This window comes from Mobula hypostoma, chromosome 1 (genome assembly GCF_963921235.1).
Source record: "Mobula hypostoma chromosome 1, sMobHyp1.1, whole genome shotgun sequence".
Classification (NCBI taxonomy): Eukaryota; Metazoa; Chordata; class Chondrichthyes; order Myliobatiformes; family Myliobatidae; genus Mobula; species Mobula hypostoma.
The window spans coordinates 116,504,553-117,081,268 of NC_086097.1; the positions used below are offsets into that span (position 1 = coordinate 116,504,553).

General features: G+C 42.6%; 1 protein-coding gene across 2 annotated transcripts; it reads left to right on the forward strand.

Moving 5' to 3' along the window:
- Window positions 1-151,702: 151,702 nt before the first annotated feature.
- neto1l (neuropilin (NRP) and tolloid (TLL)-like 1, like) lies at window positions 151,703-454,805 on the forward strand. 2 transcript variants are annotated; one of them, XM_063035473.1, is made up of 10 exons: window positions 151,703-152,157; window positions 152,945-152,998; window positions 154,498-154,626; window positions 158,365-158,613; window positions 373,239-373,280; window positions 373,392-373,519; window positions 399,687-399,915; window positions 422,894-423,007; window positions 431,260-431,818; window positions 454,173-454,805. In XM_063035473.1, the coding sequence occupies exons 1-10, from the start codon at window positions 152,124-152,126 to the stop codon at window positions 454,264-454,266; spliced, it is 1,632 nt and encodes a 543-aa protein (XP_062891543.1). In that variant the 5' UTR covers window positions 151,703-152,123; the 3' UTR covers window positions 454,267-454,805. The 2 variants fall into 2 exon arrangements, with proteins under 2 accessions (XP_062891543.1, XP_062891625.1); XM_063035555.1 differs by lacking the exon at window positions 454,173-454,805 and adding an exon at window positions 438,565-438,927.
- Window positions 454,806-576,716: the final 121,911 nt, after the last annotated feature.

Consider the following 576,716-nt stretch of genomic DNA (forward strand, 5'->3'; position numbering starts at 1 on the left):
GACGAAATTCTGACGAAGGGTCTCGGCCTGAAACGTCGACTGCGCCTCTTCCTATAGATGGTGCTTGGCCTGCTGCGTTCACCAGCAACTTTGATGTATGTTACCATGAAACCAATCATTGTCTCCAACACAATGACTCCGCTAAAGCACTAAACGAGAGTCCTCTTTATATAAACATGGGATACGGGAAACATGTGCCAGTCATAATTAACTTGACAAGATTAAACCGAAAGCACATGGACTTAACGGCTCTAGTTAAGATAGTTTGCAAATACAGGGGCTTGAGGAAGCTAGAAAATCAATGTTCCGTAGCAAGCTGCAGGGGTCCACAGGGCTTATTACGGATATGGTAAAATGTCGCAGGAGGAACAATGTAATATGTGGATCACAAATCATGAGAAAAATCCTGCTCAAATCAGGATTTGTAATGTCAGAACATATAATCAACATGATCCAATTTTTAAGCCAGAAAATCCTTATGATTACAGAATGGAAATATATTCACATAGACTGTTTGGCCACTTTGTTTGATACAGCTGTGCACCTGCTTGTTAATGCAAATATCTAATCAGACAATCTCATGGCAGCAACTCAATGCTTACAAGCATGTAGGCATGGTCAAGAAGTTCAGTCATTGTTCAAATCAAATACCAGAATGGGGAAGAAATGTGATCTCAGTGACTTTGACTGTGGAATGATTGTTGGTGCCAGATGGGGTTGCTTGAGTATCTCAGAAACTTCTGACCTGGGATTTTCACACCCTGCTGTCTCTAGAGTTCACAGAGAATGGTGCAAAGAACAAAAAATATCCAGTGAGCGACGGTTCTGTAGGTGAAAATGCCTTGTTAACGAGTGAGGTCAGAGGAAATCTGGCAGGAAGGCGACAATAACTCAAATAACCACACATTACAACAGTGGCGTGCAGAAGAGAAACTCTGAATGCACAACATATTGAACTTTCAAGTGGATGGCAATCAGCAACAGAAGCCCATGAAATGTCTAATAAAATGGCCACTGAATGTAAATAACAGATTGCATAGTTACAGAATGCTCACAGCAGGAAAGGAGGTTATTTGGCCTATTGAGTCCATGCTGGCATTATTTTAGACCAATCCCTATCATCATGTGAACTCACCTCTTTCAAGAGAAATTCATGATCATTCCAGTGAACCTGTCAGTGGTTAGCCAATAGAGTTGCATTGATTTTGTTGGAAGTTTAAACATACAGCATATTCACCTTTGTGCAAAATGCATAATTGAAAGTTTTTGCGCTCACAGTCTAAAATTATTTGATAAAATAAATCTTGAAACAAGATTAAACTCCATAAAGTTTACTTCTATAATTACTATATTCATGTTTTGACCATTATTCTTTATATTTTGTTCAACATGGTTTTCAATGTTTGAGTCTTCTTGATCTCATATTGTTTGTTACATTAAAATGCAAGGCTTCAATGTGAAGAACAGTGAGGACATTTTTGCTGTCACTACACATTTAAAGTATTATCAATGAGCCTAATATTGAGATCAGATGAGGAATATATTAACAATTCTCCTCCTTAATTTCATGGAAATGATGACACAATTCCATCAACTGAATAAATTGCTGCACTTTTATTAATGTTGCTGGTTAATAAAACTCTGGAGCTGCTCTGCATTCGTGCTTTCTTCCATTCCTTTCAATTGAAGTGCATAAAAATTCAGGAAAACCATCTGTCAGTTACAGTCATGCTAGAATGGGTAAGCATGATTATTTGTGACTAAGTGACTTTCCATAACCTTATCATAACACTGAATGAAATTAGAAAACTCGGGCTACTGACGTCAATTTTGCTTTGCTCCTCATTTTGAAAGGGAAGGTTTTGAAGAAAAGTAATGAACCTAAATTAAATGTTTCATCTTCCCCTTTAAATGTGTAAACAAGCCGTCCTTTCCTATTTGAGTTTTTCAATATAGGCTTAAACATTCTCGAAACAATTACAAATTGGAATCCAAAGCACGTTCTGATCTATTGGCTCTGCAGTCAATTTCATAATAGAATTAATAATATGTCCCGTATCTTCAAGTAAATTGCAGGTTGTTTTTAGGTTATTAAATTAATTATTAACTGTGGATATTCACAATGCCAAAAATGAATTTATAACCTTCATACAGGAAGGTTGGAAGAGGCAAGAACAGACTATCTAATTGTTTTCACAAAGTTGTTGTGTGGTTACATTACAGTTAGTTTGAGCATTTTCTCATCTCTCTGAACATTACAGTTTACCACCTTAATGGGTATTTAGTCATTGTGAAGTATGACGATCCCATGCAAGTTCTGCTAACAACCACCTCTCACTCAATGTAAGCAAAACTTAAGAGCTGATTATTGACTACAGGAAGAGGAAACCAGAGGTCTGTGAACCAGTCCCCTTTAAGTGATTGGAGGTGGAGAGGGTCAGTAACATTAAATTGATCAACATTTTCATTTCAGAGTATCTGTCCTGGGAATAGCGCAAAAGAGCCACTACAAAGAATACATGGCAACACATCTACTGTCTTAGAAGTTTGCATAGAATTATCATGTCATCTATAACTAAACAAACTTCGAGAGGTGCAGAGTGACCAGTAACTTGACTGGTGGCATCACAGCCTCATATGGAAACACCAATGCCCATGAACAGAAAAGTCTGCTAGAATTAATGGATGCAACCAGTCCATCACAGGAAACATCTTCCCCACCACTGAGCAGACCTACAAGGAGAACTGCCACAAGAAAGCAACATTCATCATCAAGGACCCCCACTATCCAGGCCGTGCTCTCGTCTCACAACTACCATTAAGAAAGAGGTACAGGAGCCTTAGGTCCCACACCACCAGTTTTAGGCAGTTATTACCCTTCAAACACCAGGCTCATGAACCAGTGTGGATAACTTCATTCACCTCAACTCTGAACTGATTCCATAACCTGTGGATTCACTTTCAAGAAATCTACAACTCATGTTTTCAGTATTATTTTATTATTTATATATTTGTTTGTGTATTTATTTATTCATTTGTTTATTTATGTATTTATTCATTTGCCTACCTATTTATTTATTCAACTGTTAGTTTATTTATTATTTGTTGTTCTATTACTATTATTTGTATTTGTAGTTTGCCTTCTTTGATTATCAGTTTTTGTTTGCAGTTTTCCATTGATTCTGGACTTCTCTGTTCCACAATGAGTGCTTGCAAGAAAATGAATCCCAGGGTAGTATAAGATGCCACAGTAGTGTACTGGTTAGTGTGACAACATTACAGCTGAGGGAATCTGAGTCTGAAGTTGAAATCCAGCATCGTTTTGTCTGTACGTCCTCCTTGTGGAATGCTTGGGTTTGCCCTGGGTGCTCCAGTTTCCTCCCACAATCCAAAGACATACCGGGTCAGTTAAATGGTTATTGTAAATTGTCCTGTGGTTAGGTTAGGGTTAAATCAGGATTGCAAACGTTTGCTGGGGCAGTGCAGCTCAAAGGGCCAGAAGAGCCTAATCCATGCTGTATCAGTAAATAAATAAACTAAATATATAAAATAAATACTTCCTGTACATCCTTTGACAATAAATTTACTTTGAACTTTGAACTTTTGGGTTCAGAGCATGTGGCTATGCGCGGTTCCAAAGCGATCAATGCTGGGCCCCAGATGCTCTGTAAAGGAAGTGTTAAATTTGATTCCTCCTTGGAATATGCCAAAATGTATAACACAAAATGAAATTTTGAAGACAAAGTGTTGTTAGTCTGGGAGTGAGAATGTTTTGAGAATAAACAAGAGAACCAGTCCACAGCCATGTTTTGAGAAATTAAGTGTAGGTACCAGTCTACAGCCTTGAGAGTAGAATGGTGAAAAGCAAGTTTGTCTGGACAAGTACTGGGGATCTTGAAGGGTATAAAAGGAGGCAATTTCTTTGCACAAGGATGAATCTTCTGTCAGGCTGACTGCCATCTAGGGCTAAGAGTCTGAGATATGGACAAGGAGAGGGAGAGACAGAGAGAGTGGAAAAGTTGTATGCATATGGTTCCCTCCAGCACTATATTGTATGGCTTGGCTTAATGATTGGTTGAAAAGTATTCTTTTTCTCTTTTGCTACCTTATTAATGATTTCCCTTTCTTTCTGTATTTATCCTTTACATAACTCTAATAAAGTAATTTTATATAAACTTTGACATGTGTACAGTGCCTCCTTTATTTGTGGATACCTCTTGCTGCTGAATCAGAAAAGAACAAGAAAATATGTTTAAAAATATTTTTAAAATACATCCAATGACCTGTGGATCCATATCAATATTAATTGCTAAATTGAAAAATCTGAACGCTAAGTGTGAGAAATAGCACCTCATCTTCTTCCTTGGCACATTAGAGCTCTCAGAACTTAGCAATTTCAGATAACCATCCTTGTGTCAGAACTGTGCAGTTCTGATGGTCCATACTTCTCTCTCACAGCAGTTCTGCACCACTTCTTCTGTCATTCAGTCATTCTTGTTCTCCACTCTACCATTAAGAATCCCCTTTTCCTCTATCTTTCTTTTCCCTTTCTCTGATCTTAAATATGTTTGATTTTTTACCTTTTTTTCTATTCTGATTGTGGATTTTCTCTGCTTCTCTCAACAAAAAATTGCCTGACCTTCTGAGTAGTTCCAGTGGTTTTTCTTTAGTTTCAAAGTTTCAGCATACGTGTAGTTTGTAGCTTTGAGGTAAGCTATGGAAATGACACAAGTTACAGGGATCGGATAAACAAGCAGACGGCTCTGAGCTAAATGAAAGGCAGACCAGGCATATCACAAAGATGGACCAGTCCTGTTCCGATTTCTTATGTTCTTTTGTTGCCGTATCTATTTATAAATTGGCCTAAGCACCTTCAAGGATTTGTGGTCCTGGGTTTGGAGGAGTGCCTGTGTGTGTGTGAGTGGGCAGCTGGGTGGATGGGAGGGAGGAAAGGTCTTGTTTTGTTGTTGCTGTTCTACTGAACATTGTAGGCTTGCTATGTTGACGCCACTTGCAGGCTGCCTCAAACACATCCATAGGTTGTGTTGTCTGTTAAATGATACATTTTGCTATATGTTTCCACGGACAGCTGATAAATAAATAAACCTATACCTGAATATGACATACACTCAGTGGCCACTTTATTAGGTACAACTGCACCGGCTCGGTAATGCAAATATCTAATCAGCCATTCGTGGGGCAGCAACTCAATGCATAAAAGCATGCAGACATGGTCAAGAGGTTCAGTTGTTGTTCAGGCCAAACATCAGAAAGGGGAAGAAATGTGATCTAAGTGATTTTGATCATTGAATAATTGTTGGTGCCAGACGGGGTAGTTTGAGTATCTCAGAAACTGCTGAACTCCTGGGATTTTCATGCACAACAGTCTCTAGAGTTTACAGGGAATGGTGTAAAAGACAAACACGTATCTAGTGAGTGACAGCTCCGTAGGTGCCATGTTAAAGAGACAGGTCAGAAGAGAACGGCCACAAACACGAGGAAATGTGCAGATGCTGGAAATTCAAGCAACACACATAAGAAATGCTGATGAACGCAGCAGGCCAGGCAGCATCAATAGGAAAAGGCACAGTCGACGTTTCAGACCAAGATCCTTCATCAGGACTAACTGAAAGAAGAGATAGTAAGCTGACAGAAAGGCAACAGTAACTCAAATAACCATGCATTACAACAGCGGTGTGCAAAATAGCATCTCTGAGTTCACAAAACAGTGAAACTTGAAGTAGAAGGTAGCAGAAGTGGTACAGCAGAAGACCACAATGTGTTCCCCTCCTGTACCATTTTATTAGTTACTCTGTTGTATCTATAAAGTGATCAGTGGGTGCATATACTCATGTCACACTATTACTGCATAACCTTTAAAACATTGTTGCTCCTTATGCTTACTGCCAAAGCATATTATTTCATACCTACAAGCTGCAGGAGGATCTGCTGCAAGTCCCTCTGGCAGATTTCCACTCCACTTTCCAACATCTGCAGTCTCTTGTTTCATGCCTTAATGAGGTTTCTGTTGCTGTCCTGCTCTTCAGCCGCATTCTTATCAAGCCTGGCTACTACTGTCATGCACCTTTCTTCAATCCTGTTAAGTTGCTCCAAATTCCAACATTTTCTGTCTCTCGTAACTTCATTTCATTCCTAAGGAGGCTGGAATTTTTCTCCCCTGGTTAGAACGATGAGAGCTGATCACATTGAAACAAGCAAAATTCTTATGGTCTCACACATAATACCGTGGTTTGGAGTCATTACAGCATACAGTGATATGCTTTGACTGTAAGCGGTTATTTGGGCCTCATTGGTGTTATGTTTGTTCTCGATAAAAGACAAACTTAGTGTGGGTAAAAGTAATTTATTTGCAGATGTCGCCAGTCATGGCTTCAGCTCGACACGAGCATGTTCAACCAAATCACCAATGTCACTTTCGGTTCCAGGTGAACCACCTGCATTGCACACAGGTAACTGATGTTCTTTATTAAGCACATACATAATAACACACCTTCACCCTTAAAGACAATTGAAATACAATACTATGTCCTCATAAACCTGCAAGAAACAATAATTGTCTCCAACAAAGAAATTTATGTTAACTTCAATTGTAATGAACAAATACAGCCCCCGATTCACTCAACAACTCTCAATCAGTCTCTGAGGTGGTTTGATTATCCTTTTTGGTCTGTTTTTTATCTCCACAGATGTATTGCTTTCACTTGCTGTGATCCTAGTTCTTTATTATGTACACACATGATAACACATTTGGGACCAGTACATTTTGGCCCAGTTAAATGGCTGACCCAAACGGCAGAAGTTTAATAGAAATCATTGAAAGGAAAAAAAGACAAACTACTGTTTAGCTGAGTAACATGTATTAAACTGAAAGACAGAATAAATTAGATTGCTACTAATACCTCCAGAGTGCTATAAAACTGTGTATTAGTTCCTAATATTTATCCATGAAGAAGTTCATCTGCAGTGTTCTTTCAACTGACCTTAAACTTACCAAATCAGCGCAGGTGCAAGATGCTGGAGGATCTCGGCCCAAAACTTTGACTGTACTTTTTTCCATTATTGCTGCCTAGCCTGCTGAGTTCCTCCAATGGCCCAATTATCCAGAATTCACTGTATATGTACTCCGTTCTGTGACTCAGGGAACCATGTTTGAATTACGCACTCTAACTAATTTCCAAGATATATCTGTACCATTCAGTAAGTTGTATTAACAAGATAGCTTGCTTCATCATGTAGCAATTTCTATAACCTGCATAAAATACTGTGACTCCAAAGAGAAGCCCAAGTAAAAATAATGCAGGTAATATTTATTTAAATACTCAAAAAAGGTTTTATGCCTATTTGGTTAATTTTGATGTTCGGGATTTACCTGTACAGATAGAGTGATGAATATCACAAATCAACAGTAACATCAATGCTAAGCTGTTGCATTAGCTTTATAATATTCTGATTATCTTAGGAAAACTTTATAAAATACATGTTTGGATATTGCCGGAATATAGTATCAACTTTAGGGGACCACACATCAAGAAAGATGTAAATGCTTCAGAGGAAGTTTATATTTGATTTTCTAAAATGAAAATTAAATCACCTAGGACATGCCCTTTTCTCATTGTTACCATCAGGAAGGAGGTACAGAAGCTTGAAGGCACCCACTCAGTGATTCAGGAACAGCTTCTTTCTTTCTGCTATCCGATTTCTAAATGGACATTGAACCCATGAACACTACCTCACTTTTTAATGTATATTATTTTTGCTTTTGCACCATTTTTAATCTATTCAATATACATATACTGTGATTTATTTATTTTTCTTCTATATTATGTATTGCATTGAACTGCTGCTGTTAAGCTAACAAATTTCATGACACATGCCAGTGATAATAAACCTGATATAGATTCTGATTCTGATTCCAGAGATGAAGAACTCTAGTCGTGTGGATAAATTGAAGATTTAATTCATTAAGTTCAATGGGAAGTTGGTGTTGTGGTCCATGATGCCACTTAACTTTGTTTTGTAGCCTGTTATGGCACAATGGAAGACTAGTCTCTGAATCATCTTTTAGTACCCCACATCTTTATGGTGAGCCTATCTCGATTTCTTCAGTAAAGAGTGGATCTCCCAGTTCATACATGTTTCCAGTTTGGGAACAACCCAAATTGCCACTCTATCCTCCGTCATTTGCATGTCATTTCTCTACACCTCGATCCACCTATCATCTGCCAACTGTTGCTCCATTCCTTCCCCCCAACATTTTACATTGACTATCTTCCCTCTTTCTTTCTGTCCAGAGAAGGGGCCTCATTCCAAAACATGAATGTCCATTTCCCTTCTCAGCTGCTTCCTGAGCCATTGAGATCTTCCAGCTCTGAAGTCCAGAATCATGTCTCCAGGTAGAATGAAGGTAATAGACAAAAGACCCACAAAGATTCACAATGACATGCCGAAATTGGATGACTGGAGTGTGGGAAGATGAGATGTTACATTCCAGATCTACATAAAATCATGAGGGGCATAGCTAGAGTGAATAGTCACCATCTCAGAATCAGAATCAGATTTACTAACATCGACTGTAAACAATAACGAGGTGGCCTACAAGGAAGAAGTCATCTGTCTGATACAGTGGTGTCAAGAAAACAACCTCCCCTCAATGCCACAAAAACAAAGGAGTTGGTTGTGGATTGCAGGAGGAATGGGGGTGGGCTAACCCCTATTGAGGTCAATGGATATGGGGTTGAGAGGGTGAGCAGTTTTAAGTTCCTCAGCATCCACTCACCGAGGACCTCATGTGAAATGTACACACCAGTTGTGTGGTGAAAAAGGCACAACAGCGCCTCTTTCACCTCAGGCAGTTGAGGAAGTTTGGTTTGGGCCCCCAATTCCTAAGAACTTTCTACAGGGGCACAATTGAGAGCATCCTGACTGGCTACATCACCGCCTAGTATGGGAAATGTACTTCCCTTAATTGCAGGACTCTGCAGAGAGTAGTGTGGACAGCCCAGCGCATCTGTAGTTGTCAACTTCCCATGATTCAGACAATTTACAAAGACAGGTGTGAAAAAAGGCCCGAAGGATCATTGGAGACCTGAGTCACCCCAACCACAATCTATTCTAGCTGCTACCATCCGGGAAACAGTACTGCAGCATAAAGGCCAGGACCAACAGGCTCCAGGACAACTTCTTCCACCAGGCCATCAGACTGATTAACTCAAGCTGATTTAAGTGTATTTCTATGTTGTATGGACGGTTCTATTTTTTACAAATTATTATAAATTACTATGATTGCACATTGCACGTTTAGACAGAGACATAACATAAAGAATTTTATTCCTCGTGTACATGAAGGATGTAAGAAATAAAGTCAATTCAATTCAATTCAATATTATATATACATACATTCAGTTGTCACTTTATTTAGTGCACCTGAACACATGCTCTTTAATGCAAATATTTAATTAGACCATCATGTGGCAGTGACTCAATGCATAAAAGCTTGCAAACATGGGCAAGTTGTTGTTCAGACCAAATATCAGAAGAGCGAAAAATGTGACCTAAGTGATTTTGACTGTGGAATAATTGTTAGTGCCAGACAGGGTGGTTTGAGTATTTCAGAAACTGTTGCTTTTCTGGGATTTTCATACACAACCATCTCCAGAGGTTACAGAGAATTGTGTGTAAAGCAAAAAAAAAACATCCAGTGAGAAACAGTTCTGTTGGTGAAAACGCATTTTTAATTTGAGAAGGCAGAGGAGAATGGCCAGATTGGTTCAAGCTGAACTGGAAGGCAACATTAACTCATATAACCACGCATCACAACAGTGGTGTGCAGAAGAGCATCTCTGAATGCACAACACATAAAACCTTGAAGTGGATGGGCCATAAACATACACTCAGTGGCCACTTTATCAAGTTGTGGAGGTAAATAATAAAGTGGCATATATAGAGCTTCCAAGGTAGGAAAATACCTTTTCCTAAATGTAGAAAGTGGTTTGTGCCAGCTATGTCAGAGATATTCAATTTTATCATTCAAAAGGAAACTGGATCAGTAACTGAAAGAAAGTAATTTGCCAAGAGATGGGGAGAGGCTCGGGGAGAGGCTCAGGGAGTGGGTCAAGGTGAATTCTTATTGGATCTATGCAACAATAAGGGTCAGATGGGAGGTATAATAAATCAGCCATGATGGAATGGCGGAGCAGACTCGGTGGGTCAAGTGACCTAATTTTGCTCCTATGTCTTATGGTCTTATGGTCGGTTTCCATGTTGCAACCTTTGTCAGGATACAACTTAAATGAGTATTTGTTTTTCATGTTAATTCCCTTTCCAAAACCCAGCAGATGAAATACTGATGAAAGGCAGCTGATTCGAGTGCTGTGTACCTCTGCGAAAATGAGGTCCACTTAGCTTTTATCACTGAATGAGAGCTGCTGCAAATCTTCTGTCAGTTTGAGATTTCATTGATTCTCTTTCTCATTGTTGAAGAAATATGAATGACTGGAGGTGCGGTGAGAAGGAACAAGTCAAGGACCCTATTTCCCAAATGAAGCCTGTAGGTGCAAGTGTCTTCTTCCATACCATAGCATCCACGTTTAACTAAAGAGGAGAGAATGACAGAGGGAGAAGCGGAATGATCTACCTTGGAGAAGCAGGCAGCAGAAATGGAGATAGAAAGATAGACAGAGGAAAACAGCAACACAAAGGGATAGGTGTCAAGTAGGGGAGTGATGTTATTATCCAACTAAACAGTAAAATGCTGTATCAGATGAGCCAATATTAAGTTAGATATTTACATATGCCCTTTTCAATCACATCACAAAGATTAGACATTTATTCAGAAATAGAGTTTTCACCTCATATTAATTCAGTTCATTGAAATTCTGCCACAGATTTTTTTACACAGCCTATACTTCTTGCTTGGATCAAGCATGTTTTTTTTTAAATTTTCCCAGAGACTCTTTGCTTCTGTTAATTACCACTCTTTTCATGCCATGTCAGATTCACATTTCCCTGGAGTTACATTCAACTGCCCATCAGCTCCCTCCAGTGTGCAGTTTCTGATTGATTTGTGTCATTTCCAAAGATCTGTAGCTGTCTCGGCCATTATCAGTTTTCCTAATGGATTCTGAGAGTCTCAGCTTCCCTTATTTTCTTCTTTCCCTGTGTCAAAATTCATTTTCCGATCAGTTCTACTGGTTAGTTAGACGGTCAATGTCTTTCCTTTAGTCTTTCAAGTACTTAAAGATGGTGATATTAAAGGGATAATTTTGGACAGCCATAAACATTTTACTGTGAAACATTCATAGTTTATCAGGAACTCAGGGTGTTTAATAATTTTTAAATGTTTAAAATGAGTTTCGATCTGCACATCTGAATGGAAGTTCCTATTGCCTGTTGACTTTAAATGTTGAAATGAGAGAAATATTTTCAAAACCGTGTTGAGCCAACATTTAAAGAGTATGTTATGAAAAGAAGAGAGCTATGGAAGATGTGTTATATTGAACCTCTTGGCCTGACAACCTTTACAAATTTTTAACGTGAAATATCAACGTGGTTTTGCTTTGATAACAGACTTGGTGCTTGAATCAAGAGCCACAGCTACACTGCTTAAGAGACAGAGCAATTCTATTCAGTGTGACCTCCTACCCAGTACGACCGACTGTACGTTTGAGTGCAGAAGCAGTTAGGCAGTTGACTCAGTGTCTGGTTGACAGTGACAGGCAATAAATTCTGCCATATCTAACCCATGGTTCAGAGAAAATAAAGTAAATGAACAAAGAACTCCGTTTCATTTCATTTGTGTTGCTTGACTAATTGGTAATTGGTTTATTATTGTCATATGTCCTGAGATATACAGAAAAGATTTGTTCTGCATGACATCTATACAGATCTCTCTCAAAGTAATTTTGGGTTGTACAAAGAGAAAGGTTAAATTTATTTGTCACATGTACATCGAAGCACAAAGTAAAATCTGTTGTTTGAGTCAACATTTTGCAATGTGCCGGGGGCAGCCCAGAATTGTCATTCCGTTTCCAGCACCAACATACTATGCCCAAAAGTCATTAACACTAACTGTACACTAATGGGATGCGGGTGGAAACTGGAGCACGTGATCACGGGGAGAATCTGCAAGCTCCTCACAGACAGCTGCTCCAGTCAGTGATCGCTGGAACTGTGAAGCAATTGTACGAACGCTACAGTATTAGAACAACGGAATGCAAAATATTGTGTTACAGTTACCGTTACAGTAAAGAGAGCAGTGAAGCTAGACAAGTAAGGTGTAAGGCCACGATGATGTAGATTGAGAGATGAAGATTTCAACTAAATTTTACAAGAGGTTTGTTCAAGATTCCTATAGCAGAGGGATAGAAGCTATCCTCGAGTCTGGTGATGCATACTTTCAAGCTTTTGTATCTTCTGCCTGATGGAAATGGGAAGAAGATAGCATCATCAGGCTGGGAGAAGCGTCTGATTGTTCAGCTATTTTCTCAAAGCACCAGGCAATGTAGATAGAGTCAGTGGAGGGGAGGCAGTTTTTGTGATGGACAGAGCAGTTGCCTTACTAAGCTGTGATGCATCTGGAAAGAATGTCTTTTATAGTGTAGCTATAAAATTGGTGCAAGACAATAGAGGACATAAAGAATTTCCTTAACTTTCTGAAAACATACATGGCATCTACATGATCGGACCAGGACAAGCTATTGGTGCTATTTACTGTATTATTAAAAAAAAGATTTTCTGTACTTTTGAAACGAATAGTTGGCAATATTATATTTTTCAAGAGTAGAATTGCATTTCTAATATTACTCTGCTGTACATCACATTTTATTAGTGAATGAAATTACAGAAATTTGATGCTTAGATTATCTAACCAGCACAGTAAAAATCACCATAATTGGATTATAATGGATGAATTACTTACCAGAAAACCAGCTCGAGACCCAAGGATAACTTTCCAAGATGTGCAGAGAGCAAAGTGGTTGAAAGTGCTGGCTTTGGATCTATTGGCATTCTTCCATTCACAGTACATGGACCTCTGTATGACAGTGTGGTGTATTTAAAATGTTAGTAATATAGTAATAATAATAATAATAATAAGTATTTTATTGATCCCAAGTGGGAAATTATTTTGTTACAGCAGCAACATTTAAAGACACACAGCAATAATAATAATAAATATAATAATAATATTAACTAATGAAGTATAGAATAATAATATGCACAATAATAATTTACCAATGTGCAATAATAATGCAGCAATAATAAACAGAGACTATTGTACTACAATGTGTGTTCTCTTGTCACACAGAGATGAACTGTTGTATATGCTTATTGCATTCGGTAGGGCAGATTTTCTGTAACGAACCTTGTGACAGTGGAGCTGAGTGAGCTTGTTCGAAAGGGTGCTCCGCTGTTTATTCAGTAGGTCATGGAGAGGATGTGCCTGATTCTTCATGATGGATAACAGTTGGTTTAGTGACCTCCTCTGCACCATTAACTCAAAAGAGTCTGGGTTGTAGCCAAGGATGGATCCAGCCTTTTTGATGAGTTTATTTAGTCTTTTTGCAGCACAAGCACCAATGCTGTTCCCCTAACAAAAAGACACTAAGAAGACTGCATTCACTACAGCAGACTGGTAAAAGATCTCCACCATCCTACTGCACACATCGAAGGATCTCAGCTTCCTTTGAAAATAGAGCCTGCTCATCCCCTTCTTATAAACAGCCCTGGTGTTTGGTTTTCCAGTCAAGTCTGTTGTTGAGGTGAACACCCAAGCATTTGTACTCCTCCACCATCGCAACTTTTCCTAAAATATATACAGGACTCGTCAGGATGCTCGTCCTCCGAAGATCAGTCACCATCTCCCTGGTTTTGGCCACATTCAGGAGCAGATGATTCCTCCCACACCACTCCACAAACTTGTCCACCAGTCCTCTGTACTCCAACTCCTGCCCACCTCTGATACACCCAACTACCGCAGAGTCATCAGAGAACTTCTGCAAGTGACTAGACTCAGATTTGTACTGAAGATCTGAGGTGTGCAGTGTGAACAGAAACAGAGACAGGAGAGTCCCTTGTGGGGCTCCAGTGTCACTCACCACCACCTCAGACAGAGAACTACCCAGCTGTACAAACTGAGGTCTGTCTGTCAGGTAGTCAGTAATCCAGGAGATGGTGGATTTGTCTAGGCCCATCCTTTGCAGCTTCTCATTCAGAAGAAGTGGCTGGATGGTATTGAAGACACTAGAGAAATGAAATATGTGATTCTCACAATTCCACCAGCATCATCCAGGTATGAAAGAGCTCTCTGCAACAGGTAGATGATGGCATCATCCACTCCCACATGAGGTTGGTAGGCAAACTGTAGAGGGTCCAATGAAGATCTCACCTGCAGCCCAAGGTAAGTCAGGACCAGCCTCTCCAGCAGCTTCATCACAGGAGCCAAGCTGGAAGCCTTCCATAGCACCGGTATCTTTTCCTGACTCGGACCCAGATTGTAAGGGTGCTGCAAAATATCAGAAAGCTGGTTCGCACAGGCCTACAGTCCCTGGGCCTGATACAGTCTGGTGCAGCAGCCTTCCCTCGATTTAGTCTCCTCAGCCGTCTCTTAACCTGACCTGCAGTCACAGTCAAGCGGGGGAAGTTGGTCATCTTATGGAGGCAGGATATTCCAAAGTTGGGGGGCTTGGAACACAAGCACTCACCAGAGAGGGGGAAGTGGGGGGGAAGGAGAAGGCTTTGGGGGCAAGGAAGGTGTACGGTTTGGCCAAGCAGGGGAGGGGACGGCAGGAGGTCCCATGCTGAACCTGTCGAAAAACAAGTTCAATCATTGGCCCTATCCAAGCAGTCCTCGATCTTCCTTTCTTTAACCTTGAAGTCAGTAATCTGACCACACATCCCTTATGCTATTCTGCAGGAGCTTGTACTCCAGCTTTCTCATGTAGGAGTCTTTGCACTCCCTCAGTTCACTCTGTACTCGCTTCAGTACTTGGCTATCTCCAGAGCTGAAGGCTTCCTACTTTGTATTCAAAAGTTCTTTCAGGTCACTGCTGATCTAGGGCTTGTTGTTGGGGAAGCAGCATGCAGTCCTGGCTGGCAAGGTGGTGTTCTCAGAGAATTTGATATAATCTGTGATACAATCAGTCATTTTGTTAACGTCCTCCTTGTGTGGTTCTCATAACACATCCCAGTCCATCCTCTTGAAGCATTCCTGCAGTGCCTCATTAGCATCCTGAGTCCAGCTCCTTACAATCCTTGTTGACCCAGGCTGCCACTGGGCAAGAGGCACATACCTGGGTGTCAGCAGGACCGGGTTGTGATCAGATCTGCCAAGTGGGGGGAGGGCAATAGTACTGTATGTGTCCTTTACATTCCCATACAGAAGGTCCAATGTTTTATTGTCTTGTGTAGGACAATGGCACTGCCTGCATCATTTACATTCGCATACAGAAGGTCCAGTGTTTTGTTGTCTTGTGTAGGACAACGGGACCGTCTGCAATCTTTACATTCACATACAGAAGGTCCAGTGTTTTGTTGTCTTGTGTAGGACAACGGGACCGTCTGCATCCTTTACATTCTCATACAGAAGATCTAGTGTTCTATTGTCCTCTGTAGGGCAGCAGCCATATTGATAAAAAGTAGGTATTGTTGCTGTTACGTACCCCGTAACTGGGTTGCCAAACCAGCAGAACTGGATCACTCAGTTGGAGTCTGGAGTACTAGAACTAAGAAAGTTTTATTAAAGAAACAAGCAACACAGTAATCGAAAGGATAATAAATGCAACAGTTCAGCAATGATAGTCACACATGTGCACAGAATTAAGATCACAGCATCAATCAAGCTCTATCGTTGTCTAGGGGTAAATGACCAAATTTCAAAGTGACTCGAAGTTCAGTCCAGTTTAGTAGCTCAGTTCGCAGTAATCGTTGCCATGGCGATGGACAACGTGGGGGAAGAGAGAGATAGAACAGGAACAACTGATCATTCAGACACTGCTTCACTCACAGACCGGCGAGATGGCTCACAAGCAGCTTTTGGGCGGGTCCTTGGTGATGTCACCTGAGGTCACCGACTGTGACCCCTCCTCCAGATGCGGTCGATCCTCTGCAGTGAACCCGGCACCCAGGCAAAGGCGGACACACACCGGGTTCCCGCTGATCGTACCTTTCCACCCTGTGCGTTGTCCGGTACTTCTCACCACTCGTGAGAGGCGTACCGCTTCCAGTGTCTCGTTACCTCGGGTGGCGTGTGTGCTGCCTTAGCGAACTGGTCCCTTTTTATCCCCCTGCTGGGGTATCGCCTGTCCATCACTTCAAACAGTTCAGGGTTCAAAGGGGGAGCCGCTCCAGACAGCTCTCTCTCCCACGTCCCTTCATTACACATCTCCAGACGCTGCTCCATTGTTCCTTATCTCTCCTTCCCCTGAGGGCAGGTGGCAGACCACTTGCTGATGTCACTGATGCTAACCCAGGCCAGCAAACATCTTAATTTTATGTGTATTCTCGTCACATTGCCTAGAGAGAAACATGATTAAAATCCCCAATAGCAGCCACAGAAGCACTGGGATATTGAGTTGGTATTCTAGCGATGGTCGAAAGAATAGCATCACATACTACATTCATATCAGCCCATGGTTAAATGTAAACAACAACTAAAACAGCAGTTGAGAATTCCCGAGACAAATAATATGGTTGTATCCCAATGGCTAAGAGCTCGATGTCCGGGCGACATAAACGTTCCTTTACAGCAACATGCCTGGGATAATCACCTTTCATTCACAAACACTGCAATCCCTCCTCCCTTCTTCTTACCGCTCACTGTACCTGCCCACTTGGACGGTCTTGAAGCCAGGTATGGTGGGACAATGGTCCAGAAAATGTGCAGGTAGCCAGGTCTCAGTTAAGCACAAAACATTGCACTCCTGGTATTCCCTTTGGGTCTTAATCAGTGCACCAAGCTCGTCCATCTTATTTCCCAAGCACCTCACGTATCCCATGATAATCGCAGGGACAGAAGGTTTATACTTCCTCCACTTAGCCTTAATCTTCACTCCAGCCCTGCAGCCTCATTGTCACCTCCTAAGCTCCTGCGGGATCTCGGGCCACTCTCTGGGCAGTAGGATTGGTTTATACAATATTTGAGTAATATTGTAAATATATTGTTTGATTAAGCATTTTTGTTGGTTTACATGATTCATTATGGATTATATGTATAAAGTGTGATATTCTCACCCCACACATTATATACGGTATGAGTGCTTCACTAAAGTAAAACTAAGTAGATATGTTATCCCAAGCTCCAGGGTTTTTTTATTAGTTTCTGGAGTTACAAAACATAACAGTGGCAATGAGGAACTTTGAATGTGAACCCAAGCTGATTATCTACCTGTTGAGGTCCAGCACATTTTTTTCTTCAGAAGAGGAAGAGAGACATCTAAGTTCTTAAACCAAAAAGCACAGCATGTCTTTATTTGGAAGGGAAAGAGAGAGACAGATATGTTAAAAACAAAGTTTTTAACAAACTGATGAAGTTAACAAGCAATGAGTATGGCCATAGGTTCATAGACCATGAATAACGAGTGGCAATAATAATAAATCAATAAAAGAAACAGAAATAGCTGGTTACATCAGAAAAATAGGTGCATTCATTTTCATGCCAGATAACTGGATGATGAACATTGAATAATTTGAGCAGTATTTTAAATAGCTAATGAAAAGCGAGTGGCAGTATTACTGAGTGCAATCGGTGGAAAAGCATACACTTTGCTTAGAAGCTTAAATACTCCAGCCAAACCAGCTGAAAGGAGTTTTACTGATATTGGGAATGTAATGCAGGAACATGTAGAAGTGCTTTAGATTTATTAACCAGAATAAAAAAGAAGGGGAGTCCTTTTCAGCATAAGTTGTTGAACTAAAGAAATCGTCTGAGTATTGCCACTTCAGAGATGGGCTTAAGTATGCACTGAGAGACTGCTTAATTTGTGGAATCTTGCAAGAAAACATTCTAAAATGGCTCCTATTTGATGCACATTTAAAACAGCTGTTGAGATCACTGTTGGAGCGGAGTTAACGACATTATCGAACATGTCCGATATAAGCTGTTGGTCTAGCCCTGTTTTGTTTTTTGTTTGGTATTTTTTTTCTTTTGGGTTTTTTTTTGTTTATATATATATTTTTATTTCTTTTTTAATGTTTAATCTCATTATGAGTTTGGAAGTCTTTTATATCTATGTTACTTAAAATTCATTTTATATATGTTGATGAACATTTTTCCAATCTCTTTGTACCAACTTTGTTATTGAGTTTGTAATTTTGAAAAATTAATTAAAAAAATTTAAAAAGAAAAGAAAGAGGTCGCTGTATCAATGGAAAATGCAGACAAAGATGCAATTGAGTTGTAGTCAGAAATGAAGCTGAGCATGAACAAAATTACAAACTCAGAACAGAAACCTGTCTGGCCAATCGAATTGTGTTACCATTGTGGCAGGGCCTCAGGTACACCAGACCAATGCAGGTTAAAAGGTGAAACTTATAGAAAATGCAACAAATATACAAAGAGCATGTCAGGCAGATAAAAATAAATGGACTGCACAGGAATGAGAAGAATATAAAAAGTCAAGTTGTAGTTTCATAAGGAGCATTAATCTGCATGTTGTTGTTGAAAAATCATCATAATAATGAGAGTGGCACAGGACTGAGTAGCTTAGAGATTTAAAATGTGAAAACTAACAAAAGACAAGCAATATGGCTTACACCTGAAGTGAATAGCAATTTTTTTTAAAAATGGAATTAGACACTGGCTCAGTTGTTTCAGTCATTCCACAAAATGAGTACGAATGGCATTTCAAAGATACCAAACTGAGGCCTGCAGATATCCAACTAAGAACTTATACTGAAGAAAAGATAACTCCGGTGGGAATGACATTCATGACAGTGAAATACAACCACCAACAAGCCATGTAGGGCTTGTATGTGGTAAAATCAAGAGGGGCAGCATTGTGGGACTCTGATAGGCTGAGACCACTAAAACTTGATTGGAAATCAATCTACAATTTGCATGCCATATTTCCTGCAATATTGTAAAATGAAAGTGAATTACGAAAGATACTGGATGATGCAGCATTCAAGGATGGTACTGGAAAATTCAAACATATCAAAGCTAAAATAATGCTAAATAAAAATGCCATAGCCAATTAATCAAAAGCCCATCCATAGGGGATGAAGCAGTCAGCGAGCTGGACTGCATGGAGGCTGAAGTAATTCTTTCCAAGGTTGAGTGGAGCCCATAGTAGTAGCCAAGTGGAATGAGATTGTCACGATCTGCAGTGATTTTAAGATTACCATTAACTCAGTACTGAAAGTAGGTCAATATCCTCTGCCCAGGATAGTGGGTATCTTTTCTGGAAGAAAACACTTCAGCAAAGTGGAATCAGCTGAGGCCCACCTGCAGCTGGAGATGGAAGATGATTCCAAACTGTTTCTCACCATATACACTCAGAAAGGGCTTAATCACGAAAATAGGCTTATTTTTTGGAGTAGCATCTGCACCTGCACTCTGGCAGAAAGCTATGGACCAGGCTGCCCAGGCACCCAGTGTTACCTAGATGATATCATTGTTACCGATAAGGCTGACAAGAAACATCTCTAAAATTTCAAGACACTTTAAATATATTAGAAGGTCATGAGCTCAGAGCACGACATGGCAAATGTGAATTCTTTAAACTAAGCATCACTTACTGTGATCACACCATTAATATACAAGGATTACACAAGTATGCTGAGAAAATTCAAGCAGTGGTGGATGCCCCAAGGCCAAAGGATGTGTCATAGTTGCAGTCCTTTTTAGGAATTTTCAATTACTATAGCCGGTTCCTGCCAAACCTGGCTACTGTGCTGTACTCCTTGAACTCATTACTACAGCATGGAAAGAAATAGCAATGGAGAAAGCAGTGTGAGGTGGCCTTCCAACAGCCAGAGGAAATGGTGACGGTAGACAGTGAACACACACATTATGATCTACATCATCCAGTGAAACTTGCCTGTGTAGAAGCGCTGTAATGTCACATGTTATGAGTGGTGAAAGTGAATGCCCCATAGCCTTTGCATCATGTTTTCTTACCGCTGCAGAGAAAAATCATGCACAGTTTGATAGAGTGGCCTTGAGTCTGGTCTAGGGTGTAATATGTTTCAATCAGGACCCACATGTGGGAGAGAATTTACCCTCATTACTGATCCTCAACCATTTTCAATCCACAGAAAGATGTTCCATGAACAGCAGCAGCACAAATGCAGCAATGGGCTCTCTTTCTTGAAGGACACAGTTACGAGATCGAACTCAAGAGAACAACCAATCATGAAAATGGTGTTGGATTGCCCTGGTTACCCCTGGAAAAGGAGATAGCTGGAAAAATTTACAAAAAAGGACTCTCCTCTTGTCGTATTTTCCCTAATGCAAATCAAAATATATACAGATGACGAACACAAGTTGATTTTCATTCTATATTGAATTGGAGTTTAGAGCAAAGCATTAGTGCTGTGTATTTAATATTTCAGTAATACTGGAGTAATAATTTAAAGATACCTTGTTTGATTAAGCATTCTTCCTTTGTTTACGCAATTCACTGTGCCATGTCAGTCAATACATTCTGTTGCTACACTCCATATGAAACCCAGTGGTACAGTCCAGTCTTAGAAACACAGAAAAACCTACAGCACAATACACGCCCTTCAGTTCACAAAGTTGTGCCGAACATGTCCCTACCTTAGAAATTACTAGGGTTACCCATAGTCCTCTATTTTTCTAAGCTCCGTGTGCCTATCCAAAAGTCTCTTTAAAGACCCTATTGTATCCGCCTCCACCACCGTTGCTGGCAGCCCATTCCACGCACTCACCACTCTCTGAGTAAAAAACTTACCCCTGACATCTCCTCTGTACCTATTCCCAAGCACCTTAAACCCGTGTCCTCTTGTGGCAGACTTTTCAGCCCTGGGAAAAAGCCTCTGACTATCCACACGATCAATGTCATCTTGTTGGGCTCCCCTATTATGTTAAGGAATGACTTCCCTCCCAACCCCCACCCACCTCCTAAGGCAGGCCAGGCTTACTTCTGAAATGTTTTCATAAAAATGGAAGGTGTTAAAAGGTTGATTGTTCATTTCCTTCCATAGATGCTGCCTGATCTTTTGAGTTCCTCCAGAGCTTTGTGTGTGAGTGTGAGTGTGAGTGTGTGTGTGTGTGTGTGTGTGTGTGTGTGTGTATGCACGTTGTTCCTAATTACTTCACTGTAAAGTTGTTCATGATTTAAAAGAAATTAGCTTTTTAAAACTCCTTTTTCAAATTTTAATTGCGAATAAGTGGTCCAAACAACAGACAAACCTCCAGCCAATCTGCATTGCCTTCACGACAGTTTGAGGACAAGCACTGGCCTTAGAAAGCATGGGCCTATTTGTCCCTGAAGCCTGATTGGTCAGCCTCTAGCCTTGTTCAGAACCCCAGACCTTCTCCCAGAAAGCCTCAGGAGAATATTTGTCAACCCACATATTTTTTGCTATCAGCTGATTGTCAACCATTTTGGAATCACCTTGATAAGGAGCGCAGAGACAACAGAGAGTTGTGGCCACAGCTCAGCAGATCATGAAAACCAATCTCCCCTCAAGGATTCTATGTTTCTTGTTTCCTCTCTGCCTTGGTGAAGCAATCAACATAGTCAAAAACTCCTCCTATTGGGCAGTAGACACAAAAGTCTGAAAATACGTACCACCAGGATCAAACACAGTTTCTATCTTCTTGCTATAAGACTGCTAAATGGTCCCCTAGTATGACAAGGTGGACTCTTGACCTTACAAACAGCCTCATTATGTTCAGGCACCTTATTGTCTGCCCACACTGCACGTCCTGTCTAAGTAGAACACCTTATTCTGCGTTCCGTTGTTGCTTTTCCCTTGTCCTAGCTCAATGCGCTGCTGTAATAGAAACATAGAAACATAGAAAATAGGTGCAGGAGTAGGCCATTTGGCCCTTCGAGCCTGCACCGCCATTTATTATGATCATGGCTGATCATCCAACTCAGAACCCCGCCCCAGCCTTCCCTCCATACCCCCTGACCCCCGTAGCCACAAGGGCCATATCTAACTCCCTCTTAAATATAGCCAATGAACTGGCCTCAACTGTTTCCTGTGGCAGAGAATTCCACAGATTCACCACTCTCTGTGTGAAGAAATTTTTCCTAATCTCGGTCCTAAAAGGCTTCCCCTCTATCCTCAAACTGTGGCCCCTCGTACTGGACTTCCCCAACATCGGGAACAATCTTCCTGCATCTAGCCTGTCCAATCCCTTTAGGATCTTATACGTTTCAATCAGATCCCCCCTCAATCTTCTAAATTCCAACGAGTACAAGCCCAGTTCATCCAGTCTTTCTTCATATGAAAGTCCTGCCATCCCAGGAATCAATCTGGTGAACCTTCTTTGTACTCCCTCTAAGGCAAGGATGTCTTTCCTCAGATTAGGGGACCAAAACTGCACACAATACTCCAGGTGTGGTCTCACCAAGGCCTTGTACAACTGCAGTAGTACCTCCCTGCTCATGTACTCAAATCCTCTCGCTATAAATGCCAGCATACCATTCGCCTTTTTCACCGCCTGCTGTACCTGCATGCCCACTTTCAATGACTGGTGTATAATGACACCCAGGTCTAGTTGCACCTCCCCTTTTCCTAATCGGCCACTATTCAGATAATAATCTGTTTTCCTATTTTTGCCACCAAAGTGGATAACTTCACATTTATCCACATTAAATTGCATCTGCCATGAATTTGCCCACTCACCCAACCTATCCAAGTCACCCTGCATCCTCTTAGCATCCTCCTCACAGCTAACACTGCCACCCAGCTTCATGTCATCCGCAAACTTGGAGATGCTGCATTTAATTCCCTCATCCAAGTCATTAATATATATTGTAAACAACTGGGGTCCCAGCACTGAGCCTTGCGGTACCCCACTAGTCACCGCCTGCCATTCTGAAAAGGTCCCGTTTATTCCCATGGATAACATGCAAAACCAAGATTTTCCCTGTATTTATTTACTTTATTTAGAGATAGAGCACAGAACAGGCTCCTCTGATCTATCGAGTTACTACGCAGAGCAACCCACACGTTTAACCCTAGTCTAATCACGGAACAATTTACAATGACCACTGAACCTACTGTGGGAGGAAACCGCAGCACCGGAGGAAACCCATGTGCTCACGGGAAGGATGTACAAACTTCTTACAGAGGGTACGACAATGGAACATCAAACGCCAATGCCCCAAGCTGTAATAACATTGTGTAAGTACCATGATGCCTTTATTAGTACGTGTGACAATAATGAACCAATTAATCAATTTAAATTAAAGACTGGCAATCAGCTAATTAGTGTTATCCAATTCATAGTGTGGCTCATTGACCCTGGTCCAAAACCCATGGACATGTGAACAATAGGCCATTGAACAACAGTGTAGAGCAATCCACACAGAAAACACTGGAAATACTCTCCAGGTCAGGCAGCATCTGTGAAAAAGAGAAACAGTTGATGCTTCAGATCAAAGACCATTCACCAAAACTGGGAGAGGAAGCAAGTTAGTCAGTTTGGTAGAGAAAGTGGAGGAGGGAAACGAGTGGAACAAAGGGGATGCGTGTAATAGGGTGAAATGGTGGGCAGCCATTAAATGGGCAGTTTAGCTCTTTGGCCTGTGTGTTGTGAAGCTGACGCCGTGAAGTCTGGCCACTATGATGAATCCTTACCCCTTTCCATCCCCTCAGTTCCTGCTCATCGCCTCAAGAGCTCAAGAGCTCTTTGCAATGCTGTTCTCAAAAACATAAGAGTGTCATTTTCTGTGTTGGCCGACACAAGTATGACAGTTTATCAATTCCTTCTTTGTCCACAGATTGCGACTATCCCAATTCTGTGATATTGAGCTGAAAATGGATCAGGCCTTGTGCTCTGATGTGGGGAGGGGAGAAAGTAGAAATAAATCTCACATTCCCCATGTGCAGGTGTAATTGAGAAGACATTGTGGAATGGGGGAGAATTTGGATGGGAGAAAATAAAGTCTGTTTAATCTCACCAGTACACATTTTCACTGATGATCTAAATAGACACCAAGACATTGTCAAATTGCTTTTATATTCTCTCTGTCACATACTTACAACTTAAAATGATAGCATAGCTGTTAGTGCAACACTCTTACAGCTCCATGCTTTCTCTGGAGTTCAGAGATCACCACCTGTAGTGAGTCTGTGAGTTCTCACCCTGAACGGTGCAGGTTTTCTCCGGCTGCTCCAATTTCCACCCACAGCCCAAAGATGTACAAGTCAGTATTTTAATTGGTCATTGTAAACTGTCCTGTGATTAGTCTAGGGTCAAATAGGTTGGTTGCTGAGCTGTAGAGCTTGATGGGCTGGAAAGAGCCTGTTCCGCTCTGCATCACCAAACAAATGAATAATATCACATGCCCGATTGTAAAACTTATCTCTTGCAACACTTTAAGAGTTCAATAGGTATGTTTAATGTCAGAGAAATGTATACAATATACATCCTGAAATTCTTTTTCTTCGCAAACAACCATGATAACAGAGTACTGCCCCAAAGAATAACGATTAGATTAGATTAGATTAGATTATGAGGACACTCAGTCCTCATTTATTGTCATTTAGAAATGCATGCAAGCATTAGGAAATAGTACAATGTTCCTCCAGAGTGAGAGCACAAAAAAAACTCGACAAACCAAAGACTAACACTGACAAGACCACATAATTATAACATATAGTTACAGCAGTGCAAAACAGTACCATAATTTGATAAAGAGCAGACCATGGGAATGGTAAAAAAAAAGTCTCAAAGTTCCGAATGACTCCCGATAGTCACAATAGCAGGTGGCAGAAGGGAGAAACTCTCTCTGCCATAAACCTCCAGGCACCAACAACTGTCGATGCATTGGAAGCACCCGACCACAGCCGACACTGAGTCCGTCCAAAAACTACGAGTCTCCGACCAGCCCTTCGACACCGAGCACCGAGCGCCATCTCTGCTGAGCGCTTCGAATCCGTCCCGGCCACCGAGCAACAAGCAAAGCCGAGGACTTGGTGCCTTCCCCTCCGAACATTCAGGATCACACAGTAACAAAGGTAGTGAAATAGGCATTTCAGAAGTTTGTGCAGATGTTCCTCCATTCTCTCACATCTGTCTCCATCAAATCAGGATTGTGCACGGCACCCTGCTTAACAGATAACAGATATCATTCACCGGAGTGGCCGTGCAAGCTGCGTCGCGCCACCATCTTCTCCTCCTCCTGAATGACAGCTAAATTTAGAACTCCAAAGCTCCCCCAGCTCCCCCCACCCATGCACAAGCAGCAGTATGGCAATGACACCCCCACCCCAAGCACTCAAGCGTGCCGCAAAGCATCAATAAAGACACAGATTTATAGTACCCCAAAGACTACTCATTTACCCAATACACGTTTCCCCTGCCATCTGAAGGTAGAGCATTCCTATGAAACGGTTCATAAGCCAAAATGTCGTAAAGCGAAGAAGCAATTACTATTTATTTATACGGGAAAATTTTGTGAGTGTTCGCAGACCCAAAAATATCCTACCAAATCATGCCAAATAACACATAAAACCTAAAATAACAGTAACATATAGTAAAAGCAGGAATGATATGATAAATACACAACCTATATAAAGTAGAAATACTTTTCCACAATCATTACTGAACCATTCTCCGTAGCGAAAATCTCACGCAAGCGCTGTTGGCAAGAACACTCTCTCCAGTAACCTTTAAGCTATGAAGCTGCTAAATCATACCAAATAACACATAAAAATACACAGCCTATATAAAGTAGAAATAATGTATGTACAGTGTAGTATCACTTACCGGAATCGGGACAGCGCCAAGCAGACTGATGATGGTGTGTTAGACTGAGTTGTCGCAGGCTGTCTGGTGCAGTGGCCCCCACCTTCCAGGCCACCAACCGATACCGATCTGCGAAGCATGCTGGGGTCCAGCGGTAGCCGGGAGGTACACAGCACATCTTTAAGAAAAAAGCTGAAACAAACATGCTAATTAATTAGGTGCCACCGACACGTAATTGTCGACCCAGATCAGAGACGACGCAATTGGAAATCGGCACTGATCTGGGCCGACAATTACGTTTCGGCGGCACCTAATTAATTAGCATGTTAATTTCGGCTTTTTTCTTAACGATGTGCTGTGTGCCTCTTGGCTACTTTTGCATTCTCCGCGAATCAGTATCTGTCCGCGGCCTGAGGGTTGAGGTGGTGGGACACTGGGGTGTCATCTCGTCATCTGTTTCCATTAGGGCAGGCAGCTCATCTTCTTCTATCTCTGCCCGCCTCGATGTCGCAGGTAGAGGTTCGTCGTCTGATGTGGCTGATGTGGAAGGCTTGCTTGACTGCTGAGCCTCGCGCATTTTTCTATCACACAGTTCTTCAACAAGGACTCAAACCATCCTGAAAATATCTCCTAAACTGATGTACTCTTTCAAAATTAAAGTCATACTTTATCATTACTTATTGGGTTTCGATTATTATCCTTTTTTCTTCCAATTGCATCAGCTCTTCATCTGTCAGTTCTTGGTGAGGGGATGCCAAAACCTCTTCAACATCATGTTCGTCAGCTTCCACAAGCCAAACTCACATTGTCCTTACGTCGTTCACCACGTTCAAAATGTTTAATTATGTCTAGTTTTACCATAAGTGTAACATCCTTACGCGCTCTTTCAGGCTTTTCCGATACCATAGAACTCATCTTGCAAATGGCTGCTCACAGGCACGTGTTAAGGCAATGCCGTTCCGAATCCGGAGGTGAGTGGCTGCTCGGGGCGCGCTGCCTTTTATCGCGCGCTAATTTTTTATCACACGCTGAATTTTTGTTTCGTAACAGTGAAAACACCTTCTGAGAGTGAAAACAGGGTACTAATGTAGGTCTTTCGTAACAGTGAAGTTTCGTAAAGTGAACGTTCGAAAAGCGGGGGACACCTGTATTCGACATACCACAGGCTTTCTTTCTCTCCCTAATAAGGGAAAAAGAGGTGTCCCTGTTTCAGAGTGAAAGGGGAGATATAATAAAACAACTCACTGATTTATGGTGTTAAAAGTCCGTTGCGTCGCTTTTTCCAAACTCTGTGATTCTGGGCACACAGCTAACAGCAAGCCCACTGCCTCTGATCTTTCTTACTCTCCTGTGACGCATCAGTTGGTGGCACCAGCCTTGAATCAGCCCACCTCCAGAGCCATGAAAATCTTGCACGTTGAAGTTGCGCTAGCCTTCCAGGCCACGTGCTTGACATATCGAAAAGTGGCCGCTCATGAGGCCCTGAGAGCAGGTCCCATTCCCGCAAAGAACTGAAGTCGGAGTGTAATGCCAAATCAGGGTTATCAAAGGAACCTTGGAAAGGAAAAAAATAGGTATCAAAGATAAAAATAAAGCTGTTTCCAAAGATGGTAGCAAAGGAGTAGCCATTGAGAGCCATCATCACTAAGTTGGAAGTTGACTTTAAGTTACACTAAACAGACACAACATCAGGACCATCACTTAAGTATACAATCAATGAACAGGTTGGGAAAAGCTGGCAGCGCTCTCCATTCATTGAAATCAGCAGCTGCTACCAGTTTAATATCTTGACTGCAATGCAATGAATGGGCATGTCATAATCATGTACTAGAACCCTCAAAGCCATTCAGTCCTGACAGTACATTCAATCCAGACCAGATGGGCTGAAGGGCCTGTTTCTGTGCTGCCATGGTATATGACTCTGGTATCTGATGAATTAAAACCACATTAATTATTTTAAATGCTAATTCAGAAACAGTTCAGAATCAAAATCAAATTTATCATTATAGACATATCTAGTGAAATCCGGTGTTTTGTGGCAGCAGTGCAATACGTAAAAAGGGACTTAACTTAAAAGGAAATAAAAATAAATACTTAGTAGGAACCTTCAATCAGTGGCCTCTTCAGTAGCTACAATGGCCACTGAGTATATCTTCGTGATCTTCTGTTGCTGTAGCCTATCCACTTCAAGGTTTGACATCTGTATTCAGAAATGCTCTTCTGCACATCGCTGTTGTAACATATGGTTATTGGGTTACTGATGCTTTCCCGTCAGCTTTAACCTGTCTAACCACTCTCCTAACTTTTCCCATTAACAAGGTATTTTCACCCACTGAACTGCAGCTCACTGGAAGTTTTTTTTTATTTCTCACACTATTCTCTGTAAACTCTACAGATGGTTGTGTGTGAAAATCCAAAGACATCCACAGTTTCTGAAATGCTCACACTACCCTGTCTGGCACCAAAAATCACTCCATTGTCAATTTCACTTAGATCACATTTCTTTCACTTTCTAATATTTGGTCTAAAGAATGACTGAATCTCTTGATCATGTCTGCATCACTTTATGCATTGAGTTGCTGCCACAGAATTGGCTGATTAGAGAATTGCATCAATAAGCAGGTATGAAGTGACCACTGAGCTGGGGGAGGCCCTGGTGGCTCTGAGCAAATACCACATTTGGCATAAGTTCCCATTGCTGCATTCTATCTGGAATGGCAAGAGGATGACATGTCTCTCAAAGTCCAACCCTACGTCCCCACCATGAAAGGTGGAAATTGGTAAGGCCGGCTAGCAGGGATCTGGTGAAGCTGTACAGGCCAGTCTCCTGTACAGTGGATAGAATGGATTTCAGAAACGTTGATGAACTCCAACCATACCATCGACTTTGTGAGTAGAGTCTAATCATTGAGAAGGCATGTGATACAGCACAGGGAAAGTCATCGGGATCCTTCACAGTCACCAAAGTCCATTTCTACCTTGGGTACTTGGACCGTGAAAACCACGTACCAGGCAGGAAAATCCACCATCATTGGAAATGAGATAAAAAAGTATAAACTGTCAATTCTTGAAGTGAGTGACACAAGACGGACATCATCTGGAGAAACTCGACTGACAGGCAGGACAAGTATCGTCTGCTCAGGCTACCAGAGCAATGATGCACTACATAGAGAGGGAGCAGCCTTCATGATGACACCAGAAGCACGTAGAGCCATCATCTCATGGGAAGCCATCAGTTGCAGAATCATTGCTGCTAGCTTTAAAACCAAGTACTAGAAGGTAACAGCTCAAGTTATCCCACGTTACGCACCAAAAGATGGCACTAATGAAGAAGACAAAGATGAGTTCTGCAATGCATTCAGTGGAAAAAGACCTGATTTTTATCATGGGAGATTTTACTGCCAAAATAGACATGGATAATACAGGATCTGTACGAGTCATGAGGAAAATGTGTCTCAGAGAAATGAATGAAAATGAGGAACGATTTGCTTAAACTTATGCTAACTTCAATCTAGTTATTGGAGGAAGTTTATTCCCACACAAGGCAACATGGTTGTCACCAAACAAGATAACAGAGAACCAGATCAAGAATGTATGCATCTCAAAGAAGTTTCAAAAATCACCATTTCTGATCACCAAAGTACAGATGCAGCTAAAAAGAAGCTACACACCACCCAATCAGTGACTAAAACACAATGTGAACTACCTGAAAGACAAAGGAACAGCTTGGAGATTTGCCCTCACAATTTCCGACAAGTTCAACACACTTGAGGAACTTGATATTGAAGATACATGGACTGCTTTCAAAGAGGCGATAAATGAAACTTGTAAGGAAGTGCTGGGAAAAAGGGCAATGAGCATAAGGAGTGGATTACAACAGGAGTGAGGGGAACAATTACCAAGAGGCAAAACTAAAAGAAAAATGCAACAAAAGCAGAACTAGGAATGAGAAAATAGAGGCACATGAAGGGTGTGCAAGGAAGTAAGAAGAAACATCAAGAGGGACAGGAGAGAATACATCTGCATTCCAAGCAGAAGTGCCAGCAAATGGACATATGAAAGAACTATACGATACTATCAAGAAACTAGCCAGCAAATTCAACAAGATCAACATCCAAGAGGAGGTTAAAGATGGAAATGTCCGAACTAAAGAAGATAAACAGCTCCAACACTGGACACAGCCCTTCAATGAACTTCTGAACAGACCACCTCCTCCAGAATCTCCGTTAATTCCAGAAGCACCATCAGACTTGGATGTCAACTGTTTCAAGCCAACGAAGAAGAACATCAATGAAGTTAAAGACAGGAAAAGCAGCCGGCCCAGACAGCTTACCACCGGAGGCATTGAAGGCAGATCCTAAACTTTCAGCAGATATCCTATACACTTTCTTCTACAACACCTGGGACAAAGAAGAGATGCCACAAGAGTGGAAGGAAAGTCACATAATCAAGCTGCCAAAGAAACTGTAAAAAACTACAGAGCTATATCCTTAACGTCTGTGGTTGGAAAAGTGCTAAATAGAATTATTCTGTGTTGCCTTCAACAAGCTGTTGAATCAATATTAATGGATCAACAAGCAGGTAGATCCCTTAAGAATAATCATAGAGCAGTCAGTCGAATGGAATATTTCTCTCTATGTCAACTTCATCAACTATGGGAAAGCCTTCAATAGCTTCAACAGAAACTAATGAAACATTATGGAACACCACAGAAATTTGTCAATATCATCAGAAACTCCTACAACAACATTTCCTGCAAAGTCATACATGTGGGAAACTGTCAGAAAGCTTGCATGTCAACACTGGGGTGAAGCAGGGATGTCTGATGGCTCCTTTCCTGTTCCTGTTGGCAACAGACTGGATTATGAAACAGACAACAAGTGAAAAATGAAATGGAAGCCAGTGGACTATGTGGCAGCAACTAGAGTTTGCAGGTGTCTAGCTCTAACCCTCTCGACCGCTAACTCCATCATGCTAGGTCTATGACCAAATGTAGGTAGAATGAAAGTGACGAAGATAAACTGCACCAGCAATAGACACACAGTGATTATACAACCCTGGAAGAAGTGACTTCCTTTGTCTATCTTGGAAGCATTTTTAGTGTATATGGTGGACTGGATAAGGAGGCCAAAGCCAGGATCAACAATGCCAGAATAGGTTTCAACATCTTGAAGAAAACGTGGACAGACAGAGTCATATCAAAGAAAACCAAAATCAGAATCTTCAACTCAAATGTTAAAACAGTGCTCCTATATGGCTCTGAAACCTGGAGAACAACAAAAAAAAAACTGCAGGCTATCATCGACCAGTGCCTGAGATCGATCTTCAAGATCAGATGGACTGACAAAGTAACCAACCAGACTCTGTGGGAAAACACCAAAAATCCAATGAAATCCATGAATACACAACCAGAAATGGAGGTGGATTGGCCACACTTTGAGGAAACCAACCAAAAACATCACCAGGCAGGCATTAAAATGGAATCTCCAAGAAAAGAGGTAAAAGTCAGGTCCAAAGAACACATGGAGGAGGTATGCTGAGGTTGAAATTAAATGATTGGGACACTCCTGGTCCACCCTCGAGAAACTGGCTCAGAACAGGGGATGATGGAGGCGAGAGGCTTGTGCTCCAGATTTCAGCAAGGCATTTGATAAGGTACCCCATGCCAGGCTTATTGAGAAAGTAAGGAGGCATGGGATCCAAGGGGACATTGCTTTGTGGATCCAGAACTAGCTTGCCCACAGAAGGCAAAGAGTGGTTGTAGACGGGTCATATTCTGTATGGGGGTCGGTGACCAGTGGTGTGCCTCTGGGATCTGTTCTGGGACCCTTACCCTTCATGATGTTTATTAGTACCTGTATGAGGAAGTGGAGGGATGGGTTAGTAAATTTGCTGATGACACAAAGGTTGGAGGTGTTGTGGATAATGAGGAGAGCCGTCAGAGGTTACAGCGAGGTTACAGATGTTTTCCTGCATTTGCTTATTTAATGCCTTTTTCATTAACAAGTCCTTTCAAACCACAACCTATGTTTCTTAGTTGCTGACATAAACAAGTTGATGAAGCTCTTAATTAATAACTGTTTTCCATCTGGATTCAATCACTTACCAATGAATGTGTAGAACCTCCTGCTGCCTTCTCAGGATGTGGAAAATAGCATTCTACAGGTCAGTAAGCTCTGGTCAAATTTACCTTGAAATAAATTGCAATGAGTACAATGAGTGTTAGAGATCACAAAAAAAGCACAATAAACCAGGCAATGCAAAAGTAAGAATCAATCTATTTTTATACCAATTCTATAGGCAATTAAAATCTCCCTTGGATAGAACAGCTGGAGCTCCACTGCTGTTGGCTTTCAAGACAGGCTGCTTTGTACAAATGATACGAATTCCAGGTCACCCATGGAGCTAATTTAGAATGGTAAGAGCTAATTGTCAGAACTTGTGTGTTATTCCACAGGATTTCTCTCAACTTGGCTTTTGAAAGTAAACATCAAAACATGGTCTAACCTCTATTATGCTTAGTGTAATAATGAAGGCTGACACATCTCCCTTTCAGAAGAAAGTTCCTCAGGTGAAACAAAATATATTAAGCATGTGCATTAATAGAAAGACTTTTCAAACACCTAACAACTTAATTGTAATTGATTCTCATTACAGTGCATTGCATCCTCATTGTATTGCAGCCTGACAATCTGCTGTTTACTATCTTAAATCTTAATGAATCTCCTATTTTACACTAACCACTAAAAAATCTCTTGATTTGACACTGAGAGCTACGATCAAATACATTCAGGCACTCAGGAGAGCACAGAACGTGAGACAGAAGTGAACAAAATCACCAGTCTAATAGAGGATTTCCAAACTAATATGTTGTCACTGTTTCTCTTTCATGTCTGACTTGTTGAATATTCACAGCACTTCTTTTTTGCTTTAATTCAGATTTATAGCATCTGCAATTTTTTAATTTCAACAGCAGCCAACATTTTTATACCATCAGGTGCACAAGAGACTAGAAACACAAGAGATTCTGCAGATGCTGGAAATCCAGAGCAATGAACACTTAAGTGCTGGAGGAACTCAGCAGGTCAAGCAGATCCTGATAAGCAATTTTGGCCCAAATCGCTGATCATTTATTCCTCTCCAGAGATGCTGCCTGACCTACCGAGTTACTCCAGTATTTTGTATTTCTGGCTTAAAAAAGCAAGCTGGCTCAGAAAGAAATCAAACTTATCCAGCTTTGGCTGTTGTGTTCTTTGCAGCAGTAAATCTGATGTTCATGTTTGGACGATGATTTAAGCACTGGACCAAATTTTAAAAAGGTCAAGGTGTCGGGGCTGAGGTGAGGGATGGTCTGACTCATCTCGCTGCTCTGTGATATTTTACTCAGTTCTGTGCTGAACTGAGAGCCTGTGGATGGACTCTCTATCGTGGCCTTCAGTTCTGAATTCTGTTTACTTGCTTTTATTATTTGCACGATCTGCTTTTCTCCCACTTTGCACATTGGATATTTGACGGTCTTCTTTTTTAAAATGTTTTTCTTTTGGGTTTCTTTGTTTAGTGGCTGCCTGTAAGAAGATGAATCTCAAGTTTGTATAACGTATACATACATTGACAATAAATGTTGTTCGAACTTTGAACTTCTATTGATAACCTTCTAAGTTTATAACATCCACCATACTAGTTGAAATATTGTCCCTAGTCATCAGCAAGTTAGCTACACCGTAACATGATGAGGCATGATACATGTCAGGAATAGAAATTTAAACATGGTAATGAAATTATGTTTACTTCAATGTTACATTCTAATCCCACTCAATCAATGAAGCTATTACATCAATAAATTAAATGGATCTGGTTAACGGAAGAGTTCCCACCTTCTTTATAATAACTGTGATGCTGGTAGAGTTGCTGTTACTCAAAACTTCAAAAGAAGGTGTGATAACACCTCTGCTTTTGTCAATATTAGCAAAGATTCAGCATGACAACGAAAACTTTGACAAACGTTTAGAGATGTACAGTAGAGAGTATTCTGATTGGTTGTATCATGTCCTCGTATGGAAACACTAATGCTATTGAATGGAAAAAGCCTACAAAAAGCAGTGGATACTGCCGAGGCCATCCTGGATAAAGCTCTCCTGACCATTGGGCAATCTCATGAGGAGTTTTTCATGATTATATTGTATTTCATTGTTCTGCTCTGAATGCCCACAAGAACATGAATCTCTGGTTAGTACATGGTGACACAGATGTATTTTAATAATAAACTTACGTTGAATTTTGTACTTTTGAACTTTGATATTGCAGCGCTACCTGGCTAGACAGCACAGCAAGAGTAATTACAGCCAGCCATTAACTCAAATTTACAACTTCTGTGTTCATTTGAGGGTGGCAAGGTGGAGATACGTCTCTACCAAAAGAGATGTAAGGTGCTTCTTTCCTCTGCTAGCCTGCAGGTCACTCTTGGGCAAGATGTAGCACCTGCTTAGCCCCCGATCAGGGTCATGTGAAGCCATAGCAGCAGGTGGTGGATATCACAAGTCCTGATTATGTGACCACTGACGCCAAGCATACAGTTTCTGAAGAGTATTAATAATGGCTGGGGTCACCTGTCTTGTAAAGACACTGCCCTGAAGGAGACAATGGGTAAAAAACTTCTGAAGAAAAATTTGCCAAGAACAATCATGGTTATTGGAAAGACCATGGTCACCCATGTCATATGAAACTGCACATAGTTGTAGTAGTCAGACATCAATCCCAGAGGATCATAGGCTTACGCCTCTGGTAGACTGTGTCTACAGGGCGCAAAGATTTGAAGAACCGGCTGTTGTCCATGCGGTGGGTTCCACACCTCCACGTCACTGACGTAGTCCAAGGGAAGGGCAAGTGCTGATACAGCGCGGCACCGCAGAGGTTGCCAGAGTGAAGTTATAAACAACATCAAACTGCCTTAGGGACCTCAGCTCCGGAATTCTTCCTCGGGATTTACTCTCGAAGCCTTTCCCTTGGGTCGGTATGGGTGGGTATGGCTGGAAGGCAGCAGAGGTTTAAAATCAGAGTTTTCCTTCTGACAAGCCCCACCTGCCCAGCATTGCACATAATAATAATGATAATGTTTTCATTTGAGCACATGTGTATGTCCAGAGGATAAAATCCAGATTTGGCATACCTGATATAATAATACAATATAATTTTAAAAGAACATTGCAAATACTGTTTTGAAAGATTCTGCTTTTCAGATTTATTAATCACATGTGTCACAAGTGACGATATTGAAGTTGTTTTGCCTGAGCAGACGGACCTGAACTCCAAAAGCAATTAATTGTATGCAAGGAGCTTTGGAAACCACGCAGGCAATATGATGTGATGCAATTAAAAGGCTTCTTCCAGAGTGATTAGTTATTTTTTTTTTCTCTTCTCCTTTAGTCTGTTCAGAAATTGGCTTTGGGCCTATATTCTCTGGAGTTCAGAAGAACGAGAGGGAAACTCATTTAAACCTATCAAATATTGAAAGGCCTGGATAGAGAGGATATGGAGAGAATGTTTCCTATAGTGGCAGAGCCTAGGACTAGAGGGCACAGCGTCAGAGTACAAGCATGTTCCTTTCGAACAGAGATAAGAAATAAGTTCTTTAACCACAGGCTGATGATAACATCCAGTGATGAGATGCCAAACAGTCTCACTGGACTGCTGGCCTGATATCTGACCATATACACATTGCTGGCCTTCAAACACGGAGTGGAGACTGAGACTCCGGCCTGTTCTCTAATTTCCCAGACATTCCTGTCCCTAAACTCTAATATGACACCTAACTCCCCTGTCTGCCATCCAAACCATCTTTACAAATCTAAAAAAAAGCAAAAAAGCAACGAAAACTGAGTTGCAACCTCAACTTGATTATGCAGCTTGGTGCTATTTCGTTGGCTTTTGATTGTATTGCAGAGTGAAGACAACAAGTGGAATGCAGCAAACTAAGGCTGTTGATCAGTTTATGGGTTCATTACTTAAAGTTGTCTAATAAGCCTGAGGGATTCTATCGTTCAACAGTAGAGCAAAGATTGTGCCAGCAAAGGGACTTCTCCAGCAGGACTGTGGTCTTCAGATACTGGATTTAGTTCTGCAGCCATTTTAATGCTCTCAGCGAACCAAGAAAGGTGAACACACCCACATAGTCACCCACTTCAGAGGTTATCATTAGCTTTCTTTTGTTATCCTCACAATGCCAAGAGACTTTGTTATTACGGATGAGGTTGAAAAACATGTAAAACATTTGGACAGTCAGTTAAGGGGCTAAGGACTACAGGAAGCCTGAAGAGGAGATAAGGCCTGAGGTAGATTAGCTAGGATAAGACTAATGGGGCTGAATAGTCTAATCCTGCTCTTGTTTGTGTTTTAAAGTTCTTTTCTCCTTAAACCTGCAAACCTATTTTAATGTTGCTTTAACTGAGTGACTGACATATCAAAATTTGTAAACTGCCTCTCTCAGAGGAATTACTTAGTTATAGCCTGACAATTCTGGTTAAATATTTGTCAATCAATGGTTCACAGGTGGCTTCTAACAATGACATATCATCACCGCTGATTCATTTTATTATTCATTGGATCTTAAAAGCCATCTGCTCACACAATGTAAAATTAAGATTGTTAAGGGAAATCAAATGATTAAAGAATCACATGAGACAGACTCAGGTACATTACAAATGTCAAAGGTTTATTGTTAACACCAACGCTTGTATGAGTGCCCCAGACAAATTCTTTGAAGAACAAAGGAATATCATATTTTTAATATATATATACATACATAAACATATAAAATATAATATGCAGAAAAATAATATTAACAATTGACTCTGTACATTGCATGAACCAACCAGATATCTAATGAGGTACACAGAATGGCTGAACCATCTAATAGGCAGATAATAGATAGGTCCGTGTCATCCTAATCCTATGATTTTTGTTTTCTAAGCAGGGAGCAAATTCAGAATTCAGAAGGGTCTTGGGAGTTTTTGTGCGGCATTCCCTAAAGGTTAACTTGCAGGTTGACTCAGTGATGAGGAAGGCAAATGCAATGTTGGCATTCATTTCAAGAAGAGTAGAATATAAAAGCAAGGATGTAATGATGAAGCTTAATAGGGCATTGGTCAGATTGCGCTTGGTGTATTGTGAGCAGTTTTATGATCCTTATCTGAGGCTATGTCCACACTAGACCCGATAATTTTGAAAACGCCGGTTTCGAGTAAAAATGACAGGCGTCCACACTAGACGTTTTTCAAAATATCGCTATCCACATTAAAACAGATATTTGGGCGAATCTACTCCTACTGGGCATGTGCAGATACATCTACAGAAAACAAGCGAAGAGGAAACGGTATAATATTTACGTTTCCGCGGCGGCATTGTGCTATTTCCATTGATCAAAAATTAGACTACCAACAACAACAGCGAAAGAAAGTTTTCAACAATGTTTTCGAGGAATACAAAGACAAGCTCCGCTGGAAAAAGCTGACCGGACTTCTTCGTTTAGACGGACAATGAAGTCGAGCTGTTTCTGCGAGTTACAAATGACTACAAAGTCAGCAAAGCAGTGGAGATGTTTAATTCCAAACAAGCTATTAACATAGACAATGACGTAAACATCACACACATGAAGCCGTCCTCTACCCAAGATCAACAAGAGAGTGGAATCTTCTGCTGCCAGACCTGTGCAGTATTTCTGACATTAATATTTTTAAAGATAGACTCAATCAAATCAATTTAGGGGATCTATTCAAAAAAGCTCACTTTACAATTTAACTCTCACGCCGTTCACACCGACTGCATGTTATAACAGCCGTCCGGCAGCACTTGTGCAGTACCAAGCAGAAGCAGAAAAAGCATTGTTGTTGTGGTGTTGTCATGACAGCATTTTTCAATATTCCCGTTTACCCCGTACACACTACAATGTGCAACAATCGTTATCAAATTTACACATTCTGGAGAGTGTTTTAGAAAAGCTCCGTTTTCGGGGGATGAAAAAGCCATTTCAATGTGCACGGAGGGTCAAAACGAAGAGCAAAAGCTTCATTTTCAAAATTATCCGGCGTAGTGTGGATGTAGCGTAAGAAAGATTGTGCTGGCATTGGAGAGGGTCCAGAGGAGATCCTGGGAATGTAAGGGTTAACATATGATGAGGATTTGAAGAGTGAGGGGGGATCTCATCGAAACCGTCCTAGACAGAGTGGATGTGCAGAGGACATTTCCCGGAGTGAAGGATTCTTGGAACAAAGAACACAGTATCAGAATGAAAGGAGGTCCCTTTAGAACCAAGATGAAGAGATTTCACCAGAGGGAGTCTCCATTGCCACAGATGGCTGTGGAGAACAGGTCATTGGATAATACTATGTTTAAAGTGGAAATTGACAGGTTCTTGATTAGGAAGGGTGTCAAAGGTTACAGGAAGAAGGCAGGAAAATGAGGTTGAGAGGGATAATAAATCAACCATGATGGAATAGCAGAGCAGACCCGATGGGCCAAATGGCCTAATTCTGCTCCAATGTCTTATGCTCTTATGATGTTTACCCAACACACTGTTCAAAGCCTCCGAGCTAGAACATTTTTATTTATTCAGTGAATGTTATATCCAACTTGAATTGGTTAAAAGCCCAATTACTCAGTTTGGTCCCTGAGACTACAGAAATGAAATATGGTCAAGTCCCTCATACTGGTTAGTTCTTTTGGTGATATAATACACAAATATTCACCGTTTTGTAAATTATCTGTTTCTGCATTTCTGCCTATCTACTGTTGTGATACTGCTTTGTCCTGACAACTTCAAACAAAAGCCATTCATAACAGCAAATGTAAAGCTGGTTCATTAATGTTCAAAGTTCAAAGTACATTTATTATCAAAGTATGTATACATTATACAACCTTGAGATTCATCTCGTTACAGGCGGCCACGAAACAAAGAAACCCGAAAGAACCCATTAAAAAAAAGACCTACAAACACCCAATGAACAGAGACAGAACAAACACAAATCATGCAAACAGTAGAAACAGATCCACAGACACAAAGCTCGGAGTAGCTGGAGAAGGCCCACAGCCCCAGCCTTAGTGCAGCAAAGAGCTGAATTGGGACTGTGTGCAAAAAGCAGAGCTCCTTCACTAGGTCCAGGTTACTTTAAAAGTATGAATGAAGTATAAATTAATTAACTATGCCAAATAAATATTTATTATATCTATTAATGCTGTACATTTCTGAAAAGAACTTATTGTATACCTTCGAAAGAAAAGAATTGTGTGCTTCATCTCCTAGGTGGCAAGATGGAGATACATCTCTACCAAAGGAGATCCTTTCCTCCGCTAACCTGCAGGACACCCTTAGGCAAGGTGTAGCACCTGCTTAGCCCCCTATCAGAGTAACGTGATGCCATAGGAGTAGGAGGTGGATGTTTGTATGAACACCTTGTGCATATCACAAGTCCTGGTTGCGTGGTCACTGACTCCAAGCAGACAATCTTTGAAGAGTATTGGTCACCCATCCTGGAAAGACACTGCCCAGAGGAAGGCAATGGCAAACCACATCTGCAGAAAAATTCACCAAGAACAATCATGGTCATGGAAAGACCCATGATCACTCACAATATACAACACAGCACATAACAAGCAAAGAAATTTATCTCTAATAAAGAGCTATGCTGGTAAAGATTTGGCTGAATGAAAGGGGACATATTTTGCATCAGGAAATGAATGTCATTATGTTTTGAAGAATTTTGTTGATTCTAAATACTTTTACTTCTGTAAAAGTCTCCCAAATATTATAAACAGCAGTGCCACATGTAGAATATGTTTATCTGCAGTCAGGATTTCAATATTACTCCTTTGAGAAAAGATGGTCCTTGTTTTTCACAGAAGCAACACAGGTTCTTTGGCCAGTTGTTTACATGTGATCAAAAACAACTTTAATAACATAGAAGAACATCATCCTGAATATTTTAAAACAATTTTTCACTAATTTTTACGAACTGAAAATAAACCACTGGATTCAAGAAAATGTGATGAATACACGTTGGAAACACAAAGCAGAATTCAGAAAAAGAGAGGAGTGGGATAAACTTCACAGCTGTTTTATGGACTGAGTGGACTTTTTGGTGACCTTATCAGTACCTGCAACTGTTAAATAGGTATACAAAATTATGAGAGACATAGACAAGGTTAATGCAAGCAGGATTCTTTCCCGCTGTGGTTGGATGTAACTCGAGGTCATAGATTAAGGGTGAAAGGTGAAATGTCTAAGGGGAGGGAGCCTGAGATGGATCTTCTTCACTCAGAGGGTGGTGCAAATGTGGAATGAGCTGCTGATGGAAGTGATGGATGCAGTTTCAATTTTAACATCTAAGAGAAGCTTGGTGGGGTATACAGCTCTATAGTGCAGGTGTGGGTCAAAGGGACGAGGTAGAATAACAGTTCAGCATGGTCTCTTTCTGTGCAGTTGTGCTCCTTGACTCTGTGACTATTAATCACTCCTACTCCCTAACTGCACTGAGACCAAAGGTGCAATGTAATTCAGTGTGCAATACCGAGAATTGCCTCATGTTTTTATGCTTTTAGACATGACTTGAAGCAGAAGAGGGAAAGCAGCCTTATAGCATCTCTTACACAGCACTGGCAAAAACAATCTCTTATATTTAAAGGTTCAAATGTTCACTTATTATCAAACTATGCATCCATATACAACTTTGAAATGTGTGTTTCTCCAGATAGCCAGGATACAAAGAAATAACATGAAAGTTATTCAGAGAGAAAGATCAAACCTACCCCACCCTCCTGTACAGAAAAGAACGGTATCCCGATCATCAACCCCCACCCCCAATCCCCCTCCCCCACCCAAAACTAAACAGGAACATCGACCCACCCCCAAAAAACAACCCCTTTCCCGCACAAAAAGCTAACAGAACATCAACCCCTAAACATCCTCTCCTCACACAATAAAACAGAAAAGGAACAGACGATTAAAAAAAACGCAGAATATAAAAACCATCGGTCTGAAAAAGTCCACAGTCCATAAACATAATAGTCCAATCCATAATGCAGACTATGATACCATCCTCTGAAATCATCAACATTCATCAAAAGCGATAGACGCCACACGAGGCCAACCTGCCTGCCACAGCAGGCCACACAGCAATAAACTGTGTGGTACTTTCATATTTTTGTTGTTGTTTGAAAATGAAAGGCAGCGAATGCAAGACAGTCACCTCATTCAAGGAAATTCAATCGGGATGAATTATTATGAGGAAGGACAAATACATTCAAGCCCCTGTAATGGTGCAGCAATTTGCCTTTTCAAAGATAGTACAAGACGTTACAGGAGCATCAGAACTCACACCACTAGGTTCAGGAACAGTTATTATCTCTCTGCAACCTGGCTCTTGAATCAAAGGGGATAACTTCACTCAGCATCAGCCAACCCATCATTGAAATATTCCCACAACCAATAGACTCACTTTCAAGGACTCTTCATTTCATCTTCTAGGTATTTGTTGCTTATTTATTTATTATTATTATTTCTTCTTTTTGTACTTGCACAGTTTGCTGTCTGCTGCACTCTGGTTGAATGCCTTAGTTGGGCGATCTTTCATTGATTCTGTTATGGTTATTCTATAGATTTTTTGAGTATGCCCACAAGAAAATGAATATCAGGGTTTTATATGGTGACATACATGTACTTTGAAAATTAAGTGTACTTTTGACCGTCTCAGAGACAGGCACTATGCCCCACCGTATCCATATCACAGTTTTTTTCCCATCTATACTAATCTCACTTACCTGCTTTCTTGCAACCTCCTGGGTAATTCACGGCACTTTGGAATATGCGCTTTTGACTGTGATAGTATCACTGAGAATCTTACTGGAGTCAAATTCTTCATCTGTTCCTGTTTAGTAATTTGATAAACTGTGGGCTTCATGGTTCAGCTTTCATTAGGTAATAGGATTGCTACCAACTCCGAGGGGAAAATAAACTTGTAAGCATGACATTTCCCTTCCTTATGGAAGTTATCTAAAGCACTGTTTGAAAACAGAGCCAAACAAAATCCACTCTGTTCTGATAATACCTTTGCACTCTTCTGAGAAGGAATAAATTAAAAATGCAATTTGTGGAATTGTTAGTGAGATGCATCAGACAAAGTTATGTTAAAAAAAAGAATGGAGCGAACATCAATTTAGTAATGAAACCAAGGAGTGCAGAAAGATAAAAGCATTTTCCGTTAACTGACTATATTTTAGGACTGTTTTGACAAGGAAGATATTCAAACTTGAATGTGGCAGCAAGTAATTTGGAATGTACCTTCAATGTTTATGGGCTTTACCCTTTTCTTCGTGCAATTGCTCCATGTACAGCCTAAATTTGTCAACGTCCTTCAATAACTCATTGTCAAAGTGCTAATTTTGCTCTTCAGAGTGCCAATTTCTGGGCAGTTAGCATGGAAAAAGAAAAAAGGTCAAAATCGATTTCATTGCCATATGCACAAGTGCATGCATGCGCAGGTGCAAATGAAAAGCTGACTTGCAACAGCATTTCAGGCACACAGATCTCGGTACATAACATTCATAAAAGAGAACATACAATATTAAAAATTCATACAAATCTATACAAGAAAGTACATAATTAAAACAAAAAAAAACAAAGTTTATTGTAGTGCAAAGTTCAAGGTTGTGCAGGGCAATTCAAGAACCAGATGATTGAAGGGAAGTAGCTGTTCTTGAACCTGGTGGTGTAGGTCTTCAGGCTTCTGGACCTTGCACCTGATGGTAGACATAAATAACATTTGTGTTTAAGACCTCTGGTCATTCTAATGTTCTTGACAGTTATTGAAATTTCAAAAGTAGTTACTGTTGTAATGGAGTGGCCAAGTTACCTACTTTATGATATGAATCAGAATCATGTTTTAATATTAAAAGGCATACGTCATGAAATTTGTTGTTTTGAAGCAGCCATACAACGCCATATATATTAGAAGACGGAGAAGGAGAAGATGGCCGCGTGATGGCAGTACGCGTGGCCACTTCGGTGGTGATGTCTGTTATCTGTCAAGGAGGGGACCGTGCACAATCCTGATTTGATGGAGACAGACGTTAGAGTGCGGAGGAACATCTGGAAAACTTCTCAAATGCCCGCTTCGCTGCTGCTGCTACCGTGTGGTAACCAGAATCTCCAGAGCAGAAGGCCCCGAAATCCTCAGCTTTGTGTGTTTCAGCAGCCGGGGCAAGGTCGAAGGCGCTCGGCAGAGGATGGCACTCAGGAGGCTGTATCGGCAGGGCTGGTCGAAGCTCGAATTTTTCAGACGGATGGACTTAGTGTCGGTTGTGGTCGGCTGCTTCCAAGGCATTGGCAAGTTGATGGTGCCTGGAGATTTATGGCAGGGAGTTTCTCCCTTTTGCTGCCGCTATCGGGGACTTGGGAGTCGATCGACTCGGGGACTTTTGAGACTTTATTTACCGTGCCCATGGTTTGTTCTTCATCAAATTATGGTATTGCTTTGCGCTGCTGTAACTATATGTTATAATTATGTGGTTCTGTCAGTGTTAGTCTTTTGTTTGTCCTGTTTTCTGTGATATCACTCCGGAGAAACATTGTATCATTTCTTAATGCATGTATGCATTTCTAAATGGCAATAAAAGAGGACTGAGTGTTCTCATAATCTAATCTAATAATAATAAACTCCATAAATTACAATTAGAAGTATACAAAAAGATAAATTAAATAAGTAGTGCAGAAAGAGAAATAAATAGTGAGGTAGTGCTCATGGGTTCATTGTCCATTCAGAAATATGATGGCGGAGGAGAAGAAGCCATTCCTGAAAGATTGAGTGTGTGTCTTTCGGCTCCTGTGGGCTCTTTGATTGGTAGCCATGAGAAGGGGGCATGCCCTGGGTGATGAGGGTCCTTAAAGATAAATGCCACCTTTTTGACGCATTGCTCATTGAAGATATCCTTGATGCAGGGGAGGCTAGTGTCCATGATGGAGCTGGATGAGTTTACATCTTCCTGCAGCTTTTTCCAATCCTGTGCAGTGGCCCCTCCATATCAGACGGTGATGTGACCAGTTAGAATGCTCTCCACAGTACATCTGTAGAGATTTGCGAGAGACTTTGGCTACATAAAAAGACTCCTGAAACTCTTAATAAAATATAGCAACACACGTAAAAGCTGCTGGTGAACGCAGCAGGCCAGGCAGCATCTCTAGGAAGAGGTACAGTCGACGTTTCGGGCTGAGACCCTTCGTCAGGACTAACTGAACGAAGAGCTAGCAAGAGATTTGAAAGTGGGAGGGGGAGATCCAAAATAATAGGAGAAGACAGGAGGGGGAGGGATGGAGCCAAGAGCTGGACAGTTGATTGACAAAAGGGATATGAGAGGATCATGGGACAGGAAGCCTAAGGAGAAACAAAAGGGGGAGGGGGGGGAAACCAGAGGATGGGCAAAGGGTATAGTGAGGGAGACAGGGGGAGAAAAAGAATGTGTGTATATAAATAAATAACGGATGGGGTACAAGGGGGAGGTGGGGCATTAGTGGAAGTTTGAGAAGTCAATGTTCATGCCATTAGGTTGGAGGCTACCCAGACGGAATATAAGGTGTTGTTCCTCCAACCTGAGTGTGGCTTCATCTTGACAGTAGAGGAGGCCGTGGATAGACATATCACAATGGAAATGGGACGTGGAATTAAAATGTGTGGCCACTGGGAGATCCCGCTTTCTCTGGCGGACAGAGCGTAGGTGTTCAGCGAAACGATCTCCCAGTCTGCGTCGGGTCTCACCAATATATAAAAGGCAACATCAGGAGCACCAGACGCAGTATATCACCCCAGCCGACTCACAGGTGAAGTGTCGCCTCACCTGGAAGGACTGTCTGGGGCCCTGAATGGTAGTGATCGCTCCCTACGCGACTTCTTTGTCCATTTGTCCCCCCCATCCCTCCCCACCGATCTTCCTCGTGGGACTTATCCTTAGAAGCGGAACAAATGCTACACATGTCCTTACACTTCCACTCTCACAACCATTCAGGGCCCCAAACAGTCCTTCCAGGTGAGGCAATACTTCACCTGTGAGTCGGCAGGGGTGATATACTGCGTCCGATGCTCCCGATGTGGCCTTCTATATATTGACGAGACCTGACGCAGACTGGGAGATCTTTTCGCTGAACACCTACGCTCTGTCCGCCAGAGAAAGCAGGATCTCCCAGTGGCCACACATTTTAATTCCACGTGCCATTCCTATTCTGATATGTCTATGCATGGCCTCCTCTGCTGTAACGATGAAGCCACACTCAGGTTGGAGGAACAACACCTTATATTCCGTCTGGGTAGCCTCCAACCTGATGGCATGAACATTGACTTCTCAAACTTCCGTTAATGCCCCACCTCCCCCTCGTACCCCATCTGTTATTTATTTGTATACACACCTTCTTTTTCTCCCTCTGCCCCCCCTCACTATACACCTTGTCCATCCTCTGTTTCTCCCCCCTCCCCCTTTTCCTTCTCTCTAGGCCTCCTGTCCCATGATCCTCTCATATCCCCTTTACCTATCACCTGTCCAGCTCCTGGCTCCATCCCTCTCCCTCCTGTCTTCTCATATCATTTCAAATCTTCCCCTCCCCCTCCCACTTTCAAATCTCTTGCTAGCTCTCCCTTCAGTTAGTCCTGACGAAGGGTCTCGGCCCAAAACGTCGACTGTACCTCTTCCTAGAGATGCTGCCTGACCCGCTGCGTTCACCAGCAACTTTTATGTGTGTTGCTTGAAATTCCAGCATCTGCAGATTTCCTCGTGTTTGTGGTAATAAAATATAGCCACTGCTGTGCCTTTATTTGTAATTACATCAATACGTGGGCTCAGGGTAGATCTCCAGAGATGTTGACACCAAGGAACTTGAAACTGTTCGCCCTTTCCACTTCTGATCCCTCTATAAAGACTGCTGTGTTTTCCCTCAAAGTCCCTTTGCTGAAATCCACAATCAATTCCTTGGTCTTACCAATGCTGAGTGCAAGGTTGTTGTGTAACAACAAAGCATCAGTGTGAGGTTAGTCAGCTGTTCTGTTTCCATGCTTTTAATTCAGGACCAACAATCTCCCAGGACATCAGATATAATATTAATTATGCAAAATGAAGTAAATGGGATGATTTATACCTGCCCTTGGTATAATGGCTCACCTAAAAACCTCATTCCACAAAGGGTGGTATTGCACCATACACCAATCCCTTGGCAGTCAGGGATTTTGTTACAATGCCTTGAAATGGGCCTGGAAGCTATGTCTTTCACTTCAGACAGAATGGAGTTACAAATGAGCCTTGCTGACAACCATTAAATACAATGGATAAGCTCCATTGATGAATATTTCTCAAGGCACTCAACAGGGAGGGATCCCATGTGACCAATTAACCTACCTATCTGTCTGTCTTTGAAAAATGGGAGGAAAGCAGAGCACCTGGAGGAAACCCACGTGGTCATGGGAAGAATGTACAAACTTATTGGTTTATTTAAGATACGGTGAATTCCGGACACAGAAGGACCAGTACATTTTGGCTCAGTTAAACAGCTGCCCTAATTAACCGAAGTTTCATGAAAATAGTTAAAAATGTATAAAAAAGATAAACTACCATTTAACTGAGTAAAAAATATGTATTTAACTGAAATACAGAACAAATTAGAACACTACCAATATTACTGCAGTATTACAAAACTGTGTATCAATTCCTAATCATTATCGACGAAGGAATACATCCAGTGTACACTATGTGTTCTTTTGGTTGACTGTAAATGAACAAAGTCAGCACAGATACCTGGTGCAGATAGTGAAGTAACTTCATCTAATGCCTTCAACGACTCCAACTTCCAAATCTTCGTTTTCATTGCAACATTCAAGATAACTGTCAATGTCTTCAAATTATTTGCAGTTCCAAACTGGTTAAAGTAGTGAAACAGTTTAATTTTCATTCCCTTCTGTTTCTCACATCTCCAAGTCTGAATCCTTCAAAACGCAGTGAGCTGAATAGTTCCAAATTTTCTTACTGCTTATTTCTCTGCAGCGATCAGTGACAAGAACCACTGTTTTTGGAATACAGGCTCACACAACTGACACTGTTCACTCTGAGCACCAGTGTAGAGTCAACAGCAGCACAACTCCACGTGACTGACACCAGTCTGAAACTTTGCATCAACAGTGCCCTGTCCCAATTAAGCAGCATAGTGCCCTAAATAAACAAAGAGAGTCCTGACTATTTTCTCAATTCATTTTTGTTCTTTAAGAGTTGTCTCAGATAAGTGGCTTCCCCGATTAATTGATAGCCAATTAACCAGAATCCCCTGTATTTATTTATCAAATATATGTGTCAAGGCTTGAATTTACTGCATATTCCCAATTGTCTTCGAACAATTTTAGACTTTTTCTTAACAGTGACTCTGAGCAGACATTGTGGTGGCTGTCTCCAGCAAAGATCTCTCTGGTTCAGGGATACTGAGATAAGTATTGATAAAATCTGATTTACGATAAAGGGAAGGAGTTTGTGGATATTTTGTTTCAGATGTTAGTCACAACTCATAGAGAACAAATAAACAGAATGTGATTGGTTGTTGTGGTCCATGAATAAAGACATAGAAACAATCATTGTACATAGAATGAACAATACTATATACACTCAGTGGCCTCTTTATTAGGTAGATCTATGCACCTGCTTGTTAATGCAAATATTTAATCAGCCTATCTTATGACAACAATTCAGTGCATAAAAGCATGCAGACATGGTCTAGAGGCTCAGTTGCTGTTCAGACCCAAAAAATTCAGAATGATGAAGAATTGTGATCTAAACAACTTAGACTGTGGAGTGGTTGTTGGTGGATGAGTATTTCTGAAATTGTTGATCTCTTGGGATTTTTGCACACAACATTCTTCAGATTTTACAAAGAGTGGTGCAAAAGCAAAAAAAAACGTCCAGTGAGTGGCAGTTCTATGGGTGAAAATGCTTTGTTAATGAGAGTGGTGACAGAGGAATGACCAGAACTGGTTCAAGCTGACAGAAAGTTGACAGTAACTCAATTAACCATGTTTTACAACAGTAGTGTGCAGAAAAGCATCTCTGGATGCACATGTCGAAGCTTGAAATTGATGGGCTACAGCAGCAGAAGACCATAATCATACATCCAGCGGCCACTTTACCCCCTGTACCTAGTAAAGTGGCCACTGAGAGTAGCATGCTACCTTCCAGTAACAAGATAAAGGACATCATGAAGAGAGACAGTGGCTAGACAGAGACTAGATTGGAGATCTAGTCAGTGGTATGTGCTGCAAATGAAATTATAGAATGGGATTTGTGGTAAACCATGTATATATGTTGTAACTCGGTTACCCGCCTGGACACACACCTCTGCTGACTGCCCCTGTGGCTCCTCCCACAGAGTCCTGTATAAAGGTATTCGCCTTGCCCCTCCCCCTCAGTCCGGGGGCAGACACTTACTGTGGAGGTCGTATTGTACAGCGAATAAAAGTCTTTCAGTATTTTACCAGATCTCAGTCTTTTGGAGTAATTGAAGGTGCTTCAATTTTATTTGCTGTACATTTTAAAACATGGAACAGGTCCCTGAGACCAGACAAATTAGACCTCGATCCACAAATGCCTGACGCTGGAAACGCTTTCGAACTCTGGCTGGCCTGCTTCGAAGCGTATCTAGAGGAGATTAAAGCGACCGACCCCATAGCGAAGCGCAGAGTTCTACTCTCCAGGGTCAGTCCACGGGTCTATTCGCTGATCAGAGACCAGCCGAACTACGACGGCGCGATGAACGCACTCAAAAGACAATACCTGCAGCCGATAAACAGCGTCTATGCTCGGCATCGCTTAGCAACACGGCAACAACGGTCTGGGGAATCGAGTGCTGAGTTTGTCCGGGCCCTACAGACACTTGTGCGGGCCTACAATTGCCAGGAGCTGACAGCGGCGCAGCATGCAGAACTCCTAGTGAGAGACGCCTTCGTTATGGGGACCAGGTCAGTGTACGTGCGCCAGCGGGAGCTGGAAAAAGCCGATCTTACCCTAAGTTCGTCGATTGAGCTGGCTGATACGTTGGAGGCCACTCTGCATAACTTCAAGGCTCTCCAGGCACGCGATCCCCCGATGGCCTCGTGAGTGTCGCAGACCCCGCAACCCGCCGGCGAATTGACCTCGGATGCAGCCAGTCGTGAGTCCGCGAAGTGCTACTTCTGCGGACTGGAGAAGCACCCCCGGAAACGCTGTGCGGCCCGACAAGCTACCTGTTCCAGTTGCGGAAAGAAGAGCCACTTCGCCAAGGTCTGTAAGTCAAAACCGGGAGCGGGATTGAGCAGCACCGTGTGCGAGACGTGGGGGTCGCCATCTTCCCTGCACACTGCCACCACGTGGGAGACATGGGGGCCACCTTCTTCCCTGCCGCCATCTTCCCTGCACGCCGCCACCACGTGCGAGACGTGGGGGTCGCCATCTTCCCTGCATGCCACCACCACGTGCGAGACATGGGGGCGGCCATCTTGGTCGGCGCCACCTCCCACTGCCTACGACCAACGGGTGCTCACGGGGCACCCCATCACGCCGGACCAAGACAGCGACCCCACCCTGGCTTCCGTGACCCTCGACCAAAGCGCTCGCCACCAGTTCGCAAGGTCAATGATGGACATCCTGGTGGAGGGGCACAGGACAAGCTGCCTGCAGCATGGAGAGTTTTATCCACCCGGCCACGGTGCAGCATTGTGGACTCATGATACGGCCGGTAAGTCGGAGGGTCACCATGGCCTCCAGGTCGCATACAACAGACATCCGGGGGGGTTGTGTAGCGACACTAGTGGTGCAGGGCACAGAATATCGGGACTTCATGTTACTGGTCTTGCCTCAACTGTGTGCCCCTGTGTTGTTGGGGTTGGACTTCCAGAGCCACCTGAAAAGCGTGACAATGAAGTATGATGGGCCCCTCCCACCAATTACTGTCATAAATCCCCTGTTTTGTAGAGCTATGTCATGTACCCCGCTACTGACCACACACCCACACCGACCCGCGTATCCCACCCAACATCATGCCAACTGCCACACTACCGACACCACTTGCGGCCTCTCCACCCTCAGGATCCCTCTCCCACCGCTGTTCACCAACCTGACCCCCGACTGTAAACCCGTGGCAACTAAAAGCAGGAGGTACAGCGCGGGGGACAGAGCTTTCATTAAGTCAGAGGTGCACTGGCTGCTTAGGGAGGGGATCATTGAAGCAAGCACAAGTCCTTGGAGGGCGCAGGTGGTCGTTGTTCGGAACAGGGAGAAGAATAGATGGTCGTGGACTATAGCCAGACCATCAATAGGTTCACGCAGCTCGACGCGTAACCTCTACCCCGCATCGCGGATATGGTCAATCAGAAAGCACAGTACAAGGTGTACTCGACCATAGACCTAAAATCCGCTTATCACCAGCTCCTCATCCGCCGGGAGGACCGCCCTTACACTGCCTTCGAGGTGGACGGCAGGCTTTATCAATTCCTGCGCGTCCCCTTTGGTGTCACGAATGGTGTATCTGTCTTCCAGAGGGCAATGGACCAGATGGTGGACCAGTGCCAACTGAAGGCCACGTTCCCATATCTGGATAACATCACCATCTGCGGTCACGACCAGCAGGATCATGACAACAACCTCCAAAAATTTCTCCAAGCGGCCAAATCTTTCAACCTCACTTATAACAAGGACAAGTGTGTATTTGGGACCACCCGACTTGCTATCCTTGGGTGTGTCGTGGAGAATGGAGTCACTGGCCCTGATTCCGACCGTATGCGCCCCTTGTTGGAACTCCCTCTTCCCAATACCCTCAGAGCCCTCAAAAGGTGCCTGGGCTTCTTTTCATATTACGCCCAATGGGTCTCTAACTATGCAGACAAGGCCCGCCCCCTGGTCAAGTCCACCACATTCCCCCTCTCTGCCGAGGCCCACATGGCCTTCAGCCGCATAAAAGGGGACATTGCCAAAGCAGCAATGCAGGCGGCGGATGAGGCCATTCCCTTCCAAGTAGAGAGTGACACCTCCGACTTTGCGCTGGCTGCTACCCTCAACCAGGCAGGAAGACCAGTGGCGTTCTTCTCCCGTACCCTTCAAGGCCCTGAAATTCGGCACTCTGCAGTAGAGAAAGAGGCCCAGGCCATAGTGGAAGCTATAAGGCACTGGAGGCACTATCTTGCCGGCAAAAGGTTCACCCTGCTAACTGACCAGCGCTCAGTTGCGTTCATGTTTAATAATCAGCAGCGGAGCAAAATCAAAAATGATAAAATTCTGAGGTGGAGAATCGAACTCTCCACCTACAACAATGATATCATGTACAGGCCTGGGAAGCTCAACGAGCCCTCCGATGTCCTATCCCGGGAAACGCGCGCCAGCGCGCAGATCGACCAGTTATACGCCCTACATGTAGACCTTTGCCACCCGGGAGTCACCCGGCTTTTCCACTTCGTGAAAGCCCGGAACCTGCCTTACTCCCTTGAGGAGATCAGGACGATGACCAGGGACTGCCAAGTCTGCGCAGAGTGCAAACCGCACTTCTACCGACCCGAAAAGGCACCACTCATCAAGGCCACCCGCCCCTTTGAGCGACTGAGTGTTGACTCTAAGGGCCCCCTTTCCTCCACCGACCGCAATGTGTACTTTCTTAACGTAATTGACGAGTACTCGCGGTTCCCCTTCGCCATCCTCTGCCCCGACACCACTACCACGTCAGTTATAAAAGCCCTGCGCAAGCTCTTCACTCTGTTCGGATACCCATGCTATATCCACAGTGACAGAGGGACCTCGTTTATGAGTGACGAGCTGCGCCAATATCTACTGGCGAGGGGAATTGCAACCAGTAGGACCACAATCTATAATCCCCGGGGGAATGGACAGGTGGAGAAGGAGAATGCCACGGTGTGGAAAGCCACACTCTTAGCCCTCAGGTCAAAGGGACTGCCGGTCTCCCGCTGGCAGGAGGTCCTACCCGAGGCACTCCACTCCATCCGCTCTCTGTTATGCACGTCCACCAATGCCACCCCTCATGAGCGGCTCTTTTCTTTTCCCCGAAAATCGACCACTGGAACCACCCTACCAACTTGGCTGACGTCCCCGGGGCCAGTGCTGCTTCGGAAACATGTGAGGAGCAATAAATACTCCCCGATAGTCGAGATGGTTCACTTACTTCATGCGAACCCCCAGTATGCCTATGTGGCTTTACCTGATGGGCGGGAGGACACGGTCTCCATCCGCGACCTGGCGCCCGCAGGAGCTCCGGGCCCTTACCCTGAACACTCCGTGGTGACTATTGACCCCATACCCACCAATGTATGTACCTACAAGACACCATGCACCCCAAACCCTATACAGACACCACACAAAACTCCCATACCGGGCGTGACGCACACGCAAGAGGGATTACCGACGCCTAACGTGCTGGCACCTGAAGTCAGGCCGGAGCCAACACAACCGCCATCGCCGGTGCTACGTAGATCACAGCGACGGACTCGACCGCCTGATAGATTTAACCTGTAAATATACTTCTTGTAAATATTGTCAGTCACTTCACCCCACGGGACTCTTTTTAAAAAAAGGAGGAGTGAATGTGGTAAACCATGTATATATGTTGTAACTCGTTTACCTGTCTGGACACACACCTCTGCTGACTGCCCCTGTGGCTCCTCCCACAGAGTCCTGTATAAAGGTGTTCGCCTTGCCCCTCCCCCTCAGTCCGGGGGCAGACACTCACTGTGGAGGTCGTATTGTACAGCGAATAAAAGCCTTTCAGTATTTTACCAAACCTCAGTCTTTTGGAGTAATTGAAGGTGCTTCAGGATATCTGTTGTTATAATCCCTGCAGAACTGTCTGAAATGGGCAAGATAATTGGACTCCTTAATTAGATTATGAGGACACGCAGTCCTCCTTTATTGTCATTTAGTAATGTATGCATTAAGAAATGATACTATATTCCTCCGGTGTGATATCACAGAAACACAGGACAGACCAAGACTGAAGAACTAACAAAAAACACATAATTATAACATATAGCTACAACAGCGCAACAATACCATAACTTGATGAAGAACAGGCCGTGAGCACGGTAAAAAAAGTTCAAAGTCTCTCGAAAGTCCCACATCTCACGCAGACGGGAGAAGGAAGAAAACTCTCCCTGCCATGCCCGACCACAGTCCGATTTGCCATCCAACACACATGTACACCGTCTCTGAATGCCCTGCTGCCACACTACTCTGCCATTTATCAACTCACGGACACACTCTCATCCTGCACTGGTCACTTTTCATCCTTTACTGCTGCTGTTTCAAATATTTATGCGACTACCTGCTTTATTATAATAATGCCTGTAACATTATACTGTCTCACATAAAGATGCACCTCGCTCTTCATGTCAAACTTTAGGCTACACCACTTTGGGATTTGTGCTGATTTTTTTTCTGACTGTATGTGCTGGATTGTAACTACTGTATATGTGCTGAGTGTAACTATATGTATTGTGGTCTACACCTTGTCCCCTGAGGAACAATGTTTCATTTAGCTGTATACATATGAATGACAAGGAACTTGAACTTGAATTAGAAGCTGGGGCAGGCATAGAATGAACTCAGTGATGAGAACAGTTTTAAGTAAAGATAAGGCAAAATAGAATGTATGATGTCAAATAAAAAGTAAAGTCAGATTAATAATCTAACGGGGGATATGTTTAGTCTCACCGGTGCAGCTATGACATAATATATAAATAGACAAGCATGTTACAAGGATAGCATAGTCTCAATAAAGAACGTTAAATCCCTCCCACTCTGGAGAAGCATGGCTGAAAAACAGTGTGTTTATGCACTGTGTTTAAATTATTTTTTTTATGGAATTATTCATCCTGGACTCAACAATGCGACTATATTAAAGTAGTGAGCCAGATGAAATTTATGGCCCAATGGCCCATGAACATTTATCTAAAATCAATCACAGTATGATTCAGTCGAAAGTCGTGTTTGAAAGAAAGAAAAACAATACAGCTGTGAAAACGTTAGCTTTTGATAAGGTTGCCTTGCGTGCAGTGATACAGAGACTGTCATTGGCAAACTGGACAAATCCTCCAAAAGAGGAAATAGCAGAGTCCAAAAGGCTGTGTTTGAACTAACACATACAAAATTCTGGAGGAACTCAGCAGGTCAGTTAGCATCTATGGAAATAAAGAAACAGTCATCGTTTCAGGTCGAGATCCTACTTCAGGACTGAGAAGTAAGGGTGGAGATGCCAGAATAAAACATTGGAGGGAGAAGAAAGAGGCTGGCTGGAAGGTGATAGGTGACGCTAAGAGGGTGGGGAAGTTCAAGGGCTGGAGAAGAAGGAATCTGAGAGGAGAGGAGAGAGGACCATAGGAGAAAGGGAAGATGGAGGGGATCCAGGGGGAAGTGAAAGTCCGGTGAGAAGACATACAATATCAGAGTGGGGAATAAAGAATGGCTGAGGGGAGGGAAATTTTTTACTGGAAGGAGAGAGGAGAAGATGGCAGCGCGATGCAGCACGCGCGGCCGTTCTGAATGAATATCATATGTGTAACTAGGGGGCTGTGCACAATCCGGATTTGATGGAGACAGCCATGAGAAGCACGGAGGAACGCCTGTAGTAACTTCTGAAATGCCTGCTTCGCAGCCGCTGCTACTGTGCGATCGAAAATCTCCGGAGACGAAGGCCCCAAGTCCTCGGCTTTGTCTATTGCCTCTTGCTGGGGCCGGGGTCGAAGCGCTCGGTAGAGATGGTGCTCGGTGCTCGGTTTCGGAGAGCTGGTCGGAGGCTCGGAGTTTCGGACGAACTTGGAGTCAGACTGTGGTCGGATGCTTCCAGTATGCTTCATTGACAAGTTGGCGGCGCTGGAGGTTTACCGTCTGCGTGAGATCATGGGACTTTCGAGAGACTTTGAGACTTTTACCGTGCCATGGTCTGTTCTTATCAGATTAAAGTATTGCTTTGCACAGTTGTAACTATATGTTATAATTATGTGTTTTTTTGTTAGTTTTTAAGTCAGTTTGTCATGTGTTTTTGTGATATCATTCTGCATGCATTACTAAATGACAATAAAAGGGGACTGCGTGTCCTCATAATCTAATCTAAAAAAAAATCAATATTCATGCCATGAAGTTGGAGACTACCCAGACAGAATACAAAGTGTTACTCCCTCATGCAGAGGGTCGCAGCCCAAAACATCAACTGCTTGTTCAATTCCATCGATATTGCCTGTCCTGCTGAGTTCCTCCAGCATTTTGTGTACGTTGCTTTGGATTTCCAGCATCTGCAGATCTACTCGTGTGTTTGAATTAAAACTAGTTTCCAACCCAATGGAGCAAGTGATCTATTTACTATAAAATATGTTATAACTGACGAAAATGGAAAGAAGAAATGAAAAACAATAATTTCAAAGGAGCTGTGAGGGCACACTTTTTGACACAGAGAGTGGGAAGTTCACTGGTTTAATGGTTCAATGGTTTAAGAGAACGGGAGGAAAAAGATGAGCAAAATGAGAATCATTTCGCTAAGGGTCCCCAACCTGGAGTGCATGGATCTCTCGGTTAACAATAGGGGTTCATGGCTTACAAATGATTGGGAACCCCTGAGCTAGCTTAACAACTACAGTAAGAGAAAGACTAAAGCTTGTAACTAAGGGTGGAATGGCTAACTACGTTGTCACCGATAATAAAATAAATTAACTAAAATAACTAAATTAACCGGCCCAAAACCCATGCACTCTTTTGACTCAAACATTCCTTTTATCTTACTTGTGCATGTGGAAAGCAGCATGGCCCCTGTCACTCGCACTGTTCTGAAGGCTGGATAGAAAACTGCGATTGCTATACAGAATTGGCTTATCAGTTACCTATATTGATCATTGTAATTTGTATGTTTCAGTTTCTTAATCACAAAATCAATCTCCATCACAATAGTGATGGTAATGTCAATCGAAACTTCAATTGGACAGCCAGTGATATTTTGAAGTTAGTCAAGAGAATAGATCCTTTACGGTTCGGTATGCTTCACATCCTTCCGTTAATCTTATCTCAGCTGTCTCCGGCACCCCCTATTGTTTAAAGATATACATCATGTTTTTGGAAGACCTTTCTGGGAAAGTCTTAACGACAGGGGCCTCACGCATTCACCTTGAGTACACGTGGCCACATCTACCACAACTTTTCTCATCTGTAGTAACCATATGGGCACTTGGCAGTCTCACTTGACTACACCAGCCCCAAGCTATTCTTTCCATAATGCAACTTCCATAATTACTGTGGAAATTTTCTGTAAACATAGATTTACTGTACAAAGGACAGATTATGTTTAATAACATCAATTTTTAAGAGTTGGATATATTTATGTTTAGAGAAATGGTAAAGGACGTTGTTCATATTTATTACAGAGGACATTGCATATTTGTTCTTTGAAGAAATTGATAGGTTATAATCCCATGAACATTATTCTATGAATTATTAAATTGGTTAAGAAATTAGTTTAGAAACAAAAGGCAGTGAATATAAATATTGTTTGGGCACTCAAATTGGTAAGATGTGTCTAACGGTATCAGAGACAGATCTCTATTGAAGTACTATTTGTTTTATTTATGACATGTTGAGAATGGAAAAGTAATAAATAAGGATACTTTTTCAATTTGGTCATTGATACAAAGATAAACGGTTAGGCTGATGCATTAAATAATGAAGTTTAATTGAAATAATTCATATTTGAAGGGTGCTCATTCCATCATTTCCAGGACTAACGTAGATGGCCTCACAGATCCACAAATTAGAAGCCTTTCCCTGTAAATTTGTACAATCAGTTAATCTATTAATGGACTGTGTTATCCTTAATCTAGCCTGTTTCTCACATAACTTTCTTCCATCAGCAACTCCAGAATAAATCACCAGCTGACATTGCACTGGTATTCATGTTCTTGACATTCATGGATGCATGTTGCACTGCAGAAGGATCAAACACACTGGAGGTCCAAAATCATTGAATGCAATCACCAATGTGGAGTAAATACAAAAATGCAGATAAATAATTAGTTTTTATTTCACTTCATTTTAACATATTTAATTGTTTTTCAAGTTTTTAAAATAACTTTACAACATTTTTATATTTGCTAAAATTATTTGAAGATTATAGATTAGCTTCAGATGTCACATGTATTGTCAAAACATTGAAACATACAGTGAAATGAACCGTTTGCTTCACCGACCAACATAGTCCAAGAATGTGCTGGGGCAGTCCACAAATGTCACCAAGCTTCTGGTACTAATATAACATGCCCACAATTTACTAACCCCAATCAGTACATCTTTGATATGTGGGAAGAAACTGGAGCACACAGGGGAAACCTATATAGTCACAGGATGAACGTACAAACTCCTTACAGTGGTGGGAGTTCAATCTTGATTGCTGGCACTGTAAAGCATTACACCAGCACTATATTACAATGTCTCCTATACACTACCATGCCACCCGCTTGAACTGTTTTCGATTTTTTCCAACTATCAACCAGTCTGAGAGGTTAGTAAAAAGATCTCATGGTGATTCACCTCATGAGGTGACGGTGGTAGTGAGACCTACAGTGTAATCTGTTCATGGCAGTGCAGAAGTTAAATATGGCTTTGGGATGCCATAATGTTGGTAAAGTGGTTTTAGGGCTGTTAGAACAGCATTCATCCGACTATTCCATCACACTCCTGATGTGTACCCTGTGTGTGATGGAAAGGTTGCAGAGCATCAAGACATGATGTATATCATTTGCCACAGCTCCGACTAAATTCAGAAAGCATAATATCCTTCAGCACTGAAACATAATCCACCAGTTTACATCCGCCACCTTTGGTGCACTGTAACTGCAGAATTTGCCTTTTACAAAATATGTTGTAGGTGCTTGCATCAGCTGCAGTAACAGCACTCCCGTGCAAAATATGAACTGTTCTTGCAAGTATAATATGTATGTATGGTGTAAATGTTGCAAACACTGTATCAGCCAAGCACTGAATGTTGTCTAGGTCTTATTGCATGTGGTAGTGAACTGTTTCCTTTACTGAAGGGTTGAGAATAGATTTCAACACTATGCCAACATCAGTGACTGTCTCCATTTCTGATCTTACGAACAAAGGAAGGTCTTTGATAATGGAACTGAAGATGCTTGGGCTTTGAAGATTGCCCTAAAAAAAATTTGTCAGTGATTTCTTAGGGCTGGGATGATTAACCTTCAGCAGCCACAACTATTTTCTTTCATTGCAGCCATTATTCCAAATACTGTATTTTTTTCCTTGATGTCCACTGACTTCAGCTTACCAGGATTCTTTGATGGTGCTTTCAGTCACATAAAATGAGTCCAGTTGCTGATGACTGACTTCTGTAACGGCAGTCTTAGAAAAAAGCCAAGTTGGATCATCTAATTGGTATTTTTGACAAATACTTTGGTCTTTTTTAGCCCTCAGACTGTTTGCTGCACCATTGTCAAGGATGGGGTTGCTTATTGAAGCTTCTCCTGCCAATTAGTTTTCACTGTTTTTTCCTAATTTAGCAATAGAGCACAGTAACAGGCTCTTCCTGCCCAATGAGCCTTTGGAATTTGGGAGGAAACCAGAGCAACTGGAGGAAATCCTTGAGGTCATGGGAAGCATGTACAAACTCCGTACAGTGGCAGATGAGAGTTGAACCCAGGACGCTAGCACCATGAAGCGCTATGCTAACCGCTACGCTACCACGCCACCCAGAATTCAGTGTTGTCCACCAGCATTCAGTTAGATATGGCTGGAGTGCAGAGCTTTGAGCTGATTCATGTGAGAACACATGTAAGAATCCAGTTATTCAACTGACATTGACTGCAGCCAAAGAGAAAATCCTTCTTATCATATATTCAACATCATTGTTTCCTTGACATGCTGCTAGAACAGTAATAGTTCAGCACAGAATCATTTTAGAAAGATACATGACAGCAAATTATCTCTTATTTCACATTGGAAGTAAACTGGAAACTTAACCAATGGTAGAACTTCCTATTATTCATTCTCTAGTTAGCAGCAAAATTAGAATTTGCTTTCTGCTTCAACAATTTTTTTTTAAATTTCTGTTCCCGACGATTAAGACTGTCAATTATACTTTATGTACAATTGAGACTCTATTGGTGATGGGAGAAAGAATAAAATTCATAAAATGTAAGCATATTATAATTAATATGTAAAAGTCTATTTGAAGGAATTTAGTTCCAGCTAGGAAATCCCAGAGTATCCACTAGGAAAGAGTTTTGTTTTAAGATTTTTTTTTAAATTCTAGATATGTGGGTGTCAACATGTAGCATATTAGATCTTGTAAAAAATCGACTGAATGTCTTTCAGGTCAATTAACTCTTCCTGAATTCTTAGCATGTGGGGTCTGTATGTCTATTAGTGAGTAAACACTGAGAATGTACACCTGGATTTCGGATAATTGCTTATATGTGTCAACCTTAATGTACTTTTGTAAGCCCAACAGATGTTATTAGTTGTATGAATGAGATAACATTGAGCAATTTATGATTCATAAGTGTATGCTGAATGCTCTATTAATGAGCACAGGGTGTGTTTGAAAGAAAAACACAGGCTGTGTTGATAGCATGAGAACAAAGGATCAAAGAGTTTGTCTGTCTCTGTGCTTGTGAATTTTGTGGATATATTGGTCTGGTTTTTGAACTGCCTTTGGACTTCATCCAGGACCAGGACCCTGATTGGTGCCTGGTGTCCTGGGTGGTTTCATGAATTGGAATCAACTGAAGTTCCTCTGACAGTGACAACTATCAAGTGGTGACTAAGAGTCATGAGCTGAGTAATCTTTGTGACTTGTTATGTAGTATTTGTGTGGTTTATTTGCACTGTCTATTTTATGATAATAAATTAGGCTTAAGTTATGTTGTTATGTTTGTATGTTTATTACCACATCTCCTAGACACTTGAATAGTTGGGTCTGACAAACCCAGTTGCTTACACAGGAGAAGTAGTTCTGGTCCTTATACTTCAGGCACCAACTTCTAGTTGCTATGATTGGACAAGAGGAAAGTGTATTGAAACAACTATTCCTCTTGTAACCAAACCTAACACTTTTACATCTTTCATAAGGATGTACCTGACATTTTCCTTCAAAGATTGTTTGTAAGGATTAAAAGACTATAGCATAAATCATCCATATCCATCTCTTGACACAATCTCTTTGCCAGTCACATCAAAACAAGGTTTACTGGATCATCCATCAAGATATTTTGGATGAAGAAGGTTTTTATGTTCATCTAAACTCAGGGCAATGTGGCTATTTTCTGTTCCCATCATCCTCCCTTCTTTTGCCCCAAGGTTCACATCGTTCCAAGCTTGAATTCACAGAGGTCTAGAAGCTTATTCGATGAAGTGATTGTTCTTTAGCAGTTATAACACCTGCTTCCATTCTATTGGTGAAGTTTAAGTTGACCTTCCTGCATTACCTTTACTGCAATATCCAAATGCTGGAGAAAGTGGGTGGGCATCTAACTCCCCTCTGATCACAACTGGAATTTCTACATTTTGAAACAAAACCTGGGTGGAAGAGTTCAACATTATTAGAGGGAAAGTGAAGGGTGATGTTTCAGATTGAGTACCTGCATCAGGAGTGAGAGCGTGAATTGAAGATATCCAGTTTATAGAAATCAGAGGGAAGGGCTGATAGATGCTGAGTACCTTCAGATGATGGGCAAGCAGAGCTAGATGAGGGAGAGTTGAGACTGAGGAAGATAGGTGACAGGTGGAAACAGATAGGATTGGACGTTGGGCAAATAGAGTCATATGGGTAAGTGGATAGGTGAGACGAACCAAAGGAGAAGAAATCTATGTAGATAGGTATGTAGTTGATAGGCTGACAGAACTAGGTCAGGTAGTGTAGTGAGTGAGCTAAAAGGAAAGGGGAAAGGGAAAAAGACACTAGGTGTGCTGGTGGAAGTCGGAGAGGAACATGGGGAGAGGGTTATCTGAAAGTGGAAAATTCTATGTTGAGGTCCTTGGGCTATAGGCTACACAAGTGGAATATGTACTTCTGGTCTCTATTCTCCATAATAGAGTCAGAGGGTACTGTACAGAAACAGGTCCTTTGGCCCAGCTTCCCCATGCCAGACAAGTAGCCCTCCTAGGTGAATCATATTTGCATGAACTTGGCTCATATCCACCCAGACTTTTCCTATTCATGTGCTTGGTGACAGTCCTCTTAAACTTTCCAATTGTTCTATTTCTGCCCCTTCTTTCAGCAGCTCATTCTACATACCCACTACCCTCTATGTCGGAAACATCCCCCACAGAGCCTTGGTATACTTCCCCTCTCATCATAAATCTGTTCCCTCTAGTTTAGACATCTTACTCTTGGAAAAAAAACTGTGACCTTCCACCTTATCTATGATCCTCATGATCTTTATACTTCTATAAAGTCACCATTAATTTCCATTCCAGGGGAAATACACCCAGATTATCTAGTCTCTCCTTATAACTCAAGCCCACGAGTCCCGATAGCCAGAATTTCAGAGTATTTTGAGCAGTTTTGGGCCCCTTATCTAAGAAAGAAAGTGATACTATTGGAGAGGGTCCAGAGGAGATTCACAAGAATGATTCTGTGAATGAAAGGGTCAAGACATGAGGAGCATTTCATGCTCTGGGTCTGTACTCACTGGAGTTTAGAAGAATGAGGGGGGATCTCATTGAAACTTATCAAATGATTTGGCATGGACTGGATGGGCCAAAGGGTCCGTTTCTGTGCTGTAGTGTTCTATGACTTTAACTCCCCTTTCTGTCCCCAAACCCATGTCTACAAACCTAAAAAGCAACTAAATCTGAGCAGCAACCTCTATGGAGAACACAGCTCAGCACCATCTTGGTCAAGGAGTTGTTATTTCCAATCTGCACAGACTGCTGTCTTCTAATAATAAGTCAAGGATCTAGTTGCAGAGGGCGATACAAGGGCCCAGGTTGTGAAGCTTGTTGATAAGAATTTCGGGCATTATACTCTGATAGTAATCTAGAAAGTTACAATACAATGAGAGACCATTTAGCTGACTGAATCTGTATTGCTAATTCATTTTCCATGTGAAATTATTTGTTTTATCACTCCTGTCTCATTTTCACCTACTTGGTGCTTTCCCTTTTCAATTGTTTAATTCTCTTCTGATAAGTAAGAATGATTTTTTCTTCATTAATTCACTATTGAATGTCCATTTGATATGCCTTGGGATTATCTATTTATACATTTTTCAGTTCGTAAATTATCACAGATTTATTTGCCGGGAAAAAGAAAAACAAGTTAACTTACTTACTATAAGACAGGAAGAGGCCACTTATCTGGAGGAATTCAGCAGATCAGGCAGCATCCATGGAGAAGAATTAACAGTCGAGATTTCGGGCTGAAACCCTTCATCAGGCCAATTAATATTATTATATTTGATTTTAAAAAATCAAAATTTTCTGAAAACTTGAAGATTAGTTCTTATTCTCGGTATTATGTTCAAGAATCTATGCCACTTTTTCCATTAATTTTTGTCTCCTTCCTATACTTGCACCATTCCAGATACTTATTAAAAAGTGCTCTGCACATCCAGTGTCATTTTGAACTTCTGTATTCTACAAAATATTTATTGCTGTAAAAGTGTAAACTATTGATACAAAATCAATTATTTCATCTCCTAATTTTATGATCTTATCACTTGCAGTACCAAGATTAATCATCAATTCTCTCAGTAATTTTTTTTCTCTGTTCTAATCAGAATCTTGCAAGGGAATATATAACTTGTTTTGCATTCATACTTCCGGAATAGATTACCTTTCTATTTTTTTCAGTAATGAGCTACACTTCCCCTCTTTCAATCATGTCTAATGGAATAATTGTGAAGACCTTTAGTTTGTTTATTGTAATTCCAACAGTGCCTTCATTGCAAAATTGTTTTATCATCTAACGCTATTGAATGCTGCCAAAACACATGAGCACACTCTGAATGGGCTTCACTGTAAATTATCTTCATGATTGTAGTTCCATACAAGTGAAGATGAAAGTCGAATGCCAAAGGCACGCCTTGAACTTCCGAGTCACTTTATGTCAGCCTGTCAATACTCAGGCCATGACACTCAGAGACTTATGCTTATATTATTTTGGGATCAGAAGTGGAAAGAGTGGCAGTTTCAAGTTCCTGGGTATCAACATCTCTGAGGATCTTTCCTCGGTATAAATGCAGCTACAAAGAAGGGATGACAGCAGCTATATTTCATTCGGAGTTTGAGGAGTTTCGGTATAGAAACATAGAAACATAGAAAATAGGTGCAGGAGTAGGCCATTCGGCCCTTCGAGCCTGCACCGCCATTTATTATGATCATGGCTGATCATCCAACTCAGAACCCAGCCTTCCCTCCATACCCCCTGACCCCTGTAGCCACAAGGGCCATATCTAACTTCCTCTTAAACATAGCCAATGAACCGGCCTCAACAGTTTGCTGTGGCAGAGAATTCCACAGATTCACCACTCTGTGTGAAGAAGTTTTTCCTAATCTCGGTCCTAAAAGGCTTCCCCTCTATCCTCAAACTGTGACCCCTCGTTCTGGACCTCCCCAACATCGGGAACAATCTTCCCGCATCTAGCCTGTCCAATCCCTTTAGGATCTTATACGTTTCAATCAGATCCCCCCTCAATCTTCTAAATTCCAACGAGTACAAGCCCAGTTCATCCAGTCTTTCTTCATATGAAAGACCTGCCATCCCAGGAATCAATCTGGTGAACCTTCTTTGTACTCCCTCTATGGCAAAGATGTCTTTCCTCAGATTAGGGGACCAAAACTGCACACAATACTCCAGGTGTGGTCTCACCAAGGCCTTGTACAACTGCAGTAGTACCTCCCTGCTCCTGTACTCGAATCCTCTCGCTATAAATGCCAGCATACCGTTCGCCTTTTTCACCGCCTGCTGTACCTGCATGCCCACTTTCAATGACTGGTGTATAATGACACCCAGGTCTCGTTGCACCTCCCCTTTTCCTAATCGGCCACCATTCAGATAATAATCTGTTTTCCTATTTTTGCCACCAAAGTGGATAACTTCACATTTATCCACATTCACAATTTTTTGCAGATGTGCCGTGGAGAGCATTCTAACTGACTGCATCACTGTCTGGTATGGAGCGGGGGGCGGGGGGCGGAGGGGGATACTGAATGGGATTGAAATAAGCTGCTGAGTGTTGTAAACTTAGTCAGCTCCGTCATGAGCACTAGCCTCCATAGTATCTAGGACAACTTCAAGGAGCAATGTCGCAAAAATGTGGCATATATCATTAAGGACCCCATCATCCACAACATGCCCTCTTCTCATTGTTACCATCAGAAAGGAGATACAGGAGCCAGAAGGCACGATTCAGTGATTCAGGAACAGCTTCTTCCCCTCTGCCATCCAATTTCTGAATGGACTTTGAACCCATGAACATGACCTCATACCTAATTTATTTTCATTTTTATTTTTGCACTACTTATTTAACTTAACAATTTAGTGTATGTATATATATATACACACACATACATACTGACCGTTATTCACAGTTTTTTCTCTATTATTATGTACTGCTGATGCAAAGACAACAGATTTCATGATATATGCTGGTGATATTAAACCTGATTCTGATTCTGACTGCATGCACTGATTCATAATTGTATGTACTGTGTGTAACTGTATGGACTGTGTTTACTACCTTGGACCCAGAGGAATGATGTTTTGTTTAGCTGTATACAAGTGTATGGGTGAATGACAATAAAATTGAACTTGAACTTGAAAACAAAAACTAGGAAATCTTGAGAAGTAAGAACATGGGGATTATAAGAGTTCAGAAGGAACTTAAGACCATAAGACATAGGAGCAGAATTAGGCCATTCTGCCCATCAAGTCTGCTCCACCATTCCATCATGGCTGATCTCAGATCCCACTCAACCCCATACACCTGCCTTGTCACCATATCCTTTGATGCCCTGCTTGACCAGGAAAAGATCAATTTCCACTTTAAATATACCCATGGACATGGCGTCTACCATAGTCTGTGGCAGAGCATTCCACCGATTTTCTAATCACTGGCTAAAAACATTCCTCCTTACCTCTGTTCTAAAAGGTCACCCCTCAACTTTGAGGCTGTGCCGTCTAGTTCTGGATACCCCCACCATAGGAAATGTCCTCTCCACATCCACCCTACGTCGTCCTTTCAACATTTGGTAGGTTTCAATGAAACTAGTAAGCCTAACGTCAGCTGACTCTTTGTAATAAATTTATGCTGATCATTTTTTTAAACCCATATACCTTTACTGCAAGCTTTACAAAAAAATTTCTCGAGAAAATTTTCTCTGAATTTAAGAAAGATGACAGGACCTGAGCTTTCAGTAAATCTGGAAAGGGAGACAGTGTTATTGCTTCAAGTCAAAGAGCCTCCATCCCTGTCTGATGAAGGGCCTTCACGCTGAAGCATTAACTTATTTCCTTGTTCCTTCGATACTGCCTGACCTGCTGACGGTTTCCATCATTTTTCTGTGCTTTTTTCAGATTTCCAGTGGTCGCCATTTTTTTTTGTGAATTTCCTTCAGCAAAGCCGATTGGTGCTTTAGTATTTAAATATCAGTAACACAATGTAAGGTTCAGAGTAGCAATAGGTTGTCAGAAATGAAGTGGTGATAATTCTAATAAACCCATTTTCAGAACAGAAATGGATGCCTTAGAGATTAAAACTAAACCAAAATTAGGCATGGGGCTCAATAATGTCATGCTGGTCCCCAATAGTAAACTCTGGTTTCCATGTTGGTTTTACATCCATCAAATTAGTTCAACTAAGTCGCCTCCCTATTACCTTAGGGATAAGACATTAAGCAAAGTCTCCCAATTGAAAGGGATGAAAATAACCTTGCAAGTTCTTTTCACAACACAAGGGAACATAACTTCTGTTGTGAAGAAAATGCTCAGCATCTAGCACAGTTAAAATTAAATTTACTAGTGGTTATCTTTATTGAGACAATGATTCGCATCAAGATGAAGTTTCAGTGGAAAAGCCTGAAGATGTGAAAGATATGAAGGAACATAGAACATAGAACAGTGCAGCACAATACAACCCAGAATGTTGCACCAGTCATTTAACCTACTGCAGGATCAATCTTACCCTTCCTCCCACATAGCCCTCCATTCTTCTTTCATCCATATGTCTAACTAAACATCTCTTAATGTTACTAATATACTGTAGCTGCCTTTATCAAGACACCTGCACTTACCACTCTTTGCATAAAAAAATCTATCTTTAACATACCCCCATATTTTCATCCAGTCATCTTAAAATTATGCCCTCTCCTAGTACCCATTTCAGCCTTTGGGAAAAAAGGCACTGGATGTCCACTCTATCTATGCCTTTTAAGATCTTATGGAGCTCTATCAAGTTGCCTCTCATCCTCTTAGCTTGCTCCAACTTCCCTCCTAAGACACAATTTTTGCTCCATGCAGCATTTTGGTAAATCTCCTCTGCAACCTCTTTAAAACTTCCACATCTTTCCTGTAATAAGGCAACCAGAACTGAACATAATATTCCGAGTGTGGTCTGTAAACCAGAGTTTTAGAGAGTAGCAACATTACCTTGTGGCGCTTGAACTCATTAGCTCAACTAATGAAGGCTAACACACTGTATGCCTTATTAACCACATTATCAACTCACGCGACAACTTTGAGGGATGCATTGGAACCCAAGATACCCCTATTCCTCTAAGAATCATGCCAATAACTTTGTACTCTGCTTTCAAGTTCGACCTTCCAAATAAAATCACTTAACAGCTTTCTGGACTGAGCTCCATTTGCCAATTTTCAGCCCAGCTCTGCATTCTGACAATGTCCCATTCTAACCTATGACAACTTCCTACGTTATCTATCAATATTCATGTCATTTGCATACTTACTAACCCACTTTTCCACTTTCTCTTCTTAGTAATTTATTAAAATCCGAAAGGGCAAGGGTCCCAAAACAGATCCCAGCGGAACACAATTAGTCACTGACCTCCAGGCAGAATACTCTCCATCTATTACCATTCTTTGTTTCTGTGGGCAAGCTAATTGTGAAACCAAGCAACCAAGCTTCCCTTGATCCCATGCCACCTGTCTTTCTGAATGAGCCTAACATGGGGAACTTTGTCGGACACCTTCCTAAAATTCATATGCACCACACCTACCGCTCTAGCTTTATCAATTTTTTTGTTGCTTCTTTGAAGTCAATTAGCCTCCTGAGGCATGACCTGCCCTTCACAAAGCCATGGAAATTATACCAAAGCAGACTATGCTTCTCCAATTGCTTGTAAATCCTGAATCTAAAAATTCCCTCAATGTCATACAGCGGTGGCTCAGAACGGACCCAAGTGCAAGACACAGACACTGAAGGACTTGGAACAGGACTAGGATACAGGGTGAGGGCAAGGACATGGACACGAAAACCGGGAACCTGGAACAGGACTGGACAAGAGAGCTAGGAGCCCAGGCTTGGACTCCGAGCCAGAGACTGGACAAGGACCCAGTACCTGGGTCTTGCCTCTGGCTCAGATCCCAGAACTAGGCAAGGACGAGGCTTGGCAGGCAGGCAGGACGAGGCTGGAGTCTTCAGGCTTGAGGCTAGAGGTGAGGCTTGGCAGGAGGCAGGAGGCTGGAGTTTTCAGGCTTGAGGCTAGAGGCGAGGCTTGGCAGGAGGCTGGAGTCTTCAGGCTTGAGGCTAGAGGCGAGGCTTGGCAGGAGGCAGGAGTCTTCAGGCTTGAGGCTTGAGGCTAGGGACCTGAGGTGAGGCTTGAGGCTAGGCAGAAGGCTGGATTCTTCAGGCTTGAGGCTAGAGGCTAGAGACTTGAGGCGAGGCAAGGCAGGAGGCAGGAGGCTAGAGTCTAAAGACTTGAGGTGAGACGAGGCTAGGCAGAAGGCTGGAGTTTTCAGGCTTGAGGCTAGGCAGGAGGCTGGAGTCTTCAGGCTTGAGGTTAGAGGCCAGAGACTTGAGGCGAGGCTTGGCAGGAGGCAGGAGGCTAGAGGCTAAAGACTTGAGGTGAGGCTTGAAGCTAGGCAGGAGGCTGGAGTCTTCAGGCTTGAGGCTAGGTAGGCTCCTCCTGGGCAGGGCGCGGATCACCACCCAACAGAGGCATGGAACAGGAAGGGACAGAACCAACTGCAGGTAACGGCAAGACGGCCTGACTTTACCCGACGGAGGCAAGGAACAGGAAGTGACAGAACCAACCGTAGGTAATGACAAGATGGCCTGGCTTACCCGACGGAGGCAAGGGACAGGAAGGGAGCTGGATACGAGGTGGCTCCAGGACAAGACAGCAAGACAAGGCAAGGTTTCAGTCAATGCAAGGCAAGACAGAACTTCAGGCGAGGTGAGAGTTACCGGCAAGGCTTCAGGCGAGGAAACAGAAAGCAGAGCAAGGGATACAAGGAGTAAGGACAAGAACAATCCAGCAGCCACGCCCTGGTCTCTGGAGGTATTTATACAGCCAGCCCCAACGAGCATCAGCTGCCTCAATTAGAGCTCAACAAGAACGGAAACAGGGTAGACAGGAAAACCTGGAGCAAAGGTTGATGGACCGGACTGTGAAACGGAATACGGACTTCACGGACTGGACCATGACACTCAAATAGTTTTCCCATCACTAAAGCAAGACTGATCTTTAATTCCTAGGATTATCCCTATTAACTTTCTTGAACAAAGGAATAACATTTGCCATCCTCCAATTTTCTGGAACTAGGGAAAACACTTTAAACCACTTTTTATAATACTGCTTACATTGTAAATACATGCTGGTATATACTGAATGGATTTATACACATTTTATTCTATACCTATTCTGTAACTTCTAACGTATTTTATATAATTCTTTATTCTTTATAATAGTGGAATGTTGTTCTTTTTGTTGCATTTTGCACCGACACACCGCAGCAAATTCCCAATGTACTGTCTGTTCACGTATATGGCAAATGAAATTGCTCCTTCATCCTTGATGAAGGGAAAAGTACCTTCCTTTCATAAATATTAAAAGACTCTGAATAACAGCACCCCAAAAATTATTTATTCATCACATTGGCTTCAGAAGAAGAGTTAAATTATTTAATCCCTTTCATTGTGTTTTAGCATAACTTGACCACCCACTACAAAGTCAAATCAAGTCAAGTCGTCACTTTTTATTGTTATTTCAACCATAACTGCTGGTACAGAGCATAGTAAAAATGAGACAACGTTTTCCAGGACCGTGGTGCTAAATGAAACAATACAAAAACTACACTGAACTACGTAAGAAAAAACACAAAAAACTACACAAGACTTCAGACTTATACAGGACTGCATAAAGTTCACAAAACAGTGTAGGCACTTACAATAAATAATAATAAATAATAAACAAGACAGTAGGCACAGTAGAGGGCAGTAGGTTGGTGTCAGTCCAGGCTCAGGGTATTGAGGAGTCTGATGGCTTGGGGGAAGAAATTGTTGCATAGTCTGGTCGTGAGAGCCCGAATGCTTTGGTGCCTTTTTCCAGCTGGCAGGAGGGAGAAGAGTTTATATGAGGGGTGCGTGGGGTCCTTCATAATGCTGTTTGCTTTGCGGATGCAGCGTGTGGTGTAAATGTCTGTGATGGCGGGAATAAAGACCCCAATGATCCTCTCAGCTGACCTCACTATCAGCTGCAGGGTCTTGCGATCCGAGATGGTGCAATTTCTGAACCAAACTAGTTCTCGGGCTGGATGCTAACTGACAAGCATGCAAGCTCATTGGTCATGCACTCATGGACCACTGTCTCTCTGAGCTGAGAGAGACTGTAGTGTAGCATAGGGTCTCCCTAAGGATAAGAGGCTGGCTCAGAATAGCTTTACCAGCCAGCAGTCCTGCAGTTGGAAGACTGCCTCTGGGTGACAGGGAGGAAAAGATGTTTGCTGTTCTTATATTGTTGCATACTATGCTCTGTGCTGCTTTGCCGAGCATTGTGGGCTTGCTATGCTCGACCGGAATGTGTGACAACATTTGCAGGCTGATCCCAGTACATCATTCGGTGTGTTTGATTGTCAACGCCAATGGCACATGTCATTGTATGTGATAAATAAATTTAAATCTGAATCTGGTGAGATCCAGCCCCAGAGTTCACCAGCTATTAATGCTGTGACTGGGATGGAACTTCTGTTACATTCCTAGTCAAAATCCTTTGAGAACATCCTAAAGATACACATGCACAAAAAAATAAATAAATATCTCAACATCCTGTTCTGCTAGCAGTTGTTCCTTCAATGAGGGTGCAATACAAGTTAATCGTCCCTGGGCTCAGGGACCAAAGTAAGAGCTGGAAAGTCTGAGGAAGTCTCTATTTTACAGAGTCCAGCAGAACAGTACTGTTCTCCTAAAACTGGCACTTGCTTGGTATTGAGCTTCCACTTTAACCTGAGCTTGGGAATCATTTCTGTGTGGTTAGTCTTTAAAAGGCAGCGGGTACACAAGCATCAATTTTTTTAATGGAGGATCTGTACCATTATCTTGAGCAGACTGTTCTGTCATAACAGATTATTTTTGGTAGCCTATGCTGCCTGTTCATAACCTGTGGCATGCTAAATCATTCTCTTTTAGCATGAAGTGTATAAGTCTCAAATTGATTAGAAATGCCGGCTGTCTTTGGGAGCTGCTTTGTTGCTATGTACATAAGTAATGAATGCAGGAAGAAGTTAAACTTGTAACCATTACTCATAGAATCATAGAGTCTTCGAGCACTACAGCACAGAAACAAGTCCCAAAACCTAGCCAGTCCATGCCTGCCTGGTCTTCTGCCTAGTCCTATCTACCTTCCCCCAGATCATAACCCTCTCATCCATGTACCTATTCGAACTTCTCTGAAATGTTAAGTGTTACAGTTGAACTTGAATCTACCATTTCTGCTGGCAGCTCGTTCCACGGTCACACCACCCTCCGAATGAAGGTGCTTCCCTCAGATTCCCCTTAAACATTTCACCTTTCACCCTAAACCTATGACCTCTAGTTCTAGTTTCACTCCACGAGAAAAAGTAAACCCTGCATGCATTCACCCTATCTATAACCCTCATAACTTTTATACCTCAATAAGATTATTTTATTTGGAGGCACAGCATGGAACCTGCCCTTCTAGCTCATCAAGCTGCACCATCCAGCAAACCACTTATTTAACCCGAGCCTAATCATGGGACAATTTACAATGACCAATTAATCTACTAACCAGCAGGTCTTTGGACTGCGGGAGATAACTAGAGCACCCAGAAGAAACCCATGTGCTCATGGGAAGGACGTACAAACTCTTCTCAGAGATCACCAAAATTGAACTTTGAACTCTGTCATCCTGAGCTGCATTATTGTTGCACTAAACTGCTATGCTCCACCTCTCCTCATTTTCCTGTGCCCCTGTAAATAAAATCCTAACCCATTCAACATTACTCTATAAAGCAGGTCCTCAAATCTGGGCAATATCCTTGTAAATTTTCTCTGTACTCTTTCAAGCTGATGAAACTCAGTTGAATTCAGATCGAGATAAATAATATTTTTTGTCTGACATGACTATCTCGGCATTACCAGAGTATAGTGGCTAAAGTTAAGGTGCAAATCAACCATGATGAATCTGACTGACCATGGAATAGACAAAAAGGCAAAATGACTTATATCTGATTTTATATTCTGGACCTTTAGCAATGAATTCTCTTCTACCAAATGCAATTGTAGCAGCTGCCCAAAAGCCCTGAGAGAAGGCTGCTACCAAATGTGCCATGACCAGATGCTGAAGACAGTGGCAGAAAGTGTCTCCTCGGCCATGAACAGTACGTCCCTCCGCCAACCCAGAAAGACCGTGGCCTTTGTCAAAGCTGGAGACCAACCATGGCCATAGCATCGGACTGGCAACTAAAGGTCTATCTGGGCAAACAGTTACAGTTCCCTGACTTCATCGTATCATCATCCCTGAGGCCTGACATGGTCATTCTGTCAGAAACCTCGAAGCAGGTGGTCGTGGTAGAACTGACAGTTGCTTGGGAAGGCCAGATTGAGGAGGCATTTGAACGTAAGAAAGCCAAATACCAGGAGTTAATAGATTCGTGCCAGAGACAGGGGTGAAAGGCATCATGTGAGCCTATAGAGGTGGGGTGTAGAGGTTTTGCTGGCTAGTCACTGTGCAGAACCTACTCTCCCTGGCATTAGGGGGGCTGCAAAGAAAAGAGCCATCAGGACGTTCTCAGAGGCTGCTGAGCGAGCCTCATAATAGCTATGGATCAAAAAGTGTGACCCGTGGACCAATGCTGCTGGGGCACAAGCCAGGGCCTGATCAGCTCTGGCAGGGTCACCTGGGCAAGAGTGTCTGATGATGAAAGACCTGAAACACCCGATGATCCTGGATTACATCACTGAAGATATGTCCCAGTGCACCTCAGCATTATAATCTATCTCCAATGGCCTGAGATAGACTCAAGTCAACATTGTAGCTGCTAGTCAGTAACATAAATAAAGTCATTTGCCTCTTCATGAGAATATTGAGATATTTTTTCCTCTTCAACAAAAATTATGACAAAAAACGTTACCTGACAGACATTAGTGATAGTGGACAGTAGATGATATAATTGAATTGAATTGACTTTACTTCTTACATCATTCTCATACATAAGGAATAAAAACCTTTACGTTACGCCTCTGTCTAAATGTGCAATGTGCAATCATAGTAATTTTTAAATAATTTATAATAAATAGAATAGTCAATGTAACATATGTAACCCCTTCTGGCCACCATCAGGGTCGCTCGGCTCGCTGTCGTCAAGGGGAACAGCCTCGGCCCCGCCAAACTGGGTAATAGTTTGTTTGGATGCTGTGTGAGGTACCCCACCCCACCCAAATAACAGACAATACACCAGATGCAATTAAGTGATATACAGTTTATAGATATTACAGGAACTATATAATTAAGAGAGAATAAAATATAAAAGGAAAATAAAAGGCGCCACACTTATCAAAGTTCAATCTCTTCGTGCACAAAATTGTTGGAGCTCAAGGACCTTCTTCTTCACCCTGCGACCCCCTCGGACCACCTCAACCGGCCGCCTGGGACCAACAACGGTGGTCGACCAGAACGCTCCGCACAAGTCTGTCTCCGTCTCCTCGCTGAACGCCCTCCTCGGGGTCCGACCCCTTTAGCGGACATCACAGCACCTCGTCCATCCTCTGTCTTGCTCTCTCGCCTTCTCCCTCAAAATCCCGCACATACAGTATCTTCAAACACACCAAAACCATAACAACTATCCCAATTGGTTAATAGCATCCTCTTATCACCCTTTAAACCAAAACAAGCTGCTAGCGCAAACTTTCTCAGCGTTTAACACAACAAAGCTGCATTCTCCACATTAACATAACAAAGACGTCATTTTAATTAGCCTCCACAGTAACATAAATGTCGAAACCCCCTTACACATAGAAATGCACTCAAATCAGCATGAGTCCATCAGTCTGATGGCCTGGTGGAAGAAGCTGTCCCAGAGCCTGTTATGCTCCGGTACCGTTTCCCGGATGGTAGCAGCTGGAATAGTTTGTGGTTGGAGTGACTCAGGTCCCCAATGATCCTTTGGGCCCTTTTCTCACACCTGTCTTTGTAAATGTCCTGAATCATGGGAAGTTCACAACTACAGATGCGCTGGGCTGTCCGCACCACTCTCTGCAGAGTCCTGCGATTGAGGGAAGTACAGTTCCCATACCAGGCAGTGATGCAGCCAGTCAGGATGCTCTCAATTGTGCCCCTGTAGAAAGTCCTTAGGATTTGGGGGCCTATACCAAACTTCCTCAACCGTCTGAGGTGAAAGAAGTGCTGTTGTGCCTTTTTCACCACACAGTTGATGTGTACAGACCATGAGGTCCTCGTGATGTGGATGCAAAGGAACTTAAAGCTGTTAAATTAAAATCCTAAGGCACTTTTTCATTTCGGGAAGCTTTATTTGGATAATATGCATCTGGGGCCATGTTAAAGTTAATGAAAGGTAATGCACAGTAATTCCTGCTGTGAACGTGATGACTAATAATTACTTGTAATTTAGTTTGATTAATTAAACTGACAAAATAGTTGGAGTTGTTAATAAAATATAATGCTGTAATTAGATGCATTATGATTATTTGTTATAATTTTGCGTGTCTTCATCAAAATGGCGGTGTGTAGAGACACAGCAGCTTCCCTGGCTCCCAATAATGGTGCCTGTTTTAAATTCTTAGTCAGTATTTCAAAATTTCCAGTCTGAGATTTCAGTCAACCAAAGCTCTGCGAATAGAGCACTGCCTAACTCTTAGACAAAATTACTTTTAATCCACCAGCAGCAGAGATAATAGTGGTGTTTAACAGATTATGGAGCCTATGCACACCAGGGCTGGCGACAGCGACCTGTCTAGGCAGCACAGCCGAGGGAGGGACAGATGCAGAGAGGAAACAGAAATATGGCAAAAGAGCCCAGACACCAGCTAGACTAAGAGCTAACCCAAACTGGCTGGCAGCACCATCACTCTTCCTAGTCAACGCACGCTTGCTGGAATATAAAATGGACTCACTGAAACTGAAAATGAACACAGAAAGAGATAAGAAAATGCTGGATTCTAGTCTTCACTGAAACATGGCTAAACAAAAACATGCCCGACTCAGCATTTCAGCTCAACAGAGTGACTGTTCCTTGCAGACAGAAACTCCCTGTTGGAGAGCTATAGTCTGGGCGTACATTAACAAAGGCTGATGCACATACTAATCTGTAGTTAGCAGTCACTGTTCAGAGACTATTGAACAAGCATATTACCTGCTCAGGGAGTTTATTGTTGCATTCACCACCGCTGTCTATATCCCACCCCCACCAAAGTGCAACTGCCAAGGACGCACAGGGAGAGCTTTAAGTATCTTCAACTCTCTACTAAACAAGCATCTTTGTAATTGCAGGAGACTTCAATCATGCTCACCTGCAGGACATTTTACCCAAAGTCCACCAACATATCACCATGGTAACTAGGGGAAGAAACAGACTGGACTATGTTTATACAACCAGATGCAATAATTACAAAGGCATCCCATGCCCTCATCTTGGCCCCTCTGACCACATCTCCATCATGTTAATCCCAGCATACCGAAAGCTGCTGAAAATGGAGTGACCAGTCAAGAGGACCAACATTGCATGGCCTAATGAGGCAATCTCCATGCTCTAGGACTATGTTGAATGGACAAACTAGCAGATGTTCAGGTAGGCCACCACAGAAGACACAGACCTTGAGGAATATGCTTCATCTGTGATTGGCTACATCAGCAAATGTGTAGATGATATTATTACGTCAAGAATGGACATCTCACAGCCCAACCAGAAGCACTGGTTGAATGCAGATGTACACTCCCTACTAAAAGCCCAGGACACGGTCTTCATGTCTGGAGACAGAACAGCTCTCACAGCAGCCAGGGAAAGCCTCATCTTAGGCATCAAGAAGGCAAAGACTACCTGTGCACAAAAAATTCAGGAACACCAGTGTGAAAACAACCCCTGGCTGGGTGTCGAGGGCATTACTGACTATGCAAGGGAAAACAGCGCCAACTAGCGGTGATACTTCACTGACACTCTAAACCACTTTAATGCACGCTTTGAGGCATGCAACACAATGCCAGCCACAAAAGCTAAACCCGGTGAGCAGTCACTGTCTGTAACAGCAACAGACGTGAAAAGGACTATGCAGACAGGCAATGCCCATAAGGCAGCCAGACCAGCCAGCATCCCAGGCCGAGTACTCAGTGAGTGGGCACACCAACTCTCTGATATCTTCAACACTCCACTCATCCAGGCTGCTGTGCACAAATGCTTCAAATCTGCCACCGTTATCCCTGTCGCCAAGATCTCTACACTCTCAGAACTAAATGACTGCCATCGGTGGCACTGACATCAATCATCATGATTTGCTTCGAACAGTTATTAATGGCACTTATCAAAACTCCATTCCTGTCACATTGGACACTCACCAATATGCTTACCAACAGAACCGCTCTACCACAGATGTCATGCACCTGGCCCTGACACACCTAGAAAACCTGGAAAATATACGTCAGAATGCTGTTTCTGGATTTCATTTCCTCATTCAACAATACAATCACACAGATCCTGGTGGACAACCTCCTACTCCTCAGTCTAAATATATCACCGTGCAACTGGGTGTTGGACTTCCTAACCAACAGACCGCAGATGGTCAGGATGCACAGCTCTCCTCCCTGCCCATCATCCTCGGCATGGGTGCCCCCAGGAGCTGTGTACTGAGCCCACTGCTGTACACTCTGCTCACGCGTGACTGCACAGCCCAAAACCCGATCAATCACATTGTCAAGTTTGCCAATGACACGCCAGTGGTGAAGCTCATCACCAACAATGATGAGACAGCCTACAGAGAGGAGGTGGAATAACACAAGGCCTGGTGCCAGGTACTCTTTCTCAATGTCATCAGAAAAAAAGGAGTTGATTACCAACTTCTGTAGAATTCACACCACTCACCCCCCCTCTTTATATCGGCAGCACAACATGGAAACTGCGGGCAGTTTTAAAGTCCTGGGAATGCACATCTTGCACAATCTCTCATGGTCCCAGAACAAATCTCACACAATCAGAAAAGCAAACCACTGCCTCTGTTTTCAGAAGAGGCTGAAGAGAGCTGGACGATGCACATCTACACTCACATCACTCTGCAGATGCGCAGAACAGAGCACCCTAGCATATCACATCACTGCTTTGTTCGGAAACTGCTCTGCGGTGGACAGGGAGGCTCTTCAATAAACAGTTCAAACTGCCTAATGCACCACCAGCTCCAACCCAACTGCAATCAAGCACTTGTTTACAGATAGGCCGGGAAGAGGGCCTGTGACGTCATGAAGGATCCCACCCACCCTACTCATGAACTCTTTGACCCACTTCCATCAGGGAGTAGGCCATTTAACATCCTCACCAGGAGCACCAGACTCAAAAAGAGTTACTTCTCCTAGCAGTAAAGCAGATCAACACCTCACGCACTAACCCACCACTCCACACGCCCATGACTTTATTGTTTCCTGTCAGTCACCTTATGTACAGACACACCTGTGCCTAGTGTCATTTTCCACCACCCTGCGACCAGACATTGTCCTAGTGTCTGAGTCTACTAAGCAAGTGGTGCTGCTGGAGCTGACAGTCCCATGGGAAGATAGCTTGGAAGAGGCCTTTGAAAGGAAGCTCTCCAAGTACGCAGGACTGGTCAGCAACTGTCAGCAGGCTGGACGGAGATTGAGGTGTCTCCCAGTGGAGGTTGGTTGTAGGGGATTCATAGCCCGTTCTTTAGCCAGAGCCTTCAGCATTTTGGGCATTGAGGGAGAAAGGAAGAGGAGCGCCATCCGCAGTACCACCGATGCGGCAGCGAGGGCCTCAAGATGGCTGTGGCTCAAAAGAGGGGAGCCATGGAGTCATAAGTAGCTAGCCATCTGGACACAAGCTGGGGTCTGATCAGCCCCGGCTGGGTCACCTGGAGGAGGTTGTATGATGTTGAAAGACCCGAAACACCCGATGATTTCAGGAACATCACTGAAGATGTGTCTAGAAGCATCAATAGATGTATGTACACAGGTATGTACATACAATTAATCTATGTAAAGCTATTTTATGTATTTATAATTATTGTGTTTTTAGCATTGTGTTTCTTTCTTTCTTTCTTTTCAAATCTTTTTATTGTTATATACAGGAAAAATAATGAGTACATCGAAGTAACAATACTTACAATTCCTCAAAAAAAGACATTATCTTAAAGATTGAAAACATTTTGTGATAACAAAAAAGACCTACTAAGCAAAAAAGTGAGAAAAAAAAAAGAACCCATTAGGTGTACAACCCCGGAGCCATGCGTCATACAAAAAGCTTCTAAAAATAAACATCAAACCGCCAGCAAGAAAAGAAATTATACCAAAAGAATTGACTATTAGATCGTGGAAAAATTATATCAATTAACTCAAATGATAATAACGAGCAAATGAGCCCCATCTTTTCTCAAAATCAAATAAAGATTCAAAGGTTCGACTTCTAATTTTCTCCAAACTAAGACATAGCATCACTTGAGAGAACCATTGTGACAAAGTGGGAGCTGATGTATCCTTCCACTTCAGCAAAATGGCCCTCCTAGCTATCAATGTAACAAATGCAATAACATATTGGTCAGACACAGAAATACCATGAATATTTTGAGGAACTATTCCAAAAAGCACAGTTAATTTATTAGGTTGTAAATTAATTTTAAGTGCTTTAGAAATTGTTGAGAAAACCAACTTCCAGAACTGTTCCAATATAGAATGAGACCAAAATACATGTGTCAGTGTAGCTATCTCAGTTTTACATCTATCACAATGACTATCAACATTAGGAAAGATTTTAGGAAGGAGAATTGTGTTCTTTATCTTGGTTTGTTTTATTTGTGCTTCATCAGATCCGGAGTAACAACTATTTCTTTCCCTTTTAAATTCGTCTACTGGAAATTATATTGAACAATTTTGAAACTTGAATTTTGAATGTATGCAACAAAGACTCCTCTGATCAAAGCAGGAGATCAATAAAAGGATAACATTGATCAGTTCTGTGATTGTCATAGTTCAAATATTATCATTATTTTCAGTATGTTTATTAAGTATATAAAAGTTACATTTTCTATTTGAAGCAGCAGTTTCAGATCATGAGACACAGTGACTTTGGGTTCACTTTCTATAAAGCCCTCTATACTATACTAACCTATGCAACCATGCAGTTTCAAGCAGAAGCAATCAAAGTTGCTCACATAAAGTGTAGATCTGACATGTTTTCAGTCAAATAATAAATATCACTCCATGAATTTCTATGTACAGTACTAATTAGAAGGTGTGTACTACCTGGAGTGCATTGATCTCAACAATACTCAGAGGGTGGCAAAAAGTCTGCACCTGCAAAAATGCATTAATATATGACATGACCCTGCTTTTGATGTGAACCATGGGATATCAAGTCAAACCTCCCCTGGTGGGGAGGTTTGCAAAGGCTATTGGGGAGAGTTTAATCTAAAATTGCTCGGGGGTGGGAACAGAACTGAAGTGACGGAGGAAAGGCAGGTTGGCTCACAGATAAGGAAAGCTTGGAGACAGTGTGAAAAGGAGGATAGGCAGGTGATAGAGAAGGGATGCACTCAGATCAATGGTTTGAGATGTATCTATTTTAATGCGAGGAGTATTATGAATAAAGTGGATGAGCTTAGAGCCTGGATCAGCACTTGGAGCTATGATGTTGTGGCCGTAACAGAGACTTGGATGGCTCAGGGGCAGGAATGGTTACTTCGAGTGCCAGGCTTTAGATGCTTCAGAAAGGATAGGGAGGGAGGCAAAAGAGGTGGGGGCATAGCGCTGTTGATCAGAGATAGTGTCATGGCTGCAGAAAAGGAGGAAGTCATGGAGGGGTTGTCTACGGAGTCTCTGTGGGTGGATGTTAGGAACAGGAAGGGGTCGATAGCTCTACTGGGTGATCTTTATAGACCGCCCAATAGTAAGAGGGACATTGAGGAGCAGATAGAGAGAATGGATTCTGCAAAGGGGTAATAATAACAGGGTTGTTGTGGTGGGAGATTTTAATTTCCCAAATATTGATTGGCATCTCCCTAGTATGAGGGGTTTAGATGGTGTGGAGTTTGTTAGGTGTATTCAGGAAGATTTCTTGACACAACATGTAGATAAGCCTACAAGAGGAAAGGCTGTACTTGATCTGATATTGGGAAATGAACCTGGTCAGGTGTGCTAAACACAAAATAATCTGCAGATGCTGGGGTCAAAGCAACAGTCACGACATGCTGGAGGAACTCAGCAGGTCGGGCAGCATTCGTGGAAAAGATCGGTCAATGTTTCGGGATCGTCAGGTGTCCGGTCTCTCAGTGGGAGAGCAATTTGGAGATAGTAATCACAAATCTATCTTCTTTACCATAGCATTGGAGAGGGATAGGAACAGATAAGTTAGGGAAACGTTTAATTTGAGTAAGGGGAAATATGAGGCTATCAGGCAGGAACTCGGACGCATAAATTGGAAGCAAATGTTCTCAGGGAAATTTACGGAAAAACTGTGGCAAATGTTCAGGGGATATTTGCATGGGGTTCTGCGTAGATATGTTCCAACGAGACAGGGAAAGGATGGTACGGTACAGGAACCGTGGTGTACGAAGGCTGTTGTAAATCTAGTCAAGAAGAAAAGAAGAGCTTACGAAAGGCTCAAAAAACCAGGTAATGATAGAGATCTAGAAGATTATAAGGCTAGCAGGAAGGAGGTTAAGAGTGAAATTTGGAGAACGAGAAATGGCCATGAGAAGGCCTTGGTGGACAGGATTAAGGAAAATCCCAAGGCATTTTACAAGAATGTGAAGAGCAAGAGGATAAGACGTGAGAGAATAGGACCAATCAAGTGTGACCATGGAAAAGTGTGTATGGAACTGGAAGAGATGGCAGTGATATTTAATGAATACTTTGCTTCAGTATTCACTATGGAAAATGATCTTAGCGATTGTAGGGATGACTTGCAGCGGACTATAAAGCTTCAGCATGTAGCTATTAAGGAGGAGGATGTGCTGGAGCTTTTGGAAAGCATCAATTTGGATAAGTCACCTGGACCAGACGGAATGTACTCCAGGCTACTGTAGGAAATGAGGGAGGAGATTGCTGAGCCTCTGGTGATGATTTTTGCATCATCAATGAGGACAGGAGAGGTTCCGGAGGATTGGAGGGTTGCAGGTGTTGTTCCCTTATTCCAGAAAGGAGTAGAGATAGCCCAGAAAGTTACAGACCAGTGAGTCTTACTTCAGTGGTTGGTATGCTGATGGAGAAGATCCTGAGAGGCAGGATTTATGAGCATTTGGAGAGGCATAATATGATTAGGAACAGTCAGCATGGCTTTGTCAAAGGCAGGTCATGCCTTACGAGCCTGATTGAATTTTTTGAAGATGTGACTAAAAACATTGATGAAATTAGAGCCGTAGATGTAGTGTATATGGATTTTAGCAAGGCATTTGATAAGGTACCCCATGCAAGGCTTATTGAGAAAGTAAGGAGGCATGGAATCCAAGGGGACCTTGCTTTGTGGATCAGAACCAGCTCACCCACAGAGACAAAGAGTGGTTATTGATGGGTCATTTTCTGCATGGAGGTTGGTGACCAGTGGTGTGCTTCAGGGATCTGTTCTGGGACCCATACTCTTTGTGATTTTTATAAATGACCTGGATGAGGAAGTGGAGGGATGGGTTAGTAAATTTGCTGATGACACAAAGGTTGGGGGTGTTGTGGATAGTGTGGAGGGCTGTCAGAGGTTACAGCAGGACATTGATAGAAAGCAAAACTGGGCTGAGAAGTGGCAGATGGAGTTCAAACCAGATAAGTGTGAGGTGGTTCATTTTGGTAGGTCAAATATGATGGCAGAATACAGCATTAATGGCAAGACTCTTGGCAGTATGGAGGATCAGAGGGATCTTGGGGTCCGAGTCCAAAAGATACTCAAATCTACTGCGCAGGTTGACTCTGTGGTTAAGAAGGCATAGAGTGCACTGGCCTTCATCAATTGTGAGATTGAGTTTAAGAGCTGAGGGGTAATGTTGCAGCTATATAGGACCGCAGTCAGATTCCACTTGGAGAACTGTGCTCAATTCTGGTTGCCTCGCTACAGGAAGGACATGCAAACCATAGAAAGGGTGAAGAGGAGATTTACAAGAATGTTGCCTGGATTGAGGAGCATGGCTTATGAGAATAGGTTGAGTGAACTTGGTTTTTTCTCCTTGGAGTGACGGAGAATGAGAGGTGACCTGATAGAGGTGTACAAGATAATGAGAGGCATTGATCGTGTGGATAGTCAGAGGCTTTTTCCCAGGGCTCAAATGGCTAGCATGAGAGGGCACAGTTTTCAGGTGCTTGGAAGTGGGTACAGAGGAGATGTCAGGGGTAAGTTTTTTTTATGCAGAGAATGGTGAGTGTGTGAAATGAGCTGACAGCGATGGTGGTGCAGGCGGAAACGATAGGGTCTTTTAAGATTGACACGTGGAGCTTAGTAAAATAGAGGGCTATAGGTAAGCCTAGGTAGTTCTAAGGTAAGGACATGTTTGGCACAGCTTTGCAGGCCAAAGGGCCTGTATTGTGTTCTAGGTTTTCTATGTTTCTATGACCCTGTATTGACGTCTTCTGAAGGGATTATTCGTGGTTCCCTTTTATGCTTATCACATTGTTTACATACTGATGAGCAAGAGTTCTGACGGGTCAGTTAGCTATCAATAGTCCTCTTTCTTGAGTTGTAGGATACAAAGCAGCAATTAAGTTTAGACTTCTATATTCAGTGCTCATTATGTTAACCTCTCTTTGAGAGGAAACAGAATGTGATTTGGATTGCAGTTCTAGTTGAGAGTGAGCTTTCAGATGTCTGACATTGTTATGATCCACTGTCATATTGAATATTTTGCTACCGACCCTTGTGCTATTGAACCTGATGACATTCAACTGGCCAGTTCAGATGAAAGTGTTTTTAACTTTAGCATTGATCTCATTGCTTTCTGTGCATGGATGTTGTTTGACTTGTAGAGTATTACCAACTTACATAAGAACATAAAAAGTTGGAGCAGGAGTAGGCCACCTGGCCCATCGAGCCTGCTCTGCTATTCAATAAGATCATCGCTGATATGGCTATCAACTCATCTCCACCTGCCTGCCTTTTCCCCATAAACTTTAATTCCCCTACTATGCAAAAATCTGTCCAACCTTGTCTTAAATATATCTACTGAAGTTGGTTTCACTGCTTCATTGGGCAGAGAATTCCACAGATTCGCTACTTTCTGGGAAAAGCCATTTCTCCTCATCTCCATCCTAAATATACTCCCCCGAATATTGAGACTAGGTCTCCTAATTCAGGTCTCACCTACCAGTGGAAACAACTTTGCTGCCTCTAGCTTATCTATCTCTTTCATATTTCTATGTCTCTATAAGATCTCCTCTCATTTTTCTGAATGCCAGTGAGTACAGTCCCAGGCGACTCAATCTCTCCTCATAGTCTAACCCTCTCATCTCTGGAATCAACCTGGTGAATCTCCTCTGCATCATCTCCAAAGTCAGTATATCCTTCCTCAAATAAGGAGACCAGAACTGCATGCAGTACTCCAAGTACGGCCTCAACAGTAGCCTGTACGGTTGCAGCATGTTCACCCTGCTCTTAAAATCAAATCCTCTAGTGTAACCCTCGCTTTACCTAGTGGCATGATTGCTGGATGATAACCCCCTGCCCGGCCAAACCTTAGAATTCCCGTTTAGGTGGATGCTGTGCGATGGCTCCCCTGTTTCAAATCAGTACCCTGAAATGATAAGCACAGTATGCAGTTAAACAGCTAAGATATTATAACCCTTATTTGAACTATAGAATTAGTAGAAAACCAAAATATAAACTAGAAGGCTCCAAGAATAATAATTAGACAGTTTGTGCACAATATTGGAACTCACGCAATATCCTCAGACCACCATTCGATTTCCTCTGAACTCCGGCGGGTCCCAAGCCCCTGCTCGGGGTCCGCTCCGCTAGCCAGCTCACAGCATCTCTCCGTGTGCGTCTTCTCTCTTCGTCCCCATGGCGCGATCTCCCCAAATCCCGTGCAAACAACAGCTTACCGACACACAAGAAAGAATAACATCTATCCCTTTGGTTAGCCCATGAATACAAATCCCATTATTTGTAATTATAACCCAAACATGCTGCTATAGAGATTCCCTTATCTCAGCAGTTAACATTACAAAGAAGCCTTTTTATTATAACACTACAGAGAAGCCATTTTATTAGCCTTAGTAAGTAATATGAAAGAAGAAACCCCTTACACTAGCAATGAAGGCCAACATCCCATTTGCATTCTTGATAGCCTGCTGCACCTACAAACCAACCTTTAGTGATTCATGCACAAGTACTCCCAAGTCCCTCTGCACAGCAGCATGCCACAATTTTTACCATGTAAATAATAATTTGCTTTTCCATTTTTCCTTCCAAATTGGATGACCTCGCATTTACAAACATTGTACTCAGTCGGACAGACCCTTGCCCACACATTTAACCTATCTATATCTCTCTGCAGACTCTCCGTATCCTCTGCACCATTTGCTTTTCCACTCAAATTAGTATCATCAGCAAACTTAGATACACTACACTTGATCCCCTCTTCCAGGATGTTAATGTATATTGTCAACAGTTGTCAGCCCAGCACCAGCCCCTGCAACACACAGCTCACCACTGATTAGTTAACCAATGCTCTATCCATGTTAATACATCACCCCAACTCTAAGCATCCTTATCTTATGGATAGGTCTTTTATGTGGCCCCTTATTGAATGCCTTCTGGGAATCCAAGCAAATAACATCCATCTGTTCCTTTCTATCCACTGCACTCAAAGAACTCCAGTAAGTTTGTCAAACAGGACCTGCCTTTGCTGAATCCATGCTGGATCTGCCTGACGGATCCATTTCTTTCCAGATGCCTTGCTACTTCTTCTTTAATGCTTCAAGCATTTTCCCAACTAAGATGTTAAACTAATTGGTCTGTAGTTACCTACCTTTTGCCTACATCCTTTTTTGAACAGTGGCATGACATTCACTTCTTCCAATCGGCCAGGACTTGCCCAGAGTCTGAAGAATTTTGGTAAATTATCATCAAAGCCTCTACTATAACTTCTGCCATTCTTTTCAGTACCCTGGGATACATTCCATCAGGACCAGGGGACTTATATATCTTCAGCCCTATAAGTTTGCTCAGCACTACCTCTTTAGTAATAGCTATTGTATCGAGGTTCTCAACTCCCATCCCATCCATAACATCTCTCTTTGGCACGTTAGACGTATCCTCCACTGTGAAGACTGACTCCAAATAATCATTCAAAATCTCTGCCATTTCCTCATTACCCAATATTAATTCCACCCTTTTGTCCTCTAAGAGATCTACGTTCACTTTGGCCACCCTTTTCCGCTCTATATGATTATAAAAAACTTTTGTTATCCATTTTTATATTTTGAACTAGTTTATTTTCATAATCGATCTTCCCTTTATTTATTACTTAGTCATTTTTTGTTGCTTTTTAAAGTTTTCCAGTCTTTCAATTTCCCACTACTCTTGGCAACTTTGTATGCACGAGCTTTTAGTTTGATGCCTTCCTGTATTTCCTTAGTTATCCAAGGCTGGCTCTCCCCATGCTTGCTGTCCTTACTTTTAACTGGAATGTATTTTTGTTGAGCACCATGAAAAATCTCTTTGAAAGTCTTTTACTGTTCCTCAACTGTCCCACCTGTGTTCCCAGTCTACACTAGCCAAATCTTCCCTCATCCGATTGTAGTCTCCTTTGTTTCGACATAATACATTAGTATTAGATCGAACTATTGCACCTTCCATCCGCATGGGAAACATTTCTCTAGTGTTTCAGATTCCCAGCAATTAAGATCACCACTATCTCACAATTTCAGCTTTATTTTTCACCCTTCACTCTGTTTTCATCCTCTTTCCTTCAAACTCCGAGGCAGAGTACAAAGTAAATGGCAGGACACTTGGTAGTATGGAAGAGCAGAGGGATCTGGGGGTACATGTCCACAGATCCCTGAAAGTTGCCTCACAGGTGGATAGGGTAGTTAAGAAAGCTTATGGGGTGTTAGCTTTCATAAGTCGAGGGATAGAGTTTAAGAGTCGCAATGTAATGATGCAGCTCTATAAAACTCTGGTTAGGTCACACTTGGAGTATTGTGTCCAGTTCTGGTCTCCTCACTATAGGAAGGATGTGGAAGCATTGGATAGAGTACAGAGGAGATTTACCAGGTTGCTGCCTGGTTTAGAGAGCATGCATTATGATCAGAGATTAAGGGAGCTGGAGCTTTACTCTCTGGAGAGAAGGAGGATGAGAGGTATACAAGATATTAAGAGGAATAGATAGAGTGGACAGCCAGCACCTCTCCCCCAGGGCACCACTGCTCAATACAAGAGGACATGGCTTTAAGGTAAGGGGTGGGAAATTCAAGGGGGATATTAGAGGAAGGTTTTTTACTCAGAGAGTGGTTGGTGCATGGAATGCAGTGCCTGAGTCAGTGGTGGAGACAGATACACTAGTGAAGTTTAAGAGACTACTAGACAGGTATATGGAGGAATTTAAGGTGGGGGGTTATATAGGAGGCAGGGTTTGAGGGTCGGCACAACATTGTGGGCCGAAGGGCCTGTACTGTGCTGTACTATTTTATGTCCTATGTTCTATGTTCTATTTGAAAGTCCATCAGACAGATGCATTGCAATTACCAAGCCTTCTCTGACTATTCTCATCATTGACTGCAGTATAATCTCTCTTTATCTCCACTCAGAAATCTTCCTTATTCATTTACTTTTCTGAGCTATTGAATTTATTAATCCCTTTAATAATGTTGTCTGTCTTGTTGGGAATTTCTAATACTTCTCCTTTAATTTCAGCGTATATTGGTGCAATCACTCGAGTCAAGTATGATGCTCTCCTAAGGGGTTGTCATTGCATTCTCTAAATAGAGAATGCCTGTGCATGGCATATGACTTTGTTTAACATGGGGAGGCTGATGCATGGACAGGCACCACATGGTACTTGACAGATCAGGGGAAGGGTCCATTAGCATGGGATGTACGATGACTGGAGACGCTATCCTGCTGCAGTCTTCCTCTGCCTTCACTACTGTGGCAGTACTCTTCTACTGTCTCCACCACTGAGGTCTTGGTTAAATCACTCCTAAAGTTACCACCATGGGTGACCCTGCCAGTAGCTAATTGCAAGATAGCTAAATTCCAGATGACATCACTCTTGGGATCTCAGTATGCCACACCTCATTCCTTTTTCCCCATTTCATTTCTGCCTTTGGACTTCAACTTCCCAAGTCATCACTGGGTCACTTATACCGAACTGGGCAAAGCCCCTGTGCAGCCATCCAATCTCATAGTCATAGTCATAGTCATAGTCATACTTTATTGATCCCAGGGAAAATTGGTTTTCATTAGAGTTGCACCATAGATAATAAATAGTAATAAAACCATAAATAGTTAAATAGTAATATGTAAATTATGCCAGGAAATAAGTCCAGGACCAGCCTATTGGCTCAGGGTGTCTGACCCTCCAAGGGAGGAGTTGTAAAGTTTGATGGCCACAGGCAGTAATGACTTCCTATGATGCTCTGTGTTGCATCTCGGTGGAATGAGTCTCTGGCTGAATGTACTCCTGTGCCCAACCAGTACATTATGTAGTGGACGGGAGACACTGTCCAAGATGGCAAGCAACTTGGACAGCATCCTCTTTTCACCACCATGAGAGAGTCCAGTTCCATCCCCACAACATCACTGGCCTTGCGAATGAGTTTGTTGATTCTGTTGGTGTCTGCTACTCTCAGCCTGCTGCCCCAGCACACAACAGCAAACATAATGGCACTGGCCACCACAGACTCGTAGAACATCCTCAGCATCGTCCGCCAGATGTTAAAGGACCTCAGTCTCCTCAGGAAATAGAGACGGCTCTGTCCCTTCTTGTAGACAGCCTCAGTGTTCTTTGACCAGTCCAGTTTATTGTCAATTCGTATCCCCAGGTATTTGTAATCCTCCACCATGTCCACACTGACCCCCCGGATGGAAACAGGGGTCACCGGTACCTTAGCTCTCCTCAGGTCTACCACCAGCTCCTTAGACTTTTTCACATTAAGCTGCAGATAATTCTGCTCACACCATGTGACAAAGTTTCCTACCGTAGCCCTGTACTCAGCCTCATCTCCCTTGCTGATGCATCCAACTATGGCAGAGTCATCAGAAAACTTCTGAAGATGACAAGACTCTATGCAGTAGTTGAAGTCCGAGGTGTAAATGGTGAAGAGAAAGGGAGACAAGACAGTCCCCTGTGGAGCCCCAGTGCTGCTGATCACTCTGTCGGACACACAGTGTTGCAAGCACACGTACTGTGGTCTGCCAGTCAGGTAACCAAGAATCCATGGCACCAGGAAAGCATCCACCTGCATCGCTGTCAGCTTCTCCCCCAGCAGAGCAGGGCGGATGGTGTTGAATGCACTGGAGAAGTCAAAAAACACGACCCTCACAGTGCTTGCTGGCTTGTCCAGGTGGGCATAGACACGGTTCGGCAGGTAGACGATGGCATCCTCAACTCCTAGTTGGGGCTGGTAGGCGAATTGGAGGGGATCTAAGTGTGGCCTGACCATAGGCCGGAGCAGCTCCAGAACAGGTCTCTCCAGGGTCAATGCCACCGGTCTGTAGTCATTGAGGCTGCTGGGGCGCGGTGTCTTCGGCACAGGGACAAGGCAGGACGTCTTCCACAGTACAGGAACCTTCCGGAGCCTCAGGCTCAGGTTGAAGACATGGTGAAGTACTCCACATAGCTGAGGTGTCATTGTGGTTTGTGGTGTGGCCCAAACAATGATGCGTATCTTTGAAAAAGTGAACCGTACAGCATGGGAACTGACCCTTCATCCCACGACGTTGTGCCGAACCATTTAAATTAGAAATCAAATGGCCAAGTAAAATAATCTCTTCTGCCAACACAATGTCCATTATCCTTCCATTTTCCTCACACTTATGTGCTGATCTAAATGTCTATGCAGGGTCTCCAGTGTCTCTGCCCCTATCACCACACAAGGCAGCTCATTCTAGGAACCCAGCATTCTCTGTGAAAAAACTTGTCCCTCACATTACCTTTGAAATTACTCCCTCTCACCTTAAATGCATGCCTTCCGATATTAGACATTTCAACACTGGGAAAAAGATACTGTCTATCTCGACCTCTCGTAAACATATAAACCTCTACCAGATCTCTCCTCAGTCTCAGCTGTTCCAGAGAAAACAATCCAAGTCTGTCTCACCTCTCCTTATAACACATGCCCTCTAATTCTGACAGCATCCTGGTAAACTTCTCTTGTAACCTCTCCAATGCCTTGGCATTTTTCTTATAATGGGGCAGCCAGAACTGAATGCAATACTACAGATATGCCCTAACTAGAGCTTTGTAAAGCTGCAATACAACCTTCTGACTTTTGAACTCAATACCTCAACTAATAAAAGCAAGCATGCCATGTACCTACTTAACCACACTGTAAACTTGTGTATGTACTTTCAACTTGGACCCCAAGATCCCTCTGCTCATCAACACTGGTAAAGGTCTTATCCTGAACTGTGCACCACCCCCTTAAATTTGACCTAGAGTGTGCAGCACTTCACATTTGGCTTGGTTAAACTCCATTTGCCATTTCTTTGCCCATATATGCAACTGACCTCTACCCTGTTGTACTCTTTGCCAGTCTTCTACACTATCCACAGCATGACCGATCATCATACCACCTGCAAGCTCTTCATATCAGCTGCAAGCTTACTAAACTATCCATCTACATTTTCATCCAAGTCATTGATATATGTCACAAACTGCAGAGGTCCCAGTACAGATCCCGACGGAACACCACTAATCACAGTACTCCAGCTAAATAAGTTGCTTCATTCACTACCCTTTGCCTTGTACATTTTGAAACCAAGCTGCCAATTCACCATTGATCCCATGCATCTTAATCATCTGGATAAGCTTCCCATGAAGGACCTGGTCAAACACCTTACTAAAGTCCATGTAGACAACATCCACAGATTTACATAGAAACATAGAAAATAGCTGCAGGAGTAGGCCATTCGGCCCTTCGAGCCTGCACCGCCATTTATTATGATCATGGCTGATCATCCAACTCAGAACCCCACCTCAGCCTTCCCTCCATACCCCCTAACCCCCGTAGCCACAAGGGCCATATCTAACTCCCTCTTAAATATAGCCAATGAACTGGCCTCAAGTGTTTCCAGTGGCAGAGAATTCCACAGATTCACCACTCTCTGTGTGAAGAAATTTTTCCTAATCTCGGTCCTAAAAGGCTTCCCCTCTATCCTCAAACTGTGGCCCCTCGTTCTGGACTTCCCCAACATCGGGAACAATCTTCCTGCATCTAGCCTGTCCAATCCCTTTAGGATCTTATACGTTTCAATTAGATCCCCCCTCAATCTTCTAAATTTCAACGAGTACAAGCCCAGTTCATCCAGTCTTTCTTCATATGAAAGTCCTGCCATCCCAAGAATCAATCTGGTGAACCTTCTTTGTACTCCCTCTAAGGCAAGGATGTCTTTCCTCAGATTAGGGAACCAAAACTGCACACAATACTCCAGATGTGGTCTCACCAAGGCCTTGTACAACTGCAGTAGTACCTCCCTGCTCCTGTACTCGAATCCTCTCGCTATAAATGCCAGCATACCATTCGCCTTTTTCACCGCCTGCTGTACCTGCATGCCCACTTTCAATGACTGGTGTATAATGACACCCAGGTCTCGTTGCACCTCCCCTTTTCCTAATCGGCCACCATTCAGATAATAATCTGTTTTCCTATTTTTGCCACCAAAGTGGATAACTTCACATTTATCCACATTAAATTGCATCTGCCATGAATTTGCCCACTCACCCAACCTATCCAAGTCACCCTGCATCCTCTTAGCATCCTCCTCACTGCTAATACTGCCACCCAGCTTCGTGTCATCCGCAAACTTGGAGATGCTGCATTTAATTCCCTCATCCAAGTCATTAATATATATTGTAAACAACTGGGGTCCCAGCACTGAGCCTTGCGGTACCCCACTAGTCACCGCCTGCCATTCTGAAAAGGTCCCGTTTATTCCCACTCTTTGCTTCCTGTCTGCTAACCAATTCTCCATCCACACCAATACCTTACCCCCAATACCGTGTGCTTTAAGTTTGCACACTAATCTCCTGTGTGGGACCTTGTCAAAAGCCTTTTGAAAATCCAAATATACCACATCCACCGGTTCTCCCCTATCCACTCTACTAGTTACATCCTCAAAAAATTCTATGAGATTCGTCAGACATGATTTTCCTTTCACAAATCCATGCTGACTTTGTCCGACCATTTCACCGCTTTCCAAATGTGCTGTTATCACATCCTTGATAACTGACTCCAGCAGTTTCCCCACCACCGACGTTAGGCTAACCGGTCTATAATTCCCTGGTTTCTCTCTCCCTCCTTTTTTAAAAAGTGGAGTTACATTAGCCACCCTCCAATCCTCAGGAACTAGTCCAGAATCTAACGAGTTTTGAAAAATTATCACTAATGCACCCACTATTTCTTGGGCTACTTCCTTAAGCACTCTAGGATGCAGACCATCTGGCCCTGGGGATTTATCTGCCTTCAATCCCTTCAATTTACCTAACACCACTTTCCTACTAACATGTATTTCGCTCAGTTCCTCCATCTCACTGGACCCTCTGTCCCCTACTATTTCTGGAAGATTATTTATGTCCTCCTTAGTGAAGACAGAACCAAAGTAATTATTCAATTGGTCTGCCATGTCCTTGCTCCCCATAATCAATTCACCTGTTTCTGTCTGCAGGGGACCTACATTTGTCTTTACCAGTCTTTTCCTTTTTACATATCTATAAAAGCTTTTACAGTCCGTTTTTATGTTCCCTGCCAGTTTTCTCTCATAATCTTTTTTCCCCTTCCTAATTAAGCCCTTTGTCCTCCTCTGCTGAACTCTGAATTTCTCCCAGTCCTCAGGTGAGCCACTTTCTCTGGCTGATTTGTATGCTTCTTCTTTGGAATTGATACTATCCCTAATTTCTCTTGTCAGCCACGGGTCCACTATCTTCCTTGATTTATTCTTTTGCCGAACTGGGATGAACAATTGTTGTAGTTCATCCATGCATCCTTTAAATGCTTGGCATTGCATATCCACCATCAATCCTTTAAGTGTCATTTGCCAGTCTATCTTATCTAATTCACGTCTCATACCTCCAAAGTTACCCCTCTTTAAGTTCGGAACCTTTGTTTCTGAATTAACTATGTCACTCTCCATCTTAATGAAGAATTCCACCATATAATGGTCACTCTTATCCAAGGGGTCTCTCACGACAAGATAGCTAATTAACCCTTCCTCATTGCTCAAAACCCAGTCCAGAATAGCCTGCTCTCTGGTTGGTTCCTCGACATGTTGGTTCAAAAAACCATCCTGCATACATTCCAAGAAATCCTCTTCCTCAGCACCTTTACCAATTTGGTTCACCCAATCTACATGTAGATTGAAGTCACCCATTATAACTGCTGTTCCTTTATTGCACACATTTCTAATTTCCTGTTTAATACCATCTCCGACCTCACTACTACTGTTAGGTGGCCTGTACACAACTCCCACCCGCGTCTTCTGCCCCTTAGTGTTACGCAGCTCTACCCATATCGATTCCACATCTTCCCGGCTTATGTCCTTCCTTTCTATTGAGTTAATCTCTTCTTTAACCAGCAACGCCACCCCACCTCCCCTTCCTTCATGTCTATCCCTCCTGAATATTGAATATCCCTGAACGTTGAGCTCCCATCCCTGGTCACCCTGGAGCCATGTCTCTGTGATCCCAACTATATCATAATCATTAATAACAATCTGCACTTTCAATTCATCCACCTTATTACGAATGCTCCTTGCATTGACACACAAAGTCTTCAGGCACTCTTTTACAACTCTCTTAGCCCTTCTACAATTATGTTGAAAAGTGGCCCTTTTTAATGCTTGCCCTGGATTTGTCGGCCTGCCACTTTTACTTTTCTCCTTAGTACTTTTTGCTTCTACCCTCACTTTACACCCCTCTGTCTCTCTGCACTGGTTCCCATCCCCCTGTTGTGAACTAACCTCCTCATGCCTAGCCTCTTTAATTTGATTCCCACCTTCATCGATCACTCTTGTCACCTCATCAAAGCCTCAATCAAGTTAGTAAGACACAACTTGCCCTGTACAAAGCCATCCTGGTTCTCCCTAATTAAGCCATGGTTTTCCAAATGCTCATAAATACTATCCCTAGGAATTCCCTCCAGTAAATTCCCTACTGTGAAACTCACCAGTCTATTGTTTCCAGGATTATCCCTGGTTCCCTTCTTGAGTAATGGAACAACATTGGCTACTCACTGGTCCTCTGGGACCTTGCCTGTGGATAAAGAGGACACAACGATACTGGTCAAGGCCCCAGAAATCTCCTCATCTTTGACAACTGACTAGCTGCATACTATCCAAACATAAAAGTTTCTTCAGCATATCTGTGAATGACATTTGCTCTGGGCTATCTGACACAAAACGGTAAACACTCAGTTGTTACTTTATTGGGTACCTCCCGTGCCTAACAAAATGGCCACCGAGTGAGTGCTTGTGGTATCCTGCTGCTGTCGCCCAGCCGCTTCAAGGTTTGATGGGTTCTGCATTTAGAGATGCTCTTCTGCACACCACCGATATAATGCTTGTTTATTTGAGTTACTGTTGCCTTGAATCAGTCTGGTCATTCTCCTCTGACCTCTCTCATTAACAAGGTGTTTTCACCCACAGAACTGCCACCCGCTGGATGCTTTGTTGTTGTTTTTTTTCGCAGTGTTCTCTGTAAGCTCTAGAGACTGTGGTGTGTGAAACTCCCAGGAGATCAGCAGTTTCTGAGATACTGAAACCACCCCATTTAGCACCAACAATCATTCCATGGTTGTGTCATATTAAATTCTGTAAATGGATGCAGGATGTGTTTTAAAAAGGACAGTCTAATTTAAGACAAAGGTACAAAGAGTTTTTCTATCACTGTGCTTCTTTATGTGCTTGTTGAAACTTATACTTATTGGAGTGCCTTGCCAGGTTCCACTGGACTTCAACCAAGGACCGGAAGTCACGATCAGAGCCCAAGGGAGATTTTACAAATGAGTTGGAGTTCAGAATTCCCCCGACAGCAGCAACAATCAAGTGGTGACTAAGAATCTCAAGCCCTGAAACCTTTGTGGAAATCTTTGTGACTTACTGCATAGTATTTTGTGTTGTTTATTGGTGCTGTCTATTTTATGACAATAAATTGGGCTTGCTACTTTGTTGTACTTGTATGCTTACTACCAATCTCGTGGATACTCGAATTGTTTGGGTCTGATCAGCTCAGCCCATTACAAAGGTCAAAGTCATTTAGATCCCATTTCCTCCCCACTCTGATGTTTGGTCTGAACAACAACTGAACCTCTTGACCATGTGTGCATTCTTTTCAGCATTGAGTTGCTGCCACATGATTGGATGATTAGATATTTACATTAACAAGCAGGTGTACAGGTGTAGCTAATAAAGTGGCCACTCAGTGTATCTGTTCAACCGCCCTTTTTTTTCTGTGCAGAGCTCCATCACTAAATATGGCATGGATGTTGCTTTGGCTTCTGAACTTTTGCACAAGTACACTCTAGTCAAGTAGGGCCACTGTGAGTGTGAGTTGGGTTACCACTGTGAGTGTAAGTTGGGTTACCACTGATCGTAAATTCTGCACATATTATCATAAAATGAATATTGAGATCATGTTGCTCACTTAAAAGTTCTCCTGAAGATTTCTGGCAAAATTTACTTTTATCTTCAGTGTTAAAAAATCTTCATTCTTTCATATTTGCAGATTGCTGGAGTAAGATACAGACAAAAATATGGTGAATATAAAAAGCAAAGTATCTCCAGTGTTACTCTGCTCATTTCCTACAACATCCAAATGGCCTCTCTGAAATGCATCTTAATGTCAGATTTTCCATAATTTTCTGTTGTCAATATATTGTAGCTAAACTCAGTTAAGCTCCTTTCAGTTGACAGAAATGAAGTGCTTAACTTATAGGTCACAGCTGAATTAAAACCAAGGCCTATTAATAATAACTGTAGTTTCTGGGTGAAAATTTAACATTATGAACTATATATTTTGATGATCATAACTGCTGAATTTTTGATGTGGGTTCACATTAGTAATGAATGATTATTAATAGCAGAGAAAACCTACTCATGATATCAGTTGTCAAAGGGATCATTTACCTGAATAGCAGAGGGCATTCTTTACCAGCAACTGTATGCACCAAGGGTTGGTAAAATCATACTTGAAACAGGATTTATTTCAATCACCCCGATAAAGTAATTTCTGTAGATTGTGGTACTGTTACTGCATCTTGGTAAAATTTATTTTACAGGTGTCCCTGTCAGTGAAGGAGACAAGGTTAATGAAAACATATTTGGCAATAAGAGATGACACCAAATAAATTGAATACTTTTCATAATCTCAAAAAATACCAGAGAATCATTTTCTGACTGAACAATACTTGAAGTTATGAAAAATCTCTTATATTATTATTTCCAGCATACACTCAGTGGCCACATAATTAGGTAGACATGTGTGCCTACTTGTTAATGCAAATAGCTAATTGGGCAATCATCTGGCAGCGACTCAATGCATTAAAGCATGCAGACATGGTCAAAAGGTTCAGTTGCTGTTCAGACCAAGCATCAGAATAAGTAAGAAATATGTTCTAAATGACATTGACTGTGGAATAATAATTGGCACAAGACGGGATGTTTTGAGTATCTCAGAAACTGTTGATCTCCTGGGATTTTCATGTATAACAATCTCTAGAATTTATAGAGAATGGTGTGAAAAACTAAAGAACGTCTAGTGAGCAAAAATGCCTTGTTGATGAGAGAGGTCAGAGGAAGAGAATAGCCTGACTTTTTCAAGCTGACTGGAATGTACAGTAACTCAAATAGCCATGTATTACAGCAGTGGTGTTCAGAAATCACTTCTCTACACATAACACATTGGACCTTAGAGTAGATAAACTACAGCAGCAAAAGACCAAGAACATTCTCTCAGTGGCCACTTCAAACTTTGTACATATAGACAAAGTTTTCTGTCCAGAGTTAGCCTTGACAATTATACAAGTGTCCATTCAGAAGCCAACTGGTCATCTTTTCTGGACCACTGGGAAGGTTATTATTTTCTTCAAGATGTAGACATCACTTGGCAAAATGGAATAAGCAAAAAAGTGCTGTTTCTGCAGCAAACTCCCTTGTGTTGATCTGGAGGAAATTGTCCCCTAATTCTCCATTGTTTGTCATTAACAGACCAAGACTTGGCACAGTAATGTTTGTTGAAAAGCTTAGTGCACCAATGATTATTTTATACATCTGTTATAAGGTACACAAAGGGAAAAATGATCTGGTGCTATTAAATATTGAACATTACAGCTAGGGCAATGGAAATCTGAGAGTGTGGAATTACCACATATTGCATAGCGATTTAGATATAATTTGAAACTCACATATGGCCTAAAAATTCAATTGTGCATTCTATGCTTTTTAAATGTTACAGACTGAATTGCCCACAAATTGCAATTGGTATATTATGGCATACTGAATAGTTCAGTTGTGCTTTCCTGGAATGTTCAAGTGCCTAAAGAAAGCAAAGCCTGCTTCAATGATATTTATTGTGCAACACATGTCTGATGCCCACTAATTGTGTTGGTTCACACATATGTGTTAAAATATTACCATATGGAATGCAAGAGGCAACTAAAAATGAGTATATCCAGCTGGAAGAAGACCTGTACCCGTGCAACTTGTTTACTCTCGTGACTCTTGTCATTACTCAAAGTTCAAAGTAAATTTATTATCAAGGTGTATATATGTCAACATATACAATCTCGGGATTAATTTTCTTGCAGACGTTCACAAGAAAATAAAGAAACATAAGAAAATTCATGAAAAACTATACATAACAAAGACTGACAAAGAGTCAATGTGGAAAAGAAGACAACTTGTGCAAATAGTAAAAAAAAATAGGTAATACTGAGAACCTGAGTTGCAGATTTCTTGAAAGTGAGCCCATGGGTCGTGGAATTAGCTTAGTGTTGAGGGGAATGAAGTTATCCATGCTGGTTCAGGAGCCGGGGGAGGGAGAGGGTGTGGAACCAAAGGCTCCTTTAATTTGAGAGAGTGATAGTTATTCTCAACTTTTAAAAGGACAGTTGATTTACTAGCAGGTTTGAAGGGTTTGTTTGTTCATTAAAGCGCTGTGTCGTATGACATGGGCAATCATGGTCTTTTCATGATCATGATTGTTCTTGGCAAATTTTTCAACAAAAGTGGTTTGCCATTGCTGTCTTCTGGGCAGAGTCTTTACAAGATAATAATAGAATCTTGATTAGTAAGAGCATCTACGGTTACAGGGAAAAGACAAAAGAATGGGGTTGGGAGGGATAATACATCTGCCATGATGGAATGGCAGAATGGACATGATGGACCAAATGGCCTAATACTGCTCATCTATATTATAGCTATATGGTGTAATGGACTTGCTCAGAATGAGAGATTTCTGGAGATTCATGTTCTGATGGACACCAGGGTAGCGTAGTGGTCAGCAAAACACTATTACACCTGGGGAAGTCGGAGTTCAATATTCAAAGTTCAAAAGTTCAAAGTAAATTTATCATCAAAGTACAAGGGGTGATTGATAAATTTGTGGTCTAAGGTAGAAGGAGTCAATTTTAGAAAACTTAGCACTATCGTTTTTCAACATAGTACCCTCCTACATTTACACACTTAGTCCAGTGGTCATGGAGCACATGGATCCCTTCTTTGTAGAAGTCGGCATCTTGGACCTCCAGAAAGTGGTCCACAGCAGGGGTGATTGATAAGTTTGTGGCCTAAGGTAGAAGGAGATGAGTTATTAACTTCAAACTTTCTGCATAATCACTCATACAGTTGAACTGCACATGCTGTATAACTCATCTCCTTCTACCTTAGGCCACAAACTTCTCAATCACCCCTGCTGTGGATCACTTCTGGAGGTCCAAGACTCCAACTTCTACAAAGATGGGATCCGTATGCTCCACAACCGCTGGACTAAGTGTGTAAATGTAGGAAGGGACTATGCTGAAAAATAAATGTGCTAGGTTTTCTAAAATTGACTCCTTCTACCTCAGGCCACAAACTTATCAATCACCCCTCGTACTTGTATGTCACCATATACAACCCTGAGATTCATTTTCTTGCAGGCATAATCAATAAATCTATAGGTCAATAGCCATAAATGTGACAGTGTTTCATTTAGATGTGCTCGATGGTGGGGGTGAGGAGATTTACCTGTGATGGACTGCTTATATCCACTACTTTTTATAGGATTTTCCATTCAAGGGCATTTGTGTTGCCATAACAGACTGTGATGTGGACAATCAATATGCCCTCCACTGCATATCTATAGAAATTTGTCGAAGTTTTAGATGTCTGTTGAATCTTTGCAAACCCTTGTGGAAGTAGAGGTGATGCCATGCTTTCTTCATAATTGCACTTACGTGCTGGGCCCAGGACAGGTCGTCCGAAATAACACTGAGGAATTTAAAGTTGCTGACTCCCTCCATCTCTGTTCCTCTGAAGAGTACAGGCTCATTGATCTCTGGTTTTCTTCTCCTGAAGTCAATGATAAGCTCCTTGGTCTTGCTGACATTGAGTAAGAGGTTGTTGGGTAGCACCACTCAACCGGGTTTTCAATCTCCCGCCTACGACAATCAGCATTTTATTTGGCCTATGACAGTGCTATCATCAGCAAACTTGGAGCTGTGCTTAGCTACAAAGTCAAAAGTGCAGCAGGGGGCTAAGCACATAGCTTTGTGGTTCACCTGTGCTGATGGAGATCATGGAGGATATCTTGTTGTCAATCAAAATTGACTGGAGTCTCTAAGCAAGGAAATAAGGATCCAATTATACAAGTAAGTATTGAGGCCAAGGTCTTGGAGCTTATAGATTAGTTTTAGGGGATTGATTGTATTGAATGCGGAGCTGTCATCAATAAAGAGCATCCTGACTGGAGTGGATCCAAGTCGCTTCTCAGGCAAGAGTTGATATGTTTCATCACCCACCTCTCAAAACTCTTCATCACTGTGGATGTAAGTGCTACTGGATAATAGTCATTGAGGCAGGTCATCACACTCTTCTTGGGCACCAAACTGAAGCCTGCTTGAAGCATGCCCGTACTTCAGACTGCCAGAGTGAGAGGTTAAAGATCTCAGTGAACACTCCAAACATTTGACCAGCACAGGTCTTTAGAACTTGACCGGGAACCCCATCTGGGCCGGATGTTTTCTGTTGGTTCACACTCCTGGAGTCTGCTCACACATCACCCTCGGAGACTAAAATCATAGGATTATCTGGGGCTCTGAGAGTTTATGATGTTTCCTCCATCTTTTGACAGTCAAAGTGAGCATAGAAGGCATTGAGCTGATCTGGAAGCAAAGCCCTGACGTGGTCTATGTTGCTTGATAAGAGGTGATAGTATTCAAGCCCTGCCACAACTTTTGAACGTCCTTCATTAATTCAAGTTTAGTCCGGAATTGCGACTTCACCTATGAGATGGTTTTCTGGAGATCATACCTGGATCTCTTATAACTTCCTTGGTCACCAGACTTGAATGCCTCCAAATCTGGCTCTCAGCAGATTGCAGTTCACCCAGGGCTTCTGACTCGGGAAGACTCTAAATGATTTTGTGGGGATGCATTCATCTACAACTGTGTTAGTGAAGTCCATAACAACTATTCGGATCCATAGATGAGTCCTTGAACACCACCCAGTGCATTGACTCGAAGCAATTCAGTAGGCACTCCTCTGTCCCCTGTAACCACCTCGTTGTTGTCCTTATCTCGGGTGCTTTGGTCTTTAGCCTTTGCCTGTATGCATGTAGGAGAAGGATAGCCAAGTGGTCAGATTTACTGAAATGTACGGTCTGGGCACAGAACAGTAGGCATTCCTTATCTTAGTACAACAGTGGTCTAGTGTGTAGGAACCTCTGGTGCTGCAGGTTATATGCTGCTGTCAATTCGGCAGGGTTTTCTTCAAACAAGCCTGATTGATTGATTGGAGGTCTGAGTTCAATTCCAACGTCATCTGTAAGGAGTCTGCATGGAATTTCCTTGGGTGCTCCCGTTTCCTCCCACAGTCCAAAGATGTACCAATTACTAGGTTAATTGGTGATTGTAAATTTTCCTATGATTAGGCTAAAGTTAAATCAGGGATTGCTGGTTGGTACAGCTTGAAGGGCTGAAAGGGCCTATTCCATGCTGTACTTCAATAAATATATATTTTCTTGAAAAATAAGCTGAATACTTAAACAATATGCACAGAGGAGATTCTTCTAGTGTGAGCATTGCCCTAGTATGAGATCACCACCAAAAACATACACATTGAGCAAGCTTTCATCACTCTTTCATTCTGAAGCAATCAGATTAGCTGAAGAATAAATAGAATTGGCCCTATGGATCCACAAGGAGCAGATTAGGTGCTAACCTGTTTCCTGAATCATTCAGAAGATTCCCTGCCATACCCTTCATGGAGGTACTCACTCTTTATTGTCTTTTCAGTGATATGAAAATAATATAAACAACATGCAGAAGGGGAAGAGGATGATGTAGGGATAGATGAAAATAACAAGCAAGGATGAGGCAAGATTTTCTCTGACGATGTTATCAGGATGTGCCTTACTTCCTTGGGATACCATACCTTTTCATGACTCCTCATACAGAGATGTAGCATGTACCTGTCAGCATCAAGACCATATTGGGCAGAATTCATATGATAAGTAACAAGTTAACATTATACCTTCATCTGGGTCTCAGCACAAAATATCAACTCTTTATCCCTTTCCATAGATGCTGCCTGACATGTTGAGTTCCTCTAGCATTTTGTATGTGATACTCTGGATTTTCAGCATCTGCAAAATCTCGTGTTTAAAGTTCACATCATGCTCTTCGAGGATGGAATATTGTTTGCATTAACTGACAGGAAGCATCGTCATTACCACTTGACATTGAATGGCATTCCCATTGCCAATTTCATCATAACATCAACCCAAGATACCACAGACCAGACACTGATCTGTTCAGTTACGTAATTACTGGGGAGCATACCACATTAACAAGTCCAGTGAGCAACTCCACTCATAGTTCCACCATTTGAGATGTAAGACTGTTTTCAAACACTGAAAAATAACCTCTACTTTTCACAATGAGTGAAGCTTACAAAATATTGATGGAAGTCTAACTAAGAACTTATAATTCATTCCATGAAAAGCAGCTTGCTGCATTACTATTCACAATAGTCGCCCTGAACTTTCATTGCAGGTGAACAATGATGCCAGGACTTGCTGGCAATTCATCAAGGCTCCTTTCCCAATATAATCAAAGATGCATCCTGCCAATATTGTAATAAAATATGTCTTAAAATTTGTTCTTTGTTCTTTCCTGATTCAGCAGCAGGAAGTATTCCAAACAAAGGAGGCAACATGGACATGTTAAAGGTTATCAAAAACTTCTTTATTAGTATTAAGTAATGTCCCCTCATTAATCACCTCACTAAAATACAGAAGGAAAAATTTCTTATCAATCAATCAGTTAATGAAGTGATTCATACACGGTCAGAGGAAAACCCAGGCTCAGTTCCTCTCCCTTTCCCTCTCCCTCTCCTTCCCCCTCTCACTCATACTCTCCAGCCTAAGGCAAGATTCCAATTGCACAAAGATACAATCCTTTTTAATATCCTTAAAACCCCTTACCCAAGTACTTTTCCATGGTACATGATGGTATCTTCTTATCCCTTGGCACATAACTTGAGCCAGAGTCATCAAGTTTTGCAGAACATGTTTTTTACCATTTACTGTTAACTGCTTTCCAGGTTAGGTACCAGGACTGCAGTATATTCTCGAAACATTCCCTACATTCTGAGCTGACACCCTTTTGCCTCACATATTTTTGCACAAACTAAACAGGAATCAAATATAACTTCTAGAAAGTTTAACTGTCTCTTTCCAAATGCCTGCCTAGAAAAGCAAGTACAGCTGTCAGTTAAGCACTCTTTTTTCCATAGATACTGCCTGGCTTACTGAGTTCCTCCAGCATCTTGTGTGTGTTGCTTGGATTTCTAGCATCTGCAGACTTCCTCATGCTTTTAAGCACTTACAGGTTAGGTACTTTCATCATGAATTCAATGGAAGGTGTCCTCTTGAATGGGTATTGACATCACCCAATCTCTTGAACAAAGAAAGTCAAAGAAGAAGTTTTTTACCAGATTGTTAATACATTGTACCTACTCCCCTCCATGTATGTTGGATTTTTCCTTGTTTATTTGAATATCTGCTGGACATTACCATTCGTTTTTTTTTGTCTTCATCTTCAGATTGTGGGGATACTATGCAAACATTTTCCGTTCCCATAAAATCAACAACCCCGCTATCTTCACTCCCCACTTCCTCATAAAGGAGGAGAGATCTAAACTATCTCTTTTTCGTATATCTTCCATTTCTTATCATTTCCTTCTTCAATCTATTTAATTCTTCCCTACAATAATTAAAAACTAGCTTTTCCTTCAATATTCCCACTAACAACTTGATGTTTCTTTTGCTGCCACCTCCCCCCCCCCCGCCCCACTTCCGTCACATACCTGCACTAGGAGCCATGTATGATTCACACCAATTGGCAAGTCTTTTGAATGTCAGAGGAATCTGGTGCTCCTGGAGGAATTCCAAGCATTCACAGGGAGAACATGAGTAGTACCAGATGTCAGAATCAAACTCGGGTTCTGAGAGCTGTGAATCATCTGCACAGCCTGCTGCATTATTAGTAAATGCCACCCATTTTCTAATACTGTTGTCCATCATTATTCCCTCTTATTGTTTCATGCTCAACTGTCAGGGGAAACCATGTCATCCTCTCTTCTCTAGTCAAATCCTACGATGAAAATTCACTTTCCAGGGCCAAGAGACTTATTGCTAACCTCAAATTTCAAGCACAGCCACATGACCTTTCTAAAGGGATAGAGTTGTTTTTGACCAAGTTAAACTTCTAACTAATAGTCCTTGCTCAGCTTCCTGTTGTAAAAAAAGTAAACAGTGAGAACTTGTATAAAAGTATAAGACAATGGAGGTCTGTTAATTGGCCTGCATGAATCCAGACAACACTGGCTGAGTTATTTTCACCATTGTGACTGAGTTCAAGGAAGCCTGTAATCTAGACTAATGTTGTCACTTAGCATATCAAACGTAGTTACAAGTATAGTAGATCAATCAATAGTTGGGATATTTATGTTCTCCGAGGATCAGTCCTCACAGCATTACTTTTGGGTGTCTGGGATCTCTGTCCCCAGAAGCTTTTTGACCATCTGTGTGAATTACTTTGTCCCAGCAAACGTATCTGAGAAGCATCACATGTGGATCATGTCAAACAGTGACAAAACAGTATAAATGTTAGAAAATATTGGGGATTGTTAGAATAACAAGGACAATGACAGAAAAGTGGGGTATAACAAAAAGAAGAACTAGAATTCATTCCTTAACCTTAGGTTTCTGTGACAACCGACTCATTCGTCTGCACTCATTGATATGTTCTTTTAGTTTGTAAGAATTGTACCTGTGTTTGTAAATCCTTTGTATTTTATAAATTTTTTGGAATTTTGACATAGTTTATTAAACATAAATCATCCGTGAGTGTTAAATATGTGTTAAGGTGAATTCATCTAAATTTAAATGTATATCATTTAAAATAAACTGTGCTTAAACTACTTCGTTAGCTGAAAGTATCTCCTCCGCGGTAGGGAAGTGGTGCCCACTACACAGGTAGAGGGTATTGGTGGTTAGACCTCACTGCAGTGACGAGACAGGAATGTCAGTTAGTCATTGAAGAGCAGGTTGACACAGTATGACATCCTGTAGTGAAGGTATCCTTAGATGCCTATATCGTAGAGGCTTAAAATGTCCTTTTGAGTTTAGTGTTTTGTGAACAGTGAAGCCAATACTGTCACAAACTTACCTGACAGAACTATTAAAGTCTAAGGAAATAATACTACTTTTCTCTTCTCTCAAGATAATTGAAAAAAACTTAAACAGCATCGTTTTAGAAACAACTCTCCACAAACCTTGGCAGCATTTATAAAGTATAGCGCAAAACGTTGGTTGAACATTATTGTGATTTGATTAATGAAAGTTCAGCCTAACTACCTTGCCTTTGTACTCTATGCCTCAATAAATCTAGTCAGGGATTTTTCATCATCAGATTATAATTTGGGTATATGAGCATACCCTCAGATTCTTTGCCATTTTTAAAACTAATTTAATTTATACTTTGTCTTGTTAATTCACCTTGCTTTTTTGTGCACTAAGTAGCAAAAGAAACATTGTCTGTTGCTGCTTATTTCTTTCCCAATCTGTCAATGTTCTTCTGACTCCATTATAGTCCTTAGAATTCTAAAGATTTATGTTATTTGCCTCTATACCAGATCACTATTTGCTCACAGAATTTTCCAGGAGTAATGAAAATCTATTGCTGTTCAATCTGTTAAATCCATTATTACCCTGCAGCACAGAGCTCAGTGATTGTAAATTCCACAAAAGTGCCTTGATGACTGGCTAGCAAGGCTAAATATGGTCAATGGATCATCAATGTAATCAAACAACTGGAATATTTGCAAATGCACATGGTATCTCCTTTCAAACACATTTAGGACAACTAAAGACATACACTCAGTGACTACTTTATTAGGCACACCTGTACACCTGATCATTAATGCAAATATCTCATCAGCCAATCATGTGGCATCAACACGATGCATAAAGGCATGTAGACATAGCCAAGAGATTCAGTTGCTGTTCAGTCTAAATTTCAGAATGGGGAACAAAAGTGACTGTGACTGTGGAATGATTGTTGATGCCAGGCGGGTTGGTTTGAGTATTTCAGAAACTGCTGAACTAGAATTTTCATGTACAACAGTCTCTAGAGTTTACAGAGAATGGTGTGAAAACAAAAAAAAATCCAGTGAGCAGCACTTCTGTGGGTGAAAATGCTTTATTAATGAGAGAATTTATAGGAATTGCGGTTCAATCTGACAGTAAGGCAACAGTAACTCAAATGACCATGCATTATAACAATGGTGTGCGGAAGATCATCAAACACAGAACACTTTGAACTTTGAAGTGGATGGGTCAGCAGCAGAAATCAACAAAAACATACATTCAGTGGCCACTTTATTAGGCACATGAAGTACTGAGTGCCTAAGTGTAAATACACAGAGTCTATTTTTCTATTACTGTACAAAGTAAAAGATATTGAAACCTAGCTGAGACGCAACGGGAAGTTCATGCACACTTCTGTGGGAACCCCATTATTTTTTACATCATTGACATAAATATGGGCAGGTTTATGTAGAATTTTCAACTTGCTTCAGGAAAGAGCAGACTATTATACTGAAATTAAACAGGAAAATGGTCCTAACATTGTCACTTGGGGAACCCCACTGCAAGCTACACTCTAGACTGAAAAGGAATAACTCTTCAGTGCTTCCTGTGTCACAAGAAGTGCCATAACCCCATGATTTTCTAACTTGCTTTCGTTTATTATGAGTCATATTATCAATCGCATTTTGAAAAACATAATGCACATCCGTAGCATTGCCTTCACCAACTCACTTCATCATTGAATTGAACAGCTCAATAAAGTTAAACCAATAACATCTTTAACAAATGTATGCTGACTGTCGTGAACTTCTAGGTGAAAACTAATTTTGTAAATAATCACTGTATGTAATTTCAACTTCTCTCAATTTGTTGGTCCATTGTCGACTTACAAAACTTAACAGTCTTGAGTTTTCCATTAGCGACATCAAAATATTAACACCACCCTTTTATGTTCCTGACAAATGCAGTTGAAAGTACTTTCATGATAGAAACTTGAAATCCATAAAATTTAATTGAAATTTCGTTTCTACAAGTTTGAATTATTTTATTTTAACTCTTACAATCCTGGAAATGCTGTCATTTAAAAAGCCATTTTTAAATATTATGCCATTTGATGTAGTTAACTTAAAACTCCTTGAATTCTTTATGTGACATACTTATTAATAAAAATATCCAGTATACTAATTCTGCTGCACATACCTTGGGAACTAACGTCAGAAATAGACAGCATGTTTGAACAATTTCACCAATGATTTCACTGCGCCAGCACAACCTCTGGAAAATTGAGGAAAAACATTCGGAAAATCAAGACCTCAAACGCAGCGCAAAATTCATGCTCTTTTAGTTGGGTAGTAATTCCTGCCCTCCTGTATACTTCTGAGACCTAGACTATCCGCAGCAGGCACTTTAAGTCATTGGAGAGATACAAGAAATGGCTTCACAAAATCCTCTCAAGTACTGGCGAGATTAATAAGCTAGAATCAACCTCCCTTCCAGTGTTAAACCCTGATGAAACTCAGCTGGTTTTGCTGGGAAGGCCACCTCATTCAGAATCAGCTTTAATATCACCGACATATGTCACAAAGCAAACCATACTGTAAATTGCAAGAAGAAACATATATAAAAATTAAATTAAATAAGTAGTGCAGAAAGACAGCAAATATAGTGAGGTTGCATTTATAAGTTGACTGGTAAGTCTGTTGAGAAATCTGATGGCAGAGGGGAAGAAGCTGTTTGTAAAATGTTGAATGTGTGTGCTCAAGCTCCTGTACCTCCTCCCTAATGGGGGTAGTTAGAAGGCAGCATGTCCTGAATGATGGGCATCCTTAATGATGGATGCCATGCTTTTTGAGGCCTTGCCTCTTGAGGGTGTCTTCAATGCTGGGGAGACTAGTGCTTATGATCGACCTGGCTGTGCTTGCAACCCTCCTGCAGCTTTTTATGATTCTGAGCAGTGACCCCCTCTATACCAGAATGTGACGCAGCCAGTTAGAATGCTCCCCATGGTACTTCTGCAGAAATTTGTCAGAGTCTTTGATCAGATACCAAATCTCCTCAAATTCCTAGCTGCCAACATGCCTTCTTTGCAATCACATCAATATGCTGGACTGAGAATAGATCTTCAGAAATGTTGACAAACAAGAACTTGAAAATGGTCACCCTTTCCACTGCACAAACCGCAAAGAAAGCAGGGGCATTGCAATGTCTTCTTTGTCATGGCATTTACAAAGATCCAAGACAGATTGCCTGAAATGATAATGGAAGGGAATTTAAAGTTACTGACCCTCTTCATCTTCTTGGTTGCCCTTTTCTGTTAAACTCACAAACTCGCTTGATCAGGATGTGCAAGGCACCTTTTGCTGGCTCAAACGATAGAATAGAACAGACCCTTCTCTGAATGAAAGGTGGAAATCACAGTACCTGGGTTTATCAGCTACCTTTGACATTCAGGCATGTATTAAAAATTTAAAGTTATTGAAAAGAAATAAAACTCACCTACAAATAAAACAAATTACACTAACAACAATTTAAAATTTTGGAAAATTAAGTACATTTTTTTCTTGAGATGAAAACTTACCTTTTCACTTTCTTCACTTTTTATGATCTCCATTCATACCTTCGGGCATGTGACTGCTGCATTAGGTTCAACCTGGCACAGACCTTTGAGCTGATTCCCCAGTGTAAATAGTGAGAAATGCCAACACAATGTTCTTAAAGGAGAATCCAGTGGCAGAAAATATTTACTCATGGAAGATCAACTAACAATGATAAAGTTCAGGGCTCTCCAAACAACAACACATGTGCAACTAATTCAGACTTGCTGACATTCTAATGCCAAATCTGGGTCAATGACTCAGTTTCGTTGGCATCTGTCTACCTTGAAGGACAATGGGTGATGATTATCATCACAAGCCTGAGGCAGAAAGTATGGAGATCCTGAGATGCCCTGTTGGCAAGATCCCCCTCTCGGCCTCACCAGTGTAGCCCAAAGGAAAGTTTATGAAGCAATCAGTATGGCACCAGCTTGGCTGCAGAAGCTGCTGGAAAGATGTTCAATGATGTCCAGCCACTTGAGCGGCTCCACTCCGGATTTGCTGTCTGGGCTTACTCCTGTAGCTTTCTACTCTCCCAAGGCTGCCTACAGGAAGTGGGGGCTATTTACCCATAGTTGGGGATCTGGTCCAAGGGCACCAGGGCTTGTCCACACACTGATGGGCCTGTGAGCTAGATGTGCAGGGGCCAGAACTCTTCCCCATCCTCTGTAGTTCAGTCTGCCGAAAAGAGCTCAGTTTCTGTGCGTCGTCAGCGAGGAGGCAGTACATGAGGCTTGCTGTTGGAGAGGCTACATACTGGCAGGGAGAGACTTACACCTTCAGCTCTCCTTTTCGCAAGAATGCTAGCCAACAGTGGAAGCTGAAAATGAGAGCAGCATGCACTACTCATTACACTACGACATTAGACGCATCACAACAACCATTTTGACACTGAGAGCAAAATAAGTGATGCAGTATAAAATGGATTTGATGGATATTGCTTCAGCTTCACACTTCCCATTGTTATTCAGTGTTGCATTTGATCATTAGGTCCATGGCATGCTTTTGTCCAGCATTTAATGATTTGATTTTCTCCTGAATGCAATGATTAATCATCACCCTTATCTACTCCTTATATTCTTATTTAAATAAAAAAACATACCTTTGTTAGGACAGGATGCAAGAAACATGTGTGAAATTCAGCGATTAATATCAGGATTTTGAAAGGTAGAAGGCTTCATTAATTGATAATATGGTAATTGATTTGTCATTACCGCAGGTACTCAGGCACAGTGAAAGTCTTGCTTTGTATGCTATCCATACCAATCATTTCGCCACATCAGTACATCAAGTAGCTCAAAATGAAAACATAACAAAAGGCAGGCTGTACTGTTACAGTGAAAGTGCAGTGCAGACAGACAATAAGGTGGAGAGCCTAGACAAGGAAGATTACGAGGTCAGGAGTCTACCCTATACAAGGGGACTGTTCAATGCTCGTACAACAGTGAGATAGTAGCTGTCCTTGTGCCTGGTGGCACGTGTTTTCTGGTATTGTATCTTCTGCCTGATGGGAGGGGTTAGAAGTGAGAATGACCAGAGAAGGTAGAGTTTTTGACTACGATGGCTGCTTTTTCTGTGGCAGTCAGTGGAGGGGGAAGTTGATTTTCATAGTGTGTCCACAACTCTCTTTTTCTCTCCAGTGAAGACTCTGATTCCTGAATTATCCTGCAAATGAAAGGCACCAAAGCAAGGAGCAGGGTTTTCTATGTTGGCAGGGGGAGTAAAATTAGAGAAGCTGGTTTAATTACTGTTGTGTAACTCATCCACTTATACACTGATATTGCCAGGAGCAACTTATGCCAAATTTTCCTGAAAATCTTATTAACTTCTGCTAAAACATAAACACTAGCAAAAAAGCAAACATTAATCAACATAACTGATCAAGTCTAAGGAAATTGTAAAATGTAAGTCACTTCCATCTTGTCAATATTTCATTACAGTGCTGAAAGTTAAAGCCCTAAGGTACTGATTTGTTGTTTACATACATTTAGCACAGAAATACCAAAAAAAGCTGAAGAAGATATTTTCTTTTTAACACAGAGTTTGACGCCATTTCAAACATAGATAATTTGGCATAATGAAGAAAGCTATCGTTTTTATCACATGAAGACAATTTCGAAATGCACTCATACTTGTAGTAATTCAGTCATTTGTGAGTATTTGTATTATTCTCCATCCTTAACTGGGCAATATCGTGGAAAAGTGCTACAATGGTGCCAGTGATCTGGGTTCGATTCCCGCCGCTGTCTATAAGGAATTGGTACATTCTCCCCCATGACCGCATGGGTTTCCTCCGGGTGCTCCGGTTTCCTCCCACGTTCCAATGATGCACAGATTAGTAGGATAATTGGGTTTAATTGGGTGGTGCAACCTCCTTAGGTTTGAAGGGCCTGATAACGTGCTCTATCTCTACACATATAATTAAAATTCAATCAATCCACAGTAAAATGAGAACACATCTGATACAAATTGGCTTGCCATATTGTCAAACAACAATATCAGTGGCATTTACCTGTCATGTTTACCGATCATCTAATGGAGCATCAAACAGTACTGCACAGGAACACGCCCTTCGACCCACAATGTTATGCTGAACCAAATAAATTAGTAATCAAATGGCCAATCTCCTCTGCTAGCACAACATCCACATCATTACACGTTCCTCACTCATGTGTGCCTATCTAAACATCTCTTAAAGGTCTTCAATGTTTCTGCCTCCACCAGGCAGTGTACTCCAAGCACTTAGCACTCTCTGTGAAAAACTTGCCCTCACATCTCCTTTGAAATTAACCCTTCTCACCTTAAATGCATACCCTCATATTAAACATTTCAACCCCGGGAAAAAAGATACTGTCTGTCTACCCTGCCTATGCATCTCATAACCTTATAAACTTCCATCAGATCTCCGTTCACCCTCCACCAGTCCAGAGGAAACAACCTAGGTCTGTCCAGCCTTTCGTTATCGTACATGCCCCTCAATCCATGCAGTATCCTGGTAAACCTCTTCTATCCTCATCCTTCCTATAATGGGGAAACCAGAACTCTATACAATACTCCAGGTGCAACCTAACTAGAGATTTATAAAGCTGCAACATATCCTCCTGACTTTTGAACTCAATGCATCTACTAATAAAGGCAAGCATGCCCTATACCTTTTAAATCACCCTATCAACCTCTGTAGCCACTTTCAGGAAGTTATGAACTTGGACCCCAAAATCCCTATGCTCCTCAACACTGTACTGTCTTTTTACATTTAACCTACCAAGGTACAACACTTCCCAGTTGGCTAGGTGAAACTCCATCTGCCATTTCTCCATCCATATCTGCAAATAGTCCATGTCCCACTGTACTCTTTGCTAGTCATCTCTGCTGTCTACATCATGACCAATCTTTGTATCATCTGCAAATATGCATTTTCATCCAGGTCATTTATGTCACAAACAGAGATCCTAGTACAGGTCCCTACGGAACAACACTAATCACAGACCTCCATAGGTCCCTTCAACCACTACCCTCTGTCTTCTAAAGGTTCTGAATCCAAATAGTCAATTCACCTCAGATTCCATGCATCTTAATATTCTACATGAGCCTCCAATGAGGGATCTTGTCAAACGCCTTTCTAAAATCCATGTAGAGAGCACCCACTGCTCTACCTTCATCAATCATCAAGAAACACTATTAAGTTAGTCAAGCACGACTTGTCCTACACAAAAAGATGCTGGCTCCCCCTAATTAGACCATGGTTTTCTGGTCGCTCTTCACCAGTCCTCTGGGATCTCACTTGTGGCTAGCAAGGACACAAGTTATTGGTTAAGGCCACAGCAATCTCTTCATTGCCCTCTCAAAGAGGCATTCCACTGGTCGAGGTCGACCATGGATGCTGCGTTCCAGTTGTTTATGTGATATACAAGCCAGCGCAGTACAGTATGGAAAGCAAGCTGTTGCCCGTGGAGCAGGCTCCCATTCTCCACACGGCTAAAGAATCCAAAGGAACGACAGAGACCAATACAATTTGGTACCAGTGGCATAGCAGGAGTTGCCAGTCAAAGTTGAACTCAATAGAGGACTGCCTTAGGGATTCCAGCTCCAGATTTTCCCTCAGGGTTTACTCCCAAAACCTTCCCATGAGTGGGTATAGCCACAAGGTCACAGAGCTTTGAGATCAGAGTTTCATTGCCAACCACAGCTGATGACCTCCATCTGCCTGAAGTGATTTGTTTCAAGGCACCAGTAACCCACCTTTGCCCCTTCTGTCAGTAGAAATGGTTCTGTCAGGATTAGTAGCTAAGCCACACGTGAAGGCCAGGAGCTGGACTTGGTGGTCAGAGGCTATTTGAGATGCACACCATTGAGAGCTTTTAATGAGTAGTGGGAGCTTACATCCACTACCGCCCCTGGCTATAACAACCACAAGGAACCCCCCTTGCTCTTGAGGTATCATCGAAAACCTTGGGGTTTCTCTTTAATCCTAATTGCCAAGGACCTTTCATTGCCCCTTCTGACTTTTCTAATTTCCTGCTTGATTTCTTTTCTGACCTCTTTATGATCCTCAAGGGCTCTGTTTGATTCTAGCTTCCTAAGAGTTACCTACTTTTCCTTTTTCTTCCGGACTAAATTCATCACCTCACATGACATCCAAGGTTCCCATTCTTGTCGTTCCTTCTGACTGGAACATATCTGTTCTGTACTCTCTGCTGTCGGTCTTTAAACACCCTCCACCTGTCAGATGTGGACTTGCTCAAAATTAACTGTTGCCAGTGAACTCTTCCTAATGCTCTTCCTGCCTAATGCTCTTGCAATTTGCCTTGCTCCAATTTAATACTCTCCCACAAGGTCTAAACTTATCCTTATCTGTAAGTACACAAAACTTGAGGAGCAGTGGACACTGTCCCCTAGCTGCTCACCCACAAAAAGGTTGGTCACCTGGCTAAGCTCATTACCCAACACCAGATCCAATACAGCCTCTCCTCTTGTTAGACTATCCACATATTGACTTAAGAATCTTACTGAGTGCGCTTAACAAATTATGTTCCATTTAAATCACTTGCACTCAGAAGGGCCCGGTTTATGTTAGGGAATTTGAAGATCCCCCCATGACAACAGCCCTATTGTTTTCACACCTTTCCTTAATATCCCTGTATATTCTCTGTTCCTCAATGTTCTGGTGGGCTATTGGATGGTCCATAGTACAATCCTGTCAGAGTGTTGGCACCCTTCCTATTTTTGACTTCTCCCCATATGGACTCAGTGGATGAGCTCTCCAATATCTTCCACCTGAGTACTCCTGTGTTATTATCCCTGATTAGTAATGCACCTCCCTCCCCTTCTATTTTACCTCCCTCTTTATCTTTTCGAAAGCATTGCAACTATAGAACATGGGGCAACTTTTCCTGTCCTTCTCTTAACCATGTTTCTATAATGATCACAGCATCACAGCTCCATGTAATAGTGATTCATGCTGTAAGTTAATCATTTTTACCCATTATACTCCGAGCATTAAAGTAGCACACTTCAAACTATCCATCCCATTGTATCTATTAATTTACTCCTGCCTGCTTTTCTATTAGCCATGACATGCACAGTATCTTCTTCACCATCCCTCACTTTCTTCCCTGTTTACATGTTCCCTTCCCCTGTGAAACTAGTTTAAACATTCCGGGATAGCACTAGCAAACCTCTCCAGAATAGTGGTTCCCCTCCAGTTTAAATGCAACCAGTCCCTCTTGTACAGGTCACCCTTGCCCCAGAAGTAGTTCCAATAATCCAAGAGTTTGAACCTCTGTCCCCTGCACCAGCTCCCTCATCTGTCACTTTCTCAACTGGTGCTGTGGTTCCTATCTTTGACAAACTAGTTTACTAGAGAACCTCCCAGTCATTTTAATATCTAAAATGGATTTAAATTATAACCCCTGTCAGCCATCTCATATTTACTATTCAGTAAAATAGAAGAATGTAAATGCAAACAGGAATTTATTACGTCCTTCTTTTCATAAACAAATTATTCAACTGCTGAGGTTCATTAATTCATTCTCATACTGTAACCATCTCTTTTATCATCTGTTGACAAAATCTACTCAAACCTAGCTAATATTCTTTAATGAAGAAACATTAATTTTTATCACAGGAAGTAAATTTCAATATGTACATAAGCTTTTAGTAATTCAATTCATTGACAGTTACTGTATTATTTGTCCATCCCTAATTGGTCTTCAGATGATAGCAGTGAGCCACTGCTTCAACTGTTTTGAAGAGTACACCTATCTATGCTGCGGTGACAATTATTGGTGTTGCAATAATTTAGTCAAGGGAAGATATCAGCAAGTCAAACAACCCACGTCTATTACTCAAATAAAAAATTGTGGCCACCTTTAGAGGCCAGGGTTGGTTTCTGCCATGGTACTTTTATAGCACAAAGTATAGATGGCAATACCTCTGCAGTGATTTTTCTCAATACTGGTGTCCCACAAAGCAAGGACCTCAGCGACTTACTTTACTCCATAACTCTGTGGATAAATTCTGCTCCAGAACCATCTGCAAGTTTGCAAATACCACCACTGTAGTTAACCAGATCTCAATTTGCCACAGACAGACATGGAGGCCAAGACTTCAGGTATATACAAAGTGGAGACTGGTAGGTTCTTTGTGAGGCAAAGGATATGGGGAGAAGGCAGAAGAATGGAGTTGAGAGAGATAGTATATCTGACGTGATGGATTTGAGGAGCAGACTCGATGGGCCGAACAGCCAAATTCTGCTATGTCTTATAATCATATCTTCACTTCCAAGTAGCCTCCACCTTCATGGCATGAATATCGATTTCTCCATCTTCCGGAAATGTTCCCCTCTTCCCCCTTCATTTTCATTCCCCATTCTGGCTCATTTCTCACCCTTTCTCTTCTCTTCATCCGTCTGTCATCTCCCTCTGGTGCTGTTCCTCCTCCCCTTTCTTCCATGACATACTCCCCTCTCCTATCAAAATCCTTTTTATTCACTCCTTTACCTTCTCCAGCTACCACCTGCCATTTTCTTACTTCATCCCCCAACACCCCCTCTCCACAATTTACCTGACTTCATGGATCACCTTCCAGCTTGAATTCCTTCCAGTTTCAGCTGGATAAAACAAGTTTCAAATGGATGGAACCAGTTTCAGCTAGATAAAACCATCTTTAGCTGGTTCAAAATGGTTGAAAACCAGTTTCGGCCTGTTCAAACTGGAGCTTAAGGTAAAAGTAACTCTTTGGAGGCAGTAATCTTAATATGATAGAATTCACCTTGTAGTTTGAGAGAAAGCTGAAATCTGATTTATTAGTTCTACAGTAGAGTAAAGGGAACTCCAGAGGCATTAGAGGGGAACTGGCGGAAATTGATTGGAAGAGGACACTAGCAGAGTTGATAGCATAACAGCAAAGGCTGGAGTAATTCTAATGGCCCAGGATAGATTCAAGCCAAAAGAGAAGTATTCTAAAAAGAGGATGAGGTAAACATAGTTGACAAGGGAAGTCAAAGACAGCATGAAAGCAAACGAGAAGGCATACAGAATGGCAAAATGAATACAGGAAGGATGGAGCGTAGGTGCTTTGCGAAGCGGTCTCTCAATCTATACAGGAGGTCACATTGGGAGCACTGGACACAGTATACGACCCCAACAGACTCACAGGTGAAGAGTTGCCTCACGTGGAAGGACTGTTTGGGGCCTTGAATGGTAGTGAGGGAGGAGATGTTGGGGCAAGTGTAACACTTGTTCTGCTTGCAAGGGTCAGTGCCAGGAGGGAAATCAGTGGGGAGGGACGAATGGACAAGGGAGTCATGTAGGGAGCAATCCTTGTGGAAAGCAGAACGTAGGGAAAGATGTGCTTGGTGATGGGATCCCGTTGGAGATGGCGGAAGTTCCAAAGAATTAAGTGTTGGATGTAGAGGCTGGTGGGGTGGTAGGTGAGGACAAGAGGAACCCTATCCCTGGTAGGGTGGTGGGAGGATGGGGTGAGAGCAGACATGTGTGAAATGGGAGAGATACAGTTGAGGACAGTGCTGATGGCGGAGGAAAGGAAGCCCCTTTCTTTGAAAAAGGAGGACACCTCCATGGTTCTGGAATGAAAAGCCTCATCCTGAGAGCAGATGCAGCAGAGACAGAAGAATTGAGAGAGGGGGATAGATGGCATGAACATTGATTTCTAAAACTTCCTGTATCCCCTCCCCCACCTCACCATTCCATATCCTCTTTTTCCTCTCTCAACTTATCTCCTTGCCTGCCTATCGTATCCCTCTGGCAGACATCCCACCTCTCAAAATCTCATTTCTGGGAGGTAGCACGATCAATTTGCGGGAGACTTCCGGGAGAGGTGGGATGTCTGCAATGGAGTAGCTCCTTAGCAGCTAGCCGGCTAATTTAAATAACGTTAGCTATGCTAATGAACGAATGACACCTGATAAACTCACCTCAACGTGTCTTTTACAGTCTTAACCCACCAAGGGCAATAGAAAAGTCACTGTTGCAAACAGTGCAGCGAGCAACACTGTCATTATTTTGACCCCTATTAGGCAGGGGAACACTTTAGTGTAGTCTAGGGTGACGTACGTTTTATTTTTTTTGGAACATTCTGCAATGGCGCGCTCTCTATCTCTCTCTCTCTTGGTCGCTCTTGCTCACGCGCTGTCGCTCGCTTTCTCTCTTGCTCTCTCTTGCGCGCGCGCTCTCTCTCGTGCTCTCTCTTGCTTTTCTCTTGCTTTTCTCTCGCTCGTTCTCAAAAAATTTGATTTCCATGATATTATATATAACTTGCGGGCATCAGGGAGCCACTATTAGTATGCGGGAGACTCCCGGAACTTCCAGGAGAGGTGGGATGTCTGCTCTGGTGCTTCTCCCTCCTTCTCTTTCTTTCACGGCCTTCTGTCCTCTCCTACCAGATTCCCTCTTCTCCAGCCCTGTATCTCCTTCACCAATCAACTTCCCAGCTCTTCACTTCACCCCTTCCCCTCCTGATTTTACCTACCACCTTGTGCTTCTCTCTCCCCTCCCCTATACCTTTTAAATTTACTCCTCATCTTTTTCTCTCCAGTCCTGCTGAAGGGTTTCAGTTCAAAACGTCAACAGTCCTTTTTTTCCATAGTTGCTGCCTGGCCTGCTGAGTTCCTCCAGCATTTTGTGTGTGATGCTTGGATTTCTAGCATCTGCAGATTTTCTCTTGTTTATCCAAGGCTCCATGACGCCTATCTTCTAAGTTGTTGTGAGCAAGTTTAATCAAGGCGCGCCATCTAGTTCTGTCTCATGCCGGGGAGTAGGCCAACTATTAGCAATGCTGGCTTTCACGCAGCTTTATATTGCAGTCTATAGAGCCGCTGCTTAGAGAGTCTGCGGTCCTCCATGTCCGCTCTATCGAAGCCGGGCTTTCAGGATCCTTGGCTTCAACACCATTAGTCTTTGCACTACTGAGGATTTCCAGATTTGTGATACGGTCATGCCAGTGGGTATCCATAATGGATCTCAGGCTGCACACGTGGAAGCGCTCCAGCAGTTTAGAAAAGGCCTACACGTTAATGCAATTAATTAATACACGAAGAAGACATGCCAGTGGCTGTGCTTCAATTGGGAGTTTGTCATAAGGAGGTGGCTGGGAACGGAACCAAGTGCAAGACACAGATACTGAAGTACTAGGGACAGGACTAGGATACAGGGCGATGGCAAGGACATGCACAAGAATACCAGGAACCTGGAACAGGACTGAACAAGAGAGCTAGGAGCCCGGGCTTGGACTTCGAGCCAGAGACTGGACAAGGACCCAGTACCTGGGTCTTACCTCTAGCTCGGACCCCAGACCTAGGCAAGGACAAGGCTTGGCAGGCAGGCAGGACAAGGCTGGAGTCTTCAGGCTAGAAGCTCGAGGCTAGAGACTTGACTTGGCTTGACAAGAGACTCGAGGCTAGAGACTTGGCTTGGCTTGACTTGGCAAGAGGCTCGAGGCTAGGCAAGAGACGAGGTGAGGCTTGGCAGGAGACTAGAGGCTTAAGACTTGAGGTGAGGCGAGGCTGGAGGCTGGAGGCAGGAGGCAGGAGACTTGAGGCGAGGCGAGGCTGGAGGCTGGAGGCAGGAGACTTGAGGCGAGGCGATGCTAGAGGCTGGAGGCACGAGACTTGAGGCAAGGCTTGGCAGGAGGCGGAAGACTTGAGGCGAGGCTTGGCAGGCTCCTCCTGGGCAGGGCGTGGTACTCCTGGGCAGGGCACGGATCACCACCCGACAGAGGCAAGGGACAGGAAAGGACAGAACCAACCCCAGGTAACGGCAAGATGGCCTGGCTTACCTGGGTGGAGGCAAGGGACAGGAAAGGAGCTAGGTACAGGGTGGCTCCAGGACAAGACTGCAGGCTAAATGAGGCGAGAGTTACCGGCAAGACAAGACAAGGCTTCTGGCAAAGCAAGGTGAGACAAGAACTTCAGGCGAGGCAAGAGTTACTGATAAGTCAAGGCAGGGCTTCAGGTGAGGAAACAGAAGGCAGGGGAAGGGATACAAGGAGTAAGGACAAGAACAATCCAGCAGCCACACCCTGGTCTCTGAAGGTATTTATGCAGCCAGCCCCAACGAGCATCAGCTGCCTCAATTAGAGCTCAACAAGAACAGAAACAGGGTAGACAAGAAAACCTGGAGCAAGTGTTGACAGACCGGACCATGAACCGGAATACAGACTTCAGAGACCAGACTATGACAGAGTTTGAGATTTGGTATGCCGGTTTTACTGCAGGCTTCCCCAGTAGCCACGTTTCCTGAAACAGTGGAGATGTGCCCTGCACTTCCAGCTGCTGTGCTTGCTCCCAGGGTGGTCTGCAGTCCTGAGCCTGCGAGTTCTGATTGCTAGTTTTAAATTACTTGAAATGCTGTTACTTAGTCTGATTGCGGTCTTGGACAGGACAACTTCCATACCAGGTTGCAACGCGCCCGAGAAGAATGCTTTCTATGGTGCATCTATAAAAACTAGTGAGGGTTTTAGGGGACAGGCCAAATTTCTTTAGTATTTTCAGGAAGTAAAGGCGCTGGTGTGCCTTCTTGGCAGTGAACTCCGTTTGGTTAGACCAAGAAAGGTGCTGCCAAAGTTATACCAACATGTCTCCTGCCCCACTAGAGGCCTGAATATACTTGAGCACTGCTACACAGCAGTCAAGGATGCCTACCGTTCCGTCCCACGACCTCACTTCAGAAAATCGGACCATCAGGCCCTATATTCCTCCTCCTGGCTTACAAACAGAAACTGAAGTGAGAAGTCATGGTGTCAAAAGTAGTGTTGCGTTGGATGGAGGAAACAGATGAGGTCCTCCATGACTGCTTTAAATCAGTGGACTGGTTAGTATTCAAGGACTCGGCAGCTGGAAAGTTGATTGGCAAAAGGGATACGAGGCTGGAAAAGGGAGAGGATCATGGGACGGGAGGCCTTGGGAGAAAGAAGGTGGGGGGGGGGAAGCCCAGAGGATGGGCAAGGAGTTGTAGTGAGAGGGACAGAGGGAGAAAAAAGAAAGGAAAAAAGGGGAAAGAAAAAAAAAATCATAATAATGATAATAATAAATAAATAAATAAGGGGTGGGGTATGAAGGGGAGGAGGGGCATTAATGGAAGTTAGAGAAGTCAATGTTCATGCCATCAGGATGGAGATATTTAATTTTTTATCATATTTAAGTCACTCAGTTATTTTTTCTCTCTCCTGTCTTTGGCATTTACCCATTCTTTGTAAACTCTATCTCAACTAATAGAACTTCCATCCCATTGATAGCTTTAACAGAGAATAGGAAGGAAATGTCATCAGAGTTACTTTGGCTCCAGAATGATTGTTGGTGCCAGACTGGGTGGTTTGAGTATCTTAGTAACTGCTAATTTCCTGGGATTTCACACACAGCAGTCTCTAGAGTTTACAGAAAAACAACAGCAAATAATCATCCAGTGTGCAGCAGTTCTGTGGGCAAAAATGCTTTGTTAATGAGAAAGGCTGATCGGACTGGTTCAAGCTGACAGGAAGGCGACAGTAACTCAAATAAACATGTATTTCATCAGTGGTGTGCAGAAGAGCATCTCCGATTGCACAGCATATTCAACCTTGAAGTGGATGGGCTACAGCAGCAGAAGACTATGAACATACACTCATGGCCACTTTATTAGGTACAGGAGTGTAATGTTTGTTTATAATTTTTTTTTGTCTGCACTGTACAGTTGCCAAAAGACAACAAATTTCATGACATACAAGTCAGTGATAGTGAGCCTGATTTTGGTACATTCTGCAATCTCCTATTGCTTTTCCCTTGTGCTGCCACAATATGCTTAGATTTTGTATGGATGTCATGCAAAGCTAAGTGTTTCACTGTCTCTTTGTAATAATAATAAAACACTTAACACTCATTATCACAACTCATATTAACTACAGTAACACCAGGAATGTGAATTATGATCAGGAATAGGCCACTCTTCATTTCATTTCCTCATTTAATAATATTATTGCTACTCAGATAATAACCTCAGTTCTACATTCCTGTCTATGTATGCTAACCTAACACCCCCTTGCTTATCAAGTATTTACGTACCTCTGCCTTAGCAATGACCGAATACTCTTGATGTTCAACCCATCTGGGAAAGAAACAAACTCCACAACTCTTCTTATACTGAGGCAGCATAGTAGCATAGTGGTTAGAGCAATGCTTTACAGTACCAGCAACGGGGTTCAGTTCCCACCGCTGTCTGTTCAGGAGTTTGTACGTTCTCCCTGTGACCGTGCCGGTTTCCTCCGGGTGCTCCAGTTTCCTCCTATAGTCCAAAGGTGTACCGGTCAGTAGGTTGATTGGTCATTGTAAACTGTCCCGTGATTTGGCTAGGGTTAAACTGGGGGATGCTGGGTGGTGCGGCTTAAAGGGCTGGAAAGGCCTGTTCACACTAGATTCTCTCATAAAAGATTGCAAACTTTTTACATTCATTCAATTAAGACCCTCACGATCTATCTTCTTCAATCAAGCCTTGATACCTTGAATTCTGGTGGACATGTGCCTATCGTGCCAGATAATCAAGACAGAAAGGACATTGGAACAGAGACTATTCAGAAGTTTGAGTTACTTCCTTCAGGTGAAAGCTGGCGAAACAAATTCTAATCATTGCAATATGTTCATTAACTCTGTGATGTAGTCATTATTTAACACCAAGTTGCATGTACATGCTTTCTATTGTCAGTTTCTTTTCATACGAGCATATGAAGACTTGAATTTTGTTATTCATCTTTAGGCTTTGAATTTCCAGCATGTCAAAACTTTTTTGTCTAGGTGAATGAAATACTAGTGCTCATCTATCACAAATATTTGGAGAAAGCACTGCAGGGTAGTTCCATGCATGTTAATGATAACACATGCTCATCTTGTGACAGTACCGCAGACATAATTTTCAAGTGTTTTGTTGAAAGAAAGAAGATGTAATTTATTTGGTGATAGGCGTGGGTGCCTTGTTGCCAAATAATTTGTTAATGAAATCTTGCTACCATTGTAGTGAAAAAGATAACTTCTGGGCAGAATCACTGCTGGTCACTCCTTGTATCAAAGGTGAGGGATGAATCGCAGAACATAGATTGACCGAATGTGGCAAGTGGACAGGCAGCCAAATGATTGCACAGTAAATCAATTGGGCCTCCTGCATGCAAGGGGCCCTTTCTTTCTCACGTGCTTTCAAGTGCATTTTTTTTTGATTCAGCAGCCCAGTTCATTGCTCTTTCACTCTAAGTTGCCTAGTGTGTACAGTGCTATCATGACTCAGTAAAAACACTTACCTTCTCCCTGACCTCTGCTTTCTGCTTTCTTTCCATGATTCCCCTGTCCATTTGTCCCTCCGTCCCGGCACCTACCCCTGCAAGCAGCCTAAGTGCCCATACACCTCCTCCCTTGCCTCCATTCAGGGCTCCAGGCAGCCCTTCCAGGTAAGGCAACACTTCACCTCCGAATCTGCTGGGGCACCCTATAGTGTCCAGCGCTCCCGTTGTGGCCTCCTCTACATACTGTAGGTGAGACACATCATAAATTGGAGGACAGCTTTGTCGAGCACCTCCACATCATCAACCATAAGTGGGATTTCCCAGTGGCCAAATATTTTAGTTCAGATTCCCAATCTGATATGTCAGGATGCAGGAGCAGAACCTTATATTCTGCCTGGGTAACCTCCAACCTGATGGCATGAATATTGATTTCCCCTTCTGCTAAACAAATTTGCACCTCCGCTTTCCTCTATTCCCTACTGTGACCTTGTACCTCTTCTCAACTACCTATTACTTCCCCTGGGTCACCTCCTCCTTCTCCTATGGCACATTCTCTCTGATCAGATTCCGTCTTCTCCAGCCCTTGACCTTTCCCACCAACCTAGCTTTACCTAAAACCTTCCAGCTAGTCTCCTTCCACTTCCTCCCACCTTTTTAATCTGGCATCTTCCCCCTTTCTTCTCAGTCCTGAAGAAAGGTCTCGGCCCAAAATGTCGACTATCTATTCATTTCTATAGACAATGCCTGCCCTACTGTAGCATTTTGTGTGTGTTCCTTTAATCTTACTCCTCCATAGCTACTACTGCTCCTTATGTATGTCACAGGGAGGCTCCAAGGCTGACATTACAAGACAAATCGTTTCTCTCACACTTTCACATTAGCTGACATGAAGCAAGAGTGAGAGACAACGTAAAAATGTTAAACTCTAGAGACAAAGCTAGAGAATAAATCACATTTAGTCATTTAGAAATATGCTACCTACTATTAATATAAGCAAAGCTTTAATATTTGCAGAAAGCAAAATAAAGGATAAATTAGAAACAAACCGATTAAAAAGTATTGGAATTTTTATTGTTATTGTATGTGGTAGCTCAAGAGGTTTGAATTTTATACTTTAATGATTCAAAACATAATTGAAAAAGTGGGCTAAAATAGTTGGTTTTGTCTTGTAATGGAAATGAGGACCTTGACCATATTGTGTCTTTAGCTTTTGACATCACTTATATCTTCAATTTTACCTGTTCAAGCGACTTGAGCAGATAAAAGTCAGCCTGTCCCTGTCCCTCAAAGGAGAGGTTCACTGGAACAAGAAAACAAACAAATTTGCAGCTTGCCAACAGAGACAACGGAAGACAGATGAAGGAGGACACTTCAATTTGATTCTGACCATTCAGAGGCTTTGATTGAAAGCACAGAGAGGGGGTGAACTTTGTACAGTGGGTGGGAGTTCTCCAAGGGCAGTTTAAAGTATCCCTGAGTGGAGGCGACTGTGTAACCCAAAGGATCTGAATAAACTGACAACAAAATTTCAGTGATTTCATGTGCATTATCAAGGTAATTGAAAACATGGTAAAATTTAATCTACCACTAGTAGCATTATCCCAGATCCAGCACTGTGGAGGTTATTCTAAAGGCAGGATCAGCATATGGTGAGCTGTGTGGAATCGGCTGATCAGCAAAAGAGCAGAAAGAAATGGCAGTGCAGGTTTCTGTTCCCAAGCAATGTCACGAATGGTTTCTGCTACAGCAAAGCAGCGACAAGGGCTTTGATGCTTCACCTTCATGCTGCGTACGATAAAATGCAAGGTTAATCCATGACCCTGTGATCTCCGTCTCGGAGGCTGGCGTCAGAACACCCTTCAGAAGGGTAAAGCCCTGAAAAACATTTGACCCAGATGGCCTTCTTGGCTGAGTACTGAAGACCCGTGCTAATCATTTGGCTGAAGTGTTTACAGACCTCTTCAACCCTTTCACTGTGGCAGTCTGAGGTACCCACCTGCTTCAAGCATACCGGTGGCCAAGGAAAACATGGTAACCTGTCTCAATGACTGTTGTCCAGTAGTACCTATCTATGTACAATGTAATGAAATGCTTCCTGAGGTTGGCCATGAAGCATATCAGCTCTGGAACATCTGGACTGTGAGGATGCATACAACGCATCAGAATGCTCTTCATTGACTCACTCAGCATTCAACACTATCTTTTCCTCAAAACTCATCACTAAGCTCCAAGAGCTGGCCCTTAGTACCTTTCTATACAACTGGGTTCTCAATTTCCTCACACATACACTCCAGTTATTATGGATTGGCAACACCATCTCTTCTACACTGGCCATGAGCAAGGATGCACCAGAGGGCTGTGTGCTTATCCTCCTGCTCCACTCAGTTTACACCTATGATTGTGTGGCTAGGTACAGCACCAGTACCTTGCTGATGACACCTGTTGTTGGCCAAATCAAAGGTGCTGACAAATCAACATATTGGAGGGAGATTAAAAATCTGTTTGAATGGTACCACAAAACAAACTCTCATCAGCAAAATCAAAGAGTTGATTATTGACTACAAGAGGAAGATATCAGAGGTCCATGACCCAGAAATCATTAGGGAATTGAAGGTGGAGAGGGGCAACAGCTTTAAATTCCTTGATGTTAACATATTAAAAGATCTGTCCTGCAACCAGCACATATGGTAAGTGCCTTCACAAAGAAGGCATGACAGCTTCTCTACTTTCCTAGAAGTTTGTGTAAATTTGGCATGTCATCAAAAACTTTGATAAAGTTCTACAGATGCACATTGGGGAGTATCCTAATTGGTTGCATCATGGCCATTTATGGACACACTAATGCCCAGGAATGGAAAAAGTTACACAAAGTGGTGGACAGAACCTAGTCCATCACAGAAAAACAGCCCTCCCCACAATTGAACACATTTATGTGGGACGCTACCACCAGAAAGCATCATTCATCATCAAAGACCCCCACCAACGAAGCCATACCCGCTTCTCACCAGAGACACTGGGCAGGATGGACAGGAGCCTGAGGTCCCACACCACCATGTTCAGGAACAGTTATTATCCTACAACAATCAGGCTCCAGAACTGGCATGGGTAACTCCACTTGCCTCAACTCTGAACTCATTCTATAACTTAAGCCATAATTTTCAAGGATTCTTTTACAACTCATGATTGATCGATCGATTGATTGATTGATTGATTATTTATTTATTTATTTGCAAAGTTTGTCTTCTCTTGCACCTTGGTTGTTAGCTATTTTTCTATTTATATATATTTTTTGTAGATTCTGTTGTACTTCTCCCGTAAATGCCTGCAAGAAAATGAATCTCTAGGTATTATATACTTTGATATATATATATGTATACATGCATATACTTTGATAATAAGTTGACTGTGAACTACTTTGAACTATGAATTTGCTTAACAGCTTACATGTGATGCTTGAAATCATGCACCTTACTTGTAACTTCATGCAAGGCTTGCAGGCCTTTCTCTCTATGGGTGACTCAATCAACTATAAAGTTTCCAAGACAATTATCATAAACAAGAAAAAATCAGGAGAGCTGGAAATCCAAGCAAGATACACAAAATGCTGGAGGAACTCAGCAGTCCAGGCAGTATCTATGGAAAAGAGTACAGTCAACATTTCGGCCGAGACCTTTCGGCAGGATTGGAGAAAAAAAAAAGGTGAGAAGTAGATTTAAAAGCTGGTGGTGGAGCGAGAGTGGTTAGAGAAACACAAGGTATAGGTGAAACCAGGAGGCTAATTTTATAAATTAGATAGATTAGTTTTATTTGTCACATGCATATTGAAACATACAGTGAAATGCATTGTTTGCATCAAATCAAATCTGTCATGGTCCGGTCCGTGAACTCCGCATTCCGGTTCACGGTCCAGTCCATCGATCCATATTCCAGGTTTTCTGGTTTTCTCTTGTCTTGTTGTGTGCCTTAATTGAGGCACATGATTCTGATTTTGGGCTGGCTACATAAACAGCTCCTGGGTTCAGCTTCAGTTGCTGGACTGTTCCTTTCCCTTCCTTTCACCTTCCTCCTGAAGCCTCTGCCTGCATCCTCGCCCTGAAGACTTGTCAGCAACCTCTCCTGCGTCCTCACCTGTATCCTGTCATGTTCTACCGCTGGAGCAAGACCGGAGCCTTGCTATGTCTAGATAAGGAACTGTCAATCACTGTTTGGAACTGTCTCTGTGTCCACACCTTCGCTAGGTATGTCTGACTGTTTGCCACTACCTTGTGTTGAGATCTGTCTCTGTGTCCACGCCTTCACTAGGTAGGTCCAACCCTTTGCCACTAATTTGTGTTAGGAACTGTCTCTCTGTGTTCTGTGTATGAGTCCCGGCCCTACGTCCTGTTCCCAAGGAGGGGTCCCGGCTCTGTGTTCCATGTTCCTATTCTCTCAAAACCCAGGCTCTGTGTTCCTGTCTCCCTCGACCAAGCCAAGACTTCGTGTTCTTGTCCTGTCCATGTGTCTTGCCCAGCCCAGGAGTACCTTGCTTAGCCTGGTGCTGGAGTTTCCTCATCCTGTCCAAGCCATGTCCAAGAAACTCGTCCTGTCCAAGTCAAGGCTTTGTGTTCTCATCCTGTCGATATGCCTCATCCTGTGCAAGAGTTCCATGTCCTGTTCTGTAGCCATGTCCTGTCCTTGCCAAGATGCTAATCCTGAGTCCTAGCCTAGACCCCGGTTCTAGTTCTGAGTCAAGACCCAGGTTCTGGGTCCTTGTCCAGGCTTTGGTTCCAGAGTTCTGTGTCACTAGTACAGGCTCCTTGTTCCTAGTTCCTTGTCTGGGTTCCTAGCCCAGGCCCTGCATCCTAGTCTCGTCCAGGGCCTGTGTCAATGTCCAGCATCCTTTTTTTCCCCACTTCCCTTGCTTGCTTAACTCTAGCCCTAGTCCTGTTCCTATTATGTCAGTGTCTGTGTCTTGCATTTGGGTCCACTACCAACACCCACCCCCATGACAAAATCAGCAAGGATTCTGCCGGGCAGCCCACAAGTGTCACCATTGTAGCATGCCCGCTCCTCACCAACCCTAACCAAACGTCATTGGAATGTGGGAGGAAGCAGAGTGCACAAAGGAAACACGTAGTGACAGTGAGAATGTACAGGTTCCTGATAAGCAGCAATGGGAATTGAACCCTGCTTGATAATCGCTGGTATTGCAACAGCATCACGCCAACCCCTAACACTACTCAGGTAGACCATTATTTTCTCCCGTATCCCATGTAGGATTCTGGATTAATTTGGCCCCTGCAAATGTACATGAGTAGTGGAATCTAGGCAGTAGTGGGGAAGATAGCAGGAATGTACACAGAATATAATAGATTATGATAGGATTCATGTGAAAATGTCATCTTGATAATCAACACAGAGTTGATGTACTAATGGGCTGAATGGGCCTATTTTGGTGTAGTGTCTCTTCATGAAGTTCATGGTAGCTAGAATTTGAAGGCAGAATACAGCATTAATGACAGGAGTTTTGGCAGTGTGAAGGAACAGGAGGATCTTCAGAGTCCACGTCCATAGATCACTCAAAGTTGCAGCTCAAGTTGATAGGGTTGTTAAGATGGCATATGGTATATTGGACTTCTTTAGTCAGGGGGTAAGTTCAAGAGAGACCAGGTAATGCTGCAGTTGTAAACCGTTGGAATATTGTGTTCATTATAGGAAGGATGCAGACGCTTTAGAAAGGGTGCAGAGGAGATTTACTAGGATGCTGCCTGGACTAGAAGGTCACATGAGGATAGTTTGTGTGAGGTAGGGCTTTTCTCTTTGGAGTGAAAGAGGACCGGAGGTAATTTGATAGAGGTACATAAGATGGTAAGAGGCATAGATAGAGTGGATACCCAGACTTTTTTTTTCCAGTGTGGAAATGGCTAATATAAGGGGGAATCATTTTAAGGTGATTGGAGGAAAGTATGGGGGGAGATTTTGGAGGTAAGTTCTTTTCAAAGAGAGTGGTGAACGCATGGAATACCCTGCCAGGGGTGGTGGCAGAGGAAGATACATTAGGAGCATTTAAGAAACTCCTAGATAGGCACATGGATGCTAGAAAAATTGAGGTTTATGTATGAGGTTAGAGCCAAAAGGCCTCTATGTTGTTGTAACGTTCTTTGTTCTGCATATGTTCCATGACTCTGTGGCTCCAAATATCTACTGCAATCAATAGTCTTTGAATCGGTCAGTCAGTCAGTAATTTAATTATTTCAGGTTTGCAGATTGGGCTTTCATTATGCTAAACTTGGCTTTTTGTATCCATGTTGAACACATTTCATCACGAATTGCCATTCTGTAAATTCTGAAGCGGTACTGTCACACACGATTAAGTCTTGCGCAAAATGGAGGTCAACCTGCCTCATAATGCAGATGTGCAAATGTCATATTGGAAGGAAATCAGCACCCAGTGCAGCTGGCAACTGATGCTCTGCAGTCATGGCTTATGCTATACATTGTACTTTTCTCATAATTTCCTCCAATTGCTCATCCACTAATCGACCTCACAACCCCAACCCACCAAACACAGGCGCGCGCGCACACGCACACACACACACACACACACACACGCACACACGCACACACGCACACACGCACACACGCACACACACACACACACACACACACACTTATCAGATAATGAATAAATATTCATAAGAAATACAAAAAACACATGGCAGTGCCTCTTTTTTAGAAGTTTGGCAGATTTGGCATATCATCTAAAACTTAGACAAACTTCTATAGATGTACAGTGGATAGTATCCTGAATGGTTGCATCATGGCCTGGCACGGAAACAACAATGCTCATGAATGACAAAGCCTAAAAAAGTAGTGGATGCAGCCGACTCCATCACAGGAAATGCACTCCCCGTCATTGAGCACATCTACAAGGAGTACTGCCACTAGAAAGCAGCTTCTATCATCGTCAAGTACCCCCACCATCTAAGCTATGCTCTCTTCTCACTGGAGGTACAGGAGTTTTAGGTCCCACACCACCAGATTCAAGAACAGGTATTAACCCTTCAACCAAATGGCTCCTGACCAGAGTGGACAGCTTCAGTTAGCTTAATAATGAACTAATTCCATGACCTTTGGACTCCCAGTTTCAACTCATATTCTCAATATTATGTGCTGCTTGCTTATTTATTTGTTTGTTTGTTTGCTTGCTTGTTTGATTGATCTATTTGTTTATTTATTTATTTATTTATTGTTTTACCCGTTTCCCCTCTTTGCACATTAGCTGTTTGTCTGCCTTCATTTGCATGTAGTTTTTCATTTATTTTATTGTATTTCTTTGTTCTACTGTGAATGCCCGCAAGAAAATCAATCTTATGGTAGTATGTATTGACGATTGTGTATTTAGTATTTGAGTAGTTTTGAAAATATATTATTCTATTACACATTCTTTTTTGCTTCCATAATTCATCACAGGTTATATGTAGAAGCACAGGAACAGTATGCGTCATTAGGCTACCGCATCATAAGCGCATGCCTCACTTCAAATAAAGAACAAAGCAGACACGCATGCCCTGGCTCTGTGATTTTTCCTTTTGAATACTGTTATGTTTGGAGTTACAAAACATAATGGTGGTGACAAGAATGTTTTAATACGAACCTGAAATGACTACCTACCTGTTGAAGTGTAGTGAGACATCTGAGTTTAAAAAAATGCAACATGTTCTATCTTCGGGGTATGGTGAGGAGGAGAAGGACGGTCATTTTAAAGAAAAGTCAGAAAACAGATGAAATTCATGGGTTCATAAATAGTGAGTGCTGTGTGATAATAATAAATTCTTAAAAAGCAGAAATGGCTGGCTACATCAGAAAGATGCAGAAGACATGTTCAATTGTACAACAAATAAATAGATTTTGTATAACGAGCAAATTAAGCAGTATTTGGAAGCAAATAAGATAGCCAATGAGAATAAAGTGCCAGTTTTTCTGAGTACAATTGTTGGATGAGCATACAGTTTTCTTAGAAGTTTTCCAATGAAACCAGCCAAAATGAGCTTTGCTGATTTTTATGAAAGTTATGTAGGAACATTTAAAACCAAAACCATTTTTGACTGCAGAATGTCTTAGTTTCATAAATGGAATCAGAAGGGTTGGAAGTCTATTTCAGAATATGTGGCTGAACAGAAGAAATTATTTAAGCATTGGAACTTCAGTAAAGGGCTTAATGACGCAATGAGAAAGCGTTTAGTTTGTGGTCTCTTCATTCAAAAACGGCACCTAACTGAGGCAAAACTCATATTTAAAAGAGCAGTTGAAATTGCTGCAACAATGGTGTTTTGTTTATTTAATATTTCAGTAATATTTGAGTAATGTGAATATGTTGTTTGATTAAGCATTCTTTGATGTTTACATGTTCATTATGGGTTATATGTAAAAGTACATGAATGGCATTTGATATTACACCATCACAACATATGTGCATGGCTTGCTAACGTAAAGAACAAAGAGTAATGTTTATCCATGTCTCCGGTGTTTTTGATTAATTTATGGATTTACAAAACATAACAGTAGTGATGAGGAAGATTTAAAATAAACCTGAGATGACTACTTACCTGTTGAAATGCAGCGAGACAGTCCAGTTAAAAAAGGCAAAAAATTGACAAAATTCACAGGTTCATAAACAGTAATAACAAGAAGATTATACTAAAAAGATACAAAGCAGAAATGGCTGGCTACATCAGAAAGACAGATGTGTTTGATTGCACAAAAGATAACTGGTTGATGTATAATCAGCAAATTCAGCAGCATTTTGAAGCAAATAAAGTAGCCAATGACAAGCGATTGCCAGATTTGTTGAATGTAATAGGTGCAAGAGCATAGAGCTTTCTTAGAATATTAACTGCACCAACCAAACCAGCTGAAAGTAATGGAGGAACATTTAAAATCAAAACTATTGCTGACTGCAGAACCCCTTCGGCTCATAAGTGGAATCAAAAGGAAGGGCAGTTTCTTTTCGCATACAGTATGTGGCTGAATTGAAGAAGTTATCTGAAAACTACCAGTTCAGTGATGGGCTGAAGGAGGTATTGAATGATTATTTAGTTGCTGCGATCTTACAATAAGCTATTCCAAAACAGCTCCTAACTGAAGCATAACTCACATTTAAAAGGGCAGTCAATATGATTGTATCGATGGAAACAGTAAACAGAGATGCAATTGAGTTACAGTGAGGAATGAAAGTCAGCATGAACAAAATTGCGATGACTAAACAGAAACTAGCCTGGCTGGGGCTCACGTACACTGGACCAATGCAGGTTTTCAGGTGTTGCAGAAAGTGCAAGAAATAGACTGCTCAGGAAAGAGAAGAAGATAAAAAGTCAATTAGCAGTTTCAAAAAGAGGACTAATCTGCATGCTGATGAAAAATCTGATAATGGTGAGAGTGATAAAGGTCAGGGAAGCTTTGATATTTACAATGTGAAAATTAACAAGAGACAAGCAATATGGCTTACGCCAGAAGTGAATGGCAAATTAACTAAAATGGAATTGGGCACTACCTTGGCTATTTCAGTCATTCCACAAAATAAGTTTAAATGTCATCTCAAAGATACTGAACAGATTTCAAACTAAGAACATGCGGTATACTGGGGAAAAGATAACTCCTGTGTGAATAACATTCATAACAGTGAAATACAACAACTATCAAGCCACATTAGGTTTCTAATGTGGTTAAAACAGAAGGACCAGCACTTGGGGCCATGATTCGTTGAGACAATGACAACTTGACTGGAGATCCTTCCATAATTTACATCCCCTGTGATAGAGTCAACTGGAAGTGAATTAGGGACGATTCTAGATAATGCCACAGAAAACTCAACATATCAAGGGTAAAAGAGTACTAAGTTTAAATGCCGCACCCAAGTTTTACAAAGACCATCTGGTTCCTTATACAATCTGGGATAAATTACCAGGGAGTTAGATCACATGGAGACTGAAGGAATTCTTTCCACAATTGTGTGAAGCCCATGGGCAATGCCAGTGGTCCCAGTAGCCAAGAAGAATGGGTCTGTCAGGATCTGTGGTAAATTTAAGGTCTCCATCAACTCAGTACTGAAAGTAAATCAATACCCTCTTTCCAGGATAGAGGATACCTTTGCAAACCTTTCTGGAGTGAAACACTTTAGCAAAGTGGACTTAGCTAAGGCCTACATACCAAAGGATATGGAAGAAAAATCTGAAGTTCATAAACACGTTCAAAAGTCTTTATCAGTATAAAAGGCTTATCTTTGGAGTAGCATCTCCACGCAGCAAATTGCTGCAGTCTTTCATTGACTCTATTATCATTATTATTTTATTATGGATATATTAAGTGTGCCTGCAAGAAAATGAATTTCAGTGTTGTATCTGGTGACATATATGTGCTTTGTTAATAAATTTACTTTGAGTTCTGAAAGTCTTCCTGTTACATCAGAGATAATCCAAAGGAGACCAGAAAAGACCCAAACGGTCTCAGATCCACATGGCAAACGAAAATGACTGAAATATGCTGCCAAAATCCCAGTTGCCCCATTTTACCAGCACCATGATGAACTTGTCTTTGATGGGGTTTGCCTTATGTGGGGATTATGAGTTGTTGTACCATCCAAGCTGAGAGATGAAGTGTTGGAGGAGCTATAGGCCGGTGATCTATGTGCAGTCAAAATGAAAGCCTTGGCTTGAAGCTTTGTCCTGTGGCCTGGGATAGATCAGCAGATCACGCATCTTGCAATGAACTGTATGAGGTGCCAAAGCATGCAGAAGATGGCAAAAACAGCGCCTCTCCATCCCTGGGAATTGCCTTTAAGCCCTGGCAGAGGATTCATGAAGATTTTTCCAGACCATTCATGGAGACATATTTCTTGTGGTAGTGGATGATGCATCTACAGAGTGGCCAGAAGTGTTCCCAATAGTCTCCACTACAGCCTTGCACACTGTTGATGTGATAAGGATCCTTTTCTCAAGGACTAGTGTTCCAGAACACCTAGTCAGTGACATTGGAACACAGTTTGTTGTGGAACAGTTTCAGTTCCTGAAAATTAATAGAATAAGACATATTACTTTTGCACTGAACTGCCCAGCTACAAACGACTTGGCGGAAAGGTTTGTCCAGAATGTCAAGGAGGCATTCTTTGCAATGTTAGCAGAACACACCACATCGACACTGAATCAGAAGCTTGCCAATTTCATTAATTCATATCACAATGCAGCACACTCCACAACCAACAACTCACCAGCTATGCTGTTCCTGGGTTATCCCCTGTGCTTATGCTTGCATCTGCTCAAGCCCAATCTCAGAAAGAGTATGCAGGAAAAACAGCAGAGATAAAGTGAGGGCTCCTCGAACAAGGAGGTTCAATGTTTCACTCTTGGAAAAGGAGTCCTGGTAAGGGACCACAGAGATTATCAAAACTGGGCACTTGGAAAGATACCTAACATTGACTAGCATCTCCTTAGAGCAGAGGGATTAGATGGGGTGGAGTTTGTTAGGTGTGTTCAGGAAGTTTTCCTGACGCAAAATGTAGATAAGGTAACTAGAGGAGAGGCTGTACTTGATCTGATATTGGGAAATAAAGCTGGTCAGGTGTCAGACCTCTCAGTGGGAGAGCATTTTGGAAGTAGTGATCACAACTCTATCTCATTTACCATAGTGCCTGAGAGGGATAGGAGCAGACAATTTGAGAAAACATTTAATTGGGGTAGAGGGAAATATGATGCTGTTAGGCAGGAAATTGGAAAATAAATGGGGAGCAGATGTTCTCAGGGAAATGCATGGCAGAAATGTGGCAAATGTTCAGGGAACATCTGTATGACGTTCTGCATAGGTATGTTCCATTGAGGCAGGGAAAGGATGATAGGGTAAAAGAACCATTGTGTACAAAGCATGTGGAAAATTTAGTTAAGAAGAAAAGAAAAGCTTATGGAAGGTTCAAAAAACTAGGTACTGACAGAGTTCTAGAAAATTACATGGTTGCCAAGAAGGAGCTGAGGAATGAAATTAGGGGAGCTAGAAGGGACCATGAGGAGGCCTTGGTGATCAGGAATGAGGAAAACCCCAAGGCAATCTACAAGTATGTGAAGATCAAGAGGATGAGCCATGTGAGAATAGGACCAATCAGGTGCGATAGTGGAAATGTGCATGGAGTTGGAGGATATAGTGGAGGTACTTAATGAATACTTTGCTTCAGTATCCACCGGTGAAAAGAACCTTGGCAATTGTGGGGATGATTTACAGCAGACTGAAATGCTTGAGCATATAGACATTCAGAAAGAGGATTTGCTGGATGTTTTGAAAAGTATTAAGTTAGGTAAGTCACCAGGATTGGAAAAGGTATACCCTAGGCCACTGTGGGAAGCGAGGGAGGAGATTACTGAGCCTCTGGCGATGATCTTTGCATTATCAAAAGGGACAGGAGAAGTATTGGAGGAGAAGTATTACCGGAGCATTGGAGGGTTGCAAATGTTGTTCCCTTGCTTGAGAAAGGGCGTAGGGATAACCCAAGAAATTAAAGACCAATGAGTCTTACTTCAGTGGTGGGAAAGTTGTTGGAGAAGATCCTGAGAGGCAGGATTTATGAGCATTTAGAGAGACATAATCTGATTAGGGATTGTCAGCATGGCTTTGTTAAGGGCGGGTCATGTTTTATGAATTCTTTGAGGATGTAGCAAAATACATTGATGTAGGTAGAGCAGTGGATGTAGTATATGTGGATTTCAGTCAGGCATTTTATAAGGTTACCCATTCAGCAAGTAAGGAAACATGAATCTAAGGAGACCTCACTTTGTGGATCCGGAATCGATTTGTCCACAGAAGGCAAAGCGTGGTTGTAGATGGTTTGTATTCTGCTTGGCGATTAGTGACCAGTGGTGTTCTGCAGGGATCTGTTCTGGGACCCCTCCTCTTTGTGATTTACTTTTTGTAAATGACCTGGATGAAAAGGTAGAAGGGTAGTTAAGTTTGCTGATGATGCAAAGGTTGAGGTGTGGGGTTGTGGATAGTATGGAGGGTTGTCAGAGGTTACAGCAGGACATCAATAGGATACAGAAGTGGAGTTCAAGCCAGATAAGTATGAAGTGGTTCATTTTGGAAGGTCAAATTTGAAGACAGAATATAGTATTAATGGTAAGACTCTTGGCAGTGTGGAGGATCACAGAGATCTTGGGGTCCGTGTCTATAGGACACTTAAAGTTGCTGTGCAGGTTGACAGTGCTGTTAAGAAGGCGTATGGTATGTTGGCATTTATCAACCATGGGATTGAGTTCGAGAGCCGTGAGGTCATGTTACAGCTATATAAGACCTTGGTCAGACCCCACTTGGAGTACTGTATTCAGTTCTGGTCACCTCACTACAAGAAGGATGTGGATGCTATAGAAAGAGTGCATAGAAGATTTACAAGGATATTGCCTGGTTTGTAGAGTGTGCCTTATGAGAATCGGCTGAGTGAACTTGCCCTTTTCTCCTTGGGACGATGGAGAATGAGATGTGACCTGATAGAAGTGTATAAGATGAAGAGAGGCATTGATTGTGTGGATAGTCAGAGGCTTTTTCCCGGGGCTGGAATGGCTAAGGCAAGGGGGCATAGTTTTAAGGTGCTTAGAAACAGGTGCTGAGGGATGTCAGGGGTAAGTTTTTCACACAGAAAATGATGGGTGCATGGAATGCACTGATGACGACAGTGGTGAAGGCACATACAGTACGGTCTTTTAAGAGACTCTTAGATGGGGACGTGGAACTTAGAAAAATAGAGGGCTATGCGGTAGGGTAAATCTAGGCACTTTCTAGAGTAGGTTACATGATCAGCACAACACTGTGGACACATACACACATATATACACTCATATACTGTATATAAATGACTAGAGAGCACAATGTTACAGATTTGAGTTGAGATGCATTCTATATGAAGTTGGAGTTTATAGCTAAGCAGGGAGGAGTGTAGTGTATTTAATATTACAGTAATATTTGAGTAATATCATAAATATTTTGTTTGATTAAGCACTCATTGATGTGTACATAATTTAGTGCAGGCTATATGTAAAAGTACATGAACAGTATATGTTATCATACCACCACATATCAGCACACACCTCACTTAAAGTAAAGAGTGAAGAAGACACGCATTTCCCAGCTCCGTGTTTTCCTTTCAATTAGTTTTATGTTTTGGAATTACTAAACATAACAGTGACATATACAGTATGTACTTTGATATTAAATTTACTTTGAAGTTTGAGTTAACAGGAGTATTTGTTCTCACTTGTCAATCTAAATATTTTATCAATTGTGTTAAAAACAGAAAAAGAGTTAAAAACACAGTCCTTTTTTGAATGGCTGACATGTGATCTCTCTGTGGATTGTGTCAAATGACCGTCGAAGATAAATCTGTCTTTGAAAGAGAGAACGTGAGCAGTTTTGGGCCCCTTATGTAAGAAAGGATGTGCTGGAATTGGAAAGAGTCCAGAGGAGGTTCACAAGAATGATCCCAGGAATAAAATTGTTAACATATGAGGAGGATTTAATGGCCTGTACTCACTGGAGTTTAGAAGAATGAGGGGCGATCTCTTTGAAATCTATTAAATATTGAAATGCCTCAATAAAGTGGATGTGGAGAGAATGTTTCCTATAGTGGAGGAATCTAGGACCAGAGGGCACAGCCTCAGAATTGAGGGATATCTATTTAGAACAGAGATGAAGACAAATGTCTTTAGTCAGAGGGTGGTGAATCTAAATATACCCAAAGACTTGGCCTGCACAGCTCTCTGTGGCAAAGAACTAGTCTGTGTGGGCCAAGTTATTGGATATATTTAAGGTGGAGGTTAATAGCTTCTTGATTAAACAGGGTGTCAATGGTTACAGGGCAAAGGCAGGAGTATAGGATTGAGAGGGATAATGATAATAAATCAACCATGATGGAATGGCGGAGCAGGCTCAATGGACTGAATGGCCTAATTCTCCTCCTACGTCTTATGGTCTAACTCCACACATAATAATAGAATCTTCCATCTGACATGCACTCAGCCTAGTCAGTGGAGCAAGAGCAATTTTGAATTATTTAGTTGCCATTTATGAGGTGCTTTTGAGTATCTTTTAAGCAGGGTCTGCAGGCTGTGTTAAATTGAATATTGCAAGTCACTAATATTAGCTAAATATACATACATCCATAGTTATGCTGTATGGAAACAGGTCCTCTTGCTTAACTTGTCCATGTTGACCAAGATGCCTTCCTGAGCTTGTCCCAATTGGTTATGTTTGGCCCATAAACCTCTAAAGCATTTCTATGCGTATCCCTATCTAAATAACTTTTAAGCATAATTCTACCTGTCTCTACCACTTTTCTTTGGTAATTTTTCTCTCAACTATGTAGCTGAAACCACCCAAATCAAATCAGAAAAATGTTAGGTCATTTAGAAATGAAATCAGGACTACTTTCTCCTATAAAATGTAAGGGAAGTCCAAAGAAACATCAAAAGAACTCTGGATGCAGTTTTGAATGCAATATTGTTTGGTTGCAGTAATATAGAATACCTTATTTTTCTTCAGTAGCTCCTCAGTTTATGATGACTTCCTTCCATTCCAGTTCCAAGAAGCAGAAGATGCCTACGAGAGGTTTTCCATTATGTGGGATGGCCTTAGTGTATCGGTTGCCACTGAGCAAAGTTTTATTTAAATGGCAAGGTGAAGCAAGATGACCTGAGACTATGGTCCATGTTGTATCTCAAAGGCTTTTTGAGAGTATAAATAGATCAACTACATTCCATGTAATGAATATAGAAACCAGAATTATTCTGGTTTATTTCATTCAAACAACTTGTGTTCATTAGCACAGTGTTCAACATACCCTTATAAATTAATTAGACACTTTAACAGTTACTCCCCATACATTAGTCCACCAATGTTTTGGAGACAACATTTCTTTGACTTACAAAAGTACATTAATATTACATATAAAGCGATAAGCCCGAATCCAAAAAAGAACCCATTTTGACGGACACTAAGAAAGAGTTCATCCACTTAGCTTTCAAAGTGACCAACAGAAATTAACAGTGTCTAATATGTACAGGCACTCTGCAAACATTACTCACTAACAGATGTACAGACCTCTCATGCTAAGGGTTCAGAAAGAGCTAAATTGTTATTTTGAACCGTTCAGACGTTCATGCAATGTTTTACAAAATGTAATACAACACAAGCAGGTCACCAAAGAAACTGATAAACTTCTATAGATGCATAGTGGAAATTATCTTAACTGATTGCGTCATAACCTGGTATGGAGAGACCAATGTTTAGGAACAGAAAAATCTATAGAAAGTGATTGATACAGCCAGTCCATCAAAAGCAAAGCCCTCCCACCATTGAGAACAGTTACAGTATATGCAGCATTGCCACTGAAAGCAGCATCCATCATCTAGGCCATGATCTCTTATTGCTACTACCATCAGGCCCGAACTAGCGTGGATACCTTCACCCAACACAACTCTGAAATGATTCGACAAACTGACTTACTTTCAAGAACTCTACAACTCAAGTTCGCAGTTTTTTTTGTAGAACTTGTCTTCTTTTGCGCATTGATTGTCAATCTTTGTTTATGTATAACTTTACATCTATTCTGTTGTATTTCTTTATTTTCCTGTAAATGCCTGCAAGAAAGTGAATCTCAAGGTAGTACAGTACTGTGCAAAAGTCTAGCTAAGGTGCCTAAGATTGTATCTACCAATATTAACTAAAACTTAAGACTCACCGATATTGCTGTTTGAAGGGCAAATAAAGAGAGGTTGGGGATTGGTGTCTTTCAACCATGTGCTTGAAATCAAAATTAACCCATGCAGGAAATGGTATAAAAAAACAGCTTTCAGTACTGTGCAAAGGTCTTAGGCACCTGAGCTATTTACAGTATATGTGCCTAAGATTTTTTCACTGTACTGAATATGGTAACATACTGTATAGGTACTTTGATAATAAATATTACTTTGAAGGTCAGAATATATTGGTGACATAACATTGAGATACTGTATGTACTGAGGATTGTTTAATGGACAGAAAACAGAGAGGAAGAATTAACAAGTTATTTTTGAGTTAAGATTCTATAAATAGTAGTGTGTCCTGGGAATTGGTACTGTATCCCAACTTTTCAAGATGTATATCATTGTTCATTTTGAGATATAGCAGAGTAACAGGACTTTCTGGCCCAATGAGTTGGCTTCGTCCAATTACACCCATGTGACCAACTAACCTACTAACCCTTGGAATGTGGGAGGAAACCAGAGAACTTGAAGGAAACCCACATGGTCACCGGGAGTACATAAAACTGTGTTGCAGACAGCTGCGGAATTGAACCCATGCAGTTGTCAATGTAATGATGTTTTACTAACTTCAATGCTACCATGCCAATCACAGTTGTCACCCTCATTCTCATAATTATTCTCATTCATAATTGTGTTATTTCTATATTGTGCTGTAACCTTAGGGAGCTTTAACAGTTCACCACATCCCCCAATTTACCGGAGGCAGCTCTGAAGTATCATGGTTACTGCATCAGTTTGCAGCAACAGTGATCACTGATTGGGGCTCAATTCCTGCCGTTGCCTGTAAGAAGTTTGCATGTTCTCTTCCTGATGATGTGGGTTTCTTCCAGGTGCTCTAGTTTCCTCCCACCTTCCAAAGATATATGGTTAGGGTAAGTGAGTTGTGGGCAGGCTATGTTGACACCAAAATCACAGGTGATTTGATTTGATGCAAACAATACATTTCAATGTTTCACTGTACATGTGACAAATAAAGCTAATCTACTTCCATATTCATTTTCTTCTTCAAATATTCTCCAAAATAAATTTCAGTTGCAATGTGTAATACATTACTCATACTGTTACACAACCAGACTAATGGCCTGGTGCTTCTATTGAGAACATTGGTGAGGTTATCTATTAGCATGGAACATGTTATTTAGCAATGTCCTGAATCCACTAGGTTTCTGATTCTGAGTTACCCTGCTCCAGTTTAGGCTGTTCTGTACCACTAATTCATCAAAAAAACTATTTTGTGAAATCTATATAAGGGGTTGGGTTGTCAGCATCTCTGAAGATCTGTCCTGGGCCAAATATGTTGATGCAAATTCAAAGCAGACACAACAGTGGCTATATTTCATTTTATTAGTAGCTTGAGGAGGCTTGTATGTCACCAAAGACTCTCACAAATTTCTACAGAGGTACCGTGAAGGGCATTCTAACTGGTTGCATTACAGTCTGGTATGGACAGCCCCACCGCACAGGATTGGAAAAAGCTGCAGAAAGTTATAATCTCAGCCAATTCCATCATGGGCACTAGCCTCCCCAGCATCTAGGACTCCTTCAAAAGGTGATACCTCAGGAAAGAAGGGCATCCTGCATTAAGAACTTCCATCACCCAGGACGTACCCTCTTCCCATTGGTGTCATTAAGCAGGAAGTACAGGCGCCTGAAGACACACACTCAATGATTCATTCCCCTCCACCATCAGATTTCTGAATGGACAATGAACCCATGTACACCACCTCACTATTCCTGATCTTCTTATTCTGCTGTCTTTTGACACTACTTAATTTAGTTTCATATAGATATTTCTTATTGTAATTTATAGTATTTTATTGTTATCTATTGCAAAAAATTGCTGCTGCAAAACAAAAATATTTCACGATATGCCAGTGATATTAAACCAGATTCTGATTCTGAAATTTGATTCTGCAGTATTTTGAACAGTGATCATTAATAAAGTGTGTTCAACAGAAATTGCTACATTAATCCCATAAATATTTACACATGGCAGCGAAAGTTAGCACTTCTCTATTCAACATAAATAAATTCTAATATTGTTGTAAACCATGGATGCTGCCAAATCACTCTCCTGACATAAAAAGGGAAATGTGAGGCATTTCTCAAATTAATGTTAGAAAAATTTTAAAAATAAGCATTGAAAGAATTATTTTTTTCCTTCAGCTACTTTAATTCCTTTTTATTTTCTTCTTTTAATTCACTTTATATATACTGTATCTTGTTTACAATGGCATAAATCGAATTTGGAACCCAAGTCCATACTTCCTGTAGCTCCATCGGACTGAAAGCCATCTTTTATTTTCATATCTAAACACTAGGAAAGATTTCTAAATTCCAAAGTCTATAAAAGAATGGGTAGCTTTCAACATGGTGAACAGCGATCCTCATTCCTTTGCTGCTGATCATGAAATCTAGGCCGGTAGATTTTACTTATTCTTTCAAATTGTTGTGCCTTGAAACATGGCAGCATTGATACGTACCGCTGTCATGTCAATGCCAGTCAAGATTTCGTAGTAGAAGCCTTACATCTGCATTAGAAAAGTGTCAGTCTGACTGAGCACGTATCCTATACCAACACTACATTCTTGACAGACTATCCGAGATACCATGTTAAGGATGAAATATTAAGCCAGGCTCTGTGTGAAAAAAATGTGTGTTGAGAAAAAGTGTTAACCACGTCAGCATTGCCTGCAACAGTGTATTCATCTTAAGTTTTACAATTGATAACAGGCATTTCTAGTCAAACTTGTCCTACTAATCCCATTGATTAGTTTATAAAATTAGGCCTTTGTACACAGCATTTAAGGTCTTAGATTTGAGAAGCTGCATTCATTTCTCAGATTAAATTAGTAAAGAGGATAATGTTTAGAGATTTGATTTTAGTCAGGGTGTCAATCTAAAGCAGGGTTTCCTAATCTTTTTAATGCCATGAACCAATACAATTAAGCAAGGGGTCTGTGGACTCCATTTTGGGAACCACTGATCTAAAACTTTGCAAGATTGGCCTTTGCTGAGAAAGAACCAAAACTTAACATGAGACCTAAGTCAACAATGATAGGGTCCTGAGCATCATCTAATCTTAGTTATTTACATTATGGCAATATCATTCGACATTTCGTGGAGCAGAATGTGAGGGAATAAGGAACAATAAATGGCCTTGAATGAGCATGCTACCAAAAATTCAAAAGTTGCCTTCTTGAATTTGAACAGGAGCAAATTGTAGACAGAACATTAGTCATGTATTACCCAAACAACACTTCAATATAATTAATGATACTGCCATGTAAACTATTACTCAGAGGTTGTGAGGTATATATGTCTTACTTTATTCAAGTAGCGGTGAACACTGTTTCAACATGGCATTGACTTTAACAACTTAAGAAAATCCAGAACAGCTACAAAAATAATAAACCAAAGCAATATGTCATACTCATATATTTTGAGAAGCAAATTGACGAGCAAATCATCATGCTGTTCATAATGGTTTCACAGAGAAGTATGAATATTCATTCATCTGATCCCAAGGAATTATGTGCCTGAATCATGGAGACCCACAATAATTATAGGACTTACTGAATTTACAGATACACTGTGTTTCTCCCTACACTTCGTCCTGGGCTCCGTGTAGAATCTAGTGTTTTGGTAAAGACATACTGAAGTTCTCTGGTAATCGCCTGTCAATCCCATGCCAGATCACACTCCGTTATCTGTGGATGAGAATGCAAAGGCAATAAGTTATTTTTAAATTAATTTACTTTAATATCTCGCATTATTTTAAACCTTAATAACTTTAAACTACCATGTGTTGCGAATGTGTTATTACTTTAGTCAGTTTAATAGTATTTAGATGTCATAAACATCTAAGAAATTTAAAAACTTTTCAAGTCAATCAGAGGCTTTGAAAGGGGACAAAGTTTAGTCTTCTGCAAAATCCTGCCAAATATTTTGAGGTGGTTTCAGTGGCACATTACTTGAGACTGACTCAGTATTGAGATCACACTCCCGACTCTGGAATGCAGAGACTCACGATAGTTTGAACGTGAGCAGCTGATGATGATGTGTGTTTCCTTCTTTTTATGATGGACTTTGAGCTGACATGGCTGTTCATTTAGAACATAAAACATAATACACAGAACAGTGCTGCTCACGAACAGGCCCTTCAGCCACAATGTTATGCTGAACAAAATAAATGAGCAATCAAATGGCCAACTAAACTAATCCCTTATGCCTACACAATGTCCATATCCTTCAATTTTCCTCACATTCATGTGCCTATATGAATGTATTTTACAAGTCCCTAAAGAATCTGCCTTTACCACTACCCCAGACAGTGTATTCCAGAGTCCCACCTATCTCCGTGTAAAAATACCTGTCCCTTGCATATTCTTTGGAATTACTTCCCCTCACCTTTAATAGCACCCACAGTATTGTAGTGGTTAGCATGATGCTTTTACAGCTTGGAGCATTGCAGAGTTTAGAGCTCAAATCCAGCGCTGTTCGGTAAGGATTCTCTGCGAGATGCGTGGGTTTCCCCAGGTGCTCTAGTTTCCTCCCACAGTCCAAGTAAGTACTAGGTGGGTTAATTGTCCCCTGGTTAGGTTAGGGTTAAACAAGACTCTGGGGTTGCTGGGGCAGCATGGAGCAAAGGGCCAAAAGGGCCTACTCTGCACTAAATAAATAAATGCATTACCTCTGGTAATAGATGTTTCAAGCCTTGGAAAGCGATACTGTCTGTCTACTCCATCTACTTCTCTCAAAATCATATAAACCCCTATCAGATCTCTCCTCAACCTCTGCCACCTCAGAGAAAGCAGGCCAAGTTCGTTTAACCTCTTGTTATAGCACATGCCCTCTAATCCAGGAAGCATTCTGGTAAACCTCTTCTGCATCCTCTTCACAAGCCTTGACAGCCTTCCTATAGTGGGGCAACCAGAACTGTGTGTAATAGTCCAGATATGGTCTATCTACAGTTTTATAAGGCTGCAACATGACTTCCTAACTTCTGAACTTTTGAACTTAAAAGCTATATCCCTTTTTAACTACCATATCAACCTGTGTAACCACTTTCAGGGAGCTATGAACTTGGACTCCAAAATCCTTCTGCTCATCAATACTGTTAAGTGTTTTGCCCTTGACAGGGTACTGTCTCTTTACATTTAACCTACCAAGGTGTGACACTTCACATTTGGCCAGGTTAAACTCCATCTGCCATTTCTCCGCCCACATCTGTAACTGATTTATGTATCCTGCTATATTCTGTTTCAGTCATCTAGCTATCCATAACACCACCAACCTTTGTATCATCAGAAAACTTACTAACCCACCCGTCTACATTTTCATCAAGGTTAAATACATCACAGACAGTAGAGTTCCCAGTACAAATCCCTATGGAACACCACTAATCACAGACATCCATCTCGAATAAAACTCTTCAAACACTACTCTCTGTCTTCTATGGGCAAGCCAATTCTGAAAACCAAGTGGTCAATTCACCATGGATCCCATGCATCTTCATCTTCTGGATGAGCCTCCCATAAGGGACCTTGTCAAATGCCTTACTGAAGTCCATGTAAACAACATCCACGGCTCTACCTTCATCAATCATCTGCATCATCTAGTCAAAAACTTAATCAATTAACTGAGACTCAACTTGCTCCACACAAAGCCATGTTTGCTCTCCCTAAATTAGGCCATGGTTTTCCAAATGTTAACAAATCCTATCCTGAAGAATCCTCTCCAGTAACTTCCCTACCACTGACACGAGTCTCTTTTGCAGCCACAGAATTAGCTGGCAACGAATTCAAATAATACGTTTACACAGGACATTGTGACTTACTACCATAATGGAATAAGTGATATTCCATTATAGTTTAGGAGGGAATTAGTGACATTTTTGATTGGCAGGGACTTCTCTATAAAGGCAATGGAAAAGGGATGTAAGGCAGAAGTTGCCATTTTAGCTGATGGTATAACATGGAGGCGTCTATAAATCTTTACTTATTTATTGAGATATAGTGCAGAATAAGCCATTCCAGCCCTTCAAGTTACACCACACAGCAACCCCCAATTTAATCCTAGCCAAATCACTCGACAGTTTACAATGACCGATCAACCTACCGACCGTTACATCTTTGGACGGTGGGAGAATACCGGAGCACCCAGAGGAAACCCACATGTTCACGGGGTGAACGTACAAACTCCTTACAAACAGCAGCAGGAATTGAACCTACATCACTGGTACGGTAAAGCGTTGTGCTAACCACCACGTTATTGTGTTGCCCCCATATTGCCTGTCTTTTTTTTTGTCAATGTTAATTCTTCAGTACGCAGAACCATTTAACTCTGCTGTAAGTATGTGAGTACTGTGATTGATGAGTCTTCCACACACACATACACCGCACATAAACACACACACACTCACACACACATGCAAACACACACATACAAACACACACACACACACACACACACACACACCACACACATACCACTCACACACATACACACACACACACACCACACACACACACACACACACATGCAAACACACACATACAAACACACATACACACACACACACACACACACCCCACACACATACCACTCACACACATACACACACACACACACCACACACACACACCCCACACACAAATACACACACATAGACAAACACACACTCACACATACACAAGTACACACTCACACTCACACACATTCACACACATACTCACACACACACACACACCACATACACACAAACACACACTCACACAGACCACACACACAAACACACACTCACACATACCACACACAAACACACACACACAGACACACACTGATGTACACACAAATGCACACTCACACATATACACACACCACACACACAAACACACACTCACACACATGCCACTGACACACACCACACACACACACTCAAACACACACAGACACATACAAACACACTCACAAACACAAACACAACCATACAAACACACACACACTCAAACACACACACACATACAAACACAAAGACACACACATACACTCATTCTATTTGATATTTAATTATTGTCTTCACATCCAGCATTACATGGTAAGGAAGACACGATTTATTGAAATCCAAATGTGTGGAAAATCTATCATGAATTTTTAAAGACTCTTTCAAGATAGTATATAATAAAATGCTGCGACGTATTCAGCAACAAGTGGATACAGTATATGTTCCATTAGTTTAATTACGGGTTGTGTTATTGTGGACACAGAAGACAGTCAATGAAATATATCAGTGACGGGAAGGGTTCGCAGAATAATAAGCAACAAACATTTCTTACTCACAGGAAAACTGGTGTATGGACAGTTCTTGGGATCAGAAATCTTACTTGTATATTACTAAATATTGAAAGCATGTAAACAGCTTTCAGTTGATTTAAACAGCACAAGTCTGTTTAAGGCTTGCAACTTACAAATATCTTGTAAGGCAGGTGCTTTGAATTTATACCAGCACACCAAAAGCAGGAGGAACTCAGCAGGTCAGACAGCACCTATGGAGGGAAAAAAACAATCGATATTTCAGGTCAAGACTCTTCATCAGGACTGAAAGATAAAGGAGAGAATGCCAGAATAGAAAAGGTGGAGGGAAGGGGTGGAGCAAGAGCAGGCTGGTGATAGGTGGAAGCAGGTGAAAGGGAAATGATATGCAGATGAGGGAGAGAGTGAGAATGATTTAGGAAGCTGATGGGTGATTGTGTGATTGGTACACATGTTAAAGTTCTGAAGAAGATGGAATATGATAGGAGATGGTAGTGGAAATGGAATAAGGAGAAGGAGGTGGGGAGGGAAACCAATGGGAGGAGTGTGTAGGAGAAGGGCAAATGGAGAGAGTGGGGGAAGAGAAAGAGACAGGGTGATGAGATCGATAGGAAAAAAATAAGAGGGAAGGAAGGGGAAAAAAGGGAGTGGTTACCGGGAATTTGAGAATTCGATGTTCAGGTTGGAGACTACCAAGGCAAAACATGAGATGCTGTTCCTCTGGCTTGCACCAACAATGGAAGAGGCGATGGACAGACATTGTTGGTGTGGGAATGGGATGCTACCTGACCTGCTGAGTTCCTAGAGCTCCTTTGCATGATTCCCACCATCTGCAGTCTCTTGTGTCTCTGCTTTAAATTTATAGAGCATTGCAGCAGAAGTGCCCAATCAGATCGTCATTCCTCTTTGCCTTCAACCATACCAATTCATCGAATGTAGTCACGGGCACAGATTCCCACTGTAAGGCTGGGGTGCAATGCAGCAGAAGATCTGTCCCTGCACAGGCAGCTGAGTTGATAAATTAGTTCTCATTACTCATGAGGCCCCTCTTTAAAAGCTCAAAGTTCAAAGTAAATTTATTATCAAAATGCATATATGTCAGCTTGATATTCAGTTTCTTGCGGCACCTTCAGGAAAATAAAGAACTGCAACGTAATTTATGAAGAACTATAAAGACTGACAAACAATCGATGTGCAAAAGAAGACAAATTGGGCAAATAGTAAAAAAAGTATATAAATAATACTGAGAACATGGATTGTAGAGTTCTTGAAAGTGAGTCTATAGGCTGCGGTGTCAGTTCAGTGTTGAGGTGAGTGAAGTTATCCACTCATGTCAACACTGGTTCAGGTTGTAGGATAATGACTGATCCTGAACCTGCTGCTCTGGGACCCAAGACCCTGTCCGATGGTAGTAGTGAGAATTTCTCCACTGTCAAGCAATCAATATCAAATGCTCAAATATAAAAATAAATTATATGATTATCATTTAAAAATACGAATAAAAACAATGAAAACAAACTCATGGATTGCAATGGGAGTGGAGGTTTGGGGAGGGACTCACCCTTGACTAGAAATTCGTCTGAAGCAGCAGAGTGAGATCAGAATTTCCTGATTTTCTGTCTGCGGCTGACCCCCTTGCCTTCAGCACAAAGCCCTTTCACTACCTATGAGCATGTTAGTGCATTGGAATGCCCTCTAGTTGCTTGGATGAGAGCAACTCCAACAATCAGGAAATCCACTACCGCCCTGAAAAAAAAAATCAGACTGCTTAACTGATATTCCATCCATCACCTTATTGGTTTATTGACTATGTAATTTATGACCTAGGATCAGTGTGAACCATCTACAAAATACAATGTAGTTCCTCAAAGACTGCTCTTCCTGTACCTGTAGTCTCCATCACCTGGAAGTACAAGTACAGTAAGCACTGAGAAACACCACTGCCAATTCTGTCTGGCAAATTCGTTATTGATCTGCATTAGCAAAATGAAGTTGAGAACTGTTGGGTTTCCCTTGTAGATATTATTGACGTTATCTTCACTGAACAATGAGAGAAATGCATGTGATAATGGCTACGTGCAATTTCGAGATCATCCAAATGGAATTGAATAAACAGTCCTTCAAACATTTGGCACTATGATGACTTAACTGCCCAGAAATAACTTGTATCATATGTTAATTGTGCTGTTATTTTGGGATGTAGTACATGCAAATATAATACATAGTGTGTGAGACAACGAGAATGTGTAAGTTCACGATGAAGAAAAATTTCTAAATTGCTAAGACTTGAAGGCAGCATGCCCTAATATAGTTAATGTTGTTCAGGAGAACCTGGAAAAGTTTAATCGACATAAAGCTCTGCTTCATGGTTTCATGCAATAGCAATGAATTAAACACACTGATAGTCTTTAAAGTGAATTCACATTATAAAAGGGCATAGAATCTGAGGGCCAAGGAATATCTTGTGAACATTATCTGTAAAGGAATGATTGAATAAATGCTGAATCTAAAAGTTTTCTTTTTTTCATAATTTATTTTTTATTGAAGTTCATCATCAAACAAACATTTCCATAAGATGTATTTCAGATATTGTACATATATATCATGTAGTCATATATGCCACAAATCTCCACATAATATTTGTCTGAAGTATACACTTATAGAAAAGAGAGGAAAGAAAGAGCAAGCAAAAGGAGAAAACTATGTACAAGTAGGGAGCGGTCTTTCTTTTTACAACATATTCATTGATTTGTGAAAATAAAATCAGCCCTATGAGGTGTTATGTAGTTGAACCATTTTTCCCAGTATGAATCAAATTGTTCCAACTTATGATTACCAGATGCTGTTATCTTCTCCATTTTGTAAACGTCCGTTGTAATTTCCATCCATTCATTTAAAGTTGGGCTCTCCTGTGATAACCATTTCCTGGTAAGAGTCTTTTTTCCAGCCACCAGCAGTATATTCATTAAATATTTATCTCTTTTCAACCATTCTTGAGGTACATACCCAAAATATATGATTTTACTTTCTAAGGGTATTTCACATTTAAAGATGTCTTGTAGGGCATTGTGTATCCCACTCCAATAGTCTTTGATAATGGGGCATTCCCAGAAAATATGATAATGGTTTGCATTTTGATTTCCACAATTTCTCCAGCAAACAGGGAGGTTACTATCATAATGGGATAATCCAATAGTTTTCTAATGATATATTATAGATTTCTACATATAATAATTTTCTTTGCTTAAATGAGTAATTTTTGAATGGCATCTTGGTCAGTGTGCATGAATGAGCCTCTTTCTGTCCTGTGAATCACTATGAATTAATGAATCAAAATATATTCCCAGAAAAACATGTTCTTGATTGGTGCACTGAAAACCCAGAATTAGCACAAGAGATTCTGCAGATGCTACAAATCCTGAGCAAGACACACAAAATGCTGGAGGAACTCAGAAGATCAGGCAGCATCTATGGAAATGAAAAAATAAATACAGTCGATGTTTCAGGTGGAAACCCTTCATCAGAATGAGCATCAGCCTTTAGCATGGAGGATGAAGGAAGGGTTGAAGATGTACTTTCCTTCTCAAGGCTGACAATGTAAGTTTTAGACTGTTTGTTAAAATGAGTGGAAAGAAATAAAAATTGTAATCTTGCCTGTAGCATCATATATTAAACTTCAAATGTTGACATGTTCCTTTCAGTCTAAGGATGCTTCTGTTTACAATTTTATGCTATATGCACTTTCCGTGATTAGTTATAGAATTATTTGCTTGTACTAAATTTCTTAGCTTTTATCGGTTTCATTCATCCCTGCAATTAAACCCGTAAAAGGAAAGTATTTTGAGATTTAATTGCAAATGATACTGCTATCAGTTTTAGAATTTGTGGGATAGGCCATTAAGAATTGATGGACCCATACAGCATCAGCAGCTTATCATGGGTATATTATTCTTTTGGTATTATATGTTGCTAGGAGCATTCAGCGAAGCCAGGTTAGGAAGTTTCTGCAACAATTTTAGGTTATAGCCAAGATCCTTGGAGGATAGAAAACTGAAAAGGAGCACCTGGCTGTCAAGTTGGTTTGAAATGTAAAGAGAATATTAAACTTGTGTCACTATATCTACGGCCAAGCGTTGGAGCAGTATGCACTTGGTGGCCAACTAATCAGGTACACCTGTATAGCTGCTCATTAATGCAAGTATCTAATCAGCCAATCACGAGGCAGTAACTCAACACATAAAAGCATGCAAACATGGTCAAGTGGTTCAGTTATTGTTCAGACCAAACATCAGAATGGAGAAGAAATGTGATCTAAGTGACTTTGACCATGGAATGATTGTTGGTGCCAGAAAGGATGGTTTGAGTATCTCAGAAACTGCTGATCTCCTGGGATTTTCACACAAAGCAGCTTCTAGAGTTTACACAGATGGTGTGGAAACAAAAACATTCAGTGAGTTGTTCTGAGGGCAAAAAAACCTTGTAAATGAGAGAGGTCAGAGGAGAATGCCCCAGACTGGTTCAAGCTGACAGGAAGGCTGCAATAATTCAAATAACCACATGTTACAACAGTAATGTGCAAAAGAGCATCTCTGAATGCACAACAGGAACCTTGAAGTGGGTGGGGGCAGCAGCAGAAAACCACAAACATCCACTCAGTGGTCACTTTAGAACGCACCTCCTGCATTTTACCCCCTTTTTTGTTACACCGCATGCCCAACGCTAAAGTCTCAGTCCAGCATTACGTGGATAATACACAAGCACAAAGGTATCAATTAGTGAAGAAAGGATGAGGTTGTTAAGGCAATCAATGTCCAGAAGAACACCTCCGTCCCAATACTCCACTTCGCTCAGTGGTTGTATTTTAGCCGAGAATAATTCCAGCGAAACCGATTGTTTTTGGTTGAGTGAACGGTTCCGGCTACGTTTTTAATGTTACACTGTATTAGAAATGTTATCAGGTTTGGGGAATTGCGGGGAATATTGGGCGCTTTTGAAAAAAAAAACCTTGAGTTTTTTTTTCCCCCAGTTTAAGGAAGATTGTTTCGCCCACTTTACTGGAGATCGATTCGAGGATGGCAAGAAGTTCCAGATGTGTTTTTTGCAGAGCGTCCTCGCCTCGTCAGCAAGCGAGGAGCTTCCTATTAATTTAATATTCCGGCATAGATCATCTCATTCCCGCTTCCTTCACCCACCACTCACCGCACCAATTATGTTTTCGCAAGATGATAGAGTTGCTTTCTCCGCAGTGAGATGGTTGAACACCGACGGCCAGAGAGGCGATAAATAGAAGTGCTTAGGAAGAAAAAGAATAGTTAGAGGGAGACCAGACGGTAGGAACAGGGCTCCCCCAGTTCTACACCACAACACGCGCACACAAATATCTAAATGTATTTTGACATTTTGCATCGGAAGTATCTGTGCGTATCGCATGCATCACTTTGACTCCCGGTCGACACATACCCCACATGAATCCGCACATCAACCCGAAGGCATGGGGCAATTCACTTTAAACCACTGAAAAGCAAAAATCTCACTCTACATCCGCACGTTCGATTTAATCAGGCAGAGATTTGTTTGGATGCACGTTAAATTTCATCCCCTCAACCACATCCCTCCGAGGGAGGGGGGCGTCCAGAGAGTAGGTGCGAACATATCAAACCAAGAAGTTTATTCATATTTGCAATTGCTGCAATCCACTCGGTGACGGGCAGGCACCACAACTGGTGTGATAGAGCAATGATATGGGTCTTCGCTAGATAGGAGAGATCTGTTTCCACTAATCGTTGAATATTTAGTACATTGAGTGGGGGAGCTGGACAGGAGCCCGCGGGTTCGAAGTCACTGATGGCATTGCCTAGTTGCAACTTGCGGGCTCTGTTTCTATAACGCAAACCCTAATGTCTCGGGTGAGACACTGCCCAACCTTCCACCGTCTGGGGAGAGGGAGCTCGGCGTGAATGCTGCGCGTCTGAATCATAAATTAAAAAAAAATCATTTGCAGTTGGCGAGCATCGCGCCATGTTCGCTGGGTGCAGATGCACGGTATGTTGACTGCAGCAAGTTCCTGGTGCCGGGGCGTTCGTCATTTGCTTGTTCGCCTGCACTGAATTCCTACCTGTGCCTCTGGACGAGGCTGTGTTGTGATTCAGTGCCTGTCTCCCCCCAGGGCTTTACAGCTGGGTGATGTTTCGCACCTTGTTTTGCCGTTGTTGCTATTATTGATGTTGCCAGATTCTATCAAATACTTGTATTTAAGATTGAATCCACTGTCATGTGACCGAGTCACTTTTTGTTCTCCTTCATCCCTCCCGTTGCCACTGGATTAAAGCGATGAACTTTTCCGTTATTATTTTCGCAACCGCAACGCGGATGGCGGTAGGAGCGACCCCGGTTCTGGTGAGTGGTCGTAGGCCGGGGAGAGAGCCAGAAGTCGAAGTCTAATGCAAAACACGTCCCACAAGAGGAAAGGGGGGCAAAGAGCGATTCGTGCACGAGCTGGAACGCTTTCAAGGGGGAAAATCCTTTAATGCCCGATTATTCGTGATTTTTAAATGGATCTGTCCTTTTTATGGATTTTTTGTTGCTAAATGCGGCTTGAAAGAGAAGTAATTCTCCTTTTGTACGGATTCTCTCGGAAGATTGCAAAGGTGGAGTGATCAGAGGGCTGATGACGGACCCATTAATCCCTTTAATGCATCCAAGGAAGCAAGGGCTCGTGGAAACATTTATGTGGGAATCGCGGGGATATTCTGATCGGCTGGGGATTCTGTGCGAAACTGCTGGTGATTAGTTTTGGCTGAGTTTGGAGCACACACACACACACACACACACACACACACAAATACAATCACACATATGCATAAATATAGTGTTCTGAGTGGAGTTGGAATGTGGATGATCTTCTGCTACCAGCTTTGCTCCTGAATCCATCCATCCATCTGTCTTTCGTCACCCTGTCAGCCACGCATTGCTTAAATGGAATTAGTTTGGATTGGAGCCCCTTGCATAAGAATCAGACATGGTACATGGGCATCGGCTCAGACTGCTTTACGGTAAGTTCTCTCTGTGAGATGCCAGTGTCATGGCGTTAATTTGGCATAAGTTGGGAGGCTGTGGGTCTGTGGTGATCTGCAAGGAACACTAAGGTGCCCACAGGCGATGCACAAATGCAGCTGGGTATTCTACAATATAGATCAGACGGAGGTAACGTCGGGAATGAAGCGGGGGTGGGGGCGGGGTCGAAAGGGAAGAAGGGGAGAAAACAGGCGCTCTCTTGGGTAGTCATTGATCTATCTAAGATAATAAGCAACTGTCTGCATAAGAGCCTTTACTTGTACAGACGATTTTAGTTTTCATTTTACTTCCCAGATACTTGGATTTCGCTTTACTACTATGTACAGTTTTCCTTGCCAATATTAACGATTTAAGCTTAAGTTCCTTAATTCTATTTGTTTCCAAACTTTCAGCGTTGAATGGTGTACTGAGAGCTCCCGAGGAAGCTGAAATAGAACTTCAATAGATTATCATTAGTTGCCCGCTGCACGGTAGGCTGTGCATTTAGACTGCCCGCAAACAAAAGTGTGCGTTCATTTCTGTCTGGATACATTTCTGAGTAGGCAGATATAAGCCTGTGCGCTTATTGACAAGGGTGGTGTATTAAAATTGACACAAGCATCATCTGAAATGGCGGTAGAAATGTACATGAACTTCTTCCAGCTGTATTGAACAATATTCTGGAGCATTACATCCAGTTTGTAGTTGACGATAGCTATTTAACGAGGAGCCAAAGAAATATCTCGGTGATTATTTCTCTCTCTCTCTCTCTCTCTCTTCTTGCAGTTGTATCAAGTCTTATCCTGTTAGGACATTTTGTATCAACAAAAGAGATATCAGGTAAAATTCTTAAAGTGTCCTTTCTTTCATAACGATGTTTTGTTCCTGCAATTTTAATTATCTGATTGTAATCACTGGCGGTAGATAATGTCACTTTTTTTTCGAAATTTACTGCAGTGATGTGTCAAACATTAAAGTCAATCATAGTTTGAAATGGCTGAAGCATTTCTGCACTGCTTTGACCAACACAGGACTGCATTAGAATGAGCACTGTTTGCTATTTGCTGGAATAGGTATGCATATTATTCAAAGCAGGGGAGGGAAATGAGAGTCATAGGTTTTGTTTTATACTAAGATTTATCACATCTGCTGCACTCAGTACTGAATCATAATTTTCTGTCTCTGAACCAGTTCAGTCTCTCTTGCCTTGGTTCTCTATATTGTCACCAGTTTTAACAATCTCACAATTGCAGAGAAAAAAAGAACCCTGGCTTAATTGAATTACAGAAAAAAATATCTCTGATATATTGTCACACTCTATACATGGACTAAGAAGAAATCTCCTGGTAGAGATGGTGTATTAAATTAAATCGATTCTGTTGTAAGTTACTTGTCATGGTATTATAAATAAAATGACACCTCCATTATATTGATGCAGAGACTACTAGACCTCTGTGGGTCTTAGATATCATGGAAACAGACTCTCAGCTCTGTCAGAAATTTCCACTATCCTGACCAATATTGTGCCCTCCTTTAATATAACTGAAACGACGCTCTCTGAACTTATGCTCATTTACTGCTTATTTGACCAACCTGTATGGGGAAAAAAAATGTTGCTGTTTTTTTTTCAGCGAGTTACTGCTCTTCAAGAGATGAATTAACTCATGCTGTCATACCTTGGGAATATCTTAGGATAAATTAAACAATTACAATTTACTCTTTCCTTATTTTGTGCTGGCATCAACAAATGCAATTTCCAGGCCCATCTGGCCACTGAGGCAAGGGGAGAAAAAAACCAGAGGACATGGGTTAAGGGTGAGGGGGGAAAAGTTTAAAGGGAACATTGGGGGGGGGCTTCTTCACACAGAGCGTGGTGGGAGTGTGGAATGAGCTGCCAGACGAGGTGGTAAATGCGGGTTCTTTTTTAACATTTAAGAATAAATTGGACAGATACATGGATGGGAGGTGTATGGAGGGATATGGTCCGTGTGCAGGTCAGTGGGACTAGGCAGAAAATGATTCGGCACAGCCAAGAAGGGCCAAAAGGCCTGTTTCTGTGCTGTAGTTTCTATGGTTCTATGGATCCCCCTTCTCCCACATACCTGCATCTGCTCCTCATGAACAATTTCATGAAAAATCTAGTTCTCTTTCTTCTATAAAACAGCTGATCTGTAGTTCACAACTCAACACAGAACACCCCCTTACAATGAGCATTCATGTTAGCCTTTTCCCATAATGTCTTACCACTAAAGATCAAAATGAGGGAGACCAACCCATGCTTTTTAATGAAGTTAGCACCAATGGGTGAGAGTTTGAGGCTGATTCTGATCTCTTTCCAGACAAATCAACCTCTTCAGAGTCAGTGCAATGTGGCTCCTGGATCAAGAACGTGGATGGTGGCTTCTTCACATCTCCCAATTATCCAAATAAGTACCCTCCTGATAGAGAATGCACATATATTATTGAAGGTATGGTCACAGGGAATTGCCAGGCACAATATATTGTAAAAATAATGGAATACAAATAATTATTTAAAAATTCTAGCAAGGAATTTAAAATGAAAACCGTGCAGCAATTCATTTTTTTAAAATATTAAATAAGCTCAAATGATTCCGCAGTAAGCCAAAGCAACTTTTATGTCTCTAGCAACTTTGCCTTGTTTAAATCTCCCAAGGTGCTTCACACAAGCAATATCAATCAAAATTTGGCAAGAAGGCACAAAGGGAGATAATTGGGCATGTGGCCAAAATCTTGAACAAAGTGGTAGGTTTTAAGGTGAGTTTTGAAAGTCAGAAAAATGGAGAAGTTTATTCAGAGCTGAGAACCTTGGCAGTTGAAGGTAGGGCAGCTTTATTAGTGTGGTCCGAGAGCCAGAATTGTAAAAGTGCAGATATCTTAGAGGGTTGCATGGCTGGGAAAGATAAAGAGATAGACAAAGGTGAAGGATGAGAAGCTCATGGGAATACTATAGCTGAGGAAGTGATAGTAGATTAGTGAATGCAGGGGTGAAGAGTAAAAGGAACCATTCCAACACAGAATATTGGATAAGGTATGGCATGAGAGCACAATGGAATAGCTAAGTCATGGATGAAGGCTTTAGCAACAGATGAGTTAGGGCATGGAGCAATGGTTTTAGGTTTCAGGGTGAAATATAATGCCTTTTGTCAACAGTTGAATTCAGTGTCAGATAATTTCCAGATGTAAGAACGGAGATGGTGGTTAATATATGTTAATTTTTTTGGGATCTAATCACCATGGCTGTAGTCTTTTCAGTATGTAGATAGAGGAAACTTATACTCATCATCTCCAGCAAGCAATCTGAAAGATGAAAGAAGAGCGTTTGAGATATAATCATGAGGTTGATTTAGACATTATCAGGGTATATAAATGGGCACAAAATTTTCAAATGTCCATGGGAAAAATATGGAGGACATTATTAAAAGTAATAACATGGGAATAGAAGGAGAAAGCATGGCAGTTGATTCTTTGGCTATGTTAAGAGGAATAACAATAAAGATAGGCAGTCCCGTGCTATTGTACTAAGGTGGACAGATAGTGGAGAATAGTGTGGTTAACTGTGTAAAAGCATGGAGACAGGTCAAAATGAACGATGAGGATGATAATCTTTGTATGACCATGTGCGATGTAACTTGTGACATTGATCAGACCCACTACTCTAATGAGGAAGAGATGATTAGAAAAAATAATCAAGCAGTGAATTCTGTGAAATAAAACACAGACAAAATTTAGCACAGTGAGTGGAGAGCTGGAATCAAGATTTTAATTTGCAAAGCGTGATGGTGAAAGCTGTACACAAGAGGGTAAGAAAGGAGAGAGAAAAATCACTGAGCAACAAAGGAGGGAGACAAGGGAAGTGGGAAAGGATGAGTACTACCCTGATATTCACCAAGAAGAAGGACATGAGGAAGTGTGAGAGCAGGAAGTGGTATGATGATACTCCAGGACGTTAATATCAAGATTAAGGAAGAACATCCCTTGAAGAATATTAAGGTGGAGAGAGCCCCAAGAGCTCATGGGACCTGTCTCAGATAACTGAGAGAGACACAAGAGGGATTTCTGGGGCTTTGTATGCTCTTCAGCCATAGGTGTGGTCCCAGAGGGCAGAAAAGAGCTAACATTTTTCCTTTTTTTAAGAAGAGCGATACAAAAAAATGGAAGATATTATACGCCAGTAAACCTTATTTCAGGGGTAGGGAAATTACTGAAAAAGATTCTCAGGAATAGGATCTTCTTACATTTGGAAAGGTGTGGACTTATTAGGGAATGACAACATGACTTTATATGGGGAAGGTCATGTCTTACCAATTTGTGTTTTTTGAGGAGGTGATGAAGATGATTGATGAGGGCAGGGCGGTGAATGTTGTATATATTGGCTTGAGGAAAGCACTCAATAAGTAGACTGATCCAAAAAATAAATGCAATGTGCTCCCCTGTGACTTGATCAATTGGATTCAAAAACTGCCTTGGCCATAGAGATGAAAGAGGAGGGGTGGAGATTTGTGAGCACTGTTGTCAATGGGGATTGGTGCTTGAACTTCCGTTGCTTGTGGTTATGCATGTATAAATAATTTGGACGAAAAGGCAGATGGGCTGATTAGGATGTTATCAACTGAAATAAAAATTGGTGGAGTTGTGGAGAATTGGTGGAGAAAGGTGATCAAAGAATGCAGCAGGGTGTATCGATCAGTATCAGCATGGAAAAGTTGGTTTAATTCAAATAAATGTGAGATGTTCCATCTTGAATGGTAAAATTTAAGAGGAAAGCATACTATAAATTGCAGGATCCTTTGAAAAATTGATATACAAGGGAATCTTGGGGTGCACGTTTCACAATCCCTGAAAGTGGGCAGGGTGGCAAAGACAGCCTTCAGTGGTTGGGGCACTGAGTTTAAAAGTTGGGAAGTCATGTTCTAAAGTATAAAACTTTGGTTTAGCTACATTTAAAGTATTGGCTGCTCCAGTACGTGATGGATGAGGAGGCTTTGGAGAGGGTTCAGAGATGTTCACAAGAACCTGCATTAGTGAGTGATAGCTATAGGGAGAGTTTAGACAAACTTGAATTCTGAATTCGAGGCTGAGTGGTGAACTGATAGAAGCATATAAAGATATGAGCAGCGATGATAGGGTAGATGGTCCAAGTCTTTTTCCCAGGGTAGAAATGTCAAATACTAGAGGTACATAGCTTTAAGGTGACAGGGGGAATGTATAAATAAGATTTACAAGGCAATTTGTTTTACAAAGAGAATGGTAGGTGTCTGTAATGCAGTGCCAGGGGAGGAAGTCCGAATAGATGTGATAGTAATGTTTGAAACACATTTTAGACAGACATATAAACAGGCAGGGAATAGAGGAAAATAGAGCACATTCAGGCAGACGGGATTAGTTTAAATTGGCTTCATGTTCGGCACAGGCCTCATGGGCCCAAGAGTCTGCTTCTGTGCTGTATATTCCATGTTCAGTATTGAAGGAAGAGAGGCAGTATTTGAGAAGGGGCAACTATTAGAATTATCAGTTAACACAAGGCTCAGGAAAGGATGCTGACAAAGTTTAACTCTTAAATTCTGAAATATAATAAGGAATTTATTTTACAGTATTTCCATGTAATTAATAGGTCTATTGTGAATACTGAGTACTATATTTTTAAAGCACATAACACATCTTATTAGATTATAAAATATGTCCTTTCTGTTTTTCAATCTTTCTCTACATTTTCAGAAATTAATTGCAGACAGCTCTTTTTAACAAGGTTATTTTAGAACTGAAAGATAATTTGGCCTACTTTGATATACCAATTAATTAAACTCTGTAATTTTGTACTAAGATCCTTCCATATATCATCCATATTGTAGACTTATGAATGACAGCAGATAATTTTGATGTAGGACGCAATATACATTAAAAATATTCAGAACAAATAGAAATGGCAAACAATAATTTAGTATAATTATGATGTATTAAGTTGTAATATATTGCTGTACATTATAAATACATTGCTTATAATTTGCAACATAAGTTTCACATTTACTTAAAGCACAGTTGCTACTAAATGCCCTGAGTTTCTTTGTATATCAACTTGTATCTTCCAAATGCACTTTTTACTTCAGAATATCTTGTGGTCTTATATTGTTATGCTAATTAATAGTATTTTCATTATCTAGTAATAATTGATTGATATTTTGGTTTAGCTGCTCCAAGGCAAAGTATTGAACTTTACTTTGATGAAAAATACTCCATTGAACCTTCTTGGGAATGCAAATTTGACCACATTGAAGTGCGGGATGGACCTTTTCCATTTTCTACTGAAATTGGACGTTACTGTGGTCAAAATGTTCCACCTTTTGTAACATCATCGGGCAGATTTTTATGGATTAAATTTGTTGCTGATGGTGAGCTTGAATCTATTGGATTTCTGGCAAGATACAACTTTATACCAGGTAATTAGATTTTTTTTCTCATCGGAATAATTGAAATGAACTCAAATAGATATTACTGATTTTGGATTTATCACTAACATAATGTTTGTGAGCAAGTAACATTTGGCACATAGCATCACTTTTATAGTATTAAAGATAATGGAGAAAATGTCATTTATAAATAAATGTTGCTAATAATTGGGCATTTTTCCTTTCCTTAACTGAAAAAAATATTTATATGATTTGCTGATATAATATCGAGATAGGGAATTAATGTTGGCATATTGATTTAGGTAGGAAATAGGAAAAGAATTATATCGGCCACTGATTAGGGTACACTTAAATAAGTGCAGACAAAAACTGCTTTGGTTGAGACTACAAGAAGATTCATATGATGGAGATTTTCTTATTTTCTTTGCGGATGATTGTGAGAAAGTATTGGAAATTTTTGAACTTCTTAAATGTTTAGTATATGCTTCTATTTTTAAGTTAAAATTTGCTTTTGAGTGAAGTATAATAATGACATAAACAATATAATCTGGCAGTAATTATTTTGTTGTTGGTGTGCCAGTGCAGTTTAATATCAATGTTTCCCAGATCAGTCTGATAATACAGAAGCATACAATAGTTTCATACAAGCAAGAGTAAGTTTCACACAGACACTGTTGTTTCAAAGTGAATGGCTATGTATCAAGTTATATTAGGATGAGATATTAACAAGATAGTTGTTAATAGATGCTAAGTACTATTATTTTTAAGGACTATTTTATTTACTGTTGAGTTAAATACGATTTATTTAGTTCCACACACAGAGAGCGCATTTATTTTATAAATAAGTTCGATCCAGACATTAAGGATATCAATTAATGGCCCTCGGTCAGAATGGGCACAATGATCGTGATGTATCTTTAAACCAGTTCTATTGATTGCAATGCAGGCAACGTTCCAACTTCAGACTGCCTATTCATTCCATGGGTTTCATTGCCCAGTCCATGCTGACTATGCTACTGGGAGAGTCTGAAAGCATTTACAGGGGCAAACATTATGAATGGGTGATTCCAGTTCAAGGTATCCCAAGCTCTATACCATTTAGAGGGCAGGTGGATTTTGACTGGAGGGGGTTGCTATGTTTAACTTTGACCAGGGATACAATACAGAATGGTGCACCGGAGAGTAGTGGGGAGTCATATAGCATTCCAGATGCACACTCAAAAAGTTGTGGGAGCAAATGTTTCTGGAAGTGAATGTTGAGGGTCTTGTCTCAAGTATGTACATGCCGTGCAATAGTTCAAGATTCGAAATTGTTTATTGTTATTCTGTACACGGGTGTAAAGGAGAATAAAATGATTGTTACTTCATTACTGATGTGGCATCAACGGAGTAAGCATAAAGAACACAATAAAAAGAAACTAAATGCAACACAGCAAATTAAAATGTAAAATCAAACCAGTCAACACAATGTACAATTAACTGTTATATACGTGATTGCATGTAGTGGTGGTGGGTGCTCATGGGATGGGCTAATGGGTGGAGGTGTTAACCAGCTTGATGGCTTAAAGAAGTAACTGCTTTTGAGTCTAGTGGTCCTCCCCCCGGATGTTATGTAGCCTCTTCCCTGATGGGAGTGGGACCAACAGTCCATAAGCAGGGTGAGTGGGATCCTTCTGGGTATTACTGGCTTCTCCCCGGCAACTTTCTGTATCTATGTCCTTGATGGCGGCTAGGCTGGTGCCAGTGATGCACTGAGCAGCTTCAACTAGAGGGTGGTGCCCTCCTTCCCAAGTCACGTTGAGTTTATTGCCATATGCACAATTATGGTGAAGTTCAAGTACAATGAAAAATTATAAATAAAAATAAATGCAGGTATAATGAAACAGTTCACTGCATGAGTCATCGCACTTGGTAAAAGCATTCACAGAAGCTCTGACTAACATCTGCTGAATCAGACTCACTGCTCTATTCACCAGCATCAGAGTCAGAGTCAGCTTTAGATTTAATTATCACATGCACATTGAAATATGTCCTTTGCATTAATAACTGACACACCCAAGGATGGGCTGGGGGCAGCCCGCAAGAGTCCCCACATAACATAACACACCCATGACATTCAAGACAACAGCACGAGACTCACCACAAGCAAAAAGAAGAAGAAGAAGAACAGAAAAACAAGCCAACACTGAATGTCATTCCAGGCATTCACTTAGCATTCATATGCTTCACCGTCCCCCCCACTGTTGTAAACTTCACACTCAGGTCTTGCAGCTCACACACACTGTGTGTTACTCAGTCATGGCAGCCACATCATTTAACAAGTATGTATGGTGCTCACTAGGTGCAGTTCCAGAAAGTGCATGACACAGTGGTGCGCAGCTGGGAACAGCAGGCGGTATCTGGAGAGAGCCGATGAGTCTGCAAGATGTGTTCCCCATGGAGGAACTGTTGTTGAGTCTGTGGCTTGCTGCTGACTTGAGGATATTGAAAATGGTGATAGAATCATACACTGTTTTTACTTTCACATCCCACTCTTAACGATCAACTCAGAACTTCTTCCCAAGCAGAAATATGCTGTCCTGTCTCAAAAAGAAACGCTTCATCCTTCCACCCAAATGAGGTGCTTTCTGGAAATAATCCAGAAGATGTGTATCTTGGGTGGTCGATGGTTGGGTTGAGTTGTCCTACCATCTTGGCAATTTACTTGCAAATGTTTCATCGCCATACGAGGAGACAGCGTCAGTGCGCTCTTGACTGTGGTGTGTCCTCTGAACGCCTGGTCTTTATCTACTTTTCAATCAGCTCGCTGGATGTCAGTTCGGAGACTCAGTTGTCATGCAGGGAGGAAATCTCGGTGCTGAGGTGTTTCCTGTTTCCTGTCAGTTTGTTGCGGCCGTGCTGAGAATCTGAGGTCTGTTTTCAGACCTTCCAATAGACAGAAATGTTCCACCTACACAGAGTAGACAGAGTATCTACTACAGCGCAGGTAGAAGAATTATCTGTGTGGGTGGTACAGTAGTGATGTGGTTACCATAACACTATTACAGCATCAGCCACACGGGTTCATTTCTGCCGCTGTTTGTACGTTCTCCCCATCACCACGTGGGTTTCCTCTGGGTGCTCTGGTTTCCTCCCACAGTCCAAAGACGTACAAGTTAGTAGGTTAATTTGTCATATAGACTCGTTGGGCCGAAAGGGCCTGTTACCGTGTGGTGTTTCTAAATAAAAAAATAAAATTAAGATATTCTTTCAGAAATATAGTGCCTACAGTCTCCCGGTTGACAATCAGCAGCCTTCCACCAACCAGACTGGGGCCACTGCTGAAGCACAGTGCAGAGAGATCACTAGAAGGTGCACAAGCAGCAGGAGAGCCGAACAGATACAGAAGAATTGGGCACAAAATACCGAGTTCAATGTTGAATTTGGTTTGAGATGTTTGTTTTGTGTGCCATCAACGGTGTGTCTATCATGTTTGGAAACAGGAACCGATAATGGTAAACGACAGTTGCTGAAGGGTTAGTTGGACAGGAAAAAGTCATCTAGGCTATCGCTAACTTAGACCCTAAGACCATAAGACACTGCAGTAAAACTAACCCATTTGGCCCAACAGAATGAACCCATTCAGTCTAACAGGTCTGCCCTGGCATTTCATCACACTTGATTTATTTTCCCTCTCAATCCCACTCTCCTGCAACCTTTGACACTGTTACTAATCAAGAACCTATCAACCTCCACTTTAAATGTACCCAATGATTGGGCCTCTGCAGCTGCCTATAGCAATGAATTCCACAGATTCACCGCCCTCTGACTAAATAAATTCCTCCTCATCTCTGTTCTAAAGAGATTTCCTTGTACTCTGAGGCTGTGCCCTCTGGTCCCTGACTCCCCCATTGTTGGAAACACCCTCTCCACCTCCACTCTATCTAGGCCCTTACATATTCATTAGGTTTCAATGAGATATCCCCCCTCATTCTTCAAAACATTAAATTCACTTCTTCCTTTATGTCATACTCCTTAGCTGCTCACTATATAATGAGAGGAAAACGTAGTCTTCTCATCACAGAGGATGCTAGTTCAGCTCACTTCTTAACATTGGCTTTACCCTGTACTACAGGGCATGTCCAGAGCAGACCAGGCAGAAGAAAGCATTTTTTTTTTGCCAATTGATGGACAGTTCTGTAATCTTTCCAGAGACAACATAGTTGCTAATATGTACATCAGTTATGAACTCTGTTTTTCAAGAATGTCATCAGCAGAAAGCCTTTCTCATCCATTAGCAACCATTTGTCCTGCCAATGTGACTCAAATGCAGCTGGCACTGCAGACATACACAGAATGGAGGGATCGTGACTGTTGCTAGGACACCAGGTATTGATCTGCATGGTTCACTCCCTATAATCACATCGTAGCTGGACACAGCAGGAGAGGAAACCCTGTCTGGATTCATAAGGTGCCCCCAAAAGCAATGTGCATATAGTTAATTTGAAGAAGCCTGAGATTTTATTCAGAGAGCACCCATCGCTGTGTGTGTAGAAGTAATTAAATATGTAAACTGTCCTTCACCACCTGCCATTCCACTCCTGGAAAACTCTTACAACTTCAGATCGTCACAGAAAGTGGCAATTAAGCCAACATCTTACAAATATCAAGCCGTAACTAGCTGTACACTCAGTGGCTACATAATTAGGTATGTTTGTACAACTGCTCGATAATGCAAATATCTAATCAGCCAATCACGTGGCAGCAACTCAATACATAAAGCCATACAGAGGTAGTCAAGGCATCTAGTTGCTGTTCAGACCAAAATCAGAATGAGGAAGAAATGACTAAGTGACTTTGACCGTGGAATAATTGTTGGTGTCAGATGGGGTGGTTTGAGGATCTCAGAAACCGGGGTACTCAAACCTGGGATTTTCATAGACAACTGTTTCTAGGGATTACAAAGAATGGTGCAAAAGAAACCCCTCCGCCCAAAAAAAAAAAATTCAGTGCATGGCAGTTCTGTGAGTAAAAATGCTTCATTCATGAGAGTGGTCAGAGGAGAATGGTAGACTGGTTCAACCTGACAAGAAGGCAACAGTAACTCAGATAACCACATGTTACAACAGTGGTGTGCAGAAGAGCATCTCTAAATGCACAACATGTCAAGCCTTGAAGTGGAAGGGCCACAGCAGCAGAACACCATAAATATACACTCCGTGACCACTTTATTAGGTACGGGAGGTACCTGATAAGGTGCCACTGAGTATAAGTAGCTGATGATGGCATTGAATCCCACTTTGTGGCTGTTGATTGCTGTTGATTTGCTCAGCGGTGTAACCTTATTGAGACAGTACAGGGGTATAAGTGAAAATGAGGAAATCAGGCAGTTCTTGAAAAGCAAAAAAAATACTGGAAGTCTGAACGTAAAACATTAAACGTTATGATTAGAGTTACAGAGTCACAAAGTTGTATAGCACAGAAAAAGGATCTTCTGTCCATGTTCATGCTAACCCAGATATTTCCCTTACCCAGCACTTGGCCCATCTTCCTCTAAACATTTGCCATCAATATTCCTGTTCAAATACTTCTTAAATGTTTCTAATGTGTTTGTCTCAACCACTTTCTCTGATAACTAGTCCAATATATCTGCCACCTGCTGTGTAAAAAAGTTGCCCCCCCCCCAAGGTTCTTATTAAACCTTTCACCTCCAGCCTTAAAACTATATTCTCTACTTTTCATCTCCCCAACCCTGGGAAAATCAACACTTACCCTATCTACGTTTGCATATCCCTCATAGTATTAGATACCTCTCTGAGATTACTGCTCAGCCTCCTATGGTTGAAGGAATATAAACCTATCCAGTCTAATCTCTCCCTATTACTCAGACTTATGAGTCCGGGAAAGATCCTTGTCAATCTTTTTTTTTTGCACTCTTTGCAGTTTAATCACATCCTTCCAATAGCAGGCTGATCTAAAACTGAAGGCAAAACTCCATGTAAGCGATACTGCAAAACTACATTGCAAGCTCTGCAGCATCTGTGGAGAGATGAACAAAATGAACTTTTCAAGTTGATATCCTTTCATCAGAATTAAGAAAGTTTGGAAGTAAGTATATGTTATGTTGCAGAGAAGGGGCAGGATGAAGAGAAGCAGGTTGGTATGGTAGCGTAACCATAAACTACACTTAGAACACCAGTGACCTGAGTTCATTTTTCATGGCTGTCTGTAACGATTTTGCGCATTTTCTCCATGGCCCTGGGTGCTCCAGTCTCCTCCTGCATTCCAAAAAACAAAATCAAATAGGTTCACGTTAGGGTTGGGATCAGTAAGTTGTGGAGATGCTATGTTGGTACTGGAAGCATGGCATTACTTATGGACTATCCTCAGCACATCCTTGGACTGTGTTGGTTGCTGACACATTTCACTCTCTGCCTCTATGTACATTTGACAAATAAAGCCAATCTTTAGAATAATGGGACTTTGTGATAGGGTGGAGACAAAGAAAGATTCAGTAACTCAGGCTATGGTATTCTTTCTCTTTCCCTCCACCATTCCACATACCTTTGCTCTGCCTGCTTGCTGTCTTCTTTGCAACCTAAAACGAGGTTGAATTTTAACTTAGCCTTGATAAAGAGTTGCACATCTGAGGAGTTTCTTTTTCAGAAATGTCACCTGACTTCTTCAGTGTTTCCATGATTTTCTGTTTTATTTTATCATGGACATTTTTTTTGTGATTGTTGTTTGAAATGGGTGCAATTTAAAAACAAAATTTCATTAAAAGTTTTAAAGAAAGATAATCTGAGACAGGAAGAATAACATATTATTTTAATTAGTATTATGATCAGGCGACACACTTCAGTAATTTTGATTGTCACAGTAGTTTCTTGTGAACACTTTATACAATTTTTCTCACCTTTCCTATTTCACAATAAGTTGAGAGAGAGGTTTCAGAATGTCAGTTATCAACTGAGCCTGAATCTACATTGTCACTGTTGACACAGCAGATTTGAGTAAAAATATTGATATTGTAATTTACAATGGCAAATGTTGACATAAAAAATGTGACCTAGGATTGTGGACAGAAATTGAGATATGTCAAGAGGAAGTGTTTGCTCTATGCAGGATTTTAATACTGCCGACATGGTGATTTTCCATTTACAAAACATTTGTGATAGAACTTGAGGATAAACTGAAAAAGTGGATTGGGATAAGATCATATGTAATTCTGCGAATGCTTCTGTGGATACAGTATAAGCATTTAGCCAGTACTGAATTTACATATGTTACATTAAAGACTGGAAATCATGTTTATGCTGACAGAATGCAAATTTGCAATACATTCATTTGACAATGTTCTGTGCTTTAACAGTGGTATTATCTTTGTATTTTATTCAACTTGATATTGACTTTGACTTTGGGACAGCATAAAGTTTACATATAAAGTGCCAAATGTGAATTTGATATTTGCTTTTTTATAGTTGATGCTTGTTACAACCTTTATACAATGAGTACAATCCATATACCAAATAGAAACTGAACTCTGGTGCAAAAAATATCTTAGTTATGTTATAGTTAACTTAAATAAAAGATGAACATCTTTAATTTTGCACTTAAACTCTATTCCTATGAAGAAAAATCTCACTTAATTCTTTCTGCTTTTTAATATTCTACCATTATTTAATATTGTATTTACTGCATGCTATTAGTGTTTGCGGCAGCAATGAAGGTCCTCCATCTCTGTCTGTCCATTCTGTCACATACAGATAAAGAAGGATTCTTCGTTGCTGTTTCTGTAACAATTTTGTTCTGACCAGTCAGGCTTGCTAGCCCTGAGCTGAATCCTAAAACCTGGAGAACCAGTGGACCACTCGTCATGTGACCTCTATCTTGTGACCTGTTTGGTATGGGTAACCCTAGCAAGAGCCAAATTAGAAGTCCCTGACTCCAGCCAACATAGCTTGCTGGGTCATTGAGGCACACAGGCCTCCAAACCCAATGACAAGATCCTCTTGGAGGATTTAATATTGTGCATACTTCAAATTCCAAATATCTCCATCAATTCCATATTTTCTCAATTATCCATGCAAGCAGTAAGTGGGCAATAGAGCAGGTAATATTGGTGACACACATCAAGGTTGCTGGTGAATGTAGCAGGCCAGGCAGCATCTCTAGGAAGAGGCACAGTCGACGTTTCAGGCCGAGACCCTTCGTCAGGACTAACTGTTTTGCATTATTCCACCTCTTTGGTGTTCGGAACATTGCTGGGAAGAGACAAGCAACTCACTGTGTGAGGGATCCGAAATACTGTGAAGGCCTTTGCACTTAGCTTTCCAAAGCTTGTTATATTAGTGAATTATATGCTGCTGTCAGTGGTGGTGTAGTGTAAGATAAACTGTCTTTGAGAAAATCTTAAAAAACTTTTTTGGTGTAGTTTTTCTGATATTTAACAAAATTGCTCTCACAAAATACACTATGCTAGTTATCAGTTTTAGGTCACAGGGACAATAATTTTCTTTTTAAGGTACAAAAGTCCATTACTTCCTTTCTCCTCTCACCACTATTGAAAACAAGCCATCCATTTTGCACATTACACAGAATAAGCAGCTGAATAGCATGATATGTAGCTTTTGGATTTTGTTGCTTCACACAAGTATAGAAAGATGTGTGTGAACATCATCAAAATCTTTTTTAAAAAACTCCTTTATTCACAATCTTCAAACATTTGTCATCATTCCAGCACTGAGAAAAATAGCAGAAATGACCACTCATTGGACTAACCAATCCATCAGGGCTCATTAGGCTCATTAAGTTCCTTGGCATTGTAGTATCAGAGGATCTGTCCTGGGAGCAGCTCATTACTGCCATCATGAAGAAGGCACGATAGCACCTCTACTTTATTAGAAGTTTGCACAGGTTCTGCATGTCATCTAAGGTCTTGACGAGCTTCTATAGATGCATAATGGAGCGTTTATGCTGACTGGTTGCATCGAGTCCTGGTATGGAAACACCAATGCCCAGGAGTGGGAAAGCCTTCAGAAAGTGATGGATTCAGCCTGGCTCATCATAGGAAAAGCCTCCCCACCATTAAGCATATTTATAAGGAGCGCTGCCACAAAAAAGCAGCATCCATCAGTAAGGACCCCATCATCCAGGCCATGCTTGCTTCTCACTGTTACCATTGGGAAGGAGGTACAGGAACCTTTGATGCCACACAATGAGGTTCAGAAACAATTATTACCCTTCATCCATCAGTCTCATGCATCAGCATGGATAACTTCATTCACCTCAACTCCGAGCTGGTTCCACAAACTATGGGCTCATTTTCAAGCTCTTGAAAACTCATATTCTCAGTATCATTGATTGATTAATTTATCTATTTATCTATCTATCAATCTATGTATTTATTTCTTTGTTTATTTGTACAGTTTGTCTTTTTTTGCATATTGGTTGTTTGTCAATCTTTGTGTGTTAGTTTCATTTTACATTGATTCTATTGTAATTTCTTTTTTTCTACTCTGAATACCAGCAAGAAAATAAATCTCTAGGTAGTATATGGTGACGTATATGCATTTTGATAATAAATTTACTCTGAACTTTGAACTTTAACCCTCCCCCTCCCCCCACCCTGACTCATAGTACATGGCTCTTCTTTCTGCTGACAGTGGCAGCCCTGCTCTGATTGATGAATCTAATGGCACCACCAACATTCCTGAACAAAAATATTGACAGCCTTTTATATTTACACTGAACATCCCAGGGACAGCTTCATGCGTTCTCCTACTACAGGAATTATCACCAGGTAACTGGCCAACTCCTCAAGTTGCTTAGCTATTGGGTGGGAAGTGAAATAGAATTATAATCATCTATTATAATCAACAGGACATGCAGTTTTCAAGCTGTGCCTGGACTTGATTGCACCCTGCCTGACTTTGCAAAAACATTGGGCTTCACCATCAATTCTTGTGGGTTCTTTCACTGTATCCAGTATTCTTGGTGCAGGCTCATCAACACTGGTGGGACGCAATATGTTTTGGAGGACCACTTCATTGAGTACCTTCATTCTATCTACCACAGAAGTTGGGTTTTCCTAGTGTCCACTATATCATTTGTGATGGATATTCACTCTCCTTGGCCTGGGGTGGGGGGGGAGCTTTTTTGTCAAGCTCAGTTTTCTAACGCAGCAGCTCTCAAAGAGATCACAGAAATCTTTTTAAATAAGTTAAATTTCCATTCAGTATTCTTTGTTCAGCTTCTTCTCATGAACGAGAGCTAGTTTTCGGTTCATGTAAATGGCAAGCAATAATCAGTCTGAAGTTAAAAATTCAGCTTTGCAAACAAACAGCACTGTCTGTAGAGCACAGACTACTGGCCCACAGCATAGGACTGGCTGTTCAAGAGATGCAGTGTAAACAACTGAGTTATGAAAATTGGACTATATCAAACTAGAGAACCCTGGCTAAGTTATTTAGTTCAGAAAGCTTGCAGACCAGATTGATACTGTCACTTAGCACATCAAATAGGTGATGTATCAATGGTTGGACACTTTGTGTACTCAGAGAGTCAGCATTCAGAGCATTAATTTTGGGTGTTTGGTTTATCTGTCTCCAAAAGCTGTTCGACCATCTGTGTGAAAAGCTATCTGAAAAAGTCTCACGTGTATGTACTCACACAAGTGGTGAGAAGAAAATATAAATGTAAGGGAGAGTTAGTCTTGTTAGGAATAGTCAAGGATCAACAAGAAGAGTGTCAGAAAGACAAGATGAACTAAAATCTGTTCCTCTGCTTTCACTTTCTGTGATAGATGATTCGTTCATCTGCAGCTCGTTGATATGTCCTTTTAGCTTATAGAAATTGCTCTTGTGTTTTGGAAATCCTTTACATTTTAGCAATTGTTTGCAACTTGTAAAACTCTTACAAGATTGAAAACCTCTGTGAGTTTAAGCGTGTTTTAAGAAGTATATCTAAATTTAAACACATCACTTACTGTAAAATAAATTAACTATGTTAAGCAACACAGTGTTAAGGTGAATAAGATTAACTGGTCGGGAGGGTTCCTGTTGCCCCAATAATGGGTAGTGGTGGCTAAACCTGCCATGGGGGATAAATAGCAAATTTATCCTTTGAAGAGTAAGCAGCTACAGTTTCCTTTAGTGATGGCCCTGTAGCTATCTATATTGGATAGGGCATAAGATCTTCATATAGGCATAGAAATTCGCAGTCGGAAAACCCAATATCATCGCAAGTTCATCTTCCTATTGCCATTCTGACGTGTCTTCCAAGCCATTCTCTACTCCCATGATGAGCTGCACTCCAGTTGGATGAACAGCACCTCATATTCCGTCTGGGTAGCCTCCAAGCTCATGGCATGAACATTGACTCCTCTAACTTACAGTGATTTCTCCTCCTTCTTCCTTTTCTCTTTATCCATTCCCAATTCTGGCTTCTCTCCTACCCCTTCTCCTCATCTCCCCATTACTCCCTCTGAAGCCCCACTTTCTACCTATACTCCTGTGGTCCACTGTTCTCTCTTATTAGATTCCTTCCACTTTAGCCCCTTTATCTCTTCAACCTATCACCTCCTAGCTTCTTACTTCATCACCCACCCCCTCCCCATCCGCCCAATCAGATTGACAGATCAGGAGTTCATCTTTATCATCCAAGATTCATTCAACAAGGTATGTCTTATAAAAGTAGGATAGAGCTATCTCTTTCAGGGCTATACTTAGAATATTGCAAATAATTCTAAAGAAAGTTCAAAGTTCAAAGTACATTTACTATCAAAGTGTGCAAGCAGCATTTAACTCTGAGATTCATCTTCTCCAGACAGCAATGAAACAAAGAAAACAATGGCAGTCATTCAAAGAAGAACATCAACCCCTCCCCACGTGCAAAAAAAATCACGCAAACAGCAACAAGGATATGAATCATCCCTCGCATGCAAAAAAAATTGCATAAATGGCATCAGGAGCATGAACTGATATCTGGAAGATATCACCCAAGATAGCATTGTTTGATGGTGCCATTATGACCAGAAAGAAAAAAAAGGGCAGCATTTGGAATATTGCAGTTAATTCCAAAACAAACTTTTGCGGGAAACATGCCAAAGTCTTGGGATGAGGTTAGAAAGGAATGTTTCAGGGAATGTGGGCCTTCAGTCATATGAAGAAACCCCAGAGTTTTCTCTGTTCTCTAATGACCTCAGGAGGTTAGAACAAGGTTTGCTGAGAGCAGTTCAAAATAATGGTTTAGGTAGAGTAAATAACACTTTTCCATTAGAGACAAACAAAATTCTAGAGGTACTCAGGGAGTTAGGTAGTATCTGTGGAGAAAGAAACATAAAAAAGACCATCAACCTGAAGTGTAAACTTTGCACTTTCTCCACAGATGCTGCCTGGCTTGCTGAGTATTTTTAGTAAATCACTTTTTATTTCATATGTCTAGCACCTGTAATTTCCTGCTTTCCAACTTCAGCAGGATCAGTAAGCAAGACCAATAAATATCTTCCCATCTTTTGAGTAATCAATGATTTTGGGGGTCAGTGGGATTGAGAAGTTAAGTCCAAAGATTAGTTCAGCCATGAAATTCATGAAAAGTGGGGTTTGCACAAGAGGCCAAGTGACTACAAACTTGCCCCAGTTTCAAAGGGAAAAGACTAGCGTAATTGGCATAAATAAAACAGATGTGACAGCAGGAAAATAGGGAAGTTGTTCTGGTTGGAATTGTATGATCTGTGTGGTTGAAGGGAATAGATTCATTAGCAACTAATAAAATGGCCACTGAGTGTATGTTCATGGACTTCTGCTGTAACCCATCCACTTCAAGCTTCAATGTGATGAGCATTCAGAGATGCTGTTCTGCACATAACATGTGGTTATTTCAGTTCCTGTCACCTTCCAGTCAGCTGGAACCAGTCTGCCATTTTCCTATGACCTCTCTCATTAACAAGGCATTTTCATTCACAGAAATGCTGATCACCAGATGCTATAGATTTTTGCACCATTCTCCATGAACTCTAAGGATTATCTTGCATGAAAATCCCAGAATATTGGTGGTTTCTGAGATTCTCAAACCACCCCATCTGGCACCAATAATCATTCCACAGTCAAAGTTACTTCGATCACATTTCTTCACCATTATGATGTTTGGCCTGAATGACAACTGAACCTCTAGACTGTATCTGCATCCTTTTATATATTGAGTTGCTGCCACATGATTGGCTGATTAGTTATTTGCCTTAATGAGCATCAGGTGTGCCTAACAACGTGAAGGTGAAAAAATATAGAGTGTTTTGGGAAAAGAGAAAGAATAGGACTAATTGGATAACTCGTTCAAAGGGTTAGTGCCAGCATAGAGTTTGAATGGCTTCAGTTTGTGCTGTCTCATTCTGTGATTCTGTGAAATATTCAGCAGTTCTCAGTGGGACAGAATTCCAGCCAAGCAGTTAATGTTTATTTTATTTTACAATGGCAGATTTGTTGTGCAGGGAAAATGACACTTCACAATTCCCAAGTGCTGCCTCTGTGCAAATGAAGGATGCACTCCCACTTTTGTCGTGTAGAATGAGTTTTTCATGGCCATTAACTTAATTATATTTTTCATTTCTGGCACCGAGGGGAAAATTTGACATTCCGAGCACAGGCAGATTTATTAATGAAGGTCTGGTGCTAATATTTCTGTCCCCCTTCACTCAAGAGATTAGAATGTCCCAGGGTTATTTGTGATGGCATATTGGAACATGCTGTTCTAGAATGATGAGCAGCAAACTATTCAGTGAAAATTATATGCAAGTTGTAGGGGAAAGAATAGTGAGTGTTAATAATTAGTCAATATGGATATGGATTGTGTTGATGTGATAACAGGGAGCCATAGACAAAAACAGAGGCATGGAATGCAGCAGCAACAACACCCAAGTTTCAGGAACTTCACTCATTATGTTACAGTCTTCACCCATTGCTCTAGACCTGTTGATAGTCCTGCTGTTTGGTAATCAGGACCTAGCCTGCTATTTCATTAAGCCTTCCTGTTACCAGGTTTATGTTATCAAGATATAGTTTCACTGGGTTTAGCAGCCATGTACTGTATCTGTTCTCGACCTGCATTGCATTCTGTGTTGAGCATTAATTATGTTTATTATGGTAGTTCATCACGTGGGTGGGTGGTGTGGTAGAAGTGAAGAGTTTTAATTACCTGTTCGTACTTTTTAGAGTCTGTCTGGTAAGTTTATAACTAGGGAGTAGGTCGGGGTGATATCTTTATGTTGACCGTTTAATTTCATTTAATTATTTTTGTGTTTAACTACACTTAATTTTGTTAGTCTTAGTGTTATTAGTTTCACCACTTCAAGCCTGTTTGTTTTGCTAAATACTAATAAAGGATCAAATACATTTCTTTGACTTTGAACATTAATATTATTGGATTTTATGGAAGATGTGTCAACCAAGATTAACACCCCTTCCCATTTTCTTGTGCCTAGTCTCTAAGCAATGCTGGTTTGTTTGAGTAGACATGACACTGGTAGTCTTGTCAACTGAGAATGTAAAAGCTGTATAAAATTTATGGTCAGGTAGATTGGCTTTTGTTGGTCTCCCGGTGTGCAGCAGTTTTTAATAAATCGCCTGTTATTCGAACACTGACACTGTGTGATCTTTGAGTTTGCTCCTACAGAAATACATATATTTATTATTATATATAATATACAGTAATAAAATGGCTTTGCATTGAAAAGATCTATTCATGCTTCGGCTTGTTCCAAAACACGTTACACCAAATGTTTTTGGAAAAAAAATTGTTATGTATGAAATGCAATTAACAATATTCCACAAGCAACAAATAAATGGAGAGAAAATCTGATATCTTATTGATTTTATTTAACAATAACTATTATTCAAGATACTGGAAGGAATTTCAGTGTTCTTCTTCACAGTTAAGGCGTGGTATGTTTTGCTTCAACCTGAGAGGTTTTGGTTTCATTTTGTAAAGTGCTATACTCGTTTGATGCTACAGCAAAATACCAAATTGGTTAGTGGGTAGAAAATTTTCTTCTTCCACTTGTGCAAAACATGCAATGTACGCAGCTTGTGCCAATTCACTGCCAAAGTTTGACTCTATTGAATGCAAGGAATCAACTTTTGAAGCAGAAGGCAGGACAGACCCACTATTATATGCGTCCATTGACCAAACCTGCATCTCTAACCCTGTGCAACTAAATTGGGACTTAAGTCAAAAGCATTCCAATTCTTTTCGTTTTAAATCTTTTTATTAACAGCATTCCAATTCAGAGGCAAGAATGTACCACCAGTGAATTAAGAGTAAAACACTCATTGTAAGCCTAATGCTACAGTATCTATTAAGGATATTATTAAAATTACTATTAAGAAAATTATTAAAATGTGAAAGATGAAGCAGGTTTTGATTGCCAAGCTTTAGTTAGATAGTGAAAACTCAGGGAAAATTGAGAGTATTCAAGTAAGTTCTTCGATGAATGAAATTAGAATGGCTTAGAATTCATATCATTGCCAACACAGTGATTGAAGATGAAAAGAAAGCAAAGAGTTTCTTCTGCCACAAACAAGACCCAGGGGCAACCTGGATGTCACAGGGTAGTGGGAAATACAAGTTAGTAGCCCTTGAAAGTTGGATCGAAGATTATAATGCAGCATTAAGCCATGCTGTTTGGTTCAAAGCCAGATAGCAGTCTAATGCCCACTAATTACAGCATGTCAGAAGCTCCAATCACATTGTTATGTCTTTATGCATCCCCGCAAATCAATAAAATGAACATCTAGCATCAAGCCACTATTACCCTTGTGATTACACATCAACCAGGCATTCTTGACTACTGAGGTCCAGTCTGAAGCCAGGTCTGGTGTGGAGAGCCCACCTGTGGCTGTCCCCCTCAGTAACAAGTATCTTGTTCTGGATGCTGTTGAGGGGGATGACCTGACAGGGGACGGCCACGGTGACCGGGTCTCTGGCAGTAGGCCTGGCACTGTTGTGCAGGAGGGAGGGAGGGAGAAGAGGAATGTGGTAGTCATAGGGGATTCCATAGACAGGGGAACAGACAGGAGATTTTGTGAAGCTGATAGAGATACCCATATGGTGTGTTGCCTCCCAGGTGCCAGGGTATGGGATGTCTCGGATCGGGTCCAGAATATTCTGAAGGGAGAGGGTGAGCAGCCAGTTGTCTTGGTACATGTTGGTACCAATGACATAGAGCAGGTCCTGAAGAGAGATTTCCGGGAGTTAGGAAGGAAGCTGAGAAGCAGGGCCTCCAGGGTAGTAATCTCGGGATTGCTGCCTGTGCCACATGCTAGCGAGGGCGAGAATAGTAGGATCAGGCAGATGTATGCGTGGCTGAGAGACTGGTGCAGGGGGCAGGGCTTCAGATTCTTGGATCATTGGGATCTCTTCTGGGGGAAGTATGACCTGTTCAAAATGGACTGGTTACACCTGAACCCGAAGGGGACCAATATCCTGGTGGGAATGTTTAATAGAGCTGTTAGGGAGGGTTTAAACTAATTTGGCAGGGGGATGGGAACCGGAATGCAAGAGCGGAGGAAGGGTAAAACAGAAATAAATCTAAGATAGTGAGCAATAAAGATTTCAGGAAAGACAGGCAGGTGATGGGGCAAATTTGTAGCCATTGGGATGAGTTGCAGTGCAATAAAGTTGCAGTGCAATCAAAGCAAACAGTACCAAATACTGGTCTTAAGGTGTTATACTTAAATGCACGCAGCATAAGGAATAAGGTGGATGATCTTGTCGTACAGCTACAGATTGGCAGGTATGATATTGTGGCCATCACTGAGACGTGGCTAAAGGATGCATGTCTCTGGGAGCTGATCGTCCAAGGATACACGGTGTATCGGAAGGATAGGAAGGTAGGCAGAGGGGGAGGCGTGGCTTTATTGGTAAGAAATGATATCAAATCATTAGAAAGAGGTGACAGAGGATCAGAAGGTGCAGAATCTTTGTGGGTTGAGCTAAGAAATCGCAGGGGTAAAAGGACCCAGATGGCAGTTATATACAGGCCTCCAAACAGCTGTAGTGATATGGACTACAAATTACAACAGGAAATAGAAGAGGCTTGTCAGAAGGGCAGTGTTATGATCATTGTGGGGGATTTTAACATGCGAGTGGATTGGGAAAATCAAATCGGCACTGGATCTCAAAAGAGAGGATTTGTAGAATGTCTGTGGGATGGCTTTTTAGAACAGCTTGTTGTTGAGCCCACTAGGGGATCGGCTGTACTGAATTGGGTATTGTGTAATGAACTGGAGGTGATTAAAGAGATTGAGGTGAAGGAACCCTTTGGAGGCAGTGATCATAACATGATTGAGTTCACTGTGAAATTTGAAAAAGAGAAGACGAAATCCGATGTGTCAGTATTTCAGTGGAGTAAAGGAAATTATAGTGGCATGAGAGAGGAACTGGCCAAAGTTGACTGGAAAGAGACACTGGCAGGAAAGACGGCAGAGCAGCAGTGGCTGGAGTTTATGTGAGAAGTGAGGAAGGTGCAAGATAGGTATATTCCAAAAAAGAAGAAATTTTTGAATGGGAAAAGGATGCAACCGTGGTTGACAAGAGAAGTCAAAACCTAAGTTAAAGCAAAGGAGAGGGCATACAAGGAAGCAAAAATGAGTGGGAAGACAGAGGATTGGGAAGTTTTTAAAAGCTTACAAAAGGAAGCTAAAAAGGTCATTAAGAGGGAAAAGGTTAACTATGAAAGAAAGCTAGCAAATAATATCAAAGAGGATACTAAAAGCTTTTTCAAGTATATAAAGAGTAAAAGACACGTGAGAGTAGATATAGGACCGATAGAAAATGATGCTGGAGAAATTGTAATGGGAGATAAGGAGATGGCAGAGGAAATCAATGAGTATTTTGCAACAGTCTTCACTGAGGAAGACATCAGCAGTATACTGGACACTCAAGGGTGGCAGGGAAGAAAAGTGTGCGCAGTCACAATTACGACAGAGAAAGTACTCAGGAAGCTGAATAGTCTAAAGGTAGATAGATCTCCCTGACCAAATGGAATGCACCCTCGTGTTCTGAAGGAAGTAGCATTGGAGATTGCGGAGGCATTAGCGATGATCTTTCAAAAGTCGATAGATTCTGGCATGGTTCCGGAAGACTGGAAGATTGCAAATGTCACTCCGCTATTTAAGAAGGGGGCAAGGAAGCAAAAAGGAAATCATAGACCTGTTAGTTTGACATCAGTGGTTGGGAAGTTGTTGGAGTCGATTGTCAAGGATGAGGTTACTGAGTACCTGGAGGCATATGACAAGATAAGCAGAACTCAGCATGGTTTCCTTAAAGGAAAATGCTGCCTGACAAACCTATTATGATTTTTTGAGGAAAATACAAGTAGGCTAGACAAGGAAGATGCAGTGGATGTTGTATATTTGGATTTTCAGAAGGCCGTTGACAAGGTGCCACACATGAGGCTGCTTAACAAGATAAGAGCCCATGGAATCACGGGAAAGTTACATACGTGGATAGAGCGTTGGTTATTGGCAGGAAACAGAGAGTGGGAATAAAGGGATCCTTTTCTGTTTGGCTGCCGGTTACCAATGGTGTTCCACAGGGGTTTGTGTTGGGGCCGCTTCTTTTTACATTGTACATCAACGATTTGGATTATAGAATAGATGGCTTTGTGGCTAATTTTGCTGATGATACGAAGATAGGTGGAGGGACCAGTAGTGCTGAGGAAACAGAATGGCGGTGCTGGCTCGAAGGGCTGAATGGCCTACTCCTGCAACTATTGTCTATTGTCTAGTCTGCAGAGAGACTTGCGTAGATTGGAAGAATGGGCAACGAAGTGGCAAATGAAATACAATGTTGGAAAGTGTACGGTTATGCACTTTGGCAGAAGAAATAAATGGGCAGACTATTATTTAAATGGGGAGAGTATTCAAAGTTCTGAGATGCAACAGGACTTGGGAGTCCTCGTGCAGGATACCCTTAAGGTTAACCTCCAGGTTGAGTCACTGGTGAAGAAAGCGAATGTAATGTTGGCATTCACTTCTGGAGGAATAGAGTATAGGAGCAGGGATGTCATGTTGAGGCTCTATAAGGCGCTGGTGAGACTTCACTTGGAGTACTGTAGGCAGTTTTGATCTCCTTATTTAAGAAAGGATGTGCTGACATTGGAGAGGGTACAGAGAAGATTCACTAGAAGGATTCCGGGAATAAGAGGGTTAACATATGAGGAACGTTTGTCTGCTCTTGGACTGTACTCCTTGGAGTTTAGAAGAATGAGGGGGGACCTCATAGAAACATTTTGAATGTTGAAAGGCATGGACAGAGTGGATGTGGCAAAGTTGTTTCCCATGATGGGGGAGTCTAGTACAAGAGGGCATGACTTAAGGATTGAAGGGCACCCATTCAGAACAGAGATGTGAAGAAACTTTTTTCGCCAGAAGGTGGTGAATCTATGGAATTTGTTGCCACGGGTGGCAGTGGAGGCCAAGTCATTGGGTGTATTTAAGGCAGAGATTGATAGGTATCTGAGTAGCCAGGATATCAAAGGTTATGGTGAGAAGGCGGGGGAGTGGAACTAAATGGGAGAATGGATCAGCTCATGATAAAATGGCGGAGTAGGCTCGATGGGCCGAATGGCCGACTTCTGCTGCTTTGTCTTATGGTCTTATGGCCTTATGGTCTTTTAACCACAGAGCTGCTCCAGGTCATCTCAATCTTCCTGACTTAAAGTCACCACACTTCCATCAGCTATGAGGCAGCTTCTGGGGTCATATTACTGAGGCAGGAAAAAGCTAGGAGAAGAACCATAGGAACCAATGAAAAATGTTTATGTCAGGTATGACTTGCTTAAATTCATAAATTTGATTTAGAATGCCTATCATAAACAAAAAAAGCAGTCCGTAGATGCAGGAAGTCTAGAGTAACACACATAAAATGCAGGAAGAACTTAGCAGGTCAAACAGTATCTATGGAGAGGAATAAACGTTTGATATTTCAGGCTGAGACCCTTCATTTGGACGTTCATTTGGATTGCTTACTTTGTGTTGCTTGAATTGTTGCACCATGGCCAAGCCGAGACTGCAACTGTCAGGAGTTGATTTCAGCTCGAGTGGAGTAGCATTGGTGGCTGGTAAGTCGATATCTCCAATAGGTAGGTTGTTCACAGACACCTGGATGGAAAGGAATCGTTCCAGTCACCTCTTACTTAGATTTTGTTGGCGTTCTTTGTTAACCTGCCATGATTCTTCTTACTCTGCCTCATCAGCTGGTTTTACAGTGAGTCTCAGTGCTCTTCAGCATTCCTTCCACTGTTCCTTGTTAGCTTTAGCATCTTCCTGAAGTACTAAATCCTGGTACCGTTAAAGAAGCAGACAATAGAAGTCAACTAGTGACTAATGTGCCTGTTGTAGATTATTGCTTTGAATACCAGTGGCAGGGCTCCTTTCTGATGCTGAATGTATCTTTAAATGTGTGATTTTAGGAAGAAATTTTAGCTAATAAGTCACAGTCTACTTAGTCTGAAAGCATAGTAAACAGGATGGAGTATAACACCTCGATACCATGGCATTCACTACTCCCACAAATATGTTCTGCATAGCTGTCCCCATCATGAAATCAAAGTTCAAAGGTTCATTTATTATCAAAGTATGCAACTCTGAAATTCTTCTTCTCCAATGTAAGCAGCACCTATTGTTCAAGATCTAGACGACTTAGTTCCAACTTTTCTCAAGGATATAATGTCGAGGCTTTTTGAAGCACTGGTGGCGCCTCATTTGGAGTATTGTGAGCAGCTTTGGGCCCCTTATCTAAAAAAGGATGTGCTGACATTGGAGAGAGTTCGAAGGATTCCAGGATTGAAAAGATTGTCATATGAGGAGCATTTGATGGCTCTGGGCTTGTACTCACTGGAATTCAGAGCAATGAAACCTATTGAATGTTGAAAAGCCTTGAAAGAGTGGATGTGCAGAGGATGTGTCCTGTGGTCACAGCCTCAGAACAGAGGTTTGTCATTTTAGAATGGAGATGGGGAGGAACGTCTTCAGCCAGAGAGTGGTGAATTTGTGGAATTTGTTACCACAGGCGGCTGTGGAGGCCAGGTCATTGGGTATACTTAAGGCAGAGGTTGATAGATAATTGATAAGTCAGGCCATGCTAGGATATGGGGAGAAGGTAGGAGATTGGGATTGAGAGGGAAAATGGATCTGCCATGATGAAATAATGGAGCAGACTCAAAGGGGGAAATGGCCTAATTCTGTTCCTATATCTTATAGTCTAATAAAGGAGTACACTGTTTTTTAACTTAACTACAAGTGATTTTGGGATCACTTCTACCTTAATCATATTCTGAGTATACAGTAATTGCTTGACGTACAACATCTGATTTACATTTTGCTATAATCCCAGTGTTATAATGTCCGAATGAATGTTGTTTCCTTTGGCAGTATACACGTATACGGTTGAATGACAATAAACTTGCACTTGATATCTTGAGCTATATGACTTTGATAGAAGAAGGTCTTTCCTTTGGCTATAATAAATGGTGTCCCACTGCGTGCATTTCTCATACTGTATTTTAGAATGAGTTGCCTGAGGAGATAATGGAAGCTGATACTATTTCAATGTTTGAAATGCATTTGGACAGGTATTTGGATAGGAAAGGAGTAGTGGGATATGAGCCTTGTGCAGGAAAATGGGATTAGCATCACACTCACTGAATAGTGGAGGAATTCACCAGATCAGAAATGAATAAAGAGTTGATGTTTTGAGCCAAGACCCTGATGAGGGCCTTAGCCTGAAACAGTGACTCTTCATTTCTTTCTATAGATGCAGCCTGACCCGCTTAGTTCCTCCGGTATTGAGGGTGTTTTATTCTGGACTTCTAGCATCTGCAGAACTCTTGTGTTTAGATAGGCATCTTGGTCGTCATGGATTTACTGGGCTGTAACAGCCCATTTCTGTACTGTGATTATCTGTTATTCTGTGATTTTATGAAACATTTTTTCTGGAATGCAGCCCTTTCACAAATCGGTTAATGTAAATTGTCACCACATTTTTACTTGGTACCATTTTCTGTGTTTCCTGGGCTCTCTTCTACTGCAGGACTGAAGTTGTTCTCTGCGGTCACTGGGTTAAGTAAGATCTGCTGCAGTCTCTGTGATTAGTAATAATGGATTCATGTTAATGCTTTGTAATCACTGTTTACAGAAGCAGTAATTTTCACTTGTGTAGAGCAACCTAATAGTATAGAACTGATTCAACTAGAAAGGGGGCCAATTAGTTAATCTAGCATCAGTGCTGAAGGTCTTGCTTAGAATCTCTGCCCTTCATGAAGGTATAATGCTCAGTACTCGGTATTGTAAAGCTCCCTCATGCTTTCTAATAATCATTCACTATGCAAGCTGGCTGTAATAACACCACAGAACTTCAATCCTAAAGTGCCTGCTGCAGCTGAGAGAATATTGGTGAGCAAAATACATTTAACCCACAGAAGGTGTCTAATGTAAATGTCATTTATACTTGTGTGTATTTAATGGCAGACAAATGGAAGTAACCTTATTCAAATCTAAGTATATAAGTTAAATTCAATATGTCTTGACCATTCTCACAGTCTTCCAATAGACCTACTAAAATCGGCATCACTTGGCAATTCAATTGTTCAACCCTCATTCCTGCTATTCCTTTTTCTAATTGGTGGCTGTACACCCATTTTCTATTTTATTCTCAAACTTAAAGGCCGTGTTCAGTGTGGTTGTATATTTAAGTAGTAGGTGCTAGGTGTTGGTATTTCATATGAAAGACAGACTTTGTCAGATTGACCACTAGGTTTGCTTGCACTGTGAAGAAAGTATGTGATGCACAAAAGTACATCTCCATTGGAGCAAATATTACCATCACTGGCAATGTAGGAAATGGGGCACAACCATGTTTACCCATTACTTTGAGCGGATGATACAAATGAAGATCAATTTAATTATCTGGAAATTTCACCCACTGGCACCTTTATATAAAATGCATGTATCAAAAATTTTCTCTGCTTTTAAGTTTTAATTGTGTCTGTCAATTACTTCTGAAGTCCTACCCATCCAGAAAGTGGACCAAGCATTTCTGTAACAATGCATGCATCACCACATGGCTTTTATTTCTTTGTCTGGCTTTGGGCTTCTGACAGTGTCATCAACGTGCATGGCCTATTTCAGTTACTTAATGACCGAAGATGGATAAAAGATAATCACTTACGCCATTCCTCAGTATCTCAAATACTGAGACAGGCTGGGTTTTTCCTGGAAATCAATGTTATTTTTATATATGTATATGTGTGTATATATATATATTCACACACAAGCATTTATATAAATGTATAACGTATAAACTTTGGAACTTAGGAGAGGGAGGAGCTAAAGATGGTGCCAGAGATTGTTGCAGACCCAAGCGACTTCTCTCTCTCTGGATGGTGAACGAGAGTCTGTTGGTCCTCGAGTTGGGGAACTCAGACAAGCAATGTGGCAGATTGTGAAATCAAAATAGTGAGCTCTCCTGCTCTTGTTTTTTTTGCGGGAGCTACATATCTCTCTCCCTCGCTTGTGGGAGAAAGCCTGTCTGAGAAGTTGATGTATTGAGATGAGCAATGGTTTTTTGACGGACTCTAGACCACGGTTTCTTTGGGGCTTTGCTGTTACTTGCATGGTGGGTGGTGGGGGTGCTGATGCTTTGCTGGAGCAAGTGAGGGGGGAGAGAGTCAGTGCTTTTGCTTGTGCATAGGAGAGCTCTGGGCTTCTGATATTTTCTGTCATTCATTCCTTGGGGTTTTTTCCTGTTTCGTGGATGTCCGTGAAGTGTAAGAATTTCAGGTTGTATACTGTATACATTTTCCGATATTAAATTGAACCATTGAATCTTTGAACCATTGACTTCAAAAGCAATTTTGACTACAAAACTCCAGCATCAATAGGCCTCTGTAAAGGTGTCTTTGAACTAGTAACTATGGCTCACAAGTAAACTATGACCAGATGCTGTTGTTGATTCTGGGAGCTTGATCCTGTGTGTTCACATGCAAATGAGGTCACGTTTTTAGGTAGGACAGTAGTAGCAAGAGGGAAATGTGCAAATCAGGTTTTAATGTTCTTGAAGGGGAGACAACATGATTTTCTAAAGCAAGGAAGTCCCAAAGTTGTAGCTTCATTTTGCTTTTGGTTTAGCACATCGAGAGTGACTGTAGTACAATTCCTATATAATTATGTACTAATTGCTCCAAAACAATCTTAATTCTTTCTACAGTTTGTAAATTATTTTCTGTAGATCTGTGTCTTCACTTTTAGAACCTGTACTGTACCAATGTACTAGTTTTGCTTTGAAGTGTAAATATTATTGGAATAAAATGATTAGATCCTTAAAAAGCAAGAGAAAACCTGCCGAAGGATTTTGGCCCGTAACGTCGACTGTACTATGTTCCTGGATGCTGCCTGGCCTGCTGAGTTCCTCCTGCATTTTGTGTGTGTAGATCCGTAAAAAACTCCTTTTTTTTGCTGTTTATTGCAATTCACACAAAATACTGGAAGAACCCAGTAGGTGAGGCAGCATCTATGGAGAGAAATAAAAATGTTGACGGTTCGGTGGAGAACCCTTCATCAGGATTGCTGAGTTCCTCCAGTATTTTGAGATCATAAGACATAGGAGCAGGATTAGGCCATTCTACCCATCAAGTATGCTCCACCATTCAATCGTGGCTGATTTATTTTCCATCTTTCTTTTATTTAAATATACCCAATGACTTGGTGTGCACAGCTGTCTGTGGCAATGAATTCCACAGATGCACCATCCTCTGGCTAAAGAAATTCACATGTCATCCTTCTATTCCAAGACTGTGCCCTCTGGGCCTAAATGCTCCCGCTATTGGAAATATTCTCTCTCTGAATTGAAATGAATTGAATGATCCTTATTGTCTTTATACATAGGTACAATGAAATGCTGTTTGCCTCCTCTCAGGCAATTAAATAAAGTGGTAGATAAAAACAAGACAACAATAGAGAAAACAGTATTAAATAAATAAGTAGCAGAAAATAAGTTGCAGCAGCACCAGGATATCACAGTAATGCACAAAGTGCCGTGAGTGCAAGTATTTGAGTCCTTGCATGTGTGTGCTCACAGTTTCATTGTTCTGTGGGAGTGGTGTGATGGAGGCCACAGCTCTGAGATAGAAGCTGTTCCTCAGTCTATTTATTCTGGCTTTTAGTGTCCTGAACCTTTTGCTGGAGGGCAACGGGTCAAACAGGGAGTGGCCTCTGCTGATTGCTTTCCTCCTGAGTCTGCTGGAACAGATGGTGTCCAGTCCTGGCAGCCTGACAATTCACTGGGCCGCCTTCACCACGCGATGCTGGTCTTGCCGCTCCCTATCTAGGCCTTTCAATATTCAGTGGGGTTCAACGAGACACTCCCCCCCACCCCTATTCTTCTAAACTCCAGTGAGTACAGGCCCAGATCCATCAGGCACTCTCCATTTGTTAGCATTTTCATTCCTGGGATCGTTCTTGTGAACCTCTTCTGGACTGTGTGCAATGCTTGCACATCCTTTATTAAATAAGGGGCCCAAACTGCTCACAATACTCCAAGTACAGTCTGACCAATGCTTTGTAATGCCTCAGCATTACATTCTTGCTTTAAATTCTAGTTCTCTCTAACATTTTGCTGCCATTGCATTTGCTTTCCGTACTACCATCTTAACCTTCAAGTTATCCTTGAGGTAATCCTGCACTGGGACTCCCAAGGCTTGGTCAAATTCTGAAAACTCTGCAGAGAACTCAAACTTTATACCCAACAGTTGATTTCAGTCCCACCTCATCTATGTGACATCCCTCCCTCATTCTCTACCTCCTCCACCTGCTTTCGTGTGTGTTGCTCTGGATTTCCAGCATCTACAGGCTCTCTTGTATTGTGTTTATTTCTCTCAGCATAATGGCATGTATAATGTAATTGCTACTTATTTACCTCTTCATTTTTGTGAATGCTCCTGGATTTTTGCATGCTGCAATGTACAGTGGTTATTCAATACTCCCTTCTTCAGGGTAACAGACCCTTCATTTTGTTTCATTGATGAACTGCCATTTGTTGCTCTCTTTGGGTGCACCTCCTCTGCAAATACACATAAAATTTATCATCTAACTGTAAAAGGCATGCTTTGATTTATTAGCTATTATCAACAATTATTTTCATATTTGCAAAATGCTGAACATATTAGGTACAGAGCATGTCAGTTACAAGACAAATTAGTGTGATATTACTGCAGTTGTGATAGGATCTGCAGCTTGTTTTCAGTTTTTGCTGATCCGACCACCTTCTCTGCACGTACTTCAAAGCAATGGGATCACCTTTCAATTTATCTCCTGACATAGATTGGTGTTGTGAATCGACCACTTGATACATAGACCAACTGAGATTTCATTTCCATAGTGCTGAAGAGCAGCTGAATTCAGTTCCAGAAAGGCAGCCTATAATGTTGTTTTTCAAGTCCTGTTCCTGTCATTTGGTTGTTAAATGTAATGGGGAAATTGGTAATCTTTTCCCATTATGTTGAAGTAATAAGAAAGTCTTTCTCCGGAAGAGCGCAGTAGTAATTAGAATCATTAGCAGCCTGTTTATCTACAGAATCTTGAATTTGGATGAAGCATCCACTTTATTACGTACATGCTGTATTTAGTAAACTGGCCACTGAGTGTACGTTTGTGGTCTTCTGCTGCAGTGGCCCACCTCCTTCAAGGTTCAATGTGTTGTGTGTTCAGAAATGCTCTTCTGCACACTATATGGTTTTATGTGTTTTCTACCATTCCCTGTAAGCGCTAGAGACTTTAGTGCTGGAAAATCCCAGGAGATCGGCAGTTTCTGAGATACTGAAACCACCCCGTCTGGCACCATGGTCAAAGCTACTTAGATTACTTTTCTTCCCTCTTCTGATGTCTGGTCTCAACAACAACTGAACCTCTTGACCATGTTTGCATGCTTTTATGCATTGAGCTGCTGCCACATGATTGGTTGATTAGATATTTGTATTAACATGCAGATGTAGAGGTGTGCCTAATAAAGTGGCCATTGAGTAGAGGTTTCCACTCTCATGTTCCTGTCATTCAGTTGGCTTATTTTAAAATATAATGGGGAAAATGCAAATCATTTCCCACTATTTTTGAAATAATGAGCAAGTCTTTCCCTGGAGGAGCATAGTAGTAATGATGCTGGATTCCAAGAGGGGCAATTTCGAGAATGCCTATGAGATGCCTTTGTAGAGCGGCTCATTGTTGAGCCCATAGGTGAGCAGCTATTCTGGATTGGGTGTTGTGCCATGGAACAGAATTGATTTGAGAGCTTAAGGTAAAAGAACCCTTAGGGGAAAGTGATCATCATATGATCGAATTCACCCAGAAAATTGAGAATGAGAAGCTTATGTCAGATGCAGTGGTATTACAGTGGAGTAAAGGGAATTACAGAGGCATGAGAGAGGAGTTCACCAGAATTAGTTGGAAAAGGACACTGGCAGGGATGATGGCAGAGCAACAATGGTTAGAATTTCTGTAGGCAATTCAGAAAGCACAGGCTGTGGCTAACAAGAGAAATCAAAGTCAACGTAGAGAGGGCAATTTTTAAAGTAGAAATCAGTGAGAAGTTAGAGAATAGGGAAGCTTTTGAAAACCAGCAGAAGACAAGTAAAAAAGTCACTAATGAGGTAAGGATGGAATACAAAAGTAAGCCAGCCAATAATATTAAAGAGGAAACCAAAATTTTCTTCAGATAGATAATGTGTAAAAAAGGGATGAGAGTGGATATCGGACCACTGGAAAACGATGCTGGAGAGGTATTAATGAGGTAGGCAAGGAAGTGGCAAATGAACTGAATAAGTATTTTGCATCAGTCATCACAGCGGAAGACACTAGCAGTATGGTGGAAGTTGCATGTGTGAGGGGTCATGAACCATGAAGAGTGTGAAGTCACCATAACTAGAGAGAAGGTTCTTGGGAAACTGAAAGGTTTGAATCTGAATTAGAATCAGGCTTATTATCACTGGCATGAGATGTGAAATTTATTAACTTAGCAGCAACAGTTCAATGCAATACATAATCTAGCAGAGAGAAAAAAAGCATAATAATAAATAAACAAGCAAATCAATCACGTACATTGAATATATTATTTAAAATGTGCAAAAACAGAAATACCTTATATTAAAAAAGTGAGGTAGTGTCCAAAGCTTCAATGTCCATTTAGGAATTGGATGGCAGAGGGGAAGAAGCTGTTCCTGAATCGCCTGAGTGTGTGCCTTCAGGCTTCTGTATCTCCTATCTGATGGTAACAGTGAGAAAAGGGCATGCCCTGGGTGCTGGAGGTCTTTAATAATGGACGCTGCCTTTCTGAGACACCGCTACCTAAAGATGTCCTGGGTACTTTGTAGGCTAGTGCCCAAGATGGAACTGACTAGATTTACAACATTCTGTAGCTTCTTTCGGTCCTGTGCAGTAGCCCCTCCATACCAGACAGTGATGCAGCCTGTCAGAATGCTCTCCACAGTACAACTATAGAAGTTTTTAAGTGTATTTGCTGACATGCCAAATCTCTTCAAACTCCTAATAAAGTATAGCCGCTGTCTTGCTTCCTTTATGGCTACATCAATATGTTGGGACTAGGTTAGATCTTCAGAGATCTTGACACCCAGGGACTTAAAGCTGCTCACTCTCTCCACTTCTGATCCCTCTATGAGGATTGGTATGTGTTCCTTCATCTTACCCTTCCTGAAGTCCACAATCAATTCTTTCGTCTTACTGATGTTGAGTGCCAGGTTGTTGCTGTGGCACCATTTCACTAGTTGGCATATCTGACTCCTGTATGCCCTCTTGTCACTAGCTGATATTCTACCAACAATGGTTGTATTATCAGCAAATTTGAGCTATGCCTAGCCACACAGTCATGGGTATACAGAGAGTAAAACAGTGGGCTAAGCACGCACCCCTGAGGTGCACTGGTGTTGATCATCAGCAAAGAGTATGTTATCAACAATCCGCACAGACTGTGGTCTGTAAATAAGTCACCTGGACCAGATGGACTTCACCCCATGGTTCTGAAAGAGATAGCAGAAGAGATTGTGGAGGCATTAGTAATGATCTTTCAAGAATCAGTAGATTCTGAAATGGTTCTGAAAGACTGGAAATTGCTAATGTCACTTCACTCTTCAAGAAGAGAGAGGCAGAACACAAGAAATTATGGGTCAGCTAGTCTGACATCAGTCATTGGGAAGGTGTTGTTAAGGATAAGGTCTCAGGGTACTTGGAGGCACATTTAAAAAATAGGCTGTAGTCAGCATAGTTTCCTCAAGGGAAAATTTTGCCTGACAAGTCTGTTGGAATTCTTTAATGAAACTGCAAGCAGGATCAACAAAGGAGGATCAGTTGACGTTGTGTACTTGGATTTTCAAAGGGCTTTTGACAAGCTGCTATACATGAGGCTGCTTAACAAGCTATGAGCCCATGGTATTAAAGGAAAAGTTCTAGCTTGGATAAACCAGTGGCAGGAGGCAAAGAGTGAGAATAAGGGGAGCCTTTTCTGGTTGGCAGCCGATGACGAGTGGTTTTCCACAGGGATGTGTGTTGGAACCAATTATTTTTATGTTATACGTTATTGATTTGGATGATGAAATTGATGGCTTTGTTGCAAATTTTGCAGAAAATATGAAGATAGCTGGAAAGGTGGGTAGTTTTGAGGTAGTAGAGAGGCTGCAGAAAGATCTTGATAGATTAGGAGAATAAGCAAAGAAATGACAGATGGAATACCGTGTCAGGAAGAGTATGGTTATGCACTTTGGTAGAGAAAATGAAAGGATTGACTATTTTCTAAATGGAGAGAAGATGTGAAAAACTGAGGCACAGAGGGAATTGGGAGTCTTTGTGATGGATTCCCTAAAGGTTAATTTGCAGGTTGAGTCAGTGGTGAGGAAGGCAAATGCGATGTTAGCATTCATTTCAAGAGCACTAGATTATAAAGGCAAGGGTGTAATGTTGAGACTTTAGAAAGCACAGTTGAGTCCTCTCTTGGAGTATTGTGAGCAATTTTGGGCCTGTTATCTTGGAAAAGATATGCTGAACAGGAGAGAGTTTGAAACAGGTTCATGAAAATAATTCCAGGATTGAATGACTTGTCATATAAAGAACGTTTGATTGTTCTGGGCCTGTATTCACTGGAATTCAGAAAAATGAAAGGTGACTTCATTAAAACCTATTGAATGGGGAAAGGCCTTGATACAGTCAATGTGAAGAGGATGGTGGGAGAGTCTTAAGACCAGAGGCCACTGCCGCAGAATAGAGGGGCATCCTTTTAGGGTGGAAACAAGGAAAAAAAACTCTTTCGCTTGAGAGTGGTGAATCTGTGGAATTCTTTGTCACAGGCAGCTGTGGAGGCAATGCCTTTATGTATATTTAAGGCAGACGTTGATTGGTCAGGACATGGAGGGATACAAGGGTAAGGTAAGAGATTGGCACTGAGAGGAAAATTGGATCAGTTATGATGAAATGACATAATTCTGCTCCTATACCTTATAGTCTTGTGGTCTAATTAGAGTTGATAATAAGGAAGTAGTTGTCAGATGGTTTTGATACAGCATCTCGACTTTGTATAACTTCCCATTACAGCATGTTTCCAACTAACTAGGTTTATGGGCTACCCCCAGTGTGTTAGTTGTTAACTCAAGTGACACGATGCTCTACATGCTGCAATGTACAGTGTATGTGATAAATAAATCTGAATCTCTTCTTGAATCATAGAGATTTCAAAAGTATAATAATTATTATGTGAACCATTCAGAGATTATAATTGTTATTGTTATTACTAATTTCCATTGATCAGTGATCAATTCCCCATTCTCTTCTAGATTGCTTTTGTACTGTTACTCTATTCTAAAACAACAATGTCTACAATCATTCTCATCTCTATTGCTTTGTCATTATCTTCAGAAAATATCTGTTCCTCATCCTATGTTCATCAGTTGAAAAGAAAGCATATGTTTATCTCTTAAAGTAAGTTATGGAGTATAAATTCAGTGGGAGTTTCTTTGTGTAGCTTGCCATGTTCCCAGCATATCTAATTTTTAGTAATCAATATGTATTACTGGAAAATCAAGGCTATCTCAGAAATAACATTGGTATCAGAGGTAGCTATTGTTTAATAATTATGAAAGACCTCTGAGACCCAAAATGGTGTTTGAAGTACTCATATATATTTTTAGCCCAGATATTGATAAGGACTTAGTGTGTGTACCCTGATTGTATGCAGATCTGGCCAATCATGATGCTTGAGTGTCATGTAGATTTGACTTCAGTTCTGCCATTTTGAGCTATCCTTTCAACTTTCTGAAGAGGACAGCTTCTTTTTCTTCTTCTTCCTCCTCCTCTTCTTCTACCCCTTCTTTTTTCCTTCTTCCTCTTTTACTTCTTCCTCTTCTTCTTCTTCTTCTTCTTCTTCTTCTTCTTCTTCTTCTTCCTCTTCTACTTCTTCTTCTTGCTCTTCTACTTTTTTCTTCTTCCTCTTCTACTTCTTCTTCTTCTCCTTCTCCTTCTTCTTCTCCTTCTTCTTCTTCTTCTTCTTCTTCTTCTTCTTCTTCTTCTTCTTCTTCTTCTTCTTCATCTTCTGCTTCTTCTTCTTCTTCTTCTTCTTCCTCCTCCTCCTCCTCCCCCCCTTGCTACTGGGGCATAGGCTGCTGACAGCAGCTCACGAAAGTCCTCAGTCGGAGTATTCAGAAGGACTGCACTAAAGTCAAGTGCTATAGGTATGGAACAGAGGACTGGCCTTTTTTGTAATGTGCTTTATAGTGAATTGTCAGTTTCTGTTCAGTCATAGCTGATCTATGATTCTGTAATTAGCAATATTTGCTGATTTTGCTGGTCTTTAAAGTTGTCCCAAGCTGTAACCCACCTTTGAAGATCTTTGCTCTCCTAAAGATGAGCTGTTTGCTCTCCCAAGGATGAAGTCTTTGCTCTCCCAGAGACGAGGTCTTTGGAGCTCCTGTTGGTGTTTATGTAGCTCTGAGTTTTTACAGAAAGAGGTTGCCAGCTCCATGCTCAACCCTCCTCTTTTTACAGCCATGCTTGGGACAATCAGTTGCGGAGTTAACACAAGGGTACCTCACCAGAAAAATTAAATTAATCAACTACTTATACGCAAATGACACAGTTCACTGTATGTTTCGATGCACATGTGAGAAATAAAGTTAACCTTTTATCTTAAATCTTTATCTTCATGTGGATTTCTACTTGGTGTCTCTATAACTCTACAAGTATCTTGTGCTGTAACTGAAATCTTTGCAGTGTTAAGGACTGACACAGAGTAGATACTGCCAGACATGAATGGGTTGACATTCATTGCTTTCTTGTCGAGTTGACTGGACAAATGAGCAGAGGTCCATACAAGGCAGGTGATGCTATTAGAAGATAGAGTAGAAGGAGAGGAGAAACTTGGCTCCAACAAGGAGGCTGTATCCTCTAGGTCTACCCATACATCGGTAAGAACATTATTTGTTTTATTCATTGAGATCATCCACAACTTGGAACACAGATCAGCATGTGATGTCATAGCCACTAGTGAGACCTGGCTGCAGGAGGGTCAGGACTGGCAGCTCTTTGTTCCAGAGGCTCCTTGTTTTAGTCATGATGGAAGGATGAGGTGGCATTACCCACCAGGTAAAATGTCATGGCAATGCTCAGAGAAGGTATGCTTGAGAGCCCATCTGCTGAGGAAATTTAGATGGAATTGAGGAATTTTACAGAAAGGAATGAACACACTAGCAGTTGCAGGAAGTACAAAAGTGGTCACATGTAGGTAATTTTAATTTTCTGTGTATTGACTGGGACTCCATTCTGTAAAAGGACTAGATAAGGTAGAGTTTGTTAAATGTGTTCAAGGAAGTTTCTGTAATGAATATGTAGAGGTCCCAGCTAGAGAGGGGTTGGTACTGCATCTCCTTTTGGGGATGAGACAGAGCAGGTGTCAGAAGTGTGTGTAAGGGATATTTATTTATTTATTGAGAGAAAGCACAGATTCGGTTTCGAACCTTTGAGCCACGCCATCTGGCAACCCCTGATTTAATTCCAGCCCAGTCACAAGACAATTTATACTGAACAATTATTCCACCAAGCAATAACATCTTTGGAATATGAGAGGAAACCGGAGCACCTGGAGTAAACCCATGCGGTCACAAGGTGAACATACAACCTGCTGGAACATAGACAATGGCAGGAATTGAACCTTGGTTGCTGGTACTATAAAGCATTTTGCTAGCCACTACACTATCTAGTGATCATAATTCTATTAGATTCAAGATAATTACAGAGAGGGATAATGCTGGTTCTTGGGTTAAGGTACTAAACTGGAAGAAGGCCAATTTTGATGGTTTCAGAAGAGTTTAGAAGGTGTGGACTGGAATAGGTTGTTCTCTAACAAAGAGATGATTGGTAAATGGCAGGCCTTCAAAAGTGAATACTGAGGGAGAGAATCAACACGTTCCAGTTAAAATAAAAGGCACTGCTAACTGGTTTACAAAACCTTGATTACAAGGAATTAAGACCCTGGTAAAGAAAAAGAAGGAGACATAAGACCATAAAGCCATAAGATATAGGAGCAGAATTAGACCATTTGGCCCATCAAGTCTGCTCCATCATTTCATCAAGGCTGATCCATTTTTCCTCTCAGCCCCAATCCCTTGCCTTCTCCCCATATCCCTTCATGCCCTGACCAACAAGAAACTATAACCTCTACCTTAAATGTGCATAAAGACTTGGCCTTCACAGCTGTCTACAGCAAAGAATTCTACTGATTCACTACTCTCTAGCTAAAAAAATTCTTCCTAATCTCCTTTCTAAAAGGATGCCTCTCTATTTTGAGGCTATGTCCTCTGGACGTAGTTATTCCCACCATTTCACATCCGCTCTATTAAGGCCGTTCACCATTTGATAGGTTTCAATGAGGTCACCCGTTATACTTCTGAATTCAAGTGAATACAGGCCCAGGCCTTCAAATGCTTTTTACATGACAAGCCATTCAATCCTGGAATCATTTTCGTGAATCTCCTTTGAACCCTCTCCAGTTTCAGAACATCCTTTCGAAGATAAGGGGACCAAACTGCTCACAATACTCCAAGTGAGCCCTTGCCAGTGCTTTATAAAGTCTCAACACTACATCCTTGCTTTTATATTCCAGTCCTCTTAAAATGAATGTTAACATTGCATTTGTCTTTTTCACCAAAGAGTCTACCTGCAAATTAACCTTTAGGGAATCCTGCACAAGCATTCCGAAGTCCCTTTTTGCCTCAGAATTTTGTATTTCCTCTCTACTTAGAAAATAGTCAACTCTTTCACTTCTTCTACAAAAGTGCATGACCGCTTCCTGAGACTGTATTCCATCTGCCACTTCGTTGCCCATTCTCCTAATCTGTCCAAATCCTTCTGTAGTCTTTCAATCAATTCTGGCCAACACCTCTCTCATGCCTCTGTAATTCCCTTTACTCCATTGTAATACTGATACATTTAACTTTCACTTCTCCTTCTCACATTTCAATGTGAATTCAATCATATTATGATCACTTTCCACTAAGGTTTCTTTGACCTTAAGCTCTCTAATCAATTCTGTTTCATTGCACAACACTCAATCCAGAGTAGCTGATGCCCTAGTGGGCTCACTGATGAGCTGCTCTAGAAAGCCATCCTGTAGGCATTCTAGAAATGCCTTCTCTTGAAATTCCGCACCAACCTGATTTTCCCAATGTACCTGCATATAGAAATCCTCCCTGACTATTATAACATTTCCCTTTTGGCATGCACTTTCTATCTCCCATTATAACTACTAGACCACATCCTAACTACTGTTTGGGGGTCTGTATATAACTCCCATCAGGGTCTTTTTGCCCATGTAGTTCCTTAGCTGAATCCACAATGATTCACCACCTTCTGACCCTATGTCACCTCATTCTAATGATGTAACTTCATTTCCTGCCTATCCTTTTGATGCAATGCGTATCCTTGGACATTAAGTTCCCAGTTATAATCTTCTTTCAGCCATGACTCAGTGATGCCTACAACATCGTACTTGCCAATCTACAACTGTGCTGCAAGTTCATCAACCTTATTCTGTATACTGCATGCCATTCAAATATAATACCTTTAGTTCTGTACTCACCTTTTTCCATTTTGTCCACCTTTTTGTCCACTTATCCTGTTGACTGCAATCTTTCCCTATTGCCTTTCCTTGCTAGGAGTCTGACTACTCATTGTAAACCAACTACCTCAATTTCAGCATTATCACTCCGGTTGCCATCCCCTTGCCAGAATAGTTTGAACCCATCTGAACAACTCTAGCCAACCTCCCCACAAGGATATTGGACCCGCTCGGGTTGAAGTGTAATCTATCCCTTTTGTACAGGTCATACCTTCCCCAGAGGAGATTCGAATGATCTATAAATCTGAACCCCTGCCCCCTGCACCAGTTCCTCAGCCACGCATTCACCTGCCAACTTATGCTTTTCTTGCCTTCACTGGCACATGGCACAGGCAGCAATCCAGAGATTACACCCCTTGCCCAGAGGTCCTGTTTCTTAACTTCCTCTAGCTCCCTAAAATCTCTCTTCAGGACCTCCTCACCTTGTCTACCTCTGTCATTGGTGTCAATGTGTACCAGGCATTCTGACTGCTCACCCTTGCCCTTGAGAATGCCATGGACATGATCTGAGATACCCCTGATGCTGGCAGCAGGGAGGAAGCATACCATCTGGGTGTCTCTATCGCGCTCACAGAGCCTCGTCTTTGTTCTTCTGACTATGAAACCTCCTATCAACACTGCAGTCCTCTTTACCTCTCTTCTCCTCTGAGCCACAGCACCAGACTTGGTGCCAGATGCCCAGTCACTGTGGCTTCCCCCGATAGGTCATCCCCCTCAATAGTATCTGAAGTTATAAACTTATTATTAAGGGGAACAACCACAGGTGTACTCTGCCCTGGCTGAGCCTTCAAAATCTCCATTGCCACACTGAATTAAAAGTGGCTCTTTTCATGCACCTCTGGTGTGGCTTGTCCAACTCAGAGAAAACTGCCTCAAAGCTCTGCTTCTTAAATCTCGATCTGACTGAAAGGTAGCTCTTTTTACTCACTGCCACTTGCTGATTGGTCACTCCTCAAATCAGAAAAACTGCCATGAAACTTTGCTTTCAAAATCTTGATCACCGTCATGATTCAAAAGTAGCTCTTGATTAAAATGTGGATTGTCCAACTTATAGCAAGTTAGAATCAAATGAGGTGCTGGAAACAGTACAGGAAATGCAAGAGAGCAGTTAAGAGAGTTATCTAGAGGGCTAAAACAGCACATGAGGTTGTTCTGGCAGACAAGGTGAAAGCGAATCCCAAGGGCTCTTACAACTATATTAAGAGCAAAAGTAGAGCAAGGGATAAAATTGGTCTATAGAAGATCAGTGTGGTCAATCATGCATGAAGCCAAAAAGGATGGGGGAGATCTTAAATTAATTTTTTGCATCCTTATTTACTTGAGAGAGAGACACAGAGAATATAGAACTGAGACAAAAAAGTAGTGAGGCCATAAACAATACCCGGATTAAAGCTGAGGAGGTGTGCACTATCTTAACGTGAATTAGGGTGGATAAATTCCCAGGGCCTGATGGTGCGGTCCTTCGACATCATGAGGGGCCAGTGCAGAAATTGCAAGGAGCCCTGGCAGAGATATTTAAAATGTCCCTAGCCACTGGTGAGGTTCCAAAAAAAGGGAGGACCGCTAATATTGTTCTGCTGTTTAAGAAAGGATCCAAGAATAAGCAGGAAATTATCGACCAGTAAACCACATGTCTATCATGGCTAAATTATTGGAAAGTGTTCTGAGGAACAGAATAAACAGGGCCTGTTTAGGGATAGTCAACATGGCTTTGCGTGTGGCATGTTACTCCTAACTAATCTGATAGAGTTTTTGAGGAGGTTACATGGAGGATTGATGAGGGAAAGGCATATGCACTTTAAGAAGAATCTTGACAAAATCCTGCATGGAAGGTGAGTCCAGAAGGTTATGTCACTGGCATTCAGGATGAAGTAGTTAATTGGCTTTCCAGGAAAGCCCAAAAATGCTAGCAGATGGTTGTCTCTCTGCACGAAGGCCTGTAACGAGTAGTGCTGGGTCTAAATTATTAATAAAGACTTTAAGTAACATTGGTATACCTTTCAGCAAATTCTTAGATGACACAAAGATTGGGCCCGTAGTTGATAACAAAAAGAGCTACCATGGCGTGCAGCGCTATTTGGACCAGCTGAGAAAATGGTCTGAAAAATGGCAGAAAGAATTTAATTTGGACAAGTGTAAGGTGTTGTATTATGGGAGGACAAACCAGGGTAAAACTTACACAGTAAATGGTAGGGCACTGAGATGTGGGCAGAATAAAGGGACCTTGAAATATAGATCCATAATTCCTCAAAAGTGGCATTGCAGGTAGATAGGTTTGTAAAGAGAGCTTTCAGCAAATCGACTTTCATAAATCAGGACACTGTCTACAGGAGTTGGGAAGTAATGTTGAAGTTGTATAAGACATTTGTGAATTCTGTTCAGCAACCTACAGGAAAGGTATCAATAAGATTGAAAGAATGCAGAGAAAATGTACAAAGATATAGCCGGGACTAGAGGACCTGAGATATTGGTAAAACTTGAATCGGTAGGATTATATTTACTGGTGAACAGGGGAATGAGAAGAGATCAAAGAGGTATACATGCATGCTTTTTTAAGGTTGGGTGAGACTGGAATAGAGGTCACACATTTAGGATAAAGCTGAAATATTTAAGGAGAATCTGAGGGGGATCTTCTTTACACAGATGATGGTGTGACTGTGGATTGAGCTGCCAGCAGAAATTGTAGATGCAAGTTCAACATAACAGTGAAGAAAAGCTTGGATAAGTACACAGATGAAAGTGGAATAGAGGGCTCAGGTAGATGTTACTCACCAGAAGACTAGGCCAGCATGGATTATATTAGCTGAAGAGCCTGCTTCTGTGTTGTTGATGATATCTGCAATCTCTATGCTAGTTAAGGACACGTTACTAATCTTTAATGGGGTCATTATAGCAATGTGTTTTTACACTGCTGACTTCAGCCAAGCTTGGAAAATATTAACTGCATTTTGCAGTTGATCACTCTCTGCTACATTAGGCAGACTCTTACTCAGAGAGAACTAATCATGTTGCATTATCTCCTGCCAGAGGCAGACATGTGGCAATAATCATAGAGTCATAGAAAGATACAGCAGGGGAGCACACCATTCAGCCCACAAAGGTCAGAATCGATACTCTATATTTCATTAGGCATTTAAAGAAATTTGGTTTGTCAAATAAAACACTCAAAAACTTCTGTAGATGTTCCATGGAGAGCATTCTGACAGGCTGCTTCACTGTTTGTTATTCGGTCCTACTGCACAGGACCGAAGGAACTACAGAAAGTTTAAAAATTAGTCAGTTTCATCCTGGGCACTAGTCTCCATAATGTCCAACACATCTTCAAGGAGCGGCGCCTCAAAAAGGTGACGTCCGCAGGTTTTCAAGGGAATGGCGGCGTAAGGAAAAGGTCTCTCGACAAAAAAGAAGGTAAACTGCCCCAAAATCGAATTTAGACAAATACTTAATAATGCATAACTATATTAATAAAAGGGGCAAGGATGATGTCTAAGAACAAGAATAAAAAGTCTGCTTCGAAGGCTGATAAACATAAAGAGACGCAGCAAGGCGACGGGCCCAGCTCCCCCACGGCAAGCCAGGACGGAGATAATGAGGGGGAATCGGTGACTCTGTCTTTGATTCTTGGAGAGATTCGCGAGTTCAGACAAGATAACAGCAAACAGCTGGAAGATATTAAAGGAGAAATAGTAAAAACTAACTCGCGGATAGATGAAGCCGAAGCGAGGATTGTTGGAATTGAAGAGAAGCTACAAAACGCCGAGGAAGTGATAGCAGAAATACTGAAGCTACAAGACCAGTTCCAGTGGAAGCTAATAGATCAAGAAGGCCGCTCGAGAAGGGAAAATGTGAGGATTTACGGAGTTCCCGAAGGAACCGAAGGTAAACCCGGATTGATGATTCCCTTCGTGGAGAAGCTGCTTAGAGAGAACCTTGATATACCGGCCGCAAAAGACCTACAGATAGAAAGGGCTCACCACGCGTTGGCACCACAGTCCCCGGCAGGCGCCCAGCCCAGATCGATTCTGATCAGATTTCTCAGTTACAGAACGAAGGAAGAGGTGCTTAAAAGAGCATGGCAAAAGAAAGGTTTCATGTGGAACAACTGCAAAATCAGTTTAGACCACGACTATGCACCGGGGATTCTTGCCAGACGGAAGGAATATACGGAAACACGGAGGGTCCTGAAGGAAAACAACATCAGATTCCAGACCCTGTATCCAGCTCGGCTGAGAGTCTTTTACGACGAAGGGACAAAAACTTACGCTACGGTGGAGGAGGCAACGTTGGACCTGGCGGACCGGGGACTACCTATTAAAGTTATCACCCAACCGGAGTCGCTACTGGAGAGGATTCGGCAGAAGTCGTGGCAGTTAGTGGGGCGAGGACGCTCCACTCGAACCAGAGTGTCAAACTACAAGGAAAAGCTGCAAATATTCAGACGCGAATGTACAGAGAATACAGATTAATTAAGAGAAATGACTGAAAAGAGTAAATCGGACTTAAAAGTAAAATGAAAACTGGTAACTGAAAATAAACTAGGCGGAATAACTTGAATGATAGCAATATGGTCGAGACATAAATAGGAGAAAATTCTCTATAATTATTCAAACTGCTGAGGGCCCTCTAACACAGGGTGAAGATAGAGGTTATCCCTCTGAACTGAGGCGGGTCGGTGCTCAGGCCTCACTGTGGGAAGTCGGGAAAAATTTTCAAATGTTATACGTTCAGAAATGTCTAGGGTGTGGTTATATGTCTTGGTTTACTGTTGAGAAGGGATTGCTTACTGTTTGGTTAGAAAAGGAGAGTGCTTTTTTTCTACTAGAGAAAAATGCAAACTGAATTGGTAAAAATAATTTCCTATAATGTTAATGGGGTTTTGAATCCAATTAAAAGAAATAAGATTATGTCTAAATTGAAAAAAGAGAGGGTACAAATAGCTTTCCTCCAGGAAACACATATGAGCCAATCTGAACATGGAAAATTAAAAAGAATGGGCTTTAAGCATATATTTTATTCATCATATAAATTGAGTCACAAAAGAGGGGTAGCTACTTTAATATCAAGTACTCTTAATTATGAACATATTTCAGAGGCTAGAGACAAAGAAGGACGGTTTGTAAAAATCACAGGAAGAATAGAAGGTACAGAAATAACATTGCTGAATGTTTATGCTCCTCCAGGTAGTGAATGGTCATTTTATAGACACATTTTTGACCTAATGGTCAGTTCTCGAGGGGTAGTAATTTGTGGAGGGGATTTTAATATTAGATTAAATCCTATATTAGACTCTTAAAGAATAGTTACTCAGAATAAACCTCTGACTCGGAAAGTGAATTCATTGATGGAGGAGTTGGGAATTATAGATGTCTGGAGGGAATTACACCCTACTAGTAAAGATTATACGTATTACTCTTTCCCTCATTCAGCCTATTCAAGGATAGACTATTTCTTTATCTTTAATACAGATAGACTCAGGATAAAAAACTGTAATATTGCAACAATTGATCTGTCGGATCATAGCCCAGTCTCTATGTCTCTAATCCTGGAAAGGAAAATGAGGAAAACACTATGGAGGCTAAACTCACATATACTCAATAACCCGAAAGTAATGGAGAGATTAAGGGGAGAAATCAAAGAATATCTAGACCTTAATGACACGGGAGAAACATCACCAGTGATATTATGGGATACATTGAAAGCTGTACTGAGAGGGAAAATTATTTCCATTACTACTCACATGAAAAAAATCAATGCACAAAAATTAGCAGACCTTCAAGGAAAATTAAAACAACTTCAAGTTGTAGATAGCAACAAAAGTAATTCAAATCGAAAACAGGAAATTAGGAAATTGCAAAGTGAAATTGATGATATTTATACGTTGGAAACTCAAAGAAATTTTCTTTACCTGAGACAAAAGAATTATGAAGTAGGAGATAAATCAGCTAGATTATTAGCATATAAATTACGAAAACAACAAGCAGACAATACAATTCATAAAATAAAGAATCCAAAGACAAAGCTTGTGGAGAGTACAATAGGGAAAATTCAAGAGAGTTTTGAAACATATTATCGAGAGCTGTACTCCCAACCCCGGGCCCCCAATGAGCCCTATATAGACAGTGTATTGAATTTTTTAGATCTACCTAAACTTACAGATTTACAAAATGAAAGTTTATTAGAACCAGTAACTGTCAAAGAACTGAACGTGACCATCTCTAGGTTAAAGGCTGGAAAGTCCCCGGGTTCTGATGGGTTTACCTCAGAGTGGTACAAGTCCCTGAAGACACAGTTAGCCCCATTACTACTTAACACCTTTAATTGGATCTTGCAGAGAGAAGAAACTCCACCTTCCTGGAGAGAAGCGATTATTTCAGTTATTCCTAAAGAGGGTAAAGATAAACTAGAATGTGGCAATTATCGGCCAATTAGTGTTCTTAATTTAGATTACAAACTATTTACATCTATATTAGCGCGCAAATTGGAAAAGCTTTTACCTGGCCTGATCCATTTAGACCAGACTGGATTTATTCAACAAAGACAAACACAGGACAATATAAGGAGAACTCTGCACATATTAGAACAGGTTAATAAGAACGAGACAGAGACAATGGTAGTAGGATTGGACGCTGAGAAAGCTTTTGATTCGGTTAGTTGGGCATTCCTATACAGAGTGTTAGGAAGATTCGGCTTTCAAGAAAGGTTTATTAAAGTAATTCAGACTCTATATGACAGCCCTACAGCCTGAATTAAGATAAATGGGGACCTCTCTGACTCCTTCATTTTAGAGAGAGGCACTAGACAGGGATGCCCAATTTCTCCTCTCCTTTTTGTGCTATATATTGAACCACTTGCCCAACTAATAAGACAGAGCAAAATCGTAAAAGGTATCAAGGTGGCAGGGATTGAACAGAAAGTGGCGTTATTCGCAGATGATGTTTTGGTCTATCTGAGTGAACCAGAAAAATCATTTATAGGATTGTTTACACTGTTGGATGACTTTGGGAAAATATCAGGTTATAAAATAAATGTAAAGAAAATGCAGGTTATGTCCCTAAATTATACACCATCCAAAAAATTGCAGGATACATACGATCTTAAGTGGGAAGCTAAATCATTAAAATATTTAGGAATAACCCTGCCGAAGGATCTTTCAACACTGTCACAGGTAAATTATGGGCCATTAATCTTAGAGATAAAAGCAGATATGCATAGATGGAATCTTATCCCCTTTTTAAGTTTAAATTCAAGGATAAATACTATAAAAATGAATATTCTTCCTCAGTTATTATATCTTTTCCGTACTTTACCAGTGGAGGTGGATGATAATCAATTCAGGGAATGGGACAAATGGATTTCCCGCTTCATTTGGCAAGGAAGGAAACCTAGAATTCGATTTAACACCTTACAGTTAGGGAAGGAAGGAGGAGGTATGGTTCTTCCTTGCCTGAGAAATTATTTTTATGCCTCACAGATAACCCCTCTGTTATATTGGTGTAATAGGGAATATAAGGCTAGATGGAAGGAAATAGAATTTGGATTAGTTGACAGTTTTCCTCTTCAGGCCTCAATAGCTGACAAAGGATTGATGGCTCAGTTGGAAAAATTTAATAATGCTTGGATAAATCTTACATTAAAAGTATGGCAGAAGGTGGTTAATTCATGTGGAATTAATAACATGTTAAAACTCTTTAGATGGTGTGCATATGATACCGAATTTCTTCCCAACAGAGGAGATAAAAGATTTGAGCTATGGATAAAGAAAGGTCTTACAACCTACCTCTCATTTATAGATAAAAGAGTATTACAAAGTTTCCAAATCCTGCACGGATGAACATGGCCTAGAACATAATGACTTTTTTAGGTACCTTCAAATACGAAACTATGTTAACCAGAGTTGTAGATATACAGACCTATCAAAAGTAGAATTAGAATTTTTCAAGATTCTGAATTCGGCTTGCAGTTCAATACCTAGTAAATCAGTTTCTCGCCTATATAATGCACTCTCCCATGCTAAAAATGTAAATACACTGTATATTAAAGAGAAGTGGGAGAAAGAAGCGGGGTAGGTACTTTCAGAGGGGGCTTGGGGGAAAATCTGCAGCTTTCAGTGGTCCTCGACTAATTCTTTGACCTGGAGAGAACATTGTTGGAAAAACATTATAAGATACTTCAAGACCCCATATCAGGAAAAATATAAAGATACAAATGTGATGTGTTGGAGAAGGTGCGGCTCCAAGGAGGAGAATCATTTTCATATTTTCTGGGATTGCCCTAAATTAAGTCTATTTTGGGAAGGTATTCATAGAACATTAGTTAAGGTACTTAGGTCCCAGATACCTCTGAACTTTGAGACGCTCTATTTGGGGCATGTATTGTTCCTTGAACAGAAGGAAGATATAAAGTTGCTGCAGGCCCTCTTAGCGGCAAGTAAGAAATCAATCACTAGAAAATGGCTAAATCCAATACCACCTACATTAGAAGATTGGTACGAAATTATCTTGGAAATATTTAAAATGGAAAAGTTGACTTACTCCCTGAGAACTCAAAAAGAAACATTTTATCAAATCTGGAATAAATGGATTGAATATATAACCCCAATGCGAGCAGACTTTAGATGACTCTCCTAATGATTTATATTGCTCTTCTCATCAACACAGTAATATTGCTAACGTAAACACCCCTAGTCTAAATGTTTGTTTTTTTTTTGGAAAATAGAGAACTAACACAAGTAAAGGGAAAGATTTGGGAAAGGGATAAAAAAAATGAAAAAATTAAGTAAATAAGTACATAGGGATTGGATAATTATGTCTGCGGGCAGGAACAAGCATGAACAAATTGGGATATAAACACCTACAATGGTTGGTATATAGGCTTGTATGCAACATTTTGGACCAGTGGAAATGGTCCAGAAGGGTTGTATGGAAACTATTATTACCATTTTTCTTAACAACTCATTTCATTACTTAGCCTAATAGGTTAGATTTACCATAGTACATAATTATCTATTTAAATGTTTATTTTCCTTTTATATCATCTCAATGTATATTTAAGAATGTATAAATAATTGTAGTTTTATACATATAAAAAAATGGAAAAGGTTATATGTGTGAAAAAAGTACATGATAATTGTGAATTCCTTATCCAAATAAAAATAAAATTAAAAAAAAAAGGTGACGTCCATTATTAAGGGCCCCCATCGCTCAGGACATGCCCTTTTCTCACTGTGAGCATCAGGGAAGAGGATACAGAAGTCTGAAGACACACACTCAATGATTCAGGAACAGCTTCTTCCACGCTGCCATCTGATTCCTAAATGGACATTCAACCTGTGAACGCTACCTCACTTTTAAAATATATATATTATTTCTGTTTTTGCACTGTTTATAATCTATTCAATATACATACATACATACATATATATACACACGTAACTGTATGTTATTTATTTATTTTTCCTTTCTGTGTTATCATGTATTACACTGAACTGCTGCTGCTCAATTAACAAATTGTATGACACATGCTGGTGATACTAAACCTGATTCTGACTCTGAATGTGTTCACTTGCTTATAACTACTGATGAGACCCAAAGCGAGGATACAAGACAAGCTGGAACGTGAAATAAATCTTTACTCAGTAAAACCACGCAGCTACAAAAACTCAGCAGTGTTTCCAGAGTACCACTGTTTGAAATGGTTTACCCAAGAAGATTCGGGATGTTGTTCGGAACAGCAGCCAGTCAGTGGAAGTCATCCTGGGATTGGTTGTCAGCTGACCAATAGGTGATGGCTGTTTCGGCTCACTGTAACAGAAACATCGTCTGGGCCAGGCAGGAGCTGCAGAAAGAGAAATAGAGTTATGTTTCAGGTCAAAGACCCTTTATAAGGGAGGAAGTAAGCATAAACAAGACAAAAAGGGCTAATTAGATCTAGTTGGAGAGGAGTAGAACTTCTTCTCAGTCAGTCATTGACTTCAGTAAGTGTGGTGGAGTGCACACCTCTCTCAGTCTGTATCAATGGTGCTGATATACAGGCGACACAACTATTGATGGCAGAATTTCAGATGGTGACGAGGAATGTATCGGACTGAGATAGATCAGCTGGTTGAGTGGTTTCATAGCAACAACCTTGCTCTCAACGTCAGAGAGACAAAGGAATTTATTGTGGACTTCAGGAAAGGGATGTCGAGGGAACACCTACCAATCCTCATCATGGGATGAGAAGTGGAAAGGGTGAGTGGTTTCAAGTCCCTGGATATCAGCATCCTGGACCCAACATATTGATACAATTACAGAGAAGGTACAACAGCAGCTATGTTTCCTTTTGAGTTTGAGGAGATTTGGTGTGTTGTCAAAGACACCCAGAAATTTCTACAGATGTACCATGGAGAATATTCTAACTGATTGCATCACCATCTGCTATGAAGGGGCCACTGCACAGGACTGGAAAATGCTGCAGAAAATTGTAAGCTCAGGCAGCTCCATCATGGGCACTAGTCACCACAGCATCAAGGATATCTTCAAAAGGCAATGCCTCAAAAAGGTGGTGTCCATCATTAAGGACCCCCATTACCCAGGATCTGACCTCTTCTCATTGCTGCCGTCAAGGAAGGGGTACAGGAGCTTAAAGGCACATACTCAATGTTTCAGGGACAGCTTCTTCCCGACCATCATCAGATTTCTGAATGGACAATGACCTCACTATATTTTTTCTTTCTTTCTGGTTTTCATTTGCACTATGTAATTAAATTATTTTTACATATACTGTATATCTTTATGTAATTTATAATTTTAATTTATTATATATTGCAATGTACTGTTGCCACAAAACAACAATTTTCATGACACATGTCAGTGATATTAAATCTGATCCTGAGTCTGTTTCTAATTCTTCGGCACACTACTGTTGTAAAACATGGTTACTTGAGTTACTGTCGCCTTCTTGTCAGCTAGAACCAGTCTGACCATTCTCCTCTGACCTCTCTCACTAACAAGGCATTTCCACCCACAGAACTGCCACTCACAGGATGCTTTTTTTTGCTTTTGTACCATTCCCGATAAACTCTGGAGATCATTGTGTGGGAAAATTCCAGGAGATCAATTGTTTCTGAGATACTCAAGCCACCCCATCTGGCACCAAATCATTCCACAGTCAAAGTCACTTAGATCACATTTCTTCCCCAATCTGATGTTTGTTCTGAATATCAAGTGTACCACTTGACCATGTCTGCATGCCTTTATGCATTGAGTTGCGGCCACACGATTGTTTGATGAGATATTCGCTTTAATGAGCAGTTGTACAGGTATACCTAATAACGTGGCTACTGAATGTATTGTGTATTTTGTTGACTTTCCTTTGCATTACCTCAAGTGAATATTTGGAATGATCTGTTTTGATAGTATGAAAAGCCAAGTTTTTAATTGTATCTCAGCACATGTGTCAATGATAGGCTAATTACCAATTACAAATTAATTACTAATTCCTGGAAGTGTCAGTGGGATTAACAATAAATTAACTTGCAGAAAATGAAATAACTTGCAGGTTGTGAAAATCTCAAATAAATAGAAAGGCCAAAAATAAGCATTATGAGCAAAATCAATTTAATTTTATAATTTTCATTCTTGTTTTGAAATGTTATCCATTTCTCCCAAGGATGTAATGTTGAAACTTTATAAAGCAGTGGTGAAGCCTCTCCTGGGGTATCGTGAGCAGTTTTATGCCCCTTAAGGATGCGCTGAAACTGGAGAGGGTTCAAATGAGGTTCACGAAAATTATTCCAGGATTAAATGGCTTGTCTTATGAAGGCTGTTTGATGGCTCTGGGCCTGTATTCACTGGAATTCAGAAGAATGAGGGTGACCTGAATAATAAGTTTACTGTTCTGGAAACTGTTGGCGGGGACGACTGACTAGGTGTGAGCCACGGTGGCAGGGCCTCCGGAACTGAGTCTGACCCTGTGGTGCAGAAGGGTGAGACGGAGAAGAGGAGAGCTGTCGTCATTGGATACTCTATAGTCAGGAACAGACAGGAGATTTTGTGGACGTGAGAAGGACACCCGCATGGTTTGTTGCCTCCTGGGTACCAGGATCCGAGATGTCTCTGACCGGGTGCACGACATCCTGGTACGAAAGGGAAAGCAACCAGAAGTCGTGATACATGTTGGGACCAACGACATAGGCAGGAAGAGGGATGAGGTCCTGAAGTGTGAGTTTCGGGAACTAGGCAGAAGGCTGAAGAACAGGAACTCAAGGGTGGCCTTCTCAGGATTGCTGCCAGTGCTACGTGACAGTTATGGTAAGAATTGGAGAAGATGGCAGTTGAATGCGTGGCTGAGGAGTTGGTGCAGGGAGCAGGGTTTTAGATTTTTAGATCATTGGGATCTCTTCTGGGGAAGGTGGGATCTGTACAGATTGGATGGGTTGCACATGAACTCGAGGGGGAGCAATATCCTTGCAGGTAGGTTTGCCAGCATGGTTTGGGAGGGTTTAAACTAATTTGCGAGGGGGATGGGACCCAGAGCGATAGAGCAGTGAAAGAAGTGCATGGAGTAAAGCCAGATCTAACATACAGAGAGGCTTTGAGGAAAGAGAAGCAGAATAAATGGTGTAAAGATAGTAAGGTAGAAGGGCTGAAATGTGTGTACCTCAATGCAAGAAGCATCAGGAACAAAGGTGATGAACTGAGAGCTTGGATACATACATGGAATTATGATGTAGTGGCCATTACAGAGACTTGGCTGGTACTAGGGCAGGAATGGCATAGGTAGGAAAAGGGATGAGGTCCTGAAAGGAGAATATAGGGAGCTAGGAAGGGAGTTGAGAAAAAGGACCGCATCTCGGGATTACTGCCTGTGCCACGCGACAGTTGGAGTAGGAATGCGATGAGGTGGAGGATAAATGCGTGGCTGAGGGATTGGAGCAGGGGGCAGGGATTCAAGTTTTTGGATCATTGGGACCTCTTTTGGCGCAGGCGTGACCTGTACAAAAAGGATGGGTTACACTTGAATCCTAGGGGGACCAATATCCTGGCAGGGAGATTAGCGGGGGCTACTGAGGTGACTTTAAACTAGAATAGTTGGGGGGTGGGAATCAAATTAAAGAGGCTGGGCGTGAGGAGGTTAGTTCACAACAGGGGGATGGGAACCAGTGCAGAGAGACAGAGGGGTGTAAAGTGAGGGTAGAAGCAAAAAGTACTGAAGAGAAGAGTAAAAGTGGCAGGCCGACAAATCCAGGGCAAGCATTAAAAAGGGCCGCTTTTCAACATAATTGTATAAGGGCTAAGAGAGTTGTAAAAGAGCGCCTGAAGGCTTTGTGTGTCAATGCAAGGAGCATTCGTAATAAGGTGGATGAATTGAAAGTGCAGATTGTTATTAATGATTATGATATAGTTGGGATCACAGAGACATGGCTCCAGGGTGACGAAGGATGGGAGCTCAACGTTCAGGGATATTCAATATTCAGGAGGGATAGACATGAAGAAAGGGGAGGTGGGGTGGCGTTGCTGGTTAAAGAAAAGATTAACACAATAGAAAGGAAGGACATAAGCCGGGAAGATGTGGAATCGATATGGGTAGAACTGCGTAACACTAAGGGGCAGAAGACGCTGGTGGGAGTTGTGTACAGGCCACCTAACAGTAGTAGTGAGGTCGGAGATGGTATTAAACAGGAAATTAGAAATGTGTGCAATAAAGGAACAGCAGTTATAATGGGTGACTTCAATCTACATGTAGATTGAGTGAACCAAATTGGTAAAGGTGCTGAGGAAGAGGATTTCTTGGAATGTATGCGGGATGGTTTTTTGAACCAACATGTCGAGGAACCAACTAGAGAGCAAGCTATTCTGGACTGGGTTTTCAGCAATGAGGAAGGGTTAATTAGCAATCTTGTCGTGAGAGGCCCCTTGGGTAAGAGTGACCATAATATGGTGGAATTCTTCATTAAGATGGAGAGTGACATAGTTAATTCAGAAACAAAGGTTCTGAACTTAAAGAGGGGTAACTTTGAAGGTATGAGACGTGAATTAGCTAAGATAGACTGGCAAATGACACTTAAAGGATTGACGGTGGATATGCAATGGCAAGCATTTAAAGGTTGCATGGATGAACTACAACAATTGTTCATCCCAGTTTGGCAAAAGAATAAATCAAGGAAGGTAGTGCACCCGTGGCTGACAAGAGAAATTAGGGATAGTATCAATTCCAAAGAAGAAGCATACAAATTAGCCAGAGAAAGTGGCTCACCTGAGGATTGGGAGAAATTCAGAGATCAGCAGAGGAGGACAAAGGGCTTAATTAGGAAGGGGAAAAAAGATTATGAGAGAAAACTGGCAGGGAACATAAAAACTGACTGTAAAAGCTTTTATAGATATGTAAAAAGGAAAAGACTGGTAAAGACAAATGTAGGTCCCCTGCAGACAGAAACAGGTGAATTGATTATGGGGAGCAAGGACATGGCAGACCAATTGAATAATTACTTTGGTTCTGTCTTCACTAAGGAGGACATAAATAATCTTCCAGAAATAGTAGGGGACAGAGGGTCCAGTGAGATGGAGGAACTGAGCGAAATACATGTTAGTAGGGAAGTGGTGTTAGGTAAATTGAAGGCAGATAAATCCCTAGGGCCAGATGGTCTGCATCCTAGAGTGCTTAAGGAAGTAGCCCAAGAAATAGTGGATGCATTAGTGATAATTTTTCAATACTCGTTAGATTCTGGACTAGTTCCTGAGGATTGGAGGGTGGCTAATGTAACTCCACTTTTTAAAAAAGGAGGGAGAGAGAAACCGGGGAATTATAGACCGGTTAGCCTAACGTCGGTGGTGGGGAAACTGCTGGAGTCAGTTATCAAAGATGTGATAACAGCACATTTGGAAAGCGGTGAAATGATCGGACAAAGTCAGCATGGATTTGTGAAAGGAAAATCATGTCTGACGAATCTCATAGAATTTTTTGAGGATGTAACTAGTAGAGTGGATAGGGGAGAACCAGTGGATGTGGTATATTTGGATTTTCAAAAGGCTTTTGACAAGGTCCCACACAGGAGATTAGTGTGCAAACTTAAAGCACACGGTATTGGGGGTAAGGTATTGATGTGGATGGAGAATTGGTTAGCAGACAGGAAGCAAAGAGTGGGAATAAACGGGACCTTTTCAGAATGGCAGGCGGTGACTAGTGGGGTACCGCAAGGCTCAGTGCTGGGACCCCAGTTGTTTACAATATATATTAATGACTTGGATGAGGGAATTAAATGCAGCATCTCCAAGTTTGCGGATGACACGAAGCTGGGTGGCAGTGTTAGCTGTGAGGAGGATGCTAAGAGGATGCAGAGTGACTTGGATAAGTTGGGTGAGTGGGCAAACTCATGGCAGATGCAATTTAATGTGGATAAATGTGAAGTTATCCACTTTGGTGGCAAAAGTGGGAAAACAGATTATTATCTGAGCGGTGGCCGATTAGGAAAAGGGGAGGTGCAACGAGACCTGGGTGTCATTATACACCAGTCATTGAAAGTGGGCATGCAGGTACAGCAGGCGGTGAAAAAGGCGAATGATATGCTGGCATTTATAGCGAGAGGGTTCGAGTACAGGAGCAGGGAGGTACTACTGCAGTTGTACAAGGCCTTGGTGAGACCACACCTGGAGTATTGTGTGCAGTTTTGGTCCCCTAATCTGTGGAAAGATAACCTTGCCATAGAGGGAGTACAAAGAAGGTTCACCAGATTGATTCCTGGGATGGCAGGACTTTCATATGAAGAAAGACTGGATGAATTGGGCTTGTACTCGTTGGGATTTAGAAGATTGAGGGGGGATCTGATTGAAACGTATAAAATCCTAAAGGGATTTGACAGGCTAGATGCAGGAAGATTGTTCCCGATATTGGGGAAGTCCAGAACAAGGGGTCACAGTTTGAGGATAAAGGGGAAGCCTTTTAGGACCGAGATTAGGAAAAACTTCTTCACACAGAGAGTGGTGAATCTGTGGAATTCTCTGCCACAGGAAACAGTTGAGGCCAGTTCATTGGATATATTTAAGAGGGAGTTAGATATGGCCCTTGTGGCTACGGGGATCAGGGGGTATGGAGGGAAGGCTGGGGCGGGGTTCTGAGTTGGATGATCAGCCATGATCATAATAAATGGCGGTGCAGGCTCGAAGGGCCGAATGGCCTACTCCTGCACCTATTTTCTATGTTTCTATGTTTCTATTCTACAGGCCCCCTGGTAGCAGCAGAGATACAGAGGAGCAGATTAGGAGGAAGATTTTGGAAAGGTGCAAAAATAACAGGGTTGTTATCATGGGTGACTTTAACTTCCCTAATATTGATTGGCACCTGATTACTTCCAAGGGTCCAGATGGGGCAGAGTTTGTTAAGTGTGTCCAGGATGGATTCCTGTCACAGTATGTGGATAGGCCGATCAGGGGGAATGCCATACTAGATGTAGTACTAGGTAATGAACCAGGTCAGTTCACAGATCTCTCAGTGGGTGAGCATCTGGGGGACAATGACCACTGCTCCCTGGCCTTTAGCATTATCATAGAAAAGGATGGAATCAGAGAGGACAGGAAAATTTTTAATTGGAGAAAGGCAAATTATGAGGCGATAAGGCTAGAACTTGTGGGTGTGAATTGGGATGATGTTTTTGCAGGGAAATGTACTATAGACATGTGGTCGATGTTTAGAGATCTCTTGCAGGATGTTAGGGATAAATTGGTCCCGTTGAGGAAGATAAAGAAAGGTAGGGTGAAGGAACCATGGGTGACAAGTGAGGTGGAAAATCTAGTTAGGTGGAAGAAGGCAGCATACATGAGGTTTAGGAAGCAAGGATCAGATGGGTCTATTGAGGAATATAGGGAAGCAAGAAAGGAGCTTAAGAAGGGGCTGAGAAGAGCAAGAAGGGGGCATGAGAAGGCCTTGGTGAGTAGGGTAAAGGAAAACCCCAAGGCATTCTTCAATTATGTGAAGGAAAAAAGGAGGACAGGAGTGAAGGTAGGACTGATTAGTGATAAAGGTGGGAAGATGTGCCTGGAGGCTGTGGAAGTGAGCGAGGTCCTCAATGAATACTTCTCTTCGGTATTCACCAGTGAGAGAGAACTTGATGATGGTGAGGACAATATGAGTGAGGTTGATGTTCTGGAGCATGTTGATATTAAGGGAGAGGAGGTGTTGGAGTTGTTAAAATACATTAGGACAGATCAGTCCCTGGGGCCTGACGGAATATTCCCCAGGCTGCTCCACGAGGCGAGAGAAGAGATTGCTGAGCCTCTGGCTAGGATCTTTATGTCCTCGTTGTCCACGGGAATGGTACCGGAGGACTGGAGGGAGGCGAATGTTGTCCCCTTGTTCAAAATAGGTAGTAGGGATAGTCTGGGTAATTATAGACCAGTGAGCCTTACGTCTGTGGTGGGAAAGCTGTTGGAAAAGATTCTTAGAGATAGGACCTATAGGCATTTAGAGAATCATGGTCTGATCAGGGACAGTCAGCACGGTTTTGTGAAGGGCAGATCGTGTCTAACAGGCCTGATAGTGTTCTTTGAGGAGGTGTCCAGGCATATAGATGAGGGCAGTGCAGTGGATGTGATCTATATGGATTTTAGTAAGGCATTTGACAAGGTTCCACACGGTAGGCTTATTCAGAAAGTCAGAAGGCATGGGATCCAGGGAAGTTTGGCCAGGTGGATTCAGAATTGGTTTGCCTGCAGAAGGCAGAGGGTGGTGGTGGAGGGAGTACATTCAGATTGGAGGATTGTGACTAGTGGTGTCCCACAAGGATCTGTTCTGGGATCTCAACTTCTCATGATTTTTATTAACAACCTGGATGTTGGGGTAGAAGGGTGGGTTGGCAAGTTTGCAGACAACACAAAGGTTGGTGGTGTTGTAGATAGTGTAGAGGTTTGTCAAAAATTGCAGAGAGACATTGATAGGATGCAGAAGTGGGCCACGAGGTGGTACACTTTGGAAGGACAAACTCCAAGGCAGAGTACAAAGTAAATGGCAGGATACTTGGTAGTGTGGAGGAGCAGAGGGATCTCGGGGTATGTGTCCACAGATCCCTGAAAGTTGCCTCACAGGTGGATAGAGTAGTTAAGAAAGCTTATGGGGTGTTAGCTTTCATAAGTTGAGGGATAGAATTTAAGAGTCGCGAAGTAATGATGCAGCTCTATAAAACTCTGGTTAGGCCACACTTGGAGTACGGTGTCCATTTCTGGTCACCTCACTATAGGAAGCATGTGGAAGCATTGGAAAGGGTACAGAGCAGACTTACCAGGATGCTGCCTGGTTTAGAAAGTATGCATTATGATCATAGATTAAGGGAGCTAGGGCTTTACTCTTTGGAGAGAAGGAGGATGAGAGGGGACATGATAGAGGTGTACAAGATAATAAGAGGAATAGATAGAGTGGATAACCAGCACCTGTTCCCCAGGGCACCACTGCTTAATACAAGAGGACATGGCTTTAAGGTAAGGGGTGGGAAGTTCAAGGGGGATACTAGAGGAAGGTTTTTCACTCAGAGAGTGGTTGGTGCGTGGAATGTACTGCCTGAGTCAGTGGTGGAGGCAGATACACTCGTGAAGTTTAAGAGACTACTAGACAGGTATTTGGAGGATTTTAAGGTGGGGGCTTATATGGGAGGCAGCGTTTGAGGGTCGACACAACATTGTGGGCCGAAGGGCCTGTACTGTGCTGTACTATTCTATGTCTACATTACCTCATTGAAACCTATTGAATGGTGAAAGGATGTGGATGTGGAGAGGATGTATCCAATGAGCCTGCTATGACTTTAATCTCCAAGTATTAGTACAAATGCCTTTGAAATGTTGTAATTGTATCTGCCTCTCTCACCTCCTCTGGCATCTCTTCTGGAGAATCTCCATTCTCTGTTTTCCATATGACTCCATGTGTCTCTTCTCAGTGCTCCAGGTTACTCCCACATTCTAAAGAGGTAGGGTTAGGGTTAGTAACTTGTGGGCATGCCATGTTTGTGCTGGAAACATGGTGACTCTTCCAGACTATTTCGGCACATCCAACGTGCCTCAGATCTATTGTGCGCCTGTACCAGTCTATCAAAGTAACAGTTGTGAAAAGCCTGACAGAAGTTCACATCTAATGATTTACACAGATTAGCTTTATTTGTCACATGTGCATCAATATATAGAGTGAAATGCATCATTTTAAATCCAATCAGATCAGCGAAGACTGCACTGGGCAGACCATAAGTGTCGCCATATTTTCTTCGAAAAACATAGCATGTCCACAACTTAACCATATGTTCTTTGGAGCATGGGAGGAGACCTGCGTGGTCACATACAAACTCCTGACAGGCAACAGCAGGAATTGACCCCCAATCTTACAGCTTGCTGTTGTAAAGCACTGCGCTAGGTGCTACGCTATTGTACTGCTACCAAACAAACTTGCAGCAGATGGAGCACAGGGCTCAGTAAAGCAGTTTCCCAGCCTATGTCGGGTCTCACTGGTGTAGAGGAGCCGCATCTGTGGAGGGAAGTAGCTCTCCTCCAATATTCTGTTATCTTAACCTGTAGTTAACCAAAATGCAGAAAACCCCATCAGAGCCCCAGCTGTCTCCTTTACCATCCAGTGGTAGATCCCACCCCATTGTGTGTATTTATCCACCTAATGAAGATGCAGAAATCTCCATCAGAGCCCCAGCAACCTCTGCCATTTTCTCTAAGTTCACTGACTCCCCCAGTTACCTTGATAATACCTTCTTCCACTGCCCTTGTGAGAATGCTACCTTTTGCCTCTCTTTCTTCACTCTAACACATTTGTTCTCAATATGAAGCCCCCTGAAAACATGGCTTCCCCCTTCTGCCATTGTTTATTGAGCCTTTTCACGCATTTCCTGCAAGACTGATTCCACAATCTCTCTCCATAGACAGAACTGAAATGGAGATCCCCTAGACTTCACTTCTCATCCCAACTAGCTTCCACATTATGCTCTTCCATTTCCATCACCCCAGCATCCGTCACACTTTCTCCTATCTGACGCCATGCCCATTTTTCTCTTGCAACCTCTAGTCAGTGCACCCGATCTCTGGAAATTTTCCCCTGAAACTGTTTCCCCTGTTACGCCTGAAACAAGTCCCTTTATTGTCTCCTTCATACCAAGCAGGGACCTAAGTAGCCCTTCCAGGTGAGGAAGTGGGCCATTTGCCCCTCTTGATTTCTTTTGGGGGGCCTTTTCAAGATGGCACTGAGCTGTAATCTCCGTCAAGATTGCGGCTCAGATTAGTGGGGTTTTATTAAGTTTGCAGGAATAGTTTTAGGTGATAGAGAAGGGAGATAGAATTCAGGTTCAAAGTTTAAAGTTCAAAGTTCCAGGTAAACTTACTTTCAAAGTACATATACGTCACCATATACACTATGAGATTCATTTTCTTGTGGGCATTCACAGTAAATACAATCGTAACACCAATTTCTGAAAAACTGCAATTTGACAAAACAATATGGACAAACATTCAATGTGTAAAAAACTGTGCAAGTACAGTGAGAAAAAAAACAAACAAAATAATAATAACAAATAAATAAACAATAAGTATTGAGAAAATGAGAAGAAGAGTCTTTGAAAGTGAGTTCAAAGGTTGTGGGAACAGTTCAGTGCTGGGGCGAGTGAAGTTGAGTGAAGTTATCTTCTCTGGTTCAAGACCCTGATGGTTGAGGTCTAATAACTGTTACTGAACCCTGGTATTGTGGGTCCTAAGACTCCTGTACATCTGTCCTGATGGCAGCAGAGAGAAGAGAGCATGGCCTGGATGGTGGGGGCCCTTGATGATAGACTCTGCTTTCGTGTGACAACGCTTCATGTCGATGTGCTCAATGGTGGGAAGAGCTTTATCCATGATGGACTGGGCTGTATTCACTACTTTTTGTAGGCTTTTCCGTTCAAGGGCATTTGGTGTTTCCATACCAGGCCATGATGTGTCTCCACTGCACATCTATGAATGCTTGTCAAAGTTTTGGATGACATGTCAAATCTTTACAAGTTTCTAGGGGAGCAGAAGCTCCATCATGCTTTCTTTGCAACGGCACTTACACGTTAACTCAAGACAGATCCACTGAAATTATTATGCCGAGAAATTTCAAGTTGCTGACCCTGTCCACCACTAATCCTCTGATGAGGATTGGCTTATTAACCTCCACATTCCTCCTCCTGAAGTCAATAATCAGCTCCTCGGATTTGCTGACAATGAGACAGAGGCTGTTGTTATGGAGTCACTCAATCCAATATTCAATCTCCCTCCCACATGCTGTTTTGTCACCACCTTTGATTCGGCCAGCAAGCATTAAAGCTTTCCTTAGCCTCACAGTCATAAGTACAAAGCTAGAAGAGCAGGGGGCTAAGCACACAGCCTTTCAGGAGTTGATGTGTTTCATCATCAACCTCTCAAACTACTTCATCACGGTTAGGATTTAGGGAGAGTGAAGTGGGGGAGTTAGAGATCAGGTTACAGTGTAGGGACAGGGATGCGGCGGAGTCAGAGGTCAGGCCTCCGCTCTGACCCTCGTGTTTTGCATTCAACGTCCAGGGCTGTGGACATCTGCAGTCCAGGCCTCTGTTCCACAATTGAAGGCCAGTGACCAGGAGTCACTGCACGTAGGAGACTCAGGGGCCAGTCAGTTGGCATGCCTGCAGTTCAGGGTCCTGTTGTCAGCTAGTCTGAAGGTCAGAGCTCAAAGGTCAATCGGTAGTCTGATGTTGAAACCTGGAGACTGGAGGCTGAAGGCCCATGCTGGAGATTCAGGGTTTCAGGGTTGTGTGTGTGTGTGTGTGTGTGTGTGTGTGTGTGTGTGTGTGTGAGAGAGAGAGCAAGGGCAAGAAGAGGAGCTTGTTGTCATTTTGTTGCTTGTTGTGTTTTGTGTTATTCTGCTGAACAGTGCGGCCATGTTACATTGGTGCTGGAATGTGTGGTTACACCTGCGGGCTGCCCCCCCAGCACGTCTCAATGTTGTGTTGGTTGTTAACACAAATGACACGTGTTACTGTATATTTTGATGTACATGTGATAAATAAATCTGAATCAGAATCTAGTTTGGTGAACTCATTGCTCTTCTACATTGGTCAGGTTGGCAGTCGCTGATGCATTTACAGTCAAGTTTAGAGTCGAGTTTCAAGTTTACTTGCCACATAGATAGTGAAATATGTTCATTGCGTTAACAACTAACACAGCTGTGGGTGTGCTGGGAGAAGCCCGTAGGTGTCACGACACATTCCATGCCCACAATACTTCACAGAACGTCACAGAATACAATGAAAGGGAACACACTAGCAACAAAACAACAACAAATTAAGCCCCATTCCTCCCTTCTGCTCAGGCGCACACATAGTCCTCTATCACCGAGGCAGGCTGTCAACTTTGGCCTCGAGTCTCCAGTGTACTTGGATTCAGACTCAGATACAGACATCAACTACCCCAGTGGACTAGTATAGATTTACAGACCTGGGGCTCTGGCTAATGGGCCTCAACCTCTGGACTTCTGATTCGACTCAGACTTTGATCCTTGGCATCGATGCCAGGATCCATTGATCACCAAACACCAGACCTTAGACTCTGAGCTCGCCAATGACGGGACCCCAAACAGTACGCTTCAAACTCCAGTCTCACCGATTTTTGAACTTTGGGAATCATCGGGCCTCGTTCTCCTGCCCGTATGGAACTTCAACTTAGGAACCCGCCAACAAATCACTGACCCGGAGGGTGCCACCATCCTTTGTCCATGTTGGCCCAGTGTGTGTATGTCTCATATCCATACTGCTGGGCTTCAAACATGGAGTGGAGGCTTAAGACTCCAGCCTGTCCTCTAATTCTCCCAATCCCTGTCCTGAGCCTAATCTGATCCTTAACTCCCTCTCTGGCCCGCAAACCATCTCCATAAACCCCAAAAATATTTAAACTAATACACAACCTTAACAGAGGATGCAGGTAGGCACCATTTGGTCTACAATGACCAACTTGAGCTTCCAGATGCAGGCTATTTTTACTCGCCTTTCCAAATCCACACTGACCTTTCTTTCTTCAGCCTTTCTACTGCCACAGAGAGGCCGAAAACAAATTAGCAGAGCAATATCTCATACTCTGCTTGTGAGGGTTGCAGCTGAATTCTATGAACTTTGAATCTTCCAATTTCATGTAATTTCATCCCTGGTGTTCTCCTCCCACACACCCACCTGTCAACGCGGTTTTCTTATTCCTTTGTTCAAATTTCTCATCATCACTCTACCCGGCCATGTGCCACCTTTGTTTTGTCTGCCCACCATCATCTCTCCATCTGTTTCCATCTGACACCTACCAGTCTCTGCCATCCCACAACCCCACCTATTTGCATGCAGCCCCAATCTCTCCCTATTTGATTCCTGCTATCAACTTCCAGCCTTTAACCTATACTCAGCACCTCCTCACTATGCTATATGCTGGCAGCCTTCCTTTTTAACACTGTCTGGATGCAGGGTCTTGACCCAAAAGACTATAAGACATAGGAGCAGGGTTAGGTCTCAATGCCCATCAAGTCAGCTCTGCCATTTCAGCTTGGCTGACTTATTATTCTTCTCAACCTTATTCTCCTGCCTTCTCCCCATAACCTTTGACACCCTGACTAACCAAGAACCCATCAGCCCCCACTTTAAATATATTCAGTGACTTGGCCTCCACAACTGTCTGTGGCAATGAATTCCACTGGTTCACCACTATCTGACTGATGAAATTCCTTCTCCTCTCTGTTCTACATGGATGTCCTTCTGTTCTGAGGCTGAGACCTCTTGTCCTAGCCATACCACTATAGGAAACATCCTCTCCACATCCACTCTGTGTCGGCCTTTAAATGTTTCATTGCATTCAATGAAATACACCCTCATTCTTCTAAACCTAAGCAAGTACAAGCCTAGAGCCATCAAACACTCCTCATACATTAACCGTTTCATTCACGGGATCATTCTCGTAAACTTCCTCTGGACTCTCTACATTTAAGAAGCAAGTAGCAAAGCTTCAAGACTCAGAATTATGTTGAGGGTTGCTTTTGGCTTTTCAGCTTCATTAATCTTTATAATGAAGTGTTGCTTCAACTGAGTTTGTTGTTTTTTCTCTTCAACAAATTAGGGCATTCGTTTTTATACTTGTGGGGAATAGATGTACAGTTGCCTACCACCAATGAATACAGGAACACCCTTAAGGCAATCAATTTTATTCTGTCTAGTTTATACCTGGGCTTGATATGTTTGGCTCTAGTTTAACGATATACCATCAACCATAAGATAAGTTTGGTCTTCCAACCACAAGATACAATTTTCCTTACATAGCTTGTTACACCTGTAATTTTCCCTCTGGTCCCAGCACTTTATTTTCCTATCATATATGAGATAGTTTTATACTTTGTCTACTTCATTGAATTTTTAAACTCCATTAAATTGCTCTCCATGTGTATAGAGGCCAGGGTCGATAAGATGAATTCATGCACAGTTTAAACTTGTCGACCCTGATATAATTTTGTGAAACTACGGTTTATATCATTCATAATCAGTTTATTACTTCTACATGCTCCAGGGAAGTAGTACTGAAAATTGACCAATACTCTGTATAATTGAAGTTTTTATTTCCTCACCGTTGAATTCCAAACCCCTTAAGATAAAGGCCAATATTCCATTTGTCTTTTTGATTGGTTTATCTTAAAAAAGATGATGCTTTGTGATTTAGAGCCCAAATAGTGTACATAATGGTAACCTGAAATTTAATCATTAAGTGCTGCAAGTACTCAACATGTGCAGAGAGAGGCAGAGTTAACGTTTCAGGCTGATTGGTTTTCATTTCTTATTTCTAAGAGAGTTAACTGCTATTACTTTACACACATGTTTTTGTTTCCTGAAGCACATTCAATCTGTCGGATTTCTGCTTTTTTGCTTTTCCTTGCACTTGCCTGACTATTAGCACTTCAGCTTATTGCTATCCGATGGGCTGCATCACTGTCTGGTATGGTGGGGTGGGGGTTACTACACAGCACCAAAAGAAGTTGCAGAAGGTTGTCAATTTAGTTGGCTCCATCTTGGGTACTAGCCTGCAAAATTGACCATCTTCAAGGAGTGGTGTCTCGGAAAGGCAGCGTCTATTATTAAGGATCTCCAGCACCCAGGGCATCGGGTAGGAGGTACAGAAGTCAGAAGGCACACACTCAGCGATTTAAGAACAGTTTCTTCCCCTCTGCCATCTGATTCCTAAATGGACATTGAACCCTTGGACACTTCCTCACCTTTTTAGTATATATTATTTCTGTTTTTTGTACAATTTTTAAACTATTCGATATACATATACCGTAATTGATTTACTTATTTATTTATTGTTATTTTTTTCTCTATTATATATTGCATTGAACTGCTTATTAAACAAATTTCGTGACATGTGCCGGTGATAATAAACTTCATTTCGATTCTGAAAACACATTACATTAATCAACAAGTGGTGTTCATATAATTTGGAGATCTCCTGGTTATCTTGTTAGGGTGTATTCTGGAGTTATAGTGTATAGCAAATATTACTTTTAACAGCAACAGTCATCAGATTTGAATGTGGATTGCAGATTGAATTTAAAATGCAACTCAGAACAATGGACTTCCTGGAGCTGCAGACTGGGGTGATTGCAGACCAGAGAATGCCCATTCAGCTGAGATGTCTGCATATGCATGAATGCAGCTAGAGAGACAGAGGTCTCAGTGGAACTAAAACTGATTTTGGATATGTTGGTGTGAAGATCTGGAGGTTTTTGAAATTATGTGCAACTCAAAGGAAGCATTATGAATACATTGTAATTTTATAAACTGTCTCGTTGTTATCGTTGTTCTTTAACATATAAAATGTGATGTAAAATGTGATGTTGGGTCAGGAGGCTTCTTCTTCCAAGAGTGTCTTAAGTGTGATTCCTGCTTGTTTGGCTGAATAAAGACTTCTATATCCTTCAGCTTCAGCACTCTCTGATAACTTTGTTCGCAGTCACAACAGTCTTTCATACTTAATATTTAGTTACCTGAATAATTCCCAATTCATGATTGTGGTTTTACTCACATACAGTTCACCTGGGTTAATATGTATATTTCACATCTTTTTAAATTTCCAAAAAATTGATCTATCTTGCAAGTTTAATCCCTTTTTAATTCTCAAATCAAGTCTACAATTTTGTAATTTGATAATAATTATTTCTAAAATACTCTGTTACTGATACTAACTAATTTTAGTTAGTTGCTCATTTTTGCATTGGCGATGATTTGGTTATTACTGAGTTTGAACATAATGGTGTGAGAAAACACCCCTTCTGTTTGTTGGGTTGAATATGAATTTTGATTGCCTCAGTTAATGACTCTGATTCTTCCTTGCAATGTGAAGGCAATGCTCCTGTTTATCATCATGCTTTTCTGTGTATTTTATGTGAAGTGACAGAGGATCATTTTTGGTCCATTTTTATCAGTGAGTCAATTTCTAGATGAATTATGTTTAGAATATCAAAAATCATGTTATAAATTAAATGAAATATGATAATTAAATAGCATAGAGGCAACATTAACAGAATAGATATAGTACAAGCCATCTTAAGAACAATTATCGAATCCTGCAGAATTTGTGCACTAGCTCAGGAAAGTGTATACAATAGATAGGCAGATCAGTCTAAGACCTCCTCCAATCAACCCCTCTCTCAATGTCACAAAAAAAAGGAGCTGGTTGTGGACTACAGGAGGAATGGAGACTGGCTAACCCCTATTGACATCAATGGATCTGGGTTTGAGAGGGTGAATGGCTTTAAGTTCCTCAGCATCCACATCACCAAGGATCTCACGTGGTTTGTACATACCAGCTGTGTGGTGAAGAAGTTTGGCATGGGCCCCCATATTCTAAGAACTTTCTACTGGGGCACAATTGAGAGCATCCTGACTGGCTGCATCACTGCCTGGTATGGGAACAGCAACTCCCTTAATCGCTGGACTCTGCTGAGAGTGGTGCGGACAGCCCAGTGCATCTGTAGATCTGTAGATGTGTAAATTCAGGACATTTACAGAGACAGGTGTGCAAAAAGGGCCCAAAGGATCATTGGGGACCTGAGTCACTCCAACCACAAACTGTTCCAGCTGCTTTCATCCGGGAAACGGTACTGCAGCATAAAAACCAGAACCAACCGGCTCTGGGACAGCATCTACCACCAGGCCGTCAGACTGATTAATTCACACTGATACAATTGTATTTCTATGCTACATTGACTGTCCTGTTGTACATATTATTTATTACAAATGACCATAAATTGCACATTGCACATTTAGACGGAGATGTAACATGAAGATTTTTACTCCTCGTGTATAAGAAGGATGTAAGTAATAAAGTCATTTCAATTCAATCCATTAGCTGTGTAGTTACTGCCTGAGTGCTTTTGATTTGGGTTGCTTACATTTGGTGTATTGAGGAGACTTCCAGTCTGTGAATGAAAGGATTGAAAACAATGTACCTTTCTTAGCCAACACAGACAAAGTGCTGGAGGAGCGCAGCAGGTCAGGCAACATCTATGAAGGCAGTTTGGGCTGAGACCCTTCATCAGGACTGGAAAAGAAGGGGGAAGAAGCCAGAATAGGAAAGTGGGTGGGGGAGGGCAAGGAGTACAAGTTGGCAGGTGATAGGTGATACCAGGTGAGGGGGAAGGTGGTGGGTGCGGAGAAGTTGAAGTTAGAAGCTGGGAGGTGATAGGTGGAAGAAGTAAAGGCTGAAAAAGAGGGAATCTGTTAGGAGAATCCAGTGGAGTTTGGAAGAAAGGGAATGAGGAGGGGCACCAGATGGAGGTGATGAGAAAGGGAGAAAGGGGTGGGAGGATAAATTGCCATAGATGTTCATGCCACCAGATTAGAATCTACCCAAACATAATACGACATGTTGCTCCTCCACCCTGAGTGTGGCCACATCGTGGCAGTAGACGAGAACATGGACCAATGTTGGAATGGGAATGGGAAGTGGAATTAAAATGTGTGGGCACCCAGACAATCTCACCTTTTGTGGTAATAATGGTATCAGTTACAGTCTGTTTGTGCAGACTGTGTCCTCCCTCCCTCTCTGGACAACTTGGCAAATACTTTAAAAAACTACGCAGTGAAGCACCTCCATATTATTGTATCTCCAGTAAATCCCTTATTAAGTGCCTATTGTTCTGCAATTTTTGGCATGCAAACAGGAAATTATTGTACATAAAGCATCTCCCACTGGGAATATCAAAGTTTGCATAGAAGTGATAAAACAAATTACTGCAGCATTGTTTTGGCAGAATGCCATAGAGTTTCTTTGGCTGTACTCTCTCCATTGATCCCTTGAGATTATTATCATTATTAAATGCATGATTCTCTCTCCCGAATGTCACTAGAGAGTGAATCAAATTTCCTATGGCATTGCATGATTTAATTTTGTGGCATACAAATAGCATCAAGTTTACAGTCCACAGCAGCTGCATCCATCTGTGATTTTTTGTCTGAAATTAAATCAAGTCAAAAACTGTTAAAAAAAAACTGAAATCCATTCCTGCAGTGAGCAAAATTAGCTGATTTAACCTGCATTAATTTGGTTCCTGCTGACTTTTTTTTGCTCTGCCCAGGTTATTTATTTGAATCCAACAGGCTTATGATAGACTTCTCAATTCCTTCCACGTTTTTAATGGTACTACATATGTTCAGGAAGAGAAGGGAATAAACTATTTCTGTTGGTGTTTTCCATTACCAAAATAAATTGTTTCACCTGTGCCTTGGTGTTGTAGGGGAAAGAACAGTGAGGGCTAATAACCAGGAAATTGTGACGTGGATTGAGTTAATATGGTAACGGGCACCCGAACACGTGAATGCAGCACCAATGTCACCCAAGTCTCTGGATCTTCGCTAACTATGTTAAAGTGTGCACCCATTGTCATAATAGGAAATTGGATGTAATTTTAGACCTGTGAATGATAATTTCATTCTATAATCAGGGACTACAGATAGGTCTGCCTGTCGCTACCATTCTAATATCAAAATGTAGTTTTGCTGGTAATCTCGTCATCTGAGATTGTGAAAGCTGTTCCAAAGCCCTGCCCAGGTCTCCTGATGTGCACCAATTTTTAATAAATTACTCGTTATTTCAGACACCAACTCTGGTGATCTTTCAGCTTGCTCCTACACTTGGCCTCAGGGGTCCCGTAAGTTTGATGGTACCCAAAGTGTCCTGTTAATAAACAAAGTTAAATCTTCACTATGGAAGCACATAGACTTCAAACCTAGCAATCAAAGTCTGGAATCACTGTGGGACATATTGTGAGATTGGAAGGTAAGATATTATCAAGATAATCTGATGAGGGGAGTGATCTCTGCACTGCAGTTGATAGCATATGGAGCACACCCAAATGCTGGTCCAAGAGCTATATCAATCAGTAATGTATGCCTCCTGGTGAAGTTGATTTAGATTTCGGAACATGCATCGCTATGGGAGTAGACCTCAGACACAGTGAACCATCATTTTGCAGAGAGCCTTTAGACAATGGTTCTTAGGTTTGTCCTGGAGAACACTCTCTTTAAAAAACTGCTCACTCGGTCATATAGATTTCATTATTCTGAACAGAGTTGGAGGTATCGTCTAACTTGGGGAACAGTTTTCAGTTAGGGAATTCAGAAAATGCTGCAGATGCTGAAAATAAAAATACAAAATGCTTGAAATGCTCAACAAATTTGTAGCAAGCTGTGGGGAGGGTGAAGGAGAGACTGATGAGAAAAGAGGTATTTCTGTGAGACCAGCTTGATGCAGTTTAATTCCAACTTGTTTTCTCTCCATCCCTCGGCCTGAAACATTAACTCTGTTTCGTTTTCCAGCAATGCTGCCTCACCTGCAGAGAGTTTCCAGCATTTTCTGTTCTTATCTTCTGAAAATAAGAGTTTGGCCACTTTAAATGTGAATTCCAGATAATAATATTAAATTAAATACTTTCTTGATCCAAGTTGTATTAAACTGAATTATACCAACCACTATTTCTCTCAGTCATCCAAAACATAAATTCCGAATATTACTTTTTAAATTCTTTATTGGAAGCATTAAACACATTTTTACTCATTAAACAATAGAGCTCATGTAAAGACAAAGAGGATGAGGAGGCACATCTTGCAGCAGTTTCTGTTGGTTAGCAGTTTTCAGGCCAGTTTTGGAAGAATTCGCAAAATCTTTTCAATGGATAAGAAAAGTGATGAATTTCACTTTCTGCATTAAATTTCAGAGCAAGATATCCTGCTATGTTTGATTAATTGAGTCCTCCTGCAGGAAGTTTTAATCTGTGCACTGCATCAGATGCTTAACTTAAGCTGTTCTCTGATGATGTGCTTGCTGCGTATACAAACACATACATTATATGCAGATTGTTCTACCTCTTGATATGGATTGTAAGGAAGAGTTTATTAATATTGTGCTCTCAAGGTTATATTTTGTGGACTGGAATTATCAAAGGAGTATCAGGACTAAATGGTTAGATATTCCATTTATCTATTAACGAGACAACTCTAGCTCAGCATCGCAAATCTTTCTCTAATGTATTCTAATACTATGGGCTTCAGGCTCTTTGATTTGCCCTTCTGCCATTTCACTATCAGGGTACATTTTTTCCTGCATTATACTGTCAATTACTTGTGAAACATTCACCCAAATGTTATGGAATGAATCAACTCTTGTCACGCTGGGAATATTTCTTCATATCTACCCTGTTGAACCCTTTCAATATTTTGAGGATCTCCAGAGGATCATTTCTTGGTCTCTGAAACATAATTAAATCTTTTCTGAAAGTTGCATTCTCTCCATTTTGATAAAGTCCTTCCAACATTTTAATGTACTTTTACCATTTCAATATATGAGAGCCGGGTGGAGATAACATCTCTGCCAAAGGAGGTGTAGGGCGATCCCTCCCTCCGCAAACTGCTGGTCACCCTTGGGCAAGGTACAGCCCCCGCTTCGCCTCCTCCCACCCATATCAGGGTCAGTGTCATATGGAGCCATGGAGAAGGTGGTGGGTGGTCATATGAGCAGCTGGTGCATACCACAAGTTCTGACTATGCTGCCACTGACACTGGGCAGACAGTCTCTGAGGAGTATTGATAATGGTTAGGCTCACCCGTCTTGTTGCTTATTGCATATTGCTACATTTAACATGTACATATATTTTCAAATCTCTATCTTATGCCTTATGTAGTCTGTTTCAAGAAATATTTGGCTTGGAGAACTATTTTGTAACTTATTCTACTGAACTTAATTTACTATTTATCTTTGCAAATGCTCCTACATTCATTTATGTTAAATATAACACAACATATAGTAGCAAATTTACTGCCTGTATTGACTCTATGGCAGGCTGAATTTATATTCTATTCCAGAGGCCTGAGCGTATAATGTAGCCAACACTCCATAGCAAGATTAAACCAGCTGCATGAAAAAAATGTTTAGCTACTTGATGACTCATTGATGCTAACAGACCATTTCACAGCAGCATTGACCACATTTCAAAAAATATTTCATTGATTGTTAAGGAACGTGCTCTTTTCTTTGCATCATCTGCAAATTTCCATTTCCTTGTTGCCTTCTGCTGCTGCAGCCTATCCACTTCAAGGTTTGATGCATTGTGAGTTCAGAGATGCTCTTCTGCACATCTCTGTCGTAATGCAAAATTATTTGAGTTACTGTCGCCTTCCTGTCAGCTTGAACCAGTCTGGCACCATTCTCCTATGATTTATCTCATTAACAAGGCATTTTCTCCCACAAAATATAGTCCATTCTGTGGACTGGACAATATTAAGGGATTTATCTTCGTGTCTGAATGAACATTGTCACAGATTTCATCCAGATCTGTGTGGGTGAGTGTGTGCCTGTGAGAACATACAGGAGATCTGTAGCCTGCTGAAGGGTAGATCTGTGGCATTCAAGACTGGTGATCCAGAACCACAAAAGGAGTCCAGGTAAGATGTTTGAGAGGCTACCTTAAGGGCTTAAAAAGAACTCCTATTGAGGTTAGAGATGGAATCAGATACATGACAACTCTGGCAGGGTTTGCAAACCATTGCATCCAATAAAGCAAAACCGAACATCTGTGCTGCTTCATTCCCAGATAAGCTAATGGCTTTTATGCAGGCTTTGAAAGGAGGAATAAAACTGCACCTGTGCAAATCCCTGCAGCATCTGGCGACCCTGTGATCTCTATCCCGGGGGCCGATGTCAGAACATCTTTCAAAAGGTCAGGCCCTGATGGTGTACGTGGTAGGGCTCTGAAAATGTGTATCAGCCAAGGAGCATTCAAGGACATCTTCAATCTCTTCCTGCTGCAGTCAGAGGCCCCTTTTTGTTTCAAAAGGGTGACAATCTTACCAGTGCCCAGAAGATTAGGGTGAACTGCTTCAATAACTATTGCCCAGTGGCACTCAAATCTGCACTGATGAAGTGTTTTGAGACATTGGTCATGGTTTGAATCAACTCCAGGCTAAGCAAAGACCCGCTGCCATTTGCCTATTGGGTCAATAGGTCCACAGCAGATGCAAATGTTAATACATACGTCAGATTGCTGTTTGTTGACTACAGCTCAGGATTCAAGATAATCATACCCTCTGTTCTAATCAGCAAGCACTGAATCCTGGGCCTCTGTACCTCCCTCTGCAACTGGGACGTTAAAATCTTCATGGAAGACCACAGTCTGTGGATCAGAAATAACATCTCCTCCTTGCTGACGATCAACACTGGTGCACCTCAGAGATATATGCTTAACCCACTGCTCTTCTCTCTTTATCCCCATGATTGTGTGGTTAGGCACAACTCAAATGGCATCTATAAAACTGCAGATGACACAACTGTTGTTGGCAGAATTTCAGATGGTGATGAAGAGCCGTACAGGAGCAAGATAGATCAGCTGGTTGAGTGATGTCGCAGCAGCAACATTGCACTCAACGTCAGAAAGACAAAAGAATTCATTGTGGACTTCAGGAAGCGGATGTTGAGGGGACACGCACCAATTGTCACTGTGGGATCAGAAGTGGAAAGGGTGAACAGAGTCTAGTTCCTAAAGGTCAACAGACTGGGCCCAACATATTGGTGCAATTACTAAGAACAGCAGCTATATTTCATTATGAGTTTCAGGAGAATTGGTATGTCATCAAAGACACTTGCAAGTTCCTACAGTGGTACCATGGAGAGCATTCTAACTGATTGCATCATCATCCGGTATGGAGGGGCCACGGCACAGGACTGGAAAAAGATGCAGAATGTTATAACCTCAGGCAGTTCCATCATGGGCACTAGCCTCCCCACCACCCAGGACATGCCCTCTTCTCATTGCTACCATCAAGGAGGAGGTACAGGAGCCTGAAGGCACACACTCAATGTTTCAGGAGCAGCTTCTTCCTACCCGTCATCAGATTTCTGAATGGGCATGAGTTTCCACCTCAGTGTTTTTCACTCCCTCTTTTCACTATTTATTTAGCTTTTTTATTGTAATTTATACTTTTTATTATTATGTATTGCAATGCTTTGCTGCTGCAAAACAACAATTTTCAGACCATATTCCAGTCATATGAACCTGATTCTGATTCTGAACTGATGCTCACCAGGTGCTTTTTTTGTTGTTTTGCTCGCCATTCTCAGTAATCTCTAGAGACTGTTGTGCGTGAAAATCCCAGGAGATCAGCGGTCTCTGAGCTACTCAAACCACCCCGTCCGGCACCAACCTCCTGGCTGTTTGTATCGGCTTTAAAAGCAGTAATTAGCAGAACATACCTAGAGGCTGCAGAACCAACTATATTCAGGGATTGACTAGCGATATCAAGCAAAGTTATGATAAGTATGTCAACTTATAGGACCGTTTGCTCAAGACAAAATTGAAATGCGAAAGTCAGTTCTGTCCCTACTGAGCCAAGAGAGACAACAGAGTTGGCAGGAACTGATAGAAAACACAGACATAACCAAGAACAGTAAGAAGGTATGGGCAACTGTTTGGAAACTCAACTCAGACAATAGACCACCACAGAGAATTGCTGCCGTAACACCAAATCAGGTTGCCCACCAACTAATACTAAATGGTCAACCAAGTAACAAGGAATGGAGGCAAAAGAAAAAGCAACATCAGGAGATGGAGTCAGCTCTGTCAAACGGGAATAACAACTTCCCACCTCTCACCCTAGAAGAATTAAAGGATGAAGTATCACAGCTAAAATCCAATAAAGCTGCTGGCATAGATGGGATTCTTAATGAATTACTTAAATATCTTGGACCTATAGCACTCCACTGGCCTCTGTCCCTTTTTAACTGTTGACTAAGACCATTAAAAATACCTAAAAAGTGGAGAAGAGCTGAAGTTGTTGCTCTCCTAAAACTTAATAAAAATCCCAACATTTCTAAAATTTACAGACTGATTTCCTTGCTCTGCACCCTCTACGAGAGACTCATACTAAAAAGAATATCCCCTTAGTCGAAGATCTTCTAACAACAGATCAAGCCGGGTTCAGGCCAGGCCGCTCTTGCTGCGGTCAAGTCCTGAACTTAACCCAGTTTATTGAAGATGGCTTTGAAATGCGACAAATTGCAGGGGCAGTATTCGTTGACTTAACAGCAGCATATGACACTGTGAATCACAGAGGCCTTCTAGTGAAATTATCTAAAATGTCAAAGAATGAAACCACAGTCAAAGTAATAAGAAACCTCCTAGAAAGTCATAGATTTTATGTAGAAAAGAATGGAATTAAGAGTAGGTGGCATCCACAAAAGAACGGACTACCGCAGGGATCTGTCCTGGCACCTCTACTATTTAATATTTATACAAACGTCCAACCAACCTTTCCTAACACACGCAGGTTTATCTATGCAGACGACCTATGCATAGCAACACAAGCTAACTCCTTCCAAGATGTTGAAGTACGACTTAAAGCAGTCCTCGAAACAATGAAACTGTATTATGAAAAATGGTCTCTGAACCCAGATCTATCAAAAACTCAAGTGTGTGCATTCCACTTGAGGAATCGAGAAGCAGCTCGGAAACTCAAGATCTTCTGGTGTGGGAAGGAGCTCGAACACCATCCGACTCCAATTTACCTAGGCGTGACACTGGATAGGGCGCTCTCATTTGCCACACACATCCAAAAACTCCGAGGGAAAGTTGGCTGTCACAATTCTCTCTTGAAAAAATTAGCAGGCATGAAATGGGGTGCTAATGCTCACACACTTAGATCAACTGCCCTAGCGCTCTGCTATGCACCTGCAGAATACTGTGCACCTGTGTGGAGCAGATCAGCCCATGCAAAGAAAATAGACCCATTGCTTAATGAAGCCTGCCGAATAATCACGGGCACACTGCGCCCCACATCCATTAACATCATTTACAGACTTGCAGGCATTGCTCCCCTAGAGATCCGAAGACACACTACAACAAAAATTGAAAAAGGTAAACGGAACTTGGATCCACGGCACCAACTACATCATCATGTGCCAATTTAAAAGCGAGGAAAAGCTTTGCTACAGTGGAGGAACTAGCGCACGGAACATCCCCCCCAAACATACAGGATTGAACTCTGGCACAAACAGAAGCCAGAACCCCACCAAACAATACAGTGCAAGACCCCACAGAAATGTTGACAGACGGAAGTGGCGCACTCTGAACAGAGCGAGAGCGGGAGTTTGTAGGACGGGAGACAATATGGTGAAGTGGGGCTTAAAGACCAGCGAATCCTGTGAGTGTGGCGAAAGGGTGCAGAACGTTGAACATGTTCTGCGCAACTGCCCACTCTCACGTGATTTAGCTGATGCTGACCTGCTCAACATCAACCAAACAACACAAAAGTGGCTGGCTGTCTGATGTGAAAAGCTATGATGATGATCTACATGAATAACTGAGCTACATTATGTGGTACATTTACATATTTCAGCTGATGGTATTGAATATTTCCGATGTTTATAGTGTGTGTCAATCAAATGGACTGTCTGTTCTGCTGTCAAGTTGTCATGGAAACTTGCAGCATGTAAGTAGACATCTTCAGCCTGTTGAGTCTATGCTCATTATCACACACTCTTGGAATCTTACACCAAGAGTTTTTTCTCTCATTATTCGAATAAACTCCCTCCAAATTTTGCTGTTAAACTATGGGCAGGTTACTTTGATTATTGGGCTTCATGACTGTTGTCAGAACTCGACTCATCTAGGTAAATGCAGAGCATTTGAGCATGCATTGTAAGTGGTAGAAAGGCCTTTGGGTGTTTGGAGCAGAGTCACATGTCAGAAGATGCCCAACCGCCAACCTGACGTTGTATCTGCTATGTTTATGTTGCTGAGCTTTTGGACATTGATGGCTCCCAGGGTGTTGCTGCCAGTTAACTGAGTACGAGTAACAGAATAGAATAGGACTTTATTGTCGTTGCTCAAGACTATGAGATTATGGTGCTACTCTAGTGTACAGGGTCTTTCTTTTTTTTGTTAAATTTAAAATGGCTTCATTTGTTATGTTATACTGGGGAATGCTGAGAAATTCTCTAACTAGACAGTTGTTTGGGTTATTAGAGATAGCAGGGTGCTATTAGCCAATGGGTGGTCATGTATGGTTTTATTTTCGGATGATAATGCTGTATCATACGACAGGGGACAGGGTTTTTGGCGGGGAGTCGGAGGAGAGACGAGGAGGACGGTGGATGGGTTTTGACGGGGAGTCGGAGGAGAGACGGGGAGGACGGCGGACGTGCGGAAAGGCTCCAGTCGATCACTTCGGGTGGTCCCGAGCCGTGAGTTGACAGGATTCAGGTGGTCGTCCGGATTCGATTGAGCTCCAACGGTTGCGCGCGATGAACTTGGACTTTGATAAGTGTTGGCGCCTTTTTTTCATTACTTTCCTCTCTGTATCAAATTTATATTAATGTCATAGAATTAGTAATATCTATAAAGTGTACTTGTTAAAATTTACTGCGTGTGCTGGCTGATGATTGATGTTTGGGATTGATTCGGGCTGCAACCGACACTCTGGGAAGCGTTGAGGCGGGTGCTGTGTGGGATTTCCCCTAGACATATACGAGCCAATATAACGGAACATTACACTAGTTTGTGCAAAACAGATATTTACAATGCATGCAGTATGGCTTAATTTAAAAATAAATCCATATTTACACGCAACAAGTGACTTCGATAGTCCATAACACTCAAACGCAATCGTTAAGTTGGGTGTAGCATTATTCAGCTGCACAATAGCCCTCAGAAAGAAGCTGTTTTTTTTTCAATCTTACTGTCTTGGCCAAGATGTTTCTGTATCTCCTACCAGATGGCAGGAGATTGAACAGATGGCATTGGCGATGGGATGGGTCTTTAATGTCGGTATGAGCACCATGGCATCAAGAGTTTTAGATTGTCTCCAGGTCTGGTAGTTGAGTTTAAATGATGTTCTGAGCTATCCTAATCACCCATTGGAGTGCTTTGTGATCTGTCTGGCTGCAGCTAAAGTACCACACTGTCATTCCATATGTCAGTATGCTCTCTATTGCACATCGATAGAAGTTGGCCAGCAATTTTGGGGGCAGGTTACCTTTCCTTGAACACCCAGGCAGTAGGGTTGCGGTTGTGCCTAAAATAGAGGTTGTGTTGACAAACCTAGACAGCTCTTTGGTGATGCTGATCCCCAAAATCTTGAAACTAGAGACCCCTTCCACTACCTCACCATCTACAAATGATAGGGCTTGTTCGGGACCTCTTGTCTCCGAAATCAATTATCATTGAATGCTCAGGGTAGATGATCAGACATTCACTTAAAGGTTTAATGATTAGCTTCATTTGTCACACCTACGTTGAAATACATTGTGAAATACTCATTTGCATTAAGTCAAATGAGTGAGGATTACGCTGGAGGCAACCCACAAGTGTTGCCACGTTTCCAGAACTGCATGCCCACAACTCACTAACCCTAACCTGTACGTCTTTGAAATGCAGGAGAAAACTGTAGCACTCAGAGGAAACCCATGTGATCATGGGCACAAGAGCCTCACAGGCAGCGGCTGGAATTCAACCACAATGATGATCGTTAGAGCTATAACAGCATTAAGCTAACTCTCATGCTGCCCTTGTTAGAGATAGTCATTGCTTGGGAATTTTGTAACACAACTGTTGGATGCCAGTTATGAGCCCATGTTTGAGTGATGTCTGGACTGTGCAGGCATGGTTTGATTTTTTCAGAGATATTGAATTTCAATCGCCATGAAATATCCACATTTCTGACCTTGTTACGTACAGAATGCCAAGTAAGAAGCATCTGAGGATGCTTTGGCCGAGGAGAATGCCCTAACAAGTCCCGCTGTGATGTCCTGAGTCTGGGATGATTGGCGTAGAAAATGTGAGAATGGTGTCAGTTCATGCATGGCATCCTGTTTGAATTCATTCAACTGTATTCAGCTGGTCTCTTGTTTATGTGCAACTTACAGTACACTGGTAGGGTGGCAAATTAATTTCTGTAAAGTTTGTTACTGGAGCAAAAATGGTGGTAGAGTGGGTTAGCGATTAGCATTTCACTTTACAGCGTGACCTTAATTTGGGGTTTGATTCCCGCCGCTGTCTATAAGGAGTTTGTACGTTCTCCTCATGACAGTGTGGGCTTCCTCTAGGTGCCCCGATTTCCTCCCACATCCCAAAAACCTAAGGGGTAGGGTAAGTGAGGCCAATTCTTGCTGATTTGATTTGACACATTTTCCTATACATTTAAATGTAGATGTGATAAATAAAATATATTAATCTTTAATTTCTCCTCAAGAGCATTTTGTAGTTCAGGTTTTAGACAAAATTTAGTTGTGTATTGTATAAAACATTTCTAGCTTGTTATTCCTTTTATACTGAAAATGCTATTATAATCCTAAATATTATATCAACATTTTAGTATAAAATCCAGCCTGTTTGAATATTTACACTAATTGACCATCCTTCCTCTGGCACCAGATGAAAAGCCTCAACCTCATGTGTCAAATGTCCATTTCCCTCTGCAGATGCTGCCTGGCCCATTGCGTTCCTCCTGTGCTTCAGATTCCAGCTTCTGTAGTCTTTTGCTTCTCCTTTGCCACTAATCCATTTCCCTAAATATTGTGATTTTGAATCTAGTTTTTGAAAGCACCTGTGAATTCATTTCATCTAGACATGGCACCTTGTTCTTACATTGCCAAGTTTCTGCATTACTTCTTCAGTGTCTTAATTTTCTTTTCCTATTTGTGGGAAAGTATTTTTTGATTCACCCAATTGGAATTATACTTTCCTTAACATTCTCTGCAATACCAAGTTTGTTCAATATCCCTGGCATTTCTGTGCAGAGAGTGAATCTCACAATCACCAAACCCAGAGAGAAGGATCTTCTGGTCCATTTACTCTGTCCCTGAAAAACGTGAGCCCTTGTGTATACCTCTTTGAGAGGCAAAAAAAAAACAAAGGTATAAAATGGAAAGAAACTTTGTGTAAAATTGTTGAATATTCCTTTCCATACAGATAATACTGCCCCTGAATATCCTAAATCACCTTTTCCCATCCTAACCAAAAACAGGTTGAGCTTTCTATTAAAGGGATTCAGTGCATTAAATATGAAGTGGCAGACATATTCAACATAATTTACTTTCTGGAAAAATAACCATCTTCTGATATTTACCCCAGATCTGGTTTTACATAAAATTTAATTGTGAGTTGAATTAGAGCATAAGACATAGCGACAGAATTAGGCCATTCGGCCTATTGCGTCTGCTCCACCATTCCATCACCGCTGACTATTATCCCTCTCCACACCATCCTGCTGCCTCCTCCTCAGAGCTTTTGATGCTTTTACTAATCACGAATCCATGAAACTCCTCTTTAAATATTACCCAATGACTTGGCCACCACAGCCATCTGTGGCAGTGAATTCCACAGATTCACCACCCTCTGGCTAAAGAATAGTGAGCCATATCCCTGTGATTTGGAACAGACAATCATTTCAAAAAACATGAACAACTGTTGGATTTGCCACAACCTTTATGCTTCTGTGTTGCAATGTCCCAACACTTCTAGATAATCTCCATAATGAGAAAACATTAATTTTTGAATGGAAGAAGGACACTACCATGGCAGACAAGTGAAGTCAGAGCCAAAGTAAAAGCAAAAGAGAAGGCATACAAGAAAGTCAAAGCTAGTGGGAAGATAGAGGATTCTGAAGCTTTTAAAAACTTGCAGAAAGAAACTAAGAAGGTCATTAGGAAGGAAAAGATGAACCATGAAAAGAAGCTGACGACTAATATCAAAGAAGATACTAAAAGCTTTTTTAAACAAAGAATGGGTAAAAGAGAGTTGAGGACCAATAGAAAATGACGCTGGAGATATTGTAATGAGAGACACAGAGGTGGCAAAGGAACTGACTGTGTATTTTGCATCAGTCTTCACAGTGGAAGACATCTGCAGTATAACCAGACATTCAAGAGTGTCAGGGAAGTGAAGTATGTTCAGTGAAAATTACGATTGAGAAGGTGCTCAGGAAGCTTAATGGTCTGAGGATGGGTAAATCTCCTGGAACTGATGGAATGCATCCCTGGGTTCTGAAGGAAGTAGCTGGAGAGATTGTGGAGGCATTAACAATGATCTTTTAACAATCAATAGATTCTGGCATTGTACTGGATGACTGGAAAATCGCAAATGTTTCTCCACTATTTAAGAAAGGTGGGAGGCAGCAGAAAGGAAACTATAGACCTGTTAGCTTGACATCAGTGGTTGGGAAGTTGTTGGAATCGATCATTAGGGATGAGATTATGGAGTTCCTGGAGGCACATGACAAGGTAGGCCAAAGCCGGCGTGGTTTCCTGAAAGAAAAATCCTGCCTGGCTAACCTACTGCAATTTTTTGAGGAAATTGCAAGCAGGGTGGATAAAGGAGATGCAGTAGATGTGGTGTACTTGGATTTTCAGAAGGCCTTTGACAAGGTGCCGCACATGAGGCTGCTTAGCAAGATAAGAGCTCATGGAATTACAGGGAAGTTGCTAGCGTGTGTGGAGCATTGGCTGATTCGCAGAAAACAGAAAGTGGGAATAAATGGATCCCATTCTAGCTGGCTGCCGGTTACCAGTGGAGTTCCACAGGGGTCTGTGTTGGGACAGCTGTCTTTTATGATGTATGTCAATGATCTGGACTACGGGATTAATGGATTTGTGGCTAAATATGCTGGTGATACAAAGATAGGTGGAGGAGCAGATAGTGTTGAGGAAACAGAGAGTCTGCAGAGAGACTTAGATAGTTTAGGGGAATGGGTAAAGAGTGGCAAATGAAATAAAATGTTGGAAAGTGTATGGTCATGCATTTTAGTGGAAGAAATAAATTGGCAGACTATTATTTAGATGGGGAGAGAATTCAAAATACAGAGATGCAAAGGGACTTGGGAATCCTTGTGCAGGATACCCTAAAGGTTAACCTCCAGGTTGAGTCAGTGGTGAAGAAGGCAAATGCAATGTTGGCATTCATTTATAGAGGTATAGAATATAAGAGCAGGGATGTGATGTTGAGGCTTTATAAGGACTCGTGAGACCACACTTGGAGTATTGTGTGCAGTTTTGGGCTCCTTATTTTAAAAAGGATTTAGTGACATTGGAGAGGGTTCAGAGAAGATTCACGAGAATAATCCCAGGAATGAAAGGATTACCATATGAGGAACGTCTGGCAGTTCTTGGGTTGTATTCCCTGGAGTTCAGAGAATGAGGGGGGGATCTCATAGACACCTTCCGGATGTCAAAAGGCCTGAACAGGTTAGATGTGCAAAGTTATTTCCTGTGGTAGGGGAGTCTAGGACAAGAGGGCATGACTTCAGAATTGAAGGACGTCCATTTAGAACAGGTGCGGAGAAATTACTTCAGTCAGAGGGTGGTAAATCTGTGGAATTTGTTGCCACTAGCGGCAGTGGAGGCTAAGTCATTGGGTGCATTTAAGACAGAGATAGATAGGTTCTTGATTAGCCAGGGCATCAAAAGATATGGGGTGAAAGCAGGGGAGTGGGGATGACTGGAAGAATTGGATCAGCCCATGATTGAATGGTGGAGCAGACTCTATGGACGGAATAACTTACTTCTGCTCCTATATCTTATGGCCTTATGGTCTTAAATTGAGTGTAGTTGGTCCTCTCAGCACCTATATCATCCGAGTGAGGAGAGTAAAACTGGGTACAATAACCAAAATGAGGTCTAAGCAATGTCTTGTACAAAAAACAAATACTAAGCATTTTCTAATTACAAGAGGTTCTGCAGATGCTGGAAGTTGAGAGTAAGCCACCCAAATGCTGGAAGAACTCAGCAGGTTATGCAGTATCTATGGCAAGGATGCTGAATGAGTCATATGGAGGCTCAGTCTATGGAGAATGTCTTTGGATATTCAGGTACATTGTTATCTATGTGGAAAAGTATCGAAAGGTCAGCTCTTTATTCCTCTCGCTCAATGCAGCCTGACCTGCTGAGTTCTTCCAGCATTTTGTGTGTGTTACCAAGCAGTTCCGAATAATCAGTTTCCCAATGAAAGCATATTTTGCCAAGGTTCCATTCCTGTGAACTCTTTGTAACTTGAACAGATTTTGCAAGTTGGAATTGTAGCTGTGAACCAAGTTCCCAGATGGAAGAAGATGCGTGAAGAAACATGACTATTTCTCTTACTCAATAACAAATACCCATCTGACATTCCCAAAGCTATCCCCCTGGCATGAAGGAGAATAGTGTAAGCAAATAATTGTTAGGGACAACACAACCAAAAATTAAGGGATCCAAATTCGGACAGAATCGTAACAAAGGATCTTCATCCAGTCCATTATCTGAACGACAACACTGCCTATAATGTTTAAGTTAAAACTGTGACGAACACCATCCCTAGCTCTGAGTCTGAGTCTCCAGAACAGGTTTAGTTATTTATTTTGATTTATTTCCACCTATTGTGTAATAGTTAGACATCTAATTCCACACCCCTTACTTACCTTTATATTCAAGGAGGTATGATGGATCCCAGATGAAGGATTCTAGTTTAAGGGGAATAGAAAGAGAAACTGCTGCACTCAGAGGGCCGTGACAGTGTGGAAAGAACTGCCAGTGCAAATTGTGCAAGCAGGCTTGATTTCAATATTTAAGAGAAGTCTGGATAGGTCCATGGATGCTTGGGGTATGGAGGGCTATGGTCCTGGTGCAGGTCATTGGGACTAGGCAGTTTAGATGGTTCAACATGGATTGGATGTGTCAAAAGGCCTGTTTCTATGCTATACTTCTCAGTGATTCTATGACTGTATGAAATTGGTTTGGACAGTTGCCATGTGCAATAATTAGTAAAGCTGACCAACTTCACTCCTGTGCAGATACATTTTTTTTGGCAAGATAATTTAATGGACATGGGACAAAACTTATTTTTCCACTTGAATAATGTTTCATTTACCACTGGGAATGGAACAAACATTGTACTGAAACATGGAACATTACCACAGCATTTCTTTAATTTGTTTTTAAAAATTATGAATATTTGTAGAATTAATGAACAGGTAGTGGCACAGTATAGAAATGAACCCTTATCCTTACATCTGAACATACATTACTATCTCTTCAAATTGATAGGAATCAGAATCAGGTTTAATTTCAGTAGCATATGTCACACAATTTGTTGTCTTGAGGCAGCAGTACAGTGAAATATATGAACAGTAAAATAGAGGACAGAATCTATTTAATTAGCTTGCCATTATCTCCAAAACCTTTATAACACCACCTTTTGATTTGCTGCCTGGTAGAATCAAAGGTGGTGACAGATCAACATACAGGAGGGAGATTGAAAATCTGGCTGAGTGGTGCAACAGGAACAACCTTTCTCTCAATGTCAACATGACCAAGGAACTGATTATTCACTTCAAGAGGAGGAAACTGGAGTTCCATAAACAACTTCTCATCAGGTGATCAGAGGGGGAGAGGGTCAGCAACTTTATATTCCTCAGTGTTTGTTTCGGAGGACCTATCCCTGGTCCAGCACTTAAGTGTCATTAGGAAGAAAGCACGACAGTACTTCTACTTTCTTAGAATTTTGCAAAGATTTGGCATGTCATCTAAAAGTCTGAAGCAGTTCTATAGATGTGTGGTAGAGAATATATTGACTGGTTGCATCACTGCCTGGTATGGAAATACCAAATGCCTTTGTACAGAAAAACCTACAAAAAGTAGCAGATATGGTGCAGATTATCATGGTTAAAGTGCTCCCTGCTGTTGAGCACATCTATAAGGAGCATGGTTGCAGGAAAGCAGTGTCCATCATCCGGGTCATGCTCTCTTCTCACTACTGCCATCAAGAAGAAAGTACAGGAGTCTCAGGACCCACACCAGCAAGTTCAGGAAAAGTTATTACCCTTCAACCATCAGGATCTTGAATCAGAAGGAATAACTTCACTCAACTTCATTCACCCACTTTCAAGGACTCTTCATCGCATGTTCTCGATATATATTGCTTATTTATTATGATTATGATTATGATTATTTTCTTTTCCTCTTTGCATTTGCACAGTTTGTTTTTTTTTGCACATTGATGGTTTCTCCATCATTGATACTATTGTGTTTCTTGTATTTACTGTGAATGCCCACAAGAAAATGAATCTTTGAGTTGTACAAGATGATATATATGTACTTTGATAACACTGGACAGCAATTTTGTTCAAAATTGTTGCTTTCTCAGATATATTTTCACCTGAAGAGCAGACTATCTGTTGGATGGAAGTGACCAACAACCCTGATAGAGGCAGATGCCAAGTTTTTAAGCTCACCAGTGGGAGGTGGTGCTTTAGCACTGCTGGCCCACCACCTCAAGGGAGTCTTGATCATAGGCGGGCCGAAACTCCTGAAGACAGGTGGCCGATCAACTGATGATCCCACTGGTGATAGCACAGGACAGTTAACATCTTAGTCCACATGTATTTTTTTAACTGTACTTAGGAAGTTGAACACAAGTATAATTTCAGACTACTTGGAATTTGGAGAAACAAGAAATTAATTTCTATTAATTATAATGCATTTGAATGTATTGGCTTTGCAATAGTTCAACTAAGCTTAGAATGTTTTGCTGATGATTTTCGTTTGTATTAGTGTCTCAGGATTCTTGCTAAAGGATCCAACAATAATCAGCCAGCATTGGTAGATTCCAGTTGCCCTGATACTATTTCTCCATGACCGCAATGTCCTGGTAAAACCTTTCACCATGCTCGTTACTGACAGCATCAAGATTTGCAGGGAAGAAATCTAAATGGGAATGCAGAAAATGAATCTTTAGTGACCTGTTGCACTCTGTGGTTTTGTATGCTTGAAGCATGTTGTCAACCAGCTGCACGTAGTTTGGTGCTCTGTAGTTGCCAGGAAAATTTTCAACAACATCCTTGAATGCCTTCCATACAATTTTCTATGGTCCCACTAGAGGTTCCTTGAATTATCTGTCCTTGATGAGAAATTTGATTTGTGAACCAACAAAAATGCTTCCTTAATCTTGGCATCAGTTATTCTGACTAGAATTGTGAATTGAAATCAGAACTAAAGGCAATTTCAAAACAATGGTGCTTGATAGGAAACTTCATGGTGATTTTCATGATTAGCAGCCCAATATCCATAAGATACACCCAAATGTATTCAGGAAACAAAATCTTTGTTGTCCAGTGTAATAACTTAACATTGAACATTGGACTACTTTTTGAAGCTTGGTTAGCATTGTTATTCTGCAGCCTGTCTGCACAAAGTAGGTGTTCACAAACACTAAATAACTGTGTAATTGCATTCTTTTTTTGGCTGACCAGAACATGGAGAAAATTTTGTACAGCTTCGATGTAGCCAGTTCCATGCTGGGTCCTCACTGCATTGTCAATTGGGGTATTTTGGAGACTTATCAAATACTGGATTTTTTTAAAAAAATTAGTATTAAGATAAAATGATGCTGCAGACTGGATTCTTCTAAAATAAAACTAGCAGCTGTAAAATTGCAGTTCATTGCAGGTTATAAACCATATATTGTCAGGGATATTATATAAGTGGATCAACACACTAGTGTAAGATGTTTATCACAGGCTGGAAAAGCTAGTGTTAAATCACTTCCTCCAGTCTTATTTGACTATTGACCTCTGGGAATGTAAAAATGTTTTGATAATTCAATATATTGCCTCCAACATTATTACCAAAAAGGCTATTAATCTTGCCAACTCTTTACTAGCCAAAGTTTTTCTGAGATTTCACCCTGGATGAGTCAGAAAATCTGTGCTGCTGTATGAAGAGAACGCTCATTACTTTGGGACAAATATTTACCAGTGTTTGCCAAGTACGATCTCTGGGATAAGACCGTAAGACCATAAGATAGCAGAAGTAGACCATTTGGCCCATCAGTCTTCTCCCCCATTCAATCATGGGCTGATCCAATTCTTCCAGTCATCCCCACCCCCCTGCCTTCTCCCCATACCCTTTGATGCCCTGGCCAATCAAGAACCAATCTACCTCTGCCTTAAATGCAACCAATGACCTGACCTCCTGAGACACTGGTGGCAACAAATTCCACAGATTTACCACCCTCCAACTAAAGTAATTTCTTTGTATCTCGGTTCTAAATGGACGAAATGGATACGAGAACACTATTATTCATCTCACTTGGGAGAATGCAGGTAGGTATATAATCAGAATCAGAATCAGGTTAAATATTACCAGCACATGTTGTGAAATATGTTGCCTTTGCGGCAGCAGTAGAAAATGCAATACATAAGAACAGATTAAATAAACTGTGATAACTGTGTAAATAACTGCAATAAAAATTAGTTGAGTTGACAATTTAATATAATATTTTAACTGTGTTGATATTTTTAATTCGCTGAAAGTGGTCATGAGTCAGCATACAGGAGTAAGACAGGTTCAGTTGTTCCAGTGGTTTGACTGCAACCAGTTCTTGTACAATGTCAGTAAAACTAAAGAGCTGATTGTTCCTTCAGGAATGGGAAGGAGAGAAATGTGTGCTAAACTATATTGTTGAATTGTCAGTGGAGAGAGCCAGCAGCTGCAAACCTCTGGGTGTTAACATATTACATGACCTGTCCTGGGCCCAGAACATGGAAGCAATCACAAGGAAGGCGTACCAGTATCTTTACTTTCTTTGGAGGTTAAAGAGATTAAGTTTGTCACCAAACACTCTTGACAAACTTCTACAGAGGTATTGCTGAAGGCAGTCTGATGGTTGCATCATGTTCTGGTACAGCAATTTAAATGCACAAGAATGTAAGAAATAGCAGAAAGTAGCCCAACGTAGAAGACAATATCTACCATCAGAGACTCCCAACACCGTGCCATGCCATCTTCTTGCAGCTGCCATTGGACAGGAGGTACAGAAGCCTGAAGTCCCACATCACCCGGTTCAAGAACAGCTACTTTCCTTCAAGCGATTGTTTTGATCTCATTGGCACAACCCTAAACACTGCAGTTTAGTAATGCAATGAAAACTTTGTTCACTTTGCCCTAAACTGACTTTATTATTCTTGTGTTCTTGTAAATATTGTGTAAAACTTGATGGTCCAAATGGCTTAATTCTGTTGTTATGTCCTGTGTCTTCTATGCCATTGATGCTATGTATCTTTGACTGCAAGTAGGCTTTTCATTGTACCTGTGCATACATGCACTTGTGCATATGACAATAAATTTTAGTTTGATTGAAGTTTTTTATAATAGTTTGTTTACTTATTACTATTTTGATTGAATCTGAATCTTAGACAACCAGAAAGGTTCTAATGAATTTGAAGGTTGTTGACATCTGAGTAAGCCATTTCAGAGTATTTCTGATATTGAGGATTTTTTATCTACATATTGGAATTAATGTCCAGAATCATTTGTGAGAAAGGGGATGGCTTCTGCTAGGAACCTTTGCTGAGAAATATGAACAAGGTCAGAATCAATTTGGTAATGAGACAATGGCAAGAATGGACCACTGCCAGGAAATTCCGAGCAATGTTCCATTATCCAATCAATCAGTAAAAATTAGCATTCTGTAGGCTTCCTTGCTAAACTAAAGCAATTGGACACACCAGTAATACAACAGTGCTGCAGTTCTTCTAGAGTACGTTCCCATAAAACTTCAACTAGGAGATAAATCCTGAGTCAACCTATACCAGGGCAATTCTAGCTGCGAAGGGTGAAAAGTCCAAAGGAACAGGAAGTACAATCATCTTTCAGCCCCATCAAAACAAATTGGATAGAGCAAGGGCAGCAGCGGGGTTGCTTGACATATCTCCAATTTTGAGTCCTTATTAACATGACCCCGAGATTTGTCAGGGTGTGAAAAGGTGACGGAGGAGGGATGGGAGTAATCTAGAGTACATTGGTTGAACCTAGCAAAATGATCCTGGTCCTTATGAAAACAGAATAAAAACAAAGAGATAAGATTAGCTTGATATCAATAAAATATTAAGCTAATATTGCAGGGAATTTGTTATAAACCTGGGAGGTTTTCATTTTTTTCTCTCTGCATAATACATTAGTGAAAAAGGTTCCTGACCTTTTCTGGAAAAGAAGACAGGTTTTACAAAAGATGACTTTTATTTACTTATATAGAAATACAGCCTAATGTTGATAGTTATTGTGATAGATGTAAAACTGAGACAGCTACACTGACACACATGTTTGGGTCTTGTTCTATACTGGAACAGTTCTGGAAGTCAGTTTTTCGATAAATTCCAAAGCACTTAAAATTAATTTACAACCTAACAAATTAACTGTGCTTTTTGGAATAATTCCTCAAAATATCCCTGGTATCTCTGTGTTTGACCAACATGTTATTGCATTTGTTACATTGATAGCTAGGAGGGCCATTTTGTTAAAGTGGAAGGATACATCAGCTCCCACTTTGTCACAATGGTTCTCTCCAGTGATGCTATGTCTTTGCTGAGAGAAAATTTGAAGTTGAACCTTTGAACTTTTATTTGATTTTGAGAAAATATGGGGTTCATTTGTTCATTATTATCATTTGAGTTAATTGATAGATTTCCTCCAAGATCTTATTGTAAATTTTTGGGTTTTTTTGCTGACGGTTTGATGTTTATCTTTAGAAGCTTTTTGTATGATGCATGGCTCCAGGGTTGTACACCTAATAGCCTTTTTTTTCACTTTTTCTGCTTAGTAGGGTTTTTTTCTTAAATTATCACCAAAAATTTTCAGTCTTTAAAATAATCATTTTTTTTCCCTTGAAACATTGTAAGTGTTGCTTACTTCAATGTACTCACGTTATTTTTGAATAATATAATAATAATAAAAAGATTTGAAAAGAAAGAAATACAGCCCTGTAAAGGGCCTTCAGGGCAAGCGAGCCAGCGCCGCTGCCCAATTACATTGATGTGACCAGCTAGCGTACTAATCTGTACATCTTTGGAATGTGGGAGGAAACCAGAGCACCTGGTGGAAGCCGATGTGGTCACAGGGAGGACGTACAAACTCCTTACAGAGGCCAGCAGGAACTGAAGCCAAACGGCTGGTGCTGTAATGTCATTACACCAGCTGCTACTCTGCACGCCACTCTCTATGCTACTGTGATTGATCTGTTTTGCCAAAAACTGAGGTTGAAAATCCACCCTATAATCTTGGCAATTAGACTGAGTGAATCAATAGAGCAGTCCTGAAACTCCAGTTGCAAATTAGTAAAATAGATATGGAAGATATTATATCCACTGGCCAATGATAACTGACCAGATGTCACTGGTAAGTGAGCGGTAATTTCACAGAATGGAGCACGTCTAGGTCAAAGAATTATTCAGCAGGAAAGGAGATGAAAGCAGAATCCAAGAAGTCTGTTACATGAAAATTAAAATAGATATTGAAAAGGGGTAAAAACATGGGAACAGCATAGGGAAATGAGGTTAAGCAGATAACTGCTTCAAAATTTTGTGCAATTCTGTTAACTTGTGGAGCTCCATGGCACTAATATTGCACAGTTATGATAGATCAAGTACATTTTGTACTGCTGTTATTACTCTATTACCTTTCTGTTCTTTTTACACACAATTAATTACACTTGTTGTAGCTTGATTATTATATGCAGTGGCATGCAAATGTTTGGGCACCCTGATCAAAATGTATTTTACTGTGAATAGTTAAGTGAGTAGAAGATGAACTGATCTCCAAAAGTCATAAAGTTAAAGATGAAACATTCTTTTCAACATTTTAAGCAAGATTAGTGTATTATTTTTGTTTTGTACAATTTTAGAGTGAAAAAAAGGAAAGGAGCACCATGCAAAAGTTTGGGCACCCCAAGAGATTTGAGCTCTCAGATAACTTTTACCAAGGTCTCAGACCTTAATTAGCTTGTTAGGGTTATGGCTTGTTCACAGTCATCATTGGGAAAGGCCAGGTGATGCAAATTTCAAATCTTTATAAATACCCAGACTCCTCAAACCTTGTCCCCACAATCAGCAGCCATGGGCTCCTCTAAGCAGCTGCCTAGCACTCTAAAAATTAAAATAGATGATGCCCACAAAGCAGGAGAAGGCTATAAAAAGATAGCAAAGCATTTCCAGGTAGCCATTTCCTCAGTTCATAATGTAATTAAGAAAAGGCAGTTAACAGCAACTGTTGAGGTCAAGTTGAGGTCTGGAGGGCCAAGAAAAATTTCCGAGAGAACTACTCGTAGGATTGCTAGATAGGCAAATCAAAACCCCTGTTTGACTACAAAAGACTTTCAGGAAGATTTAGCAGACTCTGGAGTGGTGGTGCACTGTTCTACTATGCAGCGACACCTGTACAAATATGACCTTCATGGAAGAGTCATCAGAAGAAAACCTTTCCTGCATCCTCATCACAAAATTCAGCTTCAGAAGTTTGCAAAGGAACATCTAAACAAGGCTGATGCATTTTGGAAACAAGTCCTGCAGACTGATGAAGTTAAAATACAACTTCCTGGCCGCAATGAGCGAAGGTATGTTTGGTGAAAGGAGGGTGCAGAATTTCATGAAAAGAACAACTTTTCAGCTGTTAAGCACGGGGGTGGATCGATCATGCTTCAGGCTTGTGTGGCAGCCAGTGGCATGGGGAACATTTCACTGGTAGAGGGAAGAATGAATTCAATTAAATACCAGCAAATTCTGGAAGCAAACATCACACCGTCTGTAAAAAAAGCTGGAGATGAAAAGAGGATGGCTTCAACAACAGGATAATGATCCTAAACACACCTCAAAATCCACAATGGACTACCTCAAGAGGTGCAAGCTGAAGGTTTTGCCATGGCCCTCACAGTCCCCAGACCTAAACATCATTTAAAATCTGTGGATAGACCTCAAAAGAGCAGTGCATGCAAGACGGCCCAAGAATCTCACAAACTAGAAGCCTTTTGCAAGTAAGAATGGGTAAAAATCTCCCAAACAAGAATTGAAAGACTCTTAGCTGGCTACAGAAAGCGTTTACAAGCTGTGATACTTGCCAAAGGGGGTGTTACTAAGTATTGACCATGCAGGGTACCCAAACATTTGCTTCGGGCCCTTTTCCTTTTCTGTTATTTTGAAACTGTAGAAGATGGAAATAAAAAAGTCATCTTGATTAAGATATTAAAGAAATATGTCATCTTTAACTTTATGCCTTTTGGAAATCAATTCATCTTTTACTCGCTTAGCTATTCGCAGTAACAGAAATTTTGACCGGGGTGCCCAAACTTTTGCATACCACTGTACATTATATGCAATACTTGGTTATATCAATTAACTGATTTTGACTTTGATATTGCTTTTTCTTGTACATAGCTGAATTAATATTTCCTCTGTTGAATCAGAATAAGGTTTCATATCACTGGCACATGTCACGAAATTTGTTGTTATTTGTCTTCATTCCTAAAACTTGTCGTGACTGACTGATGTGAAGTTGTTGGTCATCTTCCGACTTGCAGGTAATTGATGGCTATGTTAGATTCCTCAGGTTAGGTCTTGCTGCATGGGAGCAGAATACATGGCATTGGCTGCATTGTTGAAACCTGATTGTCTGCGACATTAACCTCTATTGCTAATTTGGCTTCTGAAGCTGTTTTTTTCTACACCTCATGTACATTCTCAACACATTATTCCTAGCCATGCCAATTAGAGCAATATTATCTGTCTTTCATAGGTGGTACTTGGTACTTTGAGCATTCTGTGATCTCACACTACCACTTAATTCTCCCATTTTTTTCACCTTAGGCAGTGACCTGAGGGTGTGCAGTAGTATACCATGACAGCACAGTGGCATTGTGGGTAGTGCAGTTGCTTTATAGTACCAATGATCATCGATTGTGGTTCGATCCCCATCGCACCTGTAAGGTATTCATATATATTCTCCCTAGGACCACGTGAATTTCCTCTGGGTACGCCATTTTTCTCCCACATTCCAAAGGCATGAGGGTTAGGGCTAGTGAGCTATTGACATGCTTTGTTGACACTGGAAGAGTGGCGACACTTGTGGGCTGCCCTAGCACAATTCTTGGACTGTGTTGGTCGTTGACACAGAATAATGCATTTTGCTGCGTGTTTCGGTGTTTTGACGCACATGTGGCAAATAAAGCTAGTTATCAGGATCTTTATCTTTGAAGTCTTTTTTTTGCTTCTAAGAACATAACAAAATAGGGACAGAGTTGGTGATTTTGCCCCTCAAATTTATCCCATCATTCATTGTTGGTCTCAATTCCTCCACTCTGTCAATTCCACAACACCCACAGTTTCCATCTGAGCCCTTCTTATGGAGGTGGGGTTCACTGTCCCAGTTTCCTTGATTACGCATGGAGTCATAGCACAGATACAGGCCCAACCAGTCCATGCTGTCTATGGTGCCCACCCTGCTAGTCCCAATTTTCTGCGTTCAGCTCATTTCCCTTGAAGCCCCGCCCCTCCATGTACCTATCCAAAATGCTCCTTAAATGATATTGTTATACCCATGTCATCCTTGGCAGCTCATTCCACATAGTCAACTCACTCTGTATGAACACGCTAATCCCTTCCCACCCCCCACGTCCCTTTTAAATCCTTCCTCCCTCACCATAATTCTATGGTCCCTAGTTATGGACTGCCCTACCCTGGGGGAATAACTATTACAATTTACCTTATCTATGCCTTTAATAACTTTAAACTCTAATAATTGGACTTCTCTACCTTGGGGAAAAAAAACTATTACTCTTTACCTTATCTATGCCTCTATAATAATAATTTCAGATTACCTCTTATTCTCCTCTGTTCCATGGGATAAACACTTAGCTGGCCAACCTCTCTATACAGTCAGTGGCCACTTTATTAGGTACCTCCTGTACCTATTAAAGTGGCCATTACTTGTGTGTTCCTGGTCTTCTGCTGTAGCCCATTCACTTCAACGTTCAACGTGTTGTGCATTTAGAGATGCTCTTCTGCACACACTGCTGTAACACGTGGTTATTTGAGTTACTCTCACCTTCCTGTCAGCTTGAATCAGTCTGGCCATTCTCTTCTGATTTCTGTCATTAACAAGCCGATTTTGCTTACAGAATTGCCACTTACTAGATATTTTCTTTTTGTTTTCCACACAATTGAACTCAAAAGAATATTGCGCGTGAAATTCTCAGGAGATCATCAGTTTCTGAGATAATCAAACCATTTCATGCGATAGTCTGGCACCAATAATCATCTCAGAGTCAAAGTCACTTGGACCATATTTCGTCCCTGTTCTGATGTTTGGTCTGAACAACAGCTGAATTTCTTGACCATGTCTGAATGCTTTTATGAATTGAGTTGCTGCCACATGCTTAGATGACTGAGTTAACAAGCGTGTGTACAGGTGTAGCTAATAAAATGGTCACAGAGCTGAGTTCACATTGCACTCATTCTCTGGCTGGAGGTTGAGAGACTTCCATGGTGATCAGTTTCAATATCTGTCACTTTGACCAGGCTGAGATGAGACATTTCACCACCAATCTGTACAGTGGAGGGCACAGACCTTCTGTGAGGTCAACAAAGTTCTTGTGAAGTTGCTTGGATCAACAGCTTGTGGGCTACTGAATCAAAAGTTTTTGCAGATTCACAAAGATTATTGTTAGTTCTTTGCGTTTGCATTTTACCCAATTCATGATGTTTTGAAGATGGTAATATTCTTGTGACAACATAGGATGGCCACCACAAAACCTCTTCACCAACTCCATTCTGGTTTAGTATTAACTGTTGTATGAGTACCCCTGCCATGATTTTATTGAAAAGTCTCAACCTAATTGTTATTGGTCTCCTGTTACCCATTACCTTCAATATATTGGAAAATCAGGACTATTGTGCTCACTTTAAGTGCACACTGAGTAAGGCACGCTGAGAGGGTAAGGCTGTATGGGTGTTGTAAATTTTCCTTTCATTAAGAGGTTCAGGATTCTTTGGCAAAGGTCCAGGAAAGGTTCACAAGAATGACCTTGGGATTGAAAGGGTTGATGTACGTAAGAGGAGTATTTGATGACTTTGGGCCTGTACTTGCTGGGGTTTGGGGGGGAGGTGGTTTCATTGAAATCAATCAAATATTGAAAGGCCTAAATGAAGTGGATGTGGAGAGGATGTTTCCTGTAGTGGGGAAGACTTGGACCAGAGGGCATAGACTCAGAAGAGAAGGGTGTTCCTTTAGAACAGATGAGGAGGAACTTCTTCAGCCACAGTGTGGAATTCATTGACACAGACAATTGTGAAGACCAAGTCATTGCGACTATTTAAAGCAGAGGTCGGTAGGTTCTTGATTAGATGGGGCATCGAAGGTCATGTAGGAAGGCAGGAGAATGGGGTTGTGAGGGACATAAAATAAGCCATGATTGAATGTGAAGCAAATTCAAAGGGCCAAATGGCCTAATTCTGCTCCTATGTGTTTTGGTCTTCTGGTCTTAAAGATGCTGATCTTGATTTCACCTTGCCCTGGCACATGTTCTTTCTTTACTCCTTTCAAAGCCTTTGAAATCTCCTCTTTTTTCAGTTGACTTTATGGAATCATGAATTTCTACATGACCTGTCTACTCAGCCATCTTGTTGATGCATATCATGCCATTAACAGTACCTATTTCCTTCTTGTCAAGACAGTACTTTGGCTTACCTGACACTCAACTATCTGACGAGTAATGTTCCCTGAAACTTCTCTGGTGGTCAAAGCAGCTAGAGTGCCTATAAAGAGTACTCTCCCCCCTTGGGATTTTTTCATGTTTTATTGCTTTACAACATTGAATCACAGTGGATTTAATTTGGCTTTTTTGACACTGATCAACAGGAAAAGACTCTTTCCTGTTCCCGCGAAAATAGATCTCTACAAGTAAACTAAATTAATTACAAATATAAAACACAAAATAATTCATTGCATAAGTATTCACTACCCCCCCCCCCCACCTTTAATATGGCACACCAAATCATCACTGGTGCAGCCAATTGGATTTAGAAGTCACATAATCAGTTAAATTGAGATCTGTTTTAGGAGACCTGTGTGCAGTCAAGGTGTTTCAATTGACTGAAGCAAAAATACACCTGCATCTGGAAGGTCCAACCACTGGTGAGTCATTATCCTGGCTAAAACTACACCAGAAAAAAGGACACTCTAAGCAACTCCTTGAAAAGGTTATTGAAAAGCCCAAGTCAGGAGATGGATACAAGAAAACTTCCAAGTCACTGAATATTCCTTTGAATACAATGAAGTCAATCAAAAAATGGAAAGAATATGGCACAGCTGTAAATAAGCCAAGAGAAAACCGTCCTCAAAAGCTGAGCGACCGTGACTGTTTCCTGGGTGCTTCACCAGTCACAGATTTATGGGAGATTGGGAAGAGAAAGCCACTGTTGAAAAAAAAAACTGACATGAAGTCTCAGCTAGAGTTTGCCAGAAGGCATATGGGGGACTCTGAAGTCAGCTGGAAGAAAGTTCTATTGTCCGATGAAACCAAAATTGAGCTTTTTTTGGCCATCAAACTAAACACTGCACATTATCAAAAACACACCATTCCTACTGTGAAGCGTGGTGGTGGCTGCATCATACTGAGTTGCTCCGGCAGGCCCTGGAAGATTTGTGAAGATACAGGGTAAAATGAATGCAATAAAAGACAGGGAAATCCCAGAGGAAAACCTGATGCAAGAGAACAGTGACTTGGAAGAAGGTTTGTTTTCAAGCAAGACAATGACCCCAAGCATAAAGCCAAAGCTACACAGGATTGGCTTAAAACCAACAAAATTAATGTCCTGGAGTGGCCAAGTCAGAGTCCACACCTCAATCCAATTGAGAATTTGTGGCTGAACTTGATAAAGGGCTGTTCACTCATGATCCCCATGCAATCTGACAGAGCTTGAGCAGTTTGATAAAGAATGGGGCAAAGATTGCACTGTCTAGATGTGCAAAGAGACCTCTCCCCACAGACTCAAGGCTGCAATTGCTGCCAAAAGTGCATCTACTAAATGCTGACTTGAAGGGGGTGAATACTTATGCAATCAGTTATTTTGCATTTTATATTTGTAATTAATTTAGATCACTTTGTAGAGATCTGTTTTCACTTTAACACAAAAGAGTCTTTTTCGGTTGATCGGTGTCAAAAAAGCTAAATTAAATCCACTGTGATTCAATGTTGTAAAACAATAAAACATGAAAACTTCCAAGGGAAGGATGAATACTTTCTATAGACACTGTATATGTTCATGTACCACTTTTCGGCCTCTCACCTGTACTGTATATAAAGTTTTCTTTGCTTTTTGTGAGTTGTTCTTAGTCTTAAGTTTGCTCCCATATGGAGATAACTCTGAAATGTATCTTTGAGAATTAGTTAAGTTAGCATGGGTACTCTGTGTATTTTGAATACCTCATTGTTTAGAAGGGTTTTCAATCTGACTGCATTTCAGTTCTGAGCCATATTTTGCATATTTTCATCAGGTCAAGTCCTAAGTCTTGCCTCTAAACAGCTTTATGAACAGTTGCTTCTTCTTGGGGTTTCCTACATTTGGAGTTGCATCTTTCAGTCTCAGACTCTGATATTTGTGTGCTTTCTGTGCTCTTGTCATCATTGGTTTGATCTACCTCTTTTTCTGCCTCAGTGTGCTTCTGGAATACTGCCATATTACCTGATGATGGCCAGTTCATGTTTTGCCCAAGAACAGGTTTTTTGATTTTGATTGCAGGGTGTTACAATTCTCAGGTTCAAATGTTAACTGCTGTGCATGATTTTCCTTAAACTCTTTAGATCAGAGATGAGGAGGAATCTCTTGAGCCAGAGAGTGAAATTCGATGCCACGAATGGCTGTGGAGGCCAAATCGTTGGATACTGTACACTTAAAGCAGAGTTTGATTGGTTCTGGAATAGTCAGGGCGTGAAAAGTTATGGAGAGAAGGCAAGAGAATGGGGCTGGGAGGGGATAATGCATCAGCCATTTAGCCATGATGGAATGATGGAGCAGACTCAAAGTTCAAAGTTCAAAGTACATTTATTATTAAAGTACATGCATGTCACCATATACAACCCCGAGATTCATTTTCTTGCAGGCATTTACAGTAAATACAAAGAAACAACAAAACAAAGAAATAAATAACAATCAACAGAAATTCTGCAGATGCTGGAAATTCAAGTAACACACATAAAAGTTGCTGGTGAATGCAGCAGGCCTGGCAGCATCTCTAGGAAGAGGTGCAGTCGACGTTTCAGGCCGAGACCCTTCGTCAGGACTAACTGAAGGAAGAGTGAGTAAGGGATTTGAAAGTTGGAGGGGGAGGGGGAGATCCAAAATGATAGGAGAAGACAGGAGGGGGAGGGATAGAGCCGAGAGCTGTACAGGTGATAGGCAAAAGGGATACGAGAGGATCATGGGACAGGAGGTCCAGGAAGAAAGACAAGGGGGGGGGGTACCCAGAGGATGGGCAAGGGGTATATTCAGAGGGACAGAGGGAGAAAAAGGAGAGTGAGAGAAAGAATGTGTGTATAAAAATAAGTAACAGATGGGGTACGAGGGGGAGGTGGGGCATTAGCGGAAGTTAGAGAAGTCGATGTTCATGCCATCAGGTTGGAGGCTACCCAGACAGAATATAAGGTGTTGTTCCTCCAACCTGAGTGTGGCTTCATCTTTACAGTAGAGGAGGCCGTGGATAGACATGTCAGAATGGGAATGGGATGTGGAATTAAAATGTGTGGCCACTGGGAGATCCTGCTTTCTCTGGCGGACAGAGCGTAGATGTTCAGCAAAGCTGTCTCCCAGTCTGCGTTGGGTCTCGCCAATATATAAGAGGCCACATCGGGAGCACCGGACGCAGTATATCACCCCAGCCGACTCACAGGTGAAGTGTTGCCTCACCTGGAAGGACTGTTTGGGGCCCTGAATGGTGGTAAGGGAGGAAGTGTAAGGGCATGTGTAGCACTTGTTCCGCTTACACGGATAAGTGCCAGGAGGGAGATCAGTGGGGTGGGATGGGGGGACGAATGGACAAGGGAGTTGCGTAGGGAGCGATCCCTGCGAAATGCAGGGTGGGGGGGGGGGAAAAAGATGTGCTTCGTGGTGGGATCCCGTTGGAGGTGGCGGAAGTTACGGAGAATAACATGTTGGACCCGGAGGCTGGTGGGGTGGTAGGTGAGGACCAGGGGAACCCTATTCCTAGTGGGGTGGCGGGAGGATGGAGTGAGAGCAGATGTACGTGAAATGGGGGAGATGCGTTTAAGAGCAGAGTTGATAGTGGAGGAAGGGAAGCCCCTTTCTTTAAAAAAGGAAGACATCTCCCTCGTCCTAGAATGAAAAGCCTCATCCTGAGAGCAGATGCGGCGGAGACGGAGGAATTGCGAGAAGGGGATGGCGTTTTTGAACAATCTATGTTCCGTGCCTATTCTGGTATCTGTCCCCCACTTTTCCTTCGCTACATCGACGACTGCATTGGCGCTGCTTCCTGCTGTATTCCCAGCAGGAATGCTTATGACAGTAAGGAACCCAAGAATTCGCACCAGGTTCACAGACACAGCAGGACTATCAGTAATTATCTCTTTGCGTATAATGCTATATTCAGCTTTATGTTCAATTTATGCAGTATATCACTGCTTGCAGTTCTTTCAGGTGTTGCTGTCTGTCTGGGCTTGTCCAATTTGCTTGTGAGTGGGGTTACACCACCCTCCATTGTATATCCCTCAGAAAAAAACGGTCAGCTCGGTAAAACCATGCAGAAACGCAATCTTCCCGACAGGGCTCGATCTAGATATGACTCCCATACTGCTGCATTTCCTTCATAAATTTCAGCTTTAGGATCTGAATGTTGCTGGCAAAGCCTGCAATTATCTCTTGTCTCTATTAGCCTTGCTAAGCTCATAGCAAAGGACCCTCTTGAAACATTATAATCCTTCAGCTGAAGGCTTCCTGACGGGGCTGTGGACAGAAAGGTTCGTAGAGTGGGGACAGGCTCTTCAGGCCAGCTAGCCAATACTCACCAAGAAGCTTATCTCCTCCAGTCCAGTTGGCCTGCCTTTGACTCATATCTGCCTAAAACCTTCACTGCAGTGGTTGGGAAGATGTTAGAGTCAATTGTTATGGATGAGGTTTTGGAGTACTTGGTGACAGTGGACGAGATAGTACAAAGTCAGCATGGTTGCCTTCATGAAAAATCCTGCCTGATGAACCTGTTGGAATTCTTTGAGGAGATTACAAGTAGGCTAGATAAAGGTGATGCAGTGGACATTATATATTTGGACTTTCAGAAAGCCTTTGACAAGGTGCCACACATGAGGCTGCTTACCAAGTTAAGAGCCCATGGTATTATAGGAAAGTTGCTAACATGGTTAGAGCATTAGCTGATTGGTAGGAGGCAGTGAGTGGGAATAAAAGAATACTTTACTGGTTGGCTGACAGTGACTAGTGGTGTTCCGCAGGGGTCGGTGTTGGGACCACTTCTTTTTATGCCGTATATAAATGATTTAGATGGTGGAATAGATGGCTTTGTTGGTCAAGTTTGCAGATGATACAAAGATTGGTGAAGGGGCGGGTAATGTTGAGGAAACAGGTAGATTGCAGAAGGACTTAGACAGATTAAGAGAATGAGTAAGGAAGTGGCAAATGAGATACAAAATAAGATATGGAAAATGCATGATCATACAGTTTGGTAGAAGAAATAAATGTATAGACTAATTTCTAAATGGGGAGAAAATCCAAAATCTGAGACACAAAGGGACTTGGGAGTTCTTGTGCACAACACCCTAAAGGTTAACTTGCTGGTTGAGTTGATGGTGAGGAAGGAAAATTTTAGCATTCATTTCAAGAGGTCTAGAATACAAGAGCAGGGATGTGATGTTGAGGCATAATAAGGCACTGGTGAGGCCTCACCTTGAGTATTGTGAACAGTTTTGGCCCCTTCATCTTAGAAAAGATGTGCTGGCATTAGAGAGGGTCCAGAGGAGGCTCACAAGTTTGATTCCAGGAATGAAAGGGTTATCATATGAGGAACGTTTGATGGTGCTGGGTCTCTACTCACTGGAATCCAGAAGGATGCTGTGGGATTCCAGTGAAACCTTTTGAATATTGAAAGTTCTCGACAGAGTAGATGTGGAAAGGATGTTTCCCATGGTGGGGAGTCCAGGACAAGAGGGCACAGCCTCAGGATAGAGGGGCGCTCTTTCAAAACAGAGATGCAGAGAAATTTCTTTAGCCAGAGGGTGGTAAATTTGTGGAATTTGTTACCACATGCAGCAGTGGAGGCCAAGTCATTGGGTGTATTTAAGGCAGAGATTGATAGATTCTTGATTGGACATGGCATCAAAGGTTACGGGGAGAAGGCTGGGAACTGGCATTGAGGAGGAGAAAAGAAAGGATCAGCCATTATTGAATGGCAGAGCAGACTCAATGGGCCAGATAGCCTAATTCTGCTCCTATGTCCTATGATCTTATGGTCTTGCACATGTTCACTATCCAAATGTTCCTTCCCTCCGCTAACCCTTGGACAAGGTGCAGCACCTGCTTAGGCTTCCAATCTGGGTTAGGTGAAGCCATTCGAGTGGGTGTTGGATGCTTGTATGAGCAGCTGGTATGTAAGACAAGTCCTAGGTATGTGACCACAGGCGCCAGGCAGACAATCTCTGAACATTATTGATAATGGCTGGAGTCGCCCATCGTACAGGGATACTACCCAAAAGGAGGTAATGGCAAACGCTTCTGTAGAAAAATTTGCCAAGAGTAATCATGGTCGTGGACCATGAGCGATAGCCCATGTCATGAGCCCATGGCAAGTAATAAGGTTGATGAATTGTACCCACCTCTACTGGTTCCTTTGGCAGCCCATTCCACAAACCCACCACACAATGTGTGGAAAAATCTGTCCTCAAATCCAACTTAAAACTTTCCCTTCTAATCCAAAACTTTTGCCTTCTATTTTTTAATCTTCCCTACACTTGGAAAAATATCATGACTATCTACATTACCCATGGCACAAGAGTTTTTGCAACTGCTGGATATTTTGAGCAACACACACAAAATGCTGGAGGAACTCAGCAAGTCGGGCAGCATCTTCAAATAGTTCAAGGTTTGGGCCAAGACTCTTCATTCGGAGTGGAAAGGAAGGGGGAAGAACCCAGAATAAGCTGGGCTAGAGGAAGGAGTACAAGCTGGCAGGTGATGGGTGAAAGCAGATGAGGGTGGACAGGTGGGTGGGGAGAGAGGAGATGAAGTGAGAAGATGGGAGGTGATAGTTGGAAAAGGTAAAAGGCTGAAGAGGAAGGACTCTGGTGGTAGAGGAGAGTGGGCCATGGAAGAAGAGGGAGGCAACAGGCAGGTGAAGAGAAAAGGTAAGCGGGAGCCAGAGTGTGGAATAGTAAAAGAGGGGAGGGGAAGAAGTTACCAGAAGTTAGAGAAATCAATGTTTATGCAGAGACCCATCACAGATAGAGAGGGCAACACACAATACGCTGGAGGAACTCAGCAGGCCAGGCAGGATCGATGGAAAAGAGTAAACAGTCAACGTTTTGGGCCGAGACCCTTCATTAAGACTGGGAAAAAATAGGTGAGAATGTAGTGCAAGAAATTGGGGGAGAGGAGAAAGAAGTACAAGGTGGTAGGTGATAGGTGAAACTGGGAAAGGGGGAAGGGGAAGGGGGAGAGCTGGGAAGTTGATTGGGGAACAGATAAAGGGCAGGTGAAGGCGGAATCTGATAAGAGAGGCAGAAGGCCATGGAAGAAAGAAAAGGGGGAGGAGCACCAGAGGGAGGTGATGGGCAGGTATGGAGGTAAGATGAGAGAGGGAAAAGGGAGTGGAGAATGGTGAAGGAGTGGGGGCAATTACCAGAAGTTTGAGAAATCGATATTCATGCCGTCTGTTTGGAGGCTACCCAGATTGAATGTAAGGTAATGCTCCTCCAACCTCATTGTGGCCTCATTGCGACAGTAGAGGAGGTCACGGACTGACATGTTGGAATGGGAATTGGAAGTAGATTAAAATGGGTGGCTATTGGGAGATCCCACATTTTCTACCAGAGCATTGGTGCTCAGTAAAGCAGTCTCCCAATCTATGTCAGGTCTCATTGATATACAGGGGGCCACAATGGGAGCACTGGATACAGTAGATGACACCAACAGACTCACATGTGAAGTGTTGCCTCACCTGCTAGTACTGTTAAGGGCCCTGAATGGTAGTGAGGGAGGAGGTGTAGGGGCAGGTGTGGCACGTGTTCCACTTGCAAGAATAAGTACCGGGCGGGATATCAGTGGGGAGAGACGAATGGACAAGGGAGTCGCATAGGGATTCATCCCTGCGGAAAGCAGAAAGTTGGGGAAGAGAAAGATGTGCTTGGTGGTGGGATCCCATTGAAGATGGCGGAAGTTATGTGCTGGATGCGGAGACTAGTGGGATGGTAGGTGAGGACAAGAGGAGCTCTATCTCTGGTGGGGTGGTGGGAGGACGGGGTAAGGGCAGACCTGTGCGAAATGGAAGAGATGCGGGTGAGGGCAACATTGATGGTGGAGGAAGGAAAGCCTACTCCTTTGAAGAAGGAGTTTCTCATTAGTTCTGGAATGAAAAGACTCATCCTGAGAGTAGATGCGGCAGAGACGGAGGAGAAGTCATTTTTATTAGTGACAGGGCGGGAAGAGGTATAGTCTAGGTAGCTGTGAGAATCAGTGGGTTTATAAAAGATATCAGTAGATAAACTGTCTCCTGAGATAGAGACAGAGAGACTGAGAAAGGGGAGGGAGGTATCAGAAATGGACCAGGTAAATTTGAGGGCAGGGTGGAAGTTAGAGGTAAAATTGATGAAGCCGATGAGCTCAGTATGGGTGCAGGAAGCAGCACCAATGCAGTCGTTGATGTAGCGTCGGAAAAGTTGGGGAAGTGATACCCCTGTAAGATTAGAATGTAGACTGTTTCACATGGCTGACAAAAGGCAGGCATGGCTGGAAGTCATGCGAGTGCCTATGGTTACACCTTTAGTTTTGCAGAAAGTGGGAGGAGCTGAAGAGAAATTATTGAGAGTGAGGACCAGTTCCACCAGACAGAGGAGAGTGGTGGTGGAGGGGAACAGATGGGGTCTGTTGTTTAGAAAGAAGCAGTGATCTTTAAGGGCCTCCTCATGGGGGATGGAGGTGCATAGGGACCGAACGTTCATGGTGAAAGTTGGATGATCGGGAACTTGAAGTCGTTGAAAAGATCCAGAACAAATGTCATGGATGTGGGTAGGAAGGAACGAAACTAAGGTGAATAAAACAGAGTCAAGGTATACAGACACAAGTTCAGTAGGGCAGGAGCATGCAGAAACAATGGGTCTACCCTGGACAAGCTGGTTTATGGATCTTGCGTAGGTGGTAGAAACGGGAGTTACTGGGTTAGGGATCTATGAGTTTGGTGGCAATGAAAGGGAGATGCCCAGTGTTAATAAGGTCAGTGATGGCGCGGGTAACAATGGCCTGGTGCTCCTTAGTGGGGTCCTGTTCGAGGGATAAGTAAGAGGAAGTGTCTGAGAGTTGTCTCTGGCCTCAGCAAGTTGGAGGTCAGTCTGCCAGACTACTACAGCCTCCCTCTTATCTGCAGGTTTGATGGTGAGGTTGGGATTAGTGCGGAATAGAAAGGTTCATCAAGAGAACAGGGATGGAAGAACTGAGAGAAGGGAATAGAACCCTTAAAAGTGACAGGACGGGAAGAGGTATAGTCAAGGTAGCTGTGGGAATCAGTGCATTTGTAGAAGATGTTGGTAGCCAATCCATTTTGAGAAGGAGGCAAAGCGATTAAGAAAGGGGAGAGATGTGTCAGAGAAGAACCAAATCAATTTGAGGGTAGGATGGAAGTTGGTGGCGCTGTTGAAGAAATTGACAAGCTCTACGTGAATAAGACAAGTTTAAACAAAGAATGCACTTGCTATTGAATGCAGCAGCCATACCCATGTTAATGAAACTGCAGCTCAAATTGTGAACTTGCAAATACCAGAAATCGAAGCAGGAGAATATGACAAGGCTCTTCAAAACTGCTTAGATCATTGCTGGACCTGCTCACTCTCCTACGCAATCGCCATATCCCTGACCCCTTTAAAATTCAAGCATGTATGAAACTTAATCTTCATACATTCTCTGAGGCATCAAATTCTGAAATATGTAAAGCATTCTTTTCTTGATATCAGACTTCAGAGACAGAGTCAGGTTTATTATCACGGACATGTAGCGTGATATTTATTGTTTTGTGGCAGCGGTACAGGGCAATGCAAAAAGAGAATTGCTGTGTTATAATGAGAAATATATAGAGAGATCGTGAAAAAGGAGAACAAGCTGCTGAGCTCAGTACTCAGAAATCTGATGGTGGAGAGGAAGAAGCCGTTCCTAAAACATTGAGAGCATGGTTTAAGCTCTTGTACCTCCTCCCATATGGTAGTAATGAGAAGAGAGCTTGTCTGGGATGGTGGGGATCCTTAATGATGGATGCCACCTTCTTGAGGCATCACCTTGTGAAGATGTCCTTGATGGTGTGGACTGTTGTGCCCAAATGGATTTGGCCGAATCTACATGCCTTCGTGACCTCTTCCATTCCTGTGCATTACAATCTGCATGCTGTACCAGGTGATGATGCCACCAATCAGGATGCTCTCCCAGGTATGTTTGTAAATATTTGCTATCGTCTTTGGTGGCACACCGAATCTTCTCAAATTCCTAATGAAGCATTGCCCCTGGCATGACTTATTTGTAATTGCATCAATATGTTGGGTCTAGGATAGATCTTCAGAGATGTTGACACTCTTGAACCTCACCCTTTCCACTGCCGATCCCTTGATGAGGACTGGTGTGATTTCCCCTGACTTCCCCTTCCTGAAGTCCACAATCAATTCTTGCTGATGTTGTTATGGTGACACCATTCAAGCTACTGATCAAACTACAATCTCATTCCTGGAAGCCTCCCTGTCACCATATGAAATTCTGCCAACAACATGTGTGTCATCAGCATATTTATAGATGGCATTTGAGCTGTGCCTAGCTACAGAGTCAATCGTCTTTCATGAGGTAAAGCCTCACAAGGAGTCAGGTCCTGATGGTGTAGCTGGTAGGGCACTGAAAACCTGTGCCAACCAGCTAGTGGGAGTATTCAAGGACATCTTCAATCTCTCACTGCTGCAATCGAAAGTTCTCATCTGCTTCAAAAGTGCCCAAGAGGGGCAGAGTGATCTCCCTCAACAACTGTCACCCAGATGTACTCACATCTACTGTGATGAAGTGTTTTTAGAGGCCAGAATCAACTCCTGCCTAAGCAAGGACCTGGACCCACTGGAATGTGCCTATAGGTCTATAGCTGATGCAGATTCACTGTCTTTCTACTCGACCTTGGATCACCTAGACAATAGTGATACTTATGTCTGGCTGTTGTTTATTGATTACAGCTCAATGTTAACACCATCATACCTTCAGCTCCAAAACCTGGCATCTGTACCTCCCTCTGCAACTGGATCCTTGACTTCCTCACCGGAAGACCACAGTCAGTGTGGATTGGAAGCCCCCTCTCCTCCTTATTGACATTTCACACTGAGGCTTCTCCAGGATATGTGCTCAGACCACTGCTCAACTCTCCCTATACCCACTTTAAATGCTTTCTATAAATTTGCTGATGACAACATAACCATTGTTGGCAAAATTTCTGATGGTAACGAGAAGGAATAAAGGAATGAGATAGATCAGCTGGTTGATCTTGCACACAATATCAGTAAGACCAAGGAATCGATTTTGGAGTTCAGGTAGAGGAAGTCAAGCGAACACACATCATTCCTTAGTGAGGGATCAGCAGTTGAAAACGCAACAAGTTTCAAGTTCTTGGTTTTCAATATCTCTGAAGATCTATCCTGGGCCAAACATACAGTTGCAATTACAAAATAGGCTTGACAGCAGCTCCGTTGAGAGGGAGAAGCATAAGTCACACGTATCAGCATCACAAAGGAATAGGAGGAATTACAGCAGCATGAGAATGGAGCTTGCCCAGGTGAATTGGAGGAGGATGCTGGCAGGGATGACGGCAGAGCAGAGATGGCTGAAGTTTCTGGGAATAGTTCACAAGGCACAGGATAGATATGTCGCAAAGAATAAATTGTTCCCAAATGGCAGGGATGGGCAACTGTGGTTGACAAGGGAAGTTAAGGACTGCATAAAAGCCAAGGAAGGTAGCAAAAGTGAATGGGAAATTGAATAAATTGGGAAGCTTTAAAATCAAACAAAAGGCAACTAAAAAAGCTATACCAAGGGTAAAGATGGAATATGAGGGCAAACTAGCCAACAATATAAAGCAGGATACTAAAAGTTTTTTCTCAGTTCTGTAAATTGTAAAAGGGAGGTGAAAGATTATATTGGACCACTGGAAAATAATGCTAGTGAGGTTGTAATGGGGGACAAAGAGTTGCCTCAAAAAGATGGTATCCATCACTGAGGACCCCAGTAACCCAGGACATGCCCTCTTCTCACCGCTATTACCAAGGAGGAGGTACAGGGGCCTGATACACACTCAACATTTTAGGAACAGCTTCTTCCCGTCTGCCATCAGATCTCTGATAACACTACCTCACTATTTTTTTTGCTCTCTCTTTGCACTACTCATTTAAGTTATTTAATTTAAATTTTTATTTGAACATTTCTTATCGTAATTTATAGATCTTTATTACGTATTGCAATGTACTGCTGCTACAAAGCAACAAATTTTAAGACATGTGCCAGAGATAATCAAACCTGACTCTCATTCTCATGTAGATCACATTTCTTCCCCATTCTGATGTTTGGTCTGAACAACAACTAAACTTCGTGACCATGTCTGCATGCTTTTATACATTGATTTGCTGATTCGAATTTGCACTAATGAGCAGGGGTACCTAATAAAGTGGCCACTATGTGTATATTTAATACCTACAGTATTTATTTATTCACAATAATCTCACCAGCTTCTGCTTTCAAGGGATCCATGATTACTTTTCCACTTTTGTTACTTTTTGCAGCTGTTAGCTCGAGTTCTGCATTTATATTTACTGCTAATTTTCTCTCCAATTCCATTTACTTCCCCTTCAGTCGTTTCTTGATTAGCCTATGATTCTCGCAGCCTGTTCCCCTTTGAGGACCATGGTTGCAATTGTGATTAAGTGTGCTGATAGGGATTTAATTTCCAATAGAAATCCTTGTGGATTGGAAGTTAATCCGAGTGGACAACACCACAGTAGGGATGCCCTATTAGGAAGGGTGTTTGAGTAAATTACATCCATAAAAAGTTTGTGATGGTCGATTTTCACAACTGTTGGTGAGGTTGACGTGGGGTGCACAGGCTTTGAAAACTGCCAGAGACGGCTTGCTGTGAGCACAGCTGCTGATCAGCTGCCAGGAGGATCTGACAATGAATATTACAGCTTCACGGCTGCTGTCTTCAATAACTCTGTGAAAAACTTTCTTCACAGGGGTTTTGTTGGTTTTTCTAGTAGTCAGCAAGAGCGGATTTGAGCTAAAGTTATGAACAGTTTGGGATTTCCTCGTTGGCTTAACACTATTAACAGTTTTCCACCAAGTCGTCACAAATAAAGTCTTGAAAGGATCTGTTTGTACAAATTTAATCTGCCGTAAAGGCATGGAGTCAGAATCATGGAAACAGGCCCTTTGGCACACCGAATATCAAACACCCATTTTCACTGACCCTACACTGGTCATATTTTATTTATTCTCCCCATAGTCCTTTCAACTCTGCCTGGGTTCTGCTACTCAGAGTCATAGAGCAATACAGAACTGGTACAGGCCCTTCTGCCAAACCAGTTCATGCCGACAAACAGTTAGTGCCAATTTCTTGCATTCAGCCCATATCCCTCTAAGCCCCAACTCTGCATTTACCTATTAAGTGCTTCTTCAATAAAACTATTGAACCTGCCTCAACCATTTCCTTTGGAAGCTTGTTTCATACCGTCACCACCCTTTGCATGAAAATGTTGTCCTACAAGTCTCCTTTAAGCCTTTCCTCTCTAAATTTAAGTCTATAACCTGGGGAAAGGACTGCTACCATCCACCTTATCTATAATTCTGTCAGTTCACCCTTCATTCTCCTACATTCCACAGTCTGAAGGCCTGGCCAACCTCTCCATATAACTCAGCTGTCTAGTCCTGGCAACGTCCTTGTAAATCTTTTCTACACTATCTTCAATTTAACTATGACTTTTCTGTAACAGGGTGATTAAAACTGTACACAGTACTTCAAGTGCCTCCTCACTACTGATTTATACAATTGTGAAATAATGTCTCAAGTGCTCTAACCAGTGTTAAAGGCAAACATGTCAAATGCCTTTTTCGCCACCATGTCTACCTGTGATTCTGTTTTCAATGAGCTATGCACTTGTCTGTCTATGTCCCTATGTTTAATTACACTCCTTGCTGCCCTACACCGTTCGTTGTATGTCCTGTGCTGGTTTAACTTTCCAAATTACATCCCTTCACACTTCACTGTTTTGAAAATCCATTTACTACTCCTCAGCCCACCTCCCTAATTGATCAACACCCCTGTAAATGACAAGAGCACTAAGGGAAATTTACAGTAACCAACTAACTCACTATCCCACCAGTGTTTGGGAGGTGGGACGAAAGTGAACAGTGAGAGGAAGCGGACGTAATCACAGGGCAAATGAGCAAAACTCCACACAGACGGCACCTGAGGTCACATGGAATTTGAGTTGCTGTAACAGCTCTGCTAGCTGGCAATCATGCCTCGAAAGACGCTCAGATGGTACCCAGTTCAGATGAATGAGCGTGGCTTGATGAGGAAAAAGTTCTGACAGTGGTAACTGTCAGACCATCAGCTCCTGATTTACAACAGGCATGCATAAGGTCCTGCTAATGACATTAAGGTCCATCTCCTTTATTGACGTTACCCAGCAGATGGGTGGAGGGTTATCCCTCATTCCTTGCCTCTCCCTGGTGTTCCATACTGTGTTTTCCAAGAATTGATGTTGCAGGAACTGGATTGATAAGTGAATAAATGGCAGGGTGGATGGATTCAAGATGGTTTATTGTCATTTCCTGTGCGCAAGTGTGAAGGAGAATGAAATAAATGTTACTCCAGGTCCAAATGCAGCACAAAAAGCACAAAAGAGAAAGAACACAATAATAATATGAAAAAAAAACAACCAATATAAACACGGGAAAGTCTACAGATGCTGGAAATCCAATGCAAGACATACAAAATGCTGGAGGAACTCGGCAGGTCAGGCAGAATCTATGGAAACAAATAGATAGTCGGCATTTCGTGCCAAGTCCCTTCTTCAGGACTGAGAAGGAAGGGGGAAGATGCCAGAATAGATAAGGTTGGGGGAGAAGAAGAAAGTTGGCTGGAAAGTGATAAGTAAATACAAATATACAAATATAAATGCTTATATACATAGATTGATTGTACGTCCATAAACTAATGCTAGTCTGTACATCAGGTGACTGACAGAAAATAATACAACAGTGGTGGGGTAGTGGGTGACGTGTTGATCAGCCTTACAGATTGAGGAGAGTCGCTTTTCTTGAGTCTGATTGTCCCGATGAGGTTGCTACTCTTCCTGATGGGAGTGGGACAAACAGTCCGTGAGCAGGGTGGATGGATAAATGTATTGGTAGATGAGGAATATTTGTTGAAGGTGACTGTAAGACAGAATAAACTCTTCTAGGGCTTCCAGCCGGACACAGGTGTTGATTATAACCAACGTTTTGGTGCATCATCCTGAAGGAGCTGGCAGAGTTTGGCATCAAAATGTCAGTGATAATCAATGCTTGTACCCGGCTGGAAGCCCGAGAAGAGTTTACATGCCATATACGCCAGGAAAACACTAGATCCTTTTTGTAAGACGGAACTTTGCTGTTTTACAAATACAATTTTGAATGTTGCATTGGATGGCAAAAAAGGGAGGTAAACAGAAAGGTACGATGGTTTGAAATAACTAGATTAACAGGCACATAAGAATGAGGGTGAAGGTGATTCTATGCTCATTTTTCTGACCTATTGAGGTGATTAAACTGCCTGTGCTATTGGATATCATTGCCGACCTCTGCATTATTTGGAAAAGATTTTTTCTTGGCATTTATAGACCCCGGCAATGACATGTGGTGATGTTTCAGTGACTCGGGCCCAGTTATGCATCTGTTTTCTGGTTCTTCGCCCTTTCATGAAGTTCAGGTGTCTGTGGAATCCATTGTTTTTGACAGGGTTTTAAGTGGCGGAACTGGAACTGAATGCCATGTGTCACCACTGCTGCTCAGCCATTTGTTTGCAAATAAAGGAGGAGATGATATTTAAGTGGAGTGTCTGAGCCATTGTGACTTCTGACAACCTCCTTCCAAAAACATTGGATTCACTGTTCACTAGCCAGCTCCAGCCGTCCCAAGCCAGAAAAGCAAATGTGTCCCTTTGTGTGTACTGAGTCAGGGCAAAAGATCATTGGCTAACTGAGCAATGGGATGCCAGTGCCTTACTTTTAAATCCCTTCAATATTAGCTGCTCCTATTTCAGATATAATGGTAGCTCATATGCCTATGATGAAAAAAATTCTCCAAAATGCACAATATTCTGTAATCTGGTTTTGTCCTCCAAGTCAATGCTAACTTCAGTACAAAATAAACCATAATAAAAAGAGAAGATACGGAGAAACTCTGTGATATATGCAGAAAGAGGAACAGTGAATGTATCGACTGCAGATGTGAATCATTGACTGTTTCTTTTTCCACATATGCTGCTAAACCTGCTGAGTATTTCCTGTATTATCTGCTTTTATTCCTGATTTCAAGCACCTGCAGCATTTAATTTTATTTCCGTTTATTCTAGTTTTATTGTTAAAGTGTTCTACAGATTTAACTACTATTAGCTTAGAGGAAGAAACTACACTCAGAGACATACATGGAACGAATACATCAGCATCTCTGATATTAGTGGCACATATCTTCTACATGAAAGCCCAAAAGGCTGCAGACCGAAGTTGACAAGTCCAAAGGTAGAGGTCTGAAAGTCAAATCTTTCATTCCGGTCCAGAGACTATGGATTGGAGGCCCAGTGGCTGAGAGTCTGGGGCTAAGGACTGGAGGCCCATAGGTGTGTGTGTGTGTGTGTGTGTGTGTGTGTTGTATTGGGAAGTTGGAGTTGGCGGGTGGGAAATTGGAAAGGGGGCTTGGTTTTCTCTTGTTGTCTTGTGTTGCTCTGTTGCTGTTGTTCTGCATTGTGTGTTGTGTTGAACATTGTGGGCATGCTAGGTTGGCATCAGAATGTGTGATGGTACCTGCAGGCTGCCCTCAGCACATCCTTGGGTGCATTAGTTATTAATGCAACAATACGTTTCATTGCATGTTTCAATGCTCATGTGCTGAATACGTTTGAATCTAGTGTTTGCCTCCACTACTAATCAGGTTTTAGACATGTCTAAATGCAGGAATACTAGCTGATCTTCAATGATTTCCTCATTCTAGTCTATCATTGGACTCAACATTGAGTCCATTAGTGTAGTGTGATCCATAGATGACCCAATAGTTATTCCGGAAGTTCTACCCACTGAACTTTTGCAAAGTTAGACCCATTGAGTCCATTAGCCTAGTGCAATCCATAGATGGCCCAGTAGTTATGCTGAACCTCTGGCAAGGTGCTCCTGGTGCAAGTACAGTGATCCTATCTATTTAATTGAAGAGGAAAGGTTATATGAGTGAATGGTAGGTCAAAGGTACTCTATATCTTAAATGAGTTGAAAAGCCTACAAAAAGTGATGGATACTATTATCTATTTAATAATTCAGTACTTTCTGAGTGATATTACATATATTATTTGATTAAGCATTCTTTGTTTGTTTAAATAATTAATTCTGTGTTATTTGTAAAAATACCTGAATAGCAGATGTCATTATGGGATGTGCTCTGTCATCTACATGGAGAGGACATTAATGGACTGACAGACTACATGACAGGGTACATCAACTTCTGTGTAGATAATACTGTACACTGTATTAGTGTACAACTGGGGCTGTATTAGTCTACAACCAGGATTGTATTAGTCTACAACTAGGACTGTACACTCTTTCCCAAACAATAAGCCTTGGGTCACCAAAGACATCAAAGCCATACCAAACAGGAAGAAGAGGGCATTCAGAGATGGAAATAGGGAGGGGATGAGGCTGGTTCAGAAGGGACTGAGGGAGAAGATTGCCTAGGGCAAGGATTGCTACAGGAGGATGCTGGAGAGGAAACTGCAGCAGAACAACACAAAGGATGTGTGGAGTGGTATGAAAACAATCGCTGTACAAAAAGACCAGAGAGCAGATGATTGAAGGGCACTTGGACAGACCCAACAAGTTAAACTGCTTTTTCAACAGGTTTGATGAGGAGGCTTTTGTTCACCGCTTTACAACCCCTCTGCTCTAGCTCCTCTGCTCTTATCCCTCACTCTCTGTCGCTCTCCAAGGGCACCGGATAGCCAACGACCACAGACACACGGACTGTCACTGCTCAGCAGGTGAGGGGAGAGCTCATCAGGCTTCACCCAGGCAAGGCTGTGGGACTGGACGCATCAGCCCAAGATGTGTGCTACTCAGCTGGGTGCAGTCTTTCAATACATCTTTAAACTGAGCCTGAGCCTGGAGAGGTCCCTGTGTTGTGGAGTACATCCTGCCTAGGTTCAGTACCCAAGAAGACATGTCCCACCACTTCCTATGACCACAGTCCAGTGGCACTGACCTCACTTTTTATGAAATCATTAGAAAGACTGGTCCTGATACACCTTCAGACCACTGTAAATCCATCACTGGACCCCGCAGTTTGCTTACCAACCACATATTGGAGTCAAGGACGCTATTATCTTCCTGCTTCAGTGGGCTCACTCCCATCTGGATGAGCTAGACAGTACTATCAGAGTCATTTTCTTTGACTTCTCCAGTGCTTTTAATACCATACGACCTGCTTTACTAGGGAGTAAGCTCACGGAGATGCAGGTGGATATTCCACTAGTGTCCTGGATTACAGACTACCTATCCAGACGGCCACAGTATGTGAGACTGCAGAACTGGTTATCAGATTCTGTGGTTTTCAGTGCAGGAGCACCTCAGGGGACTGTCCTGCCCCCCTTCCTGTTCACCTGGGACTTCAGATACAACTCACAGACCTACCACCTGCAGAGGTTTTCGGGCAACTTGGCAGCTGTGAGCTGTATCGGCCAGGGACTAGAGGCTGAGTACAGAAGAGTGGTGGACAACTTTATTGAGTGCTGTGGGCTGAATCACCTGCAGTTCAACATCACTAAGTCAAAGGCGTTGGTAGTGGACTTCATGAAGGTGAAAACACCCTGCATTCCCATCTCCCATCAAAGGAATAGATGTCGAAATCGTCCAGGACTACAAATACCTGGGGACTCACCTGGACAATAAACTGAACTGGGCTAAAGTACAGAGGCTCTGTACAAGAAGGGACAGAGCTGACTACTTCCTGAGGAGGATCCGGTGATTCAACGTCTGCAGAACTATGCTGCAGATGTTCTACGACTTAGTGGTGGCCAGCATTCTATTCTACACTGTAGTCTGTGGGACAACAGGGTGAGAGCAGCTGACACCAAGAAGATCGATAAGCTCCTCAGGAAGGCTGGTTCTGCTCTGGGGGTGGAACTGGATTCCCTGGTGGTTGTGTCTGAGAGGATGATGCTGCAGAAGCTACGGAGCATTATGGACAATCCCTCTCAACCACTCCATGGCATTGTGCTCGTCCATTGTCAACATCGATGAGGACCTCGACACCATTATGATGGAGTCGAGACTAACACGTGATTTGGATTTAAGTAAGGGAGAGTTGCGCAGTGTCTGCCTCACTATCTCTTCCCAATTCCCATCTGGATCCAGTGGCAAGACAAGAGTTGAGACGGCTGGAGATGGGACTAGGCGCAGTGGATAACCAGGATGTCTTCTGTGTCTTGTCCTGTTCTACGTGTTCCATGACGCTTGCAGAAACTGCCTTCTTGACTGTTGGACCTTCCATTGGTCTCGTACGTTCAGTCCGCCGGAGTCTGTCTTCTCATGCTGAGATAGACAACTCCCTATCTCACCGAGGGTTTGAGACCCGTCGGCTACCCTCACCTGGTTTGGCCGGCTTGTCAAAGCCGTTGCCCAGGGTGTGGCCGCTGTCACATGCAAACAGCTACGGGGAGCCACAGGTGAGAGCTGAGTGCCAGGTGGGGACCAAAGGTGGACTAACCTTTGAAAAGGACGTGACATGTTCCCCCACCAGAGGTGCTACCCCTCCCTGACACCTCAAACACCCCATGACATACTGGACAAACACAGGAACACCTTTAGTAATAGACTGATTCCACCAAGGTGCACCACTGAACGTCACAGCAGATCCTCTCTCCCTGTGGCTATATGACTGCACAACTCCTCCTCCTTAAGTATATAAGTATACGGTTTCATTGCACATGTGTATTTTACACTATTACTGTTTAATGTACATTTTGTATTCTTTTTCATACCTCAGTGCTTATATTTTGCATTTCAAAGTATATATTCTGACTGAGCAACCTTACAACAATAATTTCCTTCGAGATAAATAAAGTTTTATCTTATCTTATCATATTACACCACCATGTCATAAATGTATGTCTCATTAAAAGTAAAAATGAACAATACACATTTCCTGGTCTCCTCGTGTTTTTCTTGTGGTGAGGAGGAAGCTTTAAATGAACCCGAGACAGCTATTCACGTGTTGGAGTGCAGCAAGACGTTTGAGTTTAAAAAAAGGCAAAACGTGGACAAGTTCATGGGTTCATAAACAGTGAGTACCAGGTAGTAGTAGTAATAATAATAATAATAATAATAATAATAATAAAGAATGAAAAAATGGCTGGCTACATCGGAAAGATAGACGTGTTTGTTTGCACAAGAGATAACTGGAATATGTATACTCTGCAAATTGAGCAGTATTTTAAAGAAAATGGAAAAACCAATGACAAACAAGTGCCAGTTTTGCTGATTGCTATTGGTGGAAGAGCATACAGTTTGCTTAGAAGTTTGACTGCTCCAACCAAACTAGCTGAAATGAGTTTTGCTGTTATCATGAAAGTAATGCAGGAACACTTAGAACTGAAACCATTGTTAATTACAGAGCACTTTAGGTTTCATAAGTGGAATCAAAAGGAAGGAGAGTACATTTTACTGTATGTTCCTGAATTGAAGGTGAAGGAATTCTTTCCAAGGACCAGTGAAACCCATGGGCAACACCAGTGGTCCAAGTAGCCACAAAGGATGTTCTGTTAGAATCTGGGGTGATTTAAAGTTCACCATTAACCCAATACTGCAAGAAAATTAATGCCTTCTACCCAGGATAGAGGATTTCTTTGCAAACCTTTCTAGAGGAAAACACTTAAGCAGAGTGCACGTAGCTGAGGCCTGCATACAGATGGAGGTGGAAGAAGAGTCCAAAGGGTTTCTCACCATAAGCACTCACCGAGGGCTTTATCACTATGATATGCTTGTACCTGGAGTAGCAGCTGCATGTGCACTGCGGCAAAAAGGTATGATCCAGGTTGACAAAACTGGAAGTGCGAGTTAGCCAGTTGTCAAAGCATTGCTTTTGGCCATGGCTTGTGATAAACTTCTGGAAGGCCCAACACAACACCCATTCTCACAAATCATGTGGGAACTGGCTCCTTTCGAGAATCTTGTGCAGGGGCCCAGCCAACACTACTCTCATCCTTTGTGCAGGGGGAGTGTGGAAGCTTCCAGTGAGCTCAGGCGAGACCTGTATAGTACAAGATCCAGACCATTACTTTAAAGATAGACTTCACACAAAGCAAAATCTGTGTTCCAAGAAATTTCACAAGTTTCAGAATGTATCAATCTGATTTTAGTTAAGTTATCAAGTACTTTAGTTAGCAGTGACTGTAACTTCAAAACATTAAACTAATTCAAAGGAAGACATGGGAGTCTGGGAATGCGGGTCTAACTTCGAGTTTACTTTAAGCAAGGCATGCCTGCATCATATAGTAGTGTGATGACACATGCAACAATGGTAACCCAATTTGTTTGTCCAGGCTGGTTTCTCTATTAGTTTGCAAGTATATGAATATTTATTGCATTGACAAACATAAAGAGGCTACTAAATGAAGTGTGTTGTGTGTTAGTTTTATGATTAAAATGCAAAATTGTCATAAAGCGGTGGCTGGAGATGGACCCAAGTGCAAGACACAGACACTGAAGTACTAGGGACAGGACTAGGATACAGGACGATGGCAAGGACATGGACAGGAAAACCAGGAACCTGGAACAGGACCGAACAAGAGCGCTAGGAGCCCGGACTTGGACTCCGAGCCAGAGACTGGACAAGGACCCATTACCTGGGTCTTGCCTCTGGCTCGGACCCCAGAATTAGGCAAGGACGAGGCTTGGCAGGCAGGCCAGATGAGGCTGGAGTCTTCAGGCTTGAGGCTAGAGACTAGAGGCAAGGCTTGGCAGGAGGCAGGAGGCTGGAGTCTTCAGGCTTGAGGCTAGAAGCTAGAGACTTGGCTTGGCTTGGCAAGAGGCTAGAGACTTGGCTTGGCTTGGCAGGAGGCTGGATTCTTCAGGCTTGAGGCTAGGCAGGAGGCTGGAGTCTTCAGGATTGAGGCTAGGCCGGAGGCTGGAGTCTTTAGGCTTGAGACTAGAAGCTAGAGACTTGGCTTGGCTTGGCAAGAGGCTAGAGGCTAGAGACTTGGCTTGGCTTGGCAAGAGGCTAAAGACTTGGTTTGGCTTGGCAGGATGCTGGATTCTTCAGGCTTGAGGCTAGGCAGGAGGCTGGAGTCTTCAGGCTTGAGGCTAGGCTGGAGGCTGGAGTCTTCAGGCTTGAGACTAGGCAGGAGGCTGGAGTCTTCAGGCTAGAGGCTAGGCAGGAGGCTGGAGTCTTCAGGCTTGAGGCTAGGCAGGAGGCTGGAGTCTTCAAGCTAGAGGCTTGAGGCTAGGCAGGAGGCTGGAGTCTTCAAGCTAGAGGCTTGAGGCTAGGCAGGAGGCTGGAGTCTTCAGGCTTGAGGCTAGGCAGGAGGATGGAGTCTTCAGGCTAGAGGCTTGAGGCTAGGCAGGAGGCTGGAGTCTTCAGGCGTGAGGTTAGGCAGGAGGCTGGAGTCTTCAGGTGTGAGGCTGAGCAGGCTCCTCCTGGGCAGGGCGCGGTTCACCTGGGCAGGGTGCGGATCACCACCCGACAGAGGCAATGGACAGGAAGGGAGCTAGGTACAAGGTGGCTCCAGGACAAGACTGCAGGCGAGACGAGGCGAGAGTTACCAGCAAGACAAGGCAGGGCTTCAGGCGAGGAAACAGAAGGCAGAGGAAGGGATACAAGGAGTAAGGACAAGAACAATCCAGCAGCCACGCCCTGGTCTCTGAAGGTATTTATGCAGCCAGCCCCAACTAGCATCAGCTGCCTCAATTAACTCAACAAGAACAGAAACAGGGTAGGTAGGAAAACCTGCAGCAAGGGTCGATGGACCAGACCATGAACCAGAATACGGACTTCACAGACTGGACCATGACAAAAATATATTAAGTAAACTCATCAAGGTTCAGTGCAAATTTATTAAAGTACGTATAGGTTAGCATAGATTACCCTGAAATTAGTTTTCTTTCAGGCATTCACAGGGAAGCAAAGAAATAAACAAAATTATTGAAAAGCTACACACAAAGACTGACAAACAATCAATATCCAAAAGACAAACTATGCAAATACCAAGAAAAGGAAAAGAAAAGTGAATAAATAATACAGGCAGCATGGATTGTAGAGTATCTGAAAGTGAGTCCATAGGTTATGGAATCTATTCAGTATTGAGTGAAGTCATCCATGTTGGTTCAGGTGCTGACAGTTGAAGGTTAATAACTGTTCCTTAACCTAATGGTGTAGGGCTTAAGGCTCCTGCACCTCTTTCCTGATGGCAGCAGTGAGAAGTGACAATGGCCTGGATGGTGGGGTTCCTTGATGATGGATGCTGCTTTCTTGTGGCAGTGCTCCTTGCAGATGTGCTCAGTGGTAGGGAGAGTTCTTTAGACTGGACTGTATCTGTTAGGTTTTGTAATTGAAAAACACAACACAATTTTAAAAAACAGTGGGGAGACCGGGAGAATGTTTAAACTTTGTTTTTAATTTTAGCAAGAGGCCTACTTATGACATAGTGGCATAACGATGTATGTCATTCATGTACTTATACATAAAACCTACAATAAACCCAATGAACTCAGCAAAATGGGTCCTTGTTTCTCATTGGTTATTTCATTTGCTTCAAAATATTGTTATGTCAGCTCACTATACATGAGCCAGTTATCCATTGAGCAAACATCTCAATCTTACTGATGTAGCCAGCAATTTCCGTTCTTTTTTATGAATATTGTCACCCAGTACCTACTTTTTATGAACCCATGAATTCTTCTATTTACTGCCTTCATAAAAAAAAACCTCTATCATGTTTTTTTTTAAGTTCAATCATCACGCTGCATTTCAACAGGTTGTAGCCATCTCAGGTTCATTTTAAGAATTCCTCATCACCATTGTTATATTTTGTAACTTCAAAACATTAACCTAATTCAAAGGAAGGCACAGGAGTCTAGGAGTGTGGACTTAACTTCATGTTGACTTTAAGCGAGGTGCACCCATATCATATGGGTGATGATGCATGTAATTCACGTTTTTATTCATAGAAGTCGTAATAAATCCTTTAAATGAACAAGAATGCTTAATTAACCAGTATATATACAAGATTACTCAAGTATTATTGAATTATTAAATACACAATAGTGACATCTTTTTACAAGATTGTAGAAGAAAATAGATCATAGAAAGTAGTAAAACATGCAAGATTGAGTAGATGGAACCAAATTGTATCTTCCAGTACCTGGCCTTGAAATTCAATCTCTTTTGTTGGCTTTGAATTTGCTTTTGTCTGCTTGTTATAAAACTTGCAGATGTATAATCTCTGACTACTTGCAAATGAGTGTGTATCAAACACAAATAAAAATTCATACTCAGGCCTAGAAGTTGCCCCAAGCTGTGTTGTTGCTTAAACAATATTTCATTCTGGATTTTCCTCCTGTTGCTCTTGGAAGTCACATAAAAACATCAATAGTGAGATTCGCAGAACAGTGATTTTTTTTTAATGCATGTTCCTATTGATGTGAATGTGCCCGATTCAGTATGGCATTCTATGTTGATATATTGCAAGCTGATGTAGGGGTTAGTGAATAACTCAGCAAGCAACTTTACAGTCAACTCTCAAATGACTTGAGGAGCCAGGCAAAGGGACATGCGTGACGTTTTTCTTGAAGCCTCATTGAGGAGAAGGATGCTAGTTGGGTGTCAGCCTTTTAAATTCAAGAGTTTTAGAGGAAACAAATGGTTTAGAGGAATTCAAATGGTTTCATTAAGATCCACATGTATCTTTCTAAACTGCAGCGAGTATACTCCCAGAGCCATCAAACACAAATTCCTTAAAAATTCCTTCCATGTTCATTTTTCATTCAGCAGCAAGAGGTATCCACAAACAAATGAGACACTATATGTACATTAAAGGTAACAAAAACTACTTTATTATGATATAAAAAACTACTTAATATCCTCTTCAATAAACTACAGTAGGATAGAACACAAAGAATACTTATGAACCACTCATTGGACTGATGCTTGCAGTGCCAAAAGAAATCCCAGATGTCGAACAAGTGATTCTACTGTTCTCTCCTTCTCTCTCTCATTTTGTAGCCTAGGGAAAATACACGCACAGGACAACAAATACTTCTATGGGCCTTTAATTCCTTTATCTGTTTTACCACGGGAGTGACTGACCTGTTCTTCATCACTACCATAAAATATTTTGTATATTGTACTTCTGTCCTGGTACCAAATTTTGTAGCCTGGGGAAAAACACACACGCAGGAGAACAAATTTTTTGGGGGATTTTAATTCCTTTATCTGTTTTAGATGTTTTAATGCAGAAAGAGGGTATCAAAATAAAAACGACAAAATGAGTTGACCAAAGTGAAGCACCTTCAATTACTCCAAAAAACTGAGGTTTGGTAAAAATACTGAAAGGCTTTTATTCGCTGTACAATACGACCTCCACAGTGAGTGTCTGCCCCCGGACTGAGGGGGAGGAGCAAGGCGAACACCTTTATACAGGACTCTGTGGGAGGAGCCACAGGGGCAGTCAGCAGAGGTGTGTGTCCAGACAGGTAACCGAGTTACAACATATATACATGGTTTACCACATTCACTCCTTTTTTTAAAAAGAGTCCCGCGGGGTGAAGTGACTGACAATATTTACAAGAAGTATATTTACAGGTTAAGTCTATCAGGCGGTCGAGTCCGTCGCTGTGATCTACGTAGCACCGGCGATGGTGGTTGTGTTGGCTCCGGCCTGACTTCAGGTGCCAGCACGTTAGGCATCGGTAATCCCTCGTACGTGTGCGTCGCACCCGGTATGGGAGTGTCGTGTGGTGTCTGTATAGGGTTTGGGGTGCACGGTGTCTCGTAGGTACATACATTGGTGGGTACGGGGTCAATAGTCACCACGGAGTGTTCAGGGTGGGGGCCTGGAGCTCCTGCGGGCGCCAGGTCGTGGATGGAGACCGTGTCCTCCCGCCCATCAGGTAAAACCACGTAGGCATACTGGGGGTTCGCATGAAGTAAGTGAACACTCTCGAATATCGGGGGGTATTTATTGCTCCTCGCATGTTTCCGGAGCAGCACTGGCCCCGGGGACATCAGCCAAGATGGTAGGGTGGTTCCAGTGGTCGATTTTCTGGGAAAAGAAAAGAGCCGCTCATGAGGGGTGGCATTGGTGGCTGTGCATAACAGGGAGCGGATGGAGTGGAGTGCCTCGGGAAGGACCTCATGCCAGCGGGAGACCGGCAGTCCCTTTGACCTGAGGGCTAAGAGTGTGGCTTTCCACACTGTGCCATTCTCCTCCTCTACCTGTCCATTCCCCCGGGGATTATAGCTCGTGGTCCTACTGGTTGCAATCCCCCTAGCCAGTAGATATTGGCACAGCTCGTCACTCATAAACGAGGACCCTCTGTCACTGTGGATATAGCATGGGTATCCGAACAGAGTGAAGAGCTTGCACAGGGCTTTTATAACTGACGTGGTAGTGGTGTCGGGGCAGGGGATGGCGAAGGGGAACCACGAGTACTCGTCAATTACGTTAAGAAAGTACACATTGTGGTCGGTGGAGGGAAGGGGGCCCTTAAAGTCAACACTCAGTCGCTCAAAGGGGCGGGTGGCCTTGATGAGTGGTGCCTTTTCGGGTCGGTAGAAGTGCGGTTTGCACTCTGCGCAGACTTGGCAGTCCCTGGTCATCATCCTGATCTCCTCAAGGGAGTAAGGCAGGTTCCGGGCTTTCACGAAGTGGAAAAGCCGGGTGACTCCCGGGTGGCAAAGGTCTACATGTAGGGCGTATAACTGGTCGATCTGCGCGCTGGCGCGCATTTCCCGGGATAGGACATCGGAGGGCTCGTTGAGCTTCCCAGGCCTGTACATGATATCATTGTTGTAGGTGGAGAGTTCGATTCTCCACCTCAGAATTTTATCATTTTTGATTTTGCTCCGCTGCTGATTATTAAACATGAACGCAACTGAGCGCTGGTCAGTTAGCAGGGTGAACCTTTTGCCGGCAAGATAGTGCCTCCAGTGCCTTATAGCTTCCACTATGGCCTGGGCCTCTTTCTCTACTGCAGAGTGCCGAATTTCAGGGCCTTGAAGGGTACGGGAGAAGAACGCCACTGGTCTTCCTGCCTGGTTGAGGGTAGCAGCCAGCGCAAAGTCGGAGGCGTCACTCTCTACTTGGAAGGGAATGGCCTCATCCGCCGCCTGCATTGCTGCTTTGGCAATGTCCCCTTTTATGTGGTTGAAGGCCACGCGGGCCTCGGCAGAGAGGGGGAATGTGGTGGACTTGACCAGGGGGCGGGCCTTGTCTGCATAGTTAGAGACCCATTGGGCGTAATATGAAAAGAAGCCCAGGCACCTTTTGAGGGCTCTGAGGGTATTGGGAAGAGGGAGTTCCAACAGGGGGCACATACGGTCGGGGTCAGAGCCAATGACTCCATTCTCCACGACACACCCAAGGATAGCAAGTCGGGTGGCCCCAAATACACACTTGTCCTTGTTATAGGTGACTTTGAAAGATTTGGCCGCTTGGAGAAATTTTTGGAGGTTGTTGTCATGATCCTGCTGGTCGTGACCGCAGATGGTCATGTTATCCAGATATGGGAACGTGGCCTTCAGTTGGCACTGGTCCACCATCCGGTCCATTGCCCTCTGGAAGACAGATACACCATTCGTAACACCAAAGGGGACGCGCAGGAATTGATAAAGCCTGCCGTCCGCCTTGAAGGCAGTGTAAGGGCGGTCCTCCCGGCGGATGAGGAGCTGGTGATAAGTGGATTTTAGGTCTATGGTCGAGTACACCTTGTACTGTGCTATCTGATTGACCATATCCGCGATGCGGGGTAGAGGGTACGCGTCGAGCTGCGTGAACCTATTGATGGTCTGGCTATAGTCCACGACCATCTATTCTTCTCCCTGTTCCGAACAACGACCACCTGCGCCCTCCAAGGACTTCTGCTTGCTTCAATGATCCCCTCCCTAAGCAGCCAGTGCACCTCCGACTTAATGAAAGCTCTGTCCCCCGCGCTGTACCTCCTGCTTTTAGTTGCCACGGGTTTACAGTCGGGGGTCAGGTTGGTGAACAGCGGTGGGAGAGGGATCCTGAGGGTGGAGAGGCCGCAAGTGGTGTCGGTAGTGTGGCAGTTGGCATGATGTTGGGTGGGATACGCGGGTCGGTGTGGGTGTGTGGTCAGTAGCGGGGTACATGACATATCTCTACAAAACAGGGGATTTATGACAGTAATTGGCGGGAGGGGCCCATCATACTCCATTGTCACGCTTTTCAGGTGGCTCTGGAAGTCCAACCCCAACAACACAGGGGCACACAGTTGAGGCAAGACCAGTAACGTAAAGTCCCGATATTCTGTGCCCTGCACCACTAGTGTCGCTACAGAACCCCCCCGGATGTCTGTTGTATGTGACCTGGAGGCCATGGTGACCCTCCGACTTACCGGCCGTATCATGAGTCCACAATGCTGCACCGTGGATAAAACTCTCCATGCTGCCCATGTCAAACAGGCAGCTTGTCCTGTGCCCCTCCACCAGGATGTCCATCATTGACCTTGCGAGCTGGTGGGGAGCGCTTTGGTCGAGGATCACGGAAGCCAGGGTGGGGTCGCTGTCTTGGTCCGGCGTCATGGGATGCCCCATGAGCACCCATTGGTCGTAGGCGGTGGGAGGTGGTGCCGACCAAGATGGCCGCCCCCATGTCTCGCACGTGGTGGTGGCGTGCAGGGAAGATGGCGGCAGGCAAGATGGCGACCCCCACGTCTCGCACGTGGTGGCAGTGTGCAGGGAAGATGGCGGCCCCATGTCTCACACGTGGTGGTGGCGTGCAGGGAAGATGGCGGCAGGCAAGATGGCGACCCCCACGTCTCACACATGGTGGCAGTGTGCAGGGAAGATGGCGGCAGGGAAGATGGCGGCCCCCATGTCTCGCACGTGGTGGTGGCGTGCAGGGAAGATGGCGGCAGGGAAGATGGCGAACCCCACGTCTCGCACACGGCGCTGCTCGATCCCGCTCGCGGTTTTGACTTACAGACCTTGGAGAAGTGGCCCTTCTTTCCGCAGCTGGAACAGGTAGCTTGTCGAGCCGCGCAGTGTTTCTGAGGGTGCTTCTCCAGTCTGCAGAAGTAGCACTTCGCGGACTCACGACTGGCTGCAGCCGATGTCGATTCGCCGGCGGGTTGCGGGGTCTGCGGTGCCCACGAGGCCATCGGGGGATCGCGTGCCTGGAGAGCCTCGGAGTTATGCAGAGTGGCCTCCAACGTATCAGCCAGCTCGATCGCTGAACTTAGGGTAAGATCGGCTTTTTCCAGCAGCCGCTGGCGCACGTACACTGACCTGGTCCCCATAATGAAGGCGTCTCTCACTAGGAGTTCTGCATGCTGCGCCGCCGTCAGCTCCTGGCAATTGCAGGCTCGCACGAGCGTCTGTAGGGCCCGGACAAACTCAGCACTCGATTCCCCAGACCGTTGTTGCCGTGTCGCTAAGCGATGCCGAGCATAGACGCTGTTTATCGGCCGCAGGTATTGTCTTTTGAGTGCGTTCATCGCGCCGTCGTAGTTCGGCTGGTCTCTGATCAGCGAATAAACCCGTGGACTGGCCCTGGAGAGTAGAACTCTGCGCTTCGCTACGGGGTCGGTCGCTTTAATCTCCTCTAGATACGCTTTGAAGCAGGCCAGCCAGAGTTCGAAAGCGTTTCCAGCGTCAGGCATTTGTGGATCGAGGTCTAATTTGTCTGGTCTCAGGGACCTGTTCCATGTTTTAAAATGTACAGCAAATAAAATTGAAGCACCTTCAATTACTCCAAAAGACTGAGATCTGGTAAAATACTGAAAGACTTTTATTCGCTGTACAATACGACCTCCACAGTGAGTGTCTGCCCCCGGACTGAGGGAGAGGGGCAAGACGAACACCTTTATACAGGACTCTGTGGGAGGAGCCACAGGGGCAGTCAGCAGAGGGGTGTGTCCAGACAGCTAACCGAGTTACAACATATATACATGGTTTACCACACAAAGGCAGTTCCCGCTGTTACAATCTCAGTTTAATTTCGGACCACACCCTTGTTACGCATGCAGTATGAAAATAACTAAAATAAAACATACAAGATCAATACGGTAGTGGCATTTCTTTAAAAAATACAAACAACATTAGAATCCCACCAACCCTGTACCTTATATATATCATGAAAATAGAATAAATACATCTCCTCTTAACTAAGAGATATACTCACATTTGCACACACATGCTTAACTTCCAAACACATATAAACTAGACCTTGAAACAAGTTCTCCACGCTCACACAACGTGAACATAAATTAACACATTCACATTACTCCATTATATTCACATTTGATCATGAAACAATGAAGAAAGAAAAATAAACCTTTACAAGAACTTGTGCAATATATTGCCTTGTAGTTGAATTACTAAAAAGTAATTACTACCTTGTAGGCCGATAAAGAACGTCACCCAATCACACAATCCAGCGCTGATCAATTTACTCGTAAAAATCTAAAGTATCCACATGTAAAGCATATCAAATTACCGATATTCCAGATTTACAAACAAGTATAAATGAATTTATATGGATATTATCAAATATTATTCACTTTTCCTCACCAAACCTGGGAAAAGCACTCAAACACCATTCTCTGTAGAACATTGCAACTCTTTGTTCTACTCCATCCACATAAAATGACGTCACCGTTTTCTCTCAAAGGCACGGGCAGCTATTTTAGCATTATCAAGGTGAATATATGTGTCCTTTAACAATTAAAAAGTGATACTCAACGGTCACCTAATTACACTCACTCTCGCTCTCTGTCACCCTCCCCCTCTCACATTCTCTCTCACTCCCTCCCTCTCTCTCTCGCTCTCTCCCTTTGTAACACTGCACCCTATGTCTCATCGTGACTTCAGTGAGTGTATACCTGTCCCTTGTTATACCCTTAAATTCCCTTATCCCAGTACTTTTCCAAGGTACCAGGTGGTACCTTCTTATCTCTTATGATCTATTGGTTTAAACAGAATTTAAGTCCTGATGAAGAGTCTCTGTCCAAAATGTCGACTGTTTATTCACCTCAATAGATGCTGCCTTACCTTTTGAGTTCCTCTAGCAATTTGTGTATGTTGCTTAAAAACAGTCACAGCACATTTTACAGTAAAGTACGTTTTCCACGGCTATCAGTTATCCAATTTGTCCCTCAGATTATGCATAGCAGGGCAGGGGACAGGGGACAGGGAAGAAAAATGTCACAGTGCAGTGTAAAACTGACCAATTATTTAAAATTCAGCTGGAACAAGTAGATATAGCAATCCATTTCAGAAGCTATTTTAATATTTACACTTTTGCACATAAAGGAAGAATTGATTATCACTTCAAGAAAATTGAATTCTGTCCTTACAGCTTCTCATACACTCAGTGGCCACTGTGTTAGGTACATCCTGTACCTTATAAAGCGGCCACTGAGTGAATGTTTGTGGTTTTCTGCTTCTGTAGCCCGTCCACTTCAAGGTTCAACATGTTGTGTATTCAGAGGTGCTCTTCTGCACACTGAGGTTGTAATGTGTGGTTGTTTGTGTTAGTGTCACCTTCCTGTCAGCTTGAACCAGTTTGGTCATTCTCCTCTGACCTTTCTCATTAACAAAACTTTTTCTCAAGTGACCAGCGTCCTGAATTCAATGTCAGAATGTATTTTCAGTGGCATCAATGTGCTCCTTTCACCATTTTACCTGAAAAGCTACTTCTTGCCAGGCAGGCAGGTGTCAAGCCACTGAAAACTCCATTACGTGTGTGTGTTGGTCTGTTTACAGCTGGTCACATTTACTGTGATATGCCTGAAAGTCAAAAACACGGCTTACAAGTATAGCAGCAAATGTTTGCCATTGTACTTTTGCCCTTCTACCACTACATTACATTCTAAACTAGAATATCATTTCTAACAGAACCAAAAGGATCAAACCTTATATGTATTCTCTGTCTCTCTCTCTCTCTGTCTCTCTCTCTCTCTCTCTCCACCCCCCCCCCAGCCCCTCCCTCCCTCCTGCTTCTGGCCCTGTGCCACTGTACTGCAGAGCATATCCAGTTGCTGAGGGCAGTACAGCCTGTAATCCTTGAGTTTGCCGAGTTCACATCCAATTGGTTCTGCCTTTGCTCTTGCTTTTCAATTAGTGTAGTGTAACAATTCATTGGGAGTGAAGAGGAAAGGGTCGAGGGCCTAAGGTCTGAGGCCTAACAGAACAGAGACATTATCGAAGGCCAGTTGACTAATTGACAGTCCTAATTTTTCTTAAAGCATCACTTAACTCAGAAGCTGCTACTGAGTGTTGATATTTTAAATAACGGTTGCCAAAATGTTCCAAAATACCAAATATTTTAAAATGCAAATAATTTAAATTTGCCACATCTTTATAATGACTTCATAATTTAATAACAAGCTCAGTGCTTCAATTCACCAATTACCTCATTATGCTGCATGATATTTTGCATATCTAAATAAATGACGGCAAGCTTGCCTTTCCCTGTACTGTCAAAACAGTATAAGAACTAGGAATGAGGGGTGCATGGTTACACTTCAAGCTTCTCTGTTATTCAGTCAGTGAGCTCTGCCACAACTCCATTCCCTGCCCCTTTCTCTTCACCTCTGATTCCTTTAGTGGCCAAAAATCTATCATACTCTGTTTCATATATACCCACCGACATCATTCAAGCCCTCTCATGTGGAGAATCCCAAATACTTTGACTTGTCCGAGTGAAGAAATTTCTTCCTATCATCAACACAAGTAATTCTGAAGATCCTGGAAACTCAAAACAAAATGCAGAAAATGCTGGAGGAACTCAGGAGGTCAGGCAGCATCCATAGAAATGAACCAATAGTCGACATTTTGGGCCAAGACACTTCTTCAGGACTGGAAAGGAAGGGGAAAGACACCAGAATGAAAAAAGTGAGGGGAGGGGAAGGAAGAAAGGAAGATAACTAGAAAGCAATGGGTGAAGCCAGGTGGGTAGGAAAGGTAAAGGGCTGGAGTAGAAGGAATCTGATAGGAGAGGAGAGTGGACCATAGGAGAAAGGAAAGGAGGAGGGGACCCAGGGGAGGTGATAGGCAGGTGAGAAGTGGCAAGAGGCCAGTGAAGGAAATAGAAGAAGAGGGAAGGGGGAGGGAATTATATTTTACCAGAAGAAGAACTCAATATTCATGCCATCTGGTTGGAGGCTACCCAGATGGAATATAAGGTGCTGCTCCTCCATCCAGAGAATGGCCTTGTGGTGACACAAGAGGAGGCCATGGACCGACATCTTGGAATGGGAATTGGAATTAAAAAGTTTGGCCACCAGGAGGTTCCATTTTGGCAGATGGAGCCGAGGTGCAGTCCCCCAATTTACAGTGGGTCTCACCAGTGTAGAGGAGGCCACATCAGGAGCACCAGACACAATAGATAACCTCAGCAGATTCACAAGTGAAGTGTGACTCACCTGGAATGGAGGTGAGGGAGGAGGTGAATGGGCAGGTGTAGCACTTTGGCCACTTGAAGGGATGTGTGCCGAGAGGGAGATTAGTGGGGAGGGACGAATGGACAAAGGAATCATGGAGGGAGCGATTCCTCAGAAAGTGGAGAGAGGGGGGAGAGGTAAAGATGTGTTTGGTGGCAGGATACCATTGGAGATTGCGGGGGCTGTGGAGAATGATGTGTTGGATGTGGAGGCTTATGGGGTGGTGGGTGAGGACCACACAAAATGCTGGAGGAACTTAGCAGGTCAGGTAGCCTCTGTGGAAATCAGAGTCAGAATGCAGTTTAATATCAGCAGCATGTGTCGTGAAGTTCATTAACTTTATGGCAGTAGTACAATGAAGTACACGATAAGTAAATATAGAGAGAAAACTGAATTACGGTAAGTATCTCTATGTTTACTAAATAGTTAAAATAAGTAGTGCAAAAACAATACCAGAAATAAAAAAAAAGTAGTGAGGTAGTGTTCATGGGTTCAATATCCATTTAGAAATCAGAGAGTAGAGGGGAAGAAGCTATTCCTGAATCACTGAGTGAACGCCTTCAGGCTTCTGCACCTCCTTCCCGATGGTAGAAATGAGAAGAGGACATGTCCTGGGTGGTGGGGATCCTTAATGATGGAAGCCACCTTCCTTAGGCACTGCTCCTTGAAGATGTCTTGGATACTACAGCGGCTGGTACCCATGATGAAGCTGACTAACTTTACAAGTTTCTGCAACTTACTTGGATCCTGTGTAGGAACTTCCCACCACCCCCCACTTCTCCAAATACCAGACAGTGATGCAGTCGGTCAGAACGCTGTCCATAGTACATTTGTAGAAGTTTTCAATCGACAAACCAGATCTCCTCGAACTACGAATGAAGTATAGCCACTGGCTTGTCTTTTTCGTAGCTGCATTGATATGTTGCAGTGAACAAACAGTTTTTTGTTTCGGGCTGAGACTCTTCTTCTGAACTGGAAAGGAATGAGGCTCATCATTCCTGATGCCTTATCCTGAGACAACTGACTATCAGTTAGTCTCTGATCAGTGTCATTAAACATGTGATATAGTTAAGTCTATGTGTTGTGCTTTGCTTTCAAAATTCAACCAATTAACTTCAAAGGAATTGATTAGAAGGACAGAGTACAACATGCTAGCTCAGTACCAGGTGCATTTAGGGCCACGGCCTTTTGATAAATCTCTAGGCATACTCTCTTGTGCTTAGTCTCACCAGGCAAAGAATCAGGTGTTTGTTAAGAACGTCCTCCCCTTCAAAAATGACATGCTTTTCACTAAGATCACCTCTCAGCCTTTTAAAATTCATTGGATTTTATCACACGATACTGGATCACTCCACATAAAATAATTCTTCCACTTTGGGAGTCATTCAGACAACACCTTGTTGCATTTGTGCCCAGATGGGGATATTAAAACTGCACACCGTATTCTTGGTGTGCTCTCAGCAAAGCACTATATACTTCATTGCTCTTCCACGCCAACCTCTTCCAACAAAATGTAATATAATGTGCTGAATAATTGCTGTGCATACCATTTCATGTTGACAGTGTGATTTAATCATGGTACAACTATTGTATGAAAGTTAAAGCCTTTATGAAAAGAAGAAGACAATTAGACTTCATAGTGACATGTTTAGTGTCTATTTCTTGATATCCTCATCAATTGAGATAAGGGTTTGGCTAAGGCATTGGTTAGACCGCACAGTGTATTGTGAGCAGTTTTAGGCTCCTTTTCTAAGAAAGAGTGTGCTGGCATTGGTGAGGATCCAGAGGAGATTCACGAGAATGAACGGGTTAACGAATGAAGGCTCTGGACCTGTACTCACTGGAGTCTAGATGAATGAGGGGATCTCATTGAAAAGCCAAAATACAGTGGACATGGAGTGGATGTTTCCAGTTGGGGGGAAGTGTAGGGCAGAGGGTACAGCCACAGAATAGAAGGATGTGCCTTTAGAACAGAGATGAGGAGGAATTTCTTCAGACAGAGAATCTGTGGAATTCACTGCCACAGACATCTCTGGAGGCCAAGTGAAGCTTGATGGGATCTTGATTGGTAAGGACATCAAAGGTTACAAGGAGAAGGCAGGAGGATGGGGGTGAGAGGGATAATAAATCAGCCATGATAGAATGACAGAGCAGATTCACTGGGCCAAATAACATAATTCTGCTCCTACGTCTTATCAATTAATTTTGTGACCTTGTTACTTTGCATATGTTACTGAATCTCCAGGAGCTTCACAAAAATGAAGCCATTCTGTGTGGTGTTGAGGTACCCTAAGTTAGGATGATTCTATCTTCAAGCTGTGCCTTACTTGCTGATTTCAGCCAGCATTAGTTGCTATGATGTCTTCAGTATCCTGGGGCAAAATAATGAGCAGTTTCCTGCTTCTGACTGCTTTTCTCTTATCCAGTTGCTGTGAAATGAATGTTTGTGAATATCAGGAATTGCTGTTTTCCAGCTGATTTGCGATGGTCTCTCGTTCAAATGGCTATAGAATGCCTCATCAGAGTCTCCAATGGGCAAACCCTTAACAGACACATTTGTCTAGAAATTCAGACCTTGGTTGCTAGAGTTCATACAGTAGACCACGGTGTGAAGCTCTGCCTCCGAAACTCATTCCATCAACTTCAATGACATTAGTTCAAGTAGCAACAGATGATCTGCTGACACACTATATGGAGTTTTTCATCATTTGAGTTCCCAGACATACAACTTACTTTCCTGATGTTGCTTATCAGCAACAGATTCAGCCTCTCTTCCAAAGTAACATTATATTTTTCATTGAGATCACTTCTTAATCTCCTTTACTCCAAATAATGTTAAAATGCAAAGTAATATGATTTTCATTTCTAGAGGAATCTAATAATTCTTCATTGCATTTGCTGTAAGGAAAAAGGCAGTCTGTCAGGCTAATTTATCATAGCTAAGTAGAATCCTTTCTTTATTCATTGAGTACACAAGGGAACGTCCAGTGACGGTTGTAATAGTGACCAAGACAGGGTATTTTTGGCTGATTTTATCCTCCAAAGAAACCCACTGTCACGGTGCGTGCTTGCAGGACTGGAACCAAGTGTTGTGGAGGACCAGCAGACTGTCTGTCACGGTGCGTGCTTGCAGGACTGGAACCAAGTGTTGTGGAGGACCAGCAGACTGTCTGTCACGGTGCGTGCTTGCAGGACTGGAACCAAGTGTTGTGGAGGACCAGCAGACTGTCTGTCACGGTGCGTGCTTGCAGGACTGGAACCAAGTGTTGTGGAGGACCAGCAGACTGTCTGTCACGGTGCGTGCTTGCAGGACTGGAACCAAGTGTTGTGGAGGACCAGCAGACTGTCTGTCACGGTGCGTGCTTGCAGGACTGGAACCAAGTGTTGTGGAGGACCAGCAGACTGTCTGTCACGGTGCGTGCTTGCAGGACTGGAACCAAGTGTTGTGGAGGACCAGCAGACTGTCTGTCACGGTGCGTGCTTGCAGGACTGGAACCAAGTGTTGTGGAGGACCAGCAGACTGTCTGTCACGGTGCGTGCTTGCAGGACTGGAACCAAGTGTTGTGGAGGACCAGCAGACTGTCTGTCACGGTGCGTGCTTGCAGGACTGGAACCAAGTGTTGTGGAGGACCAGCAGACTGTCTGTCACGGTGCGTGCTTGCAGGACTGGAACCAAGTGTTGTGGAGGACCAGCAGACTGTCTGTCACGGTGCGTGCTTGCAGGACTGGAACCAAGTGTTGTGGAGGACCAGCAGACTGTCTGTCACGGTGCGTGCTTGCAGGACTGGAACCAAGTGTTGTGGAGGACCAGCAGACTGTCTGTCACGGTGCGTGCTTGCAGGACTGGATCCAAGTGTTGTGGAGGACCAGCAGGCTGTCTGTCACGGTGCGTGCTTGCAGGACTGGAACCAAGTGTTGTGGAGGACCAGCAGGCTGTCTGTCACGGTGCGTGCTTGCAGGACTGGAACCAAGTGTTGTGGAGGACCAGCAGGCTGTCTGTCACGGTGCGTGCTTGCAGGACTGGATCCAAGTGTTGTGGAGGACCAGCAGGCTGTCTGTCACGGTGCGTGCTTGCAGGACTGGAACCAAGTGTTGTGGAGGACCAGCAGACTGTCTGTCACGGTGCGTGCTTGCAGGACTGGAACCAAGTGTTGTGGAGGACCAGCAGACTGTCTGTCACGGTGCGTGCTTGCAGGACTGGAACCAAGTGTTGTGGAGGACCAGCAGACTGTCTGTCACGGTGCGTGCTTGCAGGACTGGAACCAAGTGTTGTGGAGGACCAGCAGACTGTCTGTCACGGTGCGTGCTTGCAGGACTGGAACCAAGTGTTGTGGAGGACCAGCAGACTGTCTGTCACGGTGCGTGCTTGCAGGACTGGAACCAAGTGTTGTGGAGGACCAGCAGACTGTCTGTCACGGTGCGTGCTTGCAGGACTGGAACCAAGTGTTGTGGAGGACCAGCAGACTGTCTGTCACGGTGCGTGCTTGCAGGACTGGAACCAAGTGTTGTGGAGGACCAGCAGACTGTCTGTCACGGTGCGTGCTTGCAGGACTGGAACCAAGTGTTGTGGAGGACCAGCAGACTGTCTGTCACGGTGCGTGCTTGCAGGACTGGAACCAAGTGTTGTGGAGGACCAGCAGACTGTCTGTCACGGTGCGTGCTTGCAGGACTGGAACCAAGTGTTGTGGAGGACCAGCAGACTGTCTGTCACGGTGGTTGCTGGCACCAACTCATCCAAGGTGTGGAAGATGGTGAACTCTCTGTCACGGTGGTTGCTGGCACTGACTCAGACCAGGTGCAGAGGAGAAGGGAACGAGAGGTTAGATATAGGAATATACCAACAGAGCATGGGAGGTATGACCAAGCGACACCACAAGTCAAATTGTTCTCCACAAACACACAGTTGACCTCCACCTTCAGAGCACAAGGAGAGTCACCTTTAAATATGTAGTAAACACATGCCAGTCACAACCAACCTGACAAGACCAAACAGAAAAAGCACCTGGGCTTAGCAGCTCCAATAATTAGTAAATACGGGTGCGAGAGAAATGCAGAAGCCCAAAGCTCTACGGCAAGCCACAGGGCTCAGTACAGTAACATTTCCTATCACTTCAGCTGAGATCAGTTAATGAACCAAGAAAGATTTGAAGATCCCTCTATTCTCTTTTGTATGCTTAAAAACTTAAGAAACGATAAGCTGCTGGAAGACCCCTTTTAATGTGTTCACTATTCTGAATAGTAATTATGAAGTATTGCTAACTAAATTGCACAGCAAAGGTTTTGCATGTGTGTGTGTGTGTGTGTGTGTGTGTGTGTGTGTGTTTGAGTGTGTATGTGTGTGCATGTGTTTGAGTGTGTGTGTGTGTGTGTTTGAGTGTGTGTGTGTGTGTGTGTGTGTGTGTGTTTGAGTGTGTATGTGTGTGCATGTGTTTGAGTGTGTGTGTGTGTGTGTGTTTGAGTGTGTGTGTGTGTGTGTGTGTGTGTGTTTCAGTGTGTATGTGTGTGCATGTGTTTGAGTGTGTGTGTGTGTGTGCATGCGTGTGTGTGTGTTTCAGTGTGTTTGTGTGTGCGTGTTTGTGTGTGTGTGTGTGTTTGAGTGTGTGTGTGTGTGTGTGTGTGTGTGTGTGTGTGTGTGTGTGTGTATGTGGGTTTCAGTGTGTATGTGTGTGCGTGTGTTTGAGAGTGTGTGTGTGTGTATGTGTGTGTGTGTGTTTCAGTGTGTGTGTGTGTGTGTTTCAGTGTGTATGTGTGTGCATGTGTTTGAGTGTGTGTGTGTGTGTGTGCATGTGTTTGTGTGTGTGCATGTGAACTTGGGTGTGCATGTATTTGAGTGTGTGTGTGTTTGAATGTGTGTGTATGTGAGTTTGGGTGTGCATGTGTTTCAGTGTGTGTGTGTGTTTGAGTGCGTGTGTGCACGTGTTTGAGTGTGTGTGTGTGTGTGTGTGTGCATGCGAGCTTGGGTGTGCATGTGTTTGAGTGTGTGCATGTGTGTGTGTGTGTGTGTGTGTGTTTGTCTGTTTGAGTGTATTAGTGCAGTGTGTTTGTGAATGTGTGTGTGTTTGAGTGTGTGTGCGTGTGCATGTGTGTGTATGCATAATCTTGTTTTTTAGATATGAAATACCATCTTTAAGAATAGCAGGATTTAGTAAGGCTAAATACCATAAAATCGTAAGACATAGGAGCACTTAGGCCATTTGGCCCATTGAGTCTTCTCCTCCATTTGATATTGGCTGATATATTATCCCTCTCAACCACATTCTCCTGCTTTCTCCCATAACCCTTTGGCACCTTAGTAATCAAGAACTTATCATTCTCAGCTTTAAATATCTCCAATGATTTGAGCTTCACAGCCTTCCAAGATGATGAGTTCCATAGATTCACCATCTACTGGCTAAAGAAATTCCTCCTCATCTTTGTTCAAAACCTTCTCTTCATATTCTGAGGCTGTGCCCTGTGGACCTAGACTCCCCCACTATAGGAAAAGTCCTCTCCACATCGTTCTAGGAATTTCAATATTCAATGAGATCCCCCATCATTCTTTTAAACTCCAGTGAGTATAAGCTCAGAGCCTTCAAACAGTCCTGAATGGCGGTCAGTGAGCAGCAGAGTTCCGCATGGCAGTCGGTGACCAGCGGTGTTCTACAGGGATCTATTCTGGGAACTCTCCTCTTTGTGATTTTTATAACTGACCTGGATGAGGAAGTAGAATGGTGGGTTAGTACGTTTGCTGATGACACAAAAATTGGGAATGTTGTGGATAGTCTGGAGGGTTGTCAGAGGTTACAACGGGACATTGATAGGATGCAAAACTGGGCTGAGAAGTGGCAGATGGAGTTCAACCCAGGTAAGTGTGAAGTGGTTCATTTCAGGAAGTCAAATTTGAAGACGGAATATAATATTAATGGAAAGACTCTTGGCAGTGTGGAGGATCAGCAGGATATTGGGGTCCATGTCCATAGGACACTCAAAGCTGCTGTGCAGATTGACAATGTTGTTAAAAAGGCAAATGGTGTGTTGGCTTCATCAACCGTGGCATTGAGTTCAAGAGCCGTGAGGTATTGTTACAGCTATATAAGAACTTAGTTAGACCCCACTTGGAGTACTGTGTTCAGTACTGATCACCTCACCACAGGAAGGATGTGGATACGATAGAGAGAGTGCAGAGGAGATTTACAAGGATGTTGCCTGGATTGGAGAGCATGCCTTATCCAAATAGTTTATGTGAACTTGGCTTTTTCTCCTTGGACCAACGAAGGATGAGAGGTGATCTGATAGAGATGTATAAGATGACAAGAGGCATTAATCGTGTGGAGAGCCAGGGGCTTTTTCCCTGGACTGCAGTGGCTAACATGAGGGGACATAGTTTTAAAGTGCTTAGAGGCAGGTACAAAAGTGATGTCAGAAGTAAGTTTTCACACAGAGAGTGGTGGGTGCACAGAATGCACTGCCAGTGAAGGTGGTGAAGGCAGATACAATAAGGTCTTTTAAGAGACTCTTAGATAGGTACGTGGAGCTTAGAAAAATAGAGGGCTATGCAGTAGGGAAATTTTAAGCAGCTTCTAGAGTAGGTTACATGGTCAGCACCACATTGTGGGCCAAAAGGCCTGTAATATGCTGTAGATTTTCTATGTTTCTGTATGTTAACCCTTTCATTCCTCTGATTATTTGCATGAGCCTCCTCTCAACCCTTTCCTACCCCAGCAAATTCTTTCTACGATAATGGGCCTAAAACTCCTCACAATACACCAAGCGCAATTTCACCAATGCCATATAAAGCATTAGGATTACATCCTTGCTTTTATATTCTAGTCCCCTCAAGATGAATGTTTTCCTTACCACTGCCTCAACTGGCAAGTTAACCTTTAGGGGATACAGTATGAGGACAGTCTTGTCCTCTTGTACACTAATCTCAATCTAAATCTACTAAGGAAAGCAGAAAATGCAGAATGGATTTCAAAATGCGTCTGGAAAATGTATTTGCATTATGAAATACTGAAAGCTATTTTTCTATTGACCTGGTCATTGAATGTACCAATTTGAGTTTGTAATCGTTTATTGAATACACTAAAACTAAAATGGTTGTTACTTCACACACAAAATGCTGGAGGAAATCAACAGGTTGGGCTGCATCTACGGAAATGAATAAACTATCAACAGGACCTGATGAAGATTCTCGTTGACTGTCTATTCTTTTCGATAGATCAGGGGTTCCCAACCCTTGTATGCCATGGACCCCTAGTTGGAAACACCTGTGATAGATGCTGCCAGGCCTGCTGAGTTCTTCCAGCATTTTGTGTGTGTTGCTTTGGATTTCCAGCATCTGCAGAATCTCTTGTGTTTATGGTTGTCACAATATTTATTTCCTTATATTTATAAGAAAATATATCCATGGCATGATTATCACCTACTGTGCTGTATTGCATCTGATAATTATTCACAGCTGCCTGAAATAACACTGAATATTATCATTAGTAATTGGTTAATATTTTGTGTTGTCTAAGTAATTTTGTTTGCTTAATATTTTTATTTCCTGAAACAACACAAGCAAATGTTGTAGGATGAAATTAAACAATATCAGCAGGCTATTTCATCATGTGGCCAACACAGCCAAGGCTACTTCTGGCTTTGTTCTGTTATGCAGGTTTCTGACACCGGTTGAATTCAAAGGCATAGAGATTTCCTTACAAAATGCACTATTTGTAAGAGCTACACAAGAGAATAAAATTACCATTGATTAGTTTGTGCATGCGTTTATGGATATTGGACCATAGTCTTCCATGTAGTCAGGAAGACCCTGGTCAAGGTCAACCCACGCAAAGCTGCGGGGCTTGACGCATACCTGATTGGGTGCTGAGAGACTGTGTGGCCCAGTTAGCACATGTTCTTATGGACATCTTTAACCTCTCTGAAATAGTCCACTGCTCCTGGAGGCCTCAAGGCTGCCACTATCATCCTAGTGCCCAAGAGGCCAACAGTAACCTACCTCAGTGTCTACCATCCAGTGGTTCTGATCTCAATAATAATGAAGTGCTTTGGGCAACTTGTCATGAGCTGCATTGAACCCTGTCTTCACACTACATTGCATCACCTTCAATCTGCAAATCAACTGAATCGGTCCACCAATGGTGAAATGGCCTCTGCCTTCTACTCAGTCCTGTCCCACCTGGAAAATGGTGGCTCCTACATCAGAACGCTGTTCACTAATTTCAGTTCAGAGTTCAATATGATCATTCCTCAGAAGCCGGTGGGTAAACTGTCGTTGTTGGGTCTCAACACCTCCCATTGTAACTGGACCTTGGACATTGACAAGAGAGACCTCAGAGAGTCCATGCTGACAGCAACATTTCTAGCTCCATCACACTGAGCACTGGCGCCCCCTAGAGCTGCATGTTCATCCCACTGCTGTTCACGCTGCTGACATGCGTCTGTACTGTTAGATCCAGCTCTAACAACATCATTCAGTTTGCAGATGCGACAACAATGGTTGGCCTCATCAGCCACAATGATAATTCGACATACAGAGAGGAGTTAAAGCGGCTTGAGTCTCATTGTGCACAAGAATAAAGAGATGATTGTGGACTTCAAGAAGGTGCAGGCTGACCACTCCTTATCACATGTTAATGGCTCCTCCTTAAAGAGAGTCAGAAGCACCAAGTTTCTTAGAGTGCGCATCACCGATGATCTTACCTGGTCCCTCAACATCACCCCTTTAGTCGAGAAAGCACAGCAGCACCTCGACGTGCTGAGAGGATTGTGTCAAGTGAGGCTCACCATCCCCATTTTAGTCACATTCCACTGGAGCACATGAAGAGCGTCCTGACAAGCTGTATCGCTATTTGCTATAGGAACTGCAAGGCTTCTGACAGCAAGACCTGGCACTGGATTGTGAGGATGGCTGAGAGGATCATCTGCGTCTCTCTGCTCCGCATCCAGGAGATACACCACAAGGGCTGCGTTCACAGAGCCCTCACAAATGCCACGGTCCCCTCCCATCTATTCCGCAATCTCTTTGACCTCCTACCATCAGGCAGAAGGTACCACAGTTTAAGAGCGAGGACTGTTAGGCTGGGTAACAGCTTCCTCCCCCAGGCTCTGAGACTCCTGAACACCCTGCTACCACCCAGTACACACTACTTATGACAGTGTCAGTAGCATTACACTGCTGTATGTTTAACTATATGTCATATATGCACTTTATGTCAACTTGTACATCCACAGAATATTTTAACCTGTTAGTATTATTGTGTTAATATTATTATATGTGCTGTATGTGATATGTATACTGATCCCAGATGGATTAGTTGCATGTGCAATATGTGGACGGTTGAATGACAATAAACCTGAACATGAGCTTGAACTTGATGTAGAAGATCTGGATGTGCAACAATGTCATTTGGGCCATTATACACAGATATTAACAATTTACTACTATGCTTAGGGGTTGCACATGAGTCTGGCACCGGATCAGATCTTAACTGAGGAACTGAGACTTGCTGCGTTGCTGGACTTTGCCAGGGAGTTTGAGGGCGTACATCAGATCTTTCATTTATTTATTGAGATACAGCATGGATCCGGTACTTTGAGCCACACCACCGAGTAACGCCCAGTTTAACCCTAGCCTAACCACAGCACAATTTACAAAGACCAATTAAGCTACCAATGGGTCGGTCTTTGGATGGTGGGAGCAAACCGGAGCACTGGGAGGAAACCCAAGCAGTCACGGGTAGACGGTACAAAACCCTTATTCCTTCCAGGCCGCAGCGGGAACTGAACCCAGATCACTGGTACAGTAAGCCGTGTGCTAGCCACCACACTACCGTGCCAAACTGCTTAAGTTCTGTTAAGTTGTGCTTCTTCATGAAAAGTCTACTCCCACCACCAACTGCTATCCTTCATGACCTTCAGAATAGGAAAGCGTACAGTTTTTAATGATTTCATTAATTTTATTTAGTCTATGGCTGTTATGACAAATAAAAGGAGACCATCTATGTTGATTAATTGTATTGTCAAAAAGCATTTAGTAAGATGTGTTTAAAATGGGGGTGGTGAGCCTCAGTTGACACAATCGTCTCAGCAGACCTCACAACATTAATTGTGGGCGTTTGGACTTACTGTCTCCTGAATTTTTAGACCATCTATGTGAAGTCACTAAGTGGCAAAAATAAAACAGCATAAATGTTGGACAGTGGTCAGGTTTGTTATGACTGGTCAAGGAATGACAAGAAGATTAACAGAAAAGCGGGATGAATAGAATTCATTCCTCTGCCTTCAATTTCTGTGACAGATAACTCCCTCATTTGCAATTTGTTGATATGTCTTTTTAGCTTATAGGAATTGTACCTGTGCTTTAGAAATTCTTTGTAATTTGGAAATCTTTTATAAGATAGAAAACCTCTGAGTTTAAACTTGTTCTAAGAATTTTATCCAAGGTTTAATAAGATCCTTGTTTGATTTCAGAACTTTGTAGATAGCAAACTCAATATCATCATACAATGTGTCTCCAAAGGTCTCTGGACTGATTATACCAAAGGACACAAAGGAAATTGGGAATGTATAAGTTTGTTCTGCTTGACAGGAATATATAAGAAGCAGAATATAACTTATAAGCTATAGACTAATAAATGTTGATTTTCAGAGAGATCTGGTAGCTCACAGACAAGCAGCATAAAGGATTACTACGCAGCCATGATTAGACTATTAGGCAGAACTCCAGAATGGATGGAATACAAGAACAAGTTGTTGAAATTGTATAGGGTTTTGCTGAAGCCACACCCTGGACTCAGTGCCCTGGTTGGACCTCCATGTCTAAGGAAATGGAGGTAATGGATAGGTGGTTCACTCACTGAATCTTGGGTAAGTAGATTGCCTAAGGAAGGATTAAACAGAATGGGACTATACTTCCCAGAAATTAGAAGTGTCATGGTGTACGCTCACAGGACTGGACCCAATTGCAGAGGAATGACAGACTCTCTCAGTCATGGTGTCACTAGCACCGGCTCAACCCAGGTGTGGTGGACGGGAGGCTCACGGCTCGACCCAGGAGTAGAGGAATGGCAGAAACACCATGAAGAGATAGAAGCAAGAGGTTCGGCATAGGAATACCAACTCAGCCTCAGAAAGACGACTGGACAACACTGCGAAAAAAAATCATTCTCTATAACACAGTAGGAGCCCACTAGAGAGCTATCTAGAGACCCCTCTATGTAATCATAGATTGCAGGAACACATGCCAGTCATAATTAACTTGAGAAGATTAAACCGAAAGCACAAGGGCTTCATGGTTCTAGTTAAGATAATGATTAGTAAATACAAGTGCTCGAGAAACCTAGATGATCGATGTCTATGGCAAGCTGCAGAGGCCTGCAGGGCTCATGACAAGAAGAATGGGAGGTGATTTCTTGAATCATATATCCTGAAGAGATTTGTTGAGCGGATGCTTCCAACTGATCCTGTAGGACTTGGGAACATTGATTCATTGATTCAGGTAAGGATCAGCCACTCAATATTGACGTGAGAAATTAATTCCCTTCGTAGGTTGGAATATCTGAAACTCTTCTGCCCAGTGAGCGGTCGACGGTAAAAGCTGTGATATATTTAGGACTATAGGTCATCAAAAATTGAGGGGATTGAGCACAAAATAGAGTTGAGAGTAAAGATTAGATCAGTCATGATCTGACTGGCATGAGAGGTCATTCGAATTAATTCTAGCCTTACTTCTTATGATGTTCATTCCCGGAACTCACCTCCATTATTTTGTCCTCAATCCCTCTCAATATCATATCCCTTCTCAAACAACTCCCCATTGTTTCCTCAGTTATTTTTGATTATTTTCTCAACTGTGACTCTGTGCAGTTCTCTTGTTTCCGCAGTTACCCATAGTGTCTATCCAGCATGAGATCCACCCAAACCCTCCCAAACTAATGTGTACACCTACTCAGCTCCCCTACTGCCCCATTCACCCCCCAACAGTAAGAATTAACACGTGCATATCATATGACCTTCTAACTACTTCATTAGTGTGATTTTGCTTTCTGTTGACAAATTGCACTTGCTAAGCCAACTATTTCAAGACAATGCAAATATTGAAGAAACAGAAACCACCAGTACAATCTTATAATGCTTGTACTGGACTACATCACCCTTTGCTCAATGGCTATTCCCTCAGAGTCAGGAAGTTGCGGGTTCAAACAAACTCATCAGGAAACCAGGAAGGCTAAAAGAGACCATAAAATGTCACTAGTGAGTAAGGTTAGGGAGCCTACCATGGCACTTCATGCATACCCTTAGCAAGCAGGACCACTCAAATAGTAAGGAGAGAACTTAAGCCTGGAGCCTGAGGAATTGTGTAAGGTACTAAACGATTACTTTGCATTTGAATTCATAGATTAACCTTTTCATCCTGACTTTCTATTTTTCCTAATTTAGTCAATCCTATGAACATATTAATAGACAGTATTATGCCCTTTGTATTGCAGCAGGCTTTCATTAAGTGCTTTATTAAATGGTTTTTGGACATCCAAGTTCACCAGATCCACTGATTCCAGTTTGTCCACCCTGTTCACCCCACAGAAACATAACAAATAGTTATACAGTCCTGGGGTCACAGAAAAGTACAGCACAAAACAGGCCCTTCAGCCCATCTAGTCTGTGCCAAACCATTTAAACTACCTACTCCCATCGACCTGCATTGGGACCATAGTCCTCCATACTCCTACCATCCATGTACCTATCCAAACTTTTCTTAAACATTGAAATCGAGCTCGCATGCACCACTTGTGTTGGCAGCTCATCCCACACTCTCATGACCCTCTGACTGAAGAAGTTTTTCCTCATGTTTCCCCTAAACTTTTCACCTTTCACCCTTATCCCATGACTTCTAGTTGTAGTTCCACCGAACTTCAGTGGAAAAAGCCGGCTTGTGTTTATTTTGTATACAACTACCATGTCACCCCTCAGTCTTCTACATTCCAAGGATTAAAGTCCTAAACCTATTCAGTCTTTCCTTATGTTCGTACCTGATGGCATGAACATTGATTTCTCTAACTTCCGCTAATGCCCCACCTCCCCCTCATACCCCATCCGTTATTTATATACACACATTCTTGCTCTCGCTCTCTCTTTTTTTCTCCATCTGTCCCTCTGACTATACCGCTTGCCCATCCTCTGGGCTTTTCCCCCCCTCCCCCTTTTCCTTCTCCCCGGGCCTCCTGTCCCATGATCCTCTCATATCCCCTTTGCCAATCACCTGTCCAGCTCTTGGCTCCATCCCTCCCCCTCCTGTCTTCTCCTATCATTTTGGATCTCCCCCTCCCCCTCCCACTTTCAAATCTCTTACTAGCTCTTTCTTCATTTAGTCCTGACGAAGAGTCTCGGCCTGAAACATCAGCTGTACCTCTTCCTAGAGATGCTGCCTGGCCTGCTGCGTTCACCAGCAACTTTGATGTGTGTTGCTTGAATTTCCAGCATCTGCAGAATTCCTCGTGTTTGCGTTCTTTCCTTATAACCCAAGTCCTCCTGACCTGGCAACGTCCTTGTACATTTTCTCTGTTCTCTTTCAGATAGCAACAGTGGTCCATCTGGCCTTTCTCGACTGCTCTGCCATTTAATGTAATCATGCCTAATCTTCTAAATCCAGTAGCCTGTTCCAGTTTTCTCCCCAAATCCCTTGATCCTTGCAGCCCTATGAATTTTATCACGCTTGTCAAGCACAGTTTTCTTTTCATTAAAACCACATTGATTTTGAATGTGATATAATTTTCTGAAAATCAGTTGCAGCTTCCCTATTAATAGATTGAAGAGTTTTCCCCACATGTTAAGTTCGGCTAGGTGACTGGTAACTATTTTCAATTACCATTATGACTACAACTGTTACTACAGTTACTGCTGTCACTGCTATTACTCTGCAATCTCTTGAGCCGGGTACGATGTTCACCTAAAAGGTCGCCTATTAGTGCTCCTCAGGAAGCTGAAGAGGACAATCCGAGATATTCATATTTTGGTGCAGTGTGGAAAGACTCGGTGGTGGCTGTGGTTCGTGGACAACACTCGGTGGTGGCTGTGGTTCGTGGACAACACTCGGTGGCTGTGGTTCGTGGACAACACTCGGTGGCTGTGGTTCACGGACAACACTCGGTGGTGGCTGTGGTTCGTGGACAACACTCGGTAGCTGTGGTTCGTGGACAACACTCGGTGGTGGCTGTGGTTCGTGGACAACACTCGGTGGTGGCTGTGGTTCACGGACAACACTCGGTGGCTGTGGTTCGTGGACAACACTCGGTGGTGGCTGTGGTTCGTGGACAACACTCGGTGGTGGCTGTGGTTCACGGACAACACTCGGTGGCTGTAGTTCGTGGACAACACTCGGTGGTGGCTGTGGTTCGTGGACAACACTCGGTAGTGGCTGTGGTTCGTGGACAAAACTCGGTGGCTGTGGTTCGTGGACAACACTCGGTGGTGGCTGTGGTTCACGGACAACACTCGGTGGTGGCTGTGGTCCATGGACAACACTCAGTGGTGGCTGTGGTTCACGGACAACACTCGGTAGTGGCTGTGGTTCATGGACAACACTCGGTGGCTGTGCTTTCAGGACAACACTCGGTGGTGACTGTGGTTCATGGACAACACTCAGTGGCTGTGGTTCGTGGACAACACTCGGTGGTGGCTGTGGTTCGTGGACAACACTCGGTGGTGGCTGTGGTTCATGGACAACACTCGGTAGTGGCTGTGGTTCACGGACAACACTCGGTGGCTGTGGTTCGTGGACAACACTCAGTGGTGGCTGTGGTTCACGGACAACACTCGGTGGTGGCTGTGGTTCATGGACAACACTCAGTGGTGGCTGTGGTTCACGGACAACACTCGGTGGTGGCTGCGGTTCACGGACAACACTCGGTGGTGGCTGCGGTTCACGGACAACACTCGGTGGTGGCTGTGGTTCACGGACAACACTCGGTGGCTGTGGTTCGTGGACAACACTCGGTGGTGGCTGTGGTTCATGGACAACACTCAGTGGTGGCTGTGGTTCGTGGACAACACTCGGTGGTGGCTGTGGTTCATGGACAATACTCGGTGGCTGTGGTTCGTGGACAACACTCGGTGGTGGCTGTGGTTCATGGACAACACTCAGTGGTGGCTGTGGTTCACGGACAACACTCGGTGGCTGTGGTTCGTGGACAAAACTCGGTGGCTGTGGTTCGTGGACAACACTCGGTGGTGGCTGTGGTTCACAGACAACACTCGGTGGTGGCTGTGGTCCATGGACAACACTCGGTGGCGGCTGTGGTTCACGGACAACACTCGGTGGTGGCTGTGGTCCATGGACAACACTCGGTGGTGGCTGTGGTTCACGGACAACACTCGGTAGTGGCTGTGGTTCACGGACAACACTCGGTGGCTGTGGTTTCTGGACAACACTAGGTGGTGACTGTGGTTCGTGGACAACACTCAGTGGTGGCTGTGGTTCGTGGACAACACTCGGTGGCGGCTGTGGTTCATGGACAATACTCGGTGGCTGTGGTTCGTGGACAACACTCTGTGGTGGCTGTGGTTCACGGACAACACTCGGTGGTGGCTGTGGTTCATGGACAATACTCGGTGGCTGTGGTTCATGGACAACACTCTGTGGTGGCTGTGGTTCGTGGACAACACTCAGTGGTGGCTGTGGTTCACGGACAACACTCGGTGGTGGCTGTGGTTCACGGACAACACTCGGTGGTGGCTGTGGTTCATGGACAACACTAGGTGGTGACTGTGGTTCGTGGACAACACTCAGTGGTGGCTGTGGTTCGTGGACAACACTCGGTGGCGGCTGTGGTTCATGGACAATACTCGGTGGCTGTGGTTCGTGGACAACACTCTGTGGTGGTTGTGGTTCGTGGACAACACTCGGTAGTGGCTGTGGTTCACGGACAACACTCGGTAGTGGCTGTGGTTCACGGACAACACTCGGTGGCTGTGGTTCGTGGACAACACTCGGCGGTGGCTGTGGTTCACGGACAACACTCGGTGGTGGCTGTGGTTCATGGACAACACTCAGTGGTGGCTGTGGTTCACGGACAACACTCGGTGGCTGTGGTTCGTGGACAAAACTCGGTGGCTGTGGTTCGTGGACAACACTCGGTGGTGGCTGTGGTTCACGGACAACACTCGGTGGTGGCTGTGGTCCATGGACAACACTCGGTGGCCAACACTCGGTCTCAAACAACTCCCCATTGTTTCCTCAGTTATTTTTGATTATTTTCTCAACTGTGACTCTGTGCAGTTCTCTTGTTTCCGCAGTTACCCATAGTGTCTATCCAGCATGAGATCCACCCAAACCCTCCCAAACTAATGTGTACACCTACTCAGCTCCCCTACTGCCCCATTCACCCCCCAACAGTAAGAATTAACACGTGCATATCATATGACCTTCTAACTACTTCATTAGTGTGATTTTGCTTTCTGTTGACAAATTGCACTTGCTAAGCCAACTATTTCAAGACAATGCAAATATTGAAGAAACAGAAACCACCAGTACAATCTTATAATGCTTGTACTGGACTACATCACCCTTTGCTCAATGGCTATTCCCTCAGAGTCAGGAAGTTGCGGGTTCAAACAAACTCATCAGGAAACCAGGAAGGCTAAAAGAGACCATAAAATGTCACTAGTGAGTAAGGTTAGGGAGCCTACCATGGCACTTCATGCATACCCTTAGCAAGCAGGACCACTCAAATAGTAAGGAGAGAACTTAAGCCTGGAGCCTGAGGAATTGTGTAAGGTACTAAACGATTACTTTGCATTTGAATTCATAGATTAACCTTTTCATCCTGACTTTCTATTTTTCCTAATTTAGTCAATCCTATGAACATATTAATAGACAGTATTATGCCCTTTGTATTGCAGCAGGCTTTCATTAAGTGCTTTATTAAATGGTTTTTGGACATCCAAGTTCACCAGATCCACTGATTCCAGTTTGTCCACCCTGTTCACCCCACAGAAACATAACAAATAGTTATACAGTCCTGGGGTCACAGAAAAGTACAGCACAAAACAGGCCCTTCAGCCCATCTAGTCTGTGCCAAACCATTTAAACTACCTACTCCCATCGACCTGCATTGGGACCATAGTCCTCCATACTCCTACCATCCATGTACCTATCCAAACTTTTCTTAAACATTGAAATCGAGCTCGCATGCACCACTTGTGTTGGCAGCTCATCCCACACTCTCATGACCCTCTGACTGAAGAAGTTTTTCCTCATGTTTCCCCTAAACTTTTCACCTTTCACCCTTATCCCATGACTTCTAGTTGTAGTTCCACCGAACTTCAGTGGAAAAAGCCGGCTTGTGTTTATTTTGTATACAACTACCATGTCACCCCTCAGTCTTCTACATTCCAAGGATTAAAGTCCTAAACCTATTCAGTCTTTCCTTATGTTCGTACCTGATGGCATGAACATTGATTTCTCTAACTTCCGCTAATGCCCCACCTCCCCCTCATACCCCATCCGTTATTTATATACACACATTCTTGCTCTCGCTCTCTCTTTTTTTCTCCATCTGTCCCTCTGACTATACCGCTTGCCCATCCTCTGGGCTTTTCCCCCCCTCCCCCTTTTCCTTCTCCCCGGGCCTCCTGTCCCATGATCCTCTCATATCCCCTTTGCCAATCACCTGTCCAGCTCTTGGCTCCATCCCTCCCCCTCCTGTCTTCTCCTATCATTTTGGATCTCCCCCTCCCCCTCCCACTTTCAAATCTCTTACTAGCTCTTTCTTCATTTAGTCCTGACGAAGAGTCTCGGCCTGAAACATCAGCTGTACCTCTTCCTAGAGATGCTGCCTGGCCTGCTGCGTTCACCAGCAACTTTGATGTGTGTTGCTTGAATTTCCAGCATCTGCAGAATTCCTCGTGTTTGCGTTCTTTCCTTATAACCCAAGTCCTCCTGACCTGGCAACGTCCTTGTACATTTTCTCTGTTCTCTTTCAGATAGCAACAGTGGTCCATCTGGCCTTTCTCGACTGCTCTGCCATTTAATGTAATCATGCCTAATCTTCTAAATCCAGTAGCCTGTTCCAGTTTTCTCCCCAAATCCCTTGATCCTTGCAGCCCTATGAATTTTATCACGCTTGTCAAGCACAGTTTTCTTTTCATTAAAACCACATTGATTTTGAATGTGATATAATTTTCTGAAAATCAGTTGCAGCTTCCCTATTAATAGATTGAAGAGTTTTCCCCACATGTTAAGTTCGGCTAGGTGACTGGTAACTATTTTCAATTACCATTATGACTACAACTGTTACTACAGTTACTGCTGTCACTGCTATTACTCTGCAATCTCTTGAGCCGGGTACGATGTTCACCTAAAAGGTCGCCTATTAGTGCTCCTCAGGAAGCTGAAGAGGACAATCCGAGATATTCATATTTTGGTGCAGTGTGGAAAGACTCGGTGGTGGCTGTGGTTCGTGGACAACACTCGGTGGTGGCTGTGGTTCGTGGACAACACTCGGTGGCTGTGGTTCGTGGACAACACTCGGTGGCTGTGGTTCACGGACAACACTCGGTGGTGGCTGTGGTTCGTGGACAACACTCGGTAGCTGTGGTTCGTGGACAACACTCGGTGGTGGCTGTGGTTCGTGGACAACACTCGGTGGTGGCTGTGGTTCACGGACAACACTCGGTGGCTGTGGTTCGTGGACAACACTCGGTGGTGGCTGTGGTTCGTGGACAACACTCGGTGGTGGCTGTGGTTCACGGACAACACTCGGTGGCTGTAGTTCGTGGACAACACTCGGTGGTGGCTGTGGTTCGTGGACAACACTCGGTAGTGGCTGTGGTTCGTGGACAAAACTCGGTGGCTGTGGTTCGTGGACAACACTCGGTGGTGGCTGTGGTTCACGGACAACACTCGGTGGTGGCTGTGGTCCATGGACAACACTCAGTGGTGGCTGTGGTTCACGGACAACACTCGGTAGTGGCTGTGGTTCATGGACAACACTCGGTGGCTGTGCTTTCAGGACAACACTCGGTGGTGACTGTGGTTCATGGACAACACTCAGTGGCTGTGGTTCGTGGACAACACTCGGTGGTGGCTGTGGTTCGTGGACAACACTCGGTGGTGGCTGTGGTTCATGGACAACACTCGGTAGTGGCTGTGGTTCACGGACAACACTCGGTGGCTGTGGTTCGTGGACAACACTCAGTGGTGGCTGTGGTTCACGGACAACACTCGGTGGTGGCTGTGGTTCATGGACAACACTCAGTGGTGGCTGTGGTTCACGGACAACACTCGGTGGTGGCTGCGGTTCACGGACAACACTCGGTGGTGGCTGCGGTTCACGGACAACACTCGGTGGTGGCTGTGGTTCACGGACAACACTCGGTGGCTGTGGTTCGTGGACAACACTCGGTGGTGGCTGTGGTTCATGGACAACACTCAGTGGTGGCTGTGGTTCGTGGACAACACTCGGTGGTGGCTGTGGTTCATGGACAATACTCGGTGGCTGTGGTTCGTGGACAACACTCGGTGTTGGCTGTGGTTCATGGACAACACTCAGTGGTGGCTGTGGTTCACGGACAACACTCGGTGGCTGTGGTTCGTGGACAAAACTCGGTGGCTGTGGTTCGTGGACAACACTCGGTGGTGGCTGTGGTTCACGGACAACACTCGGTGGTGGCTGTGGTCCATGGACAACACTCGGTGGCGGCTGTGGTTCACGGACAACACTCGGTGGTGGCTGTGGTCCATGGACAACACTCGGTGGTGGCTGTGGTTCACGGACAACACTCGGTAGTGGCTGTGGTTCACGGACAACACTCGGTGGCTGTGGTTTCTGGACAACACTAGGTGGTGACTGTGGTTCGTGGACAACACTCAGTGGTGGCTGTGGTTCGTGGACAACACTCGGTGGCGGCTGTGGTTCATGGACAATACTCGGTGGCTGTGGTTCGTGGACAACACTCTGTGGTGGCTGTGGTTCACGGACAACACTCGGTGGTGGCTGTGGTTCATGGACAATACTCGGTGGCTGTGGTTCATGGACAACACTCTGTGGTGGCTGTGGTTCGTGGACAACACTCAGTGGTGGCTGTGGTTCACGGACAACACTCGGTGGTGGCTGTGGTTCACGGACAACACTCGGTGGTGGCTGTGGTTCATGGACAACACTAGGTGGTGACTGTGGTTCGTGGACAACACTCAGTGGTGGCTGTGGTTCGTGGACAACACTCGGTGGCGGCTGTGGTTCATGGACAATACTCGGTGGCTGTGGTTCGTGGACAACACTCTGTGGTGGTTGTGGTTCGTGGACAACACTCGGTAGTGGCTGTGGTTCACGGACAACACTCGGTAGTGGCTGTGGTTCACGGACAACACTCGGTGGCTGTGGTTCGTGGACAACACTCGGCGGTGGCTGTGGTTCACGGACAACACTCGGTGGTGGCTGTGGTTCATGGACAACACTCAGTGGTGGCTGTGGTTCACGGACAACACTCGGTGGCTGTGGTTCGTGGACAAAACTCGGTGGCTGTGGTTCGTGGACAACACTCGGTGGTGGCTGTGGTTCACGGACAACACTCGGTGGTGGCTGTGGTCCATGGACAACACTCGGTGGCGGCTGTGGTTCACGGACAACACTCGGTGGTGGCTGTGGTCCATGGACAACACTCGGTGGTGGCTGTGGTTCACGGACAACACTCGGTAGTGGCTGTGGTTCATGGACAACACTCGGTGGCTGTGGTTTCTGGACAACACTAGGTGGTGACTGTGGTTCGTGGACAACACTCAGTGGTGGCTGTGGTTCGTGGACAACACTCGGTGGCGGCTGTGGTTCATGGACAATACTCGGTGGCTGTGGTTCGTGGACAACACTCTGTGGTGGCTGTGGTTCACGGACAACACTCGGTGGTGGCTGTGGTTCATGGACAATACTCGGTGGCTGTGGTTCATGAACAACACTCTGTGGTGGCTGTGGTTCACGGACAACACTCGGTGGTGGCTGTGGTTCACGGACAACACTCGGTGGTGGCTGTGGTTCATGGACAACACTAGGTGGTGACTGTGGTTCGTGGACAACACTCAGTGGTGGCTGTGGTTCGTGGACAACACTCGGTGGCGGCTGTGGTTCATGGACAACACTCGGTGGCTGTGGTTCGTGGACAACACTCGGCGGTGGCTGTGGTTCACGGACAACACTCGGTGGTGGCTGTGGTTCACGGACAACACTCGGTGGTGGCTGTGGTTTCTGGACAACACTAGGTGGTGGCTGTGGTTTCTGGACAACACTCAGTGGTGGCTGTGGTTCGTGGACAACACTCGGTGGTGGCTGTGGTTTGTGGACAACACTCGGTGGTGGCTGTGGTTCACGGACAACACTCGGTGGTGGCTGTGGTTCATGGACAATACTCGGTGGCTGTGGTTCGTGGACAACACTCTGTGGTGGTTGTGGTTCGTGGACAACACTCGGTAGTGGCTGTGGTTCACGGACAACACTCGGTGGCTGTGGTTCGTGGACAACACTCGGCGGTGGCTGTGGTTCACGGACAACACTCGGTGGTGGCTGTAGTTCACGGACAACACTCGGTGGCGGCTGTGGTTCATGGACAACACTAGGTGGTGGCTGTGGTTCACGGACAACACTCGGTAGTGGCTGTGGTTCACGGACAACACTCGGTGGCTGTGGTTTCTGGACAACACTAGGTGGTGACTGTGGTTCGTGGACAACACTCAGTGGTGGCTGTGGTTCGTGGACAACACTCGGTGGCGGCTGTGGTTCATGGACAATACTCGGTGGCTGTGGTTCGTGGACAACACTCTGTGGTGGCTGTGGTTCACGGACAACACTCGGTGGTGGCTGTGGTTCATGGACAATACTCGGTGGCTGTGGTTCATGAACAACACTCTGTGGTGGCTGTGGTTCACGGACAACACTCGGTGGTGGCTGTGGTTCACGGACAACACTCGGTGGTGGCTGTGGTTCATGGACAACACTAGGTGGTGACTGTGGTTCGTGGACAACACTCAGTGGTGGCTGTGGTTCGTGGACAACACTCGGTGGCGGCTGTGGTTCATGGACAACACTCGGTGGCTGTGGTTCGTGGACAACACTCGGCGGTGGCTGTGGTTCACGGACAACACTCGGTGGTGGCTGTGGTTCACGGACAACACTCGGTGGTGGCTGTGGTTTCTGGACAACACTAGGTGGTGGCTGTGGTTTCTGGACAACACTCAGTGGTGGCTGTGGTTCGTGGACAACACTCGGTGGTGGCTGTGGTTTGTGGACAACACTCGGTGGTGGCTGTGGTTCACGGACAACACTCGGTGGTGGCTGTGGTTCATGGACAATACTCGGTGGCTGTGGTTCGTGGACAACATTCGGTGGTGGCTGTGGTTCATGGACAACACTAGGTGGTGACTGTGGTTCATGGACAACACTAGGTGGTGACTGTGGTTCGTGGACAACACTCAGTGGTGGCTGTGGTTCGTGGACAACACTCGGTGGCGGCTGTGGTTCATGGACAACACTCGGTGGCTGTGGTTCGTGGACAACACTCGGCGGTGGCTGTGGTTCACGGACAACACTCGGTGGTGGCTGTGGTTCACGGACAACACTCGGTGGTGGCTGTGGTTTCTGGACAACACTAGGTGGTGGCTGTGGTTTCTGGACAACACTCAGTGGTGGCTGTGGTTCGTGGACAACACTCGGTGGTGGCTGTGGTTTGTGGACAACACTCGGTGGTGGCTGTGGTTCACGGACAACACTCGGTGGTGGCTGTGGTTCATGGACAATACTCAGTGGCTGTGGTTCGTGGACAACACTCTGTGGTGGTTGTGGTTCGTGGACAACACTCGATAGTGGCTGTGGTTCACGGACAACACTCGGTGGCTGTGGTTCGTGGACAACACTCGGCGGTGGCTGTGGTTCACGGACAACACTCGGTGGTGGCTGTAGTTCACGGACAACACTCGGTGGCGGCTGTGGTTCATGGACAACACTAGGTGGTGGCTGTGGTTCACGGACAACACTCGGTAGTGGCTGTGGTTCACGGACAACACTCGGTGGCTGTGGTTTCTGGACAACACTAGGTGGTGACTGTGGTTCGTGGACAACACTCGGTGGTGGCTGTGGTTTGTGGACAACACTCGGTGGTGGCTGTGGTTCACGGTTGAGTGTTTTGATTGTTCAATCCTAGTTTGCAGCTGCGAAAGGGCTGGTGAGATTAAGAGATACGGAGAGATAGCTACTGGATTTAGACTACATTGAATGGCAATGCAGAGAGCAGCTGCCATTTGCTCTCTGTGGCATTATGGAGATCGCTGTCATGTAGCACAGCTCCCTCTTAAGCAGATTTCCTCCAGGTGTATCTATTGACGGCAATGCCTTCCCAGTTTTTAGATGCAATGTTGAATTTCTTCAGGCTGATTTTGATGATATCTTTAAAGTGTTTCCTCTGCCCACCAAGGAATCGTTGACCTTCCTTCAACGGGGTGTACAAGATCTGCTTGGGGAGACTTGAGTTGGGCATTCAGATGATATGACCTGTCAATTGGAGTTGGTCTTGTTTTATCGTGGTAGAGTTCACATCCTTACATAATCTTGATCTAAAATGCTGGTGGAACACAGTAGGCCAGGCAGCACCTATTGGAAGGCGTATCTTAAATCTCTTACTATTTCTTCTTTCAGTTAGTCCTGACGAAGGGTCTTGGCCCAAAACGTCGACTGTACCTCTTCCAGTAGATGCTGCCTGGCCTGCTGCATTCCACCAGCATTTTAGGTGCGTTGCTTGAATTTCCAGCATCTGCAGATTTCTTTGTGTTTGCGGTTATAATCTTGATCTGTAAGGAAAGAGTTAAATATGAATGCTTCTTGGCGTGTGCTCAAATAAAATGGAGGTCTATGAGACAAAATGGTGTTGGCTTGGAAAGGGAATGGAGAAAGTACAAGAGAACCAGCCCACAGCATTGTTCTGAGAAAGTTAAGTCTGCAGCCATAATAATGGAAAGTGTGAAAAACGTGTTTTTTTTCTGGGAAGATGAGGTCATTGCGTAGCTGCAGGTACAAAATTCTTGTGAATATATGGGAAAGTCTGAGCATGAGGGGAGGAAGCAAGGGAGAGGAAGGAGGAGCGAAGGAGATGGAGTGGGAGGGGGAGTAAGGGGAGAGGGAAAGGGAGTAAGGGAGGGGAAGAGGGAAGTTTGTTGGCATTCTGCAAATCAGCTTGCTTAGCGGATGATAAGTACTAGATTGATGTCTGTACCTCTACTTCATTAACCAGTTGTTTTCCTTTTTGTATTGCATGTTTAACATAACTCTAACAAAGTGATTCGTGGTTTAACACAGCGTCTCCTTTGTTTGCAAATACGTATGCGAATGCCTTTTGGTGAATGAGGAAAGAGCATAGAGTGAATTTTAAAAATACTCTTTTGCTACATGACCCTGTAAACTCCCTGGTGCCCACACTCTGTAACATCCAGAAGTATCTGATATTCTGATCTCTTGCTCATTAATGAGTTGAGCTGCTGAGATATTGTGGCTACAATTCCCTCTGTTTGAGCTTTCAGTTCTCTTAACACCCTCTCCGAGTCTCTAAATTGCAACCTTGCTCCTCCTTAAAATCTGCATTTTTGGTCAATTATTTGATCACTGACTTTCACAGATCCCCAGATAACTTCATGACCCCTTTCCCATAATGCATAATTGCTTTCTGGTTCTCATAATTCGAGTAATTATGAAGGCAATTTTATAATTACCACCTCCATCCTCCAGAGGTGGAGAACCTGTAAGTGTTCCTCGTGTCCAGGATCTAAAGCAGGGGAAGACTCACAAAATCTGCAGTTCTTGTAAACACTTCTCACTTTGACTGATAGTGAACGCTGGAGCATTCCCATTTTGGGATTGGTGTACAGTGAATGGCTAGCTCCATTTTGCCCATTTGGCACTAAAATCAAATTCAGAATTGTTACGTTTGCACGGACTAAGAACAACAGTAGGGTTAGATGCAGGATGTACTGCAGACACTGGAAAGCTAGAGCAATACACACAACGTGCTAAAGGAGCTCAGCAAGTCAGGCAGCATCTATGGACGGGAATAAACAATCCATGTTTTGGGCTGAGACCCTACATCAGGACTGGAAAGAAAGAGGAGGAGTCAGGGTAAGAAGGTGGAGGGTGAGGAGGAAGAAGTACAAGGTGGCAGGTGATAGGTGAAAATGCGAGGGGGGAGGGAGTGAAGTCAGGAGTTGGAATGTTGATTTGTGAAAGAGAAAAGGGCTGGAGAAGGGGGAATCTGATAGCAGAGGACAGAAGACCATGGAAGAAAAGGAATGGGAGAGGATCACTACAGGGAGGTGATGGTTAGGTAAGAAGAGAAGGTATGAAAGGAGAACAGGAATGGGGAATGGTGAAGGAGAGGAGTGAGGGCATTTACTGGAAGTTTCAGAAATCAACGTTCATTCCATCAGGTTGGAGGCTACCCAGACAGAATATAAGGTGTTGCTCCTCCAAGCTGGTTGTGGCCTTATCACAACAGTAGAGGAGATCATGGACTGGCATGTTGGATTGGGAATGGGAAGTAGATTTGAAATGGGTGGCCACCAAGAAATCCCTAAATGTTTATTCTGAATCAAGTTATCCACGGTACACATTGGGCATCTTACAGTGCAGGAGCAACAAATCGAGCCTTTGAGAGAGAAACACGCACACTCAAAAGCCTGCACAGAAAGATAGGGCCTTTCATGCAAAAAAAAAGGTACAGTAGATCCAGGACATCTTTAAGGAGTGATGCCTCAAAAAGGCAGCATCCACCATTAAAGGCCCCCATCACCCAGGTCATTCCTTGTTCTCGTTGCTACCATCATGGAGGAGGTACAGGGGGCTGAAGGCGTAAACTCAATGTTTCAGGAACAGCTTCTTCCCCTCTACCATCCAATTTCAGAATGGACATTGAACCCATGAACACTACCTCACCACATTTTTTAACTTCTATTTTTACACTACTTATTTCATTCAACTGTTATATATATATATAAATAGTTGAATTAATATATATATTTACTGTAATTTACAGTTTTTTTTTCAATTATTATGTATTGCATTGCATTGCTGCCATAAAGACACAGATTTCATGATACATGCTGGTAATATTAAACCTGATTCTGATTCTGATTCACCGAGCAATCAATGAGCTACGTTCTTGCAATTGACCCGATAATGCGTCAAAAATTGCTTCCATTCAATTAGGAAGAAGTTCATTGTCTAAAGTTTCTTGGTGATTCAGCTATTGAATTGATGCATCAATGTAATTAACATTGTATTGTGCTTTAAAATCATGGCAAAAGTTGAAATGTTCACATTGTACCCTTTTTGTACATCTTTTATGTCAATACCCTTGACAAAAACATTCCAACACTGTTAGCACTGCCTGAACAAATCAATGGCAATTGTGGATTTCTTGACTTGACAGAAGGTTCCTCACCATAGCCACTTATACAGAAAAGTAATGGCTTTAAGTGAGCCCTTAGTCATCTAGTATTACTGTGATTTATGACTCTCTTGTGAATCTGAATCACATGAATGTGTTTGGTCTTCACAGTTTCAAATTACTTCTCAGTTGTCCTTTTCCTGCTCTACTGTCATTGGAAGCTTCGGTATACATATCTCTGAAGCACTGTATGCCTGATTCATTATTTCTCTCAAAAGGTCGCAATAGAAGTTTGACAGGGCGTTCGCTTGTGCTACATCATCACATGAGTCAAGGGCAAGGACAGGAAAAAGGAGGCATGGTGTATGAACCATCATGGTTACAACCCACTGACATTTGCCAGTAATCAGTCAGCTTTAACTGAGCATCAACAACATTTTAGAACATAGTATTCCAAAAAATTGCATTTCTCTGTGCTAAAGAACATCCTCTTCATTTCAGAGCCAACCCTTTATCCTAAGAATATACTCAGTGGTTACAGATCCTCCAAGTGGATGCAACAGCTTTTTGGAATGTATCCAGTCAATACCTCACAGTGTTGTATCAAAATCATCTCTCAGGCTTCTACATTCTACTACAACATAAAATCAAGGATGTAGTGCTGACCGCACTTGGAGTATTCTGAGCAATTTATTTATTTATTTATTGAGATCCTTGTTGCTTGTATTATTTAAGTAGATGCTCAATTTGCGCTAACCACAGGGCTCTAGTTTTATGAATGTTACTACCTATCGCCGTTTCGCACAGCCGAGCCAATGATGTTCTTTTAGAATTATTATGAGTAAACTCTCATTGCTGTCTCTACATCAGAGTCTGTCTTTCCTCTGCACTTGGGCTCCAATATTTCCAGGTCATATTGTGAGAGCAGGACCCTGCAATTAGCACTAATCAGTCATCTGCTTAAACGATAGAAGTAACATGGAATCCCTGAGCCGATCAAAATAAACTTGACAAGCCTAAACAGAAGGCACCAGGAGACTGCATTACAAAGATGGAGTGATTTGAGAAAAACAAATCTAAACGATTAATGTCTCTCTTTAAACAACAATTAACCAATGAGGTTTTTAGGTGCTCTAAAAACCTCAGAGCCCAACACTCTCTGGCGCCCCACACAGGCACGACGAACTCATTACACCCAGATGGAGTGGATGTGGGGAAGATGTTTCCTATGGTGTAGGAGTCTAGGGACAGAGGTGGAACTCATTACCACCGATGGCTGTGGAGGCCAAGTCATTGGGTATATTTAAAGCAGGGAACTTAGAACACAGAGCTTAGAATGGTACAGCACAGGAACAGGCCATTCACCCCATAGTGTTGTGCTGAACCAGCTAAAAAGCTAATCAAAAACACCTAAACACTAATCCCTCTTACCTACACCATGTCCATATCCCTCCATCTCCCTGATATCCATGTGTCTATCTAAACATCTCTTAAAAGCCTGTAATGTATTTGCTTCTACCACCATACCAGGCAGCCTATTCCAAGCATCCACCACTCCCTGAGTAAAAAACTTACCCTTTACATCCCCTTTGAACCTATCTCCTCTCACCTTCAATGCATGTACTAAGGTATTAGACATTTCAACGCTGGGAAACAGATATGCTCTGTCCACTTTGCTATGCCTGTCATAATCTTGTAAACCTCTATCAAATCTCCCTTCAGCCTCTGGCGCTCCAGAAAAAATGACCCAAGTTTATCCAGCCTCGCATGATAGTATGTGCCCTCTAAATCAGGCAGCGTCTTGGTAAACCTCTTCTGCACTTCTCTATGGCCTCAAAATGCTTCCCAGTGTGGGGTGACCAGAACTGTATGCCACATCTCAGACATGGCCTAGCTAGTGTTTTATCAAGTTGCAACATGACTTCCTGACTTTTGAACTCAGCATCTCGACTAATAAAAGCAAGCATTCCATAAGCCTTATCAACCTGTGTAGCCACTTTCAAGGAGCTATGAACTTGAATCCCAAGATCTCTCTGCTCAGCAACACTGTTAACGGTCTTGTCTTTTACAGTGTACTGTCTCTTTGCATTTGCCTTAGCAAGGTGCAACACCCCACATTTGTCTGGGTTAAGCTCCATCTGCCATTTCTCTGTCTATATCTGCAACTGATCTGTATTGTGCTGTATTCTTTGCCATTCTTCTACACTGTCCACAACTCCACCAATCGTGGTTTGAGGTTGATATGTTCTTGATTAGTCAGGATGTCAAAGGTTCTGGTGAGAATATAAGAGTGTGGGATTGAGAGGGATAATAAATCAGCCATGATGGAATAGCAGAGCAGATGTAATAGGCCGAGTGGCCTAATTCTGCTCTTATTTTTTATGGTCTATGTTCTGGTGCCGTTATGGTGGTCAGAGTTAAAGAGATAAAGCATAGAAACAGGCTCTTTGGCTCACTGGCACTGCCCAGATCATCAAATGCTTGGTTTTGCATTAATCCCACCTTCCTTCACTATCCCTGTGTTCCCATCAACTTTGTGAGATTCAACCATTCACCCGTATTGGAAGCATTCGAACTCTCTGTGTTTATGGGCTGTTGAAAGTACTATGTGCATACAAAGTCACCAAACAAACACCGGCGATCAGGATTGATCCTCGAGTGATCGCTCTGGATTGATCCCAGAGTGACTGATCGGGATCAATCCCAGGGTGATCGCTCGGGATCGATCCCAGGGTGATCGCCTGGGATGGATCCCAGGGTGATTGATCAGAATCGATCCTAGAGTGATCGATCAGGATTGATCCCAGGGTGATGGAGCTGTGGGTCTACCAGCTCTACCAGCTGCAGCAGGGCGTCATTTTCAATATCCCACAGGACAACTTTTTCAACCTTGGAACCAGTTCCATAAGTCTGCGCTGCTCTGACTTAAGCACAAATACACCTTTCTTATGGTGCTGAAACAAAAATTGAACTTAAGTATTTTAAGTGGGTGTGAAATTTCAAGAACATTTCTAATATTGGCTTCTACTATTGTCACAACAAGAAGGAACATACCATTTGCCTTTCTTACTGCCTGTCTTCCCTGATGTTGAGATGCATCGTAAGATGTGCTGGGACACATCATCAGTGTCAATGGGTGTTTTGGGTCTTTCTGCATCAGACCCAGCCAGCATTGATCCATGGGTCATACCTCTTGATCCATAGCATGTTTATTTATTATGAAGTAGTGCACTGAGATCCTTCCTGTACCTCAGCATTTCCATTCTTCCAGTATTTACTGTGACGCCAAACCAAGCTATCGGACGATTGATGCTAATGAGAGAGATAAGAGAGACAATGGAGAAACATTCAAAATGCTAATAAGAGAGGAGAGAGGGATTAACAGAAAAGAAACACAATTCAGAATATTGACAGACCGGTTGCTTTGAACCTGAACTGTTTGAAGTTCGATGGACAGGTGATACCCCAGCAGGGGATAAAAAGAGCAGGTTCGCTAAAGCATGAGACACCACGAGATCACGAGATAACGAGACCCTGGAAAGAGCGGTGTGCCCCCACAAGTGGTGAGGGTTTGGAGGTCCGGTTCGCGGGAACCGACCATAGGCTCACAGGGTGTAAAGGTACGATTGGTGGGAACCTGGTGTGTGTGTCCGCCCTTGCCTGGGTGCCGGGTTCACCGCGGAAGAACTGTCATATTCGGAACGGAGGGGTCACAGTCGGTGACCACAGCGGGATAGAAGACATCAAAAAGGATCTGCCCGAAACCAACTGCGAAGATACCAAAGGTCTGCCTGAACCAAATTTTACCCCCACTCTCTCTCTCCAACGGTACAACAGCGATTACTGCGAACTGTACTAAGCTGAACTGAACTCTGCGTCACTGTAAGACTGATCATTTTACCCCTAGACTGCAATAGATCTTGGTTGATTCCTATTCCCCTAGTTCTGTGTATAGGTGTGTATTATCATTGCTAACTTGTTACATTTATATCCTTCCGATTAGAGCACTGTATTATTTGTTTCTTTAATAAAACTTTATTAGTTCCTAGTAATCCAGACTCCAACAAGTGTTCCATTTCTGCTGGTTTGGCAACCCAGTTACTGGGTACGTAACATAAGAAATATCTACTTTCCTTTTCTCGATATTAGAAGGAATAAATTCACATTTATTTCTTATCAAGCTGTGTCATATTTGCTGCCACCAAATTGGTTGTGATTGTTCAGAAGCGTAGGTAATTCTGGAAGGTCCATCACCAGTATATCTGCTGCTTTTGCTGAGCTCTGGCTTGCAGGCTGTTAGGTCCAGAAGATTAATTAGTTTTTGATTCCTTCATTTCTTCCAAACCTTTCCTAACTTCCACTAATAATAAAATCACCATTTGTGTTTCTGCTGTGGTTATTATTGCTTCTACAGTAATGGAAGGTGAAAGATTGCATTTATTCATCTATCACCTTTTTCCAGACCACTCCAGATAACTTATTGAATTTGTTTCCTCTTCCCACCGTTACTGCCAATCGGAACACTGTCATTCCATCCCTACTCTATTACTTTAATCCCGTTTAATCCTCCAGATGCATGTTAAGAAAAGTATCTTACTTCCAGATCCTGGAATGACCTTCTAATGCCTTCATCATTAAAACCAAATTTCTAGTTCTCCTGTGCATTTTTGTCAAGTAAACCCCAAAATGAATTCCTGTAGCATAGCCATGAACAAACTCATATAAGCTTTGTCTTGGGAAGGGAGAAACAAGCTTAACATTTTCAGCTTTGATTTGAGAAATGCTTTTTGTAGTCAAAATAAATTTTATTCATAACAAAAAGAATAACCCGTGCAAAGTCTTTTCATTCTGTACACTTATCGTCAATGTTTTGAAAACTGTCCTGTTACATTCCTGCACATCAATACCACTCATGACTTGGGCAAAATTAAAGATTGAGAATGATAGCAACAAATTCAAACCACTAGAACAGGTGCACTAGAATTTCTAAGCATTTGTCTGATCATTATCACATTATTGTTTATGGGAGTTCACTGTACGTAAAGAAAAAAGAACATCCACATTTCCTACATTATAACAAGCATTTTGCTGTTTGAGAGTCTCATTAGCTTGAAAGAGCACAGTGACATTCTAGAAGGGGGCTGAAAGTCATCACATACTGCCTTCTTATTGCTACCACCGGGAAGGAGTTACAGGAGCCTTAGGACCCACACCACCAGGTTCAGGAGCAGTTATTAACCTTCAACCATCAGGCTTCTGAACCACTGTGGATAACTTCACTCACCTCAACACTGAACTGATTCCACAACCTATAGACTCACTTTCAAGGATTCTGCAACTCATGTTCCCAGTGCTTGTTTGTTTGTTTGTTTGTTTGTTATTTATTTATTTATTTGCCCATTTATTTATTTATTAATACACCCATTTATTTATCTTTCTATTATTCATTATCATTTTACTATATATCTGCTACTTGTCTTCTTTTGCACATTGAAAATCTTTGTGTGCAGTTTTTCATTGATTCTATTGTATCTTGTTCTACCATGAATGCCTGCAGCAATATGAATCTCAGCATCGTACATGGTGACATATATGTGCCTTGATAAACAAACTACTTTGAACTTATAAATTTGAAGACTAATGCAAATCTCTCATTTCCTTTATTATTGCCAAGGTGTTTATTGAATTTTAAAGCACTACATGAAGCGTTTACTATGATTATTTTAATACCATGCTCATATTGGTCAAGCACTATGAGAAGAACAACTATTTGTCACCGTTTAAAGATGCATCCTTTTTCAACACGTGAGCCTGACAGGAAAAGGACAGCTTCATACATTTAAATTTGTTCGTGATCTTGTAACAGTTGTTGATCATACTATTTTTTCCTACCATCTCCCCAGCAGTGACAGCTCCGGATATTATTATTCATTTATACCGTGACAAAAGGCACGCCAAACACTTTGAAAGTACTTTATTATAATTTATTCCACGGCAGGAAATAAAAGTTCAACAAACAAAATAGTGCTTCAGTATGTTCAGTTTACTTCTGACGCATTAGAATGCTGTAAAATTCTGCATTATTGTCAGGATGATGGGGTTGTAGCCATCAGAATAATGAGCAGGTACAAAAGGAATAATAATTATCACAATAAGGAATGTTGAAAAGCATGCATAATAAATAGCTAGAATATGTTGAAGAGCATGCGTAATAAATAGCTAGAATATTTATAAGTCAACTGATACTAAAATGTTTGATTTTTAAAAGACCATCTGTTTAAGAGGAAGATAGATATTGTTGGTTACAATGCTCATGGTACCTTGAAATCATGAGATTCCTCGATTCAATTCAAACACTGAGCTGTCACAATGAAAAATAGTTCTGTAGTTTTCCTAGCAGGGAGATGTGTGACACCCTTCACCTTGGTGGGAATTCTGCTTGCTAAGGGTTTACCAAGTATACTAGAGTGACTTTTACCATATCTCCCCCAGGACATGCATGATTAGTAGCTGACAAACATGGGAGTGAAAGAAACTGTGACAAGGATGATATAGCTGCTTGGGATGGCTGCACTTTTTGAAGGAGGATTTTTCATTAATGATAATTAAATTCTCTGCTTATCTCCCTTGGCAATCAGATACAGAAATATATATGGCATTTGAGTTTAAGTATTGAACACGTGATCCATGTCTTTTTTTTCCCCTAATTATATAATTAGCATTTTACTTGTGCTTACCTGTCAGCTATTTCCAGTGCATCTTCTTCCATTTCTCAGTCACCATTTGACCTTGTCAACATCACTGAGCTTCGAGAGATTGCGCTTCAGAACAGCCCTGTCATTCTGCTCAATGAGGTTTTCTTTGCTCTCACCAAGAGTTAACCATTGATGTATTTTGCTTCATAGTTATGCAATGCCAAGGAAGCAAAAAGTCTACAAAAAATGGTGGATACAGCCCAGCCCATTACAGGCAGCGCCCTCCACACTTTTGGGTACATTTAAAAGGAGACTTGCCACAAGAAATCAGCATCCACCATCAATGACCCCCATCATATAGGCCATGCTCTCTTGTCATAACCACCATCAGGCAGGAGATACAGGAGCCTTAGGTCCTAACACCACCAGATTGAGGAACTGTTTTTGTTGTCTAGTCATTAAATCAAGACTGACTCTTCATGACCTCATGCACTCCTGCACCCAAGCCTTCTTATTGGGAGCTGCCTCTCTAAGATCCCCCAAGGTCAAATGCATTGTCTATCCATCATCGTCTCTGCCGTCCTCTCCTTCTTTTACCTTCTGCTTTACCTAACATGAGAGTCTTCTCAAAGGAATCCTGTCTCCTCATGATGTGGCCAAAATATTTGAGCTTTTGTCTCATAACAAATCCTCCTAGTGAGCAGTCTGGCTGTATTTCTTCAAGTATTGACGTTGGATCTTCTTGCTGTCCAATGAACCCTTAACACTTTCCTCCAGCATCCATGTTCACAGGCATCAATTCTTTTTTTTATTCAGCCTTACTAATAGTCCAGTTCTCACATCTGTACATCACAACTGGAAATACCATAGACTTGACTATACGGATCTTTGTAGACAATGTTATGTCTCTGTTCTTCAGTATTTTATCTAAATTTGCCACTGCTGCCCTCTCTAGAAGTAAGTGCGGTTTAATTTTGTGGCTGCAGTTATCATCTATAGAAATCTTTGAACGGAGGAAGACAAAATCTATCACTGCTTCCACTTCCTTTCCATTTATTACCATGAGGTTAATAGGGCTGGTTGACATAATCTTGGTTTTCTTAATATTGAGCAACAAGCAGGCTTTTGCACTTTCTTCTTTCAATTTGAACAGAAGCTTCCTCAGATCCTCCTCACTTTCAGCCATTAGTTCATCCCGCTCCCTCCGGATGAACCGGACCTGGTGGCATCGAGATTCATCGTCACCGAGGAGGACGTTAGAAGGGCCTTCCTGAAGATAAATCCAAGGAAGGCGACAGGCTCAGATGGCGTCCCAGGACAGGATCTCTGGGCCTGTGCAAACGAGCTAGCTGGAGTGTTTGCTGACATCTTCAACTGCTCCTTGCTTCAGTCTAAGATCCCCTCGTGTTTTATGAAAGCAACGATAATCCCAGTGCCAAAGAAGAGCAAGATGGCATGCCTGAATGACTATCGACCTGTGGCTCTGACATCAGTTGCTATGAAGTGCTTCGAGAGATTGGTTATGGAACACATCAACCACAGCCTACCAGTCAACCACAACACTTTGCAATTCGCCTACCGGAGCAACAGGTCAACGGCAGATGTCATCTCTCTGGCCCTACATTCCTCCTTAGAACACCTGGAGAATAAAGAGGCATATGTAAGGCTCCTTTTCATTGACTACAGCTCTGCCTTTAATACCATCATTCCAAATAAACTGATTTCTAAGCTCCAGAACCTGGGCCTTAGCACTCAGATCTGCAGCTGGATCTTCAACTTCTTCACAGACAGGACCCAGGCTGTAAAAATAAGGGGACAAGCTCTCCTCTACAATCACTCTGAGCACCGGTGCCCCACAAGGCTGTGCACTCAGCCCCCTGCTGTACTCACTGTACACCCATGATTGTGTAGCCAAACTTCCATCGAACTCAATATATAAGTTTGCTGATGACACAACAATTGTAGGCCAAATCTCGGGTAATGATGAGTTTGAGTACAGAGAGGAAATTAAGAACCTGGTGGCATGGTGCAAAGACAATAACCTATCCCTCAACTTCAGCAAGACGAAGGAATTGGTTGTTGACTTCAGAAAGAGTAGCGGACCGCATGACCCCATCTACATCGGTGGTGCGCAGGTGGAACAGGTGAAAAGCTTTAAATTCCTCGGGGTCAATATCACAAATTACCTGACTTGGTCCAACCAAGCAGAATCCACTGTCAAGAAGGCCCACCAGCACCTTTACTTCCTGAGAAAACTAAAGAAATTTAGCCTGTCCCCTAAAACCCTCACTAATTTTTATAGATGCACTGTAGAAAACATTCTTCTAGGGTGCAGCACAACCTGCATGGAAGTTGTCCTGTCCAAGACAGGATGAAGTTGCAGAAGATCGTGAACACAGCCCAGCACATCACACAAACTAATCTTCCATCCTTCGACTCACTTTACACCGCACGCTGTCGGAGTAGTGCTGCCAGGATAATCAAGGACACGACCCACCCAGCCAACACACTTTTCGTCCCTCTTCCCTCCGGGAGAAGGCTCAGGAGCTTGAAGACTCGTACGGCCAGATTTGGGAACAGCTTCTTTCCAACTGTGATAAGACTACCGAACGGATCCTGACCCAGATCTGGGCCGTACCCTCCAAATATCCAGACCTGCATCTCGTTTTTTTTTGCACTACCTTACTTTCCATTTTTCTATTTTATATTTATGATTAATCATTTAAATTTTTAATATTTACTATCAACTTGTACTCCAGGGAGTGGGAAGTACAGAATCAAATATCGCTATGATGATTGCACGTTCTAGTATCAATTGTTTGGCGACAATAAAGTATAAAGTAAAGTGAAGTAAAGTAGTATCATCTGCATATTTGAGGTTAATACTTCATCTGGCAATTTTGATTCCAACATTTGAGTCCTGTAGACCAGCATTCCTCATGATGTTTTCAACATAATGGGTAAATAAGTAGGGTGACAGTATGCAGTCTTGTTCTACTCTTTTCCCATCAGGCTCCTGAACCAATATGGATAACTTAATTCACTTCAACTCTTAACTGTTTCCACAACCTACAGGCTCACTTTCAAGGCCTCTACAACTGATGTACTCAATATTAATCAATGAATGAATTAAGTTTTTTACGCAGAGAGCGCTGAGTGCATGGAGTGGGCTGCCGGCGGCGGTGGTGGTGCAGATTTGAAAAGTGGTGGGAGGGGAGAGAGAACCACCAGGTGATAGGTGAAACTTGGAGGGGGAGGGATGAAGTAAAGAGCTGGGAAGTTGATTGTTGAAAGAGACAGAAGGCCATGGAAGAATGAAGAAGGTGGGGGGGGGGGAGCAGCACCAGAGGGAGGCGATGGGCAGACAAGGAGATACCATGTGAGAGGGACAAGGGGATGGGAAGTGGTGAAGGGCAGTGGTGTGGAGGCATTTCTGGAAGTTTAAGAAATCAACGTTCAAATATGAACATATGAGGAACATTTGTTGGCTCTGGGCCTGTTCTCACTGGAGTTCAAAAGGATGACAGGCAGTCTTATTGAAACCTATTGAAAAACCTAGATAGAATGGACGTGGAGAGGATGTCCACTATAGTGAACCACAGGAACGCAGGCCACAAACTCAGAATAGAAGAATGTCCCTTTAGAACATAGATAAGGAGGAATTTCTTTCATCAGAGGGAGGTGAATATGTGAATTCAATGACACAGGCGGCTGTGGAGGTCACGTCATTGGGTATATGTAAAGCAAAGGTTGACACTTCCTTGAGTAGTCAGGGCATCAAAGGTTATGGGGAGAAGGCAGGAGAATGGGACTGAGAGGGACAATAAATCAACCATGATGGAATGGTGGAGCAGACTTGTGGGGGAACGACTGTCCTAATTCTGCTCCTATAGCATATAGTCTGAAGGGAATCAGTGTGCACTTTTGATCTGACGTCACTGGTGCTATTTTAATGCATCAGCTAATTCTTTCCTTTCAAAATATGTGGCCAGTACAGGGATCAGCATTGTCTGCCTCAAACTAGCAGCGTTTAAAAGCATCACCTATTATTTGCCGATTAATCAACAAGTAACTTACTCCTATTCCTTCAGTATTTTTGCAAGCATGTGGTGCTTTCTAGAGATGTTTCAGGTGACAGGAGTTGTCAGAAAGTGATATGGGAAATGCTGATGGAGTCTTCCGTTCAGATAAGTTGCTCTGGAATATGGAACACTCCTCTTCCAAATGGCAAACATTAAGTAGGAGAAGCTAAGCTCTAAGAAGGAGGAGGCAGAGAAGAATGTACGAGAGGTTGAGTGAGTCAGCTTTCCGGTGGGAAATCTGAGGAAGTATGGACTCCATAATAAGACCATAAGACAAAGCAGCAGAAATTGGCTATTTGGCCCTTCGAGTCTGCTCCGCCATTTTATCATGAGCTGATCCATTCTCCCATTTAGTCCCACTCCCCCACCTTTTCAGCATAACCTTTGATGCCCTGGCTACTCGGATACCTATCAATCTCTGCCTTAAAAACACCCAATGACTTTGCCTCCACTGCCGCCCGTGGCAACAAATTCCATAGATTCACCACCCTCTGGCTAAAAAAATTTCTTTGCAACTCTGTTCTGAATGGGCGCCCTTCAATCCTTAAGTCATGCCCTCTCGTACTAGACTCCCCCGTCATGGGAAACAACTTTGCCACATCCACTCTGTCCACGCCTTTCAACATAATGAAGGAAAAGATGCTATCGTAGAGTTAGCAATCAGCTGACCAGAACTTCAGAGCATCCACTTTGTTCAAGAATCCTGAACTTCTGATCGGTGAGGCGGGTGAAAGCTGGAGTCCAAGGCGAATGGCAGGCTCATGACTGTTCGACCCAGTCCCATGCATGAGCAGTCTCCTCTCAGTCTTTGGATATCTGCTCACTCCTCCACTGTGGAATGCTATACTGTTTCCTGAGTCTGGTTCACATATAGAACCTCAGGTCTTTCTCTTTTAGACTTGAAATTGTCTAACTGATGCTGACTAATCACATTATTGGTCCTGTACTGAAGTGACCAGCCAGTAAACGCTTTGGTTAGCAATCAGTTGGATAATGCAGTTGTTATAAATCATTCGGTTGGCAGTTCAATGAAACACTGAAATGTCTGAGCCTACTGGACTAATCCCCGCCCTGTGCTTTTCACTGACTGGTTTCTCACAGGGAAAAGAGGCTCACTAATGCACCCTTTCAATTTAGCTAAGCCTTTGCATTGCTGAACCTTACCAGATTGTCCAAAAAACTTATTAGTCATGTTCTTTTAAACAGATGATAAGATTCAGTTATTGATACAGAATGATTCACAAATCTAGTTCTTTACAGCCGCTAAAAGGTTTGGCATGGATGAGAAGTTTTGTGTCACATTTAAATGGCAGCCATCAGCTTGACACCAGGGTATCAAATCTATTTGTAGTAAGTGGTATCAAATCCATCCAGGCAGCACTCCAATATCTCGCATGGCTTCCACTGCAATTGAGTACTGAGCTCTGCACACACACAAAGCTTGCCTCTCAGTAATTTCAACTTTTAGAAGGGAATTAATATTCTTCTGTACATTGAAATCAATTTCAGGTCAGATTAGAATGGAGAATAGGAGGAATTTTTTCAGCCTGAGAGTGGTGAATCTGTGGAACTCGTTGCCACAAGTGGCTATGGAGGCCAAATTATTGGGTAGAGTGCCGATATAAAGCATTCACGCTCCCCCCCCCCAGAAGTTTTCGAATTGTATTGTTTTACAACATTGAATCACAGTGAATTTAATTTGGCTTTTTTTTTGACACTGATCAATAGAAAAAAGACTCTTTAGTGTCAAAGTGAAAACAGATCCCCACAAAGTGATCTAAATTAATTATAAATTTAAAATACAAAATAATTGATTGCACAAATATTCACCCCCTTTTATATGAAACATTAAATTACCACCGGGGCAGCCAATTGGTTTTTGAAGTCACATAATTAGTTAACCGGAGATCACTGTGTGCAGTCAAGGTGTTTCAATTGATTGTGGTAAAAATACACTTGTATCTGAAGGTCCAACTGCTGGTGAGTCAGTATCCTGGCAAAAACCACACCATGAAGACAAAAGAACACTCCAAGCAACTCCACAAAAAGGCGACTGAAATGCATGTCAGGATATGGATACAAGAAAATTTCCAAGTTACAGTTGGAGTAGTTAAGTCAATCATCAAGAAACGGAAAAGAATATAGCACAGCTGTAAATATGTCTCGAGCAGGCAGTCCTCAAAAACAGAGTGACCGTGCAAGAAAGGGTCTAGTGAGGGAGGCTACCAAGAGAGCTATGACAACTCTGGTGGAGTTACAAGCTTCAGTGGCTGAGATGGAAGCAAATAAGTATATAACAACTGTTCCCTTAGTGCTTCATCAATGGCAGCTGTATGGGAGACTGGCAAAGAGAAAGTCACTGTTGGGGAAGAAAAACTCACGTGGAATCTCAACTTGAGTATGACGGAAGGTATGTCAGAGACTCTGAAGTCAGCTGGAATGAAGGTTCTATGGTCTGATGAAATTGAACTTTTTGGCTTCAGACTACATGCTATATTTGGCATAAGTACAACATCAAAAATGCACCACTCCTACTGTGAAACTTGGTGGTGGTCTCATCATGTTGTGGGGAGGCTTCACTGTTGCAGGCCCTGGAAGGCTTGTGAAGGTAGAGGGTAAAATGAATGCAGCAAAATACAGGGGAATCCTGGAGGAAAACCTGATGCAGTCTGCAAGAAAACTGCGCCTTGGGAGAAGATTTGTTTTCCAGCAAAACAATGACCCCAAGCATAAAGCCAAAGCTACAAAGGAATGGTTTATAAACAACAAGGTTAATGTCCTGGAGTGGCCAAGTCAGAGTCTAAACCTCAATCCAACTGAGAATTCATGGTTGGACTTGGAAAGGGCTGTTTACTTATGATCCCCATGAAATCTGACAGAGCTTGAGCAGTCTGGTAAAGAAGAATGGGGAAAAATTGCAGTGTCCTGATGTGCAAAGATGATAGAGACCAATCCACACAGACTCAAGGCTGTAATTGCTGCCAAAGGTGCCTCTACTAAATACTGACTTGAAGGGGGTAATTACTTATGCAATCAATCATTTTGTGTTGTATATTTGCAATTAATTTAGAGATACTTTGTAGAGATCTGTTTTCACTTTGACATGAAAGAGTCTTTTTCTGTTGACTAGTGTCACAAAAGCCAAATTAAGTCCACTGTGATTCAATGTTGCAAAACAATAAAACATGAAAATTTCATGGGGGGGGGTGATACTTTTTATAGACACTATATATTTAAGGCAGAGTTTGATCATTAGTCAGGACATGGAGGGATACGGGGAGAATGTAGGAGATTGGGGCTGAGAGGGAAAATAAATCAGCTATGATGAAGTGGTGTAGCAGACTCATTGTGTCTTATGGTCTTACAGGATGCTGGGAATGCAAAAGGAACATTTTCTTCAGCAGTTACCAACATATGTTTTTACTTAGTGACAGACTTGAGCTAAGATGGACCACCTGTAGGGTGATGGTTTTTAGTTTCCATTGCAGGAAGTATTTTCTCTTGTAAAGAGACTGTATTGGTAAAAAAAAACAAGCAAACCGTATTTCTCAAAGATTCAAATTATATTTATTATCAAAGTATATCTGCAGAATATCAGACCTATATGTAGTAAGTGGTAGCAATTCCATCCAGGTAGCACTCCAATATCCTGCACGGTTTCCACCGCAGCTGAGGACTGAAGAAGTGAAAGAAGTAGATTTGTGAACTGTCTGAAGGATGTCACCCATGGTCATGTTGTTCGCTGGCACCATCTTCTTCTGGAACTTCTCCTTTTCAAAATGAAGTAGTAAAGAGCCTTGCTTAGAACTTACTAAAGTAGGAATTTGTGTTAGCATGCGGTATATTCCATCTTGGAAAGCTATGAGATGGAACCCAGCACGAAAGATGAGGCTTGATGTGCTGTGTGCTATATTAAGGTCTGCTTATCTTAAATGGTTTTAAGGTTTGCATTGCACACAGTGTGTGTTATTTCACCTCGAGTGGACTCCATAATGTTTGTTCGTAATCTTCTAATATTGACCATGTCACTGCTGATCAGAACAAAGTTGATAAATGTCTATACTATATTAGGACACAATCTTGTCCAAGCTTGGTAACTATCCATATTATATTATGAAACGATCTTGACCAAGCTCGGTAACTCTCTATATTATATTACAACCTGATCTTGTCCAAGCTTGGTAACTGTCTATATTATATTACAACATGATCTTGTCCAATTTGGTAACTGTCTATATTATATTACAACATGATTTTGTCCAAACTTGGTAACTGTCTATATTATATTACAACATGATCTTGTCCAAACTTGGTAACTGTCTATATTATATTACAACATGATCTTGTCCAAGCTTGGTAACTGTCTGTATTATATTACAACATGATCTTGTCCAAGCTTGGTAACTGTTTATATTTTATTAAGACATGATCTTGTCCAAGCTTGGTAGCTGTCTATGCTATATTACGACACGATTTTGTCCAAGATTGGTAACTGTCTATATTATATTATGACATTGAAAGCTCCTCGTTGCTTGGAGTTTTGGCATTTTATCTCTTTAGCTACATCCACAGGTTATGGACTATGTTGTGGTGATCTTATTGAAGAACAAATTCAAATATGTATTTTAGACCACTTGGGGGAAAAATACAGTAGATCTGAGCAATAATTTAGAATATTAATTTTATTTGCCATGTACAATCAACAGAAACAAAAAATGGTAAAACAAAGGAGAGTTGACTAGATAGAAATGTGAAAGATAATGAGAGCCATAGATCAAGTTGATTAGCTTGAAACTATTTCCCAGGGCAGAAATGGCCAATACGAGGGGCATAATTTTTAGGTGATTGGAGGAAAGTATAAGGGGTAAGATTTTTACATGGAGAATGGTGGTTGCATGGAATGCTCTGCTTGGGAAAGTGGTAGAGGCAGATACATTGGGGGGGGGGGACATTTAAGAAACTCTTAGATAGGCACAAGGATAATAGAAAAATAGAAGGTTATGCAGGAGGGAAGGATCAGATTAACTATAGAATAGGTTGGCATAACATTGTTTGCCAAAGGGCCTGTCCTGTACTGTAACGTGTTATGTTTTGTAACTTCAAAATATTAACCTAATTCAAAGGAAAGCATGAGAGTCCAAGAATGCAGGTCAGACACTGAGCTTACTTGAAGGGAAGAGCGCATGTATCACATGGTAGCGTGGAGACGTATGCAATTAATGTATTTTTAATATAACCTGTAACTAATTATTTAAACAAAGAATACTTTATCAAACTATATATGTTTGTGTGTGTGTCTATATATATATATATGTACATACGAACAAGATTACTCTAATATAACTTAAATATTAAATGCACAACATAATGTTGTATGTTTTGTGCTCTAAGTGTTGTGGTCAGTGTGTCTGGATTAGTTAACTTTAAAACCATTGCTTTCTTGATTTCAGTATCATCTGTCACTCCAGTCTCATGACACTGCAGCACCTGTGACCTGGAATTCTCCTCTGCTGACCAGTAATTACCCATCATCCAATACTCCTAAAGCAGATTGTCCAATCATCACTTCATTTCTGTTTCTGGGAAAGTTGCTGCTCGCACTTCATATTCTGTATCAGTGATTAAACTTCATAATTACTTCATCTGTTTTACTTTGCTTGAGGACATTTGTAGGTCATGCAACATTTCCGTAAAAATATACAGTTCTACATATAACCATCCAGTATGTTTTAGTAATTAGCTGGGAAATATGACAGTAGAACCCTTGTTAGATATATTCAGGAAATATGATTTTACATCTCCAACTATGTACATTTTTCTTTATAAAAATGAGAAAGTCTGCAAGAGTGCCCAAAAGAATGAAAAACAGTTAACTGTTAGAACCCCAAAGCCCCCCCTCCGCAGATCTCCCCTCCCATGCATGAGCAGCAGTGAGGCAATGACTGCTCGTTCATCCGGTAATTCGACATACCACAGGCTCTGTTTTGCTGCCGCTGCTACTGTGTGATCCAGAATCTCAGGAGGGGAAGACCCTGAGTCCTCGGCTTTGCTTGTTACTTGGCAGCCAGGGTGGGGTCGAAGCGCTCGGCAGAGGATAGTGCTCGGTGTCGGAGGGCTAGTTGGAGGCTCGAAGTTTTCGGACGGACTCAGAGTCGGCTGTGGTTGGGTGCTTCCAGGGTGCTGCATCGGCAAGTTTGCGGTACTGGAGGTTCATGGCAGGGAGAGTTTCTCCCTTCTACCGTCTGCGTGAGATGATGGGGCTATCGGGACTTTGAGACTTTCTTTTACCGTGCCCATGGCCTGCTCTTTATCAAATTACGGTATTGCTTTGCACTGTTGTAACTATATGTTATAATTATGTGGGTTTTGTCAGTTTTAGTCTTGGTCTGTCTTATGTTTCTGTGATATCATACTGGAGGAACATTATATCATTTCTTAATGCATGCATTTCTAAATGACAATAAACGAGGACTGAGTGTCCTTATAATCTAAAAATCTAAAAATCTAAAATCTCTCTCTCCCTAATAAGGGAACCATTTGATTTGCACAATAAAGGATGTCTAGATTTTCTACCCATAGATTGCCGGACAAATGCATTTCTTTTGTTTTTAGCTTGCCACACTGAAAAAATGTACATATTTTTTGAATACATCAAAAAGAGATCAACCCTGAGCTTACCCAGGAAAATTCACCCATGATTTCTTAGACCATAAGACATTCTTCTTGCTGAATCCTTCATCTTCCTCTTGGCAAAATGAGCAACTCATTAAGAAGTCTTCAAGCATAACAGTAAAAGAGAATGAGGCAATGAAAATTAGAAGCAAATTAGGAAGGTAGAAAAAGAAGAATTACAGGGGGATGCTGATACCTCAGTCAGGAATGGAAGAGGGGGATAACTAAATGGTTCCTACAATATGTGCAATGTTTTCTTCCAGCTCAGACAGCAAGAATCTCTACAGGGCAGGACAGAGGTGCATGACCAAGGTCTGATCCTGACTGAGGTGCTGGTTGTATGGAACTTGCATGATTTCCCTGTGAAGGCACATGTTTCCCCAATGCACACCAGTTTTTCTCCTCCCACAACCCAAAGGCAAGCTGTTTGATAGGTTGACTGGCTGTTGCAAATGGAAGTGGGTGCTCAGAGAATCAGGAACAGAGGTGAAGGTGGGGGAATAAGTTGGTAAGTACATTGGAGAGAGTATGCTACAGGATAATAAGTGAGGGGAGTTTACAACCAGAGGGGCACAGCCTCAGAACAAGTATGTCCTTTAGAACAGAGAAAAGGAGGAGTTTTTTTTTTGCCAGAGGGTGGTGCATCTGTGGAATTCATTGCCACAGATGACTATGGAGGCCAAGTCATTGGATATATTTAGAGCAGAGGTTGATAGGTTCTGGATTAGTAAAGGTGTCAAAGTTTACAGGGAGAAGGCTGGAAAATGTGGTCGAGGGGGATAATAAATCAGCTATGATAGAATGGCAGAGAAGACTCAATGGGCTGAATGGCCTGATTCTGCTCGTATGTCTTATGGTCTAAATAAGGGATAAAATTGACAGTATTCTACTGTGAGTTTATGTAGACTCAGAAAGCTAAATGCCCTTTTATATCTAATAAATAAAAAATATGAATATTTTCCAATGGATCTTGTATCAGGAAAAAAACTAAAGTGAATGAAAATTGTACAAGCTGAAGCAGCATTTAGATTGGAATCACCATGATAAAAATAAAGAGGCCATAACCTTGACTAAAAAATCAGAAAACAGCCACAATATTATAGCAGTTAGACTGAAACTTGAGATGTTAAATGATGAATAATTGTTGCCAAATATTGATGTAGATAGATTAGCAGTGGGACATACTTAAAACTGTGCTTACCAAGTCCGGAAGAAATAATCTTTTAATAACCGTGAAGAGACTAAACACTCAAGAATACGTGTATAAGTGTAAAGATATACTTATGAAGAGGTCTACTTTATACTTACAGGAAGTCCACAAGCAGGAAGAATACCAGAAGATTAGGAACAAAGTTAAAAAATAAAAGTCAAAAGAGCAAATCAGATTATGCTAGGAATTTATACAGGCCATCAAGACAATTATGTCTTGTGACCAATAATGGAGCTAATTAGGTTCTGGCTTAACAAGAGCTCATTCCATCACTTTCTAAGAGTCACACACAAAATGCTGTAGGATCTCAGCAGGTCAGGCAGCATCCATGGAAATGAATAAAGTGTGTGCTGTGCTTCTGGTCCCCCTAGAGTGTTTGAGATTTGGTGAACAAAAAACTTTTTCTCAGCTCCACTCTAATACCTTTTATCATTTGGAGCCCTCCTCCCCACTATTATTATCCTTTCTATTGCAAAAGGGGCCTTCTTAATCATACTGTCTCAGCTGAAAAGTTCAGATCAACATTCTCTCAATTTTATTTGCTCCAGAGATATCAACCCAAGCCTTTCATCATAGCCACCGTGTTCTATCTCTTACAACGTACTGACAAATGTCCTTTTCATTATCTCTGGTTCTATCAATGCAAAATCAAAGCATATAAAGTAAAGCAATGAAATATTCTGCCATAAACAATTTAGTCTGGAATGGTTCACTAAGAGATAGGACAGAAGAACTGGCAATCTCAATGAAACAGGTGCAATTTGGAATAATATTGATGCTTCATTATCTGTCATTGTGACAGGCGAACGTGACCTGGAAAAGGCACAGTTACAAGTGATTTAATAGTAATTAAATTAAAAAGAGCAGAAATATTAAATAAACTAAAATTCAGATACATGTACATGTTTTAATTAGAAGTCATAGAACTAAGAGAGGTATTCTAAAATATATCTAATCCTCTGAACTTCCATTATTTATGACAGTGCCAGTAGTGTTATACTGCTGCCTATTTAACTGTATGATGTATATGCTCTTTATGTCAATTTATACATTTATAGAATTATTTTTATATTATTACTTATTAAAATTTGGGTTAAGAATTTATGTGCTGCATGAGATATATGTACTGTTTAGCACCTTGGCCCCAGAGGAACAATGTTTCATTTAGCTGTATACATGGGTACGGCTGAATGGCAATAAACTTGAACTTGAACTAATAATTCATCAGAAGTTGCCAAAGAACATGTAGCACAGTGAAAATTTCAGCTATATATGACTTGTGGTGTGCTGCAGGGTCTGTGTTGGATGCCTGGTTATTCATTATGTTATGTACACGATTTGAATGCAGGATGCATCAGGTTTGATCAGTGCATTTGTGGATGGCACAAAATTAAAGCTGCTCTTGACAGTGAATAAAGTTATCATAGATTACAGGGGTGGGGGGTGGGGAGGTTGATCAGTTAGGATACCGGGCTGAGGAGTGTAGCAAATGGCAAGTGTGAGGTGAAGCATTTTGGCAAGTCAAAGCAGTGTACTGTGAATGGTAGGGCACTTGGGAGTGTAATAGAACGGAGGACCAAGGACTTCAAGTGTATAGTTTGTTGAAAGCGCTGACACAGGTAAACAGAGGGGTGTAAAAGTTATTCCGCAGTTGACGGGTGGGGTTGCATCTGAAGTATTGTGTACAGTTTTTGTCACTCTCTCATAGGAAGTACACCATGTGCTTAGGCTAGAAAGACAGCAGACGGATTTACAAGGCTATTGCCAGGATTAGATGGCCTGAGCTGTAGGGAGACGTTGGCCAGGATAAGTCTTTATTGCTTAGAGCACTGGAAAATGAACGGTAACCTTAAAGAAGTATTTAAAATTATGAGAGGCAAAAGTAAAGTGTCAATTCCCAGCAGCATACTATCAGCAAATTTGAATATATATTATACTCGATCCTTTTTAAATCATGGTACAGATTGTGAACAACCAGACCTCTAGTATTTCACTCCTTTCATTATCGCCTTCCAAAGCAAAAATAACCTTTTATTTCTAATCCCCAATTTTGTCTAATAATCTCTTGTCTAGCATCTTATCAAGATACCTTGAAAGTCCAAGTACATCCTATTAACTGTTGACCCTAATCCATATGGAGAATTACAACCTCAAAAAATTTGGATCGGCCCTGATGCAAGGTTTCAACCCAGAACATCATCTGTTCCTTTCTAAAGATGTGGAAGTCTGCAGATGCTGGAAACCAAAGCAACACACACAAAATGTTGAAGGAACTCAGCAGGTCAGGCAGCGTCTAAGGAAGTGAATAGATAGTTGACGTTTCAGGTGGAGACCTGTCTTCAGCACTGAAAAGGAAGGGGGAGGACGCTGGAATAAAACGAAGCTGCTCGACTTGCTGGATTCCTGCAACAGGCTATCGGTTGCTGTAAAATATTGGTTCAATTTTAATGGAATTTCTTTATTTCTATGTAATTTCTGTCTCAGTTGGTGATGGCCCCCACATTAACTTTAGCTAATTTCCTATTTGCATTTATATGGATAATTTTACAGTCAGCTTCCCTGTTTCTTACCAAACTATTACTGGATTCATTTCTCCTTTTCCATAGCAGTGCCTTGTCACTCCCTTGTTGAATTCTGAGCTTTTTTTTCCAGCCTCAAGATTTACTGTGTTTTGTGATAGACCTTTCCTTGTGATCAAACACTATCATTAATTTCTTTGTTAGCTACAGCTGGGACATTTCCCTATTGGCAACTTTGCATGAAAGTGATGTATAGTGCTTGTAAATCATGTGTTAATTACTTTAAGTGTTAGTCATTACTGGTTTGCTATCACTCTTTTAAATATGTTCTCACGTCTAGCAGAACCAGTTCATGACTTCATGGTTTTCTTTACTTAGATTTAAGACTTGATTTCAGATTGAGCTAAATCATTGCAATATATCAGGAGGTCCAGAATACAGGAGCAAGAATATGATGCTAGGCTTTAAAAGGCACTGGTGAGGCATCACCTTGAGTATTGTGAACTTATCTTAGAAAAGTTGTGCTGGCATTGGAGAGGGTCCAGAGGCGATTCACAAGGATGATTCCAGAAATGAAAAGTTTGATGGCTCTGGGTCTGTACTCGCTGGAATTCAGAAGGATGACGGAAGATCTCATTGAAACCTTTCGAATGTTGAAAGGCCTAGACAGAGTAGATGTGCTAAGGATGTTTCCCCTGGTAGGAGAATCTAGCACAAGAGGGCACAGCCTCAGGATAGAGGGGCGCCCTTTCAAAACAGAGATGCAGAGAAATTTCTCTAGCCAAAGGGTGGAGAATTTGTGGAATTTGTTGCCACATGCAGCTGTGGAGGCCAGGTCACTGGGTGTATTTAAGGCAGAGATTGGTAGGTACTTGATTGGACATGGCATCAAAGATTACAGGGAGAAAGCCGGGAACTGGGGTTGAGGAGGAGATAGAAAAAAGGATCAGCCATGATTGAATGGCGGAGCAAACTCAATGGCCTAATTTTGCTCCTGTGTCTTATGGTCTTAATATATCAAAGCATATCTCGATACAGGAGAAGGGAGCTTACAGCTGTGCTTGTAACAGCAGACTGTAGTGAATTCTAGCCTCATTCATTCGTGGCATGGGTGCCAGAGTAACATTGCAGTTGGCGCAATGCAATTGCTGCTCGGGATGTCGGATTTCGCAGCTCATCCTGGCATTCTCAATAGGGAGTCTCCGTACATCCTCGCCGTGGAATGTATGGGTTTCCTCTGAGTACTCTGTTACCTCCTATAGTCCAAAAAACGTAGTGGGTAGGTTAATTGGTCATTGTAAATTGCACAATGATTAAGTTAGGGTTAAATCGGGGGGTTTCAGGGTTGCGGGGCAGCGCAGATCAAAGGGGTGGAAGTTCTGTCCGTACTGTATCTCTAAATAAATAAGTGCAGAAGAGGGACTGCTTTCAACCATGGAGCTGACTGAAAAAGTCGATGGCTGCAGTGCATTCAAGCTCTTTGATGATAACGTGTGCTCATAGGAAATCCTTCTATTCACAAACCACCTCGTTCTCACCCCTTTTTGTCTTTGCTAGCCTCTAGCTGAATTAACCATGTGCCACTTAGCTAACCCTTTCTGTACCATAACAACACCCTTATGCTTCTTTACTAATTTAAATCGGACAAGGAATAACGACTGGCCACCCTACAGCAATAGTATCCAGCATCAGAGAAGGAAGAAAGGATTATCCTATCACTTCATCTGACACTTATATACACTAGTTCATATCCTCATGCTTAACTATACCTTCATTTTTATACAGTGTCCACCTAGGTGATAGAGAAGAAGACTTTTGGATAAAGGAGCCATTCTGGCTCCCCTCTTACCTTTCTCTTCTCCTCACCTGCCCATCATCTCCCTCTAGTGTCTGTCCTCCTCCTTCTCCTATGGTCCACTCTCCTCTCTTATCAGATTTCTTCTTCTTCAGCCCTTTACATCTTCCACCTATCATGTCCCAGCTTCTCACTTCATTCCATCCCACCCACCTACCTCCCCGCTCAACTGGTCTCATCTATCATCTGCCAGCTTATATTCTTGGACCTTCCCCAATTTATTATTCTGGCTTATTCCTCTTTCCTTTCCAGACCTGATAGTCATAGTCATAGTCATACTTTATTGAACCCGGGGGAAATTGGTTTTCATTACAGTTGCACTATAAATAATTAAATAGTGATAAAACCATAAATAGTTAAATAGTAATATGTAAATTATGCCAGGAGATAAGTCCAGGACCAGCCTATTGGCTCAGGGTGTCTGACCCTCCAAGGGAGGAGTTGTAAAGTTTGATGGCCACAGGCAGGAATGACTTCCTATGACGCTCTGTGCTGCATCTCGGAGGAATGAGTCTCTGGCTGAATGTACTCCTGTGCCCACCCAGTACATTATGTAGTGGATGGGAGACATCGTCTAAGATGGCATGCAACTTGGACAGCATCCTCTTTTCAGACACCACCGTGAGAGAGTCCAGTTCCATCCCCACAACATCACTGGCCTTACGAATGAGTTTGTTGATTCTATTGGTGTCTGCCACCCTCAGCCTGCTGCCCCAGCACACAACAGCAAACATGATAGAAGGTTTCTGCCCAAAACGTCAATCGTTTGTTCCTCTCCATCGATGCTGCCTGACCTGCCGATACCATAGATTTCCAGCAGCTGCAGAGTCTGTTGTGTTTTGGTTAAATGTAGTGACAAGCCACTGCTGCTGGTTAAATTGATTTCAAAAATTCCCATTGCATGATTTGAAAAAGAGCAAATTCCTTACAGACAGCAGTGGGAAAATACCTTCCTCGTGAATTGTCCAGCAATATACCTTTCGATAAACAGTGCCAGACATGCTGGAAATAGCAGATAATAATAATAAAAAATAAATAAGCAATAAATATTGAGAACATGAGATGAAGTGTCTTGAAAATGAGTCCATACGTTGTGTGAACAGTACAGTGATTCCCCCCTTCACCCGTACAGTTGGCCAAGTTAATCATAATATAAGTGGGTCCTCTGCACCCTCCCCCCACTCCAAATCCCTTTTGGTCATAGGCCCGTGAAAACCTTACCTGGTTTTTTCAGCCCAGCTTTGGGAGCGGCATATCAAGTAGACTTGGTCACAACTGAATAGGAAGGTGGCATCAATATCATGTCGGCATTCAAAATGCATTGCAATTTTCAGGACATGAGAGAATCTCCCATTCTGTTATTTTTTTCATTTACCCTCATTATTGTTCTTTAACTACCTTTATTTGCGTAGGCAAAAATTAGCTGATAATGCATTATTACTTTGATATTGTAGACTTCTTGTGTTCTTTTTGAAACTTACTTTCCCATTTCATATCATTACCCAACCTGGATGCAATGCTTTCATGCTTCTCATTAATGTTGATTATCAGTAGCTGAAGATCCAACACTAATTACCATGGCACTCTGTTAATTGTAGCTTACTAACCTGGGAATGATCCATTTATTTTAACCAACTTTTGTGTCAGTTAGCTGACGCTCTGTGTTAATACATTACTGTCAGTGAAATAAGCCCTTTATCTTGTGCAGTAACATTTTGTTGAATGATTTTTGAAAATCTAAAAATACTTCATTAGCATACTTGCTAGTTACATATATTTCTTTCTTTGTTTGTTTGTTTATTTATTTATTTATTTACTGTATGTAGGCATATATGGGGCAACTCAGCAGGTCATGAAGCATCTATGGAGAGGAATAAAGAGCTAATGTTTCGTGCTAAGACCTTTTATTGGGACTGGAAAGGAAGGGGGAAGAATCCAGAATAAGAGGGTGGGGCGGAGGGGGAGTGGAAGGGGTGCAAGCTGGAAGGTGATAGATGGAGCCTGGTGATGGAAAAGGTAGCTGGGTGGGGGAGAGGCGATGAAGTGAAAAGCTGAGATGTGATAGTGGAAAAGGTGAATGGCTGAAGAAGGAGGAATGTGAGAAGAGCAAAGAGTGGACCAAGGGAGAAAGGAGAGGATAAGGGGCACCAGAAGGTGATGATAGGCGGTTAAGAAGAAGAGAAGGGGTAAGAGAACATAGAACATAGAATAGTACAGCACATTATAGGCTCTTCAGCCCACAATGTTGTGCCGACTGACAAGAGGAGAGCCAGAATAGGAGAGAAGGGGGGAAATTTGCCGAAGTTAGAGAAATCGATATTCATGCCATCAGGTTGGAGGCTACCAATATGACAGGTTGCTCCTCCAAACTGAGCATAAGCTCATTGTGGCTGTAAGGCATAGGATCAGAATTAGGCCATTCAGCCCATCAAGTCTCCTCTGCCATTCCAGTATGGCTGGTTTATTACCCCTCTCACTCCCTTTCTCCTGCCTTCTCCCTACAACCTTTGAAGTCGTTCTAATCAATAATCTATCAACCTCTGCTTTAAATATACCTAATGACTTGGTTTCCACAGCCATTTGCGGCAATAAATTCCACAGATTCGGACTCCCTGCTTCCTCAACACCACCTGCCCCTCCACCTATTTCTGTATCATCTGCAAACTTAGCCACAAAGCCGTCAATTCCATCTTCCAAATCATTGACATATAACATAAAAAGAAGCCATCCCAGCACTGACCTTTGCCTCTTATCTTGTCCAGCAGCCTCAAGTGTGGCAAGCAACAGGTTTGAACTGGATTGGATGAAATCGTTCTCAAAATAAACTATTATCAAAGAATTAGACTTTCTAAAGTGCTGTAAAAAGTTGTCTGGCAACAACTTGAGTCATGAGTGGCTTGGGGCGGGATGGTGGTGTCGTGTTTAGCTTAATGTTGTTACAGGACCAAAGACATTTTTTGCCACTGTCTGGAAGGAGTTTGTATGTTCTCCTGTGACCATGTAGGTTTCCTTTGGGTGCTCTGGTTTCCTCCCATGTTCCAAACACATACCAGTTAGTTGGTAATTCATCAAAAGCGGGTATTTGGGTGCTGTGGGACAATGGGTCAAAAGGGTCAGTAATTGCGCTGTATCTCTAAATAAAACGTAACTAAATAAATAAATAAAACAAAACTTTGTCAAAGGCCTTTTTAAAATCCAAGTAAACAATATCTACTGGCTGTCCTTTGTCTATCCTACCTGTTATTCCCTCAAAGAATTCCAACTGATTTGTCAGGTAAGATTTCCCCGAAAGGAAAATGGTTAATCAGGGCATCAAAGGTTATGAGGAGAAGACAAGAGAATGGGGTTGAGAGGGATAATAAATCAGCCATGATGCAATGGTGGAGCAGACTTGATGGGCTGAATGACCGAATTCTGCTCCTATGTGTTATGGCCTTATGTCTTTGGCCTATTATTATGTGCCTCCAAGTACACTGAAACTTCATCCTCAGTAATGAACAGCAGCATCTTACCAGCCACTGAAGTCAGCCTACAATTTCCTCTCTTCTACCTCCCTCTCTTCTTAAAGAGTGGTGTGACATTTGCAAGTTTTCCCATCCTCCGGCATCATTTCAGAATTTGATGATTCATGTAATAATAATGCCTCCGCAATCTCTTCAGCTACCACCTTCAGAGCCCTGATGTGTAGTCCATCTGCTCTTGTAGAAGAGGCCATTGACCAACATGTCAAAATGGGAATGGGGAGTGGAATTAAAATGGTTGGTCACCGGGAGGTCCTGCCTGTTGCAGAAGGAGTGAAGGTGTTTGAAAAAGTAGTTATCCAATCCATGGTGGGTCACATTTAAGGCCGCATTGGGGAACACCAGATACAAAGATGACCCCGACTGGCTTACAGGGGAAGTGTTGCCTTAACTGTTTGGGGCCCTAAATAATGGTGAGGGATGAGGTGAATGGGCAAGTGTAGCATTTGGGGGATGTCCCGATGGTCAACCAATTTAATTCCTCTGTCCATTCTCATTCCAACATGTTGGTCAGTGGTCTCCTCTACTGGCACGATTAGGTTGGAGAAGCAGCACGTGGCTCAAAAAGCAAAAACCATCCAGTGAGCAGCGGTTCTGTGGATGGAAGCGGCTTGTTAATGAGCGAGTCCAGAGGAGAATAGCCAGACTAGATCAAACTGACAAGAAGGTGACAGTACCCAAATAGCCATGCATTACAACAGTATCGCTGAACACACAACAAGTCAAACCTTGAAGAGAATCAGCTACAGCAGTAGAAGACCAGAACATACACTCAGTTGCCACTTTATCAGGTACAGAATGTAGTAATGATAAGTCAGGAAGAATAATTTTGCAAATACAGTTTAATCATCTTCTCCAGAACATATTGGAGCAATTCTACACTGCCATTATAGAGAGCATCCTCACATCAGCAATTAAGGTCTGGTTTGGTGCAGTAGCCCCTCACAAAAACTACAGCAAACTGTCAGGACAGCAGGAAAGATCATTGGCTGCAGTCTATCATCAATACACGTGTAACACCTGTGCAGCGCTGGTCACCGTACTCATCATGACAAAATCAAATTACACAGTACTACGCCAGGTACTAGTGGGCCATCAGGTCTCGGTATCAGAAGGAGGCGGTGAAAAAAAAACACACACTTCTAGAGATAGGTTTTGATCATAAAAAAAGCTATATATATATATATATATATATATATATAATATTTACGTGAGTAAGAATAATTCAAATTTTCAACATTCTGTCTTGGGTTCCAGGTCTCAGATATCAATCAAAAACCAAATTCTTTTTTAGTTAGAATCAGTAGTTAGATTCATTAGAAAAACCTTCATTACTCTAATTTCTCTAACTAATTAGATCTAGTGTTATTCTCTATTTAAAGGTTTACAGACAAACCTCTCCTTTTTATTTATTCCCAGTTAGTTAGAAAACTAATTGAATCCCTATGCTTAAATATCATGAAGTCAGAGACTTTTTCCCAGGGCCAAAATGTCTGGCTCAAGAGGGCACAGTTTTAAGATGCTTGGAAGTAGGTACAGAGGAGATGTGAGAAGTAAGTTTTTTACGCAGGGAGTGCTGAGTGTGTGGAATAGGTTGCCGGCGACGGTGGTGGAGGCGGATATGATAGGGTCTTTTAAGAGATTCCTGGACAGGTATATGGAGCTCAGAAAAATAGAGGGTTATGGGTAACCCTGGGCAATTTCTCAGTTAAGGACATGTTTGGCATAACTTTGTGGGCCGAAGGGTCTGTATTGTGCTGTAGGTTTTCTATGTTTCTAACTTCAGTTTCAGCTCTAGTCTGTATGTCTACAAATTCAAATTCAAATTCCAAACAAATTCTCCAACATCACAACTTTTAAACAAGATAAATCTCGTTCAGTAACTTACCAAAGTCTTTGCAAAAATATTCAGTTCTTGCAGAGAATCAAATTCAGATCCTTCAAATGAAAATAAACTTATCCATCCAACCATATTAAATCCACTATGTCATGAAACATTTTGTTCCTGCGCTGATTCTTCGATCTTGGGTGGCTCGCCATCTTGTTTCTCGGTTCATTAGATGAAATGCTGGGTCATCCATGAAAAGTCGGTTCACAAACTTATACAAAAAAACTTGACCTGTATGCAACAGGATTATAATCTGTAAATTCTTATACGCATTAAATTTTCTATTTCAAAATAACTCAATATCACATTGTCGTTTCCAAACACTTCTCCATGACAACACTACAGAATATATTTCACACACAAATTATACACTTGGAACAGTAAAAGTTTTAACTCACCAAACCCATTGGTATGATTTAACAGAACTAATTCCCAGTTACATGGTAGATATCTTGTACACTCATCTCTGCCAATATTGTCTCGTTATAGCTGCTGCTTGTTATAGCCATACCTTCAATAGATCTTTTATCTATATTGCCTCTTCTCCAGGGGTTTCACCCTGAGGTTTTCAAGTAAGTAGGGTAGAGATACTCACTACTAATTCCACTTCTAACAGTTTTATATCTTTAGTTTCCAATAGCTTCCTGCATTTCCCACGCCTGCATCAGCCACACCTTGTTTTCACATGGTTTTTTTCTCCCCAAGTTATTTTTTTGAAAAAAAATTTAAACCTCGTCTTCATCCCTCCACAGGTGGAGCTTTCTAACATTACAATCTCTGGTTTAGTTAACTGAGTTACACAGATATGTGTCAGGACAAAGAAGTAGGCAGGGTAAAATCATTGTGGACACTACCTACCCAGAAAACTGCCTTTTCCAAAAGCTCTGTACTGCAGAGCACTGCAGGGCTGTTAAATCAAAACCTTCACACCATCTTAAACTGTTCCTCCGCAGGCAGTTAACCTGATCAACCACCCCCCTCCACTCCCCCCATCTATTATCTCTGTCAGTGTACTCCTCTGTAAAGACATTAAACCACTTTTTATAATACTGTTTGCATTGTAAATAAATGCTGCTGCTTACATATTTATTGCATATCGGTATTTCTAACATTACATTTATATAATTCTTTATTTTTACAATTATTAATCATTACTATTACTATTATCATTATTGGCATACAGCATGGAAAGGCTTTCACAGCCCTTTGAGTCATGCTGCCCAGTAATCCCCAATTTAATCCTAGCCTAATCACAGGACAATTTTCTCCCCAAGTTCTATGTTCTGCAGTCTTGATCTTCTACACTATCCACAACACCACTACTCTTTGCATCATCTGTAAACGTATTAACCTACTCATCAATGCTTTCATCCAGGTCATTTCTATATAAGACAAATGGTATTGGTCCTAATTCTGATCTCGGTGGATCACCACTAGTCACAGACCTACAGCCAGAATAAGTTCCAATGACGGCTACCCTCTGTCTTGTATGGACAAGACAATTCTGAATCCAAACAGTCACTTCATTCCAGATCCAATACATCTTAATCTTCTGGATGAACCTCCCATGAGGGCCCTTGTCAAATGCCTTACTAAAATCCATGTAGACAACATTCACAGCTCTAACTTCATCTGTCACCCTTGGCACCTTCTTGAAAAGCTCAATCAAGTTAATAGGACTGAACTTGCCTGGCACAAAGCTATGCTGATTGTTTGTAATTAGGCCATAGTTTTCCAAATGCACATAAGACCTATTCCCATAGTTTCCAGCATTATTCCTCTTTCCTTTCTTGAATAGCAGAACATTATCATTTACTTGCCAGTTCTCTGGAAACTCACTTGAGGCTAGAGAGGGCATGAAATATTGCTCAAGGCCTAGCAATATCATCTCTTGCCTCTCTCAATAATATGTGGCATATCTCCTCAGGCCCTGGGGACTTATCTACCTTACTATTCTTTAAGAGGCTCAACATTAACTTCTTTATCTTGATATGCTCAACCCTGGCCTCCCTATCCTGCACATTCTACTTCTTGGTAAATACTGGCACAAAGTACTCATTTTTTACCTCACACATGATCCTTCTTTTATTCTTGAGTCGTCCTACCCATTTCCTAGTTATCCTGTTGCTCTTGATGTATGTATAAAAAACCTTGGGATTCTCTTTAATCCTACTTGCAAAGAACTTTTCATGGTCCCTCCTGGCTTTCTTAATTCCCTTCTTAAGTTCTTTTCTGGCTTCTTTATAATCCTCAAGGGCTTTGTTTGATTTTAGTCTCCTAAAATTTACATGCACTTCCTTTTCCTTCTGGACTAAATTCACTACCTCTAACAAAATCCAATTTTCTCTTACTTTGCCATCTTAGTCTTCCCTTCTTACTAAAACACACCTCTCCAGTACTCTGTGGAGTTCATCTTTAAACACGCTCTGTATGTCAGATGTGCCCAAAAACAGTTGTTCCCAATTAACTCTCCCCAGTTTCTGCCTACTATTATCATAATGTGTCTACTCCAATTTAATATTCTCTGGCAAACCCATACTTATTTTAATCTACAGCTGTCTTGAAACGTAAGGAATTGTGATCACTATTCCATATGGTTCTCCCACTGTAAGGTCACTCACATGTCAGGTTTATTACGCAACAACAAGTCCAATATGGTCCCATCCTCTTGTTGGACTATCTAGATATTGGTTTATGAAATTCTCTGGATACATCTAACAGATTCTGCCCTATCCAAACCCATTGTATTAAGGAGGTCTCAGTCTATATCAACTGCTACGACCTTGTTGCTTTTCTACCCCATCTTTCGCTCATCTTTCTGCATTTCTATTCCTTAATGTAATGGCTACTGGTGAGGGGGGAGGGTCTATAGTATAATCCCACAGGTAGATAACACTTTCCTTATTGTTGAATTCTACCCATAAATATACAGCGTATGAGGCCTCTGTGAAGTCCCCTCGAAGTGCAGCTATGACATTGCCCCTGATCAACAACCAGCTTTAATCTTGTCATCACAAGAAAGCATGGCAGCACCTCTACCTCCTTAGAAATTTGCAGAGATTCGGTGTACCATCAAAAACGTCAACAAATTTCAATAGATGCATGATGGGGTATATCTTAACTAGTTGCATCATGGCCTGGTGTGGAAATACCAATGTTTAGAAATGGAAAAGGCATGGAGGCAGCACAGGCAAAGCCCTCCCCATCATTGAATTACACTTCCTTGGAGAACGGCCACAAGAAAGCAGCATCCATCTTCAAAGACCCCACCATCCAGGTCATGCCCTTTTCCCTCTCCTACCATCAGGCCGCAGGTACAGAAGCCTTAGGTCCCATAGCACCAGGTTCGGGAGCAGTTATTGCCCTACAATGACCAGACTCCTGAACCAGTGTGGATTACTTCATTCACCACCACTCTGAACAGATTCTAGTACCTATAGATTAATTTCCAAGGACTTTTTACATCTTATATTCTCAATAATATTTTTATTTTCACATTTAGCTTTTGTTTTCACATTGGTTGTTTGTCAGTCTTTGTTTATATATATTTTTTGTAAAATTCTATTGTATTTCTTTTTTCCTGTCAAAGCCTGCAAGAAAATCAGTCTGAAGTTAATATATGGTATCATATACATATTTTGATGATAAATTTACTTCAAGTTTGAACTCCAAACTTTTCCTTCCTCTTTTATCTCCTCTATCTTTTCTAAAAAATAATGAAACCGTGGAACAGTAAACATCCATTCCTAACTCTCTCTGAACCAAGTCTCTGTTATAGGCAGAATATCATTGTTCCATGTACTGATCCTTGCTCCAAGTTCATCGCCCTTACCCATAATACTAGCATTTCAACTTATTCATCCCATTGTGCCCATGCCTTGCTTCTGTCTGTTCCTTCTGGTCATGATATCCACCTTCCTCCGAAACCCTCCACTTCTTGACTGGTCCTTTGTTCCCATTACCCTGCCAAACTAGCTTAAACCCTTGTGTCTTGTTCAGGCCACTCTTGTCCCAAACCTTCATTTATTTCTTCTTTTGCTAAGCTATTTCTGGAAATCACAATACCAGAGATTGCTTGAGCAAGCAAAAGAAATAAAACTGATTTCTGGCAGGCAATGAAATTTCAAGTTTCTGAAGATATTAGGATGGATTTTCCTAATGCATTTCCGGAGGTTCAGTGGAGAAGCATTGTCTCTTTGCGTGTGAGCATAAGCGTTCTAGACATTTGCACCAACACAGTGCACCATTTGTACCTACACCGTGCTTGATGTCAGATGAAGATGCGTATTGTTTAAAGCATGGCTCAGTAGTAAAGCTAAATAGTAGGGGAGTGTGTTCAACAGATTGGAAAAGTATGGATAGCATGCAGGGGAAAGAGAACACAGGTGAAATTACTCAAGTCTCCAGAATGAAAGTTAAGGCACAAATTTTAGCAAAGGAGAAGAACTTAAATTCAGAAACATGGAGACCAATTTGAGAAAAGTAGTGGTGAATACAGAACTGACATTGTTTGAATGCAGGTGGTATAAGAAACAAGGTAGATGAGCTTACAGAGCAGTTAGAAAATAAAAGGTATCACAAATTCATTGCAGAAAGGTCTCAGGTGGGATCTAAATGTCCATGGATACACATCCTATTGAAACAATGGGAAAGTTGGCAGATGGGGAGTGATTACTGTTGGTGAAAAGTGAAATTAAATCTTCAGCAATAGTGACATAGGATCAGAAAATATAGAAACCTTGAGTGAAGGGTTAAGAAACTGCAAGGGTAAAAAAGACTCAGATGGGAGTTACAGTATATACAAGCTGAAGAACAGTAGCCAGGATGAGGAGTACACATTATAACAGGAGATAGAAAAGGCATATAAGAAAAACAATGTTACGGTTGTCATGAAAGACTTCAATATGCAGGTAGACTTGGTAGAGCAGATTGGCACTGCAATGTATGGATCTACTTTTAGAGCGATGACCCTTCTTAAAAGCACAGATTGAGCTGCTGTCTGCGCATGCGCTGTTGTCTCCACATGCACATTTCTCTCTCTCTCTCTTGTTGCAATATGAGTACACTCGTTAAAGATATCTCTCGTGTGTGTGCTTTTATTTGAATGATATGTAGTTGTGCACAGACACAACAAATTGGAGATGAGTACGAACCCGAATATCAGAAAATATCATGGACTGCACCGACAGTTATGGGATGAACAGTGTTAAATAGCGTGAGAAAGCTGAAGGACCTATGAGTAATAATGAAAGAAATGCTGAATTTAAAGTGAAAATAACATGGCGATGGCTTCAGTCGGGAAAGTTGATGAACTTGATAGCTCTAATGAAGGCTGCGAGTCGAATGTCGAGAGGGTTGAACTGTATTGTAATGTGAACAATGTGGAGGAGCAAAAGAAATCCTCTACAGTTTTTTGCTTTATGGACCCAAGAACGTACAGTCTCTTACACAACCTACATAACCTCTGATAAGCCAGCAAGCAAGGTGTTTAATCAAATTGTACAAAATCACTTAAGCCCTAAACTGCTAGTAATAACTAAGAGATTTAGATTTTACAAAAGGAACCAGTTAAAAGATGAAAGCCTTTCTGAATACATTGCAGGACTGCGCAAACTTTCCCAGTACTGTAACTTTAGAGATGGACTTTCCAATGCATTTGCAACAGGCTTGTATGTGGCATGCATAGTCAAAGCACTCAAAAGAGACCTAACCTTAGAACAGGCACTGTCCATTGCAATATTGTTAGAGATTGCTGCAATGATTGCAGCAGAACTACTGAAAAGGGGTTAGAATGTTAAATGCACAAAATATCCCTGAAAGGTGCAAAAGCCCAAAATTAATCAAAGGGGCAAGTCCTCCCATGATGCAAATGACTGTTGGTCCAAAGAAGAACAAGGTCACATAGAAAGAATGTGCAAGGCAGACAAAAAGCACAATCGAGTAAAAAGTCTCAAAACTAAGGAAATGCATAAAGTTACTAAATGTAAAGCGGAATCAGATAACATGGAGTCTGACAATGGTGAACTGTCATGTCTAGAACTGCATAGTTCAACTGAAGCAGATCACAAAATCATTTGGATCACAATATATGTGTCCGGTGTAAAACTGAAAATGGAGCTGAATATAGGGTCAGCTTTGTCCATAATTCCAGAGGCTGATGATAACAGACTGTTTTCTAGGATACCAGTAGAGAAGACTTCAATGATGCTAAAGACCTACGCATGTGAAAAGTGTCCTCCAAAGGAAAACTGAAGATAAATGTGATGTAGGGAGACCAAAACAGCAGTTAGCGCTTTATCTATTGAAAAATGGAGGACCAGCACTTTTCGGAGATGAATGGTTGAGAAAAATCCAACCAGACTGGCACTCAATCAAAGCTCTCAGTGTGGCATCAACAGGCAACGGCAGCCCAAATGATAGCGCTAACCAGAGACTGGCACAAATGCTTAATGCTAATGACAAGGTGTTTGAGAAGGGGATTGGTGAATTCAAAGGCATGAAGGCCAGAATTGAACTGGATGAAACAGCAACACTGAGATTCCATAAAACATGTGTAATGCCTAAAGCACTATGCCCAAAAGTGCATAATTAGTCCTGACGAAGGGTCTTGGCCTGAAATGTTGACTGCACCTCTCCCTAGAGATGCTGCCTGGCCTGCTGTGTTCACCAGCAACTTTTATGTGTGTTGCTTGAATTTCCAGCATCTGCAGAATTCCTGTTGTTTGCGTTTAAATTCACTACTGCGAAGCCTCTTCCGGTGATGCCTACACCGAAGAAGTTTAGATCCTCTCTTCGACGGGAGTTCAGTGAAACCATCTCTCACTGCTCCCCATCTGTAATTTCTTCGTCTCTTCAACTTTTCAACCACACTTTGACTCAGACTCACTATCACAGCCATATATCCCTTCTTGGAACGTGCCTCCGTCGCCAACTTACTCCAGTTGGCTTTAGGATTCGTTTCCAAGCCTCTCAATTTGGACCTTCTGAGGATCCCAGGTACTCACATTTTATTGACTCTGCCTCTCGCCGCTTCTCCCGTCAAGCTCTGAAGGCGACTCTCTCCGCCATGAGGAGGTACTTGGTGTCCCTATCCCAGACCCTTCCACACCTTCGGGACACTTTCTTCGCCGCCTGTAATGGTCCTACCCGTTATTTCATCCTCCGTCGGATTCACTCCTGCAATCGCCGTTTTTTTGACTTTGTCATGTTAGGCAAAGATCGCAAGATCCTACATCTACAGACTCCAGAGCCTGCTGGCCATGAAACTAGCAGGCATGAACTTCAGATTGCGGCTTCTGCCATTGATCTCGCCGGCTCCTGCACCTCAGGGCATATTCAAAACCCGGACTCCGGCAACGACCATGGAGACATTCAACCACCAACTGAGACTCCAGCCTTGAACTCCAGGCTGGGTCTTTATGTGCTGCTATTGTGACTCCCGTCTCCCCTTCCCCCACCGATACTCTGCAACTCCATCTCCATCAGATCCCACTGTCAACTCCTGGGCCCTCAGAGGCTCCATCTTCCTCTCACCCCAATCCTCCCCTCTCCACTGACACCCCCAGCCTCCCCACTCCCGCCTCTGATCCCAGCTCTCAAGATTCCAGCCTTGAACTCCAGGCCGGGTCTTTATGTGCTGCTATTGTGACTCCCGTCTCCCGTTCCCCCACCAATACTCTGCAATCCCATCTCCCTCAGATCCCACCGTCAGCTCCTGGGCCCTCAGAGGCTCCATCTTCCTCTCACCCCAACCCTCCCCTCTCCATTGACACCCCCAGCCTCCCCCCTCCCCCCTCTGATCCCAGCTCTCATCCATGCCGGGTCTTTACCATCCCCTCCAACCTTCAACTGTCGGAGACAGAGCGCACTGTCCTCAGTAAGGGCCTCACCTTTGTCCCCCTTCACCCACACATCAGCGAGTTCCGTGTTCGCCATGATGCGGAACTTTTCTTCCGCTGTCTCCGTCTCCAAGCTGACTTCTTCGGCAAGGACTCTTCCACCCCCACCGATCACCCCTTCTCCCATCTTCAACCCTCCTCTTCTTCATGGACACCCCGCTCTGGTCTTCTGCCTGCTCTGGATCTCTTTATCGCTAACTGCCAACGGGACATCAACCATCTCGACTTTACCGCACCTTGTCCCCATTCCAACCTCACTCCTTCAGAATGCTCTGCTCTCCACTCCCTCTGCACTAATCCTAACCTTATTATTAAACCCGCCGATAAGGGGGGTGCTGTTGTAGTCTGGCGTACTGACCTTTACCTTGCTGAGGCACAGCGACAACTCGCGGATACCTCCTCTTATTTACCCCATTAAGGAGCACCAGGCCATTGTCTCCCACACCATCCCCGACTTCATCCGCTCAGGGGATGTCCAATCCACTGCTACCAACCTTACAGTTCCCACACCTCGCACTTCCCGTTTCTACCTCCTACCCAAGATCCACAAACCTGCCTGTCTTGGCCGACCTATTGTCTCAGCTTGCTCCTGTCCCACCGAACGCGTTTCTGCATACCTCGACACGGTTTTATCCCCCCTTGTTCAATCCCTTCCAACCTATCTTCGTGAAACTTCTCACGCTCTTAAACTTTTCGATGATTTTAAGTTCCCTGGCCCCCACCGCTTTATTTTCACCATGGATGTCCAGTCCCTATATACTTCGATCCCCCATCAGGAAGGTCTCAAAGCTCTACGCTTCTTTTTGGATTCCAGACCTAATCAGTTCCCCTCTACCACCACTCTGCTCCGTCTAGCGGAATTAGTCCTTACTCTTAATAATTTCTCCTTTTGCTCCTCCCATTTCCTCCAAACTAAAGGTGTAGCTATGGGCACCCGTATGGGTCCTAGCTATGCCTGCCTTTTTGTTGAGTTTGTGGAACAATCTATGTTCCGTGCCTATTCTGGTATCTGTCCCCCACTTTTCCTTCGCTACATCGACGACTGCATTGGCGCTGCTTCCTGCACGCATGCAGAACTCGTTGACTTTATTAACTTTGCCTCCAACTTTCACCCTGGCCTCAAGTTTACCTGGTCCATTTCCGACACCTCCCTCCCCTTTCTAGATCTTTCGGTCTCTGTCTCTGGAGACAGCTTATCCACTGATGTCTACTATAAGCCTACTGACTCTCACAGCTATCTGGACTATTCCTCTTCTCACCCTGTCTCTTGCAAAAACGCCATCCCCTTCTCTCAATTCCTCCGTCTCCGCCGCATCTGCTCTCAGGATGAGGCTTTACATTCTAGGACGAGGGAAATGTCTTCTTTTTTTAAAGAAAGGGGCTTCCCTTCCTCCACTATCAACTCTGCTCTTAAACGCATCTCCCCCATTTCACGTACATCTGCTCTCACTCCATCCTCCCGCCACCCCACTAGGAATAGGGTTCCCCTGGTTCTCACCTACCACCCCACCAGCCTCCGGGTCCAACATATTATTCTCCGTAACTTCCGCCACCTCCAACGGGATCCCACCACTAAGCACATCTTTCCCTCCCACCGTCTCTATGTATTCCGCAGGGATCGCTCTCTACGCAACTCCCTTGTCCATTCGTCCCCCCCATCCCTCCCCACTGATCTCCCTCCTGGCACTTATCCGTGTAAGCGGAACAAGTGCTACACATGCCCTTACACTTCCTCCCTTACCACCATTCAGGGCCCCGAACAGTCCTTCCAGGTGAGGCAACACTTCACCTGTGAATCTGCTGGGGTGATATACTGCGTCCGGTGCTCCCGATGTGGCCTCTTATATATTGGCGAGACCCGACGCAGACTGGGAGACCGCTTTGCTGAACATATACGCTCTGTCCGCCAGAGAAAGCAGGATCTCCCAGTGGCCACACATTTTAATTCCACATCCCATTCCCATTCTGACATGTCTATCTACGGCCTCCTCTACGGTAAAGATGAAGCCACACTCAGGTTGGAGGAACAACACCTTATATTCCGTCTGGGTAGCCTCCAACCTGATGGCATGAACATTGACTTCTCTAACTTCCGCTCAGGCCCCATCTCCCCCTCGTACCCCATCTGTTACTTATTTTTATGCACACATTCTTTCTCTCAATCTCCTTTTTCTCCCTCTGTCCCTCTGAATATACCCCTTGCCCATCCTCTGGGTCCCCCCCCACACCTCCTTGTCTTTCTTCCTGGACCTCCTGTCCCATGATCCTCTCGTATCCCTTTTGCCTATCACCTGTCCAGCTCTTGGCTCCATCCCTCCCCCTCCTGTCTTCTCCTATCATTTTGGATCTCCCCCTCCCCCTCCAACTTTCAAATCCCTTACTCACTCTTCCTTCAGTTAGTCCTGACGAAGGATCTCGGCCTGAAACGTCGACTGCACCTCTTCCTAGAGATGCTGCCTGGCCTGCTGCGTTCACCAGCAACTTTTACGTGCGTTGCCCAAAAGTGGATGCTGACCTCCAGAGCTTGGAGACATCTGGAATTCTCTCCATGGTTGAGTAGAGTGATTGGGTCATGCCAATTGTCCCAGTTATCAATGAAGGGAAAGGAGGAGCCATTCGCAAATGTGGGGATTTCAAGGTTAGCATCAGCCTGGTGCTGGGTACTGTGCAGTATCCCCTGCCACATTTAGAAGACATTTTTGCATCTTTGGCAGGTGAGGTGAGGTTTTCAAAGGCTGACTTGTCATAAGCCTATCTGCAAATGGAGACTGAGCAGTCAAGCAGTAAGTTCCTCACAATCAATACTCACAAGGGACTGTTCCAGTATAATTGTCTCATCTTTGGCATTGCATCAGCTCCAGCAATTTGGCAAAGAGCAATGGAGCAAGTGTTCCAAGATATCCCAGGAACACAATGTTACTTTGACCGCCAAAAATGATGACGAGCACCTGCAGAATGTTGGTAAAGTGCTTACCAGGCTGAGTAAGTATGGTCTGCATGCAAAGAGGGAGAAATGTGAGTTTTTCAAGAATAAAATCTCATATTGTGGACATGTGATTGACAAGCATGGCTTACATAAGTCACAAGAGAAGACTGAAGCAGTGCTACAGGCACCCAAACCAGAGAATGTTCACAACTCAGGTCATACTTGGGGCTTATAAACTACTACCACAGGTTTCTCCCAAACATTGCTACAGTGCGGCATCAATTGAATGCACTGTTACAGACAGAAGCACAGTGGTCAGAAAGATGTTAAAAAGCGTACAAGGAAATAAAGGGACTAATAATATCTGATGAACTACTCACCCATTATGATCCAGCCCTGCCCATCAGACTGGCATGCAATGTGTCTTCGAATGGCATTGGAGCGGTTTTGTCACACATCATGAAAAATGGATCTGAATGCTTGATTGCGTTTGCATCAAGATCACTGATGAGTGCAGAATGCAACGACACACAGATCAACAAAGAGACCCTTGGTCTAGTGTGGGTAATAAAGAAGTTCCCCCACTACCTCCACAGACAAAGGTTTACACTAGTGACAGATCACCAACCCCTTGTGTCCATTTTCAATCCCAGGAAGGGAATTCCAGTGATGACTGCAACCCTGTACAACGTTGGGCACTATTCCTAGGAGCCCACTCTCATGACACAGAGTTCAAGGGTACCAAACAACACAGCAACACTGATGATTTGTCACTTCTTCCACTATTGGCAGCTGAAGAAAAGGAAGTCTTCTTACTGTGACCCAGCAGAAGTGTTCCACACTGCATTGGTGGACCAGTTGCCGGTATCAAATTCTGAAATACAAAGGGAAACAAGAAATGATCCGACATGGTCAAAAGTCTAGGAAATCACCATGCGAGGATGGCCAATGCATGTTAACCCTATGTTTCCAGGGTTCTTGGCGACATGAGGTGTTGTGGTTCCCTCTAAGTTGCACACCAAAGTGTTAGAAGGTCTTCATGAAGGACACCTGGCTACAGTCAAGATGAACAGTCTTGCCTGGAGCAATGATTGGTGGGTGGGAACAGATAAATAGATTGGAAACTCGGCCAAAAGCTGTGCAGAGTGCCAGAAGTTCAACATGCACCCCCTCGAGCACCGTTACACCCATGGGAGTGTCCATCATCACCATGGCAAAGAGTACACATCAACTTCGCTGGGCCATTCATGGGCTTCATGCTTCTGATTGCTGTGGATGCTCATCTGAAGTGGCCGGAGGCTATACCGATGAAGTCAACAACCTCAGCACAGACTATCTCCACTCTGAAGACTATCTTCACCAGAAATGGCTTACTAGAACAAATTGTGAGTGACAACAGACCACAGTACATGCCTGTGAATTTTCATTGTTTATGAAGAAAAATCCTATCAGACATTTCAAGCCAGCTCCTCACCACCCAGCAATGAATAGGTTAGCTGAAAGGTTTACCCAAACCTTCGAGGAGTCCATTAAAGTGATGGACAAGGAGGACATTTCTCTACAGCACAAGGTGGACAGCTTCCTTGTTTTGTATCCGAATTCTGGTCATGCAGCAAATGTTGTTCATGAGCAGGAATCTGAGATCTTGCATAGCCCTCCTGAAACCAGATCTATGGAGGGAAGTGCAGAATAAACAGTTCAGCCAGTTGCTAAGTGAAGCAGCAAGGAGCTTCAAGATTGGACAGGAAGTCCCAGTGCACGAATACTGAGGAGACAAGTGGTTAGCTACAAGAACTGGAACACCGATGTACACAGTGGATGTTGGAGATCAGACATAGAGACATCAGGTGGACCAGATACTAGATGCTCAACCAAAGAACACACCCGAGTAATTTCTATCCAACAAGATGGACACATCTCAGTCCCCGAACTTATCTCTCAGTGATGATCATGTCGCTGACAGTAGTGTGACACCAGAAACCGAGAACATTGTCCAAACAAGACACCTAGCAAACCTAATGCCACTCCACAAGTCCAGAGGTGTGATAATGACATCATCATTGATAAGACTCCTCCTGCCAAGCCTGATGCCGCTGCACAGGTACTACCCGGAACGAAACACCAAAAAGACTGAATCTAGAACTGTGAATTTATAATGGACTGTTATTGTGAAAGGATGTTTATTTGGAACATGGGTTATGAAAGGGAAATTGAATGTTTTGTACATGTACAGTTTATGTTGCATTAATCAAAAGGGGGAGGAAGTGCAATGTATGGATTTATTTCCTTTAGAGCAATGAACCCCCCGTAGCATTATGTACTGATCTGTTGTCTAGCCATGTGCATTTTTCTGTCTCTCTTGTTACAATTTGAATACCCCAGTTAAAGCCATCTTCTGTGTGTGTGCTTTTAGTCAATTGATATGTAGTTGTGCAGACATAACAGGTGCTGCATCGCAACAGAAGGTATTTGTAGAATGCCTACAAGATAGTTTTTTTAGAGTAGCGTATGGCTGTGCTCACCAGGGAAAACACAATTGTTGATTTCTTATTGGGCAATGGACAAGATTTGATTAGGCAGCTTAAGGTAAAAGAAGCCTTATGAGGCAGTGATCATAATATGGTCGAATTCACTCTGCAGCCTGAGAGGGAGAAGCTGAAATCAGATCTGTTGGTATTACAGCTGAGCATATGTGACTCCAGAGGCATAGGAGAAGGGATTGCCGAAATTGATGGGAAGGAGACACATGGAGGGATGATGGTAGAACAGCAAAGGCTGGGAGTCATTCAGAAGACACAGGATCAGTTCATCCCAGCGAAAAAGAAACATTCTAAAGGGAGTATGAGAGAACTGTGACAGTTAAGATAAGTTAGTCAGCATAATTCAAAAGAGAGGGCACAAAATATTGCAAAAATTAGCAGGAAATGAGAGGAGAGGAAAGCTTTTAAAAAGCAATTGAAGGCAACTAATAACACAATAGCAGGGGGAAGATGAAATATGAAGGAATTCCAGTCATAATATAAAAGAGGATACTAGAATTGTTTTTCAGATATTCAGTGAGTAAAAATGAGGCAAGAGTGGACATTGGACAACTGGAAGGTGACACTAGAAAGGTAATAATGAGGGAGCAAAGAGATGGTGGATCTACTGAAAAGGTATTTTGCATCAGATTTTTACTGTGGAAGATACCAGCAACATGCCAGATATTTGCGAGTGTTGGGAGGCAGAAGTAAGTGTAGTCACTATTACAAAGGAGTAGGTGGCTGGGAAACTATAAAGTTTGAAGATGGGTAAGCCATCCGGACTGGACAGACTACACTCCAGTGTTCTGAACAAAGTTGCTGAAGAGTTTGTGGAGGAGTTAACAATGATCCTACAAGAATCACTGGGTTTTGGAATGGTTTGGAAGACTAGAAAATCGGAGGAGGCACCACTCTCTCAGAAAGGAGTGATACAGAAAAACAGGAATTTATAGGCTGTTTAACCTGATTTTGGTGGTTTGTAAAAGTTTAGACTTCATTGCTAAGGATGAGGTTTTGGAGTACTTGGAAGCAATAGGCCGAAGTCAGCATGATTTCCTGACGGGAAATATTGCCTAACAGATCTTTTGGAATTTTTTGAGGAAGTAACAAGCAGGATTGATGAAGGAAAATTAGTGAATATTGCTTGCTTTGATTTTCCGAAGGCCTTGACAAAGTCCCACATATGGGGCTGCTAAAAAGAGAGAACAGGTGCCAGCATGGGTAAAAAATTGGCTGACTGGCAAAAGGCAAGGTGTATGAATAATAGTTGGCTGCTGGTGAGTAGTGGTGTCCCGCAGGGGTTGATGTTGTTTTCTATTTCTTTCCATGTTGTACACCACTGATCTGGATGGCAGAATTGATGACTTTATGGCCAAATTTGCAGATGATATAAATGCAGGTGGAGGGGTAGTTCATGTTCAGGAAGCAGAGCGTCTGCAGAACTACTTAGACAGGTTGGGAGAATACACAGAGAAGTGTCAGATGTAAAATAGTGTAAGGAAGGGTGTAAGTCATGCACTTTGGTAGAAGGAATAAGTGTGCAGGCTATTTTATACGTGGGAGGATATTCAGAAAGCAGGGGTGCAGAGGCTCTGGACCCCTAGTGCAGAATTCCCTAAAGGTTGACTTGTAGGTTGAGTTGGTAGTAAGGAAGGTAAATGCAATGTTAGCAACCTTGTTGAGAGTACAGGTTTCCCCTGCCATCCGAAGGTAGAGCATTCCTATGAAACGGTTCGTAAGCCGAAATGTCGTAAAGCGAAGAAGCAATTACCATTTATTTATATGGGAAAATTTTGTGAGCATTCGCAGACCCAACAATAACCTACCAAATCATGCCAAATAACATATAAAACCTAAAATAACAGTAACATATAGTAAAAGCAGGAATGATATGATAAATTCACAGCCTATATAAAGTAGAAATACTTCTCTACAACGATTGCCTGAACAGATCTCCGTAGCGAAAACCTCACGCAAGCGCTGTCGGCAGAAAATCTCACGCAAGTGCCGTTGGCATAAACGCGCTCTCCAGTGACTTTTAAACTATGAAGCTGCCAAATCTACCAAATAACACATTAAAATACACAGCCTATATAAAATAGAAATAATGTGTGTACAGTGTAGTATCACTTATGGGAATTGGGAAGACATCGAGCATACTGATGATGGTGTGTTAGACTGAGTCGTCGCAGGCTAGGTGATGCAGTGGTCTCCACCCTCCGGGCTGCTGACCGGATACATTGCCGCGAAGCATGCAGGGGTAGCCGAGAGGCACACAGCACATCGTTAAGAAAAAAGCTGAAATAAACATGCTAATTAATTAGGTGCTGCCCAGCACGTAAATGTCGGTGCAGATCAGAGGCGATTGCCGATTGCATTGGCACTGATCTGGGTGGACAATTACGTGCTAGGCGGCACCTAATTAATTAGCATGTTCATTTTGGCTTTTTTCTTAAAGATGTGCTGTGTGTCTCCTGGCTTCCCCTGCATTCTCCGCGAATCAGTACAGTATCTGTCCGGGGCCCGGGGGTTGGGGTGGTGGGACACGGGGGTGTCATCTCATCGTCGATCAGGGCAGGCAGCTCATCTTCTCCTATGACTGCCCGCCTTGATGTCGAAGATCAGGGTTCGTCGTCTGCTGTGGCTGATGTGGAAGTCTTGCTTGACTGCTGAGCCTCGCGCGTTTTTATATCACACAGTTGTTTGTAAGGACTCAAAATATCCTCCAAATATCCCCTAAACCTACGTACCCTTTAAAAATTAAAGTTGTACTTTATCATTGCAGCAAAAATCTCACGCAGTTGCTTTACTTTCTGCATTCAGTTGAATTCGGTTTCGATTGTTATCCTTTCCTCTTCCAATTGCATCCACTCTTCTTCTATCAGTTCTTGGTTATGGGATGCCGAAACCTCTTCAACATCATCTTCGTCAGCTTCCACAAGCCAAGCTCACTTTGTCCTTGCTTCATTCACCATGATCGAAACGTTTAATTATGTCTAGTTTTACGCTAAGTGTAACACCCTTACAAGCTCTTTCAGGCTTTTCCGACACCTTAGAACTCATCTTGCAAACGGCTGCTCACAGGCTCGTGTTTAAGCAACGCCGTTCGGAATCCGGGGGCGAGCGGCTGCTCGGGGTATGCGCTGCCTTTTATCGCGCGCTGCCTTTCTTCGTAACAGTGCAAACACCTTCTGAAAGCAAAAGCAGGGTACTAATGTAGGTCTTTTGTAACAGTGAGGTTTCGTAAAACGAACATTCGAAAAGCGGGGGACACCTGTATAGGAATATAAAAACAAGATATAATGCTAAAGTTTTATGAGGCACTGGTCAGATAACATTTGCAGTATTGTGAGCAGTTTTTATTTACTTACATTTATGTTAGTTATTTATAGATACAGTGGGGTAACAGGTCCTTCCAGCCTAATGAGCCGCACTGCCCAATTACACCCAAGCGACCAATTAGCCTTCTTATCCATATGTCTTTGAAGTGTGGGAGGAAATTAGAGCACCTAAAGGAAACCCACGCAGTCAATAGACAATAGGTGCAGGAGTAGGCTATTCGGCCCTTCAAGCCAGCACCACCATTCACTGTGATCATGGCTGATCATCCACAATCAGTATCCAGTTCCTGCCTTATCCGCATAATCTTTGATTCCACTATCTTTAAGAGCTCTATCCATCTCTTTTTTAAAAGCATCCAGAGACTTGGCCTCCACAGCCTTCTGGGGCAGAGCATTCCATATATCCACCACTCTCTGGGTGAAAAAGTTTTTCCCCAACTCTGTTCTAAATGGCCTACCCCTAATTCTTAAACTGTGGCCTCTGGTTCTGGACTCACCCATCAGCGGGATCATGCTTTCTGCCTCCAGCATGTCCAATCCCTTAATAATCTTATATGTTTCAATAAAATCTCCTCTCATCCTTCTAAATTCCAGAGTATACAAGCCCAGGCGCTTCAATCTTCTGACATATGACAGTCCCGCCATCCCGGGAATTAACCTTGTGAACCTACGCTGCACTCCCTCAATAGCAAGAATGTCCTTCCTCAAATTTGGAGACCAAAACTGCACACAGGACTCCAGGTGTGGTCTCCACAGGGCCCTGTACAGTTGCAGAAGGATCTCTTTGCTCCTATACTCAACACCCTTTGTTATGCAGGCCAACGTGTCATTAGCTTTCTTCATTGCCTGCTGTACTTGCATGCTTGCTTTCAGTGACTGATGTACAGGAACACCTAGATCTCGTTGTGCTTCCCCTTTTCCTAACTTGACTCCATTTAGATAATAATCTGCCTTCCCGTTCTTACCACCAAAGTGGATAACCTCACATTTATCCACATTAAACTGCATCTGCCATGCATCTGCCCACTCACCCAACCTGTCCAAGTCACCCTGCATTCTCATAACATCCTCCTCATATTTCACACTGCCACCCAGCTTTGTGTCATCGGCAAATTTGCTAATGTTACTTTTAATTCCCTCACCTAAATCATTAATATATATTGTAAACAGCTGCGGTCCCAGCACTGAACCCTGCGGTACCCCACTGGTCACCGCCTGCCATTCCGAAAGGGACCCGTTAATCGCTACTCTTTGTTTTCTGTCAGCCAGCCAATTTTCTATCCATGTCAGTACTCTGCCCCAACACCATGTGCCCTAATTTTGCCCACTAATCTCCTATGTGATACTTTATCAAAGGCTTTCTGAAAGTTCAGGTACAACACATCCACTGGCTCTCCCTTGTCCATTTTCATAGTTACATCCTCAAAAAATTCCAGAAGATTAGTCAAGCATGATGTCCCCTTTGTAAATCCATGCTGATTTGGACCAATCCTGTTACTACTATCCAAATGTGTCATAATTTCATCTTTTATAATTGACTCCAGCATCTTTCCCACCAATGACGTCAGGCTAACCGGTCTATAATTCCCTGTTTTCTCCTCTCCTCCCTTCTTGAAGAGAGGGACAACATTAGCCACCCCGCAATCCACAGGAACTGATCCTGAATCTATAGAACATTGGAAAATGATTGCCCATGATTTCTAAAGCCACCTCCTTCAGTACCCTGGGATGCAGACCATCAGTTCCCAGGGACTTATCAACCTTCAGACCCAACAGTCTATCCAACACCATTTCCTGCCTAATATAAGTTTCCTTCAATTCATCCATTACCCTAGGTCTTTCGGCCACTATTACATCTGGGAGATTGTTTGTATCTTCCCTAGTGAAGACAGATCCAAAGTACCTATTCAACTCGTCTGCCATTTCCTTGTTCCCCATAATGAATTCGCTCGCTTCTGTATTCAAGGGCCCAATTTTGGTCCTAACAATTTTTTTCCTTTTCACATACCTAAAGAAGCTTTTACTATCCTTCTTTATATTCTTGGCTAGTTTGCCTTCGTACCTCATTTTCTCTCCGCGTATTGCCTTTTTAGTTACCTTCTGTTGCTCTTTAAAAGTTTCCCAATCCTCCAGCTTCCCACTCATCTTTGCTATGTTATACTTCTTCTCTTTTATTTTTATACTGTCCATTACTTCCCTTGTCAGCCACGCCTTCCCCTTATTCTCCTTAGGATCTTTCTTCCTCTTTGGAATGAACTAATCCTGCACCTTCTGCATTATTCCCAGAAACACTTGCCATTGCTGTTCCACTGTCATCCCTGCTAGGGTATTGTTCCATTGAACTTTGGCCAGCTCCTCCCTCATAGCACCATAGTTCCCTTTGTTCATTTGTAATACTGACACTTCCGAGTTTCCCTTCTCCCTCTCAAATTGTAGATTAAAACCTATCATATTATGGTCATTGCCTCCTCATGGCTCCTTTACCTCGAGGTCCCTGATCAAATCCAGTTCATTGCACAACACTAAATCTAGAATTGCCTTCTCTCTGGTAGGCTCCAGTACAAGCTGTTCTTAGAATCTATCTTGGAGGGACTCCACAAACTCCCTTTCTTGGGGTCCAGTACCAACCTGATTCCTCCAGTCTACCTGCATGTTTAAGTCCCCCATAACAACTGTAGCATTACCTTTGCGAAATGCCAATTTTACCTCTTGATTCAACTTACACCCTACATCCAGACTACTGTTTGGGGGCCTGTAGATAACTCCCATTAGTGTCTTTCTATCCTTAGAATTTCTCAGTTCTATCCATACTGACTTTACCTCTCCTGATTCTATGTCCCCCCTCGCAAGGGACTGAAGTCGTGGAGAGAACATACAAACCCTTTACAGACAATGGTGGTCTAATTTTGGGCCCTTTGTCAAAGGAAGGATATGCTGGCTTGGAGAGGAATGATCCCAGAGATAAAAGGGTTAATGTATGAAGAATATTTGATGGCTTTGGGCCTATTCTCACTGGAGTTTAGAAGGATGAGAGGTATCTCATTGAAATCTACCAAATATTGAAAGGCCGAGATGGAATGGATGTGGAAGTATGTTTCCAGCAGTATGAGAGTCTAGAACCAGAGGACACAACTTTAGAACAGTAGCATTTCTCTTTAGAACAGAGATGAGGAGGAATTTCTTTAGCTAGAGTGTAGTAAAACAGTGGAATTTATTGTCACAGCTGGCTGTGGAGGCCAGGTCATTGGGTATATTTAAACTGGAGGCTGATACATTCTGGATTGGTAAGAGTGTCAGAAGTTACGAGGAGAAGGCCGAAGAATGGGGGTGAGAAGGATGATCGAATGACCCAGCAGACCCAAAAGGCCGAACTCTGCACCTCTGTCTTTTGGTCTTTTCGTTATTTTAATCATTGAAACAAGGGACACAATATCTTGAGCTAAGGGGGTAAATACATGTTGAATCTAGCTGCTCAGTTAATCCCTAGCCTTTCCTTTTGCAATTCCTAAGTTAATAAGGTTACTGACAGTTATCAAGGGAAGTTTGCTGTGCATCAAGTTGGATAAGTCACCGGATGGGATGGGACTGGATGGGATGTACCCTAGGCTACTGCGGGAGCCAAGGGAGGACATTGCTGAGCCTCTGGCAAAGATCTTTGCATTCTCAATGGGGACGGGAGAGGTTCTGGAGGATTGGAGGGTTCCAGATTTTGTTCCATTATTCAAGAAAAGGAGTAGGCATAGCCCAGGAAATTATAGGCCAGTGAGTTTTACTTCAGTGGTTGGTAAGTTGATGGAGAAGATCCTGAGAGGCAGGATTTATGGAACATTTAGAGAGGCATATTATGATTAGGTATAGTCAGCATGGCTTTGTCAAAGGTAGGTCATGCCTTACGAAACTGATCAAATTTTTTGAGGATGTGACTAAACACATCGATGAAGGTAGAGCAGTAGATGTAGTGTATATGGATTTTAGCAAGGCATTTGACAAGGTACCCCATGCAAAGCTTATTGAGAAAGTAAGGAGTCATGGGATCCAAGGGGACATTGCTTTGTGGATCCAGAACTGGCTTGCCCACAGAAGGCAAAGAGTGGTTGTAGATGGGTCATATTCTGCATGGAGGTCGGTAACCAGTGGTGTACCTCAGGGATCTGTTCTGGGACCACTACACTTCATGATTTTTATACATAACCTGGATGAGGAAGTGGAGAGATGGGTTAGTAAACTTGCTGATGAAACAAAGGTTGGGGGTGTTATGGATAGTGTGGAGGGCTGTTAGAGCTCACAGAGGGACGTTGATAGGATGCAAAACTTGGCTAAGACGTAGCAGATGGAGTTCAACCCAGAAAAGTGTGAAGTGGTTCACTTTGGTAGGTCAAATATGATGATAGAATATAGTATTAATGGTAAGACTCTTGGCAGTGTGGAGGGTCAGAAGGATCTTGGGGTCCAAGTCCATAGGACACTCAAAGCTGCTGCACAGGTTGACTCTGTGGTTAAGAAGGCGCACGGTGCATTGGCCTTCATCAATCGTGAGATTGAGTTTAGGAGCCGAGAGGTAATGTTGCAGAAATATAGGACCCTGGTCAGTTGGAGTACTGGTGCTCAATTCTGGTCACCTCACTGCAGGAAAAATGTGGAAACCATAAAATGGGTGCAGAGGAGATTACAAGGATGTTGCCTGGATTGGGGAGCATGCTTTATAAGAATAGTTTGAATGAACTCAGCCTTTTCACCTTGGAGTGAAGGAGAATGAGATGCCTCCTGATAGAGGTGTATAAGATAATGAGAGGCATCGATCGTGTGGATAGTCGGAGGCTTTTTCTTAGGGCTGAAATGGCTAACACGAGAGGCACAGTTTTAAGGTGCTTGGAAAAAGGTACAGAGGAGATGTCAGGGGCAAGTTTTTTATGCAGAGAATGGTGAGTGCGTGGAATGGGCTGCCGGCGATGGTGGTGGAGGCGGATACAATATGGTCTTTTAAGAGACTCATGGAGCTTAGAAAAACTATGGGCAACCCTAGGTCATTTCTAAGGTAAAGAAATGTTTGGCACAGCTTTGTGGGCCAAAGGGTCTGTATTGTGCTGTAGGTTTTCTATATTTCTATGTTTTTTTGATTCTGTTTATTTCTCTGTAAATTTGTATTTTAATCCTTTGGCAGTCATATAACCTGTTTGAAATAAATTTAGCAATTTCATTTCTCAAAGGAATTTTTAATTTTTGATCATGATTAATGATCGTGAAATTGAGGCCCCATAATTATAGGAAACGACATGGCTGCCAGAAGTTCACATGGCTGAACTGCTCACATGTGTAAGTGCAGGCATTGATAATTGGTTTATCATTGTCACATGTACTGAGATACAGATAATCTTCTGCTTGTGTGCCATGTGGACAAATCTTTCCATTAATCATAAGTACAAAGAAGCAACATGAAAGGAAAATTATAATACAAAATGTCACGCAACACACACAAAATACTGGAGGAACTCAGCAGGTCAGGCAGCATCTGCGGAAATGAATAAGTAGTCAACATTTCGGGCCAAGACCCTTCTTCAGGGCTGAGACAAGAAGGAAGGGGAAGAGGCCTGAATAAAAAGGTGGGTTGAAGGGATGGAGGCTAGCAGGAAGGTGATGGGTAAAGCCTGGTGGGTTGGAAAGGTCAAGGGCTGGAGAAGAAGGAATCTGATAGGAGAAGGAAGAGAACTATGGGAGAAAGGGAAGGAGGAGGGGACCCAGGGGAAAGTAATAGGTAGGTGAGGAGAGGTGAAAGGTCAGTGGAGAATACAGTAGACAAATAAAATTCATTAACTATGTTAAGGATAACTGAGAGATTGACTTCATCTTTATCGCTTATGGTTCAATACACTTGTAACAGCAAGACAGAAGCTATCCTAGAACTTGATGGCACACGTTAGAACACAGCACACTACACCACAGTACAGGCCCTTCAGCCCACCATGAAGCACTGACCTTTCAACTTACTCTCAGATCAGTCTAACCCTTCCCTCCTACATAGACCTCTATTTTTTTCTATTATCCATGTGCCTATCTGAGAATTTCTTAAATGTCTCTAATGTATCTACATCTACCACCATCCCTGGCCAGCTGCTCCTCACACCCACTACTCTCTGAGTAAAAAACTCACCTCTGGCATCCCCTCTGTACTTCTCCCCAATCACCTAAAAATTATGGCCCCTGGTATTTTCCATTTCTGTTTTGTTCCACTTGAACTTTGCCTCTTATCATTTAGTACACCTCTATCAAGTCACATCTAATCCTCTTTCATTCCAAAGAACAAAGCCCTAGCTTTCTCAACCTATCCTCGTAAGGCATACTTTCTAATTCAGGCAACATTGTGGTTAACCTCCTCTGCACCTTCTCTAAAGCTTTTACTTCCTTCCTACAATGAAGTGACCAGAACTGAACACAAGTTCTCAAGCTTTACTATCTTCTACCAAATGGAAGTGTGGTGTAGACAAAATGACCAGGTGGGAGTGGTCCTTGGTTATGTAGCTGCATTCCCAAGGCAGAGGAAGGCATGTACAGAGTCAATGGAAGGGAAGCTGTTTTCATGATTGATTTAGTTGTGTTCATAATTCTCTGCAATTTCTTGTAGCTTTGGTAGAGCAGTTGCTGTACCAAGCTATGATGATCTGGACAAGGTGTTTTCGATGATGATCTGGACAAGGTGCTTTCTATGGTGATCTGAACAAGGTGCTTTCTATGATGACCTGGACAAGGTGCTTTCTATGATGATATGGACAAGGTGCTTTCAGTGATGACCTGGACAAGGTGCTTTCTATGATGATCTGGACAAGGTGCTTTCTATGGTGCATCGGTAAAAACTAGTGAGGGTCATTATAGCCAGATTTCTTTTTCACTTTCTTAGGAAGTAAATGTGCTGGTATGCTTTCTTGGGCATAACATCTAAGTGATTGAATCAGAGGAAATTGTTGGAGCTCTCAATATCTCCACCTCAAACCTATTGATACAGATAGGAGAACACACTCTGAAGTACTGAAGTCATTGAACAGCTCCTTTGTTTTCCTGACATTGAAGTGTGTTTGTTGTCTTCACACCAGGCCTGTACACTCTCTATCAACTCTTATACTCCATCTCATCATTGTCTTAGATTTGGCCCTGTACGGTTGTGGCATCGGCAAATCCATAGAGGGAGAGCAGAATGTGGCCACAGTGAGATGAGTGTATAGGGTGCAGAGTGAGAGACTGAGGACACAGCCTTGTGGGGTACTGTTGTTGAGGATATTCGTGGAGAAGGTATTGCTGCTTTTCTTTCCTGATTGTCCTCTGTTGCTTAGTAAGTCAAAGTCCTAGGACAAGGAGTTTGGAGATGAGTTGGTTTGAAATTGAAGGTGGAGCTAAAGTCAATAAATAGGAGTCAGATGTGGGTGTCTTTGTTATCCTGGTATTCATGAATGTAGGTCCAAGAAGCTGATGTCCTCCCTGGACCTGTTTTGGCGGAAGGTGAGTTATGTGGGTCAAGGTTGTTTCGGATGCTAGAGTTGCTGTCTGCCATTTCCAAACTTTCAAAGTGCTTTATAATGATGGATGTCTAAACCACTATGCGGTAGTCATTAAGGCATGTTATCTTATTTTATTTTAGCACCAAGATGTTCCTGATTTTCTTAAAGCAGGTGGGAATTTCAGATTAGAGTAGGGAGGTGTTATAGAGGTCCCAAAAACTCCCGAGAGCTGACTCACACTTAATCCAAGGACATGGCTGGGGATTCCATCAGGGCCAGTCGCTTTCACTGGGTTCAGTCTCAATATAACTGATCTGACGTCTGTGATGGGGACGGTGGGTACAGGTGCATCGGAAGCTCTTGGAGTGGGTGGTGTCATATCACTGACCTTCTGTTCAAAATGGCCATCGAATACATTTAACCAACATACATCAAAGTTGCTGGTGAACGCAGCAGGCCAAGCAGCATCTATAGGAAGAGGCGCAGTCGACGTTTCAGGCCGAGACCCTTCGTCAGGATACATTTAGTTCATTGGGAAGGGATGCATTCTTGTCAGTGATACTGCCTGAATTCATTTTGACATCTGTTATAGCATGCAAGCCTGTCACAACTGATGGTTGGACTGAGACTCTAGTTTAGTCTGGTATTGTCCCTTGGAATTCCTGATAGCATTACAAAGTTCACTGCTAGATTTCCTGTATAGATGAGGAAATAGGATCATAACCAGACATGGAACACACATAAAAGTTGCTGGTGAACGCAGCAGGCCAGGCAGCATCTCTAGGAAGAAGTACAGTCGACGTTTCGGGCTGAGACCCTTCATCAGGACTAACTGAAAGAAGAGATAGTAAGAGATTTGAAAGTGGGAGGGGGAGGGGGAGATCCGAAATGATAAGAGAAGACAGGACGGGGAGGGATGGAGCTAAGTTGATTGGCAAAAGGGATATGAGAGGATCATGGGACAGGAGGCCCAGGGAGAAAGAAAAGGGGGAGGGGGGAAGGCCAGAGGATGGGCAAGGGGTATAGTGAGAGGAACAGAGGGAGAAAAAGGAGAGAAAGAAAAAGAATGTGTGTATATAAATAAATAAATAACGGATGGGGTACGAGGGGGAGGTGGGGCATTGACGGAAGTTTGAGAAGTCAACGTTCATGCCATCAGGTTGGAGGCTACCCAGAAGGAATATAAAGTGTTGTTCCTCCAACCTGAGTGTGGCTTCATCTTTACAGTAGAGGAGGCTGTGGATAGACATATCAGAATGGGAATGGGACATGAAATTAAAATGTGTGGCCACTGGGAGATCCTGCTTTCTCTGGCAGACAGAGCGTAGGTGTTCAGCGAAACGATTTCCCAGTCTGCGTCGGGTCACTTTGGTAGGGAGTGGACCTCTTGGTTCATCCATGGTTTCTAGTAGGGGACACCCAGATTGACATCTTCATTACCCAGTCCTCAATGCACCTGTTGAAGAAGTATTGTATACGACGGCAGTGGCATACTCATATAGATTGGCCACAGCATCTTTGAAAGGACCAACTGGAAGAAAACTGTATTCTACATGACCCAGCCAATTCGGTACTAAATAGGGTTAATCTTCATGATTTTCAGTTTCATTGATTTGTGACATTAATTTAAAAAAAAGAGCTGGAAATTACATTTCAGATAGAAATGTGTGTTAAAATAATGCTGAAGAGTAAATCTGGACCAGCTTCTAACAGGTCTGCAGGATATAGACTAGAAGGGGGATAATTTTCACTTGATACACAGGGCCTGATTCCCAGGCCTTTAACACTGTGTACATACATCTATTGATGCTTCTGGACACATCTTCAGTGATGTTTCTGGAATCATCGGGTGTTTCGGGTCTTTCAACATCATACAACCTCCTCCAGGTAACCCAGCCGGGGCTGATCAGACCCCAGCTTGTGTCCAGATGGCTAGCTACTTATGACTCCATGGCTCCCCTCCTTTGAGCCACAGCCATCTTGAGGCCCTCTCTGCCACATCGGTGGTACTGCGGATGGCTCTCCTCTTCCTCTCTCCCTTGATGCCCAAAATGCTGAAGGCTCTAACTAAAGAACGGGCTATGAATCCCCTACATCAACCTCCACTGGGAGACATCTCGCTCTCCATCCAGCCTGCTGACAGTTGCTGACCAGTCCTGCATACTTGGAGAGCTTCCTTTCAAAGGCCTCTTCCAAGCTATCTTCCCATGGGTCTGTCAGCTCCAGCAGCACCACTTGCTTAGTAGACTCAGACACTAGGACAATGGCTGGTCGCATGGTGGTGGCTGCGATATGGTTGGGGAACTTCAGCTGCCCTTCGAGGTCCACCAACAGCTGCCAGTCCCTTGCAGAGGTCAGAATGCCTGCAGATGTTCTTTTGGCAGGTATTGGCTGCTCCCCAGTTCTGACAAAGGCAATGGTCTGCTTGGAGGGTCAGGACCGCTTCGCCCACTCAACTCCTGCACTGACGGCTTCAGCGATGGTCTTCAGGACCTGATCATGCCTCCACCTGTACTGTCCCTCACCAAGTGCCCTTGCACAGCCACTGAGGATGTGCTCCAGGGTTCCTCGCTTGGAGCACAGTGGGCACGCAGATGACTCTGCCTTGCCCCATGTATGCAGGTTTGATGGGCTTGGAAGCACATCGTACACTGCCTGGATGAGAAATTGGATGCAGTGTGGCTCAGCTTTCCAAAGATCAGCCCAGGTCACTTTCCTCTCAACCGCATTCTCCCATCTTGTCCAAGCTCCCTGTTGCTTCATTCTCACTGCCTTGCAGGCTCTTATCTCCTCTACTACTGCTTTCACCTCCTCCTGTACTAGACAACGCCTTTCCTTCCCTCTGGTGTCCATTTGGGGAGTTGGAAAGGATCCTAGCCCAGCTCGGCCTAGTGTGACCACTCCCACCAGCCTCCTGTGACACAGCCTCGCCTCTGCCTTCTGAACAGCTTCCTCTGCCTTCCACTTCCTGCCAGTACTTACTTGGATCCCTGCTCTAGCCACCTTCGGGTCACTTGAGTCCCTGTACTGTAGCACTTCTCTGGCTCTTGTTACCTTGAATTCCTCCTCCAAGGATTTGAAGGGCAGTTGCAGTTTGTTGTGGTGTCCATAGAGTGCGATGCTGCTCAGGCTCTTTGGCAGCCCCAGCCATCTCCTGAGGTGGTTGCTAACCCTCCTCTCTAAGGTTTCGACTGTCGAGATCGGAACTGCATAGACGAGGAGGGGCTACAGGATTCCGGGAAGAATGTCATGCTGATATACCCAGGCTTTAAACTTCCCAGGTAGGCCAGACTTGTACACAGATTTCAGCCAGCCATCCAATTCGGTGCAGGTTGCCTGAATGGATGTTGTGTCCCTTAAAGAGCTGTCAAAAACTTTGTCTAAGCTCTTGACTGGCTTTTCTGTGATGGTTGGGATGGCTGTGCCTGCGATGCTGAACCGGAACTTGAACTCCACCTTCCCTTTCCTCAGCACCATCGATCTTGATTTGGCAGGTTTGAAACGCATCTGGGCCCACTCCACCAGCTTTTCGAGCCCTTGCAGAATCCTCCGGCAGCCTGGGACTGATTCTGTGGTGACTGTGAGGTCATCCATGAATGCCCTGATAGGTGGTTGCCGTTGAGCGGAATTCATTCTGGGCCCTCTGCACTCTGGTTCAGCAGACTTAGTGAGCATGTTCATGGCTAGAGAGAACAATGTCACTGAGATACTGCACCCTGTGATGATGCCGACCTCCACCTTGTGCCAGGTTGATGTAATTGCTCCTGAAGAGACCCTCATCCTGAAGTTGCTGTAATAATCAGCGATAACTTCTCTGATTCTGCTGGGGACGTGATATTTGGTCAGTGTGAGCTGCACCAGCTTGTGCGGAATGGAGCCATATGCATTTGCCAGGTGGAGCCACAACACTGACAGGTTGCCCTTGTTCTCTCTGGCCTCCCTGATGAGCTGTGTCACCATATCAATGTGCTCCAGACAGCCCGGCATCCCTGAAATGCCACCCTTCTGGACTGATGTATCAATATAGGTGTTCTTTGCTAGGTAGGTGCACAACCGGTTGGAAACTGCACTGAAGAAGATCTTCGCCTCGACACCCAGCAGGGAGATGATGTGAAACTGATCTATCTGGGTGGCATTTTCCTCCTTCTGGATCCACACCCCTTCAGCCACTCTCCACCGTTCTGGGATCTTCCCCCTTCTCCAGAAGATTCTCAGGACCTTCCACAGACGCAGCAGGAGTTTGGGGCAGTTCTTGTACACTTTGTACGAGGTGTTGCTTGGTCCTGGAGCTGAGCTTGCCCTTGCTTTGCGGACGACCTCTCTGACTTCCTTTAGCTGCAGCTCTGACATGTCGAACTGCACATCCGGTTCAGGTGGGTCTATTAGGATGTCGCACTCTCCCAACTCCTGCTCTCTTTCAGGATCATTATATATCTTCTTCAGATGTTGGTCTATGTCTTCCTGCGAACAGGCCAGTTTCCCACTGCGTTTCTCCCCTAGCAACTCCTTGGTGAACTTGAAGGGGTTGGCGATAAAGGCAGCACGTTTTCGAGCCCTTTCATGCTGCCGCCTCCGATGCCACTCTGCCCGGCGGAGGACCCTGATCTTCTTTCGTAGTATGCACATCAGCTGGGCCAAGCCAATGCGCTCCTCTTCTCCTGCCTCCTTGTATTGGGAATTCAGCGCTTTCATCTCCTGCCTGATGTTGTGGATCCTCGATGCTCTTTGGTTCTTCGAGTAAGATGTTTTGGAGCCTTCCTTCTCCTCTTCTCCGAACGGTTCAGCTGCGATACTGACAATAATTGTTCTCATGGCTTGCAGCTTCCTATTAACCCCTCCCTTTGCCGTTGCCTCCAGAATTTGGTTAACATCGTCATCAAGCAACACACATAAAAGTTGCTGGTGAACGCAGCAGGCCAAGCAGCATCTATAGGAAGAGGTGCAGTCGACGTTTCAGGCCGAGACCCTTCGTCAGGACTAACTGAAGGAAGAGTGAGTAAGGGATTTGAAAGTCGGAGGGGGAGGGGGAGATCCAAAATGATAGGAGAAGACAGGAGGGGGAGGGATGGAGCCAAGAGCTGGACAGGTGATAGGCAAAAGGGGATACGAGAGGATCATGGGACAGGAGGTCCGGAAAGAAAGACACGGGGGGGGGGACCCAGAGGATGGGCAAGAGGTATATTCAGAGGGACAGAGGGAGAAAAAGGAGATTGAGAGAAAGAATGTGTGCATAAAAATAAGTAACAGATGGGGTACGAGGGGGAGGTGGGGCCTTAGCGGAAGTTAGAGAAGTCGATGTTCATGCCATCAGGTTGGAAGCTACCCAGACGGAATATAAGGTGTTGTTCCTCCAACCTGAGTGTGGCTTCATCTTTACAGTAGAGGAGGCCGTGGATAGACATGTCAGAATGGGAATGGGATGCGGAATTAAAATGTGTGGCCACTGGGCCATCCTGCTTTCTCTGGTGGACAGAGCGTAGATGTTCAGCAAACTGGTCTCCCAGTCTGCGTCGGGTCTCGCCAATATATGAAAGGCCACGTCGGGAGCACCGGACGCAGTATATCACCCCAGTCGACTCACAGGTGAAGTGTTGCCTCACCTGGAAGGACTGTTTGGGGCCCTGAATGATAGTAAGGGAGGAAGTGTAAGGGCATGTGTAGCACTTGTTCCGCTTACACGGATAAGTGCCAGGAGGGAGATCAGTGGGGAGGTATGGGGGGGACGAATGGACAAGGGAGTTGTGTAGGGAGCGATCCCTGCGGAAAGCGGGGGGGGAGGGAGGGAAAGATGTGCTTAGTGGTGGGATCCAGTTGGAGGTGGCGGAAGTTACGGAGAATAATATGTTGGACCCGGAGGCTGGTGGGGTGGTAGGTGAGGACCAGGGGAGCCTTATTCCTAGTGGGGTGGCAGGAGGATGGAGTGAGAGCAGATGTACGTGAAATGGGGGAGATGCGTTTAAGAGCAGAACTTTTTTTTACTGTTTTTAATGGAGGTCAGGATTGAGGACGTGATTTTAAGTTTTTTAACTCTGTTTGGTTTCAAGTTAGCCCATTGCATTGCTTTGCTTTTAGTTAGTTGCACGGTGGGTTTTTTGGGGGGTTTTTTTTTTCCTTTTCTCTATTGATATATATATAAAAATTAGTATACTATTATGTTACCTTACTACGTTATGTTTAAATTACATTGTTTGTAGTATTTTTTTTGGTATTAATATCTTCTGTAATTTTATTGTATTCTAACAGTGTATTAGTGCCTATATGGCTTACCTTTTTGTATACTTATTCAATAAAAAGATTTAAAAAGAAAAGAGCAGAGCTGATAGTGGAGGAAGGGAAGCCCCTTTCTTTAAAAAAGGATCCCTCCCCTCCTGTCTTCTCCTATCATTTTGGATCTCCCCCTCCCTGTCCAACTTTCAAATCCCTTACTCACTCTTCCTTCAGTTAGTCCTGACGAAGGGTCTTGGCCTGAAACGTCGACTGCACCTCTTCCTACAGATGCCGCCTGGTCTGCTGCATTCACCAGCAACTTTGATGTGTGTTGCTTGAATTTCCAGCATCTGCAGAATTCCTGTTGTTTAACATCGTCATCAAACTGCTTCCACAGTGAAGTCATGACTTGAAGTCATGAAGACATGAAGTCATCACACTGCAGACCATTTGATCCGCCTCCTGTCAGACTTCATGTTCGAGGGATTAGTTTGCAACACTTGGAGGTTCCGGGCACTATGGGGTGACTCCGGGCCTGGCCCCTCTTTCGTCTCACCAGGTTGGACACCTGCGCGTTGTGCTGCTCCTGCTCCCGCCAAACACTTCATCCTCGCTTGGTGGATCTTCAAGCCGCGATCGTTCTTGCAGATTTTGCCACATGCACACTGCTTCCTCATCATCGTTTGTTCATTGCCTGGGTCTGATGTCGTTGTGTCCATCCGACTGGGGTGCTCATCCTCCCCCACCTCTCAGGCACCCCTGGGGGTATCTTTTCCTTAGATTCTTTGTGGCTTTTGTGGGGGTCCTCCTCTCAGAGGACACAGATTGGGTTGCCAGCCCGTTCTGCCCTGGTTGCCGTCTCTCCGTCTCTCCGGGCTGTCACTGACTGTCCAGTCATCACCACTCTTTTCATGGTTGTCACCCAGTCTTTCCTGGTTGTCACTGATTAACTCAGGGTGTAAGCTGTGTACATACATCTATTGATGCTTCTGGACACATCTTCAGTGATGTTCCTGGAATCATCGGGTATTTCGGGCCTTTAACACAATTATACACAGTAAATGTGCCTCATTGCAGACAGGCACAAAAGGTGTAAATTTATCAACAAAACAAAGCTGGTTCTCACTGGAATACATCTCTTTAAGTAGTGGAGAGATTCAGATCACTTCATGCTAGAAGTGGTAGAACAGACAAGATGGTGTCCATTACCCTGCTCCTAGTTTCTCTGATCTTTAATCAAACATCATGGTGGTGGAGGTGGAAACTCAGGGAAGTCCTCAGGGTGACTGGGTTTTCCTTTCTGGAATCTGTAAAGTGTAAGTACAATGACTGGATGAGAGAAAAATAAAAATACAATCTCCTTCCGTGGGGGAGGGAGGGGAGGGAACGTCAACTCAGACCATGAGAGGCCTGCGTCGGGCATTTTCATGCCTTACAAGGCACAGATTGGAAGTCTGTGTGGGGCGCCACTCCTCGCACAGACTAGAGCAATGTGTGATTAAGTGCCTTGCTCAAGGGCACAAACACGCTGCCACAGCTGAGGCTCAAACTAGTGACCTTGAGATAACTAGACGAACACCTTATCCACTTGGCCGCGTGCCCAACACAATGACTAACTCTATAATAGCAGTTAGATAAACATTGTCACTTTAAGCTTCACGCAAGTGAATGAATGATCTCACCCTGTCCCTCAAGTGCCATCTCTTTGGTCAAGAAAACACAATGGCATCTCCATATCCTGAGTAGACTGAGATGAGTGAGCACCCTCACCCCATTTTAACTGTGTTTTACAGCAGCACCATCAAGTGTGGCCTGTCCAGCTGCATCAGCATCTGGTAGGAGAACTGGAAGGCATCTGACTGCAAGTCCCTTCAAATTATTGTGAGGCCTGCTGAGGGATCATAAGGACCTATCTTACACCCTTTAGAGATATTTATCCGGAGCACTGTATACGTAGGGCCCTTAGCATTGTCTGTGATCCCTCCCATCCATCCAAAAATCTCTTTGGCCCCCTACCATCAGGCAGGAGGTACTGTAGCATCAGCACAAGGACTGTTAGGATGGGAAATAGCTTCTTTCCCTGGCTGTAAGATGGCTGAACTCCCTGCCACCACCCAAGTCTCATCATGTATGAAGCCCAGTAACATTATACTGTTTACTTTTCAACTTGTGTCATAAATGCATCTTATTATTTGTTAATTTATTAGTGGTAATATTGCTTTACATGTTATGTGAGTCAGTTGTATGTACTGTGTTGTGCACCCTGGTTTGGAGGAGCATTGTCTTGATTGGCGGTATACGTTGTTACATGCTCAAGGAGATCTGTGATTTTTTTTGTGAGAATGATGTAATGGTCTTTTGGAGGTCACCTGATGTGATTTTCCCACCGATGTGAGGTCACGTGATGACATGTGCACATGGGTATATAAGGGAAGACCCCAGATGACGCAGTTAGTTTTTAGTTTGTAGATTTCCAGGTAGAACGTGTTGTGTCTCCGTTCCTGTTGCGTGTTGGTTTTTGTGATGCAGTTTCATTTTTAAAATGGAGTGTTGCGTTCTGTTGCAAGATACAATATTATTGGACTGGAAAGTTTTGGCTAGATGTGCTGATTTACTCAAGTTCAGCAGTAGAAGGGAGAGTGAAGACTTTATCAAAGTGTAGGACTCAAAGGATTGAGAGGAGTCGGCATCGGTCGGCATTTTAACAAAGGATCGACCTTATTGAGTCTTCGTTGAAGGAGTAGCGACCTGCATCAAAGATAACACTTGCCAAAAGAAGAAGAGTTCATGCAAAGGTTTGCTCTCTGAAAGAAATTAAAGTCAGTTGTTTTAAACTGTTTATTTACTGCATCATGAATCCTTTGGACAGAACCAGCAGCAAAGTCGCGTCTATGAAGAAATCCTTCTCCAGAGAAGTCTCTCCCAATTGAACGTATAAATCTGTTGGACTTTCGAATTTACCATTTTAAGAACTATATCTGACTTTATCGCTTTAAGAACTGTTTTCGCATTTAACGCTTTAAGAACCAGTGCCTAGTGACGATTTGTTGAACGGCTGCTTAATGGTTAACTTCCAGTTAAAGTTTTTGTTTGTTTTTTTTTCCTTATCATTTATCCGTGTTTAATAAATGTTTGGTTGTTTTTATATAACCTATTTCGATTGATATTCATTGTTGCCGTTTACGTAACAACGTGTACAGTTGAATGACAGTAAACTTGAACTTGAGCTGTATTTTTTTCATTAAGACCAGTTTTTCTCGTTAGTGCCTTTGCTGTTTCCCCGTCACACGTGCGTTCTCCAATGTTCCTTCAGGAACGTCGAATATTCACGGCTTTCTGATCAGCTTGATGGCTGGCTCCCACAATCTCAGCATGAAAGCACACAAAGGCGTCCATGTTTAATGCGCACATACAGTACAAGGGGTGATTGATAAGTTCGTGGCCTAAGGTAGAAGGAGTCAATTTTAGAAAACCTAGCACATTTATTTTTTTTTAACATCGTTCCCTGCTACATTTGCACACTTAGTCCAGCGGTCATGGAGCATACGGATCTTGGACCTCCAGAAAGTGCCCAAAACAGGGGTGATTGATAAGTTCATGGCCTAAAGTAGAAGGAGATGAGTTATGCAGCTCTCATTAAATGCATATGCAGTTCAACTCTTTGAGTGATTATGCAGAAAGTTTGAGGTTAATTACTCATCCTTTAATAACTCATCAGGGGTGATTGATAAGTTCGTGGCCTAAGGTAGAAGGAGATGAGTTATACAGAGCAATATACACCAGCTATATCGGCCAATCACTATGCAAATATTTAGTGGTGTTTCACAAACACAAGAGATTCTGCAGATGTTGGATGTCCGGAGTAACATATACAAAATGATGGAGGAGCTCAACAGGTCAGTCATCATCTGGAGGGGAATAAACAGTCGACGTTTCGGGCTGAGACTCTTCATCAGGGCTGCCAGGAGTGTTAGAACAGACAAAATAGCATCCAACCCACCTCTCCTACCTTCCCTGATCTTCAATCAAACACAAACTTGTTTAGTAACATTTAGTGCTCAACAAAGTGTTGAACAATATCATTTTAAATAAGTATATTCCATTGATTATAAAACTTTTGCATGCTGCATAAAAATATAAAAGCTTGAATGGTAACTGGTCTAATTGTAAAGTAAATTGGTTTTTGAACAGCAGCAATTTTACACACTATTAATTGATCTAGTTTGGATCAGTGAAGTGCGAAATGATTGTAATTAAGCTGAATTCTTCTGTTTAATGGTAAATATCGGATCCTTGCAGTTAACTGTGATCGGAAGTGTAACATTATTGAAATCAATCTGTAGAGATAATTCAGCATGAATAGGAGGTAATGCAATGCTAAGTTCCACAGTTACAAAGCAATTGTGTACTCTACACCCATCAATTAAATTTTTTGTTTTACTCAGCTCTCGTTCTAATATTGGCAGCTGTCTTACTTGACCATAGAACTGATGAACATATTAGCTATGGGGACATATACTGTATGCACTTCAATAATAAATTTGCTTTGAACTTTGAACATCTCCTTCCCCTTGAGTTCTCTGGAAAATAAAACAATAATGTAAAAAAAAATGACTGCATGCAGTTTCAAAATGTGACAGGAGATTGTCAGAATTTTGCCTATTTAATATCAATTCAAATGTTGCTTGATCTTTTTCCATAAATCATCTCCTTTTTTTATCTTTAAAGATCCTGAATTTGCACACCTTGGTGCCCTGAAACCATTGCCAGGTTAGTACAGAAGCGACCACATCAGAGACTCATTTACATGAACAAGAATATCTTTGATCAGTCCGATTATGCCATGTGATTCTCTATCTGATTTTTCTTTCTTTATCTCAGTGTGTGAGTTTGAAATGGGAGGACCCGAGGGAATCATTGAATCAAAGCAAATCGTGCAGGAAGGCAAGGCCAGACCCACGGAGGCAGTTGATTGTAAATGGTTCATTCGAGCACCACCAAAATCGAAGGTCAGTTTTGAGCCTGAAATAAATATATTTACAACCGTTAGAAGAAATTTTCTGTCTAAAATTCATTTTTTATAGTAATGCAGTATTCCTGGGTGCGGTTACTCTAGTTTCATAACTCTACTTTTTAAATTTTCAGTCAAGGCCACCAATGCAAAAATTACCTTTTCTGTGATTTTTAATTGCTTGTATGATAGCATTATATCTCTCAAAAAAGAATATATATTTGAAAGCTCTTTCAAAATAATTTACTGTTAAAGAAATGAGCAACAGGGATTGATATATACTTACAATATTTACTCATTCTACCTTGTACAACTGTGATTAACACATACACCTACACCACAAGTGAATGTGCTTTCAGACCTCACAGTAGCTTGAGAGAATGTGACTTGAATATTCAAATAATGGTAATGGTTGTAGAAATCATGGGCAGGGGCAAATTGCAGCTATTACAGTCTGTAGTCCAGATGTACTAACGTTTGTAAGTGAAAAAAATATTGTTCTCATTTTTAGGTATTGGTGTATATTAATATAATATAAATCTGGATTTTATACTCAAATTTATGTGGTATTTATTGGCAATTTGTTAATTGTATATAAAACATTATATAAATCTGAATTTTAACTCAATCTTATGTGGCATTAATTGACAAATTGGGAAAGTCAAGAATTTTCCAAAAATTATTGAACCTCCAAATATTGGATATTTTTTGAGAAGTGCCATTTTCTGACAAGTGTTAAAATCTATCGGAATTTCCCCAGCTTTAATTTGCATCAAGTAGCCATCAGTTCTCCAGCAAAGTTAGAGAATAGAAGTATCTCTGAGAAACTTCCCAGAAAATTACTTTTCTGCTTATACTAAAATGCACTTTGATGTTTTGGTCTCTCAAGCTGATTTTAACGGAGTCCAATAAAACAAAGATTTATTTCATCACTTTCAAACAGATGTTTGCAGAATATTTGTGTTACAACCAATCTTCAGTTAATCATTTCTGCCAATTCAATGAGTGCTCGGTAATGTTACAAATTATGCATAAAGGAAAGGTGAAGCGTGGCAGTGCTTATAAGACATAAAAGCAAAAAGCTAAAAACAAAATTCAGCAGGTCAGACGGGATGATGGAGAAAAGCGAGTCATTGTTTCAGGTCACTAACTAATAGGTGTTTGAACATCTATCTGACAGATGCAATGTCATGAACAAATTCCATATTCTTTAATATTTGCTGACTTTTGCCATACTTTTTTGTAAGGTTTTCAAAAAACTATCACCAGAGGTAAATCATCTACTCATTTAATTTGTCAAAAGGATTAAATTATGCTTGTACTATTTAATGCTTTTGAAGTCAGACTAATTCGAATTTTACTAACTCACTGTAACTCATTCAGTCCAGTCTACCTGAAATTATCAGTGAGGATGTTACTGGAGGGAAATCTGAGGCACAGGATCTGTTAGTATTTGGATAGAGTATCTGATTTGGAGGAGTCAACATGGCTTTGTGCATGGAAAGTCCTATTTGATGAAACTTCTAAAGGTTTTTGAAGAGGTAATCAAAAAGGCAGTTGAAGGAGGTCTGTTGACTGAATTAAAATTGATCTTCATTTTTGAAGATGTAAAGCACATCTTTTGGAACATAGATTTGAGAATGGAAGTGTTTATTGAAAGAAAGAAACCTTATTTAGGGGTTCAAATCCAATTCTGTTAAATTTTAATAAATGTGTGTAAAGCAGGAGATATAGTAAATAATTCTGAAATAAACTAAAGTAGTTGCATAAGCATTATCATCTCTGATCCTCAGCCCTGTTCCCACGGAACTGCAAAGTACTTTACTTCTAAAACTGTAAAACATTTCAGCTCTGTGTCAGTTCTGCTCCCCCAACCTAGAACACCTTGTGGTCAAATGTCATCCATTTTATCCCCTGAGGGAGTTTTCCACCATTGTCCTGCTAGCCCTGCATATTTCACCTTAGGCCAACTAGAGGAGTTGCGTAGCATAATCAACTAGCACAAAACAGCTCATCCAGATGCTTTCCCTATCAGTGTAGGAGACTTCAACCAGGCCAGCTTGAAGAAGTCTATGAACAACTACCACCAACGCATCTCCTGTGGAACCAAAGGAGACAACACACTTGACCACTGTTATACCACTTGCAGTAATGCTTACTGTGCCATCCCACACCCACACTTTGGAAGTCCAATCAGCTGGCTGTACTTCTACTGCCAGTGTACAGACAGAGACTAAAGACCACAGCACCAGTGGTGAGGACCAGGAAGGTATGGACAAGCACTTACAGGAATGTTTTGAGTTGGTGGACTGGACAATATTCAGGAATTCATCTTGAAGTCTGAATGAACATACCACAGCTGTAAGCGACTTCATCAAGACATGTGTGGATGAGTGTGTGCCTTCTAGAACATACTGACTGTGTCCAAACCAAACGCCGGGGATGAACTTGGAGATTTGTAATCTGCTGAGGACTAAGTCTGAGGCATCCAAGACTGAGACCCAGAACTATACAAGAAGTCCAGATATGACCTACAGAAGACAAATTTAAGAGTGAAAAACAAATTCCAGTTGAGGTTAGAGATGGAATCAGATGCGAATCAGCCCCAGCATTACTTCCTACAAAGCAAAACCTAACGTTATGAATGACTGTGATTATTCACTCCCAGAGGAGCTCAATACCTTTTATGCTTTGAAAGGGAGAATAAAACTACATCTGTGCAAATGCCTGCTGCATCTGATGACCCTGTGATCTCCATCTCAGAGGTGAGAACATCTCTCAAGAGGGTGAAAACCTGTACCAACCATCTGGAGGGAGTGTTCAAAGACATCTTCAATCTCTGAATGTTGCTGTTAGAGGTTCCCACCTGCTTCAAAAGGGTGACAATCATACCATTTCCCAAGAAAAGCAGGGTGAGCCGCCTCAGTGACTATCACCCGGTGGCACTCACATCTACTTATGCTTTGAGAAGTTGGTAATGTCTCAAATCAACTGCTGCCTAAGTATGTCCTGGACCTACTCAACTTGCATAGGTCTGCAGCAAATGCAGTCTCACTGGCTCTCTATTTAGCCTTGGAACGCCAAATTTGCCAGTTTTCCAGGTGAAGCCAGAGGAGAGACAGAGTCCTGTCAAAATTCTGCATCAGAATCATCTTTTACCCCGAGGGCAGGAAGTATGTGTTGACCTAGAGCCTTACTCAAAACCTACAGCCTGTAGAATTCCACACAGAAGAAGAACCGTATGGCAAAAAGCTGACAATAGTGTGTTTTCAGTGGAAAGACCTGAAGAGGAACCAACCACTGAGTACTGTACAGATTCAGAGGATGAGGAACTGAGAGTCTGGTATGCTTTCCCTTATGCAAACTGCCCAAGAATTGATGAGGAGATTTCTGAATTGCCCAGTCCCGACTCAGATATAATGGGGAAGACTGTCAGTAGACAGTCAGACATGACCATGGACTGTGAGGGGAAACTGGGCTCCAATATAATTGGAGATGAAGCTGAGTTCAGTCAGGTGGCCAGGGAGACCTGAGTCACAAAAGGTACAAGTGATAGACGGGTGGTGGGGGGGGCATCCCCAAGTAGACAGGAGTGGACACAAAGAGTGGCTGAAACTGAAGAAGTAGAAGAGGAGATAAGGAGGTCTCAGAGACTCAGGAAACCCCCCAGCTAGGCTGGCTTATGATTCATCAGGGAAACAAAGTGTTGCATTCTTCCCAATAATGAGATATGTTATCTCTACTTACAAATGGATTGGGGGGGGGGGTGGTTCTGACATCAAGAAATTCATTTGAATAGTGTTATTAATAATGGTTTAATAAGTTCCCAAGTCAGGAGGACATGACTATTTTGGTGGGGGGAGGGAGAACATAAGGCCCTGTGTAAAATTTCTACTGCTATGCTGTGAGGTATTTTTATTTTAGCAGTTCTTTTGTAAAAGCAGTGTGTCCTGCTAGTAAGAGTGTTTTGGCTTTGGCCCATCTTAGGAATGTTGTGTCAGCCAATCAGGACTGTCTGGGTACGTGTTGTAACTTTCTGCTCAGTGGGATGTGAGAGAAGATTCTAGAGAGCTGGGTGAGATGAGATTTCTGAAGGACAGTGGTCTGGTTTGGGGTCTTTTGGCGGGAGGTGTGGAGGGAAAAACACCAGGGAAGATGCCTGGAGGGTCCCATCCGAAGAGGAGACCGGATTGCAAGAAGTGCTTCACAAGGCAGGAGATTCCATGAAGGGAAGCTCTACCTGTGGTTGATGATGAGAATTCAGCGATACACCCAGATACTACAGAAATGAGCTCCAACGTTTATGTGCACATTTCGACTGGCTTATCTGCAACAGGCCCTTTCTTCTTTTTTTCATTCTTTTCTTATTGTTTAAATAAAGCTGAAAATTGGTAACTATACTTTCTTTGCAATTTTGTGCTGGCGTACCATCTGTCATTTCTTGGTGACCGATAATTGTGTATGGTCAGAACTTACACAGCATTCACTACAATTAACATTCCTTAATTGAAACATCCCGGTTTGGCTGAACACCAGATCATATGGACCCTAGACGTATTTTGCTTGCATAAGGTGGCCTTCTCACAGCAGAGTCACGTGGCTGTTAACAGAGTTATCAGACGGGCCAAGTTGGTGTATAACCAACTTAAGTTGGTTATACAGTATAACTAAGCCCTGGTGAGAGGGGTGCAGATAGATTCATGCTGGGATGGGGCTGGAGGGGTATGGTTTAGATACTGTAAATTAAGACCAGCTGAGGGGGAGCTTTGGTCAGTATGGACTCATTATGCTGAAGGACCTGTAGTCACGCCCCTGTTTACTATGCTCTCCAAGTATTGGGATGAATGTCAGGCCTGATGAGATGGGCTAGCAAGCACAAGCTTTAACTTTTGCATGGAATCCTAAATGATGTAATTTATACGAAGAAAAGCTAGCTGTTTGACATAAAGCAGCAGATGGTATCCATCAACGTGTATCCCATTTTTAATCTTTACTCCTTCTGTTTCACTTTCTTCTGCTCAAATATTTGCTGATCTCTAAAACTCTCCAGACATCAAATCCAACAGATGGACATCCACGTGTTAGCCAAAATGGTTTATAGTTGGAGGCTGATATTGTTCTGAAAGGGCTCAGACTTCATCGAGTCTCCATTTCATATACCTAGGGAAAAAAATAACTTTAAGCTGAAGCCATGGAAACAGAAGACAAGATTCTAGGCTGATTTGCTCTTTCATTCTACCTGAACCACATTGCAATTAAATCAAGTGTTTTTTCTGCCTTTTCCCTCAAGTATACTCTGAGATAAAAAGTGAACAAAAGTTATAAGCATGGAAATTATTTAATATTCAGAATGTTCAGCCCAGCATAAGACCTTGATGTGTTTTAGGTTGAATATATCTATATATTGTTATACTGAATCAATCTTAAATATACTTGGATGTGCACCCAGTGGTCACGTTATTAGATGTTGTTAGATACAGGAGTGGAATCCAGTGTGGTCTTCTGCTGCTGTAGCCCATCCATTTCGAGGTTCAACTCTTCATGCATTCAGAGATGCTCTTCCGCACACCATTGTTGTAACACGTAGTTATTTGAGCTACTGTCACCTTTCTGTCAGCTTGAATGATTCTGGCCGTTCTCCTCTGACCTCTCTCATTAACAAGGCGTTCTCACCCACAGAACTAGCTCTTGCTGGATACTTTGTTTTGGTTTTTGCACCATTTTCTATAAACTCCAGACAATGTTGTTGGTGAAATTCCCAGGAAATTGCAGTTTCTGAGATACTCAAACCACCCTGCCAGGATTCAACAAACATTCCATTTCAAAGTCACGTAGCTCTAATCTCTTAGAAGAATGAGGGTGACCTCATTGAAACCTATCGAAAGGTGAAAGGCCTTGATGGAGTGGATGTGGAGAGGACGTATCCTTTGGTGGGAGTGTCTACGACCAGAGGACACAGCCTCAAAATAGACAGGTGTCCTTTTAGAACAGAGATGAGAAGGAATTTCTCTAGCCAGAAGGTGATGAATCTGTGGAATTCATTGCCACAGGGAGCTGCGGAGGCCAAGTCTTTATGTTAACTTAAGGTAGAGGTTGATAGTTTCTTTATTGGTCAGGGCATGAAGAGATATGGGGAGAAGACAGGAGACTGGGGCTGAGAGGAATGCACTGTCATTCTTAACTGTTTTGCAACTGAGATTGCAAAGGCACGAGTTTCTTGAACCTTCATTGTATTTCAAAAGCTGCGGCCCGGTACTTCTTTCCAACACAGAGAGAGGGCATTCGGCCCTTCTGATCTGTGACAGTTCAGTTCCGATGGCAGTTCTGTTAATCCCACACTCCCCTCCCCACTTAATTCCCTCATGTGGCAGTTACCTCCCTTCTGACTCTACACACACACACACACACAGGGAAAATGTATACACTCGAAACAGACAGCACTGGGGCAGCAGTACTACCCGCTGTGCCACTGTGCAACACATCTCCCAAGTAATAGTTCCACAGACATTTCAGAGATTTAAATATCTAATTCTATGAATGAGGAAGATTGTTCAGTAATGCCAGAACAAACTGCTCAAAAACAAAAGCAGAATGAGAAAATGGGAACATATTATCTCAAAGAGCATCTAGAAGAGATGGGCATACTTGTTTTGAAGTAAGAAATAACTCCTCTTCATCCTTCAGTGATTTGTCTCCTGTGTTTTACCGGGAGTTTTGTTATTTTCCACCATTTTATTGCTTTTCCGTCATTCATTGCCAAACACACCTGCTTCATTTGATCAGAGTAATTTGACAGTTCGGAATTTGCCCTCCGATATTCAAATTCAACTTGTGCACATCACCTTTTGCAGAGAAACCAAGTAGTTACTTGTGAGCAAGCAGGCTCGCATGAAGGATTCATTTGGCACTGAGCACAGAATATAATTGAGCCTCAATGAATCCCTCACCATTATTAAGTGAGCAAATCCATCACATAGGCAGGAGATAAGCATGCTACAAATTAATATACTGTAGAATATAAAAATAGCTAAGAATGAAATGCACATTAATGAATTAGCATCCAAAACTAAATGAAAACTTCAATGCATGTCAATTAACCTAGCCCAATTTATTGTATTAGCATTAACACTATCCATTTCAGTGTAGTAACATTAACTATATACAGACAGGTACAGTGCATGAGCCTGGGGATCTTGTGGTATATCACTCAAGTTCTAACTCCCCAAATCCTTACACCACCTACAAAAAAGATGTATGATGGAATACTCTCCACATGCCATCCATCATGAGTGCAAGTTCAGCAACAGTCACAAAGCTCAAAACTGTACACGACAAGGCAGCCAATAATTGACACCCCAAAATATCGCCTTAAAATATTACTTCCTCCACCATTATTTCATACAGGCTTCTGTGAGAACACATTCCAAGTGGACATAGGCAACAAGAACGACATTACTGCCTGCAAATTTAACTCTGAGTCACATGCCTTTCAGTCTTTGAAATATTTTCTGCTTTCCAATGTTGTCATCATCATTATGTGAGGTGTCGTGTGGCGTAGATGATCATAGTCTCATGGCTATGATTGTTCCTGGCAAAATTTTCTACAGAAGTGGTTTGCCATTACCTTCTTCTGGGCAGTGTCTTTACAAGACGGGTGATCCCAGCCACTATCAATACTCTTCAGAGGTTATCTGCCTGGAGCTGGTGGTCACATAACTGGAACTTGTGAAATGCACCAGCTGCTCATACAACCATCTACCACCTGCTCTCGTGGCTTCAAGTGACCCCGACCGGAGGGGTTCGGGAGCTAAGCAGGTGCTACACTGTGCCCGAGAGTGGCCTGCAGATTAGTGGAGGGAAGGAGTACCTTCCACCTCCTTTGGCAGAGACGTATCTCCACCCTGCTACCAGGTGATTGTCATCACTGGTCTAAATCCTAGAAATCCCCATGCTAAAGCACTGAGGGAATGTTTTCACCAGAAGGTCTGCTGCAGATTCAAGTCAATAATGGTCGACTTTTCAGTGAAAATTTGCATTAAGCAGTAAAATGTTAACTTGCCCACATACCCATAAATAAAGAAATAATAATGAATAAACTTTGATTATGTGCATGGTAGTAAGTAACGAGCATAATGTGCAAATTCAATGTATGGAAGAAAATTCTATACATCCAATTTTTGAGGGCTGTCCTTGCACAAATTCAGTATATGAAGTTTACTTCAAGTCACGTATCCAGACAAAGTCTTGAATCTATCCACCTGGCCTTATGTTGCATTAATGCCTTCCAACCACTGGTTCAGTTGGCAGCTGAATTATTTAACTATAATACAATAGGGGCCTCATGATTACAATGAGTCTGTTAGAGAGATACGTGTACAAATCAATTTCTCACAGTTTATTGAGCAGAAAATCCACTGGACATAAGTCTCAATAGAAAAAAAATGGCCTTGAAGAGCCAAATTTATGTTGGCAATTGAAATTAGCAGGTAAAATTACATGCTGAAGAACATCACCCTTAGCAGGAAGTCTGAGATGAGGCGATGTATAAAGGGTGCCAGATTCTAAAGCAAGTACAAGAAACAATTCTAAAACAATTTACAAGGACGTTGTTTGGACTTGAGGACCTGAGTTATTAATTTCATTTGCCCGTTATGCTGCTGGCATTTAGGGCAGCAGTAAAGGTCCTCTATCTAAGCCTGTCCATACCGTCGTACACAGATGCAGGAGGTGTCTTCGTTGCTGTTTCCATAACAACTTGCTTTAATCAGTCAGGGTTGTTGGTCCTGACCTGAACCGTTGAACCTGGACAACTGGTGGGTCACTTTTAGTCTAACCTTTATCCTTTGACCTGTTTGCATGGGTGATCATACCAAGATCTAAAAAAAACAAAGCCCTGACTCTGGCCAGCACAGCTCTCTGGGTCATTGAGGCACACAAGCCTCCAAATCCTACAACAAGTTTGTGGTCTTTTTGGAGGAGTTATAGGGAAAGGTTAAATAGGTTATGAATTCATTCCCTGGAGCACAGGGGAATGAGGGGAGACCTGAGAGAGATACTCAAAACTGTGAGGGGTACAGATAAGGTAAATATAATCAGGCATTTTCCACTCAGGTGAGACTGGGACAAGAGGTCATGAGTTAAGGGTGAAAGGTGAAATGTTTAAGGAAACAGAGGGGGAACTTCTTCACTCAGAGGTTGGTGAGCATGTGGAACGAGTAGCCAGTGGAAGTGGCAGATGTGGGTTTGATTTCAACATTCATGAGAAGTGTGGATATAGGTACAGTACATGAAAGGGAGGGATATGGAGAGCTAAAGACGATGTTCTGGCTGATGGGACATAGTTTGGCTTGCACTAGATGGGACTAAGGGCCTGCTTCTGTGCGGAGCCTGTGTTTTTTTTTACATATTCCTTGGAAGTAGAATTTGAGAAAGCAGCTTAAAAAAATACAAGATTTTGGGGTTTATAAATAGACAGAGATTACAAGAGCAAGGATGTCATGATGTATCTTCTTAAAACACTGTTTCAGTTGCAATTGAAACATTGCATCCAGATCTCTGCAAAGGAAAATGTGAAAACAATACAGAAGATGCAGACAAGATTTGTCAAATGATTCCGAGATAAGAGACTTTAGTTATGACTAAATAGAGCAGCTAAACTTGTTCTCCTTGGAACAGATGGTGATGCAGGTAGATTTGAGAGAGGTATTTAAAATCACAAATGCGAAAGACCAAGCAGACCAGGAGAGACTGTTCTCATTGCCATAAGAGTCAAGGATACAGATTGAAGGAACCAAAACATACAGTTCTTGGAGAAGTGGGCCTTCTGGAGCAACACAATCAAATGCTTACTGAAACAGTGCTGAAGGTAAAGAAAAGCAATGGCTGTGATTGGAACACAGCCCCGGACTGGTCCCTTATGGCGAAGAATACCATGCACAATGTACATGGCTATAGCCCGTATCAATTTGTATTTGGCCAGAATCCAAACCTTCCCTCTGCACTGGTTGACAGGCTCCAAGGGCACTACAAGGAGTGAATGGGTTGGGAAACTGACTTCAGCACTGCATGCATCAAGGAGGAATTTCACTGAAGCAGAGTGTTCAGCGAGAATTCGAAGACATAAAACTGTTTGATTGATGGGAGAAGGGGGTAAAACAGGAAGGGAAGGAATTGTATTGATTTAACTTTGAGTTGGGCATACTATGCTTAATTATTCCTTATACCTTATTGGAAAACATCACTCTGAGGTGTTTTCATCATGATGAAACAGTTGAACAGATGATTTTACAATGTGAGGTTGAAAGAAAGAAAATGCAGGCTGCACGACTTTCTTTGGGGGTTGATGGCTTTCATTTAAAAACTTTACTAAGTTATGGAAGTGCCTTCAATTTAATTCACAATATTGTCTTTCATTATTTACGGTCTGTAGGGCTTTTTGGGATAAGTTAGTTTTCATCTGATAAAAAACTAGTAAGGGTTTTATTTCCCAAATGTCTCCACCACACTGTAGTCCACTGGTGGCGGTAATGCATCTTTAAGTTGGATGGCCAACCATCATTAGAAGTCAGAAGGAGAAGAATTTGAAAAGCACTGAGGGCACAGCTCCATCCTACAGATGAGAAATATGTACAAAGAATATTACAAAAGAGCAGACTGTACAGAATAGAAAGGCCCTAGAGTTGTCATTGGTCAGGATAGAGTGTGGTATTCGTGAGACATGGAGCTACATATGTGAGAGTGCATCATTCCAGACTACGTAAAGCGCAAACTGAAGACCATCAGAACTCCATGGAGAATGAGACAAAAATGAAAAGCACTTACCTGATCGAGTGTCACATAGCACAAACAGTACTGAAGAAAGTGTAACAGAGGACCCGACAGAATTACTCAACAGTTGCACAACAGTGCAGAAGAGAGTGCAGTTGGGGACTCTACAGACTTGCTTGAACAGAAATCATTACAAGTGCAAAGACAACGTAGAAGTTTCAGTTTTAAAACAAGACAAACTGAGAATTGTCGACCAAGGCACTGGTATCTCATACAAAGCTGAAGTCTTAGGACAAGCAGACAAAATCACTGGGAAAAAGAAAAGTTGACACAACTTGAATTACCAAGAACCAGTCACGGTCACTGGCACTGCAGGGTCAGTCGATATGTCATGTGTAGACAGGCTTCATATTGAGTCAAGTGTAGATCAGGCCGGACCATCTGGGAAATGTCAAGGTGAAGATGTATTTGAACCTACAAAACAGGATGACATTGTAGTTGGAGAAATAATGGACTGTTTGAGGAAGTCAGAGACATTGGCCAAAAGACAGTGTCTACAAGGTGGGTGTGCACCCTGAAACAAACCCCGACAGGAATTATACCAAAAGCATGCCTGTTAGCTAGAGCTTTTGAGGAACTGAACATAGGGAAACTCAAAAAAGATAAACCAACATGTGCATCACACTCTCTCCGACTACTTTTCTCAACGAATCCAGTCCTTACAAATGCGTGCTGCACTGGACTCCACCAGAGCCTCCTGTGTGTGAAGAGCCATCGGGGTGTGGAGGAGGACAGAGAGAGTGAGTCGGGCTATGGTGCTCGAATGTGGGGCAGGAGGGAGCTTACCAGATAGAAGGCCCCTCGTCTCTACCTGGTGGTGCCATTTTCTGGGACGCAGGGGGCATTCGATGCAGTGGTGATTTGCTGCTCTGCAGTGCACGCAGAAGTTGTTTCGCCACTGACACTTGTGCTCTTGGTATTTAAGCAAGCTCTCCGTAACTGCTCAGGTTCTGTAGGCACTGTTGATGAGGTCACTCCAGCATGAAATGGTCTGAGAATGGAAATAGGGCTCTGGCTAATGACCTGGAGGGTCATTCCATAAGTCTCCTGTCAATACAAAGGGCCAGAGTGATGAGGTTTTCAAGGTCAATGGGCCTATTCTGGGTAGACTGCTCATCTTTCAAGCACTCCAATGGGCCGGCAGCATTCCCACGTTCCAGTCACACTCCGTCGCTAGCAGCCCAAATCCCATGGTGTAATTCCGCATTGACTGTGAACCATGGCGCAGGTGAAGTATCTGATCCACTGCCTCCCTTCCTCTTCCTGGATGGTTGAAAACCCAACACATCTCAGTGGGAAAATCCGCATATTTGTTGCAACTGGTGGTCTTATTGCCCCAGTTAGTGGCAGCCCAGGTCAGAGCTCACTTGGTTGAAAGAGAGATGATGAAGAAAACTTTGGCTCAACCGAAGAAAACAGAGACGGCTGGAGCTCAAAATGTAAGATGCGCTAGGACGGGAAGTGGTGGTATTAGTTTGGGGATCTGTCGAAGCTTTCAGGCACCAGAATCAGAGACTCGTCAGGAAGAGGTTGACTGGTGTGGGGTTTCTGTATCGAAAAAGAGAGTTGGAAGAGAGCGGCAAGCAGATGGTCAATGGGTTCCTGCTGCTTCTGGATTGTGTGCTCATGCCAATGGACAACTTCCTTTAGGCAAGCATACTCTGAGGATCATTCCTGTCAAGAAATATAGAGATGCAGAGACAATTTAGCAGTGAGCAATAACTTTAACAATAAACTGCAAGATAGCAAGCCAAGGAATAAGAGAGAATGGATACTAACCACACCAAGGCAACTGAAGGCTAGGAACAACAGGTTGAGGCTGGCTGGTTCGATGGGTAAACAGGGACTGTGGATGAGAGATGGGCTGTAGGTGATGACCTCGAAATGAGTGGTAGGTGAGTTCTGATAGCTAGATGGAGACTGGGAGGAGGTTGCATTAACTGGCCTGTTTGATAATGTTTGGACCTGATTTCACCATGCTACACTGTTTTGCCTTTCTTGCTGCATTCATTTTAAATAAGTCCTGCCTGATAGAAAGGATATACTATGAATAGTTCAAAGGGAATTTTTTTTAAATGATGCCCCTCTGTTTGTCAATGATGATGGCTTGTAGTTCAGCATGTGATTGAATTTTGGACTAAATCCAACTCGATCTTGATGTCATTCCAATCCACCTGTGTTCACCTGGGCCAGAGGCAGAGAACTGGGTGAACTGATTACCTAGAACCAAAAGGCTGACTACAAGGTGTAGTCTTGCCTTAATGGGGAGTAGACTTATGCCACTATTCTGCTGAAGTTCTGCGCTGGGATACCCTAACATCTCTTGACAGTCAATAACTTAAATAATAGTTATTATATAAATGACTAAAGCATGTTACTTAATACAAATAAAATTGAATAGCTACCACTTACAGATGAGTGTTAGCAGTTTCCTTTCAAATCAGAGGCCACAACAAGTTTAAGTTAGTCCACAACTGAATGTATAAACTTAGGGCTGAATTTATTCCTACGTGATTTTATGGAACCTTTCCAAGCATGGATGTAGAAACATTAAGGTCTAAATTTCCTAAGAGGTGTGCATTGATGTTTTGCTTCCCAGTCAGTATCAGCATGAAGTCCAGTTCTGGTGTCCCATTCCCATGCAGCTCCCCATCCTTTACAGCAAGAAATCTGTCAGATAAACTTGCATCAGCTTAGAATTGAAGCAGGGTTGCTGAATTTTCATTTTTGATAAATTTGCTGTCAGGGAATGAAACAGGGCAGGTGACAGAAGCTTGGGTATGGAAATACTTTGCATCCAGTGACCACAATGCCATTAGTTTCAATGTAAGTATGCAAAGAGATAGGTCTGGTACACAAATTGAGGTTCTAATTTGGAGAAAGGCAAATTTTGGTGGTATCAGAAATGATCTGGTAAGTATGGATTGGGATAGGCTGGCACAGGTGTACTTAGAAATTAGGTCTTCAAGAGAAAAATTTTAAGAGTGAAAAGCCTGTATGTGCTTGTGAGAATGAAAGGAAAGATAATAAGTGTAGTGAACCTTGATTTTCAAGAGATATTAAGACGCGGGTTAAGAGAAAAAAAGAGGTGTGTGGCAGGTATAGGCAAGCAGGAACAAATGAGGTGCTTATGGAGTACAAGAAATGCAAGAGACCACTCAAGAAAGAAATAAGAAAAGCTAAAAGAAGGCATGAAGCTGATCTAGCAGATAAAGTGAAGGAGAATCCTAAGGGATTCCACAGATACAATAAGAACAAAAAGATTGCAAGGGACAAAAATGGTCCCCTGGAAGATAAGAATGGTAATCTATGTGTGCAGCCAAAACAGATGGGGAAGATCTCAAATGCATTCTTTACATCTGTATTTACTCAGGAAACAGATACAGAGTCCATAGAAGTGAGGGAAAGCAGCATCAACTTCATAGATGCTGTACAGATTACAGAGGAGGAGTTGTTTGCTGTCTTCAGGCAAATTAGGGTTGAGAAATCCCCAAAGTGTTCCCTTAGACCCTGTGAGGGACAAGTGCAGAAACTACAGGAGCCCTAGCAGAGATGTTCAAATCATCCTTAGTGATAGTGGAGGTATCAGAGGATTGGAGGATAGCTAACGTTGCTCTGTTGTTTAAAAAAAGCTCTAAACAGAAAGCAGGTGAGTCTGACATCAGTTGTGGCAAATTTATTGGAAGGTTATTCTAAGGGAATGGATATATAAACATTTAGATAGATATTAACTGATTAAGAATATTCAGCATGACTTTGTGCATGGTAGGTCATGTCTAACCAATCTTATAGAATTTTTTGAGGAAGTTACCAGGAAAGTGGATGAAGGCAAGAGGTGGATGTTGTCTGCATGAACTTTGGTAAGGCTTCTGACAAGATCCTGCATGGGAGGCTAGTCAAGAAGCTTCAGTCGCTTGGCATTCAGGATGAGATAGTAAATTAGATTAGACTTTGTGGGAGAAGCCAGAGAGTGATCATAGAAGGTTGCCCTGTCTGACTGGAAGCCTGTGACTAGCAATATGCTGCAGCGATTGGTGTTGGTTCCTTCGTTGTTTGTCATCTACTGAATTTCAATGATCTGAATGATAATATGGTTAACGGGATCAGCAAATTTGCAGATGAAATCAGGATTGGTTGGTAGTGGACAGTGAAGAAGGCTATCATGGCTTGCAAATGGATTTGTATCAGCAGGAAAAATGGGCTGAAAATGGCAGATGCAGACAAGTGCGAGGTTTTGCACTTCGGTAGGACCAACCAGGGTAGGTCTTACACAGTGAGTGGTAGGGTGCGGAAGAGTGTGGTAGAACAAAGGGATCTGAGAATACAAGTACATAATTCATTGAAAGTGGTGTCACATGTAGATAGGGCTGTAAAGAAAGCTTTTGGCTCATCAGCCTTCATAAATCAATGCACTGAGTATAGAAGATTGAATGTTATATTGAAGTTGTATAAGATGTTGGTGAGGCCTAATTTAGAGTATTGTGTGCAGTTTTGGTTACCTACCTACAGAAAAGATGTAAACAAGGTTGAAAGGTTGCAGAGAAAATTTACAAGGATGTTGCCAGGTCTGGAGGACCCGAGTTATAAGGAAAGATTGAATAGATTAGGACAGTATTCTTTAGAACATAGAAGGTTGAGAGGAGATTTGATAGTGGGATACAAAAATTATGAGGGGTATAGATAGGTTAAATGCAAGCAGTCTTATTCTACTGAGGTTGGGTGGGACTACAACCAAATGTCACGGGTTAAGGGTGAAAGGTAAGAAGTGTAAGAGGAACATGAGGGGAAACTTCTTCAATCAGAGGGTCATGAGTGTGGAATGGACTGCCAACACAAGTGGTTCATGCAAACTCGATTTCAACATTTAAGAGAAGTTTGGATAGATGTATGGATGGTAGAGATATGGAGGGCTATGGTCCTGTTGCAGCTTGTTGGGAGTAGGCAGTTTAAATGTTTTTTGGCATAGACTAAAGGTCCTGTTTTTATGCTGTACTTCTCTATGACTCTTAAGTTTACCTGTGTTTTAGTGGTTATTATTTTAAATGTTTCAATAGTTTATTTTTTTTTTCTGTTTCTGAATGATGGAGCAGTTCTTCAAATATCTGGCTGTTTTAACATTTGTTAAGGCTGGAGCTTTGCTTAAAGATCTGTCAGAGATTTTCCCAGCATTTCTCTGGATTGCTTATAGCTTACTTCACCTAGAAGATCCTTACATTTTGCAGAGGCTAACTAGCCAGCATGAAATTAGCTTTGTTGAAGGTGTTTCTTCTAGCTAGTCTACTGTAGGCAAGTGGTCAGTCTCATGAGGTTACGAGGATATATTGTGCTATCAACAGCTCATAGTTATATATTGTCTTTTTGATGACTCTGTATACAAATGTAAATATATAATGAGGAATATCTTGCATATGGTGCAGTAATTGACCAAGCACAGAACGATATGCGAAGGTAAGCATACACAGTTCAGCATGTAATATTGTACAATGAATTATTCCAATACTAGCCACATAAGGGCTCCACAAAAGTTGAATGGATGTATGCACAATAGTTACATGCACAATGTATGACAATGATTGCAATTCATTAATTCAGCTACTTTATTAGATACAGGAGTAGAGCCCCATGTGGTCTTCACCCGCTGTAACCCATCTGTTCAAGTTTCGACATGTTGTGCATTTAGAGGCGCTCTTTCTTACACTGCTGTTACAACACGTGGTTAGTTGAGTTACCGTCACCTCCCCGTCAGATTGAACGAGTCTGGCTATTCTTCTCTGACCTCTCTCTTAACGAGGTGTTTCTACCAACAGAACTGCTGCTCACTGGATGTTTTTTTTTTGTTTTTCACACCATCCTCTGTAAACTTCAGTGACTGTTGGTGAAAGTCCCAAGAGATCAGAGATACTCAAATCACCCTGTCTGCCACAAACATTTCACGGTCAAAGTCACTTAGATCACATTTCTTCCCAATTCTGATGTTTGGACTGAATGACATTGGAACCTCTTGACCATGTCTGCATGCTTTTATGCATTGAGTTGCTGCCACATGATTGGCTGATTAGATATTTGCATTAACAAGCAGGTGTACATAATAAAATGGCCACTGATTGGGACATTAGCCATATACTGCTGATGTTTAATCTGTACAGTTAAAAATGCCTTGTTTATTGCATGAATAATTGCTATATGCTTTCAATGTGTGAAAAGTATCTATACAGTGCTCATTGTCTGTATTTGAATATACAGTATACTGTACACTGTGAATCCATTGACCTTACTCAGCTCATATTTCTCGTAATTGACTCTAAACAAACAACACCTGAACATGTGCGGAATGAAAATGAACCGTGACTAAAGCTTCCATATTTGCATCCTGACTATATTCCACTTAGCGTTCGCAAAAGCCCTGAACGGCCCAAAAGCCCAAATGTCTGAATGCTGGCTCCATCCGGTTCAGTCTGCAAAATGCTACCACAACAGATTTGTAGCATTTGTCCTGAAGCTAGTTGCAAGTGCACAGCTTGTACTGTTCCTATCCGTTAATTTTAATGGACGAAATTCACAGACTGTGTACCTGCAACGATCTAAGGTATTTATCTCTCGGAGTTGCAGAAGAACAGGTTTGTGAATATTAACCATGCACAGCTAATACAATGCCATTAAGCCACGTCGAGCACAATGTCAGCCTCTGGGTACAAGTGCTCTGCAATACAGGTATTTTTCTCTTGTCTCCAAACACAAAGGAAAGCTTTGAAAAATAAATTCAACCGATTGATCTTGAACCAAAATACAAGATTTTGTCAACTTATTTTGGTTAAATTAACTGACTGCATTAATTGTGTTATATTTTTAGGAAATCCCATGACAGATACAGGGACAAAGTGGGTTCACAACATGCTTTTCAGAACTGAAATTTTATGGCAATCAGTGGAATCCAAGCAAATGCAAAAGGCAGGCATGGGGACACTATGAAGGACTAATTATCTGCAGGGTCTCTTGCAGAGGTCCATGGGAGTTATTAGTCTTAAAACCATTCACAGGAGACTGGGGAGCCATAAGAAAGATTAATCTTGGAGAATGGGCTATTGAGTAGAGGAGAGAAGATGTATTAAATCAAAGCAGTCAAATTCAACATAGATATGAGAAATTCTGCGAATGCTGGAAATCTAAAGCAACACTTACTATGCTGGACGAACTCAGCTGGTCAGGCAACATCTGTGGTGGGGAATAAACAGTCAATGCTTGGTAGTGAGACCCTTCATCAGGACTGGAAAAGAAGGGGGAAGAAGCCAGACTTAAAAGGTAGGTGACGGGAGCACAAGCTGGCAGGTGATAGTTGAGGCCAGGTGAGGGGGAAGGTGGGGGGGGGGTGGAGGAGGAATGGATGAAGTGAGAAGCTGAACGGTGATAAGTGGAAAAGGTAAAGGGCTGGAGAAGAGGAATCTGATGGGTGAGGACAGTGGCCCATGGAAGAAAAGGAAGGAGAAAGGGAACTAAAGGGAATTGTTGGTCAGGTGAGGAGAAGAAAAAGGATAAGAGGGGAGCCAGAATATGGAAAAGGAGAGAAGAGGGAGGGATTGAAATTGGAGAAAATAATGTTCAATATGTCAGGTTGGAGGCTTCCCAGATGAAATATGGGGTGTTGCTCCTCCAACTTGAGAGTGGCCACATGGTGACAGTAGAGGAGGCAATGGACATGTCTGAATTTACCATAGAACTCCTAGTTATTATGTGGGGTTATATCGGGTGAGCTTGCAGCACTTGCCGACCAGTAAATGCACTCAATTTGCCAAGTCTGGTTCAATTGGAGTGGGTGTTAAAGGGGAGTGCTGAAGGACAGGAACCTACTGACACCACTGGGTGAATCCTGAATGTATCTTTGGACTTTATAAGATACAATAAGAGTAGGAACATGCCCAAGGAATGGTCTTCCTGACTTTTATAACCATTATGCTTCTTATTTGGGTGGCGGGATGCAGATGCATCTGCCAAAGGAGGTGTAAGTCCTCTGCTAGACTGCACGTCACCCTTGGGCAAGGTGTAGCACTTGTTTAGCTCCACCCCTCCCTCCCCGGATCAGGGTCACACAAAGCCATGGGAGCAGGTGGTGGATGGTCCTATAAGGAGCTGCTGTATATCCCACGTCCTGGTTTTGCAACCACTGACGCCAGGCAGGTAATCTCTGAAGAGTATTGATATTGGCTGGGGTCACCCTTCGTGGAAAGACACTGTCAGAAGAAGGCAATGGCAAAGCACTTCTGTCGAAAAATTTGCCAAAAGCAATCATGGTCGTAGAAAGACTGTGATCGCCAACATCATAGACACGGCGCATAATGGTGATAATAATGATGCTTCTAATCTGTGAAGACAAGCAGTGAGATTTCGAGGAGATTGACAATTCTTCATTGTCACTCAATTTTCACACCAATGAACTCACTTTCAAGAATTCTTCATCTCAAGTTCTCATTATTTATTACTATTTATTTATATTTGCATTTGCAGAGTTTGTTACCTTATGCACTCCTGTTGATCTTTCATTGATCCTGTTAGTAGAGTAGAGCTACTTGGACTTGATGTTTCAATCCCTATGGTAAGTTGGCACTCTGGATGTTGGCAGTGGGCTTGGAGTGGTGACAAGGAGGGAGGGTAGGTACATCATCGGGGTCATCAGGTGGGGACCCTCCTTCTTTAACATTCATTGATAAGCCCACAACGTCTCGAGAGGGCTCAATGGTGCTACCTGGCATCCCAGATACACCCCCCTCAGTTCCATACCCTCCTGTCTTCATCTTGCAGCCCAGTTGCTGTCTTTCCTTTTAATCCAAATCCAATTGCTGCTTTCTTCTGCTGCATTTGACAAGGACTTGCTTGCTTAGATTTGTTGAGTATGCCCACAAGAAAATGAATCTTGGGGTTGTTTATGGTGACAAATATATACTTTGATAATAAAAATTTACTTCGAACTTTGAGCTTTATATTCTGGCCAGATGATACCAAGTCATACAAAATTAAAGGGCCAATTCATTGGGTACATTTAAAGTGGAAGATGATTAGTAAGGGTGTCAAAGGTTATGGAGAGAAGGCAGGAGAACGGGTAGAGGAATAATAAATTGGCCATCATGGAATAGCAAGCTGATTCGATGGGACAAATGTTCTAATTCTGCAAAACACACAAAATGCTGGAGGAACTCAGCAAGCCGGGTAGCATCTATGGAAAAAAATCAACAGTCAATGCTTCAGGCTGAGAAAAATGGTGAGAAGTCAGAGTAAGAAGGTGGGGGGCAGGGAGAAGTACAAGGTAGTAGATATAGGTGAAATCAGGAGGGCGAGGGATGAAGTAAAGAGCTGGGAAGTCGATTGGTGAAAGAGATAAAGGGCTGGAGAAGGGGGAATCTGATAGGAGAGGACAGAAAGCCCTGAAAGAAAGGGATGGGGGAAGGAGCACCAAAGGGAGGTGACTAGCAGGTAAGGAGATGAAGTGAGAGAGGAACACATATTTTGTGTGCACTGCCTGGAATTCCAGCATCTGCAGATTTTCTCTTGTTTGTGATTTTTCTAATTCTGCTCCTTTGTCTTATCGTCTAATAATCTAAAAATAGATGGAAAAACCGAATTATCCTAAACTACCTCAGATGAATTGTGACAGCATTTTGAGATTGAAGTTTTAAGGTAGAGAAAACATTTTTGCAGAAGGATGGGTTCACTAAATGGGCAAGAAGAAAATCAGCAGATGGCTGAAATATGAGATTATCCACTCAGTAGAAAGAGCGTAAAGTAACATGTAATTTCAATAGAGAGAAACCACAGAGGGCCTCTTTACTGAGGAACCTGGGTGTCCTTATGTATAAATCCCAGAAAATGTGCTCACATAAAATGAAGACAAGGAAGGATTTCCTACTTCAGAGTCTGTCGACCTTGGAATTCTCTACCTCAGAGACCATTAGAGGCTGAGTCAGCGGATGGCTTATGAAATGATGAAATATGAGGTTATCCACTCAGTAGGAAGAATGTCGAAGTAGCATGTTGCTTAAATGGACAGAGATGACAGAATGTGTTGTGTAGAGGAATCTGGGTGTCCTTGTATATGAGTCGTAGAAACTGAGCATGCAGGGACACTGAGTAATTAGATACACACATGGAATATTGGTCTGTGTTACAGGATGATGGATTGACAAACAACAGGCAAGTTTTGTAACAACTTTACTAATGAGTATGTTCAAATAGGAGGTATAGTTTTGGGTTATTGAAGAGCGAAACGCAATGGGGAATAGGCCGGAAACTGCTGTGGGGGCCGAGATCAGATTAACGGTGATGTGAGGTGGCACAGTGGTGCCACAGTTATCACCGCTGCCTTACAGCCACAGAGACCTGGGTTCAGTCATTTGACCATGGTGTGTGGCAGTGGTCCCCAACCTCCGGCCCGTGGACTGATACTGGGCCGCAAAGCATACAGAAGTGCAGAGGTGCAGCGGTAGCCGGAGCGCATCCAGCACATCTTTAAGAGAAAAGCCAAAATGAACAAGCTAATTGATTAAGTGCCACCTGGCACGTAAATGTCGGCCCAGATGACAAGTGATTGCTGATTTCACTTGCTCTATGCGATGTTTACTCCTCTTTCCAGGACGCTGGAGCCTTTAGCTGTTCCATTGTTTGGTCAATTTTAATGCCAGCCAAGAAAGGGCTGTCAGGATTGAGGTGACACGTTGAATCTACACAAACTTCTAATAAAGTATAGGCGCTGTTGCGCTTTCTTTGTAATGACAATTACTTCCTGGTCCCAGGACAGATCCTCTGACACTTATCAGAGAGAGAAACGTCGATCCTTAATGCCGAAGAATTTAAAGTTATTGACCCTCTCCACCTCAGTTCCTCTCATGAGGACTGGCTTCTGGGCGGCACCTTATTAATTAGCTTGTTTATTTTGGCTTTTTTCTTAAAGATGTGCTGGGTGCACTCCAGCTACCGCTGCACCCCTACATGCTTCACGGCTCGGTATCGGTCTGTGGCCCGGAGGTTGGGGACCACCGGTGTGTGGGGTTTGCATGTTCTTCTGGGTGATCTGGTCACCCGCTCCAATTCCAAAACTGGCTGTCTGTTACCGGGCTGTTATATTTTGTCTCTAGTGTCTGTGGATGGCTGATAATTGGGAGTGGGGCGGGGTAGTACTAAATGGGAATGCAAAAGGATAAAGGAAAATGCAATGAGTGTGGGTTTATGGTCGGCACAGATGATCTGCAGTGCACTGTGACTCAATGAATTGGTGAGCAATGGGTCATTTGGTTAATCATTGACAGATAACTCAGATGCAACCTGTGCAAAAGCTGACCCTATCCTTGCCGGCAAACTACCTTCACTCACAATCTCCATGCATGTTCTCCATTTACAGAGTTAATGGAGCAGAATTTTTGCTGTGAGACTGGAAAATGGGAGCGGTGCCTCTCTCACTTAAGCACGATAGATTGCATGTTACGTTTCAGGAGCTGTAAATATGAATTTTCAGCACCGAGCCTGAACTGTAAATATCACTGGGAGTTTGCAAAGGGCAGAATGGTTGATAGGATCCATTAAATGCTGGAACAGTTTTAGATCTGACACAGTTATCTAAAAGAAAATGGAAATCTATATTTAAATGGGTGGATGCCGAAGGCAAAAATAATTTTAGGGCAAAAGGTCTGATGCTATATAAAGTTAGTGAATTAAATGCAGGAGGCAAAAAAAATGTAAGAATGCAGGAAGCATGCATTAGGCACAGAGACACTTCAATATCAAGTAATAGGAAATAGCATCTTATCATCTTCCTCCTCTCATACTGGAAATAATTTCAAAGTTCAAAGTCAATTTTATTATCAAAGTACATATATGACGCGGTGTCTAACCCTATGATTCATTTTCTTGTGGGCATACTCAGCAAATCTATAGAACAGTGACTATTACACGATCAATGAAAGATCAACCAGAGTGCAGCAAACTGTGCAAATGCAAATATAAATAAGAAGCAATAAGTAACGGGAACATGAGATTCTGAGATAAAGAGTCTTGAAAATGAGATCAATGGTTGAGGGGACATCTCAATGATGGGCCAGTGAATCTGAGTGCAGTTAATCCCTTTGATTCAAGAGTCTGATGGTTGAGAGGTAGTAACTGTTCTTGAACCTAGTATCTGAGTCCTGAGGTTCTTGCAGATTCTACCTGATGGCTGCAATGAAAAGAGAGCATGACCTAGGTGGTGGGGAACTCTGATGATATACACTGCTTTTCTACGACAGCGTTTCTTTTTATTTTGCATGTGCCTGCATGCGTGCGAGTCTGTGCGTGTGCGTGCGTCTGTGAAGATGTCTGTTTTCATGGCTTTTTACAAGGCACGGAACGAGAGGGAGAGAGACTGTGTGGCGCACCACTCCCCACACAGACAGTTTCGCAGTATTTTCCCTTTATTTTACAAGGTCGAGTTGCGATCTTGACACTCAACCCGGCACGGATGGAAAGAGTACTGGTTTCGAACCTGGGAACCTCCGCTCCCAGGTCTGGCGCTAATGTTATTGTGCCACCAGCTGGCCCTCTACGACAGCGTTTCATGTCAATGTTCTAATTGTTTGGGGGGGTGGTGATGTACTGGGCCGAATCCAGCACTTTCTGTAGGATTTTCCATTCAAAGGCATTGGTGTTTCCGTACCAGGCCGTGATGCAGCCAGTCAGTACACTCTCCACCACACATCTATAGAACTTTGTCCAAGTTTTAGATATCATGTCGAATTTCCACAGACTCCTAAGGAAGTAAAGGTGCTGCCTTGCTTTCTTCGCAAGTGCACCTACATCCTCAGGTCCTTTGAAATAGTAACACCCAGGAACTTAGAGTTGCTTACCTCCCTCCAGCTCTGATACTCCAATGAGGACTGGCTCACGGACCTCCGATTTCCCTCTCCTGAAAACTATAATCAGTTCTTTGGTCTTGCTGACAGTGAGTGAGAGGTTGTTGTTATGACACCACTCAGTCAGATTTTCTGTCTCCCTCCTATTCATCACCACCTTTGATTCATATTTGATTTGAGAATGTAGGATACACTGAATACCATACACAACTATTAAGAGTAAGTTCTAAAAAAAAGTCAACACTTACCTCAAATCATTTCCCATAAAATAATGACCTTGAAATTTTCACGCAAACACGAGGAAATCTGCAGATGCTGGAAATTCAAGCAACACACACAAAATGTCATGACGAAGGGTCTCGGCCCGAAACATCGACTGTACTTCTTCCTATAAATGCTGCCTGGCCTGTTGCGTTCCACCACCATTTTACGGATCTTGAAATTATATTTGTCAACTTACATGTCATGGTGAAGACGAAGTATAGTACACTTGGACATAATGTAGGGGTGGCACGGTAACATAGCAGTTGATGTAAAACTACCACGGCACCAGATCTAAGATCAGGGCTCAATTCCCAGCCAATTTTGTAAGGAGTTTTGTAAATTCTCCCGTGACCCTATGGGCTTCCTCCGGGTGCTTCACTTCCTTCCCACGTTCCAAAGACGTACAGGTTACGGTTAGTTGTGAGCAAGCTATGTTGCTGCCGGAAGGGTATGACACTTGCAGGCTGCCTAACACAATCCTCGCTGATTTGATTTGACGCAAACACCGTAGGTTTTGAAATGCATGTGGCTAAGTAGAGGCAGATCAAGGATGAGTAGCTGTGATTATGTTGCATGATCCAGTTCACTGCCCGTAGTCACACCCTATGCTTTTCGTGTGACCGCTCTTAACTCCAGTCAAATTGGATGCTGCAATGGTTTTTCAGGATCGCGGGGGTCTCAGGTGAGGACTGGACCTTAGGTGACAGATTCTGAGGCCCAGGTGAGTTTCACAGGTTATTGGTGAACTTCGTAAGGGTGTAAAAACCAGGGTAACAAGTGAGTGGTTTGTGGGGGTAGGAACTAGATTTCCAGCAATTTTGTTCTTGTTTCAGATTTCCTATATCTACAATTTTTTTTTTCACTCTCCACATTCTGAATTTCAAATATACATTTTGTCATCAACAGAGGACACACCATGGAATTATTCAAAACATCTAAGCCTGTTGTGTAAACAAAGATTAAGACTATTTTTATATGGAAAAGGAAACAGTCAATTTGTATCGATTGTATTAATAATGTAATTACGTTTTATCAGAAAAAGGCTCTGAGTTTGTCTTGGGTCATTAGGTGACTTGGGTTAGGAAAGCACTATAGTTTTTTTGCATTAGTGATATCAACTGCATGTTGTGACCAAGTTGAGAGTCACTTTGTTTGATTTCATGACGCTAATTTGACTATGTTTTGAGAATATATGTTGATATATAATGATGATATTGTCCAACTCATTTAGTCTGTATTTGTAGAGTTGATGGAGAGTGCCTTAGAAGTATGGAATAGATTTGATTTAAATACATGGAAATACTGGTCTTGCCTTAATAAAATTGGAGTGACTTGGAATTATGTAAGAGGCAGTCGGGGAAGTTGGAGCGAGGTGTAAGAGCAAACTGAGAGATCACATGGAGTTGGTGTTCGAAGTGAGTGATTTATTTAAAAACTGGTGCACATCTGGAGACCAGCTAAGCCTGATTTACCTGGACATGGATCTGGAACAGCTTTTACATTTTCAGTTGATGACATTACCAGTAAATCTTCATTTTGCTAATAGAAAGGTGGCTACAGGAAGACTTGATTAAGTAGAAGACAGGGTTCTGATTACAGGATAAAATAATTATCCACAGGTCTAAGAGTAAATCCAGTTTTCCATCACAACAATGGGTGCACACTATAAAATTATTAGTGAAGTTCCTGAAACTTAGGTGTTGTCACTTTTGCATTCCACTTCTCTACTTTTGTCTGTGGTTCCCTGTTACCACATTAGCACAATCCACATCACTACAGAATAGTTATTAGCCTCACTATTCTTTCCCGTGCAACAAGGGTAAATAACAAATGGAATTTGCCTTTTCTTCTTTTAATCAATTAGAAAGTGAAAACAGAAAATGTTGGAAAAACTCAGCAGATGAGACAGCATTGTTAATATAAGAAATGGAGTCAGTAGTTTAGTTCAGAACAGTGTACCCTTCAGAACAATGAGGTTCCATCAAAGGTCATCATGTACTATTAACTCTTCCTTACTTTACAGATGCTGCCTGAGTTGCCGACTAGGCAATTTCTACCTTTATTTCAGATTTCCAGCATCTGCAGCACCTTACTTCTGGCCTTCTTTCTTCAGTCAGCTTTCGCTTAATTTGAGACAGCAGCTCTCCTCATTGTTCTTTAATTTTGTTAGTAACCTGACAAAAATGATTCATCTTTTTCCCCCGATAGATCTACTTGAGATTTCTTGACTACGAGATGGAGAACTCAAATGAGTGCAAGCGCAATTTTGTGGCGATCTATGATGGAAGCAGCGCAGTGGAGGATCTAAAAGCCAAGTTCTGCAGCACCGTGGCCAATGACTTGATGCTTCGTACAGGTCTTGGTGTCGTCCGCATGTGGGCTGACGAGGGCAGTCGGAGCAGTCACTTCCAGATGCTTTTCACATCCTTTCAAGAACGTGAGCAATTTTTGGATTTCTTTTAATTAATTGAACACTATTGTGCCACATTATAGATGTTAAAAAAGAATTACTACCGGTAAGGTTATGGAAAATCCCCCTAATGCATAACAGTATGTTTACATAACATCATAATCTTATGAACATTTGGACATTTGGATCATACATGTATGACTTTTTCATAATCTCTCAGCATGGGAGATACATGGAGCAGCATTCAGTTATTACTACAATCCAACTAAGTGGATTTTGAAATCAAGGGAAGTGGTTTCAATTGTTCCACGTGTATAATTTTGAGTTTTCCATCTTTGAAAACATAGCTATGCTGAAGTGTGGGGTGAAGTGTCTTTAGCTGAGGAGTTGCTAGCAAAGAAATGGCAGGTTATCATTAATACAAATACAACAAACTAGAAAAAAAAATGCTATTTAAGCCCAAGTGGAAATACCCTTTGACATACCGGTCAACACAAATTGCTGAGTAATTTAGTGCTGTTTTATCATTAACGTACTGACAGGTCTCCTAAAAGTCTGCATGACCAATACAAATTTAACTCAGCACTGATTCAGAATTGAGGCACTCAGCTCTTTCACCAGAAACACAAGTTTAAAAAAGCGTGCCTCCTCTACTGATGGTAAACTGTTCTGAGAGATTCTAAAATTTGTAGTTTTATATTTACGTCTTAATTTTTCTCATCTTTTCATCTCATCTTCCTTTCTGTCATTATTTCTCTTCTCCTATCTCACTTCACATTGATTTGTCCTTCTTCATTGTTGCTTTTTTTTTCACTATACCTAAATTTAATTAGTTAAGGAAATAGACTATTGATTTCAAGATCCCTGATACCCCATATTCAATAGACATTTCCAGCAAAAGTTTTTGGTATGAAGAGAGAAGAAAGTAATTGATTCTTCAGATATGTGTCAGAATGCCTGGCTCCTGCTAATTCTAGGACAATGAATAAGAGATGAGATCATAATCTTTCTCACAGAGGAATGATTTAGTTCCATATGGCTAGGAAATGTGATGGAATTTTACAGAAATATACTGAGCATCATCTCTGTTTTATATATTAAAGGTGATCATAATCAACTTTGCAATATGTGTCAATGAAAGAGCATATCTGAACTCATCAATCATTCTGAATGGCCCCAATTTCAGAAAATCACTGCTCCTGAACCTGGAGCCAGGCTTATTTCAGTGAAGGGTCCACGAAGGGGGATACGTTTTCTGAAGGAAGAAAATAAATAAACATTGAAAGAAGTAATATTCTTTTTACATGGTAGACAGTTGAAAACTAGAGAAGTGGAATTTTTTATCAAGTCCCTACAGTTGTAGATGTCTGATGGAGTCTACAAAGTTTGATCATTTTGTCTTCAAAATTACACCTTTATTGTTGATAATCCAGTTATATATTCCCATAATTTGCATTTTGGTCATTGCTAATTATTAACAGTGAGTCAATTAAAGCTTCCACAGAAGGAATAATCCAGCAAGGGAGAAGTTTATGTACTTATAGGAGAACTTCCAACAATGATATATCAGGTATTTTCAGGAATCAGAATCAGGTTTAATATCACTGGCATATGTCATGAAATTTGGTGTTTTTTCTGCAGCAGTACAATGCAATACAAAATAATAACAATTCTGAATTGCAGTAAGTATATATTGAGTATAAATGTGTATATACTGATATATACAATAGTTAAATTAAATGAGTAGTGCAAAAATAGTAGTGAGGTAGTGTTCATGGGTTCAGAGTCCATTCAGAAATTGGATGGCAGAGGGGAAGAAGCTGTTCCTGAATTGTTGAGTGTGTGCCTTCAGGCTCCTGTACCATCTTCCTGATGGCAGCAATGAGAAGAGGGAATGTCCTGGGTGATGGGGGTCCTTAACAATGGATGCTGCCTTTTTAGGGCACTGCTCGTTGAAGATGTCCTCAATGCTAGGGGTGCTGGTGCCATGCTGGAGCTGACACGATTCTTTGCAGATTATTCTGATCCTGTGCAGTAGTCTCACCCCCATATTAGACAGTAATGCAACCAGTTAGAATGCCTTGTTATTTATTATATAGATTCTCCACAGTTAATTATTACATGTTTATTTGTATTGTGATATAAATAAACATGATATAGAAATGTCCTCAGAAATAAGAGAGGATGTCAAGCACCTAAACCCATAAGGTAATTGCATTAATCTGATTTGATTTTGACTTAACCAGCCAGAGGATGCAAGAGGATTACACACAGCATATTAAAAATGTGACGGAGAAGTGAAGTGATTGGAAAGTCTTAATTATTAGAATGGAAAAGTCTAAATATTTAAAAAAAAGATGAAAATGGGTTTTATTGTGCCACAGCTGTCACAGCATCCCACATAGCTTTTACAAACCAACAACAGGAAGAGGGCAATTTTCATTCATGCTTTATCTGGGGTGATTGAGTCAAATACCTGGAGCATGTAGGCTGAAGATGGGAATTCGACGGAGAATGCACAAAAGGTCAGTAACAACTTTAATGCAAGGGATTCTGCAGATGATAGAAATCCAGAGTAACACACACACAAAAATGCCAGGTCCGTCAGCACCTATGGAAAGGAATAAAGGTTCGATGTTTTGAGCCAAGACCCTTCATCAGGATGGGTCTGATGAAGGGGCCTAATGAAGAACCTCGGCCCGAAATGTTGACCATTCATTTCTTCCCATAGTTGCTGACTGACCTGCTGAGTTCCTCCAGCATTTAGTAAGTCAATAATAACATTGTAAGTTTCCAGTGGTAGAACAATAGAAGCTTGGTCTGCAGTAGGAGCTGTATGAGAGAACTGGAAAGTTGGGAGGAGGTTGAGAGTGAGGAGCAATAGAGAGAAGCAGGACACTGAAGAGAGATCAAAGCATATTATGTCAAGAGGAGTGTTGCATTGAGTCCACAGTTGTTGGAAAAGAGCATCAAGAAAGTTGGTGAGAACTTGGAAACAACTTTGAAGTTGGAAAACGATAAGGAAAGCATCAAGAGACAGAGTATTGCATAAAACAGCAGCACAAAGTCTTAAAGTGTGAAAGCAAGCCTAAGGTCATAATGATTCAATCGACAAGATAGACAGCGTCAGTATCCTTGTTTTACTTTTTATTTGGTCTTGTGATCTGAAGAATTATCCTGGTGAAGCACTGGAGTAATACAACCACCAATCCCTCCATAAAATCCCCCAAATACACCAGCTGGGTAAGTAAGCCAATGTCGTCATCTTCACCCAGGCTAACATCGTAGGCATTGAGGCCTTAATTACATTTGCCAGCTCAGATTAACAGGCCATGCCATTCACAGACATAATCAGACTCCTGACATTCTACACAGCAACAGGTTACTAGAAGATCAGATTCAAAGATGTTATCAAGCCCTCCTTGAAAGTGTGAAAAGATTCCCACTAGCACTTAAGATCAGCAAAGTTGAAGATATGAAATAAAAAGAGTAAAATGCTTAGAACATTCAACATGCTGCACAGATCTGTAGAAGGAGAATTAGTGTTCATATTTCAGGAGCCTTGCTCTTTGCAGGGAAAGAGAGAAAATTTAGTTTTAAGTCGAAGAGAACAAGAAGAGGGGTGGATGGAGGAAAATAGATCTTTGAATGTCTGTTTGCTGGTAAGTTGTGAAGGTTGAATCTTTGAATACATTCAATGTTGAGGTGAACAGATTTTTGCTTAAAAGGGGATCCATAGATTTTGAGGACTCGACAAGAAACTCAGGGTAATGGAATGGCTGATAGAGTGGCTGTCTGCAGGAAAATGAATCTGTGTTATATATTGCATACATACTTTGATCATAAAGTACTTTGACTTTGAATGGTGGAGGAGATGCAAGATACCATGTGGCCCATGCCTATGTCAGTTTCTTAAGTACTTGTATTCTTATTAGCAATCAAACAATTCTCAGAATCTGGATGAAATCCAGTAAGAGCAAACATTCATTAGTACCTCCTTTCCTAAAGACAATATCCAAAATGGATCAATGTAATTAACTAGTTTCATGAAGAATCAAGGTAATCATTAAAGTTATGACATCTGACAATAGATTCTCCATGCAATTACAAGCAGATCCCTTTTCAATCCAATCTTGACAATCTGATTGTGACTTCCATGGCATTTTAACTGCCTTGTTATGGTGGTCTTGAACTAAGCCCTTCCCTCCCAAAGTAACATTCAGGGAAAAAAGAGTGTGAAGATCCCTGTCTCCTCCTTAATCAGTGAAGACATGCTTGCTCTCTGAGGGTGAGTGGGTAACCTTAACTAAACCTAGTAATCACCACATTGAATTTCACCAGTGCAGAGAAAGGAGCATTTCTTCAAATCAGTGGACACCGTTAGGAATCTGTGGTGGTTGTTGTCCTAAACCGAGTAATGTCACGCAGATAACATTATTGTAATATTGAAGTGGCTGTTTGCCGAGATGTTTAGCCACTCTGTAGAAACATCTCATCACCTAGTTGTGCAGGGTTTTCACAGTGCCTGCTGAGAGGAGCATTTACAGAGGTGCATTCCTGCCATTTTATTCATCCTATCAGATAAGGGGATCTAGCCTCTGTCCAAAGGTATCAGAAAGAAGGCACAGCAGAGCCTCTACTTTTATACATTTGCATAGATTCAACATTTCCCTTTGCAGAGATCCTCCACAGACGCACAGTGGAGAGCATCTTGACTGGGTGCATCACAGCCTAGTATGGAAACAGCAATGCACAGGGATAGAAAAGTCTACAGAAGTTGATGAATTCGGCGAGTCCATCATAGGAAATGCAACCCCCCCCCACCCCCACAACTGAGCAGATTTACAAGGAGCGCTGACTCAAGAAAGCAGCATCAATCATCAAGTACTCCGACCATCAAAGCCAGGCTCTCTTCTCATGGCTACTATTGAGTAGAAGGCATGGGAGCCCTAAGTCCAATGCCACCAAGCTCAGGCACAGTTATTATCCTGCAACCATCAGGTTCCTGAATCAGTGTAGATAATCTCAACCACCAGAATTCTGAACTCATTTCACAATCTACTAACCCACTTTCAAACTGGTATTCTCAATATTATTGATATTTTATTTGATATATTTGTCTTCTTTTGCACATTTCTTGTTTGTGTGTCTTTAATTATGTATATTTTTCATAAATTCTATTATATTTCTTTATTTTCCTATAAATGCCCGCAAGAAAATGAATCTCAAGGCATAGTGACATACATACTCCCTCAATAAATTTTCTTTGTCTATAATTATTTGGGAGAAATTAACTGTTATCATTTCCCATCAGTAATCATTATTAAATCAGTGCTGGTGGAGCATAAGCCACAGAGAAATTTTGCATCAATCATATTGTCTCTGTTGGTGAGTCACTGCAGGATGCCTTTCACTTACCTAATCAGTGGCTTATAGAATACTAAACAGAAAGGTAATAATCCAGTTTAGCATCATCCGAAAATATTACTCTTGTGTGCATAGTCAAAGCTAGTCCCTTCTGTGGAAATGATGGAATGCCGTCCTTGACTAAGATGGGAAATGCCCTTAATGAGAAGTTCCGAATGTATATGCACATTTTCTCTGCTGTACAGATATTTCTAAATACTAATAATTACATTGACAGCAGGATGGTCAATCTTTTGTACTCATTTACTTCAAATCTGACTTCACAACTATACGTAACTGAGTGACCCAGTGCCCTGTAGCACAAGTTACCTCAAAGGGGAAATGAACCTTCCTTCCATAAATGAGAAAGCAGATATTGGATCCCGATTCTTTTGTGATCCAAAGATTCTCCGGAAGTCAAGAGTGAGGTGATAAGCTTATTGTTTATCGTCGTTTTATTAAGCGTTACAAGAATGGAAAACAGACAAGAACGAGGAACTGAAAGAAGGAAAAGACAAAGGAAAAAGCAGTTGTGCTCGTCTCATACTCAGACCAGAGATAACAAAATTCCTGTGATAACAGTTAGCCTAGAAAACAGCCAGTTTCAAATGGGGTGACATCTACTACTGAAAACTAAGATGTTTCTCGTAAAATACAGAAGCAAATATACCCTAATTATTGAAAAATTCACTGAACAATTACATGTATATAGGTGATTATATAAAAATACAAACAAATATATAAAAATTAAATTACAAGATACAATAATAATTTTATACCCCAATCCACCACATAGGAAGCACATCAATGACTCAGCTAAATGTAATATCTTACCACTTTGAGACATGCTTGTACCCTGCTTAACTCCACAGATCTTTAATAAACATTATTATTATAGAAGATTGACATAGACTGGTAGGTCGGATGCACAAATATTTGACTTACAGCACTCATATTTCCGATTTTTACACAGATGAAGAAACATGGTGTGAGCTGGTCCATTTGGTGCAATTAGCATATGGGCTCTCTATGGAACAGTCCAGGGAAGATTAGTAAACCACTGCCTGTAAAATTGATTCTTGGGTTCAGCTGACAAAATTTTCCTGTAACAGCAGGAAAGCTGAACAACTGGGCACTGCATGGTTGGACTCTATGAGGAGATCACCAAGCGATCAGTTGCAACAGTGGCGCAGGAGGTTAGAGACGAGGTGTGCTTTAATTTGCAGCCCTGATGAGTGAGTGGGTTAGGGGCTCCCCAGTGTACAGTACAAATAAGCACCCAGCCCTCACAAAGTGACAAATTGAATGGAAACAGAAGTATAAACCCTGCATAGAATGATGAGTAATCTACATTATTGATAGTTAGTTGCCACACCAAACCAGACATTTTTACACTAGGTTTATAACTCGCAACCAGTATGAACAGGTATGGGATCACCATGCAGTTTAGATCCTTCACACCAACAGGGTGTGCACTACAATATAATTATTTTCCAAAGAACATTTTAGTTTTACCCACCTTTGAGCTCGGACTTTTAACATCACTTATGATAACTTTCTAGCCATTTGAGTCTTCCCACATTCTCAGCTAAAAAGAGTCATTATAGAGTTATCTATCGGCCATAAGACCCTATCGTAACATATAGGTGCAGAATTAGGCCATTCAGCCCATCGAGACTGTCCTGCCATTCCATCATGGCAGATTTATTATCTCTCTGCCTTCTCCCCGTAACCTTTGATACCCTTACTTATCATTACCTCCACTTAAAATATCCTCAATAACTTGGCTTTCACAGCCTCCTGTGGCAATGAATACTGCAGATTCACCATCTTCTGTCTAAGAGAATTCCTTCTCATCTCTGTTCTAAAGGGATGATCTTCCATTCTGAGGCTGTGCCAATATAGGAAACATCCTCTTCACGTCCACTTTATCTAGGCCTTTCAATTCAATAGGTTTCAGTGAGATCGGCCCTCATTCTTCTAAACTGCAGCGAGTATAGGCCCAGAGCTATCAAATGCTCCTTATACATTAACCCTTTCATTCCTGGGATCATTCTTGTGAACCTCATCTGGAACCTCTCTAATACCAGCACATCCTTTTTTAGACTAGGGGCCCAAAATTGCTCACAGTTCTCCAACTGTGGTCTGACCAATGGCTCATAAAGCCTTAGCACGACATCCTTGATTTTACATTCTAGTCCTCTTGAAACAAATGCAAACAGTACATTTGCCTTCCTGACCCACTGACTCAACCTGCAAGTCAATCTTTATGGATTCCCGCACAAGGACGTCCAAGTGCCATTACACCTCTGTTTACTGAATTTGTTCCCTGTTTAGAAAATAGTCTGCACTTTGAATATATGACCATACACTTCCCGTCTGCCCCTCCACCTGTCTTTGTACTGTCCCCAAACTTGGCCAGTAAGCCACCAATTCCATCATCCAAAATACTGACATATAACGTGTAAAGAATCGGTTCCAACACCAACCCCTGTGGAATATCTAGATAGATATTTATGATTTCAGTAATATTTGATAGTATAGTAAATATATATTTTAATTAAGCATTCTTTGTTTGTGTACATAATTCATTACAGGTCATACGTAAGAAGCACGTGAATGGCACACGTCATTATGAACCCGTGTCCTAAGTGCGCACCTCACCAAAAGTAAAACTAAATGTACATGAGTTATGTCAAGCTCCATGTTTCTCTTTCAATTGGTTTTATGTTTTGGAGTTACAAAATGTAGCAGTATGTTACCAACAGTGCTGTTGTGTTGGGAACCTGAGCACTGGGAAAATCATAGGAACCCATGGTCCTGCCCACTGCTGTGTCAGAAACCTGAAGTAAACCAAACATTGAAATTTCCATCAATAAGTTTGCAGAGAGGTTGCCTGTGAGTAACATGAGGAGCCAACACCTTCTCAGACTGTTGAAACTGCACTGCTCCACTCGGCTCGTTGTGATGCAATACAATTATTTTTGTTATGTATTATTTAGAGATACAGTGTGGAATAGGCCTCATGCACCACCCAGCAACCCACTGATTTACAGGGCAATTTTCAATGACTAATTAACCTATTATGATTATGAGGACATGCAGTCCCCTTTTATTGTCATTTAGTAACGCATGCATTAAGAAATGATAAAAATGTTTTTCCAGAATGGTATCACGAAAACACATGACAAACCGTCTTAAAAACTAACAAAAACCGCAAAATTATAACGTGTAGTTACAACAGTGCAAAGCAATACCGTAATTTGATAGGAACAGACCATGGCACAGTAAAAATCTCAGTCTCGAAAGTCCCATCATCTCACGCAGATGGTAAACCTCCAGTGCCGCCAACTTGCTGATGCAGCATTCCGGAAGCATCCGACCACAGTCCGACTCCGAGTCCGTTCGAAAAACTCCGAGCCTTGGACCACCTATTCGACACCGAGCACCGAGCACCATCTCTGCCGAGCGTTTCGACCCCAGCCCCGGCAACAGGCGATATGCAAAGCCGAGGATTTGGGGCCTTCATCTCCAGAGATTCTCGATTGCACAGTAGCAGCGGCAGTGAAGCAGGCATTTCAGAAGTTACTCCAGATGTTCCTCTGCACTTCTCACGGCTGTCCCCATCAAATCCGGATTGTGCATGGCACCCCTAGTTACACATATCGATATTCATTCGGAACGGCTGCATGTGCTGCGTTGTGCCACCATCTTCTCCTCTCTCCGAACCTCCCTATTAACCGCTTGTCTTAGGACTGCTGGAGGAAATAGGGGCACCCGGAGGAAACCCACATGCACATGGGAAGGAAATTACAAACTTGCTCACAGAGGATGCTAGAACTGAACTCCAAACTCCGATGCTTCCAACTTCTTTGTTGCATTTCGCACCCTCACCAACACACCACAGCAAATATGTAATTTATGTAAATGTATATGGCAAATAAAGCTGAGCTTTGATCCTTGGTCTATTATTTATAAAGAAGCAGATTACTGTTAGTTTAGTTACTTGCGTCCTTTGGTAAATTCACAGCTCTTCTGCAGTTTTGATCTGACAGAGGAGAGTTTAATTAAGATTTTTAGTTGGCAGCATTTCCTTAAAAAACAGGTTCCACTTTAATAGTAAAGCCCATTAAATTGTTATCTCATTGACAGGTGACATCAGTATGATTGGTACTCCAAAGAGATAATTATAATGATGCACTTGGATGTCCATGTTATAGTTTTTAAAGCACGCTGTTAGAACTGATTGAAGATCGCTCGATTTGACTCCATAGAACTCAATTCTAGCAAGTAATGCAATAATTTGGAAAATACCCAGCTCCCATTGAATGACCTTTACGATTATGCTGAATGGAGAAAATATTACCAGAAGAATAATAACTTACTTTAAAGTTTGCACTTTGTTATTAGAGGGTACAATTCATTGCAAAAATGTTATTTAGATTTGTATTCTGCTATCATAGTTATTAAATCATTGCTGTGAATTAAACAGGATATTTTACAATGGAGTAACTTTAACCTGGAGAAATTATGTGAAAAATTCGATTTCAAGTCATTATTTTTCTCACAATGGCTATAATTATTTTTACTTGCAATTAATGGTTGCTGTGAGCATTAAATGGTAAATCATGATCACCCTCTGCTAAATCTTCTGAGGATTACTGAGAGTTGAGGTTAGCTTGGAGGAAGATTATTTAGCACGTAGCTCTGGATTAAACCTCTCCGCACCCACTTATGGTTTCTTCCTCCTTCCTTTCTTGGCCAAAATGTCAACTGTTTATTCCCTTCCATAGTTGCTGCCTGACTTGTTGAGCTCCTCCAGCACTGTGTGAGTGAGTGTGTGTGTGTGCGCGAGCGCGCACTCACTCACATAACTCACGTAGATGATTTGTTTTGTCTTACAGTATGTTGTTGTGCAAATATTCACTCATTATATATATAATTTAGTTATATGTTTACAAAGGATTTACTTCATTGTTCAGAACTGTGTAATATGCATGACTTTAGTGTGGTCAGGACACCATCTTGTGGTTACAGGTTTAAGTACATGGATCTGGCTCAGAAATCAACAGTGGCTGTCTTTTCTGTATTATCAGAGCAACCAAGGCCCAGGATGTCCATGAATACTGCAGACAAACTCTGCACAGAAATCGTTTGGGTGTAACAGATTTAGTACAGTGATGACAAGATCAAATGGAAGGAGCAAAGATCAGACTGTGATGCAAAAAGACCAGGGAGAATGGCGTAAGCTTTGAGACCAATGGCAAACATCAACTAGGTTACACGGGGAAGAGAGGAGAGACAAAATGTTGGATATAAATAAATATTGCTTAATGCATCCTTTGGGATTGCTATTAATCTTCATTTTTACGAATCCACTCCCATCCTTTTCAATGCCATCTCTTCAATGAAAGTGGGTCAAATAATGTAAGGATTTCTGAAATGTATTCTAATGCTTGATCTATTAGAAAGAGAGGATTAGTTTGTAAGAGTTGAGTTTGTTGGTTTGTCTGACTCATGGCAAATAAACTACCTCTGAGTTTGTGAGCTGTGTGTGGACATTTCAAGTGTGTGTAAAGATTGGTCACCTGAATGTGTGATGATGAGAAAATACTGAAGTACATTGTACTGGATTACCAGACTGATATTGATTGTGAAGTTGTCAAGGTGGGGGTCGGGGAAGTGAGTGGTTGGTGCAGGAGCTAAGCTGTGAACTTAGTTCCTTGGCCGCAACATGTTCCCAAACATAGGGACCCGAGGGAGCTTTCCTCTGGGAATTAAAGGATAATTTCCCTCCTCCTTCTCTCCAGGGATAATGCATCTGTTGTTTCTTTTTAGCACTTCTGCATGCAAAACCAAATTATAGACCCTAAACTGTCTACAGAATATGTTTTATTTAAGCCAATAACTCTAGCTGTTTCCAGTACAAAAATCAAAAGTCATATCATGTGACATGCTGAATTTCGAAAGGTACTCTTACTTATATACACCATAGTCCCTTAAATTATAAATAAATATATGCAAATCAAAGTGCAGTGGTTTATTAATAGCAAACACATTTCCTTCCCAGTTTACAAACACCCAATTTAAGTGTAGTCTGAACATACGACTGAGCCTTTGGCAGAGCAATGGGATGCAATTAGGATTATGAAGACTCATAATTCTCTTTTATTGTCATTTAGGAATGCATGCATTAAGAAATGATACATTATTTCCTCCGGTGTGATATCACAGAAACACAGGACAGACCAAGACTGAAAAAAAACTAACAAAACCACATAATTATAACATATAGTTACAACAGTGCACAATACCATAACTTGATGAAGAAGTCCATGAGCACAGTAAAGTCCAAAGTTTCTCAAATGTCCCACATCTCACGCAGACGGGAAAAGGAAGAAAAACTCTCCCTGCCATGCTGACCACAATCCGACTCTGAGCAATCCAAAAACTTCGAGCTCTGATCAGTTCTCTGACACCGAGTACTGAGCGCCATCTCTGTCCGAATGATTCGACCTCCTTCTCGGTCGCCAAAAGCAGGCAAGGCCGGGGATTTTGAGGTCTACCCTCCGAAAGATTCCCGACCACACAGTAACGACAGCAGTGAACGGGCGTTTCAGAAATTTCTCCAGATGTTCCTCTGTACTTTCAAGTCTATTCTCCATCAAATCAGAATTGTCTATGGCCCCTACTTAACAGATACGATGTCATTTTTCACCAGAGGGCTGCGCACGCGTGGCACACCGCCATCTTCTCCTCCCGCCTTGCTGCTGCTATAAGGCCATAAGACAGGAATAGAAATAGGTAATTTGGCCTATCAAATATGCTGTGCCATTCCATTATGGCTGATTCATTATCAGTCTCAACCCATCCTCCTGCCTTCTCCCTGTAACGTTTGACATCCTTACTTATCAAAAACCTATGAACCTCTGCTTTAAATATTACCCAATGACTTGGCCTCCATAGCCATGTGTGGCAATGAATTCCACAGATTTACCACCCTCTGGCTATAGAAATTCCTCCTCATTTCTGTTCTAAAGGGACATCCTTGTATTCTGGGGTAAACTACAGAGTTTAAGGTATCATCTGCTTTGTCGGCAATCAGCTCACAGCCACATTTTGAGTTGTGAACTGATCGGGTTACAATCCAACCAAAGGAGTAAAATCCAGAGAGGATCTGTACAGTTAATCTGGCTATAATTTCAGTTAACCTTCTGACCTTTTTGACCTCAGAGTTCCTCAATTTCTGAGGTGCATTTGTGATTCCTGAAGTGTTGAGTCCAGATGCCCTCGATCTCCTTCTACAGACTACCTGTCATTCTCTGGGATTTGGATCATCTGTATGTCCCTAACCAAAGTGCTCACCATGAGGATCTGTTTTTGTCTGCGTCTCTGTCCTGCTCCCAAGCACACCTTGCTTGGTATCATGAGTACATGGTAAACTATTTATGTGAAATTTTCAACTTGTATTGCCCATCTTCACCATGAAAGTTCAAAGGTACATTTAATGTCAGAGAAATGTATACAATATACACCCTGAAATGCTTTTTCTTCACAACCATCCACGAAAACAGAGAAGTGCCCCAAAGAATGAATGACAGTTAAATGTTAAAACCCCAAAGATCCCCCCAGCTCCTCTCCCTCCCACACGTAAGTGGCAGCAAGCAACAAACCCTCCGCCCCCCCACTGGCAATAAAAAAGCATCGACACCCGCCACTGAGCACTCAAGCGTGAGCAACACAACAGCAAAGACACAGACTTCAGTACCCCAAAGTCTACTTGTTCACCTGATATTCGACATACCACAGGCTCTCTCTCTCCCTAATAAGGGAGAAAGAGATGTCTCCGTTTCACAGCAAGAAGGGAGACACAACAAACACCTTGCTAGTTTACGATGTTAAAAGTCCGTTCCATTGTTTTTTCTGAGCTCTGTGCCCACAGATCTCAGGTCTCTGGGCACACAGCCAAAGATCTTCCAGCTCTCGTGACATACCGGTCTGGAACACTGACCTTCGATCCGCCCGTCTCCAGAACCCTGAGATCTTAGACTTCCAAAGGTGAGCTGAGCTCTTAGGCTGAGTCCTGGGCGTGCCAAAAAACGGCCAGTTGTGAAACCCCAAGAGCAGGTCCCGTTCCCACAAAGAACTGTAGTCAACGTGTAACTCCAGGTCAGGGTCTTCAAGAGAACCCTGAAAGGGAAAAACAGAGATATTAGAGATGGAAATAGAGCTGTTTCTGAAGATGTAAGCAAAGGAGTCACTGTTAGGCATCGTTGTGTCCTCCTAAGCTCCCAGAACATCTACAATCTCTGCATCTAAATGATCGTCCATTGTCTGATGACCATGCCACTCTCAGAGTTCCTTCCACTTCAGGCCATGTCTTCTGTGTTTAGGATGTTTACCTTCCCTTCTGATGCCTCATTTTCCCACTTTCTCCTCTTCCAGGCTTGCACCATCCATCCACTTTTAAGAATGTTAGCCATTGAATTTTAGTCAGGATACGCGGAGGTGGAGCGGAGGGCGTTACTCCATCTTTATTCATTTTTATTTAGCGATACAACACGGTATCAGGCCCTTCTGGCCAAACAAGCCCACAGCGCCCAGTTGCACCCTTGTGACCAATTAAACTACTAACCGCGCAGCTTTGGAAATTGGAGCAAAACCGGAGCACCGGAGGAATCCCAGGAGGTCACAGGGATAAAGTACAAACTCTTTACAGACAGCAGCAGGAACTGAGTGGGGGGTCACTAGCACTGTAAAGTTTTACTCCAACTGTATGCTGCCGTGCTGCACAATGGCAGAAACAGTATCAGCTGATGAATTTTGCACTGCTTGATTCTTGTCCAATAAGCACGGCTCCACCTTGTGGAGAGCTCATCCAGGCACTTGGTGGGATGGAGCAGGGTTTCACTAGAATAGGCAAAGTGTGCTGAGCTCAACTGTGAATCGTCATTGGATACCGGTTCCTAAAGAAGGCTAAGAGTTATAAAATTGACCTCAGGGTCTCTTTGGTCTTCCCTGCAACAGTGTTTGCACCAATCATGTATGCAACTAGGGGGCGATTAGCACAGTCACTTTCTAAAGTAAGTACATGTTCAGCACAGCGTCGTGGGCCGCAGGGCCTGTATTGTGCTGTAGGTTTTCCATGTTCTATGTTGTAATCACTTTACAGTGCCGTATGTAAGATCAGAGTTCGATTCCTGACACTGTTCGTAAGAAGTTTGAATGTTCTCCCCATGACCACATGGGTTTCCTCTTGATGCTCTGGTTTCCTCCAACACTCCAAAGGACGTACAGTTAGGGATAGTAAGTTGTGGGCATGCTATGTTGGTGCCACACTCAAAATGCTGGATGAACTTAGGAGGTCATTTCGGGCAGAGGCGTTCTTTAGGACTGGAAGGGAAGGAGGAAGATGCTAGAATTTTTTTAAAAATGGGTGGGGGAAAGGATGACTACCTCGAAGGTGACAGGTGAAGCCAGGTGGGTGGGAAAGGTAAAGGGCTGAAGAAGAAGGAAACTGATGGGTGAGGAGCATGGACTGTGGGAGAAAGGGAAGAAGGAGGGGCACCAGTGGGAGGTGATAGGCAGGTGAGGAGAAGAGGTAAAAGGCCAGAGTGGAGAAAAGAAAAAGAGTGAAAGAGGAAGATCATGAAGTCATAGTCATAGAAAAATACAGCACAGAAACACTTTCTTCGGCCCATCTAGTCTGTGCCAAACCATTTAAACTGCCACAGCTCCCGAACTACTCCCCTCCATACCCGCCGCCATCCATGTACCTATCCAAACTTATTGGTAAGCAAAAAAAAAAACAATTGGAAGGAGAAATTGATGTTCATGCCATCAGATTGGAGGCTGCTTAGACGAAATTTGAGATGTTGCTCCTCCACCCATGGCCTCCCCTTTTGTCCCATTGTAGCAAAAGAGGAGGCAAAGGACCATCATGTCAGAACTGAAATGGGGATAGGAATTAAAATGGCTGGCCACCGGGAAATTCTGTTTTTAACCGATGGAGCAGAGGGGCTCGACAAAGCCCTACCCCAATTTATGCCAGGTCTTACCCATGTGGAAGAGGCTGTCATGAGCACTGGATAGAACAGATTTTGCAGGTGAAGAGTTGCCTCACCTGGAAAGACTGGGGCTCTGAATGGAGGAAAGACAGGAGGTGAATGGATAGGTGAATGTGCAGATGCAGCATTTCTGAAGCTTGCAGGGATATGTGGCAGGAGGGAAATTAGTGGGGAGGGACAAGTGGACAGGGAAATCACAGAGAGAGTGATCTTTGCAGAAAGTGGAGAGTCAGAGGACAAGAGGTAAAGATGTGTTTGGTGATAGAATATCATTGAAGATGGTGAATGGTGCTGAGTCTGATGTGTGGTATCTGGAGGATCATGGATGTCAGGTTGGTGATGACAAGAGGAGCTCTATCCTTATTAAGGCAGCAGGGAGACGGGGTGAGTGTGGATATCTGAGAAATGGAGGAGAACATTAATGGTGGAGATTATTGCTTATCCATTTCCATAGATGCTTCCTGACCTGCTTAGTTCCTCCATCATTTTGTGTGTGTTGCTCTGGATTTCCAGCATCTGCAGAATCTCTTATGTTTTTGTTGGCACCGGAAGTGTGGCAACACTTGTGGACTACCCATAACAATCCTCACTGATTTGTTTTGATTGAAAGCAACGTATTTCACTCGATGTTTCAATGTACATTGGGTGTTTGTCAATCTTTATGTATAGTTTTCATAAATTCTCTTGTTTCTTTATTTTACTGTAAATGCCTGAGTTTTCATAAATTCTCTTGTTTCTTTATTTTACTGTAAATGCCTGGAAAAAAATTAATCTCAAAGTCGTAAATGGTTACATATACGTAGTGTGATAATACTTTTACTTTGACTTTTTAGTATTTAATTAGTCTTGCAGCCTGAGATTGTCTCTGTAGAACTTAGTAGCTGCAAGTTGTAGCAGGACGATAAGCTGATACTAAGGAAAAGATGGTTCATATACAGTGGAGAAACATTCTGAGGACGAGCAAAGACAGCAAATCCAGGCATCCATGGGTAACAAAGGAGATATAGAAGAAGATAAAGATGATTATAAAAGAACCAAAGGGAATTGAAAACTAAAAGGCAGAGAGTGCAAATAAGGTAAATAATTAGCTGCCAGCATAAACTGGAACCCAAAAGTGTTCTGTGAGCGCATAAATGCAAAAGGAGAGTACGCTACATGGAGAAGGGAGACCTATTAAGGACAAAATGGGAACCTGCACGTGGATGCTGTCCACAATCTTAAAGTACTAAATGTGTACTTTGCATCTGTCTTCATCAAAGAGGAGGGGGCTTCCAAGGCATTAGTATAGAAAAAGGTAGTTGAAGCACTAAGGCCATAAGATATGGGAGCAGAATTAGGCCATTTAGCCCATCGAGTCTGCTCCACCATTTCATCATGGCTGATCCATTTTCCCTCTCAGCCCCAATCTCCTGCCTTCTCCCCATATCCCTTCATGCTCTGGCTAATCAAAAATCCATCAACCTCTGCTTCAAATATACTCAACGACTTGGCCTCCACAGCTGCCTGTGGCAACAAATTCCACACATTCACTGCTCTCTGGCTGAAGAAGTTCCTCCTCATCTCCATTCTAAGGCTGGGTGCTCTGATCTTAGACTCCCCCACCATCGGAAACATCCTCTCCACATCCACTCTATCAAGGCCTTTCAACATTTGACAGCTTTCAATGAGGTCATCCCTTATTCTTCTGAACTCCAGTGAGTAGAGGCCCAGAGCCATCAAACACTCTTCACTACATGGGTTTAAAATTGATGGTGTGGAAGGAAGGAAAGTTGGCTGAATTTAAGTACACCTGTCAGTAGACCTAAGGATGAAGGACCAACTTTAATCGGCATATATATTTACACGTATTAGGAATTTGCTGTGGTCTATTTGCATGACATGCAACAAAAAACAGCAGGATTCAACAATCCTAAGAATAAACAATTATATCAAAAATTAAGTTGGTGATTAAAGTATGGACATGGAATAAAATGTGCATAAATGCATAAATACCAGCAGGTATTTACAACATAAACAGCATTATAAACAGTGGGTTAGAGTGCAGCCAGTGATGGAGGAAATAGATAGAGGGGTGGGGTGGTAAACTAGAATGGTTGACCAGATAGACTGTCTGGGGGAAGTAAGTTTTAAAATGGCATGATATGTATGTGTTAATAACCTTAAGTGCTTTCCAGAATGGGATGCATCTGAGAAAGCCTTTGAACTTGGGAGGAATGTGTAGGAAAACATATATTTCAATACTATTTGGATACTAAGGTGATTTTGGAGGACTGGAGAGTGTTAAGTGTTGTTTCCTTGTTCACAAAACGATTTGCAGAAGTTTTTCGATTAAGATGCTTATCCTCAAGTTGAAGCAACTGGCATAAAGAAGATATTGAATACATAGATTCACACTTGGCTAATTTATGCAATAGCAGATGATAGTAAATGGCTGTATTTCAAAATGGAAGGAAAAATATGGCATTCCTCAGGGACTAGTGGTCAGATCTCTGCCTTGATTGATCTGCATTAACAACATAGACTGGGAGCACAAGCTGGAATTTCTGAATTTGCAGCTTGTACAAAAGTTGGCCATACTGTGAAATGTGAAGTAGAGAATGATCCACTGCAGCAGTGTATAAGCAAATGGGAGAATGGGCAGCTGTATGGGCAATAAAATTTAAAGTGAGGTGAAGGAAAATGAGGAGATCAGTATAGAATACAGGATACTGTTCTAAAATGAGTGCAGGGTGTATGAGTACACAAATCATGGAAGTGGCAAGGTAAATAGAAAGAACAATTAATAATGCATATGCAGTTCCGCACTTCATCAATCAACACACAGATAAAAAAGCAATGAAGTCAAGCTGAACCGCCATAAAATTTCATGTCAGCCCCAACTGGAATGTTGTGTTCCATTCTGGTTGACTTACAGTATTTGAGGGATGTGAAGGTTTGTAATTTGCTAAAGAAACTGCAAACTTCAGGGATAAGAAGGGTGAGGGGAGATATGACTGAAGCATCCAAACAGGTTAAGGGGTCCAGACTAAGTGAGTAAGAGGAGGCTGTGTCCATTGGTGGAGGGGCAGTGGATGGAAGGTCACAGGTATAAAAGTAAATGCAAGATGTGATGGAGACAGATGTGGCTTCCGAGAGGGAACTGGATAAATATGTGGTGATGGAAAGGACGGGAAAGTGGAACATGTTAAATCACTTTTTGAGATCCAATATGAACACTTCCAGGTGATTGACCTCCTTCAGTTCTTTAATCATTCCACTATTCTGTGACTCATCTTCATTGCATAAAATCCTGATTATCCCTTGTAATTTCCTTTCCTTCACTGCCTGAAGGATTATCAAGGCTGACCAAACTCCATATGGCAACTTGATGTACTCGGGCAACACATGGATCCCATTAATTTTTGGTTTATTTTTATTGTCCCTAAATCCACATTCAGCTGCACATGGGCACAGGAAAGATCAACTTTGTTACGGGTTTCAAGCCTAACAATTTTAAGAATAAATGGTTCTGTTTGGTTTTATTTGTCACGAGCACCAATATGGTGCCCAGTCATGGTGTTTGAGTACCACCAGCAGACTATTTGTTCTACCATACATCGTGTCTCCGCCTGCATTTCAATGTTATAGGGCTGATGAATGTAAATCGTGTGCCTTGTAGCTAACCATATCACTGTAAAAATGAGTGAAGCAGTGCTTAAATTGTGCCAGAAGCTTCCACAGACTCTCAGATTCTTTGCTAGTGTTACAGGTCACCAGCCAGAGTGCCAGAGGCAATAGTTTGCCATCAGTATTGACCAGCGCAAGACAACTGGTCATCATTATTGGCCATTTTCTCACCATGTGCTTTCAGTTGACCTCACATATTATTTCCCCAAGAATCTGCAAACCCTCCCAGGAATAAATCTGTGCCTGGATCTTATAGGTAAAAATAAGAGATTGCTTTGCTGATTAGAGAGAAATATTGCCTAATAGAATTATTCTTTTCATGGATGCTTTAGCATTTATTACTAGAAATAATTTTCCACTCAGGATCAATAAAGTACTTAAAATAATAGTAATAATTGTTATTTACCTAGAGAAATTGACAAACTACATGAGAGTGACATAGTTAATTCAGAAACAAAGGTTGAGAGTGACATAGTTAATTCAGAAACAAAGGTTCTGAACTTAAAGAGGGGTAACTTTGAAGGTATGAGACATGAATTAGCTAAGATAGACTGGCAAATGACACTTAAAAGATTGACGGTGAATATGCAATGGCAAGCATTTAAAGGTTGCATGGATGAACTACAACAATTGTTCATCCTAGTTTGGCAAAAGAATAAATCAAGGAAGGTAGTGCACCCGTGGCTGACAAGAGAAATTAGGGATAGTATCAATTCCAAAGAAGCAGCATACAAATTAGCCAGAGAAAGTGGCTCACCTGAGGACTGGGAGAAATTCAGAGTTCAGCAGAGGAGGACAAAGGGCTTAATTAGGAAGGGGAAAAAAGATTATGAGAGAAAACTGGCAGGGAACATAAAAACTGACTGTAAAAGCTTTTATAGATATGTAAAAAGGAAAAGACTGGTAAAGACAAATGTAGGTCCCCTACAGACAGAAACAGGTGAATTGATTATGGGGAGCAAGGACATGGCAGACCAATTGAATAATTACTTTGGTTCTGTCTTCACTAAGGAGGACATAAATAATCTTCCAGAAATAGTAAGGGACAGAGGGTCCAGTGAGATGGAGGAACTGAGTGAAATACATGTTAGTAGGGAAGTGGTGTTAGGTAAATTGAAGAGATTGAAGGCAGATAAATCCCCAGGGCCAGATGGTCTGCATCCTAGAGTGCTTAAGGAAGTAGCCCAAGAAATAGTGGATGCATTAGTGATAATTTTTCAAAACTCGTTAGATTCTGGACTAGTTCCTGAGGATTGGAGGGTGGCTAATGTAACCCCACTTTTTAAAAAAGGAGGGAGAGAGAAACCGGGGAATTATAGACCGGTTAGCCTAACGTCGGTGGTGTGGAAACTGCTGGAGTCAGTTATCAAGGATGTGATAACAGCACATTTGGAAAGCGGTGAAATGATCGGACAAAGTCAGCATGGATTTGTGAAAGGAAAATCATGTCTGATGAATCTCATAGAATTTTTTGAGGATGTAACTAGTAGAGTGGATAGGGGAGAACCAGTGGATGTGGTATATTTGGATTTTCAAAAGGCTTTTGACAAGGTCCCACACAGGAGATTAGTGTGCAAACTTAAAGCACACGGTATTGGGGGTAAGGTATTGGTGTGGGTGGAGAATTGGTTAGCAGACAGGAAGCAAAGAGTGGGAATAAACGGGACCTTTTCAGAATGGCAGGCGGTGACTAGTGGGGTACCGCAAGGCTCAGTGCTGGGACCCCAGTTGTTTACAATATATATTAATGACTTGGATGAGGGAATTAAATTCAGCATCTCCAAGTTTGCGGATGACACGAAGCTGGGTGGCAGTGTTAGCAGTGAGGAGGATGCTAAGAGGATGCAGGGTGACTTGGATAGGTTGGGTGAGTGGGCAAACTCATGGCAGATGCAATTTAATGTGGATAAATGTGAAGTTATCCACTTTGGTGGCAAAAATAGGAAAACAGATTATTATCTGAATGGTGGCCAATTAGGAAAAGGGGAGGTGCAACGAGACCTGGGTGTCATTATACACCAGTCATTGAAAGTGGGCATGCAGGTACAGCAGGCGGTGAAAAAGGCAAATGGTATGCTGGCATTTATAGCAAGAGGATTCGAGTACAGGAGCAGGGAGGTACTACTGCAGTTGTACAAGGCCTTGGTGAGACCACACCTGGAGTATTGTGTGCAATTTTGGTCCCCTAATCTGAGGAAAGACTTCTTTGCCATAGAGGGAGTACAAAGAAGGTTCACCAGATTGATTCCTGGGATGGCAGGACTTTCATATGAAGAAAGACTGGATGAACTGGGCTTGTACTCGTTGGAATTTAGAAGATTGAGGGGGGATCCGATTGAAACGTATAAGATCCTAAAGGGATTGGACAGGCTAGATGCAGGAAGATTGTTCCCGATGTTGGGGAAGTCCAGAACAAGGGGTCACAGTTTGAGGATAGAAGGGAAGCCTTTTAGGACCGAGATGAGGATAAACTTCTTCACACAGAGAGTGGTGAATCTGTGGAATTCTCTGCCACAGGAAACTGTTGAGGCCAGTTCATTGGCTATGTTTAAGAGGGAGTTAGATATGGCCCTTGTGGCTACAGGGGTCAGGGGGTATGGAGGGAAGGCTGGGGCGGGGTTCTGAGTTGGATGATCAGCCATGATCATAATAAATGGCGGTGCAGGCTCGAAGGGCCGAATGGCCTACTCCTGCACCTATTTTCTATGTTTCTATGTTTCTAAATATAATAGTACAATTATTATTTCATATTATAACACAGTAAGTGATTTTATTTAAGAGAATTTACCAGAATTTAGTAGATGTGTTAATATACTGTAACTGCTTTTATTCTACATTATAGAATCATTTTTGTGATAGCTTGATAGAAGCATTTCTAATAAAATAAAGGGAATTTTGGAACTCTGTTGAACTTGAAAGACTGCTGGCTAGAAATTCATTACTGATTGATAGTACAATATATATGGTATGGTCCTATTAGTACAATATATATGGCAGGTCATATCAGTACAATCTGTGTGGTATGGTCCTATCAGTACAATATGTATGGTATAGTCCTATTAGTACAATATATATGGTATAGTCTTATCAGTACAATATGTATGGTCATCCAAACAGTGTGCTGCACTTATATCAGGATTACATTCTTTTGATTATATCACAAGTTTATCGTCATCAACCAGAGATGACCTTCTAGGCTCTGGCCTTCAGGATTTCTGTTAGTGGGCCCATTGAATCTATTGACTGCAAATGCTAGCATTAGTGCAACAAACAGCTTGCTAAGGAACTCAATAGGTCTTTGCTTATAAAACTATTTTGTCCAACAAGGGTGAAATAGTCAATGAAGTGCAGAATTTAAATTTATGAGCATTGGCCTATGGAAGTATTTGCTCTAAAGGAAGATTAGATGACCTAGGCTTATTGTCAGAAAAGGCTGAGAATGGATTAACTGCAGTGTTTAGAATTTTGTGGGATCTACTGTATGTAGAGTCAATGGAAAAGATCTGGAAAACAACATCCAGTGAGTGGCAGTTCTGTGGGTGAAAATGGCTTGTTAATATGTGACATCAGAGGGGAGTGGTCAGACTAGTTCAAGCTGACAGGAAGGTGACAGTAACTCAAATCACCACACATTACAACAGTGGTGTGCAGAAGAGCACCTCTGAATGCACAACATACCAAATCTTGAAGTAGACGGGCCTGAGGCAACAGGGAAGGCCACAAACATACACTCAGTGGCCTCTTCGTTAGATACAGGAGGTACTTCACAAAGTGAACACTGAGTGTACACTGTAGTATCTGTTAGCTCACATATCTGCCAGGTATGTGGCTTTGAACTTACCAGTGTCTTACCATTTTTGTTACAGCCCCCTGTGAAGCCAGCGCTTTCTTCTGTCACAGCAACATGTGCATCAACGACACATTGGTCTGCAACGGTGTGCAAAACTGTGTGTATCCCTGGGACGAAAATCACTGTAAAGGTAATTGCCTTTCCCCTTTTCTTCATACAAAATCGTTTAACTAAGATAATCATTGTGTTTTCTTTGCAACCTTACCCCATTTCAAATGGGTATATGCTATTTAAAAAATACCTTTGAAATGCAATCAGCAATTTGATTAACTGCAACTCCAATGTCCCACAAGACAAACAACATTTGGATTCAGCTCTCTTTGATGCCCTTGAAAACTTTCAAATACAATTTCTGCGGTGTTGAAGTATGTTGCTAATAGGATCTCCAAAGTAAATGTAATACTTACACTTTACTAATCTGTAAATTGCATTGTGCCTACTAATCCCCACTAACGCTGGCCTCATGAAGCAGGCACTAAATTTACACCACTGAATGTGTGCATTTATATAACTGACTGCTGTATCTATCTGACTATCAGCAATAGTTTAAGAGCTGATTAAAGTTCAAGCTGACAGGAAGGTGACTGTAAATCATATAACCACACATTACAACTCTGAATGCACAACATGTCAAACTTTGAAGTAGTTCTGCTACAGTAGACACTGGGAATCCTTTATGTTCACACCTAGTTTTGACCTCCCTGATAAAATCTGTGTGGTAGCTTAGCAGTTAGTACTGACCCCCTACAAATGTTCTGTATCGATCCACTCGCTGCCGAAGTGAGCAGCACAGCAGTGTAGTGGTTAACTCATCGCTTTACAGTGCAGGCGACCAAGGTTCGATTCCCGCCACGGCCTGTAAAGAGCTTGTACATTCTCCCTGTTACCGCGTGTGTTTCCTCCGGGTGCTCTGGTTTCCTCCCACAGTCGAGAGACGTACCAGTTGGTGGTTTAATTGGTCATTGTGAATTGTCCCGTGATTAGGCGCGGATTAAACTGGGGAATTGCTGGGTGCGTGGCTCGAAGGGCTGGAAGGGCATATTCCACATTATATCTCAATAAATAAATAAATAATTTTCCTACCCGTCCCACCCTCCTCTGCCATGTTTCACATCTGTCCGTCCATTTATAATAATAATAGTTAATAATAATTAATTTCACCCCTCTTGGTGCCTGTGAAGTTGACTTGCTTCCCAATTTGAATGCAGATTACCACAGTGCATGTTTTAGTGTCAGGTGCAGCTCGATGGAAGGATGTAGAGCAGGGAGCCGGTAACATCAATCCTCACGCAATGTTGCTTTGATGACAGTTCCACAAGCCTAGACTTTACATGGCAGCTAATGGAAGCAGTCCCAAAGCACCAAAGGCAGGCCCTCTGTCCGTTGATGCAACATACATGAATTTACTAAAGTCAGCCCAGTCCAGTGAAGCCAAAATAGGCAAGATCGCAAGCAAGCATTTCAGAATGGAAAACCTTAGCAACAAATTGTATGTACATGGCATTTACTGGGAATGAGCACTGAAATATTTATTTCTCATGTGTCAGATGCTGCTGGTGGTGTTGTGTTCAGTGAATGAAAGAATAAGACACTGAGTAAATTGATATAAGTTAGTGTGAATAATACAGTATAACTATGTGTAAAGAGTTTATTTGCTTGATTGGGTTGATTTTACTTTTAATAGGGAAGCTGTCTGGTAAATAATCATGTAGGGTACCTTTAACAACTATTCTGTTTCAACTGGCAGAGCTCTGATTTAATTGGTTGATAGGCTGTTTATTAATAAGGGTGTCATAGGTTACGCAGAGAAGGCAGGAGAATGCGGTTGAGGAGGATAATAGATCAGCCATGATTGAATGACAGATCAGACTTGATGGACTGAATGGACTAATTAAGCTCCCTTGTCTTACGGACTTGTGATACATTGTACCAAGACTGCTGTTCAATGTGGTGGACAGAACAAAGTCTGGAAAAGTGAGAAGTGATTCAATTTGGAAGGCGGAGTACAGGAATAGTGGCAGGATCTTTAGCTGTGTGGATGAGCAGAAGACCTTGGTGTCCATGTTCACAGATGCCACAAATTTGCCAGTCAAGTTAATAGGGCTGATAAGCAGGCATATGGTGGGTTCATCTTCATTCGTTGGAGGATTGAGTATAAGAGCTGCAAGGTAATGTTGCAGCTGGTGAGATTACTTTAGCATATTGTGTTCTGTTCCAGTCTCCTCATTAACGGAAGGATCTGGAAGCTTTCGAGAGGGTGCAGAGGAGGTTTACCAGGATGCTGCCTGGACTAGAGAGGCAAATACATTAGGGGCATTTAACAAACCCTTAAATAGGCACATAGATTATACAAAAATTGAGAGCTATATTGGAGGGAATGTTAAATTGAAAGTTTGTCACAACATCATGGGCCAAATAGCCTGTACTGTACAGTGATGTTCCATTTTCAATGTTCTATGTAAATCGGGAATTATTGCCTTTAATCATGGATGATCCGATGATATTCCTGACTCAGACCAGTCACTCCTATCCAAACCATCATAGAAGAAAAAGATGGCAAGCAAACCAAGGAAGAGACATATACCTGACAGGAAAAGAAATGCTACAGGGTTTGTAGGTTCAGGGGGATAGCCCTGAACTTGTAGGCAAGGTGACACTAGGAAAAAATCAGGGACTCATAAATTCAATGGATTTTATATCATATGATTAGATAATATAGATGCTGAAAAGCCAAGCGAGGATGTTGCTTACAGGCAGTGAGGACCCAAGACTGGACTTCCTTTCCTGTCTTGATGAGGGGTTTTGACTCGAAATGTTCACTTCCATTCCTCTCTATAGAGGCTGCGTGGCATGCAGAGCTCCCCCAGCATTTCTATATGTTACTGAGGATAGAAGACAGTGAAAGTTCAAAATCAGCGATTTGTTGTAATGCTTGGGTCAATTATATAGTATTTAGTGTGACTTTTAGAATTACCTTTCACGATCTAGTTCTATGTTTATATTAAGCATCATCCAGTTACTAACACAGGATTATATCAGTTAAATTATTCGTACGACCGCACGGTTCTTGCTTCAAATAATTATCTCTCTGAACCAATAATTCTACTGGGGTATTTTTCCCAGGCAGGCATTGTAAGCATCAAATTTTTGCCAAGGTTTTGTGTTGTGATATGTCTATGGCCAGTACTTTCATACTTTGCCTATAATGAATTGGATTGGCCCTAGTAAGTTCAAAGCTTTGGGACTGCCTCCACTATGTACCCAGGTGTCAAATGCCGCAATTTGCAAATTCACCGAAAAAAGTTTACACTTGAAATCAAGTCGTGTTTGACAGTGGACAACAGAATTCTTTAAAATGTAAGTAAGATAGCAATGGAACGAGATGATAGGAAATTGTGTACTGATGCAGCAGGTTGAAGTGTCTGTATGTATTAGGATCACACTTCTGTATATCACCCCAAACGATGATGAATTCAGAACGTTAGAGGACAGTCTCCCTCTTGTGAGTTCACCATTCATGGGCAGGTTTGAACAGGTACAGAGAGAACAGTGTGAGAAACACACCAGAGCATTGTGATGAGCTGAACTTCACAAGATGTTCTCCTGGCAGTCTCCCATGACGTCAGCAGAAGTCTATAAATTTGGTTAAGTGCCACTTGTGCCATTTTTCCAAAGTTCTTTTGTCGAAGTTCATAATGAAAACCTCCGCTGCCATATTTTTGGCTACCGTGGGCCATGCTTATCAATGAATTGATGGCGGATACTGTAGAGGTGCCTGAGTCCGTCGTATTCACCTTCCCTACATCTCCATGGGAAAGCGCAAAAGCAGATCTGATACTGAATGGCGGGAAACAAAGGCTATTTTCAGATTATTCATCAATTAATTAACTCTGGTGTTCTTGAAGTGAGCTGATGATTACAGCTAACATCCTGACAACTCTTGGTAAAATTATCATGTAAGAACACAAACATTATCGTGCATCATAATGCAAGTTGAAAGCAGGACCTGTGATACTTCAACACCGCTGCTTCGTTGTTCCTCTGAGTGTTCCTCAACTGCTTCTAACTTTCCCACTTCCCAGATTAAATGCTCCATCCCTGACATTTTTTATATCTATATAAATGTGTGGCTAGGATTTAAATATACTGTATAGATTCAGTAAAACAAACTAGGAAGTCTACACAAGTCTTTCTTAAAGGATGAACTTGAAAGTGGACAATTTTTTAATGGAAATTACAGGACAACATTACACAGCAGCTACGTTTGTAGGAATTAGGACTGTACAGAACATATATCCCAATTCCAGTATAAAAAATGGATGCAGGGTAATACTTGCAGTACACCTGTGTGAGTTTTGATTTGTTATAAAGCACTTTGTGGTTCTGAATCAATTATCAGAAACATAGAAAACCTACAGCACAATAATTGTTCAAAACTTTCTGCCAGTTGTTTTCAAGGATCACTCTTGAAATTAATAAATTGCATGAGTGCCATTAAGACCATAAGGCCGCAAGACACAAGAACAAAATGAGGCCATTTGGCCCATCAAATTTGCTCTGCCATTCCACCATGGTTGATTGATTATCTCTCACGGCCCCTCCCCCCCATAACCTTTGATGCTCTTACTAATCAAGAAACTTTCAACCTCTGCTTTAAATATATTCAATGAATGAATTTCATCGCCCTCTAAAGAAATTCCTCCTCATCTCTGTTCTTAAGGGACATAGTTATATACAGAGGCCGTGTCCTCCGGTCCTAGACACCCCACAATCGGAAACCTCCTCTCCACATTCACTCAGTCTAGGCCTTTCAATATTAGAAACATTTCAATGAGATCCCCCTTTGTTCTTGTAAACTCCAGTGAGTACAGGCCCAGAACCATCGAGTGCCCCTTATCTGTTAACCCTTTCATTCCCAGGATCACTCTTGTGAACCTCCTCTATACCCACTCCAATGCAGCACATCTCTTCTTTGATGAGCTCACAATGCCCAAGTGCAGACTAATGATTAGTAAGGGAGGAGGCAGGAGAATGGGTGTGGGAGGGACAATATATCAGCCATGATTGAATGGCAGAGCAGACTCGATGGGCTGGATGTCCTAATTCTGCTCCTTTGAGGAAAAAATGCTACGGAAATTAACAGCATAGTTTGGGACCATTCATGATTTCATACAGGTATAATTTCATTGTGATTGTGATAAACAGTCACCTTACCACCTGTCATTATGGAAGACCCACACAATAATCCCACTCCCCTGCTTTGTCCCCATCTTCTGCAAAGCGTTTTCTCTACAGCAAGTGCAGGGAACTGGACATTTCAAGGACGTGAGAAGCAACAAACAACACCACACTCCAATTAATCAGATCTCAGAACTCCATAAGGTACGCAGGATGCTTAAGGCAAAAAGATATGGCATGCTTAAATGAAGTGCGGAAGTAAAAATAAAAATAGTTGCTAAATACATATGGGAGTACAAGAGAGAAAGGGACCTGTTGACTCAGTGAATAAAGCGTTTGCCTATAAACTGGAGTTTATGTTTCCTCAATACAAGGAACAGACTCTGTATCCTGCTGTCACAAAGATAGTGAGTAACACACACAAAATGCTGGAGGAGCTCTGTAAGTCTGGCAGCATCTATGTAAAGGAATTTACAGTCAATGTTTGGGGCTGAGATCCTTCATTACCTTCGTTAGAACTGGCTATATATAAAATTAAATTAACTAAGTAGTGCAAAAGGTTGTCAGGTAGTGTTCATAGGTTCAATGTCCATTCAGAAATTTGATGGCAGAGCAGAAGAAGCTATTTCTGAATCATTGAGTGTGTGCCTTCAGACTCCTGTAACTCCTCCCTGATGGTAGCAATGAGAGAAGGGGACATCCTGAGTAAGCATAACACTATTACAGTGCCGAGTTCAATTCTGTCTCAGTTTCCCATGACCGCGTGGGTTTCCACTGAGTGCTCTGGTTTCTTCATACATTCAAGCTGTTTGTTATGTCTCCCCTCTCGCTGTGAAACGGAGACACCTCTTTCTCCCTCATTAGGGAGAGAGAGAGCCTGTGGTATGCCGAATACCGGGTGAACAATGCAGTCTTTGGAGTACTGCAAGTCTGTGTCTTTGCTGTTGCTTTGTTCAAGCATGAGTGCTCGGTGGTGGGTGCCGATGCTTTTTTTTTGCTGGTGGGGGTCGGGGGGATTGTTGCGTGCTGCTGCTTAAATGTGGGAGGGAGAGGAGCTGGGGGGGGCATTGGTGTTCTAACATTTAACTGTCATTCGTTCTTTGGGACACTCCTCTGTTTGTGTGGATGGTTGTGAAGAAAAAGCATTTCAGGGTTATATTGCATACATTTCTCTGACATTAAATGTACAGTCGAAACATTCCGAAGGCGTCCAGGTTAATTGGTCACCTGGGTGTAATTGGTCAACATGGGCTCAGTAAGCTTTTGATATTCTGTATCTCTAAATAAATAGAAATGAAGAAAACGAGTGATCAATGTTATATATAAAAAAGCACAATGAAAGACAAAATAATTAAGTGAAATCAAACAATAAAACAAACTAAAGTAACCAGTATTATTCAGCTTGTCATACTCACTCCTCTACCTCGTAATGAATAGGATTACAGTCCCTGCAGTAGGCTTACATGGACACAAGTTTTCGAGCAAGGTTGGGAGCTGATGGAAGTTTGCACTCTCTCGCTTGATTCCACAAGTAATCTATGGTCATGGTTATTCAGGGAAGCAGCTCTGAAATTTGGAAATGAACCTTGTGCAGGAATCCCAAAGTTACTGTCAGGGGTTAATTGTTGGTCATGCATTGTTGGTGGCCAAGCATTTTAATTCCCATTCCCATTCCCATCTTGACATGTCAGTTCATAGCCTCCTCTAGTGCCTCAGGGTGGAGGAGCAGCACCTTATATTCCGTCTGGGCATCCTCCAATATGTTGGCATGAATATTGATTTCTCTTTCTGGTAATTTTTTTCTCTCCCCCTCCTCTCTTCTTCTGGCCCCCACTCCGGCCTCTGTTGACCTGCATATCACCTACCCTGGTGCCTCTCCTTCTTCCCATTCTCCTATGGTCGACTCTGCTCTCCTGTCAAATTCCTTCTTCACCGTCCCTTTCACCTTTCACCTTCTAGCTAGCCTCCTCCCCCTCCCCCCACCTATTCATTCTGTCATCTTCTCCCTTCCTTTCCGGTCCTGAAGAAGGGCCTCAGCCCCTAAACATTGACTGTTTATTCATTTCCATTGATACTGCCTGACCTGCTGCATTCCTCTAGCATTTTGTGTGTGTTACTAGGCATTGAACTAGCAACCTTCTCACTCAAAATCAAAGCTGTTGTTATAAAGCTAGTGTGGCTGTCAAAGCAACGAAGTACAGAGATGAGGAGGGGGCCGGCCAGCATTTATTGCCTATCCGTAATTGTGCTTAAAATACGATGGTGAGATGCTTTATCGATGTTCTACAGTTCTTCAAATGTAGGTCCTCCCATAGCGCTATAGGGAAGGCAGTTCCAGGAATCGCACCAGTGATCTTCAGCTGTAAGTCCTCCCATAGTGCTCCCTCCTCACAGCTCTCCCCCAGCTCCCCACTTCTCCCTGCTTCTTCTAATCCCTCGCTGGCTGTCCGTAACTGTACACTATTTCTATTTCTCCTACCAGAGCTAATTTCTCATTTCTCTTTGTGAACCCTGCTTGTGCACATTTGAAAGCTGCAGACGCAGTGTTTTAAATTTTCATTCCATTGACCCTGATTGATGAACTATTGTGGAGAAGTATCTGTGATTTTATTTTTTCTTGTATGTGCTGACCTGTGCAAAGATTTTCCATATTCTGTTCATTAACACGGAACTATAGGCAATTAGTTGCTGTGAGCCCATGCAAGCAATTCATTTGGAGAGTGTAATCTTCCTAAATGATTATTAAAAGATGATAAAGGACTTCTGTAGTACATTAGCCTGGATTCAGGTGCAGATGTGAAGGCATTGCGTTCATAGATACATTAATTTTAATGCTCATGATTAATTGTTTATAAAGCTATCACACAGAGGCAAGTATGGAAAGATGCTTAGAGACATTTCTCTCATTTGATGTGCAGTCACTTTAAGTATTCTGAGCCTGAAGGCCAAGTTTACAAAAAGCTGACATCACAGAATTCCCTTGCTGAATATGGCATGTTACATTGCAGTGCATTGAATGGGTAACTCATCTGTTTGAAGTGGAGTTGAAACATTACAATCCAGCTTAGATCAGTTGTAATTGTGGGTTATAATCACTATAAACTTGGGCTGTGCTCAAAACTGTATTTCAGCTTTAGGTCAAGATTTTATATTGAAATATGATGTGCGAATTGTAGTAATTTTACTTTTATTTCTCTCATACAGAAAAACGAAAAGCTAACCTGCTGGACCAGCTTACCAACACGAGTGGGACTATAATTGGGATCACATCTTTCATTGTGATTATCCTCATTGTTATCTCTGTTATTGTTCAACTCAAACAGCCGCGCAAAAAATTCATCCAAAGAAAACCAGACTTTGACCAAACAGTTTTTCAGGAGGTTTTTGAGCCTACACACTATGAACTCTGTTCGCTTAAAGGAAAGGGGGCTGCAGCTGATCTAGGGGACATTGTAGATGACTTTGACAACTACCATAAACTGAGGCGATCGTCTTCTAAATGCATTCATGACCATCACTGTGGTTCCCAGATATCTAGCATTAAAGGTAGCCGTAGTAACCTCAGCACCCGTGATGCCACCATCCTCTCGGAAATCCAGCCACAGCCAGTGAAGCCCAGTGTGCAGTCATTAAGTCGGCGGAATATCCTGGTCATGAAGCACAGCTACTCACAGGATGCGGCAGATGCATGTGATATTGATGAAATCGAAGAAGTCCCAACTACGAGTCACAGGCTGTCCAGAAATGATAAGGCTGTCCAGCGGTCAGTATCAATTGATTTTTGATAAAGACTAATCATAAACAAGGATTCCACTATCCATCGTAATCATCTTGTCAAATCCAGTCTTTTCTATTTTAGTCTTCTTTTCATTTTCGATTACGGCAGACATGCATGCACAATGGTACTTTGGGAAACTTTGTTAGCAGTTAACCTAAACAGAAAGTGAAAGAGAAATCTCTTCATAAATTGTAAATTGACAAGGGGTCTCCAGTCATTGAGTCTCTTCATAAATACTAAACTGACAAGAAGACAAGATGTAAACAAACATTGCAACTTGATTCAGCAGCATTCTGATCTGCTTTCTAATCTCTGAAGGGAGAGTTAATCATAAATTCTCAAGCTAAGGGGAAAGTAATTATCGTGCAGTCTATTTAATCCCGACAGAGGTTTTAAAGCTGTAGATGTTGAATGCAGTTTGTAGCGGACTCATCAGCAATGCCCATCCCAACTCTTCGTTCAAATCAGCAACCAACAGGTTCAGAGAATGGCTGGTTCGGATTTGTGGCTGTTCTCTGCACAGTCCAAACTCCAGCAACATTTGGTAGCTTTAGGAGGTGAAGAGACCACATATCCTCTTGTGATAAATATTACAATTATGTGATTAAACAACAAGCTTAGTGAGTGGAAGATAATTCAAGAGTATCCACTAAAACCAAAGAGAGTTCTGTAGTGTAAATATTATCTAACAGGAATGCATGTTATAGATATATTAATAGGATGGGAACTTGCTATATTGCTTCAGACCTAGCGAAACGTAAAACTATTTCTATTTCACTCTCAATATATGAAAGGGGTATAAGAATGTCGGAATTGGAAGGAAAAAGACAAGAGCAACTTTTTAATTATATTGCTGCAAGGCTGATGATTTTTAAAAATATTAACAGAAATGATATAATCATTCATTTCTTTGCTTATTGTATAAGCTACTTTGGACTATTTATAATATATACACATCAATATACTCTATATTCAGACCTGGTGCATATAAACCATCACATGCTAGGTTAATAGCACATAACAAGAACAGTGCATGAATCAATAATTTTGATAAAGTAAAATGAAAGATTAACTATTTTTTATCACTTACAGCACCTTGCATATTTCACAGGAGAATCTGAAGTGAAAGGTTCTAGAAAAAGTGAATTAACTTACCTTTTGATAAATGTAAATAATTTATTATTATATGACAAGCAGGCAACCTCAGGCATCAAGAGCTTTAAATTTGCATTTTATGCTATTTTAGTAGTTCATCAGCAGTTCATTTTGTTCAATATTTAACCTCAATGAATATGTTTTGCAGCAGATAGTTTTCCCTGCTAAGACAACTTTTCTATGTTGACACACCTGACAGCACGGATCAAACGTATGCATGAAAAAGATCATATAAATGAAGTCATAAAGCATCAGAGATATCTATATCCATGTACAAAGTGACTTCTACTCTCTTGTACCATCTGTGAACAATCTTGTGTGTTTTATTGTTGGCTGGAACCAAAAAAATTGCAGAGAAATGCACATGGTATTTAAAATTTAGCGTAGACTTCCTGTTTAGCTGCATGGTCTGAGCATCTTGTTTGGTAGTGGCTGAACGTTACATTCTGCTGACAAATTTAGGTGCCATTAACGTCAATACAATTGAATTCAATTTTAGAAGCAGAGTATTTGGCACAGCCACAAGACATGGGAGCAGAATTGGGCTATTCGGCCCACCAAGCCTGCTCCACCATTCCATCACGTCTGATTTATCATCCCTCTCAAGCCCTTCTCCTGCCTTGTCACCAAAACATTAAACACCCTTACTAATCAAGTACCTATCAAACTCTGTTTTAAATCTACCCAGTGACTTGGCCTCCAAAGCTGTCTGTGGCAATGAATTCCACAGATTTACCTCCCTCTGGCGAAAGGAATTCTTTCTCATCTCTGTTCTAAAGGGACATCCTTGTATCCTGAGACTATGCACTCTGGTCCTGGACCCCTCCCCCTACTACTGTAAACATCCACTTTATGTAGGTCTTATGGTAGGTTTCAGTGAGTTTCAATGTATTGAAACTTCCATGGTAGTGACCAAATGCAAATTTCTACCTATCTGACTGCAAGTTCAAGTCAAATCTCTAAATCAAAATTGTTGAACTTGTTTCTGCAGAATGTGGTGACACCTTTCATTTAGGATTCTAGTATGCATCATTCATTTCACCAATGTATTGGGCAAGTTCATTTGAGGATCAATGCAATTTGATTTCCCTCCATGTTTCTGCAGTCATGACCTGAGCTTGAGGAGAATGAAAACAAAACACATTGCTGATGTCAAGTACTGTCGTCGATGTGATGTTCAGAAAGTGCTTTCCCATAACCATAAAATAGTGCTGCAGAATTTAAAAATATAAATACTAAGAATTGTCTCTTTAAATGTTCCTTCAAATTTATTTGCCGAATTGGTAGCTTAGTGCTACAACATTAGGTTTGCCAGTTACTTAACAATCATGAGGAAGACAATCAATATTTGTGATGTGTGAAGTTGCAAACAGAGTGACAAAGAAATACAATACAGACATGGCCCTTCAGTCCAATCCATCCATGTCAACTAATTTGCTCTCTCAGCTCGTCTCCATTTCCTGTGTTCAACCTGTATCCCCAGTTACTTCTCAAATGATACTACTGTACCTGTCCTAACCACTTCTCCTGGCAGTTCATTCCAGATGCTTACCACGCTCTGTGTGAAAAACGTTGCCCTTCAAGTCCCTTTTAACACTTTTCCTTATCACCCGAAACCTCTGCCCTCTAGTTTGGATTTCCCTCAAGACACTAAAGAGTATCTATCATCCACCTTATATGTGCCCATCATAATCTAAACATCTCTGTAACGTTGCCTCATTTTCCTATGTTCCTAGGAATAAAGACTTAACCTGGCCAGCCTTTCCCTATAATCTTGGAAGCATCCTTGTATATCTTTCTGCTTTAACCCCATTTTGCCTTTAGAGGATGATCAGAACTGTACACAATATGCCAGGTGTGGCCTCATCAATGAGTTATACAACAGCAACGTAATATCCCTACTCTGATGGTCATTCTCCTGGTTGAAGAAAACCAGTGTGTTCAGTACCTTTTCAACTATTCTGATGACCGCTGGCACCACTTTCAATGAGCTATGCTGGGTATCTCTGTTCCATTACTTAGTGCCCTACCATTCATTGTATAATCCCACATTGGTTTGACTTTTCAAAATGCGTCATCTCACAATTTTCTGCATTGAAATCCATTTTCTGCTCTTTGGCCTACTTCACTGTCTGATCAACATCCCCTGGTTATCAATGTTAACTTTCTTCACAATCAGCAGCACCTCCTTGTTTCACATCCTCCAGAAACATACTGATCAAGCCTTGTGCATTTGCATGCAAATCATTTGCAGTGTATAAATAACAAGTAGCAAGCATCCCAACACTGACTTCTGGGGCACATCACTTGTTACCAGAAAACAACCATTAGCCACCAATCTCTGCTTTCTGCCTCTGAGCTAATTTTGAATATATCTAATTCTCTCTTTCTGGCTATCCATCCCATAGGATGATGGTTCCTTTCAGTCAGTTAGTGGGATTGACCCCACTCCTCAGAAAGGAACAACGTGTGCGTGAATAGATTTTAGGTGAGTAGGGGGTTGCACAGGTCCAGACCCACCCTCTCTACATCCCCTCCCGGATCCAGCGGCATGGTGGGGTCCAAGACGGCTGGGGGAAGTTCTATTGCAGTGAATGGCCAGACCAAGCTTCGATGCAAGGGATGCCCTTTCCGCGCATCACGGCACGTGTTTGCTAGATGGCCGTTGACCCTACGAGAGGGTTCATCCGCCCTTTGATGGGTCTTGTTTTTCATCCTGCAGTGTGGCTAGCCACCCTCCTCACCAGGCAAGCCTGGTGGGGGAGCCGGTTTAGTCGCTGACCACCGGACCATGCGACAGGTAGTACTGGGTTACATGGTACCAGTAGCACTCAGACGAGTGACCTGACCAGAACTATCTAACTAGCTCACCCTGGATTCTATGGGACCTACCTTTCCAGACAAGCCTGCCACGTGGGACCTCATCAAAAGCCTTACTAGAGTCATAGAAAAGTACAGCACCAAAACCTGTTCTTCAGTCCAACTAGTCTGTACTGGACCATTTAAACTGCCTACACCTGTCGACCTGCACATAGCCGTCAATACCCCTACCATCCATGTACATACCCAAACTTCTCTTAAATGTTGAAATAAAGCTCGCATGCCCCACTTGTTCTCCTTAAGCTTTTCATCTTTCACCTTTAACCCATGACCTTGAGTTATATTCTCACCCAACCTCAGTGAAGCAGCGTGGTTGCATTTCCTTATCTATACTCCTCATAAATTCCAAATAGACAACAAAAACTGCCCTATCCTTGCCTGCCTTTTTAGTTACTTTTTTAAAAACTCTAACAGATTCTCAAAGCATGTCTCCCCATGTTAACTTATCCTAATCAGACTCTGTCTATCCAAATGCTGGTAGATCCAGTTCATCAGAATTCCTTCCAGTAGCTTCCCCGCCACTGATGTCTGGCTGATCAGCATGGTGCTCCTGGGCTACTTTTTTTAAAGAACAGCCACATTCCAGTCTTCAGGAATGTCACCAGTGGCTAATGACAGAGCAAATAGCTCCACAGCACCCTCTGCAGTTTCCTCTTTAGCCTCTCACAATGTCTGAGGATGTACTCAATCAGGCCCTGGGGATTTATTCACTTTAATGTGGCATAGGTCTGCAAATACATCCTCCCTGGTAATATGAATGTCCTCCAAAATATCTCCACGCCTTTCTCTCATCTCTTGAAAGTATGATATGTTTTTTTTTCTTGTCTTACTTATTTTACTTATGACAGTGCATTAGAAGAAGTTTTCCCTTAATGGATGTAATATTGAGCAATAAAAATATTCTGATTTCTGCTTAAGAAAAATGTTCTGAAGTTGGTACAGAAATTTCTTTGTTGAAGTATTGCTATTTTAAACTATCTACAGTACAATTATTAGTATAGAGCCTTGTAAGAAAATGTATTTCTAAAGCTGATCTACACATGCAAAATATTACTTGCTTGACTAAGCTCTCTGTTAAGGAAACAGTTGACTATTATACTATTTATAAAACTTTTTAAATTAGCAGCAATATTTTGCAAAATAAAAATTAATGCTCCTGTGAACAGTGCTGATCCATAAGGGAACTGAGTCTCTATATTGTTGTCCATCTCCAGTTAAGTCAGTTCCACTAGGTTATTAACTAGAGTTACACGTTCAAAAACACAAGGACACAAGTCCATAAGCAATCAGCCATTCAACCCCACAAACTACTACTCAACATGATCATGGCAAATTCCACCCCCCCCACCCCGGTCTCACCTCCTCTTTTATGCCAGTTCCCCACAGATCTCATTTTCCCAATTTTTCATAAAAATAGTTAATTCCTCTTTATTTTCATCCAATAATATTCACTCCCTAACTTTCTGGGGTAAAGAGCTCTAGCAATTTTCGATTCTCTGTGAGAACTTTCTATGCTTCTCAGTTTTAGATGACTGCCTAACGTTGTGGCTGTTTACCCTCACTAGTATGAATGTTTACCTTGTTATATTGTACTCTCTCAGGATCTTACATGTTTCAATAAGATCACCCTTTATCCTTCTAAAGTGCTAAGAACATAGATTTAGACACTCACAATAAAGCAACTCTCTCATACCTGAGAGTAGTTTAAACTGCCATTGGACTGAAGGTACAGTGAGGCTATGTCATATAGTAAATTAAATATTTTACTAGCCATTTAATAATTGGATTTTAATAAAGAAGAAACATTAATTGATCTAAGATACAACTTCCTTGTCCTTTTACTTCCTGTGCTAAATTATATACACATTGTGAAGAGTTTAGTGCAGATTATATAGATCTCAAGAAGTGAAAGCACCTAGTATTTTTAGGAGATAGGACTCCTGACAAAATTATTTCATTCCCATTCAATAAGCCATCAGCACATGTTTTCTTAGTGCACTAGAGTTCAGATAGAATAGGAAACCTTGCAAAACTTAAAAATCTTTCAAGCTAAATAATTTAGGGTAGAACTTATCGATAGTGGGAAATGTGCTTCAGGCAGTGAAGGTGAAGAACTACCATAGTCGGCAAGCAAAAAATGCTGGAAGAACTCAGCAGGGCAGGCAGCATCTACGGAGAGGGTAATTAGTTGACTATTTATCCTCCAGCATTCTGTGTTTGTTGCCCTGGATTTCCAGCATCTGCAGAATCCCTTGTCATAGAGTTATAAGGTGATAGTGCACAACAACACAGAAACAGGCCCTTTGGCCCATCTAGTCCATGTGGAAATATTAATCTGCCTAGTCTCATGGATCTGAACCCAGACTGCAGCCCTCCATACTTCTCCCATCCACATCCCCATAATCCACAACTTCCGTTATCAGCTCATTCCACATTCTCACCACCCTCTAAGATCAGGTTCCCCTTAAGTATCTCACCTTTCACCTTTAATCCATAACTTCTAGTTCTAGTCTCACCCAACAGTGGAAAAAGCCTACTTGTATATATCCTATCTGTACCCCTCATAATTTTGTATACCAAATCTCCCCTCATTCACCCATGCATGTTTATGATTCAAGGCCATTTCCGTTAATTGTACATTGTGTATTGAACCTACTGATTCATTGTGTTACATCTAAATTATTTTCATTATATAGACTGCTTGAGAATAATGTGCTGCTGGATGATTTTGAACATGCATCAAAGAATTTTGAAATTATGGACGTTGGTCACACGCCAGCATGAGTCTCTTGGACATCTATTTATCGCCTGTTTCCTGAACCAAATGTGATGTGCAGTAATGCTGCAAAGACCAGTCATGGTGTAGCCTTGTGTCATTGCTGCAGCCGGATCCGGGATGGTACAGATATGCATTTATATGTTTAAAACAAATACAGGCTGAAGGTGGAGTGCAGTGATGGAAGATGAGGCTTCGGGACACAGTATCTCAGCACTGGCGAGTAACTCCACAAACTCAACATAAATTAAACTACAATATGTCCGAAGTGGAGCTTCATAGAATCTGGGTGTTTTATCTTTTCTGTTTCATCACAATTCCAATTAATTTTAAGTAATATGAGTTCTATTTAGTCAGCTTCTTTTTGCTTCTTTGCTGGTAAATTGTTACCTACAATTGGAAAGTTTCATTTGTCCATGATAGAGAATGATAAAGTAATATAGTTAATTCTTTTAATGTTACTTACATCATTAATGTGTTTAGTACACAATAATATGCAATAATTGCTTTACTGTAGCTTATCATAGAGGACAATGACATCCTAGATTACTTGTAAAACCTGAGATTCTAAAGACAACTCTTACAGTAGGTCCCAATTAATTATAAAGGGATCTCAATATATTTTCAGGGAAGATTGAAACCTATGGAGTTATTCACAGCTTAGAACTAACATTTTTTTAACAGTATTGCTACTCATGCTTTTTATCCTTCCACTTCCATATCTTGCTTTTTCAGTCGACTACATGCCAGAACAATTGAGGAAAATTGAGACCTGTTGTAAAGCAAAATTTATAAGTAATATTAATTTGTTAGTGTTTGCCAGTATTGACTGATTGAACATGATAAACACGGTTGATTCCTGAAAAAAAAGTTGTCGCAAACTGATCATAGATAGGATATACAACTGTCATTCATTTGTTGAACATGTTTTTATCAATGGGTACAAGTTGCACAATACTGTACACTGCGCATTGCACTGGAATTACATGCATTTCTTTCGACAGATTCATGAAGTTGTATTTTTATCAATCGAGGCAAATAACAATACATTTCTACAGTATGAAGTGATAGTATGACAGAAAATGTAAACCTTTTTTGCATGAATTTGTATGAATATCCACTTTTGTCTAAAATCTTGGCCCAAGGCAATGTGTATGGGTGAATATACGCTTTTGACTGACGAACTTTGCAATTGATAAGACAAATCTTCATTTTATTGTGCAACATATTCCTTTATGATGGGGGATAAGCAAAGGGATGGAGGAGAATTTTCTGATAATGTGTCATGATTAGCCAGCATATAGGTGCTAAGAATTGCTAGCTTTGCTGGGAATTTCTCAGGAAGTGTACTTCTCAAAAACCCTCAGATCCTGCATTCGAGAACTTTTGTGTTGTTGGATAAAACTGCTAAAGACAGCATAGGAATAGAGTATTCTGTGGTGTTCTACTGAGATCCTTGCATGTTATTGAAAAGATCTCAGTAATTCTGGCTATAAAAAAAAGTATAAAACTATTTTTCCTCAACAAAGGGCAATGAAAAACTAAAGTGAAAATTTTGGATGGTTAGTACTCATTTTGGGGTGATAGCAGTGTTCTTAGAACTCAAAGCTGACGTATGGCGTATACATTAACATACCTGTGGGGCAAATTGTGCCAGGCGCCACTCAGGCACACAACTTGAACACCTGCTGAGCATTTTACGACACTAGTTGGCGTTAACTCTAAGTCGATGCTAATGTTTTCCTTTTGGAACTCAGAGTTCCAGCCAACGCCCCTCCTAACCTCACATGTCCGAATCCTCAGAAAGATGCAGGAAGGGTAGGTCAATGTCACAACATGAATGAATTGGTAACTGACTCTACGTTAATTGGCGGCTGTCTTACTTGGTAGTTGCTACGATTCTACTGATGTCTTGTTCTTGCTGCTGTTGTGTCTTGTTATCTAGGTCAAACAAGATTGGCAGATGCTGAAGTGGTTTTTCTGACGTGTAAGGTCCTGTATTCCAAGCACTGAGTTCATATTTGTTCGCACAATTAATTGGTGAGAAAGACTAGAATCAGAATCAGAATCAGTTTTATCATCACTGACATAGGTCATCATATTTGTTGTTTTGAGGCAGCAGTGCAGAGTAGTACATAAAATATGCTATAAATTACAATCAGAAATGTATACAGTTTATAAAAAAATTTTAAAAAGTAGTGCAAAAAGGAGTAAAACAGTGAGTTCATTGGCTCAGAAATCTGATGGTGGAGGGGAAGAAATTGTCCCTAAAATGCTGAGTGTGTTGTCTTCAGGCTTCTGTACCTCCACTCTGATTGTAGTAATGAGAAGAGAGCATACTTTTGGTATTTGAGGTCTTCAATGATGGATGCCACGTTTTTGAGGGATCATCTTTTTATGATGACCTCAATGATTGGGAATCTAGTGCCCATGATGCAGCTGGCTGAGTTTACAGTGCTCTGGAGTTATTTTCTGATCCTGGCCAGCAGCCACTCCATAATAAATGGTGGTGCAAGCAGTTAGGTTTTGATGATGGACCAGATCTTCTCAAACTCATCGTGAAATACAACTGCTCGGAGAAGACAAGGCAGTAAAAAGGAGAGGATGAACGTTAAAAAACCTGAACTGAGAGCCATACTGTATTTGCCTAGGGTGTCCATGGATTAATTCTTCATCTGAAATTCCATTGAGGGCATCTCATATGTCTGTTATAAAGACTTCCTCACTCTGCTTTAAGTCCATAAGGTCTTCCTCACTAGGTGCAGTGCATTCTCCAACTCTAACTGCAGTCTTTCAGTCTTGATGAACATTGACCATGAAGATAATCTTGTTTTGAATATTTTATGCATCTGGGCTGAACGTGGAGATTCAGAATATGAAGCAGACTCCTTCTTCTTCTCCTTTCATCTCTTACACCTATCACTTCCCAGCTTCTCACCTCATCCCCCCTTCTCCCAACCTACCCACCTTCTCCCTCATCTGGTTTCACCCATCACCTGCCAGCTAGTATTCCTTCCACTCCACCCCAGCTTCTTATTTTGGCTTCTTCTCCCTTCCTTTTCAGTCCCAATGAAGGGTCTTGTCCCAAAATGCTGGCTATTTATTCCTCTCCATTGATACCACCTGACCTGCTGAGTTCCTCCAGCATTTTGTGTGTGCTGCACAAGAATTTTAGTTCTGTATTTACTTTTTGTATAACAGAGATTAATGATGCTCGCTATTCAAAGTGAGCAAATACTTTTTGAATTAAAAAGTGGGAGTCAACCCATACCTGCTTTACAATTGTGATCTTTCCAACGGCCAGAATACCTTGGACAGCAGGTTCATTACAACTGCCACTGCTGCTTATTTGTTCTGCCCTGTATGAGAAAGAAAAGCATTTTACTCTGGCAACATCATGCGCATGTGACCTAATACAGAAAATTGCACACGTCAATACTTGGCACCATGGCAACGGTCATGATATTTTCATTTTGCTAGGATCCAATGTGCCAAACTAAAGGGTAGCTATCAGAGGAAGGCTACCTGCCAGTGATATTGTTGATGACTGAGGAGCCTAACACATCATACTGTAGGTAAACATCATGGATTTGAAGAATCCCGTACCACACACAAAATCTGTGAGGGTAAATAATGATTCCACTGATGAAGTAATCTAAATTAGCATTCCAGTACTCAGTGTAGAAGACAGCTCTTGGAATCAGCAAAAAAGAAGTATCACAAAGAAGAGTAAATGGAAAAAGGGAAAACCTATGAAGCCTTGGCTTCTGCTTCGGCTCAAGTAGCTGGTTCTAAGAGTTCTTATTGCTTGCATAACAATCAAGAGAGTTTTCTGAAAGTCTTGACTAAAATTTACTTCCCTCTTTAAGATTTCTCATTGTACTTTGCCATTGCTTGCTACATTCACATGGACTGACCTATCACCTTCACAAATACATATTTAGTGTACTTACTTGATTTCATGTGGGCCGAGGACTAATGACTGCTACGAACATGGGGCCATTCCAATGGTGGCACTTGAGGCCCAAGCTGTTTGCCGCTAATCATTGGGCTTATACATTCTTTTGCAAAAAAAGTTAAGTCCAAGGCGAGCACCAGGATGTAGAGGGAGGTCCACCTGGGATCGAGTCAGGTTACTTTGAATGAAGTATCAACTATTGTTGGCTAAGCTGAGATGCAAGAGACTGCAGATGCTGGAACCTGCAGCATGATACAGTAAAAAGTGCTGGAGGAACTCAATGAGTCAGCAGCAGCAATGGAGGGAAATGACCCGAAGGACAGAAAAGAAATAAAGGGCCACAACCCAAGACACCAACCATTTCCCACTGTAGATGCTGCCTGACCCACTGAGTTCCTCCAATATCTTCTGTGACGATTACAGATTAATTGACAATTGTGTTATTTGATAGTTGCCATAATTCTACTTGTGTTTGGATCTTGTAGCTGTATCATGTTGCATAGCTCAGACAAGCTTGCAGATGCTGAAACAGATTAGGACTTCAGCTGAGGTTGAAGTAAAGTGCTGGATTGTGGCCTTGGTCTAGAATCAGATTTGGATCAGGGCAACTTCAAATTGAGGACTGAGTCAGAATTATACAATTTAGCATGTAGCTGGCTATAGATAATCTGATCCCAGGTTAAACCAGCAGCGGGCTTAAATTCCATTCAAAGTGTAAATGATAACTCCCAACCAAGGAGAGTGGTGCAGTGATGCAGTGGGTAATGCTGCTGTTGCACGGCTACAGAGATGTTGTTTCAATCCCAGCCTCTGGCGTTTACTGGGTGAAGTCTGCATGTTCTCCCTGTGACTGCATAGATCTTCCCTCCAGATATTCAGGCTCCCTTCCACATTTCACAGGCATAGTAGTTGTTAGGCTAATTGGTTACTGTAAATTCCATCAAATGCAGATAGGCATACACACAAGAGATTGTGTGGATGCTGGAAATCCAGAGTGATATACACAAAATGCTGCAGGAACTCAGCATGTCAGGCAGAATTTTAGTCCTGATGAAGGGTTTCAGCCCAAAGTATTGACTGCTTATTTCTTTCCATAGTGTGGCACGTGGCCAAGTGGTTAAGGCGTTTGACTAGCGATCTGAAGGTTGTGAGTTTGAGTCCCAGCCGAGAAAGCGTGTTGTGTCTTTGAGCAAGGCACTTAACCACACACTGCTCCAGACCATCCAGATGAAAATGGGTACCGGCAAAATGCTGGGGGTTAACCTCGCGATAGACTGGCGTCCTATCCGGGGGTGGGGGTGGGGGGGGGGGGAGTCTTGTATTCTCAGTCGCTTCACACCACAGAAACCGGCATAAGCACCGGCCTGATGAGCCTATAAGGCTCAGGACAGACTTTAACTTTGACCTTTCCATAGATGCTGCCTGGCCTATTGAGTTCCCCCATCGTTTTGTGTGTGTAGAGAGAATAGGTAGGTTACAAGCAAATAAGTAAGGGAATGCTACTGATGGAATTGATTGGATGGAATGGATGACCTCCAGGGTCATAAAGAAATAAAAGGAATCTCAAGAAGTTGCTTTGAGCAACATGCGCATGTGGACATGTACGTGTGCACACGTGTGTATGCATATATGTGCACATATGTGTATGTGCACATTTGTGCATTAAAATGTTTAGAAATTTTAGGTATTGCCATTGTGCAAATTGTTGCAATGAAAGGTAAACTTCTCTTGGATTAATTTTCCTATTAAAACTTTTTTTTTCATTTAATTAACTAAAGGGCATTAAAACATATGGTAAACTCGTACTGTGAGCAGGATCCTTCAAAATTTGAGCCAGTATTGTTGGTTTTCATCCAGACCTGATCTTGTGCATCTTGGATGTGTTATTCAGATTGTTCCCTGCTGGCTCATGTTATGAGACAAATAATTCCATTATGTTCTGCACTTCTGCAAAATGAACCAGTGCTGACTGACAGCAGCTGACAACTTGCCTCCATGGATTAGATGGCAGTCAGCGACCGAATCGGAGCATAGCTCATAGTCTCTGCTCAGCTTGCAAGCTGCTGCACTGCAGAAGGATGGCACGAGGGAGATTGTCCTGGTCTGCTGATGCAGTCCTCAGCATCTGAGTTGTCAAGGTGTACAGATAAAGGGAACTGCAGGGTAAGGAGCCCAGGAGACCTAACAGGAATGCCAGAAGAGGTGTTTAAGGAGATCAGAATTTGCAATAATTTCTTTGAGTACCAAGATACAGTGCTGCAAAAATTCCAATGATCTCCCTTGTCTGATTGAACCGACTAGAAGCAACACAAATGCCATTTACTAGCCACTGCACCATTACACCATGCGCTTCCAATTTCTCCAGTGGTCACATGTGCATCACACACCTCTCACTCAGTTACAGGTTTCTGAAAGTTTCTTAAATGTCCCTGATCTATCTGCCTCTACCGCCACCCTTGGTACTGCTTTCCATGCGCCCACCTCTCTCTGTGTAAAAGCCTACCACTGAGTTTCCACTGCCGTATACTTTATTTTATGTGCATACTCTTGCACTCTATTACACACTTGTTGGGGAACGTTGCTGTCATTTACAAACTACTGCATCCAACAGTAAGAGCATCTTCTGTGTCCCTATCCTGTTATAGGGTTATAGGATGCCCAGGACTGTGGTCATAGGTGAACCAGAAATTCATCTCATTCTTTTACCTCAATACCTTCAGGTGTTTCGACCATCTGCTCTTGACTTTCCACTTCCCTCATCATGACCATACTCTGAAAGACTCCATAACTCAGATGCATGAAATACAGTGCACAACAACTCCTGCCTACCGTGACACAGGATACCAAAGATGAAGAAGATTCGATGGTTCCATTTAACATCGGACAATGTATACAGTATACAACCTGAAATTCTTACTCTTCACAGACAGCCACGAAAACAGAACCTCAAAAGAATAAATGACAGAAAAATATTAGAACCCCAAAACCTCCTCTCCCCCTCCCACGGACAAGCAGCAGCAAAGCATCAACCCTTCCCCCTCCCCCTCCCCACTTATTTCAGCAAGAGCATCAGAACCCACCACATTTAGAGCCTGTGCTGTCACTTAAATCTCCCCTTTTTCAGATTGCCTGGCCAACTGATACCTCAGCTGGGGAGATTGCCGGTGGGTCCATAGATAACAACTTGTGACTGTACCTTAATAAAAGTTCAAAGTTCAATGTAAACTTACCAAGTACAGGTATGTCACCAAATGCTACCTTGAGATTCATTTTACAAAAGGCATTTATATTCTTATCTAAGAGTGTCCTGGTCCCATCAATCATTTGATCCAGATTATAAAATGATATAGTCAGAAATCAGGCCATCCGAGCCCAGAGCTGCTTGTGATCACCCTAATGGCCCCCTGCAATTGCCCATTCTCTAATGGAGCAAACTCACACTGACTTAGCTGCATCCAGAGGAAGAGCATTGAGCAAAAGGACCAGGGTACGAAAAAATACGTGAATGACAAGCACCAGAAGAATGCACAAAATTGGTTACCCAAAACTCGTCTTATTTGAAAACATTAAGAGCGTTGAATATTTCTGAGGATTGTATGTGGATTGTCATCAGTTGGATATACTTGCATTTATGCTGTCAGTTGTGTACTCAAGTCCTACTATTTCTCATTCATTTCACAAATTTACACTGAATATAATGCTTGAAATACACGTGCCAAATGGTTTAAAAGGTGGAATACCCCGGTGGCCACGCTTTTAATTCAACTTCCCATTCCCAGTCTGACATATTGGTTCATGGTCTCCTCTACTGCATCTCTCGGGTTGGAGTAGCAACACCTCCTATTTCATCTGAATAACCCTCCAACACTGATTGCTCTGACTTTCAGAAATTTCTAGCCCCTCCCTTTCCCTCTTTTCCATTCCCCCTTCTGGCTCCCCTCTTACCCCATCTCTTCTCCTCTCCAACCCATCACCTCCCTCCCTTGTCTCCTTCCCTTTCTCACAAGGTGCAGGGTCTGCTCTCCTATCAGGTACCTTCTTTTTCAGTCCTTTATCATTTCCACCCTTCCCTCCCAGCTCTTTACATTACCTCCCACCCCCACCTTCCCCCTCACCTGGTTTCACCTATCACCTGCCATCTTGTACTCTGCCCCTTGCCCCACCTTCTTATCCTGGCTTCTTCCCCCTTCCTTTCCAGTCTTGATGAAGCATCTCAGCCCAAAATGGGGCATGTTTATTCCCCTCCATAGACTCTGCCTGACATGCTGAGGTCCTCCAGCATTTTGTGAGTTGTTGCTTTGCATTTACAGCATCTCTAGTGTAAATAGTTTAAATCATGATTGATAATTTGATGGCATTGGAAGATTAAGGAAAATAAAAGCCAATAAGGCACCGGGATATACTGATTGACACCTTAATGTTTCTTCAAAGGCTGTGATGTAATATATGATGATACACAAGATGTCTTCTTCCAAAATTCAATTGGCTATGGAATGGTTCCTAACGCTAACCTTCACACTGCTCTACTGACTCGCACCCCGACAAACCCTGACTCACACCCCCATCTACCCTGATTCACATCCCCACAAACCCCGACTCACCCCCCCACATACCCTGAATCACACCCCCACATACCTTGACTCACACTCTCACAAACCCTGATGCACCCCCACATACCCTGAATCACACCCCCCACATACCCTGACTCAAACCTCCACAGACCCTGACTCACACCCCCACATACCCCAACTCACCCCCCTTGTACCCTGACTCACACCCTCACATACCCTGAATCACACCCTCCACATACCCTGACTCACACCCCCCACATACCCTGTCTCACACCCCCACATACCCTGACTCACACCCCCACATACCCTGAATCACACCCCCACATACCCTGACTCACACTCTCACAAACCCTGACATGCACGCCACATACCCTGTCTCACACCCACCACATACCCCGACTCACACACCCCACATACCCCGATTCACCCCCACGTACCCTGACTCACACCCTCACATACCCTGACTCACACTCTCACAAACCCTGAGACGTACCCCCACATACCCTGAATCACACCCCCCACATGCCCTGACTCACACCCCCACATACCCCGACTCACCCCCCACATACCCTGACTCACATCCCCACACACCCCGACTCACACCCCCACATACCCTGACTGACACCCCCACATACCCAGACTCACACCGTCACAAACTCTGACACGCACCCCCACACACCCTGATTCACACCCCCACATACCCTGAATCACACCCCCACATACCCTGACTCACACTCTCATAAACCCTGACATACACACCACATACCCTGTCCCACACCCACCACATACCCCGACTCACACACCCCACATACCCCGATTCACCCCCACGTACCCTGACTCACACCTTCACATACCCTGAATCACACCCTCCACATACCCTGACTCACACTCTCACAAACCCTGAGAGGCACCCCCACATACCCTGAATCACACCCCCCACATACCCTGACTCACACCCCCACATACCCCGACTCACCCCCCACATACCCTGACTCACATCCCCACACACCCCGACTCACACCCCCCACATACCGACTAACACCCCCACATACCCAGACTCACACCCTCACGATCTCTGATACGCACCCCCTCACACCTTGATTCACACCCCCACATACCCTGACTCACACCCCCACAGACCCTGACTCACACTCCCCACAATCCCTGACTCACACCCCTACAATCCCTGACACGCACCCCCACATACCTTGACACGCACCCCCGCATGCCCTGACACGCACCCCCGCATGCCCTGACTCACACCCTCACATACCCTGACTCACACCCCTACAATCCCTGACTCACACCCCCACATACCCTGACTCACACTCCCACATACCCTGACACGCATCCCCGCATACCCTGGCTCACACCCTCACAAACCCTGACTCACACCCCCCACATATTCTGACACACACCTCCACATACCCTGACTCACACCCCCCACATACCCTGACTCACTCTCCCCACAAACCCTGACACGCACCCTCACATAGCCTGACACGCACCCCCACATACCCTGACACGCACCCCCGCATACCCTGACTCATGTCCCCACATACCCTGACACGCACCCCCACACACCCTGACAATCACCCCCACATGCCCTGACCCACACCCCGACATACCCTGACTCACACCCCCACACACCCTGACAATCACCCCCACACACCCTGACAATCACCCCCACATGCCCTGACCCACACCCCGACATACCCTGACACGCACCCTCACATACCCTGACTCACAACTCCACATACCCTGACTCACACCCTCACATACCCTGACTCACACCCCTACAATCCCTGACACGCACCCCCACATACTCTGACTCACAACTCCACATACCCTGAAAATCACCCCCACATACCCTGACTCACACCCTCACATACCCTGACTCACACCCCTACAATCCCTGACACGCACCCCCACATACCCTGACTCACAACTCCACATACCCTGACTCACACCCCCAAATACCCTGAGAAAGATTTTTTTTAAATATTGAAATCTTCTCGATGTACAGGACATCATTCCTCCCTATTCAGTAACACCAACATTTTTTACTCAACCTCACTAGGAGAAAATAATCTTTCTAAATGACTTAGTGCAAAATTCATCCACAATATTTTTTTCTGAACTAGGTAGTTTTCTGGGACACAATATATAAGATGTTGATGTTTTGGTATCATTGACCTGCTTCACCCGAACAGAAAGGGGATGTTCACTAATATCTTTTAATTGGTCAGAGCATCAGTCTTAGTTGCACACTAGATGTCAACCTCTTTTGATAATCGCAATTGTTATACAGACCCAATCTACATTTTCTACCTTCCCCTGCTGTTTGCATAGCAGACAGATCTCAACTGTTGCAGGGATTTTGGCAGGCAAATCATGGTAGTTCAGACCCTGAATGTCTGCTTCAACGAGGACAACTGTGTTTCCTGTTTCATGCATGTGTCATTGTTGATCAAGAACAAATCACCAGGAATGCAACAGTTTATTGACCTGAACTTTGTTTCCCAAGACTCCCTGACTTTGCTGCTTAGGTCTATTTTTCCTAAGATTTCTAACATCCACAGTATTTTTGTTTAATGTATTCTTTGGGTTTCTTTTTGAACATTAGCAGTATGCAAATTGTCCCATTTATATGTGTACAACAACAATAAATATACATACATTAAACTTAATAGAATGCAAAACTGTACTATAAGTTTGTTAATTTTGCATGTATTATTCTTATTTAGCCTTCTGAAATCAGTAAGAGGGTTTGAAAATTGCATAGATTATGTTCAGATTTAAACCAATTGTACATTAATGTCAAAGCATTTTAATTTTGGTTTTACATCTTACAGAATGAAGCAAACTGTGAATTATTATTACTGAGGGACAAACTGAAAAGAAAGCCTAGGCAGATTCTATTTGTTAAACTTTATTGAGCATCTTTAATCTTAGAAATAGGACTTAACTATATGAATTACTTGATTTGAAATAAAGATAATTTTTATCTTTAATATAAAACACTTGCATAAAATACTGGCATAATTAAATGTGGTTTTATTTTCAAAGCTTCCCTTATGGATCATTTTTGCCATGCATTTGTGTTTTTCCTGCTTTCAGCAGGTTCTTCTGCACAATTTATCATTATCTCCTGGCAGCACATCGCTATTGTGATATTTCTCACATATTGCCATTAGTTTCTCTTTACCTAACCTCTGCCCAAACAAGACTTGCAAGTATTGATTTAATCCAAGTAATGGTCTCTGCCCTTGTGTCTCTTCATTGGACCATTAAAGTTAAGAGCAACCTCATGCAAGATCTTTAGTTCCCTTCCTGATCTATTTGTTAACCAATTCAATGGAATCATCACTGAATGATTATCTCAGTGACTGCCATCATTACATTAACCTGCAACTCTTTACTAAGCATAAGAATATTTGCTTTCAGTAACGTAGCTGTTAGTGCAACGCCTTCACAGCTCGGGGCATCTGAGTTTGGAGCTTGATTCTGGCACCGTCTGTAAAGAGATTGAACGTCCTCCCCATGAACAAGTGGGTTTCCTCCAGAGGCTCTGGTTTCCACCCACAGTCCATTTAGGAGATTAATTGGCCATTGTAAATTGTCCTGTGATTATACTCATGTTGAACAGGTGGGTTGCTGTGTGGTACAGCTCATTGGGCAGACAGGGCCTGCTTTGCCGTGTATCTTTAAATAAATAAATAAATAAAGCCCTGACAATCATGTGTAGCTGTGGTATTTGTTGTATAATAGATTATGATTGATGATACAGTAGGCAAAGGAAATTGTGGAACTCACTTTGATAAATACTTGACTCATCAATCACTAAGATCAATCTCAGAAGATATAATCAATCTATTGGGCTCACTCAAGGTTATTCTTCCATTAACAAAGGCTTTATTATCAAAGCTCAGCTGTTCAGTTGGAGTGAGCAGAGCCCAGATGCAATGTAATTGTCATCATCAATCCTTTATTACAGCAGGATCATTAAAACAAAATATGTTTTGGTTTATTGAGATGCAGATTCTAATTCCCAAACTGTCCGATTATTTCTAATGTATTGAGTGAGATAATCAGTTTGAGCTGAAACCTGATCTCTAACCAACATTATTGCAGGAATCTCTGAAATACATATTATATCTGATCAGCCTGAATCTTCTTTCTAAAAATACATGCATGGAATTAAATTTTACTGTCAAAATAGTGGTTCAGCTAATGGTGCTTGTTATTATTTATGTGAGAATGGTAGAACAGATGATGTGGTTTTCTGCTAATGTGTAAAAGTAGTTGCCCAAGCCTAATTAGTACTCCAGAAATATAGTTCTATTTGCCGATCCTTCATCATTGGAACCCACTGAACAGCCATATTAAAGCAATTGATAGAAATTAAATAATAAAAAAAAGATTAAATCCTGTTACTATCCTTATGTATGGCTTTAACATCACATTAATTGCACCCAATATCTTTCAGACCAAAAATTACCCAATACAAATATAGAGACTTATTCCCCCATGTTACAATATTTCAAGAATGTAATTGTGCAGTATAATATTTATATAATATTCTATCTTTTTTCTATCATTCTATTTCTATTTTTACCAATGATTCACCATTGAATCCAGACTCTGGTTTATGTACATTCCATTCTCAATCCCTCTGCAGAGACTAATTCCCAAAATATTCAGTTCATTGTAATATATAGTTTACAGTACAGGAAAACCAAAAGCCAGTCTGCTCAGTTGAAGAAATTCAAAGATCATCAGGAACTAATCCCAGATTTTTTCTCTCCCCCTACTGTGACGTTATCACTTTAAACATAAAACAACTTGCAATGTAAAAATTAAAGTATCAAAACATTCTCCTGAATTCTAACTAAGAATAGAAGGTTCTGGAAATGCTCAGAAGATCGGCAACATCTGTGGAAAGAGTATAAGAAATTACAACCTGTGGAATTACAACTGGACTTCAAGCAGTGATACCTTTATCCAGCATTTATTTTACCATGGAGCGCCTCCAGCAGAGTGCAAGGCTCTGAGCTACAGAGCAATTTCAGCATTTATTTACACTGCTGAACAGGTGAATACATGTGACTACAGGCATGCAAGTGAATCTGTTGTACAAGCAGATATACAAAACCAGGAGCAATTAAGTACATCCATAGCACAAGGTATTTTTAATCATAGAACAGACAGTGACTGAATCATATGAGTGCACGTTCCCCTTTTATGCACTCAAATGCTGCATCCTGATCATTAAAGACTGCAAATCTAAGCTTAGGACATTGGGTTACAAAAATTCATTGGGTTACAAATTTCAAATAGAAAACTGCAATTTAGTTGCTTAGTTCACTAACCCTTTTGCTGACCATTTTTCCACAAAACCATATTCTCATCATTATGTTTAACAGGCTGAGTTTTCCAAGTCTATGGGTCTTCCAGACCGTCCAACATGAAAACGTGTGGTTTGGCTTTTTATACTATAATTATGTCAGACTTACATTTTTTAAAGATTTCATTAGTCATGAATTCAAGTAGGCTCAGCTTCACAGGGCAATGAAGAAGACTGCTTTCACTGCACTCTGTTTTGTGCGTATGTTTTCCATTGTAATATTTAACTGAAGAGATCAAGATGGACAGCCGTCACGGAATTGCAGTCAGCGGTGCTGTAATCACAAAATGCTTCAGAGTATTAGTCAATTGAAGGCTTGTGCTTCAGGGTGACATGGTAGCATAATGGTTAGCACTATTGCTTTACAGCGCCTACAACGGGGGTTCAATTCCTACGGCTGTCTGTTAAGACTTCGTCCCTTGTTCTCCTGACGTGTGGGTTTCCTCCGGGTGCTCCAGTTTCCTCCCACAGTCTAAAGACGTACAGCTTAGTAGGTCAATTGGTCACATGGGTGGAATCGGCTGGCATGGATTCACTGGGCCAGAAGGGCCTGTCACTGTGCTGTATCTCTAAATGAATAAATGAACTAAGATAAAAGTGTTTCCACAATGATCATTTTATTTATTTAGTTATTTATTGAGATAAAGCGCAGAATAGGCCCTTTGGCCCTTCGATCCACGCTGCCCAGCAATCCCCCGATTTAACCCTAGCCTAATCACGGGACAATTTACAATGACCTGTTAACCTACTAACCAGAACGTCTTTGGAATGTAGGAGGAAACAAGAACACCTGGAGGAAACCCCATGCGGTTACAGGAAGAAGGTACAAACTCCTTACAGAGAGCAGCAGGAAGTGAACTCTGCTCGTTCGTAAGGTGTTGTGCTAACCATTATGCTACCACGTCGCCCTGTGTCACTGTTTGTGGAAACTGACTGGGATATCATTGTGTTGGTGACATTGAAATGCTTGTTCCTACTTTGGCTGCAAGAAACTGATTTTTCTGCTATTCATCTGTATTGCAAAAACCTAGGCAAGGCTGGTTATGTGGAATGCCATAAAGAAACCAAAAAGAATGCCAAAGAACAAGTGAAGATAAAGCATATCAAGTGGCCATGATTAACAGACATCAACCTTAAGTTTTAAAATTGTGGCTGTATGAAAAAAATGGAGGAATGCTTCTTGTCTTCAAATTATTGAGGATTAAAGGAGAGGTGAAGCAAGTAAAATAATAAAGATTGAGGCTCGCTGTAAGAAAGCTAAGCGGGGAAAAGGAAGAAAGATGCCAATAAAAATTGATGTCCAAAATTAGCAAGAAGATTGCCTGTCACATAAGAGCTTGTTACCTGGAAGGTTCCCAAAATCAGTATATGCTTTGTTAAGTAGATACTGTCACAACCATCAGCTGGTTGAATTAGTGAAATTATTTCCTGCGATCTATTGATATTTGAACAGAATGCAAAAAGAATTAATGGATTCGTTATCTCCTGATTCTTTACTAATATAATAACTTTTTCAGTGGACACGTGGTTGACAGAATACTTTACCTTGGGCTTTCTTATGATGTTAACTATGTTCTTATCCTCTTCTTCAGGGGGATGCTCCTGAGGATGGACGAGAATGACAGTGATGAATGTGAAATACATCAAGAGAGACAAACAGAACCTTACTTCCTCCACCACTGTTAAACAAAGCTCACCGTCCACCCACTCCCACCCCCTCACCTTGGCTAACTAACTAGGATGTCCAACATATTTTCAGGCTCTTTGCCATTAGCATCATTTCCAGTCTCACACTGCAGCACATAATAGATGCAGAGAGAGAAAAAAAATGAATAATTCTAAGTGCCTGAGCCCATACTCATCGACCGACAGGGATTGGATTCGCATAATTGGCGGAGCATTTATTAAATAGAAACTTCAGGTTTGGAAACTGCTGCAATTAATTCTTTGCAGTGAAACTACCACCGTTTAAACTATAGGCATCTCAGCCCAGCATATGGCTTGATTCATCGCACTCTAACTGCATGTGATTGATGCCCAGAGTGAATATATTTTGCATCTTAATGCAGTGTTTTCTCCAGTACAGCAAGTTTCTACCAATGAAAGTGCAATTCCAATTTTAAAAAAACAAATTGTTTTCAGAGAAATATTTGCTTAGTAAGTCCAAATCTCCCAGCTCACAGTCATATTTGGACACAGCAGGAGCAATGAAATATTCTTTGATATTATCGCCCCAAAAAGAGAATGTAATTATTTCGGATGTCTCCTCCGAGCATTAACATTAAATTGTAAAAATGTCTGTGTAATTCTGCATTTATTGAGGAGGTGCTGTCGTTTAAATGCAAAAAAGTTCCATTTTGAAATTTGAATACTGCAATATAAAACCAAGAACATGACATTATACTGAGTTTGTTTCCAGTTTTATTTCCATTATACATGAGACATTCTGTTCCCACGAGCTGCCAGTTCTAACTGTCGAATATGTATGTTGTTGTTCCTTTTGTTATTGCATTGCTTTAGGCTTTTTACAAGAAATGGAAATAAATAATTAAATTATTGAACAGAGGTTTTTCTTTATTATTTGAACGTTGCATTGAAACAAAACAACTGTGGCGCCTTGGAGTTGTTATACTTGTGTAACATGTGCACAGCTCCAAAGAGTCAAATTCCCTGCTTCAATCCTTTATTAGCAATTAGCAAGCATACAGTTCAGCATCATTGAGCGTTATCTCAGCGGTTAGCGAAGATATCACGTCCACGGTCCTACGCTACAGACTGCCACAAATACACAACTTAACCGGTTTGCTTTTACCATGTCGCAACTAATGTGACTAGTTACCATAATACACATCATAATTGTGCAATACAGAATGCATGGCTCCTACAGGTGGTTCCATTCTGTTCAGCCACCTTCAATCCCGATATCTTGACAACTACCTACAGAAGTCATTTTCAGTTTTGAATGAATGCACTCATTTGGGAATTTTTTCCTGGATGTCTCTGAAATTAGTCTCCTCCTTTCATCCCTTAGTAGCATTGTTATAATCAATGGCCAGTCCCGATGAAGGGTTTTAGCCTGAAACATTGACTCCTGATTCCTTTCCATAGATGCTGTCTGATTTGCTGAGTTCCTCCAGCATTTTGCTCTTCTAATCAATGCCACTTGTTCTGGTGTCCTCCATAAGACGAAGTACAGGGTAATGAATGTGTTCTGTCTTTAGAGATCTTGTTCAATTCCAATCGTCCATAGATCATAAAATATTCTTTCAAAACTATTCAGTTTGTTCACCATATCTCCGGAGTGTTGTAAAAATCGGATCAGAATTATACAAGACTAATGAGAAAGTGAAGAGTGAGAAGCAATTTCTACTGCCGTTGGTAGGAATGAGCATGCTGTCAAAGCATATGTTGGGCATTTGAATTTAATAATATTGTGGCAGCTTGCTCATATGTAGGGGTGTCCATGTGTTGGATGTTTTTAACCAGGAGACAGCCTGGTTTAGAGGAACAAACAATTCAGTTACACGTATTTTATTTTACAAACTAATTATACATAAAAGCTGCTTTGCACATGTTCAAGATCAATTCTGAGTTGTTTAGCAGTCCAGGAAGTTAGCTCAAAACAATCTGGGCATAGTTCACCTTAGCATAGATGATGTTTGTCCATGTCATTCACATAGTTGATGATGTCATAGATCACACTGTGCTCACCTCTTGCCCTGTTGAACAAGGTGAAGCTGAGAGGGGGACCCAATGACCTTTTTCTCTTCACTCACAAAGAATTCCAGAGGAATATCATGCAAGATTTAGAATGAGATGGCAACTGAAAGGACGACACATCATGGGCATCACGGCAGTACAGTGGTTAGTGCAATACCTTCCGCTAACTACTCCGCCACGCTTGTAGCTCTGGGTGTTCCGGAGGCTGAAGTTCAGTCCTGGCGTCCTCTGTTTGTACGTTCCTCCCCTTGTGCGTGTGGGTTTCCTCCGGGTGCTCCAGTTGCCTCCCATAGATTGGTAGGTCAATTGGTCATGATAAATCGTCCTGTGATTAGCCGAGGGTTAAGTCAGTGGGTTGTTGGGTGGTGTGGCTCAGAGAGCCAGAAGGGGCCTGTCTCTAAATAAATTAAATAAATGCACACATCATCATCCAGCCTCTTTATTCAGTCGCCTGCACTATGTTACATAATTCACTGGATTGCTCTTCACTGATTGCAGAGTTTTTCCTACAGTGGCCATCAGCCCGTCGATCACCCTGCTATAGGTGGCAGGGAACCGGTTGGGTCACTCACTGGCAATTGAAGGAGATGCATTCTGTCCCCATTCACACTGTCTATGGCAGCGTTCTCTGTCTCAGTGGTCACCAAGGCCACAAATTGACAACTACAGGTTCTGTGCAGAGGTCCCAACGTGAATGATAGAGCTCCCATTTCAGTGCATGAATCTAGTTGTAAATGCATTTGTGCAATGTTTGAAATGTTTTTGGACAATTTTGCATATATATTGTTGCATCTGAGTAGATGGCAACTCTAAACATGGCATCTGTTTAACACACCATAAGAGAGGGAAAACTCTTGTTTCCACTTAAAAGTATTTGATTTTACATGCAATTAAAGGAAATCATGTTAATTATTCAGTTAAATCACCTCTCAGACATACACTGTAACATCTTGAGGCCCAATATGTCCAACTGGAAATGCTCATCCAAAGTTGTAAACTTAGAAGTTTTTAAGAATGTAATTCCTCCCTTTCTTTCCTGGTAGTAGAATGAGGGGAGATTTAATAGAGGGGTACAAAATTATGTGGAGTATAGATAGGGTAAATACAACTAGGCTTTTTCTATTGAGAATGAGTGAGACTAGAATCAAAAGCTGTAGGTTAAGACTATAAGCCCATAATACTTAGGAGAGGAGTTAAGTGATTCAGCCTACAGAGTCCATAATATCATTCCATCATGACAAATTTATCATCTGTCTCATCCCAGTTTTCCTGCCTTCTCCCCGTAACCTTTGACACTCGTACTAATCAGGAACCTGGCAGCCTCTGCTTTAAATATAGAATCACCTTTATATGTAATATAGAAACATAGAAAATAGGTGCAGGAGTAGGCCATTCGGCCCTTCGAGCTTGCACCGCCATTTATTATGATCATGGCTGATCATCCAACTCAGAACCCCGCCCCAGCCTTCCCTCCATACCCCCTGATCCCTGTAGCCACAAGGGCCATATCTAACTCCCTCTTAAATATAGCCAATGAACTGGCCTCAACTGTTTCCTGTGGCAGAGAATTCCACAGATTCACCACTCTCTGTGTGAAGAAGTTTTTCCTAATCTCAGTCCTAAAAGGCTTCCCCTTTATCCTCAAACTGTGACCCCTTGTTCTGGACTTCCCCAACATCGGGAACAATCTTCCTGCATCTAGCCTGTCCAATCCCTTTAGGATTTTATACGTTTCAATCAGATCCCCCCTCAATCTTCTAAATTCCAACGAGTACAAGCCCAGTTCATCCAGTCTTTCTTCATATGAAAGTCCTGCCATCCCAGGAATCAATCTGGTGAACCTTCTTTGTACTCCCTCTATGGCAAGGATGTCTTTCCTCAGATTAGGGGACCAAAACTGCACACAATACTCCAGGTGTGGTCTCACCAAGAATTTGTACAACTGCAGTAGTACCTCCCTGCTCCTGTACTCGAATCCTCTCGCTATAAATGCCAGCATACCATTCGCCTTTTTCACCGCCTGCTGTACCTGCATGCCCACTTTCAATGACTGGTGTATAATGACACCCAGGTCTCGTTGCACCTCCCCTTTTCCTAATTGGCCACCATTCAGATAATAATCTGTTTTCCAATTTTTGCCACCAAAGTGGATAACTTCACATTTATCCACATTAAATTGCATCTGCCATGAATTTTCCCACTCACCCAACCTATCCAAGTCACTCTGCATCCTCTTAGCATCCTCCTCACAGCTAACACTGCCACCCAGCTTCATGTCATCCGCAAACTTGGAGATGCTGCATTTAATTCCCTCATCCAAGTCATTAATATATATTGTAAACAACTGGGGTCCCAGCACTGAGCCTTGCGGTACCCCACTAGTCACCGCCTGCCATTCTGAAAAGGTCCCGTTTATTCCCACTCTTTGCCTCCTGTCTGCTAACCAATTCTCCATCCACATCAATACCTTACCCCCAATACCGTGTGCTTTAAGTTTGCACACTAATCTCCTGTGTGGGACCTTGTCAAAAGCCTTTTGAAGATCCAAATATACCACATCCACTGGTTCTCCCCTATCCACTCTACTGGTTACATCCTCAAAAAATTCTATGAGATTTGTCAGACATGATTTTCCTTTCACAAATCCATGCTGACTTTGTCCGATGATTTCACCGCTTTCCAAATGTGCTGTTATCACATCTTTATTCAGAGGGTGGTGCAAGGATGGAACAAGCTGCCAGCGAAAGAGGTGGATATGGGTTTGGGTGGATAGGGGTTTGGGTGGATAGGGGTTTGGGTGGATATGGGTTTGGGTGGATAGGGGTTTGAGTGGATAGGAGTTTGGGTGGATATGGGTTTGGGTGGATATGAGTTTGGGTGGATATGGGTTTGGGTGGATATGGGTTTGGGTGGATAGGGGTTTGGGTGGATAGGGGTTTGGGTGGATAGGGGTTTGGGTGGATATGGGTTTGGGTGGATAGGGGTTTGGGTGGATAGGGGTTTGGGTGGATATGGGTTTGGGTGGATAGGGGTTTGGGTGGATATGGGTTTGGGTGGATAGGGGTTTGGGTGGATATGGGTTTGGGTGGATATGGGTTTGGGTGGATAGGGGTTTGGGTGGATAGGGGTTTGGGTGGATAGGAGTTTGGGTGGATATGGCTTTGGGTGCAACATTTAAGAGAAGTTAGGATAAATACATAGATTGGAGGGCTATGGTCCATGTGCAAGTCGACAGGACTAGGCAGAATAATAGTTTGGTACGGACTAGATGGGCTGAAGAGCTTGTTTCCGTGCTGTGGTGCTCCATGACTCTATGTCTTTATGGCCTATTCATGAGTATTCATCTAGTGATACACAGGCACTGCCACATGCTCAGCTGAGACACAGAATGTAAGAAGCAGAATTAAAATTACTGGAGAAGCTCAGCAGGTCAGGCACCTTCTGTGCTTTTGTTCGGAATTTTCAACATCTGCAGGTTATATGCGTGATCCTCATTGCGTATATGAGAAGGGAGGTTAACGCAGCACTGTATACAGCACTAGTTAAGTCACAGCTTGAGTTCTTTGTCCAGTTCTGGTCATCACGTTACAATAAATGTCTGATTCTACTGGAGGGGACACAGAACGGGTTTGAAAGGATGTTACTGGACTGGAAACTTAGAGTCAGTTGAAAAGATTGGGTAAGTTAGGGTTAAAGATCAGAATCAGATTTATTATCATTTTCATGTTATGAAGTTTTTTTTTACTCCTCTGGTAAAGTACAAGATAAAAAAAGTTCAAAACTAGAATTAGAATCGGGTTTATTGCTATGGCATAAGACATGAAATTAACTAAATATTAATCTAATTAAACAGGTAAGAGAGGAATAATGAGGTAGTATTTATAGGTATAAGGACCGTTCAGAATCCAATAGTGAAAGAGAAGAAGCTGTTGGTAAAATGTTGAGTGTGAGGCTTCAGGCACCTCCTCCCCGATGATAGTAACGATAAGGCATTGGTCAGACGGCTCTTGAGTACTGTGAGCCATTGAGGAGTATGAAGAGAGTTTGATGGCGCTGGGCCCGTGCTCACTGTAGATTAGAAGAATGAACGGGGGTTCTCATTGAAACCTATCAAACATTGAAAGGCCTAGATAGAGTGGACTTGAAGGGCCTTTCTTATTGTGGGGGAGTCTAGGACCAGAGATCACAAAATAGAAGGGTATCTCTTCAGAACAGAGATGAAGAAGAATTTATTTAGCTGGAAGGTGGTGAATCTGTGGAATCCACTGCCACAGACATCTGTGAAGACCAAGTTATTGGGTATATTTAAGGCAGAGGTTGAAAGGTTCGTGATTACTAAGGGAGACAAAAGTTACAGGGAGAAGGCAGAAGAATGGGGCTGAGAGGGAGAATCTCAGCCATGGTGGAATGGTGAAGCAGACTCAATGGGTCAAATGGCCTAATTTTGCTTCAATGTCTTATGGTCTTTTCCATTTGACATTGCACAACTCATCTTAACAACACATCGATATTTTCTGTGTTCAAAGATCACCCCGCTCTCTATCAATAACGCTACCAATTCTCATATTTTCTGTGAACTTACCAAGTGTATTTCTTACATAAACATCTAAATCCTTTAACAAACAGTAAGAACCTCACTGATCCCTTTGCTACTTTACTGGGCACAAGCTTCTGATCACAAAATAAATATCTTCCACCATCATTCTCAGCCTTCTATTACCAGACCGATTTAAAGTGCAAAGTTTAATAGTAAGTTTATTTTCAAAGTACATATACTGTCTGTCATCTTATATTACTTTGAGGTTTATTTTCTTACAGGCCTTTACAGAAAATAATAAAGAAATACAACAGAAAAAGGATCTAGTTCCTCCCTGGCAAATATGATGAATAAATTCTTATGGGCTTCCAGCCCAGTACAGGTATCGATTATAACTGATGTTTTGATGACAAACTGCCACCTTCGTCAGGGATGAATGATGCCTGGGTATGGTCAAGACTGGCGGTATTTATACCTCTGTAGTCCATCCCTCTTGAATGGTTAGTCATTACTTCAAGGGACAGACTATAGAGGTCTAAATACCACTGGACTAGACATGCCCCGGCATCATCCCTAATGAGGATGGAAGAGTTTATCATCAAAATGTAGTTATAATCGATACCTGTACCCAACTGGAAGCCCGAGTTTATTCGAAATACAATAGAATTTAAGAAAAACTATAAATAACAAAGACTGACAAACTATTAGGAAATGTCAGAGCAACAGAGCCAATTTAGCAGTAATAAACTGCAAAATAAGAAGCACAAAGGGCCACAAAACAAGAAAGAACAGTGTTACGTACCCCGTAACTGGATTGCCAAACCAGCAGAAATGGATCACTCAGTTGGAGTCTGGACTACTAGAACTAAGAAAGTTTTATTAAAGAAACAAGAAACACAGTACTCTAATCGAAAGGATAATAAATGCAACAGTTCAGCGATGATAAACTCACATGTACACAGAATTAAGATAACAGGATCAATCAAGCTCTATCGTCGCCTAGGGGTAAATGACCAGTTTCAAAGTGACGCAAAGTTCAGTTCAATTGAATTCAGTTCAGTTCGCAGTAATCACTGCCGTGGGAGATAGACAGTGTGGGGGAAGGAGAGAGAGAGCAAAACGAATGAATATTCAAACGGCTTCCACACAGACCTTCGATATTCTTCGCAGTCAGCTTTCGGGCGAGCCCTTTGTGATGTCTTCTGAGGTCACCGACCATGACCCCTCCGTTTCCAGATTCGATCGTTTCTCTACGGTGAACCTGGCACCCAGGCAAGGGCGGACACACACCAGGTTCCCGCTGATCGTGCCTTTCCACCCTGTGCGTCTATGGCTTGGTCCCGCGAGCAGCCTTCCAAAACTTCCCACCGACTTGTGGGAGATGCACCGCTTCCAGGGTCTCGTTACCTCGGGGTATCGTGTGTGTCTTGCCTTAGCGAACCTATCCCTTTTTATCCCCCTGCTGGGGTATCACCTGTCCATCACTTCAAACAGTTCAGGGTTCAAAGGGGGAGCCGATCTTGACAGCTCTCCTTCCGTTAAATTCTCCTGTCCCTTCATTAACATCTCCAAATGCTGCTCCATTGTTTTCCTTATCTCTCTTTCTCCTGAAGACAGGTGGCAGACCAACTGCTGATCCCACTGGTGCCAGCACAGGCCAGCTAACATCTTAATCTATGTGTATTCTCGTCACAACAGATACCCAACAGCAGAAGGCAACAAGGTAACTAAAGGCTAGCAGAAACTTGTGGAAGCTGGCTGGTTTGAATGAGTGAAGAAGCACTGTGGATGAGAGCTGGGTTTAAATAGGCCGCAGGTGATTGGAAACGACTGTCAGGTGAGTCCTGTTAGTTGGGTAGAGACCGAGAGGTGCCTGCCTGTGCATGCCTTACAGAACCCACCCTTCTATGGCTGGCACCCAATGGCCCAGAATGATCAGGATGGGTCTAGTGGAACTCCTCAATGAGTGAAGGATCCAAAATTAAACTGGTCAGCGCCTGAGACCTCTCCTCTGGGCTGTACTCTTCCCAGATGACCTGGTACTGCACACCCCATCGGCGATGACGTGAATCCATCAACTAGTGAACCGTGTACACTGGACCACACACACTCTGCTATACTTGGTTCCAGAAGTACAGGCTGTTTTGGATTTATTATTCAGGTATTGTTTAAGTAATCTTGTATATGTACTGTACATGTACTTCTGTAGAAATATCTGCACATTTCTTTCCATCTCCAAATACACTTATCCTGTTCATTGAAATAATTCATTCCCAGTTATATGTGTAAATACAAAATCACGACTGTCTTGACACTGCCATGTGATACGTGCATGCCTCGCTTAAAATAAACTCAAAGTTAGACCGGCATTTCAAACCCCCATGTCTTCCTCTGAATTAGTTTAATGTTTTGAAGTTACAAAACATAACATTAGCAATGACATATTTTTAAAACAAATCAGACACAGTTACCGACCTGTTGAAGTGAGACAATTGAAATAAAAAGAATGCAGAGAGAAACGTGAAATTTGAAGCCCAATACTTGTTGAGTTTTTTTTAAAAAAGTACTGCAGCACATCTTCTTTGCAAGGGAAAGAGTTCAGTTTTGAAAAGTCAAAAAAAAGACAGAAGACTTCACTGGTTCATAAGAGTGAGTACCGGGTGATAATCGAAAAAGTAGAAATGGCTGGCTACATTGGAAGGATAGACACATTTGATAAAACAATAGATAATTGGATTTTATATGCTGAACAAATTGAGCAATATTTTGAAGCAAATTAAATAGCTAATTTAAAGCGAGTACCAATTTTGCTGAGAGCATTGGGTTTAAAGGCATACAGTTTGCTTCAAAGTTTGATTGCTGCCACCAAATCACTAGAAGTGAGCTTTGCTGATATTGAAAAAGTGATGCAGGAATACTTAGAACCAGAGCCATTGTTGATTACAGAATGCTTTTGGTGTCATAAATGAAATCAAAAAGACAGGGATCCATGTACCTGGATGAATCGAAGCAATAGTCTGAGCATTGTCAGTTCAGTAATGGGTTTAATAATGCGTGGAGAGATTGCTTAGTGTGTGGAATTTTACAAGAAGGCATTTGAAAACGGCTCCTAACATTTAAAAGAGTAATTGAAATCACTGTTTTAATTGAAACTGTAGACAGAGATACAATTGAGTTGCAGCCCGGAATGAAAGTGAGCATGTACAGAATTATAGTGTTTAAACAGAAGCCAGCCTGGCCAAAGTGTTACCTGTGGCAGCGGCTCACATACACCAGACAAATGCGGATGTAAAGGTGAAACGTACAGGAACAACCAAGAGCAGAAACTCCTTCCATGCGGAAAGGATAGAGGCAGCGAAGCATTGCAGAAAATTATCCCCTTGCTCAGTGGCTCTGATTGACATTGGTATGCAGATCATAGCCAGCGGGCAAACTGACCAAGGTGCAGAGGATGGAGCAGAAGGTTTGTCAGAAGCCGAAGATGAATTGTGGGCTCGGGTCAGACATACTGTCCTGAGGGAAGCCATGGAGTTGAACTGCATGCTTTGGAACCAGATCTACTGTCTCAGTGGTAGCGAAGTTTGGGGAGAGCAATGAAGTGGGCTGCCTTGGAGAACCAGCCCATGACCGACATGATGACTTGTGGCCTCGTTGGCAGGTGGTAAACCCACGATGAAGTTCATTGTGATGTAAGATCACTGATGTATAGGGACTGGCAGAGACCACAGGAGCCCAGAAGTGGCTGGTTGTAGGAATTAGACTTGGCACATTGAGGGCAGCCAGTGATGAAGTGATGTACACCTGCGATCATCGTGGGCCACCAGAACCAGTGTTGCGGAAAATACAGAGCCTGGCCTGTGCCTGAATGTCCAGAGTGGGGTGAGGAGTCAGCCATCTGGGATACCATAGAGCGCACGGCTACCCACATGTAATATGGCTGTCAGGTGTGTTGGCCAGAGCCTGGCAGATAGGGCTTGGCTGATTTGGTTCTCAAGGTCCCAGATGATCGGGACAAGGATCTGTGACTGAAGATACATACACAAAATGCTGGTGAACGCAGCAGGCCAGGCAGCATCTCTAGGAAGAGGTACAGTCGATGTTCCGGGCTGAGACCCTTCGTCAGGACTAACTGAAAGAAGAGACAGTAAGAGATTTGAAAGTGGGAGGGGGAGGGTGAGATCCAAAATGATAGGAGAAGACAGGAGGGGGAGGGATGGAGCTAAGAGCTGGAAATTTGATTGGCAAAAGGGATACAAGGCTGGAGAAGGGAGAGGATCATGAGACGGGAAGCCTAGGGAGAAAGGAAGGGGGAGGGGATCACCAGAGGAAGATGGAGAGCAGGCAAGGAGTTATTGTGAGAGGGACAGAGAGAGAAAAAAAGGGGGAAAATAATAAATAAATAAATAAATAAATAAATAAATAGCTAGATAGCTAAACAGATAAATCGATATATAGATAGGTAGGTAGGTAAATGAATAAATAAATAAAGGATGGAGTAAGAAGGGGAGGAGGGGCATTAACGGAAGTTAGAGAAGTCAATGCTCATGCCATCAGGTTGGAGGCTACCCAGACGGAATATAAGGTGTTCCTCCAACCTGAGTGTGGCTTTATCTTGACAGTAGAGGAGGCCGTGGATAGACATATCAGAATGGGAATGGGATGTGGAATTAAAATGTATTAAAAATAAAAGGAATTAAAATTCAAACTGGTTAAGGTGGCTGGTTTGATGAGTGAACAAAGGACTGAGGGTGAAAAATGGGTATAAATAGGTGCTGAGTTGAAAATGAATGGCAGGGGACTCTTGTTAGCTGGGTGGAGACTAGGAGGCCTGACACACAACCAATGTGTGAAAGACAAATTGTGCAAAAAAAAATGCAAATAAATTACAGGTCAGTTATTCTGAGCTCAGTGGTTGGGAGGCTGTTGAAGTCGATTGTGAAGGACATGGCTTCGGGATACTTGGAGGCACATGATAAAATAGGCCATAATCAGCATGGTTTCCTCGAGGGAAAACCTTGCCTGACAAATCTGTTACTTAATTATCCAATCAATTTACAACTAACAATTTGTTGTTATGCCTCTCTTAGGCTTCTGCTACCTGAAAATGAACAGAAGATCCCAACAGACATGGGTTTTATTAATTCTCCCACCTCTTGTGACAAGTATCAATCAAATGTTGGGTACCTGCATATAATTGTAAACTATATACAATAGTTCCAAGGTGAAAATATGAAAAAAGCAGTAATACCTTGCCTCCAACTTCCAACCTGCCTTTAAAATTCATTTGGTCTATTTCTGACACAACTCTTCCCTTACTCAATCTCTCTGACTCCATCTCAGGAGACAACTGTCTACTGACATCTTTTATATATCCACCGATTCTCACCGACATCTTGGTGATACCGCTTATCATTCTATCATTTGTGAAAATTCAATTCTCTTTTCTCAGTTCCCCCATTCCTTCATCTCTGCCGCATCTGTTCCCAGGGTGAGCCTTTCCTTTCCAGGACATCAGATCTGTCCATTTTCTTCAAAGAATCCAGTTTTCCTTCCTTCACTATAGATGATGCTCTCACCTGCATCTCCTCCATTTCCCGGACATCCACGCTTACTCCAACTTCCCACTGCCTTAATGGGGAGAGAGTTCCTCATCCTCTTCTACCACTTCATGAGTCTCTGCATTGAACACATCACAACTTCCGCCATTTTCAACCGGATCCTACATCTTTATCATCCTTCCAGTCTCTACTTTCCACAGGGATCCCTCCCTCTGTGATTCCCTTGTCCATTCATCCCTCTCAACTAATCTCCCCCAGTACGTACTCCTGCAAGTGACCAAAAACGCTACAGTTGCCCATTTACCTGCTCCCTTATGTTCATTCAATGTCACAAACAGACTTTCCAGGTGAGGAAACACTTCACCTGTGAATCTGCTGGGACCATTCACTATATCTGGAGCCCTTGATTTGGCCTCCTCTGCATTGGTGAAACCCTATGAAAATTGGGAGACGGCTATCTTGAGCACTTCCTCTCTATTCGCTAAGAATGGAATTTCCCAGTGGCCAACCATTTTGAATTCCTATCCCCATTTCTGTTCAGACATGTCGGTCCATGGTCCTTGTTGCGCACAACTACATATCAATTAAATAATTGTAGTTATTTACGGTGGGGGTGGGGAGGGAACACTGGCTCAAGTTGTTGTGCTCGCAGGGGCGGCTGGGTTCTGATGTTCTCAGAGATGTTATTCAAATTCTGAGATTGATGTACTGGACTGTAGTTCAAACTAACCGTAGTTCCTATCGCCCTCTTTCAGTTCTATGTTTTTTCATGTTCTCACCCTTTCTTTCCTGTTGCCCATTGGCAGGCTGGTGGTTTGAGGCTTGATGTTCTTGCTGTTATTTTCCATGTGGGTGGTAAGTTAGTAGTTGTGCGAGGGAGGGGTTGGGGAGAGGTTTGGAGTTTACAAGTTTTTGTTTCTTTTTCTTTTCATGTGGGGGGGGGATTGATGTCAACAACTATGTTTTTCAGTATTTTATGGCTTTCTGGTGAAGAGCTGTATTCTGCACACTTAATTTGATAATAAAATGAACCTTGAACCTTTGAATCTCTGAAACATTCGATTTTGTGTGGGTTACTCAAGATATTCAGCATCTGCAGAAACTCTTGTGTTTATTTATTCCAAGTTTTAAATGATATCATAAACTTTTTCATTTGACAAAACACGTTTAGGACTTCTTTTCAATGTTGATACAGCTGCCATTTTGGTTTCATTGACTTTTGTATATTCAATATGTATCAACTGATCATGAATGCTAAACTGCTACGGTAGCACAGTAGCATAGTGGCCAGTGCAATCACTTTACAGCACTGGCAATCACCGATCTGGATTTGATTCCTGGTGCTGTCTGTAAGGAGTTTATGTGTTTTTTCACCCCATGACTGTGTTGGTATCCTCTGGGTGCTCCATTTCCTTCCACATTCCAGAGATATACAGGTTAGTAGTGTTTTGTCTGTGTGCAACTACATATCAATTAAATAAAAGCACGCACAGGGGAGATGGATGGCTTTAATAGGTGATTTCACATTGCAGCGAGAGAGAGAGAGAGTCATGTACATGCTTAGCCAATAGATCATACGCAATGCTGAAGGGGGGGGGTCATTGCTTTAAAAGAAATAGATCAGTACATTATGCTTCCTCCTCCTTTAGACCAATGCAGCATAAACCTGTACATGTAAAAAACATTAAATTTCCTTTCATAAACCCATATTCCAAATAGACATACTTTCACAATAATAGTTCAGAGTTAATTTCACAGTTCTAAAGGATCTGTCTTTTGGAAAGGTACAGTCCTGTTTCTTTCAGGATAGCACCTCTGGGCCTGTGGAGTGGCATCAGGTTTGGTAGGTGTCTTGTCTACACCAACATTGTCAGTTTCCAGTATAAAGTTACTGTCAGTAACATGATCATTACTGAGAGGTAAGTCCGGTGACTGTAATGTGTCTGTATTGTTGGATGCAATTGACTCAGCTGAGTTCTTCAGTTGAGCATCCAGTATCTGGTCCATCATCCACTGTGTACATCAGTGGTCCAGTTCTTGTAGCTCTCCTACTGGGTGTCCACTTGTCCACTCAGTAATCGTGCGCTAGGACTTACCTGTCCAATCTCGAAGCTCCTTGCTGCTTCATTTGGCAACTGGCTGAACTGTTTATTCTGCACTTTCCTTCTTAATTCTGGTCTCAGGAGGTCTATACAAGATCCCAGATTCCTGTTCATGAACAGCATTTCAGGTGTTTGACTTGTCATCACATGAGCAGAGTTCCGATACACCAAAGGAAGTTGTCCACCTGGTGCTGTAGAGAAATGTCCTCCGTGTCCATCGCTTTAATGGACTCCTTGAAATTTTGGATAAACCTTACAGCTAACCCATTCAGCAAACCCATTCATTGCTGGCTGGTGAGGAGATGACTTGAAATGTCTGATGCCATTTTTCTTCCTGAACAGTCGGAATTCTTCTGACATGTATTCTGGTCTGATGTCACTCATAATTTGTTCTCTTAAGACGTTTCTGGCAAAGATAGTCCTCAAGATGGAGACAGTCTTCGCTAAAGTGGTTGACTTCATTGGTATAATCTCTGGCCACTTAGAATGAACATCCACAGCAGTCAGAAACATAGAGTCCATGAATGGCCCAACAAAGTCAATATGTATTCTTTGCCATGCTGTCGACAGTCACTCCCATGGGTGTAATGGTGTGCTTGGCGGTGTATTTTGAACTTTTTGGAAACCCAAACAGCCTTTGGCCAAGTTTTCAATCTGCATATCTACAAACGTTTGTATTTTCAGCCACCAGACATAGCCCCGGATGAGGTTCTTCAACTTGACTGTACCCAGGTGTCCTTCATGCAGATTCTTTAACACTTTATAACTCCTCCCTTGGAGGGTCAGACACCCTGAGCCAATAGGCTGGTCCTGGACTTATTTCCTGGCATAATTTACATATTATATTTAACTATTTATGGTTTTTATTATTACTATTTAATTATTTATGGTGCAACTGTAACGAAAACCAATTTCCCCCAGGATCAATAAAGTATGACTATGACTAAGACTATGACGATGGTGTGCAGTCTAGAGGTAAACACAACATGATTTCCACACCTTTATGTTCTTTGACATACTGACAGTTGGTCTCCTCTCGCTGAGAACTCTGGAAACATAGGGTTACCATGACCTTGCCATCCTTGCATCATGATTTCATAGACTTTGACAATGTCCAGACATTCCTTGTTTTCCCTTGTATTTCAGAGTTTGTTATGTGCAACTGGTCTACCATTGCAGTGTGGAACATTTCTGCTGGGTCACAGTATGAAGATTTTTCTTCTTCAGTTGCCAATAGTGGAAGACATGACAAACCATCAGCATTGCTGTGTTGTTTGGTACCCATATCACAAGAGTGGGCTCCTAGGATTAGTGCCCAACATTGTAACGGGGTAGCAGTCATCACTGGAATTCCATTCCTGGGATTGAAAATGGACATAAAGGGCTGGTGATGGGCAGTGATGGGTCAGAATGGGTGAGCAGTTCATCGGACGTTACTAGTCTCTTTGTTTCCTTGAATGCTTTTTCACATCTTTCTGACCATTCCCACTTTGCTCCTGTCTGCAATAGTATCCTCAATGGATGCTGCACTGTAGCAGTGTTTGGCTGGAACAGGTGGCAGTAGTTTACAAGTCCCAAGTATGACCTGACTTGTGACACATTATCTGGTTTGGGTGCCTGTAGCACTGTTTCAAGCTTCTCTTGAGACTTATGTAAGCCATGCTTGTCAATGACATGTCCACAATATGAGATTTCATTCTTGAAAAACTCACTTTTCTCTCTCTTTGTGTGCAGACCGTACTCACTCAGCCCGGTAAGCACTTTACCAAGGTTCTGGAGGAACTCTTCATCATTCTTTCCACTCGCAATGATGCCATCAAGATAGCATTGTGTTCCTAGGATCTCCTGGAACACTTGGTCCATTGGTCTTTGCCAAATTGCTGGAGCTGATGCAACACCAAAGATGAGACGATTATACTGGAACAGTCCCTTGTGATTGTTGATTGTGAGGAACTTCCTGCTTGACTCCTCAATCTCTATTTACAGATAGGCTTAGAAACATAAAAACATAGAAAACTACAGCACATTACAGGCTCTTTGGCCCAAACGTTGTGCTAACCCTGTAACCTACTAGAGAAACTGCCTAGGATTTCCCAACCGCATTGCCCTCTATTTTTCTAAGCTCCATGTAGAACCATAGAACCATAGAACATTACAGCACAGAAACAGGCCTTTTGGCCCTTCTTGGCTGTGCCGAACCATTTTTCTGCCTAGTCCCACTGACCTGCACCTGGACCATATCCTTCCATACACCTCTCATCCATGTACCTGTCCAAGTTTTTCTTAAGTGTTAAAAGTGAGCCCACATTTACCACTTCATCTGACAGCTCATTCCACACTCCCACCACTCTCTGTGTGAAGAAGCCCCCCCCCATGTTCCCTTTAAACTATTCCCCCTTCACCCTTAACCCATGTCCTCTATTTTTTTTTCTCCCCTTGCCTCAGTGGAAAAAGCCTGCTTGTACCCATCATAATTTTATATACCTCTATCAAATCTCCCCTCATTCTTCTATGCTCCAGGGAATAAAGTCCTAACCTATTCAACCTTTCTCTGTAACCTTTCTCTTTCTCTTTTTTTTTCAGGTAGGAGTATATATCGAGGGGAAGGGTTAAGGGGAGGGGGGAGGGTAGACATTATTTTTTCATGTATTCACTTTGAAAACTCAATAAAAATTATATTAAAAAAAACCTTTCTCTGTAATTCAGTTTCTCAAGTCCCAGCAACATCCTTGTAAACCTTCTCTGCATTCTTTCAACCTTATTAATATCCTTCCTGTAATTTGGTGACCAAAACTGCACACAATACTCCAAATTTGGCCTCACCAATGCCTTATACAACCTCACCATAACATTTCAACTCATATGCTCAATACTTTGATTTATAAAGGCCAATGTACCAAAAGCTCTCTTTACGACCCTATCTACCTGTGACGCCACATTTAAGGAATTTTGTACCTGTATTCCCAGATCCTTCTGTTCTACTGCACTCCTCAGTGCCCTACCATTTACCTTGTATGTTCTACCTTGGTTTGTCCTTCCAAAGTGCAATACCTCACACTTGTCTGTATTAAACTTCATCTGCCATTTTCAGCCCATTTTTCCAGCTGGTCCAAATCCCTCTGCAAGCTTTGAAAACCTTCCTCACTGTCCACTACACCTCTTATCTTCGTATCATCAGCAAATTTGCTGATCCAACTTAGTACATTAATATCCAGATCATTGATACATTGAAACAACATACATCAAAGTTGCTGGTGAACGCAGCAGGCCAGGCAGCATCTATAGGAAGAGGCGCAGTCGACGTTTCAGGCCGAGACCCTTCGTCAGGACTAACTGAAGGAAGAGTGAGTAAGGGATTTGAAAGCTGGAGGGGGAGGGGGAGATGCAAAATGATAGGAGAAGACAGGAGGGGGAGGGATGGAGCCGAGAGCTGGACAGGTGATAGGCAGAAGGGGATACGAGAGGATCATGGGACAGGAGGTCCGGGAAGAATGACAGGGGGGGGGGTGACCCAGAGGATGGGCAAGAGGTATATTCAGAGGGACAGAGGGAGAAAAAGGAGAGTGAGAGAAAGAATGTGTGCATTAAAAAGAGTAACAGATGGGGTACGAGGGGGAGGTGGGGCCTAGTGGAAGTTAGAGAAGTCAATGTTCATGCCATCAGGTTGGAGGCTACCCAGACGGAATATAAGGTGTTGTTCCTCCAACCTGAGTGTGGCTTCATCTTTACAGTAGAGGAGGCCGTGGATAGACATGTCAGAATGGGAATGGGATGTGGAATTAAAATGTGTGGCCACTGGGAGATCCTGCTTTCTCTGGCGGACAGAGCGTAGATGTTCAGCAAAGCGGTCTCCCAGTCTGCGTCGGGTCTCACCAATATATAAAAGGCCACATCGGGAGCACCGGACGCAGTATATCACCCCAGTCGACTCACAGGTGAAGTGATGCCTCACCTGGAAGGACTGTTTGGGGCCCTGAATGGTGGTAAGGGAGGAAGTGTAAGGGCATGTGTAGCACTCGTTCCGCTTACACGGATAAGTGCCAGCAGGGAGATCAGTGGGGAGGGATGGGGGGGACGAATGGACAAGGGAGTTGTGTAGGGAGCGATCCCTGCGGAATGCAGAGAGAGGCGGGGAGGGAAAGATATGCTTAGTGGTGGGATCCCGTTGGAGGTGGCGGAAGTTACGGAGAATAATATGTTGGACCCGGAGGCTGGTGGGGTGGTAGGTGAGGACCAGGGGAACCCTATTCCTAGTGGGGTGGTGGGAGGATGGAGTGAGAGCAGATGTACGTGAAATGGGGGAGATGCGTTTAAGAGCAGAGTTGATAGTGGAGGAAGGGAAGCCCCTTTCTTTAAAAAATGAAGACATCTCCCTCGTCCTAGAATGAAAAGCCTCATCCTGAGAGCAGATGCGGCGGAGACGGAGGAATTGCGAGAAGGGGATGGCGTTTTTGCAAGAGACAGGGTGAGAAGAGGAATAGTCCAGATAGTTGTGAGAGTCAGTAGGCTTATAGTAGACATCAGTGGATAAGCTGTCTCCAGAGACAGAGACAGAAAGATCTAGAAAGGGGAGGGAGGTGTCAGAAATGGACCAGGTAAACTTGAGGGCAGGGTGAAAGTTGGAGGCAAAGTTAATAAAGTCAACGAGTTCTGCATGCGTGCAGGAAGCAGCGCCAATGCAGTCGTCGATGTAGCGAAGGAAAAGTGGGGGACAGATACCAGAATAGGCACGGAACATAGATTGTTCCACAAACCCAACAAAAAGGCAGGCATAGCTAGGACCCATACGCGTTCCCATAGCTACACCTTTAGTTTGGAGGAAATGGGAGGAGCAAAAGGAGAAATTATTAAGAGTAAGGACTAATTCTGCTAGACGGAGCAGAGTGGTGGTAGAGGGGAACTGATTAGGTCTGGAATCCAAAAAGAACCGTAGAGCTTTGAGACCTTCCTGATGGGGGATGGAAGTATATAGGGACTGGACATCCAAGGTGAAAATAAAAGCGGTGGGGGCCAGGGAACTTAAAATCATCGAAAAGTTTAAGAGCGTGAGAAGTGTCACGAACATAGGTCGGAAGGGATTGAACAAGGGGTGATAAATTGATACATTGATATAGATGACAAATACAATGGACCCAGCACTGATCCCTGTGGTGCACCATTAGTCACAGGTACTATGATATACATGTACCTATCTACGAGTCTCTAAAAAGACCCAATTGTATCCGCCTCTACCACCTTCACTGGCAGTGTATTCCATGCACCCACCACTCTCCATGTGAAAAACTTACCTTTGATATCCAACTCATACCCACTTCCAAGCACCTTAAAACTATGCCCCCTCATGATAGCCATTTCAGCCCTGAGAAAAAGCCTCTGGCTATCGACACGATCAATGCCTATCATCATCATATGCACCTCTATCAGGTCACCTCTCATCCTCAGTCGCTCCAAGGAGAAAAGGCCAAGTTCACTCAACCTATTCTCATAGGGCACGCTCCCCAATCCAGGCAACATCCTTGTAAGTCTCCTCTGCACCCTTTCTATGGTTTCCACATCCTTCCTGTAGTGAGGTGCCAGAAATGAGCACAGTACTCCAAGTGGGGTCTAACTAAGGTCTTATACAGCTGTAACATTACCTCAAGGCTCTTGAACTCAATCCCATGGTTGATGAAAGCCAATGCACTGTATGCCTTCTTAACAACACTGTCAACCTGTGCAGCAGCTTTGAGTATCCTATGGACTCGGACCCCAAGATCTCTCAGAACCTCCACACTGCCAAGATCTTACCTATAGTATTATATTCTGTCTTCAAATTTGATCTACCAAAATGAACCACTTCACACTTAGTTGGGTTGAACTATATCTGCTAGTTCTGCATCCTATTGATGTCCCACTGTAACCTCTGACAACCCTCCAGATTGTCCACAACACCCCCAACCTTTGTGTCATCAGCCAACTTACTAACCCACCTTTCTACTTCCTCTTCTAGGACATTTATAAAAATCACAAAGAGTAGGGATCCCAGAACAGATCCCTGAGGCACACCACTGGTCACCGGCCTCTATGCAGAATATGGCCCATCTACAATGACCCTTTGTCTCCTGTGGGCAAGTCAGTTCGGGATCCACAAAGCAGGGTCTTTGCATCCCATGCCTCTTTACTTTCTGAATGAGCCGTGCCTGGGGAACCTTATCAAATGCCTTACTGAAATCCATATACACTACATCCACTGCTCTACCCTCTTCAATGTGTTTTGTTACATCCTCAAAGAATTCAATCAGACTCGTAAAGAACGACCTGCCCTTGACAAAACCATGCTGCTTATCTCTAATTGGATTATGTCTCTCCAAATGCTCGTAAATCCTGCCTTTCAGGACTTCTCTAACAATTTACCCACTACTGAAGTAAGACTCACTGGTCTACAATTTTCTGGATTATCTCCACTCCCTTTCTTGAACAAATTCGCAACCCTCCAATCCTCCAGTACTTCTCCCGTCCTTATTGATGATGGAAAGATCATCGCAAGAAGCTTAGCAATCTCCTCCCTTGCCTCCCATAGTAGCATAGGGTATATCTCGTCCAGTCCCAGTGACTTACCTAACTTAATATCTTTCAAAACTTGCAGCACATCATCTTACTTAATGTCTATACACTCAAGCATTTCAGTCTACTGTAAGTCAACCCCTTAAATGCCGAGGTCGTTTTTGCTGGTGAACACTGAAGCGAAGTATTCTTTAAGTACCTCTACTATCCATTTGGTTCCATGCACATGTCTCCACTATCACTTCTGATTCGTCCTATTCTCACACCATTCATCCTCTTGCTCTTCACATACTTGTAGAATGCTTTGGGGTTTTCCATTATCCTGCTCGCCAAGGCCTTCTCATGGCAACTTCTAGCTCTCCTATTTTCATTCCTCAACTCATTCCTGGCACCCTTGCAATTTTCTGGAGCTCTAACAGTACCTAGTTTCTTGAACCTTTCATAAGCTTTTATTTTCTTAACTAGATTTTCTACATCCCTTGTACACCATGGTTCCTTTACCCTGCCATCCTTTCCCTGCCTCAGTGGAACATACCTATGCAGAACGCCATACAAAATTTTCCCAAACAGATGCCACCTTTCTGCCATGCATTCCCCTGAGAACACCTGCTCCCAATTTATGTTCCCATGTTCCTGCCTAATAGCATCATATTTCCCTCTACCCTAATTAAATGTATTCTCAAATTGTCTGCTCCTATCCCTCTCCAGCACTATGGTAAAGGAGATAGAGTTGTGATTACTACCTCCAAAATGCTTTCCCGCTGAGAGATCTGACACCTGACCAGGTTCATTTCCCAGTGCCAGATCAAGTACAGCCTCTCTCTAGTTGACTCATCTACAAATTGCATCAGGAAATCCTCCTGAACGCATTTAATACACTCCACCCCATCCAAACCCCTTGGTCTAAGAAGATGCCAGTCAATATTAGGAAATTTAAAATCTCCCATCACAATAATCCTATTATTATTGCACCGTTCCAGAATCTGTCTCCCTATCTGCTCCTCGATGTCTCTATTACTATCTGGGGTGGGGAGGAGTCCATAAAAAAACATCCAGTAGAGTTATTTCCCCTTTTCTGTTTCTGACTTCCACCCACTCTGCCTCAATAGATAACCCCTCCATGACTTCCTCCTTTTCTGCAGCTGTGATGCTATCCCTGATTAGCAGTGCCACTCCCACACCTCTTTTGCTTCTCTCCCCGCCCCTTTTAAACATCAATGCCTGGCACACTCAGCAGCCTTTCCTGCCCCTGAGCCATCCAAGTCTCTGTAATGGCTGCAACAACGTAGTTCCATGTATTGATCCATGCTGTAAGTTAATCCACCTTGCTTATGATACTCCTTGCATCACTGAATCGTGGCTGAAGGATGGTTGTAGTTGGGAGTTGAATGTCCAAAGTTACACATTGTATTGGAGGGATAGGAAAGCAGGCAGAGGGGGAGGCGTGGCTCTGCTGGTAAAGAATGGCATCAAATCAGTAGAAAGATGTGACATAGGATCGGAAGATGTTGAATCCTTGTGGGCTGACTTAAGAAACTACGAGGGTAAAAGGACCCTGATGGCAGTTATATACAGGCCCTGATGGCTGGGAGTTTGGACCACAGTTTACAACAGGAAATAGAAAAGCCAAGTCAAAAGGGCAATGCTATGGGTAGTCATGGGAGATTTTAACATGTAGGTCAACTGGAAAAATCAGGTTTGTAATGGATATCAAGAGAGTGAGCTTGTTGAATGCCTAAAAGGTAGCTTTTTAGAGCAGTTTGTCATTGAGCCTACTAGGGGATCAGCTATACTGGATTGGGTGTTATGTAATGAACAAGAGGCGATTAGGGAGCTTAAGGTAGAAGAACCCTTAGGAGCCAGTGATCACACTATGAGTGTGTTCAACTTGAAATTTGATAGGGAGAAAGTAAAGCCGGATGTAGCAGGATTTCTGTGGAGTAAGGGAAATTACAGTGGTATGAGAGAAGAATTGGCCAAAGTAAATTGGAAGCAGCTGCTGGCAGGAATGCATTTCTGGGGGAAATGAGGAAGGTGCAGGACATGTGTATTTCAAAAATGAAGAAATACTCAAATGATAAAATAGTACAACCATGGCTGACAAGGGAAGTCAAAGCTATTGTAAAAGCAAATGAAAGGGCATACAACAAAGCAAAAAATAGTGGAACAATAGAGGATTGGAAAGTTTTTAAAAATCTACAGAGAACAATTTAAAAAATCATTAGAAGGGAAAAGATTAAATATGAAAGCATGCTAGCAAATAATATCAAAGTGGAATACAAAAGTTTTTTCAAGTATGTTAAAAGTAAAAGAGAAATGAGCGTGGTTATAAGACCACTGTAAAATGAGGCAGGAGAAATAATAACGGTGGATAAGGAGATGGTGGATGAATTAAATGAGTATTTTACATCAGTCTTCACTGTGGAAGGCACTAGCAGTATGCCTAATGTTATAGTGTATGAAGGAAGAGAAGTGAGTGCAGTTACTATTACAAGGGAGAAGGTGCTCAAAAAGCTGAAAGACCTAAAGGTACATAAGTCACTCGGACCAGATGAACTGCACCCTAGGGTTCTGAAAGAGGTAGCATTAGAGATTATGGCGGCATTAGAAATGATCTTTCAAAAATCATTGGACTCTGGCATGGTGCCAGAGGACTGGAAATTTGCAAGTGTCATTCCACTCTTTAGGAAAGGAGAAAGGCACCAGAAAGAAAATTATAGACTAGTTTGTCTGACCTCACTGGTTGGGAAGGTGTTAGAGTCAATTGTTAAGGATGAGGTGATGGAGTACTTGGTGACACAGGACAAGATAGTACAAAGTCAGCATGGTTTCCCTCAGGAAAAATCCTGCCTGACAAACCTGTTGGAATTCTTTGAAGAGATTACAAGCAGGATAGATAAAGGGGAAGTAGTGGATGTTGTATATTTGGACTTTCAGAAGACCTATGACAAGGTGGCACACATGAGGGTGCTTACCAAGTTAAGAGCCCATGGTATTACAGGAAAGTTACCAACATGGTTAGAGCATTGACTGATGGGTAGGAAGCAGCAAGTGGTAATAAAAGGATCCTTTTCTGGTTGGCTGACAGTGACTAGTGGTGTTCTGCAGGAGTTTCTGTTGGGACCACTTCTTTTTATGCCGTATATAAATGATATAGATGATGGAATAGATGGTTTTGTTGCCAAGTTTGCAGATGATACAAAGATTGGTGGAGGATCAGGTAGTGTTGAGGAAACAGGTTGGATGTAAAAGGACTTAGACAGATTTAGGGGAATGGACAAGAAAGTGGTAAATCAAATACAATGTTGGAAAATGCATGGTCATGCACTTGGATAGTAGAAATAAATGTGTGGACTGTTTTCTAAATGGGGAGAATATCCAGGAATCTGAGGTGCAGAGGGACTTGGGAGTCATTGTGCAGAACATCCTGAAGGACTGAAGAATAAATGAATCCAAATGATATTGCATTGCTTTCGTTATAGGAGTGACAGCTCAGGTGTACTGTGGATTCTGCAGGTGCACAGAGATGCATTTGCCCACTGCCTCTTTCTCCAGAATCAGAATTAACACTGATATATTTGTGAAATTTATTGTTTTGGGAGAGCAGTACAGTGCAATACATTTTTAAAAATCTATAAATTACAATAAGAAGTATAAAAAAAAAAGTAATGAAAAAAGAGAGTTGGTCTGCACTTTACCTGTACTCCCCTTAACTTCTTCCCCCTCAAACCTCCCTACACCCCCATTCCTGACTCCTACCCACCCTCCCTCAGGATTCACCCCCACTTCCAATACTTAAATGCTCCTCTGTCTCTGATGCAAGGGAACACCTGCAAGATAACCAGCTATTTTTCAACCAACAATCAAGAATAACAGCTGCCGAGCATCCACACCATAATGAGGACTGGGGAAGAGATTAGGTTTTACACCAGAAATGGTTCAATATAACTGACCAGTAGAATCAGAAAATAATTAACCCAAAGCACAAAGTGTTCAGGATTGGAAAGTTCAACAAGCAACAAAGAACAAAGTTCAGAACAAGAAGGATGGGTCCAGCAGGAAGCCTGTGACCTAAGGATGTGGGGGTACATGACACAGAACATGCATAAACTTCCCTATAAACTTAACCAACGCAGCTTTTTGAAAATGAAGAATTCTGCGGCATGCTGAGAATTAAGGGTTGAATTAGAAGTCCAGAGGTCAAGGCCCATTGGCCAGAGCCTGAGCCTACGAGTATCTGCAAGTCCACTGGGGAAATCGAGGCTCAATGTCTGCAAATCCGAGGCCAAGTCTGCCGGAGGCTGAAGACTGCCTGGCCTGGGGTTAGAGGACTGTGAATGTGCATGGGTAGGAGGGAGGAATGGGAGTTATTTTGCTGTTGTTGGTTTTTTTGTGTTCTGTGTTGTTCTTACAACTACTTTGTACATGTTACGTTGGCAATAGAAACTGTGGCAACACTTTCGGGCAGCCGCTAGCATGCCCTTGGGTTTGTGATTGATAACTCAAACAACACAACTCACTATATGTTTAGATGGACATGTAAAAATTAAATTTGAATTTTGAATCTTCTCCATTTGCAGCCCAAATACGAAGGCATGGCCTCGCAGACAGCTCAATATGTGTGTCATTTATCAAGGAGAAAGAAGAAGTCATCACCCATTGGAAGGAACATTTTTGTGATGTCCTGAGAGACAAATCTATTCTTGATGCGAACAGCATAGTTGCCCGTGGGGTCCACCCTTGTCACCGGCCCAACTGATAAAGAAACTAACCTAAACACAACATCATCTTTGGAGATTGATGACATCTGTGCTGAAGATATGAAACATGGTGGTGAGGATTTTTGCCAGTAATTCACAACATCTTCTCCTAAGTCTGGGAAGAGGAAGATATGCTAGGGGACTTCTGAGATGTGATAATCTCAGCCAGCTGCCAAAGAGGAGACAAGCCTGGCACTGGCACTCATGGGGAGGGAGATCGCCTTGCTTTCCTGTCCGACACGGGGCAAGTCTTACCTCAACCAGGGACTTGGGACTGGCTCAACTGCCACCCTCAAGTAGTTAAAGTACTTCTCAGCAAATCAGAGCACAGATTCTGCCCAGATAAGGCACAATGGACTCTGTATGCCAATCCTAAGAAAATTGCAGGAAGAGCATTAAGCACTACATATGACTTTCATGATGTCACAAGCACATTTTACGTCAATCTAGAGGCATTGTGGAGAAATTCATCTCCTCCTTAAATTCTCTCTATGATGTTATCCAAGCCATCATCACAACCTTAAGGTCCACAAAGTGATACGGTGTCTAGCGAGGCTTATGAAAAATGGAAAACTTTCCAAAGTGTATGACATCCACTGTGGAATCAATATCACCCTGACCTTAGCGGTTAAGTTGTTATAGAATATGACACTAGAGAATGAGTGCATTTGGAGACCAAATTCCAAGTCACTATCTACTTATTCATTGAGTTATACTCAACAGCAGCAAATCAATCACCCTGTACTAAACCAGTCCAACTGTTCATCACTGACCTCAGACAATAAAAATCCACAATGAGTCCATGGAAGAAGTGGACCACCTCACAGACTTCAGGTGCCACCAATCAGAAAAGACAGGCATTGATGATGAAATACACCATTGCCTTCATTGAATCTCTACAATTATCTGAGGTAAAGAACGTTTGAAGTGCCAGACACTGACACAACATAATTGTCTATCTAGAAGCAATAATTCCTACTCTTTGACATTCTTCTGAGATTTGGACTTCCTTGACCAGGCACCTCAAGACAAAGGAAGGATATAACCATATGCTGATATGGTCCTGATGACAGATCTTATGAAGTAGTCCATGAAGAAGTCATGAAGTCCTGACGAAGAAATGTCTACAGTTTATTCCTCTCTGCTGATGCTGCCTGATTTGCAGAGTTTGTCCAGCTTTTTGTGTGTGTTGCTCTGGATTTCCAGCATCTGCAGAATCTTCTGTGTTTAGAATGTAACCACAGTTTTCTATGAAAAAAATCTTCCAAAGTCACTAACTGGATTAGTGAGCCAATGTCATGGCCCTGTTCCAGGCTGACATCTATAATACTGAGGCCCCAATTTCACTGTTAACTTCCTGAGGCAGGCAAGATCAACTGCATAGCCAGAATAAAAAGTCTATTCAGAGCTCTGACATACCCAGAGATCAGAATGTGGACAACAGAAAATGCTCAACAATATTCTCAAAGGCTCCTTGAAAAAAGTGCAACACCGCTGTTAACTCCTGGAAAGAGAAAGAGATTCATCGGCCAATTAAATTAAACTATAGTTATGAATGATATGCAATGTCATTCTGATTTATTTATTCACATACAGTACATCCTGCTGCTTACCCTGTGTTTTTTTTTAGTTTTCTTTGGCACTCTGTCTCCATCCCAAATACAACTAGTGCTGCCAGGTTTTTGGATGGTTGCTCTCTTTTGTTGATAGTAACTACCTTAGAAGGTTAGCATCCAACTGTGGTCTCCGGCCATGAATGGTTGCTGTCTAGAACATCTGCCTCAGGGGCAGGGGTGAGGGTATTGCCTGTGAACCACGGTTAGGAGGAGTACTACTGATATGATGAGGGAGCCCTCTTACTCAATGTCAGCAAGACCTAGGAGCTGATTACTGACTTCAGGAGGAGAAAACCAGAGACTCATGAGCCATTCCTCATCAGGGATCAGATGGAGAGGGTCAACAGCTTTAAGTTCCTCGGTGTTAGCAATTCAGAGGATCTGCACTGGGCCCTATATATAAGTGCAATTATGAAGAAAGCACAGCAGAGCCTTTACTTCCTTGGAAGTTTGCAAAGATTTCTGCATGAGATCTAAAACTTTGACAAACTTCCATTGATGTGCGGTGGAAAGTTGTATCACAGCCTGGTAGGAAAACACCAATCCCTTGAACCGAAAATCCTACAAAAAGTATTGGATATGGCTCAGTCCATAAAGGGTAAAGCCCTCCAAATCATTGAGCACATGAACAGAGAATGCTGTCACAGGAAAGTAGTATCCATCATCAAGGACTCCCACCACCCAGCTCTCTCTCATTGCTGTGATCAGGAAGAAGATACAGGAGCCTTAGCATCCACACCACCAGGATTGGGAACAGTTAATACCCCTCAACCATTAGGCCCTTGAACTAGTGGGGATAATTTCATTCAACTTTACTTGTCCCATCACTGAACTGTTCCTACAACCCATGAACTAATTTTCAAGGTCTCTTCATCTCATGTTCTCAAACGAAGGAATTGGTTGTTGACTTCAGAAGGAGTAGCGGACCACACGACCCAATTTACATCGGTGGTGCGCAAGTGGAACAGGTCAAAAGCTTTAAGTTCCTCGGGGTCATTATCACAAATGAGCTGACTTGGTCCAACCAAGCAGAGTTCACTGCCAAGAAGGCCCACAAGTGCCTTTACTTCCTGAGAAAACTAAAGAAATTTGGCCTGTCCCCTAAAACCCTCACTAATTTTTATAGATGCACCGTAGAAAGCATTCTTCTAGGGTGCATCACCACCTGGTATGGAAGTTGTCCTGTCCAAGACCGAAAGAAGCTGCAGAAGATTGTGAACACAAGGCAGCACATCACACAAACCAATCTTCCATCCTTGGACTCACTTTACACCGCATGCTGTCGGAGCAGTGCTGCCAGGATAATCAAGGACAAGACCCACCCAGCCAACACACTTTTTGTCCCTCTTTCCTCCAGGAGAAAGCTCAGGAGCTTGAAGACTCGTATGGCCAGATTTGGGAACAGCTTCTTTCCAACTGTGATAAGACTGCTGAACGGATCCTGACCCGGATCTGGGCCGTACCCTCCAAATACCCGGACCTGCCTCTTGTTTTTTTTTGCATACCTTACTTTCCATTTTTCTATTTTCTATTTATGATTTATAATTTATTTTTTTAATATTTACTAATTTTTACTATTTTTAATATTTTATATTTGTAATCCAGGGAACGGGAAGTGCAGAATCAAATATCGCTGTGATGATTGTACGTTCTAGTATCAATTGTTTGGCGACAATAAAGTATAAAGTATATTTATTGCTTATTTGTTGATAATTATTTCTTTTGTATTTCCATTTTGTTGTCCCTTGTACATTGGGTGTTTGGCTGTCCTGTTGTCAAGTCAAGTCACTTTTTATTGCCATTTCGACCATAACTGCTGGTACAGTACACAGTAAAAATGAGACAACATTTTTCAGGACCATGGTGCTATATGAAACAATACAAAAACTACACTGAACTACGTAAAAACAACACAAAAACTACACTAGACTTTCATTGATTCTATTACGTTTCTTGGATTGTCTGAGTATGCCCACAGAAAATAAATCTCAGGGTTGTATAGGGTGACATATATGCACTTTGATAATAAATTTACTTTGAACTTTGAAATTTGAGGACAGTGGCTTCATGCTATATAATGCCATTCCACTAGGTTCCAATTACTAGACCCATGCAGGTGATGTTAAAACAATTGACTCATGCCATTGCCAATGCTGAAGTAACCCTTTCTCCTGTATAATTTTGATGAGAAGTTCTGTCACAGAACTTGACCATTTTCTGAACTGCCATATATATTTGTAACTTGATTCTTTTCTGGAATGAATACAATAATGTGGTTATCGATCTGGATCCCACAGCTCAAATAAAACTTCCATTAGAGATATAGTGTTTTCAAGTTGCCATTGCAGACATTAACCATCTGATTGGATTGACCTAATGAGACACGAAGATGTGAGTTGCTTCCTCCTTATCTCCAAGAAGCAGAAATATAAAAAGTCAATATTTTGCAAAGCATCAGCCTTCATAGGGGCTGCCTGGCCTGCTGAGTTCCCACAGCATTTTGTGTGTGTTGCTCTAAATTTCTAGCATCTGCACAATCTTTTGTGAATATGATCCATGAGCTGCTGCAGCTTGAAATTATCAAGGCTAGCTGCCATAGTGTCACAGCAGTGTGCATTATGTCCAGGATGGAAAGGAAGTTCTGCTGGCTCCCAAGCTCTCATGTCCGTGGCTGCAGATGGATTCCATGCTTCTTTTCATATGTTGAAAATTCATACACAGCATGCAGTTATTATAAATCTGCTGCATCCTTGCTTTAAGTGCTCCTACATAAGGTGTTCCCAACCTTTTTCATTGCATGGACCCCTACCATTAACTGAGGGATTCATGGATTCATCCAAAGTTCAAAGTAGAGTTATTATCAAAGTACATATATGTTACCATATACTACATTGAAATGTGGATGATAGGACGATAGGTGGAGGGGTAGGTAGTGCTGAGGAAGCAATGTGATTGCAGCAGGACTTAGACAAATTGGAAGAATGGGCAAAAAAGTGGCAGATGGAATACAGTTTTGTGAAATGTATGATAATACATTTTTGTAAAAGGAACAATGGTGCGGGCTATTATCTGAATGGAGAGGAGGGTCAAACATCAGAGGGCAGAGGGACTTAGTAGTCCTTGTGCAAGACTCCCAGAAGGTTAATTTATAGGTTGAGCCTGTGCTAAAGAAGGTAAATGCAATGTTGGCATTTATTTCAAGGGGAATAGAATATAAAAGCAAGGAGATAATTCTGAGTCTTTATAAGGCACTAGTCAGACTGCATTTGGAGTATTGTCAACAGTTTTGAGTCCCATATCTTAGAAAACAAGTGTTATCATTGGAGAGAGTCAAGAGGAGGTTCATGAGGATGATTCCGGGAATGAAGGGATTAACATATGAGGAGTGTTTGGCAGCTTTGGAAGAATTAGATTATGAGGACACTCAGTCCTCCTTTATTGTCATTTAGAAATGCATGCATTAAAAATGATACAACGTTCCTCCAGAATGATATCACAAGAAAACACAAGACAAACCAAGACTAAAACTGACAAAACCACATAATTATAACATATTGTTACAACAGTGCAAAGCAATACGATAATTTGATAAAGAGCAGACCATGGGCACGGTAAAAGAAAAGTATCAAATTCCTGATAAGACTCATCATCTTACGCAGGCAGCAGAAGGGAGGAACTCTCCCTGACATGAACCTCCAAGCGCCGCCAACTTGCCGATGCAGCACCATTGGAAGCACCCGACGAAAACTTCGAGCGTCTGACCAGCCCCTCTGACACAGTCTCTCCGAACACAATCGTCTGCCGAGCGCTTCGACCCTGCCCCAGCTGCCGAGCAACAAGCAAAGCCGAGGACTCGGGGCCTTCTCCTCCAGAGATTCTGGACCACACAGTAGCAGCAGAAGCAAAGCAGGCATTTCAGAAGTTTCACCAGGTGTTCCTTTGTGCTCTCACATCCATCTCCATCAAATCAGGATTGTGCATGGCACCCTACTTGACAAATAACAGACATCACCACCAGAGTGGCTGCCGCGAGCTGCGTCGCGCCGCCATCTTCTCCTCCTACTAATAATCACTGATTATTGTTGGACACTTAAGTGAGAAGCCCCAGACACTGAGTACACTGAGTACAAACAAAATTACTCAATTATCAGTTTTCTTGGAAATTAAGCACAGTGTAAGATAAAATGAAACAAGAGTAAAATAAAGTGCTTGTCATCATGTGCAAATGTGCTACTAAAAAAACACATGGAGACAGAGAGAACTGAACTCAGGATGCCTTTACTTATTCAAAATCGCACGTTTAAATCTCCCCTCCCATGGGCCCCTGCGACCCGCGGGACGGACGTGACGTCAGACTGTCCCCGGAAGGTCCGCACCGAGCGGGTAGTTCCAAACGCGCTACCGTGTGTCCGCCCACGGCTCCCGACGGCGGTTCAAGTCCCACGTGTGCGGGCCGCCACATGCTGATGAAAGGCCATTGACCTGAAACAATGAAGCTGTTACTTTCTCCATTATTACTAACTCACCAGCTAAACTTTCTCCTGCATTTGCTGTTTCTATTCATAATAAATACAGTGATGATCTGGGAATAGAAATAATGATTCTGCCAACTGTTCATGTTTTCCTAACAAATTAAAACACCATTAGCCGATGATAACCTAACCTACAGACATGGATGTTATTCAGGAGATATGGTTCTCAGAGGGAATAAAGTACTTGGTATTTCAAACCTGATAGGTTTTTCACAGATTCCAGGGCTGATGAAAGTTCTAAAGCCCACCTCCTGTACAAGGCAGGGAGTTCCAGACACGATTTCTGATCAAATACAGAAGACAATTAAACAAAGCTACACACACAAAATGCTGGAGGATCTCAGCAGGCCAGGCAGCATCTATGGAAAAGAGTACAGTCGACGTTTCAGGCTGAGAGCCTTCGGCAGGGCTAAAGAAAGAAAAGATGCGGAGTCAGATTAGACTGTGGGGGAGGGGAGGGAGAAACACAAGGTGATAGATGAAACTGGGAGGGGGACGGGTGAAGTAAAGAGTTGGGAAGTTGATTGGTGAAAAAGATATAGGACTGGATTAGGGAGAATCTGACAGGAGAGGCCATGGAAGAAGGAAGAAGGGGAGAAGCACCAGAGGGAGGCGATGGGCAGACAAGGAGATCTGGTGAGAAAGGGAAAAGGAGATGTGGAATAGAGAAGGGTGGGGTGGGGGCATTTCCAGAAGTCCAAGAGATTCCTTCATGCCATCAGTCTGGAGGTTACCCTGATGGAATATAAGGTGTCGTTCCTCCAACATGAGTGAGGTCTCATCGTGACAGCACAGGAGGACATGGGCTGACATCTCAGAATGGGAATGGGAAGTGGAATTAAAATGGGTGGCCACTGGGACATCCCACTTTTTCTGGCGGATGGAGTGTAGGTGCTATGTGAAGCGGTCTCCTAATCTACTTCGGGTTTCACTGATAGATAGGAGGCCACACTGGGAGCACCGGAGACAGTCAATGGCCCCAACAGACTCACAGGTGAAGTGCCGCCTCATCTGGTAGCGAGAAAGGAGGTGTAGGGGCAGGTGTAAAACTTGTTCCGCTTGCAAGAATAAGTGCCAGGAGGGAGATCAGTGGGGAGGGACAAATGGACAAGGGAGTTGCGTTGGGAGAGATCTTTGTGGAAATTAGAAAGTGGGGGGAAGGGAAGATGTGTTTGGTGGTGGGATCCCATTGGAGATGGCGGAAGTTACGTAGAATTATGTGCTGGATGCGAAGGCTGGTGGGGTGGTAGGTGAGGACAAGAGTGACCTTATCCTTGGTGGGGTGGCGGGACGATGGGGTGAGAGCAGACATGCGTGAAGTGGAAGAGATGCAGTTGAGGGCAGCATTGATGGTGGAAGAAGGGAAGTCCCTTTCTTTGAAAAAGGAGAACATCTCCTTCATTCTGGAATGAAAAGCCTCATCCTGCAGACACAAAGGAGACAGAGGAATTGAGAGAAGGGGATGGCATTTTTACAGGTAACAGGGTGGGAGGAGGAATAGTTCAGGTAGCTGTCAGAGTCTGTGGGTTTATAATAGACATTATTGGATAAGCTGTCTGCAGAGGTAGAGACAGAGAGATCAAGACAGGGGAAGGAGATGTCAGAAATGGGCCAGGTGAATTTGAGGGCTGGGTGGAAGTTGGAGGCAAAGTGGATGAAGTCGACGAGCTCGGCATAGGTGCAGGAAGCAGCTCCAATGCATTTGTCAATGCAGCATAGGAAGAGTAGGGGAGTGACACCACTGTAGGCTTGGAACATAGACTGTTCCACATAGCCGACAAAAAGGCTAGTATAGCTGGGACCCATGTCAATAACCATGGTTACACCTTTTGTTTGAAGGAAATGGAAGGAGCCCCTTACCCTTGCCCCTACACCTTCTCCCTCACTACCATTCAGGGCCTCAAACAGTCCTTCCAGGTGAGGCAACACTTTACCTGTCAGTCTGTTGGGGTCACCTATTGTATCCTGTGCTCCCAGTGTGGCCTTTTGTATATTGGTGATACCCAGCTTAGATTGGGAGACTGATTCCCTGAGCACCTGTGCGCCGTCTGCCAGAAAAAGCAGAATCTCCCAGTGGCCATTCATTTTAATTCCACTTCCCACTCCATTCTGTCATGTCTATCCAACGCCTCCTCTACTGTCCTGATAAGGCCACGCTTAGGTTGGAGGAGCAACACCTTATATTCCATCTGGGAAGCTTCCAGCCTGAGGGCAAGAACACAGGCTTCTCGAACTTCGTGTAATGGCCCCCCTCCTTTTCTATTGCCCATCCCCTTTTCCCCTCTCTCACCTTATCTCCTTGCCTGTCCATTGCCTTCTCCTTTTTCATCCTTCATCCTTCCATGCCCTTCTGTCCTCTCCTATCAGACTCCCTCTTCTCCAGCCCTGTATCTCTTTTACCAATCAACTTTCCAGGTCTTTAATCCACCCCTCCCCCTCCTGGTTTCACCTCTCACCTTGCGTTTCTCCCTCCCCTTCCCCCTCCCACCTTCTAACTCTGACTTTTCAACTATTTTTCTCCAGTCCTGCTGAAGGATCTCGACCCGAAGCATCAACTCTACTCTTTTCCATAGATGCTGCCTGGCCTGCTGAGTTCCTGCAGCATTTTGTGTGTGTTGCTTGGATTTCCAGCATCTGCAGATTTTCTCTTGTTTACAATTAAACAATGATTCTTTTAGGTCCTTTGCTTTCTTGGTATTTTCATCCGAGGTGTTCAAAAATACTTTTATTTTTAAGAATCCTAAATATCAGGCAAAATCGTGACTTTTTTCTATGCTTCTGTTTTCTGCTTCTGGCGGTGCAGAACTTGGCTAAATCTAGGATTGACCAGAACCTGGAAAGACAAGTTCCAGTTAGGAGGAGTCAGCATGATTGTGTGGGTATGGGGGGTCGTGTTTGACAATCTTTTCGTTTTTTTGAAGAGGTAACAAAAAAAAGGTAGGTGAGGGTAGAGCTGTGTGCATTTTCTATTGGGACTGTAGTAAAGCTTTCAACAAGGTGGGCTGGTCTGGAAGATAAGGCCCTGTTGAATCCAGGGAGAGCTACTGAAGTGGATGCTGCGTATTTGTTCTTACAGAAGAACTGAAGCTCCAGGACAACATCCTGTGCACCATCAACCTTCAGGCCACACCACTCAGCTACCTGTACTGATATTCTATGTGTGACTGTGTGCCGTCTGTGACCGTAAGTACTGTGTTTGCACAGTTGCCCCGAGGAATGCTGTTTCGTTTAGCTGTATACGTGCCTATAGTTGAATGCCAATTGAACTTGAACTTGAAAATTTGCTCCGAAGGTAAGAAGCAGAGGGTTGTGGCTGAAGTTGCTTTTTAGGATAAAGCCCTGTGACTAATGTTGTACCAATGGAGTAAGTAATGGATCTTCTTGATATTTGGTATTTATGTATGTGATTTAGATGTGAATGCACAAGGCTTGATCAGTAACTTTGCAGCTGACATGAAACTAGAAGGTATTGTTGATAGAGAAGCAGGTTCTTGTAGATTACAGGGAAAATGTTTAGTTAGTGAAGTGGGCTAAGGGGTGGCAAATGGAATTCAATACAGAGAAACGTGTGCAGATGCAATTTGGAAAGACAAACCAGCTTAAGACATACTGGGAATAGTAGGGAACTGGGAAGTGTCAGAGTACAGAGGGACAAGTGCATAGTTCATTGAAAGTAATGTCATGAGAAGAGCATGGTGAAAAAGGTGTTCAGCACACTTGCCTTGATCAGTCAGGGTGCTGAGTAGAGAAGTTGAGATATTATGTTGTCTAACTTCGTTGGTGAGTCTGCACTTGGGGTACTCTGCACAGCTAGATCACAGTTGGAGGAAAGACATGGTTAAAATGGAAAGAGTGCTGAAAAGACTTATGTGGACATTGCCAGGACAAGATAGTCTGAATTAAAAGAAGACATTGGCCGAACTAGGTCTTTATTCCTTGGAACATAGGAGACTGAGGGGCAATCATATAGAAATGTTTGAAATTATGAGAGACATTGATAGGGTGGATACTAATAGTCTTGTCCCCAAGGTAGGCAAGACCGAAACAATGGGCGTATGTTTAGGGTGAGGGGGAAAGGTTACATAGGGACCTGAGGGGCAACCTTTTCATGCAACGAATGACACGTAGAAAGAATGAGATACTAGAGGAAGTGGTTGAATGAGGTACAATTGTACCATTTGAGAAACTCTTGGATAGGTACATGGAGGGGTGGTGCATAGAGAGATATGGGCTGAAAGTGGTATTAATTGGGTTGGGCACACATGGACTGCATAGACTGAAGGGCTTGTATCCATAATGTGTTGCTCTGTAACTGCAAAAATAACTCCGACTCTGAAAAAATGTTACAAATGGAAAAGCAAAGATTTATTTCAACTAAAACTTTCAACACAAATTATGCTTTTCATTTTCTACTTTGTTTTACCACCTTGATCATTGGAATCCCGTTGGAGGTTAATAAGAGCATCAGAATACTTTGCGCAATCAAGTGGGGATGAATTTCAAGACAAATTAAATCTTACAGATGTTGGAAATCTTGAGCAACAAACACAGAAAATGCGGGAGGAACTCAGGTCAGGCAGCATCTACTAAGCGATATAATCATGTCCTAATGAAAGGCCTTGGCCTAAAACATCGAATGTTTATTTCCTTGCATGAAAGCTGCCTGATCTGCTGAGATCCTCCAGCATTTTATGTGTATCAGTCAAAATTTCCAGACAATACTGTGGGCCATGTGCATGGATTGCCACACGATGGCAGCAGATATCATCTTAACAATGGAGAGAGAAAGGGACAGATGAGAAAACCAGCCTTGATAAACTGCATTTTCACAACAGGGTAGGACACAGTGACATTATCCAGGAAATGTAAAAGATTCATTGATTGGCATAATCAGTATTTCAGTATTAAAAAGTTGATCTATATATGAAAAAGCAGTAACCACTGAATCTGGATATTGGAAATAAAAACAGAAATAGCTGCATAGTAAACACAAGTGATTCTGTAGATGTTGGAAAGCCAGAACAACACACACAAAATGCTGGAGGAACTCAGCAAGTCAGGCAGCATCTATAGAGAGGAATAAAGAGTCAACATTTCCGGCCGTAACCCTTTATCAGGACTGGAAAGAAAGCGGTAAGAAGTCAGGTTAAAAACACTGGAGGAACTCAGCAGGCCAGGCAGTATCTATGGAAAAGAGTAGACAGTCGACCCTTCAGTGGGACTGGAGAAAAAAAGACAAGGAGTCAGAGTTAGAAGCTTGGGAGGGAGAAACACAAGGTGATAGTTGAAACCAAGAGGGGGAAGGGTGAAGTAAATAGCTGAGAAGTTGATTGGTGAAGGAGATACAGGGCTGGAAATAGTGGATCTGAAAGGAGAGGACACAAGGCCGTGGAAGAAAGAAAAGTGGGAGGAGAACCAGAGGGAGGTGATGGGCAGGTAAGGAGATAAGGTGAGAGAGGGAAAAGGGGATGGGGAATGGTGAGGGAGGGGGGAAGCACTATCAGAAGTTCAAGAAATTGATGTTCATGTCATCAGGTTGGAGGCTACCCAGATGGCATATAAGGTGTTGCTCCTCCAATCATCGCGACAGTAGAGGAGGCCATGGATTGACATGTCGGAATGGGAATAGGAAGTGGAATTATCACCCGAAACATCAGCTGTTTACTCAGTTCCTGGCCTGCTGAGTTCCACCAGGTGAGGAGAAAGGTAGGTGGGTGGGGAGAAGTGAGATTTTACTCTGGGCCTACTTTGTTAACTGAATTTTAATTGCTCATCCTGCACATTGGGATTCAAATTCAAAATACAATAGAGGCCTGTTTCTGTTCCTCTATCTGTATTAATGGCACAGCAACTAAAGCACAATATCAACACAGCCTTATCAATCGGCAGCTGACCAGCCACAGACACTAAGAACGATGTCAAAAAGCTGGTTTTAAAGGAGGAGACAGAAATGTAAGCCTCTTCCCGAGGAGGAGGAGCGGATGATTCAGCTCCTCAACACTATTCAATACGGTTAGGGCTGATCAGACTGCACTCTCACCTACCCACAGTAACTTTCACCCCGGATTTACCTGCTACCTTAACAATATCCAACCGAGTAACAGAGTAAATAAGCAACTTGTTGGAGGAATTCCACTCCATCCTGCAGGTCATTAATATAAATAGTACATAACTGAGGGACAAGAACTCAGCCTTTGGGCTCTCCACTAGTTAAATACTTCCAGCCTGAAAGAGATCTGCCTATACTGGCTGACTGCTTTCCATGCCATACCTAATCGTCAATCTGTTGCAACACACTTCTCCTAACTCTTACTTTGTGGACCAGCCTTTTATGTGGCACCTTATCAAACGTTTTCTGGAAATCCAAATACACTGCATCTACAGACTGTGCTCTATCAGACTGCTTGCTACATCCCCAAGAACTCCTGCAGGTTCATCCAGCAAGGTTAACAGTTAATAAAATCACGTTGTCGAAGATTCTCCAAATGGTTCACTGCTTCTTCCTTGATTATTGCTGCCAGCACCTTACCAACAGCAGATTTTAAGCTAGCCGTTTTTTGTCTTTCTCCCTTCTTGAAAATGAAGTCAGATTTGCAGATTGCCAATTCATTGGCACCTTCTATGACCTCAGGTAATTTTGAAGACTCTCAGCCAATAACACCATGATCACTGCACCTGCTTCCTTTAAAACTCTTGGTGCATTCTTCAAGGTTCAAAGTAAATTTATTCTCAAAGTACATACTGTATAGGTCAACATATACTACCCTGAGATTCAATTTCTTGCAGGTGTTCATAGTAGAAGGTAGATTTACAGCAGAATTAATGAGAAACTATACAAAGACTGACAAACAATTGATGTGCAAAGGAAGACAAATTGTACAAACACAAGCAATAAATAAATAATCAAACAAATCTGACAACAGGAGTGGTCGAGTCCCTGAAAGTGAGCCATGGGTTGTGCAATCAGTTTATGGATGAGGTGAGTGAAGTTATTCAGGATGATTTAGGAGTCTGGTGGTTGAAAAGTAATAAGTGTTCCTGAACCTGGTGATGGGAGGGAGGAGGGGGCCTAAGGTCCCTGTGCTTCCTTCTTGATGGAAGCAGTGAGAAGACAGCATGGCCTGGATGGTGGGGTCCTTGTAGATGGATGCTGCTTTCTTGTGGCAGTGCTCCTTGTAGATGTGCTCAATGGTGGGGATTTTGTCTGCAAGGGATTGGGCTGTATCCCATCCCTTTTTATCAGCTTTTCTATTCTTGGGCGTTGGTGTTCCCATACAAGCTTTGATGCAACCAGTCCAGATACTCTCCACTGCGCATCTATTAGATTATGAGAACACTCAGTCCGCTTTTATTGTCATTTAGAAATGCATACATGCATTAAGAAATGATACAATGTTCCTCCAGAGTGATATCACAGAAAATAGGACAAACCAAAGACTAACGCAGACAAGACCACATAATTATAACATATAGTTACAGCAGTGCAAAGCAATATCATAATTTGATGAAGAACAGACCATGGGCACAGTAAAAAAAAAGTCTCGAAGTCCCTGAGTCGATCGACTCCCAAATCCCCGATAGTGGCAGCAAAAGGGAGAAACTCCTTGTCATAAACCTCCAGGCACCGTCAACTTGCCGATGCCTTGGAAGCAGCCGACCACAGCCAACACTGAGTCCGTCTGTCCGAAAACTTCGAGCCTTCGACCAGCCCCTCCAATACAGCCTCCGGAGCGCCATCCTCTGCCGAGCGCCTTCGACCTATCATCGGCCACCGAAACAAGCAAAGCCGAGGATTCGAGGCCTTCTGCTATAGAAGTTTGTCAAAGTTTTAGGTGATATGCTGAATCTGTGCTAACTTCTAAAAGCAGAAGAGCACCATTGATCTTTCTTTGTTCTGTTTGAATTTCTAAAACTTCTTAAATTTCTGCACTCCTTGCTGTGAAGGAACTCCCACTGCACTATCGGGAAGGATGTTTCTGAATTCAGATCCAGTGACAATGAAGTAGTGGTGATGAGATTCTAACTCCGGGTGGTAAGGGGCACCTTCTGATGGTGAGGTTCCCATGCACCGCCTCTCTTGTCCTTCCACTTCCAGGATAAAGGGCTGGTCATGGAAAACGGAGGCGTGTGGACATCTTTTTTCAGAGGATGATGAATCTTTGGAATTCTGTATAGAGAGTTGAAGAAGGTGGAGCATTCATGGCATTGAATGTGGAGGCAGTTAAATTTTTTGAAAGAACAGTCACCTGAGGACTATAGAAAAATAACTACACAACAGAAATTGAGGCCAGTATTGTCATCAGTCATAATCTTATTGCATGGCACGGTAGGGTAGAGGTGGCAGGTGATCTATTCCTTTTCGATTGTCCTGTGTTGATAGAAGTCACAGTTTTAGGAGATACTGTCAGAGTACCCTGGACGACTAAGAGTTGATTTTGACAATGGGAAAATGCTGTAAACACAATAGTTTAGGCAGATACTGGAAATCCAGAGCAACACACTCAAAAGTCTGGAGAAACTCAGCACATCAGGCCAAATCCATAGGAAGAAATAAACAGTCCGAGTCCATTCATCAGGACTGGAAAGGAAGGGGGAAGAATCCAGAATAAGAAGGTGCGGGGTAGGGGAAAGAATAAGTTGGCAGGTGATAGGTGAAACCAGGTGAGGAGGAAGGTGGATGGGTGGGAGAGGGGACAAAGGAAGAAGTTGGGAGGTGATAGGTGGAAGAGGTAAAGGGCTGTGTCATGGTCCGGTCTATAAAGTCTGCATTCCGGTTCACGGTCTGGTCCATTGACCCTTGCTCCAGGTTTTCCTGTCTACCCTGTTTCTGTTCTTTTTGTGCACTAATTGAGGCAGCTGATGCTTGTTGGGGCTGGCTGCATGAATACCTTCAGAGACCAGGGCGTGGCTGCTGGATTGTTCTTGTCTGTACTCCTTGTATCCCTTCCTCTGCCTTCTGTTTCCTCGCCTGAAGCCCTGCCTTGTCTTGTCGGTAATTCTCATCTCGCCTAAAGTTCTTGTCTCGCCTTGCATTGCCTGAAGTCTTGCCTTGTCTTGCTAGTAACTCTCGCCTCACCTGAAGTTCTTGTCTTGCCTTGCATTGCCTGAAGCCTTGCCTTGTCTTGCTGGTAACTTTCGCCTCGTCTCGCATGAAGCCTTGTCTTGGAGCTACCCTGTACCTAGCTCCCTTCCTGTCCCTTGCCTCCGCCGGGTAAGTCAGGCCGTCTTGCCATTACCCTGCGGTTGGTTCTGTCCCTTCCTGCCTCTTGCCTCCGTCAGGTAAGCCAGGCTGTATTGCCGTTACCCTGTGGATCGTTCTGTCCCTTCCTGTCTCTTGCCTCTGTCGGGTAAGCCAGGCCGTCTCACCGTTACCTGTGGTTGGTTCTGTCCCTTTCTGTCCCTTGCCTCTGTCGGGTGGAGTACCGCGCCCTGCCCAGGTGATCTGCACCCTGCCCAGGAGTACCGCGCCCTGCCTAGGAGGAGCTTCTAACCCCAAGCCTCGAACCTCGCCCCAAGCCAAGCTTCCAGACCCCAAGCCTCAAGCTCTAGTCTCAAGCCTCGCCTCAAGTCTCTAGTCTCAAGCCTCGCCTCAAGTCTCTAGTCTCAAGCCTCTGGTCCCAAGCCTCGCCTCAAGTCTCTGGTCCCCAGCCTCGCCTCAAGTCTGTAGAATCCAGCCTCGTCCTACCTGCCAGCCAAGTCATGTCCTTGCCTAGTTCTGGGGTCCGAGCCAGAGGCAAGACCTAGTTTCTGGGTCCTTGTCCAGTCTCTGGCTCGGAGTCCAAGCCCGGGCTCCTAACTCTCTTTTCCAGTCCTTTTCTGGGTTCCCGGTTTTCGTGTCCATGTCCTTGCCCTCACTCTGTATTCTAGTCCTGTCCCTAGTACTTCAGTGTCCGTGTCTTGCACTTGGGTCCATTATGACAGAACAAGACGAGGCGAAAGTTACCAGCCGCCCCCTTATGACAGAACAATCCAGCCAACCATGGACCCAGCGACACAGACACTTTTGTTTTCCTCTTGCCACCCGGGGGTCCCTTCTGTTAAATACCCTTCCACCCACCCGGGTCGTCCATAGTCTGGATAGCCTGTTTGGTTGCCAGGATACTCCCATAGGGGGGAGGTACTGTCATGGTCTGGTTCGTGAAGTCGGCATTCTGGTTCACGGTCCGGTCCATCGACCCTTGCTCCAGGTTTTCCTGTCTACCCTGTTTCTGTTCCTGTTAAGCACTAATTGAGACAGCTGATTCTTGTTGGGGCTGGCTGCATAAATACCTCCAGAGACCAGGGCACGGTTGCGGTACTTTTCTTGTCCTCACTCCTTGTATCCCTTTCCCTGTCTTCTGTTTCCTCACCTGAAGCCTTGCTTTGTCTTGCCGGAAACTCTCGCCTCACCTGAAGTTCTTGTCTCGCCTTGCATTGCCTGAAGCCTTGCCTTTTCTTGCTGGTAACTCTCGCCTCATCTCACCTGAAGTCTTGCCTTGGAGCCACCCTGTACCTAGCTCCCTTCCTGTCCCTTGCCTCCGCCGGATAAGTCAGGCCATCTTGCCATTACCCTATGATTGGTTCCATCCCTTCCTGTCCCTTGCCTCTGTCGGGTAAGCCAGGCTGCATTGCCGTTACCCTGCGGTTGCTTCTGTCCCTTCCTGTCCCTTGCCTCCGCGGGTAAGCCAGGCCATCTTGCCGTTACCCTGCGGTTGGTTCTGTCCCTTCCTGTCCCTTGCCTCGGTCGGGTGGAGTACCGCACCCTGCCCAGGTGATCCGTACCCTGCCGAGGAGTACTGCGCACTGCCCAGAAGGAGCTTCAAGACCTCAAGCCAAGCTTCCAGATCTCAAGCCTCAAGCCTCGCCTCAAGTGTCTAGTCTCAAGCCTCTGGTCCCCAGCCTCACCTCAAGTCTCTGGTCCCCAGCCTCACCTCAAGTCTGCAGACTCCAGCCTCATCCTGCTTGCCAGCCAAGTCACGTCCTTGCCTAGTTCTGGGGTCCAAGCCAGAGGGAAGACCCAGGTTCTGGGTCCTTGTCCAAGCCCGGGCTCCTAGCTCTCTTGTCCTGTCCTGTTCCGGGTTCCCGGTTTTTGTGTCCATGTCCTAGTCCTCACCCTGTATCCTAGTCCTGTCCCTAGTACTTCGGTGTCTGTGTCTTGCACTTGGGTCCGTTCTCAGCCACCCCCTAATGACAGGCTGGGAAAGAAGGGGATCTGTTAAGATAGGATAGTGAACAATAGGAGAAAGGGAAGAAGGAGGTGCAGGTGAGGATAAAAGAAAAGAGTAAGAGGGGAGCCAGAATAGGGAATGGAAAAAGACAGAAGGAAGGGGGAAGAAATTACTGCTCGTGTCATCAGGTTGGAGACCACCCAGACAGAATATGAGCTGTTGCGTCACTGTGCTCTAGAGTTAGAAGAAATTAACACTTAGAACAGTGTATAAGAGCTTATCATTGAACACCCTAACAAACTTCTCCAGATATGCTGTTGAAATTATCCTGACTAATTGCATCATGGTCTCGTATTGCAATACAAATGCACAGGAGTGCAGGAAGTTGAGGAGTTTAGTGGACCCAGCCCAATCAGGACCATATATCACCACGTGGACCAGGCCATCATTGTGCAGAAGCCATTGGGCAGGAAGTACAGAAACCTGGAGACCAGGTTCCCTTCCCTTTTGAACCAACCAGCACAACCCTAATCACTATCCTTTAGATCACTTTGATCACTTTGCATTAAAATGGACTGCTTTTTGTTCTAATTTTACTCGTTCTTGTAAAAAAATGTGTATAACTTATGTTTGATTTATGTTTTTCTTGTGAATCTTCTTGTGGTGCTGCGGTAAGTCATTTTTTCATTATGTTCTAGCTAGCTGAATCACCGTCTGGTATGGGGATGGGGGTTTTTGGAGAGGTGGGGGCTACTGCACAGGATCAAAGTAAGCTGCAGAGGCTTGTAAACTTCATTAGCTCCATCATGGGCACGAGCCTCCACAGCATCCAGGACGTCTTCAAGGAGCAGTGCCTCATAAAGGTGGTGTCCATCATTAAGGACCCCCATCACCTTGATCATGCCTTGTTCTCATTGCTGTCATCGGGTAGGAGGTACAGAAGCCTGAAGACGCAAACTCAATGATTCAGGAACAGCTTCTTCCCCTCCACCATCCAATTTCTGAATGGACATTGAACCCATGAACACTATCTCACTACTTCTTTTATTTTTCTATTTTTGCACGACTTACTTTCATTGTACTTCACCTACTTGTGCGGGTCAATAAATTCGACTTTGAGTTTAACTGGCGGATTACTTTGTGGTGGATGGTGCTCTGCATCTTTACAGTTGTTAAGATCTTGTCGGTGGCAGGAGGGCTGTAGAGCATCAAGAGTTAGGCTACGTCCACACTAGACCGGATAATTTTGAAAATGCCGGTTTTGCATAAAAACGATAGGCATCCACACCAGGTGTTTTCGAAAATACCTCTGTCCACATTAAAGCGGGTATTTGGGCGAATCTCCTCTTACTGGGCATGCGCAGGACACATCTACAGAAAACAAGCCAAGAGGAAACAGTATACTTGGTGTGCGTATGTCCAGTTACAGACTAGAAAAACTTAAAAGGAAATTGCCAAACGGTGGACAGTTGTTGGCTCTCGCACTGGAGGACTTAAAACTAAAAAAACAAATACTGGAGCGTATGGAGGCAACAGACAGGGAGGTCACGGACAGTATGACCCGGCTGACGACGAACATTGAAAAACTGACTAACTCTGTTGCAGAGGGATTTGCAATGATGAGGAATATGATGGCTCCCCCCACCGTACTTTTCACCGCCCCAGTACCAGCCTCACAGCCACTACAATAGCTACACAGACCCCCGGGTGGCCCCACCAACGTCTTCCCCACTTCCACAGAGGGGTCACCCTGGAAACATTTCCTGCAGCCATAGTCTCTCCACCGATGAAAGGGACGACAGGTTTTTTAAAACCTCTGGTTACCCCGTACACACTGCAACGCCTAACCGGCGTTTTCAGATTTAAACACTCTGGAGAGTGTTTTAGAAAAGCTCTGTTTTCGGGGGAGGAAAATGCCGTTTCAGTGTGGACGGAGGGTCAAAACGAAGAGAAAAAGCTTCGGTTACGGATTTATCCCGTCTAGTGTGGACGTAGTCTTAGATTGCTTATTTCAGGACACAGTCTTTGAGCAGCTAATGTAGCAATAATACCCAGCTTGCAGTTCCAATTAAGTTTTTGATCAGTGGTGGCCCACCTAGAAGCCTAGGTGTCGATCAAGGCTTTCTCTACACAGACAGGGACTGCTTCATTTGTAAGAAATTGCAAATATACCTCATGAACCTGGTTAACTGGTACATTAGAAACGTGAAGTCGGAAGAAAGCAACCGTATTTACTGAGCCAATTCAGGATCAAATGTAAAATGTTAGACTGCTGATGCCATCTAGTGGTTTGTGTTAAAATTACAGAGTGAGTTGAACGTGGCAAATTTATTTATTTTAAAGCTGTTTATATAGATAGCTTTATTTGTCAAGCATCCATTGAAACATCAAAACAAACAGTGCAGTGCGTCAACAGGCAACCCAGTCTGAGGGTATGCTGGGGGCAGCCCGCAAGCTTGCCCACAATGTTCTCACTCTAACCCCGACATCTTTACATGTCTGGAGGAAACCTATGTGGTCACAGGGAGAACTTATGAGTCAGAGAGTGATAGATCCACTTAATGAGATTTTCCTGTGTATTTCTTATTCCCCGGGAAGATCCTCTGATCAAGTTGTTCACATTTCACTGTAAAACCGAGGATCATATCTGTGGTAAACCAGATATATATATGTTGTAACTGGGTTACCTGTCTGGACATGCCTGGACACGCCCCTCTGCTGACTGCTCCTGTGGCTCCTCCCACAGACCCCTGAATAAAGATGATTGTGTCACTGCTCCTCCCTCGGTCCAGGGCAGACGTGGAGCATGGACGTTGGTCCATTTACTGTTAATAAAAGCCTTTCACTATTTACTCTACTTTCAGTCTTTTGGAGTAATTGATAGTGCATCAATTTTATTAACAGTAATTTTAAAGCATGGAACATGTCCTGAGACTCAACAAGCTAGACCTCGACCCACAAACACTTGAAGCCGGAAACGCTTTCAAACTCTGACTGGCCTGCTTCGAATCATACCGAGAGGAGATTGAAGTGACCGAGCCCACCGCGAAGCGCAGAGTTCTCCTCTCCAGGGTCAGTCCACAGGTCTACTCAATGATTAGAGACCAGCCGAGCTACAACGGTGTGATGAGCAACCTCAAAAGACAATACCTGCGGCTGGTAAACACCGTCTATGTGCGACATAGCTTAGCGACGCAGCAGCAGCGGCCCGGAGAGTTGAGCGCTGAGTTCGTCTGGGCCCTACAGACACTCGTGCGGGCCTGCAATTGCGGGGGGCTGACGGCCGAAGAGCATGTGGAGCTCCTAGTAAGAGACGCCTTCGTCACGGGGACCAGGTCAGTGTATGTGTGCCAGCGGCTGCTGGAACACGCCGATCCTACCTTACGTTCGACGATTGAGCTGGCCGACACGCTGGAGGCTGCTCTGCACAACTCTGACGCTCGCCCAGCACGTAATCTCCCAGCAGCCTTGTGGACGTCACAGACCCCACAACCCGCCAGCGAATCAACCACGGCTGCTGCCAGTCGCGAGTCCGCGAAGTGCTACTTCTGCGGACTCAAGAAGTACCCCCGGAAACGCTGCCTGGCCGAGAAGCTACCTGCTCCATCTGCGGAAAGAAGGGCTACTTCGCCAAGGCCTGTAAGTCCAAACCGCGAGCGGGATCCAGCAGCGCTGCGTGCGAGGCATGAGGGTCGCCATCTTAGCCGTCGCCATCTTGGCTGTCGCCATATTGCCTGCACGCCACCACCATGTGCAAGACATGGGGGTGGCCATCTTGGTTGGTGCCACCTCGCACCGCCTACGATCCACGGGTGCTCTCAAGGCAGCCCACTACGCCGGACCAAGACGGCGACTCAACTCTGGCCTCCGTGACCCTCGACTAAAGTGCTCGCCACCAGCTCGCAAGGACAATGATGGACATCTTGGTGGAGGGGCGCAGGACAGGCTGCCTGTTTGATGCAGGCAGCATGGAGAGTTTTATCCACCCAGACACGGTGCAGCTTTGTGGACTCGCGATACGGCCGGTAAGTCAGTGGGTCGCCACGGCTTCCGGGTCGCATACAACAGACATCCAGGGGGGTTGTGTAGCGATGCAAGTGGTGCAGGGCACAGAATATTGAGACTTTACGTTACTGGTCATGCCTCAACTGTGTGCCCATGTGCTATTGGGGCTCGACTTCCAGAGCCACCTGAAAAGCGTGACAATGGAGTATGATGGGCCCCTCCCACCAGTCACTGTTAGAAATCCCCAGTTTTGTAGGAATACGTCACATACCCAGCTACTGACCACGCCCATATACCGATCTGCACATCCCGCCCAACATCATGCCAACTGCCACACTACAGACACCACTTGCGGCCTCTCCACCCTCAGGATCCCTCCCCCACCGCTGTTTGCCAACCTGATCCCCGACTGTAAACCTGTGGCAACTAAGAGCAGGAGGTACAGCGCGGGGAACAGAGCTTTCATTAAGTCAGAGGTGCAGGGGTCCTCAGGGAAGGGATCATTGAAGCAAGCACAAGTCCTTGGAGGGCGCAGGTGGTCGTTGTTCGGAACGGGGAGAAGAATAGGATGGTCATGGACTATAGCCAGGCTATCAATAGGTTCACGCAGCTCAACACGTACCCTCTACCCCGCATCGCGGATATGTTCAATCAGATAGCACAGTACAAGGTGTACTCGACCATAGACCTAAAATCCGCTTACCATCAACTCCCCATCTGCTGGGAGGACCGCCCTTACACTGCCTTCAAGGCGGACGGCAGGCTTTATCACTTCCTGCGCATCCTCTTCGGTGTCACGAATGGTGTATCTGTCTTCCAGAGGGCAATGGACCGGATGGTGGACCAGTGCCAACTGAAGGCCATGTTCCCATATCTGGATAACATCACCATCTGCGGTCATGTCTGGCAGGATCACAACAACGATCTCCAAAAATTTTTCCAAGCGGCCAAAGCTTTTAATCTCACCTATAACAAGGACAAGTGTGTGTTCGGGCCCACCCGACTTGCTATCCTTGGGTGTGTCCTTAAGAACGGAGTCATTGGCCCTGACCCCAACCGTATGCGCCCCTTGTTGGAACTCCCACTTCCCAACACCGTCCGAGCACTCAAAAGGTGCCTGGGCTTCTTTTCATATTACGCCCCATGGGTCTCTAACTACGCATACAAGGCCCGCCCCCTGGTCAAGTCCACCACATTCCCCCTCTCAGCCGAGGCCCACACAGCCTTCAGCTGCATTAAAGGGGACATTGCCAAAGCAGCAATGATTGCGATGGACGAGGCCATTCCCTTCCAAGTAGAGAGTGACGCCTCCGACTTTGCGCTGGCTGCTACCCTCAACCAGGCGGGAGAACGGTGGCGTTCTTCTCCCGTACCCTTCAAGGCCCTGAAATTCGGCACTCTGCGGTAGAGAAAGAGGCCCAGGCCATAGTGGAAGCTATCAGGCACTGGAGGCACTATCTTGCCGGCAAAAGGTTCACCCTGCTGACTGACCAGCGCTCAGTCGCATTCATGTTTAATAACCAACAGCGGGGCAAAATCAAAAATGATAAAATTCTGAGGTGGAGAATCGAACTCTCCACCTACAACTATGACAGCATGTACAGGCCTGGGAAGCTCAATGAGCCCTCCGATGCCCTATACCGGGGAACGTGCACCAGTGCGCAGATCAACCGGATATACGCCCTACATGTAGATCTTTGCCACCCGGGAGTCACCCGGCTTTTCCACTTTGTGAAAGCCCGGAACCTGCCTTACTCCCTTGAGGAGATCAGGACAATGACCAGGGACTGTCAAGTCTGCGCAGAGTGCAAACTGTACTTCTACCGACCCGAAAAGGCACCACTCATCAAGGCCACCCGCCTCTGTGAGCGACTGAGTGTCAACTTTAAGGGCCCCGTTCCCTCCACCGACTGCAATGTGTACTTTCTTAACGTTATCGACGAGTACTCGCTGTTCCCCTTCGCAATCCCCTGCCCCGATACCACTACCACGTCAGTTATAAAAGCCCTGCGCAAGCTCTTCACTCTGTTCGGATACCCATGCTATATCCACAGTGACAGAGGGTCCTCGTTTATGAGTGATGAGCTGTGCCAATATCTACTGGCTAGGGGGATTGCAACTAGTAGGACCATGAGCTATAATCCCCGGGGGAATGGACAGGTGGAGAAGGAGAATGCCACGGTGTGGAAAGTCACAGTCTTAGCCCTCAGGTCAAAGGGACTGCCGGTCTCCCGCTGGCAGGAGGTCCTTCCCGAGGCACTCCACTCCATCCGCTCCCTGTTATGCACGTCCACCAATGCCACCCCTCATGAGCGGCTCTTTTCTTTTCCCTGAAAATCGACCACTGGAACCACCCTACCAACTTGGCTGACGTCCCCGGGGCCAGTGCTGCTCCGGAAACATGCGAGGAGCAATAAATACTCCCCGATGGTCTAGAGGGTTCAACTACTTCATGCGAACCCCCAGTATGCCTGCATGGTTATATCTGATGGGCGGGAGGTCACGGCCTCCATCTGTGACCTGGCGCCCGCAGGAGCACTGGGCCCCTACCCTGAACACTCCATGGTGACTATTAACCCTGTTCCACCAATATATATACCCACGAGACACCGCGCACTCCAAGCCCTACACAGACACCACACGACACTCCCATACCGGGCGCGACGCACACACACGAGGGATTACTGACGCCTAACGTGCTGGCACCTCAAGTCAGGCCGGAGCCAACACAACCACCGTCGCCGATGCAATCACCACCGGTGCTGCATAGATCACAGCGACGGACTCGACCGCCTGATAGACTTAACCTGTAAATATACTTGTAAATATTGTCAGTCACTTCACCCCGTGGGACTCTTCTTAAAAAGGAGGGGTGAATGTGGTAAACCATATACATATGATTACCTGTCTGGACATGCCTGGACATGCCCCTCTGCTGACTGCTCCTGTGGCTCCTCCCACAGACCCCTGAATAAAGATGATTGTGTCACTGCTCCTCCCTCAGTCCAGGACAGACACAGCATGGACGAGGACCCATTTTACTGTTAATAAAAGCCTTTCAGTACTTACTGTACTTCCAGTCTTTTGGAGTAATTGATAGTGCATCAATATCACAGACATCCCACACTGCAAAAACTCATTTCAGGGAGGTAGCACCCCCACCCCCTGCAACCCCATATCTTGGTCGACCTTCAAGGGTGTATGTAATACTTTGTTTAGTGATTTTGTCTCATCTGTAAGCCAAGTTGGGACTATGCAGAAAGCGTGACATTAAAATATGTACAATATTATATTATCATGTTTATTCTATTACAACTTTAAGCAAGTCTACAGGGAGTTTGGCCTCATCATGTAGGACATCAATAGCGTAGCTCCTTAGCAGCTAGCCAGCTAGTTTAAATAACGTTAGCTACGTTAATGAATGATTGACACCTATTAATCTCACCATGGGCAATAGAAAAGTTACTATTGCAAACAGTGCAGCGAGCAACACTGTCATTATTTTTGAGGTCAACTGTAAAGCCCGCCCACAGAGAAAACTGATAGGTCTATTTAGCACGAAGAGAGACCAATCAGGATGCTCCCTCTCCCTCTCAAGAAAATCGATTTGCAGGATATTGTATATAATGTCTGGGCATCAGGGAGCTGCTATCAATATGCGGGAGACTCCCGCAGCTTCCGGGAGAGGTGGGATGTCTGATATCAACACGATAGTTTGGTGAGTTGTAATTTCTTTAGGCCAGGAATAACATAAGGAAGTGTTTAAATTCTCTCTACTTTTTAATTTTTAAGTGCATCTCCATTAGTAGGTTAGTAGACTCAACCCAGTCACCACTGGTATCGAGGACAGGGTGGGGTACTGCACATGATCGAAGAAAGCTGTGGTTATTGCTAGTAATGGTAATGACTGAATTGGTGCAATTGTTGGTTCAATCATTGCTGCTGCTTGCTCCGTTCCCATGAAAACCTTTGATGGCTTTGAGTCCTTTCGCTCTTCTAACCTACAGTACAACTCATAAAAGTGTAAATCAGTATACAGAAGGTGAATCTGTGGAATGCATTGCCACAGGCAACTGAGGAAGCCAAGTGATTGGGTATATTTAAAGCTGAGGTTGACAAGTTAGGGTCATCATGCATGATGGAATGGTGGAGCAGATTCGATGGGCTGAATGGCCTATTTCTGCTCCTACGTTTTATAGTCTAAGAACATTCCTTCTTGAGTAATTGAAATATTCTTCAAGCAGAATGGATAAAGCAGTGTTTTGGATATTTAATATACAGGCATTGTGATCCTGGGAGCTGGAGGGGAAATATTAATAAGGGATGTCTTAAAAACATCAAATCAGAGAGATGTATGAATGCCTGTTGTCTTATGCACAACCTTTCTTGTAAATATCTGATGTATTTACTGAATAAGAGACCAAGCTTTCTCCACTCATCTTTTGATTCAAAGCGAAACACGATGATGGATGGGTTATATTTGAAAGGTCTAACCACTGGCTGTGGGCATTGATGTTATTTTAAACATGAGAAATTCTGCCGATGCTGGACATCCAAAGCAACAAACTGTAACATTAATGCAAATGCAGTGACCTGACTGGTTGGTCAGGTGTGGAAATTCAAACACCATCCCCAGGAATATATCACAGGATCTCCCACCACAAGTCACCCCCCACCCCTTTATTATTCTATAACATAGGGAGATACAAATGCACTGGCTCCTGATTAGTCACTGGGTATTTCAAAAAAACAAAAAAAGGAAAAGCTACTAAGATTGCTCCCCAACTGCTTATATCCTTCTGAAATTTGGGCACTCTTACCCAGAATAAAGTTGCCAAATTGCTACGCCACCAACTCAAACTTTATATGGCCAGTGTATTATCCCTAAAACCAACTGCAGGGGAAACAAGTTACAGACCAAAAATACAAGAAACAAAACCTAGATTTGTACTCCTCTTCTTTAAAAACTTGGCATGGAACTGCAAAACTTAAAACAGTTAATTCCCATGGAGAAAAGACACGTAACGGAAAAAAAAAGAGAATGAATAGAAAAAGAAAGGAACAAGAAAAGAAAAAGACGCTTATCAGAGAACAAAAACATAGAAACATAGAAGATAGTTGCAGGAGTAGGCCATTCGGCCCTTCGAGCCTGCACCGCCATTCAGTATGATCATGGCTGATCATCCAACTCATAACCCTGTACCAGCCTTCCCTCCATACCCCCTGATCCCTTTAGCCTCAAGGGCCATATCTAACTCCCTCTCCCTTTAGCCACAAGGGCCATATCTAACTCCCTCTCCCTTTAGCCACAAGGGCCATATCTAACTCCCTCCCTTTAGCCACAAGGGTCATATCTAACTTCCTCACGGGAGTTAGGGAGAAAGAAAGGAAAACAAACAACTGGGTGGGGCCCAACAAATTACAGTCTCTTAAAGTCTACCACCCCCAACCCTGCCCCCCCCCCACACACACACAGACTGATATGTGTGGTCATACCTCACATGCTTCTCCACATTCAAATCAGTCTTAGTATTTACAGGAGAGAGACGCAGGTCTAACGGCCCTCTCCCTAGCTAGGAGGTTGATGTATGAAGGCACTAACACGCCCCCCCCTCCCCCACCCCACTGAAGATCAGCCACAGGCCTTTGTACTGCCTCCAGTGTGGGATATAGGGAACCCTGAATGGAACACAAGGAGTTCAGCACAGGACAAAAGGAGCCCTAATCCGGAGAGGGCTTGAAGAATGACCACTCCCCATTAACAGCCTCCTTTTCTCACTTCCCCTGACAGTACTTCCAGTGCATTGTATGGGGGGGGGGGAACCCCCATTTACCTTCTCCTCTGGGACCCCATCCTTGACCTACACCAAAAAGATTTCCTTATGGGACATGTGGGAACTCCCACTTCCCGTCTGCTTGTCCAACTTCCGTACTTAGCTACGCGCACCCTCTTCGAAATACTCCAAACCTTGTAGTAACTTCATCACTGTGCTTACAGGGCCACCAACAGCTGGTACTATTAAAGACAGAGCTATTCCTTTTAAATGTGAAGCCATTCTATAACCGCATGTCCTATCATCAGACATCCCACCTCCCCTGGAAGTTCCGGGAGTCTCCAGTATATTAATAGTGGCTCCCTGATGCCTGCAAATTATATACAATATCCCGGAAATCAATTTTTTAAGAGCGAGTGAGCGAGAGAGCACAAGAGAGAGAAAGAGAGCAAGAGAGAGCGTGAGAGAGAGAGAGCGTGCACTATGACAGAGTGTTCCAAAAAATGAAAATATAAAATGTACGTCACCGCAGACTACCTTAAAGTGTAGCCCTGCCTAATAGGAGTCAAAAATAATGACAGTGTTGTTCACTGCACTGTTTGCAACAGTGACTTTTCTATTGCCCATGGTGGGTTAAGACTGTAAAAGACACGTTGAGGTGAGTTTAACAGGTGTCATTTGTTCATTAGCACAGCAAACATTATTTAAACTAGCTGGCTAGCTGCTCAGGAACTACTTTATTGCAGACATTCCACCTCTCCTGGAAGTTCCGGGAGTCTCCCACAAATTGATGGTGCTACCTCCCCGAAACAAGTTTTTGCAGGGTGGGATGTCTGTATCATGCCAGGTCATCTTCTGTCGGGTTATCACTATCACTGGGTAATTCTGTAACGAAACCCCACTGGCGAAGACTTTCGTGCCTCCCTCTGTTGTGCTCCATTCCGCTTGGGGTTTTTAATTCCATTCAAAGAGTGAAGGGTACTTGAATCGAATCCCGGGATCCCATAGTGATGTATAATCCTCAGAGGAAACACCAGCATCCTCAGGGCATTATTGATCTCGTGTTGGGACAACAGGCACCCATCTCTCTGTCAGATAGGCTCACTCTGGTACCCTGTCATCACATATCCTCAATAACCAGACACTCACAAAGCTTCTGTCTGTACCTTTCCCTTAAATTTGCTAATTCCCTCGTGGAGAACTCCCGAATTGTGTTGACTTGAAGGAGCCCATTGTACCATCTCCCAAGTGTTCCTGATCCTCCTCAAGGTGGGGCCTTGCGGGAGGAAGAAGCCAGCAGGTCAAGCAGGATCAAGGAAATTAATAAACAGTCAAAGTTTGGGGTTGAAACCATTCCTCAGGACTGGGGGGAGAATTTTTTTTACCAGAAGGAGAAATCGATATTCATGCCGTCAGATTTGAGGCTACCCAGACGGAATATAAGGTGTCACTCCCCCACCCCGAGAGTGGCCTCACTGTGGCACAAGAGGAGGATGTCGGAATGGGGCAAGGAATCGGAATTAAGATGCTTGGTCACAGGGAAGCTCCGCTTTTGTCGGAGAGCATTTTTACAACAGACAGGAAGAGAAGAGGTATAATCAAGGTAACTGTGGGAATCAAAAAAGATGCCAATCAACAGTTTGTCTCCAGAGATGGAGACAGCAAGATTGGGAAAGGGGAGGGAGGTATCAAATTGACCAAGTGAATTCAACCCTTACATACTGATCATATTTTATACTTCCACAGTATGGCCCGGGTCAATTTTGACCTGGCCCAAGAATCCCCTCATAACAAGTGTCTATACCAAAGTTTAAACCGCAGATCTATTTAGAATGTATCAATAGCCCATTTGACATTAATAAATGGGTGATTAATCCTTAATTAATGTTTCAGAGATCCAAAATCCATTTCAATAGATACGGGTCAAATTACACCCAGGACAGCCTCAATGTGCATTAATCCTTAATTAATGTTTCAGAGATCTAAAATCCATTTCAATAGATACAGGTCAAATTTGACCCGGAACAGCCTCAATGTACAAAAATTTGTGATACCTGTACAAAAGTATAAAATTTTAAAATATTTTCATTTTTACGCATTTTAGGTCACTTTAAGAAAAGTATTCAAATCTCTGCTAAAAAAACATGGCATTTAGGGTGTTTTTACTGCTGTCAAATGTCAAAATGGGTGAAATTTGACCCAAACAGTATGTAAAGGTTAAGGGCAGGGTGGAGGTTCAGGCAAAATTGATGAAATTGACGAGCTCAGCAAGGGTGCATGGAGCAGTGGCAAAGTAATCATCAGTGTAGCAGAGGAGGAGTTGGGGATCATTACTGGAGAAGGCTTGGAACGGGCTATTCCACATAGGCAAAGAAAAGGCAGCATAGTTGGGGCTCATGCGAGTGCCCATGGAAACCCATGGCTACCCCTCAAGTCCGGAGAAAGTGGGAGAAGCTGCAGGAAAAATTGTTGAGGATAAAGGACCAATTCAGCCAGACGGAGGAAGGGAAACGGTTTGTTCTTTTATTGAGGAAGAAGTGGAGAGCTTTAAGGCCTTCTCGATGGGGGATAGAAGTGTATATGGACTGGTCACCCATGGTGAAAATGAGGCAGTCAAGGTGAGGGAATTGAAAGCTAGTGAGGAGATCCAGAGCATGAGAAGTGTCGCAGATTTAGGTGGAAAGGAACAGATCAAGGGGGATAGAATGGAGTCGAGGTATGAGGACACAGATTCAGTGGGGCAGGAGCAGGCCAAGACGATGTTGTCTTTCTTTCTGTTGTTGGTGGTCTGCCAGCTCTGCACAGCCTGCTAGTTAACAAAACTAGCCCCACATTTGAATAGCCACATACTTTATCCAAGAGCAGGATATAGTGACCACTGTCATCACCTAAAACTTTCATGTGTTATTTAAAGCCAGAACCAGGTAATTACACAGGAGGTGTAGGGTACTTGGGAGCTTGTGCACATGTGCTAAAATAGTTATGGTACTGCTCCCCATTAAGATTTGCTGGTGTGGCCCTGTAAACTTGATGGAGCACTTGGGAAGAATGACTAATTCCTGTACCAAGGTCAATGAGCTGAGGTGCTGCTGGGGAGGGTGGTACCTGGGACATCATTAAATTATGGCTGCAAGCCTCCATCTTGGATATTAAAATTTTCATGAAATGATAAAGGTAACTTTGAAACAGGATCTCCATATTATTAAACCGTGGTTAGATGCGGCCAAGACACAGGGCATTGGCACCAGCAAAGGCATTATTTGACCAGAGACTGAAGTCACATGAGTTCCACTGTGGAGGACATTGATGAGAACTTTGACAAGAATCGGGATTGAGCGGCTTACCATATGAAGAGCATTTGATGGCTCAGGGCCTGTATTCACTAGAATTCAGAAGAATGAGAGGTGACCTAATTGAAACCTGTTAAATGGTGAAAGGTCTTGATAGAGTGGATGCTTCCCATGATGGGAGACTCTAACACCAGACGTTACAGCCTCTGAATAGAGGGTGTCCTTTTAGAATGGAGATAAGGAGGAATTTCATAAGCCAGAGAGAGGTGAATCTGTGGAATTTGTTGCCATGGCAGTCGTGGAGGCCAAGCCTTTATGTATATTTAAGGCAGGGATTGATTGGTTGTTGATTGGTTGGGACATGAAGGGATACAGGGAGAAGGCAGGAGATTGGGGCTGAGAGGAAAAATGGATCAGCCATGATGAAGTGGTGGAACAGAATCAATGGGCCAAATGGTCCTAACTCTTACAGTGTTATGGTCTTAAGAAGTTTTCAGATGAAGACTGCTAGGCATGGACATTGTGACATCTGCCTGAGACAGCTAAGTATAAGGAGTTTAACCCTAAGCAAAGCCTGGAGTCTATTCATAGCACTGTGGAAGTAGCAGCCAGCTACTAATCTAACCATGGAGTGGAATCTAATGACTGAACTTTACTCTCCATCACTGCACAGGCAGAGGCCAACCAAGATGCGTGTCCTGAAGTGAAGGAACTGCATCAGCATGCTTTGTATTGAGGGGTCTGTTATGGTTTTGTTAAGTGTGGATCTCACAGTGTGAGTGACAAACCACCGAGAACCAGCATTATGTCTCCAGTTTAGGAACGTTCATGAAATGAAGCCCAGCGTGCAGATATGAATTGAATGAATGCCTTCTGCTTCCAGCTGACATATGACCAAGATTTTCAATGCTCTGTCAAGGGTACCTTGGTGAATTTGTCAGAACTTTCGGAAGTGGCCCATGTGCGGACAGAGAGAGAGAGAGAGACTGAGGAGTGTGGACAGTTCACTGACTTTAATTAGAACTGTTGCAGAATTTAAAGGAAAAGGGAAACAATAAACACTGGGTCCACAGATTTGCTAACTAAAGCTCTCAACCTGAAAGTTAAATGCCAATGCTGTGGCTGAAAGCAATACCAAAATACTAAATGAAAAACGGCTGCGTCAGACAAAGCAATAGTCCTCTTTCCTGGACAAGGACGAGGGTAAGCAGGGTGCATAAACACAGGCTGTGCTTTTGGTCAAGTCTTGACAAAACTACAACAAAAGAAGGGAGTTAAATGCCTCCATAAGGACAGATTCTCTGTACTGTTAGCTGCTGAGACAATGGTTCTCTATAGCAGTATGTTTGGATCATAATTAGTGATAACGGGACGTATTGAATTGGGATAGATGTTATTCTTTTTGTTTGTGTGAAAGCTGTTAGTTTGTGCGGGCTTTGCCAGAAGGTGTGAAGAGGATGAAGAGAGAAGACATGGCTTGAGGAGACGGTTGCCCGACCCGCTGGGCCTGGGCTCGGGGCTGGAGCCCAGGGGTCGACGACGAGCGAAGGACGATCAGCAGAAGGAAATTCGTGAGCTCCAACGTTGCACACTGGACATGTTGATGAGATTAATGGCGCCTTTTATTTGTTTCCCTTTTCTTTTGTTTCTCTACTAACCCCACACTTAAATATAAAATCTTAATCGTTTAACCACACTTTGTGGACTGAATGTTATTTTGGGGTACTGGTGTTACACAGGGGACACAACATGCAGCATCCACCCAAACAAGAGTGCTAAAATGTGGTCAGGGAGGGGAAGCCAGTAGATGCAACGAGTCTTACATTGTCGGGGCCATTGTCCGGGATGTGGATTTTTGTAGGGTGCTGTGTGATTGCCCTGTTTAAATCAGTGCTCCTGTGTCTCTGTGAGATTGCTACTAGTAATGTGTGTCTCTGTGGGATTGCCGTTAGTAATGTGTACCTCTGTGGGATTGCCGTTAGTAATGGATTGAGTGGGGTGGATATTCGTACCTTGGATGAATTGTTAATTCAATTTTTGAGTGTGGTTAAAGCTGATCGAGAAGTTGAAACTGTAGCACGAAAGTCTGATAAAATGGCGGGCTCAGACCTTGCTTCAGCGCGGGCTAGTGCTGATGTCACAGAGGTGGGATTGCCAATGTCTGTTGGTGCCCTGGGGGAGGTGGGTCCATGGGCTGTCCATACGGTCAGCAGCGAGGGAGAAGAGTGGTTGGAATGTTACCGCTATGGCCGGTCGTTGGAATAACGTCCACCCCTAAAGGGGTGGAGGCGTGGGTGGAGCGGACATCTCAGTTGTTGGATGAGTGGCAGAGCTCAGTTGAGGGAGAGTGACAGGGATTGTTTGGAAGATTGGATAGGTGGGCTGTTGATCCTGTCAGAACTGTCAGGTTCAATTACCCTGTAGTGACAGCTACCAATTATCTGAAAGTGGAGGAAAGTGCATTTGATTCGACTGGAAGTAAAATGCAGCACCTGGGGAGCTTTCCATACCTGTGTCAGGAGATTGGGGATAAGCCTTCAGTGTATCTTCTCTGGCTAGGGGGGCAGCTAAATTGCTTGCAGTGCCAGAGGGATCACTTAAGGGGATCAGCCCCTTCCTCAGTTTTTCAGCTGATCAGAGAGGTGTCGGGAAACTTAGTGGAGGCCCAGTGGAAAATGGCTTGGGGTCTCTGGGGGAACATGTTCCCAGCAATGTACCAAGGAACTTCCGAAAGGAAAAGACCCTATTCCTGAAGGCTTAGAGGGACCACACCCCCGTGTGTTGTTACGGATAGATGGAAGCTATGCCATCCTCGACACTGGGGCGTAGGTAAAGTTGCTGCACAGTTCGTTTTGCAACCCGTATTTGAAGCATTTACTCTCGACACCATTCAGGGCGCTGGAAATTCGGAGTATCAGTGCTAGGGATAATTCAGAAGATGATTATGGGTCAGCGAAACTGGAGTTCTCGGAGGCCAAGGTGGGGTGTCTGAGGTTTGTGAATCGTTAGTGCTGATGTGTCTGGACATCATCAGGAGGCGGGTGAGAACTGTTCAGGGGCTTTGCATGTGCACCCAGTGTTTCGAGCTGCTTGTGAGGATGTGTGTAGCAGCATTGGGCCGGTACCGAATTTAAATGAGAGCCAATGGTGGTATGGCCTGGGGGAAGTAACTGAGGGTGAGACCCTCTTAGTGGATGCTCCGACATACCACATGGGGGGGGAGGGTTGTTGACCGCTGAAGACACCTCGGTGAGAGAGAGGTCGCAGCGACTGGCCCCTGTAGCCGTGGAAGACGTAGGCGGTGTGTGTGTGGATTATAGGACTCTGAACAGGCGCTCTGTCATTGACCAGAATACGGCCCTGAGGGCAGAAGACGCAATGGTCTGTCTGAATGGTGCGACGTGATTTAATGTGCTGGATCTGAGGAGTGAATGTTGCCAGATCCCGATGAGTGAGGCCGACAAGGAGAAGATGGCTGTTATAGGTTCCCTAGGATTCTTTCGATCCGAAAAGATGCCACAGGGCATATCCGGAAACCCTGCAACCTTCCCGTGGGGCACGAGGAAGACCATGGGGGATGTGGGGGTGTTTGGAGTTTTGGCGTATGTGGATGATTGCCTAGGGTTTCGATTCGCCTTGGAAGACTATGATGTGAGGCGAGTGCCGGAGCCTGGGACAACCATTAAAGAATTGGAGTTCACGCTCGGCGAAGTGGAGACGGGGAAATGGAATTCCGAACCAAAATTGTGGTCATTTACTGATGAATTAATCCAGAGAGACAGAACGATGACCAACCTTCGAAAGGATCAGCAGAAACTCAAGAAATGGATCCAGAACAGATTGGAAGAAGCTGGTGGTGTAATTGCGTCCCAGATGGAGATGGACATGAATCATGGGTCAGAACTGCTGAGACTGGTGCGAGAGTTGGAGGAGTCAGAGAAGAAACATAGAAACATAGAAAATAGGTGCAGAAGTAGGCCATTTGGCCCTTCGAGCCTGCACCGCCATTCATTACGATCATGGCTGATCATCCAACTCAGATCCCTATACCTGCCTTCCCTCCATAGCCCTTGATACCTTTAGCCACAAGGGCCTTATCTAACTCCCTCTTAAATATAGCCAATGAACTGGCCTCAGCAGTTTCCCGTGGCAGAGAATTCCACAGATTCACCACTCTCTGTGTGAAGAAGTTTTCCCTCATCTCAGTCCTAAAAGGCTTCCCCTTTATCCTCAAACTGTGACCCCTCGTTCTGGACTTCCCCAACATCGGGAACAATCTTCCTGCATCTAGCCTGTCCAATCCCTTTAGAATTTTATACGTTTCAATCAGATCCCCCCTCAATCTTCTAAATTCCAGCGAGTATAAGCCTAGTCGATCCAATCTTTCTTCATATGAAAGTCCTGCCATCCCAGGAATCAATCTGGTGAACCTTCTTTATACCCCCTCTATGGCAAGAATGTCTTTCCTCAGATTAGGGGACCAAAACTGCACACAATACTCAAGGTGTGGTCTCACTAAGGACTTGTACAACTGCAGTAGTACCTCCCTGCTCCTGTACTCGAATCCTCTCGCTATAAATGCCAGCATACCATTCGCCTTTTTCACCGCCTATTGTACCTGCATGCCCACTTTCAATGACTGGTGTACAATGACACCCAGGTCTCGTTGCACCTCCCCTTTTTTCTAATCGGCCACCATTCAGATAATAATCTGTTTTCCTGTTCTTGCCACCAAAGTGGATAATCTCACATTTATCCACATTAAGTTGCATCTGCCATGACTTTGCTCACTCACCTAACCTATCCAAGTCACCCTGCATCCTCTTAGCATCCTCCTCACAGCTAACACTGCCGCCCAGCTTCATGTCATCCGCAAACTTGGAGATGCTGCATTTAATTCCCTCATCTAAGAACAACACAGATTACAAAAATAAAAGAACACACCAAGCAACAGTGCAACAACAGCGAAACAAGCCCCATTCCTCCCTCCCAACCCCCACCTACCCATGCACAAACACAGTCCTTTAACCCCAAAGCACATCATCTTCATTGGCCTCCAGCAGACTTGTGGACTTATAAACAAATGGGTCCAAGCTTCCCCAGTGGCCAGGCTTAGGCCATTGGACCTTGACTATTGAACTTCTGATAGTTCTCTGGGCTTCGATCCAGACCTATACATGATTATTATTGCTTTATTTGATAAATTATGCCCCTCCATTGATGCTGCCTGACTTGATGAGCCTCTCCAGCATTTTGTGTATGTTGATACTCTGGTAGTCTGCAATATTGCATCAAGATGAGCATTGTTTTGCCAGGAGATCAGTTCAAGGCAGTTTGAGCAAGAGCAGCACACCATTGACAGCCTACTATTGACAGAACTATGAAGGACAGAGAGCCAGCCAGCAGAAAGGAGGAGTGCAAGAGCATCACTAGCAATACGCAAAAGGCATCAATGAATTGGGAAGCCATTGGAGTCATGGGTACAGAAAACACATCCTTCAATCCAGCATGACTGAGTTAACTAACTCAGCTATCCATTTGCCTGCATTTGGCCCTGTCACTCTGAGTCATTCATATCCATGTATGCTCGGTGGCCACTGTGTCAGATATCTCCTCTACCTAATGATGTGGTCTCTGATTGTATGCCCACGGTCCTCTGCTGCTGAAGCCCACTCACTTCAAGGTTCGATGTGTTGTGTGTTTGGAGATACTTTTCTGGACGTTGCTGTTGTGATGAGTGTTTATTTAATTTTCGGTCATCTTCTGCCTTCTGTTTCGTTCACCTTCTTGTCAGTTTGAGCCATTATGGCCATTGTCCTCTGACCTCTCTCATTAACGAGGTGTTTGCTCCGACACGATTGCCACTCACTGAATGTATTTTTTCACCATTCTCTGTAAACTCAAGAGACTGGTGTTCATGAAAAATCCTTGGGGATCAGCAGTTTCTGTGATACTCAAACTACCTCGTGTAGCACGAACAATCATTCCATGATCAAAGTCACTTTGATCTTCCCCTTCTGATGTTTGGTCTGACCAGCCACTGAACCACTTGACCATGTCTGCGTGCTCTTATGCATTGAGTTGCTGCCGTATGATTGGCTGATTAGATATTTGCTTTAAGCAGTAGGTAGAGAGGTGTATCTGATAAAGTGGCCACTGACTGTACCTGTCCAAACATCTTTTAAATATCCTAACTGTATCTACCCCGACCAGTTCCTCTAACTGCTTGATCCGGTTACGTAACCGGCAACAATGAATAACAATTGAGTCAGGTTATATAAAAACAACCAAACATTTATTAAACACAGATAAACACTAAAACACAAACCAAAACCTTAACTGGAAGTTAACCGCTATGCGGCCGTTCAACAAACTGTCGCTCGGTACTGGTTCTTAAAGCGATAAATGCGAAAACAGTTCTTAAAGCGATAAAGTCAGATGCAGTTCTTAAAATGGTAAATGCAAATGTCCACTGGATTTATACATTCAATTGGGAGAGACTTCTCTGGAGAAGGATTTCTTCCTAGACGCGACTTTCCTGTTGGTTCTGTCCAAAGGATTCATGATGAACGAAATAAATGGCTTAAAACAACTGACCTTAATTTCTAGAGCAAATCCTGCATGAACTACCTTGCTCTTTCAGCAGGAGTTATCTTCGATGCAGGTCGCTACTTCTTCAATGAAGACTCAATAAGGCCGATCCTTTGTTAAACTGCCGAACATTCTTAACTTCTCTTAATCCTTCATATCCTGTACTTCGATAAAGTCTTCACTCTCCAATACCACAGAAGAAAGATACACTAACAAACCTGGCAGTGATTGTCAAACTGCTGGCTCAGACTTCGGTATCTTACATGAGAACATAAAACTCTGTTTAAAATCAAAACAGCGTCATACTGCAAATACGCAGCGGAGCGGAGTATCTCATTGACGTTCTAACTGGAAAACTAAAAAACTAAACTGCGTCACCTAAGACCTTCCCTTTTATACCCGTGGTGAACATGTCATCATGTGAGCTCACATTGGTGGGAAAATTACATCAGGTGACCTCGAAAAGACCATTACATTATTCTCACAAGAAAGTCACAAGATCTCCTTGAGGTATGTAACACCTTCCTCCAAAAAAAATTTTGGTCTCAAGGAACAAAATTTTAACAATTAACAATTTATACAAAAAAATACAAAGGTATAAAATTTACAACTTACACAATATATACAGTCTTATCTTTCAGCACTTTACAAACTAATACAGTAGGAGTGTTACATATGTTAAAATACCACGCCATAAAAAATTTTCATTGTACATTTAGCATCTAGATAGACAATCAGCGATCACATTATCTTTACCCTTAATATGAGTGATCAAAATATTATACTCCTGTAACATTAAACTCCAATTTAATAATCTTCTATTTATGTTTTTCATCTTACTCAAAAACACTAATGGATTATGATTGGTATAAACTGTGAGTGGCTTATGTGTAGTACTAACATACACTTCAAAATGTTGTAAAGCCAAATCAAGAGATACTAATTCCTTTTCTATTGTTGAATAATTTCTTTAATGGGCATTAAACTTCTGAGAAAAATAAGCTACTGGATGATAAACTTCATCACCACCATCTCTTTGAAGTAACACTCCTCCTGCAGCTTCATCACTAGCATCTACAGCTAACGAAAATGGTTTTTCAAAGTCAGGAGATTTAAGTACAGGTTGACTACATATTGTAGTTTTCAATTTATCAAATGCCTCCTGACAAGACTCTGTCCAAACAAACTTTTCATTTTTCTTCAAGAGATTAGTTAATGGAAGAGCAATGTTCACAAAATCCTTACAAAATTTTCTATAATATCCTACCAAACCCAAGAATCTTCTCAGAGTTTTTCTACCAGTTGCAGTAGGCACTTCTAAAATTGCCTGAACTTTTGCCTGAACGGTTGCTAATTTTCCCTGACCCACAACATAACCAAGGTAAGTCACTGTGGCATGGCCAAATTCACTTTTAGCTAAGTTAATAGTTAAGTTAGCTTTTGAAAATCTCTCAAATAGTTTCTCCACCGCAGTAATATGTGCTTCCACGTATTATTTCCTGTAACAAAATCATCAATATAGGCATTTGTATCTTTTAATCCCTGAATCACACTATTAATCACCCTCTGAAAAGTACCTGGTGCATTCTTCATCCCAAAGGGAAGAACATTATATTCATACAACCCAGATGGGGTTACAAATGCAGGTATCTCTCTACCTCTATCCATGAATGGAACACACCAATAACCTTTTAACAAATCAATTTTTGTAAGGAATTTGGCTTGCCCAGCTTTATCCATACAATCATCTACCCTAGGGATTGGATATGCATCAATTTTTGTCACAGCATTCACCTTCCTGTAAAACAGCTCACCAAATACTGGAATTGGTTGCAGTGGGGCTACTGGAGTAACTTGATTAGGTTTACCCACAATTTGATACTTATGACATGTTCTACAAATTGTCGCCACATCTTTTCTTAAACTAGGCCAATAAAAATGTTTTGAAACCTTGTTCATAGTTTTCTTCACACCTAAATGACCACCCAAAGGAATACTATGAACCATAGTTAAAATCTCATTTCGATAAATTTTAGGAACTACTACCTGATGATTATCTTCCCATTCCTCACTAGCAGGAATCGTAGGTGATCTCCACTTTCTCATTAATACTCCCTTTTCAAAATAATATCCTACTGGCACTTTTTCAATTTCACTATCTGGAAGAGCTTGCTCCTTTAATTTAACTATCTCAGTATCTCTACCCTGCTCTGCTGTCATCTCCTTCCAAGATAGAGACAAATCTTCCTGGTCAGTCTTACTACCAAAATCCTGACCAAATAATGTAGGTAAGAAAGTTTCTGATACATCCTCAAAATTCGAATCTTGAGTTGAACAATCATAGGTAACAAACTCATCCTTTACATCAGTCTTTTTAGACATAGCTCTTGTTACAACACAGGAAGAATCTGTGTTAGAATCCCTCTGTGGTTCCTCAGAATTAGGATTTATTGTTAAATGCACTTCAGGAAAAACTTGTCCACCTGCTAAGTCATTCCCTAACAAAAGAGAAACATCATTCACAGGTAAACTGGATTGTAGTCCTACTTTAACAACCCCTGTAACTAATCCTGACCTTAAATTTACTCTATGTAAATATACTGGCATAAAGGCACTCCCAACTCCTCTTATATAATTTACCTCATCACTAAACTTTAGTACATTGTCTAATATTAGTGATTGAGAAGCTCCAGTATCTCTAAGTATTTTTATTGGTACTGAATTGGACCCTTCTTTCAAGGATGCAAATGGTTCTGTTATAGAAGTTTCACATCCCTTCTTAACTTGGTCAGACTCTGACACATCTTCATTCGTATTTATCAAACTCTGTGAACTTACAGGTTTTTCAATATGCGGCACACAAGCATCTGGGACGGCTTCTTTCTCTTTCTTTTTCAATTGAATGCAGTTAGCCACTACATGTCCAGGTTTCTTACAATAATTACAAATAATACCAAAATGTCTTTCCTTCACATGTCTCCCTTCATCCTTACCTTTCTCACTAACTTCAAATTTAATTTTTGGTTTACCTTGACTCTCTGTGCTATTTTTCCTTTTAAAAGTTCTACCTGGAGAAAATTTATTCTTATGATTTAGAGCATACTCATCAGCTAATTTAGCAGTCTCCTGCAATGTAACAGTGTCCCTTTCATTTAAGTATGTTCTCACTTCAACAAGAATGCTTCTTTTAAATTCCTCCAGTAAAATCAACTCTTTTAATTTATTATACTCCCTATTCACATTTTTAGAGGAAACCCATCTCTCAAAACACACAGATTACATATAGGCAAATTCTACGTAAGTTTTTTCCACTGATTTCTTCAAATTTCTGGATCTTTCTCTACACACTTCCGGAACCACTTATACGCCTTTAATATATGCTGTTTAACAATATCATAATCCAGTGCTTGCTCAGCATTTAAAGCTGTATAAACTTGTTGTGCCTTGCCTTTAATGACACTTTGTAACATCACTGGCCATTGCTCTTTAGGCCACCGTAAACTCAGAGCAACAGTCGAAATGCTGGAAATATTTGTCCACTTCAGCTTCATTAAATGGAGGAGCCAAAATAACCTCACAGCTAGCAATAAACTGTTTCTTAGAACCTGAAGACTGATTTCCCATCCTTAATTTCTCCATTTTTAACTCAAATTTCCTCTGGCTTTCAGATTCTCTTTCTTCAAATTCCCTTAATTTGTTAGCCTCTCTTTCGTCCATTTCTGCTTTAAATCTTTCAAACTTTATCTGTTCAAGATTTAACTGCATTTCCAGATTACTAATTGGAAACCTATCCAGCACCTCATCATCAAACATTTTCAAACTGATATAATACTTAGCGATTTTTCTTTGAATTAAAGCCTTTGTGGTATTCTTCATAATTCCCTTAATATCCAACTTCCTAGCAATCTCCAATACAACAGGTTTTCTCCATTCTCTAAAAACACCGGGTCAGGCGTGTCCATAAAGTCGTCAACATTCATTGCTGCCGAATATCACTCACACACCAATCAAACTAAAAAAAAAAAGGGTATTTCCCTTTTCCACATCAGAGTGGCAATTACCAGCACTTAAACTCAAAAATTTTTGGAACAGAATCTGGTCGAGCTCCCACAAATTATGTTACGTAACCGGAAACAATGAATATCAATCGAGTCAGGTTATATAAAAACAGCCAAACATTTATTAAACACGGACAAACACTAAAAAGGTTCTGAACTTAAAGAAGGGTAACTTTGAAGGTATGAGACGTGAATTAGCTAAGATAGACTGGCAAATGACACTTAAAGGGTTGACAGTGGATATGCAAAGGCAAGCATTTAAAGATCGCATGGATGAACTACAACAATTGTTCATCCCAGTTTGGCAAATTAGCCAGAAAAAGTGGTTCACTTGAGGACTGGGAGAAATTCAGAGTTCAGCAGAGGAGGACAAAGGGCTTAATTAGGAAGGGGAAAAAAGATTATGAGAGAAAACTGGCAGGGAACATAAAAACTGACCGTAAAAGCTTTTATAGATATGTGAAAAGAAAAAGATTGGTTAAGACAAATGTAGGTCCCCTACAGACAGAAATAGGTGAATTGATTATGGGGAGCAAGGACATGGCAGACCAATTGAATAATTACTTTGGTTCTGTCTTCATTAAGGAGGACATAAATAATCTTCCGGAAATAGTAGGGGATAGAGGGTCCAGTGAGATGGAGGAACTGAGGGAAATACATGTTAGTAGGGAAGTGGTGTTAGGTAAATTGAAGGGATTAAAGGCGGATAAATCCCCAGGGCCAGATGGTCTGCATCCCAGAGTGCTTAAGGAAGTAGCCCAAGAAATAGTGGATGCATTAGTGATAATTTTTCAAAACTCTTTAGATTCTGGACTAGTTCCTGAGGATTGAAGGGTGGCTAATGTAACCCCACTTTTTAAAAAAGGAGGGAGAGAGAAACCGGGGAATTATAGACTGGATAGCCTGACATCAGTGGTGGGGAAACTGCTAGAGTCAGTTATCAAAGATGTGATAACAGCACATTTGGAAAGCGGTGAAATCATCGGACAAAATCAGCATGGATTTGGGAAAGGAAAATCATGTCTGACGAATCTCATAGAATTTTTTGAGGTTGCAACTAGTAGGGTGGATAGGGGAGAACCAGTGGATGTGGTATATTTGGATTTTCAAAAGGCTTTTGACAAGGTCCCACACAGGAGATTAGTGTGCAAACTTAAAGCACACGGTATTGGGGGTAAGGTATTGATGTGGATAGAGAATTAGTTGGCAGACAGGAACAAAGAGTAGGAATAAACGGGACCTTTTCAGAATGGCGGGCAGTGACTAGTGGGGTACCGCAAGGCTCAGTGCTGGGACCCCAGTTGTTTACAATATATATTAATGACTTGGATGAGGGAATTAAACATAGAAACATAGAATCATAGAAAATAGGTGCAGGAGTAGGCCATTCGGCCCTAAATGCAGCATCTCCAAGTTTGCCGATGACACGAAGCTGGGCGGCAGTCTTAGCTGTGAGGAGGATGTTAAGAGGATGCAGGGTGACTTGGATAGGTTAGGTGAGTGGGCAAATTCATGAGAGATGCAATTTAATGTGGATAAATGTGAAGTTATCCACCTTGGTGGCAAGAACAGGAAAACAGATTATTATCTGAATGGTGGCCGATTAGGAAAAGGGGAGGTGCAACGAGACCTGGGTGTCATTATACACCAGTCATTGAAAGTGGGCATGCAGGTACAGCAGGCGGTGAAAAAGGCGAATGGTATGCTGACATTTATAGCAAGAGGATTCGAGTACAGGAGCAGGGAGGTACTACTGCAGTTGTACAAGGCCTTGGTGAGACCACACCTGGAGTATTGTGTGCAGTTTTGGTCCCCTAATCTGAGGAAAGACATCCTTGCCATAGAGGGAGTACAAAGAAGGTTCACCAGATTGATTTCTGGGATGGCAAGACTTTCATATGATGAAAGACTGGATGAACTAGGCTTATACTCGTTGGAATTTAGAAGATTGAGGGGGGATCTGATTGAAACGTATAAAATCCTAAAGGGATTGGACAGGCTAGATGCAGGAAGATTGTTCCTGATGTTGGGGAAGTCCAGAACGAGGGGTCACAGTTTGAGGATAAAAGGGAAGCCTTTTAGGATTGAGATTAGGAAAAACTTCTTCACACAGAGAGTGGTGAATCTGTGGAATTCTCTGCCACAGGAAACAGTTGAGGCAAGTTCATTGGTTATATTTAAGAGGGAGTTAGATATGGCCCTTGTGGCTAAAGGGATCAGGGGGTATGGAGGGAAGGCTGGTGCAGGGTTCTGAGTTGGATGATCAGCCATGATCATACTAAATGGCGGTGCAGGCTCGAAGGGCCGAATGGCCTATTCCTGCACCTATTTTCCATGTTTTCTGTGTTTCTATTACTAGTCAGTGAAAATGTCAAAGCAGTACTCAGTCAGGACAGACTGGAGAACTTGACTAGTGAGGCACAATGGGTGGATTTGAGAAATAAGAAATGTATGACCACGTTAATAGGGCTATATTACACATCACCCAACAGTCCTAAGGATCTAGATAAACAAATTTATAGAGAGAATGCAGACCGTTGCAAGAAACATAAGGTTGTTATTGTAATTGATTTTAACTTTCCACATATTGATTGGGAATCTTATTCTGTAAAAGGACTAGATAGGATAGAGTTTGTCAAATGTGGGCAGGAAAATTCCCTTCATCAGTATGTGGAAGTCCCAGTGAGAAAACATGTGATACTGGATCTGCTATTAGGGAATGAGACAGGGCAGGTGACAGAAATTTGTGTAAAGGTACACTTTGCATCCAGTGTCCACCATGCCGTTAGTTTCAAATTAAATACACAAAGTGATAGGTCTGATCTGTGGGTTGAGATTCTAAATTGGAGAAAGGCCGATTTTGATGGTATCAGAAATTATCTGTCAAGTATGGATTGGGAGAGGCTGTTTTCTGGCAAAGGTGCTGCACGTGCACCTATTTTCTATGTTTCTATGTTTCTAAAACACAAATGAAAACCTTAACCGGAAGTTAACTGCTATGCGGCCATTAAACAAACTGTCACTCGGTACAGGTTCTTAAAGCGATAAATGCGAAAACAGTTCTTAAAGCGGTAAAGTCAAATGCAGTTCTTAAAATCGTAAATTCGAAAGTCCACCAGATTTATACATTCAATTGGGAGAGACTTCTCTGGAGAAGGATTTCTCCATAGACGCGACTTTCCTGTTGGTTCTGTCCAAAGGATTCACGATGAAGGAAATAAATGGCTTAAAACAACTGACCTTAATTTCTAGAGCAAATTGGTGGGAAAATTACATCAGGTGATCTCCAAAAGACCATTACATCATTCTCACAATAAAGTCACAAGATCTCCTTGAGGTATGCAACAATCTATTTGCCACCACACCCTGGTATGGAAACACCAGTGCCCAGGAGCGAAAAAGTCTACAGACAGTTGTGGATACAGCCCAGTCTTTCACAGACAAAGCTTTCCACAATACTTACAAGGAGTGCAACCATAAGAAAGAAGTGCCCCCACCCCCTCTCATTTCCTTGGCTGCATAAGCCTCGGGAACACACACTCTGGTCCCTTGAGATTGAGACGGCTCTCCCACCCCAAACCCCGGTTCGAGTGGATGCTGTGTAATTTGCTCCCCTGTTACAACTCAGTGCCAAGAAACAACAGGTAGCTCACTGCATACAATTAAAGGAATTATGTTTATGAATCTTAACTAATGGGTCAGCAAAGAAAAGAAAACGAAAAGGGTTCATTGTAATTAAACAGTCAAATGTGCACAAGTTGGAGCTCACTTCTTCCAAAATTCATATTCATAGATCCTTAGTCAACTGTGGCACCTTGCTGCCTCGAATTCCGGTCCCCCACCGGGTGGAATCCTATGACCAGTTCTCTCCAGCATCTTCTCTCTTCGTCTCCCACTGAACAAAAGGACCCCAGCTCACCTTCCAAAGCATTCATTATCTCTAACCATAACCCAAACACAGTTTGTACAGAAAGACCATTACGTTAGCAGTGAAACCTTTCCAAGGGTGTTACAGCAGCATCATTCATCAAGGCCATGCTCTCTTCTTGCTACAACACCATCATAAAGGAAGTGCAGGATCCTTAGGTCCCACAGCACCAACTTCGGGAGCAGTTCTTACCCTGCATCCATCAGACTCCTGATTCAGTGTGGATAACTTCAAGTCTGAACTGATTCCATAACCTATAGACTTAATTTCAAGGATTCTACAACCCACATTTTCAGCATTATTTATTTACATTGTTTAAATTATTATGTCCTCTTTTGCACAATGGCTATTTGTGAGTCTGTTTTATATATATATATAGCTTTTTTTGAATATAAATTCAATTTATTTTCCTCTAAATCGCTTCAAAAAATAACCTCTAGTTAGCACATGGTGGTATATATGAACTTTGATAATACATTTACTTTGTACTTGAAACCATCTTGTGAAAAGTTGCCTCTTAGGTCCCTCATTAACCTTCTGCAGAGTATTCTGCGCCCTCTTGAGTGATTCAGATAGACAAGTTCCACTGCCTACCTCCTCATTTCTATCTTCTCTAGAAGTGTCAGCCGCATGGCTCCTCTTGCTAGTGCCCTCTCTGTTGGCCCTCTGCCTTTGATAGCTCGGTCATTGGTTGGCTGTGGATGCTGTTGTGATACTGCTGCTGGACGTCTTTGCCTTGACCCTGACTCTGGTCAAAGCAGGACTCGTCCTGATAGTATCTAAACAGGCAAAATACTGGGGGAATTCAGCATCTATGGAGGGGAATAAACAGTCGATTATTCCCCAACACCCTTCATCAGGACCTGATCCTGGTCAGGGTCCATCAGGTTGATGGTGAGTCTCAGCTTGAAACATCAACCGCTTGAAACCCCTCCATAAATGCTGTGAAGCCAACTGTCAAGCAAAATACTTTGAGTTGATCTTGGGCATTGAAATATGTTTATTATGTAGCCTCCTTGTAATTGAAAAGAAACCAAAGATTAACAAAAGTTTAGGTTAAGAGGGCACAGTTTTGACAGAAATATAAGTTAAGCTGGATATGCAGGCAAAGGAGCAAATGGGTTCCAGTGATTAGGAAAATTACATGCCACTAGATAAAAAAGGCAAATATTTAATTAAGTGTTTATAATTTTAACAAGATTATATATTCTATTTAGAGATAAAACCTCCATGTGAATGGGGATCCAAGCATGGTTCCTTTGAGGTTAGATATTAGATGTTTGCTTTCACCTAGAGCAGTGGACCTGTGAATTATGTTTTAAGAATAATTTGGAGCCTTAAGGTCGTCATACCTATGGGTGGTAATGGGGACTAAATGCTCCCAATGGTGTGCATTTCAAATAGCCTCTGACACCCAAGTCCAGCTCCTGACCTTCACATGTGGCTTAGATATTAAGCCCAGAAGAACCATTTCCACTAACAGGAGAAGGGGCAAAGGTAGATTACTGGCCCCTTAAAACCGGTGGCTTCTGGCAGTTGGGGCTCGTCAGCCATGGTTGGCGACTCATCTAGGAGAAGGAAAACTCTGATCTCAAACCTCTGCTGCTTTGCAGTGAGCTATACCCACTCATGGGGAGTAAACCCTGAGGAAAAATCCAGAGCTGGAGTCCCTAAGGCAGTCCTACAATGAGTTCAATGCAGACTGGCAACTCCTGCAATGCTATTGGTGCCAAATTGTATTGGTCTCTGCTGTTCCTTTGGATTCATCAGCTGCGTGGAGAGGGGGAGCCTGCTATATATGGGCAACAGTTTGCTCTCCATATCGTACTTCCCTGGCTTGCATACTAGCCTGTGTATCATGTAGACAGCTGGGTCTCAACTGCCATGGTCGACCCAGACCAATGAAGGGCCAAGAAAAAAGAAACCATTTAGAGTACTTGGGTTAATTAGCATAAAATACAGAAAATATTGAAATAAATCTGTGCAGTTGTATAAAACAGAAGAGAATAATAGAGAGATATCTGTGTTCCTTGAAAGCAAAGCCAATAGAAGTTATAATAGGCCAATAAAGAACTAGCTGAGGCATAAAACAAATGTCTTGTATCTGTCTTCATTGCAGAAGATTCAATAAATATAGCATAGGTAATTCAGAACAAAGAGCGATGAACACACCAGAAAACTTAAAAGAATTAAATGCTAAAATATATGATTAAACCAGACAGTGATTTCAATAACCTGTATTTCTCTGTATGTCGTGGCACCTCTCTGTTAGTGAATTACTATTGTAGTGGACTGCAATTCATACAATTGACTGATTTCTGTCCTTATCTAAATTCCATTTTGCATAAAAGCTGATGGTAGCTTTTATGACTCGATTACCTTGGCAACAAGCAAGTGAAGACAAATAGAAAGGGGTGCCATGGTAGCATAGCGGTTAGCACAATGCTATTACAGCTCGGGGCGTTCCAGAGTTCAGAGTTCAATTCTCGCATTGCCTGTAAAGAGTTTGTACATTCTCTCTGTGACCACGTGGGTTTCCTCCGCGGGATTCGGTTTCCTCCCACAGCCCAAAGACGTACCGGTTAGTACTTTAATTGGTCATTGTAAATTGTCCTGCGATTAGGCTGGTGTTAAATCCATATCTGTTCCGTACTTTACCTCCAAATAAAATCAAGCGGATTCTGTTACCAGATTACACCTGGCAATGGCAAGACAAAAATATAGCTCATTGCGCTTTGTAACAGTGACAAAAACATAGCAGAAAAGGAGTTCCATGTGATTCAAGTGATATTAAGCAAAATATTAAATGAACTGCACCCATCCGGTGTCCTGTTCAAGAACATACTCCATTCATTAATATTGCAAATGAACTTCATATGAATTTGGAAAAATTCAGCTATTGCAATACCTGTAGCACTTTGAGTACATGATCCTGAATTTTTAGTGATGTTGTTTGTCAGTCAGCATGTCTGAAATCAGTACAATATTATTATTATACATGTAATACAAAATCTTGAATGTTTCCCTTGTAATTGCAAGACCCCATGGGACATTGGTAACATAGAATATTGCAAGCCCAGTTCATTGGCTGACTGATGGTGGGGAAGCTGCGTGGTCTTGGTTGTTGCATGGACCGAGCCTTTACGCCGCGGGCTGCCTGCTGCAGCCACCCAAGGGAGGAGACACCCGAGGCAGTGTGGTGCAGTGAGCGTCTGGTGCAGGGTTGGGAACTGGCCCCCCCTCACTCAGTGCTGCCCTCCAGTGTTCGCTTGGTGGAAGACAAGCTGGATTGCATTTGTCTGTGGCTGCACTAGTGTGCAATGAGGAACTGCTGTGTGCTAGTTCTTGCAGAAACATGGCTCCAGGGCAACATCCATGCAATAAAAATCTGCAGGCCATGACACTCAGGGACTTAAGTGTTTTATTTTGTATACCTGTATGTTTTACTGCTATTGTGATTAAATGTACCTTGTGCTGTGTGCGACTGTTGGTAATGCGTCTTGTGTCTTGGCACCGGAGGAATGTTGTTTCATTTGGCTGTATTTATGTGTATTGTTGTATAATAATTAAACTTCAACTTAAACTTGATTCTAACAGCAATGTCTTTTTTTCAGGTTTAATATCATTGACATATATCATGAAATTTGTTGTTTTGCAGCAACCATACATTGCAATATATAAACAATCATAAATTGCAATAGGAAATAAAATTAAATTTAATTGTTTTTATGTATTTCCTATTGCAATTTATGATTGTTTATATATTGCAATGTATGGTTGCTGCAAAACAACAAATTTCATGATATATGTCAATGATATTAAACCTGAAAAAAAGACATTGCTGTTAGAATCAAGTTTAAGTTGAAGTTTAATTATTATGCAACAATACACATAAATACAGCCAAATGAAACAACATTCCTCCAGTGCCAAGACACAAAACGCATTACCAACAGTTGCAGAAGGGAAGAAGCTGTTTCTAAAATGTTGAGTTTGTGGCTTCAGGCTAACTTTCTCTCTAACGATAGTAATGAGAAGAGAGCATGTCCCAGATGGTGAGGGTCCTCAATAAAAATAGTGCTGCCTTTTTGAGGCATCGTCCTTTGAAGATGTTCTCAATATTGGAGAGGCTAGTATCCCTAATGGAGCTGGATGAGTTTGTAACCCTCAGCTGCTTTTTTTCAAACCCTCTGCCATGGCCCCTCCATACCAGATGGAGTTTCAACCAGTTAGACTGTATCTTCAGAAAATACCTGCAGGGGATACAACAAACTCCACAATAAGAGGCATTTTTCACATTGTATACATTCTGTATACAGTTCTGTTTTGATCATTCAGATTCTGAAAAATTTACTCATTTTTTACAGATTTCTTTCCGTGAGTCATAGAATCTGAGAATCTTGAAATGCAGAAATAGTTTACCAGATTATCTGTTCTGAATAGAAACAACTGAGAAGAGTGAAGGTTGTCAAATGAAATAAAGACAGAAAATGCAGGAATTTTACAAGCAAAATTCATTTTCATAAAAATGTGCATGCTCTCAGAACATGCATTTATTCCCATTCAATCATTTTTAAAATACAATTAATGCAGTAATATAGAAAAATGGCAGCACATTTATACACGTGACAAATGAAATGTGAAAGAAAATTGAATTTAAAAATTGGGATTTAGAAAAGAAAGTTCAATAATCTGAGGGAAAGGCAGGTAAATGGAGCTAACTGAATGACTCTTCAAAGTGATGTCGCCAGCCTATGGGTCAATTGTCTTTACTGGAATCTATCACTGACAGAAATCACTTCAGTTGGTGTTTGATGAACCCAGTTAACCCAGTTAATAGCTGGTGGGGGGGGACACAAAATGCAGGTATTTATAGAATGGCAGAGTGAGTTCAGTATAAATGTGTGGATGATATGTCATTGATCCAAAATCCATTTTAACTGAACATAATTAATGTTGTGAATTATGATACAAGTAACCAATAAAAACAGATGGCAAACATAATGATTTGCAATAGTATAAGGGTATTTATCTCATTAACTGGTCTGCATTGTGGCAAGGTACTCCCGTTCTGTTGATTTAACATCGATTATTCCAATGAGTTCAATTCTGTTTCTGAAGACCTGGATGATATGTATATTTTTTGTGGGCATCTGGGAGAATCATTGCAGTAGAGGTGAATGGTTTCCAGCATCACTCCTGACAAGGCAGATCGGGAGACTGCTGAATAAACTCATATTACTGAGCATACCGTGCTACACAAAAGGCCACTCAAGGAATAAAAAACAAGAAACCTACGTGTGGAGAAGTTCAGCTTCTCAGCAGAATGGAGATAAAGTTTGCAGAATAAAGTCTAAAATCTCCCATATGCCCTGCAACAAAGCGACAATCACAGTATGATATAATGTTTAATTGGCATATCCAGAATATTTGCAACATTTCCACTGTTACAGATGGATAGAGTGCATCGCTGAAAGTGTATTTTTCTTTCTCCTGTGATGTGTCTTTTACTTTATTGGAATAAATTGGATTCATTCCAATTTATATATATCAGCTTTCCAAAGTGGGCCTTTGCTCAGGGGAGTGTGGAATTGAGATGTTACACACTTCATATTTCACCGAATCTTATGTGATGAAAGTTCAAGTTTAAAATTCAAGTTTATTTCTCAAGTTTACATTGAAACACAGTGAAAAGCATTGTTTCAATAACAACCAACTATTCTTCTAGCTACCTTTTAAACTGGTTTTGATTTCATTTAAGGATACAGTGTGGACCAGGCCTTTCCAGACCATGAGCCATGCAGCCCAGCAGCCCTCCTATTTATCACTAGCCTAATCACAGGACAATTTACAATTTACCATTAAGCTACTAACCGTTACGTTTGTGGACAGTGGGAGGAAACTGGAACACCCAAAGGAAACCCATGCAGTCACTGAGGAAACACATCAACTTCTCACAGACAGTCCTGGAACTCAACTCCAAACTCCAGTGCCCCGAGCTCTAACAGCATCACGCTAACCGCCACGTTGTCGTGGCACCCCTAGTTGTGACTCGATCGATAAGAATGCTCAGAAACAGAAGCCCCAGAATGATATTGCAGTATTCAGATTTACGATTGTGCTCTCTTAGTTGGAATCATTCCATGAGACTTTTACTGAAGTGGTCACAATCAGAGTGCAGGTTTCAGATGGTAGATGGGTGACCATCAGGAGAAGTGAGGGTTTCCCTGCATCCATTCCTCTTAGCAGCAAGTATACTCTTTTAGGTTCTGCTGGGGGGTGGAGGGGATGTCCTATCAGGGCACAGCAGCAGTGCGGAAGGCAAGAGCGATAGTGATAGAAGACTCAATAGTCAGGGGGAAGGACAGGAGATTCTATGGCTCTGAAAAAGACACCAGGATAGTGTGTTGTCTCTCAGGTGCCAGGGCAGGGGTTTTAAACATTTTTTTGCAGTGGACCCCTTTGGCATTCTGGTGAAGCCGATGGACTACTTTCTCAGAATAATGTGTTTCAATATATAAAATAAAATACACAGAATTACAAAAGAAACCAATTCTATTGAAATACAGTTATCAAGATATTTTTTAAAAACACATTTGTGATATACTATTACATGTGTTTCTTTATTAATGCATTACATAACAAGACAATACATTTAAAATATAACAGCAAGTAGCAAGTTAAGATTAATTTTTAATCTTTAATGACATATCAGTGTGAAGCTGTTGTTGCTCAGCTTGATATAGAACATTAAACTGTGGGGTGGTCTTTGACAAAGCAACATGCATGTTATTTTGGACATCCAAACGACTTTGATCTTTTGTTTTAATGGATGCAAGTGCTGAAAATCCTGATTCGCAACGATATGTTGTTGCAAATGGAATTAAACCTTCCTTAGCTCACTTTAAAAAGGGATAGGTTTCTCTCCCGGAGCACCAGAATTCCCCAAAGGTTTTTGTGTTAAACTCCAATTGTAGTAAGTTTTGTGCTAAGATCAACTCATCTTTGGCTAAATCAACATCTTCGATACAGTTTATATCAGAAAGAAAAGGATAGCGAATCCCATGGTTCAACTTCGATATCATCAAGACGGAAATAGCGTTTGAAAGCATTCTGAAGTGTTTCCAGGTGTTTACAGCTGTTCCTCTTCGAAGGGGTTGACAGAGAATTTTGTACCACAACTCCATCTTGATAAAGCACTTCCTCTCGTATTTGAAGATTTGCAAACATGTCCCCTTCGCCTCTCTTCTTCCATATTGGCAGCTTGGCCAAGAAAGCTGGTAATTTTTCAGTAGCATCCATAATAGTGACCTGCTTCTAATAAAGATGATGTAGTGGTGTGCTACACACAGCGCTAAAATAACCACACGTAGTCGGTGAGTTAGAGTTGCGATGAAAAGAGATTTATTCAAACTTTGCAGCCTGCTTTAAAGCCTTCCCGTTCCCGCCCTCCCTGGAGCGGGACTGCTGTGGGGAATGCATATTCCCAGACCCTTTCTGCACGCGAGATTTTCCCCCTGCTGGTGAAGATGGCCTGGCGCCCTTTTTGGGGCCGGCCCTCTGCCTGCGCGTGCTGTTGTGAGCCGGTTCGTGTGTGCCAGAAAGTGGGTCGCCACATAATCCCTCCCCAGAACCGAAGATACCTCCCCCAATGTCCACAGTCTGGATCGGCCTCTGTTTGGGCAGTCTGCCCCTGCGCCGCGGTGCCTGAGCCTGGACCGGCTGTGCCAAGTCCACATGGGCCGGTTTGAGTCTGTCCACCGTGAAAACCTCCTCTCTCCCCCCAATGTCCAGCACGAACGTGGACCCGTTGTTCCTGATCACCTTAAACAGCCCCTTGTAGGGCCGCTGTAACGGTGCCCGGTGTCCGCCCCGTCCGTGCTGTGAAGTGGCGATGGGGGCCAGGTTACCGAGCCTCTCCCGTAGTCTGTCCAGGATTGCTGTGGGTTCTTCCTCTTGCCCCCTTGGGGCTGGTATGAACTCTCCTGGGACGTCCAGGCGTGCGCCGTACACCAACTCGGCTGACGAGGTGTGCAGATCCTCTTTGGGCGCCGTGCGGAATCCGAGCAGGACCCAAGGAAGCTCGTCCACCCAGTTAGGCCCCTCCAGGCGGGCCATGAGAGCCAATTTCAGGTGACGGTGGAAACGCTCCTCTAGTCCGTTCGACTGTGGGTGGTCGGCAGTTGTGTGGTGTAGCTGAGATCCTAAAAGGTTGGCCATAGCCGACCACAGGCTGGAGGTGAACTGGGCGTCCCTGTCGGAGGTAATGTGGGCCGGTACCCCAAAGCGGGCTACCCAGGTTGCGATCAGTGCTCGGGCGCAGGATTCGGAGGTGGTGTCGGTGAGCGGGACTGCCTCTGGCCATCTGGTGAACCGGTCTATCATAGTTAGGAGGTACCGCACTCCTTGTGACACTGGCAGGGGCCCCACGATATCCACATGGATGTGGTTGAACCTCCGGCGGGTGGGTTCGAACCGCTGCGGTGGAGCCTTGGTGTGCCGCTGCACCTTGGCCGTTTGGCAATGCATGCACATTTTGGCCCATTCACTGACCTGTTTACGCAGTCCATGCCACACGAACCTGTTGGAGACCAGCCGGACGGTTGTCCTGATGGAGGGGTGTGCTAAGTTGTGAATGGACTCGAAAACCCGCCGGCACCAGGCTGCTGGGACGACGGGGCGGGGTTGGCCGGTAGCTACGTCACACAGTAGGGTCCTCTCACCTGGGCTTACGGGGAGGTCTTGGAGCTGCAAACCGGAGACTGCAGTCCTGTAACTGGGGATCTCAGTGTCTGCCTGCTGTGCCTCTGCCAGCGCTGCATAGTCCACCCCCTGGGACAGGGCCTGTATGGTGGGTCTGGATAATGCGTCCGCCACGACGTTGTCCTTTCCAGAGAGATGCCGGATGTCCGTCGTGTACTCGGAGATGTAGGACAGATGTCGCTGCTGGCGGGACGACTAGGGGTCGGACACCTTCATGAACGCAAAGGTAAGCGGTTTGTGGTCTGTGAACACGGTGAAGGGCCTACCTTCTAAGAAGTACCTGAAATGCCGGATTGCCAGGTATAGTGCCAATAGCTCCCGGTCGAAAGCACTGTATTTGAGTTTGGGTGGTCGTAGGTGTTTGCTGAAGAACGCCAGGGGTTGCCAGCGACCCTCGATGAGTTGTTCCAGCACTCCACCACCGCTGTGTTGGATGCCTCCACCGTGAGGGCAGTAGGAACATCCGTTCTGGAGTGCACTAGCATCGCGGCGTTTGCCAAGGCTTCTTTGGTTTTAACGAAAGCGGTTACGGCCTTTTCGTCCCAGGTAATGTTCTTGCCCTTACCCAACATTAGAGTGAATAGGGGTCGCATGGTTCGGGCTGCTGAGGGGAGGAAACGGTGGTAGAAATTCACCATACCCAAGAACCCACGAATTCCTGCAAGCCTTTGAATCTGTTGGGTCGGGGGAAGTTGCAGACCGCGTCTACCTTGGCGGGCAGCGGGGTTGCCCCGTCTTTAGTAATCCTGTGGCCCAGGAAGTCGATGGTCCGAACTGGCATTTGGCTGGGTTGATGGTACGGCCGAATTCACTCAGGCGGGAGTAGAGCTGGTGGAGGTGGGACAGACGCTCCTGCCGACTACTGCTGGCTATGAGGATGTCGTCCAAATAGATGAATGCAAAGTCCAGGTCGCGTCCCACCGCGTCCATTAGCCCCTGGAAAGTCTGTGCGGCATTCTTTAGACCAAATGGCATTCGGAGGAATTCGAGAAGTCCGAACGGGGTGATAAGTGCTGTTTTGGGGATGTCGTCCGGATGTACAGGGATTTGATGGTATCCCCGGACGAGGTCTACCTTGGAAAAGATCCTTGCGCCGTGTAGGTTTGCTGCGAAGTCTTGAATGTGCGGCACAGGGTAGCGGTCTGGCGTTGTAGCCTCGTTCAGTCTGCGGTAGTCACCGCATGGTCTCCAGCCCCCCGTTGCCTTGGCTACCATGTGAAGGGGGGAGGCCCATGGGCTGTCGGACCATCGTATGATCCCCAATTCCTCCATCTTTTTGAACTCCTTCTTCGCCAGTTGGAGCTTGTCCGGGGGAAGCCTTCAAGCACGGGCGTGGAGGGGTGGTCCCTGGGTCGGGATGTGGTGCTGTACTCCGTGTCTGGGCATGGCTGCCGTGAACTGCGGTGTCAGCACCGATGGGAAATCCGCCAGGACCCTGGTGAATTCATCGTGGGACAGCGTGATGGAGTCCAGGTGTGCGGCTGGCAACTGTGCTTCACCCAGGGAGAACGTTTGAAAAGTCTTGGCGTGGACTAATCGCTTCCCTTGCAGGTCGACCAGCAGGCTGTGGGCTCGTAGAAAATCCGCCCCCAGGAGTGGTTGGGCCGCGGTGGCCAGTGTGAAGTCCCACGTGAACTGGCTGGAGCTGAACTGTAGCCGTACCGTGCGGGTGCCGTAGGTTCGTATTGTGCTGCCATTAGCGGCCCTCAGGGTGGGTCCCGGTTCTCTGTTGCAGGTATCATAACTCGTTGGAGGTAAGACGCTGATCTCCGCTCCGGTGTCGACCAAAAAGCGGCGTCCCGACTGCTTGTCACAGACGTACAGGAGGCTGTCCTGATGGCCGGCCGCCGTAGCCATCAGTGACGGCTGGCCCTGGCGTTTCCCGGGAATTTGCAGGGTGGTCTGCAGCGGCGGGCCTCTGTGCCCCACCGCTGGTGGTAGAAACACTATTGTTCGTTGGGCTCCTCACTCCCATCACCGGGTTTTGTAGGCTCTGCTGCCGGGCCTGGTCTGGTCTGTTGTTGGGCACGCGGCTTGGTGATCTGTGCGACGGGCGCCTCTCTCTCTTTCCTGGCAATCCACAGCACATCTGCTCGGGCTGCCACCTCCCGGGGGTTGCTGAAATCTGCGTCGGACAGCAGCAGGCATATGTCCTCGGGCAGTTGCTCTAGGAACGCCTGCTCAAACATGAGGCAGGGTTTGTGTCCTTCAGCCAGGGCCAGCATCTCGTTCATTAATGCTGACGGCGGCCTATCTCCCAAACCATCCAGGTGCATTAAGCGGTGTTCTCGTTCACGCCGTGGGAGTCCGAAAGTCCTTATGAACAGGGCTTTGAATACTGTGTATTTGCCGTCCTCCGGGGGCGATTGTATAAACTCCTCAACTTGTGCAGCTGTCTCCTTGTCGAGTGAGCTCAGCACGTAGTAGTAGCGAGTGGACTCCGAGGTTATCTGCCGAATGTGGAATTGAGCTTCTGCTTGTTCGAACCATAAATGGGGTCGCAGCGTCCAGAAGCTTGGCAGTTTTAATGAAACTGCGTGAACAGATGCAGTGTCGGTCATCTCTGGTCCAAATATCGTTTGGGCCGTTGGGGTCACCAATTGTAGCGGTGTGCTACACACAGCGCTAAAATAACCACTCGTAGTCGGTGAGTTAGAGTTGTGATGAAAAGAGATTTATTCAAACTTCGCGGCCTGCTTTAAAGCCTTCCTGTTCCTGCCCTCCCTGGGGTGGGACTGCTGTGGGGAATGCATATTCCCAGACCCTTTCTGCGCGCGGGACTGTTCCCCTGCTGCTGAAGATGGCCTGGTGCCCTTTTTGGGGCCAGCCCTCTGCCTGCGCGCGCTGTTGTGAGCTGATTCGTGTGTGCCAGAAAGTGGGTCGCCATAATGATGACTTTTATGGCTGTTGACAAAGCTACCTTCAGGGTTGTTGGAAGAGCCTTTGTTGCCAGTGCACGTCTGTATAAAAAACAATGAGTGACTATGACATGAGAAGTTTCCTTTTTCACTGAAGTAGCAAAACCAGATGTATTACCAAGCATTGCAGGAGCTCCACCTGTGCAAAGATATGATGATTTTCTTTCCAATCAAAGTTTTGTTTGGCAAGAAAACTTTTTACCATTTCCTAAGCATCGACAGCCTTTGTAATTTCCAAAAGGGACTGACAAAATAAGAATTCTTCTTTGATGGTGTCAGTATGTGCATAACAATCAAAAACAAGGATCTGACTACACTGAGAGATATCTGTAGTTTCATCCAGTTGCAGACTGAAATGGGAATTTCGAGGCTGTCAATTCCTCGATGGCCTTCTTCAAAATGTTAAATGAAATACCAGCTATTCTAGAAGGTATCACATTATTTGTTTCCAGTTTTTTTTCTCTGTTCCAGTCCACAAGCCAGCTCGATCATTTCCAGTGTACATGGATTTACTAAAGCCTCTCCAATAGTGTGGGGATTCTCTTGTTTGACAATCCAGTATATGTCTTTATAGGATGCTTCAAGAAAAGGGTTTTGTGAAATGGCAAATCCAAGTGTTGGAGGTGTCCCAGCTTTTTCAAATTGTATTTCCTTCGCAAAGAAAACTGCATATTTAGATGCATTTTCAGGATAGACAGATGTGAAGTTCTCTTTCAATTTTGCTGGCTTTATAATTCTGTTCTTAAGAGTTCTTCCATCCGCAATATCCTGAAATGGGAGGGTGAGCAGTGAGAGATCGTGGTACATATTGGTATCAATGACATAGGTAGAAAAAGGTTGAGGTCCTGAAAGCAGGATATGGAGAATTAGGATGGAATCTGAGAAACAGGACCTCAAGGGTAGTAATCTCAGGATTGCTGCCTGTGTCACGTGACAGTGAGTGTAGGAATAGAATAGAATATCAATGCATGGCTGAAGGATTGGAGCAGGGGCCAGGGATTCATGTTTCTGGATCATTGGGACCATTTCTCGGGCAGGTGTGATCTTTACGAAAAGGACGAGTTACATTTGAATTCAAGGGGGACCAACATCTTGGCGGGGAGGCTTGCTAATGCTATTGGAAGGTTTAAACTAGATTTGCAGGGGGTTGGGAACCGAAGTGAAGAGGCAGAGGATGGGGAGGTTGGAGCACAAGTAGAGACAGCTTGTAGGGAGTTTGTGAGGAAAATAGGCAGATGACAGAGCAAAGATGCACTCAGCCTGATGGTGAGATGTATCTATTTTAATGCAAGGAGTATCATAAACAAGGCTGATGAACTTAGAGCGTGGATCAATATGTGGAACTATGTCGCTGTGGCCACTACAGAGACTTGGATGACTCAGGGACAGGAATGGCTGCTGAGTGTGCCAGGCATTAGATGTTTCAAAAAAGACAGGGAGGGAGCCAAAAGATGTGGAGACATGATATTGCTAATCAGGGATAGTGTCACAGCTGCAGAAAAGTCATGGAGGGTTTGTCTACTGAGTCAGTGTGGGTGGAAGTCAGAAACAGGAAGGGGACAATAACTCTAATGGGTGTTTTTTATAGGGGCATCGAGAAGCAGATTATGGAATGGTGTAATAATGATAGGGTTGTTGTGATGGGTGATTTTAACTTTGCTAATATTGATCGGCATCTCCTTTGGGCAAGGGGTTTAGATGGGGTGGAGTTTGTTAGGTATGTTCAGGAAGGTTTCTTGATGCAATATGTAGACAAGCCAACTAGAGGAGAGGTACTTGATCTGGTACTGGGAAATGAACCTGGTCAGGTGTCAGACCTCTCAGTGGAAGAGCATTTTGGAGGTCGTGACCACAACTATATCTCCTTCACCATAGTGCTGGAGAGGGTTAGGAGCAGACAATTTGGGAAAACATTTAATTGGGGTAGGGGGAAATATGGTGCTATTAGGCAGGAACTTGGGAACATACATTGGGAGCAGATGTTCTCAGGGAAATGCACAGCAGAAATATGGCAAATGTTCAGGGAAAATTTGCATGATGTTCTGCAGAGGTATGTTCCAATGAGGCAGGGAAAGGATGGTAGAGTAAAAGAACTATGGTGTACAAAGGATGTGGAAAATCTAATTAAGAAGAAAAGAAAAGCTTATAAAAGGTTCAAGAAACTAGATACTGATCGAGTTCTAGAAAATTACAAGATTGCCAGGAAGGAGCTGAAGAATGAAATTAGGAGAGCTAGAAGGGGCAATGAGAAGGCCTTGGTGAGTAGTATTAAGGAAAACCCCAAGGCATTCCACAAGTATGTGAAGAGCAAGAGGATGAGCCGTATGAGAATAGGACCCATCAGGAGTGAGAGTAGAAAAGCATTAAATTAAATAAGTCACCAGGACCCGATGAGCTATACCCCAGGCTACTGTGGGAAGCAAGGAAGGAGATTGCTGAACCTCTGGCGATTATCTTTGCATCATCAATAGGGATGGGAGAAGTACCAGAGCATTGGAAGGTTGTAAATATTGTTCCTTTGTTCAAGAAAGGGAGTAGAGATAGCACAGGAAATTATAGACCAGTGAGTCTGACTTCAGTGGTGGGCAAATTGTTTGAGAAGATTCCGAGAGGCAGAATTTATAAGCATTTGGTGAGACATAATCCGATTAAGAATAGTCAGCATGGCTTTGTCAAGGGCAGGTCGTGCCTTACGAGTCTGATTGAATTATTTGAGGATGTAACAAAACACATTGATGAAGATAAAGCAGTGGATGTAGTGCATATGGATTTTGGTAAGGCATTTGATAAGGTTTCCCATGCAAGGCTCATTCAGAAAGTAAAGATGCATGGGATCCAAAGGGACCTTGCTTTGTGGATCCAGAATTTATTTTCCTACAGAAGGTAAAGGGTGGTTGTAGATGGTTCGTATTCTGCATGGAGGACGGTGACCAGTGGTGTTCAGCAGGGATCTATTCTGGGACCCCTCCTCTTTGTGAATTTTATAAATGACCTGGATGAAGAAGTAGAAGGGTAGGTTAATAAGTTTTCTGATGACACAACGGTTGAGGAGGTTGTGGACAGTCTGGAGGGTTGTCAAAGGTTACAGCGGGACATTGATAGGATGCAGAACTGGGCTGAGAAGTGGCAGATGGAGTTCAAACCAGATAAGTGTGAGGTGGTTAATTTTGGTAGGTCAAATTTGAAGACAGAATAGAATATTAATGGTAAGACTCTGGCAGTGTGGAGGATCAGAGAGATCTTGGGGTCTGAGTCCATAGGACACTCAAAGCTGCTGCGCAGGCTGACAATTCTGTTAAGAAGGCATATGGTGTGTTGGCATTCGTCAACCATGGGATTGAGTCCAAGAGCCGTGAGGTAATGTTACAGCTATATAAGACCTTGGTCGGACCCCACTTGGAGTACTGTGTTCATTTCTGTTTACCTCACCACAAGAAGGATGTGGGAACTATAGAAAGGGTGCAGAGAAGATTTACAAGGATGTTGTCCGGATTGGAGAGCATGCCTTATGAAAATAGGTTGAGTGAACTCGGCCTTTTCTCCTTGGAGTGACGGAGGATGGGAAGTGACCTTGCAGAGATGATGAGAGGCATTGATCGTGTGGATAGTCAGAGGCTTTTTCCCAGGGCTGAAATGGCCAACATGAGGGGGTACCGTTTTAAGGTGCTTTGAAGTAGGTATAGAGGGGATGTCAGGGGTAAGTTTTTTGCACAGAGAGTGGTGGGTGCGTGGAATGGGCTGCCAGCAGCAGTAGTGGAAGTGGATACAATAGGGTATTTTAAGAAATTTAATAGGTACATGGAACTTAGAAAAATAGAGGGCTATGCGTTAGGGTAATTCTAGGCAGTTTCTAGAAGAGGTTACATTGTCGGCAAAACGTTGTGGGTTGCAGGTCCAGCAATGTGCTGTAAGTTTCTATGTTCTATGTTCTTTGTACACAAAACACTGAGGCTTTTATGTCTCATCACTTCCATTTATGCAAGCAAAATCATATACATAGGTTTCATCATACTTCATTTTCTTCAACATTTCAACGTGAATTGAGTCTGCAAAAATATAAAATACATAAAGATAAAATGAAGTACTGATTCAACTGACGTATTTTGAAACTCAATATTTTTGCATATTTTTAAGTAATTTGTTTGATTAAACTGCAAAGAATTAAGTAATCTGTATGTTAATTAAGTGAAGTGTACCATATTCAAGAAAGAAGTCTGCCATATAAGTAAAATGAGGCAGGTTTTACAAAATTTATTCAAAGTTTTAACACTTCTGACAGCTTTTGGATATCTGGATGGACACAAGGATTATAACAGTAGCTCAGGCGTTGTGTTCTTTCTGAAATTCTGCTATTGTGGCACATGGAATTGCATGGGATTATAAAAGGCCGCGTGGCTTCATGGAGAGTTAAGAATTATCAGTTGAATTGTACTGTTTCTGCAAAACCGTAACAAACAATAAAAACAACTCATCTCCTTCTATTTGTTGATCAGCGAGCAATTGTAGACAGGGAATAATGGAGAACAACATCGATGTCTGGATCACAGATGTGAGAACACGTGACTTCACAGACTACTGGGTGCAGGGCTGCCCGATAGTTGGCCAGCTACGTCGCATGAGCATCTGCAGACAGGAAGTCTGCGATCACGTTCGATCTACTGGTGAGTCTAATAACCATTGTAACTTTGAAGTAGAGATGGACAATATTTTGAGATATTTATAACAATCAATGTGATACGAAAATATTTGAAATCTGTATTGGTGACAAAGTCACAGGTACTACTCATACTACTGTGGATTGTTGCTGACATCTTGTGAGATCCTGCACAGTGAGTATAGGGAGTTGGGAAAGTGACTGAAGAGCAAGACCTCCAAAATAGTAATCTCTGGATTACTCCCAGTACCATGTCCTAGTTAGGGCAGGAATAGGATGATACTACAGATGAATAAGTGGGTGAGGGTTTGGTGCAGGGGGTAAGATTTCTGATTTCTGGATCACTAGGATCTCTCTTGGGGAAGGTATGACCTGTATAAAAAGAACGAATACCATGTGAATCCAAGGAGGGGCAATAGCCTTACATGTAGGTTTGCCAGAGCTGTTGGGAGGGTTCAAACTTATTTGGCAGGGAGATAGCAACCAGAGTGATAGGGCTGAGGAAAGAGCAGCTGGTATACAGTGCGCAGAGATACTGTGAGGAAGTACAGGTAGATGATAGGGAAAAATTGCGAAGGGTGATGAATACAGGACTGATGGTATTATATTTGAATCCACATGATATACAGAATACAGTAGATGATCTTGCAGCGCAGTTAGAGATTGGCAGGTATGACGATGTGGGCATCATAGTTGAAAGAAGATCATATTTGTGAACTTAATATCCAACGATACACTGTGCATCAAATGGAGAGGCAGGTAGGCAGAGAGGATGGGGAGACTCTGCTGGTAAAAAATGAAATCAAATCCTTAGAAAGAGGTGACATGGGAGCCCAAGATGTGGAATCCCTGTGGGTAGAGGAAAGAAACTGCAAAGATAAAAAGACACTAATAGGAGATTGAAAAGGCATGTAATAAGGGCAATGTTACGATAGTCATGGTGAATTTCAATATGCAGGAAGATTGGGAAAATCAGGTTGATACTGATTTTGGATCCCAAGAGAAGGAATTTGTAGAATGCCTATGAGATGGCTTTTTAGAGTAGCTTGTAATTGAGCCCACTAGGGGAAAGGCAATTCTGGATTAGGTGTTGTGTAATAAACCAAATTTGATTAGGGAGCTTAAGGTAAAGGATCCTTTAAGAGACAGTGATCATGATATGATAGAATTCACCCAGCAATTTGAGAAGCAGAAGCTAAAATTGGATGTATCAGTATTACAGTGGAGTAAGGGGAATTACAGAAGCAAGAGAGAGGAGTTGACCAAAGTTGATTGCAAAGGGACACAAGCAGGGATGATAGCAGAACAGCAATGGCTGGAGATTTTGGGGGCAATTTGGAAGGTGAAAGGTAGATATATCTCAAAGATGAAGATGCATTCTAAAGGGAGAATGACACAACCATGACAGACAAGGGAAGTCAATATTAGCATAAAAGTAAAATTCAGGACATATACAGCGTCTTGTGCAGGTATTCAGCCCTCAACTCTGTGTTCACATAAATAAGCATTATAAAGAGAGAACGATTAAGTTAACTGAGAATTTTTATTTATGAATCCTGTACAACATATTTTTCCACAGTGCAACCCAAACAAACAGGGAAAATCATAAAGCATGGAAAACTAAAAATTCACGAACTGAAATGTCAACTGTTCAAATTATTCACCTCGCTTTGCTCAGTACTTTGATGAACACCTCTCATGGTTATTACAACCAGTATTCTTTTTGGATAAGTCTCTATGAGCTTTGCACAATATGGTGGAGCAAAATTTGGCCATACCTCCTTGCAGAATTGCTGAAGCTATGGCAGGTTCGATGGGGAACAGCAGTGAACAGAAGTCTTGAGGTCTTGCAGAGATGTTCAGTTGGGTTAAGGACAGGTCTCTGACTGGCCCACACAAGGACATCAATTTTCTTTATTTGAAGCCACACCATGGTTGCTCTGGCAGTGTTCTTTGGGTCATTGTCCTGGTGAAAGATGAACTCCCTCCCCAGTTAAAACTTTCTGGCAGAGGCTGGTAGGTTTTTAACCGGGATCTCTCTGTAATTAGTAGCATTCATCTTCCCATCAGTCTTGACCAGATTTCCTGTCCCTGCTGCTGAAAAGCATCCCCAACGCATGATACTACCTCCTCCATCCTTTACAATGGGATGGTGCTACCAGGCTAATGCACAGTATTAGATTTACTCCACATGTGCTGCCCAATGTTGCAGCCAAAAAGTTCTGCTTTACTCTCATCCGACCACAAGATCTTCTTCCACATCTCTAAAGTATCTTCTAAGTGACACTTTACAAAGTCTTTATGGGCAAAGATATGTTTATTTTTTAGCCAGGTCTTCTTCCTTGTCACTCATCTATAAATACCGTTTTTGTGCAAGGCCTTAGAGATTGTGAAGCCATGAACTTCATCTCCAGTTACAGCTGCTGACTTCTGTAGTTCACTTAGAGTGACTCTTTGCGTTACAGTAACCTCTCTTACATGTGCAGTGACTAAGTCTATAGGGATGGCCTGACCTGGGCAACATGGCTGTGGTTTCATAATTTTTCCACTCTTTCACGATGGGCTGCACAGAGGTCCTAAATATGTTCAGTGCCTTTGAGATGGTCTTGTACCCTTCCTAAATTTGTGCTTCTCTATTATCATTTCTCTGACATGTTTAGTACCTTTATTTTATCGTCAGTTTGGTTTGGTCCATTGAAAATTTTCCACACTGTAGGATCTAACAGAGAGGAGGTATTTATTTAGGTGATCCTCCAATTTTCCACACCATCAGGTTGGGTGAATTGGTAAAGTAATATAGAGTACTGCAGCGGAGGAAAGTTGATGCTGTAATTACAAGGGGATGAATACTTCCTCACAATTTTGGTTTCTAATTTTTAGTAAATTATTCACAGGTTTTGGAATTTCTCTTTGACTTGACATGTTGCAGAATAATTTGTAGATTAGCTCAAAGATGCCTATTTCAATATATTTTCAATTTAGAAAATGTGATGGTAAAAAGTGAAAATAATTGTGGGGGCTGAATACTTTTTCAAGGCACAGCAATGTAGGAAAAATTAGTGGGAAGTTAGGAAACTTTTAAGAAGCAACAGAACGCAACTAAATGTAGCCCCCTGGTAAGCCTCAGGCTCGCTCAGCTAGCTTTCATCTAGGGGGAGCAGCCTTCAGCCCCGCCAAACTGGGTAATCAAGTTTGAGTGATGTACCACACCCTGCCAAATAACAGACAATACACTATATGGGATTAAATGATTACTCTTTATAGATCTCACTGGAACTATGTAATTAATAGAGATAAAATATAAAAGGAAAGTAAAAGGTGCCAAACTTTTCAAAGTCAACCACTTCGTGCACAACAATTAGAGCTCTATTAACAGAATATTCTTTCCACCATTCGATCCCTTCTGACCTCCTCGACCCGCCGCCTGGGCCCAACCACAGTGGTCTACCAGTTGCTCCACATGAGACTGTCTTCGTCTCCTCTCCTCGTCGAAGACCCTGGGCCTTGGACTCCCACTTGGAGTCCGACCCACCACCCAGCTTACAGCATTGCGTCTCCTCTCTCTGTTCCCAACGTTGTTTGCCCCAAAGCCCGCAAAACAATAGCTTACAGACACACAAGAAAGAATAACATCTATCCCAATTGGTTAGCAAATGAATACAATCCTCATTATCAGTAATATAACCCAAACAAGCTGCTAGAGAGACAACTTTCTCAGCAGTTAACATAACAAAGAAGCCATTTTATTCTATCATAGCAGTAACATAAAAGAAGAAACCCCTTACATAAAAAAACCTTAAGGAAAGAAAAGGTGAACAAAGAAGGTAAGCTAGTCAGCAAAATAAAAGATGATACCAAAAGTTTTTTCAGATATATAAAGAGTAAAAGAGAGACAAGAGCAGATATTACACCACTGGAGAATGATGCTGGAGAGGTAGTAATGGGGGACTAGGATGGACTGAATAAGTATTTGCATCAGTCTTCAATGTGGAAGACACTAGCAGTATGGTAGAAGTTCAACAGTGTCAGCGGGTAGAAGTGAATGCTGTTGCTATTACTAAGGAGAAGGTGCTTGGGAAGCTGAAAAGTCTAAAGGTAGATAAGTCACCTAGAATAGATTAACTAGACCCCAGGGTTTTGAAAAAGGTGGCTTAAGAGACTGCGGAAGTATTAGCAATAATCTTCCAAGTGTAGCCCCCCCGGCCACCCTCAGGGTCACTCGGCTCGCTGTCGTCTAGGGAGACAGCCTCGGCCCTGCCAAACTGGGTAATTAGTTTGTGTGGATGCTGTGTGATGTACCCCATGCTGCCCAAATAACAGACAATACACCAGATACAATTAAATACGCCATTTTAATTAGCCTCCGCATGTAACATAAAAGTCGAAACCCCCTTACACAAGAATCACAAGATTCTGGACTGGTTCCAGAGGTCCGAACAATTAGAAATGTCACTCCACTCTTTAAGAAGAGAGGGAGAAGTCAGGAGAAAGGAAATTATAGGCCAGTTAGTCTGGCTTCAGTGGTTGGGAAGATGTTGGAGTCCATTTTTAAGAACAAAGATTCCGGGCCACTTGGAGACTCATGATTAAATAGGTCAAAGTCAGTATAGTTTCTTTAAGGGGAAATCTTGCCTGACAATCTGACGGAATTATTAGAGGAAATCACAGGTAAGATAGACAAAAGAGAGTCAGTGGATGTTTTTACTTGTATTTTCAGAAGGCCTTTGACAATGTGCCACACATGAGGCTGCCAAATAAAATAAGAGCCCATGGTATTACAGGAGAGATACTAGCATGGATAGAAGATTGGCTGACTGGCAGGAAGCAAAGAGTGGGAATGAAGGGAACCTTTTCTGGTTGGCTGTCATTGAATGGTGGTGCTTTGCAGTATTTAGTATTGGGACCACTTCTCTCCCTGTTACATGCCAATGATTTGGACGTTGGAATTGATAAGCTCTATAGTCAAGTTTGCACACAATATGAAGATAGGAGGGGGGCACTAATTTTGAGGAAGCAGGGAGATTGGGAGAATGGACAGATGGAATATAGTGTAGGGAAGTATATGGTTATGCACATTGGAAAAAAGAATTAAGCCATAGACTATTTTCTAAAAGGGGAGAAAATACAAAAATCAGAGGTGCAAGGGGACTTGGGATTCCTTGTGTAGGATTTCCTAAAAGTTAACCTGCAGGTTGATTTGGTAGTAATGAAGGCAAATGTAATGTTAGTATTTACTTCCAGAGGATTAAACTACAAGAGCAAGGAAGCAATGCTGAGGCTTTATAAGGCATTGGTTAGACCACAATTGGAATACTGTGAATAGTTTGGGGCTCCATATCTAAGAAAAGATGTGCTGGCATTGGAGAGGGTCCAAAGGAGGTTGATGAGAACGATTCCAGGAATGAAAGGGTTAATGTATGAGAAGCCTTTGAGGGCTCTGGGCCTGTACTCATTGAAGTTTAGAAGACTGAGGGGGAATCTCATTGAAAACTATCAACTGCTGAAAGGCATACATAGAATGGATGTGGAGAGGATATATCTTATACTGGCTGAGTCTAGGACCAGAGGGCACAGTCTCAGAAGAGAGAGGCGTCCATTTAGAACAGAGATGAGAAGGAATTTCTGTAGCCAGAAGGTAGTGAATCTGTTGAATTCATTGTCATGGACAGCTGAGGAAGCCAAGTCATTGTGTGTATTTAAAGCAGGGGCTGATAGGTTGTTGATTACTCAAGACCTCAAACGTTATGGGGAGAAGGCAGGAGAGTGGGGCTGAGAGAGAAAGGGGTTAGCCATGATGAGACTGTGGAGCAAACTCAATGTGCTGAAAGGCCTAATTCTACTCCTATCTCTTATAGGCTTATGGTCTTATGATGGTCCTTAGAACTGTATGTTATGAGGAATAAAATTAATTTAAGAGGTTCCACATGAATGAGAATAATGATGATCCTGAAGTTCTGCAATTGCAGAACTGGGTTCTCATTCTGTTTTGCCCTACTGCCTGTAAAATTATGGAATCACACAGAGTATTACAGGGCTATCTTGCCAATGGTGCCCAAACCAGCTGATTGTGAGATACACTGCATATCTGAGTAATTTTGCAAACTCTCCCCTACACTGAGCACAGTGTAATCAGTACTAACTTGGAAAAATCAGATGCACATTGGTAGTTGTTTTGCATTCGACCTCCTTGGAGTTCCAGTTGTCTGTCTGTTTAATTTTCCCTCCCTCGCTGTGATTTGTCAGCATTTGGACTCCTAAACTATTCCAATGATACCTAATGTAAGCTTGAGGGATCACACCGTATCTTCCATCGAGGCGATCTGCAGCACACGGGAATCAATACTGAATTCAACAATTTTAGGTAACCAGTTTCCTTCTTCTCTCAGAGATACTGCCAGTTACTTCAGTTCCATAGATCTTTCATTTCCTTTCTCTCCTGTTACCAGCATCCTGAATTTCATCATTGAAACTTCTCATTGTTGTTCTACACTCAGTGGCCACTTTCTTAGGGTCACCTGTACACCTGCTCATTAACACAAATCTCTAAACAGCCAACCATATAACAACAACTCAATGCACAAAAGCATGCAGGCATGCTCAAGTGGCTTAGTTGTTCAGACCAAACAACAGAATGGGCAAGAAATCTAAGTGATTTTGACCATGGAATGATTGTTGGTGCCAGACAAGGTGGTTTGAGTATCTCAGAAGTTGCTGATATTCTGGGAGTTTTACGCAAATCATTCTCTAGGATTTACAGAAAATGTTGCGAGAAACAAAAAATACTTTCAGTGAGTGGCAGGTGTGTGGGCGATAACACCTCGTTGATGAGTGAGGTCCGAAGAGAATGGCGAGACTGGTTCAAGCTGACAGGAAGATAACAGCAACTCACAGGGATGATGGCAGAGCAGCAATGGCTGGAATTTCTGGAAGCAATTTGGAAGGCACAGGATATATACATTGAAAGAAAAAGAGTATTCTAAAGTAAAGATGACACAACTGTAGCTAATAACAGAAGTCAAAGCCAAAGAGAGAGCACATAATAGAGCAAATATTAGTGGGAAGTTAGAGGATGGGAAGTTTTCAAATACCAACAGAAGACAACTACAAAGTCATTAAGAAGGCAAAACTGACTACAAAAGCAAAACTAGCCAATAATATGGAAGAGGATATCAAAAGATTCTTCAGATCTTGTCTGTCTGTCTAGGTACCATTTCCGATGCGGACTTTGGTGAACATGGTTTTCCATATAGATCTATCCTTTGTTTTTGGGATGACTTCTATTTCCTCGATGTGTAGCCACCTGGCTATGCTTTTGATGTACGTAAGCTGAGGTCTTCCTCTAGGTTTACTCCCCTCAATCTTTCCAGAGAGTATGAGTTTTTCTAGTTTATCTTTCCACATGATGTGTCCTAGGAATCTGAGTTGTCTTTCTCTTATTATTGGTATGAGCGATTGAACTGCTTGGGCTCTTCTGGGAACTTCTTCATTTGATGTGTGCGTGGTCCATGATATTTTTAACATTCTCCTGTAGAACCATAATTCAGCTGCTTCTAGTCTCTTTTCCATTGCTGGAGAAATGGTCCAGCATTCACTTCCATAAGTCAGGATAGAATAAATGTAGCACTGCAGTATTCTGTTTTTAGCGTGCATGCTCATCTTTCTGTCTGTTAATATGGTCTTCATTTTTTGGAAAGCTTCTTTCGCCATTGCTATTCTGTATTTGATATCCGTGTCGCACCTGCCATTACTTGTTATTAGGCTGCCAAGATATTTGAATTTGTTGACTTGTTTGATGTTTGTATTTCCGATCTTGATCAGACATTGTGGGATGTTTGTCTTTCTGAAGATGACCATGCTTTCTGTCTTCTTGGTGTTGATTGAGAGGCCTCTGTGATTACTTTCTGCTGCCACTATAGTGAGTAGTTCTTGAAGTTTTGTTTCTGAGTCAGCTGCTAGTACGATGTCATCAGCATATCTGATGTTATTTTTATTATGGGCTCCAATTGTGAATCCTTTGATGTCTTTGATACTTCTGAAGATATTTTCACTACACAGGTTGAATAAGTTTGTCGAAAAGACACATCCTTGCCTGGATCCTCTCATGATATTCACATACTCACTCACTTCTCCTTCTATTCTGATGGATGCTGTCTGGTCCCAGTGTAATTTTCTTAAGAAATGTATATCTTTCCCATCTATGTCAAGATCTTGAAGCATTTCCAGAAGATCTTGCTGTCTGACAGTATCAAAAGCTTTCGTATAGTCAATGAAACATAGGTAGATGTCTTTTGGTACCTGGATGGCTCGTTCACAGATCATCCGTAGCATGAAAATTGCATTTCTGGTTCCAGTGTTTTCCACAAAGCTGTACTGTTCTTTACTGATTTCTGGTTTTATACAGCATCTTGCTCTCATCATGATTACTCTGAGAATAACTTTTGCCACGTGGCTCATCAGGCTTATTGTACGATGTAACTCACATTCTGTTGCTCCCTCTTTCTTTGGAAGTGTGATGAACACTGATTTACTTAAATCATCAGGTATCTCCCCATGATCATAGATTTCATTTGCTATTTCTGTTATTTTCTTTAGTCCAAAATCTTCTAAGGTCAGTATCATTTCAACAGCAATGTTGTCTGGACCAGTTGCTCTGTTATGTTTAGTTTTATTTACGGCTGCTGTAATTTCTGATCCATAAAGACCTTCAGATAAAGATCCATAATGGACTTCAGATCCATAAAGTGTAAAAGAGAGGTGAGAGTAGATATCAGACTGCTGGAAAACGATGCTGGAGAAATAGTAATGGGGGACATGCAAGTAGTGGATAAACTGAATATATTTTGCATCAGTCTTCACTGTGGAAGACACTAACAGTATGGTGGAAGTTTCAGGTGTCATGGGGTGTGAAGTGTGTGTGAAGTTATCATAACTAGAGAGAAGGTTCTTGAGAAACTAAAAGGTCTGAAGGTAGATATGTCACCTGGACCAGATGGTGAACACTCCAGAGTTCTGAAAGAGGTAGCTGAAGAGATTGTGGAGGCATTAGTAATGATCTTTCAAGAATCACTAGATTTTGGAATGGTTCCAGAAAATTGGAAAATTGCAAATGTCACTCCACACTTCAAGAAGGGAGAGAGGCAGAAGAAAAGAAACTATAGACCAGTTAGTCTGACCTCTGTGATTGGGAAGATGTTGGAGTTGATTGTTAGAGATGAGGTCTCAGGGTACTTGGAGGCATATGATAAAATAGGCTATAGTCAGCACGGTTTCCTTAAGGGAAAATCTTGCCTGATTGATCTAAATCATAGAAACATAGAAAACTTACAGCACAATACAGGCCCTTCGGCCCACAAAGCTGTGTCAAACATGTCCTTACCTTAGAAATTACCTAGGGCTAGCCATAGACAAAGGAGAATCGGTTCATGTTGTCTGCTTGGATTTTCAGAAGGCTTTTGACAAGATACACACGTGAGGCTGCTTAACATGCTGTGAGCCCAACGGTATTACAGGAAAGGTTCTAGCATGGATAAATAGTGGCTGATTGACAGGAGACAAAGAGTGGAAATAAATGAAGCCATTTCTAGTTGACTGCCGATCACTAGTGGTGTTCCACAGGGGTTTATGTTGGGACCGATTCTTTTTACGTTATATGTCAATGATTTGGATAATGGAATTGATTGCTTTGTTGAAAATTTGCAGATTGTAGGAAGATAGGTGAAAGGGCAGGTACATTTGATGAAGTAGAGAAGCTACAGAAAGACATAGATTTGAAGAATGGGCTAAGAATTGGCATATGGAATACAGGTTCCTCTGCCCGCGCCCCGCCCCCCCCCCATCCGAAGGTACAGCGTTCCTATGAAATGGTTCGTAAGCCAGAATGTCATAAAGTGAAGAAGCAATTACCATTTATTTATATGGGAAAAATTTTTGAGCGTTCCCAGACCCAAAAAATAACCTACAAAATCATGCCAAATAACACATAAAACTTAAAATAACAGTAACATTTAGTAAAAGCAGGAATGATATGATAAATACACAGCCTATATAAAATAGAAATACTTTTCTGCAATCATTACTGCACTGTCTAGCACAGCGAAAATCTCACACAAGCGCTCATGGCAGCACTCTCAGCAGAAACACACGGCGCAAGCACTCTCAGCAAGAACACTCTCTCCAGTAACCTTTAAGCTATGAAGCTGCCAAATCATACCAAATAACGCCTAAAAATACACAGCCTATATAAAGTAGAAATAATGTATGTACAGTGTAGTATCACTTACCGGAATCGGGAAGACTGCGGGCACACTGATGATGGTGTGTTAGGCTGAGTCATCAGAGGTTGGTGTGGTGGGAAACTGGGGTGTCATCTCATCGTAGTCTGTTTCCATCAGAGCAGGCAGGTCATCTTCTTCTATGCTTGCCTCGATGTCGAAGGTCGAGGTTCATCGTCTGCTGTGGCTGATGTGGAAGGCTTGAAAAATGACAGTATGCTTGACTGCTTAGCCTTGCGCATTTTTCTATCATACAGTTCTTTGTAAGCACTCAAACCATCCTGCAAATATGCCCTAAACCTACATACCCTTTCAAAATTAAAGTCATACTTTTCTGCAATCATTGCAGTGTTGTCAATTGCAGCAAAAATCTCACGCAGTAACTTCATGTTCACATCCTGGAAGACTTCACTTTCCGTCCATTCGCTACTGCATTCGGTTTTGATTGTTATCCTTTCCTCTTCCAATTGCTTCAGCTCTTCATCTATCAGTTCTTGGTCATGGGATGCCAAAACCTCTTCAACATCATCTTCGTCAACTTCCACGAGCCAAACTCACTTTGTCCTTACTTCATTCACCATGATCGAAATGCTTAATTATGTCTATTTTTAGGCTAAGTGTAACACCCTTACGAGCTCTTTTAGGCTTTTCCGATACCTTAGAACTCATCTTGCTAATAGAGGCTCAAAATAAATCAACATAAAGCACAGATGTCCACAGGCATGTGTTTAAGCAATGCCGGCTAGAATGCAGTTCCGGAGGAGGAGCTTGGCTGCTCAGGGCGCGAGCTGACTTATTTTGCGCACTGCCTTTTATCACGTTCTGCCTTTTTTCGCGCGCTACCTTTTTTCGTAACAGTGAAAACACCTTCTGTTAGCGAAAACAGGTAACTAATGTAGGTCTTTTGTAACAGCCAGGTGTCATAAAGCGAACATTCGAAGAGCTGGGGCCACCTGTACAGTGTAGGGAAGTGTACGATCATGCACTTTGGTAGAAGAAATGAAAATGTTGACTACTTTCTAAATGTAGAGAAAATACAAAAAAACTGAGCTGCAAATGGACATGGGAGTTCTTGTGCAGGACACCCTTAAAGTTAATTTGCAGATTGTGTCTGTGGTCGGGAAGGCAAATGCAACGTTAGCATTCATTTCAAGAGGACTAGAATATAAAAGCAAGGGTGAAATGTTGAAACTTTATAGAACACTGGTGAGGCCTCAATTGGAGTATTGTGAACAGGTTTTGGCCCCTTATCTTCAAAAGGATGTGCTGAAACTGGAGAGGGTTCAAAGGAGATAATAAAAATTATTTCAGAATTGAATGGCTTGTCAAATGAAGAGCATTTGATGGCTCTGGGACTGTATTCAGTAGAATTCAGAAGAATGAGGGGTGACCTCATTGAAACCTATCAAATGGTAAAAGGCCTTGATGGAGTTAATGTGGAGGGGATGTTTCCCATGGTGGGAGAGTCTAAGACCAGAGGGTGTAGCCTCAGAATAGAGGGGCGTCCTTTTAGAATGGAGATGAGGAAGAATTTCTTTAGCCTGAGAGTGGCATATCAGTGGAATTCTTTGCCATGGGCTGCTGTGGAGGCCAAGTCTTTATGTATGTTTAAGGTAGAGGTAGATAGATACGTGATTGGTCAGGGCATGAATGGATACGGGGAGAAGGCAGGAGATTGGGGCTGAGAGGAAAATTAAATCAGCCATGATGAAATGGCAGAGCAGACTGAATGGGCCAAATGGCCTAATCCTGCTCCTATATCTTGTGGTCTCGTATAACCACCTATTACAACAACGGTGTGCAGAAGAGCATCTCTCGATGCTCAACATGTTGAACCTTGAAGTAGATGGGCTACAGCAGCAGAAGACCATGAACATACAGTACACTGAGATGCCATTTTACTAGGTACAGGAGGCACGTAATAAAGTGGCACTAAGTGTACGTGCCCCCTTGTCCCCTTCTCCCTCCTTCAAGATAAAAGACACTTTTCTTCAAATGACAGTTGACTGATGTGCAATACCTACTCAGTCTTGTCTTCAAGTACACTGCCGGGAATACTGAGTGCTTCCAGCATTTGGGGTTCAATTCCACATCTCTGCAGCCTTTAAATGATGTCTAATATATATTAAAAATTATTGTTCATCTTTGCTATTTTCTTTAAGGCAATGCATTCTAAATCGTTATAGCACACTTTGTAATAAAAATAAAACCATCTGTAATCCCTCTGGTGCTTCTCCCTTGCTGGCCTGCTAAGTTTATCCTTATTTACTGTATTAAAACATTGTATGGCTCTGAACAACTTGATTACATCATCCATTAATATTCCCTTCTCCATGGAGAAGACTCCCAGCTTTTCTCGCTGATATTTATACAGTGATAGCCTGGAGAAATTTACTGTTTCTTAATGCAAAGGTGTTGACTTATAAAGATACTAATTCACAGGGCTTCCAGTTTTCTCTTGGAGCTGAGCAACCCACACACATGATGACCTAATCAACAGCAGTGATCTCACTTCTGAAGATATCCTTGTGCGAATTCCTTGCAAAGTTCTTCTCCAATCGTCAGTGGTAAGTTTGTGTTGGACTAGAGATTTCTGTATCTCAGACTTTGTGTTAGAGTGGAGATCTCCGCATCGCAGACTTTCTGTTGGGGTGGCGGTCTCTGCATCTCAGACTTTGTGTTGGACTAGAGATCTCTGCATCTCAGATTTTGCGTTGGACTGGAGGTCTCTGCATCTCAGATATCCAGATGGATACACAAATCAATGAAACAACATTTTAAAACATTAGAAGTCTGAGAAAAGCAAAAGCTTAAAAACAATTATAAAACCAAACTATTGAAGGATTAAATGCAATTAATTCAAAAGCTGGAAATATCCTGTTCTTTCGCAAGTTTAATGAAGAGTGAATCTACTTCTTCAACAGCTCTGATCTGGTTCAAATATTTCAGCTAGGTTCACTACCTTAATGTCTGTTGCAAGCTTCACTCAGATAAATACAGGCAAAGAGCATTCAGGAAGTACAAGCCTGCCCTTTTGTGTGCAATGTGCAAAAATTTCAGATATATACAACATTGGAATAATTCTACATCCATTCATTCAATCATTTAAATTACATCAAGTTTAAAGAAAAAAAAATTGCCGTTGTATGATTTCACTTATAGCCTGGAAGGCAGCCATGAACTGCAAATCCATGTCTCCACTGACATGCAAATATCAAAGATTGCTGATATTAACAGATCGAATGGTATGACATTGACAAAAACATTAACTTTCCATGGACACTGTCTAACCTCCTGAGTATTTTCAGCAACTTATGTGTTTATTTTAATATTAATAATTCTTGTTTCTTGGATATTCTATAAATAAGATGATCACATTATCATCCAATATGAACATCTGGTCGAACACAGTTCTAATAAGCAAGTATCAGCTGTGAATTCTGTATGTAAACCAGGACATTTTGAGTTTCTAGTGCTGGATGCAGAATTTCCAAGCCTATACATGTTTCTATGGTTACAGGTAGAACATCTACAGTTCAGTAAATGAGTGATGAAGGATTGAATCTACAAGGACTTAATGCTTTATTTCTAGTCTGTGTTAGAATTAGGTAATCTCAGTGGGGAGAGACAGAACTGAAATTTTACTCAGTCACCTTTAGAAAGCATTAGCTAAAGTTCCAGTACTTGGGTGTTTGATCACTTAAAAGAGTTTGAAAAGAGATAGATTTTCTTTGTCACATGTACATCAAAACTTCGGAACATCACTGAAACGCATCATTCGTGCCAATGATCAACATAGTCCGAGGACTGTGCTTGGCAGCTCGCAAATGTTGCCAAGCTGCTGGTGCCAACATAGCATGCCCACAGTTCACTAACCTAACTTTAACTGTATATCTTTGGAATGTGGGAGGAAACTGGAGCATCTGAGGAAAGTTAAACAAACTCAGGGAGAGTGTACAAACTTCTTACAGGCAGTGGTGGGAATCGGACTCTCACAGATGATCATTGGCACTGTAAAGCACTTGAAGGATGAATCCAAGTCTTCTCGTTAGACTAGACGACAGCTATTAGACAGCTAGTGTTGGCCTGCTGCCTATGTTCATACTATATAACTGAGTGTATAATGGATGAGGGATTGGAGAGAACCCAGCTGTCACAGAACTATCTCTTAACAGTATCAAACTTTCTGTCTAAGTGAAGGACAATATGAAATTTAGAGAAATAAATGAAAAGAAACTTAAATTCTCTTGCTCGACTGTCTGAGTTCCTTCTACTCTGATAGATAGAGGCCTACAAAACAAATACATCATAAAATTGTATCCAGGACATCTCTCGATATATAGGTTTCAGTAAGTTTCAAAGGTACATTTAACGTCAGAGAATCATATACAATATACATCCTGAATTCTTTTTCTTCGCAAACATCCATGAAAACAGAGGAGTTCCCGAAATAATGAATGACAGTTAAGTGTTATAACCCCAAAGCACCCCCCCAGCTTCCCACTCCCACGCGTAAGCAGTAGCAAAGCAGCCACCACCCCCTCACCAGAAAAAAAGCATCAGCACCCCCCACCAATCACTCAAGCACGCAGCAAAGCATGAATTAAGACACAGACTTGCAGTAACCCAAAGACTATTTGTTCACCCGGTATTCGACATACCACTGGATCTCTCTCTCTCTCTCTCTCTCTCTCTCTAACAAGGGAAAAAGAGATGTCTCCGTTTCACAGTGAAAGGGGAGACATAACAAACAACTCACTGATTTACAGTGTTAAAGTCTATTGTGTTGCTTTTTACGAGCTCTGTGCCCAAAGAAGTTGGGTCTCTAGGCACACAGCCAGCAGCCAGCTCAGTGCTCATGACCTTCCGTCTCCCACAATGCATCAGGTGGCAGCTCTGGCCCTGAATCCGCCCGCCTCCAGAGCCATGAAAACTTGGCACCCTGAAGGCATGGGAGTCTTCCAGGCCGCAGCCTTGGCATATCGAAAAGTGGCTGGTTGTGAAGCCCTGAGAGTGGGTCCCATTTCCGCAAAGAACTGAAGTCAGTGTGTAACTCCAGGTCAGGGTCTTCAATAGAACCTTGAAAGAGAAAAAAGAGATATTAAATATAGAAATAAAGCTGTTTTGGAAGATGCAAGCAAACGAGTCGCTGTCAGGTGCCACCATCTTCCTAAGCTCCTCCCATATAATGAGAATATCACTGGGAGAAGGCAGAAGAATGGGATTAAGAGGAATAATAAATCAGCCATGACGGAATGGTGGATTCGAAGGGCTGGATGGCTTCATCCTCCTCCCGTGTCAAATGGTCTTATTGTCTTAAAAACTGAGAATCACTTAAGTTTAATCAATAAGTTGGAATGTAGCAAGTTCACTTTCAACTTCCAAGTTCAGTATCAGTATCTCAAATTGCCCTAGCATATTAGAATACCCAACTAAAATCCCACTATTCTCCACAACACAAACATAATTATTCTGACTACTGAACGACAACTCTCTGGGGTAGAGAAATGTGAGGAAGAAACCCTCCCAGTCATGGGGAGAATGTACAAATTCCTTATAGCTGTGGCAGGAAAGGAATCCTAAATTATGATCACCAGCACAGTAAAGGAATTGGTTTATCACTCTGCTACCATGGTACCTCTACCACAGAGTTGTAACGTCGTTCACTAAACTACTAGTCCAATGAATTTGAAATAATTGTCAAGTCTAGACAGTATGAAGGACCTTTGACCCCAAATATTAAGTCTCTTTCTCTTTCCATAGATGCTGCTTGACTTGGAAAATGTTTCCAACATTTTGGTTCTTGTTTGAAAATAAGTTGGGTTTGAGATAGAGTAGATTTAGTTGCTTCATTGTGCACATGGAAATTAAGTCTGCGTGTGTTGTGTATTTAATATTTATGTAATGTTTGAGTAATTATATGAATAAATAAATATATATATATATATATATATATATAGAGAGAGAGAGAGAGAGAGAGAGAGAGAGATTGAGAGAGAGAGAGGCAGTTCTTGATGAATGGCTGCACAAGAGCAATAGAAGCAGGGGTCTATCACACCAGGTAGGACCCAAAGTGCAGACTGTGGAAGGAATCTACTGAAACCATCCAGCACAGAGTAGCTGGGTGCGAAATGTTGGCAGGGACAGCACACACTGAATGGCACAACCAAGTTGCAGGAATTGTGTGCAGGAACATCTGTGCTGAGTATGGATTGGACACTCCCAAGTTCAAATGGGAAACACCCAAGAAGGAGAATGACAGACTTCCTGTGGGGCTTCCAAATACAAACTGATAAGCAGGCACTGGTCAACAGACCAGGGAAAGTAATACTGGACAAGGAACAGAAGAAAGCAATAGTAATAGTTGTGGCAATCACGAAAGTCAGTAACATCAGGAAGAAAGAATATGAGAAGTTGGAGAAATACCAGGGCTTGAAAGAGCAGATAGAAAGGATGTGGAAGGTTAAAGCCAGAGTAATCCCAGTGGTGATAAGGGCACTTAGATTTGTGAGACCTGGACTGAGAGAGTGGCTCCAACAAATCCGGGGAAAAACATCTGAGATCTCAGTCCAGAGGGTACAGCAAGGATACTGTGCAGAACTCTCAGGCTCCCAGGTCTCTGTAGAGGACCCGAGATTGAGGGAAAAATACATATACACACCACCCATAAGGGGTGAGAAAAAATATATGTTGATTAAGTATTCTTGTTCTTATAAAGAATTTGTTATGAATTATATGTATAAATACATGAATTGCATACATCATCATGCTTTCACATAATATCTGCATGCCTCACTTAAAGTAAACTCGAAGTTAGAACCGCATTTCAGACTTCTGTATCTTCCTTTTAATTAGTTTAATGTTTTGAAGTTACAAAATGTAACAGAGTGTTTTTGGCTGAATTTCCTGGGAGGTATCTGAGAAATGGAAAAGAGCCAAGATTAGATACTGGGTGGGATAAGCGAGATGCAGGTTGTTATGTACTTTTGTATGGAATGATGTGCCCAGATGACCCACAAAACAAAGTGCTTCACTGTATCCCCATACATGTGACCAGAATAAAATAAATGCCAATTGACAATTATCGGAGGTAATTGTAAGGACATGGAAAGAAAAGATTTAAGATTTCTTTCTGTCTGCAACTGGATAGTTAAGAATGAGGAAAGTGCAAACCAACACAGCTCGACATTGCCAAACGTTAGATGAGGATAAAATGGTCAGCCGTGGCCGCACATAGCTTGAAATCCAATTTACAGGATGTTATTGGATATCCCCAGCCCATATTCCTTTTAGCAGGCCGGATGTAAGGAGGACATTTCCCTTAACTAAGTGTCTAGAACAAGCTACCTCAGGTCTGGGGGTAAGATGACACAAACAAAATGCTGAAGGAGCTCAACACGTCAGTCAGCATCTATGGAAATGAATAGAAAGTTGAGGTTTTGGGATGAGAACCTTCTTCAAGATTCCATTTAGAACTGAGATCAGAAGAAACTTATTCAGAAATTGGACAACCTGTGGAGTTTGCTAACATTAACCACACGCTGCTGAATATATTTGAGGAGGACATTGATACGTTTCTAGATGTAAGATGTATCAAAGAGTACGGAGAGAGATAGGAAACATGACATTGATGTAGGTGATTACCCATGACCATGTTAAATGGTGAAACAAGATCAAAGGGTTAAGCAACCTACATCTGCTTCTCATAAACTCAATAGATTTTGCAGATGTTGGAAACCCAGAGTAACACACACAAAGTCTGTGGAATTTGTTGCCATAGATAGCTGTGGAGGCCAAGTCCTTGGGCATATTGAGTCATTAAGATTGGTAGATTCTTGATTAGTCAGGATGTGAAGGGATACGGGGAGATGGCAGGAGACTGGGGCTGAGAGGGAATTGGATTAACCATGATGAAATCGTGAAGCAGACTCAATGGGCCAAATGGACTAATTCTTCTCCTATATCTTAGGGTCTTATAATGCTGGAGGAACTCAAAATGTCAGGTGGAACCTATGGAGGGAATTAACAATGGATGATTTGGGCCATAACCCTTCATCAGGTAAACCTCCTTTTCCATTTTTCCATGTTTTTGATGCAATGTCTACCTTTCCAGTTCTTTCCTCTTGTTGGCAAAGATCAAGTGCCTGGAGTTTTCTTCCTAAATTATCCCCTTTGAGCTATTCATTAAAATATCCTCTTTTGACTAAGCTTATGGTGATCTGTATCTTTAATTCTTTACCTAACTTGCTGTCAAAATTTGATTGATAATTCAGTGATTGTGTTTGTGGTTTAAGTTAAAGATGCCAAGCACCGGGAATTTCCTTTTTGTAAAGAGTGCAATCTAGAAGTGATTAAAAATAATACTGAAGAGACTTATAACAGTTTCTATTAGCTGCTGAGGGCAATTTCAGCAAATGATCAACATCTTGTGATTTCATATTGTATGGATCCGGTATTGAATAATATAGAGAGTGTTAACAGAGTTACAGAACTAGCTTACATGACCAAACAAAAGTGGTAGTTCTGCATTTCATTAAAAAATCATGAGGACCTGATTGGCCTGTTCCATTCAGTATGAAATTTAATCTCAGCGAGGAAAGCAGTCACCTGCTGGGATTGTCCATATGTCTAAGCAGCATGCCAGTCATTTGTCTGGTAGTCAGCTCTTCCAACCTTTACCTCTAAATATTGATTCAGATACCTGTTGCAGAATTTGCCAACTGGTGCCACACTGAGATGAGGATGTTTTGATACACCTGCCACGGATAGTGTTAAAACTTTAAGAAAACATTAGCTTGAAAAGAACTAGCAGCTGGCTGTCATCTAGTGTTGCAGCTTGATCAGCCATGATCATAATAAATGGCGGTGCAGGCTCGAAGGGCCGAATGGCCTACTCCTGCACCTATTTTCTATGTTTCTATGTTTATAGAACATAGAAAATTACAGCACAATACAGGCCATTCTGTTCACAGTGTTGTATTGATCTTTTAATCTACTCTAAAATCAATTTCGTCCTTCCTTCCTGCATGGCCTTCCATTTTTCTATTATCCATATACCGAGGTGTATGGGATGTCAGAAAGGGGTTGCACCTCTGGTGGGGGAACATGTTGCATCCTTTTCAAAGATTAGTCCACCTTTGTTCCCCACCTGGCACTCAGCTCTTACCTGTGGCTCCTCGTAGCTGTTTGCATGCGACAGCGGCCACACCATGGGCAACGGCTTCAACAAGCCGGCTAAACCAGGTGAGGGTAGACGACAGGTCTCAAACCCTTGGTGAGATAGGGAGTTGTCTATCCCAGCATGTGAAGACAGACTCCGGTGGATTGAGCGGATGAGCCCAATGGAAGGTCCAACAGTCAAGAAGGCGGTCTTTGCAATCATCGTGGAATGTGTAGAGCACGACAAGACACAGAAGACATCCTGGTCATCCTCTGCACCTAGTCCTATCTCCAGCTGTCTCGACTCTGTCTTGCTACTGGATCCAGATTGGGAAGAGAGAATGAGGCTGACGCTGCGCAACTCTCCCTCACTTAAATCCAAATCATGTGCTAGTTTCGACACCGTCACTGGTGTCAAGGTCCTCATCGACAACGACGATGGACGAACATGACCCATATACCCGTCTGAGAGTTTCCCTAAATATCCTTCATGTATCTGCCTCCACCACTGACCCTGGCAGCTGGCTCCATGCATCCAACACTCTGTGTAAAAAACTCATTTCTGATACCCCCTTATACTTTCTTCCAATCACCTTAAAATTATGTCCCTCGTGTTAAGTGGAGACATTTTCCACAAGAAAAAAATATCTGGCTGTCCACTTGATCGATGCCTCTTATTATCTTGTTTTCCTCTATCAAGTTACATCTCATCCTCCTCTCTCCAAAGAGAAAGGCCCCAACTCATCTAATCTATTCTCATAAAACAGGTTCTCTAATCCAGGCATCATCCTGGTATATCTCCTCTGCATCCTCTCTAAAGCTTCCACATCCTGTAATGAGTCAACCAGAATGGAACAAAATTTTCTAAGAGTGGTCTAACAAGGTATTTATAGAGCTGCAACATTACTTTACGGTTCTTGATCTTAACCTCCCGACTAATGAAGGCCAAAACACCGTACACCTCTTAAATAACCCTATCAATTGCAACTTTGAGGATCCATAGCTCCACCAACTTTCACGTCATCTGAAAGTTCACTAACCCACTCTTCCACTTCCTTATCCAAGTCATTTATGAAAATCACCAACAACAGATTCCTGCAGAACACCACTGGTCACCAACCTCCTATATCAGTTTATGCTTCTCTGGATTGAACTCTGTCTGTGAAACTCAGCTCAACTCAGCATTCTACCAACATCTGGTTGTAACCTACGACAACCTTCTACGGTGTCTACAACACCACTAATCTTCCACAAACTTAGTAATCCACCCTTCCACATCCTCATCCAAGTAATTGATAAAAATCACAAAGAGTGGAGGTCCCAGATGAGATTCCTGCAGAATGTTACTGGTGACTGACCTCCATGCAGAACACTTTTCATCTACTACCATGCTCTGCCTTCAGAAGGCAATCAATTTTTGAATCCACGCATCCACACAAGTTTCCTTGGATCCCCTGCCTCATGACTTTCTGAATGAGCCTATCATAAGGAACCTTATCAAACACCTTACTACAGACCATGTACACCATATCAATTGTTCTACCTTCATCAATGAGCTTTGTCACATCCTCAAGAATTCATTCAGGCTTGTGAGACATGACCTGCCATGTTAACTATTCTTGATTGGACTATGATTCTCCAAATGCCCGTAAATCCTGTCTCTACGAATCTTGTCCAATAATTTGCCCACAACTGAAGTAAGATTCACTGGTTTACAATTCCCTGCGTTAACCCTATTCATTTTCTTGGTCAAAGGAATAACATTTGTCACTCTCCACTCATCTGGTACTCCTCCTGTGAGAGTAAAAACACTAAGATCATGGCTAAAGACACAGCAGTTTCTTCTCAAATTCCCATAATAAACTGGGGTATATCCCATTCTGCCCAGGAACACCCCTATTCTAACATTTTTCAAAACTGCCAACACATCCTGTTTCTTAAAGTCATCGCATTTTAGCTTATCAGCCTGTCTTATGCTATCCCACGAACATCAAAGTCTGTCTGACTGATAAATACTGAAGCAAAGCATTCATTAAGGACCTCCTCTACTTTCTTCAACTCCAGGCGCATGTTTTCTCTTCTATCCCTGATTGATCCTACCCTCACTCGAATCATCCTCCTGTTCTTCACATACATGTAAAATGTCTTGAAGTTTGCCTTGATCCTACTCACCAAAGCCGGACAGTAACGTAGTGGTTAACACAACACTTTACAGTACTAGCAACCCAGGTTCATTTTCTGCTGCTGTCTGTAAGGAGTTTGTACGTTTTCCCTGTGACCACGTGGGTTTTTCCAGGTGTTTTGTTTCCTCCCACAGTCCAAGGCCATATCAGTTGGTAGGTTAATTGGTCTTTGTAAATTGTCCCTTGATTAGGCTATGATTAAATCAGGAGTTGCTGGGCAGCAAGCTCAAAAGGCCAGAAGGGCCTACTCTACAGTGTATCTCAAGAAATAAATTAATAAGAATTTCCTCTGAACTCTCTGTAAAGCTCTTACATTGTTCTTACATTGCAGTGATCAGAACTGAACACAATTCTCTAAGTGTGGTCTAACCAGAATTTTATAGAGCTTCAATATTACCTCTTGGCTCTTGACCCAGTCCCCTGACTAATGAATGCCAACACATTGTACAGCTTCTTAGGCACCCTTTAACTGCAACTTTTGCAGGATGCATAGTCATAGACCTCAAGATCCCTCTGTTCCTACACGGCTAAGAATCCTGCCACTTATCCTGTACTCTGCCTTCGAGTTCGAGCTTCCAAAGTATATCAGTTCACATTTTTCAGGATTGAACTCTATCTGCCACTTCTCAGCCCAGCTCTTCACCCGATCATCGTCACGTTGTAACCTAAGACAACATTGTACAGTATCCACACCAGCACCAATCTTCATGCCACCTACAAGCTTACTAATCTATCCTTCCACTTCCTCATCTGCGTCATTGATAAAAATCACAAAGAGCAGGGGTCCCAGAACAGATCCTTGTGAAACACCACTGGTCACTGACCTCCAGGCAGAATATGCTCCAACAACTACCTCTCTCTGTCTTCAGTGGGCAAGCCAAATCTGAATCCAAACAGCCAAGTTTCCATAGATTCCATGCCTCTTGGCTTTCTGAATGAGTCTACCATGGGTATCCTTTTGAAATGCCTTACTAGGTCTTACATCACAAGCACTGCACTCCCTTCATCAATGTGCTTTGTCACTTCCCCAAATAACTCAATCAGACTCATGAGGCACGAACTGCCTCTCACAAAGTGATGCTGACTATCAGTAATCAGACTATCCCTCTCCAGATGCTTGTAAATCCAATCTTTAAGAATCCTCTACAATAGTTTGCCCACCACTGATGTAAGGCTCACCGGTCTTCTATTTGCAGAATGATCTCTACTACCTTTCTTGAACAAAGGAATACCATTTTCCACACTCTGCCTTCTGGTACTACCAGAAGTAGCCAGTGTGGATGCAAAGATTATTGCCAAAGGTGTAGCAATCTCTTCCTTGGCTTCCCATGCTAACATTGGGTACATCCACTCTGGCTCCAGGGACTTATCTATTCTAATGCATTTGAACATCTCCAGCACATCCTCTTTTTTTTGTTAGTAAACGTGTTTCAGCATATTAGCCTGTTCTATGCTGTGCTCGCGTTCATCAAGGTCCCTCCTCCTGGTGACCAATAAAGCAAAGTATTTACTAAGGAACTTCCCTACCCTTTGATTCCAGGCATAAGTTTCATCTTTTACTGCTGTTCAGTCCTACTCTCACTCTAGTCATTTTTCTGTTCTTCGTGTACGTGTAGAGCAACTTGAGATTTTCATTAATTTGCTCCCTATATTTACACTTCAGGACCTCAAACTTTTCTTATCTATATCATCGGTACCAAGGTGTACCATGATTTCTGGCTGTCACCCTCCCTTGAGAACAGACCTGATTGGAGATGTCCTTGATCCTGACACCTGGGAGGCAACATACTATCTGTGTCTCCTTCAGTTCCATAGAATCTCCTGTCTGCTCCTATAATTATTGAATCCCCTATAATCTCCATTCACTTATTCAACCTCCTTCCCTTTTGAGCAACAGAGCAGAGATCTGGTCGTTGTGACCTTCCCCTGGTAGGTCACTACCTCCCCACACAACAGCTTTCAAAACTGTATACGTGTTATTGAGGGAAATGACCACGGGGGGGGGGGTGGTTGGTACTCTACACTGTCTGCCTATTCCCTTTCCCTCTCTTGACAGTCACACAGCTGCCTGGTTCCTGCAATTTAGGTTTGACAGCTTCCCTGCAGCTGCTATCTTTCAAATCCTCGTTCTCCCATATGACCCATTTTTTAATAAGATATGCCCAGAGGCGGGAAAGTCTAGAACCAGGGATCAGAACCTAAGGATATGATGTATGCCATCCAAGAACGAAGTGAGGAGACAATTTTTTTCATCTAAAATTTTGTGAACCTGACAAATTTGGATGATCACCAATGATTACATTGAATACGAAGTAGAGAGGATTCAAATGGTAATTCTGCCTACTCCAACTCATATTTTCATGTTTCTTTATTAATGTTTGTTCCACATTTTTTACTCCCTCAGTATCAAAGCCTCCTTGAGCGACACAAGGAACATTTGGGCTTCTGTTCACTGAGGAGGCAATGGGGTATATTTAATAGATGCAGTCTCCCAATGTGCCTGTTAGGAACAAAAATTTGTGATTCATGCACACCCTCTGCAATTGATCACGTATTGTGGGGGAAGAACAGACATGCAAAATGCTTGCTTGACAGCTCAAGTGGATCCTCTGGTGCGGTCTTCTGGCTCTGACTGCATACTTACGATCCTTCCACATTCCTCTGGTCCTCCTGTCTTTCCTCTTTTCCCCTCAGAGCCATGTCCTAAGTTGCCCCTGACTTCCTGACATTTCACTATATTTGCCTTTATATTTCACCCCTCTCTCAATATGCAAATTTGTGGTTATTTTCACAACTTTAGTTTGCTTTCTATCAGAGATATACTCTTTCTGTTACCTTCGCTTCTCTCCATTTTTGCAGTTGAAAATTCAGTCATTTCCAGTTCTGGAGAAGGTTATTGATGAGAAATGCTGACACTGTTTCTCCCTACATGGACGCTGCATGATCAGCTGAGTGATTCTGGCATTTACTGCCTTTGTGTCTGTAGAAGAGAAGAACATGAGTTTGTAAGCTTGCAAAATCGTGGTGAAACAAATAAACATTCCTCAAAGCTAAAATCATATCTGCTCACACTGACGTGATGCATGATTAACAGCATGGGAGAACTGATATGCAAGAAATGTAGAAAATATGATGATAATGCTTACTTGGACATTTTTTCCCCAATACAAATGGTTTCAAATGGTTCTGTTTATTGTCAGAGAATGTATACAGTATATGACCTGAAATACTTGTCTACACAGAGATTCACAAAAAACAGAAGAATCCCGAAAGTCTGAATGACAGAAAAACATTCGAACCCCAAAACCCCTCTCCCCCTCTCCCACATAGGCAGCAGCAAGCATCAATGTATTTATCTCCCTGTTCTCCCTGCCCTTTCCAGCAAAAAGCATCAGTGCCCAACACCCACTCAGCAATAACAAGGTACTCAAAGAGAGATCGTGATCTGCAGTCAACAAAAATTATTTATTAGCCAACAGTTCGACAGTCACAGGCTCTCCCTCTCTCTCTCTCGCTAAAAGATTGAGAGATATCACCAATTTTTACAGCGAAAGGGGAGACTGACAGTCACTGTTACAATACTACAGTCTCCCGCATCACTTTTCCATACATCCGCCACAGTGAAATCCTGATGTTCCACCTGCTGCGACACCTCAATCGGCAACGCTGGCCTGGAATTAGTCGTACTCAGGGCTGCGCCTGGAGAATGTCGAAAAACGGTTGGCCGGAGAGTTTCAGGCATGAGAACTTATCTGTTGTTCAAAAAAAAAACACAGTTTGAGTGCCACTGGAGATCAAGACCTCACTAGAACCCTAACCACCTCGAAAGAAAAGAAATATTAAAGGGAGGAATTTCAGCTGTTTCTGCAGATGAGCTCGGCGAGCCAGCCACTTGGCACCATCTTAACTCCGTTATTATACAAATAACATTGTAGGGGTTATAGCTGACAAGGCTGAGGTTTCACGAATCAGTGATCTACAGTACGAATGAGGAAAAGCCAGGACTTCCCATACTACTGAATGTGCAGAGAGCAGTGAACTTATCACGTGAAGAAGATGTTGTGAGCAAGAAACTGCACTTCCACTACCATCCAAAATATCACAGTCGCAGTTTCATAGTAACATTTCAATGTCAATGGAGGCAACTGGGAGTTGTATTGTTATCTCATGAGATATAACAAGGCAATAATTTCAGAGCATCTTGGAGGCAGATTGTTGAGGAGCAGCTTAGTGCATGGGTTATTTGATCAAAGATGGGTGAGCACTGAAGAACGTGATGGAGTTTTGCCTAGCGCAGAGACCTGATTTGAGTTTATTTGGCAAAACAATGATAGTCAGGTCTTCTCCTTCAGGAACTGCTCTGTGGAGGGTGATGGATGCTTTCATTTCCTTCATCTTCCACGTGACCAGATCCTGATGGAACAGTTACGGCTGGAGATAGCTTTTGCCAGCTACCCAGGGCGATGTACAAAGAGGTAGGAAAGCTCTTGGTCATGTGATAACAGAAAGAGGGAAAACACTCAGCTTTCCTCTTCCCACTGAAAGCAGCCCCTCCCCATGGCAACTGTAATAAAATTGGGCATCTCGTAGCAGTTTGCAGAAGCAAAGAACTGGTGGCTGAAACAAAAATATATATTGTCTGTGCTTGACTAGGCATTAAGAAAGGCACACCAAAGATGTCCAGAGAGAAAAGCTCTGAGCACTACCGCAACATTGAGGTTAGCACAACATCAGCTGTAAGATTGGGATTTGACTCCTGCCTCTGTCTGTAAGGAGTTTGAAGGTTCTCCCTGTGGCCATGCAGGTTCCCTGTGGTTTCTCCAGATTCCTCCCACATTCAAAGGAGGGGTGAGTGAGTTGTAAAGATGCCACGTTAGCGCCAGAGGCGTGGAAGCACTTGCGGATGTCCAGCACAAAAACCAGTGCGATTCCCTGCATATTTTGATGTGCGCGTGCCAAATAACGCGAATCTCTTCACCTTTATCTTTAATCTGCTGAAGATGTCTATTTCAAAACAGGCTAAGTTGTTCTCAATGGGATAGCTGCTAGTCGTGGCGCTCCTAACAGGGGTCAAAACAGCTGTGGGTGGAGCAGAACAAGTTGAGAGAAGGATTAGTTGCACAATAAGCGGTGAATCACTTCCATCATGAACGCTGATAATGTCTGTTCAATCTGCTCCTGTCTCCATCTCAGCAGAACCAGTTGTGAGGTGTTTTGGCCAAGAGAAAGTCACTGGAAAGGAAGCAGGCAGGAGATTTGCCAGTCAAGCTTCAAAGGTGAAACAGTGGAGAGAAGAGTAGAACAAGAAGTGCAGAGTCTTAGAATTAGAATGTATATTAATCTATCATATGTTTCATAGATATAATATATCAATATACACACGCACACACATCTATACTGTACATGCACACTCACACACACACTCCAGTCTGTCATGGTGTTCACAGGTCTGGAACCACGTGCAGAGAAATGGCAGACTTTGTCATGGTGAACATTGACAATGACTCAGCCCAGGGGCAAAAGAACAGCAGCCTTGCACATAGAGACAGAAACACCATAGACATACCAGCAGAGTACTAGCAGCACAACTGAGTAACACCACAAGACTAAACATCCTCCACAAACAGGAGAAATCTGCAAATGCTGGAAAACCAAGTGACACACTCAAAATGCCGGAGGAACTCAGCAGGCCTGCCGAAGGGTCGCGGCCTAAAACTGCCTGGCCTGCTGAGTTCCTCCAGGATTTTCTGTGCGTTGCTCATTCTCCTCAAGCAAGTATTCCACAAAGTGCTAAATGAGAGTTCCCTTTAAATAATCATAGAATGTGGAAAACCCGTGCCAGTCACAATTAACTTGACAAAATTGAACAGAAAGCACCAGGGCGTAATGGTTCAAGCTAAGAGAGCAATTAGTCAATACAGGTGCTCCAGAAACCTAGAAGCCCAGCACTCTATGGCAAAATACAAAGGCCCACAGAGCTCGTGACACCAATGTATATATATATGATATACATTTAATACAATTATAATGCAAATATACATCTATTATAATGCAAAACGTATGTCAGACAGAACTATGAAAAGCTATCGTAAGAGCGAATAGGCAATTCCCTGTGAAATTAAAGACATAAGCAGATGTATGACAGGTATGGCAAAGTTTACATGACATTACTTCCTGTAAGTTAAAATCTAATGTCATAATTGTTCGTGATGCTTCATTCCTCAATGAGCTCAACACCTGTATTGCATGCTTTGAAAGGGGAACAACACTAGACCTGTGCAAATCCCCACAGCGTCTGGCTCTGCGATCTCTGTCTCAGAGGCTGATGTCAGAAGATACTTCAAGAGGGCGAACTCTCACAAAGAATCAGGCTCCTAAAGTGTACCTGGCAGGGTGAAGAAAACCCATGCCAAATAACTGGCTGGAGTGCTGAAGGGCATCTTCCATCTTTCACTGCGGGGGTCTGAGCTACCCACTTGCTTCGAAAGGGCAGCAATCAGACTGGTGCCCAAGCAGGGCAGGGTGAGCTGCTTCAACAAGTATTGACTGGTCGCACTCACATCTACTGATGTGGACCCGCTGCAGTTGCTGGTGGCTGCAACAGGTCTACAGTGGTTGCAGTTTCCCTGGCACTCTACTCCCATTTAGAGCTCCTGGACAACAGCAAAACATATCTCAGGATGTTGTTTACTGATTATAGCTTGGTGTTCAAGACCAACGTCCCCTCAGTATTGATCACCATGTTTCTCAGCCTGGCTTCTGTAACTCGCTCTACAACTGGATATCCCCATCACTGACAATCAGCACAGGCACGGCTGAAGGCTGAGTGCTCAGCTCACTGATCTACTCTCCCTCCACTCATGACTGTGCACAGCTCAACAGCCATTTACAAGTTCATAGGTGACAGCACTGTTGTTTGTAGAATCGCAGGTAGCTTCAAGGAGGCATAGATGAGGGATGGTAATGAAGTGTACAAGATCAGCCGCTTGAATGTTGTCACAACAACAATTTCACACTCAATGTCAGTAAAACCAAGGGATTAAATATGGACTTAAACAAGTGGAAGGAGGGAGAACCCACTCTAGACCTAATGGAGGGGTCAGCAGAGGAAAGAGTGAAGCTTTAAGTTCCTGATTGTCAACATCTTGAAAGACCTTGTCCTGGGCCCAACTCATTGATCCATTCATGAAGAAGGCACACCAGTAGCTCTACTTCATTACGAGTTTGAGGAGAGTTGCTATATCATGAAAGGTTTGCAGGAGATGTGCAATGGAGAGCATTGTGACTGGTTGTTGCACAGCCTGGTATGAGACTACACTGTACAGGGTGGGAGACTCGGCCAACTCATTCACGAACCCTCTATTAAAGACATCTTCAAGGGGCAATGCCTCAAGGAGGCGGCAGCTATCATTAAGGACCATCACTTACCACGACAAGCTTTTTCATTACTACCACACACAATGATTCAAAAACATCTTCTTACCCTCTCCCATCAGATTTCTAAATGGTCGAGGAACCCATGAACACAGCCTCAGTATTTTGTTTTTTGAACTGTGCATGTCATGAGCCCTGTGGACCTGTGCACCTGTATTAATTAAGTGTTGTCTTATCTAGGATTGTGAAGCCCTTGTGCTTTCTACTTAGTCTTGTCATGTTTATTTTGACTGACACAGGTTTTTGGCTGACTGTGATTATTCAAAACGGACTCCTGGTTAGCTCTTATCATGGGGTCCTCTTGTTCTGAGAATGGTACGTCTCATGGTGTCACTCAGTCGAGTTTGTTGGAATTCTGATGAGCACATTATTGTTTCTGTCTGTACATGGGAATCTCATTTTTCCGCACCTGGGTTCAGTCGCCTGTCAGTGAGCCTTGTGGCAATATATTTCTTTTGTAGTTTATAGTAATTTTCTGTCTTTACACGGTATTGCTGTTGCAAAACAGCAAATATCACGTCATAAAAGACAGCGATAATAAACCCGAATATGGTTCTATATTTTCACAGAGTGCGGAAATCAAGACCATAAGCCAGGTGTAGTGCAACCAATACAGGTATAGAGTGTTCACATCTCAAAGTTCAAAGCAAATTTTTGATTGATGTATGTATATGTTACCATGAAACAATATTGAGATTTATTTCTTGCAGGCATTCAGAGTAGAGTAAAGAAATACAATAGAATCAATGAAGAACTACACACAAACAAACACTATCAAATAACCAATGTGGAAAAGAAGACAAACTGTGAAAATAAATAATATTGAAGACAGGAGTTGTAGAGTCCGCCAAAGTGAGTCCATAGGTTGTGGAATCAGTTCAGAGTTGAGGTGGATGAAGTGATAAAAACATAAGAAATAGGAGCAGGGGAAGGCTATTTGGCCCGTCGAGGCTGCTCCGCCATTCAGTAAGATCTTGGCTGATCGGACCATGGAACAAACTGACAGCAGCGATACTTTGAAGTTAGCAAAGTAATTAAACCCCATTTGTTGTGTGCCTCATAACTTCAGTCCGATATAGTCTGCTATAGTCGGTGATCGTGCCGTGGTCTCCTCTGTGCTGGATGAAACCGAACGCAGTCAGGGTGAGCGACTGGATTCAGTCCATGGGAGAGACCCTAATCTTCCCTATTACTGTCATTGGAGCTGCCATCAATCTGCTGAAGCTGAACGTGGCGGGCTTTGGACAACACTTGCAGACTGCTCCAGCATATTCTTGGGTGTAATGGTTGTTAACGCAAACAAGGCATTTCACTGCACATTTCGATCTCCATGTGAGAAATAAATCGGAATCAGAAATGACAGAGGGAGAAGTGTGAGGGAAGGTCCACTGAACCCCCACCAGAGGGAGCAGGAAAACTTCTCCAAGGCTGCCACTCTCTGAAAGGAGTTGGCAGCACAGTGGCAGCAAGGGCGCTGCCCCACCCGCTGAGGACCGACACAAGGTTGAGGAAGAGACCCTCATCCATCTGAGAAATTATCCACACTGGTTCAGGAGCCTGATAGTTGAAAGGTGGTGAATGGTCCTGAAACTGGTAGAGTGCGACCTCATGTTCCTGTACCTCCTTCCCGAAGGCAGCAGAGGGAAGAGGGCATGGCCTGGATGCTGAGGGTCCCGGGTGATGGATGCTGCTTTCTTGTGGCAGCGTTCCTTGTAGATGTGCTGAATGGCGAGGAAGGCTTTGCCTGAAAAAGACTGGGCGGAATCCACCACTTTTTATAGACTTTTCCATTCTTGGGCATTCTTGTTTTCAATGGTATAGGTTTTTTCAAGAACTGTCCAAAGACACAAGAGTGAGTTCAATGAGACTAGAATGCATGAGGACACAATCAGATATAAAGTCTAGAGTGAAACTGAGAATCAGGGCCAAGAGCTGTCATGAGGAGCATTCAGAAGAGTAAGAAACCTGTGAGCCTTCTTCCCCTTACCCCACTTTTTTATTCTGGCATCTCCCCCCTTCCTTCTCAGTCCTGAGGAAGCATCTTTGCCTGAAACATCAACTGTTTATTCCTCTCCATAGATGCTGCCTGTCCTGCTGAGTTCCTCCAGCATTGTGTGAGTGTGTGTGTTGCTTTGGATTTCCAGCGTCTGCAGATTTACTCATGTGTAATAGTTCTTCAAAGCCGTCATTGCTTCTATAAGGAGACACAGCACCTGAACAGGGCATGAGGCACCGGAGGAGGACAGCAGTTCAGAGAGTTGATGATTCAGGTTGAGATCCTTCATCTGGATTTAGTCCATAAAGCTGCTAAACCCACAGAGTTCCTTCAGCTCGTCGTATACTGTTGTATAAGTACACTGTAATTGCCTCATTGAATGTTGCCAGACTGACAAGGTTATGATGGACAAATATTATCAAACCAGTGTGCAGTTTGCTCAATTTGTGCAGTGACATTGGTTTGTTTTAATGGAACCTAGCTGGGTGTACTTTTATACTTCATACTTTATTGTCGCCAGACAATTGATACTAGAACATATAATTATCACAGTGATATTTGAATCGCTTTGCGTTCCCTGGAGTACAAATCGATAGTAAATATTAAAAATTTAAATTATGAATCATAAATAGAAAATGGAAAAGGGAAAGTAATGTAGTGCAAAAAAAAACGAAAGGCAGGTCCAGATATGTGGAGGGTACGGCCCAGATCCGGGTCAGGATCCGTTTGGAAGTCTTATCACAGTTGGAAAGAAGCTGTTCCCCAATCTGGCCGTATGAATCTTCAAGCTCCGGAGCCTTCTCTCGGAGGGAAGAGAGACGAAAAGTGTGTTGGCTGGGTGGGTCGTGTCTTTGATTATCCTGGCAGCACTGCTCTGACAGCGTGCAGTGTAAAGTGAGTCCAAGGACGAAGATTCATTTGTGTGATGTACTGGGCCGTGTTCACGATCTTCTGCAGCTTCTTTCGGTCTTGGACAGGACAACTTCCATATCAGGTTGTGATGCACCCTAGAAGAATGCTTTCTATGGTGCATCTATAAAAATTAGTGAGAGTTCCCTGACAACGACACCTGCAAGAAGTGCATCCAGCTGCAGCTCCTGACAAACCGCGTTAGGGAACTGGAGCAGGAGCTGGATGACCTGCGGATCATTCGGGAGAATGAGGAGATTATAGATCGTAGCTACAGGGAGGTAGTTACGCCAAAGGAGCAGAGGAGAGGAAATTGGGTCACTGTCAGGCGAGGGAAGAGGAAAGGGCAGGCAGAGCAGGGTTCCCCTGTGGCCATTCCCCTCAACAACAAGTATACCGCATTGGATACTGTTGGGGGGGATGACTTACCTGGGACTAGCTGCAATAGCCAGATCTCTGGCACTGAGTCTGGCTCTGCAGTGCAGAAGGGAGGGGGGGAAAGAGGAGAGCGGTAGTGATAGGGGACTCGATAGTTAGAGGTGCAGATAGAAGGTTCTGTGGTCGTGACAGAGAATCCAGGATGGTTTGTTGCCTCCCAGGTGCCAGGGTCAAGGACGTCTCTGATCGATTGCATGACATTCTGAAGCGGGAGGGTGACCAGCCAGATGTCGTGGTGCACATCGGTACCAATGACATAGCAAGGAAGAGTGAAGAGGTCCTGGACAGTGAGTATAGAGAGCTTGGTAGGAAGTTGAAAAGCAGGACCTCAAGGGAGGTAATCTCAGGATTGCTACCTGTGCTAGGTGCCAGTGAGGGTAGGAATAGGATGCTCTGGAAGAGGAACAAGTGGCTGAGGAACTGGTGTAGGGGGCAGGGTTTCAGATTTCAGGATCATTGGGACCTCTTCTGGGGCAGGTGGGACCTGTACAAGAGAGACGGGTTACACTTGAACTACAGGGGGACCAATATCCTTTCAGGGAGGTTTGTTAGTGCTATTGGGGAGGCTTTAAACTAGATTTGCAGGGTGATGGGAACCAGAGTGCCAGAGCTGACAGTGTGGTTGGGGTGAAAATAAATGATATTGAAAGTTTAAGCAAATCCGCTGATAGAAAGGTTGTGAGTGGTGGTAAAAATCTTCTGAGGTGTATATATTTCAATGCTAGGAGTATTGCGGGGAAGGTGGATGAGTTCAGGGCGTGGATTGACACGTGGAATTGTGATGTTGTAGCAATTAGTGAAACTTGGCTACAGGAGGGGCAGGACTAGCAGCTTAATATTCCAGGGTTCCGATGTTTCAGATATGATCGAGGCAGAGGAATGAAAGGTGGGGGAGTAGCATTGCTTGTTAGGGAAAATATTACAGTAGTGTTCAGGCAGGACAGATTAGAGGCTTGTCTACTGAGTCCTTATGGGTGGAGCTCAGAAACAGGAAAGGTATGACTACATTAGTGGGATTGTATTACAGACCACCCAATAGTCAACGAGACTTGGAAGAGCAAATCTGCAGAGAGATAGCAGGCAACTGCAGGAAACATAAAGTTGTGGTGGTAGGGAATTTTAATTTTCCATATATTGATTGGGACTCCCATACTGTTAGGGGTCTAGATGGTTTAGAGTTTGTAAAATGTGTTCAGGAAAGTTTTCTAGATCAATATATAGAGGGACCAACTAGAGAGGATGCAATATTGGATCTCCTGTTAGGAAACGAATTAGGGCAAGTGACGGAAGTCTGTGTAGGGGAGCACTTTGGTTCCAGTGATCATAACACCATTAGTTTCAATTTGATCATGGACAAGGATAGATCTGGTCCTAGGGTTGAGGTTCTGAACTGGAAGAAGGCCAAATTTGAAGAAATGAGAAAGGATCTAAAAAGCGTGGATTGGGACAGGTTGTTCTCTGGCAAAGATGTGATTTGGTAGGTGGGAAGCCTTCAAAGGGGAAATTTTGAGAGTGCAGAGTTTGTATGTATTGGAAAATGTAAACGCATACATTGTATTTTCTATGTATTTACAATATTTACTCAACAGTATTTCAGTATTTACTCAAATGCACACATTATATTTTCTATATTTACTATGTAACCACTACTAGCTGAATAGAGGGTATTCACTATGTAGCCATGACTTTTGACCTAATCACTATTAATTCATGAAAACTAGAATGAAACCAAGGAGGAAGATAACGGTGGTGAGTAAGGTAATGAAATATGTGGTAGTATGTCACAACAAGACCAATTAAGAAGTAACTGTGGTTAGGGATGAGGAGACACCTGGTCTAAAATGTAAGCTAGGACATAATTAAGTTGGGGAGTAAAACAATAGTGGAAAGTGGAGAGCGGATATATTGATGATATGTAATCACAGGCCGACTAGATATGATAATGTAGCTAAGATAGGAAATTGCTATAAAAAATGCTGTGTACGAGCTACAAGCCTCAATGGGCAATCAGCAACTACCTTTCTGATTGTCTCAGCTTTGACTTGCAAATTAAAGTTTAAAACTTCCTGAAGGATTTTCTGCATCGTTTGTGAGAAACGAGAAACCACGACATATGTTCCTGTCAGGATTAAAGGCAAATTGAATAGGAATAAGGAACCTTGGTTCTCAAGGGATATTGCAACTCTGATAAAGAAGAAGAGGGAGTTGTATGAAATGTATAGGAAACAGGGGGTAAATCAGGTGCTTGAGGAGTATAAGAAGTGCAAGAAAATACTTAAGAAAGAAATCAGGAGGGCTAAAAGAAGACATGAGGTTGCCTTGGCAGTCAAAGTGAAGAATAATCCAAAGAGCTTTTAAAAAGATTGTAAGGGATAAAATTGGTCCTCTTGAAGATCAGAGTGGACGGCTTTGTGCGGAACCAAAGGAAATGGGGGAGATCTTAAATAGGTTTTTTGCGTCTGTATTTACTAAGGAAACTGGCATGAAATCTATGGAATTGAGGAAATCAAGTAGTGAGACCATGGAAACTGTACAGATTGAAAAGGAAGAGGTGCTTGCTGTCTTGAGGAAAATTAAAGTAGATAAATCCCCGGGACCTGACAGGGTGTTCCCTCAGACCTTGAAGGAGACTAGTGTTGAAATTGCAGGGGCCCTGGCAGAAATATTTAAAATGTCGTTGTCTACGGGTGAAGTGCCGGAGGATTGGAGAGTGGCTCATGTTCTTCCGTTGTTTAAAAAAGGATCGAAAAGTAATCCGGGAAATTATAGGCCGGTGAGTTTAACGTCAGTAGTAGGTAAGTTATTGGAGGGAGTACTAAGAGACAGAATCTACAAGCATTTGGATAGACAGGGGCTTATTAGGGAGAGTCAACATGGCTTTGTGCGTGGTTGGTCATGTTTAACCAATCTGTTGGAGTTTTTCGAGGAGGTTACCAGGAAAGTGGATGAAGGGAAGGCAGTGGATATTGTCTACATGGACTTCAGTAAGGCCTTTGACAAGGTCCCGCATGGGAGGTTAGTTAGGAAAATTCAGTCGCTAGGTATACATGGAGAGGTGGTAAATTGGATTAGACATTGGCTCGATGGAAGAAGCCAGAGAGTGGTGGTAGAGAATTGCTTCTCTGAGTGGAGGCCTGTGACTAGTGGTGTGCCACAGGGATCAGTGCTGGGTCCATTGTTATTTGTCATCTATATCAATGATCTGGATGATAATGTGGTAAATTGGATCAGCAAGTTTGCTGATGATACAAA

Coding starts and splice junctions, on each gene's coding strand:
- neto1l (XM_063035473.1), top strand. CDS start 152,124: ATGGTACATGGGCATCGGCTCAGACTGCTTTACG. Junction 152,999..154,497: donor ATCAACAAAAGAGATATCAG/GTAAAATTCTTA, acceptor ATCTCTTTCCAG/ACAAATCAACCTCTTCAGAG. Junction 158,614..373,238: donor AAGATACAACTTTATACCAG/GTAATTAGATTT, acceptor TTATCTTTAAAG/ATCCTGAATTTGCACACCTT.